This window comes from Macaca nemestrina, chromosome 11, assembly GCF_043159975.1.
Source record: "Macaca nemestrina isolate mMacNem1 chromosome 11, mMacNem.hap1, whole genome shotgun sequence".
NCBI classification, from domain to species: Eukaryota; Metazoa; Chordata; class Mammalia; order Primates; family Cercopithecidae; genus Macaca; species Macaca nemestrina.
The window spans coordinates 19,258,828-19,835,543 of NC_092135.1; the positions used below are offsets into that span (position 1 = coordinate 19,258,828).

Consider the following 576,716-nt stretch of genomic DNA (forward strand, 5'->3'; position numbering starts at 1 on the left):
CTCAACTCTGCACCAACTGACCTAATAGACATCTACAGAACTCTCCATCCCAAATCAACAGACTATACATTCTTCTCAGCACCACATTGCACTTTTTCCAAAATTGACCACATAGTTGGAAGTAAAGCACTCCTCACCAAATGTGAAAGAACAGTAATTATAACAAACTGTCTCTCAGTCCACATTGCAATCAAACTGGAACTCGGGATTAAGAAACTCACTCAAAACCACTCAACTACTTGGAAACTGAACAACCTGCTCCTGAATGACTACTGGATACATAACAAAATGAAGGCAGAAATAAAGATGTTCTTTGAAACCAATGAGAACAAAGACATAACATACCACAATCTCTGGGACACATCTAAAGCAGTGTGTAGAGAGAAATTTATAGCACTAAATGCCCACAAGAGAACTCAGGAAAGATCTAAAATTGACACCCTAACATCACAATTAAAAGAACTAGAGAAGCAAGAGCAAACACATTCAAAAGCTAGCAGAAGGCAAGAAATAACTAAGATCAGAGCAGAACTGAAGGAGACAGAGACACAAAAACCCTTCAAAAAATCAATGAATCCAGAAGCTGGTTTTTTGAAAAGATCAACAAAATTGATAGACTGCTAGCAAGACTAATAAAGAAGAAAAGAGAGAAGAATCAAATAGACGCAATAAAAAATGATAAAGGGGATATCACCACCAATCCCACAGAAATGCAAACTACCATCAGAGAATACTATAAACACCTCTACGCAAATAAACTAGAAAACCTAGAAGAAATGGATAAATTCCTGGACACATACACCCTCCCAAGACTAAACCAGGAAGAAGTTGAATCCCTGAATAGACCAATAACAGGCTCTGAAATTGAGGCAATAATTAATAGCCTACCAACTAAAAAAAAAAGTCCAGGACCAGATGAATGCACAGCAGAATTCTACCAGAGGTACAAAGATGAGCTGGTACCATTCCTTCTGAAACTATTCCAAGCAATAGAAAAAGAGGGAATTCTCCCTGACTCATTATATGAGGCCAGCATCATCCTGATACCAAAGCCTGGCGAGACAAAACAAAACAAGATAATTTTAGACCAATATCCCTGATGAACATCGATTGCAAATATCCTCAATAAAACATTGGCAAACCGAATCCAGAGCTTATCCACCACGATCAAGTTGGCTTCATCCCTGGGATGCAAGGCTGATTCAACATATGCAAATCAATAAACGTAATCCGTCATGTAAATAGAACCAAAGACAAAAACCACACGATTATCTCAATAGATGCAGAAAAGGCCGCCGACAAAATTCAACAGCCCTTCATGCTAAAAACTCTCAATAAACTAGGTATTGATGGGACATATCTCAAAATAATAAGAGCTATTTATGACAAACCCACAGCCAATATCATACTGAATGGGCAAAAACTGGAAGCATTCCCTTTGAAAACTGGCACAAGACAGGGATGCCCTCTCTCACCACTCCTATTCAACATAGTGTTGGAAGTTCTGGTCAGGGCAATCAGGCAGGAGAAAGAAATAAAGGGTATTTAATTAGGAAAAGAGGAAGTCAAATAGTCCCTGTTTGCAGATGACATGATTATATATTTAGAAAACCCCATCATCTCAGCCCAAAATCTACTTAAGCTGATAAGCAACTTCAGCAAAGTCTCGGGATGCAAAATCAATGTGCAAAAATCACAAACATTCCTATACAGCAATAACAGACAAAAAGAGAGCCAAATCATGAGTGAACTCCCATTCACAATTGCTTCAAAGGGAATAAAATACCTAGGAATCCAACTTACAAGGGATGTGAAGGACCTCTTCAAGGAGAACTACAAACCACTGCTCAAGGAAATAAGAGAGGACACAAACAAATGGAATAACATTCCATGCTCATAGACAGGAAGAATCAATATCGTGAAAATGGCCATACTGCCCAAGGTAATTTATAGAATCAATGCCATCCCCATCAAGTTACCAATGACTTTCTTCACAGAATTGGAAAAAACTACTTTAAAGTTCATATGGAACCAGAAAAGAGCCCACATTGCCAAGACAATCCTAAGCCAAAAGAACAAAGCTGGAGGCATCACACTACCTGACTTCAAACTATACTACAAGGCTACAGTAACCAAAACACCATGGTACTGGTACCAAGATATAGACCAATGGAACAGGATAGAGCCCTCAGAAATAATACCACACATCTACAACCATCTGATCTTTGACAAACCTGACAAAAACAAGAAATGGGGAAAGGATTCCCTACTTAATAAATGGTGCTGGGAAAACTGGCTAGCCATATGTAGAAAGCTGAAACTGGGTCTCTTCCTTACTCCTTATACAAAAATTAATTCAAGATGGATTAAAGACTTAAATGTTAGACCTAAAACCATAAAAACCCTTGAAGAAAACGTAGGCAATACCATTCAGGACATGGGCATGGGCAAGGACTTCATGACTAAAACACAAAAAGCAATGGCAACAAAAGCCAAAATTGACAAATGGGATCTGATTAAACTAACGAGCTTCTGTACAGCAAAAGAAACTACCATCAGAGTGAACAGGCAACCTACAGAATGGGAGAAAATTTTTACAAGCTACCCATCTGACAAAGGGCTAATATCCAGAATCTACAAAGAACTTTAACAAATTTACAAGAAAAAATCAACCCCATCAAAAAGTTGGCAAAGGATATGAACAGACACTTCTCAAAAGAAGACATTCATACAGCCAACAGACACATGAAAAAATGCTCATCATCATTGGCCGTCAGAGAAATGCAAATCAAAACCTCAATGAGATACCATCTCACACCAGTTAGAATGGCGATCATTAAAAAGTCAGGAGAATTTTTAATCCTGCTGGAGAGGATGTGGAGAAATAGGAACACTATTGATGGGACTGTAAACTAGTTCAACCATTGTGGAAGACAGTATAGTGATTCCTCAAGGATCTAGAACTAGAAATACCATTTGACCCAGCCATCCCATTACTGGGTATATAACCTAAGGATTATAAATCATGCTGCTATAAAGACACATGCACATGTGTGTTTACTGCAGCACTATTCAAAATGGCAAATACTTGTAACCAATCCAAATGTCCATCAATGATAGACTGGATTAAGAAAATGTGGCATATATACACCATGGAATACTATGCAGCCATAAAAAAGGATGAGTTCATGTCCTTTGTAGGGACATGGATGAAGATGGAAACCATCATTCTGAGCAAACTATCACAAGGACAGAAAACCAAACACCACATGTTCTCACTCGTAGGTAGTAACTGAACAATGAGAACACTTGGACACAGGATGGGGAACAGCACACACTGGGGCCTGTCACAGGGTGGGGGTAGTGGGGAGGGATAGCATTAGGAGAAATACCTAATGTTAATGACTAGCTAATGGGTGCAGCACACCAACATGGCACATGTAACAAACATGCACATTGTACACATGTACCCTAAATCTTAAAGTACAATAAAAATAAATAAATAAACAAATAGAAAGAAAAAAAGGTGGACAGACAGGAGAGGGTGAAATTGCCTTATAATAGGCCAATTAATATACTTAAAAATATAATTACAGTAATGACTCTGAAGGAGTATTATAAAGTAAAATCAATCAGTTTTTATTTTAAAAAATATTTTCTCCCTAGGATTTGAATTTGAACAGATGCTCTGAGAATATCTGAGTTAGTAGGAGGGGTGAAGAAGGGAAAAGAGTAAAGGGGAGACAAGGGGAGGTGAAACTGTGTTACTAGGTATGAATGGCATGAATTTGTAATATCACTAATTTTGACCTCTAGGAAATTTTCTTATATTAACTAGCAAATTTTGAAAGCTGGACTGACTTTAGTGAGATAAGGTAGATAACTCAAATAAGTGATAATTGCTTTAGATAAAATAATACAGATTTACTTCAGGTTTCTGTATAAATTTTTAAAAATATGTCTGGTGTGATTTCAAGTCATTCTTTATTAACTTCTTGAATCTACATTTCTATACCTAATAATATTAATAAAGAATCAGAGGTTCAGATAAAATGCTAATTGTGTACTTATTTAAATACCAGAAAGGATTTTGGAAAGTATGATAATGACATTTCATTTACATCTCCATAAATATCATCCTATTTTAAAAGCCTGCAATTCTATAATGGGTATAAAGGTACATAATTGTGATAGTCCAAAGTAAAACAGAATTTAAATATGTGTGATGGCAACTGACCAAAGCAAGTATTTTTAGTATTTTGGAAAAATATATTTTCTCTTTGCTCCCTCTCAAGCAGAGGGTTGAATTAACAGTATTTCTAATTTCATGCCACATTATCATCATTATACCACTTCCCCTTTTAAGAATATATATATTTATTTATTTATTTAATGCCATTCCCTGCCCCTTCCCTCACCCTATATGTCACCATCCATAAACATTCACTCTAATGTGTTTAATGATTATTCTTTTGAGTGTATATATTTTGTACAACACATTGTTATTCTGAGTACATATTTGTAATTTATATAAATGAAATTATGAAAGAGAAAAAAAGGGCAAAGGAATTGAATAGACATTTCTCCCAAAAAAACCTATACAAATGGCCAAAAAACACATGAAAAGATGCTCAACCTCACTAATCATTAGGGAAATGTATGTTCAAATCACAATAAAATATCACCTCAAAACCACTAATAGAACTACTATTTTTTTAAAAACCCAGAAAATAACAAGTATCGTCAAGGATGCGGAGAAACTGGAACCCCTTGTACATTGTTCATGGGAGTGCAAAATGGTAGAGCTGCTATGGAAAATGGTTTGGCAGTTCCTCAAAAAACGAAAAATAGAATTATTATATTACATTAATAATTACATATAATTGTATATATAATAATTATAATAATATATATATTATATTATGTATTATTCAGCAACTTCTGGGGATAGACCCAAAAGAATTGAAAGCAGGGACAAGAAGAGATATTTGTACACCCATGTTCATAGCAGCTCTTTACAATATCCAAAAAGTGAAAGCAATTCAAGTACCACAGATGGATGAATAGATAAAATGTGACATATACATACAATGGAATATCATTCGACCTTAAAGGGAAGAAAATTCTGACCATGGTACTACACGAATGAACCTTGAGGACATGACGCTAAGTGAAAGAAGCCAGTCACAGAAAAACAAATACGATACCGTATGATTCCACTCATATAAGGAGCTGGGGTAGGCAAATTCATAGAGACAGAAAATAGAGTGGTGGTTGATGTGGGGGTTGGGAGTAAGGAGAATGAGGAGTTGGTGTTTAGTAGAGCTATCGTAATTGTCTTTCAGTTTGAGAAGATGAAAAAAGTTCTGGAGATGGGTGGTGGTGGTGGTTGCACAACAATGTACTAATCCCGCTGAACTATACACTGAAAAATGATTCAGATGGTAAATTTCACATTATGTGTATGTTACCATAATTTTTAAAAATTAACCAATTTCTAAAGTTAACTGAATAAATATGAGGCATGTTAACAACAACAACAACAAGAAAAGTTTAAATATCTAAAGAGTTTTCTTCTGAGCCAATATGAGTGACCATGGCCTGAGGAACAGTCTTAAGAGGTTCTGAGAAGGAGGGCCTGAGGCAATAGGGTTACAGCTTGGTTGTATACATTTTAGGGAGACAGAAGTTATAGGCAAAGACATAAATCAATACATGTAAGGTATATATTGGTTCAGCCTGAAAGGGCAGGACATCTCAAAGCAGGCAAGGCAGGGGAGGTGGATTCGAAGATTTTCTGTTTGGCAATCAGTTGAAAGGCAGCTTTGCAGGGCCGTTTAAACATATATCAAAGAAATATATTTTGAGGTAAAATATTTTGATTTTCTTCAAGATAGCTTATCTGTCATGTGATGCTATACCAGAGTCAGGTTGAAATCTGGGATCCTACTGTCACAAGGCGTCTGTTTCGTCAGTCCTACGACCTCATGTTTTAATGTTAACGCTGGTCAGTTGTGCCTAAGCTCCAAAAAGGAAGGGGTATAATAAGGTGTGTGCAACCTCCCTTCCCATCATACCTGGGAATTCAGTTTTTCAGGCTTCCCTTGGCCCAAAAGGGGTCCATTTAGTTGGTTTGGCTTAGCATTTTGTTTTTTGGTTTATAGGCAGGACACAAAACGTGTGTGATGTCATTTTAACAACCTACATTATGTCCTTCCCTTCTATTACTTTACACTAACAAAATCATATAAAGACCATATGATGCTTGAGGCCAGGAGTTCAAGACCAGCCTGGGCAACACAGAGAGACCCCATCTCTACCAAAAATGAAAAAAATAGCTGGGCATGTTGCCACATGCCTATAGTCCCAGACACACAGGAGGCTGAGGCCAGAGGAACACCTGAACCCAAGAGTTTGAGGCTGCAGTGAACTATGATTGCAACCAGTGCATTCCAGCCTGGGCAACAGAGCAAGACACTGCATCTTAAAGAAAAAAAGGAAGAAATAATCTCTTATGCATACACATATATTAAAATATGCAGGGTTATATTGTTGCATAAAAGGGAATTAAATTTTTAAACATTTCTACATCTTTAGTTTGCAACCCAAATCCCTCCAAGTCATCTGAAATAAATCTAATTCATTCTTTGCAATGTCTGCATATTATTCCATAGTATGGATATAACACCATTTATTCATACAATATCTTCTCGGTTGAAAATCAGTTTATTTCCAGTTTTTAAATACTAAAACTGCACACACATTGTTATGCATATTTCTGATGGCTTAGTGTTAAACTCTGTAGAGAGAGGAGCTCGAGGCTGAAAATTATAAGGATTTTCTGAGTCCAGATTCAAGCAATGATGCTTTGGGCCTTGATAAGATGCAAGAACTCACCATAAAACACCATGCTTCCTTGTCCTCTAAGGCCAAAGGCAGCTGAAGGTTGAAGGAATGCTGTGCCACACAGAGGGCATTCTCTCAGAAGGCACTAGCAGCAGAAGCAGGATGTGAGCAGACGTGTCCCTAAGCACAGTTGAGGCCCTTCTGGAGACTCCCAGAAATCGCTGGGAGAGATTCTGCCCAGGCTTGGAGTCTCCACAATTGTTCCACCATTATTTGTGCCATCAGGTTTTTGCAGCTTGGAGACATCTGGGTTAAACAGGGAAGCTTCCCACGTTCAAGGTAATGATGATGCACATCTTTGCTCTGACAAATTCAAGGGATTCGTTACTATGAAAATCATCATAGGGGTTCTACATTTCGCAGGGCAAGCTAGAGAATTGCATAAGCAGCTTTATTTCTCTTCAACAGTAAGAGTAAAACAAATCTGGCAGGAGAGGACACTGGGGATATAAATGGCAAGTGTCAGAATGATAAAAGATTCCATAAAGCATGTGGTATGAATAAGAGGGAGAGAAAAGAATTTGGAGACTTTATTCACTTCCCCTCCCTCTTGCTGAATCTTAATTCTCCACTTTATTACCAGTCATTTAAAATTAAATTCCCCATGAGGGACTTCCAATGAAGGAACTCTGTCCATATAATCCTGCCCAGGGACCCACTCCACCCAAGTACATCAGTTGTCTGGGTTTATTCTTAAGCTCACAATATAGTTAAATGGCCAGGAGAAGAATGGTTAAGTGTTCATTCTGAGAACTCTGTCTGCATTATTGCTAAGTCATTTGCATAATAATTTCCACCGATCTGTATGCTGTTTCACCTGATTCCGCTCATGCATTCACACATAATTGCAATATTTTAGATATCTTTAAAACTCAGAGGGAGGAGAGAAGGACAGGGCAGAGTGAGAGAGAAAAATAACTAATTGCTGAGATGGCCACAGATTTTCCTGCCCCACCATCTGCTCTGCTGTTTTTGCTGCGTCCTTTCAATGTGAAGTTTGCACGCATCCCCAGAGCTCTGTGAAGTTTGCACATAAATTTCAATCTCCCCTGCCAAGCTGTCAAGCCCAACCCCTACATCCCCCTTAAATTTGATTTCCTGTTGCCCCCTACTATCAACTCTCCTTGGCCTCTCCCCTAAATCTCCTTGAGTTTCCTTGAGTCTAAGTTTCATACTTGCTGTCCCCCACCGATGTTGTCTTCTCTCTTCTAATTAAGCCTCCTCTTCCTTCCAGATCCAGCTCAAGCCCAAGAACGTGAACTGCCCATCGGGAGAGACTTTTTGTCTGTTCTGTTCACTGTTATATCCCCACAGTTCCTGACACATGGTAGCTGCTAAATAAATATTTGCTAAATGAATGAAAAGTTAAGCCTACTTCTGACTCTCAGCCCATTTTACCACCTGCCAACTATGGTGACATTTGTAGCTCTTATCACCTGCACTTGCATCTTTCCTCATTTACTGCCTAATCTGACCAGGCAACTGTGCCCATTTTGTTCATCTCATCTTCAGTAGATTGAAGCATCCTCTAGGATAAGGATCTCTTCCAATTCACTTTTCTTTGAGCCACCATCCACATCCACATCATTCAGTTATGCTGGCAACTGAGTACTTTAATTTTAAATTATTCAGCATCAACAGTGTGATAAATCTGTTTGTCAGTTTTCATCCTCTGCCACCCCCAAGTACAGGGGATAGTTAGTTTGAAATCTGTAATCAAGCATCCACACACCACCAGCCTTCAGCCAACATTATATCGAATCAACACTGGAGGGTTTCCCAAGAGCTTAAGGGACGCTAGAAATTATTTTTCATCACTGAAATGCATATTGATCAAGGTATGTGGATTGACTACAAATGTTGTTCAAGCACTTCTGCCATTGCTTGAACAAACCATCAGCATCTTTCTCTTGGAAAACTACAACAGCTTCCTAACTCGTTTCCCTGCTCCTCTTTCTTGTGCAGGCTTACCACACCTCAAAATTCAACCTCGTCTTCACTATGCAAAGTGATATTTATAAACATAAAGCTAATTGTTCATACACTCCCTTAAAGCTCTTCAGTGGCCTCTGCAATGCATGGCAACTGAAGAGTTCAAGGCGTTGAGGATTCGTCCCTTGCATATTTCTCTAGCCTTACCTCTCAACATCTACCACCTTCACTCCCCATCCCCTCACCACACACACACACATACATACACACACCATCATTTTACTGCACGTGCACTTAGACAGTTCACACTGTCATGTAAACCAAATTTGGGAACTCAAACAAATGCAGTTTCCCACTTTATCTGCATTTGCAAATGAGAAATGGTGACTCGTGTCTGAGCCTCTATGAGTCCAGGCCCCTCATCTATGAAGAAAAATAATTCTCTCATTGCTAATTTTCTCAGCAGGGATTCCAATGTATCCACTGGGGGTTATATAACTTTCATTTCTTTTTATAACTTTTATTTTAGGTTCAGAGGTAAATGTGCAGGTTTGTTATACAGGTAAATTGCATATTATGGGGGTTTGATGTACAGATTATTTCATCACCGGGCTAATAAGCACAGTATCCAACACATAGTTTCCTGCTCCTCTCCCTACTCCCACCCTCCATCCTCAAGTAGGCCCCACTGTCTGTTGTTCCCTTCTTTGTGTCTATGTGTTCTCAATATTTAGCTCCCATCTCTCAGCAAGAACATGCCATATTTGATTATCTGTTCCTGCATTAGTTTGCTTAGGATCATGACTTGCATCTCCATCCATGTTGCTGAAAAGGACATGATCTCATCCTTTTTTATGGCTATGTAGTATTTCATGATGTATGTGTAGCACATTTTCTTTATCCAATTGACCATTGATGGACATGTAGGTTGATTCCATGTCTTCGTTGTTGTGAATAGTGCTGCAACAGACATAACGGGTGCATGTGTCTTTATGGTAAAACAACTTATATTTTGAGGGTTGTATACCCAATATTGGGATTGTTGGGTTGAATGGTACTTCTGTTGTAAGTTATATGAGAAATTGCCACACTACTTTCCAAAACACTTCCATTTCTTAAAAGTTAGCAAATAAGATGACTAGAAAAAAAGAATTGTTGAGCAGAGGGAAAGGCTAACCACTGACTCTATGTATCTTTGCTTTGTTATAAAAGTCTTTTCAGTCTTGGGATACAGAATAATATACAAGTCAGAAGATGAGCTCTGAACCGTGTTGTCCAGAGACACATCCTGCCTCCATCACATATTCTAGTGACTCCTTGAGCAAGTTATTTAATTCCTCAGGGACTCAATTTCTGGATTTGTTAAATGATGACAATAACAGCACTTATCTGGAATTTTATGAGAGTTAAATAAATTAATACTTGTAAAATACTTAGCATAATGCCTGGCATGAAGTGAGGACTCAGTAAAGATTTCATTATCATACTCCAATTTGTAAACCAAAGGTCACCATATTGATACCTTGATGGTATTATCATGGAAGAGGGTGATGGAGTGTGGTTGAATGAACATTGTCCCAGAGACCTAGTTTCTAGTGTCTGCTCTGCCACTCCCTAACTGTGTGGCATTTGTTGAGTCTCATCCTAACTGTAGTACTTGATTTTCCCAATAAGAGTGTTGAATGAAGCGTTGTTATTCAAATTTTAGCAATAAAACGCCTTTCTAATGATATATATCATATATATGATATATAATTATATGTATATGTATGTATATAATACATATATTATATATGATATATAATCATATATACACACGTATGTATATGCACATATGTATATATCTGATATATAATCATATGTGTGATATATAATTTATATTATGTATCATATGCACAATATAAATCATATATATGATTATATATAATCACATGTATGTCTATATACACATATATAACTTTGCATAGTGAAGATTGGGTCGGACTTGGAGGTGGGGCAAGATTGCACAAGAAGGTGTAGGGGTGGTCAGGGAAATGGTTAGGAAGCTGTTGCAGTTTTCCGAGAGAGAAGCTGATGTGCCTGAACAATATTTTTATTTTTATTTATTTTTTATTTTATTTTATTTTTTAAGTTCCAGAATACATGTGAAGGATGTGCAGGTTGGTTACATAGGTAAACATGTGCCATGGTGGTTTGCTGCACCTATTAACCCACCACCTAGGTATTAAGCCCAGCATGTATTAGCTCTTTTTCCTAATGTGCTTCCCCCTTGCCCTCCCCTGACAGGCCCCAGTGTGTGTTGTTCCTCTCCCCGTGTCCATGTGTTCTCATTGAACAATATTTTTAGGCAATCCACATACCTTGATCATTATATATAATATATAATGGTAATTCACATACCTTGATCATTGTCTATAATATATAATATACATATACTGTATAATATATGTATATATGTATATATTATATATGTATATATGTATATAATACATATAATATTATATGTATATATTGTATATAATATATAATGTATATGTGTTTAATATATTTAATGTACGTAATATATAATGTATATGTGTGTGTGTGTATTTACTATGTGGCTAAAACTTTTGAAAGTACTTTTGAAAGGGAAAGTCATTCCTAAATTGAAAATCCTTAAAAGTCATGTAATCCAGTGATCTCACCTAGGAGCCTTAGGTTTGTCCATATCATCTGTCACTTGGGTGACAGAGCAAAACTCTGTCTCGAAGAAGAGGGGAGGAGAGGGGAGGGGAGGGGAGGGGAGGGGAAAAGGAGGGGAGGGGAGGGGAGGGGAGAAGGAGGGAGGGAGGGAAGGGCATTGTAGAGTGTGCTTACACAAACCTAGATGGCATAGCCTACTAAAATACAGCATTATAATGTGGGACTACCATTGCATACGTTGTATGCAATGCAATATGTTGCATATTATGTAATATATATAATGTATATGTATATATATAATTTATATTATGTATATTTACATATAGTATATATGTATATATGCATATATATTAGGCCCTTGGAAGGTAATTAAGATTAAATGAGTCATAGGGTGGGGGCCTGAACTGACAGGATTAGTGCCCTTATAAGAAGTGACACCGGAGAGCTGACCCTCTTCCCTCCCACACACATACCAAGGAAAGGCCATGTGAGGATGCAGCAAGAAGGCAGCCACCTGCAAGCCAAGAAGAGCGCCCTCACCTGAAACCAAGCCCTGCTGGCCCCTTGATCTTGGACTTCCCAGCCTCCAGAACTGTGAGAAAATAAATGTCTGTTGTTTAAACCATGCACTCTGTGGTATTTTGTTATATTGCCTGAGCAGACCAGCACAGAGATCTTTGGTTTTAAGGATGTCTCACATCCGGTTTCGGGCTGTTGAGCTGCCTAAGGAAACATTATCATCCTCTGGACAGAGACCGCATACTGGCAATCAAAACCAGCTTTGTTCCACTCTATAACTCTCTGGAAATGTTTGAATCCACTCTGGCAATGTGTTTATTCCCTTGCAATGTGCCAACTGGAGCTTCAAAAGCCTTCTTGAGATCAAGCTTTTGAAAATGTGGCTTAGTGTATGAATGACTGTCAGCGAAGGTCACTCTCCACCCCTGCCAACTGTTTTGGCCTACATAGGCTCCTCCACTCTGCTGGGGCCAGGAGGGTAGGCAGAAGAATGTGGCTTCCAGACCAAAACAAACCACACTGAAAAATATATACTCATGCAGACACATACATAGATAGCCTTGTTATAACAATAATGTATGCTTATTGTAGAAAAATTGAAAAAAATCATTTAAGTATGAAGAAAAAAAATTTAATTACCCGTAATCCCACTGCTTAGATGCACTTCCTTCCAGTCATGTGTGTGTGTGTGTGTGTGTGTGTACAGAATTGAGATCATACCATATATATGTATGTAGATATCCTCCTTTATCATTTAACATCATTTATCATGGATGTATTGTAAAGTCATTAAGTGTTCTTCAGAAAAATACTGTTTTAGTGACATTTTCCACGTATGACCTTTACCTAAGTGCATGAATCTATTCATGTAAAAATGCCAAAGGGAAAGGGGCTGATGGTAGTTTGACTTCTTAGTGCTTTGAACTCCTTAGCAGTGATTGCCAGATACCAAGGTGGGCTACCCAGAGAAATGGTGGGATCTTTTCTTTCTCTAGAATAATCTGAGAACAAAAAAGTCCCCTCCAGTGGAGGGGGGTGGTGGGTGCAACTTTTTAAAAAGTTTCTCAGGCATGCCAGTCATCTGGGGTCATAACCAGTCACCTTAGGTTTTCACTCCTTCCCTCACCCTGCCATCGAGACACAGCCCTGGAAGGACGCTGACAAACAGATGCGCTTGTCTCTTTTCTGCAGGCCAGTGTCTAAAATCCTAGACTGTCAGGTCCACCTCTTTCCATCCCCTGGGGGAGGGCACAGAGACCTAGAGAACAGAGGCGGGGTCTCGCGAGGGGCAGCCCTGAGACAGGAACACAGGTCTAGCCCCTAATGCTTGCTCCTTTCTCTTCCTTTTATTAGAAAGAAGTTTTTTTTCAGGCATACAAAAAAGTATAATCCGAGAAGATACTTTGTTTCCACCACTCGACTTCAGAAATAAAAATATCTCTGAACTTCTTCAGTTCCCAGTCCCATTTCTCGCCCTTCCTCCTCACCTCACCCTAAATAGTGACTACAGTCCTGAGTTTTTGGTCTTCATACCACAGAGATTTTCATATCTTTACTGCATATGCATGCAAATAATCCTATATTTTTTAATTGAGATGGAGTTTCACTCTTTTCACCCAGACTGGAGTGCAATGGCACGATCTCAACTCACTGCAACCACCACCTCCCAAGTTCAAGTGATTCTCCTGCCTCAGCCTCCCAAGCAGCTGGGATTGCAGGTGTGCACCACCACATCTGGCTAATTTTTGTATTTTTGGTAGAGACGGGATGTCACCATGTTGGCCAGGCTGGTCTTGAAGTCCTGACCTCAGGTGATCCACCCACCTCGGCCTCCTGAAGTTCTGGGATTACAGGCATGAGCCACCATGCCCCAGCTGAAATCATATTTTTTTTACATTTTAAACTACATATACTTGCTTTCATATTTTGGGACCCTTTTGTAACTTTTTTGGTTTCACTCAATACTTTTAAACAGTCGTCTACGTTTTAACATCAAGAATATTCCAGACTATGAATGTGTCACAATATATTTACCTATTCTCAGGTTTGTGAACATTTAGGACATGTTTTACCACCACAGAGGCACAGCAATGAATATTCTTGCACAAGAATATTGTACCTAATTTTTTCCTGGGCTGGGCTCACTAAGCTCAGTAGCCTGTGATCGTGAGCTATTCCCCAGATATGCATAGATTCTGGTTACAGTTCTGTAGTTACTAAATTTGTGTTATGCCATCCTGGAGAGGATGGAAAGGAAACAACAGTAGTGGAATGAATGAGTTGGACCCAGAACAACTTGACAGGTGGAAATATATGTAGGAAAACCCCTGCTGAAAAATAGAAGAGGGAAAAAAATTCCAGAAGAAACTGTGCTCCCAACTCCACCCTGTGATCAGTTCTCAAACTCCTTTCCTGGAGGAGCTCTGAGGCCTGTACGAGATAGAGGGTCATAGACTCAGACATGTATTGATTGAAAAAAGGTAAAAGTCTAACTCTTTCTTTGTCTTTTTGATCTTTAAATGAAAAATGCCATAGATGCTAAAGTTCTTCTGAAACGTTTGACTAATTGCCTGAATTAGGAACAATTTTTTTTTATCATTGCCTCAAGTTTTCTAATAGCTATTTTTTAAGAGAATATTCTTGAAGAATTCAAGCAACACCATCAAGTAACATTTATTCATTTGAAGTTTTATCCTCTCTTTCTGTTTTTAAGATCCTCTGAAAAAGCTTAATGTTTATCCCTCCAATTTTGGCCTGCTTTAGCAAGTACTAAAATTTTTGCCCTGAGTTGTTTTTTTTTTTTTAAACAAAGCTGAAATTAACACTGCTCTCTTGACCCAGCTACAAAAGCTCTTCCTTTACATAATGACTTTCATCCATATGGGAAGGAAGCTTATGAGTCTATCACCAGCCACGGAAAATGAAATTCTCTAAATCTCAATGAAATAATGTCTGTCTTTGGCCTTTCTTAACCAAAAGAGTGAAGGATTTAGACACAAAGAAAACAGAGAGTTGAAATCTGGGCACCTTGCCTTTCCAGAATATGCTTGCTCCAAAGTAGGTCAGACTGTATTGCTACAAATCTTAACAATTCTTTTTAATACTTTCACTGGTTACGTTTGAGGGCTTGGAGGGAGAATAATTCCTTCAATTAATTAAAGAAAAATTACAGTAGTGAAAGAAAGGCTCCAGAAGTGCCAAGGATCTCTATCTCTAACCCCAGTGAGTTCATCAACATTAAAATTATTATCAAAAGAATCACTGGTAGTGACGTAATTATTATACAATGGATGCTTCCGTGGCCTGCCATGGTTGACTGTGGACATTCATTCTCCCTCCTAGTGTCTGAGCCGACGCAGCTTCAGGAGAGGCCAAGACCAAGCTGCAAGAAGAGAAAACTGGAATGAACTCGACCTCTCTCAGATTGACATCCCTCTCCAGAGATGTCCAGGGATGGTGTTTTTAAACCCAGAATTCAGGAGAAACTTACTAGAAGGCACAGATTTTGATGGAGGTGTGTGTGGGTGATGCAAATATACTGAAAGCTTGCATATTCTAAGTCCCTGGGGGCATATTGTTTCTGAATCCAAATTCTATTTTTCTTTTTTTTTTTTTTTTTGGCCCCTCTTATACTTCTTCCTTAACCACAAAGTGAAACAGGTGTACCTAAGAGCAACCTTGCCAGGAAGTAAACAGTACCTTTTAGTCACAGAATCAAAATGTTGCCAGTTTATTTCATTTTATTTTTTTGGAGAGGCAGGGTCTCACTCTGTCACCCACCCTGGAGTGTAGTGGCTTAATCACAGCTCACTGCAGCCTCGACTTCCCAGGCTCAAGCTAAATTTTCTTTCTAATTATGTATTTGTGACTTCAAAATCTTTTAAACTCCTTTTCTAAATCATCACAAGCCAGCAAAATCTGCTGGGCTTTAAGAGATTTTTTAAACGACCTCTAGCTTATTCTCTTAGCACATCTGAGTCTCTGCAAGAAATTATCCCAGAAAGATGACTCTTCATTAAGCTATCCAGAGACAAAATTTTCCAGTGTTCCCCCAATTAACCAATCTAGGACAACACAGATACCATCAGCAAATTTTCTCTTCTGTGTGTCTAAAAGATAGAGACCTTATTTCAGTCCTCACTGGGAGGGAAATATTGTTCTTGCATTATTATTTGTGTACCTAATGTTACTTTCTTAACCGTATTTATCAGCTATTACCAAAAATATACTGCATAAGAAGCAATCTGAAAACTCAATGGTATAACAAATGTATTGTTCTTGCTCAGGTATTTGTGTGTCGTTAGAGATGTGATGAGCCTGGGTTGACCTCACCTAGTTTGGCATTGAAGCTGTGGGTTGAGACCAGGTCTACGCTACTTGTCTCTCATTCTCCTCAGATCAGCAGCTTCCAGGGGTCTGGTTTTCCTGTGTGGGGAGAAGCAGAAGCATAAATGAACAAGCCCAGCCCCACTGCTAGATGTAAAGCCTATGTCTGCTTCACACCCACCAACATTCCTTTGGCCAAAGCAAATCACACGGCCAAACCTAACATCAATGGAGCCAAACAATAAACCCCCCTCTGCAAGGCAGAACCACAAACTCAGATGACAAGAGTGTGGGCTGAAGGGCAAGTGGCAAAAATAGTGTAATCTACCACCCAGATATTTTCTATTTTAAACTAAAGCTATAGTTTATAACCATTTTTGGAACCTTAGAAGATCCCACAGAGAATCAGATAAGCTTCTGAATTTCCCCATTACTGGGTATATACCCAAAGGAAAAAAAGTGATTCTAGCAAAAAGATACATGCACATGTATGTTCATCACAGCATCTTTCACAATAGCAAAGACATGGAATCAACCTAGGTACCCATCAGTGGTGGACTGGATAAAGAAAATGTGGTACATATTGACATGGTTTGGCTCTGTGTCCCCATCCAAATCTCATATTGGATTGTAATCCCCAGTGTTGGAGGTAGGGCCTGGTGGGAGGTAATTGCATCACAGGATGCTTGGGGTGTCGCTTTGCCAGCCAAAAACCTCTGTGGGCAGTGTCGCCTTTGCCCGAGTTTTTACTCAGGCCCACTGGGCTCGTTCCACCCCTTTGGCCTGGCACGCTGCACTCAGCTAGCACTACTGGCCCAAATCTCATGCCTGCTAAGGACAAGCCAGACACAGAACAGCAAAGGGTATGTCAGTGAGTGAGCATGGGGTCTGGCCACTAAACACAGCCAGGCATGCCGACTGCAGTGGGGTGGGCAACTCCTAGTGCCAGTACTGACACTGGCTCTCTGCGAAGCTGCAGCTGGACCAGGCATACCACAAGCAGCTTCCACTGCTGGCACCAGGGAATGTGGTGGTGCCTGGAGGCTTGGTGACATTAGGAACTGCAGAGCCTCAAAAAGAGTGTCACAGTCCTGGCTTGCGGACTGTCCCCAAAGGGCCACAGCTCTTCTCTCTTTCTCTCTTCTCTCCTCGTCACCCACAACGTGGCAAGCAAGAGGTGTGTTTCAGCCCTGTTTGTATTACAGCTCTTTAAGCCCCACCATTCAGCAGGTCTCAAGTTCTTGTCCGGTGTCCAGGAAGAATGAGGTGCACAGACAAGGACAGGATGAGCAACATGAAGAGGAGTTTTACTGAGAGACAAACAGCTCAAAGGAAACCTGCAGGCAGGTCATCCCGACGAATGTTCAGCTCTCAGCAGAGAGGAGACCATGGAGTGGGTAGCTCCTCTTCACAGGCAGGTCATCCCATTGTCTCTTCAAGTCTGGCTGAGTCTGGGCTTTTATGGGCTTCAGAGAGGAGGAAGTGTGTGCTGATTGGTTCGTGGACAGCCATGGGCAGGCTCAGAAAATGCATCATAAGTTCACATTCTGGTCCATCAGTCCAGCCCCCAAGCTTCAGGTTGTCTCTGGCTTGAAGGTGGGGCTTCACCCAGGACCCACCCCTTTCCACCCAGAAATCTGTCTGCTTTCTGCTGCTGCTCAGGCTGTTTGTGTTGAGGGGCACCTGCAGGCCCATGTGGAGCCTCCCTCAGCACCCTCGCAGCCTCCCTCCCGTGCTTGTCAGTGCCCAAAGTCTGGAGGGGGCTGAGGCAGCAGGGGGCTGGTGTGTCAGCACTGCCCCAAGCGTGGCCACACTCAGCCAGGTTGCAACAGCACCCGGACTCCTCCTCAACTTTGCTCTGAGATCAGAGCAGGCACTGGGAGTGGGGAGAGGCCAGGCAGCAGGAGCAAGAACTTCTGAGCCTGTGGGGGTAAGGGGGACTTCCCAGACCCCCAAGAATGCAGAGATGCCCAGGTCTGCATCTGCAGCTGTGCCTGGGGTGCACGAGGCTCCTGCCCTGTCAACTCAGGAAGGGGCAGGGCTTCCACCTGTTCCGAGCTCCCACCGGCTCCATGGAGCATGCAGCCACAGCCCTGCCTCCCTAACTGCAGCCAGCATCATGGCAGTGGTCACTCCAGGTGGGCCACTGCTGCCATGAGTTAGATCACGGGAACAGTTTCTAATGGTTTAGCACCATCCCCCTAGTGCTATCTTGTGATAGAGTTCTCACGAGATCTGGTTGTTTAAAAGTGTGCGGCACCTCCCTGCCCGCTTCCTACTCTGGCCGTGTAAGATGGGCCTGCTTCCCCTTCATCTTTCACCATGTTTGTGAGTTTCCTGAGGCCTCGCATCCATGCTTCCCGTACAGCCTGTGGAACTGTGAGTCCATTAAACCTCTTTTCTTTACAAATTACCCAGTCTCAGGTATTTCTTCATTGCAGTGCAAGAACGGGCTAATAGACATATACACCATGGAATACTATGCAGCCATAAAAAGAATGAAATCATATCCTTTGCAGCAACATGGATGCAACTGGAGGCCATTATCGTAAGTGAATTAGTGCAGGAACAGAAAACCAAACACTACATGTTCTCACTCATAAATGGGTACTAAACATTGAGTGCTTATGGACATAAAGATGGGAACAATAAACACTGGAGACTACTCGAAGAGGGAGAGATGGAAGGGGGTAAGGGCTGAAAAACACCTATTGGGTAGGTACTATGCTCACTTTCTGGGTGGCGGGACCATTCATTCCCCAAACCTCAGCATCGCGCAATATATTCATGTAAGACACTTGCATGTTTACCCTATGAATCTGAAACAAAAGTTGAAATTATTATTATTTTTTTAAAAAGTTTCTGGCCGGGTGTGGTGGCTCACGCCTATAATCATAACACTTTGGGAGACCAAGGCGGGTGGATCACCTGAGGTCTGGTGTTCAAGACCAGCCTGGCCAACATGGCGAAACCCCACCTCTAGTAAAAATACAAAAATTAGCTGGGCATGGTGGCAGGTGCTTATAATCCCGGCTACTCAGGAGGCTGAGGCAGGAGAATCATTTGAACCCAGAGGGGGCGGAGGTTGCAGTGAGCCGAGATGGCACCATTTCACTCCAGCCTGGGTGAAAGAGCGAAACTCTATCCCAAAAAGAAAAAAAAAAAGCTTCTGGATTTCAATGTTGGCTCCTTCACTAGGTGGCTAGGTAACATTGGGCAGATTATTTATGTTTCCTAGGCCTCAGTCCCTGAGTGTGTAAAATGAGAGAAATAAGCCTGCTTTACATGACTGCTAGGATGACTAAATGACACAGTATAAAGAGCTTAGCATAGAGTGTTGTACATAGAAAATGGGCTCAATAAATAGTAGCTGTTAATAACAGCTATTCAATAGACATTTGTTGGAAACTTCCTACATTTGTTTGAAAATTTCAGGAATTTTTCTAGGCTGTGATGATATAAAGATAACTAGTACACTACCCAAAACAGGTAAATGGTAAGTAGGGGTGCATGGGCAGGAGGCACCCAACCAGCCCGGAGCATCAGGAAAAGCCCCTAGTAGAGATGATATAGACAGAGTCTTAGAAATGAATGTGAATCTGCCAGAGAAGTGGGGAATTTGCCAGACACTGGGAGAGGCAGTGAGGGCATTTCAGTCATTGGAACAGCCAAATAGAATCTGGTGTGCTCAGAGGACACACTCCGTGGATACATAGTGGAGAAGAAGATAAGCTGGAGCAGTGAGAGGAGCTAGGGGACAAGTTTAGTTATCATAATTATTTTTTGCTAAGGAGTTGAATTATATCCCAAAGGCCATTAGCCAACGAATACTGTTCAAATTGGAATCAGTCATTTAATTGCATCATCTCCAAACTACATTAATGCTACACAGTCTCATTTAAACTCCTGTGACACAGAAGCTCTGGAGTCTGTTGGAAATGAGATCTTCAGTCACAGCTGCTAAGAGGAAAATAGGAACCTTGGCTGCACTTTCGATCTCATGCAATTCAGCAAAGGTTTAATGGAACCTCTCTCTGTGCCCAGCACAAGTACTTGGCACTTGGGATAGAGGGATGGAGTGGAGTGAAAAGTGCGAATAGACACGATCTCTGCTCCTAGAAGTTCCAACATAAGGGTTGGGTTCCAGCAAAAGGCAAAGCATGTCTCATAAAAGTGCTGTTATCTGTAACATGTGCCCTGCCTTCACCCCTCAGCCTGTCCCATCTCAGACCATGCCCTCTTTCAGGTTATATTTCCTGGACAGTAAACAGGGCTCACCTCCACTGAGCTGGATGGGCTTTTCTAGGTGCCACTCAATGCTGGTCCTCCCTCTCCTGCTTCATCCCCATGGTTTTCTTGAGGAAAGAAGACAGGGTCAGCAGAGGGTGGAAGGTTGAGAGTAAAGGGAGACTTGGACTCACTGTTCCTCGCCTTTCCTGCAGAGGAACAATTAAACAGCTTGGGAAGCCCAATTCTGTATCTCACGGGCACTGAAGAAAGGGATTTTAAACAACTGATTCTAGGCATTAATTAGTATGAGTTTCTGCTACATTTTTTTAAGTTGTACTTGTCACACCATTCAGTGGTCATTATCCCTTTTTAATGAATCCACAAGGTTAGTTTTATGACTGGCAAGAAATTCAGAGTTTCAGGAGAGACTCTGTATGTTAGAGAGCCCCTCAGGCCAAGGTCATTCTTTCTAACAAGTGGATAAGCAGCCCCCTTTCTAGGGTGCTCCAGCCTCTTGGGGACCCCCTGTGGGCCAGCATCCTTCACCTGGATGCTACTTCTCCAGATGCTTCCAACCTTCAGGCCCCAGTCCGCTCTGCTTCCATCCGAGGTCACCAAGTCCTTTCACACCATGATAGACTCCAATGCTGAATGCCTGGACCTCTAAGCAAGTGCTCCTCTCAGTTCCTCTTGTGAGTGTTGGGGTGCCACCTCATCTTTCCCCAACACATTAGAAGCCAAAGGTCAGAGACGCCTTTTCAGATTTTCCTGCTGCCCTAGCTCAGAGCCAGTGGGTGGGATCCACCTTCGCTTGATAAAGATGATTTTTGAGCCAACCCCCCCAGCAGGAAGGTTCTGTAGGCAGGCGCTGCCCTGTCGCGGGTCAAGCAGGACCCAATTTTCTATTTCCATTCATTTCTTGTTGCAGCTGTAACCACACACCACAAATGTGGTCGCTGAAAACCCCCCAGAGATTGATTATCTCACCCTTCTGAAGGTCGGAAGGTTGACACAGGTCTCACTGGGCTAATACCGAGGTGTCAGTAGGCTGCATTTCTTCTGGAAGCTGTAAGGGAGAACCCTTCTTCTTGCCTTTTCCAGCTTCTACAGGCTTCCTGCATGTCGTGGCCTCAACCTCTTCCATCTTCAAGCCAGCAGCGGGTGGTGGAGGCTTTCTCACAAGGCAGCACTCTGGCACCGACACTTCTCCCTTCCTCTGCCACATTTGACGACCCTGTGATCACGCTGAGACTGCCAGGATAATCCAGGACCACCTCCTTTTCTTCAGGTTAGCTCATTAACAATCTCATTCCATCTGCTCCCTTCATTCTTCCTGCCATGTAACATAGCATATTCACTGGCTCCTGGGACCAGGACGGCGATGCATGTGCAGGCCATGATTGTGCTTACCACAGTGATCAAGGTGAAGGAGACATGCAAAAACAAACAAAAACAAACAAAAACCCATTTCCCCAGCTTGTTTAGTGGGACAGACACAACCAGAGAGACCCCCACTAGGCGGAATGATCCCAAACATGAAGGGAAAAGGATTTACTGTTATAGAAACATTTCATTTCCTCCACTTCTTTTATCTTCCCAGGATTTGAAGTTGCCAGAAAGGTGGGAGTCTTTCCTTTGTTTATGGCTGTGACTTTGACACGTTAATGACAGGGGACTTTGCTAGCCTTGAAAGAGCGGGGAGGCCCAAGGAGACAGCTTGCCTTTCTCCCATCTGCCACGGGCCTATCGGAGCCATCATTTCACCTCGCTCTGCGGAGGCTTTCTTCACGTATTCCATGAGGATGAGGCCATCTGCTTCCCTATCTGTAATTAGTTGCACACTTGTGCTTCTGCTGCTGTTGCACTATGTTATTATGTTCGGGTTTTTGAAAGTATGATGTGCACCTCCCTTGCTTGAATCAAGTCTCCCTCAGAGAACGGCGCATGCTTTACAGTGCCTGAGAGAGGGTGTCTGACGGTGAAGGAAGCTCTGGTGGACGTTCTGAACCCTCGCGCAGCAGTCAGGCTGCAGTCTTACTCTTACCTCCTGGGAAGCCGCAGTCACAGTCAACAGGGAAACATCTTGCCATCAATTCTGAAAGCCTCGTGCATGCTGCTTGGCTTTGCATTTCAGGAGACTATGGAAGGCCAGCTGGTTGTCCAGAGCAGGAGATAGGGACCAGAAGGGGAAGATGGGATCCTGAGTGTGAGTCATTCTCACCATTCTGTCCTCGAAGAGAAAAAACTGGTGGTGGGCACCAAGCAGAGGCATAAACAGGTCCTAACATTAAGGGCAGGGAGAAGAGAGGGGATGAGGATTAGCAGCATGGGAAAATAGTTGGTAAGAGAATCGTTGATGGAAGACTGAACAGCTTTAAAAGTTAGATTTAAAAAAAGAGCAGCAACTCCTTTTGCCCTCCTTGTCTGGTGTTACTTGGTCTTGTCAAGATTTTTTCATCATGGTCCTGTCAACAAATTACCTGGTAGGAAAAAAAAAAAATAACGAAAAAGTTTTCGTTTTAGAGAATGTGCTCACAGAAAGCAACTCTTCCCCCAAGGACTTGCCCTAGTCCCATCTCTGCGTCTGGGGCCTGGAGGGACAGAGGGAGTCAGAGCATGTGGCTTGGTGGTCTTCAAGAGGGACGTTCTCTGGCAGTGTGGGAACCACACATCAGGCGGCACCTGGTCTATACGTGTCTTGGTGGGAGAACTGACGTAGGGACTAACCCTAGTTCCCGCCTGGATCCTGCTGCCCTGCCACTTTTTGGTGGAAAGGCAGGGGAGACCCAAAATGAGTAGTCAGAGCTCAACTGTTTCAACAGACCTTAGCACAAGAGCTGCTAGGAGTGGTCATGGCTTCTGTGAGTGAGCTGTTTTATTTTTGAATAGATAACATAGTCACATAGGGTAAAATTGCAAAGGAATAAAAGAGTACACAGTGAAAAGATTTCCTCCCACCCTTGACTCCAGATACCTAATTCCTTCACTGGAACCAACTAATGTAATTAATTTCTTGCACACACTGCCAGAAGCATTTAATGCATGTATAAGCAAACATATATAAGTATCCTCTCCCTTTCTTTTAAAATTTAATTGTATTATTTTAAAGGGATTTTATTCTTTAGATCACTTTTAGATTCATGACAAAATTGAGCAGAAGACACAGACACTTCCCATATTCTCTCTGGCCATATACCCACAGCCTCCCCCCTTATCAACATCCCTCACCAGAGTGGTACATGCTGTTACAATCAATGAACCTACATTGATGCAACCTTACCACCCAAAATCCATAGTTTACTTTAGGGACACTCTTACTGTTGTACACTGTAGCGATCTGGGAAAATATATAATGACATGTAACCAGCATTGCAGTAGTATCACTGCCCTAAAAGTCCCTGTGCAATGCCTATTCATCCCTCCGTACCCAACCCCTGGCAACCACTGATCTTTCTACTGTCTCCATAGTGTCGTCTTTTCCCAAATGTCACATAGCTGGACTTCTACAGTGTGTAGTCTTTTCAGATTGGCTCCTTTCATTTAGTAATACGCATTTTAAGTTTTCTCTGTGTCTTTTTTTGACTTAACAGCTCATTTCTTTTCAATGCTGAATAATACTCCATTGTCTGGATGTACCAGAGTTTATCCATTCACTTACTGAAGGGTATCATGGTTGCATCTAAGTTTTGGCAATTATGAGTAAAGCTGCAGTCAATATCCATGTGCAGGTTTTTGTGCAGACATAGGCTTTCAACTCGTTTGGGTCAATATCAAGGAGTGTGATTGTTGAATCACGTTGTCTCCCTCACCCCCTTTTATCCATATACAATGTTCTGCATCTTGCTTTTTTTGCTATATTTTAGATATCATTCCATATTATCTCCAATGAACTCTTTATGTCAGTAAAAAAAAAAAAATGCATGGGAAAGATTATGCATCTAAGCTTAGGACAACAAGAACACTTTTTTCTTTGATAGCCGTTTTATGAGACATGGTCATGAAAGATGAAAAAACCCATTGGGGGAAAAAAACCCTGTTGAGGAAAACCTATGGTGTAAATAGTTTATTAAATTTAAATCGGGGAGTTGGGGAGGGAAACATGCTGGAAGCAGGAACATCATCACGGGGCACAGGGGACAAGCACACTGTGTGACGAAAGGAACAAAGGATCTAGAGTCAGAAGCTGGTTCAAACTCTGGCTCCTTCTCTTGCTATGCAGCCTTAGACAAGTCATTCTTGGACCTGGATCCTCAGTTTTCTCACCTATGAAACAGCACCAATAAAAATGCCTATTTCACTAGTTTTTGGAAGAATCCAATGAGATGATGCACGAGACAGAAGTCTTTGGAAAACATTAAGTGCTAGATGGATATGTTCACTCTCTTAGCGATATTGCCGTGTGCTGGCTGTGCACCAGGCCCTGGATGCTGGGTGGAAAGCTAATGAGACTCTATGCCCTATGGAGCTTATATTCTCAGGGTGTGGGCAGGATAAATGAATAAGCAAAGAAGAGAGTTTGAAAGGTAGTGCTAAAAAGGAAATAACACACAGAGAGGTGAGTAAGTGGTCAGATGGGTGCCCAAGTGAGATAGGGAGGTCAGAAGTGTGCTCGAGAGGTTCCCATAGAGCTTGTCACCACCCAAGGCAACAAAGGAAGGGTGTCGAGGCCAGATGTAAATTATCTGTGACCAGCAGTGCCAGGGGCAGGGCAGCCTTGAGAGGAAAGTTGGCAGACGGCTGGGTTGTTTTCTCCTTTTTCCAACTGAAGCTCCTCCCCCCAGCCTTTCTCTTCCCTGAGGCTGGTATGGGGCTGGTGGCACCAAGCAAGGCAGTGGAGGCTGTGGGCCGGTGTAATACGACTCTCATCCATGCGCAGATCCGGAATAGGAGCTCAAAGGAGGTCAGAGGTAGCAGGGAGCCCAGCCAGCTATGTGCCTTCCTTCCACACTGCCTCTGCAGCTGGGCCAAGCTGTTTGTTTGGATTGTAGAGTGGCTTTTTATTTTCTGCTAACACCACAAAGCAGCACATTTGTGCATGTTTATGTGTGAAATGGTATGCATTTAAAATGAAACAAACTTTTATATAAATGTACAAACTTACAGAGCCGTATTTCTAAGCTTTCCCTGTACTTCTAAGTGCAGTGAGAGCAAAACAGCTCCTCAGATTCAACCTTCATTCAAAATAAAGCCTGAAGCCACCCAGGGGAGGCAAGAACGGGCCTGGGGTCCATCAGAGAAATGCAAATCAAAACCCCAATGAGATACCATCTCACACCAGTTAGAATGGTGATCATTAAAAAGTCAGGAAACAACAGGTGCTGGAGAAGATGTGGAGAAATAGGAACACTTTTACACTGTTGGTGGGACTGTGAACTAGTTCAACCATTGTGGAAAACAGTGTGGCGATTCCTCAAGGATCTAGAACTAGAAATACCACTTGACCCAGCCATCCCATTACTAGGTATATACCCAAAGGATTATAAATCATGTTGCTATAAAGACACATGCACACATATGTTTATTGCGGCACTATTCACAATAGCAAAGACTTGGAACCAACCCAAATGTCTATCAATGATAGACTGGATTAAGAAAATGTGGCACGTATATACCATGGAATACTATGCAGTCATAAAAAAGGATGAGTTCACGTCCTTTGTAGGGACATGGATGAAGCTGGAAACCATCATTCTCAGCAAACCATCGCAAGGACAGAAAACCAAACACCGCATGTTCTCACTCATAGGTGGGAACTGAACAATGAGATCACTTGGACTCAGGAAGGGGAACATCACACACCGGGGCCTATCATGGGGAGGGGGGAGGGGGGAGGGATTGCACTGGGAGTTATACCTGATGTAAATGACGAGTTAATGGGTGCAGCACACCAACATGGCACATGTATACATATGTAACAAACCTGCACATTGTGCACATGTACCCTAGAACTTAAAGTATAAAAAAAAAAAAAAAAAAAGAATGGGCCTGAGGTGTCTCAAGTTGCAGGAAGAGAAACCAAGAGAGACTCATCTGAGCTCCTATCGCAAATGCCCCAGAGGTAACTGAAAGGCTCCCAGCCTAAATTCAAGTTTATCCCAGGCCACCTTGTGCATAATAGAGGTAATAGTCAATCTCCACTAAAGAAACACTATGTGCAGTGTACACAGGTTAAGGATGTTCTGTGCATCTCTAATTCTCACAACACACCCAGGTTGGTGCTCTGCAGGTGGGTCTCAGGGACTGGTAAGCAAGGAGTAGAAACCAAAAGGAAAACCTGTAGCATCCTCTGAGAAAGCCTTGATTTACATAAAGTTTTGTGACCCAAATAATGACACAAGCCAGTCAGTAGCCCGGCCGGGATCCCAACACAGGTGTGCCTGGTTCTAGATACAGCATCTCTCAACCCATAGCAGTGTATTTGGGCCACCATTTCCACCCACAAGTCAACAGAATCCTCAGGTTGCTGGTCTCAGGGACCCCTGAGAGTCTGCTCAGGGATCCTGCTAAAGACTACCAGGCAGACCCAGTTTCCGAAGCAGCGTCTGTAACCTAATGATGATGGTGAGAAGTTCCCGGGTACTGACTGTGCTTTGTAGCATACAAGGAGGCCTGGCACCATGTCTATTGTTCCTGCCTTCTGTCCACCTTCCACTGATCAGTTTTAGCAAGATTGGAGACCAGGATAGAAATCTGTTCTGATTTATTCTTTCTCACTAACCATCTATCAAAAATTACCTATTCCCGGCAGGTGTGGTAGCTCACACCTGTAATCCCAGCACTTTGGGAGGCCGAGGCCAGAGGATCACCTGAGGTCAGGAGTTTGAGACCAGCCTGGCCAACATGGCAAAACCCTGTCTTTACTCAAAAATACAAAAATTAGCTGGGCATGGAGGCATATGCCTGTAATCCCAGCTACTCGGGAGGCTGAGACAGGAGAATCACTTGAAGTCAGGAGGTGGAGGTTGCAGTAAGCCAAGATCTCACCACTGCACTGCAGCACTCCAGCCTGGGCAACAGAGCAAGACTCCATGTCAACAACGACAACAAAAATTACCTATCCCAGAGATAGGTTAGTGGTTGCCTAGGGCTGAGGGAAAGGGGAAGAAGGAGGAGTGACGACTGATGGGTACAAGGTTTCTTTTGAGTTCCTGAAAATATCTCGGAATTAGATAGTAGTGATTGTTGTACAGCACTGCGGATGTATTAAAAACCACTGAAATGTACACCTTATATTGGTGAGTCGTGTGGTGTGTCAGTTACACCTCAAAAAAGCTGTTAACAGAATATTACCTGTCTCATTTCCCATCTTTTCATAGCTATTAAGTGATTAGATATGGTGGGTTTTAAATACGTCTATAAATACTTTGGTTCTTTTCCACTGAAGAGACGGAACTTAGTAACGCTGCCCTTGAGTAGACTTAACTTTATCCTAGGACTTAGTAACTTTATCCTAACAATCACATGTGCCAGTCTGGGCGCGGTGGCTTATACCTGTAATCCCAACACTTTGGGTGGCCAAGGCAGAAGGACCACTTGAGCCCAGGAGTTCAAGACCAGCCTGGTCAACATAGGAAGACCCTGTATCTCCAAAAACCACAAAAATTAGCTGTGTAGTCTTGGCTACTGAGAAGCCTGAGGCAGGAGGATCACTAGTGCCAAGGATATCAAGGCTGCTGTGAGCTATAATTATACCACTGCACCCCGGCATGGGTGATAGTCCAAATAATAATAATAAAAATAGCATTTGCTAGTAGTGAGAAAGTATAACTCCCAATAGCAGGCATTACAGTTCCCCCTTGCTTCTCTTCCTTGGACCACTCATCCTTGAAGGAAGCCAGCAGCCGTGTTGTGAGGACACACAGACAGCCCCGTGGAGAGCACATGTGGTGAGGAACTGAGGCCTCCTACTGAAAGCCACCTGAGTGACCCATCTTAGAAGCAGCTCCTCCAGCCACAGTCAAGCCTACATGTGACCTCAGCCTCGGCCAGGATCTTCACTGAACCTTCATAAGAGACCCTCAGCTAGAACCACCAGCTAATTTGCTCCCAAATTCCTAAAGATGATACATGTTTATTAAGCCACTAAATTTTGGGATAATCTGTTAGGCAGCTTTAGTTAACATACGATATAGTAGAATACATGATTAGATAACATTAACATACGATATAGTAGAATGCATGATTAGATAACAATCTGTTAGCTTGTATTGGTAACAATGAGCTAATCTGGGGTAAAGTTTGGACAAACCCTGGTGGGTGATGCTTTATTCTTCCCAAATAATGCCTTTCTATTTTAACAGAGTAACCTACCTAGAGCTGCAGTGCCCCAATTCAAAAGCACTGTGACAATGGCAAATATTTCCGACTTGTTGGTAGGCCTGTAGGGAGGTTATTTTTGATAGAGAGCTGGGGAGTTTCTGTGACTTTCTAATTACGCCATGCAGCCAGCTGCCTGTTCTTCCTACGAGTGTGTCTGCGCTCATTCCTCAGGTGGCCCAGAGAGACAATTCCTGTCAGAGGCAATACGGGCAGGGACTTGATAATGTTACCAGCCTCCAAGTGGCAGGAAAATGCTCCTTTCTCTCTAGGGTTCCCATTTCCCCCTTCTCTTCATGGCACCACCTCCTTTGACTATCTGGTCTCCCACAAGCAAAGGTCAGCCACTCTGTCCTTTACGTCCTTCATTCAAGGGTCTTTCCATTTTGGGTAAGTTATGCCTTTGCTGCCTGCTGACTTTTTCTCTTTTTTTTCATGTCTGCTGTCTTCTTTGACATTTATTGCTGCTACGGCCCTTTGGAAAGCCTGGAATTCTACTAAGAATATACTGAAAACTGGAGATTGGCGTGTAAGAGTGCTAGAGATCACAGCAGGGACTTCGGAGTGTCTTTATGCTTGTGTGAAACCAGCAAAGAAGTGCATACACACAGCACACCACCCACAAAACAACACAAAGGTGAGTGTAATGGCTACCCAGGGCCTGCCTCCCCAGCCACAAGCCTGGGCGAGATGCCAGGCTTTGACTCTACACCTTCCTCCACACAGAGATGATTCCTCCCACCCGGACTGAGGGCTATTAACAGGAAACCCACACCAAAATCATTTACAAAGGATTGATAGTAATCTCTCAAGCACATAGTATCTCCTTTGCTATAATCATTACCTTTGAGTAGTTCATTTCTCCATGTACTTTGAGTATGTTTGAGAATTTTCTTTGTCTTTCACTATCAATGTAAACAATTGCTTTGGATCCCCAGTTACTTACTCCAAGTTTTGCGTTTTGTGGTTCACTGCTTTCTCTCTTTTAGAGACCATGAACTACTAGTGGCCCAGGCAGTCCCAAACTGGGCCGGGGTGCCTCCGAGCACTGTAGGAAACTCACAAGGGCAGTGGAGATATTTTATGTTTTTGAGAGAAATGCAGCAATACTTTACATTGACAGATACCTCATGAACTGAGGTAGTTCGGAGTTCAGCATTAGACCCAACTATATTCTTTTCAATAACATCCTCTCTTTTCAAAGCTGAATTTTTGGTGGTTATTGTGGTAAAAAGTAAGTGTCACCCAAAATTCAACATGGAGCAGAAATGAGGGTGGCAGTGTCCAATCTAATTCTAAAGTTTGAGAAACTGTGCAGTGTGCAACAGGTACATATATCCTCTTGGTAAGTAATGGTGAGTATTTAAGAATGGAATAATAATATTAGTTTTTGGCCGGGTGTGGTGGCTCATGCCTGTAATCCCAGCACTTTGGGAGGCCGAAGCAAGTGGATCACCTGAGGTCAGGAGTTTGAGACCAGGTTGGCCAACATGGTGAAACCCTGTCTCTACTAAAAACACACACACACACAGCTGGGTATGGTGGTGGTCACCTGTAATCCCAGCTACTTGGGAGGCTGAGGCAGGAGAATTGCTTGAACCCGGGAGGTGGAGGTTGCACTGAGCTGAGATCGCCCCAGTGCACTCCAGCCTGAGCGACAAGCAAGACTCTGTCTCAAAATAATAATAACAATAATACTTTTTGTTTCAATTTATATACTTTGTTTACAAAAGGGTAGAATTATTAGGACACAAATATCCCTTAAGTGGTTTAGACCCAACCACTCAATAAATGAAAGTGTGAGGTATTTCTTTCGGCCTCAGAACACTGGTAAAAAGATGTCTGTTGCACTAAGAGAGCAGTGAACTGAGGAAGTTTGGGGACTTCTGTTCTGGCCCCTTGTGACCTGTCCCCATCTGTCTCTAGCACTCCCCTGCTCCCCTCTTCTATGCCTTTCCATGGGGCACTGGGTGCTGTTCACCAGGCTTGCCCTGCCTCCTCAGCCCTAGGACTTCACATGCGCTCTTGACTCCATTGGGAATGGTCTTCTTTCTCCTCCATGTACACTCAATCATCTGTAATGCCTGTAACTGCACCCATCACCTTGAATTGTATTGACGTGGTTGTAGATTTGTTTTCTCACTAGACTGAACTTCTTGAGAACAAGGAACAGATCTGATGTACCTCAGTGTACGTACCCAGAATTGAAGAAAAAGGGCTGTGTGTGTTACTAGAATTGTCTAGAATTCTGTTGGTTATGTACTGCCTCTTACCCTCTCCTCCACGGACACTCCTATTCTCTCCAACTGCCATTGCATCAGTGGTACTGACAGTACAGAGACCAACCACAGAGCACGTGGTCTTCCTTCCTCCTGAAATTATTCCTTTGACAGGAAGTTGTCTATGGATTGGGACCTGGAGATTTTGCTTAGGAAGCTTGGCCTCACTTCAGGAAGAGTTCTAGAGCAGGGTGCCAGGCCAGACACTTCTGATTGCAAGAAACAGAGACTCCTAAAGGAAGCAAGGAAAATTGTTGCATTGTGTTGCGTTTTGGTTGGTTGGTTGGAAACCCAACCTTATGCTTCTTCAGAAGCAAGCATATGTCAGAAACAGCATCCATACCAGGATGCCTCAGCAACTGGGCTTCACCGAGCCTAGGACTCTGGTCAGGAGCTCAGAGCTTGCTCTGAATCCAAGGCAATACTACTGCCCAGGTCACAGTGAACTTCACCCCAAGGCTCCATAGTCAGTGTGACAAGTTTTTCTCTCCTCTCTCTAAGGTGCTCCCATTACCGATTCACCACATTCTCACCTCAGCCCTGGTTCAAAGTCCAAACAGAAGGAATCTGATTGGCCCAGGTGGCCCAGTCTGTTAGTCAGCTTCCACCTGGCTGCGCTTAAGTCAGGTGTCTGCTTCTCATCCAATGAGCTGAGGTCCAGAGAAGAGGCCGAGGCACCAGCGTGATGACTTACTGGAAGAAAGTCCTCATCGGGAATGGGAGTGCAGCAAATTCACTGAGGACTTTCCTCTCTGGTCCCCCACGCTCTTTACTGCTGTGTAGCATTAACTAGCCATTTTCTCAACAGCTTGTTCTGTTACAGGATCCTTATTTATCGTCCTGAAATTGTCAGTTACAGTTTATGCTCTGATCATGTTCAGACATCCGGTTATAGAGCTATCAGTATCAAAGCTCATTATTTAATGTATCAACAACAAAATAACACTGTTTCCTTGCACAAGTCTCTTTCTCTCTTGGGAGCTTAGTTGAATTGCCTATGAATGTGAGCACAAAAAATGCTTTATTTGCCCAAAGAGAGGGGAGGGAACAGTTCACCTCTTAAGGTACTGTCTCATACCCAGAATCTAGAATTCTATAGTGATTTATGAACTTAGAGTTTCCAGACCACTGAATCAGGATCTATGTGCAAGATAAATGAATCAATGAGGTAGAAAAAGAGAGCTTCTTAATTTGAGCAATGAAACCCATTAAATAAAGGAAAACTGTTTTAATTGGTATGTCCAAATAATTGAGGACTTTGTCCTTGGCCTACATCGGTAGCTATTTTGCATGTGTGTAGGCCAGGCCTGAATCTCCAGTGAGACCCTCCCTGAATCCAGGCTCATTCCCGGGGTTGACTTTCAACCCCAAAGATGGACTTTTCCTTACTTCTCCCATGAATCTGTGGTGTCAGCCACACCATGGCCTCTGCCACTGAGTTATTTGATGTCTTGAACCATTTATTCACAAATTTCACTTTCATCTGAACTGCTTTTCTCTCCTAGACCTTCTTTCTTTTGCAGCATTTAAGCCCTGTTCCAACGGCTCTTTTGCCTGAACTTACACACATATTCAAGCCTCGTCCAAAAAATAAATCCCCTTCCTTGGACCCTGCATGATAGGACCCTCCTAGCTTTCACTGCAGCCTTTATACCCAAGTTTAAGGAAGAAGTGGCCTATACTCAGAGTTCCCATTTCTTCCACCTCCCACCTCTAACCTGAGACAGGGGGGCTTCTGTCCCCTGCACATTCCTGACCCTGCCTTTACCAGTGTTACCAGGAATCTCCTAATGTCCACCTAGAACGTCCCCATCTTTAGGCCTGACATGTCTGGCCCTGTCCTTAGCATCTGACCTCAAGGATTCCTCCCTCCTCCCTGGAACCTGTGATTCTCAAACTTTAGTGAGCCTCAAAATCACCTGAAAGGGCTTATTCAGACAAAGCATGCTAGGATCCACCTTGGAGTTTCTGACTGAGAGGTCTGGTTTGGGATGCTAGAGTGTGCATTGCTAATGAGTTCCCTGGCAATGCCCATGCTGCTGGTCTGCAAACGACACACTCATAAACATTGCTGGGGGTGATTTTGCACCACTCCCCTTTGAACATTTGGCAATGTCTTGAGACCTTCTTGGTTGTCACAGCTGGAGGGAGAGGCAAGGGAGGGGGGAGATGCTACTGAAATCTGGTAAGTAGGAAGCAGGGGACAGCTCCATCCCCGCCGCCAACAAAGAATTATCTGACCCAAAATACCAATGGTGCTGAGGTTGAGAAACCCTGCCTCAAAGATTCTTTCCTTGGCTGGCTAGTGTCTGATTTCTTCTCCCTGTGCATCTGTCATCCTCATGGCCTTATAGTCCCACCTGTCCTCACTTATTCATTTCCACTGTCCTTCCTTGGTTCTGACTTCATAACCTCCCGTATGGATTACTTACTACAATAGCTTCTTTTTATTTATTTACTTTTTAGTGCTTATGTGTCATTATTTTTTCCTTTTTTTTTTTTTTTTTTTTTTTGAGACAGGGTCTCGGTCTGTCACCCATGCCAGAGTACAGAGGCACCATCATAGCTCACTGTAACCTTGAACTCCCGGGCTCAGGCGATCCTCCCACCTCAGCCTCTCAAATGGCTGGTACTATAGGTGCATGCCACCACATCTGGCTAATTTATTTATTTATTATTTTTTCCTGTAGAGATGGGGTTTCACTGTGTTGTCCAGGCTTGTTTTGAACTCTTTGTACCAAGAGATCCTCCTGCCTTGGCCTCCTAAAGTGCTGGGATTACAGCTTGAGCCACCGTGCCTGGCCTACAATAGATTCTTAAATGAACTTTTGGATGACAAGGTCATCCCTCCTAAATCAACATAAACTCTCTGAGCATGTGGCTTCCCCAGTTAAAAGCCGTCAATGCTTCCCCTCCCCACCCAGTGTGTGCATGAGATCCTGGACCCTTGGGACTCATAAGCCTCGGTGAGCTGCCTCTTGCTGGCCTCACCTGTCTGGCCTGCCCCACTGCCCTCCCCACATAGCACACTTCTGCTTTCCAAAGCGGCTTACAATTGCTGTTCTCTGTCTCCAGATACATATTGTATTCTCCGCCACCTAGAAAGCACTGTCATCTTTAAGACTCAACTCAAGTGCCACCTCCTCCAAAGAGCCTTCCCTGACCCTCCTCGTCTGCTAACTTAGCTGCTCCAACGGTGGGTCTCACAGAACCCTGGGCTGCTGATATCTGTGCTCATCTATCCTAACACTTATCACCCCGGAGGTGCAAGAGAGCCCAGTGCTAAACACACAGACTCTGAGCTGAAATTTCAGCATTTGAATCCCAGCTCTGATGTTTACTAGTTGTGTGACTTTGGATAATGCACTTAACGGTCTGCGCCTCAGTTTCTTTATCTGTAAAATGGGGTTGATGAGTGCCTGAGGACTGAATGAGTTAATATGCACAGAAAGCACTTAGAACAGGGCTTGGCAATTAATAAGCAGTTTAACAGAGTTGGTCATTGTTATTATTATTACTGACTTGTCTGTTTACCTCACTGGGTTGTAAGCTCTGTGAAGATAGCAGTATATTTTTTATTTCTGTATCCCCTTGTCCACAGGAAGCATTTAATAAATATAAGTTAAACTTGTAAATTCCCTGAAGGCAGAAGCATGAAAAACTGATGTATTTATTCTCTTTTTCCCTCCCTCCCTTTCCATCCCTTCTTTTCTTTTCTTGCTGTCTGCCTGACACCATTTATTCATTAAACAAGTGTTTACTGAACACTTTATATATGAGTCATTATTGTCCACGCCCTTGGCTTCTAGGAGCATAATACAGTGCATGGGGCAGTGAATTAAGACTTGAAAAAAACGGGCCAGCCACGGTGGCTCATGCCTGTAATCCCAGCACTTTGGGAGGCCAAGGCAGGTGGATCACTTGAGGTCAGGAGTTTGAGACCAGCCTTGCCAACATGGTGAGAACCCATCTCTACTAAAAACACAAAAAAGTAGCCGGGCATGGTGGTGTGCACATGTAGTCTCAGCTACTTGGGAGGCTGAGTCACGAGAATCACTTGAACCTAGGAGGTGGAGGTTGCAGTGAGCCGAGATCACACCACTGCACTCCAGCCTGGGTGACAGAGCAAGACTCCACCTCAAAAAAAAAAAAAAAAAAGAGTTGAAAAAAACTTGAGTTCTAGCCAACCCCTTAGAGGCCTTGCATATCAAATAAGGATAATAGCGTTTGTCTCCATAATGTTGTGATGCTATCATGAGATAATGAATTTATAGAAAGTACAGGACAATCATCAAACATAAAAACATTTCTTTTCCTAACCCACCTTATTTCTTTTTAATGACTCTGGAACAAAGGCATCGGTCTGACCTGTGATTATTTGCATACTGCTCTTCACAGATGAGTGGGAGAAATTGTTAAGTGAGAAACAAATGTGCTGAGGCTGTGAGAAGTGAGAAACCTAAGGGAACAGCTTCATTGTGCAGAATCATGCAGTCAGCAATCAGCAAGGTGTGTTTCAAACAACACTTATGCCAGGTGATCTTAACAAGCACTGAAGTGGGGAAAGAAGTTACCTATAGTTGAGTAATTTGGGAAATACTGGGTTAAACAAATCTAAACCAGTGTCTTTGTGGTAGGACTTCTCAGAGTCTTTAATAAGCTAATGTACACCATGAATCTCCAAGAGGGGGACCTCAGATGTAGGTAAGGTGCAGAATTGTCTAATGTTATTGACTTTAGAACCTTTTTCCATTAAATGTCTTGAGAAACAAGTGTTCCATAGTGCACAGTTTAGACACGCACAATAGAAAACACTGTTTCGGGCCATCTTTCTTACCTACAGACGTTGCAAGTGAGATCCAGATAAATTAAACGACTTCCTCCAAATGACACAGTTGACAGAGTCTGATGATTAGTCTAGGGCTTTTTCCAAACAACCACACTAATTCCATTCTTTTCCATACTCTCAGAAAACAGAGGCATGAGGCTTCTGATTTAGTTTCCAAGTGGTTTTCTACTTTGAATACCAGGATCTCAAGAAAACTCAAAGTAAAATTGTGAAGAAAATAGATAAAAGTAGATTTGATTTTCTTTGCATTTAGATATTGAATGATCTCCTCCCTTCTCTGAAATTCTCAGTTCGAACTATCCTTCAAGTCTCCTGTTTTCAATGCCTAGTATTGGAGAAGGGCTTAAACAATGCTTGTTGAGCATTGGTTCTGCCATGTTTCTCCTGTCATCAGGGAATCACCTCTCCCTCCCACATTCCCATCACACATTATCTGCACTATTCAATGGTAATTTTCATAATCTTTCTTATAACTATTTATACACATTCTCTTTTCAGCACTAAATTATAAAATCTTAGAAGAAAGGGTCTATGTCCAGTTCAGTCTCACAAGTTGATTTTCAAAACTATGTCCCAGGAAAAGAGCTACCTTAATCATTTAAACTTTACTGTAAATTAATGAGTTATTTCTCATGCTGTATTAGCCCGGACAAATTAGGTTTATGCTGCAATAACAAACAGCCCCCAAATTTCAGTGATTTAACCCAATAAAAGTTTCTCATACATGTTACATATCTCACAATGAGTCAGCAGAGGGCTCTGCTCCACACAGTCACTCAGGACCCAGGCTCATCATGGTGGCTTGACCAATGGCCTCTTCAGTTGCTGCAGCTAGAGAAAAGAGTGCTAGAGATCTCACACTGGATGTATCATGCCTTGGCCCAGAAGTAACACAAGTCACTTCTGCTCACAGGCCATTGGTTAGAACTAGTTATGTGGTCCTTCCCAATTGCAGTGGGGCAGAGAAGTCTAATTATCTCAAGTGACCAGAAGGAAAGGAAAATTGGATGTGGGTTGTGGGTGAACCACAGAAGTCTCTACCACACATTAGGTTTGTAAAAATTAAGCTTTCTTTTTAATAGTGGTATGATAGACATTGAGCACTTAACAGACGCTTGAAATAACTTTTTATTGATGAATGGATTGAAAGTTAGAGGTATTTAAAGTAACAGAAAGTGTTAAATGAATAGAGCACAATATCAGAATGCTAAACCGATTTTGTACCTCCTCTATGACATTGGCAAATTTGATCACCATGCTAGACTTTAGGTCTCTCACCTGTAAAAATTAGAGATTGATTATATAATTTCTAAGGTCCCTTCTAATCAAAATATTCTAATATTCTATGGTGGGGTAGGGGCCATTTATCCCAAGAATTACTCTCTCTTTCTCTATAAGAGAAGTCCTGTTAACAAAGGACCCACCGTACTCAGCGGAATTATGTTTTCAACACAAGCTGTGTTTTTGTCCTAAATAAATGGAGAAGTCACAGAGGAGAGAATGGCTTAGACAGACAGGTTCTAGAAATAGCCTTTCATTTCAAGCCAGAGTCAAGAAGGAGCCTTAAGCAGACTGGAGATGTCCACTTTCGCTTTGGGAAATACCAAAGTTGTCTCTTTGATCAAAGAAGATTTTAAAAGAAGCAAAAAAATTCTTTCATGTTCTCTGAGCTGCTCTTGGGCTGGAGCCCAGGAAACATTGTTGTAACTTGAGACACAGTAACATTTGGTAGTGTTATGTTCTTATTTGGCCTGGTGCAACTCTTTATTTATTAAAGCCTTGGGGCTCTTCAGGCCAGGGTTCAGTGTATTAGTTTATGTAGTTTGCCTCCCTAGACAGAAGACAAATTTGAAAAACCCCTGCTTTAGGGTGACCCAGTTTGAGCTAAGATAGTAACTCTGAAGCTTTTTCTTTCTCTTTTCTTATTATGCTGTAAAAGGTATTTGGGGCCATGCTAGCAAAACGTCAAGATTCAACACCTCATTCCTCCCCTTACCAATGCCTCTCTCCTCCTTCACTATCCCTACATGACTTGTATTCTTTTTTGTTCGTCTGTTTTTTTGAGTGGAGTCTCACTCTGTTGCCCAGGCTGGAGTCCAGTGGCGTGATCTCGGCTCACTGCAACCTCCGCCTCCCGAATTCGAGCAATTCTCCTCCCTCAGCCTCCCGAGTAGCTGGGATTACAGGTGTGTGCCATCACGCTCAGCTAATTTTTGTATGTTTAGTAGAGCTGAGGGTTCACCATGTTGGTCAGGCTGGTCTCGAACTGCAGACCTTATGATCTACCTGCCTCGGCCTCCCAAAGTGCTGGGATTACAGGCGTGAGCCACCGCGCTTGGCCATGAATTGTATTCTTGATGTAATTCGACCCACCAACATTTCTAATTCATATTACTAATGCTAGTAATATGCAAATCATATGCTATTGTGAACTGAGGAGAACCCAGCCCCTTTGTGCATGGGCCTAGGAAAGTCCTGGGGAGACAAACATGAAGACAAACCACTCTAGGAGTGTGGCAGGTGCAGGACTGGAGGTACGTACAACAGGGTGGGGAGGTGCGGGTGCACATCACTGCTTGAGGGGCTCACAGGGAGATTTCTGGGAAAGGGTCCTTAACCTGAGGCCTGAAAAGTCAATAAAAGTTTGCCAGAGGCAGGTTCTGGGGAAGGGTGTGGGAGCAAGGGTGTCCTAGCTGTAGCCTAGGCCAAAGCACAATAGAATAAAATCACATTCCACGCTTAAAGAACTTCAAATAATTTCAGTTGGTTGAGTGTGGAATGAATAAGAAGTGCAGAGGTGAGAAAGGAGCTAGATCATGGTGGACCTTGTTGTCTGAAAGTAATTCAAGCAATGGTTCTTCTCAAGGGTGGCAGGAGATTGGATTTTGGAAGGACAAAGTGTCTCCTGTGGTTCTAAAATGAATTTTAACTGTGTCAACCAGGTCTCAACAGGAAACAGCACACTCACATTAGGATATTTCAAGGATGTGTTAATTTACAAAGGGACTATGAATAGAGGCATGGGTGTAGGAAAGCCACAAGGGAAAGTGCAGAGGTTAGCGCCAGAGGCAGAGGAGGTACCACCACTCTGAAGGCTGAAGGGATGAGAGGAGGGAATCATTATGGGAACTCAAAAGGGGAGAGTAGTATAGAATAGAGTTGTGTAGGGGCACAGCCAGGGAGAGATCAGGAAAATAAATTCCCCAACCTCCATCCTCCTGTCCCTCCAATATTCTGCCAAATCTCTTGGTAGGTTCAACCCAGCAAGAAACTAGAGCCTATTGACATTGTCCATAAACAGCGCTAGGTCTGGAGAGACAAATGGAAGATACCCAGCAATTTACTGCTGGCTCTGTTGACACTGTTGCTAGCTATGAGGGAGATATTTATGGTTAGGGCTCTGTCCATCATGCTCACAACATTCTCCTCTTCTTCATGGTCTTTTCTTCACATCCCAGGCAATGCTGCCCTATCCTATCCTTCTGGGCAGCTGGAATGTACTCTATGGGATGTGAAACACAAAATGCACCAGACAACTAAAGAGATGATTTTATTCAGGCTATTGCAACAGAGAGAACACTCATGAGTGAGGAACGCTAAAGAGCAAGCAGGGAGGCTGGGGTTTTATCGAGGTGGGTAAACAAGAAAATCATGAGGATGCATGGAGGCAGGTCTTACCTGTCATGAGGAGGAGGATGATTCTTTGTCGTTAATCATTTCCCAGAATACACAACAGTGGGAGGAGTTCTTAACGGTCACTGTTTCCTGTGAGGACAGGGCTCAGATAAAGTTTAACATTCCCAGTTCCTCCTTCAGTTCAAAACAAGTGAATATTATTCCTCGATGAACAACTCAGAAGCGATCATAAGCCCTCTGTAGGGGGGCAAAGCAGGGTCTAAGAAACAGTTTCTCAGGGGGTCTTGTTGACATTGTTCTTGTAAAATTAGTTGAACCATCTGTTGACAGGTGGCGGCAAAAATCAGTTCTTTTCAAGTCCTGGATATCAGGCATCTTACATTTAAAAAGAGAGATATTTAATGTGAAACATTGCATTAAACTAAAGAGCTAGGAGTTGAAACCAGACAGTAAAGAGTCTGACAGATGCCAGGAGGTCAGTGGAGGAAAATCTTTCGCTTATGCAACACCATTCATTGGGTTTCTTGAAGTTAGGATGTCAATACTCTGGTGATATTGTCCACAGTCTTGGTTGCCTCCCATATAAGAGCATGCATGACCCGAGCATTTTGCTGGACTTCCTTCTTTAAAGACCCAAACAGCAGCCAGACAGCAGTGTGTCCAGGGAAAAGTTCAGCCCATGAGTAATCTGTTGCAACGATGAATCCTTTGAGGTTTACATCAAGTTGTTGGACCTTAGCTCTCAGGGCTTCTTAGGATCCTAGAGAAAAGAGCCAGAGCAAGGCAACTTGGAGTTTCAGTAAATAAAAATTTGGGCAATCAGGTTTTCGTTCTTCATGATACCAGGTCAGGTGGGAGGGATGAAAACTGGAAAACTTAGCATGGAGTGTTGTAGTGAGATATTGAAAGAAACTGGAAGAACTGAATATTTGGTGTGGACTGACAATTTGGGCAAGGTGACAGGATCCAGTCCAGTTTGCAAGTAGGTACCACAGGTGTTTTTTTTGTTTTTGTTTTTGTTTTTTTTTACCTGCTAGGGAGGGGTAAGTATCTACCAGAAAGATAGATTGTGCATATCCATGAACTATCTGCAATTTACATAAAGGTGCAAAATAGCTCAAAAGGAATGAAGAGGGCTAAAATCTGATAACTGGGAAAGATTTACTCTGGGAAATAATTTTCCATTGATACACAGAATTTCTCTCTACAGTCACCTTTTTCTTGATCAAAAATATTCTCCAAGAAAGATTATCCTTCAACACAAAATAATGGTGGTCTCATTACATTTAGCCTGATTATTTATATAAGTGCAGCAAGAAGAGTATAATTTACCATATATAGGTCTTCTTAAGTTTGCTTTAATGAAAGTGTTCATCAGGAATCTCAGGTTGGACTTTTAAAAGCCACTTAAGTTTAGGAAACCAAGAGCCAAGAACTTACCACCAGATCTCTCCTGCATTACCTATAGATTTCAGTAAATTCCACACTTCTTCAGGTTCCCAAAATATCTTCACATTCCTGAACCTCCCAGGCAGTAACTTCTCTTACTCAACTGAAATTCTAGGAAGCCTACAAGCCAAGTAGAGGACAGTTTTCCCAAGAGGGCTCTGTAAGCATTGGCTCCATAAAGTAAGCCTTTGTTCCTTAAAAGTGTTTGGTCATATCTAATTAAATAAGCATAATTCTCAAATATGACATTCTAGGCAAAGCCACAATTGCATAAGCAAGGATTCCAATTATGTCCTGCTAACAACGAGGACCTCATTATTGAACCTATTCAAATAATTATAGTACCATGAAAATAAAATACTTAATAGTTCCTGAATTCTGAAGAGATCAGACAGGGGGGAAAAGATAAATGTTTCATTTCAGTTTATAAAAGCATAATCAACTAAGCTGTTAGGAGTTATAGACAGCTTAAGAGAAAAAACAGCTTAGAGGGCTCCTTGTATCCCAAAAAATAAAGCATTAATACAGCAACAATAGGCCAGGCAGCTCACGCCTGCAATCACACCACTTTGGGAGGTTGAGGTGGGTGGATCACAAGGTCAGGAGTTCAAGACCAGCTGGCCAATATGGTGACACCCATAGTAGACTCTACTAAAAAAAAAAAAAAAAAGAAATTAGCCAGGCATGGTGGCATACACCTATAGTCCCAGCTACTTGGGAGGCTGAGGCAGAAGAATCACTTGAACCTAGGAGGTGGAGGTTGCAGTGAGCTGAGATCAGGCCACTGCACTCCAGCCCGGGCAATAGAGTAAGACTCTGTCTCAAAAAAAAAAAAAAAAAAAAAAAACAAAAAAAAAAAACAAGAAAAGCAAAGCACTTGCGGTATCTACTTGCAAACTGGATTGGATCTTGTTATCTTGCCCAAATTGTCATCTTTTTCAAAAATGAAAAAAGCCTGAGGAAAGTTTATTATAAGAACAATGTAACTGACAAGAAAGTTTGGTTGTTTCTATGGTGTATAAAACAAAATAAAGCCAATCCAAAACACGTTTTAGATAAAATATCCATAAACATAGTGATTAATCCTATTTTCAAAGAAGGGTGGATTTTATATCTAGTTTGTGAAAGTGGATGAACAAATGTTTTTACAGAGAAAAATTTCTTTGGCTGATTGTGGTGGCTCACGCCTGTAATCCCAGCACTTTGGGAGGCCAAGGCGGGTGGATCATCTGAAGTCGGGAGTTTGAGGCCAGCCTAGCCAATATGGTGAAACACAGTCTCTACTAAAAATACAAAAATTAGCTGGGCGTGGTGGCAGGTGCCTCTAATCCCAGCTACTTGGGAAGCTGAGGCAGGAGAATCGCTTGAATCTGGGAGGCGGAGATTGCAGTGAGCCGAGATTGTACCACTGCACTCCAGCCGGGGCGAGAGAGTGAGACTCCATCTCAAAAAAAAAAAAAAGAAAAGAAAAAAAATTCTTCATATATGGCATATAATAATCCCAAGACATAATACACCACGAATATTAAGCACATAGTTAGAATATACCAAAAATATGTGGAAAACATCAAGTTCAGGGATTCAGAAAGTCTGGAGTAAGTCCTTAACATCTGTATACTAATAAAACTCCGTAGGTAAGTGATATGAATCCCAACTTGAAAACCACTGGTCTAAAAGATGCTAGATTCAAATTAAAGAAGTAAAGTTCTGACCAAGTTAGCATTGATAAAAAGTAAATGGAACGATGACTGCTAACACCATACTGTTGCTGTCTTATATTAGGCAAAATAGTACCAGGACTCTGGGAAATAGAAATGTATCATGGACAGAGAGGGCATTGACAATTCTCTAGAAACTTCCCGTATAGCATATAATTTCAAAATATTTATAGTAACAACATTTAACTGATGCAAATTTAACCTAGGGAAGGTTATGCTTCTTTTCCGATTTGCCAACGCTTTCCATGGACTTCATCAGTAGTAGCATATCAAATAAACCTAATTATTTCTAGACCCTTCCTTTTTCACAAGCTAAAAGAATAAATCCCTTGTGATTTTTCTAGGTGCCCTTTCAAAAATCTAAAAGACAGTATTAGGTATAAAAAATATCATTTAGGATTCAATTTAGGAAAGGCAAGATATCAAAAGCTGTCAGGAGATTTGAACATTGATCAAGATATGATCATGGATTACTGAGAATAATACTTGGCTATCAATTTCATCAAAGTGATAACAGCTCTAAGAAATAAATGTAGGCGGTAACATGATGGTGAAGAATCTTAACTCAGCTCTTTCAAAAGTGAGAACACTTTGCTCTCTTAAATAATCAAGGACATGACAAAGTCAACAAAAAGCACAGTACGTTTCACAGTACTCAGAATCTTTGTTATCTAGGCAGATTACACAAAAGGTAAGAATAATTGCTTTTATAATCTTTTATAATTGCTTATCAAGAGCAGACCAATAAGAGAAGAAAATGTTGTCATTTGAGCAAAATTCTCTCAAAATACAGTTTGAGAGAATCAAACTATAGTTTTGCATCAGTACTATCCCTCCTACTAAAGATCTTTTAGAAAATCTTACAAATAAATCACAAACCTTAGCCAGTTTTGACCACAGCAAACAATATTCCATTTCCACAAACTTTCTACAACTTTCTGTATCCATTTGTGTTTTGTCCTAAACTTTCCTCTCTCTCAGTTAGAACAAGCAGTCATTTTACTTTAGAACAAAACTACTCTCTTTTTCCCTCAACAGAAGCACATCCCCTTTAGTTCAACTTCTGAAAGTGGCAAAAAATAAAAAAATAAAAAAATAAATGAACACACTTATTAACAGACCCAAAGGTATAGCCTCTCCCATGTCATACATGGGAACTTCAGGAATACGCTTTTGATATACATATTTATTTATTCCAAAGCCAATCAATATAGAGGACCTTTAAGAGATTTTATAATATAATGCCATCCAGGAGTAGGAAAATGTTACAAACGCACTGACATGTATATACTGTACATACAGATACAGATAGAGAACTTATAGCTTCAATTTTAAAATTTTAGCCATGGGGTCGGGCATGGGGACTGACACCTGTAATCCCAGTATTTTGAGAGGTGAAGGCGGGCGGATCACTTGAACTCCGGGGTTCAAGATCAGCCTGGGCAACACGGCAAGACCTCGTCTCTACAAAAACACAAAAATTAGCTGCGAATGGTGGTGTGTGCCTGTAGTCCCAGGTACTTAGCAGGCTGAGGTGGAAAGATCACTTGAGCCCAGGAGGCTGAAGCTGCAGTGAGCTGTGATCACTCCACTGCACTCCCACCTGGGCGTCAGAGACCCTGCTCAAAAAATAAAATAAAATTTTAGCCGTGGGTCAAGCATAAATACAAATATAAAACTCATTGTATTCTTAATTGAGTTCATCTCAAAAAGACAAATACACAAACAGAAAAGAGTAACAAAGCAGATTGTCATGCCTCCCCCAGCAGAGACAGGATCTCCATAAGCCGTTGACCCATTTACAGAGGTTACAAAGGGTCAGACCATAAAACCAAAAGAAGCCGGCAGTACAAACCATGCAAGTACTCAAAAAGAATCAAAATCAAATTTTTACCATGCCGTCAATGGACAAGAGTCTCAAACCCAAAAGTGAGAGTCAGACTCACCATCGGGTCCTCCAGCCAGTGGTCCGGGGAGCAAACTCGAGGACCAGAGGACCCAAGGGAAAGGCTCAGGCCTGAGTCATGGTCCCAAATGGTCAAAGACAAAATGAACTGAACAATAAAGGAGATGATTGAATTCAGTCTATTGCAATAGGGAAAATATGCTTTAGTGAGGAATCTCAAAGAAAAGGAAGTGGATCTGGGGTTTCATAAAATCAGGCAAATAAAGGAATTGTCAGGAAGAAGGGAGGTAAGTCTTATTTATTGGTAGAGGGGAGGGTTATTTGCAGCTAGCAGTTTTGTGGAACACAAAGGGGTAAGGGATTGTAGAAAACAAAAGAATAGGAGGATTTCTTACCCGTTGCTGTTTTCCTGGAGTACAGGGGTCAGAAAAAGTTTAGTATTGTTGAGGGCTTATCAAGCAACTAAATGTAAACCATGATCATTATGGTTAGTTTAGTGACTTTCAAGTTGGCATCATTCCACAGTGATTATTGTAATCTACTGTAAAATCATAGTAAGAAACTTTTGTTTTGAGACAGTGTCTTACTCTGTCACCCAGGCTGGAGTGCGGTGGTGTGATCTTGGCTCACTGCAACCTCTGCCTCCCGGGTTCAAGCAATTCTCCTGCCTCAGCCTCCTGAGTGGCTGAGACTACAGGCTCCTGCCACCACGCCTGACTAATTTTTTGTATTTTCATAGAGACAGGGTTTTGCCATGTTGCCTAGGGTGCTCTTGAACTCCTGAGCTTAGGCAATCTGCCTACCTCAGCCTCCCAAAGTGCTAGAATTATAGGCGTGAGCCACTATGCCCAGTCTTACATTTTTTTTTTTTAATCATGAAAGTCAAATAGTAAAGTTTACAAATGATTGTCTTTTAAAATATTACTTCAGACAGAGTCAGTGATATTCTACTCCCTTGAGGGATCATGTGGAAGGGAAGAAGTTGTGCAAAAGCATCTACAAATAGCGTTGCAACTTCAGGGCACCAAGAGTCCCAGACAGTGCACATTGAGGTGGCGTCAAGGAAAGGGGAGGCTGGAGAGATAGCCAAGGACAGGATGGGGAGGGACATCTGGGCCTCTCACACAAATTAGAACCCAGTCTGCAGGGAGGTGGAAAGGGCTTGGAGTCAGGAGTGTGATGCCATTTTGCTACGAGTCTGAGCAGCAGCGCCAAGTTCTCTGGGTTTGGATCTAGACTTTGCCACAATGGCTCTGTAATCTTGAACAAGTTACTTAACCTGGGTTTTCTTCCATTGTAAAATGATGTTAATAACATCTATTTTGGAGGAGTGTTGTGACACTGTAATTAAAATGAGTAGAATTATGCCATGACTACTGCTAGAACTTCAGTCATTGTTACCTTTTTGTGCTTTCTGGCTAAGTGTTGCTGCCTGGGAGCCCTGACACCAGTGGACCTCCAATACTCCCTTAGAGGAGTGACTGAGTAATATCAATCTGGTTGGAAGTTGTGGAGGTAGGTAAAGGTTCCACTTGATACCATATCTGCAGAGCTATTCAGGCAAGAGTGACTAAAGTTAACTGATCAAATAAAATAATGAGGTTCTGGAGGTTAGGGTGTGGCTAAAGTCTTGCTAATGCTACACGTATTGTGTGTGAGGGAGGGCAGGAAATGAGATTGGCTAAGATCTATGGCAATGGCTAACACTATACAGCTCTAGGAAGGTGACTGTTATGTCAGTATCTACTTAATGCTCCTGCTTAAACCTCTGCTACAGTGAAAGCAGGGAACAAAAGTAAGATGGACAGGGAGAAACACCAATGGTCTAAATATGTCTGAGACTTGAAATGCAGAGGAGGTTACAAAGCCTTGGCAAAGGTTGAGTTTGTTTGTTAAAATATATTATGTGTTTCTGCACACGTCTGTTTATTGCAGCACCATTCACAATAGCAAAGACTTGGAACCAACCCAAATGTTCATCACTGATAGACTGGATTAAGAAAATGTGGCACATATACACCATGGAATACTATGCAGCCGTTAAAAAGAATGAGTTCATGTCCTTTGCAGGGACATGGATGAAGCTGGAAGCCATCATTCTCAGCAAACTAACACAGGAACAGAAAACCAACCACCACATGTTCTCACTCATAAATGGGATTTGAACAATAAGAAAACATGGACACAGGGAGGTGAACATCGCACACCGGGGCCTCTTGGGAGGAGTGGGGAAAGGGGAGGGAGAGCGTTAGGACAAATACTAATGCATGCATGGCTTAAAACCTAGATGATGGGTTGATAGGTGCTGCAAACCACCATGGCACATGTATATCTGTATAACAAAGCTGCACATTGTGCACACGTATCCCAGAACTTAAAGTAAAATAAAATAAAATAAAATAAAATATGTATGTATATGATGTTTCATCAAAAAGTGAGAAATTAAAAGAACAGCATCTCAGCCCCCTCATAAGTTTGCACACACAGGAGTAGATTTTAAGATTCTTGTTCGTCCCAGAGATTGTTCTAACCTTCATTAGGAATGCCAACTTGATTTGCTACTAGTTCCCAGCCCAGCTGAGCTGGCGAATTTTTTTTAGAGCATAAGGCCTCTCATATTGCTGTGCAAGTGTCTGCTGGCTGCAAACCAGCGTGGTTCAAAGCCAATTTCTGTCCCCCACCTCACTCAAGAATGGCACTGTGTGGGCATTCGTCATGGCCTCAGAACAGGGCAGCAGGAACCACTACCATCTTTTGATGTGTAAGCAAAATACCCATTTTTTTTCCATTATTGAATACCTATTCTTTTCCCATAAGTTCTAAGTTATAGCTTAAAACATTAGAATGAAATATTACCCCCACCCCGCCCCTTCAGCTGGATAGAGGACAAAGAGAACACGGAAACCTGAACACTCATGGCAGAAACATCCACAGAAAAATGCCTCTGTTTCCAAATTAATTTGGGTAGTGTCACCATTTGCTTTGCTATTATGTCAAGCCTTGCTTCCAGGGGCAGAAAGGTTTTACACAAATAGATTGTTAGTACTGTAGGGAGCTGAAGTTTACTCAATCACTGCAAGAGCCATGGCTTTCAGAGCTTCTGACCATGACCCAGTGTAAGAAATACACTTTTATTATGACCCAATGCACACATCCATAACTGAAGCAAATCTTCCGTGGTATAAGTACTCCCACCTTGGCTCATTACTAGCCATCAACTTCATGTCATGGAACCACTGAACATGAGTTGGGAAGAGGTGTGTACAATCAGCTGTCAGCACATAACTGCTACACACACACATACACACACACTAACAACAACGATTAAGAAACTGCTGAGGCCGGGCGCGGTGGCTCAAGCCTGTAATCCTAGCACTTTGGGAGGCTGAGGTGGGCGGATCACGAGGTCAGGAGATCGAGACCATCATGGCTGACACGGTGAAACCCCATCTCTACTAAAAATACAAAAAAATTTAGCCGGGCATGGTGGCGGGCGCCTGTAGTCCCAGCTATTCAGGAGGCTGAGGCAGGAGAATGGTGTGAACCCAGGAGGCGGAGCTTGCAGTGAGCCGAGATTGCGCCACTGCACTCCAGCCTGGGCAACAGAGCAAGACTCCATCTCAAAAAAAAAAAAAAAAAAAGAAAAGAAAGAAAGAAACTGCTGAACTAGTGTTGCAAAGAACACAGTTTGGGAAACTCTATCTAAATTGCAAAGCTTTTTCAGCAAAATACCCTCCCTTGTAAGTTAATCTTCTGTTGGTAATGTTCCAAGAAAGGTGGTTCCCCTATTTTATTTATTTATTTGTTTGTTTGTTTGTTTCTGAGACTGTTGTCCAGGCTGGAGTGCAATGGCATGTTCTTGGCTCTTGCAACCTCCGCCTCCCGGGTTCAAGTGATTCTCTTGTCTCAGCCTCCTGAGTAGCTGGGATTACAAGAGCGTGCCACTAGGCCCGGATAATTTTTGTATTTTTGGTATAGACGGGGTTTCACCATGTTAGTCAGACTGGTCTCTAACTCCTGACCTCATGATCCACCCACCTCGACCTCCCAACGTGCTGGGATTACAGGCGTGAGCCACTGTGCCCGGCCTCCTCTATTTTAATCTCTGCCTTCTCTGATTCTTCTGCGGTTCAGAAACATTGTGCTTCTGCCAGATGATACTTTCTTTGAAAGCAGTTTTTATAAAACACTAAAAATTAAGTCCGATCTACTATAAAATGAAAGGTGAAGGGGTGTGTGTGTGTGTGTGTGTAAATTCACGACTCCAGGTATTCTAAACAATTGAATGAACATCGGCAGTTTTCCCTTAAGCCTTAAAATTATTTTGCAAATAATAGAATCATATTGCTACATAACAAACCACCCTAAAAGTCAATGGCATTCAACAATAAGCATTTATTTCTCACACAATTGAGGGTTAGCTTCAGGGACTATCTGCCTGCTCTTTTGTCTGTGGAGCAGTTGGGGGCTCTACTCTAAGCCGGGTTTGGTTTGGGCAGCTTTGTTTCAGATACCTCAAATCCATCTCTTGGGACCACAGGGCTAGACTGAAGAAACCATGCCTTCTTATAACAATGGAAATGTTCAAGAGAGCAGGAGGAAATTGTAAAGATCTCTGGAGGGCATCACTTTTGCCTCTTTCTCTCAGCCAAAGCAAGTCACTCCCTCTTTCTCTCCCACCACAGTGAGAGGGCAGTACAAAATTATATGCCAAAGGTAATGGTTCCAAGGAAGAGGGAAGAATTGGGGCTTGGGGAAGGCTGAATAATGCACTCCAAAAATCTCTACATTCTAATATCTGGAACCTGTGAATTTACTTCAGGTTTGCAAAAGGGCTTAGCATATGTGATTAAATTAAGGGTGGGGAGATTATCCTGGATTTTCTGGATGGGCCCAATGTAATCCCAAGGGTCCTTCTAAGAGGGAGACAGGAGATCAGAGTTAGAGGAAGTATGTGGGGTGATGGAAGCAGAAAGAAGAGGCAACGTGCTGTGAGGTCATGAGCCACGGAATGAGAACAGCCTGCAGAAGCTGGAAAAGGCAAAGAAGCAGAATCTTCTCTGAAGCTTCCAGAATGAATGCAGCCCTGCCAACACCTTGATTTCAGGCTTCTGACCTCCAGAAGTATAAGAGAATAAGTTTTGTTGTCTTAAATGTGAACCAAAAAGTATCCACTAGGTTTGTGGTAATTGTGTTACAGTAGCAATAGAAAACCAGTACAGATTGTGGTGTCAGGAAGTAGGGTGCTGATGTAACAAATGCCTGGAAATGTGGAAGTGGCATTGGCATTGGGTAGAAAGGACTAATTTGCACTGAACAGACTGTTAGTAGAAAAATGGATGTTAAAGACTCTGCTGGTGAGGACTCAGGAGAAATGAGGAACATTATTGGAAACTAGAGGAAAGGGATCCTGTTACATAGTGACAGGAAGGTTAGCAGAACCATGTTATATATTTCTGTGGAAGGAGGAACTTGTCAACCATGTACTTGGGTATTTAGCTTAGGATAGCTCCAAGCAAAGTGTTGAAGGTACAACCTGGCTTATTCCTTATAACTTACAGCAAATATCAGAAGAAAGAGATAAATTGAGGAAAGGACTGTTAAGTAAAAGGAACCAGTATTTAATGATTTTGTAAATTCTCAGCCTATCCAGATTACAAAAAAGGATAAAATTAGGAGATTTACTGTCAGGAAGTGTGTTCTAGAGAGGAAAGCCAAAAATATGGATTTTTTTTTTTTTTAAATAGTATCTTACTCTGTGTCCCAGGCTGGATTTTCAGGGTGCAATCATGGCTCACTGCACTCTCAAACACCTGGGCTCAAGGGATACTCCTGCCTCAGCCACCCAAGTAGCTGAGACTGCAGGCACATGCCACCATGCCCAGTTACTTTAAAAAATTTTTTTCATAGAGATTATGTCTCACTATGTTGCCCAGGCTGATCTTGAACTCCTGATCTCAAGTGATCTTCCTGCCTCAGCTTCTCAAAGTGCTAGAATTATAGGCATAAGCCACCACCACACCTGGCCTGGACACCATTTTGCTAGTGTCTGAGAAGAAACAAAATGTCACAGTGTTCTGTCACACAGAAAGCTCTTTGAAGAGATTAAATACATGACTCATGGATTATTTCAGCCATCTCATGGGACTATCTAGGAAAGATCTGTGGAAGAGCCTCTTATCTAATGGAGTGAATCCTTACGACATACATAAGAGACCCACAAGATTCTTGATGATATTATACTAGCAGCAACACTGCCAGCTTAGCCAGAAAGGGACAAAAATAAGACAACAATTTTAAAAGGTTGTTGGACTCCCAAAATTCTACAGATAGGAAACAGGTAGATAAAACTACTTAGATGGGCCAGGCGTGGTGGCTCATGCCTGTAATCTCAGTACTGTGGGAGGCCATGGTGGGTGGATTGCTTGAAGTCAGGAGTTCAAGACCAGCCTGGATAACATGGTAAAACCCCACCTCTACTAAAAATGCAAAAATTAACTGGGCATGGTGGTGCATGCCTGTAGTCCCAGCTACTCATGAGGCTGAGGCAGAAGAATTGCTTGAACCCAGGAGGCAGAGGTGCAGTGCACCAAGATCATACCACTGCACTTCAGCCTGCATGGCTCAAAAACAAAAACAAACCAACTAACAATAACAACAACAAGAAAAAACCTACTTAGATGACAACATGTGCCCTCTTCCTGAAAAAGGAAGTATGATTCAGAGGATAGAGCCTCAGACCCAAGAGTTGAGGCAAGAGTCACAGAGGATTAATCTCAGTTTTTGAAATGGAGTTTTCACAGTTGGTTTTCAAAATTGCTTGGGACTGGAGACTCCTTTCTTCATTCCATGTTCCCCTTTTTGAATAGGAATGTCTATAACTGTTATCCTGTGCCTGTCTCACTAGTGTATTTTAGGAGTAGATAACTTATTTTCTAGTTTTATTGGTCCACTGATAGAGAGGAATTTTTTCCTAAGATGGATCGTAGTCGGAGTCTTACCCATTTTTTATTTAGATAATTTAGATGAATAAATTTGGGGCATTTGAAATGGTAATATTCAAAGAGAATTTGGACTTTAAATTGATGTTATGATAGGTTGAGACTTCTGGGGATATTGAGAAGAGGTGAATGTAGTTTGACATGGAATGGATGTGAATCTTTGGGACTCAGAGGGCAGACGGTGGTAAGCTAAATAATGATCCCCCAAAGATGTTCCCAACATAATCCCTGGATCTTGTGAACATTACTTTATATGGCAAAAAAGGACTTTGCACGTGGTTGCTAAGGGTCTTAAAATGGGGAGATTATCCTGGGTTATCTAGGCAGACTCTAAATATATCACAAGAATCCTTATAAGAGGGCAGGAAGGGCCGGGTGCGGTGGCTCACACCTGTAATCCCAGCACTTTGGAAGGTGGAGGTGGGCAGATCACCTGAGGTCAGGAGTTCAAGACCAGCCTGGCCAACAAGGTGAAACCCTATCTCTACAAAAATACAGAAATTAGCTGGGCATGATGGTGGGTGCTTATAATACCAGCTACTCAGGAGGCTGAGGCAGGAGAATTGCTTGAACCTGGGAGGCAGAGGTTGCAGTGAGCTGAGATCATGCCATTGCACTCTAGCCTGGGTGACAGAGCAAAACTCCATCTCCAAAAATAAAAATAAAAAATAAAAAAAATTGGAAAAAGAAGCAGAGATTGGAGAGATGCTGCCTGGATCCAGTGAGTACCACAGTTCTAGAAATTAGAAGAAGCAAGGAATAGATTCTCCTTTATAGTCTCCAGAAGAGACTAGGTCTGCTGACAATTGATTTTTATTCCTTAAGACTTATTCTGGACTTCTGACCTCCAGAACTGTGAAATAATAAATTTGTATTATTTTTAGTTGTTATGTTTGAAGTAATTTGCTACAGCAGCAATTGAAAACTAATATAGGGTCATTAATACAATCTTCTGTAGAAATAAACCTTGCTACCCTGTTTTTACATATAAAATTGTCTTAAGCATTGTCATTATATTTAAAATAGGCAGTTTGTGAACATTTGACATTCTCAAATGTGAGTTGATCTTGTACTGGACCAATCTGTCTTCTAAAAGAAAGCATCTTTACTTTAAAAATAAAAGTCAGTGAGTAATTGGATCAGAAATGCAGAAATGTTCATTATAAGCAACAGTAACAACAGTTAGTTGGAAAGTTAAAATAATATGTGATGGAATAACAACTATTAATAGGAGAGTATTGGAAGTCACTGAAAGGGATTTTGTAGTTACAAGTGCCTCCTCCTCCCTCCTCAGTTTTGCTGGAGAGAGGCTGGGGAGCCCACGTCATAAAGATAGAAACAGTGGGGAAGGAGAGAGGAGAAAGGAAAGAGCTGGAGACCCATGGAACTAGATGCTGTGGAGCAGCTGTACCATATGATCAGTGCGGCTTACATAGAAAGGGAAAGGGGACTTAAAAAATGTATTGCTGTAAATGATATAAATGTATTTGGCTTCTCCTCAAAGTTTTCAAGAAATACAGGGTCAGAATATGAACGGTTTGGAAATTTCTTATGGTTGTTGGAAGGAAGATACACAGTATATATCAGTGGTATTATTTGGGGTCCTTCCTCAAAGGTTACTTGATCATTCAGAAATGTGTTTAGGCTATAGGTGTTAGAAAAGTGGAACAATAATACCATAACAAGTAGGAATTTGTTTCCCTCCTTTAACAACAAACCTGGAGCTACAGAGTTGTAGAGGAATGGTTCTTCAAAGACCCAGGCTCCTTTCATCTTTCCTTACTGCGTTATCCAAGTGGCTTTCAGTTTAGGCTTATACCTTGTGTTTGAATGATGGCTGTTACAGTTCAAGGCTTCATGACCTCATTCAAAGGCAGGAAGTCCAGGGGTGTCCAGGGTAAGCACTTAGCTCCTCCTGCATTTCTTTTTAAAGGAAACAAAATATCTTTCCCAGAATCCCTCAGTGGACTTTCCTTTGGCCAGAACTGGGTCACATGCTGCCCCATCCCCTCGTACTACTAGAGTAGAGCCTGAGAAAGCAAATATCTAGTTTTGCAGACTCCAAAGTGGGATGTAGCCAAGGAAATTGGACTTGCAATGACTTTAGGTTGACCATCCAGTGGTGTCTGCCACAAGTGTATCCACTCTCTCTTTTCTTTGAAGGACTTGAGGCTAATGAGTTTGGAAACTGAGCAAGGACCACACTTTTTGTTAATAGGTCTGTCCTCCAGAGAAAAGCCACTACACAGCTTTCCAAAAATGCTGGCATTCCCCTCATCAGTGGACTCCTCAGTGCTGAGGTGAATATGTTTCTTTTGGGGCATCTTAGAGAACATAGCATTGAGGGAGATAAGTAGATAACACTTGATACATCTATTAGAGCATTTTCTTAAATTCTTGGATTCTCCCTCTACATAGCAAGGTATCCCTGGCATCTCACTCTCATAAATATAACTTAGCATAGACCTAAAAAGCTCAGACTCTGGAACCAGGCTATCTGATTTGAATCTCAGCTTTACCAATTACAAGCTGCACGTGGCAAGTTATTTAACCTACATATGCCTAAGTTTTCCCTTTTATAAATGAGGATGTTACCACCTGTCTCATAGGTTTATTATTATAATAAGACAATTTGATATATGATAGCATTTTGAAAAGTGCTTGGCACCTAGTAAGGGTTACATGTATGCCAACTAGCATTATTGTTTACATCAGTCCTCATGAGTCTAGATTTCAGCAGCTAACTAAGCAGATGATTAATGCTACTCCCAACTGCCCAGGTGAACCCATTGAGTCTAGAATCTTTGCTCATGCCTCCATATCGATACATTCAGCCACATCTAAGGCTATGTTCTTCCCTCCTTGGTCTAGCATTCTCAGAATTTCTCTCCACACATATTCCCTGGACTTTTGCTTTTATAAATTAGCAGAATCTCACACCTCCTATGATGGATAAGTCTTTTCTTTCAGAGTTTGCCTTTCCAATTGGCCTTTTGAGGAGTGCTGGGATTTGTAGTGAGAGAAAATGAGGAGTATTTGGCACAGGGTATAAAGTTTCAAGTCAACACCCTCAAGCCAGGTCATTAGAGGATCTCAATCAAAGCAGCAAGAACCTCATGACTGCCTTCATTTGGCAAAGGAAGCCAACACAAGGCCTGAGGGGTGTGGAGTACATCAATGAAGTCATCTGAATTGTCCTGTGTAACTCCATTCAATCCTCAGGGTCCTAATGAAGTTCTAATTAATGCTTTTGGTTTCAAATAAGAGAGTGGTCAGGCTATGAATGCAAGTGACTTTGTAATTCAGCAATCCAAAAGATTAATATTTGAGGTTTTTTCACTTACTTTGACCTCCACCTGCTAGAAATCAAAAGGTTTTCTGCTTGTCTGTTTCAGAAGTCATAGAAAAGCCCTGGTTTATAGGTACCTTGAGCTGAGAATGTAAGAATTTCAGCTCGTATTTTTATTTTTTAAAGCTGCTCAGGCCGGGTGCAGTGGCTCACACCTGTAATCCCAGCACTTTGGGAGGCCAAGGCGGGTGGATCACGAGGTCAGGAGATGGAGACCATCCTGGCTAACATGGTGAAACCCCGTCTCTACTAAAAATACAAAAAATTAACCAGTCATGGTGGTGTGCACCTGTAGTGCCAGCTACTTGGGAGGCTGAGGCAGGAGAATCACTTGAACCCGGGAGGCAGAGATTGCAGTGAGCTGAGAGTACACCACTGCACTCCAACCTGGGTGACAGAGCAAGACTCTGTCTCAAAAAAAAAAAAAAAAAAAGCTGTTCATCTCCATAAAAAACAACCACCTTACTCTCACGGTCTTATTGTGAGAATCTTATTCCTAAGTCTCATTGCTCAGTTGTCACTTGGTTACCCCAAAGCTTGATTTCAATGGGTACTTCATTGTAGATGTATACAGTTGATAACAAACTTTTGCCACTGTATACCATGGGCTACCTGCGTCAAAGACCTTTAAAGAAGCTGAGTTTTCAGCCCTCAACCTTAATCAGACTAGATAACCTATCCCTGATTTCATCTATTTCCCTTAGGGTCTATGCCTGTTAATTCAAATGTCTGTATCAGTCAGGCTACTTAACCACAAGCAACAGAAACTTACTCTGACCAATTAAGGAAGATCACTCGAGCCCAGGGGTTCAAGACCAGCCTGGGCAAAATAGAGAGACCCCATCTCTATAAAAAAAAATTAAAAAGTTAGCTGGGTGTGATGGCTTGCACCTGTAGTCCCAGCTACTTGGGAGGCAGAGGTGGGAGGATCACTTGAGCCTCGAAGGTCGAGGCTGCCAGTGAGCTGTGATTATGCCGCTGCACTCCAGCCTGGGCAAAAGAGTGAGAACCTGTCTCAAAAAAAGAGAAGAAACAAGAAAGAAGAAGAAGGTGGAGGCCAGAGGAATGCATATAGAAAGAACTCCTCAAATCTGGCAAGGTGAAGACATTGTCACCTGGATCGCTATCTGCCAGGCATCACAGCTTACATCATGAGCATTATGGCACTACCACTAGCAACGCTGCCCTAAAAATTTGGTAAGCACCTTTACCATCAGAGGTTTTATCTTGCACCAAGATTACATAGTGGATAATTCCTCAAGCCATTAGAGTTCAGGTCCTGGGCAGAAAAATATTTCCTTTGTTTATTTCACAGACACCAGTTCAAAGACTGAACCACGTGGGTCCCAGCTTTATAAGGTTTACATACATAATTGTTATTTTTGTTGCTTATAATTTTCATGCAGTTTGAATAGGTCAAGAAACCTGGTCTATGTAGGGCACCTTAAATATCCCCTTTAATATTTATGGTGTTACTCACAGTACTTTCTGCTGGATCTTCCTTTCTTCCTGGTTGTCTGGGGTGAACAGCATGGCGTAATAGAAAGGTTCTGGGCTTTGGAGTCAGGCAAACTTTGGGTTCGATCCTGGCTCTGATCCTGATCAACATTGCCTATCTGTAAGTATATTACTTACCTTTTCTAAGTCTTGGCTTCTTTTTCTATGAAATAGGTATAGTAAAATCTGCTCCATGAATTGTTAAAATATAACTCACATAGAGCTTTGTAAGAGATGCTGAGAAACAATACATAGTTGGTCCTCTGTAAGCATGGATTCGGAGGATCCTAAATCCTCAGATTCAATCAATCACAGATCGAAATCCGCAGATACAGAGGCTGACTATACTTGATTATATGTAAAAAGCTGTGTTTACTATGCTTATAATTGAGCAATTATTTCAAGTATTATACATGTGACAGACAAATGAAAAGAAATGAAGCAATACAGTTAGAGTAGACTTAGCAATACCAACAGACACTGTTGCATTGTTGTGAAATAGTCCTAAGTATCTTTCTTTTTTTAACCTGACACCCGTTGTTTGCAAGCGGTGGAAATGCTAAAAGTGAATCTCTTTTCACCAGGAATGCATGACCTTGGCCATCAGCTGCCAGGGCTTTTACTATTGAAATCCTGTTATGTTATTTTCTTCCCAAGTTTGTAATGAATTGTCTCTTGAGAGGATGTGATGAAATATACAGCTGCATCCTAATAAGCATCTTTATGTCTATAAACAGTGTCCTTTAGCAATGAATAATAAAAATTGTAATCTTAACTGTAGGAAAAACAATTTAGATAGTATTAATTTTTCTTAAAGGCATTGCAGGTGTATTATTTATATAAATAAATAGAATATGTAATACATATATGGAAAATACATATTTGTGTATACAAGCGAATTTACTTAATTTCTCTATATACACATATACTTTTTATAAAAAATATCCTGAAACAAAACCATCTGTAATATCTTCTATAGCAGCGGGTTCATAAAATTGAAATGATTGATGCCTTTCAGAAATCTCTAGGCAACCAGGTGTTACCATTATTAACCACCCGTGGGAACTTGGCTTCAAATCCAATCTATTATGATTAGAATCTGCATGATCTGTATGAAGTACAGCAAGTCCCGGCCACCAGATGTCACCATTCTTCTATTTCCCTCCTGGTGCTTGGGGAGAGCTAGAGACTCTATTTTCTCTCAAGGGACTGAGGGAAATACGTGCCTCAGAACATTACTGGGATTTCACCAAAAGGTCTTTTCTTAGTCATCCTGGCCTTGCAGATTTCCCTGTGGTTTTTTAGTATCTTGACTTGACAGTTCATAATAGCTGAGGAGCCAAGTGGCTGATAATTTGGGGCTCATCTGGTCAGGAAGTGTTAGAGCCATTTCCTCCAGCTAAGCTTGAAGACAGGATTGACATAAGGTGCCCAAAGCCCAGAACTTGCTCAGTGCAGGAGAGGCTATGGATGTGCCCTTTTAAGGTCCTGGGGTCAGGAGACCTCAACCAGCTATGAGCTCACTTACAAAATGAAGGAGAGGGACTGAATCATTTCTAGGGTCTAAAAATTCCATGATTCTCAGTTTGTAAATGCCTCTGGTGGGGAGGGTGGGTAGTAGGGTGGGGGTAATCTAAGTCCAAGAAATAAGACCCCAGAGAGGACAACGAAGTAGGGGTGAAGTCCTGCAGGGCAGATCAGAGGAAACTGAATATGAATCCTTATGAGGTCTGGATGTAGTGACTGGTTATGGGGTCTGGAACTTGCTGGGGTTATGATCTTGTGGATTCTACCACGAACTTAATAGCCCACTCTTCCTCCATTCCAGATACTACTTAACAATAAACTATAATGCTTATCGATGTAAATGTATGGCATTCTCTCTCCTGGGGCTTGGTTGGATTTGATCTGTCATGTCAGTCAATGTTCTTTGTGGTGCCTTCAGGGCACAGGATGTGTTTTATTTGTGAATTTACAACAGTGCAGTTTTCAGCTAGCTCATCTGGAGTGTTCCTAAAATCCGCGAGTGGGAGCAGGGCAGAGAAGGAAGAATGGATTTCATGTATTAAGTGCCAGATATCCCTAAGTATTTCACATATATTTTATATCATCTTCACAGTAACCTCATGAAGCAGCATTTATTATGCTCATAGATAAAGATGAATTCAAATGGTTAAGTGGCTTGCCCTAGGTCACGAAAACCAAATGGCTGTATACATACTGCTTTGTGTAATGCGTTCTAAGAAAGAGTAAACAGCCTCAGGGCGTTTTGTTAAAGTTGCCTGCACCCCTAAGATGGTTGAGACCACAGTCTCCCCATCACTGGGCTTCGCTGCTGTAAGGCCCCTTGTCCTTTGGGGCTTGGACTGCGCCACTCCGGAGGATGCATTGTCATATCAATATCTGCACACCGCCCCTGACCTTGTTAGAATATTATTTATGACCTCGATCGGAGGTCCCGCGCTCGCTCCTTTCTCCCCTTGGGCTGCGGAACAGAGTGGCTGGGAGAAGTCCTCCTAGACAGGGTTGAGAGTTTGCCGACGGCCCCTGAGAAGCTGGGGCGTTCCGAATTGGCTGAGCCCGAGGCCGGGGGCGGGGAGTTTGCCAAACGTCCCCGGCCGGAATTTCTGCCTCCTAGAGCCACGAGCCCAGAAGCGGGGAGAAGTTGGTGAGGTCGACTAGGGGAGGGTTGCCAGGAATTGAGGACAGACTCCCGCCCCGGTCTACTGAGCTCCCAGAGGAGCGTCTCTGCTGCGTCGGGGCTGAGTGTGGACGCGCTGCGCGCGGCCCCGCCAAGGCTGGTAGTTTGCAGACCGTCCCTGCCGCGGCCCGCTCGGCGGCGGCCCTGCGGCTCCCGCGGCGGCGGCGGCCCCGGGCGCGATCCAGCCCAGGTAGCCGCGCCGCAGGCTCGGGGCGTCGCGACCCAGCGCTTCGGGCCCCGCGGGCACGGCGGCCGGCGGGTGCTCCTGGCTGCTGCTGCTGCCCAACAAGGAGGTAAGAGCTGCCGGATCGGGATGATCGCGTCGGAGCTCGTCATCCCCGCGGGGTGATGCGCGCAGAGGGGACCGCTGGGGGCACGGGGAACCGGGCGCGGGCGAGGAGAGCCCGCACCGGGGTCGGCGCGGTCGGGGGCTTCCTTCCGTCGTTCCTCTGCCGCCTGCGTGGGTGCCCCGGCCCCGGCCTCTCTGCAGGACCCCGGAGTGCAGACGTGGGACGAGCCTTGAGGAGCCCACCTGCCCCCGGCAGCGCCTCCCGGGGGAGGCTGAACCCACCAGGCCCCGTGACGAGGGGGCTTGTCGGCTTTCCTAGGGACAGTCCAAAGGAAGCTCTGGTTGCGCGGGCTGGAGGCGAGCGGCCAGGGATGGTAGATGGGCGCTCGGACCGCGGAGGAGCTCGGTGGGGGTCACGCCGCAGGCGTGGGCCGGGCCGGGGTCCTCGGGACCCAGGCGCACTGGGCGGGCTCGGCCAGAGGCCAGTAGGGAGGAAGGAAGAAGGAGGGAGGCTGGCCCTGAGCCCCTAGGGAGGAGGCATGCGGCGGGCCGGTGCTCCGGGCCTGAGGGTCCAGGAGGCCCGGGGGCGCCCCAGCTGTTAGGGGACGGCCCACGGGTCCACGATCCCGCCGGCGCGCTCAGCGCTGCTGCCGGGTCTGGGAGGCTGCAGGGAGCGCAGAGCCCACACCCGCGCACACACTCCCCGAGAGCATGCTCAGTGCGGTCCTGGGAACTTCCTGCCGAGTCGTGAGCCGCCCCGGCCCCCTCCTGGCCCACTCCTGGCCCTTGGCTCGCAAAGTTGGGGGCGGCGGGGCTAGAGAGTCGTGGGCGCCGCTCTCGCCTGTGGCTCCTCTGCGCCCCTGGCCCCTGCCTCGCCTCAGTTGAGCTCCGCGCTCTGCTCTCCCCCGCTGCCCCCGCAGCCGGGATTGGGGGCGTGGGTGTTAGCCCCTGCTCTCAGTGGCTGGGTGGCCAGAGGCCTGGAGCGCGACTCTCAGCCTGGTGGACCTGCGCGCTGTGCGCCCTCTTGGTGCCCGGACCTGGCGCGGCGAGCAGGCGGGGTGCAAGGGGGTGTGTGAGCCCAGGGACGCTCGCGCACACACTTGCTGTCACACACAAAGCCGTGGTTTTGTAGCCGCCGCGCGGAAGAGCCGAAGAGGGAAGGGGGTGGCGCTTGCATTGTCCAGAGGCGTTTTGAGCGCTGATGGGTGCTTGGCTCCTCAGGGCTGCGGGAACCGGGTGATGTGGATGGATTCGGTCTAGGGCCCGGCCCTCCTGGGACCCAGGCCTGGCCCCGGGTGGCCGCCGCTATCTGCACCTGGCTCTGGCGGCCCAGTTAGGGGAGGTTGGGTACTTCTAGGTCTGTGAAGTTGGGAAGGGGCAAACTCGGGTTTCTGTGGGGTTCGGGTGGATGGCAACATCGCACTTGTAAACACACCCAGACCCAAGTGTTAGAGGTAGCACCTCATTCTAAAGAGATGCGAGTGGGAAGCTAGGTCGTTGAACTGACCGCCCACCCCCCAGTTTATTGTCAGGACCTGATCAACTTGGTTTTTACTCCAAGAGACTCCCCAGTGTTAATCTCTGTGTCATGAATGAACATCCTAAGCCTTGCGGCTGCATCAGAACTCCCTTGTCTGATCCGAGAAAATCACTGAACATTTTTTCATGAAGGGCAAAGCACCTGAGATCTTTCGTGAATGAATTTTCACCCCCCTCCCCCCGTCCCCACTTCTTTCCTACAAATTATTTTTGTTGCTATTGTTCAGGGCTGAGATGGGCATCCTCAGATTTATTTGGCAGTTAAGATTAGAGCAAAGCTCTCCTGTCTTTTTTTTTTTTTTTTTTAAGATGGGGTTTTGCTCTTGTTGCCCAGGCTGGAGTGCAATGGCGCGTTCTCAGCTCACTGCATCCTCAGCTTCCCGGGTTCAAGCGATTCTCTTGCCTCAGCCCCCCAAGTAGCTGGGATTTCAGGCGCCTGTCACCATGCCTGGCTAATTTTTCATTTTTAGTAGAGACGGGGTTTCACCCTATTGGTCAGGCTGGTCGCGAACTCCTGACCTCCGGTGATCCACCTGCCTCGGCTTTCCAAAGTGCTGGAATTATAGGCGTGACCCACCGTGCCCGGCTTAGAGCAAAGCTCTCTTTTCTAGAGAGCTTTTTAGTTTTTTCCAGTTTAGTTTTTTCCTCTTGCCCTCCTCCATCACTCTGCTTTTAAAGGCTCATTTAAATGCCCATGTCGTCAGCCTTACTTGGAGAGGCCCTGAAAAGCAAGGTGATGGAGGAGGGGCAAAAGGGTGACTGTTTCACCCTTTGTAGGGGCTGGGAGAAGAGGAGAAGGAAGTTGCTCTGTCTGGCATCTGCCTCTGCTGGGGTGGCTCTGCCTGGGCATAGGGTTTGGGCTTTTTCTTTCATCTCCTCCTTTGCTTCACCCTGCCTTCTTCACTCTAGGACACTCGTGACTGGAGTCATTCGGTGAAGGAATCTGCAGTCCTGCTTTGGAGCTTTGCAGGGTTTGCACCTACACAAGCAGCCACCAGTTGGTTTTAAGGTGAACTGCAATGGCAGGAGGCGTGGGGGAGTTCTGCCCCGATCTGCCGGTGGCAACTGTGTGCTCCAGCTGCTGCTGCAGAGCAGCTCATGGGTTTTTTGATCTCCTCAGCAGTGTGCATTTCAAGTGCTTTGTGTCTGGAAGTGTGAATATAGTACTCATTTATATATATTCCCTCATCTGTATACATTTTTATAAAGAGGTGTGTGCCTATGTACATGCATATGCTGTGTTCTTTGGTAGAATCTGGAAGCTGGAAGGGACCTCAGGAAATCACAGGCATTCACATAATCTCTCATCCCATTCAATTTTCTTAGTTTTAAAATAACCAAGCCACCTTCTGCGCAGCCGTCCTCCAAAAGCATTGAAATGCTAGAATCCCCTGTGACCCTAGCTGACGGGGAGGCCTTTGGAAGTAGGAGTTTCCAGGAACCGTTCTAGGTATCACTCTGACATTTGACACAACTTTTCCCTAATGTTCCGTGTGTCTCAGGATCTAAGGCATTACAGAGACATCCCTGGATTAATTTTGGCAGGGGACAGGCAGTGACTAGTGTACCCTGCAGAGATGTGTAGAAAACTGCAAAGAGCAGTCATCTGTAAGATCTGGGTTGGAAAGTTTATGGCCTCTCCTTCCCGTCATACAGACAGATGGCTGCTCTGCTCTTTCTCAAGAGGCTTTAAGCACAGTAGGAACTCATTGTCTTCCTTCCTCGTTATGTGTCATGGGCTCCTGGCCCTAGGAGGCATGGAGGAGGAGTGGTTGGGCGTGGCATTCTGTGTTGATGCTGTTATAATAGGCCTCAGGAAAGTGTGTGCTGTTAGCTTTGTCTCTGGGGGTTTCCTGTGGTGAATTTCAAAGTTTGGGGAAGGGTCCTGGTGTCAGATGAACAGGTTGATGGGTAGTTTTGACTGCTATAATTCAGATGATACTTGAGAAAAGGGAGGAAATAATTTTATATGGGGGGATTGCTATCTGGGTGACAATTGAGAAGATAGGGTGAGAAATAAATAAGCATTTGGGACTTGTCAGTGCAGGTTTTACCAGGTTGCCTTTAAAGTTAATAATTGCTTTGAAGTATAGAGTCACTCTTAGTAGCCAGAAGATGGCTACACTTTCAGATTTCTCTTTGAAATTAAGTAATGATCTCTCCAACCCTTAAAGTCTCTAATCTAAGCCATATCCCTATACATGTTTTACATCCTGTGTCAACATTCACAGTTGTGACTGATGCTGGCTGCTGATGAGCATTTATCTAGCATCTGCCATGTGCCATGCACTGGGCTGGTGCTGGGTATAAAGATGTCCTCCTAAATTATCTCACTTTTAATTTATCAGACCTTCTTTTACTGTGTGTTAATGCAAACTAATAGCTCTTGGAAAGCCGCCAAGGTGGGTCCCAGGAGCCTTAGCACTGTAACCACGTTCTCAGCCTGAGGAGTTTGGACTCGAGCTTTGCGTTTGCCCATTTGGGCTGTTTTATTTATTTTTTTCATTGTCACAATTAAGTGCATCCTTCCTTGACTTTGTCATATCTGCAGGGCTATGTGTGTTCATGGGAGGGTTTGGAGGAATCACTTTATTTGTTCAAAATCCCACAGTTCTCTTGTCTAAACACGCAATCTTCTGGAATGGGAACAGGGCTTTCCTCTCGGGACTCTGCCCAGTCTTAAAAATCAGGACAGGCAAGGGTTATACGCTATGGTGGCTGGGTTTGGTGGGAGCAGTTTGTCTTGTAAACTGGCACTGTCTCTTTGTCACCTTCACTGCCAGGCTGGCATTAATGCCTGCTGGATCTTGACCCTTGCTCAAGTGGCTCCCTGCAATGGCTAAGGAATATTTCTCCACTCTATTTCCTGACAAAGTGAACTCAGGAATGAGTTACACTCAAGTACTTCTGTTACTAGTAAGAGTGAACTACTGGTGCTTGCAATAGGTTTACTTTTTAAAATGTCAGCACTTCAAGGTTAGCCCTAGAATAATAACAGCCTCACTTATTTGCATCCCTTTGTGATTTGTGTGGCTGGCCCTTGAGGGAACATGTGCCACCCACCCACTCCTGTTTGAACTTCACGCTGTAATGTTGTAGTTCGGTGCACAGACTGCTTATAAGTCCTGTCATGCTGGTGAAATGTTTTTTAAAACTTATTGTAAGTATCCTACAGAGAAAAGCCTTCCACTCTATTTGTTTTGGGTCTTTTCCATGTCTGGGTCCCCGCGTGGGAGTTTGTTATGTTGGTGATCATCATAGAGATTGTATTATATGTCTTGGTGGAGAAACATCAGAAAAGGTGGGCAAGAAAATAGGAATGATGGCGATGAAAAACATCTATCTTCCCCGATTGGCATTATTGCAGATGCTTCTTTTGTACTCCAGGTATTTCCCTGAACAATGAGGTAGATGCTGTGTTATTCCCGGTTTATACATGGAGAGACCGTAACATCGTGAGGTCAGGAAATCCAGCTAAGGTCACAAACAGCTACTGAGTGGCAGAGCAAGGATTTGAAGCCAGGTGGTCTAGGTCCAGAGCCAGTGCGGGTTGGGCTGTGAGTAGTGGTTAAGGCTGATGAGCCTGCACTGTACTAGCCAGCACCTTCTTTCCAACCCAAGCCGAGAGGGCTTCATAGATACCCAGCGGCACCGCAGGGGGACCCTCCTCTTTCTAGCTGAGGTCACCGTGCAGAGAGTTGGAGGGACTTTCTCAAACTCTCACCAGCAGGCAACTGTGGCAAAGCTGGACCTCACATCTCATCTGTGGTCCCACAGGAACAGTTGGTAACAGTTGATAATGGGTGCCTGCCTGCTTTGTTTATAGGGATGATACAGGAAGAGAATTGATGGCTACTGGGCATCTGTTCCTCCCTGGAGCCCACTGTGTGCTCACACCCAGCTTCACCTTGGAATGTGGTGGGGAGCAGGTTGGTGTGGCCCCGTTCCCTCCTATCATCCCCAGCTGGGAGAATCTATGTCCTTTGGAATGAAGGGTTCCCTTTCTCATGTCATCTTTTAAGTTTGACATCATAAGAATTCAGTCTAGGCTGGATTTTCCATTTCACTCTTACTAATTCTCTGTGTTTTAGGGCTGCTGGCTCCTCTCAGCCTTGATTTCCTTTCTTTAGGAGTATGGGGTGGGTGAGGGGTGACCTGGAAGAGGTATGAGGACTCTTCCTTAACATTTCTGATAAAGGGTGCCTGTGAAGACGTTCCCGCAGTGTCTGTGGAATCCTAGAGAGAGAGCAGGGCCACACAAAATGCTCCTCTGAACCCGAGGTCGCCACACTTTGTGGAATCTTCCCGTTGGACATAGCAGTGAGCACCCATTTCCTTTCCTGCCCTCACCTACTCCTGATTTGGAATGCTTCTGCTGAATAAATAGTCCCTGGCTACCCAAGGAGTTTAAAGTCTAAGCCTGGTCAGTGCACACCCAGAAGAGTTAAGTTTAGTGATAAAGGGAAATGTAGATGAAGAACACACTAATTCAGCCCGTGTGACCACTTTGGGCCTCAGTTGTTAGGTTGAGACGTAAGAGGGGATTGAAGGCACTCCAAAGATCTGTTCAGTTCGTCATCTTGCTTAATCCTATACATGTGACAAAAGAGGTGTAACATAACTGAAATTCCCTTATTAAATTGAAAAGAAGGTTGAGAACACATTCAGATTGTTTTTGCCCTTACCGGTAGACTATTTAGCAGACAGCTGAAAAGCTTGACTAAGAAGAATCAGCCCTTTATTGTTACTCTCTTTGGGGATGTTTATCTTTGTATGTTTAGAAATAAAAAACCTTGGTCCTTACTTTCAGCCCTGAAATAACCTGCTTTCCTTTAGTGAAGCTATTTTTTCCCTTGGGAAATTGAGATTCATTGAGATTCAAAGAGTAGGGACGATGACCAGGCTCATAGCCTTCTGTGGTTCCTCACACAGCGCCCTGGGGATGTGGCTAGGTGTTTACATACTGCCACCAGCAGGGCCAGATTCTGTCTACACATTCAGTGTGTAACTACTACCTTTCAACGTAAGAGAGTTTGGTGTCAGTCTTCTTGCGGTTTTGCAGCTGCTTTTTTTTTTTTTTTAACCATCTGTTATTTTCACCTCCAGTTTGTTATTTACAAGCATCCATGCCGGTGAGTTTTCTAAATGACCGATTCTTTCTTGGATGCAAAGAAAAAGCACCATCTTTGCCTCATGCAGTGTGTGATCTCTCTGTTTTCCTTTGGCATCTTTCTTAGTGTTTCTGTTTGGTATATTTCCTTCCTCCCTTTCCTGTAATGTTTAGAGCACCTAGGGTTAGAGGCCCCACCCGGTGAGGATATGGCAGGGAAGAGGAGTTTCCCTCTGTCCCCTTCCCCCAGTAATCTTCATCATGCAGCGTCCCCAGTCTTGTGTAAGACCTTTGCAAACACGGCTTCAAGCCCCTCTGTTCATCTTGATTGCCTTCCCTCTGTAAAAAAAGTTCTTAATGGGACATTCTCCCTTTCTTCCTTTATTTGATTTTTAGCTATGATGCTTGGCAGTTTTAAAGATGACATTGTTATGTGGGCAGTCTTCACTGTACATTACACACAAATATAATTCTTCTGGGTAAATAGGATCAACTTTTACAGGTTCACCATTCCTCCTTTGCAATTCTTATGTGCAGTGAGCTCCATCAAAGGAAAGGTTCCCCCTTCCCCCGCCCCCAGGCTTGTTCCAAATAACCCCCCCAAAACAAAAAAAGAAACACGTAGCTCCAATAAAGAAAGGAGTGTCATGGAGCTCTCATGGGTGCAGGCTGGAAGCTCCAGGCCTGGCGTGCTGGAGCCACGAGATGAGCTGTCCAGGCAGCGTGGCATCGTGAGTGAACTCCGACTGTGGCAGGTGAGGCTTCTGCACTTAGCTGACTGTCTTCATGTGGACCGATTCTGTGCTTAGTGATTCTGATTTCTTATCTGAAAAGCGATGCATCACTTAACTTCTACACTTGGAGGGTTCTACTAGTGTGCCTGTGTGGCTGGGTTCTGCACACTCAGCTACTTCAGTTTCTTTAGTCTGTCCTTAAAAAGATTCCTAGGTCTGTTCCTGGTTTTGAGGTTCCATTTGTTCATTATGCTCTTTTAGAGTTCATCTTTTAAAATCAGTCTGTCGACATTTTTTTTTTCTCTTAGCACAATTTGTGGTCTCATGCAGGTCAACAAATTGGGACTCTGAATGTGAGCGTGTGTGTCCACACACCACTAGGGCTTATTACCTTATTGTTAATGTTATCTTAAGAAAAAGTGGAGGCTGGGTGCAGTGGCTTATGCCTGTAATCCCAGCACTCTCAGACACTGAAATGAGAGGATTGCTTGAGCCCAGCCTGAGCAACAAAGCAAGACTCCTGCCTCTACAAAAAAAAAGAAAGAAAGAAAGAGAGAGAGAAAGAGAGAAGGAGAGAAAGAAAGAAAAGAAAAAGGAAAGAAAGAAAGAGAGAGAGAAAGAAGGAAAAAAAAAAGAAAGAGGGAGTGATCAGAGAGCTGCAGGTTTGGAGTAGCCATCAGTTAAAGGAAGTCTGCAGAAAGTTTCTGTGAAAGGATTTTGTTACTATGGCCTTTCCCCTAGTGCCAGCTTGTTAAGAAGTGTAGGTAGGGGATCCTTGGTAATACCATGTATTAAGATTTTATTGTTCTTCCTGTAAAGTGTTTTTCGTGATAATGAGTTGCTTATTCTATAATAGTGCCTTTTCTCTATTTCTGTAAGCAGAGTCAAATACAACTCTCAAGTTTTATTTGTTCTTTTTTTTTTTTTTTTCTCTTTAGAGACAGGGTCTTGCTCTGTCACCCAGGCTAGAGTGCAGTGCTGCAATCATAGCTCACTGTAACCTCCAACTCCTGGGCTGAAGTGATTCTCTTGCCTCAGCTTCTTGAGTAGCTAGGGCTACAGGCGTGTGCCACCATGCCTGGCTAAATTTTTTTTAAGTTTTTATTTTTTTGGAGAGACAGGAGTCTTACTATGTTGCCCAGCCTGGTCTTGAAGTCCTGGCCTGAAGCGATCCTACTGCCTTAGTCTCTCGAAATGCTCTGATCACAGTTGTGAGCCGCCGTGCCCAGACAGCTTTCCATGTTTTGATGCCATGTCTGGTTAATACTCTCTTAAGTTTCCGAGTTTCTTCCTCCTAGTTCAGTGGTTTCAAATGTAACTTTTCTATTTCTTCATTGTCAGTCTCTAATAGAAATACTACAGGATTACTTCTATTGCTGCTGTAACAGCCACAAACTTAGCAGTTAAAGCCCCACACATTTATTCTCTTTGAATTCTATAGGTGAGAGGTCCTTTATAGGTCTCATGGACCAAGATCAAGGTGTCTGTTCCTTAATGAGGCTTGAAGGGAGAATCGGTCTCCTTGCCTTTTCTAGCTTCTAGAGGCTGCCCATGTTCCTAGGCTCGTGCCCCCTTCTCCAGTTTCAATGCCCGAAGTGTCCAGCCGAGTCCTTGTCTCTCTGCCATCACACTGATACTCTCACCAAGCTGGAAAAGATTCTCTGCTTTTCAGGATTGATGTGATTAGATTAGACCAAGCAGGGTAATGCAGCATAATCTCCCATCTACAGGTCCTTGATATAACGCCATCTCCCTGTAAGGCAACAGAAGCACAAGTTCCAGGGATTAGTATATGATGAACATCTTTGGGGGCCCTTTTTCTGCCTACCACAGTCCTCAAAGCTCCAAATAAGGAACTGGTTCTTTGCTCTTTATGTAAAAGAACTGTTTTTCTTTGCAAAGAAGGGTTACTGTTGCAGGATCTGTTCTTCTCCCCTTTGAACATATTCAAATCAACTATTTGCAAAAACATTGGTATTTAAATAAGGTTTGAGGTCTGCTGAGACCAGATGCTGAGCTGAGTACTTTTACTTGTTCTGGCTTATGTAATTGTGAGCCGTCCTACTATTAGAGTGGGGAAACTGAGGTGCAAAGGAAACGTGCCCAGGGTCACACAGCCAGAAGTGGCAGAGCCAGCGTACAAAAGGCTACATTCCCGAAATTGGCATTCTTTTCACTCTGCTTTTCTGCCTTACAAGCGATAAGGCAAAAACACAATGAGAAATGGTAATGGAAAACCTTAAAAATAATGTAAAACCTCTCTGCTTCTGCCAGGGTGATCATGATAAACAATAAATATTTGCCTGCGGTAGATTGACTTTTTTTTTTTTTTAACTAATGGCCTCCATTAATGGCCTCCCTGAACTCCCTGTATCCACTATCCACACTCTTTGCCCTATAACTTTGCAGCTTTTCTTCCTCCTTCCTTCTTCCCCCACCCTGGTCCCCTGCGCCCCGTTTGGCTATGTGACTTTCTTTGGCCAGTGGGATGTTAGCACATGCTGTGTATAAGCAGAGTTGTGAAAAGTGGCTGTTTCTGATTGCCTTTTACATAACTGGGCTTGCACTTTCAGACCCCGCCACCTCCATGAGATCGTGCCCAGGCTAGCCCAGTGGAGGGGCCAGGTTTGTGCTTGTGGATTCCATCCTAGACCGGCCAATGCCATCTGACCTGTCAGCTGTGTGCTGTCTCCTGAGCAGGTCTAGGTCGGCCAGGGTCACCTGAATCACCCACGGGCTGACCTATAGAGATGGGCAAATCATCCATGGTTGTTGCAAGCCACTGAGTTTGGGGGAAGTTTGCTATAGAGCAGTTGTTAACTGATGCGCAGCTCATATCAAATGTTTGAATAGTGCAGAAAGTAATTTTAGTGTCCTTTTAAAAATCCTTTTGTTAGTTACTACTTGTAACTAATTAATATTCTTTTAAGATTGTACTTAGGTTCAACAACTTGCCCATTGTATCTGCCCCTTTTTCCCTTTTTAGAAAACCATTGAAATGCTTTATATTTTAACCAATTTCACTCAGAAACAGACTAATTTTCCTTTCTGAAACTGTTTATCTTCTAATATGGTGGCTTTTGACCCCAACCTAGAGTAAGAAATACATGCTGACTCAGAACTCACGTATGTAAGTAGATAATCGCAGGAAAAGTTTCATAAAAAGTACTTAACCTTTATAGTGGCCTCTGGTGTTTTCTATTTTGTTCTATTTCATTGTCTTAAAAATTCTGGTCAGTGGTCAGGTGACAGGTGACTGGCTGCCTATTTTGTAAATAAAGTTTTATTGGCACATACCCAATCCCATTTGTTCTTCTGTTGTTTATGGCTACTTTCACACTACAATGGCAGAGGCCAGTGGTTGTGACTAATAGAGATGATCTGGCCTGCAAAGCCTCAAGTATTTACTCTCTGGCCCAAGAAGAAAAGTTTTCTGATCTTTGCACTGAATGGATTTCATAACCCATCAGTTAGTTGTGACCTTCTATTTGGAAGACCCTGTTCAAGTGACCCTTCGCTCTCCTCATACCCTTCTAGAGAGGACAGTGAACACATCTGGCAGATGTGAAAACTCACCCTTCTTTGTTTACTTAGAATCAACAATTAAGTCCTTGCCTTCTAACATTACACCCAATTGGCTTATGTAGGAAACTTTTCAAGCATTTCTAAATTGTTTCATTATGAGTAGTGTTATGCCCACCCTTCTTAATTTATTTTTAAATATGGCTTTCCAGTGGAAACTAACTGGAATTAAAATGGACACAAATACCATTCAAGTGCTAGTTATTTATTCATTAGATCCCAGCAGTGCCTTTTTTGGTGATATAATGGAGTTCATTAGTGGGAAAGGCAAAGAAACAGTGATCCTAGCTTCTCTTACAACACCTTTCTGGCAGCTGGGCCTTATTGCCACATTTCTGAATTAGGGTGGTATTATTTCTGAGCAGAATAAAATTTAGAGACATTAAATCATGGAATTCTGTGGTTGAAAAGACTTTGGAATTTTTTTAAAACTCAGATTTAATTGGCTCCTTAAAGGCCAAATTTTTCCAATACCTTCATTTTTCCAAGCCTGTCAAGAAAGGACAACATCGTTATTTATGTTGTGTGGCTCATGGGATTGATGAGAAAGAGCTGAGGCAGAAAACCTTCAGAGGGATCTGGATATGTCTTTGTAGAATCTGAAATGCCAGGTGAAGGATGGTCCCTGGCCCATTTATTTATTGTCAGTGAGAATGGAATCAAAATAAATGAGCTTAAACTACAGCGTGAAGAGCTTAGGTAAAATCTGAGACACATCCCTCAAATAAGGTCAGTTCATTGATATTAGAATAGGTTATCCGGTAATCTAATAGATTCATTGCATACAGCAAGTCAATATGGAGAGAAACTGGGTTGCAGCAGAGAAAGAGGTTTAAGCAAAGGGCCACCGAATGAGGGGAGGGGAGGAAACCTCAAATCCATCTCTCTGAGAAGTTTGGGTTAGGGTTTTTAAGGGTTTTGGAGAGGGCCAGGCTTGGAGGTTGTTGATTGGTCGAAAAGTGCAGGGTGAACGTGGGACAGGGAGGTGAACCACCTGCATTCTCATGTGATCCATTCCTCTGTGGGGGTCTTCAAACTGGTTGTTGGAATTCAGGGTCTGAAAAACATTTTAAGCTATCCTTAAAAAAAAGGCCTTATGATACTACTGTCCGAGATCCTGTCTGTAAGAACAATGGGGATGCAAATCAATTCCTAAACTGTCTTATGACTCCAATATCAGAAATCCTACTTATAGGAACAATGGGGATGCAAATGGCCACTATCTAGTGCTATGTGACTTTTAGAAACAGGGAAGCAGGCCAAGGTGCAGCCTGACTAGTGCTTCATTGTAACCATATTTCAGTCCAGAAGCTGGCATGCAATTCTTACCAACCCTGTAGGGATGGTTTCACTCCTAAGCATTTTTGATGTTAGCTGCTGCCCTTTGTTCGATGGATGGCTGTCCTTCCTGGTGGTTGGATGCCTTTAATTAATAAAGATTCTTCTGAGTGCTAGCAACAGAAACCTGCTGGAGCTTGCTTCAGTGGAGATAGAGAACTCACATTAGGAACACAGGGATAGGGTCCAGGAGCCCTCTGCAGCCTGGGATCGAGGCTCTAGGAACCCCAGAAATCCTTGTTGCTCTCCTCTCTGCTTCCATCTGCCTGGCTGCTTAATTCTCCTCCCTGCCTTATTCTGCTTTTCTTGTCCCAAGGGCAGAACTCTGGGTAAGGGGATTTGTTACAGGGTCTAAGCCACACAACAAGGCTGATCTTTCTTTTGTAATGCCAGTTCTGGTTTTCCCTCGGTGCCTAGCTTGAGATCACCCAGAGGTGGGCAGGGGATGGCACCTGGAGAGAGGACTCTGGCCTAGTCCTAGGCCCTACAATGTTATTGGGGGCATTTCAGCAATTTGGTGGGGGGGGGGGGGCAATTTTGATTGTCAGTGATGGAGGAGAGCTACTAGCATTTATTGGATGGGGACCAGGGATGCTAAACATCTGTAATGGGTAGAGCAGTTGTGTATCACAAAATGTTTCCTGTTACCCACTAGACAATCATGGACAAGCAAAATCTGAACCTAGACCTAACTTACGTATAAGCAAATAATTGTTGCACAGTTTAAGTAAACATCAATTTTTCCAATTAATGAAGAAAGATTGTGCTTTCTTTTGTTAGGAAATTTACCATTTTGGAAACTCACACTACCTATAGAATTAGCACATCACCTGTATCAGCCCACCTTTGTAGCTGACGCATTGAAAAAATTTCACATTAAAGTGCAGGCATCTAATGGCTCCATTATGTCTTTTAGAGTGATCTTGCCCAGCTAATTGCATATTGAAATCCGTTAGGTTTGTCATAAATTACTTTCCTTTATTGTCTTTTCTGTCAATCTTAGGACATGAAATGTATATGTTTGAAACTGTGTTTAGGTAGGTTATCTGAGCATTTGGTTCAGACAGTAAAGAGAGTGTTATAAGCTCACTATGAGCCCCAGGGGCTTTGGGTTTGATAGGGTTTAGAACACTGCACTAGGGGAAATGAATTGTAAAGTAATATTTTTTCTCTAGCCCAATGATTCAGCTGAATTAATACTTTTAATGCGAAGCATTTTTAAAAAAAAGCAAACTGGCCTGGCACGGTGGCTTATGCCTGTAATCCCAGCACTTTGGGAGGCCGAGGCAGGCGGATCACAAGGTCAAGAGATCGAGACCATCCTGGCCAACATGGTGAAACCTCGTCTCTACTAAAAATACAAAAATTAGCTGGGCGTGGTGGCGGACGCCTGTAGTCCCAGCTACTTGGGAGGCAGAGGCAGGAGAATTGCTTAAACCCGGGAGGCAGAGGTTGCAGTGAGCTGAGATCACACCACTGCACTCCAGCCTGGCAACAGAGTGAGACTCCATCTCAAAAAAAAAAGAAACCTTGGCCCATGCATGGGGTATAGCAGAAATAGAGATATTGGCCCCATAGTGCTCCTCCCCGAGCCACACCCATGGGTGGTGGACTGTCCTTGTACAACCTCTACCCTCCCATATATACAGTTAGTTTTTGGCTCTTGCTGGGCCATGGCTCCCATGTAGGTCTCTGCATTATTCTGGAAAAACTGCAGGAGTAGAAGGCAAAATTAGGTTGTCACATGAGTTTCATAACTACACAAGGTTTCGGGGAGACCTGTGAGCTTGCAGGGGAAAATATTACACTTTCATTTTCACTAACTTCTAGCCAAAATTTAGCAAGTCTTTCACTTTGGAAGGTTGCACATAAGGCACAGTAGTATTAGTGCTGTTTGTGACTTTGTCACCAATAGAAATCTAATATTTTCATGTCACATTAGAGATGATTAACACGTATGTTGAAATATCAATATTCATCACCACTTTGAAATTATGGTGGCAGTTGCACTTGTTGCTAGATAGTGTTAATGTGTTAAGATATAAGCTGCAGGTATTGCCATATCACAATTAAAAAAAAAAAATGTGGGGCCGGGCGCGGTGGCTCACACCTGTAATCCCAGCACTTTGGGGGCCTGAGGCGGGTGGATCACAAGGTCAGGAGTTTGAGACCAGCCCGGCCAATATGGCAAAACCCCATCTCTACTAAAAATACAAAAAAATTAGCCGGGCATGGTGGTGGGCGCCTGTAGTCCCAGCTACTCGGGAGGCTGAGGCAGGAGAATGGTGTGAACTTGGGAAGCGGAGCTTGCAGTGAGCCGAGATTGTGCCACTGCACTCCAGCTTGGGTGACAGAGCGAGACTCCATCTAAAAAAAACAAAAAAAAAATTGGGGGGCCGGACGCAGTGGCTCATGCCTGTAATCCCAGCACTTTGGGAGGCCAAGGCGGGTGGATCACTTGAGGTCAGGAGTTTGAGACCAGCATGACCAACATGGCAAAATCCTCTCTCTACTAAAAATAAAAAATTAGCCGAGCATGGTGGCGGAGTGTCTGTAATCCCAGCTACCAGGGTGGCTGAGGCAGGAGAATCGCTTGAACCCCGGAGGCAAAGGTTGCAGTGAGCTGAGTTCACGCCACAGCACTCCAGCCTGGGCAACAGGGTGAGACTCTGTCTCAAAATACATGAATAAATAAAATAATAAATGAATATAAAAAATATTTTGGTAACTATATTTCAATATAATTGATTTCCTCTGCAGTCCTGTGTATTTTATTTTATGCATTAAAAAAATCTTTCTGAGAAGAAGTCCATAGGCTGCCCCTAGTTCGCCAAGGGATACAATAGAATTGTGGTGTGTGCTAGACCCTGCACACCCACTGTTCCCCTTCCCTCCTCTTCATTAAGAGTTGACCTCCTCCTGACTTGGGCTTCCTCCAAGGCTGTCAATTATGTGTGTAGCGTGGGTGTAGGCTTATCTCCAACTTTTTTTCTTAGACCTGGTCAAATAATTGAGCTCTGTTATTGGCTCACTCTTTTATCATATGCAAGGAGGCAAGTTTATCAGAACGTTCCTCCAGCAAAGCCGTATCTGTCACTACAAGGTACATGATTCATTTAAAGCCAAATGTCCTAATTATCTGAATCCTAAACAGAAGTCTGACTTGAGCTTCAGTTTCAGTTTTTCAAGTGGAGAAAACCCACAGACATTCTGCAGGAAAATGCCCTAAATACACATTAACCACCTGTTTTCCTCTTGGTATGCTTTAAGGTTCTATCATCACCAACAGCACTCTAAGAAATACCCCGCTGCCCAAGAAGTATGTTGTGTACATGGTTGCCAGGGGGTGTCTTCCTGTTGGCGTATGGCTTTGGAGAGAGGGACATCCCCTAGAAATTGGGGCTTGGCTTGGAGGCAGTCAGTGCCATAGGAATGCACTTCCTCTGGGCTTCCCGCTTTCCACTCAGTGAGTCCAGCCCAGAGGGTGCTGTGCCGCTGCTATAACTGGATTTCTGAGAGTGGAGTCAGCATTTTTTTGTTTCTGGAAACTTCTCTTGATAGGAAATGACTGTCCACAGAAGAGCTTACTGTACTGCGCCTCGCCGGTCTCCAGACTTGAAGTCATTGCTGTGCTGCCATGGGCATCTCTTTCCTCTCGTAGCTATATTTAGAGCATGAAAATGCTGAACATTTCCTTTCTGTTTCTTTAGAAGTCAGAGCGGGGAGGGATTTCTTGTATTCAACACAAATCCCTCCGACAACCATATTAAAAGACAGTGGGAGTAATAATTTTTCGTTCGTTGTTTAAAAAATATTAACGCTGAAGCTTGGACTAGAATAGTCTATTTTTTTTCTGCTTCATTTTTCTATGGATTTTGTTATTGATCAGTTTTATCATTGAGGCAGTTCCATTACATTGTATTCTTACTGTTTAAAGAGAATGTATCTGTATTTAACAAGTTTATCAATGAAGGGATAGCATCTCATCTTTCTTTTTCTTTTTCTTTTTGCTAATGGAAATAGCAAAGTTTTGTTGCTTTCTGAGTCACTGATTGATATTACAGATTTGTGTTCAAGATTGTTGGCACAATTAGGCCTATTATTATTATTATTATTTTGAGACAGAATCTTGCTCTGTTGCCCAGGCTAGAGGGCAGTGGCACTGGTCACTGGTTTCAAACTCCCGGGATCAAGTGATCCTCCCACCTCAGCCCCCCAAAGTCCTGGGATTATAGACGTGAGTCTGGCCTAGGCCTAATTTTTAAAGTGAGATACCTAAGATAATATTATTAAGAAGCTGTTCTTCTATCATTGCCTTTTTTTTTTTGTTTTTGGCTTGAGAAAGCAAGAAATTCACCAAATTTACTCACTAAGAGGTAGTGATTCAGTCTGTAGGATCTCTGACCACTCCCCTCCCCCACTCCAAACCACATTCACTTGAACTGTTTCGTAGATCTTAATCCTGCTTTGTGGAGAGCATAAATAAAGTCCAGAAGGTCTAAAGTATAAGAGTCAAAATACCCATGTGTGGTCCATCTTCTGGTCAGATGGATGACAGAATTAATTGTGCAGCTGCTGGACACGGATAGATCCCATTACCATTTTATAGACCATATCACAGTAGAAAGTGGAAAATATAGGTCCTGTCTTCAACTTGACAACCAAAAGGCGAGGACCTCACACGTACGGAAGAATGCTTTCTCTCTGAGAACAGTCCTTTTGAGCATGGTTGCTGGTGTACGGGGAATACTGGGTCCTCCTGTGACCGCATCTCATGCACACTGTCTAATGTCATGTTTGGGATAACCATGTATATTAGCTTCCCTTATTTTCACTGGACAAACGTGAAACTCATGTGGGAAAGTGCAGTATGTTGTCTGGGGTGACTCACATAGTAAGCAAGGTGGTCATATAATTTATCATCTGAATCAGGATGCTTTTGAGAGTGAAGAGGGGTGCTATTGATGATTATGCTGGGATAACAGGCATAAAAGGGGATATGTGGTCCCCCTACTAATAAGGTACAGATTGGGGGTTGAATGCAGGTCTCTGATCTTAAATCATTCCTACTTTCCATTACATGCTGTTAGATCAGGCCACTCTGTCTGCAAATGAATTGGTAAGGCACAGATGGAAGAACCTTCTGAAGTTGAGTTTTGCTCCAAGAATAGAGCCAAAGAGAAATTCTCTAAGTCTAGGCAAAAGGTCTTTTTGGCCAGAGAAATGTCTACTAGAGATCTTCTTTCATGTAAAAACATGGAAAGGGTTTTGTTGGAAAGACAGTTTCTTCCTTTATAAAAATGGTTTTCCATTGTTCGTTTAAAAGAATGGGTCTGCTTTAGCATTTATAAGAAAGATGGAGTAAGAGTCACAGAATCTCATATCCAGGGCAGACATCTTCATAGTCTGTGGCTGTTAAGATCCAGAATGGCAGATGAATTCTTTAATAGTAAGGTGTGTAGATACAAATTTACTCCTCCTGTTTTTAGCACTCTGGCCGTGGCTGCTATCAATGAGGTAATTTTGTGTATGATATAATCATTACTCTGAGATGTTAAGGTAAAAATCCCAGCCCTCAAATAGACTGTTTTGCCACACCAGGGCTTGTGACAAGCCTTTGTGCCTCTGTGAGCTTCAGACACAGGTGTGCGAACACACCCAGCGGAGGTTCAGACATGAAGACGGATGAAATGCAGGGTTCTTATAAATGATGTTACAGCCCAGCCATGAAAAGGAATGAAAAACCTCGCATAGCACCCCAGGAATTATTTGTTCGCGGTGTCATCTTCTCTTACAGCCTTCTAAGCCAGCTGAGGTGCGAAAGCGAAAGTTTCATAACAGAATGGTTCTGTAAATACCGAAGACTATAAAACAACCCTGCTAGATTACCACTTGTCATCGGGTCAGCAGTGCCAGAGGATGACATGCCATCCACAGGCTAGGCCACTGCTGGCAACCCAGAGCAAGCAGAGGGAGGGGTGCTGGTTATGCACTTGCTGGGCCATTTAGGAACAGCTTTTAGAGCTGTTACGTGGCCTTCCTTCTACACCCAGGTTTAGGGAGGACCTGCCTTCTGACCCTTGGGGCACCTGTAAAAGCATGAATCCTAAAGTAGGTAAAGTGAAACTTGCTGGTGTTGAAGAAAAGTCCTTCCTCCATCAGGAGTGACCAGCAGGACCTGGAGAGGGACTTGGGGGCTCACGGCCTGCACCTGCCCTACTGAGTTGCGTGAGCCACTCTCTGAAGAGGACAATGATCTCTGGCTGTCTTTATGAAGGGTCAGCTCTCTCCCTGGAAATAGGAGAACCACTGGCTACAAAACAGGGAGAAAAAGAAAAAGGAGAGGCATGAGAAGGCAAAGCCAGCGGAGAAGGAGGCGGCCTGAGTGTGGGAGCTGCGGCAGTTCCACCGTGGGAAAGGAGAGATGGGACGATGCAGAGCAGCTGTGCTGCCATGGGCGCCACGAGTCTGCTTAGAATGGGGGACAAGGCACTGGCTGGCAAGTCAGGAGATCTGGGGACTGACGCTTTCCCTGCCACTTTGTGAGGCTCTGTCTCTTCCACAAAAGTGGGCGAGTTGGGTCAGATGTTATCCAGCGTGACTGCCAGCTCTAAAAGTCTTTAATGCCGAGCCAATGAGCCATTCTTGTAGGGCTTACCAGTGTGACTCAGTAAACATTTGATGAGTGCTTTATATCAGGAACAGGGCACAAAGGTTAATATAACACCTGTGCCTACATCTTGGATGAGGCCGTGTCATAAGCAGTCCCATTGCTCCAGTAATCGGAGAATAGCTAACTTGTCCCAGGCAGTGTTCAGGATACTTTCCACTGATTTCTCTAGTCATGAAGTAGATTAGCAAAATGAGTTAGCAGGAAAAAAAAAGTGCTAGCTGGACACTACTGTTCTAGTTAGAGAGAGGAGGAAACGAAGACAGGGATAGGTTAAGTAATTTGCCCCAGGTTTCATAGCTAACAAGTGAAGGAGCCGGCATTTCAGCCTAGGGAACCTGGCTCCAGAACCCACACTGTGCGGCTGATGTGGGAGTGCTATGGTTTGAATATTCCCTCCCAAACAAATGTGGTGATTTAGTTGCCATTGTAGCAGAAGGAAGAAGTGGGGCCTTTAAAAAGTGGTAGATCATGAGGGCACTGCCCTCAGGAAGGGATTAATGCTGTTATCCTGGGAATGGATTCATTATTGGGAGAGTTATTGAGGGTTCCCGATAGAAAGGATGTGTTCAGCTCACTTTCCTCAGTCTCACATGGTTTTCTACCATGTTCTGATACAGCAAGAAGACCCTCACCAGATGCCGAGCACCACACTCTTAGACTTCTCAGCCTTCAGAACCTTAAGCCAAATAAACTTCTATTTTTATAAATAACCTAGTCTGTGGTATTGTTATAGCAGGAAAATGGACTAATATGGGGGGATGTGGTGGTCACATGTTTTTGTCTGCCTCCGTGGATGGGCAGCAACCTTGTCTGTCTTATCAGCTATTATATTCCTACTGCTTCGCCCAATGGAGGCTCTTGGGACATTTTTGTTGAATGGATAGATGGATAGTTGGATGGGTAAGTGGATGGATAGATGGGTGGGTGGATGCATGGGTGGGTGGGTGGGTGGATGGATGATGGGTAGATGGAGGAAATAAACAAGGTCTTCAGGGAGCTTCCAGCCTAATGAGGAAAACAGACTCACACTAATGTCAATGAGTTGCAGGCAGGGACGGGGCTTAGTCCAATCTAGGGCATCAGAAAAGGCTTCCTTGAGGTGGTGGTGGCTGAACTGAGCCTTGAAAGATGTGCGGAATTTGGGGAGAATGGGGTAGGAGAGACTTTGCCAGCAGTGGGCCATGTGGGCTAACTCCAGCATTGCTGGCAGCAGTCAGCATTCCCAGAGCTTAGTTAGAGGACAGGGCAGGAGCTGCTGGGGATGGGGCGAGGTCAGGAAAAGCCTTCCTTGGGAATGCTTTTGGACTTGCTCCTGAGAGCAGTGGAGAGCACCTGAAAGGTGCATCGCTTGGGCAGATTTGGTTTTCAGATGGTCTGTTCTGCCTGCAGTGTGACAAGGAGGGAACAGGAGCAAGCCTGGCTCAGGAGGTGGGGTGGTGGGGTCAGGGGACCGCAGTGGTCCCCATGGGAGAGCAGGGGAACTTGAAGTGGAGGGGGTGAGGAGAGGTGGCTGAGGAGTGCAAGGGGAGGATGACGCTTAATTCTGGTCTTGCAGAGTTCAGGGCCTCCCGAGGTTGCTGACGTGTTGCCCAGGTGTTCCCACGTGAGTTCAAAGCTGTGCTGAGCCTGAGAGGGGAAGGGCGGGGCCCTGTGGTTTAGGTGTTGTCGGCATTGATAGTGGTTAAAGTCAGGAGACCAGATGATAACCACCCCGAAAAGAGTGTTAACCTGGAAGAGCCAATTCTTGGAAAATTCCTGCATTTACAGGCTAAGCCAAAGAGAATCAATGGCCAAAGAGGCTTGGGTCCCGCTTGAGTGGAGCAGGGACTTGGGGTTTTATGGGACAGATCATCTTGACCATAGTGATAACGTTGGAGCTCTTATAGTGTGCCGGGGACATTTGTGAGCACTCAGGTAGTTCTGATTCATCATACAAATCCAGTGAGGTATGTGTTACTCAGATCTCCATTTTACAGATGAGTGAACTGAGGTGCAGAAGGGCAAAACCAATAATTATCTGGTCGTATGCTTCACGTGACCAGAGGGCACTGTGGAACCAAGGCCTTCTGCGTTTTTATTGGTTTTGGTAACTTGCCAATCCCATGGAATGAATCAGAAGCTGAGAAGGGAAGGAAGGTATTGGGGCTACCTTGACAGAGGAAGAAACGTCAGAAGTGTTTGTTTTCTTTGTTTTTTGTTTTTTAACTCTTTTTTTTTTTTTTTTTTTTCTTTTGCGGAGAAGAGGCGGGATAAAGACAAGGTCTCCCTGTGTTGCCCAGGCTGGTTTCAAACTCCTGGCCTCAATTGATCCTCCTGCCTTGACTTCCCGAAATGTTAGGATTACATATGTGAGCCACTGCACCTGGCCCTGTTTTGGTTTTTTTCAAGAGTGATAGAATTGCTCAAAGGCTTAGAGAGCCTGTTCTGAGATTTTAGAGATACAGGCCGGAGGGGGCCTGGGGGTGTGAGGACAGATGTGAGACAGGCCCTCCTCGAGGAGGCTGGGAGAGCACCAAAGGGAGGCAGGGCTGTTTCCGAATTGGGATGGTGATGGGATGACTCCACTGGCATGCGACACCCGGAATAGGTGAACCCGCAGAGACAGGAAGCAGATTAGTGTTGCTGGGGACAGGGGCATGGGGAGAATGCTTGATGGATCCAGGTTTTATTTTGGGGGGTGGTGGTGATATAAATGTTTTGGAACTAGATAGAGGTGATGGTCACACAACGTGGTGAATGTACTCATTGCCGCTAAGTTTGTGTACTGTTAAAGACTGATTCCACGTTATGTGGATTTTATTAATATCTCAATTTGAAAAAGCACTAGAGAGTGCAGAAGTGGGCAGGGAGTGGAGTCGATTGTGTCTCTGGCCCCTGCTTGCTCCCTGTTTTGTAACAGGGAGCTTTGTTTTCACGATCTTCCCAACTCCTGACATGTTCTTGTTTCCTAGGAGGTAGGATTCCCTGTGAGCTGAAACCGCGCTCTGCACATCCTGGGTGCCTGGGAAGTGTTGGAATGAATGAAGGAATGGTTGAGTGGATGGATGAGGAACATCAGGCAGGCGCCTGGAAATAGAGGGGTGCAAGGGTGCTGCTGAACTGGAATGGTTGGCTGAGGATAAAGGGAAATGGAGCTGGCTGAAGACAAGAAAAATCCTAGTTACTGTGTTAGAAGACCGGCAGAAGAGGAGGGTGTGCAGTAACCTGGTAACAATGTTTATATGGTTACTGTGTATTCATTTAATCTTTCTGGTACTATTGAACTGCCTGAATGCAGAAAAGAAGGTGACTATGAAATGAAGGTGCAGTTTGCTGTTACGACATGAGGATTTTGCTGGGTAATCATTATAGTGAGAAGACAGGGATGTGCGTGAGAAAAAGACATTGTAACAAGTTCAGGGAGGTGAGGGAATTTAGGAGGGGAAGGCTATGCTGGGGGAGGAAATGGAAAGAAGTGATTCTGGGATGCTCAGGGAGGAAGAGCAGGCCATCAGCCTTGGGAGTAGAGGCCAGGATAAGGTGTGTCAGGGATACTGGGTGAAGATGAAGCTCACTGGGCCGCAAGCAACCACTGTGTTGCATCTAGGTCACTGGATTAGTCTGTTCTTGCACTGCTCTAAAGAAATACTTGAGACTGGGTAATTTATAAAGAAAAGAGGTTTAATTGGCTTACAGTTTCACAGGCTGTAAGGAAGCATGATGCTGGCCATCTGCTCGGCTTCTGGGGAGGTACAAGGAAACTCACAATCATGGCAGAAGGTGAAGGGAAGCCAGCATTTCCCATGGCCAGAGCAGGAGGAAGAGAGAGAGAGGCGGGAGGTGCTACATGCTTTTAAACAACAATGTCTCACAATAACTCACTCACTATCAGGAGAATAGCAGCTAGGGGATGGTGCTAACCCATTCATGAGAACTCCACCCCCCTGATCCAATTAGCTCCTGCCAGGCCCCACCTCCAACACTGGGGATTACAATTTTATGTGAGATTCGGGCAGGAACACAGATCCAAACCATATCACACACTAAGTTCCACCATTTGGTGCTCAGGATAATCCTTTGGGGAGTGGGAAGAAAATGTAAAAGCTTTAATTTATATATATTTTCTTCCCTAAAAAGTAAGGTCTTAAGTTTTACTCATATTTATAAGTTGGCAGTAGTACATGTTTTTAATTTTAAAATAAGTCACATATATTAGGGATGCATGCTCATTTTTGACTGATGAGCTATGGGACCAAAATCAGTTTGGAAGGTACTGGCTTGGATGAGGTCCTTTGGAGTGATGATGTCATGATGTGGGAAACAGGTCTTATGACTTGTCGAAACAGATGCCCTGAGTTCTGACCAAACAAGGGGTTTCTTCCAATACGGACAGGCATGAGGTCACACTGGCCTGCTTGGTTCTCTCTAAATTCATTCTGCTGTGCAGACCACCTTTTAAAAGTGATCACAAACCATTTGCTGAATACTCACTTGTGGAACTTGAATCCTCACCAATGTCACTATTTTCTGGAATCCATCCCAACCCCCACCTTGGTCTTTTGGAAAATTGGGCTATTTGCTCTTTTTTTCCCCCTCCTCTCTGACTTCTTGGATATGCATTGATGTTTTCCCCTTCCTTCCAAGGAATTATAACCAAAGTAAGCTGTGTGTGTGTGTGTTTGTTTAAAGAACCTGGGATGCGGGCCAGGTGCGATGGCTCACACCTGTAATCCCAGCACTTTGGGAGGCTGAGGCGGGTGGATCACACGGTCAGGAGATCGAGACCATCCTGGCTAACATGGTGAAACCCTGTCTCTACTAAGAATACAAAAAATTAGCTGGGCGTGGTGGCAGGCGCCTGTAGCCCTAGCTACTCAGGAGGCTGAGGCAGGAGAATTGCTTGAATTCAGGAGGTGGAGCTTGCAGTGAGCCGAGCTTGCACCACTGCACTCCAGCCTGGGTGACAGAGCGAGACTCCGTCTCAAAAAAAGAGAACCTGGGATGCAATTTTCCCAAGCCTTGACATTTGAACTGAAAATAACAAGATCCGAGGAGTGACGGGCAGGAAAAAGAGCGAGGCCCTGAGACAGGTTGACCTGCCTTCTAATTCTGACTCTGCTGTTTATAGCTGTGTGCCTCTGGGCAAGTTGCTTAACCTCTCTGACTTCCAGTTTTATTTTAAAGTTGAAGAGGTGCTAATCTATCTGGTGAGGTTGTGGGAAAAATTAAGGGAGTTAATGATACACGTGAAAGTCCCTTAAACTTGCTAGGACTTAATAAATGCCTAACACCTTCCCCCCAACCCCCAGTCTCTTCACGCTCACTCTTGTACAGTTCCACCCTGCTGGTAAACAAAGTTGAGAACAAAATGTGCATTGCTGAAAGTTACTGTTAGACTGTTTTTTTAAGGTGTCCTTGATTTTGGTTAGCCAGGTCTTTTCCCTGTGATCTCTCTTTTGTGGGTTCTTTACTCCCAGTCTTTATTCTGCCTTAAGGAGAGTTTTGGGCATTCTTAGTTAAGTGTGGTGTTTGGCTGATGTTGAAATAACTCATTCATTATGAGCCTCCCCATTCCCATTTAATGCCTTAATTTCACAGGAGGCAAAGAATTAAAAAAAAAATGCCATTGTATACCCTCCTACCCCATTGCATATATTAAGTAAATGGAAATGAGTCTTGAGAACACTGAGAATGAAAACGTTTGAGTAGGCCAGGTGCGGTGGCTCACGCCTGTAATCCCATTACGTTGGGAGGCCCAGGTGGGAGGATTGCTTGAGCCCAGATGTTCCAGACCAGCCTGGACAACATAGTGAGACCTCATCTCTACAAAAAAATACAAAAATTAGCCAGGGGTGGTGGCATGAGCCTGTAGTGCTAGTTACTTGGGAAGCTGAGGTGGTAGTGTCTTTTGAGCCCAGGAGGTCAAGGCTGCAGTGAGCTATGATAGCATCACTGCACTCCAGCCTGTGCAACAGAGCAGGACCCTATTTAAAAAAAAAAAAAAAATTGATTAGGCTCATTTGAAAAGCTCTCTGGTAGTTATGGAATGAGAACCTTAGAGTTTGAAGATAATGCTGCTGTTGTCTCTGATGGATTTGAGACGGCCTGGGGAACCTCCCTAACCTGTTTGCTGCTTCCTGGATCGCTGGGTACCTGGGTACGTTGGCAGCTGGGTTTCTTTCAGCTCCGGGTACTGGCCACCGCTCTTCCACAGCCATGTGCCTGCGTGCTGGGTTTGAGGTTGCCATTCTCTTCTGCATTTCATTGGAGTGTTGTATTACTTCATGAATGGAAGGAATTTAAAAAGTCACTCTGGAGTCATTAGAAAAGTGTGGCTATGAAGAAAAGTAGGTCTTTGAGTTTCTTAGCTTAGTCTGTTGCTAGGATAAGTGGGTGTGGTGGTCCCTTTCCACCCGAAGAAAATATTGTATTGTTTAGTTAAAAAAACCCTTTTAATTTATAACTGGAATTTCAACACGAATGTTAATGTAGTTTGGGTTCCCGCTCTCTCTCTCTCTCTCTTCCTTTTATCCTGAGAGAGATTTTTGTACCATCAGGCTGTTTTGAAGTTTTTAGTCATTTTGTTTCTTTATTAGTAAAATGGGATAATGGTACAGGATGGATGTGAGCATTAGAATACTGTGATTTGGGAAAAGAACTCAGCGCTGTAATGGAAGTCTAATAGCTGCTCAGTACATAGTAAATGCTATTTCAAATTTAGATTAAAGAAAAAACGTATTCACGGTCTATGCAGGCAGTGTAGCTCTATATGAAAAGGAACCTATTGATTAAACACTTACAAAGTTTCAAAAAGCCCCCTTTTAAATCCCAAGATATTGGCATTCATGTGATGGATGTCTTGAGGCAGATAACACAGTTGAGTGTTTTTTAGTGGAAGAAACACAGATCTTTTCACATGAAGTGGTACTTGAAAAATATTGCCATAATTAAAATATACAGTGTAGTTATCAGGAAATGTACATTTTTTTGTATCTTGAAGGAGCCTTACAGAGTTAATAAAAAAAAAGAAAAAGAAAAAAAGGAACAGCCCCTAATGGAAATTAGCACGTGATTGAAGTTGTTTTAGTTTTGTTCTCTTCTTCTGTCTGAGGTTGGGATGAGCAAGTCCTATGAGTCTGTTCACTGATGGCACCCTGTCCTCCTCCTTCCACCTCTATGCCTGGCAGACTGTAAGCTTGGATGGGGAAAAAAATAGACACTGAGTTCTAACTGAAATTTGGCATTTTCTTCCACTGTGAATATAGGCAACAAGCCAAAGTAGTATTAGAAGTACCTTGACCTTTGTCATTAATAAATCCATATCACATTACAGTTGTTGCAGAGACCTCTAAATATTTTGTACACTCACCACTACTTCAAAATGATGGTAGATAATAAAGCCATTTTTAGATCTTGCTACTTGGTGTATTAATAAAGAAGCACTCATACCATATCACAATGGAAAAATATTGTGATAACTAAATCCAATTTGTTTGCCTTGTAATCTTTGGTGTTTTGTTTTATGCATTTAAAAACATCATTTTGAGGAAACATCCACGGGCTTTATCAGATTGCTGGTGGAGTCCAGAGCATACGAAAGTTAAGATCCCTGCTGTGTCACCTCTGGTCTAAATTTTTTCCTGACTGATAATGCAGAGGTCCTCAACCCTTGCTACCCATTGGAATCACCTGGAGGAGTTTTAAGAATTCCAGCACTCTGGCCGTACCCCAGACCAATTAACTGCAGATCTCAGGGTTCCCCTAATGATTGTCCTTGATTCCAGGGGATTCCAGGGTGCAGTGAAAGTTGAGAACTATTGGTCTAAGTGCTCATACCAACCAACCTTCTTCATTCTCTTCTTCCTTTCTGATTCTTTAAGAAATTGTTTCATGCTCATGACAGAAAATTCAAACTGTGCAGGAGAGCATGGCTCTCTCACCTTTCCAGAAACAACTATTGCTGACAAGTTTTGTGCATAAACAATCATTGTAGACATACACACATCCATACATTATCCACGATGAGATTATACTATACATGTTATACACATGGACACACCGTACACGGTTTTTCACTTCTATCATACAGAGCTTTCTGAGCTAGCTTTTGTTTCTTGAAATTAAGTTCTCTTTCTTCATTATTTATGTATTTTTTTTTCAGACAGAGGCTCTGTCACCCGGGCTGGAGTGCAGTAGCACGATCTTGGCTCACTGCAACCTCCGCCTCCCTGGTTCAAGTGATTCTCCTGCCTCAGCCTCCCGAGTAGCTGGGATTACAGGAGCCTGCCGCAACGCCTGGCTAATTTTTGTTTTTGTATTTTTAGTAGAGGCTTGCTTTCACCATGTTGGCCGTGCTGGTCTGGAACTCCTGATTCAGGCGATCTGCCCAACTCGGCCTCCCAAAGTGCTGGGATTACAGCCGTGAACCACCATGCCTAGCCTCGTGTTTTTGATTTGCCTGGGGAGCCTTATCCCTGTTCAGGAGTAACTTGGAGACCATGGATCCTATTTCCCTCTTTTAAGAAATAGTGCAACGGGAACAGCCTTGAAGTCAGGCCTAGGCAAGTTGCTTATCCGTCTGTGAATCTTTTTGCTCATCTGTTAGGTGGAGATAAAGAAAGCCTCCTTACAGGGCTGTTGTGCAATGTACCAGATCAGTGACAGGCAGCTATTACCATTATCCTCCTTGTGGATTCTGCTCCCCAGAGAAGCTGAAATGTTTTATAGGCCCCTCAGAGGTTTTTCTACTAGCAAGCAGGTGGTAGAAAGCAAGGATGAGTAAAAAAAAAAAAAAAAAAAAAAAAATACCTGCGCACCTACTACAGACAGAGTTTAGAGGCTCTACACCTATGCCTTAGGATTGCCATCGTTATTTGGTTGGTTTTAGAGTTGGGTTCAAGGCTACACAGATGTTGAATGAGCCTTGTCAGCTCTTCTTTATTAACCTAGTACTTATATCAGGTTAATAAACTCTTGGAAGTGCCCCCACATGCTTATAGACCCACATCTGTGCATTTCATCTCAACTGCAAAAGCAATTACATTGAAAATGAGAGTCGGTATCAGAGCTCCTGGCAGGAAACAATTCACCTCAGATGGTTTGAATGAAGACTAATGAAAGGAATAATTATAGAGGTTGAGGGATCCACCAAGGCACTAACAACACTGGAAAAGCCCTAGCACCTCTAGGGGCTGAGGGGCCTGGGGAGGAAGTAGAGTTACTGGAGTGCAGTGAGACCTGGAACTGTGGAGGAGGATCTGCCCAGAAGGAGCTATAGTCAAGGAAGAATGTCACCCAAAGATGTGGCACCCAGTGAGAGAGGGAGCCAGAGAGAAATACCCAGACCTCTCTCTTCCTTCCTCCCACTCCCCACTGGGTGCCTGTTTGGCTGAACCAATGGGAAGCCAGCAGGCAGGGGAGCCAGGTGTGTATGTGCATACAGAGGTCAGCTGGTGGAGGGTGAGAATGGGTGGCGGTGGGGCCAAGAGAATCACCAGATAACAGGCAGGTAGGCTGTCAGATGTCAGCACTGTGAGGCTCCTGGCAGAATGCTGAGCACTTAGGTGCTAGACTAGATGTAAATGTTCCCTTTCCCCGGCCTCCTAGCGTCTTGATGATAATGTGTTTACCCCTATCCGCAAGGCCATTGAGACAGAGAGAGAAGGAGGAATACTAAAAAGCAAACCCTCTGGATCATGATGCTATATTTTCCCAAGCTCTGGCTCTCCTGGTGCCCAGCAGAGAAGTTCTCCATGTAAATTGTCCCCTGGTTTCTGCTCCCCAAGCCCAGAATTGGTCTAATTCAGAGTCCATGGGTGCCCCTGGGCAGGCAAGACAGCCACGACACCAGCTGAGATGTTATTAATAATTGGGAGGCACCCTCCCTTGCTTCTGCTGACACCCGTGCCTGGAGATTTCCTCTCATCCCCTGTGGTAGATAGAGGACCACGCTGGTGCTGGGTTTGCTCCATCAGCCACTCTGCAGGTTGGGCCTCTCAGAGATTAAGAGAAGAGTGGCCACCTCCATAATTTGAGCCTTTCAGTGTATTTAAAAAGTGAAAAAATACATAACCTAGGGTTAGAAACACCACAGACAGTTTTAAATATTTACATTGAAGACCTGGATGCTTTTTAGCATAAGGAAGCATAATAGAAGATAGTCATGCTTTTCACAAGATAATAACAGGAGTTACAACAATATGGAGACATAGCACATTATAGGTGGTGTGGCCTGGTAATTAATATATGTTCAAAGTTATGTAACGAATGTCTTCTGCTTTGAACCCCATTGTTTGGATCTCTGTGAGGCTCCGGGACTCCATTGGGAGGATCAGAAGTCTGAATCTGAGGCTGTTGTGCATTGGGCTGGTGCCAAATCTGCACCCCACCCCTGCATGTTCTGTACACTTGGATTGCCCTTGCCTCTAGGCCTTCTCAGTCCCAGGTCTGGAAAGATTCAAGGTTGGGGCATGCCTGCATTTTGCATAATTATGCGGCCCATGCAGCATGAGTGAGTGAGGGCCCGCTCACCGCCTTGGGACCTCACTCACTCACGCCCTATGGGATCGACTCACTGCCATGAGACCTCACTCACTCACACCCTGTGGGACCCACTCACTGCCATGGGACCTCACTCACACCCTATGGGACCCGCTTACCGCCATGGGACCTCACTCACTCACGCCCTATGGGATCGACTCACTGCCATGGGACCTCACTCACACTCTATGGGACCCGCTTACCGCCATGGGACCTCACTCACTCATGCCCTATGGGACCCGCTTACCGCCATGGGATCTGCTTACCGCCATGGAACCTCACTCACTCACGCCCTATGGGATCGACTCACTGCCATGAGACCTCACTCATGCCCTCTGGGATCGACTCACTGCCATGGGACCTCACTCACACCCTATGGGACCCGCTTACCACCATGGGACCTCACTCACTCATGCCCTATGGGACCTGCTTACCACCATGGGATCTGCTTACTGCCATGGGACCTCACTCACTCACGCCCTCTGGGATCGACTCACTGCCATGGGACCTCACTCACACCCTATGGGACCTGCTTACCACCATGGGACCTCACTCACTCATGCCCTATGGGACCTGCTTACCGCCATGGGATCTGCTTACTGCCATGGGACCTCACTCACTCACGCCCTATGGGATTGACTCACCGCCATGGGACCTCACTCGCACCCTATGGGACCCACTCACCGCCATGGGACCTCACTCGCACCCTATGGGACCCGCTTACCGCCATGGGACCTCACTCGCACCCTATAGGACCCGCTCACCACCATGGGACCTCACTCGCACCCTGTGGGACCCGCTCACCACCATGGGACCTCACTCGCACCCTATGGTACCCATTCACCGCCATGGGACCTCACTCGCACCCTATGGGACCCGCTCACCGCCATGGGACCTCACTCGCACCCTATGGGACCTGCTCATCGCCATGGGACCTCACTCGCACCCTATGGGACCCATTCACCGCCATGGGACCTCACTCGCACCCTATGGGACCCACTCACCGCCATGGGACCTCACTCGCACCCTATGGGACCCACTCACTGCCATGGGACCTCACTCGCACCCTATGGGACCCACTCACTGCCATGGGACCTCACTCGCACCCTATGGGACCCGCTCACCGCCATGGGACCTCACTCGCACCCTATGGGACCCACTCACTGCCATGGGACCTCACTCGCACCCTATGGGACCTGCTCATCGCCATGGGACCTCACTCACTCATGCCCTATGGGACCTGCTTAACGCCATGGGATCTGCTTACTACCATGGGATCTCAGTCACTCACAGCTTCTTTCTTTCTGTTGCCAAATGTTGCACTGCTAGTCTTCCCCAAAGGAAATAAGGAAGTATATGTAAAATCAATGTCTTTTTAAAATGTTTTTAACAATAATGAACTATCTGTTGAAAAATGTGCGAAGCCAGAGACTTCACTGACGAACTATGTTTGTGGTAACTATGTTTGTCTCCAAGTATGTGCAGATGTGACTGAGTTTATCTTCTTAGTTTTAAAAGTATGAATTGTTCTCTGACTTTAGCTATATATCAGCGGTGCATTAATGAAATAGGGCAGTGCTTTGAAAGTTGCGTAAGAAAGTCCAAAGGAGCTTGTTAAAAGGGAAGATCTCTAACATCCCCTTTCCAGGCATGGAGTCCACTTTCATTTTGTTTGTTTGTTTGTTTGTTTGTTTGTTTTGAGATGGAGTCTCGCTCTGTCGCCCAGGCTGGAGTGCAGTGGTGTGATCTTGGCTCACTGCAACCACCACCTCCTGGGTTCAAGCAGTTCTCCTGTCTCAGCTTCCCGAGTAGCTGGGACTATAGGCATGTACCACCATGACCAGCTAATTTTTTTGTATTTTTAGTAGAGATGGGCTATCACCATGTTGGTCAGGCTGGTCTCAAACTCCTGACCTCAAATGATCTGCCCGCCTCAGCCTCCGAGAGTGTTGGGATTACTGGCGTGAGCCACCACGCCAGGCCAGAGTACCATGCCGGGCCAGAGTCCACATTTTTAATCAAGACCCCAAGTGGTTAAAAAAATAACTTAGGGAGCACTGTGACATGGGAATATTGATCCCCTTAAGCCCTTTTTAAAGTGCTGAGGCTTAATCGGGAGATCCTTGGTCTTCTTTCTTTTTTTAATTATTAAATTGGAATTGTAAAATTCCTCCTGGACCTTCTCCTGACTAACTGTTTTGACCCCTGTACCTCATGCTGCCTGTCATTGGCAGGACAAACGCACAAGAACTGATTTCCCTAGAGAGGGTTCTTGGTGTCACATGGTGGGAGATGTTGTCTTGTTTAAAAACAAAGAAATAAAACCCTTCATTGAACTCGATGGTTTCCCTGAAGAGGTTGGAAACGTAATCCAGTGGTGTCTGTTTGTTTCCAGCCCATGTTGTTATTAATCCTGTTACAAATGATAATGCTTTGCCTTTACAGGCTTGCTGTCTCGGAGGAGTTTTCTGTATTACCTGCTAGACCCTGCTGGGTGATTAAGCCACTCACTCAGCGTCTTACAGGCCACTCGAGGACGATTTCCTTATAGCAGACGACTGACTATACTTCTTGAGCAGCGTTTGCTGAGTGACATATTAACTCTTGCTTTATGGTTCCTTGGGAAGAGAAGGCCCTAATGCTATGGAGGCTGAGGCCCAGAGACGTGGGCTTCTCTACTTCCCCCTCTCCCTCCCTTCCATCATCATTAGAAGCTTCTCGGCCCCTTCCATCGAGGCAAGGGCAGGGCTGTAGCTCTTTGTTCTTATGCCCTATTTTATTTTATTTTTTTGTCTTATGGAAAAAAACAATACCCAGAGCCCCACAAAACAAGAAGTACTTAATTTAATACGTTTGTAAATAAGAGCCATAGCATTTTTCACCCACCAGGTGTTATTAATAGTTTTCCACTTATAATACACAGAATTTGTGGCCAATTAAGGCAGCAGGCAAGGAGGAGGAATATGGGAGAAATGAATATGGGTCAGGGAATGGATGGCATGCAGGAGAGAGCTTCAGAGGGGCACTTGGCCCTCTCCATCCCTCTCAGATGAAGTCTTTCAAAACTCTGAAATGGGTGTGGACTTTTTCACAACTGTTGCAATACGAGTGGTTGCGACTTATTTATATAAGGAAGTGGCCCTGCTCCTACCCACCCCTCCCCTTCTGTGTCCTCCTCCAGATCCTGCCAGGCCCCACCCCTGGCCTATCCATGCTGTGTTCAGACATGCAGGTCAGAGGGCACAGGCAAGCCCCGTTTTGGGGAAGTCCTGATTAGACCCGTCATGGGAGACAAGAAACCCAGTGGTTCCTCCAGTCCAGGTGTCCCCATTGCTGGCACGGAGCTGTCAGTTGCTTTGATTCTCGGGCTGTATAAGTGGTGGTAAGCCTCCATCATCTACCCCACAACACCCTTTTTATTTGAAGTCAGAGGACACTGACCACACCCCTGAGACTCTAAATCTCATCCAAGGAAATGGCCTTTCCAAGATCCATACTGTTTTACCAAGCCATAGGTGGGAGTTTTCTAGAAACACGAGCCATCCTGACAACTGTGCTGTCCGACTCTCTAATGAGCTGTGAGGCGATCAAGTTAATTAAAGAGAAACTCTTGTTGTTAAAATTCAAGCTAGAAGCATCTTTTTATATCTAAGTTTGAATCTGGTCGGTGTTCATGAGGGCACTGCTGTGAGGTGTCTTGGTCATCTGTGAGCTTTCCTGGAGGATAATGACATCCCTTCTAAACAAAGAACAGCCTTTTTCCTCCATGCTAACTCTTAGGAATAGCAGTGGCTCATTGACCAGGTGTTTTGGGTCAGTCCTGCAGGGCCATCCTTTTTAAGCTTTGGGCCGTAGAAGCCCAAAGCAAGGATCCCAGTGGTTTGGTTGTAGCTAAACTTAGAGTAGTTGGTGGCTGCTCCTTCTGCCAGTCATTCCTCTAGACATGCTCTTTGTAAGGCACTCTTGGGTTGGCTCCCTGTGCCCCTGTTCCCTGACGAGAGCCACAAGAGAGCGCTCAGGTTTACCAGTGGCCCTAGAACAAGTAGTCAGTTTCAAGTGCTGTGATCCCCTCCCTCCACGTCACAGCCTTCATGACATTCCTCATGGGTTTCAGGGGCTTTGCATGGGCCCTGTGCAACTCCTCATCTCTCTCAAGTCATGGAGGGAGATGGCAGTGTGAACAGAGCGCAACTGGGACATTGGACTCGGACACATCCAGGTTTGATGCAGCATGCCTTCAGGTAGCTCACTTCGTGTCAGGATTTCTTGTTCTATAAATTGGGAATTATGATATCTAGGTAAGCTTATGGTATAGGGATTAAGCAGAGCCTCCAGATATGGAGGAACCAAAATCATAATCTAAGTCTTGCTAGTCTTTGGCATTTTACTATTAATATAAGCAAGTGATTGATTCTTACTGAGCCTCAGCATCCTCCATCATATCAGGATTAGAATGGTACTTCGCAGGGTTCTTGGGAAGATAAAATACTTATAAAACTGATAAAATCCAAATCAAATCTGTAGTTAATAGTATCATACCCATGTTAATTTTTTTGTTTTGACAGATATATCATGGTTTTGTAAGATGTTAACTTTAGGGGAAGCTGGCCAAAGAGCATACAGGGACTCTGTACTATCTTTGCAACTTTTCTGCAAATTTAAAATGATTCAAAAATGAAAGCTTATATTTTCAAAAAGCTTGTTAAACACTTTCATGGTGTTTGGGGGTTCAGTAAGCCCTTAGTAAATAGTGACCATTAGTAGTGTTACTAACAAAACCATGGTTACTACTATCGATACTTTGAAGGGTCATTATAACCAGTGCGTTGTCTAGCTCAGTGGTCCCCAACCTTTTTGGCACCAGGGACTGGTTTCATGGAAGGCAATTTTTCCATGGACTGGTGGTTGTGGGGGATGGTGGTTTTGGGATGATTCAACTGTGTTACATCTATTGTGTACTTTATTTCTATTATTACATTGTAATACATAATGAAATAATTATACAACTCACCATAATGTAGAACCAGTGGGATCCCTGAGCTTGTTTTCCTGCAACTAGATGGTCTCATCTGGGGGTGATGGGAGACAGTGACAGATCATCAGGCATTAGATTCTCATAAGGGGCACGCAGCCTAGATCCCCTGGATGTGCAGTTCCCAATAGGGTTCACGCTCCTATGAGAAGCTAATGCTGCTGCTGACCTGACGGTAGGTGGAGCTCAGGCGGTAATACGAGCAATGGGGAGCAGCTGTAAATACAGATGAAGCTTTGCACACTTGCCCGCCACTCACCTCCCCTGTGCAGCCCAGTTCCTAACAGGCCACAGACTGCGATTGGTACTGGTTCATGGCCTGGGGGTTGGGGACCCCTAGTCTAGCTGACCACTCTGGAAGTGGAGTATTAATTTCCTATGGCTGTTGTAACAAATACCACAAATTTAGTGGCTTTAAACAACACACATTTGTTCTCTTACAGTTCAGGAGGTCAGAACTCCACAGTACATCTCACTGCATTAAGATCAAGGTGCTGGCAGGATCGCATCCCCTCTGGAGGTTGTTTCCTTGACTTTCCAGCTTCTAGAGGTGACCTTGTGCTCCTTGGCTCATGGCCCCTCCTTCATCTTCAAAGTTGGTCATCAAATCACTCTGACTTCTGCATCTATTGTCACATTTGCTTCTCTGCCTACCAAATTCTTGTTCTATTGCCTGTGTCCCCTGTTCCCCCAACAGCTTTCATTATATTTCTTTTGGCGATCACTGGTCTGTAAGTCTATTCATAATGTATGTGTGTGTGTCGGGGGGGTGGTGGAGAGAGAGAGAGAAGGGTCCCTGTATTTCCAGATTTCCAGAGGTGTCTTGTAAAAGGGGAGGAAGGGACCTGTTGTTTTACTTCTTTGGGTGGAGTTTAGACCCACTGTGCAGAGAGGAGCTTTGCTCTCCAGCCCATTTCCTCAGAAGCCTATGCTCTATGTGGGTCAGTGCTATGAGGGTCTAGACTCTTGCTTTGTTCCTGGCAGGTGTGTGACAGCTGTATGAGGCACAGCTGGGTCATGATACTGAGTGTCCTTATGGTACTGAGCTCTGACCCTTCAGTTGCAGGTTTGATACTTGTGGGCATTCAGTATGGTGACACCAGCTATCTCTTGGTTAACAAATTGCATGAATGTAGTCACTGTTTAGCTTGAAGAACGATTAGACCTGCTCCTTATGAACATAGATTGGGGGGGGGGTCATAGGTGAGCTAGAGGGACACCTAGATCATAGATGGAGACATATTCCTTGGTGCATTGTTCAAAGCCCTCACAAGCTGGGCTTCACTTTCTTAGCCTTCTCCTGCACAGGTCTTCTCGTTTCTGCAAACATGAGCTACTGTCACAGGATCCCTGGAGTATCCCTTTGCCTGCTGGAAACCTCTGTGGCCAGTGGCACCTTCTGCCTGAGTACTGCTCATACCTGCTGGGCTTGTTCCGCCCACTTGGCCCAGCAGGCTGCACTCAGCTCCTGCTACCAACCCAGATTCCACACCTGCCAAGGGCGATCCAGGCACGTAGTGGTGAGGGGTGTGTGGGCAAGTGAGTGTGGTTTCCGGCCACTGTGCACAGCCAGGCACACTGGCTGCTGCAGCAGGGCAGCCAGCTCCAGGTGCTGGCACAGGTGTTGGCTCTGTGTGAGGCTGCAGCTGGACCAGATGTACTGCATGCAGCTTCTGCTGTGGGCACCTGCGTCTGCATGAGGGGAATGTAGTGGTGCTCTGAAGCTTGGAGATGCCAGAAACTGCAGAGCTCCAAAGAGGGTGTCGCAGCCCTGGCTTGGGGAGCCCCTAGGTCTGGGCACCCGAAAGGGCTGCAGCTCTTCTCTCCTCATTGCCCACGACCTGGCAAATAGGGCAGAGGTGTGTTTCAGCCCTGTTTGTAGTTATAGCTCTTTTAGTCCTGCCATTTGGCAGGTCATGAGTTCTTGTCCTGCGTCCAGGAAGAATGAGGTATGCGGACAACTAGAGGGTGAGCAAGGCAGAGAGGAGCTTCACTGAACAGCAGTACAGTTCTCAGAATATTCGAAGTGGGTAGCTCCTATCCATAGGCAGGGTGTCCTGACGAGTCTGTTCAGCTCTCAGCTGAGGGGAGACCCACAGTGGGTAGCTTGTCTCTGCAGGCAGGTTGTTCTGACATCTGGCCAGGTCTGGCTGAGTCCAGGGTTTTTATGGGCTTCAGAAGGAAGGAAGTGTGTGCTGATTGGTCCATGGACGGCCATGGGCAGGCCAGAAAAAGCACCATAAGTTACCACTCTGGTAGGTGGAACTGGCAGCCTGGCCCCCAGGCCTCAGGCCGTCCCTGGTGTGAAGGTGGGGTTTTACCAGGGACCTGCCCCTTTTTGCCTGGGAGCACGTCTGCCTCCTCCTGCTGTCCATGGTGCCCAAACTGTGCCAAGGGGCACCTGCAGGCCCATACTAAGTCACCGTCACCCCCTCTAAGCGTCCCCTTGGCTTCCCTCCTGTGTTCATTGGTGCCCAAAGCCTGGAGGGGCGGCAGAGGGCTGGCATGTCAGCACTGCCCCGAGTGTGCTCGTACGTGGCCAGGTTGCGACAGTACCTAGGACTTGGCCTCGACTTTGCTCTGAAATCAGAGCTGGTGCCAGGAGCCAAGAGCGGCCAGGCAGCGATAGCAGGCCCTTCCAAGCCTGTGGGGGTTGGGGGTGCTAACTGGGCCCCAAGAGTACAGGGATGCCCAGGTCCGCAGCCATGGCTGGGTGGCTGTAGCTGAATCCAGGAGGTCGGGGCTCCTGCCCCACCAACTCGGAAGGGGGTGGGTCTCTTGTCTATTCCTGGCTTCCTCTGGCTCTGTGGAGTGCACTGTCCCACCTGTGCCTCCCCTGCTACAGCAGAGGCTGCTCCATGTGGGCCCCCACTGCCATCACTACTACTGTCTCCCCAAATGGACCCCTCCAAGAGGTTTTAGGGTTTTATTCTTACCCCTTCTCTTCCCTTTTATCTGCCCTTCACTGTCTGAATCTGGGCCGTCTTACGTGATAACCACTAGGCACGTGTGGCTACTGCAATGCTGCGAATCTGAATTGAGGTAGACTATAAATGTAAAATACATACCAAATTCTAAACATGAAGAAAAGAATGTAAACTATTTCATAAATGTTTCAGTGTTGATTACATGTTTTACCTGGTAATATTTTGTACATATTAGGTTACATAAAATACATTTTAAAAATTAATTTTACCTGTTTTTCTTTACTTTTTATGTGGCTACCAGAACATTTAAAATTACATATGTGGCTTATATTACATTTCCTTTGGAGAACACTGTTCTAAATTCTACTGTGTGTGTGTGTGCGTGTGCATGTGTGCGTGTGGATGCGTGTGCGTGCCCATGTGTGTGCGTGCGTGTGCATGTGTGCATGCGTGTGTGCATGCGTGTGTGTGCATGTGTGCGTGCATGTGTGTGCATGCGTGTGTGCGTGTGCGCATGTGTGTGCGTGAAGGGTCCCTGTATTCCCAACATAGTGTCCTGTAAAAGGCCCCAGGATTCATCCATTCCTTCCTGTCTCACTTCCCTTCCTCCTTTTTTTCTTCCCTCCTCTTTGCTTGCAATGTGTCTGCTAAGTGAACCTCTGGAGGTGAGAAAGTTAAAACATTTTAACAGGGACAAGGTTGCTCAGACAGAAGGTTTCTAGTGCTTTATACCAGCCCAAAGAGTTAAGACAGTTGTGTTTTCTCTGATTTCAAGTGAACAGCAAACATCTATAGAGGAGTTTTTACAGCGTATTTGTACTTTCACATGATCTAATTTTACTATCTTCATAAGTAGTATGAGGCTGGGCATGGCGGCTAATGCCTGCAATCCCAGCACTTTGGGAGGCTGAGGCGGGTGGATTACTTGAGGCCAGGAGTTTGAGACCAGCCTGGTCAACATGGGGAAACCCTGTATCTACTAAAAATTAGCCGGCAATGATGGCACAGCCTGTAGTCCCAGCCGCTGCCCTCCTCTACTCCCGCCCCGGAGGCGGAGGTTGCAGTGAGTGGAAACTGCTGGAAAGGCATTGTCTCAATAGTGGGGGTATGATAAGGACTCCTAGAAGTTAAGCACTACTTTAGCTCCTCTTCTCTCCTTACTCCCTAGAAGATTCAGTTGCTGGGGTGGCATATCTCTTTAAAGTTCCTTATGGGATTCTAACATCCTTCTCCCAACTCTGCCCTGAAAATGAGCACTCTGGAGAAGGGTGCTGGTGCCATGTATCCTAAACTTCATCAGAGTCTTTTGGGGAGAGAAAATGCAGATTCCTCAGCTGGCTGCTGCTGTGCTTTCCTAGGAAGGGGGATGGGTTTACATCAGACAAGTCAATCAGCATATTTGCCTGACTGGTGTGGTGGAGCCTGGGGTAAGTGGTAATATGGTTTCCACTTTTGCAAAATGCAGTCTGGCTCGCCCGAACTGCTCATGGGGGATGCGAAGGCTGGGTGCAGCTGTTGGTGTAGGTTAAGGATTGGGTGCGGGTATTGTATGAACACATCTGATCCTCCACTTCTCCCCCCAGCACCTGATACTGGTTTGTTGGGTGTGAGGGGTCATTCTTTCTTCCAGGAGTTAGCAAAAGGACAAAGGGTTGAGAGTCGCTACAGGTGTAGGTGCTGTGTAGTCTTTACATCCTGACTTTCCTAGTCAGCTGTGACATCGTGCAGGTTACTTTAACCCTCTGTGCTTAGTTCCTTCATCTGCAAGTGGAGGTAAGGGTAGCTCCTAAAAGGGGTTGTGGGGAAAGTTGCATGCAGTTCTTCAGAAGCATCTGGCCGGCTAGTGAGCACTGGGGAATGGTCCAGCTGCTCTGCCGTGATCAATACTGTTATCTGACACTTCTGGTGAACTTCAGGCTAGGATCTGCCAGGAGGATCTGAGCAGACTTAATAGTTTTAGTAAAGAACATCTGTGAGCCCCGCGGCGGGCTCCAGCTTGAAGAAATGAGGACAGCTGGAGGTGGTGGAAGTTGGTGAAGAAGCTTGGAGGCAGGGAGGCCACCTGCAGTATTTGGGAGTGGTCGTGGGTTTGCAGCTCTTTACAGGCTATATAAGCCCTTGTGAAGAATAGACTCTGTCACCGTGGATTCTAATAAGGCTTTCTTTGCCTGTCTCTGGAGGGAATGACTGTCCTTGCATTGGTGACTGAGCAGGACTGGGGGAAGATCCTGTTGAGCTGGAACCAGGCCAGTGCGTTGCCAAGACCATGGGGGCTAGCCTTGGGGGCTGGGTTGGGCCTGGGAGCAACCGGAAGGAAGTGAAGTCATTTTTCAGCTTTGTGTAATCAGACCATTGCCTAGAAGATATACTTCTGTTGGGAACCTTGTTATCTGGTAACTCATTTAACTTCTGAATGCTGGCCTCTTGCCCTCATCTTGCCCCCACCCTGCTGGATCTCCCGGGGCCCTGGACTCTGGCTGGCAGGAGGCGGAAGCCTGGGCCGCTAGGAAGAGGGGAGTAGGAGCCTCAGGACTGTCTTCTGCTCTGACTTCCCCTCAGTTTTCAAAAACTCGCAGTGTGGTCTGGAAGAGTAGAGTTTATTTTCCCTTCTAGTAAGGGTGTGATCTTGGCCGCGGGCTTTTCATGGGGTTGTCATATTTTATCTACTTGTTTGCATATCGAGTTCGATCTGTGGATTTTTCTCTCAGTACTTCGGGCTCTCCTTTTAGAATAGTTTCATAGATTTATTTTTTTTTTAATGAATAATAGTACCAGTGTAATTTTCTTTCTAGAAGAACCTTGCTAAACAAGTGTAAAATGGGAGTAGATATGAATATTTGGAGATTGGTGAAGTGATAAGAATGAGAACACACGTTTGGCCGGGCGCGGTGACTCACGACTATAATCCCAGCACTTTGGGAGGCTGAGGCGGGCAGATCACATGAGGTTAGGAGTTTGAGACCAGCCTGACCAACATGGTGAAACCCTGGCTCTCCTTTGAAAAAAAAAAAAAAAATTAGCTGGATATGGCAGCACACGTCTGTAACTCCAACTGCTCGGGAGGCTGAGGCAGGAGAATTGCTTGAACCCAGGAGGCGGAGGTTGCAGTGAGTCGAGATCATGCCACAGCACCCCAACCTGGGTGACAGAGCAGGACTCCATCCCAAAACAAACAAGAAAAACACATGCTCCCCTTAAAGAAATGGGTCTCCTTGCAGCTCACCATGTAATTTTCTTGTACTCGTGGTGTTAGGACCTTTTGCTGAAGACTGGCGGGTTGTCAGCTGAAACTCTGGGCCTCATTTAGGGACTTCTCTTAAATAATGTGACCAGAAGGAGATGACAGTGAGGCAAGCAAAGAGTACAAGGGTGTGTTTTTCTTTTCTAGTTGTTAGGGCTTTAACGGAATTAAAACCATATTTAGTAAATGCCACTAATTGAGCTGCTGACTATGTACTGGGAACTTTAGGTATATTCTCTCATTTAGTCCTTAGACTAATCCTTTGAGGTTATTCATCGCCTTTTACTGTTGAAGGTAATACGGCTAAGTGATGAGTGACTTCCCTAAGGTGCCACAGTTAGGATCTGAACAGAGCTGGGATTTCAACCCAGGTTTGTTCTATCCACCCAAACATGTCATTTCCACTGTGTTACGTTGTCCCCTTAAGGAGACTTACTAATATTAGGAGGAGGGGTAGAGATAACATGTATGGGATGCCTACTATGCACCAGACACGATGCTAAGTGCTTCACTATTATCTCTCTAACACCAATGACCCTGTGGGGTAGGTGCTGTTACTACTGCAATTTCACAGAAGATGAAACCGAGGTTTAGAGATGTTAAGTGCCTTGCAAACCGTGTATTGAAGTGGGATGACCTTAGTGGTCTGAGAAGCTACTGCTGGAATAATGAACTTAGGAGCATGAATAGAAAGTGTATTTTCAGTGGATTGTCAAATATTTGTGGAGTGTCGGTGTTGCTGAGGATTCTGTGTCTGAAATACTCTTCAGAGACACCGAGAAGTGTAAGACGCACCCTGCTCTTGAGGAGTTGACAGTCTGCTTAGGAGAGTTACTACACCCAGGAGGGAAAATTTCCCAGAGGAGATGTTTGAGTTACGCAAGGGTAAGGTGGGTTTGGAAGGGGTATGTACTGGGGACAGGGAAAATAACCTGACTACGATTTGGAGGAAAGGTCGATTTCTTAGTTGGAGTAGCCCTTCCTGATTCTGGAGGGCCTCGGAGGCCAGGGATTGATCTTTTTTTTTTTTTTTTTTTTTTTTTTTGAGACGGAGTCTAGCTCTGTTTCCCAGGCTGGAGTGCAGTGGCCGGATCTCAGCTCACTGCAAGCCCCGCCTCCCGGGTTCACGCCATTCTCCTGCCTCAGCCTCCCGAGTAGCTGGGAGTACAGGCGCCCGCCACCTCGCCCGGCTAATTTTTTTTGTATTTTAGTAGAGACGGGGTTTCACCGTGTTAGCCAGGATGGTCTCGATCTCCTGAACTCGTGATCCGCCCGTCTCGGCCTCCCAAAGTGCTGGGATTACAGGCTTGAGCCACCGCGCCCGGCCAGGGTTTGATCTTAGAGATGTTGGTACCTAAGACGTCTTATTGAAGGCCCTGCTTCAATGAGTGGGGGCTGGGGTAAGGGTGTTCCGGACGGTTCACCTGGCAGGTGTGCAGGATGAATTCGGGGGAGGGGCATGGGGCTGGAGAAAGGCCCACCAGGTTAGAAAGCTGGTGTAAGCTACTGAGTAGGAGACAGTCAAGACAGGGACTCTTGTCAGAGTTAGTAATTCAACTGGCTGTGGTTCTTAAGCAAAGGTGAGGAATGCTGAGAAAAGAGGCAGACATCTTACCGATGTGATTGAGTTGAATGCTCAGAGGAGACAGGTACATTTGTCCAGGACTGGATGATTGTCAGAGGCTCTCAGAGGAACATGTTAGTTTATTTTCCCCCACTCAGCATCCAGAAGGATTCATTGATTTGCATTCGTTATTAGAAAATTCTCCACTTTGGTTTTCTTGTCTTAGCTCTACACAGTTTCCATTCATTACCTTCACATTGTACTGAGAGAGACCCAGGTCTGACCTTTATGGCAGTTTAAGCCGGGGGGCTGTCAAAGAGGTTGCCAGAATCATCTAAAGGAGTTGGCAACAGAAGTGGCATTATGACTTGGATCCACTTTTCTTTATAGACCAATATTGGCAGCCGTGAAGGCTTGGCTTGTCTTAGGTGCAGAATTCAGTTTCAGTGGTTGAATGCACAGACAGCAGGAAGAGAGGATAGGGGACAATGAACAAGAGAAGAAATGCAGTGTGCAGGGAACCTGCAGGTGGTAACATTTGAAAATCACATCAATGATCTTGCCCATTTACCACTACATGTGCCTCACTCTGGCTGTTCTAATCCAGCAGAAACCGATATTGTATTCTAGGGTCCTTCCCCAAATTGGAGCTACCCCCAGAATTTGAGGCTTTTAAATCCTGAAAATCTTTAAAACTCCTTCTAGGTCAGTTGTCCCCAAGGGAATTGAGGCTCTTTTCTAGTAGGAAATATGCTTTGAGAGTTGGTTTCCTAGCATTGTCCTCTTTTTTTTTTTTTTTTTTTTTTTGAGACGGAGTCTCGCTCTGCTGCCCAGGCTGGAGTGCAGTGGCCGGATCTCAGCTCACTGCAAGCTCTGCCTCCCGGGTTTACGCCATTCTCCTCCCTCAGCCTCCCGAGTAGGTGGGACTACAGACGCCCGCCACCTCGCCCGGCTAGTTTTTTGTATTTTTTTTGTAGAGACAGGGTTTCACTGTGTTAGCCAGGATGGTCTCGATCTCCCGACCTCGTGATCCGCCCGTCTCGGCCTCCCAAAGTGCTGGGATTACAGGCTTGAGCCACCGCGCCCGGCCTGTCCTCTTTAATAAATAAAAACGAGACCAAATTTGGGGACTTTATCTTGCCAAGGAAGAATTGTAGAGGTTAACTTCTCACGTGGAGAGCGCCTTGGTGAGGATGCGCCTCAGAGATGGGCCTGTGTGAGTGGTTCTGCTTTTCTGTGGGGCTTGTGCTTGGGTGCTTCCTGAGGTGCAGTTGCACAGGGTGGTGGTTCCTGAATGCAAGGGCTTACTATGATTTTCTCTTAGTCCCTCTCATTTCTGATGCTTTCTGTCCTATGAGGTCAGTCCGCTTATTAGTTAGTATGCTATATTAATCAGTATGCCAAATGACTTAACTCCTCCAGGAATGTTATTCGTTAAAAGATGAGATCTGCTGAGGCAAGAGGATCGCTTGAGTCCAGAAGGTTGAGGCTGTAGTGTGCTATAATTGTGCCTGTGAATAGCCATTCTTTTCCAGCCTGGGCAACATAGTGACACCTGTCTCAAAAAAAAACAAAAACAAAAACAAAAACACACGCGAGTATGGCCACACTTAGCCTGACAGTCCCTTAATTCTGTGGTAAGGAGGCTCTGTCCTCCGGCACGGTGTTGGTAGGGTATCAGATGAAAAGATGAGCTGCCCTGAGATCTCTCTCCACCAGGGCTGTGTGGTAGAACTTTCTGTGATGATGGAAGTATTCTGTATCTGTGCTATCCAGTATGGTAGCCATTATCACAACTGGCTTTTGAGCATTTAAAATATGACTAGAGCATCTGAGGAATGATATTTAAAAATTTTCTTTAGGTTGAAATAACCACACGTAGTAAGTGGCTTCCATGTTGGACGCACTGCTCTAGCTGATGGCCAGAGATGACTGATTGCTGTATTTAGCCATAGAGCTGGGATGTAAGTCCTGGTGGGGCTGGCTCATTTGTGAGCGGAGATTTAAGACATAGGATACTCTAATGCACATTAGAAAATTTAATATATTGCATGGGGTTGTGAGGTTATTTCATGTTGGAATTCAAAGAAGACTTTGGTGAGTTGGAGCTGGAAGTAGGAAGAGAAGGTTTTTAGAGGAAGATGGCATGCTCACAGCATTCAGGTCTTCTAAAAAATATATCTAGGGCCGGGTGTGGTGGCTCACGCCTGTAATCCCAGCACTTTGGGAGGCCAAGGCAGGTGGATCACGAGGTCAGGAGATCGAGACCATCCTGGCTAACACGGTGAAACCCCATCTCTACTAAAAATACAAAACATTAGCCAGGCGCAGTGGCGGGCGCCTGTAGTCCCAGCTACTCGGGAGGCTGAGGCAGGAGAATGGCGTGAACCCGGGAGGCAGAGCTTGCAGTGAGCCGAGATCGGGCCACTGCATTCCAGCCTGGGCAACAGAGCAAAGCTGTCTCAAAAAAAAAAAAAAAAAAAAGAAAGAAAGAAAAAAAAAATCTAGGGAGCCAGAAATGTTCTGTAACTCATGTTCCTAGGGAAGCAATGTGATATGGAAGACTCCAGGCTTGGGAGCCTGGCAGATCTGTGTTAAGATGGGGATCAACTATGCAAGGTATTTAGCTTTCTGAATCTCAGTTTCTTCTCCTGTAAGGTATGAAAAATAGTACCTCAAAGAGGTACAGCTGTGTTTGATAACTTGCCTGAGGCTCCTAGTGTCTCGGCATATAGCAGGTTCTCACTATAGACATTATTAAGGGGAATAGGATTGGCATGTAGACACAAAGGTCCCTGAAGATCTAAAACTGCCTAAGACTGGGTTCTTGCTCCTTTCATTCATAGCCTCTGATGAGGGAGACTTGTCTTTTCACATGTATTGAGCCGGGAGTGCTGAGATGATCACAGAGACAGTCAAGAGAAGACAAGGAGAAAGGTGTGAAGAGCCTGAGTGATATGCAGAGGGACCCTTGGAAATAAAAGAAATATAGTGTAATAAATAAATCCTTGTCTCTGGTCAACAGTAAGGGCACAGGTTTATTTGTGCATAGTGCAGTCTTCAGAATTCTGACTTTGATTCTCTTCTTCTCCCCGAGGAGTATTAAAACTGGAGTTTACAGCTTAAACATTCTGGGTTTCTGAGCATTTATTTACGTCGCACGTTGGACACTTTCTAGAGCCAGTACAATGATCATTTCCTTATCTGGGCTTTCTGTTTATTTGAACACGTGAGGTTGATTTAGTATATTACAAGAACTGAACATTGTCTTTCAGACATCATTAATCTTGCCTTTCTTGTCCGGCATTAAGTGCGAAATTAATGAAAAACGAAAGGGAAATTAATACGTTGGTGTTCACAATTCATCAGGAGACCTCACAGCAGGTATGAAATTAACTTCTCTGAATTAATACGCACCTCAACAAATCAAAGGTATAGAAAAGGTTTTATTTAATACTTAGGAAATGTCCTTGAATGCTTCCTACTTTGGTAATGAGTTAGGTGTTGGGTGGTGATGAGACCATGCGCAATAGATGAGGTCACCTCAGGACCCATAGAAAGCTTTGAATCAGCTGTGTTTCTCTATAGGGATTTCACTTAGATAGATAAAACCAGATGGTTGATACAAACTTGTTTCTTGTCAATTGAAAAAGGCTTGCCCAAAGACTTGCAGTTTTGATCTCTATTAACTGCAGATTTGATCCTGGGTTCTGTGTTTCCTTGTTATGACATATGGTAAGATGGGTTTCAAAGGATACATTAGGAGGAACACATTATGGAAACTAACAGGGAGTTATAAGTCTCTATTACAATGTTCGCTGAGGTTGATAAAGGACAAGCTTTTGTTACTGAATTGTTCCTGTAATTACATCAGAAATAACAGGCAGCAGTCACCTTCCATTAGGGGTGGGAGGAAAGGATCCTTACTATTTAAGTGATCACATAAGGTGCTGAATGAATCATCCTCAGCCTCATCATGAGGAATTAAAATAGAACAGTTGACATCATCCTATAGCAGGTTTCTAAGGGACAGAAAAATGCCAGATAGTTTAAGGAAAAGAGCTGTCTGAAATAATGGCCCAGCCCACGTGTTTATAGCCCATTGGCAGTGGTTCTCCAACTTGAGCATGCATCTAAGAATCACCTGGAGGCCTTGTTAAAACAGAGTGCTGGCCCCACCCCAGAGTTTCTGATTGAGTGGGCCTGTGGCAGGGTCTTAGATTTTTGCATTCCTACCTTCCCAGATGATGTTGATGTTGCTGGTTTGGAGTCTACACTTTGAGAACCACTGGGCTAAAGGAAAGAAACACAAGTAGCTTGGGGATGGTTTAGAAAACAGAATTTTAAGATTAATACCCTGGTGCTTGTTAAAATTTTGATGACAATACCAAATTTCATTTGGGATGGTGTGCAAGTCTTGTAAAGGGAATCTGTTCTTTGTGATACTGCACATGAACATTAAAAATGGTTGCAAACCTAGATAAGTGGTCTCCCAGCACGGTTTCATCATGTCTTAGTTAAAATTTTGGATAAGCTTTGGCTACAGATACTATCTCTGTAATCCAAGTTAGTGATGGATTCAGCAGTTTGGCTATTTTTTTCTCAACTGTAAATCAAACATGCTGTACCTGGGGACCATTTGTAGGAGAGCAGTCATTTTAACTAAGGGCATTCCAGGTTGCAAGCCATTAAATCATCCTTGTCACACCTGCCTGACAAAGTAGGTGTCAGCAAAATAACTGTCAGGTGGCATCCGGCACCCCCTGCTCCTATGGTTCCAGGCTTCGCACTGGTTCTAGAACTGCCCTTTTATTATCCTATTAATTTATTGTTGCATTAAAGCAACAGCAACTAGAGTAATCATAATTGCTAACATTTGTGGAAAGCTCACTGACCCTGGTGCCACACACAGACTGTGTCTCCCTTGCCTTGGCTGTGACTCCCCATTTTCATAATGAGGCCCCATGGTGACCTCTGTTTTAGACACAAAAAGACGGGGGGTTGGAGAGTCACTTGGTTGCTGTCACACAGTTTGAGAGCTGGAGCTTTGTATTTGAGCCCAGGCAGTATTAGTGACTTGGGACAGATTTTGATTTTATTGTATTTGGGGGACACTTTTCATGGGGACTTGAGGAGAGGCCTCATTGAAATGGAAAGATGAAAGTTCTGAGTTGAGTGAATCTAAACCTATTGAAGATTACTGTTTAATATGTTCTGGCGTCAAAGACCAACCTAGATCTATGAAACTGGGCTTCACAGTATGGTGAATTAGCTGCTCTGCCCAATGTGGATGAAAGCCATGTGAAGCTAGTATTGTAATTGTCGGGCTCTTTTCTATGTGATTATCTGATGCTTGACAAGGCAGATTGAAAGACTTAAAGTTTATAAATGTGGTCATGATTTGTTTCTAGTGCATATCAGTTGGTCTTATTTGAAATATTATCTCTAGGCATAGAGGGGTTTTAGGCAGAACCATAGACACTCTTTACTTTTATGTTCTCAGCCACCTTTGTCTTAGATGTGGAAAAAGAGAGGGAAATCCGTGGTTGTTTTTGGCATTCAAGATTCTGAGATTCTATTGGGAGAGACATATCCCACAGGGAATAAGAGAAAGAAATGCTTGAGGTTGACACCTTGAGAAGGGATCAACCTGACAGGTTCCAGTTCTGAAGGGCATAAGTGGGTGGGGAGATGTGAGACCTGCAGGTCTGGAATTGGCCACCTTTGTCCTGTGCCATTGGATCCTGGGTGGGTACCACACAGCTGGGCCCTGTACCTCGATTGGCTTGTCATGGCTCACCTTTAGAGATACTTTGGGGGAGGGCAAAGACACAATGTAGGTTTCTGATAGAATGCTGTGGTAGAGTGAGAGTGTATCACGTAGGTTATTTTGTTTGTAGGGCATTTATAACTTTCATCCAAAAAATGAAAGGAATAAATGTTGGTTGAAAATGGGTTTTCAAGGCCAGGCGCAGTGGCTCATGCCTGTAATCCCAGCACTTTGGGAGGCCGAGGCAGGAGGCTCACTTGAGCTCAGGAGTTTGAGATGAGCCTGGGCAATATAGTGAGACCTTATCTCCATAATTAAAAAAATATATATATACACACACACGTATAAAAGATTGAATTGTACTTTGATGATATCCATCTACAAATGCTTTTACAGCTTAGTTATAATTAAGAAAGGGAGGGAAATTACAGCATAATCCCAAGAAGAAATTGAGGGAACCAATTAATCTCCAAAAATTACTTTGGGTGAAATCTTGGTGAATGCTGTGGTGGTATACTGTTTTGCAAATTAGGAAGGAGAAAGGACTTTGATATTTTCTTTATCTATAGTCATAGCTGGAAATGGCTGTAAATTTCCATTAATGTTATGTACTTTGCTCTGCAGGAAATGATATTTAAGATTAGTTGAACATTAAAGCTTTTGCTGACGATAGAATTAAAGGGCCTTTTGGTTTCTTGGTGACCAGGTGTTTTGCAAATGAACAGATAGCCAAGGGTGATACAGTAGTTTTCAGGTGACTCAGGAAGTAACTTGTCTGCTTCTTAACGTAAATCCAGATTTGAAAGCATTGGTGAAGTAAAGGATAATAAACTACTTCTTTATATCATGAACTTTTTTTTTGAATCTTATAATCTTATCACTGGTATGGTAAGTCACCTGCCACTCATGGACAGTACTCATAAGGAAAATTGCCATATGATGCACCAAGTAGGTGTTTATGAAAACATAAAAGATTAAAAGCACTTGAAACTAAGTTGGTATCATTTAGGCTCGAGGCATGTGGGTATATATTCCATTAGCCTACACCACTACTCATGAATGAAGTGTTCTTGATCTGACCAAGATGCTGAGGATTGTTTTCTAGAAACAAATCTTGATGACTGCACTTACTAGAGCTATAGCTTTTTCCGTATCACGATAATCCATTTTCACAACCCATTCCTTCACCTCAAAGCTATCTCAGACCCTAGTTTTAAAAGGGTCACTGGCATGGATTCAGTTCTTTCCAACCGTCCATCCTTTAGTAAATATGTATTGAGCCCAGACTGTTTCATGGAGATGGTGGATTTGGAATGACTGTGGGTTGAGCCTATTCTCCTAAGTTGCCCAAGCATACAAACCTCTGTTACTGCTCAGGGCTTGTTGACACAGACAAAAATGTTAATAGTTTATGCGGTTTGTGGGAATTGGCTTCATTTGGATTAAAAATAACAAAACTCTTCCAGAAACTTTTCAGACGATTATACAGTATGCTCTTCCATGAAGTCCTTAAGAATAAGGTAGTCTTAAGACAACAGTCAGCTTGAAGGTGGATCTGTCCCTCCCTCCCTTACTATTGAGGTCCTTCTCTGTTTTACAATTTTCTGCTCATACAGTCCATGAACATCAGAAACATACATATCTGTTAATGGACATATTTTTCCCTGTTTTCTTTTTTATAAAGGAGTTTTGTAGAGGGAAAATAGCCAAATCAGAAGCACATAGTGTGTATATATATATGTGTGTATACACACACACACACACACATATATATATTTATTTTTTGAGATGGAGTCTCGCTGTATCACCAAGGCTGGAGTGCAATGGTGTAATCTCGGCTCACTGTAACCTCTGCCTCCTGGGTTCAAGTGATTCTCCTGCCTCAGCTTCCCTGAGTAGCTGGGATTATGGGCACGCACCACCATGCCCAGCTAATTTTTGTATTTTTAGTAGAGATGGGGTTTCGCCATGTTGGCCAGGCTGGTTTTGAACTCCTGACCTCAGGTGATCTGCCTGCCTCAGCCTCCAAAGGCGCTGAGATTCCATGCATGAGCCACTATGCCTGGCCGAGATATATTTCTAAAATGACTTTTTATTGCTGCTTTTGGTTTTATTCTTCAGGGAGAAACAGCTACAAGGAATCTATTTGAACAAACAGGCTTGTAATTCGATTGGGTTTATTTCATACTGTAAACGCCTTAGTTTTTTTGTGTGTATATGTATACTTGGGACTGTGTGTATATATTAATGTAGGCTACTCCGGAAAGCATTAGGATTGGTAAGAGCTTCGGTTTAATGCTTCCTGAGACCTGGGACAAGAAGCAGTTTTGTGCAGAGGCTCTGTCTTTGCCAAGTGTCACCTTACTCCCGCTGAACTAATAATGGATGGATTTGGATCCTAACAAGTGATATAATAATTTTTAGACAAATGCCTCTGGGTGTTGAAGTGATAGGGCCGCCCACCTAGCTATTTTTAAGTATCTTTTTTTGGGAGACGATCTTAAAGGCAGTTGGGCTCCAAAAAACGGAGAACCAAAGTTCATACAAGCTCTTTGTCAGCCTGTTTGCAATGGATCAAGTCCTTTAAGAGGAGGAACTTAAGACTGTCATTGTCCTTGTGATTTCAGAAGTGATTCCTATTCTAAAGTGGACATTGGAGGAGGCTCCATTAGGCCATGTAAGTACTATAGTAAGCAGATACTCACCTGGGCTAAGCAGAGAGCCGGGATATTTGCCCTTGTCGGGGAGAGGGCCAAGTTGTGTAGAGCAGTCCCATGTTATGATTTGGGGCCATTAAAATACACTTTGGCACTCTGGTCCCAAAGAGCAAGGGGGTGGCTCTCTTAGCACCACCCATAATCCTGAGAGGACATCTCTGGCTGTCTGGTGAAGGCCTGGTAGGATTTTTTCAGAGTAATTGGACAAAATTATTTTATGTGTATAGAATTATGAAGTGACTTCTTAATTATGAATTAAGGCTATTTTTCACTTCAGTCATTATCAGTACAAATTTATTGAGCTTGACCATGGCCACTTAATTCTTATGTAGAAATGCTGGCCCTTTAGAGCAGGCCCAACCTGGGCCCAACACATGCATCATCATGGTGTCAGTGGAAGGAAGCCTACTGAACTAGAACGTGTGACTCCTAAAGACCGTATAGTCTCTGAACTGTGTGTGTATCAAGGAACCATTGCTCCAAGAAACATATTTTCTTAAGTCCTCAATTCTGAACATATTTTATGGAGGAAGGAATTTGCTAAGTACTTCCTTATTTTTTTTTTTATTATTTTTGAGACAGAGTCTCACTCTGTTGCCCAGGTGGAATGCAGTGGTGCGATCTCAGCTCACTGCAAGCTCCGCCTCCTTGGTTCATGCCATTCTCCTGCCTCAGCCTCCCAAGTAGCTGGGACTACAAGCGCCTGCCACCACGCCTGGCTAATTTTTTTTGTATTTTTAGTAGAGACAGGGTTTCATTGTGTTAGCCAGGATGGTCTTGATCTCCTGACCTCGTGATCTGTCTACCTCGGCCTCCCAAAGTGCTGGGATTACAGGCATGAGCCACTGTGCCCGGCCAGTACTTCCTTATTTTAACCATCTGAATTGTTTGTAGCACTTAAACCCACTGCCTAGGCAGACCCTTGAGAAGTTACCTTGGTAAATCAGATGTTCACCTTGGAGCAGAACATTTAGATTTCACAGGCCAATAGGAATTGGGTGTCAAGGTTATGGGGTCAACAGAATGAAACATTAAACATTTCTAATTCTTGTTTCTTTTATGTATGTGGGTCTTTGAACACACTTTGTCTCTGACAACATCACAGGAGAAAAAACACCCCAGCATCCCACAACTAGATGAATGTCTTGATATGAATAAAAGCATTAACGTTAGAGCTAGGAAATCGTGTGACCATGTGACTTCTATCTAAGGCTTCTCTCTAGGTGTCACCTTGAGAGTTTGTCCCACTGAGAGAAACCAGAGAAACAGGAAATGTGTCCTTTGGAAACTCAAAGGGATTTTTAATCTCTAAAAACACGAGATTTTTGTCTCAAATACAAGCATATTTAATCCATCCTTCCCTGTCCCCCGTATATATATCCCACACCCTCCTTAATAGGAATGTGACTTCATTTTAGGGACTGGACAATTGAATAATCTGTCTTCCAGGGTCTGTTTCCCCTGAAACTGGTTTCAAGCTGCCAGGTAGGGAAGTCTGCTCTTCGAGGGTTGCCAGGTGGGGCAGCTGGAGATAGTAGGCTGGCACTGGGGAGGCTGGAGCTGGGTCTGTCAGCCCTGCCACCCAGTGCTGTGGTTTCTGCTCTGGGAAAGATGAACGTCTTCTGCATTTACTGTGCTGCGATTCTCACGGCAGTATCTGCGCCCCCTTGTTCTCAGCTCTGCACCATGTGGGTTTGACAGCCTTCATGTGGCAGGCAGACGTGCTGGCGTCATATGGGACTCCTGGGCTGTGTCTTTCTGCCACCAAATATGTTGTCACTTTCCCCCTCCAGCATGTCATGTACCTAGCTGCCTTTGGAGAGGCCTCTTGGCTCTTTGAGGAATAACTACCGAAAGAGCAGCTGTCTGTCAGCCTCCTCCAGAGCCGTCAGCTCGGGCTGTTGTCAACCTGTTGTTGGAGGAGTTCCCAAAGCAGCAGACTTAACTGCCATTGACATTTATAACTCGAAAGCCATATCACAGATGACTTTGCAGTCCTTGTAATCCTTTACATAGCCTTCAGCATATAAAGCACATGGCCTCTACATGCCTTCTCCACCTTAGAGGGTAAGGAAATAGTTGGGTCATCCTGAAGGTGGTGAAGTGACTCACTTTTCTCCCCCACCCATGTTATAAATCATCATCTCTCTTCTGACTTAGCATAAAGCCAGGACAACTTCTTCCTACCTTAGATTTATGTGCGATCATATGAAGTCAGTTTAGACTGGGGAAGAGTATTAGCTTCTAAGCCCAAATAAGCCTTTAACTCTAGCAGCCACAGAGCCTGTGATAAGAGGGTATCCCTGGGAACTGGATGTCAGGAAACGTTTCTCACATGGCCAGTGGATCTTCTGTCTGGTCGGTTATGCCCTAGTTTCTCAGAGAGCCTGTTTCTACATCGCAAATCTTAAGACATAACTGGAAGAGAAAGATGCCATGTTCCTGGTGCAAGTAAAAACCAAACCACCCCAGTGGATCTGAGAAACACGTACTGCCAAAGAAAGTAGAGAAAGGACAGAATTGGAATGGATTTTAGTTACCATGGGTCTGGCTAGACATTCTTTGAGGGCTAGCGCTGGCTTCATTCCCCTCTATGCCCTCCGTGGCTAGTGCCAGTGGCTGGCACAGAGCAGCATATGAGCTGAATGAGTATAAAGCAGTCTTATTTTTAGGCAGTAAAAGTTTTGTTTCATTTTATTTTTACCTGGGTAGCACAGACATTGAAACATGTTAATCAACAAATGCAGAGTATGAGATTAAAAACTAATGACGTTTTCCTGTTGGCATCAAAGACGAATAATTTGAGACAAGTCATGGGAACTAGACAGCAAGTCTTAAATGTGATTAAAATAAAGCACCTTCATTGTCTCTGCTCAGATTTCTTCCTGTGCTTCCCAGGATGTTGGTCAGTCATATCTTATAAAAGGCCAATGCCTGATCTTGGCTGGGATGCATAGCTTGCCTAGCGTTGGGCAGAAATAGGCCTTTTGAACCCATTTGATGGTGGCCATGGGCTTTGGCAAGATTGTTAGCTGAGGAATGTTGTCACCTCTTCTGGGCACTTTGCCTGTGGTACATGTCACTATCCCATCTCAGTCCTCATTCTCAGAGCCTGGGAAGTGGCTCAGAATCCCTCCGGTTGCACTCTAGACACCACTGCCCATTGACAGAGTGGCAAGGTTGATGAGACCTTGCTTCCCTTCTGGCCCATGGGCAGGGTGGGGCTGTGGGCCAGCCCGTATCTCCCTACCAGGGAGTATGTGGAGCAGCAGAGCAGTATTCTTTCACCCGCAGTGTCCAGGTCCGCTGCATCTAATCAGAATTCTGGTTCATGGCAAGAGGTTTTCATGTTTCTTTGTCTTCCCCTAGAAAATGTCTAAATATTACTAAATATTTCAAATATCCACACAAGTACAGAGAGTGAATAGGGCAGGCTGTCATGTACCTACCCCCCATATTCCCTGCCTTTCTGATCTTGCTGTTAATATGTCTTATTAACTTTGGAAGATACTTGCTTTGGCTTGTGTTAAAATTACTGTTATTTTGTCCCTGGAAATTCTGAAATGTGTGGTTGGCCTGGGACTCAGACCTATCAGGAACTCTGGTGTACCTCCTCTCTAAGGAAGGTTGGCACTACCTGAATCCACCCTTAGCTACGGGTGCCTTTGTTCTGTTGTTAGGTCACTGCCATCTATTTGCCCTCTTAATTCAGTTTCAAGGAGCCATGAGTGTGTGAGAGAGAATCCCCTTCCTCTTTCTTCCCTCCTCCTCCAGCTAGTTCGGGACTCCCCTGTGATGGGGTGATTCAGTGGGTCCTACTTGGTGGAGCGAATGCTGTCTCCACATCCTGTTCCCTTCCCATAATACTTCATCATCGTTGATGACACTTTGTGGATAATTTCTCGTTTCTCCCCAAGCCAGGTTTGGGATTTCTCCATGTGTGTCCACCTCCCTGGAAGAAAGGGGTGGAAGCCGCTTTACTTTGCCACTGGGGTTTAGAGTGATGGATAGATGGCATCCGTCGGGCAGGTGGAGGTGCTTCCTCAGGTTAATTAATGTGGGTAGGGCCCATGGACAGGATTCTAGTTATATTGGATATTTTCCGGGAGCAGAGTCCTGGGTTATTTTATGATAGCTTACAATCATGTTGTTTTATGACTAGTCATCCATTTAATTGTTTGTTTTGACCAGAGCCTTAGGATGACTTATCGGAATTGGTGCCCATGGCTAGCACGTTGGAAGGGCTGGGGAAGGTTAAGACTACTGTTCACGGAGGAAGGCGCCACCTTGAAAGGAGGGCTGAAGGGGGTTGCTGGGCCAGAAGATGGAGGAGAGCTCCCTAAGAGTAAAGCAGGAAGGATTGGGAAGTGGATATAGAAGCCTTGGGAATTGGCTGAAGAGTTTTGGGACTCTGGGATGGAGGAAAAATAGTTCTTAAAAATTCTAGGCTGGATGCAGTGGCTCACGCCTGTAATCCTAGCACTTTGGGAGATCAGCATGGGCAGATCACGAGATCAGGAGATCGAGACCAGCCTGGCCAACATGGTGAAACCCCTTCTTTATTAAAAATACAAAAATTAGCCGGGTGTGGTGGCACGCACCTGTAATTCTAGCTACCCGGGGAGGCTGAGGCAGGAGAATTGCTTGAATCCAGGAGGCGGAGGTTGCAGTGAGCCGAGATAACGCCACTGCACTCCAGCCTGGGTGACAGAGTGAGACTCCATCTTAAAAAAAAAAAAACAAAAATTCTAAACCATCATGAACTGATAAAATAAGAATAAATGACTGGAAAAATGAAATTTAAGAAGTCTGTAATACAGGCCTCTAATTTTATTAGATTCAAAGACATAATATTACCTTAGCAAATTGCTATAAAAGTTTCTAGAACACTTACCTTCAATTTCAGTATTGATCATAGAGCAGAAACAAATACTTGGTGGGCTGGCAGTATGCTGCGGGCTCCCCTTGGAGTGGCACTGACCTTGGAGAGGTGGCGTCTCAGCTTTGTTTCTGCCCTTGGATGCCAGGAGGCCCATCCTGACCTCCGAGGGTCTTGCTTTTTAGGCTACAGGTTGAAAGTGGTGGTTTAACAGGTGACTGGCCTCTTGACAGGGCATGTGGGACTGGGAACAGGTGCTTGTTTCTGAGCCTCTGCCCAGAAGGGCTCTTCTCAGGGCTCCTTCTGGAAAGGACACGCTGGAGTTATCTCATACACACCCTCAGCCACCATGCCCAGATATCTGACCCACTCATTTGAAAGGCATGTGTCCTGTGATAGAGACCTCCTGTAACCAGTGAACCAGTGTGTGTGTGTGTGTGTGTGTGTCTTTGTCTGTAGTAATCTTGCACCCAGTGTAAGTTTTTTCTTGTTCATAGTTTTAGGTTGATAAACAGTTCTGTGGGATGGGAGGGAATGACCTCTTTAAAGAAGTCCTGTAGCAACCCAGGCTAAACAGGCCTTGACTTTTTGAACACAGTTTCTGTAGGTCATCCTGCTGTAACTGTCATTCCAGCCCACAGGCCTGGGGGGACCTGGTGGAGGAGCCAGCCTGGAGGATTTTATGGCGGGGCCTGGCCGTGGTTAGAGTCACTTTCTATTCGCATTCTGTTGCCAAGAGCACAGTCCCCTGGCCACCCCTGGCAGGAAAATGAGGTCCAGCTGTGTGCCCAGGAAGATGACGAGAGTACGGATTTCAGTGAGTAGCTGGCATTCCCCTCGCCTGCCATTTCCCATTCTTCTGATTCACTGATCAGAATCTTACTATTGCATTCTTCTGTCCAAATGAACTCATTTATTCATCTATTACGCCTGGGCATGATGGTCAGGCATGAAATTTTTATGCACTGGGGTAAGAAACAATGGCAAACAGAGAATGGAAGTTGCCTCAGAATTAATGACCAGTGCTCATGCAGGCTCGCAGTCGGCAGCGTGAAATGGCCGATGCTGACAGTGAGAGTGAATTGGTGATGTGCCATAGGCTGCATTTGGATTTTGTTTAAAAAGTCAAGATATTGGAGTTGAGAGTAGTGCGCGGTTCTCAAAGTAAACAGAACTTAAGCAGAGGGAAACTGCATAGGTGCTATCGGTGTGAGGGCAGTCGATAACCCATGATGAAATGTGGCAGAGGTAATGTCATGTGATTTTAGAAAACTTAAATAGCTGTGATATTTGCATAAGTGTGCTTTTTTTCTTCCTGCAGTGGTGAATTAAAGACAAAGCCTTTTTTTTTTTTTTTTTTTTTTTTTTGCTCTCAAATCAGAGAGGCCAGAGTCAGAACATAGAGGTGAGATATTGGGAGTGAGTTTGGGAGAGATTCTAGGCATCAAACTTTTAGGCTGTAAAAACGTGTGAAACTAAAACTTCTAAAAATTCCTTCTAGAGCCAGTGTTTCATAGGGTGTCAATCAGGAAAACTGGACTAGGCATTTCTAACAGATTCTAATACAGATAATTGCACATTTGGGTGATGGAAGAAGAGAGTTACCAGACTGTTACAGCAACCCAGAGATGTGTAACCTCAGGAAGATGTCCACCCCCAGGACTGTGGAGGCAGGGTGGTGGGGGTGGCAGCTGATGGAAAGGCCCCTTTGGAGAGAGCTGTCTCCCTGGAGAAGGTTATCCAACCCAGCAAATGGAGTTGGGAGAGAGACCCAGACACCTTTCCGTCCCAGCTTCTGATGGTACCTCCCACAGACCAGCACTACTAGAAACCAGGTGGGAAGGGAGCTTGGGAAATGTAGTTTCCTGTGATATTTGTAAAAGGACAAAGCATGCAGAGAATGGATTTGAGAGCAACAAGGCAGATGGCTGTGGCACAGGGATTATAACGTTGGTACAAAGGAAGATAAGTAGAGGAGTAAGAGATTGCTCTAGGGAAAGAACTTGAATTCTTGATTCCCTTCCACCATGCCACATTCCTTCCTCTGTGGCTTTAACACCTGTGTCCTCTCTTCTTGTTTCTGTCAGGCTCTTTACACTGCATGATATTTACATATTTGACTCCTTGTTAATAAGTAACATTTACCGAATGTTTCCTGTGTGCTTTATCTGCATTAATTCATTGACTCATCAAAGCCATCTGTGAAGGCAGGTATAGTCCATCTTCATTATTCTCAGATTTCTGTATTGGTGAATTTGCCCCCTCATTAATACTTATTAGTAACCCTGAAATCAAAACTCTGCGCTTTGCTGGTCATTCACAGACATGCACAGTGGAAGATTTGAGTTGCCTGTGTCCATGTTCCCAGCTGAGGATGAACAAGGCCTTCTTGCTTCAGCTCTCATATTGCAAATAAGTGTTCTTCTTCTATCTGGTTAGTACTGTGTTCATCCTTTTGTTGTGCCTTTTTTTAAAAAAGTGATTTTGCTGCTTAAAATGGCCTCCAAGCATAGTGCTGAGGGGTTGTCTAGTGTTCTTAAGCACAAGAAGGCTGGAGAAGGCTGTGATGTATCTTAGGGAGAAAATATCTTTGCTAGATAAGCTTCATGCAGGCGTAAGTTGTAGTACGGTTGGCTGTGATTTCAGTGTTAAAGAATCAACAACATAAGGTGTCTTCAAACACACGCATCAACTATGCATTGATCAGTTGGTGAAAATGTTGTGACCAGAGGCTCGCAGGTACCTAACCCTGTATCCTCTCTAGGAGCAATGTTTCAGGATTCACAAATTCAGTGCCTGCAGAGACTTTATAGAACAAGACCACTGTGGGCACTGCAAGTTGACTGTCCTATTCTCAGCTTATAAAGAGACTGAGGCAAGTGGAAGTCTAGAAGTTGTCCAGGGTCGTCCTGTAGGATCGGAACCCAGGCAGTCTGATCCCCAATCCTTTATTCTTACCTGTTCTGCTTTCTTGCTCTTCATATCTGCTTCGTGCTCTTTTACACTTCTGAATCTGTCAGAGGCATTCGAACGAGATTGACTCCATCTTCAATAGGGGCGAAATATGAGAATGAGACCTGCCGGGCTGCATTCCCAGGAGGTAAGGCATTCTTAGCTCACAGGATGAGGTACGAGGTTGGCACAAGATACAGGTCACATAGACCTTGCTGCTAAAACAGGATGTGGTAAAGAAGCGGCCAAATCCCACCAAAACCAAGATGGCGATGAAAGAGACCTTTGGTCATCCTCACTGCTCACTACAGGCTGATAATAATGCATTAGCATGCTAAAAGACTCTCAGCAGCACCGTGACAATTTACAAATGCCATGACAACGCCCAGAAGTTATCCTATATGGTCTAAAAGGGAGAGGAACCCTCAGTTCCAGGAACTCCCCACCCCTTTCCCAGAAAATATTTCACTACTTGTTTAGTATATAATCAAGAAATAACTGTAAGTGTACTCAGTCCAGCAGCCCATGCTACCTGTGGAGTAGCCTTTCTTTTGTTTCTTCTCTAATGAACTTGTTTTCACTTTATGGACTCCCTCTGAATTCTTTCTTGTGGGAAATGTAAGAACCCTCTCTTGGGGTCTATATTGGGACCTCTTTCCAGTAACAAATCTGCTGTGGTTGCTGCTGGAACCAACCTGAGGGCTATTTTTGATACTCAAATTCCTCTTGGTAAAGCCAGCCGGTACCACTGGTTGAGAATCAGGATGTTTGTAATCCTGGAGTACAACCACCTATTTGATAGGATCAGTTCACATAGCAACACTAGGAAGCATGCATTACCCTTCATTTCAGAAATAAAAACTGAGGTCTTGGAAGGCCATGATTTGGTTATGGTTCCCATGGTTAGAAAGCGGCAGAATGTGCCTCCAAATGCCTTGCTCTTGTTACTATACCAAGGCTGGCTCAGGACTAGGCTCTGTGGGGACCGCACTCCTGTCCTCACCACTGTTGTCATCTGCCGCTTCCGCTCTGCTTTGACCTGAACTGGAGAAAGCACATAACGTTAGAACTGTGTGTAAAATAAGATTCCGAGAAGGGGACCAGGAATGTTTTCTTTAGGGGCCAGGAATTTTTTCTTTAAAATGCCCATTTCCATGTTTACAGAAAATCTTTTATAGGGTGGAATCACGTTCTTGGAAAAGATGTTTATTTGTTTTTCTTTTCAAGGGGCACATTTTTGAAAGAAAACAAAGACACAATAATTTGAAAGGGCTGCGGATACTTTCTCAGCGATATCCTGTCTCACCTAAACATTTGTTCTCATTTCTTTCTCTAGTTTCCTTTGTGTATTTAAGTGTCTTTATTTGAATACTAGATATACATGTTAAGAATTCAAAAGGTACTTTGAAGTCTTCCTCCCCAGAAGTAAGCAACGTACCTGATTTCTTGTGTGCTCTTCCAAAGTTGTTCTAACAGTGACTCTCAACCAGGGACAATTTTGTTCTCCATGGACATTTTTCACATCTTGGTGGAGGCTGGGAGAGTGTTATTGGCAGCTTCCAGTGGGTAGAGCCCAGGGATGCTGCCAAACATCCTACAATGCGTAGGACAGTCCCTACAGCCAAGAATTACCCAGCCCAAATAGCAGTGTTGAGATTGAGAAACCCTGCTGTACAGTCATGTAAACTAGAAGGGCTTACGTGTGTCCACAAGAGTTTTATGCCTAAACTTGTTTTTCCTGTGTGGTCAGGAGGTTTTTGTTGGTGTGGTTCCTTTTGTGTCCTGAGGGTGGGGCAACGGAAAAGGTCCTCTCCAGGTGCAGCTGTTGTGAGCGGGCTCATTGTAGAGACTGAAAACAATCTGACCTCAGCCAGTCTGGTTTTTTTTCTTTCTTTCTTTTCAATCACAATGCATGGGCAGTTCTAAGCTGGTGATAAAATACTTCCTAAAAAGTCTTTGGTTTGTCTAAATTCTAAATAATTGCTACTGTCACTAATTATATATGTATAGATATACACATATATATTTAAATATGCACTTCAGATTAGTGCACTTCTTACACCTTAATTATTGCATGCCACATGAAAGTTAATTTGGAGAACTTCCTATTACACAGTTGGTCGTCATGCACATGGACTCAGCTCCACACTTTGCCTTGAGTAAACTCCTGTTTAGAATTGTCGGATCTTCCTCTAGGTGCAGTTCCCATCTCTAGCCCTTATGGTACAATATGCTCTTATGTTTAGAGATTTGTAATAAGCAATGATATAGCACAGTTTAAGGCGAAGAAACAGAACTTGAGTTTCTTCACTTCCCTCATTGTGTGTGATCACTAGGAGATTTTATGTGTGACTAAAATGTAGAACGGTGAAGAAGTGAACTGTGAGTATAACATCTGGTTAAGTGCATATGGTATGCTTTGGTAGTTTATAGAAGAAATATAAAATTGAGTCTCAGAAATAACTTTAAAATTGATACTCTTTCTAAATGCTTTTCAAAAGTAAATGATTCAAAAGGATGTTATGATTATTGATTATTACATGATTAATGTTAGAAATAATTTTGTATGGAGGAGGGAATTTCAAATAGTGATCTGACCTGTTGTCATCTCTGATAGCTATATGCCAAACACAGGATGGTTGAGATCTTTAAGAGAAATGAGTGAGAGAATGAAAGCAGGCCCAATAAAACTATATGCTGGCTGGGCGCGGTGGCTCAAGCCTGTAATCCCAGCACTTTGGGAGGCCAAGACGGGCGGATCACGAGGTCAGGAGATCGAGACCATCCTGGCTAACATGGTGAAACCCCGTCTCTACTAAAAAATACAAAAAACTAGCCGGGCGAGGTGGTGGGCGTCTGTAGTCCCAGCTACTCGGGAGGCTGAGGCAGGAGAATGGCGTAAACCCGGGAGGCGAAGCTTGCAGTGAGCTGAGATCCGGCCACTGCACTCCAGCCTGGGCGACAGAGCGAGACTCCATCTCAAAAACAAACAAACAAACAAACAAAAAACTATATGTTATTTCTGTTAATCTGTGGCATCTGTCCACAGGAAAATGGTGCTGTTTTAAATGCTATGTAGAGGCTGGGCGCGGTGGCTCAAGCCTGTAATCCCAGCACTTTGGGAGGCCGAGATGGGCGGATCACGAGGTCAGGAGATCGAGACCATCCTGGCTGACACTGTGAAACCCCGTCTCTACTAAAAACTACAAAAAAAAGAAATTAGCCGGGCGTGGTGGCGGGCGCCTGTAGTCCCAGCTACTCCGGAGGCTGAGGCAGGAGAATGGCGTGAACCCGGGAGGCGGAGCTTGCAGTGAGCTGAGATCCGGCCACTGCACTCCAGCCTGGGCGACAGAGCGAGACTCCGTCTCAAAAAAAAAATAAAAAAAAAAAAAATAAAAAAAAAATAAATAAATGCTATGTAGAATTGAAATTCTGACCCATGACAGTCTTTGTGAGAGTAGACCAAACTCTGCCCTTCACCCTCAGTATTTTAAGACTTTGTGTTGATTGATACATTTATACAAAGAACAGTGCACACATCATTGGTATGCAGCATGATTTACAACCAAACACACCTGTTAGGAGTACCCGGGTGGAGAAACAAAACATACACAGCCCCTGGAAGCTTGCGTTCCCGTATCCGGTCACTATCACCGCCACCCCATCCCAAGTGTACTTAATCACTGCATTGACTTCTAACAACACAGATCAGTTTCACCTGTTTTTCTTTGTTACATAAATGGAATTATATAGTACAGATTATAAGATGATGATGATGATGATTATTATTATTTTGAGACAGAATCTCGCTTTGTCACCCAGGCTGGAGTGCAGTGGCTCAGTCTCGGCTCACTGCAAGCTCCTCCTCCTGGGTTCACGCCATTCTGTCGCCTTAGCCTCCTGAGTAGCTGGGACTACAGGCGCCCACCACCATGCTCAGCTAATTTTGTTTTTGTATTTTTAGTAGAGACAGGGTTTCACTGTGTTATCCAGGATGGTCTCGATCTCCTGACCTCATGATCCACCCGCCTTGGCCTCCCAAATTGCTGGGATTACAGCCATGAGCCACTGCACCTGGCCGTAAGATTAATTTTTAACCAATTTATTGGTTTTGATTCTAACTGTTGATATTTGAAATATTCCCAAATATGGCAATTAAACTGGGCAATTTTCAGTGGTAGATTCACAAAAATTCCTTGTTCCATGTATGGGCTCACTAATCGAAATACTTTTCTTCAAGGTAGTAAAATTTAATATGGTTGCTTTCATAATGAAGAAAACAATGTAATTACATCACTCATTGGGCTTTAGAACTTTATTTGGAAGGAAGATAATACAGAAATTGTGTTCATGTATGGACTGAAGCAATCAAGTTCATTTGAAGCTAGAGTAACTTATAAGCTTAAGATGTGACCAATAAGCTGGATACTCTGTATAGAAACTTATCATTGGATTTGAGTTGGAAACAATAGCATTGCAGTGCAGTCTTACTACATCGGTGTATTACATTCTGAATACCATTTTCTGAGTAGTAGTAGTCTTGTCTACAGAAACTGAATGGATGGGCTGTTTAATAGTTGAAGTTTGGGCCAGGAGGATCTGAAATTGCCCTTCACGCCATGGGGAAATGGAACACTCAGTTTGAAGGCCCTTAGTAATGTGGAACTGTTAAATTCACTTTAAACTATTATTTTAAAAAAATAGCCTGTCTGCAGCCATCATCCATGGTGAGGATTTGTATTCTCCTTCTTGGATCTGTCACGGGCTGGCTCGCTTATGTTGAGCAAGGCGGCCAAGTTTGGAGCTTGATGTGGCTTCCATTGAGGTGTTATGTGGGCAGCAGGCCATGCGGGACATGAAAAACGTTTGCCATGCAGTTTCTGTTGCTCCCAGCAGAGACGAAAATGAACAGTTCTAGCAAAATTGCTAAGTCAGGGGTGTTTGTCTCTGTAAAGTTGCTTTTTTAGCTCACTTAATTTTTTTTTTGTCTGTGAAAGCCCTTCTCTTTTTTTTCTTCTCCCCTTCAGTGGTTTCTAGCCATCTTCTCTAATTAAAACAAAGAATCTTAGCTTTATTTTTTGAAACTTATTTGTACCCACTTTCTAAATCTGCCTTTATTGTTTGGATTTTCCAGCCTCTCAGGATGGAGAAGCAATGGTTGCAAATAAAAACCAGTTCAGGAGGAAATTGTATCTGAGACTGGAAATGGATCATGTTGCTTATGAGTTTCACAGCTCTTCAAAGTCAGCCTTTGAGGACAGGAGAGTCCTGAGTCCTACTGTGACATTTCAGACCCCTGCCCACGCTGTCCGGCCTCTCTAGACTCGCCTTGGCCTCTCCCTGCCTGCCTTTACGTTCCAGCCTGCAGGGAAAGGTACCCTTGAGCGTGACTGGTGCTAGTTCTGCTCTGTGCATGTGCTCTTCTCTTTGCTGGGGATGCCTTCCCCACTGTCTTCTTAGTCCTTCAAGGCTCCTTCTAGAAGCTAGAACTCGTTCCTTTTCGGAGAAGTCTTCCTTCATCCTCTTGGATCAGATGGGAGATGTTTCTTTTGTGTTCTTTCAATACTGTGTGCATATCATGCACTGCTGCATTTGCACACTGTTGTGAACCCAGGATCCAGAATGGTGCCTGGCACATAGTAGAGCCTCAACAGATACTTGTTGTAGTAGGTACAGACATATCAGTGGAGAGTTACAAAATATAATTACTGATGTGTCTGTACCCTACTACATTTTGAGAGCAGAGAGCATGACTGTTCATTGTCACATTCAGTGACTGACAAAGGTGCTCAGAAATGTCTGCATTTCCATGCAAGGCTGGCCAGAGCGGGGGCGTTTCAGAGGCAAGGGAGACTTTTCCTTGCTCTGCAGTCATTTATTTTATTTCGTTTTATTTCAATAGTTTGGGGGAACAGGTGGTTTTTGGCTACATGAAGAAATTTTTTAGTGGTGGTTTCTGAGAATCTTGGTGCACCTGTCCTTCCAGCAGTATATGCCAAGTGAAGTAACTCAGGAATGGAAAACCAAATATTATATGTTCGCACTTATAAGTGGGAACTAAACTGTGAGGATGCAAAGGCATAAGAATGATATGATAGACTTTGGGGACTCTGGGGGAAGGATGGGAGTGGGTGAGGGACAAAATACTACATATTGGGTAAATTGTAGTCATTTATATTAAGTCTTGAGTCCTTATGGGCAGAACCTCATCCTGCAGCCCTGTGGTATTCGAGGAAATTCCAGAATGCTGAAGGATGAGAACTATGCCTTTCAATCCCCTATCTTTACCACTCTTGTTTTCGAAATGGGAATGGCTTTGTGTATATGAAGGTGTTTATGAAAGTGTTTGTGTCTCAGAGAAAATGCGTGACCTTGATGCTGATTACTTTGCTGATTGCCGATGCAGGAAAACATCAGTAAAAAAGAAACTTAAAAGTGGGTTATGTAAAGGCAATGTTAATTATCATCCTCTAAAGGAACTAATTGCCATTTTTACGTGATTACTGTGCAGCCAACAAGGGCCCTGTGTGTTGCATATCTTGTCTCATTTCTGCGTAATTTTGATATGAGTGCTTAACTGATTCAGGTACTAGGCCCCTAAAATCATATCATAGTGATATTTTTTTCAGTTCCCAAAAAAAGAAATTAAACAACAGAATAGAGCTTTCCCAATTTGAAGACCATCTTTCCCTAACCTGCTCAATTTTTGCGCAATTGCTTATCTGCCAGTGAGTACCAATGGGTGGCAAAATGAGTAACCAAGGAAGAATCCAGATCTCGTAGGGAAGTGAAGAGATGGAATATTTTCTGCGTTCTTTGGAGATGCAGAGGCTGCTGTCCACAGCATGGTTCTGTTTCCCCCAGTCCGATTGCTCCTGCTTCAGAAGAAGAGAATCCATGTTGCAGGATCGCCTGGTGTTCTGCTGAGAGCCTGTGAGGTTTGGGCTCTGCTGTCCTCATGAGGATGAGGACTCATAGATTATGAATAGAGGCACCTGTGTGGGGCTCCGGGCTCTGATAGCATGACTCACTGTTTGCAACCTGAAGGAAAGAAAGCAAGAGAGAAGACTGATCCCAAATTGTCAGAAGACAGATTCCTCAATCCTGCCTGTCTCCCCAAATAGGAAAGATCAGGTCAACATGGAAGGGTCCCGTTAAAGCCCAGTTATTATTTTAGCCTGGAATATGTGGGCCTTCTGTGTAGTAAGAGTTACTCTGGATGGAACACACTGTGCTGTCCTAGTGACGGGAGATTTTGCCCAGTCTAATGGGCAGAGAGGAGGTGTGTAAAGACTGAGCAGCCACAGGGGATAGTCGAGGAAAAAAGAGCCCTGGATTTTTTTTTTTTTTACTTGAAATTTCTGCCCACCCATTTACTGGCAGAGAGGATTTGAGATGTCAGTGTCACTTACGCCAGATTCAGAGAAATTAATCAAGGAGCACTTTTTGGCCTTTTTACATACATGTTGGGTTGTCAAATGATTTTGTAGGGAGTCCATGTCTTCTTAGGGTCAGAATTGGAGCATGTTAATTGAAGCAGTTGGCTGAGAATGATGGATGACGTTGCCTTCTGGGCTTGGCGGGTGACAGGACATGAACCAGGTGTGTCTTGTCCCTGTCAGCTAGTGTGGATAGCATGGATGCCCAGGATTGTGGATCATGCCTTTACTCTGTATAACCCAGTCAGTGATGGCATCATCAAAATCGCTTATTCCTTCATGTGACATGCATTGATTGAGGTCCAACTCTGTACTCAGAATTGTTCTAGGCACTGGAGGTACAGTGGTGAATAAAGACAGGAAGAAACAGGTAAATCTGATGTCAGGTGGAGATTCAGCCTGTGAAGAAAAACCAAGCAGGGCTGGAGATAGTGCCGCATGGGGAGCTATTCTAGGTTGGGTGGTCCAGGAGGCTGCTTGAGGGAGTGATGTTTGAGCAGAGCGCCAAGGCAGTATCCAGGGTGAGGAAAGTTCCATGAGGAAGAGAGGGTACCTGCAGGGGCCCTGAGGCAGGAACAAACTTGACCTAGCTGGAGGACCATGTAGGTGGAGTAAACGGAGCCAGGGGCTGAGTGTGGAGGGCAAGTACATGGAGAGCCTTGCTGGGCAGGGCTCAGAACTTGGGTTCCATCAAGATTATGATGGGTGTGTGTGAAGGATTTTGAGAAGGAGGATGTCCTGAATTGATTGGATTTGTTTTTACAAGGATCATTCCACTTGCATGGAGAATTGTCTGTAAGGGGCAAGAATAGAAGCAGAGAGATCAGCTAGGAAAGTATGACAATCTTCCAGTAGAAGTGATAGTGACGTGGACTCAGGCGAGGGGACGGAGATAGTGATAAGGGGTTGGATGCATCCATTCAGAATGAATTGGCCCCTCTCTGACTTTACTTCCTGCTACCTTTCCTATGATTTATTTCACTCCAGCCGCACACGTTGTCTTTTCCTTCCCCCAGATCTTTACTTGCTCTGTTTCTTTGAACTCTTACCATTTCTTGAAGTTATATACACATGTGCATGTACATGCACACACATGTATCTTTGCTCATTCCCTCTTTGTCTCTCCTGCTGGCATGTAAGTGTCATGGGGGCAGGCAGGGACTTTGTCAGCTTTGTTGCTATGTCCCGAGTGTCTAGAATGTTGCTCTGCATGCAGCAGATGTTCAAAATATTGATCGGATAAGTGAATGAAATTGAAAGGCCACCCACTGATCTCCTTATTATATAATTTTTATTTGAAAAATCTCCACCGTGACTGCCTGAGGTTTTAATTGCTACACTAAACACACTGAAAACTTCAAACTGTATTATCAATTTAATAAAAGTGAGGAAGTATTGAACACTTTAAGTCATAGGGGAAAATAAGGGAGACAAGGTTTGTGTCAGCCGTGGAGAGATTCCGCCTGTGGCGAAGGGGACGGTGCTAAAGAGGAAAAACTTTGAACTTCTTCATTTATTGCAGTGAAATTTGTCACTTTTATTCACATCCAGTACCATCTAGCTGTTAATTTGTGTTTTTGTTGGAAAAGACTTTCAGGGAAACAGTTAACCTCCCTCGTTGCTGTGTTCTCAAAATTAGTTTTCCTGAGCTGCAGTCAAAGCTGGATAATTTTGCCATCAAAAAGCACATACTCTTCCCTTAGGAAGTCGGCATGAGCACATTCTAAGGATGGAGAATGGGAGCGAGTGAGGATGGAGAGTAGTGGCTGTCCAAGGGCCCTCAAGGGTAGGCAGCCACAAGGTACAACTTTTCCTGTAGACTTGTGGCTAAGGGACAGCCTCTAGGGATGGTGGAGCTTTTTCTTTGAATCCAGGCACCTCTGCCATGTGGCCTTGCACAAGTTCCTTAACCACTCTGTGCCTCAGTGCTCTCATCTGTAAAGTGGGAATGATACGGTACCTATTGTATGAGGTTGTTGTGATGATTGAGCTAATACACATGGAAGGTCTTAGAACCATGTCTGGGGTAGCACGTACTTAAAACATTTTAGCTGTTACTAAATGGAAGAAGATTGTTGATCATTAACAGTTGGCATAAATATTGGCAGATAAAAATTGTGTTATTTGGACCTGAGTGTTGAACTGGTGTGTAGCACTTGAATTGACTGGAAAAAGGAGGTGGTGGGGGTGTGTTCTGACGCCTCCTAGTATACTACAATACAATTCTATCGTAACCCCCCAGAGTTAGTGCAGACCCCATCAGTTAAAGGGTATGGTTCCCAACAACACTGTTTCCACCTCAGATGCCCACTGTAAGTGGGATTTCCAGATCATTTACCTTTGTGACTGACTGGTTATAATCCAAGGGGTTCCCATGGCCTTCTCAGGTTTGATAATTTACTAGAATGAATCTCAGAACTCAGGAAAGCACTATATTTTTAACTATGGTTTTATTATACAAGGTATAAGTTAAGGCCAGTCAAATGAAGAGACACATAGGGTGATGTCTGGGAGGGTCCCGAATGCAGAGCTCCTGTGTCTTGTCCCTTGGAACTAGGGTGTGTCACTTGTGGCCTGGCACATCGATGTGTTTCCCAATCAAAAAGCTCCAGTGAGCCTGGTGTCCAGAGTATCTATTGGGGTTTCATTACATAGGCAGGATTGATTGAGCACAACCATGTGGCCACTGATTTAATTTCCAGTCCCTTCCTTTCTCCTTCTCTGGATTGGGCTGGCTTAGAACCCTGATCCTCTAATTGCATGGTTGATTTTTCTGGTGGCCAGACTCCAGCCTGAGTCATCTCATCTTAGTGTAAACTCAGGTGTGACCCAAGGGGTTTATCAAAAATAAAGACACTCCCACTATGCAGGTAGTCCAAGGATTTAGAACCCTCCCTCTTCCCAACCAGGGGCAAAGGCCAGTCAGATTCTTTACTGTACAATAGGGAGATTATATGTGAGATAGCAAAATACAAGATGGTGGCCTGGGAAGGGCTACTTGGGAGAAGTGGGCCCAACTCTTTTCTCATGTTGGTGCTGCTGCTCTAATCCAATGTCAGGTTGGGCTTCTGGTTATACAATAACATATGACTAACCTCATGGCTCTGTTTTTTTTTGTTGTTGTTGTTTTGTTTTGTTTTTGGAGACAGAGTCTCGCTCTGTTGCCAGGCTGGAGTGCAATGGCACAATCTTGGCTCCCTGCAACCTCCACCTCCTGGGTTCAAGTGATTCTCCTGCTTCAGCCTCCCAAGTAGCTGGGACTACAGGTGCCTGCCACCATGCCTAGCTAATTTTTGTATTTTTACTAGAAACGGGTTTTCACCATGTTGGCCAGGATGGTCTCCATCTCCTGACCTCATGATCTGCCCACCTTGGCCTCCCAAAGTGCTGGGATTACTGGTGTGAGCCACCATGCCTTGCTTCTTTCTTTCTTTTTTTTTTTTTTTTTAGAGTAACTTTATTTAGTCTAATGGCAATTAAGTTGTCTTCTGGAATTTTATGGTGATCTTTTACTAAATATACCACAAATACTGCTTTTCTGAATTTGAGTCTTTGGAGCATGTGGTTTTCAAACTTCTTCATGACACTTTTTGGGAATCCACTGAGTTGCTTGTGATAAGCTATCTTGCTGACTTTGAGATAGACACTTCTGAATAAATGCACCCCAACTTTGGATGGACATGGGCTGCTGGCTTGTGGATGGGCAGGGTGTCTTTCTGCTTTATGCATCTGAAGTTCTTGGCCACTGAAGACTCACAGTCTGGTGATGAGCAGGCTTGTGGTAAGATCTTTTTTGTGGTCTTCCCTGCTATCTCAGTTATTAGTGAACACTCACCTGATTTTCCCATGTTTGATTTTTGTAGCAAGTGTGGTTTCTGTAGTTAATTTCTTTGATTTGCTGTTTTTCTCTTGCTACTGCAGACTTCTCACTTTCATGAATTTCACAGTACATGTTGGTCCCTGCAATGAAAGATTGAATGTTCCCGGGAGTTTTCTTCATTTTATCTGAAGAGTTTGTAGTCCCAGCTCCCTTCCCCACCACCCAACCCCACAACAACAAAAACTCTGTAGATTAGCATTACTCCAAAGGACTTGATGAGGATTTGATTGGAGCCCAAGTGGCTGGATCACCCTAACTAGTTACAAAGCTCAAAGGAGGCCCTTTACTTTCAAATCTCCTCTCCTTTGTTTTTGTTTTTGTTTTTGTTTTTTTTTGAGACAAGATCTCTTTGCCCAGGCTGGAGTGCAGTGGCATGATCCATGGAACACTACAGCCTCAACCTCCCCAGGCTCAGGTGATCCTCCCACCTCAGCTCCCGTTTTGATTGTGATTTTTATTAGTAATAGTTGGTCGTACCTAATTGGAATGTTAGGTTTTAAAGTGACAATAAAATGTACACGACAAACTTTGAGAGCATGGAGTATTGTCATGGTTTGAATGTGTCCTCCAAAGCTCATGTGTTAGAAACATCCCAGTGCAGTACTGTTTACAGGTGAGAACTTTAAGAGGTGATTAAGTCATGCAGACTCAACCTCATTCATCCGTTCAGGAGGGTTATCGCGGGAGCGCGAGGGTTATCGCGGGAGCCCGAGGGTTATCGCGGGAGCGCGAGGGTTATCGCGGGAGGCGTTCCTGATGAAAAGGTGGGTTTGCGCCCTCCTCCTCCTCCTCCTTCCCCCTATCCCCCGCCACTGGTTCCAGATGGAAGGGTGGGTTCGCATCCTCCTCCTTCTTGTTTCTCCTGCTCGCGCCAGCGGGTTCCAGATGGAAGGGTGGGTTCACGCCCTCTTTCTCCTCCTCGCGAGCGGGTTCCTGAGGGAAGGGTGAATTCCCGGCCTCCTCCTCCTCCTCCTCCTCCTCCTCCTCCTCCTCCTCCTCCTCCCCCCCCCCCCCCTCGTTCGCTCATGCCGTCCTCCTCGCGCCAGCGGGTTCCTGATGGAAGGGTGAATTCCCGGCCGCCGCCTCCTCCTCCTCCTCCTCCTTCTCCTTCTCCTCCTGTGGGTTCGCTCATGCCGCCCTCCTCGCGCCAGCGGGTTCCTGATGGAAGGGTGGGTTCGCGCCTTCCTCGCATGAGTGGGTTCCTGATGGGTGGGTTCGCGCCTTCTTCCTGCTCGTGCGAGCGGGTTCCTGATGAAAGGGTGGGTTTGGCCTCCTCCTTTCCTCTTCCTCCTCTCATGAGTGTGCTCTTGCCTTGCCTGGTGGGGTGACTTGGCAAGAATACCTTCCTCAAATGCAGGCCCCTTGAACTTGGGCTTTCGCAGCCTCCATACCTGCAAGAAATAAATCCCTGTTCTTGTCTCAGGTGTTCTGTCATAGCAGCACAAATTGGAATGAAACAGGTATGTAGGCATCCTTATATCTTGCTAGCGGGGATATAAATCAGTACAATTTTACTGAAAGAAACGCGGGATATCACTGCTTCACAAGTCTAAAAATCCTCGTATTATCGTATCAGATAATTCCTTTGCTCTAAGGAAATATGCAGAGGTATGATGTACAAATGTAGGAGTGAAAGACTATTGCATTACTTTTTTTATTTTATTTTTATTTTTATTGCTTTTTAAAATAGAAAAATTGAACAAATTAAATGCCTAGTACTGTGGGATTATTTAAGTAAAACATGCAACTAGTACTTAGCTTTTAAATTCTGGTAAAATATTATGGGAAAGTGTCTAAAATCTGTTGTGATATAAAAGGCTGTAAGAAAGCAAGCATAAATATGTGTATTTTTGTGATATGTGTATGGATGATATAGCATATATGGGAATATATATGAAACATACTAAAATTTTACCATCTGTAGGGAGTGGAATGATGACTGATGTTTAAAAAAATTTTTCCTTGTGGTTTTCCAGTATTTAATAAATTCTTTGTGATTGCAAGTATTTTGATCTACTAGGGAAAAAAAAGTAATTTCACTTGGAAAAGTGATATTCTGATTGGCTATGTGAGGTTACTTTATTTTTATTTTTATGGGTTGTTTTTTTGTTTGTTTGTTATGAGACAAGGTCTCACTATGTTACCCAGGCTAGAGTACAGTGATGCCATCGTAACTCACTGCAGCCTTGAATTCCCAGATTCAAGCAATTCTCCTACCTCAACCTCCCAAGTAGCTGAGACTACAGGGACGTGCCAACATGCCCAGCTACTTTATTTTGTAGAGATGGGGTCTCCCTGTGTTGCGCAGGCTGGTCTTGAACTCCTGGACTCAAGCAGTCCTCCCACCTCAGCCTCCTGAATATCTGGGATTGTACACATGTACCGCATCCAGCTGTTACATGAGGTTAAAAGAGAACGATCCCCAGAGGGAGAACCTGGCAAAGTGGGCCTGTTTATAGGGGTCCCAGCACCCAGTGGATAGCTGGCTCTTCACACAGCAGCTGCCCTTGTGCCCAGGCGGTGGTGGACATGCCCCCCAAGCCCTCCTTCCCAGCCCTCTTGGGAGTCCCAGCCTGAATGCGAGTGAGCCCCTCTGAGTTTTTTTTGACATCAGAGGATACAGGGCAATCTTCCTTCTTCCTTCTCTTACGTACCCCAAATCTTTGTGGTTTTTTTTTTTTTTTTTTTTTTTTGACAAGTTTCTAGCCAAGGCCCTCTGGGGTTTGCTGGGAGGGTGTTTTAATCAATCGTGATTGAAGTTGGCTTCTGCTAGATCCCATTTTTGGATCACATTTTCCAGGCCTGTTAAGTCTTCCTGGCACACCTAACTCAAGACATTTATGTCCTTGTACTTTTGTGCATAAAAATCTTAAAATGAGTAAAAATAAACTTGCCTGCTGCTCAGAATTGACCCTGAGCGATGTATCTTCCGCTGGACACTGGTGCCAGATGGTACTGCCCCTCCTACTGAGTTAATGAACAGGCATTTGCCGAAAACCTTGAGTTGCTCTTGAATCATTCCGTGCACTTTCAGTACAAAACTCTGCCAGTGGCAATTTGCATTTGTTTCTTTTTCTCTCCATCTTTCTATTTTAGGAAGGAGAAAGAGGTGATACTTTCTGGAATAATTTCCTATGAGTGAATTGAATTAGTTTTATTGCTAGTATTGTTATAGATCTGTATCCCTACATAACTATGTTGTGCCAACTTGGGAGCACGGAGTAAATTTTTTCTCGGAGCTGTCTGCAATGATGGCTTTAAAATACACTTCAACTTCTGCATTAGGTGGTGCAGGATGTTTATATATTAGTTTGTGGGGATGGGGGCAGAAAAAATGGTCCTTATGACTTTAATACTACTGCTGTTACAGTTTTCCACGTGCATTCTTGATCCTTTATTCTTGCTACAACCTTGGACAGTTACAAGGGGGCAGAGGGTGGAATATTACCTCTAAGTCCACTTATTCGTCAGTGTCTTGAAGATGAGATATGTCTGTGTGCTTTTCAGTAATCATAAATGTTTGAATCAATCTAACCTTTTGTTGACACTCTAGGAAACAGATGATGGGGGTGTTTAGAGTCCTTGAGTTTTGGTCCTGCTAGCATGCATTCTCTCCCTCCCCCAGAAGGTCTAGATGCTTCAGGGTAGATATAGAGAGTACTGTCTTGCTTCTGGCATTGAAGCAGATTGTGAAATCTTGCCCCCTTCACCAGGACTTTGGAGAGACAGGAGTGTTCTCCACATCTGCCCTCACTTTGTTTGAGGCCCTGGTGGAATATCTTCTGTGAGCATTTGCCCCCTTCTTTTTTTTTTTTTTTTTGAGATGGAGTCTCGCTCTGTCGCCCAGCCTGGAGTGCAGTGGCCTGATCTCAGCTCACTGCAAGCTCCGCCTCCCGGGTTCACGCCATTCTCCTGCCTCAGCCTCCCGAGTAGCTGGGACTACAGGCGCCCGCCACCTCTCCTGGCTAGTTTTTTGTATTTTTTAGTAGAGACGAGGTTTCACCAGGTTAGCCAGGATGGTCTTGATCTCCTGACCTCGTGATCTGCCCGTCTCGGCCTCCCAAAGTGCTGGGATTACAGGTTTGAGCCACCGCACCCGGCCCCCCTTCTTGATATTCTTTGGTATTTTGTGGTTCAGGTGGTTCATGTTGCTGTGAGAACATCACTTCCGGAAACTGATAATGCAGTTGAAGTTGGGTGCTCTTTTACTAATATCTAGTCTTTTCTCTGTAGTCTGAGCGGATTGTTCAGACTTAAAAGGTCCAGCAGCGTTTTATTTGTGACTGACTGTGAAAGTCACGTATCTATTTTATTTTTATGGCCTCTGATCTCAAATAACCCCAGAACACAGTTGGTATCCACATAATGCATAGTGGAGGCTGTTAACCTCCAGGACTGAAACAGCCTTTGGAATATTCCTGTGAACAGTTTGGATTCCTTCAGGTTCCTAAACCAATGGCTCATTTCTCACCCACCTAAGAGGGTGACTTGAATCTGAATTAGCAGGTACATGTTAGACTTCAAACCTTATTAGTCATACACAAATTTAATACCCCTTTACATTTTTAACTCAGAAAAAAAGGTTCAAGTGTGAATTTTCTGTTTTTAGAGAGGGATTTATCTTTTCAAAAGTTCTGAAATCGCCTTTCAGTTTTAGTCTAGGCATTATGTTTAACAATTCTTACATTTTTATCTGCTTAAGTTAGAGTATAATTTCCTAGAATTACCCTAGAAATGATGAAGATCTAAAGCTTTAAATTCTGGAGTCTGAAATATCCCATAATGCCCTGTTCTTATCTCCCATATTGGCTGCAGCATGTGGTTTTATAATTTATGTACATAGGTTTCCGTTTGCTTCACTAAGCTACTTGTGGAATGAGTGTCTTTTGGCCTTACTCATTTTTTAATTCCCAGTACCTGCTGCATTAAGTGAATCTCATGGTAAAGTTCACCTAGAGCCGTTTTAACGTCTGTAATCTTTTCTGTGTTTGTCTGGTGTGCGTGAGCGTGTGTTTTAGGAAGAACTTGGGAAAAACTTCTTAATGGCTGAGTAATCTCATTTTCTGTAGTGGATTTTATTTGTGACAGTTATATTAAGAAATGGACTTTATTCTGTATGCTGTGCTGGAGAAGGTACTGGAAGACCAGGGGGTCTAGGCTTTGCTGTGCCTATAACTGACTTGTGATCTCCAGCAAGAAGTCACTTAATATATCTGAAGTGTCTAGAACAAATGGTCTAGAAAACCCCATTCCAAAAATTCCAGGATAAAAAGTCAGCATGATCCTCATGAAACTGAAAACAACTTTTCCCCCAACATATTATTCAAGGTGTAGTTCCCCGGAGGCTCCTCTGTAGCACTTGGACATGGTGCTCTTTGGAAGTTGAATTTGCTCATTGCCTCTATTGTTTCTTAACCATTAGTTAGACATTTAGTTCCTATGCTAAGACGTAAACAAGTTAGCAGAAGTGGACATTTTTGTGGAGCATAGAATTAATTGGTTTAGATATGCCTGTGCTTGGGAATTCACCTATTGTTGGTGTTTGAAAGTATATTTTTCTCTTTGCTTCGAAACGATTTTAGGCCGTTGCTTCTGGTACTCAAGTACCCGTATGGAGGGTGTGAATGTGTGGTATATAACCTTTTATTTTCAGATCTTAAGGCTTAAAAAAAAACTATGGATCCAAGGGAGCTTTTAAAAACACTCTTTAAAATACATGTTTTGTTTTCTATTTAATGTAGGATTCATTTTCAAAGCAAAATGATCATTTTAAAATATGACAGCCCAGATTTGTTAATGAACTAGCAAATTGTTTTGCTGTTAAGTGCAAAATTGTTTTCCCATAAGGTTCAATTCCTAATGATAGTTGATGCTTGTAAGTGACATGGATCTGAAGCTCCATCTTTATAGTTTAAAGCAAGCTTGTCCAGCCCGCGACGGCTTTGAATGCAGCCCCAACACAGATTCGTAAAGTTTATTAAAATATTGAATTTCTTTTTAGCTCATCAGGTATCATTACTGTTAGTGTATTTTATGTGTGGCCCAAGACAATTCTTCTAGTGTGGCCTTTTTGTGAAGCCAAAGCATTGGCTGCCCCTGGTTTAAAGGCTGTGTCTCCTATCTCATATTTTAATTGGCTAAGTTGTACTAGTGTAACAGGAATATGTGTGTTTGATTTACAAGGGGATGTCCTAAAGTTGTAGCCTCTGCCTTTGAATTTTCAGCTACTTTAAAAAATACTCTAAAGATAACCTGAACACAGTTCAATGATTTCTTAATTAGTTCATCAAATATTTTTTGAATTTTTACTGCGCCAGGTACTGGGATGTATGTGGCAGATGGTATGGGGGGTGGTCAGCCATACAAAGACGAAAAACTACTGCCTTTAGGAACTCTGCAGATTGGTGGGTTAGCAGGTATGTATGCCCCAATATACTTCAATCAATATTTCAAAGTCTTCCAAGCCCTTAGGAGTTGGAACATTTTTATGTTTGAGCCTGACCGTGATGTTGCGGAATTTTCTAGGTCAGGAAGGGCCTTCTAGGCAGGGGAAACAGCATTAGCATTACAAGGTGATGCTAGACCTGTTCCAGAAATTGAGTAATTTATGTGAGAGAGGCTGGTAGAAAATTCAATTCAAAAGGTCGGTTGAGACATTGAGTGACCAGAAGAGCAAAGCTTGTATTTTCAGGTTGATCTAGCACTTAGAATTTGGGATTTGAGATTAAAGAGAGATTTCTTGAGCCTCCTGGTATAACTTGCTATCCTTTGGAGTCAGAGATGATGATGTCAGCCATCTTGTTAGGCCAAGGAGGAAAAGGAAAGTATGAAGGATTTGCTTCTTGATCAGTGGTTCTTGTCATATTCCATGTAGTATGGGAAATCCTTGTATTAAGGTACATGTTCAGCTGCTCTAACAGAAACCTCAAACAGTACTGATTTAAACAAGAGAGTTTAGTTTCCTTTTACATTAAAGTCAGCTAGAATGGCATTTCTGTCCTGTTGAAGTTTTAGGGGGCCGGGCTCCTTCCTTCTGGTTGCCCTGCCACCCCCACTGTTGCTCTCCTTTGTATGGCCTGAAATAAAGGAGAAAAAAGGGGTGGGAGGAAGGGCAAGGAGCAATGATAACCCACAGGTTGGGTAGATTTTTTTCTACTCCTATTCCACTTGGCAAAATATAATCACCTTGCCACTCAGTTGCAAGAGATAATTATACTTTGTGTGGTGAGATACTCTGCAAAATTCCTGCTCCTATGGAAGAAAAGGAGACTAGCTTTGGGGGAACAGTAAGGATCCAACATATCCCATTTGGGCCTTGTCATCTGTACCAGAAGCTATTGGTAACTGGAAATGGGTTTTTAAGCCTGTATAGCCAAGAAGGGTAGCAACAATCCTTGTTCTTCTGGTTCTTCATATTGAAAAATGAAATTTATTTTATAAACTGTGTCTGCCTCTGCTAGCTCAGTGAGCCTGTTTGCCAGCCTTCAGTTGCCCTCCCTGAACTTTGCCATCATAGGCAACCCATGTGCGCTGCGGAAGGTGCACTCTCCTTGCTGTCAAGCTCTGTGTAGCTCTGAAGATCACCAGCATTCTGACCCAGTGTTCTTCAGACTACCAAGCAGCTTCAGAACTACCAAGCAAGGCCCAGGAAGTTGGCTGGGAGATACCTTTTACCCTTGAGCATAGCTGGGTGTGTGGGGCTTACGGTTTTGGCCCATTTGGTCTCCATCCAAGGTGGCTGAGTTAAGATCTTTTGGGCATTCCACTATAGAGCAGCTCATGGAGCTGGAATTCCCTTAGTGTAGGGGAACGTAGTCAACCCACTTCGGCCATGTTCCTTATGGCAGCTGCCTCCAAACCTGCCAAGTGGTCAAAACGACCTGGAGAAGACTAATGGGTTCCTATGACATATTGTAGTGGATCAAGTAGTGCAGGTTCTCAGGGAGGTACCCAGGAGTGGACTTTTAAGCAAATACCTTCTCCAGGTAGGTCTGATCATGAGCCCACTTTGGGAGCCACTGTTCTGCATTCTTCATCTTACTACTTATAACTTTTGGTGACTGCATCATGTTTCCCTTCCTTTGAGGGGTTTATATTACAGCCTAACTTGCAAATGTTAGGTATTGAGTTGTTTCTGACACTCAGCAAGTATGAAAGAGGCCAAAGTTTATTTTTTGAATGAATGGTATTTGTGTGTTGTTCCATAGCTCCCTTGAAATGTATTCTTGAGGCATATTAAGTTGTCTTAAAACATTTTGGCTAACAGAAGGTAAAAATTAGCACACCAGGAAATGCTGCATTTCTATTTCAGAAAAACTAAATACTTCCATATTTTCCAGAGTTGATGATAGATTTGAAAGTAAACATTAAACTCCATTCTGGACTTCATCTGTTAGGCTGTTATTTCTTGGGGAAATCTCATGTACATAATTTGACTACATTCTTGGAGTAAGAATTCTTAAGTGCACATCTTTGCCTCTCCTACTCCTCTCGTAAGATGGCAGTGTGTTTTCCTGTTCCTTGATGTGACTCAGAAGCATGTACATATATCCCAGAAGACAGCCTCCCAGGATGGGGCTGAAGTCTCAGAGGGAGTCTGGGCAGAGAGTGCAAGCTTTGGGACCAGCTGTGGCCTGAAAGCTGTTGTCTTTGTGTCACCTGTGGACTCTCAGTTCTCTGATGGAGGCTGGAATTTTAGGACTGGCTGCTGCCTGCGACTGTATTTTGCTTGCCTGCTCCTTCCCCCCGCCCCCAAAAACAGTAGCCTGAACCTCCTTCCACTGTTTGTTCTGTGAGGATGAAGCATTAAATCTCTGCTTAGAAAACAGTGATTTTTGCCATTCTATTGGCTGGTCCAACAGCTCTCTGTCAGTATTCCATGATTTTTTTCTCTAACTTTTGGATGACTCAAATACTCATTTTGTGGGTTCATTCTCCTAGTTGTTTAGAATCCTTTGCTTTTTCTTTGTTTCCTTTATTATTTGAACCTTCAATTGTGGGAAGCTTACCCAAAAGTGTTTTGCTTGGGAAATGCTCCGCCTGCATATGGCTATCCATTGTTGCTCATGAGTTCTGTTGGAGTTAGAGGGAAGCAGATACTGATTGGTGCTCTGTATGTGGAGGTTGTGCAAATGGCAGGAATGAACATCCTTCTTGCCTGCAAGAAGCTTCAGTGGTCCAGTGAAAAAATAAGACCCGCAGATAGTCTTAAAATCATTAATTAGAGGTACAATTTTGGTAAATACCTGAGGATTTTTTTCTCTCTGTCTCAAGTAAAGGATGTCATGTCGAAATGAGGAATTAATTACGTGCAGATAGTAAGTCTTTTATTTGGCAATGAGGACTGTTTTAGCTGATGTCCCTGCCTCCCTACCCCCCTGCCACCAAGGCTGAGAAATCACAACTTTTGGCAAGTATTCCAGAAATATCTGACTGACTGACCTTGGTAAGGACACCATAGTGGTCACGCTTGAGGGGTTTAAACAGATTTTCTGCCAAGGGAATATAGCCTCTAGCCTGAATACTTCAGACAGGGATGTCTGCAAGTCCCCTGACATCTTCCTTCCTTTGTGGATTCTTCTGGAAATTTCTCTCATGTCTGCAGTGATGCTGCTTTCACAGGGGCACAGCTGTTCTTCCTGGATGATGGCAGTTGTTACCAATTAATGGTGTTACAGGTCTCTTCTTTTCTCTGTTGAGCCTCTCTTTGTCTTTCACTCCCTAAATGTAATCAGAAAAACCTTATTTGGTGTAGACTGAGTGTCTTTCTATATAACCTCTATTAGCAGTAGCTTTTCTCCATTTATTCACTCATTCAAGGAATAGTTGAACACTTAGTGTGCCCTTAACTCTGTTTTAATCACGAAGTATGGAGTGAGCAAAACAGATGAGTTCTCTGCTTCTGTGGAGCCTATGTTCTGGTAAACAGAATAAACAGGATTTGCTGGGCATGGTGGCTCACGTCTGTGATCCTAGCATCTTGGGAGGCCAAGATGGGCGGATTGCTTGAGGCCAGGTGTTCAAGACCACCCTGGGCAACATGGTGACACTCCGTCTTTACAAAAAGAAATTAACCCAGTGTTGTGGTATGCACCTGTAGTCCCAGCTATTCAGAAGACTGAGGCAGGAGGATTGCTTGGTCTTGCTTTGTCTACTGATTGCTATGTGGCACGATCATAACTCACTGCAGCCTTGAACTCCTGGGCTCAAGCCATCTTCCTGCCTCAGCCTCCTGAGGAGCTGGGACTACAGGTGTGTGCCACTACTCCCTGCTTGTCTTGTGTTTACTCATTCAAATACCTTTATTAAGGGTGCTCTCTGTGCTTGATCTTACTCCGGGGGCTGTTTCCTAAAAATATAACCTGGAGAGGCTGTGGTCGTTGCCCTCTGGAGGGCCTCTTTGGTTTAGTTGAGACAGGTTGGGCTGTGAACCAATAGCTATAGTCGAGTGTTAAATAAGGCAAAAATAGGTCCAGGGGTTTGTAGGAGCAGGAAGAACTATCTTTTGGTCGTGTTTGAGCTGGTGGACTGGAGTATGGGGATGGGATATTGTAATCCTCTTATGCTTTGGCCATAATAAATTATTTTTCTCTATCTTTTGTATTTAAAAAGGCTTTTTCTTTTCATACTGTTTCACATTAGGGAGCCAGCAGATGGGAGGAAAGATGGGATGATGGGAGTGTGGGGAGTGAGTAGTCAGATGCCCCTTCAGCAGCCTCAGAAAATAAGTCAGCATCTTCCACAGCACTGGGTCAACCTGTGATGGCCCCAGACAGGGTAAAACAATTTTTATGATTTGTCGTCAGATCCTTTTCTGCTTTCGCTTTCAGGGTGACCTGTGCTTGTCAGATCTCCACAGCAGTTGTTATTGTCAAGTGAGGTAACAGTGGCACAATGCTAATGAGAAGGCAGAATGCTTGTCCAGGGTGGCCTTGGTGGCTGCCAGGCGCCAGCATCTTTATCAGCTCTGACATGCTGCTCAGAAGACCAGCTCTCTGGGCCAAGTGCTGCCTTTTTTTTTTTTTTAATGAGAGGAGTGACTATCCCTCCAAAAGCTGCTGATTAGCACTGAGGCTTGAAAGGCTCCTTGCTAATACGTAGTTTGCTACAAAGATGCCAGGGCTTGTTATGGTCACTAAATTATTTTCCCTTCTCTGATAATTGGCTGGTTGATACTAATGAATAGAGGCAACTATTTTCATTACATTATTATTGAATACCCTCGAAACCACCCACCCCAGGAACTTGGGACTTATCAGTACCTCACATCTATCTATGACATCCTCTCTTCTTCCATGCTCTACCACCTGACCCAGCAGCCACTGTTCAAAACTTCATTTTCTTGTTCAGCTTCTGTCTTGTTGCTGACTGCTATGGTCTGAATGTTTGTGTCCCTCCAAAATTCATATGTTGAAATCTAATCCCCAATGTGATAGTATTAAGAGGTGTGGGGCCTTTCAGGAGGTGATTAAATCAGAGGGAGGAGCCCCTGTGAATGGGGTTCATGCCCTTATGAAAGAAGCTGGAGGGAGTTTGTTTGCTCCTTCTGCCATTTGAGTACACAGCTAGAAGTGCCATCTATCAGAGAGGAGGCCCTTACCAGATGCCAAATTTGCTGGCGCCTTGATCTTGGATGTTCCAGCCTCCAGAGCTGTGAGCAGTAAATTTCTGTTGTTCATAAATTGCCCAGTCTAAGGTGTTTTGTTTTAGTAGGCTGAACAGACACTGGCCCTGGGTATACCATTCAAAAGTGTTGCCCTAGGCATCAGCCTCTGGCTGCCAGCCTCTACAGGCCCAGCTCACTTTGTGGGGATGGGTGGGGTAGGAATGTCCTTAGGGACTTGTGAGATAAACAATGTCTTAAGAGCATGTTTTAGCCAGGATCTTTTAAAAGACATTCTTTAATCCTATGGGGCCAACTGTCTCCTTTTTTACAACTATTTTGTAATGCTATCTTTACCATGCAGAATGCAAGTCACAAATAACGTAACCCAACAACAAACACAATTCTCCCCCCAAAAAATCAATGCAATTTCCTAACTGCAATGTAAAAGAAGAAAAAAAAAGGAAAGTCACCCTTAGTCAAACAGGCATTTCATCATGTAAATGCATGGGCCCACCTGTCCTAAGACAAAAATGAAGTAGCCACATCCTTGCACCTATTGGTAAAATCACCTATAAATGTAACATCTCCAAATACAGGATTGATTTGGTGACTCACATTAAAGGAGTGGCTTTATCATCGATAATACAACTTTTTTATGGTTAATAACTTGTAAAGTTCAGGACAGAAAGTATGTTGTTTGCTCATTATACATGGTAGTTGTATTCTGGGACAATTTTAAATGTGTCAGAACTATGCAAAAAGTAGTTTAACCCCATAGGTGTTCCTGACCAGTGGGTCTTGTTGTGCACAAAAGGTCAGAAACCCTTGGGTGCTCATTTATAATGCAGATTTGAGTTCCATCGCTGAGATTCAGCAAGTGTGAGGTAGGGCTCTGGAATCTGCATTTTTAACGAACATCCCAGGTTATCCCAGTGCAGTTAGTGGGTCCAAGGATAAGCCTTGGGTAACACTATTTGAAACTGTCTTTAATCTTGAGCACTATCAGAGGGATATTCTAGGGATAGGGAACACCCAGGGCTTGCTGATTGTAATGTTTGTCAAGAACACTTGCTTTTTCATGTAAGTTAAGGATCAGTCACAGGTTGACTAATATTTTTGGTGAGGCTTATAAGGAAGATTTCTAGTGCCTTTTATTTTTACATGTTGTTTTCTTCCCGAAAGCTCAGGTGATGGGACATTCTGAAATCCTAGCGCTCCCTGGGTTTTCTAAGGCATGAGGGTGTGCGGAGGCTGAATGGAAGAGAGGACAGGGACTGAACTGGATTCCATACACAACTCTTTGCTGCTTGTGACCTTGGACGAGTCACTCCACCAGAGCCATGTTGTGACTCTTGGGGCCCAAGACTGGGTTTAGTAGACCCCTTCCTCCATTTAAAATAAAAAAATTCTATTTTTATGACTGTGTCCAGGGTGAATTGTATTCATTTTTTCCTTCTGACTTTAAAAGAAGTAAAATTCTCATGGGCCCCTAAAAGTTTTGTGGGCCTTTGGGCACTTGTTTAAGTTGGCCTCACACCTCTCTGGACATTCATTTCTTCACCTGAAAAATGTGATGGTAGCTGCTTTGCAGGTATGTTGTGGGGATTTGATCTGGTGGGAGTAATTCCCTCTGAGTACTGACTACCTGGCACAAGCTGGAGTTATCATATATGGGCCAAGAGAAAGCATTCCATTTAACAGTGACTCTTTATACAGGTACTTATAAAATGATCAGATTTGTCTAATCACCGTGTAATTTTTTTTTAATTAACCATGCTGCATATATGGAGATTCTTTTCCCTCCCAATCTTCATTCTTATTCATGCTAGTGCTCATTTCATGCATCCTGGTGATTCCCACCATCTGTGGGGTTAGACAGCTCTCCCACCCTTTGGGAGGATGGTGCAGTCACGTATTCATCTATTGAATGGAGATGCACTGGGCCTTACTGCTGTTGGATTTCTTAATCTCAGTACGAGAAATTCTGATTTCTATCTAAGTCCCCTGTTCTATACTGTGCCCCTTTCTTCCTTGGCTAATGAGATTAAGTCTCAAATTGAATTGAGAGACTCAAAAGAAAACTTGGTAGTTAGCAAGTGGTATGATGTCCCGTGGTTAAGTGAGGGCCTTGGCTAGCCAGAACTATGATGGAGCAGAAACAAGATGTCATGGAAGGTAAGAGGGCTGGCCAGTTGGTAGAGGGGATAATTGGGCACATAAAAAGAAACAGATGCTGGGAGAGGGAGTGAGAATGAAGGGCATAACCCCAGGAAGGAGATTTTGGTCTCTTTCCTGTAGGAACCCAGGAAACCACTACTCCTTAAAACCAAGGAGATTGACTAACACTGTATCTTTTTAAGATAACTTGATACTGCTCTTCAACTGTGAAACCATTCTGTCAGCTTGTGAACAGGGGTCTCTCTGGGGATACTATGGGGAAAGCCCTGCCCTCAGTGTAGTTTACTGGAAGAGAGTCACACTCCATTGACAAACAAGACTGCTTCAGGTGGCCAGGTGCGGTGGCTCAAGCCTGTAATCCCAGCACTTTGGGAGGCCGAGACGGGTGGATCACGAGATCAGGAGATCGAGATCATCCTGGCTAACACGGTGAAACCCCCTCTCTACTAAAAAATACAAAAAAAAACCAACAAGCCGGGCGAGGTGGTGGGCACCTGTAGTCGCAGCTACTCGGGAGGCTGAGGCAGGAGAATGGCGTAAACCCGGGAGGCGGAGCTTGCAATGAGCTGAGATCCGACCACTGCACTCCAGCCTGGGCAGCAGAGCGAGACTCCGTCTCAAAAAAAAAAAAGACTGCTTCAGGTCTTCCAAAGTGTTCTGAAAAGACAAAGGCAGGAAGAAAGGGTGGTGAGTGGTTGCTTTTGGTAGGCTAGGATGATAACTGAAATGTTGCAGGTGAGGCTTCAGGGAAGGCAAGGATGATCATACATAGAACTGCAGGAAGAGTGTTCACAGCAGAAGGAGCAGCAAAGGCCATGGGTCAGGAACAAGCCTCGGCATGTTCCAGGAGAGGACAGAAGGCCAGAGTTGTGTGCATGGCATGTGAGTAAGAAGAAGAGTGGGAGAGGTCAAGGGGTAGGCAGTGTCCAGACAATGTAGGTCATGGTCCAGTTTGGAGTTTGCGTGTATCCAGAAGCCCCTGATAATTTTATACCTGTGAGTGACATCCTCTGACATTTATGCTTCAGAAAGATGGCTTTTAGCCCTGTGGAGGGTGGGGTAGAGCAGGCGGGAAGACGAGCTAGGAGCCTATTGCTGTCATGTGGGTCGGAGGTGAGGGTAGCTTGGAATGAGATTGAAATAGTGGAGATAGTGAAAATAGATTTGGGATGCATTTTGGAGGCAGAGCTGGTAGATACTGATGGGTTGAATATGAGGGGTGGGAAGGAGTGAAGAGAATGTACACATGAGGGCTAAGGGCCTTGTTGGAGCAGCCTGAGTGGGAGATGCTGTTTGCTGAGCTACTGGGTGCATCTGTCTGAAAGCAGCGGCTCTGTTTCCGGCCTGCTAAGCTGGGGATGTGTACTAAACACTGAAGTGGAGCTCGTGAGTGGCACGTGGATGTTTGGATCTGGACCTTGTTCAGGTGAGGGGTCAAGGATACATACATGAATTTGAGAGCCTCCACTTATAGTTGGCATTTGCAGTCGTGGGACAGGGTGCACTTGCTAAGGGAGAGAATACAGATAGAGACGAGATTTGAGGAAAGAGCCCAGGGGTGTCCCAACAAGGTGAGTTCTGGGAGAGAAGTCAGCTGGGGAATTGCTGCAGTGTCCTGAAGGCAGATCAATGAGAAGGAACAGTTCTATAAATAGAAATCCCTGCAGAGATGTTAGAAAACCATCATTACAGCATGCCAAGAGATAGAACAGTGATTAATAGGTGCTTAAAAGTGTATGTTCTGCCACTGGAATGCTAGGAAAGCTACCCAAAAAGGCTATTCCTAATTGAGGAATATGGTTCTTAAATGTTTACATTGCCTTATATTTGTGATAGGGATTATTGGCTTTGTGAGCAAAGCTCTTTGACATTTGTGGATGGAGTGTACTCATTATTGAGAGGAATTCTCTGAAATGAATGTCAGTTCCTTTTTTCCCCTAAGCTTTGCTTTGAATTACTATACAGTTTACTTAAGAAACCTGTGATCAGCCAGAGGAAAGAGAAATGATTTCTGAAGCTTCTAATGGCCACTTCCTGCTGAGTCTCAGCATTCTATCATGTCAAGTATGCTAATGGGAGAAGGAGCAGCATGTCTGAATACGAAGGATCCCCAGGATGCTGATGTGAATAGTAGGGGTGAGCTAGTTCTGTCCTCTTGCGCAGAACTTCTCCTGATCTGTAGCACACATTTGGGAGACAGGAGCTGTATTCATTACCTATTGCTGCTATAACAAATTATTACACTTAGTGGCATAAAACAACACGTTTATTTCATGGTTGTGGAGGTCAGCAATCTGAACCGGCTCTGTAGTAGGCTAACAACCTCCAGGTGTTAGGCTCTAACTCACGGAACATGTGGATGTAGCCTTATGTGGAAAAAGGGTCTTTGCAGATGTGATTCAGCATCTTGAGATAGGGCAATTATCTTGGATTGTCAAGATAGGCCCTAAATGCCACCTCAGATGTTCTCACAGAGATGCAGAGGAGGATTACTCAGAAGAGAAGGCAGTGTGACCACAGAAGGAGGAATTGCCATGCTGTGTCCACAAGCCAAAAAAATACACGCAGCCACCAGAAGCTGGAAGAGGCAAGGAACTGACTGTCCCTAGAGCCTCTGGAGGCAGCACGGCCCTGTCCTGCCTATCCCTTCACTTCTACCCAGTGATACCGATTTCAGACTTCTGGAGTCTGGAACTGTGAGAGAAGAGTTCTCTGTTGTTTGAAGCCACTAAGTATATGTAATTATTAATGACAATTTATTATAGCAGCAATAGGGAATCAATGCAGAGTCTCACTGGGCTAATCCAGTGTCAACAGGACTGTGTTGTCTTCAGGAGGCTCTTAGAATCTGTTTTCTTGACTCTTCTAGCTTCTAGAGCCTGTCCACATTTCTTCACTCACGGCTTCTTATGTCTTTAAGCCAGTCTTTGACACTTTTTAGATAGTGATTCTTCTGCTTCCCTCTTCTGCATTTAAGGACCCTGTGATTGCATTGGGCCCACCTCGATAATTATCTTAAGGTCAGCTGATTAGCCACCTTAACTCCATCTGCATCCTTAATTACCCTCTGCCGTATAAGGTGTAACATACTCAGATTCTGGGGCTATGACAGAGACATCTTTAGGAGCTGTTATTTTGCCTTAAAAAAGGAGGCAATTAAGTATATAAGGTGAAGAGATAGGTCTTTCTCTTCAGGAAACCTAACTTGTCATTCAGAGGTTACCGTGCATGGGTATCTTCTTCCAATTGCCTGAGCCAGCCAGACTTTCACATTTGAGCCTTCAGATTAGGCTTTATTTCTCAAGGCATGTGGCAAAGCTCACGATGACATTGAAAGGTTAAAAAAAAGAAAGACAGTTGCTTACCAGAGATACTGATCATTTACTTCTGCTAGACTCAGAAGAGATTTTCAGAGCTTAGTGGCAAATCCTGCCCTTGGAAAGCCCTGCCTTACAGGGAGTCTTGTGCACAGGTGTTATTGAGATCAGACACCAGGTTGCAGTGATATGTATCATTTGTGCTCTTGCCATCTACCGCCCCCTGCCTGCCACCAAGCCAACCTCAGGAGGTCTTTGCCCGGAGGCTTGGCAAGATCTTTCAACAGCTCAGGGAGGTTTTAAGGAGAGGGATTAGCATTGACTCTAATGCCTTGTTGGCTTGTGTGTCATAACTCAAAAGGTTCTTGCTTCTCAGCTGGCCAGTGGTCACACCTGATTGGAAGGTGGAAAGACTTTGTGTTCTACTTCTAAAAGTTTTCACATTTGTCACACTGTCCTAACCCTGTCGGCTTTGTTGCTGTCGTTGTAGTGAGGCCTGCCTAGGGATGATAAGTGAAGGATCCCCAAGGACACATCAAGACAGCACATAGAACCGGAGCTTTCTGACTCTTGGTTGAACTTTTTGTTTTGTTTGTTTGTTTTTAGCAGACTAGTATTTTCCAAACTTCAGACTTAATTTCCACCATATTCACTTTACCACCTATACTAGTTACTTAACATATTTTCTTCAGTTTATCCTGAATCAACTTACTTATTTTAATTTGGTCTCAGTCTAATTGACAGCATATAGCAGCTTATGAATTTGATGTGCTTATGCATGTTACAACAAATACTTAACTATTAGTATGTATGCTACAGTGTAAATGTACCACACTCAGAAAAAACCTATATTAGACTGTCCTGACTGTTTAGGAAGCTTGGTGCCCAAGGGAAATAGTCTTTGACCATCAGCCAGAATTTGGTTAGTTTCAGCAGGTAAAAGAGTAGCTGGTAAACTACTTAGGAACATTTTAAGTAGAATATGTGAGAAATGAGGATAGGATATGCCTTTTTTTCCCAGCAGGCAAAAACATGCATTTATTTACTATAGTTGTTAAAATAACATAGATGCGTATGTATACCAGAAACATGGTCTTTATCCCATTTGCGGTTAAAAGCTAAGGAAGAACTTGTGTTACTTATATATGAAATGCCTAAGGGAGCAGAGCCTAGACAAGTTCTGAAACTTAATATCTAGGGAATGTAAAAATTTAATAAAACATTATCTTACCCACCTATGTGGCCTTTCTTGGCTGGATTTCTAAAAAATTTTGTTTTTATACCATATTCTTTGTTTTAGGAAAACGTTATCTTACTCCTAGCCTCTGGGGAAAATAAGTTAAATAACCAAGGGAATCAATAAAGAAACGCCCCAATGTTGTGGTCGGTGTCTGTTTTTCCCTAGTGTCCTGGGAGCAGGGTTTCCTAGTGTTCTGTTACATCAGCATGAAGGAGGCCTCGTGCATGGGGAGACCCACACCTCGCTTCCCCTGTGTCACTTGCAGTCACTTGTCGTCTTTTGTTTTTGTGTATTAGGGATGAGGAGGTGGGTGGGCAGAGGGATTGTGTATAGAATTGGCTTATTTTTAACATAACAACATAAAACCCCTTAAAATGATGAACTTGATCTTTGGGCTGCCTCTTGCCCAGCCTTGGGAGGGTGTTAAATCAGAGCCCTCTGGAAATTTAGGACAGCTCCAACTTCATGAAAAATCAAGGATCGAGTTTTCCATGGAAAATGGTGGGAAGAGGTTGGATTTCCCCATGCTTTCAGTCTGTTTCCCTCTTCATAGTTTTCTTGCACTTCTTCAGAGATATTCCTCTATTATTCAGTTCCAGTGTATCCAACTATTACCTTCCAGAGAGAGGGAAGATATCATTAAAACCTTGAGACTTACGTGTCTCCTGAGTGATGGCGTAAGTGAGCCAGCTTGAATGCCGAGCTTCAGTGGGCATAGAATGCTGATTTGCTGAAGTTGATGCATGTGGGAAAATGTTTGTGTCATCTTCTCCTTGACATTGAGATACTGTTTTGCTCTTTGGAAGAATCAGGTCTGCATAGGCCTTTTGGATATTTGTATTTTATTTTCAGGGAGTCGTTGCTGCTGACTTGGGTAAAAGCATCACTTTGCATACCCCTCAGTTCATTTTCTTAGAGGAAAGAAAGGCAGCCAGATGACAGGCTGGTAACAAATTGGACTATTGGGCTGAATATGCAGGTTGATAAATAGGTGGCCTAGGTGGTGAAATGAAGTTGTGTTCAATCAGATATTGGACTGGCTTTGCAAACGTATTGAACACATCCAGGTGAGGGAGACTTGGGAGTCCTACTCACCCCCTTTTAAATCTCATGTTCTAAAATGAAGAGGGTGAGTATCAAAAATTCTGTTTCTCAAAATACTTGTGACACCAAATGTGGGTGTGTTTTCCCCTCACACCAATGGATTATCCAACTCTCCAGGTAATAACTGGGTGTCCTTTAATTCATTTTGGACACTACCAGGGGTTATTGCATACCCTACAAGTTTAGGGCTCAGTCCCACAAAACTGTCCCCACTTCAGATACCAGTCACAAGTCCCATGTTGTTACCTGTACTTCTGACCAGTTGGCTGTACATTGGGGGGTTCCTACAACCCCCTCTTTAATTTGATAATTTGCTCTAATGGCTCATAAAACTCAGAAACATTTACTTATATTTGCTTGTTTGTTGTAAAGGATATTACTAAGGATACAAATGTTCAGGTGAAGAAGTACATTTGATGATGTTCAGAAGGGTCCTAAACACAGGAGCCTCTGTTCTTGTGGAGTTGGGGTGTGCCACCTTCTTGGCACATGGTTGTGTTCAGCAACCTGGAAGTTCCCTGAACCCTGTCATGTGGGGCTTTATGGAGGCCTCATGATGTAGGGACGATTAATTAAATCAATGTCCACCCTTCCCTCCCCAGAGATTTTGGGGGTGGGACTGAAAGTTCCAATCCTCTAGTCATACAGTGGTCTTTGTGGTAGCCAGTCCCAACCTGAAGCTATTTAGGGACCTCAGCCACCAGTCATTAGCATACAAAAAGACACTTCTCAGTTTAGAGCAGGAGTGTTCAATCTTTTGGTTTCCCTGGGCCACATTGGAAGAAGAATTGTCTTGGGCCACACATAAAATACACTAACGATCGTTGATGAGCTAAAAAAAAAAAAAAAAAAAAAAAAAAAATTGCAAAACCAATCTATGTTTTAAGAAAGTTTATGAATTTGTTTTGGGCCACATCATTCAAAACTGTCCTGGGCTGCATGCAGCCCTTGGGCCATCGTTGGACAAGCTAGCTATAGAGCTTTCAAGGGTCTTGGAAGCTCTTTTGAAGGGAACTAGGGAATAAGACCAAATATTCTAACAAAAGATACTCTTCTCATCCTATCACTTAGGAAATTATGAGAGTCTTAGGGAGCTCTGTATTAGGAATACAGGGGGTGGGGTGGGGAGGAACAAGTATTTCTTATGTCACAACCTAACAGCCAACCAACATTTTAAGTCATTGAGGTAACTTAGTAATTTCGTAAACCAGTACCCTTGATTTTAGTTTTAACTTTTGATATATATTATATGCAGAAAAATACACTTCACACATGTGGAGCTTGATGAATTTCAAATGCACACCCACCTAACCACCAGATAAACAGAGCATTCTCAGCCCATCGAAAGCCCCCTCATGTTCTCTCTTCCAGCCACTACCTCTACAGTCCCCACGCCTCAATCCTGACTGGTTTTGCACTCTGTATAAATGAACTCATAAAATGTAAACTATTTTATGTTTGCTTTCTTTTGCTCAGTACTGTTTGTGAAATTCATGTATATTGTTGCATGTAATCATTCTCGTTGCTGTATAGTATTCCATTGTGTGCATATACCAAAATTTATTGATCCACCCATTTTACCGTAGATGGGCATTTAGATAATTTCCAGTTTTCGGCTACTAGGATTAGTGCTTCTGGAAACATTCTAGTGTATGATACACACATTGCCATTTAATGGTGAACAGAGGTACATATTACAGTTGACTATTGTCTTAGGCTGTTAGGTGTTGCTATAATACAACACCTGGGACTGGATAGCTTATAAAGAAAAGAGGTTTGTTTGGTTTTTTTAGCTCACAATTCTGGAGGCTGGGAAGTTCAAGACTGGATGGCTACATCTGTTCAGCTTCGGTGAGGGCCTTATGCTGCACGAAGATGTGGTGGAAAAGTGGAAGAAGAACAGGCATGTGTGGGGAGGGACCAAACATGAGAACATTTGGCTTTATTAACAACCCGCTCGCAAGGAAGCTTATCCATTCTCAAGAGATTGTAGAACTCAGTCACTCTCTTGATACTGCATTAATTCTATTCATGAGGGATCCAGCTCCATGACCCAAACACATCCCAACTGAAGTCAGCTAAACTTCTGTATAAGTTTTGGCCAGTAAATCCATATCCAAACCATAGCAAGTATATACTTAGAAGTGGGATTTTGAGATCATGGGGGTACACATGTTTAACAATATGAGATACTGCCAGTTTTCATAAGTGGTTGTATCAATCAATATATAATTGTACCAGCAGTGCATGAGAGCTTCCCTCCCTCACATCCTTACCATGGTTGGTATTTGTCTTTTTCACCTTAGCCATTCTGGTGAATGTGTAGTGGAATTAGGTTGTGGTTTTAATCCCATCCTTTATTTTTGATTCTGAAAGACTTGGTTATCTGCTTGATTTTTTTAATGGACTTTAATCTCCACTGTTTTTAGATGGTGTCCTTAGAAAGGCATTATTATTAACTTTTCAGAAAGGCTGATGTGTTCCAATAGATTCCATCATCTCTCAGCGGTTCTGTAAGAAGCTGGTAAAGTCGGTGTCTTGTACTGAATTATATTCTGCTCTCACCATATGTTTGGTTTGTTGCAGTGAGATCAGCAGAAATAAGGAACCAAGTCCAAATGAGGCAAGCTTAATTTGAGCTAGCATAATTTATTAGTACTAAACCAGGACATTTATAGTTCTATACAGGGCAGTCAATGGGTGAAAGATGGCTAAGTCTGAAGCTTGTTCATGTTGTGGTCCTATGAGACCTAACTTGATTTTCAGGTTTTGAGAGGGAAATTCCCATGTCACGATCCAGTACACTTTCAGGATAGAGAATGAAGAAGACGACAAAAGGTGAAGTAGTTTAAAACCACTTGACATCTGAAGGCACAGCCATTGTGTTTCTTCCTTACCATGCAGTCCAGGTTTTTCTTTTTGTCAAGGCAATTTCAGGATCTACAGAATTTACTGTGAAAATCTTGAAGGAAAATGAAAGCTTGACTAGGAAAATGAAAGCTTGGCACAGGAAGCATGCTAAAGAGACCCAGGTCGCCCTGTGTGATGGCGAAATGTGATTCATCCTCGAGCTGTGTTCCTGAGACAGTTCACACCGGACATAGGAAGGTGATTAATAAAGATGAATTTAGTATGATTTTTTATGCTGCTACTTTTGCCATTTCTGCTCTCCATCTAAGGGTGATCCTTGTGGCTTCTCAGGTGCCCGGTGAATGAAGGAGATGGGAGTGGGATCCTGAGGGGGCTGGGGAGATGTGACCATTGCTGTGCTTGACAGTTGAGAGCCATATGAATAGATTGGCGCTGTAGCCTGCACATGACAGGAATCTTGCTTAGCTTAAACCCTTTTGTCAGAAAATAAAGCCATGATGCGTTTGGCAGAAGACCGTCTTTAGTAAGATAACGGGATGCTGTTTCCTAGGGCTGCAGTGGCTGGTTTCTCGTAAACTATCTCTGTCGATTGTAGATGGAGGTTGTTGGTATCCCTTCGTGGAAGAGAATAATCCCGGGAGGCTAGCAGGATCCTTAGGGGCCCCATGTTGACCATACCTAGCATGGTGTTGGGTAAAAGTTTGTTGAATGAAATGTGGTTTTTGAGAATGGTTTTCATAACTTAGGCTATTGCTGGTATTGCAAATGTGACTTGAGCCAGAAGGGGATGAGTGGGGTCTGAGGGAGAGAGAGAGGTTTTGTTTATGTGTGTGAGTGTGCGTGTGTGTGTGTGTGTGTGTGAGTAAAATGTACCAAATGTGTTTTCGTAGCTGAAAGGAAGGAAATACATCTTTTTTGAGCACTTACAAGGGTCTGGACTGTGCCAAACCTTTGGGCTTTCATGTTAAATTATCTCATTCAATCTTAGAGTTTTCACTGTATGTATGTGAAACTGAAGCTCACGGGGCTTAATCTGCTAGAGTTACCTGAGAAAGTAGGTGTGGGTAGCTGAGAACTGAACTTGAAAGCCACTGTCAAGAGGAAATACATCATGGAAAGACACTGCATCGGCTGCCAATGTAGCAATTAACCTCAGTAAGAACGTTCATTAAAGTCCTTCATTTAAGAAGTATGGTTGACTTTGGGTGATTCCCCAAATAGATGGCTGTAAATAAGGTTGATTTTGTTACCTGGGCTTTTTCATTTTAGAAGACAAGCCCTGGGGCTTACCACCTGCTGTGGATTTCTGACTTACAGTCGGAAAAAATAAGACTGGGCTCTTATTTGGTCCTCTTCTGAGAGAAAAGGACCATTTAGTTCCACCAGATGAGTCCCTGAGGGCAGAAGACCTTGTCTCTTGTATGCTAGATGTGAGTACAGTACTAGGTATTTAAAGATGTTCTTATGCCTTGCCCTTTCCCTACAGGATTTGACATCCTAACCAAAAATTGAGATTCTTTGAGAGCTGGTTCATGTGACAGATGATGTACATAGAGGGAGAGTAAGACAGTTGATCAATAAACACTGCTGTTACTATTACTGGCTGGCAGAAGGTGTCAGTGGAAGTGAGAAGCAGGTTCTTGGTCCTACTCTTCCACTTTCCTTTTCAAGAAAGCTTATCCAAATGCACAAGTGAGTCACAGTGGTATGGATGAGGGTGATGATGAATCTACACTAACTTAATCACTTGCAAAATTCAGAAATACTTTGTGCAAATGCCCCCACAGCAGATCATGATGTATCTCGACTTGTTGCAACACTGTGTTTAAGAACTGGTTCTCAGTGTGACACAGAACAAAGACTCATAGCTCCAGCCTTCTAGGAACTTCACTGTCATAAATTAGACTGTTCATTAATTCAACGTATCAGTTAACTGTTACCACATGACACCCTGTCCCAAAACTTAATGGCTTAAAACAGTAAACCTTCATTGGTGTTCACTAGTCTATGGGTGAGTTGGGTGGTTCTTTTGGTCTTAGCCGGGTTCACTGGTGATGTGGGGGGTGGGTTGGGGGGTCAGGCTGCTGGTCTCAGCTGGGCTTTCTCATGTATTTGAGGGGTAGGCTGGCTGGATCTGGTCTAGGATGGCTTCCGTGGGGCTCCCTTCCGCATGGTCCGCCGTCCTGTGGCAGGCTAGCCCAGGCCATCTGCTTGGTTCTAAGAAGGAAGTAGAATCGTGCAGTACCTTTGGAGAGAGACCCAGGTTGGGACCTGGTGTACTGTGACTTCTGCATTTTGTCAGCCAGAGCAAGGCGCAAGACTAGCCCAGATTCAAAGGGTAAGGATATAGACTTGTTGATGGTAGTTGCTGTTGAGTCTTATTGCAAGGGGAATGGGATACAGGGAGACTCTTAATTGGGACCATTCATTCGATTAACCTGCCACATCCTTTCTTTTATTCATTGATTCTATTATACTTCACTTGGTTCCTTAAGCAGTGCTTCGTTCTGTTGTTCCATTCTTTACTAATTAAAACTTATTAAAGGCTGTGTATTGTTTACTGTCCATAGTCTCTGGGAAAGCCATGGAGATGAGTAAGATAACCGTCCTGCTTTGCAGAAGTTGGTAAGCAAAGGGCTGGGGGAGATGGACATGTCAGTGGCCAGTAACTAGAGAACTTGGGGAATCCCAGGATGGTGTGAGTGTGGTAGAGTGGGCTGGGAACCCCGAGGAAGGAGCAGCGAGCCACCTGTGTGGGTAGAGCGGCTTTGTAGAGGAGGAGCTCAGACACCCAGGAGCAGGAAATGGCTGAGCGAGAAGGCAAGAAGAGAGCACATGTGGCAGGTACAGAGGTGTCCAAGGTGGGTAGAAAGTCCTGTGTAGCTGCTTGTGCAGTGCACAATTTGCTGTAGGGGTGGGAGTGGCAGGAGACAAGGCTGGAAAAGCCTACCTGGGCCAGATGGAAAAGCCTCCTGTGAGAGCTAAGGGGCTCAGATGTTTTTGATGGCTAAGAAGGAAGTTAACAGGATTCTTCTCTTTCCCGTGCCGGTGACTCATCTACTTTAACGAACAGACAGTTCAGTTATTGCACCCTAATGCTTTTTCCTCACCAGAATGAGGAAGCCAGGATAATATAGTTCTGTGAATTCCAAACTGTGTCCTGAGGCGCCCTGGAGTGCACAGCAAAGTCACAAGGCTGGCTTGGGATATTTTAAAACTTTGAGGAAACACAGAGAGACATCTGTCAGGCACCACTTAACCATCACTACTAAGTTGTTGGGACCTAACTACTTAGTAAATGGAGCTTCTATGAGTTCTTACAGGAGATCCTGAAAAAATTACGGAATCACTAAAACACAGTAAAGTGGGAGTGTTTGAATTTGGGAACTTCTGGTGAAGTTGTTAGGAGTATTGGTTTCAAATCTTGTTCCTGCCTCCTGTCCCTTGGGCAAGAGAGTTACTTTCTTGAACTTTCTTGACTTGTTTCCTCTGTACAGTGGAGATGGCACCACCCCCTTACTTGGTTGAGTTATTGAGAGGAACAACTGAATTCATAGGAATAAAGGAATTTAAATGGAGCTTGGCACAGTGTAAACACTAATATAAACATTATTAAGTAATGCCACAGTACCTGGGCTGTTGCAAGGTTGTTATCTTGTGAAGGCAGCAAATGCATGGCACAGGTACCCCTGTTCAGGGAAGGAGGACTGGCAGAGTAGTTGAGGAGGCTCAGAATGGTAAGTAGGATTTTATATTCTGCATGAAATTACAGCGTTATAGTGTTGCACAGCTTTATGCTCTTTGATGGAAAACTAGTTCTTCCCCAGCCTCCCATTTCAGGAGACTGCATTTCCAAATGCAGTTCTAGTTTCAGAGTAATGTCCTTGGGCACATTCATTCCATTTTTCTTTCCCATGTATCCCTCACCCCAACCAAGTGAAATGACCTGTCTGCCAATAAATGGCTCAGATAAAAGGCGCATAAGATGATGTCTCTACCTTGTTTCCTGCACTAATGGAAAGGAGCAGGATGGCCCAATAATAGTTGTTGGGGTTGGTGGGGGGGTGTCTCCTGCCAGTGCCAGGAAATCTGCTCCACACACCAAGAAGGCTTCAGTCTGTAATTAAGAGCTGATTTGTGATGGTTTAGCCAGCCCATTGTGCCCCATCGCCATTTAGTCTCCTCTCTTTTTCACTTAAGAGGGCCTCAGATTACACTGGGTTAGATTTTCTGTCCTTAGTGCGTATATGTATGTGTGTGCACGCTGCTGCTGTTCTTTGCTTTCTGTAGCAGGAATTGGCCTTCTCCCCTCCTCACCCTCCTCCTTCCTATGCTTCAGTCTGTGTGCTTGCTCTTGTCCAGGGAACTTCTTTTTCATCTTCACATGTGTTACTGACTGCTTCTCACTCTGATTTGTAGCAGGGAGTTAGCTGTGGCCTCATTGCTTATTCTGATAGTGTTCTTTTTGGATTCTGCCAAATCTTTTGCATTTGTTTTTCACCTCAGCGCTCCACGCTGTCGGCAGTTCAGCAAACCCTTTTCAAGCTAATTTTTCCCCATTTAGTTTTTAATTAGTTTTCTTTTCCTGCTTCTCCACCCCCCTGTCCTGCAGTTTTTTTTGTGGATAATAGTTAAGAGCCCCACTTTTTCTTGTGTGATTTTTAAGAAAATGTGGGTGTTGACAAAAAGAGTCGAACTCTGTAAAATATTTGAAGAGATTTATTCTGAGCCAAATATGAATAACCATGGCCCGTGACACAGCTCTCAGGAGGTCCTGAGAACATGTGCCCAAGGTGGTTGGGGTACAGCTTGGTTTTATGTATTTTACGGAGGCATGAGACATCAATCCAATACATTTAAGAAATGCATTGGCTTGGTTCAGAAAGGTGGGACAACTCAAAAGTGAGGACTTCCAGGATATAGGTAAATTTTAACATTTTCTGGTTGACAGTTGGTTGAGTTTATCTGAAGACCTGGGATTAATGGAAAGAAATACTCAGGTTAAGGTAAAGGATTGTGGAGACCAAGTTTTCTTATGCAGAAGAATCTCTCAGACGTCAGAGAGAGAGAGCAGGTTGTAAAATGTTGCTTATCAGACCTAAAAGGATGTCTGGCTCTTAGTTGATTATCTCCTGGGAAGGAAGGAAGGAAGGAAAACAAGGGGAAAGGGGATTCTCTATAGAATGTGGGTTGTTTTCCCAAAGAGACTTTGCAGGACAATTTTAAGGTATGGTAAGGAAATATATTTGGGGGTAAAACATTTGTATTTTCTTACTTGTTATGCCAGAGTCAGATTGGAAAGTAAGTCACTATATACAGTGTCAAATAAAGCCCATCTGATGAGAATTCATGGTTTGTAGGGCATGTCTCCCCAGACCTCTTACATAGAAATTGGGGCAAGATAAAAAATCAGAGCTTAGTCCTCAGTCCCCCCTCTTAGCCAAAAATCATTCCACAGAAGGCATGTGCAGGCCAACAGCAGCAGGTCCCATGGCTCTAGGAACGCTCATTCCTAGAGTTGTCTGATTTGGTAATTTGTCGAGGTCCCACCGTGCTAGAAAGGCTTGTTTCTCTGATTTGATGGTAATAGTTTTAAATATTAGCGATTTGGATAATGGGGAGAGGACATGGTCTGACCTGATGCAGTAGCCATTTCTTTAAGAGGTGAGATGGATTCAGGCCTAGGGTTTAGTCTAAATCGTGATAGAGCAGATCTATTTTCTGAGCTATCATGATCTGGGTCTTTAATTGTGACTTTCCTTCTGCTGTGTCTGCCATAACATTTACAAGGAATGTCTAATGTTAATATAGTAACAAATATCACAAAGATAGTGAGGATGTGGGCATTCCAGGACTATAGGTGGAATCTGAGGGCAGTAAACAACCCAGTCAGCCAGAAAAAAACCCTGTGTGCATCATTATATTCTTTGATTAGACTTACAATGTGTTGACCCTCCTTATTAAGGGTTATTTGAACTCTGTGATAAATCTTATTTGAAAATTGTGGGACCAACATTTAATTAGAATTTAATAAATTTAATTTCTTTTCCAGCCAATTTATCTCCATAGGTATAGTATCCTGAGGAGGGTATCAATTAAATGCAAAGAGTACTGGTCCTTGGTGTTCAAATTGTTATAGACTTGTTAACAGTAGACAAATCTATTTTTCCCATCACTTTTGTATTGCACCATATACTAGTATTTGGGATAGAAAAGGTTTTGTCACAGGAGAAGTCATATAATTCTGCAGTGTTATTTTTTCCTCGTCAGGACTCCCTATGGCTGAGGGCTTTAAGAGTCAAAAGACTTATAGCCAATTAATTGTTCTAGGCCATGTAAGAATGGATGTGGACAGGCATTCATTGCTTCTTAAAATTATTAAGTAAAAACTGACAATAAAACCAAAAGGCAAAGTTAAAAGACTGACATTTTTAACTTTTATGTGTTAAGCTACTGTAAGCTTGGTTTCTGTTAGACTTACAGCAATTAGCTATACAAAACATAAGCATTGTTCTGAAAAATAATTTATAATACATATATATCTATATATATTTATCTTCACAAGTTATAATTGGGAGTATTATACCCAAGAGGCTTTGTTACAAAGCATTTTATCCTGTTAGTAAATATTTTCCCTTAATTTTGTAGTAAGCAGAAAATTTTTATGGCTGGGCTGAATGCAAAAGTGATACATAATAGTTTAGAAGGCAACTGAACTTGTTTTTGCAGCTGTTCAGGCATTTTTTGTACCCCCTTCTTGATTTGGAGGGTTTGATCTTGTCCTAATTTTATCCCTCAAAGTGGACCTTACAATCTTACGCGCCCACCTTTTCTGCGTTAGTCCCTGGGCCTAGAGCAGGTCAGCTCCTATGGTTTTAGCAACAGAGCATTAGCAGTGAAAGAGATCCGGGGCCAGTGGAATGCACAATGAGAAAGTCTTATCTCTGGTCTTCAGAATACCATGATTTTTGTTTCCTTGGAAGTAAAACATTTATATTTTGACAGTTGTAAGAGTAATTTGTATGATAGAACAGAAAAAGGAACCAGATTCCATTAGGGTACCAACTAAAAATGTGAGGAAAAATTATAATATGCTACTTTCTAGAGGATTATTGTAGCCAAGAAATAATGCTTTAATCTGCACTCAAAAAGTTAGGGCTGAAATGTAGTATTAAGTGTTAAGTTTTACCCTTGAAACAGTTTTTTTTAAGCTACTGTTTTTTATTAAAGAGAATATTATAGCAAGGCCAATTTATGTGCAACATTAGTTTTAGGCTTATTATGCTTGCCTGATTATTTACATAAAATGCAGCAGGAAATTTCTTGACTGGCCATATAGACTCCTTTTAAAGTTGGTTTTGCTGAAACTTTACCTAAAAATAGGCCATTTTAGTTTCAGTCTTGGTAAAATAACCAGTGTCTCCAATTGTTTAAAAAACTATTGTTTGAACTTATACAGACAACTGTATTGTCATAAAATTACAATCTGAACTTTGGAGAATTCAAGTAAATTTACTTACAAAAACATACTTTACCCAAATAACTTAAAAGAAAAAGATTGTCTTGATCCTTCTTTAACCACAGCAGCAGCTTTTAAAACAAGATGTTTGTTTGCCTTGGAAATGCCATTTATAAACCGAACATGGGTTTGAGCAATGCTGGTCATGGCATTTATTTATTGTTCCCAAGGTTGTGGCTTTGTCTTTAAATTTGGGGTTTTATTCATTTGTCATCTTGCTCAATGATAGATAAAATATGGGTCCTATTAGCAGGTGTTTCATGATCTGTGGAAAGTTTCCAGAGAGGTACTTGGTATCTCCCGTAAGTATTAGTCAGAAAGGATTTGTATAAAGTGCTACGAGTGAGTGATAACCCGTGTCTTTAAAGTATGTCTTTTGGAAGACAGGGAGGCAGCTTCCTTTTATAAATGAGATTGGGATATAGTCAATGAAACACCTAAAATGTTAACCTTTAGTATCTGAATTTTGAGGGAGAAGAGTGTTTATAGCTTTTACTTAAACACTGTAGCCCCCAAATATTAGGATCTCCGGCCTGGGTTATTTAGAACGCCCTTGAGAGATTTGAAATGATAATGAGTGATCTGAAAGAAAAGGATGGGAGCACACACCTGTTTCTTTTAAGAATAAAGCCTGGGCACTTAGAGTTAGACCAGTCTAGGTCTCCAAAACTATGACATCCAAAAAAAAGCTATGGTAAAGAGTTTTCTGCCTGTACCAGTTCTTACCTCTTAGGGTTGATTGCTAATAGACCGTTAGATGCTTAATGGAATAAAAGACAATGATCGTTGGGTACCTTAGGAATTTCTAATCTAGGCCAGGCATGGCGGCTCATACCTGTAATCTCAGCACTTTGGGAGGCCAAGGTGGGAGGATCACTTAAGCCCAGGAGTTCGAGACCAGCCAGGGCAACATGGGGAAACCCCATCTCTACAAAAAATACAAAAATTAGCCAGGTGTGGTGTCATGCACCTGTAGTCCCAGCTGAGGTGGGAGGATTGCTTGAGCCTGGGAGGCGAAGGCTTCAGTGAGTTATGATCTTACTGCATGCCAGCCTGGGTGACAGTGAGACTGTCTCCAAAAAAAAAAAAAAAAAAAAGAATTTCTAATCTCAGGGCACCGCATCAGGCTCTGTCCTCTGTGACAAGAGCTCTGCTAACTCAAGGAATGTGGTATCTGCTGCAAGGAACAAAGGTAGTTATGGGTTCCCACTGGTGCTCCTGGATCCTTTGTTCTCAGGGGTGGGCCACAAACTGGCAGTTTCAGCAACACCTGGGAGCTTGTTAGAAATGCAGTCTCCTTGGGCCTGCTGATTCAGAATCTGAATGACCAGATCCCCAGGCGAGTCACATAACAGTGATGTTCAAGGAGCAGTTATAGGCTCAGCCTGTTTCATGGGCAGCAGTGATGGCCATGTCTCAGAGGCATTGTGTTGTGGGCATGGACTTGCCGTGTTTTAGTTTAAGTTCTAATTTTCCTATGATTTTTATGATAAATTCTAACACAAAGTGATCTAGTTATATATCCATATGTCAGTGTATGTGATTTGGTTTTGTACCTTTCTGTGGGTATTCACGTGCAAGTGTATAGATCAGGAAAAGAATTCTTTATTATCTTCCATGAGGTCTCAGGATGGGAAGATAACAGTGCCTATTGTATACAGTCATTATACAAGGTGCTGGAGATAGAAGCAGTAAGACACTGCTTCTACATTTGATAAGTCTGGTCTGGGGAGATAAATATGTCAAGGGAAAACTTTATCTCAATAAACTATCTCTTGTGATAGCATAAGGGACCAGAGAGAATAGCGTGTAGTTCTTTATTCCGCTGCTGGGGTGCCACTAACAGTGTACTTGGATAGGTGGACAACTTTATATGATAAAGACAGTTTTAGAGCTTTACCAGACTTTTGACCTCTTCTGGGAGCGGTCCTGATTCCTCTTCAAACCGAATGATAGCACATTTTGTGTTTTAAGTACTCTAAACAGTCATTTGTTTAGTTGCCACCTGCTGGTGTGTAGCCTTAGGAGAAGAGTGTTTATTGTTGAGTGGTTGTTCTACTCTGTCCCTTGGCTAAGGATTCCTGCTTTCCATTAAATGGTATGACTACCGTCTCTTTTTGTCTTTGAACTCAAATGGAAGGCATGTTATCTTTACATCTTTAAAGCTTTTCCTTCCAAATTGCCTAGTTGATGCATGGTCACTAATCCTTGTAGTAGAATTAACCCTAATTGAAGACTTAGCAGGAGGATTTTGGCTTTCTTAATGCAAGATTTCTTAAGAATTTTGCAGAAGAGAGATGCAATAACCATATAACATATCTGCTTTTTGTCCATAAGTATGGAATAAAGACTATGTGGGAAACCAGAGTGTTTCCAATCAGCCTGTTGCCTTTTCTTAAAAACTGGAAGTTCTTTTTCTATATTTCTCTCTACTTTTCCTGTATTCTTTTTCTGTGTTTCTACTCGCTTTTACATACTCCTTTGCTTTGGTGTCACATAAACTTGGGATGAAATCATATTTCATATTTACTAGCTAGGTGGGTTTGGAAGTTCATACTCTGTACCACACATGTAAAATAGGAAGCAAGTATTTCAAGATGATGTTAAGAATGAAATGAGCTAGTGTAGACAGAGGGTCTGGTAGAGTTCATGTAGTCATTTATTTGATTTGAGCCCCCAGCGCCTAGCAGGCACAGTTCCTGGGAACTGTATGCTAGGCAGTGTGTTGAAATATGCTTACAGAGAAAAACGGACATGCCATGCCCTTACGGGGTTTATGGTTCTTTAGTACACGACTAAAACACCAGCAGGGGCTGGGCAGGTCACACAGGTATGTAAAGCAGCCTGCATAGGTTCTGTGGCAGTCGGAAAGCCATGCCCCCAATTCTTCATTCCTGCCAAAGTCTTCTCACAGGAAAATGGTTCTGTGGTACCAGATGGTCCTTTTTTTTTTTTTTTTTTTTTTTTTTTTGGAGAGGCCAGAAACTCGGATTTTTATGTGAAATCTCCGTTTTTCAAATGTTGGTAACTAATACACTTCCTAACCTCTGACTTCTAGTTTAGCATCAAATACCAAGGGTATTTCCTTATCAATGAGTGTAACTTTGGTGGTGTGTTCTCTCTGGCCCATCAATGATAACACAAAGAATGGCTCCCATCTGCCTTCCCATACTCTCTCCCACTGATAGGAGACATCCTTGGGCTCTGTATTTCAGGGCTTTGCCTCTTCTCTCCTTATGAATTATGAACTGCAACAGTAAGAAACTTGACCCTGAGATGGCCCCTTGTCTTTGGGGAAACAAACAGTTAAAAAGGCCCATACTGGATTGAGCTCTGGGTATGGTCTTCTTACTACTGTTTTAGTTGTTCCTTTCTCTTGAGGCCAAAGATGAGAACCTGAAGTGGTAAGCTTCAGAGACTAGCTATTCCTGGCAGGTAGGACCTGACTCTTTACTCATTCACTGCAGAGTTTAGCATGTATGAGCAGTCAGATACTGCTCATATTATTGCCTGAAACAAATAAAAAATAATACCTCTCAAACCTCTTCTGTTAGTATAGGTACAGGCTGTATTCTGGAAAAGGTAAACACTAACCCATATCTACTTACCTTTGAATTGGATTGCCCATTCCTGGGTGTGACCTTGGGAGGGAAAGCTTTCTCAAGAAGGGAAGGCTCTTGGTTTACTCTAGGATCCTTTTCCAGCTATGATTTTCTTAGCATCTTGTATGGACTCGAAAGAGTTCTGGTTCATGGCAGGTCGGGATCATTGTATTCTTCAGACAGTCCATGAGCTTTGGAGTGGCAGCTGATGATGTTAATGAGATGGTTTTGGCAATGGCTCTGGGGCAGAACAGGTAGGAATAAGCCAGATTATTTCACTTAGACAGGGCTGGTTGGCAGGCTTTTCACTCACCTGCCAGACGTTAGGTAGACAGAATGCAGCCTGGTTTAAATACTTGAGACAGTGAAGAATTGGACCCAGAAAATACCAGACTCAAGGAGATGATTTCCATATGAGAATTTTAGCACAAAATAGAATGAATGTTTACAGAAGGAGCAATCTTTTTGATAAAAAGGGGAAAGGTGGGGATCCTTTTGTCATTTTAAGGTATAGTTTCAGCAGATCACAGCATTTGTGTGAGACCAGTCACGGGAACAATGTCTGTTAGTGATGAGTGTGTGTGTGTATGTGTGTGTTTAGGACGGTAGAAAAGAATGGGTGCAGTGGAAAGTAAGAAAGGTGTTTCTTGGAAGGGGAAAGTGACTGATTTCACAGGAAAGCTGAGAGTTGTTCTTAGCATTGTAGATGTTTAAATGCTTAGAGTCAATTACAGGGTAAGAAAAGCCCTGATAAGAATCCTTATTTTTACTTTTGGTGCCCTAGTTGCCTAAAATGTCCTCTAGTCAGAGAATAAACAAGTGTTTTTCCCCCGGATAAATATCTGACATTTCCCAGATGTTTTCGACTCTAGTACAAATGCCATTTATTGATTTATGGCCTCTCAACTTCACCCCTTTTCCTTGCTCTGTGAAAATGGATCTGGGCCTCTTGAATATTTTTCCTTTGCAGCTGGTACAATGTTAAGCTTTGCCAGTAGAGGGCGCTGGAGAAACATTGCAGGAGGCAGAGAGTTTCGCTTCCTGCTTTCCGGTGGTTTCTGGGAAGTCTCTTCCAGAGTGTGTCCTCTCAGGTGATCTTTTATGATGTGTGGTAGCCAGCAGCTTCCTCTGGCACCCCCTTGGGGTGTCTTGTAGCAGAGTGCTGTCAGTGTGCTACCTCCCTGTGATCAGCTCTCCGGCACCGTAGAGGGCACTGTCACCACAGTGACTTTTCTGCCATCTAGTGAGTTGTAGTTGTGTCTTCTCCAACAAAGTCAGGGTCTCAGTCCCCCAGCTGGGTATTTTCATGGATGTTTTCTCAGTCTGAGGGATAGTGGCTACTTCTTATATCTGGCCTTTCTATATGCTCTAGAGTTCCTTGCATTACTTCTTACTAGTTAACATCTTGTTAGCCGAATCCCAGGTTGTAGTTAATAATTGTTTATATTAAGCATTCCCTGTTCAAATTAGTATGTTTTCCATCTGCTCATTGGACCCTAACTGATAGAACAAACCTTACAAAAAAAAAAAATCAAGAAAAATTGTGGAAGACTCAGAAATGGGCAAAACAGATTAAAATCTAAGGTAACCTAGGTTATCTGTGTCTTTCATTTTCTTTGAACTGATTTACATTTTGGCAAGTTATAGGAAAGTGATAGTAATGGAAATGGTTCTTGTTCATAGACTTGCACATGAATTTTGCCCAGTAGAGGTATTATTGATCCCTCCCAAAAAGCATTTTTATATATTAACAGATTGGCATTCCCGATTGCCTACACACATGTGTTTTGTATTTGTTGGACCTGTTGTAACATCTTTCTGGTTCCTGCATTGATTATTGAGCTAAATAAGATCTTTGATGTGTTTATTTTATATTTGTAAAACTCATGATTTTATCTTTTAAAATATTCTGTAACTGATATATTAAGGAGCTTACAAGATATGCCCATATATGTTAAAAATGCCACAGAAAATGTACATATGAATTGTTAGAAAAATGATTTAAATGAATTTTAGTACTTTATAACTGGACAGACATGGATGAAATCATCTTATGAACTAAAAAGTATCACTATTATGTATTGAAAATAGAACATTCATAACATACCCACAGAATGGGAGAAAATATTTGCAAATAATATCTGATAAGAGACTTGTATTTAGAATATGTAAATAACTCCTACAACTCAGTGACAAAGACAGATGAGCCAATTAATAAATGAGCAAAGGATCTGAACAGATATTTCCCCCAAAAGAAATACAAATAACCAATAAGTACATGAAAAGATAAGATGCTCACTCTCTTTAGTCAGCAGGAAAATGGCAATCAAAACCACAGTGAAATAGCACTTGACATCTGTTAGGATGGCTGTCATTAAAAAGACGGATGGGAAAGACAGAGGAAGGGAAGGATAGGGAGAGGTTCATTAAAACAGCAATCCCCAAACTTTTTGGCACTAGGGACTGGTTTCATGGAGGATAATTTTTCCACAGATGAGGGGGGGTTATTCTAGGATGAAACTATTCTACCTCAGATCATCAGGCATTAGATTCTCATAAGGAGTGTGCATCCTGGATCCCTCACACATGCAGTTCACAATAGGGTTCATGCTCCTATGAGAATCTAATGCAACCGCTGATATGACAGCAGGTGGAGCTCAGGTGGTAATACTCACTTGCTGGTTGCTTGCCTCCTGCTGTGTGGCCCAGTTCCTAACAGGCCAAAGACTGGTACTGGTCCACAGCCTGGGGATTGGGGACCCCTGTGTTAAAGGATACCAGATTACAGCTAGATAGGTGAAATAAGTTCTAGTATTCTGTACCACTGTAGAATGACTATAGTTAACCATAATATAGTTTCAAATAGGATATTGAACCTTTCCAACACAAATCATAAATGTTTGAGATGATGGCTATGCAATTACCCTAATGTGCTCTTTATACATTCTATGTATTAAAACATCACTATGTACCCCTTGACTATGTACAATTATTATTTGTCAATTTAAAAAATTGTTAGACAAATAAGTGTTGGCAAGAATATGGTGAAATTGGAACCTCATACACTGGTGGTGGGAATGTAAAATGGTGTAGCTACTGTGGAAAACATTATAGCAGTTCCTCAAAATGTTAAATACACAGGTATCATATGACCCAGTAATTCTACTCCTAGGTATATACTCAAGGGGAGTGAAAACACACACACACACACACACACACACCCCAAGTCATACACAAATGCTCATAGCAGTTTTATTCATAATAGCATCAACTGATGAATAGATCAACAAAATGTGATACATCTATTCAATGGAATATTGTTTGGCTGTAAACAAAATGAAGTACTGATATATGCTACAACATTGGACCTTGTTGATTCCATTTATAGCAAGTGTCCATAATAGGCGTATCTGTAGAGTCACTAAAGTAGATGAGTGCTTGCTTAGAGCTGGAGTGGGGAGGAGGAGGGGTTAGGAGTTGGTAGCTAAAGGGTATGCGTTTCTTTTGGGTATGGTAAAATGTATGAAATTCTCTACAGCCACACTAACTTGAATGTGTCCAATCTGTTCTGATACTGGAAGCTAAGCAGAGTTGAGCCTGATTAGCACTTATATGGGAGAAAAGTTATAAAGCTGATTGTTGTAATGCTTGTACAACTCTGAGCACAGTAAAAACCATTGTATTGTACATTTTAAATTGGTTAATTGTATGGTATGTGAATTATATCTCAGTAAACTGTTACAAAAAAAGGTTTATAACCTAGACAAATAATTATCAAATATACTACGTTCCTCTGTGGTGGGTGGTAAATGCTTCCTGTGTAGCAGTGTACAAATTCCCCTGTCAAAATCTTCATAGGCTGTCTTGATGTCCTGTCATGGAATTTTTCCTTTCACTTTGGAACACCATTTCTTAAAGGGATTATGGTAAAGTGAAATGATGAGTTGCTTGATTTCTTGATGGATGGTTCCCTTCATCCATCCTCTGGAGTTTAGTTCTTTTAATAGAAATGTTAGAAGCCCAGATCCTGTATAACCTGTGGGAAGCAGCTTGGTTGAGTAGCTCTCTACCCACTGGAGGTATTTGGGGTCAGATGACTGGGTTTGTGACTGGCTGTGAAAATGATCTGACCAGGGCAGGGCCAAGTGGCTGACGTGGCTGAATAGTGGCTGCTCCTTCTTGCCTGCTGTGCCAAGTTGTCTGTCCCCTGGTACTTTCCACCCAGTGAGTTGAGGAAGAAGGAATTACCTCTCTAGATAAAGACGGTTCTGTCTGCAACATATGATATAGCACTGTTGCTCGGTGGAACCTTCAGGCAGCCATCCTCCCTCACAGACCAGCTCCTCCATTTTCCTGTCTTGGTGAATGACATGTCACGTTTTCCTCAGCTGCCCAAGCTGGAAGCCTAGTGGTCATTCTGTACTACTGCTAGTACTACTCCACCTCTGCCTCCCGCCGCCTCTTCCCTCATTACTTCCAGTTAGTCATTGCCCATTGTCCTGCTGATTTGACCTCTTACATATTTCTAGCATTTGGTTTCTTTACTTACTATGAGTGGACTGCCACTATCCTGTTCAGGCCTTTATTGGAGTCATTTCTCACCCAGATTTTCATGAGCCATCCCACAGGGCTCCAACCTTGCCCCTTCAAACTCATCCTCTGCACAGCAGCCAATATCAAATATGGTGGCCTCACCACTGTTAAATGTCTTCAGTGATTTACCTCCCAGTTAGTGGTGGTTCTTATTGAACAGGGGAGGAGTTTCTGATCATCTAGGAACCAGAACCCTTTTCAAAGTATTTAGGTGTAGATCCTATCCTGGATCCATAAGCTGAAGAGGGGCCTTGGGAAAAGGCTTCTACATCTTGAAAAATCTCCCCAAACAGGACAATACCCAATAAGCAATGCTTAGAAAACAATTTCTTTTGAAATAATTTCACAGGAAGTTGTAAAAATAGTACAAAGAGACCCACAGACCCATCTTCCCCCAAATTTCGTGTTCTGTTACAATACCAAACCAGGAAATTGATACTAATAGGTTACTGTTTATAGACCACAGACCTATGTAATTTTTTTTTTTTTTTTTTTTAATGCCCGTTTTTCTTGCTAGGTTGGAGTGTGGCACTTCCTGCTAACCTGAGATGTTGGGTTATTTCTTAACTGGGACACATTCTCATTTAAGAATGGCATGGGTCTTCTTGATTCTGTGGGTGGTGGTGGTTATGGTGTGTCTTGTATGTACGTGTGTGAGATGTTGGTGACAATTACCAGTTTTCCCTTGTAGAGTGAATTACATCCCCAAAGAGCTTACCAAGAATACATTTGAGTAATATAATTCTATCTAGTGACCTAAGGTCATACCTTTCTTATATTAAAAAGTTAAAACTGCCACAACAGGTTTTATGCTAGAAGAATAGTATAAACACTGATTCTTCTTGAATCCAAGATTCAGTTAGCTTAAAATGATGTCATTGTGAATTGTTTTCCAGGTATGTGTAAATCTGGTTTTATCTTATGTAGATTATAAAATATAAAGGTACAAGGCTGGTTTTATTTTTTTGTTTTCTGGACTTATTTTGTTCATAAGTCTAAAATACAGTGTCTACCAGGGAATGGCTCTATGCAGTGAATCAGAGTGTAGTTTTGCTTTGAGAGATGGGGTATTATTATGGGTCATAATGAATTCAGTGGAATGAATTTCAGACTTTTAGGTGCTGACCCAGAAAATTCTTTGAAGTAGCAATCTTTACCAATACTAGGAATGGGCTAGTCTGCTTTGCTTCCTCATCAAAACTGATGGACAAGATAGAAAATTCCTTTGTATCAGTTGCAGTAACATTTTGCTGACACTTGGTGCATTTTTTTGTGTGTGTTTTCACACAGATATGCTTACATCCTTTGAGAAAAGGAACTGAAGGGGAGAAAGAAAACCACAACTGCTTTAGAATAAAACTAGGTCAGCAAAGCAGATCTTGTATTTAGATTAGGCAGAAGGCTAGGTCCTTCCACCTTACTCACAGAGGCCTCTGGGGCTCATTGTAGGAGTCATGAGACTTCTCCAGTAACTCTCACCAAGGATCAGTCACTAGACTAGGCCCTTTGCAAATTTAAACCCTGCAGGTAGACATTTTACAGATGAGGAAACTGGATCTTCATTTCTGTAACTTTGGGAGGGCACAGGGCTGGCTTATGTCAGTGCAGAGATTTTAATCTAGATCTAATTCCCAAACCTCTCTACCATACCAGATTGCCTCTCTATCCATGCACAACACTCTAGGTTTGGCTCTGGTTCTCTTGAATAATTCCGAAGCAGGCTTCTAAGAGAGGATTGCAAAGGCCAACTTCTTTCACAGCTGAGAAGCTGCCTTCTGAGGTGTATCTCTGAGTGGAGAAATCAGAACACTAGATGCTATGTCCTTTCATGATGGGTAATAATCTCATTAGAGCAGGGAGTCTTTGTGGTACAAAGAGAGAAGGAAATAGTCAGTTGAAAGTTGCTCATGTGTTTCATTTTTTGTGTTTCTCATACTTTGTTATTGATGTGATGAAGCAGCTGGGGACTGAGAAGGAAATTGGGGATCGGGGGCAGGGGTTGGTGGGAGTCAAGACTTACAGGCTCTTCCAAGAGATTCCTAGAGCAGTGATGCCTGTAGTTTGCAAGGGCACCACCAGCAGCTATCTTTATCAACCAAGGGGTCTCCAAGGACTTTTCCCAACAAATATTAAGTAGTCAGTTCACAGAAAGATTTGAATCTCTTCCTTCAAGAAGTTTGAATCTCAACAGGGAGTAGATCGTAAAGCTAAAAGTCAAATGTATGTATGTAGCAAGAATTATAAGACTATGGGAGTCCATGCATAAAACACAGAAATGTGGCTCTGTCCTTCAACTAGGGTGACCAACGGGGACAAGTTTGTTCACCCTACCTTTGACAGTCTTTGTGACCCTGGGCAAGTCACTTAAGCTCTCTGGATTCTGGGGCCTGCTTCTCTCACCAGGTGCTTTTAAATTCCCTTCTTTCTTGGGATTAGCGATGAGGTGTGACTAAGTTCCAAGCTTGTGTTGGGTGGTGAATGAGGGCTGGAAGCCAGTGCTCAGAATCCTTTGAAAGTGATGAGCAGAAGTCAGTATTTGAGAACAATACCAGCTGCTGTTTAGAAAGTCTGGAATAGTTGAGCAATTAGGATAAAGTAACAGACACCTATCATGAGGTGGACTGAGCAGGTGTGTGAGATTGTAAACTGCTTTCAATTCAAGGTCTTGTATATTTGCCTCAGTGTTTTATTTATAAGACTCCACAGCATCAAGTACTTAGGGTAGTGGTTGTAAGGAAGGTTGCAGATGTGTTTTATTTGGACCACCCAGAATTCTTTTTTTACATCTCAATTAGCACCAGCATTTAAAAATACACAGATTTGACCAAAACTCTGGGTTTCTTTCTTCTTTGGAAAATTGGAAGATCTGGCTAACCCTGGCTGTCTTAGCTCAAGTTGTCTGGTGGTTAGAGCTGAGAAGTGGCTGCCCTATCCGAGGGGTGCCTGGTCTTTGGTTCAGCACAGCCACCATCTTCCCTGCCATGCTTCGCCACCTCTTACCTGTTTCTCTTCCCTCAGTACCCTTTTACCCACTTATCTTCCTGGGAAGGTGGTTATCTTAGCTCAATAGTTCTCAACTCTGGCTACACCTTACAGTCTCTTGGGATTGCTTTAAATTATACTGCTTTCCTGGCCCTGTCTACACCAATTGAATTATGATCTTGGGAAGGGCTACCATTTATATTTAAAAAGTCTTCCAAACATGATCGTGATACCCAGTGAGGGTTGAGAAACTAGTACTTCAGCTTGATCCTGGGGTGGATTTTGATGGAGAGAGAGAAGAGCCACAGAGCAGAGGAACTGAGGAAAATAACCTAATCCAATGGATAGGGACAGTAACATCATGAGCTAAATATTAACTGAACACCCTGGGAAAAATCAGGGCACTTTAAAAAAATGAATATCCAAATGATGTATTCATGGCACGTTTTGCTAAGGTATTAATAAACTCCTCCCACCCCAGATCCTGCTGTACTGCTGTAGGCATTTAAATCATTATATTAAAAGGATTTTTTTTCATGGAGTGATTATAAAAGTATTTTTAATGGGCTTATAAATCTAGTGGTCATGAGAGGCAACTGACATAGATTTAGTGCATTTGAGGCAAGGGATAAAAAGGGGAGGGGGCACAGTCAAATTAGCTTTGGTTTTCTGTTGTGCATAATGACTTCATTCATCTATAATTCTCACTGTAAGTCAAGTTTCTGTCTCTTGCTCCCCCTCCCCTTCCTACCATGATCACATTCTAGGCTGTGAGTGTCATCAGCCTGAAGTAGTGAAAACATCCAAGTAGCTGGAAAATACAGACCTGTTTTTCTCAGTTAAGTTGAAAATGGAAGAGCCTCAGACACCACCTATTTCTGCTGCTTAATTTTATGGGCAAATGAAACCAAGGTTTTGAAATAAGTGACTTGTTCAAAGCTCTGCCTGTAGCCCTGGAACTCTGCGCAGCTTTCAGAGTTGTTCTTCACAGGCCCCATGACTGCAGAGAGAGCTTGGAGCTTGCAGGCAATGGTTCCAGGAACTTTTTTCTTCACCTTTTATTCCTGGTGTTTAGCCTGGACCTCGAGAGTAATTGAAGGGATATGAAGGGATGAGACCCAGTTTAGGCCACAGGATCTCCATGAAACCTCTTGAGCATTCTCTTTAGCCCAAAAAAGTCTCTGATATGGTTTGGCTGTGTCCCCACCCAAATCTCATCTTAGTAGTTCCCGTAATCCACACGTGTCGTGGGAGGTAATTTAATCACAGTGGCGGTTACCCTCATGCTATTCTTGTGATAGTGAATTCTTATGAGATCTAATGGTTTTATAAGGACTTTTTCCTCCCTTTTGCTTGACACTTCTTGCTGCCACCATGTGAAGAAGGACATGTTTGCTTCCCCTTCCCTGAGGCCTCAGCAGCCATGCTGAACTGTGAATCAATTAAACCTCTTTCCTTGATAAATTACCCAGTCTCAGGTATGTCTGTCTTAGCAGTGTGAGAACAGACTAATACAGGGACACTCCAATAGGGCCCCTGATTTCAACATGTTCTGGCTGCTCTGTGGGAGTGGTGAGTGGGTGTGTGCATGGTTGGAGGATGTTTCTAAGTGCAGGGACTCTGTCTTGTACCCTCAGTGTTTTCTCCTCAATACTTTAGCATTATTGGGAGCACCCAGCAGGCCCCTTCCATGAATATTTGTCTGATGAGGTTGCAACTCTAGTTGGCCTCTTACCTTCCTTTTATATCGTTTTCATCCTGTGAAAGATACTCTAATGTCACTTTGATATAATTGCAAGAGAAAAATAGTAAGATGTGAATCTTTCTAAACTCAACAAATGTGCTAATAATCTCTCCTTTTCGTCAGGATAGCCTCTGCAAGTTTAAGGTAGGTAGATAGGTTATATAGAAGGAGTGCATGTGTGTGTCTGTGTGTGTGCATGTGTGTGAATTTTTTCCCTCTTGGTCTGTACTTGACTGCTGAGCTCTAAAAGAATTGTTTTGCTCACCGCCTAAATTTTACTTGTGCCTCCTAATGTCTTTGAAATTAAGTCATGTGAGACTTCTCACTCGGCCATTCTGGATTCTACTTTCTGTCATGGGGGGCAAGACACCTCCTAGCAGAGATGCTCCACCGGCTGGGGGAGGGATATAAGTAAATGTTAACAGAATAATCTGGGAAGTTTTCTTTTTAAATTTCCAGATATAAAACAAACCTGTAATGACCAAAGCAGTACTAGGGAAAGAGGACAAAGGACTAACTGTTTTTTGAAACTTTCCCCAGGTGGGAATTCATAATACCTACCTGGCTCCTCATTTGAAAATAGCTGACTAGCAGAGCTTCCTGGATGAAATTGGTGGGGGAAAGCCTATCACTCAAAGGAACTCAACTTCCATAAATGATTTAATTATTTTCTTTTTTTTTTTTTTTGAGATGGAGTCTTGCTCTGTTGTCCAGGTTGGAGTGCAGTGGCGTGGTCTCGGCTCACTGCAGCCTCCGCCTTCTGAGTTCAAGAGATTCTCCTGCCTCACCCTCCCGAGTAACTGGGATTACAGACATGTGCCACCACCCTCAGCTAATTTTTGTATTTTTAGTGGAGATGGGGTTTCACCATGTTGGCCAGGCTGGTCTCCAACTCCTGACCTTGTGATCTGCCCACCTTGGCCTCCCAAAGTGCTGGGATTACAGGCGTGAGCCACCGCGCCTGGCCTCCTCTCATTTTTTTTCTAGACTTGTTCCATTTATTCCTTTTATAAGTTTGGAGACCTTCTAAATGTGAAGCTCTCTGAGAGGTACTGATCCACTAGAGAACACTGATTAAAGAGCCTGATGCCTAGTCTGCAACAGCTGTACTACCTGGTAGCAGTGTGACATTGAACAGATTGCTTAGTTCTTTGTGCCTCCATTTTCCCTACTCTGAATGGAGACAATCATCACCTACTTCACAGGCTTAGAGTAAGCATTAGAAGAGAGAAAGTCTGCTAAGGATCATGATCTGTAATTGTTAGCTTTTCTTACAGTGATAATTAAGATCATCTTATCTTCATAGAGCATAAAGTTAGGTGGAAACATAAAGGAGAGGTTCAGAGGAGAAGTAATGTGATACAAATGACACATGTGGCCTTTGACCTTATCTGTGCTTTCCCCACCCTTGTCATGTCTTACTTAATGTATCCTTGTCAGGAGTTCAGCTATAAGACTTTTCTGGGATCATCCCGCAAGTCTGTATTACATCCTGTTTACAAAAGATGTGGTGTCATGTGATGCTTCCGGGCAGTTGTGAGATATATAAGGCTGTTGCCCAGATGAAATATGGCCCTAGGCCAGGCGTGGTGGCTCACGCCTATAATCCCAGCACTTTGGGAGGCTAAGATGGGCAGATCAGCTGAGGTCAGGAGTTCAAGACCAGCCTGGCCAACATGGTGAAACCCTGTCTCTAGTAAAATACAAAATTAGCCAGCATGGTGGCACATGCCTGTAATCCCAGCTACTGGGGAGGCTGAGGTGGGAGAATCGCTTGAACCCAGGAGGTGGAAGTTGAGGTGAGCAGAGATCATGCCACTACTGCACTCCAGCCTGAGTGACAAGAGTGAAACTCCATCTCAAAAACAAACCAACAACAACAACAAAAAGAATTATTGCCTGAAACGTGTTTTATTTATTTTTTGTTTGTTTTGAGACAGAGTCTTGCTCTGTCACCCAGGCTGGAGTACAGTGGCGCCATCTTGACCCACTGCAACCTCCACCTCCTGGGTTCAAGTGATTCTCCTGCCTCAGCCTCCCGAGTAGCTGGGACTACAGGCACGTGCCACCATGCCTGGCTAATTTTTTGTATTTTTAGTAGAAGTGGGGTTTCACCATGTTAACCAGGATGGTCTCGATCTCCTGACGTCGTGATCCACCTGCCCTATTCTGCCAAAGTGCTAGGATTACAGGCGTGAGCTACCACGCCCGGCCCGGTTCTTTTCTGCTCTATATATCTTGGAGTTTTCCCCTCAGTATTATCGATTACTTTTTGGGACTGTCACCTTTGTTAGGGAGCTCCCTCTTCTTATATTCCTAATCTGATTACTATTAGAATAGAACCAAAGGTTACCGGATAAACCAAATAACCAGACTTGTTAAATCAATAACCTTGATTTATGCAAACCACTTAATAGTCTGAGTGGTCTTGAGGAAAGATGGTTGACATCCTTCTGACCTACCCTCTGACTCCCTCTTCTACTTTTAATGACCCTGTGATAACATTGAGCCCACCTAGGTAGTCTAGAATCTTCTTCCCCTTTTAAGGTCAGCTGATTAGCTTTAATTCCATCTAATTTCCCTTTGCCATTTATGTCCTGGGGATGAGGATGTGGATGGATTTGGGAGGCTGGTATTCTGCCTGCCATCGCTGTCTTGCTCTTTTTGTTTAATTATCATATGTTCCAGAAAGGAGTAAAACATGTAATACAAGAAGATAAAAATACATTTACCATTAAGTAAGAAAAAAGATAAGGAGAAGAGAGTAGGAAAATGAGTCAGGACTGGGATTTATACAAAAAATTAGTGAGTCCACTTTACTTCCTGAAGTAGATGGTGAGCTTTTCTTGGCAGCCTTCTTGAAGAGAGAGAAGCACTGTCAGTTATGTTGTAGTGTGTCGATCTAGTAAAATCCAACCAGTTGTTCAGATACCTAGATGAATATTGATATGCAGATGAAAGAAAAATTTCTTCCCTAAGTCTTCATGGATACATAAAGTGTATAATGAGCAAAACTTTGACATGTTTACAGTAAACCCAATGGTATGTTTCACCCGGCCTTTCTGTTCTTTCTTTTACTGCTTTATATTTAAGGTCGAATATGAATTGCTTTGAAGATGTCTTGTAAGACATGTGGTCCAGGGTCAGGCCAAATGCCGGAATTTGGAACAGCCGGAGCAGTGATTCCCATCGGGTGGCTCTCACCCCCTAGGGATTTTTGAGGGTGCCCTGAGCTTTCATTTTCAAATGACAGTGATATGTTCTTTACCATTTGTACTTTTGAAGGACATAAATTAGGTATTTATGTATATAATCCCTGATCTCCCCTTAAGATGGAAGAGAGTGAAAGCCTACCAGTATTTATTAAGAGCTTGGATATGGTGGTTAGTTGCAGTCGGAAGAGTGATCTGCACTAGCAGTCTGTGAGGTTTTGAACCATTATATGTTACATTATAATAAAAAAATTTATATTCTTAATGGAGTGCTGTTTAAAGACAGGATGCATTAAGAAAAGTTAGATTGAAGTATAAATTATTGAGGAGTATATGAGAATTCTGTTGATTTTCCTCGTGTTATTTTCCCTTTAGTCAAAAGTTGCATTCATCTGAAATCTTTTGGCATATCTGATAGTATTTTTTTAAAAAATCAGTATTTAGAAATAGAAAATATTATGACTGTTATAGTCATTTTGTCTTTATTAGGACTAAAGATTCATACACCTGTAATGTGTTACTTGTGGTGAAATGCTTTCAAATAACTGCTGGAAAACCACCTGTCTTAGCCTGATATTTAGAAACACAACTGGAAAAAATATATAAAAATAAACTTTCGAGGTATTGGAGATGGCAATTAATCACATCCTTCCTCCCTTCTGGATTCTGAACTAGAGGAAACAGAAGAAGCTAGACAAAAATTAAAATACAGTACCAGATTTTTTAGTGTAAAGCAAAGTTGGGAGATGTGTTTTGGGTGTAAGACTTCCTTATCCACCCTAAATGTAATCTTCATAGCCACCCAGGTGATGACTGAGCATCTGCGGGTGGGTTCTGCCCATTTAACCCGTGGGAGCAGGAACAGAGTGTGTCCAGCAGCCTGTTCAAGCTGAAATGCTGTCCTTCCCCCTCTGGGAGAACTGTAAGTACCCCAAAGATGGAGCAGGCATAGTTCCCCACTGTGGTTTCTTCCTGGGAAATGGGGTGAACGTTCTGCTGGAAAACATGTTCAAAGGAAGCAATGAGTTCTCTTATAAACTCTTTGATTTGTTTTGAAGTCCAGAGGTAAGAAATGCAAACATTGGACAGTTTGTCTAGTTGGGGGTGGTAAGTCGATTGCTGTCTGTTTTGAATATGCATTTGGTCCTCACACCAAATATATACTAACAAGTATATAAATTCAGAATGAATTTTATTGACAAATTATACTTTTTTACCGACATAATTAAGTTAAATGCTGTGTGTTACAGGTTAAATGGGCAAATGGTAATTTGCCATTAATCATTTGGAACATTAACAAAGATGGTATCAAAATGAACTTCATAAACTTTCAATACCTTGTTTCAGAAGTGGATTATGACTTTAATACCCTATCTTTCTCATATGTATGTAAACACTGAGAAGTGACTGAAAAGTTTCTAAAGGGTTGGGAGTGTATGTGTGTGTGAGAGATTATATATTATTGTTAAAAGGCTCAGTGGTCATAAGAGGTTGGGCAAAGCCAATTTAGAGCAATGGATGGATTGTGTATCCCTTAAGTCATCTTTCAAATACAGTTTCTTTCAACCACACTTTGAAAGACTTTCAGGGGCTATGAAGTCACTGAAGTACCCTGGAAAATATTGGAATTAGAATCATTTCCAGAAACTTTTAACTATTGATTGAAATACTTTTATGCAAAATTAAGGCACCTAATGAGCATGCTTATCTCAGTTGAAGGCTATTTCACTTTGAATTCAACTGGGAAAGTACTTGTGATTGCAAAGTACTTGTTCCAAAGAGAGCACTTTGGATTATAAAACAACAAAAACTCAAGCCCCCACCTTGCCAGTGCAAGGTATGTGTTGGGTAGCTGCATAAGGCGCTTTGCTGTGTGGAATTACTGCTTTATCAGAGTTAGATATTTGGAAAACATGTATCCAAACTGTCTTTGATTTTAACCTAATGGATCAAAACGTTTGCTTTTTGTCAGCAACTAGAAAGCAGGACCAGTTGTCCTATAAGCACTCCTAGTTCACAGTGATTAAACTTTGCCATTTATGTATATAATGCTCATCTCAGCTGGATATGTGTCAGTAGGATGTACATCCAGCTTATTCAAAAGTAATATAAGTTCCGTACGTGTTATGAAAAGAATTGTGCCATGTTCTCTGTCATCCTCCACTGGAAATTAGGATCTGATCTGCCCCTGCTCTTACTATCCTAGATAAGGTAAAAAGCAGTGCTTCTCATGTGCACAAACAAATAACCTTGCAGTCTGGTTATAAACACCAATTGATTCTATTGTTTTGGGGTTGGGCCTAAGATACTGCATTTTTAACAACCTACCAGATCATTTCAGTGCTACCTTTCCATAGACGAGAGTTTGAGTAGCAATGTTAGAGAGATGCTGGTTGCTAAAAGCATTGTAGACATTGAGGCCATTAGGCTAGCCTCAAATCATTTCTCATCTTTGGAGCCAAATGCCCAGGAGAGGTTAATAAAAGCTGTATTAGTTCAGCATTATTCTCTACAAGTCCTTCCATAGTGTGGGCTGATCTAACAAGGCTCTGTGGTAGACTAGCTATTGAAAGTCTGGCTGTTCACATTGGCCTAAGAAGACCAGCTTGTGATTCCTTTAAGGAGAAAACAAAGCCTACCTTGACAGATGAATTATCTAGTAAGCCAATGACTACATTTGTGGGGTGGGAGAAGAGCAGAGAGCTTACCTCTTGAAATTCCAGATTGGATCACGTTTTGGGTTTCACTAGATAGGGCCAATAGAGTTGTTATAGAATGTCTTAAAAGTTCGCATGCCTGGCTGTGTATTAAAATCATCTAAGCAGCTTAAAATAAAAATACCTCTGTTTGGGCCACACCTCAGACAAAGTAAATCAAAATCTTTGGGTGTGAGAGCTGGGCATCTCTATTTTTTAAAAAGCAGTCCAGGTGATTCTATGTACAGCAGAGTTGGGAGGTCCTGGTTTAGTCAGTCCTAAGCTCTGAGGACAAGAAACTCTCCTGAGAGGCTCCATTTTTAGCTTGAGCTGGTTTATCATTTGTGCAAACTGAGGGTTTGTGACCAGAAACCAGTCAGGTTGACCCAAGTTATTTGCAGTGTTTGGGAGAGTTGACCTTGGTATATACATTAAAGAACGAGTGAACTTACCAGACAGCATCTAACCAATGATTTCTTCCCTAGGAAAATTCAGACCTTGGCTTTTATGACTCTGGGTCTGTTAAAGCTTAGGGCTGTGCGATCAAGTTGCTTGACTACTGCAGCCTTATTTTAGAAGTGATGAGAAATTCTTTATAAGGTTAAGGTTAAGTTGGATAAGCCTGAGTGGTCACTTAAGATTGTGCATGTGTGTGTACACGTATGTATTTCTTCACTGATTAGCTAGTTCATTTTTTTAACCAAATCAGATTTGGGGATGACTGTCCCTTTTCTGCAGATAGGGCAGCTAGAACACTCCTGGGGTAGGCCAGCACCCAGCCTGTGCTCCTCCCTAGGTGGAGGAAAGGGGTACTAGGGGTCAGGGTGATTGGGCCGGAGGGCTTAGGAAGCATTTGTTAAATAATGAGCTTTATCTTGAAGGCATTACCCATATTTTTGAAATAAGTGTGGTGATTTTTGTGACTATGATTTTCTTTATTACTGGGGCCATTTTGGCCCGTTGTCATTCTTGGTTTTTTTCTAGATGTGGAGTGTTGCCAGAAGTCTGATCCTCAGAGAAAAGGTGCATTTTACACTTATTATAAAATTTCTTTGTGGCTTTACTGTCCTTTGAGAGTAGAAGCGAATCTTTTGAGTATTTTCATTCAACATTAAGGAGACCTACCTGACAAACTGACATGCTGTGTGATCTTTTCACAGACGATTCTTTCTTCTTAGAGAGTCATTATCGACCTGTCTTAAAGCCTGTTCATGGTTTCCTGGGCCAGAAGCCAGGTGACAATCCTAGCAGGTTTTTTTTTTTCTCTTTTTTTTTCCTAATGGCTGTCTGATGAAGCAGTATCCAGATTTTGGTCTTCCTCAAAGCCGCCTTCCGTATGCTCATTGATTTATGGACTAGGTCTTTGGTGCAGAGGCCCAGTGCCTTATACTCATTAGTAAATTGGGCACAGCTAGCCGAGGAATGAGATTCTCAGTTGGTGCCCAGACAGCACTGAGAGATGTGGAGAAAATGAGACTCATTTATCAGTCACCTTGAGACAGCATCAGCAGTAAGCCACCTTCCTTCACTCTGAGGCCTTCCACAGCCTCAACACAGGCTTCTGAGCCTGCTGGTCTTCAGGGGTGGTGATGGACTCCCAGGTTCACCTTGGTCTGCTTCTCTCTCACTCTGCAATCTAGTCACATGGGCAGAACCTGTCTGAGCATCTTCCAGCGGGTGAATAAGATCCTGTTGATTGATAAGGCAGTCCCTCTCAACCGAGGCAGTTTTGGCAGTGTTGACTTTTTTTATTGTCACAGCCCCGTAGTTATAGAGGGTTATTGGAGGGCTCTAATGGCATCTAGTGGCTAGAGGCCAGCAATGCTGCTAAACCTCTAATAGCTTCCCACAACAAAAATTATTCAGATCCATATGTCAGTTATGCAAAGATTGAGAAACATTAGATTAAAGCGATTAATTTCATTTTTCAGGGACCCATGCTTTGTTTTGGTTTGGTAGTTGTTTTCAGAAATCTTTTTTTTTCTTTTCTTTTTTTTTTTTTTGAGGTAGAGTCTTGCTCTGTCGCCCAGGCTGGAGTGCAGTGGTGCGATCTCGGCTCACTGCAAGCTCCGCCTCCCGGGTTCACGCCGTTCTCCTGCCTCAGCCTCCGGACTAGCTGGGACTACAGGCACCTGCCACCACGCCCAGCTAATTTTTTGTATTTTTAGTAGAGGCAGGGTTTCACCAAGTTAGCCAGGATGGTCACGATCTCTCAACCTCGTGATCCACCCCCCTCTGCCTCCCGAAGTGCTGGGATTACAGGCATGAGCCACTGCACCCGGCCCCTCAGAATTCTTGGAGTTACTGCTGTTGCCTTTCTTTGTTGTTAGGAAATTCTGTCAACTGTGAATATCGTATGGGCCTGGTGAATGAAACTCACAGAACATGTGAAGATCTTATGTGCTCCAGCAGCCACAGCTTCCTTCTCACTCTTGTCCTCTTTCCCTTTTGTCCACCTGCCAGTAATGTGCACATCCAAGAGACTAAGTCAGGATAAAATCATCAAATGTTGATTTTCTCTTCCCCCATCCACGCCCTCTAGTGGCCTGCTTTGCTTCTAAAGCTGCTTTGCCTGTCCCTTCCTCCTTCTCTACTTCTTTTAACACCAACTGTATTTAGATGAAGACTGCCCCCATCCCCATTCCATCTCTCTTTATACCTGTGAATGGCAGAGAACAGCTGGGGTCGGTGTGGCGGAAACTGGGAATAGAGAGGGCAGGAAGAAGAATGCATGTTCTGGACCCAGATTTACCTGCCCTGTTACAGTGCTTGGAAATTTATTTTGCTATTGATGCCAGATATGGAGCCCTGAACTCCACTGAGTGGATGGTGTAACTGCAAGACAAATATCTGCTTCAGGTGGGTGGTGGTGGAGGTTTTCCTTTCTCTGCCCACAGGAAAAATGCAAGTGTAGCATAATGATTAAAACTCTGGGTACAGGACTGTCTTGCTTTGATCACCTCCAATGTAAGAGGGGATGGGCTGTTTAAAACCCAGATACTCAAAGAGTCTTCCTAAGATATCAAAGGTGTGTTGTTTTCTGGTGTCTTTCAGCTAGTTAATTAAAATAAGACTAGTTTAGCCAGTTCCAAAGGGAACAGACTGTTTTCACTTAGAATGTGTTTTTCCTGTTTACAAAAAAAAAAAAGGGACCCAGGTCCTGAAAGTAAAGGGTCTTTGTTCACACCTATTCTCGGGCAGCACCCCTGTCTGCTGCTGAGCTCCTTTGCTTCCTAGAGCTAGAAGAGAGTCGGTGGCATCGCAGCTGTCAGGGATTCACAGTTGAGCTTTGGGCACCTGCTGAGTGGGCTCTGTCAGGTTGGTGGCACTGGGCCATCTGGGGGAGCGAATGACCTCAGAGCTTCTTCCCAGGAATTTGGATTTATTTTAGAAGAGAAAGCTGCTTTGCCTGTCCCTTCCTCCTCCTCTGCTTCTCCTTTTAACACCAACTGTATTTAGATGAAGACTGCCCCCTGTCCCTGTTCCATCTGTCTTTCTTATACCAGTAATCCTGTAAATGTGTATTTTTCTCCCTTTCATGTGTTGATTCAACCCTTGAGGTTGGTGGGACATTCCATTAGACTCATGGCTTCTTAATAATACTGGACTTTGGTTTCTGTTTTGTGTTTCATACAGAGAAGTCTCTTCCTCTCTGAGTTTCTGCATGCAGCTGGTAGACTCAGCTTGGTTTGGCGGAGGCCATGTAGTATTACTACAAACCATGTAGCACCAGGGTGCTGGTTTGACTCCGATTCTAACGGGAAAACACAACATTTTCTGGCCTCAGGGTCTTCCTCTATAAATTGAGGGTTTGCATTTGGTTATTTTCCTAAGCAAAACCAGACGTCTTCCAGTCTGTAAAAAGGTATTTTATACATTTAAATTTATCATATTTCCTGTTAAAGTTGATTGATACACCAGCAAGATGTGGTTCTGTGGTGGCCACAAAACCAGGAGTTGTGTAAGATGTTGTGCAGTCATTGCAAGGTTAGCACCCAGATGATTTCTGCACTGTGTCTTGGTTCAGAGTAGAAGCAATCCAGATTCCTCCAATTATGAATGGGAGTGGCTACTATTTTAAAAAATAATTTACCAAGCACTCTAAGTTGCTTTTAATGTAAATTGACATGGAGGCTGAAAAGAGTAGTAGAAATTGTTTCAAAGTTGAATTATTAACATCTAAAGACAATTGTCACTTAAAACATGGAAGTCAGGCAAGCAGCCTTGGAACTTCAAGATGTGTGACCAACTCTCACCTGACATTTAATTAGGGTGGTGCTTTTTTGTCATATAATTTCATGTGAATAGATATATGGGCCTGAATTTTAAAAAATAGGTAAACTAAACCACTACTGAGCATTAATTTTGTGACCAGTAAGGTGTGAATTTGAAGTTCAAACTCCAATGTATGGAGGTAGCCAGGGCAGTTTTGCTGAGTCTCTGCAGTATAAATTGATATGTACATTGATTGTATAAATTGATATGTATATTGATACTAGAGTATCTTAGGATTTGGCATGTCAAACTTCTTTTTGAAAAATGTTTAAAAACATTTTAAACAAAACTAAAAGTCAAATGAAACATTTGTGGAACCCCTGGAACATCTCTGTGAATGAATTTTTGATGTTCTTTGGAGCACAGTTTGAGAACCAATAACTCGGTTGCTCACCCCTCCTCCTCCAACTCTAACAGTGTTCTGTGGTTCTGGAACTTTCTCCATGTTATACATGCGGAAACTGAGATGGACACACTTAGGATCACACAATGCCAATGGTAGAACAAGCTGCAGATCAAAGATTTTCAGGTTTTTGATGCAAGGTTCTCTGTTTCTCCTTGTCACCCTTTCAGGTGTTATTTCCTGTGATCTTCTCAGCATAACAGTGACAAGACAAGTAGCCTCCGAGAAAGGTTCCCTGGTGCTTTCCCCTCCATCCCTTGTCTTAGACATATTTTGTTTCTGTAATCTCACTGCCCTGTCCCCCTAGAAGTTTTTTCTGGAGTGTTTTCCAGTTTTCTTCTCTGTTAATGCCTGACTGCCATCATATCCACTTTAGTTTAACCCTGCCTCTTCAAGGGTTTCACTACTAAGGGTAAAATCCTGCAAAAAGTAAGGTGCAAATGTACTGTCAGAATGCCCAGATTCTGTGGCTGATACCAGAAGGAGGTCTTGGAGATCTTTGCTAATTTGCATTTCTTCACCTCATTTCCACCATCCTGTCCTTTCATTTAGCAAACACTTAATGACCACCCGCTGTGTGCAAGGCATGGCAACTGCCAGCATTTCTTGTCTTTGGGGGCCTCACAGACCCCATAGGCGAGATGAAACGGGATAGTCCTGTAGAGCAAGGAAGAAGCACGAACTGCTGTGAGTACGAGTATTCCATGGAAGGGGAGTGAGTACGAGTACTCCAAGGAAGGGGAGCTCCCCTCAGTCTAGGGAGGCCCTGGAGGCTTTATGCAGGAGGTGGGGTGAGATTGGAGGCTGGAGATGTGGGGGGGATTTTCCAAGGAAATTGGGTGGACATAGTCGACTTAGGATTTCTTGAAGGTTACTGTACAGGGTGAAGCTAAATGTAGGCCCCCTAGCCACCATTTAAGGATGTCTGTGAAGGAGCTCAGGTGGTACACAGAGAGGACAGAGAGGTCTGGGGACCACTAAGTTAAAGCAGCACTGTCCTATGTGAATGTGGCACATGGGATGGTATTGTCCTGCAGGGCTATTGGAAGAGATCAAATCTCTGCTTGGGGCTGGCATTGCTTCTGAAGGGATGGGCTTTTCTGCCTTTGTTTATCCTCTGATAAACAAAGGATATCAGGAGGCAGGCCCTTGTGTAAGAAATAGGGCCTCCAGGGATGTTGGATGGCCACCTGGAGGAACTGCTTCGTTGGTCTGGTTCTCACTCCATTGGAACTGGGCTGCTGCTCAGTGTTCTCAGGTGGGTTGAGAAATTGGCATTTGCCAGGAGCCTTCTAAAGGGGGGCCTGTGAGGTTGTGATCCAGAGGTTATAAGAGCGGTCGTATGTGGTGAACTGTAAGTAGATCGCTGTGAGTTGCTTCTGTTGCTAGGCCCGTGGCCAGCCCTTAGTTCCTGCCCTGGTCTTGGCTGTGCTACCTGGTCTTGGCTGTGCTAGGCCCATGACACTCATCTGCCTGCTCTAAGCCAAACTCCTCCTTTTCCCCATAGCTTTAGAGGTGGACTTGCTTTTTTTTTTTTTTTGAGATATAATACACATATCATACCCATCCTCCCATTTAAAAGTATACGACTCCATGGCTTTTGGTATGTCCACAGAATTATACTCCCATCACCACAATTTTTAGAACCTTTTTGTTGCACCCTAGAAAAACCCTATACACCTAACCTATCACTTCTCATTTCCTCCATTCTCCATACCCCAGCCCTAAGCAAGTACTAATGTATTTTCTGCCTTTACAGATTTGCCTATTCTAGACATTTAATATAAATAGAATCATGCAATATGTGTTTTTTTGTGACTTTTTTTCGCTTAGTATAATGTTCTTAAGAGTCATCTATGTGTAGCATAATCAGTTCATTCCTTTTTATAGCCAGATAATATTTAATTGCATGGATATGGCAGTTTTGTTTCCTCAGTTGATGCACATTGGGCTGGTTTCACTTTTGTTTATTATGGATAATACTGCTGAGTATGGATACTGCTGCTGAATACTTCTGTGTATAAGTTTTTGTGTAGACACGTATTTTCATTTCTCTTGGGAGAATTCCTAGAAGCAGAATTGTTTGGGTCATATGGTAACTCCATGTTTAACTATTTGAGGAACTGCCAGATTATTTCCCACACTGGCTGCACCATTTGACATTCCCACCAGTGGTAGATGAGGGTTCCAATTTCTCCACATCTTCACCAACACTTGTTCTTATCTGTATGTCCTTACGAATGTGAAGTTGGTATCTCATTGTGGTTTTGATTTGCATTTCCTCTAATGACTAATGATGTTAAGCATTTTTTCATGTGCTTTTTTTTTTGTTTTCAGAATTGACACATTTCTTTGCCAGAGATCTCTGATGATCTTTAGAAAGGTGGAAGATGATTTTGTTGTGTTGAGGCGTGAGTGGGAAGGAGCAAGGTGATTGCTACCCTTTTAGGAAGTAGGAGGATAGAGGGTATGCATGTTGAAGTGGCTAATTCTGCAAACAGACTTGGTGCAGACTTTTTTCTGGAGGTGAATTGATGAAGTCACAGCCATGAGCTGACATTACTCTGGTTGGCAACAAGGTCTTCTGAGATCCACTGTATAGTCCCACTGTGCCCATTGGATGCACTTAGCTAGAGGACCCAGCTGTTAGAAGGTCTGGAGGTAGGCATCTTCTTAGCTCCAGCAACAACTTCTTGATCACTGTTAGTCTAGGGCTTCCTCATTAATTGTCTGGTCATTCCTGATGATCCTCCTTGTCATTTTGTGGCATCAAGACTCTCTGTGAGGATGGCTGTTCATTATCCTCCTCGTTGTCCACCTGTTACCGTGAGAGATAAAGGTGTCTCCTGAATAACGCTTTTGAAAAGTCTTAAGTTCTGTCATCTCAGTAGGAATTGTAGAGATGCAGTCTGTGATTCTCTATGTGTGCTGTGTGTATGCTGATATCGTTTCTATCATTTCAAGCTCTAAGTACCGCTGGAGAAGAGAAGTTTCCTGGCACTTCTATAGTCACTTAAAATCTGGGCCCTCACTAATCAGAACTCTACTCTGAACTCCTCATAGCTAGGGATTTTCACTTCAAATTTGCATGTCTCTGAACTGGGATAATTTTACCTAGGCTGAGATTTTTTGGCCATCTCTTTGCCCCTGTAATACACCATCTGGATGTGTTGGACCCTCTCCAAGGCAAGGATGGAGAAGAAGCTTTCTACCTTCTAAGGAAGGCATCGTTCAGGTCCTAGCCCTTGATCTTTGTTTTAACTGCACAGCTTGAGCAGCCTATTTAATAGGGTTAATTGAGGAAGTAGAGTGGGGCTTCCTGTCTGAAAGTGGACAGCTAATTCCTGCCAGTGATTCGGGCTCTTTACTAAAATAGTGAAAGAAAATCACCTTTTTTGATATAGCACCTCATTGGCTTGCCCTAGGAAAATTCCTTCAGCCCTGGGTAAAATTAAGTAATGAGTATGGGTTATTAAAAAAAAAAAAAAAGCCAATTCCCAAGGAGCTAGGTGCAGCATCTAGTTCGTAATGTGGCTTTCAGAGTGTCAGCCCCTTTGGGTAGAAATTCCATCTTGTTCACTGTTCAGTCACCAGGGCCTGATGGCAGTTCATGCTCAATATAGACTTGGAGCGGTGTGGAGGAAGGAAAGAGGGCAGGTGCTGGTTGGTTGGCCTGCAGTTAGAAGGGCTGAATAAAGTCCTGTAGTGCCCTAGGTGACATATTCACTTAGCAGATACTTTATTGTGCCACTGTGGTCAGTGCCTTTCTCTGGGAAGGTGTGTGTTGGAGGAGGGATCTTCCTAAAGTATGTCATGGAGTCACACATAGAAACTTTAAACAATCCAAGGTGGACCGGTGTTTTTAACTCATAATACTCCTTTATTCCCTGTTTTAAATTTTTTTTTAAATTTGATACAATAATTATACATAATAATGGAGTACAATGTGAGATTCAGTCCACATATACATTGTGAAATGATCAAATTAGGGTAGTTATCATGCACATCACCCCCAAATAATTATCACTACTTTTGTGGTGAGAACACTTAAAATTGTCTCTTTTAGAAATATACATTATTATTAACCATAGTCACCTTGCTGTGCAATAGAACACTAGAATTTATTCCTCCTAACTGTAACTTTTTACCTACTGACCACTCCCTCCCCATCCCCCTCTCTCCTCCCCCTCTCTCCTCCCCCTCTCTCCTCCCCCTCTCTCCTCCCCCTCTCTCCTCCCCACCCCTGGTAACCACTGTTCTGTTATCTCCTATGATACCAACTTTTTAGCGTCAGCATGTGAGATTGTACAGTATTTGCCTTTCTGTGCCTGGATTATTTTATTTAGCATAATGTCCTTCAGGTTTATCCCTGTTGCTGCAAAAGACAGGAGTTCTCTCTTTTTTTCTGGTTGAATAGTATTCCATTGTCAAAAGTGCTGTAAGACTGGAGCCCTGGGGAAAGTGGTCTGAGGCAGGTGGGACTGGAGCTGGGGTTTGGCAGACAGGCTGGGTTTGATTGTCAGCATAATGGAGAGCACTCATGTGCCAGCTGGGTGGGAGGAGCAGCCGAGTGAAGACTGGGAAGCCCCTCAGGAAGCATGTGCAGGGTTTGTGGTGATGAGCAGACCAGCAGGTACGTAGGGGGAGAAGGGTGTGATGGGGCAGAGGAACTTATGTCATAGTATAAGACAGAAGTTGAGCCTCATTTTAATGGGCATTGTGGTGGTATTGAATAGTGATGGAATGTATGGGTCTGGAATCAGACTGCCTGGTCAAGGGCTCTGAAACTTGAGTGTGCATCAGAATCACCTCGAGACTTGTTAAAGTGTAGACTGCGGACCACATCTCCCCAGTTGCTGATTCAGTGGGTGTGGGTGGGGCCTGAAAATTCACATTTCTCACTGGCGATGCTGCCGTTACTGAGTTTGGGACCACGTTTGGAGAACCACGGGTCTAGAATTGAGAGGTTGGCAAATCTTTTCTGTTAAGAGGTAGGTGGTAAATATTTTAGGCCTTGTGGGCTACAGAGTATCAGTTACATATTCTTTATTGCTTTTCATGACCCATTAAGCATATACATATCATTGTCTGCCATATACAAACAGGCTGTTGAGGGAGTGAGGATGACATAGGGAAGGTGGGGCATGGTTTAATAACCCCTGGGCCATGCCTAGATGGTCAGTCCTCTGCCACATAGCTGGCTGACCTTTGCCAAGTTAATCACCTTTTTCCTTTATTTTCTCATGCTTCTCATAAAACAGAGATGATAATATTCATACTTCTTACCATACAGAACTTCTGAGGATTCAGTGAGCTAAGCCACAAAAGATTGTGTGTCACAATGTCTGGGACATAGCTAGAATTTATAATTTATTTTTATTAATAGTAGTACTACCAACTACTGGTTACTCTGTTGATAGGCAAGGGGAAAACAGTAAGAGGCAGACCAACAGTGATCCAGGGCTCTGAAAGCTAATTGCTTCAAGATCCTGCTACCATTTTCTTTTGGGCTACTTGCAAAGAAGAATCCTTTAAAGCATATATGTACACTTTGAAGTACATCCTGGGTTAGTCCCTTATATCGGGATCATTGCTCAGTCTGTCCCTTGAGTGGCACTTAGAAAATGGCGCTGTTCGTAAGCTGACTGGTATTGGGCCCAGGACTCTGGCTGAAGGGATTGGCATACTGGTAACCATTTGCAACCTGTGCTCAGGTCCTACTTGTTGGAAGCCCTGATTGAGAAGAGTGGCCTGGTCTGTACTTGCATTAGATAGGATCTGGCTGCATTAATATTGAAACTACTCTGCCTTTTAATGTCTCATTTTGCCTCATGGTGGGAGGGAAAGTGAGAACCACAGAAAATCTGCCTGCCAGGTGTTCCACATTTCTTGTGCTACAGCATACAACTGAGCAGTGAGGTATAGCTTTCCCTCATGTAGCTGGGAAAGCGGTACCCCCGCTTGTACCTCTGGCATATCTTCTCTGTGCTGGTGCACCTAGAGAGGTTGCTTGGTGGCCCTGAGAGAGCCATCTCATCTCTAAACACTGATAGTGAAAGCTGGCCATGCTCAAATAAGATGGAGCAATCTACCTCTTCCTTGTTTAGTTACCCCCAAGGGGGCATCCACTTTCTTGCTCACCTCACCAGTTGCATGTTCTAGTCCTTGCCAGAAGCACATAATAATGACTTTGTAAGCTTAAGTTACAGGCACACAAAAGTACCTGATGGTGATATGACTCCACCCTCTGCTTGGGTTTTTGCTGACATTCAGTGAAATATCCTTCCATCTCCTCCCCACCTTGCAAAACAAACTTCCTGTTTTGAATTTGGTCCAGGCTGGAACAGCCCTGCTACACCTGTTAACACACACAGACACACACTTCCCCCTTCATATTTGCTTAGCTTCTTGTTGCCTAGCCAGATTTCCCCTCAGCTTACAGATCCTGAATCATAAGGTATTGAACCAGGAAATTTAAGAGTTAACATTTTACTTAGAGGTATTCAAGTGAAAATATGGCTTCTGGTTTATTTTGCTGTATTGTGCCATGACTACTTTGCTAATTCTTCTCCTCCTTCACAGCAGAATGGAAGTGAGGAAAGGCAATCAGCTGACACAGGAGCCAGAGTGAGACCAGCAGACTCTCACACTGAACCTACACCATGAATTTGTGTCTATCTTCTACGCGTTAAGAGCCAAGGACAGGTGAAGTTGCTGGAGAGCAATGGCTGTCTTTACTCCGTGGAAGTTGTCCTCTCAGAAGCTGGGCTTTTTCCTGGTGACTTTTGGCTTCATTTGGGGTATGATGCTTCTGCACTTTACCATCCAGCAGCGAACTCAGCCTGAAAGCAGCTCCATGCTGCGTGAGCAGATCCTGGACCTCAGCAAAAGGTACATCAAGGCACTGGCAGAAGAAAACAGGAATGTGGTGGATGGGCCATACGCTGGAGTCATGACAGCTTATGGTAAGCACTGTGTTTCTGGGACCTCTCCATTAAAGTGTGCCTTGGCCTTGAAAATGGCCCTAGAAGCTCCCAGACATGGTCTTGTCATGCCTTCATAAGCAGTGAATTGCACACAGAGAGGCATCTTTAGGAAATTAAAGCAGTGCCATTTTCATTGTTCTGAGCTGGTATATGCAGACACACTTCCCCCTGGAATCAATGGGTTAGGACAGTTAGGGCTCTATTGGTTGTGTTTGCAGCTAGCTCCTTCTCCCTGAGCACATTTCAGGAACCATGTGATCTCATGTGGGAGTGAGTTCAGGGAATGCTGAAAAATATTCTCATCGTTCCCTAAACAAAACTTAATTAAGGCTGGTGGGGGTGAGGTGAAGAGGATGGGGAGGAATGGAAGCCAGTAAACTTAGAGCCAATTGTGTGCCTCCCTCCAGCCGATAAGTAGGACACTGGCACTTGCATCCTGGTGAGTTTTAATCTTTGGCTTCTTGAGGTTATGTTGCTCTTCTTCTTGCCCTTGTCTCTAATTGCCCTCACTTTAAAAGGAATCTTTGTGTACTTGTTGCTTTTTTTTAAAAGAATTTTTTTTTCAGAATTATTTTTGAAATCATAAAGAGTAAAAAAACACACATATGGAATGTAACTTATTTTTCTTTTATGTTTAATATAGAAAAAGTTGGAAGCTGTAGACAAGCAAAAAAAGAAAAAAATTACACATAAGTCTACTACTCCAGGCAATAACCACAATTAACATTTCAGTGTGTATTTTTCTGATATTTTACATATACACACACAAAAATATATACATATATACACAAATACAAAAAAATTGCAAATGGATTTTAGAATATGCTGTGTTTTGCAGAGCAGAATTGGTCTGTAGAAGATGACCTGTTGTTGAGTGAAAGAGTCTGATCATTGAATTGAGGTTTCAGTGGTCTCACTGAAGTGGTCTCCATGATAGTATAGATGAGATACAAGAATGGGGTTAGGTGAGGTGGAGAAAGTGGAGTTCTGTTTTGTGACCCACTCAAGGAAGGTGCCCTGAAGTATGCAGAGTTCAAATCGTGATTCCCAAAAATGTGCAGCAACAGTTCAGTGCAGATTGAGTTCAGACACAGGAAATCATACTCAGTTATACATGTACTTTTTTCTTTCCAAAAGGGGAAAAAAACTTGTTTTTAAAAATATGTAAAATTTTATACACACGTGTGTGTGTGTGTGTGTGTGTGTGTATATATTTATTATAGAAGATGCTTCTAAGGAACATTGTAGAAATTCTTTTCTAGTTCTTACTATGTAAATAATCATACTCTGCTTTTAATCTGTTAAAAGTGTAGGCATTGGCTTTTAATATATCTAAATAAAATGGTATCTTTTTTGAACTGATGGATTTAAAAAATGGGATTCGACTGTGGGAACTTACACTGAAAAACAACTAGGTAGTTTTTCCTAGAGTTGCATTTTAAAATTGCTCATCGACTCACACTTTTGTAACGTTTCCAGAGTAGTTGAGATAAACCAACAGAAAATAAAGTTGATTGTCACCATTAGTGTTACCAATGTATATAACGTAGCAGGTAACACAGGTACAGTTTTAAAGTTTCTGGTTGTATGCATTTCATGTTATAGCTTTGAAGGGAAAGAGTTACAGCTCAGTGGTAATTTTCTCTTGTTTCTCTTAGTCTGTCAAACCTTTTCTATGGCCAAGCAGCAGCTCCACAAATAGCAAATTTGTAGGCTTTAAATTTCTCCAGTTGTTTTGGCTGTTTTTATTTCTTGTGTACTGCTAAAAATCTCATAGGGAAGGCTTCCCTACTTAAGGACAATAATTTGGTCTTAGCTTTTCAGCCTCACAGAGATATTATTTTTTAAGTTACAAAAAAATCTCAGAATAGGCTGTTAGAATTTCAGCCACCCTATATGCTTGTAATCATAGGACTTTGCATCTCAAAGAAACTATAGAAATTATTCATTCCAACTTACTTTTGTAGATGAACCTTAGCAAAATAATTTCTTTTTCTCAAAAACAACAAAGAAACAATCAAACAGGTCACATGAGTAACTCTAACTCACACTGCTAGTTTTCTCTTTCTTCTAATCAACTTGAACATATCAAAGTGGTTTTGGGAGCTGAGTTTCTGGAATTTAATTGGATTTGTATGCATGTGCTTGAGGTATTGGGGGTTATCACATGGTGAGATCCTCCTAAGACACGGTGTCTCATTTGGTGCTATTGACATTTTGGTCTAAATAGGTCTTGATTGTGGATAGGATTTCAGCAGCATCTCTGGGGTCTCTACCCACTAGATGCCAGTAACAGCTCCCTAGTTGTGACAGTCAAAATGTCTTTAGACATGTGATAATTGTCTCCTTCCTGCCACCTTGGAGAACTGTACTAAGAGTGGAAACCACAAACGCCATCTGACATCATCTTTTTAAGGATGTTATCAAGCAGATAACTGGTTTTAGGTTTTTTGTTTGTTTCTGAGATAGTGTCTTGCTTTGTTGCCCAAGCTGGAATGCAATGGTATGATCTTGGCTCACTGCAACCCCCGCCTCCCAGGTTCAAGCCTCAGCCTACAGAGTAGCTGGGATTACAGGCACACACCACCACGCCCAGCTGCTTGTTGTATTTTTAGTAGAGACGGGGTTTCACCATGTTGGCCAGGCTGGTCTCGGACACCTGACCTCAGGTGGTCCGCCCGCTTCGACCTCCCAAAGTGCTGGGATTATAGGTGTGAGCCACCGTGCATGGCCTGATTTTAGTTATTTTAAACTTAAAAGCCTAGTCTTACCCCTGGTTTCCAGTTCTGGCACCAACAATGTGGATTGAATGAGAGGATCGTACTAGGGATTAGTATAGTCCAGGGCCAGTCCTAGAAGCTGGAGAGCCATTTTGATGACATATGCTTCCCTTGGAATCTGTCAGTATCAGTAACATTGTGTGACATGCAGGCAGCCCTGGCAGTTAATGTCACATGGTGGTCCAGAGAATGTAGGATTCTTAGTAGTGTAGCTGGGCTGGCAGAACGGTGTTGGGGATGCATGGGCCATTAGTTTGCAGTCTCTTTTTTTTTTTTTTTTTTGCCATAAATGCAACCTATGTGCAGTGCACTGCCTACACATCTGCTTTGAAAGAGTGAAGAGTTGATCCTGTATGGCTGGGATTTGTGTCTGGTTTAAATGAATCCAGCAAAATGAAGAAAAAAATTCCTTCTTTCTCTCATCCCCATATTGGTATAATCAGAGGCTCTCAGGATAAATGGGTCTACAGTAGGTATTTGAGGGATTGTAGTAGCTGATTTTAGATGATTGCTGATTTATTAGAATTTCTGTTTAGAGATTCCAGGGCAGCAGGGCTGGGTGAACTATGACCTGTGCTCTAAAATTGGAACACCTCCACTCCCACTTGTTTGTAACAAATGCAATAACAGATAAACATGATAATTCCAGTATTTATTTCATAATACATCTGAAACATTCTGAATCCATCGATCAGCAGTCACCATAGTTATTCTAAATACTCATCTGATCAAGTTCCTTATTGATTCAGCTACTTCCCAGGACTCCCATGGTCTAAGGCAGAGTCATCAAACCATGGCCTATGGGCCAAGTCTTCCTTGATACCTGTGTTTGTAAAGAAAGCCATGCCCATTTGATTACATGCAGTCTGTGGCTGCTTTTGCACTATAATGGCAGAGTTGAGTAGTTGTCATACAGACTGCAAAGCCTAAATATTTACTGTCTGGTTCTTTACCAAAAATGTTTATCAGTCTCTGACTTAGATAGTCTCTTGGTGAGTCTCTCTATCTACTGGATTTTGTGGGTATGTGTGTGTCCCAAGTCTCTTTCATGCTTGTGTTAAGGTGCACATATATAAATGCAGCATTTCTCTAGCCTCTGAAAATGCTTCTTCTAAGTGGCAGGTCGAGAGTTGTAGTGGTTAGGAGCATGGGTTTTGGAGCCAACTGGTTTGTCTTTGCCACATCCTGCCTGCATGACTTAGGCCCTAGAAGCACAAAACTGCTTGAAAGTGGGGTGTCAGTGCCTCTCACCAAGGACTGTGAGACATGAGCAAGGTGCTGTGTGTCAGGTGCCTGACATTGTGTGCTTATTGTTGGCTGTTAGTGTGGCTTGTGACTAGTACTCAATAATAGAACTTGAAGAATATCTTCCCTGCCCCAACCCATCCTTGTTTTGGTGATTTTAAAAGAGACTTCTGGACTTCTTTGGGATTTGGCAACTCCAAAGTGATACTTGGAAGATCTCCTGGGCAGCCCGTGTGGAACATTCAGTGCATTTGTTATTGGAGTGTGGAGGGCTTTTCTGTGTATTACTCTGTCAGTCTAGAGAGGAGTGTGTTGGCTTTTGCCTCCCAGGCAAGTATAGAGCCAGAGCCCTCTGCAGGTCAGCAGAGGAGAGCCCTCTGCATCTCCCAGCCAGTGTGGCAGGGGCCATGCCTGCCAGTGACGTCTCGGGAATTGTGTCATGGATGGTGCCACTCACCCGAGTCAATGCAATTCTTGTTTCTGAGGTGAATTGATCTCTGTCTCCAACAGCCTGACCCAAATTCTGATCCCTAGTGATACCTCTTATCTAACTGGACAGACCCGGTCCACTTGTGTTCTCTAATGAACAGTAATGGAAACCTGAGGCGAGGTGACATTTCCCTTCATGGTCCATCCACACCTTGTTAACCCTGGCTTCTCTGGGCTGGGGCACTGTCCTAGAAAAGCTGCCAGCTCAGGCTCAAACAGCTGTGGGCTCCCAGTTTCTCTCTGCTGACCCCCATCCCACTTGCCTGCTGCCTGATTCCTCCTTGACCTCCCGGTTCTGTGTGCCTGCTCTTCCCTACCTTCTGCCTGTCTCCTGGTTCCCTGAGCTTTTTAGTCCTAGACTGGCCCTTTGGCTTCTGTTTTTCAAGCCTGGTCCTTCAGGAAATGTCTGTCATTGGCTGGACTATCCCCCACATTTTGTGCATACAGTGAGAAACAGATGGACAAAGGCCCTGCTCTCATAGATGCTTTGTTATCTTTGGAAGGAAGAAATAATAAACAAGAGAAAGTCAGATAGCAGAGTACATTCCAGGAAGAAAAATGGGGATAGGATTTAAAATATCTGAGGGGTGGCCAGGTATGGTGGCTGATGCCTGTAATCCCAGCACTTTGGGAGGCCGAGGCGGGTGGATTACAAGGTCAGGAGATCGAGACCAGCCTGGCTAACATGGTGAAACCCCATCTCTACTAAAAATACAAAAAAAGTAGTATTTTTTTTTTTTTTTTTTTTGTGGTGCATGGTGGCGGGCGCCTGTAGTCCCAGCTACTCGGGAGGCCGAGGCAGGAGAATGGTGTGAACCTGGGAGGCGGAGCTTGTAGTGAGCCAAGATTGTGCCACTGCACTCCAGCCTGGGCGACAGAGGGAGACTCCGTCTCAAAAAATAAATAAATAAATAAATAAATAAATAATAAAAAATATCTGAGGGGCTACTTTGCACTGGAAGGTCACCTCTCTCTCTGGAGGTAACTTTTAACCAAATGACACCAAGGAGCAGCCAGGTACAGTGGAAAGAAAGAGGTGGAGGCAGAGCATGCCAGGGAGAAGGCATGGTGTGTGCTAGGCCCTAAGGCCAGCATATGCACTCCAGGGTAGAAGGGAGGCCACTGTAGCTAAAACAAAGTGAGCAAGGAGTGGCATGGAAGGTGTTTGAGGCGGTGAGAAGCCAGCAGCTCATGCAGAGCCTTGTAGGCTGTGGCTTCTGGTATCAATATGGATGTTCTTATGCGGAAACCAGACCTCGACCTCACCCTATAGTTCACTGCTTTCTCTGTGGGAGGAAGGAAGTTTTCTCCTTAAGGAGGCATACACCGGGGTTGGAGAACCAGCACAGGGCTTTTGGTTGCTGGTTGGGGGCAGTGGAGAGGTAACTGCAAGTGGGCTTCTGATTGGCCCTCATTGGCTTGGGATGCTGTATGTTAACGCCATTTAGGACTGCTGAAGATTGCTCTGAAAGGTTAGCAGCTGCTGTGTGTTGCAGATCCAGATAATGTTCTGAGATTGGAATGAGAGCTTTTGCAAGTGTTGCCTTCCACCTCTCTTGTGAAAAAGGAATAAAAACAGGTTGGATTTCATTAAAGATGCAAGCATGTAAAGGGTTTTTTAGTTTTGTTTTTTTTTTTTCCCCTCACTTTTCTTTTGTGTCTCTCTTCCTACAAATAGGGAAATATGGTCAAGGAATAGGAATGGTTTCTTTTTTTCTGTCTTTATTTTTTTTTGAGGACTGGGACTATTGTGGGATAATGTGGAAAACCACTGTTGCCAAAGTAGAAATTCCCTGCCCTTGAGGGAAATGCACTGTTCTTGGAGTGAAACTGGTAGGGGAAAAAATAGCTGGGCTGTTTGGTGTGTCTGAGAAGGCTTTAGTTACTCTATGGTGACGTGGCTGATGTGATTAAAGAAAGGGCTTTTTGGTTTAAAAAGCTTGGAACCTAAAAATGGGCCTCTCTGTGGCTTGGGACTTCTCCAGCCATCCTGTGGTAGAGTCCAGCCTGCCCAGTATCCTCATCAAAGTCAGGCCAAGTTCACAAGCACACCCAGGCCAGTCAAAAGGTCTGAGGAAGACCTTGGGAATGTTTTAGACAGGAGAAGTAAACTCAGAATAAGGGGCTTATTCTTCTACTCCTCAGTCATTAAGACCCTTTCTTTCATGCAGCACCACTACTTCAAGTCTGGATTGAGGAGGGATTGCACGCACATGTGTAGGGTTGGAGTCTGCCATTGCCATGTTCAAACGATAAGGCTCAGAATGTCCCTTGTCTTACCTGGCGGCCATAGCTCTCTATGACCCTCTGCTTCTTCCCAACTGTGTCCTGGTGCTCTTTTGCTGTCAGAAGTGCTTGGGCAGACCTCATGCTGCTGCGGACACCCTAAAAAGCTCCACACCCTCTCAAGTCTACTAAGGCATGGTGGCTGTCTTCTAGGACAAGACTGTTGCATGGTGGCTGAGCATTCACCTGTCTCTGCGCCTCTGCATTTGCTCTCCCCCACGCCTTCCTTTTTTATCTTCCTTCTTTGTTTGTAAATAAAGTTTGTTAGAACACAGCCATGCCCATTCCTTCTGTTTCAGAGAAGTTAGCCTTCCCTCCTTCACAGGAGGGCCCAAGCCCACTGTTACTCTCATTCTTTATAACACTCAAGCTACTTAGCATCAAGTATTTGTTGTATGAGCTGATCGTGTGTCTCTCCCGCTTACAATGTAAGTTCTGAAAGAGCAGGGACTTTGGTCTGTTTTGTTCCCTGCTGTGCCCCGGAACTTAGTACCTTCTGCCTGGCGCATAGTAGGAGCCATGAATGAATAGCAGCAGCCCTTGGCGAAACTCTGTGATGTTCTGTGTGGTACAGTTACAGCTGGGACTCATTTGAAAATCACAATAATGTTTTTAGTGAAGCAGGAAATGAGAAGAAATTCCCTATGGGCTTTGCATCTAAGAGGCTCCAAGTAGCTATTATGCATGATCCTGACATGGAAACTATTGTTTATTCTGGAAGGTAGTTAGTGTTTCTGTTGGAGGGATGGAACACGTTGTGTTCCTTACTGATGTGTGACCTTGAACAAGTCACCGATCATCTTAAAGCTTACTTCCTCTTTTGTAAAACAGACAGTATAATATCACTTAATCTCATAGGCTTGTTGTGAGGATTACAAATGACAAAGTTTATTTAGGCACTTAGATTGACTTAGATTATTCTTGTACTTTTTTTTTTTTTTGGTGTTTTTGTTTTATTTTTGTTTTGTCTTGTTTTGGAGATAGTCTTGCTGTGCCACAAAGGCTGAAGTACAGTAGTGTGATCATGGCTCTAGCAACCACCGCCTCCCAGACTCAAGCCTTATGCCCACCTCAGCCTCCAGAGTGTAGGCACGTGCCACCACGCTAGGCTACTTTAAAACAAAAAAGTTATTTTATCTAAAGATGGAATCTCACTGTCTTGCCCAGGCTGGTCTCAAACTCCTGGCCTCAAGTGATTCTCCCACCTCAGCCTCCCAAAGTGCTGGGATTACAGGTGTGAGCCACTGTGCCCAACTAGTACTTAATCAAAGTGCATTCTTTCCTATTAGTTATCACTAACTCTGACTTGAATATGTACCTGCATCTGTTACCACCCAGCCATAACTGTTCATGTAGATCTGACATTGATCTTCGTTTGAACACACGGCTTCAGCAACCTGTTTATGCAGCTGTTCTTAGCCTTTACAGGGGTAGAGCCTGACCAGATGTGAGAGGAAATATGCTCTGTTTCAGAAGAGGTGAGGCTTGCCACCACCCTCCTAAACTAGGAGATGTGGTTGTCATTGCCCTCTTCAAAAGATACAGTTTTCCTCTGTGGGCTGTAAGATAAGCTGGGTGTGGCCAAGTTCACCTTTGTATCTAACCAGGGCATTGGTGGTGGTGGTGTTTCTGGCATGGTACAGTGAGCAGGAAGGAGTAGTGTACAAGGCCACCCTTTCCAAGAAGGTGCGGGCCCTGGTGTCAGGTGAGGACAATGGATGACAATAGGCTTGACCTCTCAGCACTTCTGATTCCTTACCTTTTCTATAAAAAAGGCTACAAGTCTTTGTTTCTATTCCATGCAGCTGGCTACATGTTAGGAAAATTCAGAGAATAGCCTAAGAACTCTATTCTGGATGTTAACAGATTCCATAAAGCACTTAATATCATCAACAGGCCTAGATAGGATCCTTTACCAGATTCCAATGCATGGAAATTTCCTCGATAGTAATGACACCCTCTGCATCACCTTAGGAAAAACATTTGCTTCTGGGCAGAAGTTCTGGTGAAATCTTAAATCTGTAGTTCTAACTCAGAAGAGAAGGCTAGTCAGTGTTGCCGAGCATCTGGGCTGCTCTTTGACTGTGTGATAATTGTTGTATGCCCTTTTGTGTCCAGAATCTGCTGCCTGGGACCACTGCAGGGTGGAAGCCACCTTTGTCAGTTCAGGAGCAGGCAAATTATCCAACATGTGGCTTTAAAATTCAAATGAGATAAGGCAGTAAGGGTCACTAAGATGTTTCTGGTGGGTAATGCCTTACGTGACTTTAGGGTACTGTGGCACTATCTTTGATTTCTTTTTTTGTTCTTTTTTTTTTTTTGAGACGGAGTTTCGCTCTGTCGCCCAGGCTGGAGTGCAGTGGCCGGATCTCAGCTCACTGCGAGCTCCGCCTCCCGGGTTCACGCCATTCTCCTGCCTCAGCCTCCCGAGTAGCTGGGACTAAGGCGCCCGCCACCACACTCGGCTAGTTTTTTGTACTTTCTAGTAGAGACGGGGTTTCACCATGGTAGCCAGGATGGTCTCGATCTCCTGACCTCGTGATCCGCCCGTCTGGGCCTCCCAAAGTGCTGGGATTACAGGCTTGAGCCACTGCACCCGGCTATCTTCGATTCTTAAGAGTACAATTCATGTACTATGTATATATATTTAAAATAACACTTAATGCCTTTGTGACTTTGAAAATAATGTGAATTTTTATGTAAAATTAGAGCATATGAGGCAGTATGGAGCTGAATAAAGAATAAATATTACCTCTAAGTGCAGATCTTACCCAGTAAGATTGATTTCTCTTTTTGCTTTTAAAAAAAAGTGATACATACGTGTGTGTATATATGTCTATATGTACATGAATATATGCCTTTTTTTAAATTAAGATACTGCATTTCCTTATGCCATTAGGTATTTTTGATGACTGTACACATTTCCTTTTTTATCCATCCACTTAACAAATATTTATTGAACTCCTGATATTAATAGCTAGTGGCCATAAACAGAGATGACAAGCAGACTTGGTCTCTGCCCTCCCTAAGTTTACAGTCTAGTGATTTATTCTATCTTATGAATGGCTGACATAATGTAATTTAATCTTTTGTTGTGTGTTTGGGTAATTTCCAGTTCTTATCTGTAATAACACTATTTTATAAATAACACTGCTTCGAATGTCCTTGTACATAATAAATGGACTCTATTTGGGTCATTACTGTAACTCTATTATCTTTCTGTGGAAAGGTCACTCTAAAATTAATTTAAAAATATATAATTGATAAAACTTGACATTCCTGACAGTCAATGGAAATAAGAGGTTGAGGTTAATTCTTTTTTCATTAGCACCTTCCTTTCTCATTAACGCCCCGTCTTTGCCGGTTTCTCCAGAGCAGCAAGTGAAGCTGCTCTGTGGCTCTGTTGTTCATGCTCTGCCTCTCGGGCAGCCATGGTGAAAAGGGATTTGATTTAGGAGCAGGCACAGATGTAAATTATTTTTGGCAGTTCAGATATAAGACCTTGCTCATTGCATAGTTGGTTTTGTGCCATAGTATCATGGCAGCCGCACCTTCACAGTAGATCTCAACCTTGGCTGTGCCCCAATCCTTGATGGACTCTGCAGATCTGGATTTAGTACATTGAAGTTGCAACCTGGTAACTCTGCACAAAGTGAGTCTGATGCACAGCAGGGCTAAGAACCACTGCTTTAGAAGCATGTTCCAGGAAAAATGGGGTGGTGGGCAGCGTAGCTCCCAAGCATGGCCGTTTTTGATAATTCCTGAAATATGGATTGATTTTGATGATCTGGGAAATGAAGGTTTACCTCGCAGTCTCACATTATTAGCTGATAGATCTATAAACCTTATTCCACCAGTAGGGCCCTCCTTTCTATTGAGATCCATCCATCTCCTTGAATTCCAGAGATGGAGAAAAGTGTGATTTGCAGTTATAGCTCCTTGGCTGTCTGCTCAAGGATGTGTCTGTCAGCCCCTTCCAGTCACTTCTTACCCATTAATGCCATGGCTTCCTGGAAATGAAAACTTAACAGAAGCTGTCAAATAACCTGTTCCAGTGCAGTTTAATCGACCTTACCATTTATCAAAGAATGCTGGCATGATAGAAACCAAAGCCTGCTTTCCCTAGAGAGACATTTTAAATGTTTTTCAACTACTTTGATCTCATCTTCATCATGTACAGTAAGTTTTAGGAATGCAGAATTGCAGTAGTAATGTTGGGATTAAATTTTTATTGTGAAGGCTTTGAACCACAAACAAAATTTTAAAAGCTCATTAGTAATTGAAAATGATAATCTTGCTGAGGACTCATTTTATGGCTATAATAACTATAAGACACAATGAAATATTAAAATATTATACAAGAATTTGGAGTAATATTGTTCTTTCATTTTTATTAAACTATAGAAATTCTTTGTACAGTTGTAGTGAATAAAAGGGTTACCATTAGGATTAAAACACAAACAGACCGGCGCGACGACTCACACCTGTAATCCAAGCACTGTGGGAGGCTGAGGCGGGTGGATCATGAGGTCAGGAGTTCGAGACCAGCCTGACCAACATGGTGAAACCCCGTCTCTACTAAAACTACAAAAATTAGCTGGGCGTGGTGGTGCCTGTAATCCCACCTACTCAGGAGGCTGAGGCAGGAGAATCGCTTGAATCCAGGAGACGGAGGTTGCAGTGAGCTGAGATCGTGCCACTGCACTCCACCCTTGGCCACAGAACAAGACTCCATCTCAAAAAAAAAAAAAAAAAGATTAAAACACAAACAAAAAAACTAATGTTATGTTATGTTATGTTATGTTATGTTATGTTATGTTATGTTATGTTATGTTATGTTATGTTAGATGGAGTATTGCTCTGGCTGTGTTACCCAGGCTGGAGTGTAGCAGTACGATCTTCGTTCACTGCAGCCTCCGCCACCCGGGTTCAAGTGATTCTCCTGCCTCGGCTTTCTGAGTAGCTGGGACTACAGGCACATGCCACCACGCCCAGCTAATTTTTGTATTTTTAGTAGAGACGGGGTTTCACCATATTGGCCAGGTTGGTCTTGAGCTCCTGACCTCAGGTGATCCACCTGTCTCGGCCTCCCAAAGTGCTGGGATTACAGACATGAGCCATCATGTCAGCCTGTTATTTCTTTAAAATTGTGATAAAACTGTTAACAGTTTTTGGAGGTTTAACAGTAAAATACAAGGTGCAAAATAATTTCATTGCCTGGAAACGTATAATTTATTGAGCCTTATTTGTGAGAGTACTATAGTTTGTTTCATTCATTCATTTTACTTACATAACACATACTTAATGTGCCAAGCACTGTATAATGATACAGATAAGGGCTTGGCGTCATCTCTGTCATTGTTTTTTATTAAGAACATCCTTAATCTTGGGTTGGCTGCTTTGAAATGGTGACTTGGGTAGCTGCTTGAGTTAAAAATGAACTTTTTTCTTTCATATTGGGAGAGAAAACATGCCTCCCCAGGTAAAGTGCTTAGAGAATTCAAGGTTTTTAGTAGCCTTATATTCCATCTTCATTTTAAGGGAGAAGATATAGAAAGAGTCTTAATTTTAAAAAAATCTTGGATCACTTGATGTATTTGGTAGTTGCCAGTGTCAGCTGGTGGATGTTTAGTGATACTGGGTCAGGTGACCAGAGTTGCCACAGGACAGGGGCATGAGTGAGTCTTAAGAGTGGTTGGTATATGTTTTCCCACGAACACATGGCAAAATCCCAGAGGTTATTCTCTAACAAGTAGATTCAGGGGAAGCAAGTCAGAGATGCTTGCTGGTGGACAGGTCCGTTGTAGTTCTTAAGAGGCAGTGCAGCATAGTGGGTAAGAGCCATCAGCCCTGGAACCAGACTGGGTTTGAGTCCTGGGTCTGTAATCACCTCTGCTAAATTATTTAGCCTCTCTGTGCTGTGATTTATTTGTAAGAGGGGCGTAGGGATGATCATATTCTCCTCAGATTGTCTTGGTAGGATTAAATGAATTAGTTCATTTAAAGTGCTCAGCACACTGCCTGGCATATAGAAAGTTAAGTAAGTAGAGGAGGTGATATCAGGGTGGCTGTGGTGATGGTGATCCCTCCTCCTCATCATGAATCCCCTTTTACACTCCATGTCACACAGTCACAGAAGGTCAATCTTTGGCAGATGGGGTCAACAAGAAATAGTAGGTCAGTCGTATTTACTGGTCACTGTAATTTGAGAACTGAGGGAGAATATCTTCTTAATTATAAGTGTGACAACTTCGTATCCTACCTAGAGTATGCTCCACTAATGACTATCACCAGTAACAATGGATTGAGGACTGTGTCCAGTAGTCTGTTGAGAGCCCATCAGCATTGGCTCATGTTCTGTTAGCTCTCCCTTAGGGAGGAAGGCAGACTTCCCTCACTGCAACTTTCCGTTGTATTTGTAGCAGTCCCTCCAGTGAATGGAAGTCACACATGATGCAGGTTCATTCAGTGGGCATTTCCTTTCCTGTAAGCCCTCTATCACAGTTCTCTCTCAGTCTTCACAGAGGGCAGTGGGGAATACAGAGGGTTTGAGAGAATGCACCTAATTCAGCGGTTCTCAAATGAGGGCAGTTTTGTCCCTCCAAGGGATATTTGGCAGTGTCTGCAGACGTTTTTGATTGCCACACCTGGAGAATTGCTGCTGTCATTCAGGGAGTAGAGACCAGGGATGCTGCTAAACATCCTACAATGCAAGGACAGTTACCACGACAAAGAATTACCTGACCCAAAGTGTCAGTAGTGCCGAGGTTGAAAAATCCTGAGTTAAGTCACACTAGAGGGCCAGGGCTTCTGTGCTTGGCCAATTACAATTACTGGTGATAGTTAAATGCTATCTAGATCGTATTCGGATTCTAGCTGGCTTGATGACACAGGCTTTAGGCAAAGAGGCTGAAATGAAAAGAAATACTGAGGAGTATTTCTTTATACTGAACATTGCCCCTTCTCGCTGGCACGACTGCCCCCTTCTGCGTGGCTGGCCTCTGGCACTCTTCAGAACTCTGGAGAGCCAGTTGATGCATTAGACTCAGTGACAGAACAGGTGACCGACTCCCGCTGTCTGTGCCAACTAATGATGTGCCTGTGACAGACTGAGTCATGCCGACCGTAGGACTGCAGACCGCAGAGGAGAGTGCTCTCATGACTCTTTGGATAAAGCAATAAAGCTTTGCATCACCTGAGGAGAGATTTCTTTGGGAAGGATGAGAACATTTTCCACTGAAAGGCTTTATTTTACTTATATATTTAACAGGCGGTTATGCAGTGCTTATTATGTGCCAGCCAGTATTCAAAACATTTTATAAATATTAACTCATTAACTCCTCTCCACAACCCCAAAGCTGAAGTGTTGTTCATGTCACTCTTTTACAGATAAGGAAACAGGAATGCCAGAGGTGGGACTGAAACCTAGGAACTCTGGCTCCAAAGTCAGGCCCTTAACCACTGTGTTATGGATGAAAGACTCTGAACTTCACCCTTGGTTTGTTTTTTCTACCCAGGTTCTTGACTTCTGATTGGTCCCATTGAGACATCAGGGAATTAAACAGTCCTGAGGCAAGCCCTCATTTTATCAGCTTCTTATTTAATATCTGTGAACCTCAGTTTTCTTATCTGTAAAATGGAGTCACTTCTACCTCATGGGGAGGATGTGAAGATAAAACAGTTGTCCATTTTGCATTGCTATGAAAAATACCTGAGCCTGGGTAATTTATAAAGAAAAGAGATTTATTTGGCTCAAGATTCTGCCACTGTACAAGAAGCACAGCACCAGCATCTGCTTCTGGTTCACTGGGCATAATGGAACAGGCTGGTGCACCTTTGACGAGGTTCGCTGGCTGTGATCTGTGCTGTTCATGTGACCACGTGTGTTTATTTCATGGTCAGATCACTGCATCTGCTCAGGGACAAGTTTGCTATTTTCCAGGAGAAAGGAAGGTTGCAACTTCCCGTTTGTCTTAACTCAGGGCTTTTCTCAGTCCTGCTACCCACACTCTGCACTTTTCCCCTGGCCCACTCCCAATTCAGAAATGGGTCTGGATTCTATTTCCATGGATGGTTATGCAGTCACCCATCTGCTTTTCTGACACATACAAGTCAGTATATCTTTCTGTGATTATGAATTTTTAGAGGAGAGAGTCTAAGCTTATCTTTTTTTTTTTTCTTTGAATATCTTGTCTACAAATAGTAAATGCATCCATAGGGGTGAAGGAGTTCCTGTAATTTATCCAGAGAGAAGTGCAGTACTCTTTAATGTGTAGTCAGATGTGTGAGAAAGGGAACCAACTCTTAAATGTAAGAACCATGAGAGTATATCCCCAGCATCTAGAATAATATGTGGCACATAGTAGTAGCTTAATAAATACTTGTGAGCAAATGAATGACTCTAATCTTTACTTTAAATATTTCCTAAATCTGATTATAGTCAATTCTGGGTTGTGTAGCAGACCTGAAAATCTGGAGCTGTAGCTTTTATGAAGTATTAGTGTATGTAACTAACAGAATTGAACACTTTTTAAAAAACTGGGACATACTAGAGTATGCAACACGAAAAATAATGAACTTGATCCAAAGGCTACTTTGGGATCTTGCTGCACCCTTGAGGTGTCATGCTTTGTATGAGAAACTATGGTGCTGTAAGGAGGAATTCAATGTAGTGCTATAGCAGGATGCTAACAAGGAGTTTTCCCTGTTGACCAAGTAGCTGGAAATAGTTATACCATGTCACTTATTGTCAGACTTGCATTCTGCAACAGACTGATGTATTTAGTAGGATCTGGGCCAGATGAAGATGGCCCTTGTCATCTTTCAGATGTGGTTTGACAGATCTTTTGTACCACTTCAGAAACATTTGAGAAGTTTTATTCTCCATGATGAAGAGAGAGCAAGCCAGACAGATATGCAGAGGCCATAGAATTTTAAAATTGTCTGCACTTTCTTTTACAGATCTGAAGAAAACCCTTGCTGTGTTATTAGATAACATTTTGCAGCGCATTGGCAAGTTGGAGTCGAAGGTGGACAATCTTGTTGTCAATGGCACCGGAACAAACTCAACCAACTCCACCACAGCTGTTCCCAGCTTGGTTGCCCTTGAGAAAATTAATGTGGCAGGTAAAAATATCAATTCTCTGCCCTGATATGGAGTCACACCCTGCTTTGGACCAAGAAGAGAATAAAGGAGAGCAGTGGTTCTTACTGGAACCCACATAATATAAATTCTATAAACTTAGCATGGCCATTGTAAAGAGAAGTCTAAATTTATTTTTTAATAGCAGATGTTAAAATGCTTTTTATAGTTTTATCATGATGCATAATATTTGGTAGTTTCTGTGACACATTTGCTCTTAATGAGCTGCTGGAATTCACTTGTAAAGAGAAGATTCATAGCATGGATTAAATGAAATATAGAGGTTATTTGAGAAGCACATGCCTTTTAGAGTTCATTCCTCCTCCATACTCCCATCAGACAATTTTGAAAGTCTGTTACATATAATAGGTTCTCTCCTCCCTGTTGTTTAAAAAAGAAAAAAAAAAAAAAGAGCCACCATTGCAGAAAATGCCTCCTATGTATATATGGAGAAATAGAAATTATGGAAATGGCTTTTAGGAGATAAATGGCCCCTGCCTAATCCTAGGCGGATTCTGTAGCCACTCATGTACACCACCATGCGGTTCCCACTGGAAGGCATTTTGTTTTGCCCCTTCTGGAAACTGGAATATTGGATGAGAGAAGGAAAATTGACTAAAAACAACACCCAAATTATATGCAGCATGTTGTTGCCTACAGCTCACATTAGAACCCTCCCTCCAAGTCCCCCACCATCACACTGCTCTGAGGTCAGCCTCTGGGTCTTTGTGCTTGAGCCAGGACTGCTCTTGTTAGGGTGACCACGATTTTCTGGGGAACCAGGACAAAGTGAAGAGCCTGAAGATTAGGATTCAGTGGTTTGGGTGAATGGTTGCGAACAAGCTGTCTATACTTTTGGTGGGTGGTACCCAAACTCTGGTTAATAGATAAAGTAAGTAACTAGGTTACTTTTGACATTAGTTCCTGCTTTAAAAAAAATCTTGTTTCATATACTTTAAGCTTATTTATTTCCCTTTCCCTTTTGCTTGTAAAAATTCACACACTTAAGTGGGAGAGATTCTTTTCCTTTCCCACCTCGCAGTGTCAGAACATTTAATTGTTTTACATTATGCAGGCTGGTTGTTATTACCTTTTTAATGTTCTTTGCCCTTTAGCAAATTTTAAATTGCAAAATATATTTCTAATAATTCAAAGTATCCAACCAAAGTTATTAAAAATAACTTTTAATTACAACACCGAGGCAGTGTCATCTAGGCCATAAATCCTGTCTTCCTTGCAGTTTCCAACAGCTTCTGTAATTAGACAAGAGAACCTCCCACTGTGTGGCTGCTTATTAATAACTGGAACCATGCCTCTTCAGTCTCCACTTGCCACCCTTGTACCCAGTAGAAAACGCTACTGGAAAGGCTCTATCTGGTTCATCACTGTTTGGTGTCATATTTCTGGAGATGGAATGGAGTGTTCTGCCTTTAACTTTGCTGTTCCCCACTGCCTCTGAAGTCCTGTGGCTTGTGGGCCCCTATGAACACATCTCCTGTCATTCTTTCCCCCAAGGTGGGATCTTGCTGCCTCTGACTGTCCTGTTTGTTGCAAGGCTCACAGAGACTGCTACCTGGGCTTTAAGCTGCAGAGCACAGGGTAGTGGGTGCACCTCCAAGAAGGAAATGGGAAGGACTTGGTGACTACTTCTTTCAAATGAAATTTGGAAACATACCAGCCATATGTATTGAGCTAGTTTACTGCTTAACAAGTATCATGTTTTCTAAGCCAATGGCTCTGAGTGGGACTCCTCTAAATGTGCCACTGGTGCTGTGTTTTTAATAATAATTTAAAGAACCAGAGTGTTGTGGTTTTTTTTTTTTTTTTCCTTTTTGGGAAATCGGAGCAAATTTAGAGTTACGCATTTAATGAATAAGCTCATTCGCATGTCTTTTCATCTTTCAGGTATGTGTGGGACACAGTCCATACCATCATGATTTTTACTGGGTAATTAGGAAAAGAATACACATGCATAAAATGACACAAACCATAGTTGCTATAAAGTAGGGGTGACTCAGAAAAAAATTTGGAGGCAGGGAAGGAGAGGAAACTAACATTTAGTAGCTGTCCAGTAAATACAAGTTCCTCTTCCTGACCCTCCAGTGTACATGATTTTACTTAATCTTCTTAGCACCTCTGAGAAGTGTTTTCATAGGTTTTGTTGAGTTTAAGTGCTTGGGAATGGGTAACTGTTGGTACTGGAGTCCGCTGAGCTCAGCTTAAGATCTGCTAGTGCTATGTAGAGAAGAGATTCTGAGTGTTAGCTCCATCTCTCCTTCCATTTGTAAATTATCATAAAGGCATGCGTCTGTAAAAAGGTGCTACCATTTTCTTACCTAGAAGAGAGCTGCCAGTTTCCTAGATTTAATCATCTGTCTCATCAGGTGATTTCTCTGTCTCAGGGTCTGCTCTCAGGCTGATGTTTGCAAAAGCTGGTCCGTGTGTGTGTGTGTGTGTGCGTGTGATGCTTGCAGAGGCATCCCTTTCATAGACACTGTCTTGGTCAGAGTGGATATAGATATGCTGGACAGCCTTCTTCATTTCCCCCAGAAGGTGGGTAGTCCTTTGTATCTTGTCAGTCAACCACATATTTTTAAAAAACGGTTTGCCATGTCTGTAGAGTACCAGAAAGAAGGACGAGGACTTAAGTGAACTGTTCTCATTTATGGGCAGCCCTTCCTTGCTTTTCCGCCCTCTCTCTGATCCATGACCATGCTGGTGTCTTCAGACCCCTCTGTCAACCTGAGTTGTGGGAGTTCAGTTTTATGGGGTTCCAGTCCTTGCTGAGTGAAGTTTTTCTCTCTCCCTTCCTGAATGGAGACATGTGGTAATTGCTCAGAAATGTTCTCCCTGGTGTGTCTTTACTGCTGACTCTGGTGTCTTATTGCTCACTGATGTTTCTGATTGCTTATTGTTGTGTCTTATTGCTTGCTGATATATCTTCTGGTTGGCTATAAACTGTCTCTAAATTGGGTACCATAGCAATTGAAGAAGGATTCCCTAAATTTAAATTTATTTTCTTTAAAGGGATAGCTCTGTGTGTGTGTGTGTGTGTGTGTGTGTGTGTGTGTGTGTGTGTGTCTCATTTTCTGTCTCTAGCTGTGTGCTGTGTAGCTTTTATCCAGTATGGCTTATCTTCACAAATTTATCACTGAGGGATTTTTTTAATGTGAAAGTAAATTTGCCCCTAGAGAAATTTAGTTGGAAATGAACTTTATTAAAATCAAGAAATCAGATTGAACTGGATTTTTGAGCTCTGTTTGTCTTATTGGAGAGAAAGGGGACTCAAAGGAATGAAAAAGTGGATTTTTAAAATCCCCACCCTTCCACCAATCACACAGTAAATAAATTTCTCCATATTTACTTTCTGAAAGGGTTTGAAAGGCCTTCATCAAAATTCTCTCCTTTTAGAATGCTGCTTTCAATTTGAGAAAGACCCATTCTGTCTTCAGTTTTGTGATCTTAAATGAGGAAGTAGAGTGAATAGGATTGGATCTGTGGTTCTTTGCCATCTACCTGAAATGGGGAAAAGGTAAAAAGTGTACATATCTGATAATGAAAGTGCTTGCCTTCTAAGGACTGAGACAGTATCTGATTTATCTTTGTTCTGCCTATAGTGTCTTGATTGTAGCCTTACCTGTTGAGGATAATTCAGCAAATATTGCTCACATGGATTGGTTTCTATTGGAGGGAACAGCATTTGGTTTCATCACCCAGAGGAGTTTCTTACGGTTCGTCTTCTCCATTTACATTTGTGGTGATTTGCCTGGAAGTCGGACTTGGTATTTCATTTCCATAGTTCTCAGATCTTAGCAGACACACCTAAGAGTGGGACTGCCTTTTTTGTTGGTCAGGACTGAACTTCCCATTGATGGTTCTGGAATGTGGAGGCTTCATAGGATGTGATAGTTACAATTCTACATTGTGATATTTTAGAGGACAACAACATTGTGCAGCCTCTAATAAATGTGCATGTGTACACATTTATTTATACTCTCAATATTGAGTTGTCATCCAACGTCAGCTGAATAACTAGTCAGTGTTGACTGTTCCCTAAAAGCCAAAACCATAATGATAGCATCCACGTAGTGTTGTGATGAACTTAATAATTGTGAGGTCACTTGGGAAGCAGAATCACAAAATCAAAGGTACAGGTATAACTCAAGTGACTGTTTCCTGGTATTTAGTCCAAATTGAACTTCGGCAACCCTGCATTTTTTCCAAAGTCAGTAGCAATATGGAACACTTTCCAGTATTTGGGGTTGAAGTGCAATGTATTTGAATTTGGAAGCTGTTCTTAAAAACAGCAACTATTATTATTATTATTATTACCACCATTTGAAAGTTGAAAATGAAAAATGTCCCTGCTGAGTTCTAGGGCTTGCATTTGGAAGTGCAGTTTTCCCCCTTTGTGCTGCTAATGGACCTTGACATTTAGTTGCACCCGTGCTGTTTCCTTGTATGTGTACCTGTGTTACCAGTTTGTGTTGAAGTAATACCTGAAGTGTCCCAGCTCCAACCCTGGGCAGTAGCTCAGCAGATGACTTTCCCAGGGTCAGATATTGGCATGTCAGTGAGATCCCAGATGCTACTGAGAGATGGGAGAGAGATGAGATGGCAGGTGCTTTCCTATTAAGTTGAGCAAGAAGCAGATATGTTCTGTCTATTTACCTGTCATTTTCTGTTTTGTTATTTGCAATGGTAACAATAAATGTGTGGACCCTTGTCAGAAGCTATTCTTTTGGTATCTTTACAGAAAAATGCTTGTCTTTGTTGGTATGGTTTTCACTTTGTGTGGTCAAGGATGTTTTGATTTTTATTTGGAAGAAGAAAAACATAGTTCAGAAGTGATGCTAATCTTTGAGGAAGTGTATCTATAGCAGTGATTAACAGCTGTGGGTGATTTTGCCCCCAGGGGACACATGGCAATGTCGGGAGACATTATGGTTGTCACAAATGAAGAGGTGCTATTTTCTTTCTTTCTTTCTTTTTTTTTTTTTTTTTTGAAACAGTGTCTCACTCTGTCACTCAGGCCAGAATGCAGTGGCACCATCACAGCGCTCTGCAACCTCGACTTTACATGTCCCCACCCCCTGGCACCTCAACCTTCTGAGTAGCTGGGACTACAGGCAATGTGCCATCATGCCTGGCTAATTCTTTTTTCTTATATTTCATAGAGAATGGGGGGTCTTGCTAGGTTGCCTAGGCTGGTTGGGCTCCTAGGCTCAAACGATCCTCCTGCCTCAGCCTTCCAAAGTGCTGGGATTACAGGCATGAGTTGCTGTGACCAGCCTATTTACTTCTAATAAATGAAGACGGGAGATGCTGTAAAAAGCATCCTACAATATATAAGACATTGCCCACAATAGAAGTATCCAGCCCCAAATGTCAATTGTGGCAGGTTTGTGAAATTCTGATCTATAAGATACTGTTAGAATCTGGTGCCAGCAGATATTTTCACCTATGGTTAGTGCAGAAAGATGCCTGAGACACTGAAGTTTCCTGATAGGCCAGCTGAGACCTAAAGTTCCTTTCACTTTTGCTAGCAAGGCTGTTCACAAGCCCTGCTCCCACTGCCCTCTAACCTCTACCTCATTTAGCTTTGCCACTGGTCTAGGAGGCCTCCAAAGAAAGAGATTTTAGAAACTCCCAGAAGACTATTTTAGGCTCTTGACCTTAAGGAGCTTCTTTCCTGGCCCACAGTGTGCTTTTGGCAATGTGCATTTTACTTCTGCTTCTATAGAAGGTAATTATTTCTTCTCATGAAAGAGCCACTAATTCCAGATAACAATGATACAAAGTAGTCTTAGAGAATGGGTTTAAATTGCAGAACGTTTTAGAAGAAATTCTTTGTTATTTTAAGCAAAGTATATAATTATCAAGATATAAGAGAGTAAATTAAATAAGTTAAAACAAGACAGGTCCCCAAAGATCTACTTTACATCAGAAAATACCCTTCACAGCATACTTGGAGCAGTATTGAAGACAATGAGACTAGAGAGTTAATTGGGATTTGTGAAGCATTTTCAGTGTTAAATGAAGGAGTTTCTATTTTGTTCCCTGGGGGGTGGCAGTTGATGAGAGGTTTAAAGTAGGAGGATGAATAGGTGTGAGGTCTGTGTTTCCAGAGAATAATTACTGGCCATGTGGAGTGAGATGCATATGAAGAGGGAGAGAGACTGCAGTTAATCTCCAGTTAGGAGAATGCCCTGGATTAGACACGTTCCTACGGGCCCGGGAGAAGGAGAATTTGAGACCCATGTTAGGGTGAAGCTGGTGTGATGGGGACACGGACAGACTGTGGGAAAGGGCAAGGGAGAAATTGTCATAATGATTTCCAAGGGTGTAGCTTGAAGGATAACTGGGTGACTCATTATTGAGGAAACAACCCAGCAGAGAGACAAGGTTCCATGAGGACTGTAGCCGCAAGCCATTTGTTTCAGAATATCGGCTTAAAGGCAGTTGAAACTTTGGTGCTAGTGTTGAGGGGATGAGGGACAATGAAAGGCAGCATCTGTGGAACCAGACTGGCCTGGTTCAAATACTCGCTCCACCACTTCATAGCAGTGTGACTTTGGGTAAGTTTCTTAACCTTCCTCTGGCTGAGTTTCCCCATTTTTAAAATGGGAGAAATAATAGTAGTGCCCATTTCACAGTATTGTTAGGAGGTATATTAATCCATTTTCATACTGCTGTAAAGATACTACCTGAGACTGGGTAATTTATAAAGAAAGGAGGTTTTACTGACAGAGTTCCACGTGACTAGGGAGGTGTCAGGAAACTTAAATCATAGTGGAAGGGGAAGGAAGGCACATCTTACATGGCAACAGGAGAGAGTGAACGAGAGAGCAAAGAAGTGCCACACTTTAAAATCATCTCCTCTCCCGAGAACTCACTACCATGAGAATAGCATGAGGGAAACTGCCCCCATAATCCATTCACCTCCCACCAGCTCCCTCCTCTGACATGGGATTAAAATTCGAGATGGGATTTGGGTAGGGACACAGAGCCAAACCACGTCAGGAGGATTAGGTAAGACCGATAATGTACTTAGAAACATGCCTGGCATAAAGTCGGTACTGTATGAGCATTTGTTAATTACAGTTTAAAAGTTACATATTTGGAATATTGACATAAAAATGGAACACTGTAGTGACTACTTATTTGGATATCACCACTAGTCGTGAAATTAAAATTTGTGTAGCACTTTATAGATTAGGAAATAATTTTGTATATAGTATTTCACTGGAACACTTTAAATTTGAAGTTGCCAAATTAATCTTTTTGTGCCTCTGTTGTCAATATTTGGCTCATCACGAAATTCATGTTTTGTCAATAATCTCTTGGTTGCAAGAGGCCAACTACCTAGCTTATATTAACTTAAACTAAAAGGGAACTTGGGGCTCACGTCATTTAAAAGTTTGTAGGATGCTATGAGAAATTCAGACACGGGAACCATCTTCAGGAACCTCAGCTGTGTCCTCTCAGGTATTGGATATTGTCAGAAGCCATTCTTTTGGTGTGTTTGCCGAAAATTCTTGTCATTATTGGTATAGTTTTCACTCTGTTGTCAAGAGGGTTTTGCTTTTTATCATTAAGAAGAAAATATTGGGAGGCCGAGACGGGCGGATCACGAGGTCAGGAGATTGAGACCATCCTGGCTAACAAGGTGAAACCCCATCTCTACTAAAAAATACAAAAAACTAGCCGGGCAAGGTGGAGGGTGCCTGTAGTCCCAGCTACTCGGGAGGCTGAGGCAGGAGAATGGCGTAAACCCAGGAGGCGGAGTTTGCAGTGAGCTGAGATCCGGCCACTGCACTCCAGCCTGGGCGACAGAGTTGAGATTCCGTCTCAAAAAAAAAAAAAAAGAAGAAGAAAATATAGTTCAGAAGTGATGCTATCCTTCAAGGCTATGTTAATATGTTGTGTCTTTTATTTTACCTTCATTCTTAAGCCATCTTTGCCTGGTGGGGGCAGAGATGGATAGTCCCAAGGAGGCTCTAGGTTTTAGTTTTCAGTCCCAGATGACTGTGCTGCTTTCCAGGAGGTTTTGGCAACTCTCTAGAGCAGGGTTATGATTGGTTTGGCCTGGCCTCTATGCCTGTTTATGATCCAGTCAGAGTGACCAGTATCATGTTCCATCCTGATTGGCTAGGCCTGAGTCACATGGGTCACCCCTGGGAATTAATGGTATAGGAGAGGGGTCCATGAAGAGATTCCAGACGAGCAGATAAAATGCGTATGGCTACTAGAGACCCTGGTCATGTCATGGTTTGGCTTTTTGAAGCTATCCTAAACCTGACTCAAGCTTTTCTCTCCTTGAGTGTTTGGAGGGCAAAGCCTCAGGTCTGCTAACTTTCTACCTCCATTTTAAGCACTACTGTGGCCGCATGTGCCTCAGCCCCACTTGGAACGAGCCCAAACCCCTGCCTGCAGTTTATTCATGCTCTTATACACTTAACATGTTTTTGTCCACAGCCTGGCATGCTTCTGTTGTTCTGGCTGATTCTTCTTTATCATCTTTTTCAAGTCTCATCTGAAGCTCTGTCTCCCTAAGACTTGCTTGATGCCCCTCACACCCCAGAGGTTTGTGGTGTCCTTGCCTTGTATTCATATCATGTGTGTTCTTGGACTTTTCCACTCTTTGCTTGTCTTCACAGCCAGTCTGTAAGCTCATCAAAGGCATGGGTGGGATCTTGTTTTTCTTTTCAGTTTAGTTTTGAGCTTGCAGTCTGGCAAATCACAGGTTTTATCAATAAATGTCCAGCTGTTTACACTCCTCCCTTTCCTGAATACACTCCTGCTGGCCAGCCACTGTGTTCTGGAACCTTTGCCATGACACTGATGGCCATGCTTTCACTTCTAGATCACCATTTCTGCCACTCCTGTGCTTTGACAGCTCCCTGAATGCTTTTGGAATTCTCAGAAGCACCTGGAAAGTTTACTGTTAAATTGTTAAGACCGGAAAGCCTTTGCTTCACTTCACTTTTGAAAACTGAGATTCCATAATAAGAACTTATTTTGTGTTTCTTAGTGGCTAATTATAAAAATATAAGTAGGATTTAAAAAATTCAGGCCACCTCCACTCCCTGAGAGGTTGCTCTGAAGGAATAGTTCTTGCAGAAAAGAAACAGGGACCCAGAACTTCTAATTCTGTTAGACTAATTACTGACCCTTCAAGGAATACATGGCTTGTTTCATTTCAAAAAGGGAGGCTATCTATATCCCTGTTGGGAATACTGTTCCTCCCCAGCCACTTGATGGGGAAACTCAGTAACATACACTGCAGGATTGTCCTGGGGACCTTCAAAGTGCCTCTGCTCAGGGTTGTTCTTTGCATTGGTGATGGGACACGCTGAAATTAGACTTGTTTGTTTTAATCAGAAGGCGACAGATCCCACTTGCCTAATTTGGCTTAATGAGGTATGTGTATACAGTTGTGATATCAGCTTACATATGGTATTGATTCAATAGACATTCCACGGCTACAGCATAGCATATGCTTTCTCAGATAGTCCCTTGTCTGTGCTGTTTCATCCTTTACCTGTTTTCACTGACAAGTATTTCAACAAACTCACTGTAGAGCCTGACATTTTAAAATTTAGAAAAATACTTGGAATAAAGCTGATTTGGTGAGACATGGAAGACAGGTATCTGACTCCATGTTTTTGAAAAGGTTTTGTAGGTTTGAAGATTTCTGGGGTTTTGAGAGATTTTCCTTTAAGCTGTGCTTTTGGCTTTGCATATCCACAGCTTCTAAAATTAGGCAGCCTAAATAAAAATCAGTTGCTAGTTTTTGTTTTTCCCTTCTCGCTCACATCCCAGAAAAAGAAGACAGAAAGCAATGCGGGGTGAAGATGGTTTGAAATTCTTTGGGTTTAGAAAGGACAGAAAGAGGGATTCAATTAGAGATGTGACTAAGAAGAGCTGAACTGCCCTACAGTTCAGGACAGCAGAAATAATCTTCATTTCACAGCCTCCTTTTTCTGTCCTTATTTTACCCTTGAACGTTCAGCAAGTCTCACGTGTGGGATCACGAACCCCAAATCCACTTATGTCAAGGGGAGGGCCCATGGCGTAGACAGAGCCAGCCGAGGACGACGTGTCTGGGATTGACGGAGCATTATAAACTGCATTTTGATTTGCATTGTCAGAGTTGGACGGCTGCACTCTTAGCTGGTTTTAAGCTGTCTTGAAGTTTGTTGGAGAGGTTTTCTAGTCGACGTTTATTGTGGAAACTTCCTTTACCTTGGTGCAGCTAGAGATGGGCTCTTGAACCAGAGACAAGTAGACATCCAGTGGAAGGACCTGTGCTAATGTTTTCCCCCACTGGGGGACTTAATTAAACAGCAGCCATAGGATTATGGGACTCTTGGATAAACCCAGTCAGTTTCCTCATTGATAAAATGAGAATAAGAACCTGTGCCATGGTATTGTTGCTAGGAGTACGAGTTTACACATGGAACGCACTCAAGCTGCTGGGCACAAAATAAGAGCTCAGTAAGTTTTGGCTATTGGTTCTTACACTTCCTAAGTGTCCAACTCAGGTTTTCACTCCTGGGCCAGGCATGTAGCAGATGGTCAGTGCTTGATAGGCATGTAAACTACCCATTCCCAGTGTTGCATTTTATACAGAAAACCAGACCTTGTGAAAGGGCTGTCCAGAAGCTACTTGGCAGTCACAGCCTGGACCTGGTCTTTGGCATCAGACATTTTTGAGCAGAACTCTGGGTCCGCTTGCATACTTGCTGTTAGCATTTTATTATATTTACCATTGCTGAGCCTCCGATTTATGCTCTGTGCAATGGTGATAGTGACACCAACACTGTCCTCATGGTGAGGATGCAATGAGATGATGCATATTGAGATCCTGGTCCAACATCTTCTCCCTGTGACCTACCTACTGACCTTGCCCTCTGTGATTAATACCCTGTTAGAAAGGAGTAGTCACAGACATAACATGGCAAACACTGATGTATCTTTTATCCAACCTACGCTGACTGCATGATGCCAGGTCTGTGTCAGGCAGTGGAAAGGCAGCTGGGTAGGAAACTAGGGCTCCTTTTGGGAATGTTGAGTTCACTGTCTACTGGAGGAGAATGACTGAGCGTATTGGCTGTGCTTCTATCTTTTTTGACCCTCAACTTATAACTGCTTTCACCTCAGTCCAAGAGAACCTGTTGGCTTTGCCTGACCTTTTGGCCTTGGAAATGACCTTCAAACTCTATAGCCATCTCAGGATAGGGATAGCAATGACATACAGCAACTGGCACAGAAGGAATTTTCTCCTGTCACAAGGCAGAAGTTGCATGGCTCCTGTGCTACTTGTCACAGCAAACTTAAGCAGATCCAGAAGCTGCCTGACCCTTTACTGTACCTTCCCACTCCAAAACAGGGAGGGAAACTCCTGTGCGGGAGTGCTCAGCTCTCAAGGGAAGACAGTCATTAACCTGTCTAAACTCTATGTTAATAGAACCTTCTTGATAATTGCTTTCATTAAGTGTGGTTAATGTGAACAGTACAAGTTATAGCAAGATTTGCAGAAGAACAAAGTAAATATTTAAGACTTTATTTCAGGGTGCAGTTGGGTCGAGGCAAAGAGAAGATTAGTAGAAGCTATATCTGATAGTATCTGACGTTGAAACACAGTGAACCTCTTGGCAGAAGTGCCAGTCATTTCTCATCAGTGGTTCACAGAATCCTAACTCTGGGGAGGCAGATGGGTGTCTCCTGGAGATAGTTGTGAGTTCAGGTTTTCTCCTTTCGCTTCTGGCCTCTAGTCAGACATGAATGACATGGTGATGAAGATAAACTGCCTTCCCTCTACCACCCAGGAATGCAGTGAGGATTAAGAAGGTGGCTTTTAGCCTGTGGCTATGCCACATGGCGAAGGATGGTTGTTCCCTGAGGGCAGAAGGCCATTATTAGCAACTGGCCAGGAAAGCTCCTGAGTTGGGCAGGAGTGTGTGCCATGCCGGGCTTGAGTGTACAGCGCTGTCAAACCAGGCACCTGGGGATTAATTTAGCATGGGTTTTCATGCCTCCAGGCTACCAGTGACCATACAGCCGTCATCTCTACCTTTGAGTTGATGTGTATAACTGAATAATAGTGGTGTGTTTTCAAAAGGAAACGCTTGAAAAATAGTGCTTCTATAGTACAAGGAGGGATGCTCTGCTGAAAATCTGGAACTTACAGCTAAGCAAAAAGATGAAAATACAAAGCAGCTGTTATTCTACCACCCAGAGATTGATTGATTTGTTTCTTTACTAACAGATGTGGCAAGTGCCTGTTCTGTGCCAGGCACTGTCTAGACACTGGAGATAGTGATGAGCAAAACCAAGTCTCTTCTTTCTGGAGATTACACTCCAGCAGTGAAGGCAGGTGGTAAACAAATACATAAACACATCTGGTGAAAAATGCTTGAGGAACAGCAAAGTAGGGGAAGGAATTAGCGAAGGAAGCGGATGCTGTTTCAGGTTTGGGGCTTGTCAAGAAAGCCTCTCTGAAGGAGAGAGACTGAGCAGAGACCCATATTATTGAGGGAGGGAGGCCTGGGGCTCTCCGGCCAGCTGCCAGAAGGATCAGTCTGTACAACAACCCAGGACATATTCTTCCCAGGTGTGTTTAAGAACCACTGTTGGGCCCTTTTAATTCTAATGCAGAAGGTGGCCTATTAAAACCAAAACAAAAAAAAAAAAAAAAAAAAACCATAAAAGGACCTTTTACTGTATCATGTGTCGTTTATGTTTCTGCTAGGCTCAAACTGGACTTTTGAAAGAGCAGTGTTGGAAGCACGGAAAGGTCTGGATGTGTTAATGCATTGGTTCAACATGTGATTAGACCTGTGTGCATACTACAGACTCAGGCTGCTGGGGTTCAAGTCTGAGTTCCACAGTGGTGCAACTGTAGTGAAGTCATTTAGAGAGGTTAAGTCTCAGTTCTCTCATCTGTACAGCAGAAACTAGCTTATGGGGCACATGAGAAAGTGTCTGTGGAGGGTTGGCACATGGTAAGTGCTCAGTAATTATTGGCTGTTGCTATAATTAACCAAATGTGGTTTTGGCAGATGATTTTAAAAGGGTCTGTATGTGCCTTTATTCCATAAATTTTTAACCAAAACTAAGGAGCCTCGAAAATTATGTTAGAGGCACCAAATGGGGAGTAGGTTCTAGTCATTCATCAAAGAAGGAGCTAAATAAAATCAAGATTTAACAGAAGGATCACACATTTGGGGTAGGGTTTGGAGTTTCAGTCATGAAGTGGGTGCACAGTTTATAGGGTTCAACTTCTTGTCTGTAGGTGCCTGTCTCTATTCACATTTAAAGCCATTGTTGAGGAATGTAGTATCTTTTTTACAGAAACTGTTCTCAGTTTGGGGAATGTGAGTGTGTGGCTTTGAGGCTTCAGAATCCCACTGTGAAGTTGTCATTGGTCTTCATGGTTATTTATGAGGCTTGGCCTAAACTGGGTCCTGTTCTTAACAGGAGAATGATACAGTTTCCCCTGGCCACTGGGTTCTTTCTCTGTGGTGCAAGGATACATCGCTGCAGCAGGCTCTCTGAGAAATCTGTGACTGGCTAGCAATTAGAGTTGAGAGTGTAAACCTGCCACAGATTGAGGAATTCCAGGCTACGGACCGTGCGCCCTAGTGAAGAAATGTAGGGCTGGGGCTCAGGAGGCTGGAATTAAGCCCACTGCTGACAGAATTGATGCTGAGATCCTCGGCAAATCGCCTTATCTTTGTTTCCTCTTTCAGATCCAGAGACTCATGAGCTTTTATAAGTGGAAAAGATTTAGATGTTCTAACATTTCCCCCAAATGGGAGACTGCAACTTTCCAAAATCCTTGGTGGATGGTTCTCCAGATTTATCTCAACAATTCGAGTGCTGGAACTTTTAGCTGCCATACTGTTCAACTTTAGTGGGCCACATTTACATGGCCTGTGTCAGGGGTCAACAAACTGTGGCCCATGGGCCAAATCTAGTCCACTACCAGAATTTATAAATAAAGTTTTATTAGAACACAAAACTTTCCCATATGTTTACTTATTGTCTGTGGCTGCTTTCATGCTACAACTGCAGAATTTAGTAGTTGTAAAGGAGACCATATGGCCCACAAAGTTGAAAATACTTTCTATCTGGCTTTTTACAGAAAAAATTTGCCAACCCCTGGCCTAAATGAACGGTGCTCTCTCTGGAATGCAATACGTAGTCTGCATGCAACCCTGAGTGCTAAACGTATTAGATTTGTAGAGTGTTCATAAAATAGAGAAAAAAAAAAAAGCGCCACTGTTTATTGAGAGATCGCTGTGTCCCAGGCACAAATAATAACTTTAAAATACTTTATTAGTTCTTTCCTCAGAGCAAACCTGCAGAACAGTTATCTCAGCTTAATAGAGTATCAGGGTAGGAGATGATGTGTAATCTGCCCAAAATGGTGGCAGTCTGAGGCAGGGTTTAGAACCTGGCTGGTGCATCTCTAATGTGCCCATTTAAAGATGCTGCCACTGCTGGGACAATGGCATTTCATTGTGTATCACACCAGAAGGTTACATGTGGCATTTTTAAAGATGAAAATAGTTTAAGGCTCAAGAATGGAAGATAATCTAAGAGTCCACACCTTTCTGGTCATTTGGATATTGTAAATGTTTCAGGCGTTAAGCATACTGAATTTTGTGAGTTTTGATTTTTTTTGTTTTGGCCTTCTTTTTGCTATTGTGTATTGATTGCCCTTTGATTTTCTTCTTTACCATTCTATATTTTAAATGAAGACATTGTCCCTAGAGAAATATCTAGAATTGTTTTCCAATACTTTTTCTGCTTTAAAAATTCACTTTTTATAATGCTTGATAAGGCCAAGTTAATGTAGGAAATTTGGAAAAAACAGAAAAGAATAAGGAAAAACAAAGTCTTGCAATCCTGTTTTCTCGAGCACTTGACAGCTTTTTTTCTGTGCATATATTGTATAAATATTATTGTACTCTTTGTTTCAAAGTCTTGATTTTTAAGGGAGCATTCTCTTTATTCTTCCAAAGCTTTGTTTTTAAATAACGACATAATATTAACTAGGTTCTCAATTTTTGTTTTTCCTTTATTCTACAAATATTATTGTGATAAACGTAAATCTTTGCATTATTCTCTTGGGAGAGTTTCTTAGAAACAGAATGGCTAGGTCTAAGGGCATAAGCCCTTTTAAAGTTTAATATTTATTTCTATCAAATTAGTACACGTATGTAATTTTAAAGTATAAATTTAAAGGTCAAATAGTATAAGACTGTAACAAAAATCTGTCTTCTGCTATATACTTCATTTCTTCCTACCCCTGACTTTTGTTCCTAAAACACAAATACTTTTTTTTTTTTTTTTTGAGACGGAGTCTCACTCTGTCGCCCAGGCTGGAGTGCAGTGGTGTGTGATCTCGGCTCACTGCAACCTCCGCCTCCCGGGTTCACGCCATTCTCCTGCCTGAGCCTCCTGAGTAGCTGGGACTACAGGCATCCGCCACCACGCCCGGCTAATTTTTTTAGTATTTTTAGTACAGACGGGGTTTCACCGTGTTAGCCAGGATGGTCTCGATCTCCTGACCTCATGATCCACCCGCCTTGGCCTCCCAAAGTGCTGGGATTACAGGCGTGAGCCACCACGTCTGGCCAAACACAAATACTTCTAACTCTTGTTTCTTCCGGTAATATATTTTCATATTTCTCCATAACATGTTTATGTTGCTTTTTCTTATCTTGTACTTTTTGAGGTTATCTACTGATTTTCTGTTATGGAAGATGGGAATTTAGCTCTCTGACACTGCCACCATTGCCAGCAGCCCCTCAACCACACGGCTGCTCTCTGTTTTCCAGAATCAGAATGTCCTAAATATTTGTTGGGGTTAAATTAGTGGTCAGTGCTTACTCTATAAGGACACTGTTTAGCCACCTACTAAAATAAAATAGGGTGATAGTAAATTGCCTTTCTAATACATCTTTCTGTTTTTCCCAAAGTTAATAATTTACTTCATATGTTTGCATTGTTTTGATTAATTAGGACAATATTTACTAATTGCTTTCTGTGTGCCAAGCCACACATCAGTGAACAAAACAAAAAAAATTCTTACCCTTACCAAAATTCAGCCCTAAACATTCCATCAGAGAACCCTTCTTACTGTGGCCCACAGATCAAATAGTTTAGCATGCTTTTATTCCGTAGTCATCTTCCTGATGCTTTCTGCCCTCCTGCTACAAGCTGGCCTGGCTGTGTCCTGGGCCTGCTGTACAGTTGTCGTAGGACTGACTGTTTCCAAAGCCCCTTTCCCCTCTTTGGTGCTGGATCTCTTATTTCTTAGATTCCACATTTTCTTCTTTGTTGGTTTCTTGCCTCATCCTGTAGTAGTTTTCTGAGAGAAGAAGGTAAATGGAGGGGCAATCATGAGATTTCTTTCTTTCTTTCTTTCTTTCTTTCTTTCTTTCTTTCTTTCTTTTTTTTTTTTTTGATGGAGTCTCACTAGGCTGGAGTACAGTGGCGCAGTCTCGACTCGCTGCAACCTCTGCCTGTTGGGTTCAAGCAATTCTCCTGCCTCAGCCTCCCAAGTAGCTGAGATTACAGGCACCTGGCTAATTTTTGTATTTTTAGTAGAGATGGGGTTTTGCCATGTTGGCCAGGCTAGTCTTGAACTCCTGACCTCAAGTGATCTGCCTGCCTCGGCCTCCCAAAGTGCTGAGATTACAGGCATGAGCCACCATGCCCAACTGAGGTTTCTTAAATTTTGGAAAATGTCTTTATTCTGCCTTCCCACTTTTGAATGATACATTCGTTGCATATAAAATTCTAGGTTTGAACTTTTTTTTCCCCTAAACAGTGTGAAGATCTTGTTCCTTTGACTTTTGGTTTTCAGAGTCATTTTTGCAAAGTCCAGAGGCATTATCACACCTAGATGTGACTTTTGGCCTGGAAGCTGGTGGGATTTGCTTCTAACTTGTATTCAGATGTTTCCTATGCCTGGTGTGAAGCACATTTCATCCTTGTTCTGACTCTTCTGTGACATCTTTCTTGTCCGGGAAATTTTTGTGAACTGTTTATTCAGTAGTCTCATCTCCCCACAGTCTTTCTTCTAGAACTCACTGGGTAGATTGTGCACATCGGGGCTCTATTCCTACCCCTTCTCTCATATCACTTTTCTGTCATTTTATCCTCTGTACATCTTATGGCTGTATTTTCTGTAAGATTTTCACAACTTTACATCCAGCTCATCTCCTGAATTTAATTCTTCTATTTTAGTCTTCTTTCCAAGAGTTCTTGTTCTCTCAAGGTCATTTAAAAAACAAAAATCCTATTGTTGCTCTGATTTCATGAATCATTATTCTTCGCTCATCTGTCAGGTATTATCTTTTAAAAATATTGTTAAATCATTTTCTGTTGTATGTATTATCTGAGAGTTTTTTCCTTTTCCTCTTTCAGTTTGAGTTCACTTTTTTTTCTTTTGTGTGAGAATTTTTTCTCACATATCTGGTAATCTGTAGTGCTGTTTCATATTTGAGGGCGAGGTTGGCTGTGAGTGAGGGCTGGCAGCTGCTGGGCCACCTCCTAGGGAACCATAGATGATGTTGGACCCTAAATGTCTATTTCAGTCTTTTCTCTCTCTGGTTAGTTTCCTCATAGATGGGTCCTTCAGCCTTCTGCCCAGGGGCTGCCAGAACTTTGCTTCAAAGCTAAGAGACCGGGACCTTTTAAAATTTGTAGTAGAGACCTCACTTCCTTTTCTCTACCCTCTCCACTGTTCTGAGTCTAGAGCCTTTTTTTGTTCAATCTCTGTAGAGAGTAAGCCTTTGCTATTTATAGCTGAAAGGCTCTTGTATAAGCTTCTTAAGACTTGATAGACATTACAAGTTATACTCTGATCAATAATGTATGAATATTCCTGTCTTACATCCTCTGTGTAAATACTTGGTATTTTCCTTTGAAAAATTCGCCAGTATAATAAATGGAAAATGATACATTACATATGTTTCTTTGATTGTTAGAGAGGTTGGATGTTTTCCATATTTTTTATGGTATTTGTATATTTTGTGAATTTTCTGTTGATGTCTTTCTTTGGTTTGTATTCTCAAGTGCTTACTGAAGTTTGAATTCTCTTGCTGGTGTCTGGAAGCAAAGACCTCCTTTGTTTTTGCTGGTTTGGCATGATTTTGTCTCCCTGACATGGCTCTGGTGGTTTCTTGTGAGGGTGGAGGCACCTGAAACACATTAATGGGCACATGATAGACATTGCCTATCAAATGGCTCCACATCAGTTCCACAAAAAATCTAAATGGCCATTCAAGACCTGTTTCTGCCTCTTTCAAGTTCCTATAGGAATTAGATCAGTAGTTGGCAAATGACGGCCTGTAGGCCAAAATCTAGCCCAGTCTGTAAATAAAGTCATACTGGAACACAGCCGTGCTCCTTTGTTGACATGTTGCCGTGTTGCCTGTGGCTGCTTTCACATCATAATATCAGAAATTGAGTAGTTGATATAGAGACCATGTGGGAAGCAAATCTAGAATATTTACCATCTAGCTCTTTAAAAAAAAAAAAAAAAAAATTCAATCCCTGAAGTAGGTGTTTGTTTGTTTGGTGGTTGATACATATAAGTATTTGCAAAGGTTTATGGAAATTGGTGGTTCATTGTTCTTATGGATAACAACTAATAAGCATGAGTGTCATGCCTTCTGCAAAAAACAATAAATGACAGTGGCAGTCATCCTCCTTCAGATGATGTGAGTGTAATGCCTGCATCAGCCTATCTTCCTGTGAATTCCCCAGATAACTGGTTTCCAGAAATATTGCTGTTGTAGCCATGCTTTCCCCTGACGGCCACCCATTCCCCTTCCCACTCTTCTCCCCCTCCCCTACTCCCACACCTTCTGCAAATATTAGATGTACAAAATGGGCTTTACCTGCTCAAACCTCTCATTGTCACTGTTTTCACAGCATTGCAAAACACATTACATTAAAAAACAAACCAGCTGGTGGAAGCCAGTGGTTAGCACCTAGAAGGTGAAAGACTTGGCGCATGTTTAAACTGCCAGTCTTTTGGGGGTGTGCTTCATCTCCCTTGTCTCTAGGGCCCCATTCTTTTTCCTGTGGCATCTCTACATCTCCCTGTGTGGCCATCACATCCATCCTCTTCAGGACTCAGACTTACTCCTCAAGGGCTCTGCTTGCCCTGTGGGTTGGGCACCCCAGTTTGCCGGTCTCTCCTTCTCTTCCCACATGCCCTTTGCTTGGCAGGACTGCTCTTCTACTCCATGGACCTGTCTTGCTCCCTCTGACTTTGAGAAGGCAAACCTTGTGGGGCTGCATGTTCTTGGGGAATACTTTTCTCTTCCAGGGTGCTGATCTCTCTTCTTTGACCCTTCTTAAGTCCTTGCCAATACTGCCCCGGTAGTGGCCCAGGCACAAAGCCATCCTGCCAGTCTCCTGTGTGCTACCTGAGTCCGCGGAACACTATGCGTTGTGTGCGTGTAGATATTGAGGGACTTTGGTGTGGTTGTAGTGCTCTGCCAAAAGTTGTCAGCATGGCAGGCCTGACACTGCTGTCTTTAGAAAGGTCTGCTTGCAAGACTAACCATGGACTAGCATCTGAGAATTTGGATCTTGGAAATCCAGTTTCCTACCATACCCTGATAAGAGTGACTGACTATGCTTCAACCATTTGTACCAACAATATGGTTTATGCTGAACACCTGCATTCCAAGTCTGGAATCTTGGCACATGTTAGGTGCAGTGACCAACACTCAGTAAGACACGGACTCTCTAAAGAGCTTCCTTGGTAGACCACATTTGTCGTCACAGCTCGTTGCCGGAGGAATTAAGCATGCTCTATTTGACTCCACTGGGAGAGGACTCTTGGAAGCTTGTGCCTGGTCTCTGGATGTTGCCCCATGTATATTTTTCCTTTCCTGATCTTGCTTTGTCTCTTTTTGCTATAATAAATCTCAACTGTTAGTACATATTCGTGAGTATGTACTGTGAGTATATATGCTGAGTGCTATGAGTCCTCCTAGCAAATCAGAGAATTTGGGAGTGGTCCTGGGGACCGACACCTGAGACCAAGGACTTCACAGAGCTGGAGAGCTTTCCAGGTCATGCAGATTCAAGGCAGACTGTGAGGTATTTGATAGTCCTAGTCGTGTGTTCTCTTGTGCATCCCATCTTTCCAAAAGTGCACACTTGAAACAGATGGTTTTGAGAAGAGCTGCTTCTACCAGCTCGATCTTGGCCACTTGTTGCATTGTTGTGCGTTCTTAGTTTTGCTACTTTTACCATTTCTGGCCAAAGCTGTCACTTTTAAAAATTACTCCATGGATGTTGCCTAGTAAGAGCCACTCAGCAGTCTCTGGGGCCTTTGTGGGGAATTAAAGTAGATGATAGGTTGAGGCCAGTTATACTTACTGTGCTGCAAATTGGGGACTGCTGGTCTACTCGTCCTCTTCCTTTCTTATACTCTCCTTCCTGTGTCTTTTCCACATGCAAACTTGAAGTATGGCTTCCTGTCTTTAGTCATTTCATATAGTTTGGTTTGTACTCTCTTTGGTCATAGAAATTGTTCTTCTAAAACCTCTCCAGATCATCCTTTATTTCTGCGTTGGACATGCAGCCTCCATGGCTGGTTTTACTTTACAAGGGGTGCTCCCTCTGAAAACAGCACTGGCAGGATGGCCAAGCAGAGTTGATTGTTGTGACCAAGGGGCTTGCTGATCCTGTGGCTTTATCTCTATCTGGTGTCTGCTATGAGTAGAGAAACATGGGAGAGATTGAGCTGCAAAGCAAAGCCAGTTTCTCCAGTGCTTTACAGTTGTGTTTTAAAAAAATTTTAAAAAACATGGCAGAACACTTCTCTCAGATGAGCCATGCAGAGGGAATCCACTTGATCAGATTGGCTATATGGAGTTGGAAAATCAATTATGTGACTCAATAACTGCTTATTGCATGTCTTCTAGGTGCCAGAAATGTAATGCAAAACAAAATACACAAAAATACCTCACTTCAGAGAGCTTATGTTCTAGCAAGGGAGACTGGCCATAGACAGCTGACATATAATGTCAAGGAGTGAGAAATCTTATTTAGAAACACACACACACACACACACACACACACACACACACACACACACACCATAAAGCAAGGTTAGAAGAGAAAATTGCCTGGGAAAAAAGTTGAAGATGTGTAGTGGACTGAATGTTTGTGTCCTCTCCAAATACATATGTTGAGATCCTAACCCCCAAGGCCATGGGGTTAGAAAGTGTGGGACCTTTGGGAGGTGGTTAGGTCATGAGGGGAGAGCCTTCATGAATGAGATTATTGCCCTTAGAAGAAAGACACCAGAGCTTGTTTTTTCTCTCTGTTCTTGTCTGTGTGAGGATACAAGGAGAAGACGGCTATTAGCTAACCAGGAAGAGGGTCCTCTCCAGACATTGAATCTTCCCACATGTTGATCTTAGAATTTTAGTCCCAGAATTATGAGAAATAAATGAGAAATAAAGTAAAAGTCTGTGGTAATTTGTTATAGCAGCCCAGACTGCCTAAGACAAGGTACATTTAGGATGGGGAAGGCCTCTGAAGGAGTGATGTTTGAACCAAAATATAAATGAAGTGACCACTACCTGGAAAAGCATTCATGACAAGGAACAGCAGGGAGAGTATCCAGGACATGAGAAGTTCCTTAGCATGTTCATAGGGCAAAGTGAGGTCAGTGTGGCTGGCGTGCAGTGAATGAGGGCAAGAAGCATATGAACTGAGGTTGAGAGCTCTGTAAGGCAAGCTAAGGTCACTCATTTGATACTGTGAGAATATGTTTAAGTGTGATAACAGCTGCTATGACTACTTGCTTAGTCAGTTTTCCCTAGAAGCTTATAAAGTTTGGGCCCTGCTAGAATCTTTTGATGTTTTACATTTGGTCACTCAGGTGGCATTAAGTATAGTGCTTCGTCTCTTCCTTTATATCAGCAGTCATAGAATCTGGTTCATTCTGGAACTTTCCGTGACTGTTTCTCTAGAAGGTGTCCCTCTCAAACTCATTCACTCAGTGGTTCTGTCAGGCCTGGTTGGCATATATGATTATACCTTTTTTTTTTTTTTTTGTCTAGAGATGGGCATTTCTAATTTTTAGAAGGATTGGGCCCACTGATAAATTTAAAATAAAAGGAAACATTTCTTTATCTTGCAAGATAAATGTTGCCTAATTCAGTGAATATCATGGCAGTAGTGTGTGGTTTTCAGATTGTGTCTGGGTTCTCAGAACTGAGTGTACCTCAGGGAAGGTATTTACTGATTAATAGAGAGCAACTGGAATTGAGAGACAGGAAAACACATTCTGAGACCCAATGCCTTTTACTCAGTGCTGACTCTGCTTCACATATAGCATCTCATTTAATCCTCACAAGTCTCTCCTCTTCTGGAGGAGGTCAGTGAAGGTCAAAGAGGAGTGGTTTGATTCAGGTGCCTCAATTCACAGGTGGAACAACTGTCTTCAGTTGGACGGGGTGCATTGGGTAAAAGGAGAACTGCTTTCTGTTGCCGGGTCTGCTGCTAACTGAAGGTTTAAAAGTGGGGATAAAGCCAGGTTCTGGTTTCTTTATTTGTGAAATTAGGAGCTTTGGATTTTCCTTAAGGTCTTCAACTTCTGTGATTTTCATGCAATTCAGGTTTATTTCCTCCTATCCCTCACCTTTTCCCTACCAGTCATTACTGGGTGTGGTGGTGTTTTGTTTGTCTTGTTTGTTTTTCCCGTTAGGATCTACCTTCATTTGTGTTCTTTGCCTTGAGCCACACCTGGTGTTAACACTCTGAGCAGGGGTAGCTGTTGTAACCAGTGACTGTGCTGTAGACTCTCAACTATATACAGAGGATCTTTATCAAAGCATGTTATGTGACTTGCTGTTCTTGCAGCTCTTTGAAACCCCCTGCAGTTGAGCCACATACCTGTGATAAGAATAAGCAGGTACTCAATAGGCCAGGCTTCAAGGTGGGGTCTCCAAATGGATATCAAATGGAGGTCATGGACCTTCACAGATGGGTGCCTGGCATAGGGCAAATCCATTGTTGTCACTGGGAAAAATAGCTAGCAAGCATGCCTCCAGGGAGTGTGGGTCCTTAACACATGGAAGGTACCTTCACACATGAAAGGTAGCCTATTCTCATTTCATTACAATTCATTTTGGGTATCACTGTGCACCCTTGCTTCTCTTGCATGCTTTTATAACATGTATATGATAATGAGCATTAGTACTCAGTGAATGGAAAATGTGAACATTGAAAATGGATGGTAGATTCATTAAATTGGAAATGAATACATTATCAGTGGGCACTTGTTTCCAGGCACTAGGCTGGTTACTCGTGCTGTGATTTTAGTATATGTATGTGATGGAGATAACATTTAAGCCCACAGATGTTAAGAGTAAGTGCTTTACTCCCTTCTTTTTCTTCCCCCTCAAAAATTTTTTTATTTTTATTTTTTTGAGACAGGGTCAAACTGTCACCTACACTGGAGTGTAGTGGTGCAATCTGGGTTCATTGCAACCTCTGCCCACCAGGCTCAAGTGATCCTCCCACCTCAGCCTCCTGAGTAGCTGGGGCTATAGGTATACACCACCACGCCTGGCTAATTTTTGTATTTTTTGTAGAGATGAGATTTTACCATGTTGCCCAGGCTGGTCTCAAACTCCTGAGCTCAAGCTATCTACCCGTCTCAACCTCCAAAAGTGCTTCCTTGCTTTAAATTGAAAAGCCAAGTTTGAAAACTATAGATTTTGATAGCGGCCAAACTCCTTGAGTCTGCAGTTGGCTAACACCATGATGTGTGATGGCTCCCAGGTCTGTGACTATGGCTTTGCTAGAATGAAGTGAGACCATCTCCTCTCCTCATACAGAAGTATGTGGAGGATGTGAAACAGAGTAGGGAAGTAGGAAGGCTGGACCACATGCTAGGCAGGTAACTTGTCCCCTTTGTTCGTTGGCTTCCCAGATTCCTCGTGGTTGTTTTAGGTGGACCTAGAAAAGATTGCCTCACGGAGCACTGCATGTTCAGTATAAAGATGTATCACTTTTCTTATAGCCTCAAATCTTTTCCGTATGAGTGAGGAGGCAAATGGAGGAGAGGGAAGTTTTATTCTACCTTCCAGGGTGGCTGTTCTGCACTGTTTTAGGCATCATCAGGTAAATAAAGCATCCATTGTTCTCTGCGGTTTAGCCCGATAGACCTTTTAAGTCATGGGAAAATCTCTACACTGACAGTAAAGTAACTTTTTGTTTTCAGTGCTTTTATTTTTATTTACATGTTTCCAAGTCTTAATATAAGGTCTTAACATAAGGACTTTTTGGAGCTGCTGCATGATTTTGCCTCAGAAACCACTAAGTATTCGGGTTATGATGTTCCTATTTCTGAGACAAATTTAGAAATACATACAATCTAACAAAGGATTTTTGTCCCAGGTATAAACCACTGCAGGTCAAGTTCTGTATAAGGGGATTTGTAGTTGTGAATGCCAAGGGCTTGGTTTTATAGAAGGTAGGTATAAAAAGTAGAGGTTCCTCTTCAAAGACTTCCCTCCCCATCTAATAAGAATAAATAGTAACTTCTCTTAGAAGCAAAATATATTCAAAGACCTGTGCTAACATTCTTAAATATCTGCTAGCCGTAATAAAGAAATCAATGTACTTTATGTTCTTAGCTCCCACAATTTAGCCTAAATATTTGCTTATAAGTATGTGTATACTGGTCCAAGCAAGCAAGCAAGCATTAGGTCATAGTCCGTTCCTCTTCCTTATTTAAATGTGTTTTTACCTTTCTCAGCATTCCACAAGTTACTTCCTCCTTCCTTTATTCTCCTCTGCCTTTGCCTCTTTTAAAAATTCTAAGTTGCTAGCCAATCGGGACAAATACAGAATGTGAGGTCCCGTTCCAGCCAATGGAAACTGGACACAGCAGTCAGGCGGACATGTCAAGTTTTAAATGACCCTGTCTCCTTTGTTCGGTGTTCTTTTGTGGCAGAACTACTGGCGAGTGTACCCTTTCTGCAGAAAGTAAAAATGACCTTGCTAAGGAAATTAAATTTATGTTGAAGTGCTGTTTCTTTACAGAACCGAGGAACAAGCATTTCTAACAGTAGGTTTGGGTATATAGTTTAGATGTTCCTTATGTTGATTGACATTTGATGGCTTTTTAGTGGTTTGAAGATGCCAGAAAATAACAATGGAAATGGCCAGAAAAATCTAGAAACTATAGTGAAAGTACTTACAAGTTGAATATAGCCATAATGGAGCTGGATTGTGCTAGAAGTGACTGAGGTTGGCAGTGGAATTGGTAGCTCAGTAGGCCCAATCAACTGTGTGGCTTTCTTCACTGAGGCAGGGAAAATGTGATATCTTAGGATCCTCTTGCAGTAATTTCCAAACGTAAGAGCTGCGAAATAAGTTATAATTGGAAATAAATCTTCATTGGTGTTGAAACTATTTTTCCCTCTGGATTAGCCTTCTCTTTTATTCTCACTTAGTCATAATTTTAGTAGGGAGTTTTGTTATCACTTTAAGGGTATTCATTCCATTTCAACTTGTCACCCAGATTCTCTTCGAGGATGACAAGAGCAGCCAGTAGTCGCTGGCTTGTGGCTCTTCTGTGCTGTTGCTGGCTGCAGCTAAACAGGAAAGGGCTGTTCAGAGTTTTTGTTGGAACCATCAGGAGTACTGTTTGGGCAGCTTTGCTACCTGACAGGAATGGTTTTGGGAAGCTTGAATTATATACCAAGTTGCAGTCTGTTTCAGTTCAGCCTCTTGCCTTAATATAATAGATACTCCCATGTCTTCATCTAAACAGTGCTTAAGGGTGGGGAGATGGGTTCAGTGGATTTGCAGCATTCTTTCTGAACCCTAAGAATCTGTGGTTTTATTATTTGTAGTGCAACCCAAAAATAATTACAATTTTTATTTGGGAGGTGGAAAGTAGAGGTAAAATTCTTTGGAAGGGAAGAGGATTTCATCTAGGAGTGTTTGGCAGCCTCATGCAAACATGTTTGTTCTTATTTAAATTTTGACTCTGGAAATACTGTGATCTTGGTGGTTTAGGCAAGAGGTGGGGTAGGAAGGAGGATGGGAAACACACTAAATTCATGGAATTTCATGTAGCTGGGTAGGCCAAGTCGATTCTAGTTTAGTTACCATGTTTTCTTTGTGGCTGTGTCACGGAATTGGGGATGGACACATGGAATTTAAAAAATAACACACAATTTTAAAAGTTATTACCACCATATAAAACTAGCTGGACCTGGGAGTCCGTTTCTGGAATTTGTGGGCACTAAAGAAATGCCAAATATTAAATTACTTGGTTTGGTACTGAGGGAGTGGCTGCCTGGCTCTTAACAGTTTTTGTGAATTTCCTGTTCTATCCTTGGCTTCAAGATTTTATTGATGGAAGGTTAAATATTCTTTTTTTTTCTTTGTAGCATATAACTAAACTTATGGTTCTTTTGCTTCCTCTTTTTTTTTCCCTGCCCTGCCTTGTTTTTCCCTTTCACCCCAGGAATTATAGTACTTGAAAGAAAACCACTTTCCTTACTCTTATAAAGTACATAAGCGACAGTAGAAAATAGAAAATCTTTTTATACAACTGACCTTGTTTCTCCAGATATTGTAATCTATTCCACTTAACCTGTCTTTCTTCTGTTATTTTACTTTGTTAAAATAAACTTGATATATGATTAGGAAAAAAAAATCTGCATTCAAATGTTAAGAGATGTAGCATCCAAAAAAGGGAAGATTGCAGAAATTAAATGTAAAAGATTATAAGGTAATGCAATGAATAAGTTTATACTATCAAATGAGACAACTTTGATGACATGGAAAAATTCCTAGACACAATCTGTACTGACTCAAAATCGTCTGAAGGCGGGGTGGAGTGGCTCATACCTGTAATTCCAGCACTTTGGGAGGCAGAGGCGGGAGGAGTGCTTGAAACCAAGAGTTTAAGATCAGCCTGGGCAACACATTATCTACAAAAAATAAAATTAGCTGGGTGTGGTGACACCCACTTGTGGTCCTAGCTACTTGGGAGGCTGAGGCAGGAGAATCACTTGAGCCCAGGAGATTAAGATTGCAGTAAACCTTGATTGTGCCACTACAGTCCAGCTTGGGCAACAGAGTGAGACCTGGTCTCAAAAAATCATCTGAATAGCTCAATAACGAAGAATTTGAATTAATAATTAGAACTCTTCCCACAAAGAAAAACCTATGTTCAGATGGCTTCACTGGTGAATTCTTTCAGGTATGTTAAGAGGAAATGGCACAGATTCTTCACAAATTCTTCCATGAAATATAGAAGGAAATGATACCTTGCAATTCATTCTGCTAGTAATATCCTGTTACCAAAGCTAGACAGGTATCACGAGTGAACAACAGACCATGGACTCCTATAAACACTGACACAAATTCTTAAAATACTAGAACCCCAAATTTGGCAGCATACGAAAAGGGTTATATATAACGAACAACTGAAATTTATTCTAGAAACACAAGGTTGGTTTAACATTCAGAAATCTATTAATGTAATACTCCATAATAGGAACAAAGGTCAGAAATCATGTTACCTTAATACAAGCAGAAAAGCATTTGAGAAAATCTGATTCATGAAAGCAATTCTCAACAAACTAGGAAAAATGTAGAGGTTAACATCATACTTACTAGAAAAGAACTGTTTTATTTTTTTCTCCTAAGATTAGGAAGATGGCAAGGCTGTTCCCTCTTGCCACTTCTATTCAATAATATATTTGTTAACTGTTGAAGTTAAGTGATGGGTAGAAGGGATTTGTTATATCATTCTCTGTACCCTTGTGTATGTTTCAAATTTTTTTCTGATAAAAATTTAGGAAAACAAATGTAGGTGAAAAAAATAAGTCTACTAGGTCCTTAAGTTTTGTTCTGTTTTCTGTTTAGCTAAATTGAGGTTCTATAACCAGTTATTTTCTTTTAGAGTATGGATGTGTATTTCTTTGGGTTAATGTTGAATTATTTGTATAAATTATAGAGAAAAATATTCTCTGTATTATTATTATTTTTGAAACAGGATCTACTCTGTCTCCCAGGCTAGAGTGTAATAGTGTGCTCTTGGCTCACTGCCACCTCCGCCTCCTGGGTTTAAGCAGTTCTCCTACCTCAGCCTCCCAAGAAGCTGAGATTACAGGCATGGGCCACCATACTTGATTCATTTTTTTGTATTTTTAGTAGAGACAGTGTTTCACCACGTTGACCAAGCTCGTCTCTGGTCTTGAACTCTCGACCTCAAGTGATCTACCTGCCTCGGCCTCCCAACATGCTGGGATTACAAACATGAGCCACCTTGCCTGGCCTATCTCTGTATTATTTATCACCAAATAAAAATTATGGTGTTTATAAAAAATGTAGAGTTAGAACACTATTTCTTTTCATAGTAAGTTATGTCACTTATATTTTTTCCACTCCTAAGAATGATCAGCAAATCAGAGGAGCTGTTTATAAGGGCAGTTAGACACCATGCAGATCATATTCTGTTGTAACAAATCCTTGTTTATCATAATTTAACATCAACTAAATATAGTTTAGAATTTCCAGATGTTGGAAGGTGTTTTCAATACATTTGGTACTGCAGATGGTTTGGGTGGTCTCCTGGAGTCTCTTGATTTGATGTGATCAGATACATACCTGAGAGCTTAGTCTAGGATAGGAATTGGAGAAGGGGTAGTTCATAATGGTGATGGTTGAGTGTGTTTATGTAGGTAGGAACCATGGGTTGGGATTGGGGCTGGTTGAGTGTTCTGTATGAAAGATGATTCCAAGCAAGAAGCATGAAGCAGTTTAAGACTCTATCTTCCCTCTGAATGAAAAAGGCAAAAGAGGAATGGAAGAAGGAAGTGATATTTAGAAGATAAGAATTCTCCTGCTTTCCTGTGAATGTTAGATGTCCCATTTGAGAATAATATTCTTACCAAGGTCTTCCCAATTGTACTTTTCCAACTTGCCCAGAAACACTTGCCTATCATTTCTTCTTTTTCCCTAGAATTTATATCTTTCCAAGCTTCAATACCACTATCACCATCTGTAGTCCACAAAATCTCTATCAATTCTGTGAGCCAGTGTTATTCTGGAGAATACAAAAGCGGACTGACACATGGCCACTGACTTTATGGAAGTTGGTCTCACTGACTTTGCAGTCTTTTTAGGTATGTGCATTTTCCAATTAGAGGATGGTCAAAGCAAACACCAGACTTTTAGTTTTAGATTGTTCGGTATAGACTAAAAATGTTATAGGTGTTCACAGGCAGCCTGGGGGTACCTGTGTGAGCTGGAGTACTCTTGTGAAAAGTTTCACAGATAGAGGGGAGTTTGAGCTAGGCCAGCAGGTGAGGTAGGATTTGGAATGCTATTTGTAACCTTCTTGAAGTTGAATAAATGGAAATGAGATTTGTATTTAAGGTTTTGTAGCTTTTTTATTTTTTAAAATGCAGTGTTTCTGAATCAGGATCTTCTTTATTTCAGCAAGATGAACCACAAGTGTTGGTAAAGGTAGTTACACCCTGTCTTCTGATTTCATAGTGGTAGGGCCAAACCAAGTATCTAATATTTATCCCCTGTCCCCTCTTTTATTCCTCAAGATTTTTTTCATATTGGATGTGTACAGACTTCATTCAAAAATTTTAAAAAGTTCCCATTTCAAAGCTGGTTTCCTTTAATCCGATAATCCGTGTCCGAAGGCCTCTGGTTGCAGTTCTCTCTTTCTGTAGCAAACACCCACCCTTGGATCTTCCCTGGAACACACAAACCTTGCTGCTGCTAAAGAAATTCCTCCCTGGCTTTCCAGTTGACTTGCACTCACCTTATATATAACTCTCTGAATACCTGTAAGCTCATATCATGAAATTTTGTCATATTATAGAAAGCATTAGTGATTACTCGTTGATCTGCAGCTCTGTTGCAGAGGTTGCTGTTAAATTCATTTCTGTGTTCTAGTGAGCAGAACAGAAGTAAAGTGAAGATTAATTCCTTACACTGTCGGTTGTTCAGTATAACTTTTGCAAGAAGCGACCATTCTCTGACCCTTGGGTTTATTAACACTGCATGATGCTGGAAAATAATAAATTCCTGATTACCTTTCAGATTTCCCTCATTTAGACCATCTTCTCTTTTCAATACTTATGTTGATGCTTACTGTGTAAGACAGCCGGGTCCTGCAGATAGGCTGAAAAATCAAGATTGCATATTTTAAAATTGAAGTCAGGTGATTGCTGTCAAAGCTACAGACAGGATTAGGAGTGAAATCACAGCCTTCTTTCTGTTGAATGTCTTGAGGGTGAATTATTTCCTAGTACCGGTAGCTCTTTCTGCACATGTGCAGTTACCTTAATGGGGCAAAGGCTGTTTTTTAAACCTCTCTTCAGCTTTGGGCCTAGCACTATACACAGTTAAACAGTTTGCTCCAAATAGGAGACACCTAAATGTACTCAGTGACAGAGAAGAACACTTGGCCAACAGTTTGTACTTAAGTCCAAGATTGTAATTTCCAAAATGAAGATTAAACTTTAGTTTTATTCACTTTTGTAACCAAACTAAAGAGAATGACCCTTAGCACTGTCAGCCCACAATGAAATGTAATGTTGGAAGTCATTGAAGGTGTTATTTGAGGTGCTTTAGGATGCATGTGAGCTTGTGGTAAAGTAAGTCTTCCAGCAAAGGTGGTTGGCAAAGGGTTAATAGTTAAAGATTAGCAAAGGAAAATTATGCTTCATCCGTGTGCTTAAGTCACAGAGAAAGCATACATTTAAGCAACTTAGCTTAATTTTCATACACTGCACAGCCCAGATCTTAAGTGTACAATTTGATGAGTTTTAATAAATGTATATATCTGTAAAAATCAGCACCACAGGCAAGATAAGGAAACGTATTCATCACCGCAGAATGTTCCCCCATGCCTCCTTCCATTCAGTCTGCACCCCCCCATAGGCAGTCTCTACTCTGATTTCAATCACCATAGATTAATTTTGCCTCTTCTTGAGCTTCATCAAAATGAAATCATACAGTATGAACATTTTTGCGGAGTCTGGCCTCTTTTTCTCAGCATAGTGTTTTCAAGATTGATCCATGGTGCTGCATATGTCAATAGTTTATTCTTTTTTGAAAATCGCAGAGCAGTACTTTGTTATATGAGCATACCATAATCGGTTTATCTGTTTTCCTGATAAATGAGCATGTGAGTCATTTAAAGTTTTGAGCTGTTACGAATAATGCTGCTAGAGACACATGAACCTGTCTTTTTTTCTAAGTAGTAGATTCTATTGCCATAAAGTTATTCGTAACATTCTTTTATTACTCTTGTAACATCTATAGGAATTATAGTGCTATCTCTCTTTCATTCTTAATATTACTCATTTATGTTTTCTTTTTCTTGATCACTCTTGCTAGCGGTTTATAAATTTTATTCATCTTTTTAAAGAACTAACTTTTTTTGCTTAATTTTCCTCCATTTATATTAGGGTTAAATCAGAGAAGCAGAACCACCAAGAGAGGCGTGTGTCTATTAAGGGATTTATCAAAGGGGTTTGACCTTACACAGCTATGGGAGGTGGTTTAACATTTTCTATAAGGCTATTGCCTTTATGTCTGATGATGGAGTTGACATCCACAGGGTAGGTATCTAGAAGGGAAGATAAACGGTAACTGGAGGAGAATAAGGACGTGCTGGAACATGTGAGTATGAGCTGGAGCTCAAAATGACAAAGTAACACTCATGTCAGTTCGCTTTTGGTTTTGACTTGATTTTGCCTCCAGCCTTGGAGTGTGGATATTCCTGCACAAGCTGGGACCCTTTGTCTCAAAATGAAAGAGACATGGGGGATGCAAGTCTTCACTATTCCACTTCCTAGATAACAAAAAAATTCTGAAATAGTAAGACCAAAGAACTGTATAGGGTAGGGGTTGACAAACTTCTTATGTAAAGCCAGACTTTTTATGTCAGCCAACTATTATTTTAGCTTTGTGAACTGTGTGGTCTCTGATCTGTTGCAGTGATTTAACTCTGTCATTGTACTATAAGAGCAACCCTGGACAATATGTAAATGATTGGCTTGGGCATATTCCAATAACACTTTATTTACAAAAACAGGTAGTGGGCTAGATTTGGCTTAAGGGCTTTAGTTTGCCATCCCTTGTTATAGAGATTGTAGTATGTTTTCTTATCACGGTATACTTAGAGTTAATATTTTACATTTCATGTTTAATTCATATTGATTCCACCATCCTTTGTACTATGGTTGTTCAATATCTTACGTATATACAGGCCTTAAATCTCACTGTACCCTACTATGATTTTTATGTTTAGCAGTCAATTGTCTGATAAAGAAATGAAGGGAAGGAAAACACTATAGTGTTTTATATTTAGCCCCGTATTAATATTTCTGATTCTCTTAATCTCTTCTGTAGTTCCAAGTTACCATCTAATGTCCTTTCCCTTTTAGCCTAGAGCTTCTTTTATTATTTCTTGCCATACAGGTCTGCTGGGGGTGAAATCTTTATTCATTTATCTGAAAAAGGCTTTTTTTGGGAGGGGTTGGCATTTTTCAAAGACATAAATATAGAATTCTGAGCTGACAGTAAGTTTTCTCTCAACATTTAAGAAATGCTGTGTATGTGTTTTTTTTTTTCAGCCTCCTTTTTCTGACAAGATGTCAGGTGACATTGCTATCTTTGTTCCCTTTTATATAATGTGTCTTGTTTTTCTCTGTCTGCTTTCAACATTTTCTTTCTCCTTTGCTTTTAGCAGTTTGATTATAATAAATGTGATTGTCTTTATCTTGTGGTTCACTGAGTTACTGGATCTGAAGTTAATGTTTCTCACCATATTTGGGAAGTTGTAAGCCATTATTTCTTCAAATACTTTTTGTCTCCATTTTCTCTTTTCTACCTCTGGGCATCCATTTACACAAAGGTTCGCCTGCATGATGTTCTCCGCAGGTCATGGAGGCTCTATCTGTTTTATTTGCCTTAATCTTTATTGTCTGTTTTTCAGATTAATTTCCATGGTTTTTTTTTTTTCAAATTTATCGATCTTTTATTCACTGATGACTGTTTTTCCTTTGTCTTTAATCTCATTTATAATAGCTGCTTTCAATTCTTTGTTCTCCAACAGTTGCGTCATCTTGTTTTTGTTGACTGTTTTTCTTGCCTCATTCACGTTTTCCTGTTTCTCCACATGTTAATTCTTATGTATTGGACATGAAAGAATATGCTGTAGAGTGTCTGGGTTCTGTAAACTTCCTCTGTAGAGTACTGATTTTTGTTCTAGTAGGCAGTTAAATTACTGACTTACTGCCTTGAACTTAAGAAGACTTAATTTTATGATTTGTTAGGGTGTGTCTGTTTCCATTTTTTCTCTGGTCTTGGACCATCTGAAGTCCTGGGCCTGATGTGAGGCCCTTCTGGGGTTTCACTGGAAAGCCTGAAATGTTGACCCTTTGACTTTTAGGGATTTAAACTGTGGCTGCCCTGCAGTGAGCAGCAGCTGAAGTCTTGTGAATACTTTGAACTTTTATTGGAGCCTCCCTCACAAATGCTTAGTTTTAGGGTCACTCAAGAAGTTTAAGGTAGTTTATATACAGACTTTGGGGTTCTCTTCTTTTGGCTCCCTCTTTTTGGGATATGCTACCTTAATTTTTCACTACTACACAAAACTTCTGTCTATAAAACCTCAAGCCAATAAGACTGTAGCCTTTTGTTTGCTACCTTCGAGACTTGATAGTCCCCTCTGGGGCACGCCACATAAATGTCTTATTCAGTGTAGTTTCCAGAAAGAATTCAAGGATCAAATTCCTTCTAGTTTCTGCTCACATTCCCTCACTCTTCAGTGTCATATTGTAAGTGTTTTCTGTGGGAAGATAATTCCAATACAAGCTTCTGTTATTGCCAATGCATAGTTTCTCAGCTTTGTTATTAAAGAATCCCAGGTTAAACTGTTCTGTGGTTCTTACACAGGTAGTGTAGTTTAGCAGTGTGCTCTGGGCTGGGAAGCTATATGAATTATCTGTTACCACAATGCTGCCTTCCCCCTGGTTTTGGTATGCATGCTGGCTCTTTTCTCTTAGGTACAGTATACAATAGCCACCATTTCTAGGTTGGCAAGGACAGTGTGTATTTGTGTGTATTTAACAGTTACTCTCCTACCCGGATGCCATGGCTGGAGGGTAAGCAAGGAACTGCACTTTATTCTGGATACTGGATGGTGAATGGTTTTTCAGGTAGTAATCCCACCACTTGAGGATCAGTGCCTTCTAAGAGCTAACTCAGAAACCAAATATTCATCTGGGAGCAGACTACTTCCTGAAACAAATTCCCAGGCAGTTGAAAACCTTTGTGCTTCCTACTAGGAATAACCTGCATTCACATATTCATTAGCCTTTTATGTGGAGTTGATGAATAGCATTCCAGGATTATAAGAATACTTGTAACATCACTTAATATGCACATTAGTCTTGTAACTTTACAAGCAGAGTATTGGTATCCAAATTTACATGGTCTTAACACAAAGCATGTTTCTTTTCTACAGGAAGGAATACCTGCTAAGGGCCAGGAGAAATTATAAGGAATTAAGTTGTAAGGTCGCCTGATTTTTTGTTTTTTTAACATGCCTTGTTATGTTGCCCAGGCTGGTCTCAACCTACTGGGCACAGGCAATCTTCCTTTATCAGCCTTCTCAGTAGGTGGGACTGTAGGCATGCACTACTGCGCCTGGTCCAATCTCGTTTTTGAGAGGCATCCTAGCCAAGGACACTACCTAGCAGGCTTGGCATGTATATTTTATGCCAATGGCATGTAGGTTTCATGTGACTCTGGATCAGTCACAGGAGACTTACAGTTTAGCCTTTAGTCTTTCTTCAAACCATACCCAAGAATTTAGTGTGCTTGTGGGCATTTGAAATATTCTGGCTTTCAGCTTCTTTTATACATTCTCTCTCTTCTACTTTCTCTAGTACCAAAACCTTATTATCAAGGTGTCATCTCAATTCTACATTATCTTGCAATTTATTTTTCTGTTTAAAAAGTGAGGTAAGAGACTACAACCAAGCAACCAAAACAAAATGAAAACCTCAGTTTGTGCAAGACAGTGAAAACAAAAATTTATTTTGATCTCCTGTTAAGAGAATAGTTGAAGTACTTTTGCCTTGCCTATAGATGTCTGGCTGGCCAGATAGAATCCCTGTTTTTAACCATCAGCTACAAGATGCTTGTGACAAGTGATTCAGAAAGTGGGTATTGTGTGATATGAAATGGGCATTGTGTGATATTTGGGCAATTTATACTATCTTAAAACAGCCTAGGGATATAGCTAGTCTTCTTTCAGTTATTGATTCCGTATTTCTTCTTCAGTTGCAAAAAGGAAATACAAATATACACACATAAGCTACATATGTGTCTTTGCTTTTCATTTTTAACAAAATCCAAACTCAAAACACCTTTGACAGTTTGGTAAGAACAGGCAGAAAGTATGAACTGTGCTTAACATGGAACCCTGTTTTAGAAGAAAAATCAAACTTCTCTTTGAGAGGTTGAAGTGAGATATGGGTGCTCTGTGTTGCAAGGGCATGTCACTGTTACAGTAAGTTATCTGCGTAATGCCCTTTCCTTCTTCTAGTAAACTGCATGTAAGAAGAAGGGACTTGGCAAAAGCTTGGCACTATTTTGTTTATTGGAAAAGGAGAATAGTTATAAAAATCACCTTAGGCCCCCAACTCGAGAATATGATACAGTTTTGCAAGTATCTTGAATTTTTAATGTCTCCCACCTACTTCTCAGTTTATTTTCTTAAATCAAAATTGACAGCTGAGGATGTCTCAATATGTTAGCATTATATCTTATTCTTTTAAATGTATGCATAGAAACTTTTTTTTTTCTGGGAATATACCATATTACTTTTTGTTTTGATGTATAAAACTAGCATTCTCCCAATTTATTTACTGTTAGGCCCACTTGTTGTAACTAAGTGCATGTATGATACCCATGTGGAGTATTTTATATCCTTTACATCATTACTTAAAATACTAAGGAACATTTTGTTGCAGAAGAAATGATAGCAAAAATTAAATATAAACTTACAGAAAATGGCATTTACGTAGAAATGAATACATGTAGAGTTTTGCATTAAAAAGCACTCTAATTATCCAAACCATATTACAAACTCAGTTTTGTCTTCCAGTCTCAAAGCTGCTAGAATATATATAGCATACGCTGTTTCGCTATTATATTCATTTAAAAATACTTAAAATGTTACCGTCCGTAGATCTAAAGCATTTTCATCATTAACTATACCTTACACCCCACCAAGCATTGTGACAAAATTAATCAGGGACGGACAAGACAGGCACAGAGAATATTCAATGGGACGAGTATATTGTACAAATAGATTAAATGATCTAATGAGAGCTAGTGTGTGATGTTTCAGTGTGGTGCAGGCCGTCTCTCTTTCTTGTGGCTTTATCTTTTTCAAAATCCCATATTTTACTTTGGAAGTTTGTCCTGAGGGTGAATGAGGCTATAAATGAGTGCCAGGTACAGTACCTGGAGCCAGGATGACTCAGATGTTAGAAGGCTTTGCTGACTCTATTTTTTGAGTGAAGAAACTCCTGAAGGTTAAGTAACCTGCTCAGCATATGTGATTAATAAAAAGCAGAGAGATAATCGCAGCTGAGATCTCTTACAAGACAAAGCTCCTGCCTTTTCCAGGGCATAGTCATTACATTTTCTGCCTTTTTCATTGCTGAGGTTGAAGGTGATCAAGGACTTTACAAAGACCGGGACATGCGGGTGCTACTCTCTGCTGACACATTTCAGTGTCAGTTCCAGGAGCAGGCCTCTTCCTAATGAGGAGGCATCTTGCATGGTGGCCAGATAGTGTCTTATGAGAGGGTTGATCTACTGTTTGGAGATTTAAAGAAGAAAGATTTTTATAGCTTTGTAACTTTAGAGGCTGATGGGATAATGGCATTTTGGAATATATTTAATTAATTTTCATTAATGACAGTGAATGAAGAGACTATTTAAGAAAAGCATTAGAAGCTGCTGTTAATCAAAGAAGGGGCTGAGCATTCATAATTTTTTTAAAGACCTTGTGTCAGAAAAATACCCCTGACTTCCTTACTAATGCAAGACAGTTTTCAACTCTGGGGCCATTTACAATGTTAGATATAAACTCTATTCAACTGTAAAGATTTTATATAGTAGTATCTTTTAAATTACACATGGTCACATTTTTATCCACAAAATGTGAGTTTCATTCCCCTTTTCCTCTGGATTTCACCTTTTTTCAAAATGTTGTTTCTCTACTCAAAGACCATTAGTTACTTCCCCTGGCCGTTGTACTGAAACTCCACACGTGTTTTCAGTGGCCTTCCTGTTTCCTGCTGTGATAACAGTGATAAATTATATTCTGAGACTGGAATTCATGATTCTGTGGCAGGCCGTGTCAGCATACCTTTCCAACTGTATTTCTTACTACCCTACCCTGAATCCTCTGCTTTAACCAAAGTGTCCCCCTCTGCTCTCCTGTGCCCTCTCAGACAGAGATGATTGATTGGTTATGCCTACCCACTATGGGTAGATTTGCTGTCCTGGTAAAACATTCTAATTGTTGAAACATAAATCTGTTTTCCATCCCTGGCCTTTCCTTTTCCTCATTGTTATTTTCACCTTTTACTCTATTGATTCCCAGCTGTGGCTGCCCTTTAGAATCACCTGAGGTTGGGAGAGCATTACAAAGGGGGATAGCAGAACCACTGCCTGGGGGCCATTTAAATAAGAATATCTGGAGGGTGAGGCACATTCTTAAAAGGTCCCCAAATAATGTTTAAATGTGCAGATAGGGCTAGCAGTGGCTAACTTGTGACCTTGGCCAAGTTACTTAATCTGCCTGGGCCTCAGTGTCTTCTGCAGCAGAATGAAGGATAATAGTACTTAGTATTGTGAGGCTCAATCGAGTAATCGGTGTACATAACATACAGTGGTGTTCCTAGTAGATGCTCAGTCTGTTGGCTACCATCATTATTACTGCTGTTCTTCAGTGTCCTCATCTTCCCTTTTCTCTCCTGTCTACTCTACGTTAGAGCTCAACTCAAATCCCCTTTGTCCAGTGGTTACTCAAGGTTTAAACTAAGTTGCTGCAACAAAGAGACCTAAAAATGCAGTGTTGGATTGAGACAGAGGGTGGTTTCTCTGTCACATGATAATCCAGTAGTGAGCAGTCCAGGCCAATAGAATGGCTCTTCTCTACACTGACATTCAGGGCTCCAGATTATTCCCATTTTGCTGGCTCATGGCATGTCCCATCTAGCCCATGGGAGGTGTATATTGCATTGGGCTATTAACTGCCTTTTGTGGTGAGCAAGTTTTGGGTTCTAAGCATATTTAAGTCTCCCTCAAGGTGAATAATGTTTTGTGTTTCTCTTTGCTTCCCAGGAAATACTGAAATCATGACAAATGCTGTAATTTAGGTTCAGTATTTGTTGAATGAGTCAATGTCAGAATTCTTCTGGTTTTTGTAACAGCTTTATTGAGATAATTTTACATACCACACACTTCACATATTTAAAGTGTTTGATTTAAGGCTTTTAGGGACGAGTGTGGAGCCTGTAATCCCAGCACTTTGGAAGGCTGAGATGGAAGGATGGCTTGAGCTCGAGAGTTTGAGACCAGCCTGGGCAACATAGCAATACCTCATCTCTACAAAAAAATCAAAATAATTAGTTGAATGTGGCTTTTTGTATATTCAGTTGTACAACCACCACAGTAGTCAGTGTTAGAATGTTTTCATCACCTCAAAAAGAAACACCATATCACCTCTCCTCCCTTTCCTCAACCCTAAACAACCACGAATTCACTATCTCTCTAGATTTGCCTGTAGGTTCTGAACATTTCATGTAAATGGAATCTCATGTGGCCTGTCTGACTGGTTGCTTTCATCTAGCATAATGTTTTCAAGGTTCATCTGTGAAGCATGGATTAGCACCTCATTCCTTTTAATGGCTGAATAATATTCCATTTTATGGATATACCATATTTGGTCTGTTAATTGGATGATGGGTGTTTGTATTGTTTCCAAATTGTGACTGTTATGAATAAGGCTACTATGAACGTTTATGTACAAATTTTTGTGTAGTTATGTTTTTATTCTTTCATAGTGTAAACGAAGGAGTAGAGTTGTTGACTTAGATGATAAGTCTGTTTAACTTTTTAAGGACTGCTAGACTTAAAGGACTGCTAGTGTAGTTGTTTTCCAAAGCAACTACACTATTTTATATTTCTACTTGTTGAGGGTTCTGCTTTCTTTACATCCTTGTCAACACTTGTGGTTATCTGAATTTTTATTATAACTGTTTTAGTTGATGTGAAGTTGTACCTCATTGTGCTTTTGATTTCCATTTCCCTGATGACTAATGATAATAAGCTGTGCCCACTCTTGTCAGTAGCAATTATTTAACCCCAGCTGTGTTCTTCCTATCATCTGTGTGCTCCCAGGCATGTGATAACCTTTTCCCTGGCTGACCATTTCTAGTAGCAGCACCGTGGGGCTTATCAGAATGGAGGGTTGGTGTAAATATGATATTATGGCTGTGTGTAAATAGCATTCTTATATAACTGTTTTTCATACTGAGAATCTCGGTCCTAGATCCCCTTTTTAATACTAATTTACCAAAAAGGGAGAAATCTTAATGCTGGCTTAACAGCTTAATTAGACAATCCTGCCATAAAATAAATAAATAACAGAGGATATGACAAAAGGAGGTATGAAGAATCTGGAGTTATTTGGCTGAATTGTGATTTGAAATTTTATGACATTATCTTGGCCATGTGTTTTCATAGTCATCACAGCTTTATTCTTTTTATACATTAGTTCTATTCTTGAAAAGCTATACATAGAAGACCCATATATATACATTGAATTTGATTTTCTTGTTGACTTCCATTATGTTCATAGTATTTGTACATGGGCAGTACTGTAGCTCCTGGTTTTTATTCAGCAAGTCCATGAGGCCCTTGGAGGTGCTTCTTCAAGAGGGAATAAGAATTTGTTACTGTGTTCGCTCTTGAAATTTCCCATGCAGAACATGAAGATGATGATGTGATGATATGCGTTTTAACAGTGTTGTGGAAATAATCTTGACTCTGAAGGCATATGTCTCATTGAACATGCAGAGTGCTTTGCACATAGAAGGTGCTAGTGGATTTTGTCTAATCCATGAATGAGGAAGGCACTTCATCTCTTTCTAGGCCTTAGTGTTATGAATCAGGAAAAGTAGAGGGTTATTGAATGGTGTGGTTTCAGAAGTCCCTTGCAGCTCTAAAATTATTTTATGCAATGATGATTCTATTGTCAACTTAGATTAAAAAACAAAACAAAAATAATATACAAACAAGTATTTTCAGAGATCCCAGTATACACCTCTGGGAGTCCATGAGTGAGTCTTGCCTGTTTCCCATATCTTGACTTCTGAATTGCTTGCTGGGGAGGGAACTGCCTATTGCTGTGGGGCCCTGGTCCTGGAATTCATGTACATGACTCAGTAACAGAAATCAAATTACTTTTTTTATAGTGCAAAAGTAAAGCATTCCTAAATGAATATTTGCCAAGCTGAGTGACTGTTGAGGTCATTTTCAATGGGAGACTATATTCCACCATGGCTGATTTCAATCTGATTTATTGCCATCAACTCCTGAAGCCAAGCCAGCTGATGGAGGTGCTGGCAAGAGTTGGGTCTCCAAGCCCATTGTGGAGATTGAGTCGGTTCCCAGCCATTGCTGAGCAGCCAGGCCAGTGGCACGCTCATTTGGCTGCACTTTGCAGGGGCCATCTGATAAGCATGGCCACATGTTCATATCAGGTATGCCAAGAGAAGTGCTACCGCGTCTGACACAAAATAGAATCGCTGGAGACCTTTATCTTTTGAGAGAAAATATGTTTAGGGTGTCATTGCACTGATTGGAGCCCTTGCTCGCGAAGTTGATTATCTTAGGGTCAGCAAAACAACTGGGTAAGGAGACTGAATCAGTTTCCTGTAACTTTCTGGGGTCAACAGATACTCATGTTCTTTGAGGTTTCTGAGAGTTTTTATAAACCTGCTTTTTCTATTTTTTTCTTTCCTTTTTTTACCCTTTAAAATGGCAATGGTGAGGGATTTAGATGCCCTTAATCTATCACATGCCTGTCCAGATCTAGATAAAAAGTTAATGGACCTGTGTTCTACAGATTGTTAAAAAGAAGTGTCATCTCAAACAACACCTGTCATCTTTGCTGTATAGAATTAGTATATAGGAAAGTGAGCCTTGATATAAAGGCTCTCTTCCTAGTATGATCAGCCATTGCTCTGAAAGAACTGTCTTCTGTGTGAGGCTCTCATGCAAACACCTGTCTCTCTCTCTCGCATCCACTCTCCTCCATTCCATTTCCTCACTTTATCATCCTGGTCCAAGAACAGGTAGTTGAGATTCTTACACATGGTACCACCTTTAAGCATTGACAGAAGTGGGATTAACCCCTGACTTCCATCCTCTTTGTTTTTGAGATTCTTTTTCTAACCATATTTCTAGATCTCCTTTGTTCAGCAGTGAGGAGTGATTATTAAAAACTTTAAATAAGTTTGTAATAAGTGAATGTTTTATGATGCCGCATAGTTGATAGTTGGTGATACTTTAAAAAAAAATGGACGATAGCATCTTTATGTATGCATAAATACAGAGCCAGACTTTGTCTCAAAAAAAAAAAAGAGAAAAAAAGAAAAATCTACAACTGTAAACCTCTTTTTTTTGAATACCAGTAAGATGTGACTGCTAGTAATTCACATGGGGCCAGGCCATGTCCCTTCTCCCAGCATCAGGAATGACTTTTCTCCCACTACTGCAGCTTCTGCTGTTTTCCTCAGTTGTGTGGCATGTGCAGTCCAGAACTCAGACTTTTTGGGTCAGTGACTCCAAGTAGGGCTCTCCCACTGCTTTTTATCTGTGGCACTTTCTTTCCTCTTCAGTTCTCTGGAACTTGGGCACTCCATTTCTTCATTGCATTTGTTCCTTCCGTTATTAAACAATATGGGTCTCCAGTGTGCTGGGCATGTATCCTGGGAGTACCGACGGGTAGAGGAGGCTTCATTGCCAGGCACCTCATTCACTGTTGTGTGTGGTTTCTCTTCCTCCCACGTGTGCCAGCCCCTAGAAGGCAGGGCTGAGTCTTACAAGGATGCAGTGTTGGCATTTCAGCACGTGGCAGGCAGCAGATGCCCAGTGAAGGTGGGCTGAATTTGGAGGTCAGTGCTGAGGATTTTAAAGGCTTTCCCTTTCAGACTGTCGGATGAGGTAACCATCTTCCTTTTTTCTAAAACGGGATAATGTATGTGATGTATCAAGGCAAGTTATCCTCCATCCGTTTCTTTTCCTGTCCTATATCACGCTATTTCTATTCTCACCGTTCCTGTGAGACCATCATACCAGTTTCTCCTGCCCTGACTCTCCCCTTTTTCTTTCCTTGCTCTGACGCCATAGACAGCAAGAAATACACACACACACACACACACATATATATCTGTCTGGTTTCGTATTTCTTTATCCCTGTCGCTTCTTAATATGTATGTGAAATGCCGTTGTCTCCCTCTGTACACGTCTCTCTCGATATGTGTGTGTCTGTTGGGACTGTCAGGAGAATCTGGCTCCACACCTCACAGGAACACCCCCGCTGTGTGTGTTTGTGACATCTCGTGCTGCTTCCTGCAGTGTATATGTTCCTCCTGAATCTTAAGCATTTTTGATGGCAGGAAAAGTATTTGTTCACTTAGATTAAACCCATATTCGAACACCCACTACATCATGTGGGCACAAGTGACTGATAAAGCAACAGAATTTTTACACCTGCATAATCTGCCTTCTGTGTAGATACCTGGTTGCCAATGCCACAGGATCATACAGAGGTGAAGTTTTGGGGGAAAGATGTTGCAACTTGGGCTGGTGTAAGGGTAACGGATAAAACTGAATCCTAAACAGAGCTGAGCTTCATTGCTTACACTTAAAATTTTTATTTTCCTTGCCCTTTCAACATTTTACAAAAATGGCATGGGGAAAGCTTGGGATTAACAGCAGGGAGAGCATTCAAGTTACATATCTTGGCAGATCTTTCTCCTTTTTTCTTTTTATACCCTCGGTTTTTACTTTATTTCAACTTTTATTATAAAGAGTCCATGCCATACAAGTTTGTTACATGAGTAACTATGTGATGCTGAGGCTTGAGGTTCCATGGATACCATCACCCAGGCTATAAGCATAGTACCTACCTCCCTCTTTTGAAGAGAGCTTGTGTATAGTAAGCTCAGTTTCCCCTGGAAAGCAGTAACATTAACCTTTTTTGGCCCAAAGTTTTGTTTCGTAACCAAATTTAGATGAGAGGCACCTCCACAGTTAGGAAGGTCCTCCATGGACACAAACTAATAAAAACGTTTATAGAATTTTGGTCATTTGATAGAAATAAAATGAGGAGCCATCCTCTGAAAAGGAGCTGGAAGTCCTTATGAGCTGTGGTGTGTTGGAAGATCTTGGTCAGGTTATTCCTGGTCAGGTTTGGGAGCAGTTCTGCCCCATGCTGGGAAGGCTGGGACTCCCGGTTTCTCCCAGTCACAGATTCCCTCTACCCGAGAACCTTGAGCACTCTTAAACCAATGCCTCTGGAAGCCCCTTATCTGTTCAGACCCATCACTGTGTAACTAAATAAAGGAGAGAAAATTCATGTATAAGAACATGGAGTTGCAGAGGAGACTCTGTTGAATTAGCTGACAAACCACCAGTTTGAGGAAGAGGAAAAGCCCTGGCCTGGTGGGAGTCTCCGCTCAGTCTAGTTCTCGCTGAGCCCAGTAGTCAGGACTGTTGGGCAGAGGGGAACACGCCTGTGTTTATTCCGTCAGATGGCACTTATGTCTTCCTGCTGGATCTCTAGACACTAACTTTCCTATAGGTTCCTCATGTACTAGGAGGGGAGATGGACTGCCATAAAGGAATAAAACACAATCACTCACTGCAGTTAGGAGAGACATGAGCAAGAGGCCAGGGAAGCCCAGAGGAGGACAGGATTCCTAATACAATCCTGACTAGGCGTGGGAAGGAAGAATTAAGGACTGTTTCTTCAGAGAGGTGTTGGCTTTAGCTGAAGAAAGAGGAAGGGGCTTTAACTGGGCAGATTAAGAGTGGTGACCTGGAGGGACTGAGAAGAAGGACATTCCAGGAAGAGGAAGGCCTGCAGGGAGTCTTGAAAGAAGTCAGTCCAGGAGGCTCTGGCAGAAATGAGGGGCCTTGTTTTGGGAATCTCCTAGCATAGCAACAGGGGGGTCTGTGCCTGATTCTGTAAATAATGTTTTATTGGAACACAGCCCATCCATTCGTTCAGCTGTGATCTGTGGCTGCTTTTTCTTTTTTTTCTTTTTTTTTCTTTTTTTTTTTTTTTTTTTGAGACAGAGTCTCGCTCTGCCGCCCAGGCTGGAGTGCAGTGGCGCGATCTTGGTTCACTGCAAGCTCCGCCTCCCGGGTTCACGCCATTCTCCTGCCTCAGCCTCCCGAGTAGCTGGGACTACAGGCGCCCGCCACCTCGCCCGGCTAGTTTTTTTGTATTTTTTAGTAGAGACGGGGTTTCACTGTGTCAGCCAGGATGGTCTCCATCTCCTGACCTCGTGATCCGCCCGTCTCGGCCTCCCAAAGTGCTGGGATTACAGGCTTGAGCCACCGCGCCCGGCCTGTGGCTGCTTTTTCATGACAACAGCAGAGTTCAGTAGTTGAGACAGGGACCTTGTGGCTCACAGAGTCTTAAATATTTACTTTCTCGTTCTTTACAAAAAAAGTGCTGACCTTAACTTTATTCCTTGAAATTCTTAATGAATGGACCCACATTGTCAGCTTTGGGGCTTTGCTCGCAGGCCTTCATGGACCTGTTAGTTTATTTTCTCATTCAATGAGCCTGCTTCACCCCGCCCTACCACACCACCGTGTCAGTAGCCTCTAGTTGGCAGTGAATATTCCAGGAGTAGAATAGTATCTGTGGTGTAAAGGGGGTGGCATTTCCCCGCCAGGTACCCCCTAAAATGTCTGATTACCAACTGCAGGCTCTCATAGACTGTGTCTAATTTCGTGGAACCTCTGCTGCTGCTCATTTGCTTGGCCAAAACCCCCCATCATGCCACGTAAGCATTAGCAAGCAAAATCAGAATTAAAAATAGTGATAGGTATAATGGTCGCTGCAAAATACTATTCTCTGGTGAGGCATTCCATTTGTTAGGGCTTCTGGAGCTCTTTCCACCTCAAGTCTGCATCTATTTCAAAAACACAGAATGCTTTTCCAGAAATGTCTGTGCATTTGAAGTGCTGTTTTCCCAGATATAGCAAGTGAAAGTTGTGTGGAATTATATAGCAAATGCCAACTTTTAAGCACCTACTGTGGTCTGTGGTATCTGCCATTGGGCATTCCAGGACAGCCTCTTGATGGGTGTTGATTTAGTAAGAGCTGGATGAAATAGAGGCAGAGTCATTCCCATTTTACACATCATGCAACAGGGGCTCTGACAAGCCAAGTAACCTCCATTTTAACTACTAAGAGACCCATGAGAAAGAGGGTATTTTTTTATGCTCTAGTTATTCTTAGCAGATAGAGGGCTTATTGAAATACTTGAATCAAGAGGTCAAGAATTTTGGTGACAGACTATCAAAATAACTGGTTTTCAAGGGGCAGGTGAAATCCTCCTTAGCACCAACTTCCGTCTCAGTCCCAGCAGCCACTGAGTTATTTCAATACCCCTGTGAAATAATATTGCAGTTTGGAATCTAGTTTTTGATTGCTTTCTTTAGAAAACTATCAGCAGTAAGTAATGATATTTTCCAGACATTTCTGGAAAATATAGTAGGTCTGAAAAGAGAAACATGTAGGTTTAGGGTTGTCCTGTTTTCCGACTAAAATGGTCATTCCTACGTAACAATGTGATCATAATCTTCCCCTCTATAACATTATTCCACCATGTTCTTAGGGTAAAGATCAGAGTACTTATTGTGGTATTTGAAGCCTTTCCTGTTGCCTCTCCTGTCTGGCCTGAGTACCTCACACTTCTTTCTGTTGGAGACCACCTCAGTTCCTTGAACGGCATCATTAGATTGTCCCTTTGGCTGGCTCACTCCCACTTTGTCTTCACATCTTGGCTAAGATGTCACTGGATGTAGGAGGCCTTCTTGGAGCTTTGGAGAGTAGGCTGGGTGTCTTTCCTTGCCCAGCCCTGCCATAATGCCTGTTATACTGTTGTTTTATTGTTCATTGTTCATTTATTTGTATGTTCTCCACCGTTAGACTGTAAGCTTCATTTAAATTTTTTAATCGACATAATTATACGTATTTATAGGATACTTAGTGATGTGATGTTGTGATACATAAAATATATAGTGACCAGATCAGGGTAATTAGCATTTTCATAATCTCAAACATTTCTCATTTCTTTATAGCTAGACAGGAGGAATAAGCTCTGGTGTTCTATAGTACTGTAGGATGGCGCTAGTTCACAATAATATATGGTTTTAAATAGCTAGGAGGACTATATTGAATGTTTCCATCAGAAGGAAATGACCCTTAGCTTCTCAAAGGCATTTGTTTTCATTTTGACCCTACAGTTACAAGGAATAGGAACCCATTCAAACTAGCTAATATAAAAGGAGTTTATTGTGAGGAAATATTTGAAACAATAAGGAGACCTTCATGGAAATCTAAGGACTAGGTCTGTAAGAAGCTGTATCCCATGGATGCAGGGTGGGAGTTCCTTAGGATGGTGCAGATACATCTTATGACTCTCTGTGCACCAGCTCTATTCACATCTCTCTGGCCTACTGGCTTTCTCAGCTCATGCAGTTGTCTTCACGAGGTCTGTTCATGGCCCCAGCTTGCTTGCCCACATAGCCTAGAATGTCCCTACCAGTGCTGGAGGACCCTCGTAATTACATGGCTCTATTTTCTGCTACCTGCTTGTTTGGTTTCTTAGTTGCCCAATTGCAGATTTCTAAGCAGGCACTCTGGTTGGCCTGGCTCACTTTTTTAAGCCGGGCCACACATGTTGTCATAGGTCTCTGACCATCCTGTAGGTGGGCTGTCCTCAGGTCAGTCATCACTGTGAACCAGTCAGCTATGTTCGAGCTAGAGGGGCTCCATGTATCAGAGCATGGCTGCCAACAGAGACCTTTCTTTTTTGGTTTCTCTCCCTACCTCTTGGCTTACAAGAATGTTAGGCTTGTGTTTTATAGATCTCATTGTATCCTTTGTTGTTTTTCATTCTTCACAGATATCATTAACGGAGCTCAAGAAAAATGTGTATTGCCTCCTATGGACGGCTACCCCCACTGTGAGGGAAAGATCAAGGTAAGGCAGAGGCGAGCAAGGTCATTTTCATCATCCCCAGTCTGCACAAACACCTCTTCTTTTTCCTTTCCCTTCCTTTTCCTCCTCAGTGATACAAATGGCTGAGTGAGCCCTTGACATGAATCATTTATGGGGTGCCTCCATTCTGCTGGCTTTGGCTGTGGCTATGACAACCCTGCTCTGCCTGTGTCATCTATGTGGGGTTGGTCAACAGTGGCGCTCACTGGTCAGCATGAGAGAGCCTGGACCATTTCAGGCACCTGCTAAGTCTTTGAAGCTGACTTCCCCTCTCTCTTTCCCAGCCTCCAACAGGTGATCCTTCGAGGACCAATGACAAGGAACTGCCGTTATTTAGTGTCCAACTCCCCACCCTCTCAGTCCCCAGGCTCCTGCTTTGAAGCCTTCTGATTGTGGTTTAAGTGTCACATTTGTATTTGCGGTTGAGTACCCAGAGACACTTGGCTGCTCTTTTACTTGGCTGTTTTTTTTTTTCTTTTTTTTTCAGAAATCCCATTTGTATGGCCTGCCCCTGGGGAGACCACTCCTTGTTCAGTAGTTTTCAGAGAAAAGTGTCCATTCAGGGATGTAGTTATGACAGTGGGACCAGCCCCAGAAACATTTGGGTGGTATCCATGTGGGCCATCTGTCAACACTCGCTTGTGTCCTCCTGCACACACTGTGTTTCAGGTACCACGCTGTGGGCTGTTGGAACTGGAGTTCCTGGAGGGGGTGTAGATATCAGAGTCCCATTAGGCACTTGATCTTGGTAAAAATCCCCGAGCCACCACCTCTCCTGGGCTTTATTGCCTGCTGTCCCACAACCTTACTCTCCACTCTAAGCACTTCTGCTGAGGCCTAATGTAAGCCAGTGTCTTCCTGTTAATCATCCAAGGAGGTGAGCTGCGCACCTGGCTATCTTGACCTTAGCTCAGTGACTCTGTCACTCAGTTCTTTAGGCCACAGCTTGAGCCATCCACTCCATCTTCACCATTCCTATCCTCGCCTTCCCTGTCAGCAGATGTGGAGGGCCTGTGAATGGGCTGCTCAGAGATGTTCTTCTTGTTTCAGTGGATGAAAGACATGTGGCGTTCAGATCCCTGCTACGCAGACTATGGAGTGGATGGGTCCACCTGCTCTTTTTTTATTTACCTCAGTGAGGTGAGTAGCTTTCTGTGGCTCCTGGGGGCAGATGTGACTTGTTGGACTGTTCTGTAGCTGAGTCTGAAATTTGAAAAGCTTAAAAACGTGTGGTATTTTTATATGGAGGACCTATGATTCCGCCCTTCATTACTTTCCCTACTCCTCAGGAAGGATGATTTTTTTTTCCCCCTTGAGGGAAAAATAAGTGGAGTTAGTTAGCTATTTCCTTTTTTCCTAGTTTTTTTTTTAATTGTAGTAAAATAGACATAACATGACATTTGCCATCTTAACCACTTTCAAATGTATAGTTCAGTGGCATTAAATATATTCACATTATTGTTGCAACCATCACCACTGTCCATCTCTAGAATTCCTTTTATCTTGCAAAACTGAACTTCTAGACTCATTGAAATCTAACTCCCCGTTAAGACCCTGCTTTCAGTTATTTTGGAAATATACCCAGAAGTTAAATTGCTGGATCATATGGTAATTGTATTTTTAATTTTGGGGGGAACTGCCATACTGTTTTGTACAGCAGCTGTCCCATTTTATACCAGCAGTGCGCAAGGATTTTAATATCTTCATCTTTTCACCAGCACTTGTTATTTTCTGGTTTTGTTTTTTGAATAATACAATTATTTAGAGAAAGGATCATTCAGCTTGGGTAGGTATAAAGGAGTCAATATTGGGAAATCTCCTGGGTTTGTCAAGAATAGATGCCATATGAGCTGAATCTTGAAAATACATGTGAGAAGTAAGTTAGGTAAATGAAAGACAAAAGTGTATTAAAGGCAGAGAAACAACATAGGGAAAGTTATGGTATCAGTTGCACAGTGGGAGTGGTGGGACAATGGACATAGGCAGGGGCTACCGCTTGGGAAGTATGGAATACTCTTCCAAAACCTGGGAATGTGGGTAGACCTACCTGCTGATAGACTTTATCTTCAGGTCCTCTATGCCATCAACATACTCATCCATGCTGCCGTGGAATTCAATGTAGCTGAAGCTCCTGCTCTCTGTGTAGCTATTTTTGGAATTCTCCCAGTGACACTTGAGTACATTGGGGGCATTCTGGGCCCATACATATGCATGTCTATAGCAGTCATTCCAGTTGTCATTAGCACATGTATGCTCAGTTTGGTACCTTGAGATTTAGATGAACATGTGAGAGCTCTTATCTTTTAAAACACTTCTTTTTCTCTCATGAGGACATCACATCTGTACTCTTGGACATGGGTAGTGATGTTTTATGAATTGCCTCCAGTAGATGTTTTTCTTGTGTACAAGCAGCCTGCATAGGATCAAAGCAGGGCCAAGAGTGGGCTCCAGACTTTTAGAGAGGTTGCCATCTCAGTCACCAGGGCCACCCTATTCAGATTCAGCGTTTGAGTCACTGCTCATAGTAGGGATTAGTGTGTGGATCTGAACAGCAGAGTCTATGTCCTCCTCCTCCTTTTACAGCCCAGGAAGCATTTACTGGTTTATTATAACAAAATCAAGTCAGAAACAGCCAGAGGGAAGAGATGCGTAAGACAAGTTTGGGAGGGAAGTAACTAAAAGTTAGTTACTTTTACCTTTTTTCCCCTAAATCTGAGCCTCATTTTCATTTGTACCCTTGAATTTAAATAGCAGCTTTTGTATTTTTTTTTTTTAACGGTTGCAGAGAACTTTATGGGTCACTTGAATCTTGTACAGGCTTTAAGGATATCCGTTTCACCTAGAATCTAGGGAATCAAAACCGGCTGGCTTCCCCTTTATGGACTGGGGGAGGAAGGGGTCTTTGGGATCTTGTGGTTCTAGCCAATTCTGAGGTCATGCCTCCACAGACCCTCTGCTGCCCTTTTTTTTAATTCTGTCCCCCGTTTTTGTTTGCTGTTGCTGTTGTTATCTGACCAATAATAACAGCTGGTGATACCATGCAGGAAGGAGAATACCTTCATTTCTGAGGCTAAATAAAATATTATTGCCATGGTTTTCCTTGTGGGGTTCCAATGCCTCTCTTTTCTTTGCCATAGGGTGATGGGGATAGAGGCCAAACAGTATTGCTAATAGGACATGTGGCCCTGATTCTGTGGGGTTTGCCCCTCTCTGACTATTACTTCTTTTGCCTGGGTACATTGAAGTCACACAAAAAGTGTGTGACTTGGGGGGTCCAACCAGGCTCCATGATTTTTTAGGGGAAGAGGGACAAGGTTGTTCCATTGCCATCATGAAAACCCCAGAGCTAATTCTAGTTAAAATACCTCTTGGAAATGAACAGCTCTGAGAGTTGTGTGTATGAGGCTCCTCATTAGCAGGCTGCTGGCAAACTGACTTGGTAGCATTTATCTGAGTTTCTGGCTTCGGGCTTGGGTGGCCTGTGGTCTGCCTTCTCATTTCCTTCTCCAGAGGAGTGAAGCCTGGGGCCACGTGTTGACCTTCACTCTAGTTGAAAAGTCAATTAGAAGTACCTCTCTTGCCCTGAGGAAAAGGTTCCTCATTTGGTTTACTTTTCAAAAGTTTTATTCCCCTTTCTACATGATAGAATTTAGCCAGAGTCTGACCGGGCTCCATGATTGACAAGCTGGGCTGATTTCATGCTTTCCTAAGCCTTTGCATGTTGGGGTGTGCTGCTGAGGCAGAGGATTTTCATGCCCATACTTCCATCTCCTGGGAAGGCATAGAGAGTGATCCAAATGGAAGAGACTGCAGTTATTTGTGACTTCTTCCCCTCCCTTTGTCACACCTCACCCCTGTCCCCAATGAAGTATATGGCTAAGCTGAGAGAAAAGTGAGGTTCTGGGGAAGGGAAGTAGGGAGGAATATGGGATGAAGAGACATGATGGATCACATACACTTGCTATCTGAGGCTGAGTATTTCATTTTGGAACCAGCAACTATGTTTTCTCTTCCTGAGGTGTGAAATATGCTTCATTAGCCCATTCCACTCTCTTCTTACGCAGATGATCAGGTGGTCTTTTTGTTACTTGGCTGAATTCTATTCAGTGAGCAGTTACTGAATTCTTTGTCAACAGTTAATGAAAACACATTTTCTTGACACCATGTTATGTGTTAATCATTGTAAAAGTAACAGGAAGAAAGGATGCAGGTAACTGAACCAGGAGAAGGAGTGGAGATAACTAGGGAACTCATCTTAAAAGTTTTAATCTGAGTGTAACCCTGAACCTCTGGGCTTTTCTATGTTATCATAGCATTGTAATAAGTACCCTATGAGAGTTAAAGGAGAATTTCACCAATATGGTCCCTTCAATAGGAATACTACCTTAGAGTCTTACACCTGACTTCAGCTTCTGTTTCTGCTGCTTTCTAAGCTCTATGAGGTCACTTAACCTTTTGTGCCTAGGATTCTTCCTTTATAAAATAATAGGAATGTACTTGGAGTACAACCTGGCAGATAAAAGACACTCAATAGCATAACTGACACTTCTATGGTTTTAAATGCTGTGATCTTTTGAGAATAGTTGTGGGGTGTCACTTAGCCTTGGACATGATATGTGGGAACATTGTTCCGTTTTCGAATTACAATCAATTTCAGTTCTCATTTACCAATGTAATACAATTTTAGATCCTTTGACTTCTGGTAATATAGAAATTCAGCTGTTTACCTTAATGCCTGTTTTTAAATTGACAACATTTGTATGTATTCGTGGTATACAACTTGATGTTTTGGTATGGGTCTGCATTGTGGAATGGCTAAATCAAGCTAATTAACATGTGCTTTACTTTACATACATATTTATTTGTGGTGAGAGTATTTTCCCTTGATTTGTCATTTCTGGGTATGATACTTGTGTTTGCACTGGAATTAGCTGCACGTATGGAGTCAGTGCACCCTATCATTGTTAATGTGAGATTAGTAGAGATGTTTTGTAACACCAGTTAATTCCTTCTTAGTATTTTTTAAATCTTGGACATTATCTGTGGCTTTGTAGGAGCTATTGGTTCACTTGTGTGGGTTTCTTCTCTCTTGCTGTCTTGCAACTTTTTTATTCTGTTATTTAGGTAAACTCTGAAGCCTGCGTTTTTATTTCCTGTATCATCTGCTAGGTTTCTCTTGCAACTGGGGAGATGATTGAGAGAGACATCGTCATTTGAGTTGTTAACATGATTAACACATGCACCAGTGACTTTTATTCTATTCCTAATCCTTATTGAAAGCGCCAATTCTTGTTTTGAACTATGTTTAACATCAGAGCTTTGACAGATGCCAAAAGGACATGAAGTAAAATGTCTCTTGTATAGTCAGTCACTAGATGAATTGGAGCATTTAGATTCAGACCCATCTTAAGAGACGGTACTCTTCCTTCATTTTTCTTTCTTACGGTTGTCTCAGTGCACCAGCTTCCGCTGAGTTATGGGATTAGAAACTTGTTAGTACTTTCACCCTCACCAACTTGTAGTCTATGGATATTTTTTGGTTAAATCCCAGGAAGCAAAGCCATCAATATTTTTCCTTAAAATACCCCCACAGCTGCTTGTTATTATATCTCTGACACTGTACTAGAGATGGTAGAGATAAAAGCCGAGTGGTTGCCCTTCTTTAGAGGTGGGACTTTGGGGGCAGACAAGAGAAGAATGAAATATTGATTCTCCCCTGTACCAGACACCTCAAATACAGAACCCCATTTTATTTAAGTGACTTCAGTATCTGAGGATTTTAATATCCACGGGGGTCTTGAAACTAGTCCCCAACAGATACTGTGGGTCAGCTATACACGATCTTATTTAAACCTCTCGCCAACTCTGAAGAGTAATGGAGAGCCAAGTCATAGATAGCTCAGAGAGGTCAAGTCACTTAGCCCCAAAGTCCTGCACTTTTCATTCCTGCTGTCTCCTTTGTGATGAAGGAAAACTGAACTTGGATAGCTGACTTGTAGCCATTGACTTCGCATTCAGTTGTATGGTTAAATCCACTTGTGATGGAAAAATGGCTCTAATTTAGCTAACTTCAATGAATAGATCTTCACTGCTAGTTTTCTAATACTCCATCATTGCTAGTTTTCTAATACTCAAAATTTCGATACCCTACACCTCCAAAAAAACACAAACTCTCCTGCTGCCATAACTCATGAAAACCAGGTGTCAGCCCTTCCAAGTGGTAGGAATAAGCAAATGATTCATTAGGCAGCCTTGTATTTCCGGAACATCAGGCAGTTCATTTTCTGTATCTGTTTTTGTGAGCCATGTAACTACTCCCATTATAGAGACAAAGCCCTAAAAGTAATTACTCTGAATGTCATTGTTTCAGGCATATTAACTTAACCATCTGCAGAGCCTTTTACTGCTATCAGCTTTTACAAAATTTAGAATGAATTTCTTCATCTCTGTTGATATTATGTTGATAGATGATACTGATATATTTGACACTGACACATTTTTTTCTTTTTAAACAGTTGTTACAGAACCTAGGAGGTGTCATACCTTTCCAAAGTTCCTAATTTGTTTGTGATTTTCTTGTATGCACTTCTGTTGCCATTGCAAGTAGAGTTGCTCTGAAATAATCAAATTGCCCAGTGATTGATTGCTAGATCTTAGGATGTGTGCAAGCTATTGCTTCAAATGCCAATTTGGACTGGATGCAGGAGAGTGTGTCTATGACTCTTTCACAAAGGAGCAAAAGAAGCAGTTTCATGCCTTGTCAGTCTAGTTCTTATACTTCATAAACAACAGACGTAAAAGTCTTTGCTTCTTTCTGTTCTCCCTTGGCAGTATGTAAAACTAATATTGGCTGAGCATGTAATTAACCTTGAGTTTAAATTCAGCGTGCTTAATCCCTTGATTAATGCTAAGATTAATGCCCAACAGGAAAGGTTGAAAGCTTAAATGTCTGTGAATGCGAGCATGAAATGAAATCCTAATAACCAGTACAATGATTTGGATTTATGAGCTGTGTTGGCTGCTAAAGATAACTTGGAAATGGTGTTGCACAGACTACTTTGTCAAAGTGGGCAGTGATAAAGAATGGACTGTTTAGGTTGCAGGAGAAAACCTGAATGAAAAAACAACTAACATTTTGGGGTGGGCCAGGGAGTACTTTTAAAAATATCACCGGATTGTTGCCCAAGAATACCAACACATACCCTTTAAATGTTCAGCCCTTTGAAATGGGAAATTCTCTTTCCTCAAGACAATATTTCTGGGCAGTAAAGGAGGTGGCAGAGATTTACGATCATATTCTTTTCACCTTCTCTGTTCAGCCTTTATTGGTATCTTTTTCATCTATATATATTTGTTGCTCTTACTACCCGAGTTCTGAGACATCCTTAGTAAAAGAATTAAAAAAAAAAAAAAAAAACTCCTGAGTTTCAAGAACAGTATTTGTTAGTCAGCCTAACTGATCTCTGTTTCTCCCTTTAGCCCCTTACCCACTAAAGTTCTTAGCAACACTTCCTGTTTATGAATGTTATATACCACAACGGTTATATTTAGACTTCTTGTTCTGGCCTCCACTCTACAAAAATCAGAAGGGCAAAGGATAAGACTTGCCAAAACCCAAACCAACACTTCTTTGACTGCTTCTTGGAATACATGTGGCAGGATGGGGCTTCAGTGCTGTCATCTCCAATTTGTTTTTTATACACATTTAAATATTGTCTCATATAATTTCTCTTATATGACCCTAAAATACTTTAAAAATTACTTTTAAAAGTATTTAAAAATACTTAAAAAAAATTTTAATGTGCAAAATTTCAAGCATGTACTTCAAAAGAGTATAACAAACTCCTGTGTGCCCATGATCCATATTCAACAATTGTTAATTCATAGCCAATCTCATTTCATTTATAACCTCCTCTCCTTCATTATTTTAGGACAAATCTCAAGCATCATATCTGTTTCAATTTGTATCTCTAAAAGAGACTCTTTTAAAACATTGTACAACTATTCTCGTTATAACTGCTAATACTATTTCACACCAGAAAATTAACATAATTCCTTCACATCAGATTAGTATTCATATTTTTAGGCCATTGTATAAATTAAAGTGTATTTATTTGAACTGGGTTTCCAGTAAGGACCCTAAATTGCAATTGTTGATGTCTCCTAAATCTCTCTTCATTTTAGGTTCTCTTCTGTCTCTTATTTTTCTTCCTTCTAGTTTTTTGTTAGAGAAACTGCTTCATTGCCTTAGAGTTTGTCTTACTCTGAATTTTGGTTACAGCCTATGTTGTTGCATAACCTGGCTCTTTGCCCCCTTCTATTTCCAGTAAAGTGATAGCTAGATCTGAAGTTTGATCAGAATAATATCTAATATTGTTTGTGCAAGTTATTTCATGGATAATGGTATTATATACTTGAGTTGGGAGGCACATAATGCCTGATATCTCTTTCTCTCTCTCTCTCTTTTTTTTTTTGATGTTAGCATCATTGATCAGTGCCCAGGTTCATTAATTCATTAACAGTACCTTCTTAATATATCAGGAGTACTTCTGTGCAGAGATGTGACTCTTCATCAGGTATGTGGTCACCCTAAGAGGAAGTTCATAGAAGAAACCGTTTATTTCCCAGTTCATTTCTTGGCATTTTCCAGCTTGTTTTCTTTCTGCTTGCTTGCTTTTTGTTTTTTATTATCATTATGAAGTAATGGATTAAAACATGTGAACAGTCCGTTGCAGTTATTTTCTTACTGATTGTCAAGTTGCCCTGCTTTGGCCAGTGAGGACCTATTCATACTGCTTTCTCAGACCTTTTAACATGACCATGGTAGTTTGTAATAGTTTTCTTGTTCTATGGTATGCCAAGATCTTCCAGATTCATATCATACAGTTCCCACCCTAGGCCTGAAACCAGCATCTCTAAGAACCACCTTGCTCCCCCGGCCTGCATACCACCCCAGTTTCTCTTAGAAATAATGCCTAGGGGTCACAACCTGAGTGCCAGGAGCATTAATTGCTATTGATTTTTTTCTGGCTGCTGGAGATTTAACAGTGAATAAACCCTCCTCATTATGGTTGTGTTATGTAAGGAGAGATAGCTAGCAACATCAAAAAAGTAAGATGTATCATCTCCTAGACTGTAGTACATGCCTGGGGAGAAATACTAAAGAGAGAGCAAGAAGTACTTATGATAAGTGATGGTGTCAGTTTTGGATAGAGTTTTTCAGGATAGGACCTACTGAGAAGTTGAGAAAATGATGTTTTACCATATTTGAAGACAGGGAGTAAGAAGTGCAGATATCTGACAGGTGTTTTACAGGCAGTGGGAAGAGAAGTGCAGTTGCCCTGGAGTGACCATTAACACCTAACGTTAACAACAAGTACAAGGAAAGTCATCTCCACAGAGAGTTTTGTCTGTTTTCTTCTCACGTACAGTGATGTCTGGCACATGTATTTATTGAACGAGTGATTCTATCTGAAGCATTTTTTTTAAATCGGCAATAGTTTTTTGTTTTGAGTGAGTAACTTCTAGCTTTAACCCTTCCAGTCTTAAAAAAATGTCGTAAACTTTGTAGCATTAAATACGCTAAGAAGTTTGAGCTGAGACACGAAGCAGGGGCGTTTTGAGCACTGATTAACACGTTTAATATACAGTAGTCCTCTCTTATCCATGGGGAATGTATTTTAAGACCCAGTGGTACCTGAAACTGAGGGTAGTACCAAACCCTGTATGTACTATGCTTTTTCCCTCACAATGTTATGGCTTCTCTTTGGCTTATCTGAACTGGGGCAGCATCATTACTCTTGGGCTTTGGGGCTGCTATTAAGCAAAATAAGGGCTTACTGAACACAGGCACTGAGATACTGAGACAGTTGATCTGGTAACATAAAGGCTACTAAGTGACAAATGTGAGTGAGTTGTGTCTATAGCATGGATCCCCTGGACAAGGGAGCTACTCTAGCCCTGGGCATGATGGAGCAGGAATTGCAAGCATTCATCATGCTACTAAGAGCAGTGAGCAATTTAAAGCTTCTGAATTGTTTATGTCTGGAATTTTTTATTTAATATTTTCAGACTGCGGTTGACTGCGGGTAGCTGAAATATCAGAAAGTGAAACCGTGGATAGGAGGGGACTACTATAATGCTCTCTAATATTATGAGAGCATACAAGGGATCAGATTAGACTGTTAGAATGGAATGAACCAATTGTATTAGAAGGCACAGCTTTCTTGCCCATTTGTTACTCTCATTGTCACTTAGCATAATTGCACATTAAACACAAAAAAGGAGCTATATCATTGGTGTCTAAAATGTGACTACCTCTTAAAATTGAGTGACTAATTGTCAAAATGTCCTCATGTGGATACAGACCAGTTGGGACCAGTTTTGCCAGCATCCAGTGGGAGCTGTGCCTAGTGAGAGTTGCTATAGAAAGTATCTCTATGCATTATCTCTGGTTGGCTACAGAGGAATTTGCTGCTTCTCCTGTGTAAGGGAAAATTGGCTTTTCTTCTCTTACAGCAATTTGGGATGGATTATTGAGTGTCTCATCCTCTTGTTAGAACCCTACTGGTTTTGTGGCACATTGAACACTTACTACAGCATCCCTTTAAGTTCTGCACACCAGCCCCCAACCCCTGATATGCTGAGCAGAACTCTCATGGATCACTCTGGCCCTGTACTCTGTCTCTTGCAGGTAGTCAGTTCTGTACTTTGTGTTAATAATATTGCTGCCTGTCTTGGCAGGGGGCAGCAGTACAGTGTTATAGGAAACACATAAGACCTGATTCCCTGTCTGGATCCCACCACTTCCCTACGTGGCTTTGAGCTTTCCCTTGAGTTTTCAGTCTGGTTTCTCTTCACTGAGGTCAAGATAAAGCCTGCTTTGCCTCCCTCAGTGTATGGTTGAAAGGTTGCAATGAAATGAAAACAGTGAAGCGCCACATAAGTGGAAAAGAGTATCATTATCATGAGTCTCTTTAGTGCCCAAGTCATGCTTTTTCATTTATTCATTCAGTACTTAAAAATATTAGTTGAACATTGCCTGTATGCCAGGTACTGTTTTCAGGGCTGGGGATGGAGTGACGAACCAGACAGATGAGGTTTCTGTCCTCAAGGAGCTTACTTGCAGATGGGGCAGCAAACAATAAAATCAGTACATAAAAGGACTGACACAAGGGATGAATACTCTGAGGAAAAATAAACTAGAGAGGATGAGAGTAGCCAGGTCAGTGGGTCAGGGAAGGCTTCTCTAAGGAGAAGTTTGAGCATAGTATGGAAGGAAGTAAGGGAGTGAGGCATAGAACACTTTAGAAGGAAGAGGGTTTCAAGTAGAAAGAAGAGCAAAGGCAGATGCCCTGAGCTATAGGGTTACCAGATAAAATACATTACAGCCAATGAAGTTTGAATTTCAGCTAAACAATGAATTTTTTCAAGTGTAAGTATGTGACAAACGCTGTGTGGGATATACTTACACTAAAACAAAAACTGTTGTTTATCTATGGTTAAAATTTAATTGAGTACCCTTTTTCTTTTCCCTAAATCTGGAAACCCCACTGAGATAGGAACGAGCTTGTATGTTCTTGGGAGTTGCAAGAAGGTTGGCTTATGTAGGGCAGGATGAATGAGGCAAACGCTGTAAGAGTTGAAGTCAGATTCTGTAAGATCTTGATATAAATTCTGGATTTTATTCTGAGAGCAAGGAGAAGCTGTTGCAGCATTTGAGTATGTGTAGAATGTGATCCAATTTTGGTGTTTCGTTTGCTCGCTCTTCATAGAACAAATGGTAGGAGCAAGAGTTGGAAGCAGAATTGTTGCTACATTCGTTAACCGTACGGTACTGCCATGCACTAAGAGTATAATCATTTTAAAGGATTTCTTTTAGAAGACCTAGGCAGTGATACTCCAGTATTGAAGACGGGACTGTGCTTATGGGACTGTAGGAACCAGAAGTTTAGCCAATGTGCTTCAAATACTGATTGAGCTTACCAGCTCTGGGACAAGACAGGTGGCATTTCCGTCTTTAGCTGTATCTAGTCTGTGCTTCAGCCTCTTCATCTGGCATGATAATTAGCCTTTCTCAGGAGGTTATTTGAAAAGACCAAATGAGATGACGTGTGTAAAGGGCTTATTCTCATGCTTGGCTCCTAGTACATCACAACTTTTATTCTTGGTCTCTCCCAGCCCACTCCCCCTACACAACTCTTCAGATAAGGACCAAAATATTAATCAACTCAGGTGTTGGTGCAGAGGACCAGTCTTAGAAAGCTGAACCACTTACCACTTACATGAGTAGACATCCTTTATTATCTGCATTTTATCATTAAAACTTTAGAAAGTAGAGGAGGCGGGAGTTGGCATGTGGTAGAGAGAAGTGCAGGGGGCTTACTTTTTTTTAGCTTATCCCTTAATGAGTAACTTCATTTGATGTCATCGGTATAACAAATGTGTATATGTTTATGAATGTGAGTATATATAAGTGTAATCAGTGTGTCAAATGAATAGATATATAGTCAACTGTATTCATTTGATATGTGACCAACTAGCCTAACAGGATGACATAAATTCTGTCTTTCAGATCTTACAGGATAATAAAATTAAGAGGGTTACCTGATCCAACTCTAAAGTAGATGAGAAAACTTGAAAGCCAAATGGTTTAAAATTAAATGCCTAGTTATTTGCATAGTTGGGCATAGAGTCCATTTTGACTGATCCCAGATTCAGTCATCTTTCCCCGCTGAAATAGGTCCCTTATCCCTCACTAAGCTTGGCCTAAAGGTAACTCTAATGTATCCTGGTTAGGGAGACAACAAATTTCAGTTGTCACTCAGCCCTGCCACTCACTAGAGAAGTTATAGCGGCAAATTCACATTAAGCCTTGACTTCATCCCAGGTAACATGTTGATAGTACCCATGTTATAAGGCCCTATGGGGAATTAAATCGTGTAGTGTGTGTGTGTTATGGAGCCCAACATATTGTAAGTCTTCATACGTGATGGCATGCTTATATAACTCCTTTAAAAATTATTCTCTTAATGTTCATTGTGAAATGTATAATATGTAGATTAGCAAAAAGAAAATGAAAAGCACCCAGAACACCATCATCCAGAGACGATCTCAGACTTTCCGTATGTATTTTTCTCATTTAGTTTTGATTGTACTTAAATCATCTGAAAAATACAGCATGAAATCCTGTGTGTTGGTGACCCATTAGAACAGAATACTTCACATTAATCGTGAAAGAAAAAGCCACAACAAAGACTAATCATTCTTTCAAAAGAACAGAACATTACTACTAGAAGTTTTGCCATATTATATCTAGCAACATGCATGTATACGTTGAATCTATTAGTTTTCCCAGTAACTTTGTTACTTTTTCTTTCCCTCTTTAAACTCCAACTTGAGTTGTCTATGTATCTGCCAACAAGTTTTTTCCCTTTAATATAATGAATTGTTTATCCTACAGACCTTGGAAATAAGTCTTACCAGATTAGACTTCTAGGGACTCAGAGAATGCTTTGATTCGCAGTGTTCATGTTTAAGCTGCAAAACCCTTTTTGTTCAAGGAAGTTTAAATCACTGTGAGGAGGAATGTCAAAAAAACAAATTGTTATCTTTTGTATCTCCTTGTTCAAGAAAAGTGATTTTATAGGGTCCTTTCCATGGAATGTGCATTGATGTTCTAAAGTTTTAGCCTGGCTGGTCTTTGTTTTTGTTGCATCTTCATTTTGTGGCCTGAGGCTAGTGAGCTAAAAAGATTAGTTCATGTCAAAGAATTTGCTTTCCAATTGAAGGTTACTGGAGGAATGCTTCTCCTGGATCGATTGTTGTGTGCGTGTTGCCATGAGCTCAGACGATTTTAATTTCTTAGACTTGTAGTGGTGAATTGTAGGCTACTTTTAAGACTGTCCAGTCCCTTCCCTGTCAGAGGGCTTGAGGCAGGTCTTTCCCAGGCCATAAAAACTGGGCAGAGATGGGGTTGACGGCAGAGGGTGGTAGCGGGAAGGCGGGGCACCCAGTGTGTCTCCATACTGAGGGGAAATATAAATTGTGTCCCAGTAAGAGAGTACCAGGAGCCACAGTTGAGACAGTGTGAAGGAAGGTGGTCAAAGACAGCTGTAGGACGCTAGGGCTCTGAGAGCCAAGAGTAGAAGAGCTATTGAGAGTGACTTGAAATAGAGCCATAGAAGGTGGGGCTCACCTTGGGGTCCAGCTTTATTGGTAGCATCCTGTACTGGTGGGTTAAGCTTGTTAAAGGACTCTGGACAGATCAAAAGAAAGCAAAGTTAGGGATTAAGAGGTTGTTATTAACCTTCAGCAACATTTTCCCTGAATGTTATTAATGGTGTTCCTATTTAGGAAAATGTTGCTCATTTGAGAGCTGTTTGTTTCAGTACTCGGAGTTATTGCCAATGCTGGCTTTTTTCCAATCCTGGTAATCCTCCGAGGTTTCCCAAAGAAAAAAGTGCTTTGTTTTGTTTTTCCCTTCTCCCCATGGGATAACTGGTTTATGTATAATTTAATTATTTTGTTAACCAGTTATCCTATCACAGCATACAAAAACAACCTTAAAAACCCACCTCCCCGCTCTGTGCTAAGATGTTCATAATTGATTTTCCCACCATTACAAGTGCATGTATACATGTTATAACAGCGAAATTTCTTGCTAAAAGCTAAATTGGACTGACTCTATATTTTATATTTTCAGGAGTGCCCTTGGAGCCTTAGGAAGTGATTTAGAATAAGAAGAACTAAAATAAATGATCAGTTTCAAAGAAGCATTACAGTCTTGAGGCTTCTGTAGGGAAGTCATTTTTTAAAAAATCACCTGGGACTGATATTTTCATCACAGTGAATCTTGAAAGATTCTTCTTGCAGTGGCAGAGTGGGGAGGGAACTTTATCACTATCTGGTCTTGCTCATGTCTCTCCTCTTAGTTGATTTTTTTTAGTCTTATTTCATCTTTCCCCATCATGCCATTCCTGGGAAAACGTTTTATCCTAGTGGGTGGCTGGTAAATTTGGTTGTTTATTTGGTGTGAGGTTTATTTCAAGTCTGTACCTTCCTTGCTCATCCAATTTTTTTTTTTTTTTTTTTTTTTTTTTTGCAGGGATGGGGGTGGGATGGGGTGACATTAAATATCTCACAATCAAGTCTACAATCCATTTGAAGCCTTCATGTTATAAATATGGTTTATTGAGTCCATTTGCACAAATCTAATTGGAGCTAAATAATTCAATCTGGCCTAAGAATACAAGGTACAGATGTGCATAATGCTGCTGAGACCAGCTTAGGCTTCATCCACTTGCAGACTTTTTCTTTGCTGTTTTTCCTCATTTTTCTCATTTGTGGAGCTGCAGATATTGCCTTTCATGGTCATGTTGTTGTCAGATCCCAGTGATTAGACTGTAGGCCTCCAAGGCAAGTTGGTGTTTTCTTTTTTATGAGTAAAAACCATTTCAGCTTTCCTTGTGGGGAATCCTTTTGAGTCTCTGAATCATTCACAAATACGGTAAGGTCTAATTTTATTCCATAAGAAGAAAAGAGAATATTTCACTTTTCCTATTCAGAGCTTCCGCCCTCTCCCCGAGCTTTGCTTCTCTCTGCTTATTGCTTTGGGATCATCTGCAGTGGCAGATGGCTTTATGCAAATCAGGCCAATTACTTTGGTTATAGTACAGATCACCTTGGATTATGAGTAACTTCTAGATTAGTAAAACCGACATGTTTCTTGGAAAACTTACCGAGACTGAAAGGGCAAACTGTCTTCTGCTGACCCATGAGGCCATGGTTCCACACATGTCTCTGCCATCTTAGTGACCACTTTAAGGACATTCCCTCACTCTCCTGCTCATTAAGTTTTATAGGTCTACCTGGCGATAGAAAAATTATTTTCAATGCCTGTTTGTTAGCCATATTTCATAATCTCATTATTTATTAGTAAACAGGTGATAATGCTGTCTTCATTATGACTAGTTTTGACAGAGAATAGACATCAATATAACTTTAATGCATTTCTCATTTTTTTGCTAGAAATTAAGTTGCCTAATAGTCTTTGATAACCTTTGCTGAAATTTCTATAAAATCAAGTTCTTTTTTCCTTTCTCTTTCCTCCTCCCCTCAATTTCTAAACCTTATGCATTGACAGAACAGTCCATCTTCCAGAATGGCTCTCACAAGATCATCAAGGTTTTTTTTTTTTTTTTCCTCCTCCTCAAATAGGTTTTATCACCTTATTTCTTGAGATAGTGTGAAGTGAATAGCTAGAAAATGAGAGAAACCTTGACCAATTAGCCCTAAACTATCAGTAGCATTCCTAACCCAGATAAAGGATTGAGTTCTGTGGCTTCAGTGCCATTCAATTTCCTTTCCAGATATGCCACAACAGATAAAGATCATTCCTGTCCATTTGCTAAATGGTCACAGAGACACCTTAGATTCTCATTCCCCGGTGGCAATGTTTCAGTCTTTTAACCTTCTGCCATTAGACTCCCTTTCCTTCTGGTACAGAGATGTGAGGATTAAATGACTAAGGAATTAATTGCTGTAGAGTACTTTGAAGGATAGATGTAAAATATAATCTCTTTCTTCTGACCTTTGCTGCTGATTGTTTCATCTGAGAGGGCACTTGTATCTCGAATACTAGCTAAAAGCATGGGAATTTGGCTAATAATAAAAATAGCACATATTAATATAGTGCTCGTTGTTTGCCAGGAGCTGTTCTCGGTGCTTTGTTTGTATATTAATTCATTATAGATGAAGTTGCATACTTAGTGTCACTGATGTTTTTTAGGTTGAAAATTGGTGTCCTCATTTACCTTGGAGAGCAAAAAATCCCTACGAAGAAGCTGATCATAATTCATTGGTAAGTGATTTTGGAAAACTCTTTCTAGACTTGGGCATTTAGGTCAGATGCCAAGTGATACATGTGGAATCTTCTAGAAATGTCAACTGTAACCTGAAATAGTGTTACACTGAAAAACTTCTGTTATTCATCTCTGTGGAAGTCTAGGTGACCAAATCAGTCAACCATTAGCATATGTTTGTTTACTGAGCAATTCTCTGAGGGTTCCTAAATGATGGGCTACTGATATGAGTAAGACCTGGTACCAGATGTGGAGGCCCTACGTGATCTAATAAGGGTGATGGCAGATAATGACCATCTCTGTCACAAATGCTGTAATATAGGCCTGTGGGAATTAATGAGGAAGAGCTCATTTTAGTCTGCAATATTCAGGGTAGATTGCATAGTGAAGATGACATTGGAGCTGAATTTAAATGATGAGTGATTTTATATAAGGTCAAGGAGAAAAGGGTATCTCTCATATGGGAAAATGAGAGCATGGCAGTTTCTGGGAGTAGAGCCTGCATGGTTCAGTTGGCCAAGGCCATAGGGGATTGGATGAGCTAGGCGGAAGATGAAACTGGGAAGGTCGGAAGGGGACTGTGAAAGTACTTGTTGCCCCATTAAAAGCATAAGTCTTTATTCTTTAGACCATAGATCAGCAAACTTCTGCAAAATACCCGGATAGTAAATAGTTTCATCTTTGCAGGCCATGTGGTCTCATTGCAGCTCCTCAATTCTGCCATTGTAACAGAGAGAGCAGCCCTGGATAATATGTAAATGAAGGGGCGTGGCTGAGTTCCAGTAAAATTTTATGCACAAAAATAAGCAGTGAGGATTTAGCCCAAGGGCTGTAGTTTGCTGATCCATGCTGTAAACCACAGGAGTCCTAGGATATTGTTTAGTCAAGAAGGGAAATGAAACTGGGTGTAGTGGCTCATGCCTGTAATTTCAGCACTTTAGGAGGCTGAGGCAGGAGGATTGCTTGAGGCCAGTCATTTGAGACCAGCCTGGGCAATACAGCAAGACCCCATCACTACAAAAAATTTAAAAACTAGCTGAGCGTGGCGTGTGCCTATAGTTTCAGCTACTTGGAAGGCTAAGGTGACAAGAGGATCGCTTGAGCCCAAGTTCAAGGCTCCAGTGAGCTGTGATCATGCCACTGCATTCTAGTCTGGGTGGGAGTGTGAGACCCTATCTCAAAGGGGAATAAAGAAAGAAAAGAGATGAGTGTTTAGAATGAGCTATGGTGGTGGCTGAAAAGGTGGATTCAGCATGTTTGAGATGTTCTGTGAAATAAATCCTGGTTATTATGTTTCTCTGTTATTCCAGTCACTGATTGTATCCAGCTATATTCTCTAGAACATTAGGAAAAATATTCTTCCTGGCTTTTAAGTTATTCTGGTCTGAATTTTAAATTGTACTTGCTCATGACAGAAAAGTAGTATTCCTGGCTCTTAAATTCCTTAGAGAACAATGAATTTTTGTTTGGACTGGGACAAAACCAGAAGATGAACATTTATTTCCCTGTTTAACCCCGTGGACAGAAAGAGGCTTTTTGGCAACTTCCACGTTGTCAAACAGCCTGCTAAGAATTGACTTCAGTTTTCTTAGAAGTCTGCTGTCCTATGGTAGATCCAAATGGCACAGTAAATTTGAGTGCTGAGAATTTCAAGGTACATCAAGCATACTCATTATAAAAACTGCATTTGAACATAGCTCAGGGCTTTGTAATGCCTGTGCTGCTTTTCTCGATTTCTAATTTTTTAATGATGTCCCTTCCGGCAGATCAGCAGTCAGCAGCCTTTGCTTCAATTTGCAGTCCTGGGACCTTAAAGTCAAAGCTGCAGCAGACAAGACTTACTTTTGAAGCTCTCAATTTAATTGACTAACCCTTTTAAGTTTTCAAATGTCACATCATGAAAACCATTATGCTTTCTGACTTTTTATCTTCTATTCATTTTATTAAATTTCTGTTGCTAGGCGGAAATTCGTACAGATTTTAATATTCTCTACAGTATGATGAAAAAGCATGAAGAATTCCGGTGGATGAGACTACGGATCCGGCGAATGGCTGACGCATGGATTCAAGCAATCAAGTCCCTGGCAGAAAAGCAGAACCTTGAAAAGAGAAAGCGGAAGAAAGTGAGTTTCTTATTAATTCAGTGCAGTTAGATGCCAGTTTTCTTTTAAAATTTGATTTTGCTTGGAAACAAGACCAAGAGAAATGTCATATCTCAAATGATACTCCCTCAGGGTGATTCTGCTCAGTCTCTTGTACAGCTGTTTTTGGGTTGGCCTTTGCCTACTTACAATGCTCCTACTTAGCAGGGTCTGGCACAAGTTTCTTGGGTGAAGCCAAGCAGAATATCTGCTTGTAAGACTTTTCCTTCGAACCTGTCTTTGTCAGGGTATCAGGAAACTTTCCCCCATTTCCTTACCTGAATCCAACCTTTGAGAGCTTCCTATTATATCATCATGAAAATTTTATATTTTTGTTGATTTTCATCCCTGGCTTTTGGACAGCCAGTGAGTTTCATTGTTACTCTGTCTGGTTGGTGCTTCTGCTTATGCTCCTAGGAGAGGGAGAGAAAAATTTGATTAAATTTGAGCCAGTTGCTTTCTAGTTCATGAGGAGAGACTTGGAAAACCTCTCGAATACCCCTGGACTTAGAAGACTTTATGCCCTGTTAGCTATGGATTTGGTGGTCTGGCTTTAGATTAACTGTTCTGATTTCAGAACTGAGCAAAGGGAACAATTTGCTCCCACATCTAAAAAACTTAAAAATGAGTTTGGTATTCCTAATCCAACTGATCTGATATGTTTGAAAAAGAAAATAAAGATATATTTGCAAGACCCCAAGCCACAGTTTGATAGATCACTTTTGCCTAGATCTTGTGAATTTGTGAGACAGCAGGACGAAACATTCTGTCACCAAACGGTCATGTATGGAAGAGCATGTGTTCACATGCACAGGTGGACTGTAAAAAGAAATAAAGAATTTTTCTATATATTCCTGTGGAGTAACCTCGAGGATGTATTGTTAGGCGAAGAAAAGTAGAGAATAGTGTACATTATTTTTAAGAGAGAGAGGAAATTTCTATCTATGTATACATATAGATATATACAGATACATACATTTGCTTCTTGCTCTTAGTTTGAAAATGTATTTTTCTTATTTTGATAAACTAAAATTAAAAATAAAGGAGATGGTGATGATGGTTGCACAATAATGTGAATGTGCTTCATGCTGCTGAACCGTATACATTAAAATGGTAAATTTTATGTTGGGTGTATTTTACTACAATAAGAGGGAATAAAAAGGTCAAATAAGGGGAGTTGGGATTAGCATGGAGGCAACAGAAACTGCCATAGAAACTAGACTTCTGAATATATCTGACTTTGTAGATTTGACACTGGAATCATTTTATGTAAGTGCTAAATGAAATTTTATTACCAAAAACTAAAAATTAGGAGGAATACAAAACAAAAGAACTGACTATATATCCATCCAGTTTTGATGGAAGCACACAGAAAGATTATTCTTAGTGACTTTAGAACACAGTAAACGATGCACTTCTGATGGGATATCACAAAGGATAAAAAACTGTAAAAACATCTTAAAACCATTTTTATTAATCATGTAATATGCAGTAGCATTGATATTCTCATGCTGAATCCATTGTGAACACTGGAGTAAAGCAGATGAGTAATTATGTTAGTGTCTTTGAGAAGTGGGATCTGTAGTGTGGAAGAAAAGAATTAATGGATGGTAGGATTGGTGATGTTATGTAAAAACACTGTAACCCTGAGTTTGAATTGGAAACACCAATCGGAACTCATGATTTGCTTTATCTTTGAGGAAAAACAAATTTCCTAGGTAGGGCCACTGTAAGGCCTATAAATAGTAATAAAATTGAGTCCCTTAAGCCCCACACTTTAGTCTCTAAATGCTATTTCTACTAAGTGGTATAAGAGGTTCTTGGAAAAATGGCTTATTAAGGTCCAAGGCAGAAATTGTACCTGTTGAGCCTAGAACAATCTTGTCAGGCACCACATGCGGAGAAGCTATCAAAGAAGACTAAGATCATGTCAAAGGAACTTAGGAGCCAGCTTGGATAGCCTCCCACAGGCCCAGGTGGGACAATTGGATAGTTGGTAAGAGGAATATCCACAATATTTTGAAGCATATCAAATAGCTTTGATGTTATAATGATTTTTTAATTAAAAATCCTCATAGATCATCATTAGAGTAGGCTAAAAAACAAGTTTATTGTTCTGAAAAACTGGCAAATAAAGAGAAAGACTCAAATATTTACCAGGCTCCTTCTATACCAAGTACAAGTTTGGCTGCATTTATCTATAACCTTAGAGTTAACCTCAGGGTGACCAAATAGTTGATGAGGGGTAGTTTCTCTTCATAGAGAGGCATTCCAGCTAATAAACAAAGAATGGTAAAATATCATTTTGCAGTCCCTAATGGATTAATGGATCTAGCTAGTGACCATCAAGGACTGCTAACATCCCAAGACAGACACACCTGTACATTGTTTCCTATGAGGCTAAGAGACATATGAGGCAATTATTATGTATGTTCTCTGACTCTTGAATCGCACAAGTGCACTTAGAAAAAATAAAGGGCAGTTGAAGAAGTATGAATATTAACTGGATATCGGATGATGTTAAGGAATTACTAGGTTTTTTAGGGATAGTAGTGATGTTCAAGTTATATTTTTCAAGTGAAGGTTTGTTCCTTTCAGAAATGCATACCAAAATATTTATAGATGAAAGAATATGTCAAGAATTTGCTTTGAGATAATCTAGAGGGGTTGGGAGAAAATGGGGTTATAGATTAAGATTTGTCATGCATTAATAATTGTTGAAGCTACACAGTAATTACTTTGGTATTGACTATTGTCATGTATATTCAAATTTCCAATACTTTCTATGTATTTGAAATTTTCCATGGTAAGAGGTTAGAAGTATTTTAGCTGTAGATAAAAGACCAAGAGTGTTAGAAAATGTTGTCCTGTCTTACCTTCCTTTAATCCTGATTTTAAAAATACACTGTGCTTTCAAAAGGTGGGATTATCTGTCCATAACCTTGTACTCATAGCCATACCAATGGCTGCAGTGATTTTATTTCTCTAAAACCACAATGAAAAATTATTTCCTTCCTTTGTACCTTCTAGAAAAACAGCATTCCCCACACTGAGATTTTGTTAGGATGTAAACATGACTTTGGGATTTGTTGATCACTTCTTGGCGCAGTACTGTGCATTTTGTATGTGGTTCAGTGTGAATCAGTATATGCCTCTCTGTTTTCCAGGTCCTCGTTCACCTGGGACTCCTGACCAAGGAATCTGGATTTAAGATTGCAGAGACAGCTTTCAGTGGTGGCCCTCTTGGTGAATTAGTTCAGTGGAGTGATTTAATTACATCTCTGTACTTACTGGGCCATGACATTAGGATTTCAGCTTCACTGGCTGAGCTCAAAGAGTAAGGAGATTACTTTTCAATTTTAAAATCAGAATACAGGAAAGAAATTGTAAACTCTTGAAGTGTTACCTCTATTAGTGTGTAATTTTTTGTCGAGGAAAATGAAAGTGATAATTCACTAAACAGGAGATAAGAAGATTATTTTCAGGAGCTAAATACATACACTGTGAAAAGGATAATATGTTTTCATTGTAGCTGAAGGCTCCAGAGGCTTCATAAATGAATACCAGAAAATTCAAACTAAGGAGCTTATTCTTTGCTATTACAGGTGCTTCCAACATCTGTAGCACGAAACATTATTGACTTTCCTAATTCCCTGTCTCTTGCTAAAATTCATACCACTGCCTACTCAACATCAATCTTTCTAAGTCTTAAAACAGGGCAGGTTCCTGTTTGTAATTTAATTCGGATAGAACAAATTTCCTGAAAGCCCAGAGCCGGTCCTTTTTCAATTAGCCAACTTTCACCTGAGTCTGTTAACTCTACTTGGGTGTTTTATTTCACTGAAATTTGCTTCTAGCTCCAGCCCTCCTGTAATCCCTTCTATATTGGCATAGCTGGCTGAGCAGGGACGCTTCCATCCCCTGCAGTTGCTTAGGATAATTGCCCATGGAGACTTCCCACCTAACAGTCAAGTTGTCATGTTGCTATATGTCATATATTTCCAGAAGAAATACCTTGAATGAACATCCTAGAGCTCATTGAGATGAGAGACATGTTAAAACAATATATGGTGGCTCCCAGCACTTTGGGAGGCCAAGGTAGGTAGATCACTTGAGACCAGGAATTCAGGACCAACCTGGCCAACATGGCGAAACCCTGTCTCTACTAAAAATACAAGAATTAACCAGGCGCAGTGGCCCATGCCTGTAGTCCCATCTACTCGAGAGGCAGAGGCTGCAGTGAGCTGAGATCATGCCACTGCACTCCAGCCTGGGTGACAGAGCAAGACTCTGTCTCAAAAAAAAAAACAAAAGCAAACAAAAAAAAAATTGGATACACAACCTACAAAGTGGCTGCATTTGTACAGTTAGCAGTCACTCATCTGGTGCCTTCTATAGGCTAGTTTTGGTGTAGGACATACAGAGATGACCAATGCGTGGTCAAGGAGCTGCCAATCATTTGATAATTACAATTAATATATTACATAATAACTACACTAATTCCAGTTCTATTGGTGCTAAGTGAGGTGTATGTGGATGCTAGAATGTAAGCACTGGGATTACAGAAAACTGAGTATTGTCACTGTGTAGTGGGCATCTAGATAGTGCCTAGCAAGTAATGAGTACTCACATAACTATAGAGTGAATGAGTGAAGGAATAAATAGGTGAATGAATGAGTGGGTAGGTAAATAAATGGAGTGCTGTGGTAGTACCAGGGACAAGTACTGCCTGGGGAGGTCAGGAAAGGCATGTTAGGGATTTATCAGTCAGAGACTGAATTTGATGGTCGAGGGAAAATTTGTTCAGTATGTCCTCACTTAACATTGTTGATAGGTTCTTGGAAACTAGGACTATAACTGAAATTATGTAAAATCAAGCCAGTTTTTTTCATTAACATTATAACCACTGATTTGAAGGAAATGACTTTATTGGTGGGCCTGCTATCTGTTGTTTTGTTTAAAGTCCCGGTTTTCAGGAACCTATTGATGATGTTAAGTGAGGACTTAACTCGAGTAGTCTTTATGCACACTGGGGTCAGGGCTAGATGTGTTTTATTTAAGAAGATAATTGTGGAAGCAACATAGAACAGTGGTCTTTAAATATATCTGTACTTTAGAACCACCTGGAGATCTTTGTATTTATTTTTTAACTGTGGGGTATCTTTTAAAAATCCCACAGACCATGCCACAGGCTAATTAGATCACAACCCTTGGGGGTAGGGCAGAGCCATAAGTATTTTGTGATGCCTCCAGGTAATTTCATTATACAGGCGAGTTTGGGAAACACTGAGCATCATGTTTGCAAACTATGGCTCAGCAGGCCAAATCAGCCCTCTGTCTTTTTTTGTAAATAAAGTTCCATGGGGCCAGGCATGGTGGCTCACGCCTAAAATCCCAGCACTTTGGGAGGCCGAGGCGGGTGGATCACCTGAGGTCAGGAGTTGGAGACCAGCCTGACCAACATGGTGAAACCCTGTCTCTCTTTTGTAAAAATGCAAAAATCAGCCAGGTATGGGGACAGGCACCTATAATCCCAGCTACTCAGGAAGCTGAGGCAGGAGAATCGCTTGATCCCGGAAGGTGGAGGTTGCAGTGAGCCAAGATCGTGCCATTGCACTCTAGCCTGGGCAACAAGAGCAAAACTCCATCTGAAAATAAATAATAAATAAAGTTTCATGGGAACACAGCCATGCCTATTGTTTACATATCATGTATAGCTGTCTTCATTCCACAACGGGAGAATGGGCCAGTTGTGACTGAGAATGTATGGCCTGCAAAGATGAAGATATTCACTGTCTGGCCCTTAACAGAAAGGGTTTTCTGACTCTTGGGAAGAAACTGGTTCTGCAGAACCTAGTTCTTTCATAAACAGGGGAGAAGGAAGGAGGGTGGCTGATGTGGTGGTTAATACGGAGCTGTCGAGCAGAGTCCTGTTTGTGACTCTTGTCCTTTGAAGCAGGATGTTCATAATTTGGTGAAGGATTATTGTGGGGTGTGGGCCGGGATAAGCAACAGTGGTGGTTGATTAGTAAGTGGGTAGCAGTAGGGTTAGCAGTTACTTGTTCCTACACATGAAGTTGGCCTACCAATCAGGTACATCATCACACTCTGAGCACAAGTGTGGTTTTGTGTGGATGAATGCATGGGTGGGGGAAAGGGTGATAAAAATAAAACTATAAACCGTAGTGCCAGTTCTGTAATATGGTCAAGCTAGGAGGAAAAATTTGACATAGCAGAAAAAGTTAAGGAACAGTATGAGACAGGTAGAAAGAAGTTAATACTATAGAGGCTAGAAATTGAAGACATTTAGAAAAAGGGGATGGGGGGCAGGTTAATAAGGGTGCTGAGCAGTAAGAACAGGCTCTGGGGGAGAAAACTAAGTTGTTGAGTGTCTGGTATTCATTAGGCACTTTCTTTTCAGTATCTCATTGTGAAGAACCCCTGAGAGATTGGCGTCCAATGCTCTTTGTATCCAGTCCTTGTTTTCTGGAATGAGCAAAGAGTTTGAGAGAGGTTAAGTAACTTGTTTAAGGTCTCACAGCTGCTGCATAGTGGTGATGGAGTCAGACCCATGTCTTCCTTGATTTCAAAGACTGTGTTTCTATGCCACCATTTGCACCATTTTGCATGAGTCAGAATCAGGGTACTGGGTTGGCCTTAATGGATGGAAATAATTTATATAAGTAGCAGATTTGAAAGGGCCATGCTGTCATCTCTAATAAGGATTGTTGTGGTGGCATTTGACCATTAAAGTTGCCAAGTTTATTACCTTTTAAGTAAATGATTTTTCTCTTTTTTCTCCCCTCTCTCTTGCCGTTTCTCTAGAATCATGAAGAAGGTTGTAGGAAACCGATCTGGCTGCCCAACTGTAGGAGACAGGATCGTTGAGCTCATTTATATTGATATTGTAGGACTTGCTCAATTCAAGAAAACTCTTGGACCATCCTGGGTTCATTACCAGTAAGTGCTGCATGGTTTTCTGACTTAAGGGGTTTTTTCCCCCTCAACAAAGGTTGCATGGTTGTGGGTAGAAAAAGCTTCTCAAATAGTATCTTTTCAGCTGTATGGAGTGTATTGCTCATTCATAATTGAAATTCAGATTCTCAGTGACTTTGTACTTTCTTTGGCTATTCATTATTTTCATTGGTTTCTTAAAAATAGAAAACAAGTGTTCAACCTCCTACCTTGACTAGTATTAATACTTAGCCTTCCTCTCAGTATGCGTATGCCAGTGTTAATCTATTTAATCAAATAACCATTTTGATAAGATACGTACAGTGTCATTTCTTGTGTTCCTTGGGTTTTAGATCATGATTGACTTTTCTTACCCTTTACCTCATCAGTATTCTTGTCATTCATGGAAGGGAAATCTGGGAATACGTTATCTGAATGCTGGGATCTTGCACTTTTTAAGATAAGCCAATGATTAGTATGACTGTGGTGCATGTGTACTCTGTGCAGTCTTTATTATTTAGTAGAGTAGCTCAGTGTTTCCCTGAGTGTGGGTTTGGGACCACGATTTAGTATTTGAAACACTTTTACCTGGTATACAAACATGGCCCTAAATCACAATGAATTATATAAAGAAATTTATTAATTTTTCAATTTTCTTTCAGTCTTTTTGAGAAAAGGTGTAGTTTGATGCTACTATATCTCTGTCACTACTTTTAACACATGCATTCTTAACAATGTGAGAGTAGCTGTGAGTCTCAGCATTCAGCACGCAAAAGTATCTATTCTAAATTGTAAAATACTTCCTAAAGGTTATATGCTTTTTTGTTGTTGTTATCTTGCATGTATGGTGGTCAATACTGGGTTTTTTCTTTCTAATTTTTGGGTTTTTTTTTAATTTCTCATTTTTATTTTTTGTCTTGTCTTTTATTGCTTCTGTCCTTTATCACATTTAAAAATTCCTCTCATTACAAAGGTCCCCCAAACCACCAAATTTGGTCCTTGCCAGGAGTATCAAATGATTTGGAGGTCTTTAGTCATGAGAGAATAGTAAACAACAGTACTAGATAACACTGACTACTCATGTCAGTTTCATCAAGACTAATAACTTTATGGACAGAGAAACTGAGTTATTTTGCCAGTTTTAGAATGAATTTTTTAAAATTATACTTTAAGTTCTAGGGTACATGTGTACAACATGCAGGTTCGTTACATATGTATAAATGTGCCATGTTGGTGTGCTGCACCCGTTAACTCGTCATTTACGTTAGGTGTATCTCCTAACGCTATACCTTCCCACGACAAGCCCCAGTGTGTGATGTTCCCCACCCTGTGTCCAAGTGTTCTCATTGCTCAATTCCCACCTATGAGTGAGAACATGCGGTGTTTGGTTTTCTGTCCTTGTGATAGTTTGCTTAGAATGATGGTTTCTAGCTTCATCCATGTAGCTACAAAGGACATGAACTCATCCTTTTTTATGGCTGCATAATACTGGGTTTTATTTATGGTCTTTAAAAGTTTCCTTTAAAAAATAAATTCTAAAAGGTGAATAAACTTATGTAAATGGCACATAAATATAAAAAAAGCAAAACTAAAAACTTGCTGCAGGCCAAGATAGTGCTCTACCTTTTGCATTAGGTTTTTTCCTGGTTTTGGCTTGTTTCTTGAAATCTTGACGAAAGTAGAGTTAGTTGTTTTCTACCGTTTTGTAAATGGCAGACATCTGATAAATGTGCAAAGGAATCTATGCAGTACAGGCTTCCCTTGACTCACATATCCTCGCTATTAAGAAGAGTTCTTTGGATGGAAAAATATTCTCAGTGGTAGTGTTTAGGTGAATTAAAAAAGGATAATTTTGTTATTAAAATGGTCACCGTTGATTGGCATTTCATTCTTGTTGGATGAACAGGCACCATCTCAGAGGGGGTTTTATGGATGAATGTAATGTCTATCTGCCTTTCTTTAATAAATCATCTATGTTAGTGATATTACCTGGCAGGAGGTCTGTTAGTGCTTTAGGTCTACAGTCTTTGTGGTGTGATGAAGCGAAGATTCTATTAAAAGTCTACTCAGGTCCCCTTGGAAGTTTCTTGCCGATTTCTTTCCCTTTTAAAAATTAGAAATTGTCAGAAAAGATTTAAAATTTTCCCTTTTAAAAATCAGAAATTTAATGGAATACATACCAACAACCAAGGTGAATTGTCAGTATTCATCTTGGTTGTTGGTATGTATTCCATTAAATGTATTGTTGTTATCTGATCTTTCAATTAGGAGCAAACCCTTGGAAAATTAATTGTAAATTTTGTCCAATTTACGTAGGGACCTAGGAAATTCGATTAAACATATATTACATGCCTACATGCAACTAGTATTCTGCTAGTTACTGCAAAACTCATACCCATTTTACTTCCTACAAGGCCTTTGTCGAAGGACTTACAAGAAAGTAAACTGCAAGTAGTCTAAGATATGCCATGTTTTATGTTAAACACCAGATTAGAAATTAGGGCATGGCAAGGAGCTCCTGAACATCCATTTCATAGTAGTGTGGCTAACAGCAAAGAGAAGGTTCCAGGAGTTACTTGGCATGACTGCTGTGATGCTCAAGCCTGTAATCCCAGCACTTTGGGAGGCCGAGACGGGCGGATCACGAGGTCAGGAGATCGAGACCATCCTGGCTAACACAATGAAACCCTGTCTCTACTAAAAATACAAAAAAATTAGCCGGGCGAGGTGGCGGGCCCCTGTAGTCCCAGCTACTCGGGAGGCTGAGGCAGGAGAATGGCGTAAACCCAGGAGGCGGAGCTTGCAGTGAGCTGAGATCTGGCCACTGCACCCCAGCCTGGGCGACAGAGCGAGACTCTGTCTAAAAAAAAAAAGAAGGCGAGCTGCCTTGGGCATCAAAACAAATATCTTTTTAAGTCGTTAGTCTGCTTATGATGTTCCAGACACAGAGACATTAGAGGGAAGACCTAAATATTAGCAACACATTATAAAAATAGTTGCAAAACACACAGATGCAGGATGTGATTGAAGAAGGAAAACTGTAATGTCAAACCTTCCATGTGCTAGACCAAGTCCAGTGTCCTGTCTGTGCTTTATAAATTAAACCTAGATAAGCTAGAATAGCAATTCCCAAGCAAAAGCCTCAAGTAAAAGGATGTCAAATTGTAAATTTCTGAGAGACAGCTGATCATTCCATTCCTCTTTCAGGAAGAGCCCAGTGCCACATAGCTTACATCTAGGCACTGTGCAAAGTCTGGGCTTTCAGGCGTTAGGCCCTTAGCAGACAGCTTTACTCATCAGGATTTGTTTTAGTTGCCCAAATCAAAAATAACAATAATAAGACTTCAAGTTAAAAATATGGTCACCAGCCAAAGCTAGAGAAGAGTATATTGTTAGCATTTTATAGCCATGAGTTCCGCATCCACAGATTCAACCACAGACCAAAAATATCTGAAGGAAAAAGATAATAATACAATAATAAAAATACAAATATGATACTAGGCATTATAAGTAATCTAGAGATTTAAATATGAGAGGATGTGCATAGGTTATATGAAAGTACTATACCATTTTATGTAAGGGACTTGAGTATCCTTGGATTTTGGTATCCACAGGGGTCCTGGAACCAACCCACCAGTTACCAAGGACGGCTGTAGACTGTTGGAGTCAATTGCCAATAAGTGGAAAAAGCTGAGCCTTCAAGCCAAGGCTCCTTATGACAAGAGTGGCCCATTTCTCCCTGCTGTGCCTGCACAAAGTGCTGTAATCTTTGACTCACAAAGTAGTGCTGGCGAATCCCAGGTCTGATTCTCTGGTAGGAGTGGAGCATTCCCCAGCCCCACAAATCAGCGTGGGTCCTGTCCTCTCTTCCCGCTTTTTGCAGTGACCTTCAGAGCTGCCACCATTAACACTGCCAGCTTTTGCAGAAGAATATATACTGGCTCAAACCAGTTCCTTGTACATCTTTTTTTTAAACGGAAAAATATAAGAAATGGGTATGTTTTATTAAGTGGAAAGGGATGCTCTGAGCTATTCAAAGAGCAAAGAAAACAAAAACACTGATCTGTTCCTTGGGTCCCTAGCTTTCTTTTTTCAGGACTGTGGGCTTTATTTCTGGCCACCTATTGGCCACCAGACCAATGACGTATCTTTGATGATACTGTGAAAACTGTCGCTATGATGAGAGCATATTCCGTGAGAGCCACACAAGAATCTCAGACAGGGAAATTCCTCCTGTGGTCAGCTTGTATTTGACGTGTGGTTGTGGCCTTCCTGCCTTTCTTTTCTTCACTTCCTGGCCTTAACAAATTGTAGTGATCTCTAACGAGAAAACTAGCACACAGAAAAGAAAATTTATAAGTATACTTCCTAGAAAGTCCAATCTCATGTTTGGATTTTAAAAACTGAGCCAGATTTTTAAAAGTTGTTACCATCATCTGATTCTAAAATATGAGTTTCAATCTTTACTTTTATGCTTCTTAGTCTTCTAAAAGTTATTCAGAAGTATTATTGATACATACTAGAAAATAGAACTGCTTTTATTGGCCATCCTCAAGTTTAATTTACATCAAATACTTTGAAAGTCAGTGATGAAATGTTACCAAAATCAATAAATTTTGTTTTGGGATTGATTCCTTTCTTCCAATTGGTTGTTCTTCGTGCACTCTCGAGCAGCGGTCAGGAAACTTTCTGAAAAGAGCCAGCTAGTAAACATTGTAAGCTTTTTGGGCCATGTATGCGTCACTGCAGCTATTCAGCTGTGCTGTTACAGGATGAAAGCAGCCGTAGACAATAGGTCAACAACAGGGTATGGCCACATTCAAATACAATTTTTATTTTTGAACATGGAAATTGGAATTGTATATAATTTGTACATGTCACAAAATATTTTTTAAAAACCATTTAAGAACGTAAAGATGGCCGGGCGTGGTGGCTCAAGCCTGTAATCCCAGCACTTTGGGAGGCCGAGACGGGCGGATCACGAGGTCAGGAGATCGAGACCATCCTGGCTAACACGGTGAAACCCCGTCTCTACTAAAAATACAAAAAACTAGCCAGGCAAGGTGGCGGGCGCCTGTAGTCCCAGCTACTCGGGAGGCTGAGAAAGGAGAATGGCGTGAACTCGGGAGGCGGAGCTTGCAGTGAGCTGAGATCCGGCCACTGCACTCCAGTCTGGGCGACAGAACGAGACTCCGTCTCAAAAAAAAAAAAAAAAAAAAAAGAACGTAAAGATTATTCTAAGCTCACAGACCTTACGAAAATAGACGGGAGACCAGATTTGGCCCTGTTTTATGGCTTTGGTGGAATAGTAAACAAAACGTCTTCACTTGCATTTCTTCAAGTTCTAGGAGAAAGCAAATAAAGTTCTATTGCTATCAGAAATATAAAAAATACCATTGCCTACTGAAAGATTCTAAGCTTAATGTAAAGTCAAATACTCCAACTGATGAAAACGTTGAGTGATTTCTCCTAGAGATAACACATGTCATATGATTTAAGCAGAATCAGACCTCTGTAGATGGTAGCTCTGTTTCTTTGGCATCGGTTGATTAGTCACCTACTGTGTGCTCAGCTCTGGCTAGGTGATGGGGGTACGGCATTGAACATGGCAGTCCCCAGTTCAAGCTTTCATGGAACTTTTTATTTTGCTGGTAGTTGATTGATCCTCTGTAATTAGTTACCCGATCTGAAGCAAATCGTATCTGCTGTGTGATGTCTCAGACACTAAAGTGACACAAGTAGATGTTTGGTACACAAGCTATTCTAAAACATCTCAGTTTTTGTCTGGTCCTGCGTCTGTCTAAAAGGATTTACCTATTTTTAGTAGTCCTGAAGGAAGGGTTAGAGCTTTTACCTTTTCAACTTTGGGGGCAAGTATGTAGTGTTAAACATATTGCTGTTTTCTTTCAGGTGCATGCTCCGAGTCCTCGATTCATTTGGTACTGAACCTGAATTTAATCACGCAAATTATGCCCAATCGAAAGGCCACAAGACCCCCTGGGGAAAATGGAATCTGAACCCTCAGCAGTTTTATACCATGTTCCGTGAGTATTCCTGTTTCATGTATGCTTTCCAGAATGCCACCAAGAATAGATGAGAAAATTAGCCGCCATCTATTTTGGGTTATGATTCTCAGGACCATTAGCTGTAGAAGTCTGTGCTGTTGAACCTTTCCTTGGGAATTACTGAATTGGTTTGTTTTGTTTTTTAGTTGAAATCGAAAGGCCACATTAACATTTTTTGAAAAGCTTGGAAATATTCTGGAGAAAAAATGTTCAGTACAAAGTATCATTAGAAACTACTTGGGAAAGGACTTTGCAGTGACTTTAGATTGGCAGGCACTAAACACATTTTATGCCACATAGATGCTATTTAGGGTACACTTTGTCACTAATGAGGGGTGAAGTCTTTCATGCAGATCTATTTTCCACATAATTAAACCTGAATTATTTAAGCATCAAACTTTTTAAAGAAAAAAATAGCTTTTAAAAAATGGAACTGTTTTAAACTCAGTTTTGTATTTTACTGACTTCTTCAATCCTCGGCCCAGAATGAAATTTTGCCTTCTCTTGCTGACTTGGTGTCATTGTTTTCAGCAGCAGTGCTTATTTCATGAGCCAGTACAGTAAGAACAGCACACCAAATGATGATGAATTAACTGGCCACAGATGCTAGGCTCTTAGACATTTTCTGTTTCTATAGGGTTATTTTCCCACTTTTACCATTTCTTCCTGCTGCTTTCTGTTTACCTGGCACTAGCCTCATTTCTAATTAGCTGAGGACTGTGAACTCAAAAACCACATTTGATAGTGTTTATGCCAACAATGAATTTATTTTGTAAGTCAATAGTCTTGAGTAATGAGATGAAGCCCTATTCCAGAAGTGAAAGGCCACATGAGATAATTTGGATGATGAGAGAATTCCTGTTTTCTAAAATTATCAGGATAAGCTTGATCCAGAGGTTTCCACTTTGTAACTTCTGAGATGAATCTGTTTGCTTTGTAGAACCAAGACCCAAAAGACTCCTTCCTAATCTTCTTCCCATGTGGTTGTTCCTTCCCATTGTATGCAGCTACCTGAAGGTAACCCCTGTCTCACACTCACTAAATGTAACAGCACATGCATTGGACTAATCTTTGGGTGTTAGGCATGAGAAGGGAGAATTAAGAATGGAGAGTAATTTTAAAAATCAACTCATCCTTAAGTGTTCTATTAAGCTCAGATTTGTGAGAGTGTGTTGTATGCTTCATAAACGTCATTGTTCATGGAGCTGTATCATCCTACTATTACACACCGTCCCTGGGGCACAGTTCATGGGGCAAATAGATTTTTGGCACATTAGGTAACAGATGGCTTTTAGTGTGGTGAGGATGCTCAGAGTTTGCCTGTGATTTGACTTTGCTGTGTAACTTTGAGGGATGGGATAAGGTGGCACAGAATAGCCTAAGAAGTGACCTGTGTGTTAAATCAAGTGAAATAAAACATTAACTGTGTTCAAAGTGACTAAAACCGCTGGGTGCTATGGCAGGTGTGTGCCCCACAAGAGATGGAGTTTCCAGGGAGTAGAGAAGAGAGGTTTTTTTTTTCCCTAGAAAACAAAGTTCTATTTTAGAATGTTGGAATTTACAGTCCTGCAAACCTATTTTGTTCTCCATGGATGGAGAATTTCAGCAGTATTGGTTGATTAAATTGAAGGAAATTCACTGCTTAAAATGTAACTGAAGATAAAAACATGGATTAATTTCTGTTAACCTGGGAAGGGAATTAGTTCCCTAACCATGACTCAGAATTCAGCAGAAATGAGGGAAAATTGATATGCTTGACTATATTTTAAAAAAAAGAAGAACCTGTATGGCAAAACAACAACCAATAACATCGTAAGTAAATGATATCACAGAGGGCTAAATTACTAATATAGACCCTTATATATACACATACATATATATTTTTATATATATACACATTATATATATATGTATTTATATATATATATAAAAATTAAGAAAAAGTTCCATGTTCCAACAGAAAAATGGGAAAAGGCTATTAAGTTTAGAGGAAAGAGAAATTTACTGCTCTGAACATATGGAAAGATGTTAACTTTACTCACAGTAAGAGAAATGGATTTTTAAACTGCACCAAGATACCATGTCCCATGTACAGATTGGCAGAAATGCAAAAGTTGAACAGCGTAGCTATTCTGATGATGCGGTGAGCAAAACCAGCCCTCTTCAACCCTAGTGGTTAGAATGCAGCATGGTACTACCCCAGTGGGGATGTGTTTGTCAGGATCTAGTAAAACTGCCTCTGCATTTTCTTTCTTCAACTAAGCACCTCGTATATAGGAATCTATTCCAAAGATAATGAGCAAAATCAAGATGTGGCATGTGCTCAAGGGCATTTAGTGCAGCACTATTTGTGATAGGAAGCAACAAGAAACAACCCAAGTAATCATCATAGAGGACTGAGTGAATAATATGATCCATTAATAGAATGAAGTACTATGTAGCTATAAAAAGAAATGAGGAAGGCTTTCATTCCAGGAGGGGCATGTCTAGGATATTTTAAGTGATAAGAGTCAGTGTGCAGGACAGTGTAGAGCTACTCCCTTTTATATATGTCAGATATAGAGGAAGAGTGTGTGTGGTCGTGTTAGTATATATGAATGAACTTATATTTCCAAAAGAAACAATGAAAGTATAAATAAACTAATAAAAGTGATTGCCATTGGATAAAGTGATTCCCACTGGATAAAAAGGTATCCAGGGATGGGGCTAGAAGGCTGATGTCTCTTAATGTTCCTTATTTTGATTTTAAGACCATGTAAATGTTTTACCTAATTTAAAAAGAGAAATATTCCAAGAATTCAAAGTAGGATCTCGAAGAAGTATTTGCACATTCATGTTCACTGCAGTAGTATTCCTAATAGCCGTGAGGTAGAAGCAACCCAAATGTCCATCCACACAAGTGGATAAAGAAAAACGTAGTGTACATATATATGCAATATTATTTAGCCTTAAAAAGGAAGGAAATCCTTCATATGCTACAACATGGATGAACCTCAAGGATATTATGCTAAGGGAAATAAGCTAGTCACAAAAAGGTGAATACCATATGATTCCACTCATAAAGTATCTAAGGTAGTCAAAATCATAGAAACAGAAAACGGAAAGGTGGTTACCAAGTTGGGAGGAGGAATTAGTGTTTAATGGCTATGGGGTTTCAGTATTACAAGATGAAAAAGTTCTGAAGATCTCTTGCATACCAGTGTGAATACACTTAACACTACTGAACACTTAAAAAAGATTAAGATGGTAAATTTAGTGTTACTTGTTTTTTACCACAATAAAAATTCAAATAAAAAAGAAAAGCATTCACTAAGAATTGAAAGCAGATAGAGACAAACCTAGCTATACGCATGAGGTTGATGTTAACCTCTCATATAGAGAAGATTATTACTTAAGTGGCTTTAAAAGACCATGCTTTGACTATACAGTTGTAGTGGGAAATATTTATATTGTTACTTGAAACTGTTATAGGTATGTTGTAGGAACCAAGATCTTTAGTATACAAAAAGAGGGGAGTACCTAAAGATTCTAGATTCCGGAATGATACACCAACCAAGAAAACTCCACAAAGTGTAGTGGGTCACCTTTGCAAATTGCTAGGATACTACCTCATTACTGTAAAAACTAAAGTGAAAGAATTCAGCTTTGATCATGCCTTTCTAGCACAAATTGTATTTGAAAATAATCAAACAGTTGATGAGAGAAAGTCATTAATCATGGAGAAATCACAACTAATAAATGCAAAAGGAATGAATTAGAAAATGAGCATTATAAAAGTCCTGATGAGACAGTAGAGCAAAACAATCATCATCAGTCGTCACTAAATCCATCAAGTAACAGGTTGATGGAAAACTTTCTCATGGATGAGGCTGACTTGAATGGAGGAAATATAGAAATGAATAGAGAAATAAAGCAGTTTGAGACCTTTGTCCTATTCAGATGTGTCTGAGCTGGAAAATTTGCAGCAACAACAAAAAGCTCCTGCACTCTGTTTTCCAGCGCCCGCCCACAGTGAACTTGGATGCATGCTTGGAAGAGGGTCCCTTTCTTCCCATGTGACAAAGGCCTGGGGTCCAGTCTACTAGGTCCTTCCCATATAGCCCTCCATTCCTTTACCTTTTGGGTCAATGTGGCTACTGCAGTAGTCTGAAGAGAAATAGCATTCCTTTGAATATCAAAAGTTATATTTATTTATTGTTAATTTTTCAAAAGTGAAACATTTACTAGTGCTTAATATATGAGCTGGATAGTAATCATTATCTAATTTCTGTATAAATATGCACATATACTGAGGATGTACTCAGAATCCTATGTGCTTAGATTGTGTTCTACTGATGGAATGCGCAATGAAAAGTTCCGAGACTGTGGAAATAGAGTGCTATACTTGAGGAATCAAGTCTTCAGGACTAGTTGCCTTATCATAAGACGTAGCAGCATTGTGGTTTATGTGCAGACAGAGAGCGTGGGGAAGGCCAGTCCAAAAGAACCCGGTGGGAAGATAAAGAAAAATACACCATTGGGATGCATCTTGAGGAGCAGTGAAACGAAATACGCTGGACCGGAATGTGTTTGCGTTCTTAAATATTCATGGTACACATCTCACTTTAAGACTCCTTCCGTTTCTCCTCTAACTCATTTTCTAAGTTGGTGGGGTTTCTACAAGTTGAACAACCTTGCATTTCTGTATTATTTTGCCCACAGTCTCAGAAGTTCACTGGTGCCATTGCCATCATGTGTTCTCTTTGCAGTTAGGCATTTTAGGTGGTGTCCACATAGACTCTTCCTGACACCTTCCTAAGCAGCTTCTGGAGGGACTGGTGGCCAGACGATACTAAGGCCATTTGATTAGGTCTCTTAAGTGATGGTTTTTCCCCAGGAATCTGGTAAGTCTGGTTGTTCCTCCTTCTAGGCCCCCATTCCTGCTCGCTCCTCCTGTCCACGTGTTAACATGACCTCTGAACTAGGTACTAAGGCTTTCCAGCCACAAAAGCCAGCTTTTGAAAGCTCAGCTTGGATTAGGTGATTTCTCCTCAGAGACTGCAGTGCCTTCCTTTTGTCCATGGGATGATTTTAAACTCCACAGCAAAGTATTCAAGACCTTAGGCTCTCTGGCCTCAACCCCCAACCATATTCCTCCCCAGGTCTGGCCCCAGCCTCACCCAACAGCCTGCTGGTCTCTGAGAAGCAAAATTTAATTTTTTCTTTAAAACTCTACTTAAGTGACTTCCTCCAATTTTCCAATCAAATTTATAAAGAAATGTAACCCAATTACAAAAACGGAAAGACTTCCTCCTACTGAAAAAGGCTCCCCTAACCCTGGTGTAACTTTTATCTTTTTCACAAGTATGTTTTTACATACTTGTCACATACTTACCAAAATTTTGTATCTGCTTTTTTTCCACTTAATATATCATCTTTTTTTTTCTTCAAGACTCTACGCAGATTTGAAAACCATTGTTTCCAAGACTCTTCTACAGTCAAGTGGCTAGTTCCTAAGTCATAGTTATTTGGGGATGCTTTTGTTATTTCTTGAGATTTAACTGATGCTTTTTTTATGGTTGCCAGGTACCTGGCTTGGCATATATTTAGGTATTATTTCAGTCTCTGCCTGTAGTCCATGCATACGGCTTGTTTTAAACTCCTGAAGGCCATCTTTTATTTTTCACAGTCTCAAACAAGGTGCATTATGTCTCAGTAAATAAATGCAAGAAATCTGCCTGCACAGAAAAATAAGAGCGAAGGCATTTGCCTTTACCATTTAGAAGAGAGAGCTCTAAAATTGATGACTTGCACTGTAAATTTTCCAGTATTTGGATAGCTCTAATTATCTGCATGCACCACACCCTCATTTACAACTTCATCTGGCTTGTGTAAAAACATTGGCAGTGGTAAATCATCTTTATCTAATTGAGTTTTTTCCTCTCTTTCCCTAGAGTTGATGGCTGAAATTAACAGTAGCAGGCATTACAAGATACCCCATCCCTGGTCTTCAGATCTCAGACCTTATTTTTATATCCTACAAAATATTCAATAACCTTTGAAATCAGTTCTGCTTAACAGCCTCACTTTTCATATCATTACCATAGAACATTTACTACATTGCCTGAGCAAACTGTGTTCGTATAGTTTTATTTATTATGTGTGTATGTGTTAAGTACCTACAACATTTTGGCTGTCATTCACAATGTGAAGACACAGAAGAATTTGCCTTCTGGGTGCTCACATTCTGTATAGTGAAGGCTGGAGAATATTCAACGTTTCTTGGTACTTGTGGAAATTTGGAGCAGAAAAGACAGGGAGCTATAACGAAGTTGAGAGAAGAGCAGATTGGGGATTCTGGAAGTGTTTAGAACTTTCCCATATCACCTTCCACCTCTTTGATTTTTTTTTTTTTTTTTTTTTACCCCCTTCTCCTCTTTCCCAAATCCTTGTAAGGTGCTCCTTAGTAAAGGCTACAGAGGTGACTAAGCCTAAGTATTTTCTTGTTCCTTATGAGCATCAGTTTAAGAGTTAGATTGGAATCTTTATTTGGTTGTCGATTTTGTCCTTTTGTTCAGTGTGTGTCCCCTGACCATCTGTGGCGTGTCTAAGTCTCTGTTCTCCAGAAGCTTACTTTCAGTGGAGTCAGGAGGTATGCAAAAATAAGACTTTCTCATACTTCCACTTTAGAAATTACAGACCCAGGTGAATGGAGCAGGGAAAATTTGAATGCAGAGGCGAGGAACATCCTAGTTGTGGCAACTAGAGGCCAGTTTTCCCAGGGTCCTCAAGACCCTGTCACTTACTACGCTGCTTTTTGCTCATTTCTCTCTACTTCCTTGCTGTTTCTTGAGTAGAATAGGCACACTCCCCCTCAGGACCTTTGCATTGGTTGTCCCATCTCTTGGAACATTCTTCTTTTAGACTTCTCCATCTCCTCCTTCAGGTTTTAAACTCAAATGTCATTTCAGTGAGACTGACTGTGACCTCCTCTTTTAAAATGCAACTCCTTACTTCCCCAACTTTCTACTCCCCTTCCCTGCTTTATTTTCCTCTGTAACTGTATTGCTATCCAGTATTTATGTTTCACTTACTTTTACTTTCTTTTTCCTCCCCTGGAATCTGAGATATATAATGGCAGGAATTTTAGCTGCTTTGTTTATTGCTGGAACTCTAACATCCTGAAGAGTGGCTGGCACATAGTAGGCATTCAGAAAGTCTTTTATTGATGGAATTAAACTAGAATGAACAATATTGCCTATTCTGTTTTTAGTCCATGCAGCAATGTAGGGAAGGAGACAGTTGTACAAATTTAAGATTGCAGAAACTTCTTTATGCCAGTGGCCTCATCTTACTTTCTTGTGTCTTCCCAGGGAACTTACTTACATTGTTGGGCTTTCGGACCATAATGATTGTCATTTTCATTGACATTCCAACCCTGAATTTCTCCCAGGATTTGGAGCTCACAGCCATTTTTATTTGCATGATCAAATTGAATGATGGCTTGTGGATAAAAAATTTTGCCTGGCAAAACAGGAATTTTAGAACCAAGTCAGTTCCCATTCATGCAAATAATAAGCCTGTTGGCTGTAGCTAAGGATCAGTTAACTTCCATGTACAATTTTATTTTTAGGGCATGACAACCAAAGGAGCTATTTGTGATTGAAACTGCCATTTTGGCCTTTAACTTGAATCAGGAGGGCTCTTGCCTTTAAGCTCTGTGCAGACCAGTGAGGAGTAGGATCAGCCTTGTGGTTCCTTCAGTCTGAGTCTTAGCTTTCAGCAGTGTTATTCTTCTAAGGAGTCCATTCCCTCCTAAATTGCTTTTTGACACTTGAAAATTTTACCCTGAAGTGCCTTTTGTCAACAGTTTAGGCACTCATCTTCTCAGCTCAACTGTATATTAGTTTCCCTAGCCTGCATCCCAGCCTTCTCTCTTGAAGAAACTAGTGTCACCAACATTTAGGGGAAAAAAAAATCAGTTTTTGTAAAATTTTTCACATAACGTAGTAATGTATAGTTTTTTAATCCAGAATTCTTGTGTGACATAACTATTTTTCAATGCATTTGTTTCTATCGTCAGTTTTATCAGAATCAGCAAAAATGTCATGAATATGATGACAAGCATTATTCATTTTCAGCCATACAAAAAAAACAGAAGAAATGTTACTAGAAACCCACAAATCTAGATTTTACAATTAACCATTTACTGTATCAATCCATATGCCAATCTTCTCTCTATCCATCAATTCACCTTTTTTGCTGTTTTTTTTTTGGCGGGGGGATACATAAAAGAACCCTCTGATGCCTCAGCTTGACATCATTAACTGGAATTCAATATTTTGAGGGGAAAAATGATCCACAAACTTAGAAAAAAAGACCAGTAATAGTGGTTATTTCTAGGTGATGAAAGATATGTAACTTATTTTTTTCTCATATCTTTATTATCTGAAAAAAGTTTTAATCTGAGGATATATTTCTGTTATAATCAGGAAAACCAATAAATCCATTTGTATTTAGGAAAAAGAAAAGGTTGTTTATTGCAGAAGTCTGAGCAAAAAGTGAGAAGGTCTGGACTAACAAATATGAAAAGGAAAGGCTGAGTTGATGGATTTTTGAGAAACTAATATCCCTGGGACTGCTGACTGTGAGGGCTAAAGAATGGGCCCAGGCTGGCACTGGGGTTTCTTCTCTTGGTGACCAGGGACGTGAAGATACATAACATTCTTAGAGATGTTTGGGACTAACTGATAGCAAAAGCAGACCTCAGAAATTTATGCAATTGAAAGAAAGCTCTTGAAGTAGTTGGTAAGCTCCTTGAGGGCAGAAACTCATCTTTATATTGTAATTTGTCAATACTTATCATATAACCTGGTTTGTAGAAATGCTTCAAAACGTTTGTCATTGAATGAATTATTCAAGCTAAGCTAATAGTATTTCTTAGAAGTAGTTATCATCATACTCTGCTCAGGGAACACATCAAGCTGATTTGTAATCATTTGTAAATAGGTGCTTCCAAAGTGCTTAAAATAGTGTTTCTCTTAATAAGAGATGTTTTGTTCTAAATTATCTTAAAATCATTGCTAATGTCTGGCAAATCTCCTGTAGTTTTGTAGCATGTAAAAAAAAAAAAAACCTGTGTGGTCCCATATACATATATGGCACAAGATACTCAAGAAACGGAGGTGATACTGCATATGTATTCTGGATCCCTCTTGTGTATTTTGCTGTACCTTAGAACATTATTTTCCTCTGAAGCATGGTTTCCCACTGCTGTTCACAGGATGCAGAAAATTATTTGGACTATGAGGCTGTATGTTAGAGTGACTTAAGGAGTTAATGCCCTGAAAGCAGCCAGTCTGACTCTGAATCCTAGTGTTGCCATTTCCTAGCATGTAGACTTGGGTAGTTAAACCAAATCTCTCTCTGTTTTCTTATCTGTACAAACATGTTACACGGTTATGAGGTTAAAATGGAAGAGTAACTATAATGCACTTAGCACAGAATTTGGCATGTAGTCAGAACTCAATATCAGTCATCTTTTTTAAAAATCACATTTGTTTATCCTCTGGGATGAAGGTATTACTGAAAGTACAGGATTTCCTGCATCCCGTTTGAGATTTGTTTGATTTACCTTAAAATGTAAATACCTTCTCTTTGAAATCCTCCCAACACAATAAAAGTCTCTGTTCCCTTCCTAAGGCAGAACAAAAAAGAAAGGTTGGCCTGAAATTTGAACTCAATGAAATGGACATTTCAGATAACATCCTCCTGGACTTGTGGCTTTTGATTTATTATAAGCACCATTAAGAACACTTGTGATAAGACCAGGGCGCTCTCGGCAGATGTTACCAGGCAGGCTCCAGCTGGTGTTCAGATCCTTGGAAGCAAGCCACACTGGACCCGTAGTTACTTCAGAATCACCTGCTGGGGCGAGTCACAGCTGAGCAGACCCTTATGTGGTCAAGGTTTCGTGTCCTGTGGCAAGTTTAGAGTCACCTGGGAGGAGAAGGCATGTAGAGGTCAGACCAGTGCTCAGGCCTTGGCTCATTAAATGTGGTGATACTGTTTGTAAATCTCAAGTCTCACCTGAGGTCCTTTAAACCACGCTTGCAGGTTGTTGATCCCTAAGTTAACATTTCACAAGGTGAGACAGGAGTTAAAGTGTTTGGATGAAAACATAGAGGAGAGTTTAGATGTGAAATTCATAGTGTCAGAGTTGATTGAATACCAAATTATAGTCATAGCAGCAAAAGCCCACCATTCCTCACAAGTTTTTCTGATATTTACTTCTCCCTCCCACCAGTCAAGCTAGAAGCTAGGAGAATCTTTCACACAAAAATGTTACATAAATGTATTTTTTCATTTGGGTGGCTAAAGCATTTTATTTTTTACTATGCATTAGTATTTTATAATATGAAATAAAACCCATTGTTTTACTTGCTGGATTATTTAAGTGCCTACCTAGGGACTAAATGACTACATTTCAGAAACAAATATTTCAAGCATCATGCTTTAATCACCATGTAAATTTTCTGAAAATAAAAAAAAATTAAAAACACCTGATCCTGAAGTAGAGTGCCAGGTTTGAGTTCAAAACTTTTAGAATTAACAAAAAATTTTACAAAGAAATATTTTAAGCTGCACCATAACACTGAGAATGCACACAGGCTGTGTTCCTGTCCCTGCTAATCCTTGAAAATTCCCTGTGCCCTCAGCTCCTCAAAAGGGGGAGGAAAAACAACCATTGCCTCTTGTTGGCAGTAGAATTTATTCAGTAATTTACTTTCCAGCCAACTGCAGCCATTGCCATTGCCTCTGGGCACTTGTTCAAAAACACAGAAATGAAATAACAGATTGGCCAGACTGAACACAACTCCCCAGTCACAACCCTATTATCTCCTCATTCTGTCACCCCCATTAGGCAAAAGCCTGGGAAACGGAGGTTGACAACACAGTATTTACATGGCTCTTGCATTTCCACAGCTCAGGGCTTCCTGCCAGTGTCCCTTCTTCATCGTGTTCCCCTGCATGCATGGTGGGTGACATTGGCGTCTGGGCATCCTAGGCCTGTGCTGCAGGCTCGCCTTTGCCCATCTGTCTGTCTGAAAGGATTTCTGTGCTAGTACAAGCCTGGGAAACCGCTCCTCAGTCCTAGGACAACCAGAATGAGATGAAGGGACCAGCTTTCTCTATTTGCTGACCACCTACCTGTGAATGGATGTGGTTAAGGTTGCAGTGTGTGGACTTTTCAGAATCTTGTGTATATCTCAATTTACCAGGAGGAATTTGGTTTCATGTTATTTATAGCTGTTCTATTCAGGTCAGAGCCAAGCAGAGCAGTTGCTTCATTTAATATCAGCCACACATGGTCTCAGCAGGCTCATCTGAAAAACTGAGATTTCTCTTGACGGAATGAAGGTAAAGGAGAAGAGGGTCTCTGTTTAATCCAGAGAGAATTATTTTCTGACTGTCACTTGCTGGTGAAATGCCTTTTACAATTACAGGCACGAGATGCAGATGTTTGGAGAGGGTGTGGGGTTGCTGTACCCCTTGGTCAAGTGTTAGAGAAGTTACAGAACCCAAATGAGAGAAATCCAAAATTTTCTTTTCCAGAATAGCGTACTCTGTAGACAGTATTCCTTTGCAGTGGTTGGTGTTTTTTTGGAGTGGTTTGTGCCCCAGCAAGCTTTACCTTTTATTCTGTCTTCATTCCATGCACCTGTTCAATATAACCCCATAATGACATCTTTTATGAGTGAGTAATTCTTAGAGGAGATGAAAGGTTCTGGGGATTATTCATCACTCTATCCCTAAACCTCTTGTTATGTAGCTGGGTGAAAAACACAGCTGGAGTCAGATTCAGTTACATGGGGGCTCTGCGCCTATTCAGAACTCCCGATCAGCCCTGCCCCCTACAGGTTTTTGGCCAGTGGGTGGTGAAACCTGGGTGAGAGCATTTCTGCTGGGAAACGGACAGTAGCCTTATTCTGAGGCAACAAGGAAAAGAATACACAGCTTAATGATTTTCAGACAGATGTATTTTCCCTAAAAAGAGCAGGTTTTGGTTCAGGTTAATCCATCCTAGAGAGAAGTGTTCTCATGACGGTTTTACTGGGAACGTGTGGGAGAGAGCAATCCCTCACCTCCCTCAGGTGTAAGAAAGAACAAGGTAAGATGAAAACATTTTGTTACGGGTAAGATGGCCTGTGTTAAATATGTGATTGTTGTTTCTTCTTGCTGATTGGACACTAACTGTCCTCTCCATTTCTTTGCACACCAGCTCATACCCCAGACAACAGCTTTCTGGGGTTTGTGGTCGAGCAGCACCTGAACTCCAGTGACATCCACCACATTAATGAAATCAAAAGGCAGAACCAGTCCCTTGTGTATGGCAAAGTGGATAGCTTCTGGAAGGTGAGTCAGTCTGTGCGTGTGTCTCTCTCTGAAAAGAAGCTTGTTGGGTAATTTAACTTTGATCCAGGGAGTAGTCAAGCCAAGTGCCCAGGGCTTAATGGGATCTACTTAGACATAAACAAGAATGTGCAAGGATTCAGTTGCTCAGCATTTGGGTTTCTCACCAAAGCTGTACCTGCTCTTCTGGTAGTGGCTATACAACAGCCCCCTTCACTCTGCATGTCAGAAGGGACACATTCTAGCTGCTTTCACACCTTGTACTTGCTTCTGAGAGCCAGGGCCCTCCAGGGGTTGAATATCTTTTTGGAGCAAGGTACCGCACAGGGAGAAACTTGACCGAGGGGAGTCTCCCTCTGCTTCTGGGAGGTAGTCTGTGGAGATAGTCAACTCCCTTTCCTGGGAAACGCAGTGGCCTTCACATCCTCTTGGCTATAGTCACTACTCACCTGACGTGGAAAGTAAATTCTTGCTGGGACTGACTGTAGGCAGTTTGTTCAGGGAGGTCTTGGCTGAAACAGCACTCTTGGCTACAGACCAAACCAAGTTTTCCAAAAGCCTTGGGCCCCTTGGCCCTCCTAAGTTGATTTCCAGAGTACATCTGGGGAAAGTGTAACAGGAGAGGAACCAGATTGGATGTGACCTGTTGACAGGTAATGCAGATATTTTTATGTGGGAAGTCTGCCTCAATAGGTAAATATCATAATTTTTCTTTGAGGAAATGTTTTTTAGAAGATAGAAGTCTTCAGGAGCTCACAACGTGCCTCTTCCTAAATAAAAAAATTAATTGCTTTCTTGAATGATCACAGACTGTGGTCTCATGTTACTTCCTAACCAAGGAAGTTAGGAATCCTACAACTGAAGGAGTACAGGTGATGTACAGGATAAAGAATTCCTTGGTACTGCTTTTCTGACCCTGTGTTCAGAAAAGGAAAAGCAGTGCCCTACCCACCAGCTCTAAGGTGCTAACTACACCAAAGGGATGATGAGATCAGCCCACCTCCAGGGAGGCAGATTTAATTCCAGACAACTCTGTCTTAAACAGCTAAACCTTTGTCTTTGTTTAGTACAGTAGTTCTCAGCTGCAGACTATTTTATTTACCGATTCCCCTATGCCCAGGGAACATTTGACAGTGTCTGGAGACAATTTTGGTTGTGATGTCTGGTCAGTGGTGCTACAAGCATGTAGTGGGTAGAGGCCAGGGATGCTGTACATGTCCTACAATGAATGGGATGGCCCCTGGCACAAAATACCAGTAATGCCAAGTGTGAAAAAACCCCGGCTAGTAAGAATGTTTCCTCTGTATGTTATGCCATACTTTGTTGTCTCAAGTAAAATGAAAGTTAATCTAGATTGTAAATGGCTATCGAAGATGGTCCCATAAATTTGTGTTGCTGTCCTTGTGTAAAAATGTGTCCTGTGTTGATAGTGCATTTTCCAGCTGACTTTCAGCCAGACTTGGGTTAAAACAGGCATCTTAGGTGTTCTCATGCTCAGCTTGTTCATGAAATTAATGGTTTGTGGCGTTAGTTTTAGGCGGACTGTGGCTTTTAAAGAAAAACCTCTGCACCTGCTTGAAGATAGCTTGCATGTCTGTGTGGGCTTGATACAGAAATTATATCACTTTGTTTGGGGGCCAAGTGCAACTACCTCCTAGCACCCTTTGGCAACTTTTTCCCTTTCCCTGGAAAAACAAAACAATAAATTGCTTCTGAAAGATTTTGGTCACCTGTTTTGGATAAATTAATACTGCCACTAAAAGGGTGACTTTTCTGTGCCAGTAAGAATACCAAGGCCAGGCGCGGTGGCTCATGCCTGTAATCCCAGCACGTTGGGAGGCCGAGGCGGGTGGATCACCTGAGGTCAGGAGTTTGCGACCAGCCTAACATGGTGAAAACTCATCTCTACTAAATACAAAACAATTAACTAGGCATGGTGGCGGGCACCTGTAATCCGAGCTACTTGGGAAGATGAGACAGGAGAATCCATTGTATCTGGGAGGTGGATGTTGCAGTGAGCTGAGATCACACCATTGCACTCCAGCCTGGGCAACAAGAGCGAAACTCCGTCTCAAAAAAAAAAAAAAAAAGGAATCCCAAAAGCATTAACCATGTTGCTCAAGTGATCTGGAGTGAGATTTAGAAATCTGTCCATGTTTTGAGGTGTTAAAACTCCATGTGTGCCCAAGCTTCTGTGTACCTGTGCCATGCGTCACCTAAAGACTACAAAAGGTTGGGTTGCAGTGTGTCCACATTCATCTTTGCCTGAGTAATAACACCCAAAAATCCTGGGTGTTACTTCAGTTTTATTACATCCGGCATTCTGTGCTGGAAAAAGCCCAAGAAGGTGAAAAATCCTATAAAGTTTTCACAGGAATTGAGGACGTCTTCTCCAACTCTAGAAGACAGCACAGTATGTGAGAGTTTAGTTTCTTTTTCCAAAGCGTGTGCATCCCAGAGTGTTTAGTGAATGCACACAGAAAACCAATGTGCCTTTTAAGTGAGATGTTATTCCAACCACATTTCTAAAGTTACCTTCAACATAAGCTTTAGCTAGCAGGATGTTTTATCAGTGATCTTCCCCATCTTGTGTCCCATTCCCCTCTCCTCTACCCAATCCTGATTCACGTCAGAGAGCTTCAGGAAGGGAACTGGCACCTTTGTGTCCTGGGGGGTTTAGGATTGCAACTGGGAGATGTGGGAGGGCACAGTTTGGACCAGATGACTTTGGAAGGTCTTCTTTCACCTCAGATTCTAGGACTTTAAATTCTGAAGATTCCTGCTGTGCCATAAATTCTCCTTCACTCTTCCCACCACCCTCCTTCTTGAGGGAATCTCCCTACCCATCTTGCCACTTAAGTGGGAAATGCAAACATGTAACTCCCTCCAGTGTTGGCTGATTGGATTCTGGAGTTGTCCTCTGATCCAGTGCAGTCCAGCTTTTTGGTGGCTGGAACTATAATTCTGGCTCAGAAAGCTGAGCTGCATCAATGAGATTCTTCAGTTGGTGTTAGAAAACAGAGTCACTGAGAGTGAGCCATGTTAACAGAAATCAAAAAAATGTGTCCATAGCAGGAGGGTGAGGCAGAAGCCTTCCAGGAGTCCACTTGATGAAGCAGGACCCATGTTGACAGGGAGAGGGTGCTGTTGAGAGGATAATGCATTCCTCCACAAGGAGAGGCACCGCCCTGACTGATTAGGGTGCAGTGGAGGGCCTGATAGAGTGGAAGATACAGATACAACTCCTGCAGCCTGGAGAGAAAGAGAAAGTAGCTGCTGGAGTTTCTGGTAGCTTTCTTGTCCCAGATCATGTATCCTTTCTCACACTCTGGTCTTGCAGTATCTGAGTGCTCTGTTCCTATAGTCATATCAGTATATTTACTAAAATACTAGATACTAAATGCCTATCAAGAAAAACAAGTCTATTAAATATACAAGCTAAGGAGGAGTGAACTTGTCCTTTAATCTCCTGTCCCCAGATTCATGACCAAGGTACTCAGTGGTCTTGTCCTGATGTTACAGTCCATGATGGGGAGGTTGAGGTGGGGAGGGGAATCTTGCCATCAGATTCCAGAATCCCAAGGGTATCAACTTAGGAACCACCTCTGCCCAGGCCCCTTCATATCAAATGAGACTGCTAACAGCCTGATCCCAAATACAAGTCTCTCTTCTTGTAGGACCTCAGGAACCTACAGTTCTGGGTCCCTGACCTCTACCTCTGAGACCATCTAATGATCCACTCCTGCTAACACTAGAGATGTGCCCAGAAGAACAGCAATCTATCCAGTATGGTCAAATTCAAAATCCTTCTACATTCTTTTAAATAAAGTCATCAGAAATGGAAAATTGGTCAACTTTGTAAAAAGAGATTTTTGAAATATGGGAATTGAAGTGTTAACTATATTACTTTAATTTCTGTGTTTCTTTAAAAATAGTATCCTGAACATAACTGAATTTTCAAGTGCTGGTGCAGGGTTGGTATCTTATGTTTTCATGATCCTACTATGATCTTATTACAAGTTAATACATGATCGCTGCTAAGGTAAATGTCCTGGAGGCCTTTCTTTGACGACGTCAGGAGAACAAGAGTTGCCTCTGAATCACACATTGGGGTTCAGACTCGCAACTTAACCACTTGTAAGGTGGTTGACTGTCCTGAGCCTCAGGTTCCTAGCCTGTAAAGTTGGGACAGTAATAGCTGCTGGCTTCTCGGCCTTACTAGTGCACATATCACCTGAGGATCTTGTTAAAATGCAGATTCTGGTTCATACCTGGAATGAGACCAAGACTCTTTCTTACAAGCATCCAGGTGATACCGATGGGCTGTTAGAAGAGCATGCTTTGAGCAGCAAGGTCTTAGGATAGTTGGAATTTGTACAGTGTGTGGCACAAAGTAGCTGACCGATTCACAAATAAATAACTCCTATTTGCTACTTACCTTTGTCTTCCTGCTGCTCTTGTCAGACTGCTACCTGTCACTTTTTGCTACTGTGGGTGCCTAGTTCAGTCACCCTCATTCTCACTTTCATATTTGTAGACCTTGCTACTTCTAATCTCTGCCACCTAGCCCCAAGAGCCAGGTAAAGCTGTGGTGAGCAGTGGACTGTAAGAGGAGGTGAGAGGCACGCTGTCTTCCTTGTGTCCTGCTGTCCTGGTTTGTACATTCAGGTGCCACTGGGCAGTGTAATCATAGACTTGGAGATGGATGACTGGGTTCAAATCCTGACTGGGCCACCAGCTGCCTAAGGTTGAGTACATTACTTAGCTGGTGCACAGTAAGTCTAAATACATGTTTGCTGCTCTTATTAATGTCATTATTGGGGCCAGATAGGAAATGCTGCAATGAGAATTGGTGGGGAGGTGAGCCAGGGAGTTCTATCCTATGAGGAAATGGAAAGTATAAGCCTGCCCAATGATACTCGAATTGTAATTCTTAATCTATGTAAGTGGTTGGCAAACTCTAGCCTGTGGACCAAATCTAGCCCAACATATGTTTTTGTCAATTACATTTTACTGGAAGATGGCCATGGCCATTCCTTGTCCGTGGCTGCTTTTGCACTAAAATTGTAGAGTTAGGTAATTGTGGCAGACTGTATGACCCACAAAGCCTTAAAATATTTACTCTCTGGCCTTTCCTGGGAAAAGTTTTCTGACCCCTGAATTATGCCACGTCCCAAGTAAACCAAGTCTCTCTCAGAACATTGGCCAACAGTCCCCGGCATGGATCTCATTAGAGGTCTTTTTCAGGGTTCTTGATTATATTCTTCTGTATGATTGAGGCTGGTGGATAGCCAATACGTGGAAAAGTGAAGTGTAAGTTAACTGAAATCGTGATCACTCTAGAGATGGAGCTCCAGGCATTGAGCCTGGTACCTCTTTGTAGGCATTTAGCAAAAGGTAGTGCTTATTTAGTAACTAATGCGCTGATAATAAAAGAGCCTTGAATCTGTGTGGTGTTTCTGCTTCTTGGAGCCCTTCACAGCCATCATTTAAGGTGGTACAGGCTGATGCCTTTTAAGGAAACAAGGGCAGCTGTTATCTTCCTTAATCGTCCTGGTGTGTAGATGAGGAGCTGGCTCAAGGAGGGAGAGTGACATGGCCAAGTCCGAAGCAGGGTCAGGGCTCTGAGCTCTCCTCTTGGAGACTTGCCTCCCTGCTGCCAATAGTTCCATGGAGCTGCTCCACTGCCACTACCCTGGAGGGTGTGGGTCTGTGGTTACAGCAGGATTCTAAAGCTGGGAGGGAAGGTCTCTCTGGGTGAGCTAAGTGTACAGCAGCAGCCCTGAGCAAATACTGGCATCACAGGTAAAATGTTGCTCCTGGCTGCTCACCGCAGGATCGCCAAGTCAGCGACAGCCTTGCAGCCAGTTCTGTAGAGTAAATAAGCCTGATATGAGCATTTCAAATAGTTTCCAGCTCCAGGCCCCAGGGCCTGGTGTGGTCCAGCCCTAGCCTACCTTGGCAACAACCAAAGTCAACCAGTCTTAACTGAATTTGAAAAGTTTCTTCTTATCTAGACCTCAAAGACGTTGTGGTTTTAAAGCATCCCCTGAAATGACATATGATCCCTTTCCTATATGCCTGAGAAGTCAGGCAGCAGAACTTTCAGAAATGTGACCCCACTTCCCCCACTCCTGTTCTACTTTATTCTCCATACAGCAGCAGCCAGAGTGATCTTTTCTAAAATGCAAATTGAATCGTGCTACTCTTTTGCTCAGACTCTGCAATGACTTCATTTCACACTTAGAACACCTTACCTTTACAGTGAAATCCAGTCTGGGTAGTGTGTTTTAGAGAGGTTCTCTGAAGCCAGCCACTCCTGCTCTGTACCTACTCCTCTCTGGCTCCTGGACTGTAGCCACAGGGGTCCTGTGTGTCACCCATTCCACCAGGGGCTACCACCCTCTTTAATGGCTGCTGCCTGTCCTGGCTCACCCCAACTGGAGCCACCAAGACCACCCTGTTCCACACTTGTGCCTCAACCAGATGTCACCCCTCCCCCTCCCTAGTATAGCACCCTGTTTATTCCTTTTATATCATTTGAATCATCTTGTAATCATATAATTATCTTTTGTTGTCAATCTGTCTTCCTTACTAGACTATAAGCTCTGAGAGAGTAGGAATTGCGCCTGTTTTGCTTACCCAGCTGCCTGGCACGTGGTAGGCACTCGGAAACCACTTGAAGACTGAATGAATCTCCCCTAGGTTTAGCTTAAATTACTGTTTATCCATGGAACCTGGGATACAACTTAGAATGCTTTCTGCCTAGGACACTCTCCTGTGTTCTCTGCTGACCCCAGGGAGACAAGAAGGGAGTCTGGTGGAAAAGGAACAGAGCTACACATGCACATTCCACAGACCCCATAGAGGCTTCAAGAGTTTTTCTAAACTTCTTGTGAGATTAGCAGGGAGATGGCATGGGAACAAGATGCTGCACAGGGCAATGGGAACTTGGCTATGGTCCAGCTCTGCTGTCATATGATTGGGACAGGCCACTCCAACCTCAGTTTCCTTGCTCGCATAAATGAAGGTATTGGTTTAAAAAAAGAATGAATTATTATACACAACAACATGGATGACTTCAAAATAAGAGGAGCATTTATACTGTTTGATTCTGTGTATATTATACATAGAAAACTCTAGAAATGCAAACCAATCCATAGTGACCAAAAACAGGTCATTGGTTGCTTAGGGAGGGGAGAGGAGGAGAGATGGATATGTTTGCTGTCTTGGGTGTGGTGATAGCTTTATGGTTTTCACAATGTAAGTGTGTGTGTCTGTGTATGAATGAGGCAGACTTTTATGTGTTCCCATAAAGTCTACAAATTTGCCAAAGTCTAGAAATTTCTTGTCCTTTACAGAAAAAATTTGACAACTCCTGGATGAGATCAGTAATTATTCACCTGTGTGTTTTTGGAGCCCTGGGGTCTGCTATTATAGGAGGGTCAAGGAGCAGCCACACAGGGTGGGCCCTGCCTCAACAGAGCAGTTCTCATATATCTGTGGCATAGATTTGGCTTTTGGCCTTCCAGTAAGATTTAACTGGGGAAAAGGGTGGTTAAAGTCTCTAGACTAGGTGACTGCTGCATCTGAGATAGAATCCCATTCTGAAAACTATGTAATTATCTAGCTTACTAATTTGGTTGACTTGGGCTTAGTTTAAATTAATGCAAAATTGGAAATGGGAGTCATTTGGAGAAATGCCATTTTATTTCATAGTAGGAATTAACTGCTCTTAGCTCATTGTTTTAATGAACCACCCAAGACCTTTGTGATTAAAGAATGTACTGAAACCCTTAAAAAGAACACATTTTTGTAAGTAGATTAAACCTTGTCATTCTGTTTTGTTCTTCAGGCTGCTTAGCCAGGCTTCTCTGCCCAGATAATACAGAGATAAATAAACCAGATAAATTTAAACCCACCCTAAGTCAAATTGGCATATATTTTGAAATAACAAAGTTGGAATCAGTTTTGTTGGATTTACTGGAAAGTCTGATGTGATCGTAGCTATTTGTTCTGGTTCCAACCAGAAGAATGTTAAAAATTAGAAAATCATGTGTCTCCTGCTTATTTCCCCTGGGGGAAAAGTCAGAAAAGATCTTTTCATGATCCCTTGGAAATGGCGCTTGCCAGAGGCAGGGAGGACTGTAGGCACCAGTGGCAATGGTGAGCCCCTGGGGGCAGCCACTCACCAAGCTGTGGTTACCTGTGCCTAGCACATGATAAAGTGTACTCACATCACAGAGCCTGTTCTCTAAATTCAAGGATAAGATTGGAACAGGCAAGGGAGGAACAGAGGAGAAATCAGTTGCAAAGGGAAACATCAGAACTGAATCATTAGCTTTTAAGATTCTAAGAGCCATGGTCCAGGAGCCTCAAGGATTTGTTTTAATGGTGTTGGCTGTGTGCTGACTATAACATAACCCCATGTGGCACCCCCTTGTAAGCATGTCAGTGTTTGGTAAGTGTATGTGAGTAGGAATCAATGTGGAACTAGGAGTCCATGGGACCCGGAGGGTAGTCTCACCCGATGTCATCACCCTACTGGTCCATTCCCTCTTTCAGCAAGCTTTATGCGATTGCCTTAGATCCATGAGGTTTCCTTGTCACACATTCTTCTTCTTGTACCCATTTCAGCCCGGAGACACTGATTGGACATGGTGTAGGGGAGTTGGAGGAGCCTTGGATGGGAAAGAAGATGCCCAGATTTTCATTTCCGTTGTGCCATTTATTGGCTACTTGTCCTCGGAAGTCATTTGCCCTCTGGGTCTCATTTTCCTTATCTGGCAGCCCTCCCAGCATCATTCTGAAATCTGTGAAGTTTCAGAAGAAGCTTTGAGTTGAATAACGAGTTCCATGTTCCAGGCTAAGTCATGCTTTCAGTCTCCTGTTTAAAAGTCTATCAAGAGGCCAGGTGCGGTGGCTCATGCCTGTAATCCCAGGACTTTCGGAGGCTGAGGAGGGTGGATCACGAGGTCAGGAGTTCAAGACCAGCCTGGCCAAGATGGTGAAACCCCGTCTCTACTAAAAATACAAAAATTAGCTGGACATGGTGGTGGGCGCTTGTAATCCCAGCTACTCGGGAGGCTGAGGCAGAGAACTGCTTGAACTGAGGAGGCGGAGGTTGCAGTGAGCCGAAATCGTGCTACTGCACTCCAGCCTGGGCCACACAGCGAGACTCCCATCTCAAAAATAAAAATAAAAAAATAAGTCTATCAAGTTTTGGGGCATAAGGGTGAGAGGAAAATAAAACCAAGGCCCCTTTGTCAGCATACAGCTTCAGTAGAAACCCCAAATTCTTGAAATCTGTATAGTAGACTGCAAGTTTTTTCTCCTTTCAGAGCCCAGCCCACTGACACTTTACAGTTGACAGCCCAGCCCAGATATGGGCTGCTGTGGCTTCTACCGAATCATGCTTGGGACTGCCACAGGTTTCTTTTGGGTTGGGGCTTGAAGTGGTTGGCAAGAATGCATGGCAACCAGCCCTGAATCTGGGACTTGGAGCCTATCAGCTCCCTGCTCTTTGATAATGGAATAGTCTGTAGACTTCTTCCCACTTGTGAGAAAAAACTCCCCCTTAGAACTCAACTGGTAGAGCTTCTCATAGCTTACAGTTCCAAGCAATATCTTGGTTGTAGGTCCAGGCAGGACTCTGACATGGCCCTCTGGAATAGCATTGATGTGTGGGGTTCTTTGCTAAGATGATTTCCAGTCTGTGTTCCAGGGAGATTTAGGAAAGTTGAAGTTCATTCTTAGAACCTAAGTCTGTGTTTGTTGTTTTGTTTTGTTTTGTTTTTAAAAAAAAAAGAAACAAAAAAGGTTGCCTGGTCATAAGTGCCAGCTGGGAACTTGTTCAACATCCACATGCCAGGGCCCCTTGTCACCCTCATTTAGTAAGAATTTCCAGGGAAGGGACCAGGAAATCTGTGTGTTCCAACAGGTGCTCCAAACAGACAGGCTTGGGAAATGCCACACTAGGTAGCCACCCATTTTCCTAGTTCAGAAAAACCTTAATCTCTTCCTTTCCATGTGTGGTATATGGCTGCCATGTAACCAGCAACCACATCAGGCTGTAGAAGACACTTGCTATTCCCTCGTTTTACCTCGGCCGCATCCAGCGCTCAGGGCCTTTGCTTCCCAGTACAGCTGACCAACTGCACGGCCTCCAAGGACTTGCCCCCTTGTTTCCATGATAACAGCCAGTTGCATAAATCCATGTGGGGTGCAAAACATGGATATGGGTTTCAGTGATATATCGCTCAAGAATGCTTATCTTTTAACCCAAAAATGCAAATAATTTTTTTTCCCAATTTTAGATCTTTTAAAGCACGTCTTGTAGCCTTTTGAAGCATGTGTCTGTTTTATAGGTGATAGAACAAAGCCTCAGACATTTAGAAGAAACAGTCCACCTTTAGGATAAGTCATATTCTTCTCAACCTTCCTTTCCTGTGACCTTTACACTGTAGAGCAGGCCACTCATGGTACAAAGGTTTGAATGATGGATGATAGAATCTTAGACCTTTGTCCCAGGTGGTTAGGGAGGTGTTCCAGAAACCTGGGAATGGAGAGTAGTTTTCTTGGTGCCCCTGCATGAAAACCACTAGCCAGTTGCTTATTGCGTGGGTGGCTGGCGCCCTCCCAGCAGCATAAACAGCTAAGTGCAAATCACTGCAGCTGTGAGAAGAAAACATGCAAGACTGCTATCGATGAAAAGAGGCTCTTGGGCCTCGGCAGAGGGTCTCCTGTGAAAGCCAGGGCTGGCTTGGGAAGCTGGAAGCTCAGGCAGCCAGTGAACATCCTGAGGGTGGGGTGCTTCTGGAAGGTTCCGAATCACTGCCTTCCTGCTCCAATAGCGCTGGGATGAGTTCATTTGTAGCTCTTAGTAAACACAGCTGTTGTGGTTGTAATTTGCCTGGAGGCTTTTTACTATTACTCCAACCCTAACAGTTTGGCAGCTGATATGGGAGCAGTGGTGTTGAGGTATGGGAAAAGAAGTTGCTGAGAGCAAAGAGAGAGGGGTGGCAGCTGTCCATGGACAGAAGCCACTGAGCAAGTGCAAGCGTGTGGAAGCTGTTCTCCATGGGCAAGGAGGAGGCAGCATCTCACATAGTGACCCAGGGGCTTCGGTGCCCAGACGATGAGCAGTACAGGGAGAGGAGCCAGAGGACCCGTGTGGAAGGTTGTTAGAAAAGCATTGCAAGATTGTTCCCCTCAAGTGAAGAAAGGGTTGAGAGCGTTCTTGAAGGGAGACAGAACTGTAATGCCTCTGAATTTAAAACAGTCTGAAAGGCATGGTCTACTGAATGTAATTGGGCACTGATTTATAAGAATGAGGTAATTGTGTTGATTATGTGATTTTCCACCTAAATAGAATATTATTGAAGTATAACTTGTAGGAAAACATGGTTTGGATGAGATTTCTAGGTATAGTCCCTATTCTAAGAGTATGGTGACAAATTGAGGAGATAGACTTACACTGGTCCATCCTGGACAGCAGGTTGTTGGGCTGGCAGGAGATAGCCTCACTGTTCAATACTGAGATACTGGGGTGCTCCCTCCAGTGTTCCCACAGAGTTCCTTGTGGCATCTCAGCCCTCCTGAGGTGGTGCAGTCCAGGCATGGAGAGACAGTCAAGGGCACTGCCACCCTCCCAACTCAATGAAGGCTTCCCAGCTGGGGAAGGAGAACTGGGGACTTCATTTGGTTCAAGGGTGAAAATCCCTGAGGATGCTCCAGCTTCATCTTGGGAGAATAATGTTCATTCCTTGTCGACACTGCTAGAAGTTCAGACACCCCAAAAATAGGAAGCCTTGGAACGAATTCTCTATGGTCCTTAACAACCATTGTTTAAAACATCAGCCAGTGGAGCAAAATCACAGCAGTAGAATGAAACAGGTGTGTATGGATTTCTGCCTTTTACTTGGAGAGAGAAGCAAAGTTAGATGTATGATTTTAAAATGAAGGTGGAGAAGCAATTCTCAAATGTGGGAAGGATGGGGGATTCATATAAGCCAGTGGAATATGTTGGGCCAGTTAAAGGAAGTCTCACCTCTTTCTGGTGGCTGTTTACACTGCTGTGAAGAACAAGTATATGAAGTGTTAGTATGGATTGGCATCTGGGGGCTTCCCATGCCAATTGGAATGCTTAAATTTTTGATAGAAATGAAAATTATGAGATTTACCCTGTGGAACCTTCTATATTAGTGCAGATCCATGTCATAGACACCTTGAAACATAGGCCCTGCAAGAACAGAGCTTGCTGTTGGAGTTTTACATTAAAAATACAGACTCTAATCCCAGCACTTTGGGAAGCCCAGGTGAGTGGATCACGAGGTCAGGAGATTGAGACCATCCTGGCTAACATGATGAAACCCCATCTCTACTAAAAATACAAAAAAAAAATTAGCCGGGCGTGGTGGCAGGTGCCTGTAGTCCCAGCTACTCCAGAGGCTGAGGCAGGAGAATGGCGTGAACCTGGGAGGCGGAGCTTGCAGTGAGCCGGGATCACGCCCCTGCACTCCAGCCTGGGCGACTGAGCAAGACTCCGTCTCAAAAAAGAAAAAAAAAAAAAATACAGATTGGGAGCAGATTTTACAATGTGGAATATTTGTTGGAAGCAGATTTCAACCTTCAATTGCAAGAAAGGGTATTATGGCATTGAGAAGCAGTGATAAACCAATTTAGAAAATATTTTTAGTATTTGTGCTTCTAAAGCCATATTTAGCATCTATACACAATTTTATACTTAAATAAAAATCATATATGCAATATATGCTCATAAAACCTGGTGGTGGCTATGCAGCCCTCAGTACTGAACGAGTCCATCTGCAGTCAAGATAATCAGGACTAGCCTGAGCACAGTGACTCATGCCTTTAATCCCAGTACTTTGGAAGGCTGAGGTGAGCGGCTCACTTGAGCCTAGGAGTTTGAGACTAGCCTGGGCAACCTGGTGAAACCCTATCTCTTCTAAAAATACATAAATTAGCTGGGTGTGGTTCCAGCTACTCAGGAAGCTGAGGTAGGAGGATCGCTTAATTCCGGGAGGTCAAGGCTGCAGTGAGCTGAGATTGTGCCATTGTACTGTATAAATCAAGACTCCTGCTCCAGCCTTGAGGGACAGCAGAGCTCCAGGGAATGCTGGAGCTATCCCTGCTCTGTTGTAATTTGTACTGCTGGCCAGCCTTTGATTCTCTCCCTCTTTTTTTTTTTTTCCATGTTTACCTAAACTCCTTCCATAATGTTTGATGAAAGAGTGGAGTCATAAAATTCATGGTTGTTTGGTGCTCTCTAACTTTTCTTTTTTTTTTTTTTTTTTATTATACTTTAAGTTCTAGGGTACATGTGCACAACGTGCAGGTTTGTTACATGTGTATACATGTGCCATGTTGGTGTGCTGTACCCATTAACTCGTCATTTACATTAGGTATACATCCTAATGCTATCCCTTCCCCCTCCCCCTCCCCGCAATAGCACCCGGTGTGTGATGATCCCCTTCCTGTGTCCAAGTGATCTCATTGTTCAATTCCCACCTATGAGTGAGAACATGCGGTGTTTGGTTTTCTGTTCTTGCAATAGTTTGCTGAGAATGATGGTTTCCAGCTGCATCCATGTCCCTACAAAGGACATGAACTCATCCTTTTTTATGGCTGCATAGTATTCCATGGTGTATATGTGCCACATTTTCTTAATCTAGTCTGTCACTGATGGACTTTTGGGTTGGTTCCAAGTCTTTGCTATTGTGAAGAGTGCCACAATAAACATACGTGTGCATGTGTCTTTATAGCAGCATGACTTATAATCCTTTGGGTATATCCCCAGTAATGGGATGGCTGGGTCAAATGGTATTTCTAGTTCTAGATCCTTGAGGAATCGCCACACTGTTTTCCACAATGGTTGAACTAGTTTATAGTCCCACCAACAGTGTAAAAGTGTTCCTATTTCTCCACATCCTCTCCAGCACCTGTTGTTTCCTGATTTTTCAATGATTGCCATTCTAAGTGGTTTGAGACGGTATCTCATTGTGGTTTTGATTTGTATTTTTCTGATGGCCAGTGATGATGAGCATTTTTTCATGTGTCTGTTGGCTGTATGAATGTCTTCTTTTGAGAAGTGTCTGTTCATATCCTTTGCCCACTTTTTGATGGGGTTGTTTGTTTTTTTCTTGTACATTTGATTGAGTTCTTTAGAGGTTCTGGATATTAGCCCTTTGTCAGGTGAGTAGATTGCAGAAATTTTCTCCCATTCTGTAGGTTGCCTGTCCACTCTGATGGTAGTTTCTTTTGCTGTGCAGAAGCTCTTTAGTTTAATTAGATCCTGTTTGTCAATTTTGGCTTTTGTTGCCATTGCTTTTGGTGTTTTAGACATGAAGTCCTTGCCCATGCCTATGTCCTGAATGGTATTACCTAGGTTTTCTTCTAGGGTTTTTATGGTTTTAGGTCTAACATTTAAGTCTCTAATCCAACTTGAATTAATTTTCATATAAGGAGTAAGGAAAGGATCCAGTTTCAGCTTTCTACTTATGGCTAGCCAATTTTCCCAGCACCATTTATTCGATAGGGAATCCTTTCCCCATTTCTTGTTTTTGTCAGGTTTGTCAAAGATCAGATGGCTGTAGATGTGTAGTATTATCTCTGAGGGCTCTGTTCTGTTCCATTGGTCTATATCTCTGTTTTGGTACCAGTACCATGCTGTTTTGATTACTGTAGCCTTGTAGTATAGTTTGAAGTCTCTCCCTCTTGATTCTGTTTTTGATAGATTGAGCTCCTTGAGGAGATGATAATGGCTGACATTTTAGTGCTTCCTGTGTTCCAGGTATGGCCTTCACAATGACTCTGTGAAGTAAATACCATTATTAGCCCCATTTTTGAGTGAAAGAACTGAGGCAGATAGAGGTAAAGTTTCCTCAGGTGGTCAGGATTTGAATTACAGCATGTATTATAGCCAACACACTGGACTACAGGGAATGGATTCTTTCTTTGGTAACATCCTCCTCTTTCTCCAACCCATCTTCTCAAATCCCAAAAGCCTAAATACATTTACGTTGGCATGGTACTGATTTCAAGGAAAGGTTCTGTAGGATTCTGTGTGGAAACTTGAAATTCCTTATGCAGAGTATCGTGAAACTGAAATGGGATACAACTGCTTGCCTTTGTTGCAAAACAAGTGAAACAAAGCTTTATTCCAGAGATGAAATGTGTCAGTTTTCAGTTTTCACTATATGTGATTCTTGTAATCCAGAACCAATTATTAGAAACATACTTGCATATCAGGACTTCAAAAGATATGTCTGCCTTTAAAGAGCTTGGAGAGCAGAAATACTGACTTAGACAAGTGAAAAATGAGGGAAATTTTAAAATGAAGTTAAAAATTGGGTGGTAGAGCACATCTCATGAGCCCAGAAGGGCTTTAAGGGAAAAGGCAGGAGTGATAGTCCACATGTGGGATGGGGGAATTCCATCTCACTTCCCTAATTATGTCAGAGCACATCTCGTCAACTGGAGAGGGCCCAGAAAGTCAGTAGTGCTGGCTTTCACCAAGTATTTTCATCCTCTTCCAGACTGCTGGGGTGTTTCATGACCAGAGAGGTGGGAGTCAGTGCAGGTTGTCCCCAGGCACTCCAGAGAGTAACACTGCCACTGTAAGGAATTAGTAGAGCAACGTACAGCCCTGTTGATCCAGACCAGTTAGTGAACTTCCAGGTTCTCAAGGCATGCTAAGGTTTGGCCAGACCTCCAGATGGTGCCAGCACACCGAGAATGAAAAATGAGGAGCTTCCCAACAACCTATAAGGCAGCAGCACTGTCTGTGTTTTTCCAGGAGGAAACCAGGCTCTGGGAGATGTGGAATTTTAACCTACTGCCTAAGAGAGTCTTCACTGAAATAATTCAATTCAAATGCTCCCTTCTTATTCTTTCTCTTTCTTTCCCTTTCTCCTTCCTCCCCTTCCCTCACTTTTCCTCCTTCCTCTTCCCTCCTTTTCTTCTTTACCATTTTTAAAATGGATATAATTTACTGGAGATATACACAATTTGTCCTAAATTGTCCTAAAGACAGTGCCTTTTTATTTTCTTACTCTTAATGATAATGTTTACTTGGAAGGAATAGGCAAATGAATCATTTAAACCAGTGACAATATAAGTAACAACTTGAAGGAGATGCAGAGGTTTAACCACTTTCATGGACCAATCACTTAACTATTTGGACCAGATATTCACTCCTGCTCTGTGACCTCTAACCTCAGCATGCCTCCTGTCTGAAAGAGCCTTCCTTGCTGTTGGGCCTAGGGAAGGAAAGAAATTATCCCTCATCCTCATGTAGTGGCTCACCTGAAGCAGCTGAAACTATCAGGCCAATCTTTATTTCTCAGCTGAGGCCAGAGTCCAAAATACTAAATTAGCCTTGTTTATATTTTGTGACAGTGTGCTGGCTTCTGTAGGACTGTGATCTGAGGATAGGCACCCCTGAAAATGGTACTCATTTAGCAGCCAGGGCAGGTCTTCCTACCAGCACCATCCAAGGTGGTAACTCAGTAGGCTCAGACAAGTCCCACTCTGCCACTAACCATCTCCATGCTCTGCCCAGATCCTTTGACCTACCCAAACCATGTTTTTATCCTTAAAATGGGCTCACAGCACTTGTTCTTCCTAGCTCACATTGTTGACACAGGGATCAGATAAGAGACAGCTTTGAAAATTCTTTGTAAACTGTCACAAGCTAATCAGCTATGTCTGGGAATCTGTTTGGATAAATTAGAAGTGCACTTAGCTGTAATTAGCAAATTACCTCACCACCATGAAGCAAGGGTTAACTTTTCTCATAGAACACAGTCTGGGGTTCGGGGCTGGTTTCTTCACTGGATGTCTGCAAAGACCCAGGCCACTTGGGTCTCTCCTTTGTCATCCTTCATGTGTTGGCTTGCCACCATAGCGTTACAAGGCCTGCAGTCCTCATAGCTGTGGTCTAAGCAGAAAGAAAGGTGAAGGGGCTGGAACCTTTTCTCAAGAAATAGAAGCTTCTTCTAAAGCTTCCCTTCCTCTGATTTTTTCCCCCCATTTGACCTATATCACATGAACATTCTTGGCTGCAGGGGAGGCCAGGAAAGTTAGGGTGGGCCAACTGAGATTGGCTTATCAATCAGGATTCACTAGCTCTGTCTTCAAGAGTATAGGATTCTAGTAATGAGGTAGAAAGGAAGAAAAATAAGTTTCATGACCACGGTTCCTTTACGTTCCGATTTCTCTCTATCAAAGTAACACAACACTTACATGGACAAAAGCAATGTAGGCAGTGGTCATAGAGATACAGGAGATAGTTTACGCCCTCCCAGGGCCCTGCCTTCCCCAGCTGATGTGACTTGGTCTTTCAAAGGACTCCCACCATCAAAACTATTAAATTTTTTCATGTTGAGTACTTTTCCCTCACCTATTTTCCCATTCCTGTTAGCTGGAGCAGAAGGGCCTCTAACTCCTCTTTTAGAGAGAAATGACTAATGCTCATACTAGCAGATACCAGATGTGTCCAAGGAGGTACCTTGGGCTTAATTCCAGCAGTTCTCGACAGAGTCCACGTGGCATGTGCTATACCCAGCATACCTAGCTGGACAGCAGGCATTTTCTGCCAGCCCTGCTTAGAAGGCCTTCAAACACATTGTTTCCTGGCCTTAGTGTGGAGGGTCAGCCAGTGTATCAGTTTTCAATGGATTGCTATTCAGCTCCAAATTCATCTTTCTAATTGCCCAGTGAAAATGGATCTGGCCCCTGGAAGTATGTTTTCTTTGCAGCTGGCACTAAAGCATTGTCACTAGAGGGCGTGGAAAGATGCTACAGGAGGAAAAGGGTTTTATATCTGGTTCCCGGGAAGCTTCTACAGCATCAGGATCCTGCCACCCCGGCACTAGAAGTGGGGAGGTGAAGGCCGTATGGGGGAGCAGAACACGTGAGCTCAGGGCTTGGCGACTGGGAGACAGAGCCCGTAGCAAGGTTCTCATCTTTTATAATTCTTCTCTGTCTGTGCTTTACCTTCCCCAGGGTCAGATCTACTTGACAAGGCACTCAGACATAGAAATGTCTTTCAAACCCCAGAGGCAGAATACAGTTAAGAGCATGGGCTTTAGAGACAGATCGGAATTTGTTTCCAAGCTGTGCCATTTACTCTCTGTTACAGGACACTTAACTAATCTAAGTCTCAGTGTTCTCGACTGTTAAATCAGAACACTAATCATATACAACTCACAGGGTTATCTGGATTACTTTTTTTTTGAGACAGAATCTCGCTCTGTTGCCCAGGCTTGTATACAGTGGCGTGATCTCAGCTCACTGCCACCTGTGACTCCCGGGTTCAAGCGATTCTCCTGCCTCAGCCTCCCTAGTAGCTGGGATTACAGGCGCGTGCCACCATACGCAGCTAATTTTTGTATTTTTAATAGAGATGGGGTTTTGCCATATTGGCCAGGCTGGTCTCGAACTCCTGACCTCAGGTGATCCATCTGCCTCAGTTTCCCAAAGTGCTGGGATCATAGGCATGAGACGTCGCACCCGGCCTGGATTACTTGAGATGATGATATGTGAGAGCATGGAGTGCAGTGCCTGGCACATAGTAATGATTATGTTGTGGCTGTGGTTGAGGCCATCAGCTTTGAGGGGGTGATGGGACTGGATAATTTGAGTCCTTTCTACTCTAAATCCTCACGATAACGTGGATGCTTCAGGCCTTCTGGCTTTTTGTTCCACTTTGTCTTCTCCCCTGTTCTTTCCCACCTTTTGCTTACATCAGTCCATTCTCCCTATGTCTAGACTTTTGCTGTAATGAATTAACAATGGTCTGATGAAGCAGTTTCTAAATATTTTCTTAGTCCCTTGCAGAAATGCATGTACTTTTGTTCTGCATATTTTATCATCTTGTGATTACTTGCTAGTATTCCTGTCTCCAGGATCAAGTATTCCCGTCTCCAGGATCAAGTAGTCCTTTCCTGCTTTGTTCTTTTAGGAATAAAATAAAGAAGTGTTATTGTGGCCACTACCCAAAAGATAGATGAGTCACAGCTTAGGAATAGACACAGAGGTCTTAATGTAAGTGGTTTCTTGTCCTTGCGAGGAAGCATCTGTAACTTTCAAGGGCTTCCCTTTGCCAGCTGGATAAGGAGTTCAAAGAATTAAGTTTTATGCAGGCACACCAGCAGATGGAGGCAGCCCACCGGCACCTGCAAGCCCAGAGAACGTGGTTCTGTGGGCGAGTGAGCCCCAAATGGGACAGAGGTTTTTTACCAGCGAGTGATCATGGCTGGACTGCAGGCATTATGAGGGCAGGCACCCAGTGGTCTTACATTTGTATCCCTGGTGCTTAGCCAGGCCCTGGCCTCAGGAGGTACAAAATATATGTTTCAAGAGAATAACGTGTGGATGTTTGGATGGAAGTCAGCCAGTCCTAGGAGCATGAAGTCTGTTTCATCCCTTCTTGATGAGAACTCTGGCACTTCTCATGGACGGGAACAGGAACAAATCAAGTGGTTTGCATCTTAGAGCTGTGTTCTTATGGCGAAAGGATTAGGCCATGGCTCTGCGCTTGTTCTTGATTCCGTCACTTGGTCTGTGGCCTTAGGCATATTTTAACCTCTGTCAACCCTGTTTTCTCACCTGTAAAACAAGAGTGACACGAACAGTACTTGGGTCATAGGGCTGTAGAGATGAGATATGAGGCATGTCAAGAAGTGCATAGTATAGTGTCTGGCATGTAGTAAGTTCCCAAGAAAGGTTTGCTTGGAGATTCCTTTCCCTAAGACAAGGAGGGTGTCGTTCAGACTTAGAGATTTTTAGCACTATGGAATTAAGAGATCATTTTCTGGTCCAGACTCTCCCCATCCTGAATTTCATCTGTTGAACAGGCATAATAATACTCATCTCACGGGATTGTGGAAATAAGTAAGCTAGAAATATGCATATGGTATAATTTCTTCTGGAGCATAGTAAATATTCAAATGGTAGCTACTGTCTTTTATTTGCATCACATACTCATCATTTATGACTGCACTGAAGTTAGCCTTTTAACAGAAAACAGTAGTATCAGTCTGGCCTAGCTTTATGCTGTTGTTAGAATGCAAGTGCACTCCTCCTGATCTTGTGCTGCAAGTGGAGTGGTTAAGGAAAAGGGACATGGATTATAGGCAGACCCCCTCCTTATCACCTTGCCTGCCACCCAGCCTTGCAGTCTCGGGCAAACCACTTGTCTCTGTGAGCTTCCATTTCTTCATCTGTTACCTGGCAGGTGCACTGGGAAGCTCTCATGAGAGAAGAGTGTAAATACTGATACCATGTTGGAATGGTAGCCCTCATTTTTCTCATTATATCTTAATTTAGTATTACTTTCACTGTCCAGCATATAGTCAGATATTGTCCTGTTTAGCTCTCTCATTTCTGCCCACATAAGCCACATTGGTTATATTCAATTTTTAACTTAACAGAGGGCAAGATCCTGGTTTCATTCAATGACAGTACATACAATTGTAGAGCAGATACTGTTCTAAGGTTTGATAATGAAAGAGTAAACACGCTGTTTACTTGCCTTTATGGATCTGATACTCTAAAGAGGAAAAAGAAGGTAATACACCAATAAATTAATATACAGTGCAGTGATATGTTCTATGAAAAATGAAGGTAGAGAAGCAGAATGACAGAAGTTGCCCCCCCCGTTTTTTGCTCTTTTTAAAATCCGCCTACCTTCCCATCCCAAATTCCGTTGAAGTCCTTGCAAAGAGAAGAGCCCATGCAATCATTTGTGGAAATGAATTCTGAACTCTTTGAATCATGGGAAGATTGAATTTTGCCTGATTATAATGACTACTTAGAATAGCCTGATTATAATGACTATTATAGCTTGATATGGTGGTATGTTCTTTTAGTCACAGCAACTTGAGAAGATGAGGTAAAAGGATCGCTTAAAGCAAGGACTATTGCTTGTATGGTAGTTTGCCATCATCATGTTTGTGAATGCACTCCAGCCTGGGCAACATAGCAAGACCGGTCTCTAAGATAGATAGATAGATAGACAGACAAACAGGAGAGAGTAGAGAGGGAGAGATTAGATAGAATCATTGTAGTTCCAGGAAAGGGTGGTTGGCTTCCTACTTTCCATGGAAATGCAAACAGTTTTCCGAAATCCTGCCCAGGCTCTTAAATGCAAGTCTTAGTCTTAGCTTCTTCAAACTTTGTCATTGGCTTTTGTGGACTTGGTCTTTAGGTTTGTTCTCTAAATCATTACAATTTGTAATTCTTTAGAAGGTGATTTTTAGCTGCTTCCTGGACCCTGCTTAAGCATGAACATAGGTTTTTTATGGCAAAAATACATTTGAAATGTATATTCTTAATAAAAACAAAAATTATTTTTCTAATAGAGCCTAGTTATATGAAACAAGTTTGGGTTTTCAGGAATTGAGAAGTGTCTGGCCCCATTCTTAATGCTACCCCTGGAGTTTTGCTATGGTTCTCAGCCAAGCTGTTGCTCTTTGGAATCACCCTTAGAGCCATTAAAACCCCAGTGATGGCCAGGTACGGTGGCTCCCATCTGTAATCCCAGCACATTGGGAGGCCAAGGCAGGAGGGTCACTTGAAGCCAGGAGTTTGAGGCTGTAGTAAGCTACGATCATGCCGCTATACTCCAGCCCGGGCAACAGCAATACCCTGTCTAAAAATAATAATAAAGTCCCAGTGCCCAGCCCCAGCCCCAGATCAGTAAATCAGAATCTCTGACGTTGTGATAGAAGCTCCCCGGGTGATTATAGAATGCAACAAAGGTTGAAAACTACTGTTCTGGAGACTTCTATTGTGCCTAAATAGGAAGACTGAGGCTGCCAGCAATACTTCTTTAAAGGGTGTTTTTCAAATATAGCGTGCCTGAAAATCATGGGTGGAACTCGTCAAAAGCTGTACCACCCCTAGGAATTTGGCTACAGTAAAGCTACATATTAGGGCCTTAGGATCACGAGTATTCTAGGTGATTTGTTACAGGTAGTGGGGGAACCAAACTTAGGCAGAGCTTGTAAGCCTGTACCTCCCCAGCTAATTCTTAGGCGTTCCAGGATTGAACACTGCTGTGAAGGTTTGGGAGTAGACCGGAAGATCTCATGGTGGACTTCCACTTCTCAAAGTCCTGGTTATCTACTTCTACCATTTCCTTTGTCAGACCTGCTGAGGCCAGCAGCCCACTGAACATTGGGGCGGCCAGACTGCCCCCAACAGCCCCCATGAATTTCTGCACCCACAGCTTGAGCTGTGTGCACATCAAGTGTTGAGTTTACTACCAAACCTGTTCATACCACATGCCCGTGTTGTAATTATATAGTATCATTAACACATAAACCGATGAAATATAAATGTGAAAAGTAAGAGCACTCACTTCTATATAAACTTAGTTGGTAGCTTTGGAAAGATTTGCTAGAGGCTAGTCCTTTTAAAATATTGCTGTTAAATTTGGGGTAGTCAAGATACCAGTAAAATAATGGGGAAATTCACAAAAATGTGGAGGCTGCCTTTACCTTGCTCTGAAAACATTTTCACACTTACCGACATTTTAAAGAGATTTAAGAGACAGCGGTATAGTTTTATAGTAAAATGTTCATGGTATATAGGTATCAGTTTTTATTTTGCCTGCATCAAAGGATTTTTTTCTATTAGTTCATCACCTATTTCTCACTCTTCTGAATAAAAAACAATGAGCAATGATGTCTGCTGTGGTTAGGTAAGACTGCTGTGATTAGCCATTAAAATACTCACCTGAGCATTTAATTTTCTGCTTATTAAACAATACACAATTTAATGAACTTTGTATTCTTCTTATAAAACACCAGATGCCTCCAATTTAAATCAAGCACTGAAAGGAGAGTATTAGTCAAGTACTTCATTACTAATCTAGCTATTGAACTGTACTTCATTAAAAGATTCACTTTTGAAATTGTTTTGTTCCTGCTGGCTGCCCCAGGCTGTTTTAAATACTGCTGTTGTCCACTTCTGCAGCTGGTATCCAGTTGTTTTTATATTAATAATACAGGAATTAATCTCACCATAACACATCTCAAAGCTCTAAATCAGTAGTTCACAAACTCCAGCCCACATACCTCCTGTCACCTGTTTCTGTATAGCCCACGAGCTAAGCTTTTTTTTTTTTTTTTTTTTTTTTTTTTTTTGAGACAGAGTCTCGCTCTGTCACCCAGGCTGGAGTGCAGTGGTGCGATCTCGGCTCACTGCAAACTCCGCCACCTGGGTTCATGCCATTCTCCTGCCTAAGTCTCCCGAGTAACTGGGACTACAGGTGCCTGCCACCACACCCGGCTAATTTTTTGTATTTTTTAGTAGAGACGGGGTTTTACTGTGTTAGCCAGGATGGTCTCAATATCCTGACCTTGTGATCTGCCTGCCTCGGCCTCCCAAAGTGCTGGGATTACAGGTGTGAGCCACTGCGCCTGGCTGCTAAACGTGATTTTTATGTTTTTAAACGATTGAGAAAAGAATCAAAAGAAGGGTATAGTGGACATAAAAATTTTATGTAATTTGATGTCCCATAAAGTTTCCGTGGGCCACATCTAAGGTCATTTGTTTACTACTGTCTATGGCTGCTTTTGAGCCTCAGTGGTAGAGTTGAGTACAACAGGGACCTCATGGTACACAAAGACTAAAATATTTATTATCTGGCCCTTGAAAAAAAAAAGAAGAGTCATCATCCTGTCATCCAGATGTACGCTGTGCCCAAGTCCTAGGCCTTCTCTCTCTCCCTCTCTCTCTCTCTCTCTCTCTCTCTCTCTTTCTGGGCATACAATGCTCTTGCCCTTAAAAGTTCCTTCCTGTCCACTATCCTTCTTGATTGAGGGTTTGTTTGGAACCTGCCTTTGAAAGTAAATGTGTTGAACGTAACTGGTTCAGTTTTTCAGGGTTCTTTCTTCACCGGCTTCATTGGAGCCAAACCCCTTTGTGCATAAGAACCAAACTCCTAGTTCTTACCAGTTCCTAGTTGTTATTAGAACTATGAACCACAAAATATTAGTAAAACAAAATCTCAGTTAAAAAAAATACTGATTCTTTTTAACTATTTGATTTTTACAATTACACATTTAACTTAAATTTCTCAAGTTTACATTTGATGATACCAGAAGTACACTTACCTTTAGGAAGTTTGATCTACAGACACTTCTACTATATCATGATATCTGCATTTCTGAAAAATCTTGAAAACTGCAAATTAAAATAATAGAACTTACGATAAAAGGGCCAAACCACCGCAAATCAAATCTACACAGTTTTGAACAACAGTAGTTATAAAAATAACAATCCAAATAAAAATGGTAGAGTGAAAAAAGTTAAAACCTAAAAAGCAAATACTATAGTAAATATATAGCTTTACTTTTAAAAAGGTCAAATTAGCATGCTGGAGGTGGGAATGGTTTGAGGCTACTTTTAGTTTATAGAAAGAAGGGTAAGATGCACCTGACCTTTCCTGATGGAAGAGAACTCCACGGGAGCATGTCCATGGAAGAACCATGGCTACACATACTGGGCTGGAAACTAGTCATGGTATACAGTACTATACCCTCTGCAGATTACTACATGTAGCTGAGTAAATGCATCTTATATTAAACTGCTGTTATTGATTCTACAAAATATTAATGTGCTAGAGAAAAATGGTGTATGAGCCAAAGTGACTTACATGTTCTGTTTACATCATTTCCTACTTATCCTTTGTCTATGAGCTAACTGACATTAGAGAAACAGACATATTTGCAGAACCGACTGTACTTCTTTCTTCATTCTCTGAGTCTATGTCCCCAAATACTGTTATGCATTAAACAGCAATAGTAGCAAAACCTGCCTCATAATAGCCAGCAAAAAATCAAGCAGATATCAAATAAGCATTAAGTTTCAGGTCAGCATTTATGTCAAGACAGCATGTATATACTGCAATATATATTAAATCCAAAGAGAAGGAAGAATAAAAGTGTGACTAGAATGTCTTTAGTCACTTAATTCTTCTTGTGCCATCAAAAGCCCCTCATTCCCTCGCTATTGTCTCCTGACTTGAGAAGCCCTCACCTGTTGATTGAGTAGAGCTGGGGTGTTCAATCACAAATGGAGGGCAGAGGACAACATAGTTTTTAATGCCACCAAAATTCGGGGTAGTAAGGTAAGCCTCAAAGATCAGGTTCTAGACATGTGTTTGGTTTTTACAAAGGTACACGCATAAGGTTGGATATTTATAAATACATATGAAACATATATGGAGCATGACAATTAAAAAATGAAAAGTTTTGACAGTATGACACCAGGGAAACATAAAGCCACTGAAGAGAATATTTATTTTTGGGAGGAGGAAGAAATACAGATGATTAGACTTGATAAATGCTTATTGAAAAGAAGATCGATTTAGCAGGGGTTTTTTGTTTATTTTTACTTAGGGCATATAAAATAAGGTCATATTGGTTCTAATAGCTGGGGGAAATATGGAACAAAAGCTGTGCTAGTCAACAGCAGAACCTCAGAAGGTGAGATAAGATGTAAGAAGCACCTTGTTGTCAGGTGGAATCACAGCATGGTAAGCACTGGCTTTGGTGACAAATTCTCAAAAAGGTGTCAGGGTAAAAATTTTGATGCAAAGTAAAATAATGTGTTATTTTGAGTTATGCAAAATTAACTTGCAGTTGGACCATGGAAAAGTCACTTAAGCATCAGGATGAGAAGCTGTCAGAGGCAAAATACGAAATATTTAAACAAACCATTGATAGGAAAAGCAAAAAACAGGAATGACCTCAGAAAAGTTAGAAGTGTCATTTAAACAAGAGACTACATAGAGAAAATCAAATGTTGACATTAAAATTTCCTGTAGTCAGAACATGCAAATGGGTTAGTGTATCAAATTAAGAATTGCATTCAAATGTGAATATTAGATTATACCATAAAAAATATCTTAGAGAATTTCCTTTTTCTCTTAAAAAAGATAAGTAAATTGGACTACTTTAGTGGTCTGTTATTAGGGACTCCAGCTGTTTCTGTCTTTCAACCCTGTCATCTTAGTAATGGTATCTGCCCTCAGAGGCACTCTTGGTCGAAGATGGCTGCAGAAGCTCTAGCCATTAGGGCCTCAATTCACTCAGGAGGCAAAAGCAAGAAGAGAAGGATAAAAAAGTGTGTTTCTCTGCTGAGGCAGCCCCCTCTAAAAAGCTTTCTCTAAAGCTGTGTCTGGTCTTTACCTACTCCTAGTTACTAGGGAGATTAGGAAATTTCAACTACTATTGCTGCCCCAAGTAAAAGTGAGATTCTGTTCATAAGGAAAAGGGGATATCTTTGCATTAGATAAAGGGGTAGAGAGGTAGTGCTGTATGCTTAGGAAATATGTGTATATGGGATATCTCAAAATAAGGAAAAGTTGGAGGGAAGATTAAAGTAGAAAATAACAAAATGTTAACACACTAAGAATACTTACAAGAGACCATTTGGCCAGATAAAAGATATGTATGAGCCGGGCGCGGTGGCTCACGCCTATAATTCCAGCACTTTGGGAGGCTGAGGTGGGCAGATCACCTGAGGTTGGGAGTTCCAGACCAGCCTGACCAACATGGAGAAACCCCATCTCTACTAAATATACAAAATTAGCTGGGCATGGTGGCACATGCCTGTAATCCCAGCTACTTGGGAGGCTGAGGCAGGAGAATTGCTTGAACCTGGGAGACGGAGGTTGTGGTGAGCTGAGATTGCACCATTGCACTCCAGCCTGGGCAAGAAGAGCGAAACTCCATCTAAAAAAATATATATTATTTATTTATTTATTTAATATATTTATTAAATTTATTAAATATATTTTATTTTATATATATATATATATATATTTTTTTTTTTTTTTACATTTTCTTTACCAAACCAGCACAGAAACTAGATTTCATAGAATATTGGTTAAGAACTGTGTTCCAATCCTGGTTCTGTTGGCTAACTTATTAGAGGACTAGAGGACCTTAGGCAAGTTTCTGGGCCTGAGTTTTTCTGTCTGTAAAGTGGAAACAGCAGTCTATTCTACCTAAGATCGTTGTAAGGATTAGCTAGAATGAGGCAAGTCAAGTCTTCCTACAGAGCTGAGCACACAGGAGGCACCATGCCCACTAACATGGCTGAACCATTTTCTGCTAGAAGTTCCTGCATCTGGTAACAAAACACCTAGCAAGCTCTTGCCGCATGCTACCTCATGTTGGAGGGAAGGAGGAGAATCGTTGTCATCCTAATGACTTGTTTCTGAACAGCACAAAATAGTTTGGTGAAGGGGAACAAAAAGACAGGAATATTGGAAGAAAGCTACCCATTTATAGCCACAGATAGTTGAGTATTCAAATGTGTACCCTAGAGTTCCAAAGTCCAGTGATGGGAATTTACCTCTGAACAGAAGACTAAGAATGGAGACCTCCAATGGAAGGTGACTTATCAGGTGATTGTTAAAGAATCAGGGTACTTTCCACATGTAATTCTTTGACAACAGCTTTTCCGATAATGAGAAGTCAGGAGACTACAAAATCTCCAGCTAAAATTCATGGGGATCAGAGCCTTGGATTTTAGAAGGATGCACAAAAGATGAGTAGAAGGGAGGCACAGAACTAACATGGAAGGTATCTAAAGCTCAGAAGTTGCCACCTCTTCCCAAAAAGTCAAGGACAATGAAAAAGAAAGTGTTGTTTCTCTCCACTGTGAGTATTTGAAAGCTTTTCTCAGAATGAACTATGGTGACTCTTTTTCTTTAAATTTTGCCGTGAAACATTTCTAATAAAAGAATTGTATAATGAGCCCCTATGTACCTCTCACCCAGCTTCACCAATGATCAACTCACAGCCAGTCATGTTTCCTCTTTATCTGCCCTCCACCCCCAGAATATTGTGAAGGAAATTCAAGACATCTTATTCTTTCATTATTAAAGTATTTCAGTATAGTATGTATCTCTAAGATATGAAGATCTTAAAAAAAAAAAAAAAAACCACTGCTATTACACCTAAAAATAATTAACAGTAAATTTTTTAATATTGAAATATACAGGGTTAAGATTTATTAGATTGTCTCAATTTTTTCATTTTATTTAAATAAAGATGCAAATAAGATCCATACATTGTGATTGGGTATATTCTTTAAGTCTCCTTTAATGGGAGCTTATTTGTTAAACCAGGTTATTTATCCTGTAGAGTTGCCCACAGTCTGAATTTTACTAATTGCATAACTGTGGTCTTTCTCCAGTATATTTTCTGAAGTTGGTAGGTAAGATACAGCAGCCTGATCAAATTCAGGTTTGATTTTATGAGTCAGAGTCTCGCTCTCTTGCCCAAACTGGAGTGCAGTGGTGCAATCTTGGCTCACTGCAACCTCCACCTCCCGGTTCAAGTGATTCTCCTGCCTCAGCCTCCCGGGTAGCTGTTATTACAGGTGCACACCACCACGTCTGGCCAATTTTTGTATTTTTAGTAGAGATGGGATTTCGCCGTGTTGGCCAGGCTGGTCTCAAACTCCTGATCTCAAGTGATCGACCCGCCTCGGCCTCCCGAAGTGCTGGGATTACAGGTGTGAGCCACCACCACCAGCCCAGGTTTGATTTTTGCAGGACTACTTCATAAGGGGTTTTGAGGTATTGGCATCAGGAGGCACATACTGTCCGGTTATCTTGCTTTTTTCTTCATGTTAGCAGCCATTAAGAATAACTGCCTAGACCCATTAGTTCATTAGTACTTGCTAATGATAGTCTAAGTGTCTTTATGAACACATTTAATTTAAATATATTTGTTTTCCAGTCCACTGCATTCTATGTTGACGAGTAATGTTACATTGACTAGTAAATATAGCCTGTAAAGACTAAGCTTGGGAATCTCTGAAAAGTCATCCAGGAAACAGACCTAGACAACATCTGTACTAAGCTAGCACCCTCTGTCTTTTCCAGATTTGCTCCTTTTTTAAAGGAAGGCTGTTTCTCACTTTAATTTTTCTAAGTGGAGTTTAGCCTCAGCCTCTGTGCTACTCCATATGCTTTCCCAGCTGAACTCTCAGACCAACCAACTAGATAGGTTCCCTGGTGATTAATTTATTCTTGGAGCCCCTGAGGCCTATAGTCATGCACATGTGGTGTCTAATGGCTTGGTGGATAACTGAGTTAATGGTGTGCAAAGGTGACCTGAATAAATTTGGAATCAAAACTAATACAGGTTATGTCAAGCTGGTCCTATCATAAATTTGGAATACTTGTATTCTTGCCTAAGTGAGTGTTAGGTGACTCCTTTGGAGAGAAGCTATGTGATCCTGAGTTCAGAAATTCTGTTAAGGACACAGGAGACCAAATGCCTCCTCTTGTGAACCTTTTATTGAACATGTTCACTTTCCCTTTCTCAATTCAACTGGAATTCAGAAAATATCATCATTCTCTTTTTACAATTCTTTCTAAACTGAGAACGCGAATAACTAGGACAGGCAGGGCATTGGTGTGGCTTCATCAGTTTTTCCCAATCCTTCCTGCAGTTTTTTGCAAGCCTTCCATTCCATGCATCAGACTGCCACTGGGTCTTCAGTTCGTTTTTGACTGTTGGAGCCATGTCAATGAAAAAATGCTGAGTTTGACCTCTCAATATATGGATACTAATTTATTGATAAAAATGGAGAGTAGAATAATGGTATGTATGGTATACAAATATTACACTGTAAAGAAACACGTTCCTATTTTTTTGTGCATCCCCCTTTGAGGTTCACTTTTTAGATCAGGCACCATTTGAGGTGCCAGCGAAACAGCTACCCTCCAATCAAACCAAACACCAAAGCAAAATCGAGCTTCAATTACTTTGTCAGAAAATATAGAAAGGAATTATTTTTATTTCAATATGTTTCTTTTGCTTTCAGAAATTAAATTGTATTCAAATCACATGGCAGAACACCATAACCATTTAAAACGTAGGACTTCTCCAAAGACTTTAACCTTGTCCTATGTCTACTGTTATTTTAATGGAAGAGTCTGTCTTAAACACAAATTTAAGTCACATGATATGTATTCTTTCTGAAAACACATCCCCCTAACCCTCCTGCCCCCAAATCTAACTGAAATATAATGGTCACTGACTTTTGGTAAAAATGGTTGCTGCAGAGTTCCTTTAACATAGCAAGTTATTTGGGCCCAGGTCTCCACTGAAGTGGGTCATATCCAACCTCTCTATATGGTTTCTTTTACTGGATAAACATTACTTCTTTAGCATCTTTTATGCCAACTCTCAGACTTTTTTGCCTCTTTGTCTTGTTTCAGACCCCAACGGTCTTCATTTCTTGGACTCCTATTTCTTTTAGCATGTGTCAATTGAGTAACTTCAGATGCTGTTGATCTAGACTATCTGATCAGGTCCTTGCCCCACTGAAGCTTAGAATCAAGTAAAAGGAGGGGACATATAGAACTCTCAAGCAGTGTTTAACCAGGTGGGAGACAGCAATAAGCAGAGGATTAGGGCTCCATTGGCTGGGGATGGGGATTGAGTGCTGAGAGAGTTGAGGAGGTAGGTGGTGCCGTTAGTGATCTGCTTCAAAAGGGGTCTTACCTGGGGTGGTAAACGGCAGGATGGCATTTCTAAGCAGGAGAGAGTCTCTTGAACAAAGACTGGAAACTACAGTTAGTTAGCCTTGGCTGAGTGTTTGGGCTGTGTGATAAAGTATCATAGACTAGGTGACTTATAAATAGCAGAAATTTACTTCTCACAGTTCTGGAGGCTGAAAGCCTGAGCTCAGAGTGCCAGTATGGTTGGGTTTTGGTGAGGGCCCTCTTCTGGGTTATAGACAGCCAATGTCTTATCCTCACCTGGTGGAAAGAGTGAGCTAGATCTCTGGTCTCTTCTTAAAAGGGCACTATTCCTATACATGAGGACTTCACCCTTGTGACCTCTTTACTTTCCACAGGCCCAACCTTCTAGTACCATCACGGGGGGCATAAGGATTTCAACAGCGGGGATATGAATTTTGGGGGACACAGACAATTAGTCTAACAACCCTGGACATGGGATGGAGAAGAAAGACTTGGCTAGAATAGAACCATAAGGTTGAGAAGTCATGAGAAGAATCCTTTGTAGTTTGAGTCACTTAACCACATTATCTCATGTGATCCTTTGGGCCTCTCCAGGAGGGAGGGTGATTATTACCTGAACAGTCCGGGCGCAGGTGGGTGAAACCACTTCCCAAGGGCATATAGCCAGCAAAGGGCGATGTCAGAGTTCGAAATCCTGATTTCCTGGCTCTGGGTCCTTCTCCCTGTTTGTTATAGACACACCTCTCTGTAGGGTGTGTCATGTTGGCATTGGTAACGAGGCAGAGCTTCAGCACTCACAAACTGCTGGAGAAATCGGGGGGAGTACGTAGAAAGTGAGAGATTTTCCGAAACCATTGATGAGTATGAGACCTCAGCTTTGCTTTACCAGTGTATTTTAATTGTTCCTGTTTTCAAACTGCTGCTTGCAAATTAGACATTTCAGCTGCTTTCCTTTCAGATATGTTTATTTGCAGCATTTCAGATTCGAAGGCACTCTAATTAGGCTGATCACTTTTATTTTGCTATCTTCATGTTTTTAAGAAATCGGGCATGAGGTGAATAAATTTCAAGAGGCGTGTGATTTATTTTGAGGAGAGGGATGGAGAGGATATTTTTAGCCTCTGTCTTAAAAATCAGCTCTTCATTTAAAGCCTGGTGGTCAGGTGTCCTTTAAAGGGACCTTACACTGCTATACCTGAATCAGAATCTCAGTCTGTACTCAAATACAAAGAGATCATGCCTGGAATTTAGAAATTTGTTCTTAGCTTGGTGGAAGCAGGAGAAGGAAGGAGCCCAAGAGAGTCTTATGTTTTAAGTGGCCTGGTTTGTCACATGTCAGGTCCCAGCCTACAACAACAGCTTGTTGACACTAGGTATTCTGAGGGGAGAGATTATGTACATTATTACCAATGGACACATCCATCATCATGAAGCCATGGATATTAATGCATACGGCATGGGGCTGAGTGCCTCAGCAAGGAAATTTAGCTAGCACAGCCCTACAACTAGAGCTTAAAACTAGAAATGCACTTTAGTGATGTGGCGTAGTGGAAACCAGCCTGTGCCGTCCCACCCAGAAGGTGGTACCCCTGGGTCAGTGGGCCCAGCATCAAGGACAGGAAGCCGTTTGGTGAGGGATGGGTCTGCCCCATACCACATGAAGGCATTACATCCTCTGAGGTCCATGGTGTGCCCTATCTCCGCCATAACTAAGTGCTGGGTAGAGCTCTTTCAGATGCATGAGCCTTGGGGACAGCGAGTGTGTGAGAGAAAGAATATGCCTTCACATAATAATTTAAAAATCTCATTTGTTTCTGTGAATACCCACGTGAGATAATAGGGCAGATTTAATATTCCTTCATTTTACAGATAAGAAAACCGAACCTTGGGAACTTGCCGAAGTCCCATAAGAAGTTAGTCAGAGAACTGGAATAAAAACACAGATTACTTCATTCTTGACCCCAAACTGCCTGCTAAATTTTACACAAATATGGATAGGGCCCCAGAAAAGGCCAGATTACCTCAGATCAGCGTGGGAGGGCTGGCCTGCCTGTGTAAAGGCTATTTACGGACAGAGACCAATTCTCCCATCTCCACTCTGAGTAATGAATGCCACCCCTTCTGTGAGACTGCTGGTAAGAGCTGCCAAGCATAAGGATCTTCAAAAAGTCTTGTCTTTTTGAAGCAGTGCTGTTTACCCTGCGTATAATTATTATAACAATGAGAGCTTCCTGGCACATTAAATTATGTCTTATTTGGAGTCTCATCCCACATGCAGACAGTGAAATCAAGAGCTGGGACGGCACCAAGAAGGGGCATTGCGACCTGACTGAATCTGGCTGTCCTTGTGTCCCCAGAGAGATGCTTTTTATTATCTATTGGGGTTTCAAAGAGAGGGACATCTCCAAATACTACTCTAGAATCATATGATTAATTCTTTTACAGTAAGTTAAGCACTGAGTGAAATTGTTTCAGCCCTTGACTCTGCTGCCATGCTTCTCCACAACATGGTGGCCTGGTCTCATGTTTTATGTAATTCAGAATCAACCTAATGGAGCTGTCCTGGTTGCCCTCCCCCGCCCCCACCACCTACTGCTTTGGAAGGATCCAAGGAGAAGCACACACATGTTGAGTGGAGTATAAACTCCTTCCTTATGTGTGGTGCATTGAATTCAGGCTGCCCTTTTTATTCCTAACTGTGAGAGGCTGGCAGGAAGGTAAGGCCCTTGGGATGAAAGATGAAGGTGTGTACCATCCCATAGAAATGGGCCCTGCCTCACACACCATTTTCCCTTTCTAGTTTTCCAGTGAAACTGGGCCTTCTCCACTCATCCCACCTCCCAGATTTCTACACAATTACTATATATGAGACGTGCCCATTGGAGCTGCCAAATGTGATTTTGCAGACAGGTCTTATCTTTCTCCCTTGGTTGTAAGATAATTACAAGTAGAAAAGTTGGAAATTACAAAAAAGCAATTACTTTTCATTCAGGCCTGCAGAAATTGTGTTCTGCCAGTCATTGTGTGTGTTCTTATTTTTATATTTTGCTTCATATGAAAAAAACTTTTTGAAATTAATTTTTAAAATGTTTCTTGACCAGCTGAGTAAAGATCGATTGACGTCTACTACTGTCCTTCAACATGAATATATGAAGAGTGTTATTTTGATGGAATCCCTCACAGATTTACAACAGTTAATACTGGAAAACACAAAATGTAATGTTACTCCTTACTAAGAGAGACCAATATATAGATAGAATTCTTCCCCCTTCTTATTACAAAGGAATACGCTAAAGTGATTTAAAAGTATTAAGGTATTACTTTATATTTTTCATATTTTTCATATTATTTTTAATTTATTCTTTACCGATGTGATTGGGTGGTACTTGGCCTCTGTGCTTTGGTTCCTGGCCTTTGGGGCTTCAGTTTAATTGTCAGGGGAAGCCTCATCACACCCACTGCCAGTGTGACCATGCAGTGTTCCAAAATTCTTCCCTGACTCCTCTCACAGGATGGTCCTGTAATAATAGCAGACACTTCTCCCTTGCCTTTAAACAGAATCTGGCCAAAGCTCATCAAGGTATCCCCTCCTCCCTTTCAAGAAAGGATATTCAGTCCATGATTTCCTGACCCTTTAGGGATTCTATGAAGCATGCAATTTCAGTTTGCCAAGGCAAAACCTTCCACTGTGACAGCCCTCTTTGTCACTACACAGTCTGTTTTCTGTGGCTCCACCCAGAGAGGTGGAAAACAGAAAGCTCATGGAGGAGTCTGCGGACACATTTGGGCTGTGGTGGTGTGTTTTCAACCTATCAGCCTGTTTTCTGCATGGTAGTATAGCTGGTGGATTTTGTTGCTTTAGGACCATGTCAATCAGAATAGATGAAGGAACATCATTATCCATAAGTGACTGCATTTGCACTGAGGAAAAGAGAAACCAGCTCTGCAATTTGAAGGCCTCCTGCCCTTCTTAAAGCAGAAAGGAGTTGAGTCAAAGCGTTTCTTGTTTTCACAAACTGGCTGGTGGTTCCCCAGGGTCCTTTAGGAGCCGTTCGTTAAATGGCAGAAAGCTCTGTGCTAAGGCAGAGAAAATCCTGAAAAACAAAAGTGCTGGAAAATAGAGACCACACTGAGCAGTTGAGACAGAGATGTAGAGTGGGCATAAGCACTGGTTCCACATGGGCAGTGATGTGAAGGTGCTAGCCAGCTCAGGACTCTCATGTTTAGCTTGTCCCATTTTATACCTTTGGAGTAGTATTAGCACCTTGTTTTTGAAAGCAAGGGTACATACTTAAACATATTTTAAATGCATTTTATTCCCAATGCTGGCTCAGCACTGCACACGTAATTGTTGTCTAAAAGAACCATAAAGTGGTATTATTTCCTATTTATAGATGAGAAATTTGCCATCAAGTTGCAAATACAGGACTGATTTCTCTTTCCGTACCACTCATTTAGCCTCAGAAATCTGCCTGTCTGTCTTTGAAGCAGAAACCAAAATTCTTACCTAATTGGACAGTAGAGAATAATAAGTAAAGTGCTGTGGCTATTCTTTCCTCCCGTTCCTTCCCCCAGATAGGCAAATTCTAGACCCACTCAGTATCATACTTGAGACCCATTGCCCAAGATGAATCCTAATTTATACCAGATGAGCCCAAGCGAAGACTAAATGTGGAGGCCAGCATATGAAAGGAAGCAGACTCCCTTCTTTTTAGTGCCCGTGGGCCCATAGGTGGACCACAGACTGGGCTGGAAACAAGAGAGCAAGGTTTCCCTTATTGCGCCACTGCAATCGTTGAGCACCATCTTTTCTCCTAGAAAGGTAAGGGTTTGGGAAGGAAGAGGCAGAGGTGAACAGGCTTTGAGATTCTTAGCTTCCAGAGGTTTTTCAGAGCCCCACAAGGTTTGAGTGGGACACAGCAAGGACCACCCCCATACATACATACCTTGACCTTGGGTGGTTACTTGAGGTAAATGAGCCAAGGACTACAGAGACTTTAAATTAGTTCTGAAATGTAAATTAGTTCAGCTACACAGCTGAAATTCACAGAGATTTGCATTTTAGAACTTACCTCCAATCTTGGAATAAAAGAATTTTTCATCTTTGTTGAATTTTAGACTTCAGGAGCAAGCAGATGAGGTAGTTTCTTTTTGTCTCTCTCTCCTCTCTTTTTCTTTTTTGTTTGCTTTGCAATTCCTAAGTGAACGTGGTACTTAGGAGCAATATAAAAAGGAGGATGAATCAACTATAAAATATACCTTTTAAGTTTTACAACTCTGTTTTTATTTTGATTTTGATAAGAATACACACTTATGTAGTCGTGGACTTTAAGCTCATTTGCTGGAAGCAGGTGGAAAGTGAAGGAATGTGCCGTGCCCGAGATCCATGTTTCCCACAAGTCCATAAGTGCCCTGTGGTTTGTGTGCCTGCCTTCTTTGTTTTTCTCACTCAGCCAGTATGTATTTACTGAGCACTCGTCCTGTGCCAGGCCTCTGCCGAGCCTACTGGTTCTGCCCTGGAGAAGTTCGCAGTTCCAGCCATCTGGGAACATCCAGTGACAGTACAGCCCACGCAGGAAGATGGTTAAGGCACAGAGGAGACAGCAATGACCTTCAACTGGGTGGATCCAGGACTGCCTGCTTGTAAAGGAAGAAGAGGCAGGAGTCCATCCAGAAGAAAAGGAGGGAGGAGGGAAGGGTCTTTTGGGCTTTGGCAGTGGCAGGCCAGGTGTGAGAGAGCAGGAGAGGTTTGGGAATGAGGGACAAGTTAAGTGTAGGCAGAGACCTTAAGCAGGTGGCAGAGGGAATAGTTGGGGTTAAAGCCGGAGAGCTTGCAGAAGCCCAGATTGTGAAGCACCTTGTGTGCAGTACTGGAAGCCCTTTACATAGGGGAACAAAACTTTGAGTTTTGGAAACTAGTGACAATAAGGAGGATGGGTTGAAGGGGTGAGAGCCTATAGACAATGTCTTAGCCCACAGCCTCTAGGAAGCAGGGCCTGAGACAAAGACTAAAATACCAGTGTTTTGCTGCAGAGGGTGTTGCAAACCCAGGGCAGCAACGATGAAGGAAAAGGGAAGTACAGGGTAACAGACAGTGTGCCTGACCATGTTGGCTCCTGCCTCACCAGGGGCCACAGAGACACAGCAGCACACTGGGCTACCTGGACTCTCCCCAAAGGCCTGCAAGGAGGAGCTCTACCTTGGAATAGTCTGGAAGAGAGAAAGGAGGTGGGTTTTATTTGCCCTGCTCCTTCCTGTGTCCTGTTTGCCACCAGCCTTGGTTCACCTCACAGAGATCTAAAGCCCCTATAGTTCTGTGATGCTATTTAGGAAGAAGGGCCCCATCCCCCCATCCCATGGTAAGATTATTCCCCATCTGGCAGCACAGGGCAACCTGGCTTGTGTGAGCACTGACTGAAAAAGAGAGGAGCAGGGGCAGTCTGAAAGCGCTCCTAAGGAGCATGCCACTGTTGAGACAACGAGCCCAGCCCAGACATTACAGTAACAGTTCATGCAGGAGGGGGCTGGCAGAGCAAATGGAGGTGACCTGTAGTGGAGGGAGGTTTACAAGATCTTCATTCTGTGCAGTTGACAGCCCCAGCCTCAACTTTTCTAGGAGTTACGTTACAGTAACAGTAAAGGACTCTCTTGGCTGGTTCTGGTCAAGGCATACTCTATGGCCTTGTGTTTCTTAAATAAAAAACAAGATTCATTATTATATGTTTGTAAAACCGTGTAACAGGCCAGTTTCGATATTTGTGGGGAAAGAGGAGAAGCCGCTACAGGCTGAGTATACCTTATCCAAAATGCTTGGGACCAGAAGTGTTTTTGATTTTGGATTTTTTCAGATTTGGGGATATTAGCAAATACTTAACTGGTTGAACATCCCTATTCCCGAAAATCTGAAGTTGAAAATGCTCCAGTGCTCAGCATTTTGGATGATCTGAGCTGTGGACCGAGACCCTGCCACTCTGTCTTGTTAGGCCTTCTCTGTAGGGCTTAAATTTTTCTCTGCCCTCCATGGAGTGGGACACACACTTGCCTCTGCAGTCTGGTTTTGTTACCCTGGAGAGGGATTGACAGCAGTTCCCAGGGAGGAGTACTGCTGCCTAAGACTCACAGATGTTCACCACTGGAGGAGCCAACTTTGGGCTGAGCTACAGAATTTTTTTAATGACAAGTCATAAGATGCTGCATGAATGAGGGGAAATGATGTCCAGGAGAAATACGTATGTCTGCAGTGGAGAGCAGGGGCGTTACTGGGGAGGATAATGCCATTCACCAAAGAACATTCCTATACCCTAATTCACCAGCTAAAAAGGAAGTTGGAGATCAAAGAGATATCTGCATCCCCATGTTTATTGCAGCACTGTCTACAATAGCCAAGATACAGAATCAGCCTGAGTGTCCATCGGCAGATGAATGGATAAGGAAAATGTGTACATACACAATGGAATACGATTCAGCCATTTAAAAAAATTGCAGCAACATGGATGGAACTGGAGATCATTATGTTAAGTGAAATAAGCCAGGCACAGATGTCGAATGTTCTCACTCCTATGCAAGAGCTAAAAAGGTGGCCCTCATGGAGGTAGAAAATAGAATGATAGATACCAGAGGCTGGGAAAAGGGGTAGGTGGGAATAAAGAGTGGTGAGTTAATGTACAAACATACAGATGGATAGAAGGAATAAGTTGTAGTGTTCAATAGTAGACTAGGGTGACTATAGTTACCAACAGTATATTGTGTATTTCAGATTAGCTAGAAGAAAGGACTTGAAATGTTCCCAACACAAAGAAATGATAGATGTTTGAGGTGATGGATACCTTAAATACCCTGATTTGATCATCACATGTAGTATGCATGTATTGAAATATCACATATACCCCATAAACATGTACAATTATGTATCAATTTAAAAATGTTTTAAAATAAGTTGGGGAAAGCTTCTGATTCTCTGGTTCTGCATTCTACCACTCCCCCTGCTGTGGACTTACAGGAGCGTTGCGTAGAGTGAATTGTTTTTCTAAAGCTTTCTCTCCAAGCTCTAAATATCTTATGACTGGTTCTGAACATGTATCTGCCTCCAGCTACGACCATAAACAGCTGAAGAGACACTGACAACACTGCTCACTGACTCCGGCATGCGTTCTCCTTTCCATTTGTATCTCCTCCCCCGAAATGAGCTTAGGTAGATTTAAATTTTAATCAGTTAGATCAGTTGTTCTTAATGGGAATTTAAATTGAACTAGAGAATAAAAGCATTAGGGGGGCTGCTGGTTGCTTAGCTGGAACCTTTGGGCGACAGAGGTGGTTGCATGCTGTGATGTGATACTCAGTGTAAGCCCTTTTTGACTGCATCTCCAGAGATCTGTTGGTGATAAAGTTTTTGGAGCAGATAATTTTCTTTGACCTTAGTCTCTTAAATTGGAGAAGGAAAGCTTTCTAAGAAGTGATCTTGATCCAGTTCTTAGATCAGTGGGACATCCAGGTCTGTGGTGGTCACCTATGGTCACCTTCACCCTGGGCCTGGATGACCAAAGTAAGGAAGGGAAGGGGGAGTGTATGCTGGAAAATGTCTCTTACCTCTAACCCCCTCCCCACTTTGAGCCTTCCCATGCATAGCGGAAAGGCAGACAAGGACACCTTTAATTTTTAAAATCCTGAATATCCTGTATCTTAAACACAAAAGATAAGAGTGTCTGTGAAGACAGAAGGGGATCCTTTGAGCCCCTTGATGGCAATAACTGAACCTTCAACCCTGGAGAAGAGGAGACCAATTTGATATTATGGAGGCAGAATATACAGAACTGTGTGACTAATTCAACATGTGTTTCCATGGAGCCTGAAGGGGACAGAACCACAGGTACAAATCTGGTGTAGGTACTTGGCTGTGAGTTTGGTTTGAAAGCCTTCTGGGGCACCTTTACCTGCAATAGATAGCGTGGTTCATCTTCACCAGGATTCTACTCAGAACTCTTACAAGTGGTAACGAGACCTGAGGTAGAAGTACCTAATTGTTACATCAATGTCAAAGGCTAAAGTTATATTTGAAACATTTTTTCCCCTCTAATCAGCTGTTGAGATTTTCACATTTGTGAAATTAGTAAATCCTTTCTGAAGGTAATCTCTAGTTTTGGATTTTACCATGCATAAAAGTAAGTTCATATACTTTATTAGTCTTTACATATACCTCTTTGTATTTGCCTGAACTTGCCCCCTTGTTATACTTAAAGAAGCCCCAGCCTTTTCTGGGATTTAATGGCAATACATATGTGATCTAGTACCTTGTTACTTTCCCAGGCATTTAGTCTGGGAACCCTAATCTTGAGTGTGTCTACAGTGGATATTTTTCTCTAGGACAGGAACCAAATGGACTATTTACTGGTCTGCCCGGTAGGTCACCACAGACATAGCCTAGTGGTCTTTGGCCCATCTTCAGTAGTTGGCAACTGACTTTTTAGGCAAAATGCCTCCTTTTGTGTAAAGGAGAGATGCCTGTCCCCACCTGCAGCCCCCAATTCCTGCTTTAAGGCCAGCAAGCTCTCCCGAGAGGTCTCCTTGTAGATGAATGAAATCCACCCAGAGAAACTCAAGTAAAAATATGGGGTGGGGTCTGGGAAGAGCTGCGTTTATTATAAGGATCCAGAGGGACCTGGGAGTTTAGGATAGGGAACCACTGTGGATGGGATCGGAGCCAGAGCAGCTCTAGGCCCTAGTTTTTCTCCTCTGTCTCTCTGCTTTCTTTTCCCACTCTCTCTGGAAGTACTTACTCTCATTGTACTCCTCCTTTCTTTCTCTTTCTCTGTGTCATGCTTGCAGTGGTGATGTTTTGGTTGTAGTCACGTTCTTGGGTCCCTCTTATTACCGACTGCCTGTGTCTTCCCCTCTCCTTTAGCCCTTACTTGGTTCTTTTCCCACCCAACCCGCCAAAACTGGCAACCAGTTTCCTCAGAACTTGTTATCTGGCTTGTAATTGCCCAGACTTCAACGCTCAAATGACCTTTTTGCTCTAAAGCCAGTGGCCATCTGGCAGTAATCTCCCAGTATAAAGGATTCTGAGTTCCCAAGAGAGCATCTGGTTGGCTCCCCTTGCCTTCCTGAGCCTGCTACATCATTCCTGGGCTGCTGGCCAGCCTAGGATTGGGTCCCCTCAGGTCAGACACACCCTGGGCCGGTTAGCAGCCAGCAGTGGGGGCAGGATAACAGAGTCCCCTGCCTACTTAACAGGAGCTGTGGGTGGGGAAAGGAGTTACCAGATACATCTAGCACAATGAACCATATCCTAGAACCCTTCAAACTAACATATGCCAGGTAGGTGTAAGCGTCTGTACTAATTTAAAAGTATACATTTCTAAGGTAATGAGTTCAGCATCTTGTGGCCATACCAGACATGGCATGGAATTAAACTTTCAGTCCCACTGTTCATTTTATTCATACATTAGGGTGGCAAGGGGGGTCTTGCTTATTGCAAACAAAGTCATCCTGGTGTATGAAATGAAGAATGTGGACTGTGCAGTTTTCCCAGTCGTGAAGACTTTTGATACATCACTTGAAATGTTTCCCCTGAAGTTGAGGGTCTTTGGTAATATCACCAGGGCAGTGAATGGCAGAGACCAGATCATGAATTGCTTCATTTACAGACTGCCTCCGGGCTTCCCTGCACTCTGGCTGCTGATACCACACCCCGTGTCCCTTGTGGTCTTAAGTCACAAAACCAGCTATTAGATTTGCCTGGAGTGTCTGAAAACAGGCTTAGAATGAGGAAACCTTGTCCTACTTTTATACAACTGGAAAACATTACAGAACTTGACTTTTTGAAAATTTCCCAAAAAAAGGAAAAGAAAAACCCACAAACCCCAGCTTGTAGAGTTTAGTTACAGGGAAACCCAGAGATAGAAAAAGTGAACTTGCTTCCACTTCACAGGTAGTTTTGCTTTAGAAAATGTGCCTCAAAATTCAGTGCCTACAAATACAAGAAAAGGGGTTTGGTTTTGCTTCTAATACTGTAAGTAAAACTACTCTTGAATGTTTTGGAGCTCATCAAAATTGACATTTATTCTCTTTTTCTACTTTTATCTACCTGAGTATTCTCATTATCTCTCCAGCTGTGAGAAACTCTCATCTTCCCATGATCCCGATTTAGGTGGGATCCAGTTCTGACAACATGAGTTAATCATCACTAGAAACATTGGCAAGAGCTGGGGATGTTTGTATTCCTCTGGGACAGCTTAGCATCTCTGGGTAAATATTCCAGTCCAACTGACTGCCTTCCCCAGGCTGTCCTTCCCCAAACTTCCTCTCATAGAGGTAGGAAGAGCCAAAAGCAACTGTTAGGTCCCTGGTAATTCACAAAGCAAGGATGATACTTCAAAACAGTTGGCTATATAATGTATTTCTTCTTGCAAAATTATACAGTTGGTATTCAGTAATATGTTGACATATAATGTATTTCTTCTTACATAATTATATAATGGCCATATGACTGTTTATGTCCTCAAAGTCCAACCAGATTACTTTTTTTTTTTTTTTAATACTTTAAGTTCTAGGGTACATGTGCACAACGTGCAGGTTTGTTACATATGTATACATGTGCCATGTTGGTGTGCTGCACACATTAACTCGTCATTTACATTAGGCATATCTCCTAATGCAATCCCTCCCCCCTCCCCACAATAGGACCCAGTGTGTGATGTTCCTCTTCCTGTGTCCAAGTGATCTCATTGTTCAGTTCCCACCTATGAGTGAGAACATGCGGTATTTGGTTTTCTGTTCTTGAGATAGTTTGCTGAGAATGATGGTTTCCAGCTGCATCCATGTCCCTACAAAGGACATGAACTTATCCTTTTTTATGGCTGCATAGCATTCCATGGTGTATATGTGCCACATTTTCTTAGTCTAGTCTGTCACTGATGGACATTTGGGTTGGTTCCAAGTCTTTGCTATTGTGAATAGTGCCGCAATAAACATACGTGTGCATGTGTCTTTATAGCAGCATGACTTATAATCCTTTGGGTATATCCCCGGTAATGGGATGGCTGGGTCAAATGTATTTCTAATTCTGGATCCTTGAGGAATCGCCACACTGTTTTCCACAACGGTTGAACTAGTTTACAATCCCACCAACAGTGTAAAAGTGTTCCTATTTCTCCACATCCTCTCCAGCACCTGTTGTTTCCTGATTTTTTAATGATTGCCATTTTAACTGGTGTGAGATGGTATCTCATTGTGGTTTTGATTTGCGTTTCTCTGATGGCCAGTGATGATGAACATTTTTTCATGTGTCTGTTGGCTGTATGAATGTCTTCTTTTGAGAAATGTCTGTCCATATCCTTTGCCCACTTTTTGATGGGGTTGTTAGTTTTTTTCTTGTACATTTGATTGAGTTCTTTAGAGGTTCTGGATATTAGCCCTTTGTCAGATGAGTAGATTGCGAAACTTTTCTCCCATTCTGTAGGTTGCCTGTTCACTCTGATGGTAGCTTCTTTTGCTGTGCAGAAGCTCTTTAGTTTAATTAGATCCCATTTGTCAATTCAGATTACTTTTAAAAGAAATTTTAGCAGTTTGATTGCCAAATTCCTGTGATCTGCATGTTAAGAACTCTGTGACCTCTAGTCTTAGAAGTTCTGTTCCATGACACAGGTTGTTATGCAAATGAAAGACAAATGTCTTCTGCTTGTTCTCCTCTTCAGAATAAGAAGATCTACTTGGACATTATTCACACATACATGGAAGTGCATGCAACTGTTTATGGCTCCAGCACAAAGAATATTCCCAGTTACGTGAAAAACCATGGTATCCTCAGTGGACGAGACCTGCAGTTTCTTCTTCGAGAAACCAAGGTAAAAATTCACCAGGAATGTGGTGTTCAGGTTAATGCCATTGGCTGTGAAAATGTGATCAGAATATTTCATGCTTGTTTTTTCAGTGCTGCAATAAACTCTTTTGGCTATTTTGGGGCAGCAGTTTGCTAGACCAGTGACAGCTGAAAAGTTAGTGAATTGTGGAATGAGATTGCTATGTTTGTCCATTGGTTTATTCAAAACTCGTATTTACTCAGTGTTAGGTGTCAAGCAAGGGGCTAGGGATAAGGCTGCAAATGGAAAAGGTAAGGCCCTGCCTGGAAGGACAGACCTTCTAATACAGCAGCAGCTTTCATAGTAAGGCAGGGGTGCTGAACTCTCCCCCAACCCAGTCATCACCATTCAAGGAGTGGGTTTCCCAACCAGCTTTTCCTCATACCTCCTTGTTCACCAAGTACACATTGGACAGTGAAGAAGTTCAGATGAGGGCAAAGTCCCTGTGGGCTCGGAAAGAAGAGCAAGCATCAGGAGAGATGCAAGAGACGAAAGATGGATGGAGTGTAGACACACTTGGCATGTGGGCCAGACAGGAGTTAGAGTCAGGTGGTGGAAGTACAGATGGCATATTCAGGAAGGGGCTAGAAGCCAACCCAGCTAGTCTAAGTGTTGAAAAATAGTGGAGGTAAAATTGGATGAGGGGATGTGAGGGTCTGATTGGCACAGATGGAGGCAGAGTTCAGACCATGTGGTGGAGGTAGCCAGGCAAGCCCCTGAGGATCGTTTTGCTCAGCAGTAGCGTGATGACCCGTTGCTTTGACACTGTAGGGAAGTCCACCCAGTGGTCTGTGTTCTTTCTGTAATTCTGCCATGGAAGTACCAAATGAAGTTCAGGAACTTGTGAAGAAACCAAAGTTTGGCCTTGAAGGGTTGACTGGCACTTCAGTGTATTAGATAAATTCCCTCAGGTTTATTAATAAGTTTTTGTTCATGAATTTAATATTTATTGAGTAGCTGCAATGTGCTAGGCGTTGTACAAGGGTTGCAAGTGTGAAGAAGGCATATGGATCTCTCTCGTGGTATGTCCTAAGCACAAGGAAGCTTATTGTCAGTAGTGGATTTCTCAGCTCTCGTCTCTGGCTCACTTTGTTTTCATGTTCAAGGTAGGGGAGAGAGGTTGAGCAGGTGGACTTCTATGGCATAATCTCGATTGCCCAATCATCATGTGATACTGCATTTATAAAAAGTGTATTCATATATGCTAGCCTCTTTGATTCTTACAACAGCCTTAAGAGGTAGATAGAGCAGGTATTATTGTTAACTTTGTTTTGAACATGAGGAAATAGGCTAGAGACTTTGGCTTGCCCACAGTAAGCCAGGGTCGTCTTGGAGGTGGCCCTAACTCATGATTTTTTTAATTGCAAATTAAGGCTCTGCTAGCCCCTTGATGTACGGTCCTCATAAACACTCAAACTTAAGAATGCTTAGTGGACACCCACTAGCCAAAAGAATGTATATCTGCTCTTTGCCTCAGTTTCTCCACCTGTAAATGTATTTGATCCTTTCTATGTCCAAGGCATTTGTATGATGCCACGAATAAAATAATTTGACAAATTCTTTAGCTTATTGGGCAAAGAGCTGGTTTCTTTTAAGATTTTATTTCCTTCCAAGGTCATCTGTAGTCTGATGACTGTTTTTGATTATCCAGGAGTGAAGTGTGTTCTCTAGTTTTCACTCTTTGCTTTCCATCACCTTCTGTCTTAGGCTGACATTTTAGAATCATCAGAATGCCTGGGCCCTTTAATGGCAGTGCTATTTTTGCCATTTGCCTCATTTTACTTTTTTTCACATCGGATTGTGGAAAGAGCTCAAGCTCCTTTAAAAAACATTTGGCAGAGCTGGTTCTCAGCAGCATGTCATTACTGTCTCGCACACTTTTATTAACCCAACCTCATGAATGTCTCTCTCAGCTTTGCGAATTTTAAAAGAACCCTTACTTACCTACCATCCATTACCCTGTCAGAGAGTAGGAAATAGGCCAAAATGGAGATCACTGATGTCCAGGGGAGGACAAGAAAAGAGACAGGGAAGGCCCAGGCCAAGATGTCCAAGTTTGCTTAATGAGCAAGGATTGCAGCCTCAGTTAAATAGCACGAGGGGTATATGTTCATCCTTGAAAAACTGGGACCCAGTGTAGAGGATGTCACTGATCCCATTACCTATTGCCTGCTCCTTGAGTAGAGTATATTAAAATACTCTGAGTGGAATCATGGCTCAGACATTTGGCAAATATGACAAGGATGGGGCAGCTGAGGCTCCCCTCACACCCGGCACATGGCCACAGGCTCCAAAATGTGTGAACCTTCGGCTTTGAAATAATGACATGAAAGACCAGTCAGGCTTTGCATCTATAACCCTTTCTGTCTCTGACTCCTTTCTCTGTGTCTCTGAGCAATTTAAAAGTGATTTATTCCAATCCACGTTGGAAATGGGGAACTGGAGCTGCCAAGAAGCAAATGTCTGCAGCATGAATGGGATTCACACACTTCTTGGACTTCTTACTGGTGCGAGAAGCAAGGCTGATCTCCTCAAGAGGGTTAGAGACAGAGATGATTGATGATTGATCAGCTTCTGACTCATTGTTTTTCTTTACAAGCCATCTGTGAATCTCTGCACTAAACTTAGGAAACCCTCTGCTCAGCAGAATTTTGTCCAGGCGTGCCATTAGGGGTGCAAGTGTCATCAGTAGCCTCTTGCTTCAGGGGACCTGTGAAGATGGAAGGAATTGAATATAACACTATTTCTGGGGCTAAAAGAGCCAGGAAGTTGTTGGAATCTAGCAGACTCTTCTAATTGGGGTATAGATTTGGATGAATGAATTACTTATCACAGGACCACAGCCGAGTCATTCAGTCCAGCAAACCCCAGGAGTACAGTTTAAGCCAGCAAATCAGGACTCACTAGGGTGGCATGTTTTTATTTTTGCTTTAAATCTCCATCTCTTTTAAAGTGGCTTCTTTCTTCATCTTCCTGGTTTTAACCTCTTCATGTCCACCTCCCCTAGTCTTCCCTATTTCATATATGATACTGAATAGTGCATTTGCATCTGCAACTCACTGAATGGTTTGTGAGCTGGACCAGTACCGTCCTTTCTACAGTTGAAAACAAATTCTGGCTGTGGGGAAAAAAACAGGCAAAGCTGCAGCTTCCACACGTGCTGTCGCTGTACCCCTTCTGTACCCAGACCTCCACTCATTCACCTCTCCAAGACTTGGCTGGGTCATGACGGTCCTGTTTCCCCATCATGTCAGCTTATCAGTTTACCTGTGGGACTCACCTAGGAGCCTGGGCAGGCCTGGCAAATATGCAGTGCTCCCTCTGACTCATCTTATCCTCATGAATGACTGTGCCACCCTGCCCCCCACTAACTATGTCTCTTCTTACTGAGCTTGGATGTGTCACAAAACCTGTCTGAGGCGGGTGCGGTGCAGTAGCTCACACCTATAATCTTAGTACTTTGGGAGAGGCCGAGGCGGGCAAATTGCTTGAGCCAAGGAGTTCTAGACCAGCCTGGGCAACATGCAAAACCCCATTTCTACAAAAAATGCCCAAAAAATTAGCTGTACCTGGTAGCATTCACCTGTAGTTCTAGATTTTCAGGAAGCTAAAATGGGAAGATCACTTGAGTCCAGGAGGCTGAGGTTGTGGTGAGCTGAGGATACCTGCATTCCAGCCTGAGTGACAGAGGGAGACCCTGTCTTTAAAAAAGGCTGTCTGAAAAACCCAGGGCTTGAGGCAGCAGACTTTCATGCAGCTGCATGAGGGCCAAGGGCCTTTGCTTGTTCTATCCACAGGTGCATTCACAGTGCCTGGTTTATAAAAGGCATTTAGATGATTGTATAAAGAAGGAAAGAAGGAGCCAAAATGAAACACATTGACCATCTGGGATCTCTGAGATTTCCTCCTGTTATCATATACGCTGCGCCTAGATCTCTTAGATCTCCCGAGCTAGGGACACTACCCTTCTGATACCCCATGCCTGCCTGTCTGTGATGTTGCTTATATCTGCAGGCCCTGTGAGTGATAGCCCAAGAGCTTACTTCCTTAGGGGGAGCAGTCCTTCTATTTCTGTTACAGATACTGGTTCCCATTTGCCCTCAGGCAGCCAATTGAGGCAGGTTTCATCCTAGTGAGCATACTTCAAATCATTCCCATGCCATCTAGATGGGGAAAAAAATTGAATGAACACATCCATGCCTCCTTCCTTCCCCCTTATCCATACATGTATGTAGACTGAGGAGTGTGCAGAGGTATGAGTCAGTAACCCTGTCTGACTTTCAGAGCAAAAGTGCATCCCCACACTCAAATAAATACATGTTCAACCTCTGTGCACAGAGACACTGGATTGCTGGAAAGATCCAGTCTCATAGTATTTATTCTTTTGCTCTTTCATCCAGCAAGTAAGTATAATATTAAGTACTAGATATATTCTAGGCCTTAGTCTAGCCATTCTAGAGACAGTGATGACTCAAGCAGTTTTGCCAACAAGGAGCATACAGGTGTGCTGGAAGAGGAAAGCAGGTAACTGTAACAATGTGGATCGTACACAGGTAGAACTAGTCGTAATATGAAATAATGATACCAACATAAAACTTTACTGTCACGCTGAGTGGGGCCAACAGTTCAGTTGTGTAAAATGTGGTTCTGTGACTTGTGAAATCAATGTAGTGGATGGGGCAGTCCCATTCAGAGGACAGGAACCACTGTCAGTCACAGTTTAACACCTCCATGCTATTGCGGTGCACCTGCGTATGGGATTTACCGTAACAGTAACAGCCATTATCTCTCCCCTCAACCATGTGCTAGGCCCTATGCTAAACCCTTTCTGTGTATTCTCTCTTTTCATCACAGAAATCCAGTAATCTTGGTACTGTTATAAACAGTACCATTTTAATGAAGCAGTCACTGAGGCTCCAGTCGTGAATAAGCCTGTTTTGCTGCCTCCGTGTTGGCAGCTGAGGGGTTGTCCTGGTGTGGAATTTGGGTGAGAGAGGCATAGTCAGGAAAGGGCCCTCCCAGGAGGTGATGCCTGAGTGGACTTTTAATGGTGAGCACTTGAGGCTGGCCTAGCTGAACATGTTCAGCATCTACAGGTTTAAATTTATGCAAATACTCTTTTACTCCCCCATCTCCAAGTTAATAAATTTACAATGTGAATTGTAATGTGTTTGATTTTATATTCGGGCTTTCAGATGACCGAAACTCAGGAACTTTTTATCCTGATGCTGTTGTTTGTGGTTTGGGTTTTTGTTTCTGAAAGGGTATTTAGGTAGCTGGACATAATCAGCCGGCTGGTCTTCAGGAAATAGTCTTTGGTTTAGCAGCAGACTTTGACAAAAGTCTGCTTTGGGCATGTAAACATGCTTCGTGGGTCTTCTTTTCTTAGCCTCTGTGGCCCTTCCAGCTCTTCCCTAGAGAGTCTTCAGGTCATGTGAGTCAGGGGCTTGTGGAGCCCTTGGGAGGATAGAGCCAGCCTGGACGGGAGAGAGTTTGGCCACTGTTTATCCCTTCCTTAAGCATCAGGTACCTGAAAGAAGGCAGATGGCCAGAGAAGGGTCCCTTTGGGCTACATAAAAGCATCACATTTTGGGAAAATTGTTTTCTTCATACCCAGCCCTTGTCTCGGTTATTTTTAAGATATAAAAGGGATGCCTATTACCAGAAACATTAATGTAATGATTCCCAGTCATTGTATAAAAATAAGCAAAGCTTAGCAATAGCGTGTGACTTGTGGGACTGGCTTATGTGGCATTCACTGTAAACCATATCATCTCTTATCTCTCTCTTCTGATGAATGTCCCTCCCCCTTTTTTAGTACAGATACTTTATGAAACAATAAGAACTCATACATGCAGGTGCTGAGCATCTTGTAAACCCACAAACATAACTCCTGCACACCTAAACTCTGTCTAAATGATACAGGGCCGTAGTATGCAGCTGTGTGAAGTTATATATGGATTTGAATTTGAGTGACTGATTATCCAACACTTACTAAGCGCCAAGACTTGGAATGAATCCTTTCCATGTACTATCTCATGTAATCCTCACAGCAACCCCATGAAATAAAGCAGTATTATTTTATACATGAAAAGACTGAGGTTTAGCAAGCTTGTTACCTGGACTAAGGCCCTATAAATAGAATAGATTTATAAATGGGCCTTAAAGAATCCATAGACAGAAGCATCCAGCAATTTGTCACAGTTACTAACCTAGGCAACGATGGAGCCAGGCCTGTGAAGCCTACAGTCTGACTCCAGAACCTGTGCTGTAAATTACCACATTGTTCTGGGCACTTTGTGCCAATAATGGATTCATCAATTCATTTGGTGAACCGGGAGTGATTCATTGCTCAGTTTCCCTCTAGAGTCACCATGCCAACTTCACTAATTAAAACTGGCCAGAAAAGTATGTGTTGTGTGTGTGTTTCCTATTTAGGATTATCCTCAATGTTCCGCATCAAGAGTGAAACTGACCAAGCCCATAGATAAGAACCCCCTTTATCCATGTTTAAAGGATTCTTTAAGTACTCCACTTAGCAGTTTAAAACAATTGTGTCTTCTTTCACAGAGTAGGAACAATCTGAGTGGTTTTACTAGACCCTTTATGGATATGTAGGAACGTCCCAATCCTATACTGTGAAGAAAACGTATGGTGCTTCATCTGTTCTCTCTGCTTAGCATTAGTTCAAAAATTTAATCCTAGATCCCACAATCCCTCTATGTAGAAATACTCACTGATGGAGCTGGAGTTGCAGCCATGGAGATATTTTGTCATCTGGAATATCCTCATTAGATTCTGGGCTTCTGAAGGCCAGGTGAAGTATAAATAAAATATGGCCAGTTTTCTCCGGCAGAGTTAAGCCTTGGCACTTGAGAACATTCTGGCAGTGTGTCTCTTGCCTCCTTGCTAAGGAAATTGGTAAGCAGGCAGAATAGCAGGGAATTAGGGGAAAAGCAGTTCAGTGTGATTAAGGTGCCAGTGTGTTGCAAAACCATAAGTGCAAGGAAGTTTACAGAGTGCTGTTTGGTGGTGATGAACTCTCTCCACCTGTTGTGTTTTCATTCAAACCTCAGATGTGCTATTTGACCTTAATACATCTGCTCCATTGTAATGTCACAGGTAATAAGCACACAGGAAGCAAGAAAAAAATTGCTTATTGACTGAAGTGACAAAAAAAAAACTGTTATTTTGATGTTTCCAAATAATGTATTTCCTACAGTCCTACTTGTGTGACAAAAACACTCATTGCCAGGAAATTATGTTGTATTTGCTTAGGCTTCATTCTAAACATATGAGGCTTGGGAGAGTTAACCTAAAGTTTTTATTTTATGTGTACTGAGATACTCTGGTGCCCACAGGGCAGAAGAGATGGTTCATATTGTTATTCAGATATAATTAAACCTAGGTCACATTCAAGTCCATTAAGCAACAGCCTCATCCTTTTAATTAATGGGTTCAGATTGGTTGGTCTAAAGAAGCTAATTAAATTTTTCCCAAGATTTTCTGTTTAAATAGACAAATATTGTGCTGCTTACATTTCCTCCAGAGTTGTTCTTTGAAATTTAGAGTTGGTGAAGGTATCCACACTTTATGGCAGGCCCTGATTTTCAGAGGTCAGGAAGCACTGTGGATTATCTGACTAAACCTGCAGAGATCCTGATCTGCATTTTCTAGCACTTTTCTCCTCAGTCAGAAAGATCTGGACTCCCTGTGCTATCTTATGTCTAACCATGGCCTGACAGAGGTCATTTGTTTTCCGCTGGAGAGCCAGCACATCCTCTCCAGAGTCTGATAGGAGAGGGCAAATCACAGAGATCACAAGTCTGATGGATAACAACCCTGGATTCTTCATATTCCATAAAGCTGGGTTATCGAGGGACTAGTACATCCCACTGTTTCCCTCCGTTTCATCTGCAGCAGTCAGATCTCCCCCACCCGTGAGCCACATGCCCAGGCCACACCCTATAGTTAGAAGTTCTCTCTGACAATCTGCTTTCTGTTAGCTGTATAATAAGAGTAAGATGCAGAGCAGGAGCTTCCTAATTGTAGTAGAACTTTCCCTTTATCCTACAGCTTCCAGGCTCCTGGCTACCATGTTTTCCTCACCACCACCCCCACCCGTGATCTCCCGTGGTTCTGCTGCCCAAGGGGGAAATGACCCAGCCAGTATTAGGGGCTCTGCTGACCTCTCAAAGCTTCTTTTCTTCCCAGCTCCCTGCCCTGTGGACGTCTCTGGCATTGTGATCACGCAGTTTGCAGGAAATGAAAGTTTATTCTTTCAAAAAACCAAAAAGATTGAGTACCCTATTGTGTGCAAAACAAAAGTAAATAGGTCCAGAAAACCTGAGATGTTAGTGCTTTGCCCCAGAATTCCTTCAGGAGCTACCTGGTTCTCCAGTATGTCACTCATGGGCTGTGCTCAGGGTTGGCCGCACCCTCCAGCTGAACCTTTCTAAAGGATCAATTAGAGCAACTGCAAAGCTGGTGAGGAGGGGATTGCTGTGAAAAGACCTAGGGAAAAAGAGAATCAAGCTTGTAGCTAAATCTATTTGAGCCATCTCCTTTATTCTCAACGCCTGGCCTTGTGGTGGGTGATGCTCTGTGTGATGGCAGAAGGAAAGGATACCCTGGGGCCCAGTTATCTTTTCTCACTTAATGTGCCCCTGGGGGCTGGAACAGAACAAGCTCTTTGATGTGGGTAAGGAGGACACAGCTTCATCAAGCCCAGGCCTGGATCCTGCCCATCAACAACCTGCAGTTATCCAGCAGTGCAAAATGCACCCACTGTGACAGCATGTGCCGAGGCATTTCTGGGAGCAGTTATTTCATTTTTGTACCCAGGAAATCAGCACCACTGAACTGCAGCTTGTCCCCTTTGTCATCGTGGCTTCCAGCTGCTGTGGTTGCTCTGAGAACTCTGAGAGCAAGTTGTTGCTGCCATCTATGGTCTGTCTTGGGGGAAGCACATGGTTTGCCTGCTGGAGAGGGTAGCAGCTGCTTTGCAAATTCGTCAACACAGCACAGTCTCTCCCCTGTGAGGGTAAAATCAACACCAAGATGTTGGTGTCCCCAGTGTAAACCCCATTATGAAAACCTGTGTTTACTGACCTACCATCATTTTAAAGCAGTTCCATTTGAACTGCAATCAAACCTCCAAGTGACCTTTCTGTCCCTCCGCCCAGCATTCCTGAAAGGGCCTGTTGTTTCTTTGGTTCAATGAAGAAACCTTCTGTGTAGTTAAGCAAGTGTTTTTCCAGTCATGTCTCCTGGTGAGTTACAGAAAGATTATTGTTGGGTCGTGGCGGTTTTTCTTTTAATACTCCAACCTCCCTACCCCCCTGATACCCCTAGACACTTAAATTTTTTACTTCCTTTAGTGGAGGAGAGCATAGTGAGTTGAGCAGCTTTGTGGGGCCTTTAAAAGTTCGTAGTTTTTCAGATCCTGGTGTAAGCTGAATTCTCTCTGCCTCACCCCCCAGGGCCTGGGAGCCTTCCAAAGTGAGGTGTCCACTCGGGAATGGGCCACAGAATCGCCGCCTGCAAGCCGGGAATGCCTGTCCTGCCTGATGGCCCTGCCTGATGTGTTCATATGCTGTATGGTTTTCTGTCTTACAGTTATTTGTTGGACTTGGGTTCCCTTACGAGGGCCCAGCTCCCCTGGAGGCTATCGCAAATGGATGTGCTTTTCTGAATCCCAAGTTCAACCCACCCAAAAGCAGCAAAAACACAGACTTTTTCATTGGCAAGCCAACTCTGAGAGAGGTAAGCATCTATCAAAATTATTCCACTTTGAATAATATGAATAATAGCTATTTATTGAGTGTTAATGTGGGCATTAACTTCATTTAACATGGTTGGATGAGAGGCTAAGGGTGTGGAGGCTCAGAGAGACAAATGACCCGATCACGTCACCTTGCGAGTTAGGGGCAGGATTTGAATCTACTTCTGCCTTCAGCAAGTAAGGGATCTTTACACTCTACCCCCACTCTAGCTTATTGTAAACTCAGACATTCTAGCCTTCTGATTATAGCTGAACTCTGATTTTCTGAATGTTTGAAGTTTAGGGAGTGAGATCAACCGGTTAGTATATATTTGTGAAGAATCTGCTCCCTATGATGGGCTTTGGAGAATAAAAAGTGGACTGTGGGAGTTTGCGGAGAACCATCAGCCTCAGTATACCATATGTATCATGGATAATTGAAGTAATTTTTTTTCACCCACCATTCCAAGACGTAATCCTGCCATTGCTAGAACCATTTGCAGAAACCTCATTTGAATTGCCTTCAGAGATCCTGTTGAAAATCTGCAGTGTGTGATGAATCACCATTGAGGGTAGTCGGATTTGATTTAGGGCGATAAACAAAAGTCTTTTACCTGTGAGTGATCAAACTGGGTGTTTCTGCATCTGCTCAGAAATAGGTGTGTGCAAGAAATCGTAAGATAGATTTTCTTATTATTTCTGTGTAGTTAGTAGTAAGTGGCTCTGTAGGCAGCTTATGAAGGGAAGTCATAGCAGCATCCTCATCATTCAGGGCCTTGGGGGGATTACATTGATTAGCATCCCTCCCATGGCATATCAATGTAGAAGGACAGTTTATAAAACATACATTTTTCAATTCTGCTTTTAAACCCTTCTGAGTCATTTTCTCTCCCATGTAGTATATAAGATGCATTCTCAATGATTATTTTTTATTGATCAGTCAGAAACCTTGACAATTGATAGAACTGATTATTTTGAGAGTTATTTTTCTCTGACCCTTCCTGTCATTGGTGAAATGGCCAAAGGAGAGAGAAGATCAATAATATCCATAGTTTATCTATAAAAGGTTAATCTGTGGCCCAGATAACCTCTGACAAGGGTTACGTGTGTGCGTGCGGGTGGGTGTGGTTTTTTTTCCCCCTTCTGCTAGAATAATAAATTTGAATTCTTCATTTGGGGAGTGGTTTTGTATTCAGAGGTCAGTTTGTTCATTCATAACTCAGCAGAACTTAATGTACATATCTGTGTGCTAGGTGCTGTTGGAAGTGCTAGGACACAGAGACCGGGGAAATTCAGTCTGCCATGAACCTATTCTTTTGAAAAGTTTAAAAAGATGCTGCCTAGCAGTGAAAATATCTGTTTAGGAATCTCTGCTTTAGCAGGTGACTGACTTTGAAACTTCGGAGTTTGGGGTGGAAAAGAAACTAGTAAATCATCCCTCGAGTTTTTTGACAAAAAATATATTTAAGGTGTACACCTTGATGTTTTGATAAATACACACATTGTGAAATAGTCATTACAATCAAGCTAATCTATCACCTTACATAGTAAATAGATTTTTTTTTTCCCATGGTAAAAACACTTAAGATCTCCTTTTTTGGCAAATTTCAAGTATGCAATACAGTATTGTTAACTGTGGTCATAATGCTGCACAGTAGCTCTCCAGGACTTACTCAACTTGTATAACTGAAACTTTGACCAACATCTCCCCATATCCCCATGCACCAGTCTCTGGGAATCACGAATGTATTCTCTGCTTCTGTGAGTTCAACCGTTTTACTGTGAGTTGAACTGTGAGTTCAACTAGGCTGGTCTGCATGTGGAATCATGCAGAATTTTCCTTCTGTGCCTGGCTTATTTTACTTAGCATAACATTTTCCACATTCGTCCATGTTGCTGCCAGTGATGGGATTTCCTTCTTTTGCAGGCTAAATATTTCATGTGCACATAATTTATCCATTCAGCCACTGAAGGCCACTTAGTTTGTTGCCATATCTTGACTATTATGAATAATGCTGCAGTATACATGGGAGTGCAGATACCACTTTAACACAGTGATTTTAATTGCTTTGGATATATACCCAACAGTGGGATTGCTGGATTATGTGAAGTTATATTTCTTATTTTTTGAGGAACCTCCATTTTCTTTTTCGCTGATGGCTGTAACACATTACATTTTCACCAGCAGGGTACCAAGGTTCCCTTTTTACCACATTCTTGCCAGACACTTGTTATCTTTTGTCTTTTTGATAAAAGCCATTTTAACAAGCATGAGGTGATATCTCCTTGTGGTTTCGATTTGCATCTCCCTGATGATGAATGATGTTGAGCACCTTTTCATGTGTTTGTTTGCCTTGTGTATGTCTTCTTTTGAGAAATGTCTTCAGGTTATTTGCCTATATTTTAATTTGCTTGGTTGGGTTTTCTTGCAGTTGAGTTGTAGGAGTTCCTTGCATAGTCTGGGAATTCACCGCTTATTAAATATGTGGTTTGCAGGTATTCCATAGGTTGCCTTTTCACTCTATTGATTGTTACCTTTGCTGTGCAGAAGCTCTTTAGTTTGATACAATCTCAGTTGCCCGTTTTTGCTTTTGTTGCCTGTGCTTTTAGTATCATACCCAAACATCATTGCCCAGACTAGTGTCAAAAAGCTTTTGCACTGGTTTTTTTCCTAGTAATTACGCTGTTTCAGGTCTTATATTGAAGTCTAAGCAATTTTGAATTCATTTTTATAGATAGTGTGAGATAAAGATTTAATTTCATTCTTACGCATATGGAAATCAAGTTTTCCAAATATTATTTATTGATGACGTTGTCCTTCTCCATTGTGTATTCTTGTCAGCCTCGTTGGGAATCAGTTCTTTTCTGGCTTCTCTATTGTGTTCCATTGGTCTATATGTCTGTTTTTATGCGAAAATCACCTATACATTTTAATTTAGGTCTAGGAAATCTCTAAGGTTCTACTTCTGCCCAAATTGTAGATATTATTTGTAATTTTCCATGTTTGTTTAATATTTTGAGATAAAGTATATACAACATAAAGCTTACCATTTATGGTTAAAGTTTTTTAACCATTTTTAAGTGTATAATTCACTGGCATTAAGTATATCTGCAATATTGTGCAACCATCACCGCTATTCATTTCCGGAACTTATTCATCATTCTAAACAGAAATTCTGTAGCCATTAAACAATAACTCTCCATTCTCCCCACTCCTCAACCCCTGGTAAACCTCTCTTCTACTTTGTGTCTCTGTGAATTTGCCTATTCTAGGTACCTCATGTAAGTGGAACCATATAGTGTCTGTCCTTTTGTGTGTGGCTCACTAACTTGGCATGTTTTCAAGGTTTGTTCATGTTGTAGTATGTTTCAGAATCTCATTCCTTTTTATTTTTTTGGAGACAGGATCTTGCTCTGTCACTCAGGCTGGAGGAGTGCAGTGGTGTGATCATGGCTCACTGCAGTCTCAAACTCCTGGGCTCAAGCGATCCTTCTTCCTCAGCGTCCTGAGTAGCTGGGACTACAGGTGTGTGCCACGACACCTGGCTACTCTTTTTATATTTGGTAGAGATGGGATCTCACTGTATTAACTAGGCTGGTCTTGAACTCCTGGACTAAAGCGACCTTCCCAAGTAGCTTGGGATTACAGACACACCCCACCACACCCAGCTAATTAAAAAAAATTTTTTTTTTGCAGAGACAAAGGTCTTACTATGTTGCTCAGGCTGGTCTCCAACTCCTGACCTCAACCTCCCAAAGTGCTGGGATTATAGGCATGGGTCACCATGCCTGGCCTATGTCACTCCTTTTTATGAATATATATATACACACATTACTTTTTAAAGGCTGAATAGTCCATTGAATATATATATAAATCATTTTGCTTCTTCATCTGTTGATGGACATTTGGGTTTTTTCACCTTTCGCCCATTGTAAAGCTACTATGAACATTGGTATACAAGTATTTTGAGTCTTTGCTTTTAATACTTTGAGGAATGTACCTACAAGTAGACTTGCTAGAATTTACTTTTTACTTTGAAATAATTTTACTGGTACAGAAAATTTGCAAAAATAATACAGAGTTCATGTAGCTGCTTCTTATGGCAGCTTCTACAAAACTACAGTACAGTGGTCAAAACCAAGAAATTAACATTGGTACCATAGTATTATCTAAACTACAGACTTTATTTGGACTTCACCAGTTTTTCCAGCGAGATGCTTTTTCTGTTCCTGAATCTGATTCAGGACCCACATTGCATTTAATACTCATGTCTCCTTAGTCTCCTCTGATCTGTGCCAATTCAGTCTTTCACTATCACCCATGACCTTACCACTTTTAAGGAGCACAGGTCAGCTTTTTGTACACTGTTTCTCAATTTGGATTTGACCGATGTTTTCCCATCAGTCAAATTTGAAGCTAGGCATTTTTGGCAAGAATATCCCAGAAGTGATGTATCCTTCTCAGAACATCACGTTAGGGGGCATATGATGTCAATATGCTGTACTGATTGATCCCAGGTTTCTCCACTATGAAGTTACTCTTTTACTCTTTTCTCTGTAGTAGGGGTAATACTTTGGGGCTATGTTAGAATATCCTGTTTATCTTCAAACTTTTGTATCATATAGCAGTGGATTTGTATAGTATCACATACTATACAAATAAGTACAGTATTTATTGTATCATATAGGAGTGGATCATGTCTGCAACAGTTATTACTGCGGTATTCTGATGGTGATTTTCTGATTCCCTCATGATTTTTTTAAATGCATGAAAAGCAAAGAAGCCCATCTCTTTTCTTACTGCAGTTTCTGTATACAAGCCTTTGGGAAATGAATCAAAAGTAGCTGAGATTAAGTTGGCAACTGACACGTTTTTGTTAAAACTGACTCTAAAGGTTTTAATGACACTGTGGCCACTGGGTATTTTTTTCCCGGAAAAAAAAAAAAAATTAGGACACTCTTAAACACAATCTGAACATTGCCCAGTGAATGATGTAATGTTACATGGATGAGATCAGCCAGTGTGAAGTTATCAAGAAAAGCATTTCATTGTTTTCTGTCAGTTGCCATCATTTTGTAATTTACTTTTTGCTGAGGTCATGTGAGGTTTTCATTCTTTATGTTGTAAGAAGAGAATAAGCACTGGGGCTGTCACACGGGCATTTGGTTCCTCCTGTCCCTTCATCCCTTCAGATGATTCCACCAGCCCTTAAATGTGACTCTATTAGAGAAACCGTGGGATCCTTTCAATAGTTGCTCAGCAAGTGACCTCACACAGATGACTCCATCAGTCCTAGGCTCCCCCAGGAGGGCAGGATGCAGAGGGAAGTTGACAGGTGTTTAATGCATCCCCGCAGGGTGGTACCAGTTGCTGCATTAGGAGAATTCATCCATGTACATTTCCTGTTTTCCAGGAGCTCCAAATCTGATATGAAATAGTTATAGGACAAAAGCATAATCAGTGGAAGTGCATGAAGAAATAGCTAAGTGAATTCAGGAGGGGAGTGAACTTGGAGTTGTGCTGGGTGGAGGATGTGCAGGGTTAGCTGCGAAGGGGATAGTGGAGGGGCTGTGCTTTAAAGGAAAAGGAGGAGAGCGGGTCTCAAGCCTGAGAAGCATGAATACTGACAAGCTGGGGATACCCCAAGAAGGTCAGTTTGCTTTATGCAAGAGGGCAGGTTCCATCTGGTATCTAGCTCCCTCCAGCAACATCAGACAGCATTGAGAGGGACCAGTGAGCTTGATCTCATGGCCAGGTGGGTCACCCTCTCCTGCTCTGCCAGCTCACAAAAGCCCGTAAAATCCCCGTAACTAAAGAAGCTTTTAATGGGAAAAGAGCTGTCAACAGGTTCATTTCTAAGAATCAAAAATTCCTAGAAATTATCTTTTTTCCTTAGCAAATGGAAACATTGTAACCAGAGTATACATAATTACATAAAACTACCTTTTTGTGCCCATACAAATCTTTCATATTAAGCAATATTTGATCCACCTAAATTGATCATATCAACTGCATACATGTCTCTTTGCCTTCATTTGAAGAGAAGAAAAAGTCTGGATATCTAAATGTGGGTTTAGCTTGGTTTTTATTTTTGCACCAGACCATTTTTCAAACCATGATGTCTACACAGAGTGGGAAAAGTTCCACAATGCCTTAAGTAATGTGGCTGGTTCAGGTTACATTTTAATATAAATTGGATTTTTATCTTTACATTGGGAAACAGTAGGTTCTTGATCATTATTCTGACATTTTGTAAGCCATTAGAAATACTCTGGCTTCCGGGTTTTGTGTGTGTGTGTGTGTGTGTGTGTGTGTGTGTGTGTGTGTGTGTGTGTGTGTGTTTTTCCATAAAGAGAACTCATGTTCTCCTTGGAGATTTAATAGCCATTCTGGAGTAATGTCTCATATTTAATAAGATTTTCATTACTTTTATAAACTATACTCCAGTAAATTTACTGATTCATATACAATGAAGTATCTTAGCTCAGATGGTTCTCAATAAATTAACAAGAAGGAACGTAACATTGAGAGGGGAACTAATTAATCACAAAATGCCTCACCCATAAAGTTAAGTAACCTTCAGTAAATGTAAATGAATAAAAGGATAATAGCTCAGCATTTCGTATTTTCCAAGTGCTTGAAGCAACCTTGTAAATAAGCAGAGACCTTAAAAGGCAGGAGAGGAGGGAGATTGCTGACATGTAAATTACTAAATAGTGACATTAATGACAACTTTAACTTACCCTCATTCCGTCAGAAAAACTAATTAGTTCTCCAGGCCATAAAATGAAAATGATGTGACATTTTGCTCATCTTCAGAAAATACAGGCATAAATTCAGTCCTGAATTTAGGTTGGCAAGTTTTAAGAACTGGATTAAAAAGCTGGTGTTTACATTGGGCTTTCGTCTTAAGAACCCAAAGACATCCTTTAAAATTGTCACCTTCCTTTTTATCCAAAGCTAAGAAGTTGTTGAAGGACCTGGATTTGAAGTTGGCTCTTCTCCTTTCCAGCTGTGTGGTCTTGGGGGAAATGTAATCGCCTCTCAGTCTCAGAATCGTCATTGATACATAAATAAACCTGAGAAATAACATTTGTGCAGGCGATTAGCAGGACTCCTGGCCCAGCCTAGGGCTTCCTTGATAAGTGTTGAATCCAAAACATGTGCAGAGGAAAAAAAAATGGAAGTTTCCTGAGCTCCATGGGCCTGCAGAGAGTCTGTGGCTTTCATCACTGACCATAGAGCTGAGCCGAGGAAGAGGGCACCTGTCAGGAGGGCTGGAAACTGAAGAGGCTGATGACAGGCTGCTGCTGGGTAGAGGCCCAGATAACCTGTAGCCAGCAGAGGCTCACTGCTGGGCCAGGGACTTGTCGGGCTTCCTGCCTTGAATAGTACACGCATGCTCTTGTGTGGTAGGATACAAAGAACAGTGGCTAAGGGAAAGGTGGAGGGGTGCCAGTTATTTCCTCCAGCCCTCTGAGTATCCTGGAGTCTGAGGAAAAGAGGAGGGCCAGCTTGACCTCCAAAGCAAAGGCGTCAGCATTGCCAGACCCAGTATTTCCTATTATAAATATGAGATGAAATTTGTAAATTATATAACCTTGCCTATGTGTGTAATTTCAAAAGAGAATAATTCTCTAACTCAAATGTAAAGAAGAAATAAAAGGAAAATAATTCCTAATAAAGCAATACATATTTCAGCATTATGGAGTCAAGAACTATACTGTTCCATACCCAAGAGCTATACCAGGCACTATGATGCCTTGTTCCTCCTCACAGTGAGTGTTTTCATTTAAAAGGAGTGAAACATTCCGCTGAATATGGTCAGCCTTTTTACTTACAATTGACATTGTGAAGGAGGAGCGAAGCCTGAGTGTGTTTACATATACCCACATATAAACAGAACTGCCAGTAATGTGATAGCTCCGAATATAGACTAATGTGGGTAGGTTTTACTGAAGACTCTGACATCCTCAGTGGCATTGACTTTGCTGCTTTGATCTTTCTGAAATGGTGACAGCTCTTTGGTGACGTTTCAGATAAAACACAGCAGAGACATTGCTTCATTTACACGATTATGTGATTATGTCTGTGGGTAATTCACTGTATGTTTGAACTGTCAAAAAGTTAGATTCTGGCTGGGCATGGTGGTTCATGCCTATAATCCTAGCAGTTGGGGGTGCTGAGACCGGCGGATCACTTGAGGCCAGGAGTTCAAGACCAGCCTGGCCAACATGGTGAAACCCCATCTCTACTAAAAATACAAAAACTTAGCCGGGTGTGGTGGTTCACACCTGTAGTTCCAGCTACTCAGGAGGCTGAAGCAGGAGAATCGCTTGAACCCAGGAGGCAGAGGTTGCAGTGAGCCGAGATCGCACTACTGCATTCTAGCCGGGGTACAGAGCAAGACTCTGTTTCAAGAAAAATAAAAAGCTAGACTCTGTAAGCCCATGTGAAAGCCCTGCAGGGCATTTGAAAGTTTCATGGGCAGTGGGCAGTTCTTCCTGTGCAGGATTGTCCTTGCACATTGTGAAGCAGCTTCTATCCCTAGTTCCCACCCACAGACTAAGGTAACACTCTCCACTTATTATGGTAGCTGAAAATGCTCTCACATGTGTCTAAAATGCTCCCTTTACAACATGACCTTAAAGGGATATGAGGATAGAGATGGAAACAAAATCAGGGGATAAATTTAGCTGTATTAAAGAATGGACTCAATTAAGCACAGTGGCTTGTGCCTGTAATCCCGGCAATTTGGGAGGCTGACACAGGAGAATTATTTGAGGCCAGGAGTTTGAGACCCACCTGGGCAACATACAGAGACCCTGTGTATACAAAAAAAAAATTGTTTTTAATTAGCCAGGCATGATGTGCGCATCCGTAGTCCTGACTACTCAGAGTGCTGAGGCAAGATGATCTCTTGAGCCCAGGAGTTTGAGGCTTCAGTGAACTATGACTGGGCAACAGAGCAAGACCCTTTGTGGGGGGAGGAAAAAAAGAAGAATGGACACTTCATGAATTAAAGAATTCTCACGGTTCACACTTGGTTTCTTTGACCACACATTGTTTTTCAAATAAAACCTCCTTTAGGACAAAAACTGACATTCCTTTTTTTTCTGAATATTATGCTAATGATTATTCCTGAAACCATTCTAGAAATTCTATGTATTTCTGATGGTATCATTTTTTTCTGTCACCTTTTCTATGCACCATGACTTAGCCTCCTGGGACTTTACAGCCTTGATTTTTCTTGTAATTGTCTATGCTGACCTGTCTGTCTTAGCCAGGATAATAGATACTGGTTTGATCTATTAATAGGTGATTTTCAGGGCTGGGTTCTGGGGTAGAAGAAATTGTTCATCATTTCTTGGTGTGATGTTGGGGGTTAAAGCCACCTGTAGCAGCTTCCTTGTCACCTGGTTGTGACATTATCTTATTTCCAAGTGGGATTCAAGATACAGAACCATCACTGTTTTATTGTTATCTGCTTATGGATGGTTTTGATCATCAAAGGGAAGGATACAATGTCTTGTTACCTACACAACTATAACTCAGTACCGTAAAAAGCGTAGCACGCCGTCTAGCACAGAAAGTTATTTTAAAAATCGCTTGTGAGACTGAGGTGTTTGCTTCTTTTCCAGCTGACATCCCAGCATCCTTACGCTGAAGTTTTCATCGGGCGGCCACATGTGTGGACTGTTGACCTCAACAATCAGGAGGAAGTAGAGGATGCAGTGAAAGCAATTTTAAATCAGAAGGTTGGTTTCTTTTATTCCACTTTCCCTCATTTCTAATGTGACCTGAAATGTGTATAAAGCATCATAGGTCCTTGGTTTTAATGAACAGATCTTTACCACATCAGCTTAACCCTAGAATTAGAAAATAACCAAGCTATAGGATTTGGCCTGGGGATTTCATGAATGTTCTGTGAATTGGAAACAGAGCTGGTATCCTGATGTGTGCCTGGATCCCAGGCACAGGAGCAGGATCTGGAGTCATACTTGGTTCAGTGATCTGATTATGTTGCTCTCACAAAGATCTGAAAAGATAGCCCTGCTTCCTCTACAAAAGAGAGAGAAGTGCAAGGAAATACTGGGGAATGTTTTTATAGAACATCTGTTTTGTTTTTTTTTTTCTACCTAAACATGTAGTAGAATTTTGTAAAAGTAACTACATTTCTGGCCTCTTCTGATCAATTCAGCAGACATTTGTCAGGTGCCTGCCATACACAGAGTGCTCTCTGAGTCACCTGGGGTTGTGGAGGGGGCGGGGTGTTTACTTCCACAAACACAGAGGACGGCTGGCTTCCCACCTATCAGAAGTTTACCATCCAGTAAAGAAGAGTTCAGTTATCCTTTCTCCCAATCTGAATCCACCATGGACTCTCACAGCTGCACTCTGCTGCTATACTTTGATGGGAGCACTTTTTACACTTGGTTATGATGCTTTAAGAGAAGCCAGTGTAGGCATGTGGGAGGGCTAGCTGGACTTACAGTGTGGGTTCAGTTCTAGCTCTACCACTTACTAGCAGCTTCCTTTCATGTGTAACGTAGGGCCAACATTACCATTTGATTGGTTACTTGTGAGGAGTAAATGAGATAATGTATATAAAGTGCTTAAGTTCAATGTCTACTATATAGTGTTTAGTCAGTATTAAGTATTATGATTTTTGTCAATAGTCTAAATTTCTACTACACCATTAGCAACATGAAGTCAGGATATACATCTGTCTCATTTCTGTATTACCAGTGCCCACACAGGGATTTACCCAATGGATAGATGGGAGAGAGGAATAGATGTCTGCAAGTAAGCATAATACAAGGCTGAATATGTTCAGTGCCAAAGCAACATGCAAACACTCCAGGAGTGGAAGTTGGGGAAGCCTTTCTGGAGAATGCAGCCTTTTAGTTAAGTCTTACAGGATGAGGAGTAATTTGCAAAGTAAAACTGAGAAGTGGACGCAGAAGGGCATGGGTTCAAAGCGCAGTGTGACTGAAAGGGAAAAGGCTGAAAAGGCATATGTCCTGGGAGGGATAGTCAGTGTGCCCATGTGGAGGCCATCTTACCCCTCTGGGAAACAGAACAGGATAATCAGTTTGTGGCCCACGGAACTGCTGATTTCAGTTAATTCAGAACATCTCCAGAGGAGGGAGGGCACTCTGATGCATTATCTGTGCTCTGCCTGCTTCAAGGTGGTCTGTTTGGTGTCAGCTTCCCATTGATGATACATACATTCCCAATCCCAGTCTCAGCAGTTTGGGTAGAAGTCCCCGACCTCAGGAGACCAAGCTGATGAAAGAAGCGCCAAATAGAGTGTGGTTCCTATAGGCTGCCTCAAAATATCTGCCACACACCTAAAGCTTCACCACCGGAGTCATTCCTATGGAAGGGCGAAGGTTCTTCTTTCTTGATTCTCCCAGTCCCTTAGCATATAAGCTTCCTGAGGCTGCCGTAACACAGTAGTGCAAGCAACTGAGTGGCTTAAAACAGCAGAAATTTATTCTCTCTGTTCTGGAAGCAAGAAGTCTGAAGTCAAAAATGTCAGCAGGGTCACGTCCCGCCCACAAAGTCTCCAGCTGGATATCCTCCCTTGCCTCTTTCAACTTCTAGTAGGCCTAGGCATTTCTTGTCTTGCAGCATCAAAAGTTTGATCTCTGCCTCCATTATCCTATGGCTTCTCCCTGTGTGTGTCTCTGTCTTTTCCTTTTATACAAGATTAGGGCCCACCCTCATTCAGTGTGACCTCATCTAACTTGGTTACATCTGCAAAGACCCTATTTCCAAATAAGATCACATTCATGGGTGCTGGGGATTAGAACAGCATATCTTTTAAAGGGGCACAATTCAATCCACAACACTTAGTTAATGCTTGTACTCTTGAGGGTCATTTAAAAGCTGAGGTAGAAGCAGAAAAGAAAAACACACTAAGATACATTATAATCAAACTGCTGAAAAGCAAAGATAAGGAAGAAAACCTTGAAAGCAGCCAGAGAAAAATATATTACATTTAGAGGAATAATGGTATTAACACAGCCAACTTCTCATCAGAAATAATAGAGACCGTAAAAGGGTCCTCAGGAACCAGAATATGTGTGGGGCCTTTCAAAAGGCCATGGTAAATGTTCAGGTTTGTTTTTTTTTTTTTCTCTTTTTTGGGTTTGTTTTTTGTGTGTGTGGGTGTGGTTGGTTTTTTTGTTGTTTGGTTGTTTAAGTGTTCAGGATTTTTTTATAAGTGCGATGGGAAGTTTTGAATAGGGTGATGAGATGACCTAGTGTACATTGGAAATCGTGAAGAGAAATTACAGATTCTGCTTACTCAAAATCCTATGGTTAGTAAGCGGAGGAGCCATGAGTCAAACCCTGGCCTCCTGGTACTTTCTAAGACCATTTCGTATTGAATGATGCCAAGCCACATCTGTCAGGTCAGACCATAGAGGGCTTCTCATGGAGGCTCATCTTTGAAAGCAGTTGCCTGTAGAAGTTGTCCCTGACTTGGAAAGGTGAGTCGGTACTAGTGGAGACAGGAAATCACACAAGAAGGGAGGTCAAGAAGAGAAAATGGAGGGGAAGATAAGGGAATGTTTCCAAGGTCAGCAGAAACTTCACAGTGCAATCTGCAGGCATCCTTCCTGTGGCCCTCGCCATATGATTAACAGTCCTTTTTGTTTTGTTTGTTTTTTTTTTTTAACAAAGCAGGATGCCCAAGAATACTTCCTTGCTTCTCCACAGCTGGCCTAGCTTGGGTTTCTCAATGACTGGATGTGATTTAGCATTCTCCTTCATTCTGTCCCCCAAAGAGGCCTTCACTTGTTCCTAAACAACTTTTATGCAGAAAACTGCCCACTCTTCCAGCCCCCAATTCACATAACAGGTCTCACTTCAGAGGCTTGCTAGGACTCTGAAGAGCTTTCCAATGCAGAAGCCCTGCCTGCCCTCCCCAACAGGGTCCAGCAATATAGACCTACCTTCTGACTCACCAACTTCCTTCCGTCCGTCCGTCCGTCCCTCCACCCCTCCACCCCTCCATCCCTCCATCCCTCCATCTCTCTCTCTATCCCTCCATCCCTCCATCTCTCCATCCCTCTATCTCTCCATCCCTCCATCCCTCCATCTCTCCATCCCTCTATCTCTCCATCCCTCCATCTCTCCATCCCTCCATCCCTCCATCTCTCTCTCTATCCCTCCATCCCTCCATCTCTCCATCCCTCCATCCCTCCATCTCTCCATCCCTCCATCCCTCCATCTCTCTCTCTATCCCTCCATCCCTCCATCTCTCCATCCCTCCATCCCTCCATCTCTCCATCCCTCCATCCCTCCATCCCTCCATCTCTCTCTCTATCCCTCCATCCCTCCATCCCTCCATCCCTCTATCTCTCCATCCCTCCATCCCTCCATCTCTCCATCCCTCTATCTCTCCATCCCTCCATCCCTCCATCCCTCCATCCCTCCATCTCTCCATCCCTCTATCTCTCCATCCCTCCATCCCTCCATCTCTCCATCCCTCCATCCCTCCATCTCTCTCTCCATCCCTCCATCCCTCCATCTCTCCATCCCTCTATCTCTCCATCCCTCCATCTCTCCATCCCTCCATCTCTCCATCCCTCTATCTCTCTATCCCTCCATCCCTCCATCTCTCCCTCCCTTTTGCTTTTCTTGTATAGGAAAATTGTTTGCTTCATATCCTTTAAAACAGTGAACGGCCCCAAAGCAATGAATGAGTCAACATACCTTTGGTTAAAGTGGGCTGGGTTGGTAGGAGAACAGAGGAAGAGCCATTTTTCTGTGTTTTTGGCTTTGAACACTTTGAATTAACTTTCTTTCATTTTCTAATGGATTCCCTTTGGAAATGTTGTTGGAATGGCACTTGGGTACTCGGCATGCTTCCTAACATAACTAAATCTGTTCATCTCATGAAAGATGACCATAGATGTTTATTTCACTATACAAATCCTACTTTAACACTGATAAATGAACCCAGATATGCCATGTTCTTTGTTTTAGATCGTTCCTTCTATGAATCTTTGAGAGGAAACTTATCTCTAGGCCAGCAATAGAAAGCTTCTGGAGTCACCCTTGGGTTGACTAAACATCTTTTAAAAGAAAAGAAAAAAATTTGCATTTTGTGTGAAGGGCTGTGTCTGGGTTAGAGAAGGAACAGTAAGTTCAAAAGCTTGAGTTGACAAGGAACAAACTGAGAACTTGAAAGTCAATTCTTCTGAGTATTTTGAGATCTTCAGAGATGAGCTGTTTAGGAATAGAGTGACCTCTTTTTTCTTGTAGAATAGTCTGCATGATATTACAGTATTTACGGCTCAGCCTCTTTTAGCTCTATTCAGACAGCTGTAGGCCACTGTGGCCCACATTTGTGCATTCGTTCAGCATTTGAAGACAATTAAAATTTCTGAAAATCACTGTTGAAGATTTCGATGTAATGTGTGATTTGGCACACAAGAAAGGGGGAGACAATGCCCTGAGACCAACTCCTTGGCTGCCACTAAGGAATGTTATTTCTGTTCATTGTCCCATTTTCAGCAAGCTTCAACTATAGATGTTTTGCCTAGTTCTCCACCCTGTAGATTCCAGCAAAGACTTTAGAGGTAGCTAGTGAAGGTGCGCCCCCTGCCCCACCACCCCAGTCTACGCTATTGCTGAGAGGAGCTGTTGAGCTCCCTGAAGCAATAATAGACTATATTGCTGGTGATTTTCTCCCAAATGAAATTTCCATTTTAAGTTGGTAATACTCCTGAAAACACAGGCCTCATAGTGTTGGCAGACACTGTGCAGCAGAGATCAAACCCACATTTCTTCCCCTTCTCTAAGGTGTCACAATATTGATAAGACTGCCTTCTCTACCCTAATGAAGCATCCTCTAGAGTTTCCTACTCCCCTCAAATTAAATTGAGGCTCTTTAGTATAGAAATCTCAAGGCTTTTCTGGAAATTCAGTGAATTTTCCACCTCGTCTCACCAGTTACCATAATACTGAGCTGCAGTTACCTGCTGTCCTTTCATGTTAGAGACCACACTACTTGTTCCCCAAGGATGTCTTCAGCATCTTGGCCCTCCCCAGTTTGGGCTTACTAGACTCACAGCCTGCCTTAAAAGCCCAGCATGAGTAGAAGTCTGCTTTGACCCTCTAGCCTCCCAGGACCCCCTAGCTGAACTCCTTGTGACACTTTATCACTTTATTTTTGCACCCTGAGCTCTTTGGGTACAGGCTAACCTCACCTACAAATACAGACCGATGCTTTTGTCACTGTCATAGATCCTTCACCTGCTCATTGTTGCCTTAGAGCAGTGACCATGCATTCATTCAACAGATGTTTGCTAATTTCCTACATGTGCCACACTGTGCTCACCACTAGAATGTAAAGATGACCCAACAGCATGGACTCTGCCCTGTGGAACTTACCTGCTAGCAAGTGATAACTTCCATCTTTTGTTGAATGCCCACTAGGTGCTAGTCACTAAACTAAGCACCCTTTTTCTCCCAGATAATCTTTGCAGCTTAAAAGAGGTGAGTTTTTCATATCATCCTTTTACATATGAGGAACCTGAGACGTAGAGATGGCAAGTCGTTTGCTCAGAGTCCCACACCTAGTAAGGATCAGCGTGAGATCACGACTTGCAAGTCCACAGTCAACCCTCACGAGGCCGCCTCCTGGTGTTAGCACCCATATACTGAGTGAGTCAGAGGACTAGGGAGATGCTACATGTTCTCTATCCTTCTCCTTCATGGCATCATGTTCTGTTTCCACAGATTGAGCCATACATGCCATATGAATTTACATGTGAGGGGATGCTACAGAGAATCAATGCTTTCATTGAAAAACAGGTAAGGCTTATCAGAAGTCAGTCTGTCTTTGCTGTATACTGCTTCCTGTGACCCCATAGGGCTCTCAAGAACACTTAAGAGCTCACTGTGTTTCTGTGGCTGTTTTCCTGCTTTGGGAGACTCTAGGAGCTGGATAATAGTAGCACTGTCATGGTCACCCAAGAGAACCAGTATTCCCTTGGAGTAGGTACGTTCTTGATGACATGTAAGGTGAAATGGAAACTTACAAGAGAGATGGGATGATTACTGTGAAGATGCCCCTGACCCTCAGGGTCTGTGCCCTGAGTGGGTTCTGAGACCCATTAGGAAGACTTGGGACGGGAGGGGTCAGACAGCTTTCTGGTCCTGCCCCATCTTCATTTGTCACCTTAAGAAAGGCAAGAATTGAAACCAGCTGTTTCTAAGCATTATTTTAATAAAACATGTTCAGCAGTTCTAAATGTAAGGACTTTTTAGAGGAAAGCAGGACCCTTTGTCAAATGAAACCTTATAAGTATATAAAACAGATAAAAAGCAGGACAAAGCCAAGGAGGGTGCCAAGAGTCCCACTTTCCCCAACAAAGTTGGGAAACTGCAGCATGTGCTCCTTGAAGTAAAGACCAGGAGCCTGTTGCTGTCATTTTATAGCATTTTAATTCCTTGGACTTCAAAAGCAACACAGAGCTAGAAATAGACAGACTCAGAACCCCTGTGGGTAGGAGAATATGAACTCTTTGACTAGATTCCAGAAATAAGGTGCTCTTCTTAAAGGATAAAGCATTTTTAAGGCAATCAAGGGATCTTTACACAATAGGGGATGAGGATGGTGCAAGCTGAAAATAGAAATGGTGTATTGAAAATCTAAGTAGGCCCAAGGTGGGCTTCAAAGGAAGAGTTGGTGGTTTGAGGAGACTGAAACTGTGGCGAGCAGCCAGCAGCCCTGGGTGCTGCCGTTGGAGCTGGGAGCCTTGGTCATATCCTTTGGGGCGGTGTGTCTGATATGCTGAGCTTTTGTTAGCAGCAAGAGGGCATGCTCTGCAGCCTGGCCATGTGGGTTTTACTCCTGGCACCATGTGTTTCTATTTATATGACTTGGGCATGTTACTTGGCCTCTCTATGCCTTACTTTCCTTGTCTGTAAAATAAGGATAATGCTAATAGGACCTACTTCATAGGGCTGATGTGAGGATCGAATGAGCTAATACGTACAAAGTGCTTAGAACAGAGCCTGGCACATACATAGTGCTCAATAAATGCAAACTGGTACTGTTGATTATTTAATACATTATGCTATATTGTATTGTAATACACTACTTTTTAATATAATTATCTGGTTTCACGAGAAACCATTTGAATCTTTATCTCATTCAGCCTTTATATGACACCAGAATGATAGTGTCATCACAACTCTAGCAACCACATCCATACAGATTTTGTGCCAGCGTGTGCCTGACACATCATAATATATCATTTAATTCTCACAGTAATTCCAGGAGGTGGTAGTAGTAACCCCATTATCTGGGTGGTGGAAACCAAGACTCACAGTTACAGGCTCACAGATTGTGGAATCAAGAATTGATACTGGTTTGATATGAGGCCAAGTCTGCACCAACAGTGCTTACCAGGACCTCAGGAGACAGAAGGTGTCCAGAGCTTTGCTTCCCATCTTCTTACGTCATCAAGGGCTGCTCACCCTTCCTGCAGCTGCAGGGAAGAGTTGCAGGGCCTCCTTCAATTGTAGGTCTTAAGACATCACAGCTCTTGCCACCATCTCGGCGGCTCTCTTGAGCTCATACTAGGATCCCTGCAGCTTCTGCTGAAACCCTCTTTGCCTGTCTCCACTTCCTCTTAGGGAAAATAGTTACCCAACCGCCAGGCATAAATGACTCTTGATCAGGTTTATTTGAAGGCTTTTATTTCTCCCCTGAGGCTCAGGAATCCCAGCTGGTCTTTAAAAGTTATCAGGTCCTCTGCAAGTCTTGCTGCGTTTCCTTTCAAACAGGAAGGTCCTGTTCCCCAAATAGACCTTGCTAAATGCTCCATAATGCAGAGGCTCCACCTGGCTTCACCTCTGTATCCCTAGTAACCTGCTGGACACATGGTCGGTGCACAGTAACTTCCAGGTGACAGAAACAAGGAAGGAAGGAGGAAGGGAGGGAGGGTGTGCTTTTTATTCCTGTGTGTCAGGAACCAGGAAGCTCATCCTGGACTTTATGATTTGTGTAATATATGTTACCAAAATTGTTTGCTGGAAAGCATGCTAATAAAACTGCACACCCCCCACCCCCACCATATAGGCCTTTCTGCAGAGATCTGCAGTTCACAGAAATCCAGAGGTTTCTTTTTTGCCTGCTGTTGTTGATTCATTCCTCTACTCTGAATATTTGTCAGCTGGAGCATGCCATGGGCTGTGCAGTCAGTTGGGGAGGAGAATATCTCCAAGTCCCCATCCCTGCCCTCAAGTAGCTGCAAGTTTCATGGAGAAGGCAGCCAAGTCCACAGGCAGTAACTGCCACTGCTGTAGGTTCACCCTGGTAATAGTGAAGTAACAGGATGCTTTGGGATCATATGGCCCAGCCTGCAGAGGGAAGATGGGGGAGAAATGGTAGAGTGTATCCGAAGGCATCTTGCAGGAGGCGAGTCCTGAAGGCAAACTGGTAGCACAGATGGAAGGCTGGACAAGTCCAGATATAAAGGCCTGGAGATGTGGGGAAAATGTCATGGGGAATGATAGGCACTTGACTGAAGAGAGGGATGAGGTAAGAGACCAGGCTGGAGGAGGAGATTACAGAATGTGAAAAGATGCTGAGGCTCAGCTGAAGAATTCCAGTTTGATTCTGGGATAATAGGAAGCTAAAGAAAGGCTTTGTTGCAGACTAAGGGGCAGTGGAACTATCAGATTGGTGCTTAGAAAAATCATTCCAGGAATCTTGTTTTAGGGGCATTTTTTATTAAACATTCTCCAAATGCTCCTAAATGGGCAATAAAGGGGGCCTATTTTGAGTTTATCTCAGAGATTCTGTTAAACCCAGAATGTTCCCCTGATGCCAGAAGGAAGATAGGAAGCCAAGATCCCACTGGTTCACAGATTGAGTCTTCTACCTCTTTTAGCTCCAGACCCCAGTGTTTTATAGGTTGGAGTATCTTCAAAGGGCAGCGAGGATGGAGAGGAAGTTTTCCTGGTATGAACAAGAAAGCCTGCAGCTCCTAGGAGGCCCTTCCCATCCCTTGGATGGTAGGAGCCCTGCAGCCCTAATTAGGCTGATACCTGCCTTCAGAGTTCTCCATGTGATCTGCAAGGAGAACACAGAAGCTTTTACTCCAGAAACCTTTCAGGGTTGTCCGTCACGCTCAGCCAAGGCAGTGGGAACCAGAGGGAGCCAACAGACAGCAATCGAGGGCACTCCGGGCTTCAGTGTGCAGTTGAGCAGTTGCCAGCAGGAAACCCACCTCATACCCAGCCCTCCCTGTGTGCAGGCACCCAATGAGAAAGACTCCTGGATCTAGGAGAACCACTTGCTCTTTTCTCTGAATGTCCCCGCTTCCTTTACGGTATTAAAAATGTTGATTCAGAGTGCATGCTCTTTTAAATCAGCTTTCTCAGAGAGATGCTGTCTCTAGCAGGGGGAAATTCTTTGTAATCTAAGATCAAGCACCATTGTTCCCTATCTTGAGTATGTCTGGGCTTGTTAAGGTTTTCGTTATGCATTTCTTGGGAAAGTCTTTTGTATTAGCCTCAGGTCAGAGAGTATAGCAGGACTTTTTTGAAGGAATGGCAATTTCAGATTAATTTATTAAAACCATACATACGCTCTTGAGTTCTATTTTCTATTTCCTGTAAAGACACTGTAAATGTATAGGATGGTCACAGCCATGTTAATTTGTAAAGAGCTATGTGATTCATGGGAAAAGCATTCTGGAGAGATGGAGGGTAAAAAAAGAGTTAACTCCAAGAATGGCTGTGGAATCAGCTGAAGGTCCTAGGATGTGTATTCATCAGAGCCCAAAATAAGCCCACTATGGAGTGTTGTAGATGCAAGGATTGTAGTGTTGTAGATGCAAGTGTTGTAGATGTTGTTATGAATCTGGATAGTCCAAGGGTGGGAGAAATGGTAGAGGTGACAGATTGCAAGGAAAGAGGGAGAAATTGAAAAGGGAAGAAGGTTGGTACTAGCTTGAGGAATGTTTACTCTTGAGAAATAAATAGCTTTTGTTTACCCAGCCATTCCTGTACCCAGAGAGACTAGGCAGGTAATGATTAAGCACTGAACCCTAGCAGCTGACTGCCTGGGTTCACAGCTCTGCTTGCCACTGTGTTTCTGACCTTGGGCAAGTTACCTAACATCTCTGTGCTCTTTCCTCTTCTGAGAAATAGGGATAATGCAACCTACCCATCAGGCTGGTGGAAGAAAGGGTAGTTTGATAATGTTTAGTACTAAGAACAATGTCTGGCCCATGTGGGTGCTCTCAAAGCCTTCGCTACAAGTTGCCGCAGGAGCCCAGAAACCGACTAAAGTGTGTTTTTCAAACTGGCTCACATGAGGTATAATGTACAGACCATAAAGTTCACCGCATATAAGGATGCAAGTCAATGATTTTTTTTTTTTAGCAAATTGTTAGTGTTACACAACTACCACCACACTCTAGTTTAGCAGCATTTCCATCACCCCAAAAAACTCATTTGTCCCTGTTAGCAATCAATCCTTGCTCCCATCCCAGCCCTAGGAAACCACTGATCTGTTTCCTGCCTTTTTAGATGAGCCTTTTCTGGAGATTTCTGGTGTCTTTCACTTAGCATGATGTTTTGGGGGTTCACCCATGTTGTTAAATGTGTCAGAACTGATTTTATTGCTGAATAGTATTCCATGAATGGATAGATTAATACTACAATTTGTTTATCCATTCACCAGTTGATGGGCTTTGGGGTTATGTCTACATTTTGACTAATGTGGTAGGTGCTGTTGTGAACATTCACATGCAACCTGTTTTCATTTCTCCTGGATAGACTCCTAGAAGTGTGTGAATAAGGTAGATTTCTATTTCGGCTCTTCAAAGGTGAGCTTGTTGCTCAATGGGAATTGCATGTGTAGAGATAATTCATGGAGATTGCCGCCTGCTGCTCAGTTTTACAGGCACCATCACTGTTTCTTTTGTGGAAATAAAAATTCACACTCACTTCTGGGAAACAACCTCTGGGGCCATATGTGGACACAGTTCACTTTGTTTTAAGAGAAAACACACGCCAAGAATGGTCAGTTTCAGCCTGGCACCTGAGGTGTGCTAATCCAGTTACTCAATATTAATGGAACACTTCCTGTGCCAGGCCCTGGATTTCTCAGCTGTAACACAGATAACCAATACGTGCCTTATCCCTCAAATAGCCGACCGAACGGGGCCCAGACCCCATTTTCATGGTCTTACCTGTCCTACCAACTTTTTTTTTTTTTTGCCAATTTCTGGTTTTTCTTTCTCTAGATCCTGCCTGCAGACATTTATATGTGAACCTGTGTTCTTGGTTGCAGACAATGTAGGTTCCCACCAAAATCCACTTGCACTGAATCTCTCGTGGGCTTATTAGTAACTCTGTGAAAGAGACGGCTGCAGTGGGTGGGGTGGGGTGGGGGGTTTCTGGACCCCTTTCACACACCACTCAACCCTCTCTGACTGGCCCTTCTGTTACCACTCCTCTGCTTTGCTCTGACCCGTCCCCTGGCCCAGCAAACCAAGAGGGCACAAACAAGCAGCCCCTCTACCTAGCGCTTCTCTCAGGGAGCATTCTCTTCCCCTTCTCTGTCCCCTTCTGTATTTTTATGGTGTTTTCCCCAGGCTGCTAATTAGCCTTCTTTACGAAGGCAGTGCTCTTACCTCTTCTTCATGGTTGGTTGTGTTCATTTGTCTCATAAATTGGTTGGTTATTAGACTTTTCGTTGGTTTATGGCTACTGCATGGAAATTTCAGGATAGTCAAGCACATATAGAGAAATTTGGTGATTGGTTGAAATAATTGTTAGGGAAAAATGCAGATGTTCTGTGTTCTAAGCGGACTTGTTAACCAGATTGGAAATTACTGTTTATATCTCATTCTGCCTGCATAGGAGCTCATTGAGTTAGAATAGTTTCCTTTTCTACTGCTGCTGCTGTCAAAGCCTCAGGATGCAAAAAACATTCAGTTTAGTTGAGCAGCTCCTGCAGTCTGTTCCCAGCACCAGCTATCTGCAAAGCGCCATGTTAGAGGTAAGCTACTAACTTCTATGCAGCCTACAAAAGCCAGATGGCCTTCCCTATCTCCTGGAAGCCTTCTCTGACTGCTACCACCACTTTCCTCTTCCCTAGTGTTAATCTTTTCCTTTCTGCAAGTGGCCTGCGCAACCTATTTGGGCATTTGTTTTGTACTGTTCTGTAATTTTTTAGCCTTGGCCTCTCTTACTAGACTGCGCACTGAACCTCTGAGTCCAGGGACTGTGTCTCCTTCATGTTTGTATTTCCAACACCCAGTAGGAGACTTTAATAGCCATTTGTAAAGTACTGAATGGGGAAACCTTCAAAGCCAGCTTACATGAGTGTTTCATGGGGGTTTGTTAAATAGAGGTGCCCTGTCTCAGGGTCTCAGTCCTGTATCTTTCTCCTGTGCTATTGCGGCAGCTTCCTGTCTCTCTGCTTCGGCTTTGCTCCTGCAGTCTGTTCCCAGCATGCAGATCCCATCACCCCTCTTCCCAGAAATCTCCAATGTCTTCCATCTTACTTCAAGGAAAAGCTCTGACTCCCAGGGCCCTCCTGAACCCCATTACTTCCGACCCATAATACACTCTGCCAAGGTACCCGGAAGCGCCTGCTCCCCCTGGAATGTACTCCTTCGTCAGATCCTCTGATCTAGATGTTCCTCTGCCTAGAAAGTTCCTCCCAGATGCTTGCGTGGCTCACTCCTTTACTTCCTCGTGTCTTTTCCCAGCTGCCACCATTTCAGTGATGCCTTATCAGGACATCATCTCTGCCAACAGTCTCACTTCATTATTTTCTAGAGTACTTACCACCTTTTAATGTACTGCATATATTGACTTATCTGTTGTTTTTCTGTCTCCCTCACTGAATGCAAGCCCTATGAAGGCAGGGTTTTGTGGTTCCTCTGCTTCATCATCCCCTCCCCTGCACTCCAGGCACTAGATTGCATGTAGTCATGGTGACAGCCAACATGCAGATGGTGTTTTTGTGTCAGGTGCTTTTCTGAGCATGTTACACATTATGATTAATAAACGGAGGAGTTAAGAGTCCACCAGGCAGTCTGAGCTCTGAGCCCTTATGCTTTTCTGCCTAGTAGCAAGTATTTGTTCAGTGAATGAAGGAATGAGTGCTTATGGTAAAGAGATAAGGCAAGTTGGCACTGTCTTATTAGCCTGTGCTTCAGTTGAATGAAACAGGATGCCTAGCCTTCTCTGAGCACCCAATGGGACTGGCACTTATGGGATAGAAGAGGCTATGACAGGGGCTTCCATTTCAATTGTGCCCTAAAAGCAGTTGGACCAAAAGATGGCTCTTGTGGATGTAGGTGAATTACCGTATGTAATCAGCCAACTCAACTTTTACCTCCAGACCCTTGCAGCAAAGAACGGTCAACCTTGGAACATTAACATCACAAAGTTCTTTCTTATCAGCCACCTCATTTTTTTCTCACAGGAATTAGATAAGGAGTGAAGGACAGATGGCATCATCCTCATTTTATGTGCGGAGCAGGCAGAGCTGAAGAGACTTCTATGAAGTCCCACAGCTGGGAGCCAGAATCCTAACCCAGACCCCCAGTTTTCTCCTGCCACCTTCAGGCCTCCTTCTGTTCAATGTGATCACCTTTAGGCTTTCCAGGTGGCACCAAGCTTTGAGAAGGTCCTGCTGCTGTTTTTACTATTCCTGATTCTGTTGGCCCCCAAAACAGCCTGCTGAGAGGATGCTAGTCCATGCTTCTGGGGAGCACGAGAAAGGGTTCCTGGAGCTCCAGTGTTCATGTGCAGGATGGAACTGAGCACACCCGTTGAGGGGGACCTTGAGAGGGGAGGCTGCTGTAGTTTACAAAGAAATGAACAAATAGGGCATATCAGTCCTCCAGTGCAGCTTTAAGGGCATTTGCCATGGTTTGGGCCTTGCAGTGCCATCCTGCCCTGCTGGGACCAGGGTGCAAGATGTCCGTTCATCTAGGGCTGCCCCAGATTCTGCAGATGTCTCCAATGCCATACCTTGGAAGCTTTACGGGGCACAGGCAGCTCTTCCAAGAAGGGCTAACAGGAGGAAAAGGAGCATTTATGGAGCACCTGCCATTTGCTGCATTCTGCTCAGCTCCACTTCTTACTATCTGTTAGCCTCACTCTCTGCAGACTAGCAGGAGATGAGACCAGACCGGGTAACACGCCCAGAGCACCACTGTGGTGGGGTAAGGCTTCCAATCTGCTCCTTCTAACTTGAAGCACATTCCTTCACCATGTCACTTCCTCCTTGTCAAACAAAGGAAGACTCTTTGCCCTAGCTTCAGGGTTTTGTTTTGTTTTTTGACATGGAGTCTTGCTCTATTGCCCAGGCTGGAGTGCAGTGGTGCGACCTCTGCTCACTGAAACCTCTGCCTCCCGGGTTCAAGCAATTCCCCCGTCTTAGCCTTCTGAGTAGCTGGGATTACAGGCACGCACCACCACGCCTGGCCAATTTCTTTCTATTTTTAGTAGAGATGGAGTTTTACCATGTTGACCAGGCTGGTCTCAAACTCCTGAGCTCAGGTGATCCGCCCACCTCGGCCTCCCAAAGTCCTGGGATTACAGGCATGAGCCACTGCGCCTGGCCTCTAGCTTCAGTGTTAACCTTTGTGCTGCTTCCTGTACCCCATGAGGCTGAGCATGAATAAGGAGCCAAGTTTCTAAAGAGTCTCCAAACTCAACGGGTACAGAGATACTGCCCTCAGTTCTGTTTGTAGGTGTCATGTAAGTAGTGATTTTCCACAGTTTTCTTACAAGTCATGATTCATAAGCCTAAACAGGAGCTTTCAGCCTTCGTGGATCTTCATTTCCCCAGCCTAATCAGGACTGGGTCAAGCCAAATCCAAGACGCAGAGAGAAACATTCCCACTTGGCTTCTTTCTGTTCAGTCGCATGACTTGGTGTATGTGGATTTAGAAGTCTCTCTATTATAAAATATAAAGGCTGCAGAAGTTATCCAACTGCTCCTAAAGAATTACAGGTTGAGTGGGCTGGCATGGTGGCTCACATCTGTAATCCCAGCACTTTGGGAGGCTGAGGCAAGCGAATCCCCTGAGGCTAGGAGTTCAAGATCAGCCTGGCCAACATGGCAAAACCCTGTCTTTACTAAAAATACAAAAATTAGCTGGGCGTGATGGCATGCACCTGTAATCCCAGGTACTCAGGAGACTGAGGCAGGAAAATTGCTTGAACCTGGGAGAGGGAGATTGCAGTGAACAAAGATCATGCCACTGTACTCCAGCCTGGGCGACACAGCGAGACTCCGTCTCAAAAAAAAAGAATTATAGATTGAGTATCCCTAATCTGAAAATCCAAAATGCTCCAAGATCTGAAACTTTTTGAGTACCAATATGACACTACCATGGAACATTTCACACATAATAGTACTTTAATGCACAAATGTATTTAAAATATTGTATAAAATTACCTTTAGCCTCCATGTTTAAGATCTATATGAAACATAAATGAATTTTATGTTGAGATTTGACTCTCATCCCAAAGATAGCTTATTATATGTAAATATTCCAAAATCTGAAAAAATCCAAACACTTCTCATCCTAAGCATTTCAGATAAGGGATATTCAAACTATATAAACAAGGTTGCTTGCATTAGCCAACCAGAAAAACAACCAAAAAACACTTTACCTTTTCCAAATGCCCATGTCCTCACTCAGCTCTGATCATCAGTAACTCCATTGATCACTGTGTGCTTTCATTCTTCCTGTCTGATGACAACTGTCCCGATGGGATGGGCAGAGTGTCAAAGGCTAGCCAGTAGGTTTCCTGTCACCTAAGAAAGCAACAGCCACCAGTGATCACTGTGTCCCCATTCAGGGTCCCACAAGTCTGTGCAGTCACGCTGTCAGCCTTAGTAGCAGCATTCAGACTCAAGTTATCTTGCCACAATCCAGGCTTAACAGGGGCCTGGATTGTGCTCAAAATCACCATGAATATAAGGAGTCATTTGAGGGCCTTCCTGTCCAGTTGTCTGTCTCTGGTGGTGCCCATGGCTGTATGGGTCCTGGGACACTCTGCTTACCCATTCACCCACTGTGCATCATTTTCAGAAGAGTAAGCTGCATCCTAATATCCCTCAATAATCCAGTGTGTTTCTTTTCATCTCTGAATGATTAGACCTTCCTGGAATTCTGTTTGCAGCTGATAGGAATCCAAGTTCTAGGTTTCCTGCCTACTCTTTGGTGAAGCATTTTGCTCATTAACCACCAAAACTCACTCAGGCTGGAGTAGTCGAGTCCGCTTATCATAGGAACACATGAGTGGAGGGCAGCAGTGGGTTTGCCTGCCTTGGTGGAATCAGGATCCTTGATTTAAGGAGACTATAAGAGAAGCTAGCACCAAGTAACCCAGTAGTAACCTACAGTTGCCTTTCTCAGCTGGCAATGCCTTTCTCAGCATTTCCTCCTTCAAGGAGATAGGAAGAAGCAATAACCCTAAGAAATCATCAGTATCATCATCTTAGTTTCTGATGAGGAAACTAAGTCTTCAGACTGTTAGGTATTTTGCCCAAATAGGTGGCTATTCTCAATCATCACCATCGACAATTTGCAACCAGACTATTTAGAGCCTCTGCTCTTCAAGGCTCAGGGGTTACATAGATGGTAAAAGCAAGAGGCAGGATGTGCTCTCAAGGCCAGCTGCCCACAGAGCCTTGGGTGGGTTTTGCTTTGTTCTTTCTAACTGTCTTTTGGCTCATTGAAAGTAACACAAGGCCGGGCACGGTGGCTCACACCTGTAATCCCAGCACTTTGGGAGGTCAAGGTGGGCAGATCACCTGAGGTCAGGAGTTCAAGACCAGCCTGGCCAACAAGGCAAAACCTCGTCTCTACTAAAAATACAAAAATTAGCTGGGTGTGGTGGTGCACACCTGTAGTTCCAGCTACTCGGGAAGCTGAGGCAGGAGAATTGCGTGAACCCAGGAGGCGGAGGTGGCAGGAAACAGAGGTTGTGCCACTGTACTCCAGCCTGGGTGACAGCACAAGACTCTGTCTCAAAAAAGTATATATACAAGCACAAGGTTAAAAAAAAGAAAAATGGCAACAGTATGCCCTCTGGATGCAGCTCTGGGCCAGCCTCTGTTCTGGTGCCACACCCACCTCCATGCCAAGGGACCCGCTTGGTAGCGTGAGACCCTCATATCCCTGTGGTGGCATTCTACATGACAGACAAGGGAGGGGCAGAAACATTTCCTCCGCCTGCACCAGTGCTAGGAGCCCTGGGCCCTGAGATTACTGATCAACTCCTCCACACGGATCTGGAAAGGAAATGTGAGAAAAAGTAGGATACTCCAGAAGGACACACATTGAAAAGTACATTTCCTTACCACTCCTGGTGCTGGTACTCCATGTTACTTCTCAGGGGCAGTCCTCCAACCCTCTCCTAACCCCCGAGTCCTCCTTAGACCTGCTGGTTTCCTCTACTCCCTCTAGATCCCAGGGTCAACTGGCTCTGCCCAACTCGGAGCACTTAACACATGTTCCTGGTAGGGGGTGCCATATTCCTGCTCATCCTATCATATGCTACTTAGACTATTTCTCCAGTTCTTGAATATATGAAATGTTGTACAGAAGATCCTCAAATAATGTCATTTTGCTATAATGTTGCGAATGAAGAAAGTTGATTCCTGGCCGGGCCCACTGTCTGTGTGGAGTCGGCCCATTCTCCCTGTGTCTTCATGGATGTTCTTCAAGGACTCTGATTTTCTCTCACATCCCCCAGCTGGGCACCTGAGGTGAACTGGCGTGTCTACATGTTCCCAGCATGAGTGAGTGGGGGTGTATATGAATGCACCCTGAGATGGAACCGTGTTCCGTCCAGGGCTGCTTCCCACCTGGCACCCTGAGCTGCTGGTACAGGCTTCAGCCACCCTCGACCCTGAGCTGGAATAACAGGGTTCGAAAACAAATGAATCGATACAAATTATTGTACAATAAAAGCTTCATAAAGTCTACGATAATCATACACATGCAAGAAATCAGAGAGAAGGGAACAGACCAGCTGGTGGAGGCAGGCCTGATTGCGGTGCCATGTTAGTGATTGATTGATAGTGAATTACGAGGTGGGAGGAGGCACGCCTTACAATTTTCACTTCGCGAATGTGTATTACTCGATTGAACCCACCACCACTACAACTGCTGTTACTCACTGATTCACCAAAAATTGAGTAAATAATTTATCTTACTTACATTTGTCTTTCTTAAATGTATGTATAGCTCACATTTGTTTCAATGTTTAATATTAGAAGTGTTTTGGGTCTTTATTTAGAAGTTTGGTGATGTTTTTTGACAAGAACTGTGCCATAGAAACTTAACTCTTTATTAATATCAATTAGCCTGTTGTAAAATTGGTTTATTTTGTCATTTCGCTTAACGTTGCAGTTTCTGAGAGACTATTCACGACACTAAGTGAGGACTTACTGTACTTGTTTTCAACCAACCAGCACTAAGTCCCTACTGAGGACATAGCACGATATGAGGTGGTATCAGAAGTGTCTGCAGTCTTCCTTGGCACGATCTTCACCTCAGAGCGTCAGAACCTTGCCATTGAGATAAAAGTAGCGCTCATGAAACAATGTCATATTAGGTAACTGCCAAGATAGGGTAGACACAGTGCATTTGGAATCAGAGAAGGGAACAGACCAGCTGGTGGAGGCTTGTCTGAAGATGGGCCTTGAAGAGCAGAGGCTCTAAATAGCCTGGCTTCAAAGTGTCGATGGTGATGATTGAGAATAGCCACCCTTCATGGGCAGGCGTGGTGCCAAGCTCATCACAAGTATGACCTCTCATCCTGGAGCCCTTTGTGGAAGGCAGTGCTCTTGGTTCCCATCTTGAGGTTGAGTAAGCTGGTGGTTAGAGAGGTCAAGATCTGGCCTGAAGGTATATTCCAGCTGAGCCCCAACCCAGCCCATCCATGTGGCTCCCAACTCTTCCCCGTCCCTGTGCTCTCCCAGTGTGCTGCCTCCCATTGCCAGGGTGGTTGGCAGAGCTGGGGATCCCCAGCTGTATCCTTGGCGCTGTGGCTGATGGCTTCATTGTCATTCTAGGACTTCTGCCATGGGCAAGTGATGTGGCCGCCCCTCAGTGCCCTGCAGGTCAAGCTTGCTGAGCCCGGGCAGTCCTGCAAGCAGGTGTGCCAGGAGAGCCAGCTCATCTGCGAGCCCTCTTTCTTCCAGCACCTCAACAAGGACAAGGACATGCTGAAGTAAGTGCCCTGGGGTGGGGGTGGGGATGGGGACTGAGCCCCTAGACTCCATCTGGCCTTGTGGGGTAGTCAGGTGAGAGGTACAGGTTTCCACTTCCAAGCTACTGGGCTGTGGGGATAAGGTGTGGGAGGGGAGTATGTTGCAGCAGGATCCCCTGAGAGCCCAGTGTTGTTACTGTTCCTGTTGGGTGAGATGAAGTCACCTGGCGTGATGATGTGTTTAGAATTGGAATGGGGGTGTTGTATTTGCATAAATAAAACTGTATCTGGGTTTGAAGATTGTGGGAGGTGTTCAGCTTGCTAATGTTGACCCCAAGAACAGTGGAAGTAGAGGTGGGCACAGAGTCACAGGCGTAGATGGATCAGCTCTTCAGACCCCTGCTGGCAGCCAGGCCCCCAGCAGACTCTGAGCAGTGCAGGGGGCTGGTGGCTAGTGACATTGTTCAACCCTGGAGTCAGAAAGGAATGAGAAACATGGAGAAGGAGCTGGCACAAAACTGCCCACAACAATTTCCAAGAGCAGCCTTCTCCTGCGGCCTATTCTCTTTTGCAGTTTCTTCTAGGTCACTGACACATGGTACATCTCAGGCCCCAGCAGACCTGAGTCTGCGGGGTCCCTTGGTAATGAGGTGAGTGCGCCACTGGGAATGCTGGCGCAGGGCTGCACAGGGGACGCGCCTTCCTTGAATTTCTTACCTTGTGCTTACATTACTTAGTGGCGCCTTTCCTTTCCCTTTGCATTGACATTTTCAGTTGGGCATTTGCAGTTCCCAAATTTCCATCTGAGGTTTCTTCTGACCTCTCACCCATGACCCTTGACAGGCCTGAATCCATTCTCTCCATGTTTATCACACCCCACCATGGTCCACATATTGCATAATTTTCTAGCCTCCCCACCCACCCACCACCTTAGTAGCTATGATTAGGTGTTTTCTCCAAGAGACTAGCCCAGAAATAATAAGACCCTGCTCTCCCAACTCCAGATATTCAATCTAGCAGGTATACCATTCCAGGCTTGAAGAGGATGTTTAGGAAGTGGAGTGGACCTGGGGCTCAGGGCTCACCTGTCCCTATTCTGGCTTCACGCCTGTTAGTGCTGTTGGCCACTGTTGTTGTTTGTGCACCATGGTCTGAGTTGGCCTGTTTCCTGTGAGTCGTCTTATCCGTAAATGTGGTGTAAAACCCTTTGTAGGGAGAGTGTGTGGCCTCTTGTGTCCTGCCTGCTGCAGGGAAGCTCTCATGAGTAGGGGTGTGAGCTATGCTTTTTTTTTTTTTTTTTTTTTTTTTTTTTTTGAGACAGGGTCTCACTCTTTTGCCTAGGCTGGAGTGCAGTGGCGTGAACTTGGCTCACTGTAACCTCCACCTCCCAGGTTCAAGCAATTCTCATACCTCAGCCTGCCAAATAGCTGGGACTATAACTGCACGCCACCACACCCAGCTAATTTTTGTATTTTTAGTAGAGACAGGGTTTTACCATGTTGGCCAGGCTGGTCTCAAACTCCTGGCCTTAGGTGATCTACCCCACTAGGCCTCCCAAAATGCTGGGATTACAAGTGTGAGCCACCGTACTCGGCCCTGGTGATGCTATTTTTTTCCTGTTCTTTTTATGAGAAGACCCAGGCACAGAAGCTGCCCTGATTACACCATGAAAACAAAAGCATAGGCCAAAAGTGGGGACTCGGGGCAGCACCCTGCTCTGCCACCAGGCAAGCTTTAGGGAGGGGGTGGTGGTCCGGGATGTCTGGAAAGCCTGTGATGGTCCAGAAGCTTCCAGTTCCACAGCGCAAATCTTGAATTGCAGGATTCTGAGGGGCTTTCCACTCGCTCCTTTTGCATATAGCTCTTGGAGCAAGGTGGCTTCTTGAGAACCCTGAGTCTCTCTGCATCAGAAGTCAGAATTCACTATTTACAGACTAGGGACTGTCTGCATAAGCCCACTTCTGGAAGAAGAGATATGAGAAGCAGCATCCTGGCAATGGGACCAAATGGGACTCCTGAACAGCACGGCTTCCTTCCTGGCCAGGCAGGAGTCAGGGCTCTTGGCCCAGGGACTCTGCTTAGGTTCTAGCTAGAAGTAGCACGGGGCCCTACAAAGGCAGGCCACCTCCAGGCCAGGGTCCAGGTCAGGGAAGGCAGGAAGGAGAAAGAGCAAATGGCCACTTCCCTCGCTTCTGCTAGTTTTCTCATCTGTAAAATGGGGATATCCTAGGTGATGGGTAAGATAATGAACAGCCCTTGCCAAAGACAGAGTAAAACACCCCTTTCTTCCAGAGAGCTTTGGGCAGTGGAGTAGGCCGGAGGCCACTGAGCCAAGACGGATAAGCCAACCCCAGCCCTGGCCCCTCCCCACCTCCATATCCATGCAGAGTTCATGGGAGCAAAAGGGCTTGGCATGGGACTGTCCTGAGGCCAGGCCCTGTGCCATGGGATCACTTGACCCCACCCCCACCCCCTACCCCACTGTAGAGATCAGGGCTTAGCAGGAGGCTGGAATGAATGCTAATTTTGCAATAAAGCCATCTGAAATTAATTCTCTGAACATAAGAACCCTGCTGAATAACTTGTTCATGCATTTGTAAATACTGATAATGTTATAAAACCCCAGCTATCTGGCAGTCTATTGAGTGCCTGCTCAGTGTGGAGGTGATCCTGGCCCATCCATATTCATAGCCAATTAGCAATTAGCAGTTCCTGCAAGCCAGTACTGCCTTTGTATCTCCAACTTGGAGCCTGCTTTGAGCTAAGCTTAAGTTCCTTTTTCAGTCTTTGGGTATCCATAGCGTTTAAGAACCGCCTGTCCTTACTCTATAGTATGACTTTAGTATATCACATCAGGGGAGCCCTTTGGAGTGTCCTGTGTTGTCTTGAATCAGGGCCACTCAGGAAACCAGCCTCGGGTTCTTGTGCATGCAGGGTGCAAGGGCACAGTTAAGCACTAAAGAGGCCACCACAGAGCACGCATGATTCACGTGTGACCCACATCCTCTGGACAAGTCTCCTCCCAGACTGGGGTAGGGATTGGAAGATGGAGGCTCCAGGAAGTGCCAGGGTCCATTCCAGTGTGGCCCAGTGGAGAGGACCTCAGTTCCATACACAGGGCCATGTGTTCCTGCCCAGTTTGTAATTTTGCTACCTCTTAAAGTTGTTTCTTCTAAAATGTTAAATTACTGGCAACCGGGGTTGCTCTATGCGAAGAATTACAAGCAGTACGGTCTAGACTGTGAGTGCTTTGTTACCTGAGAGAGGGAAGGTGACCCTTCGTAGGCCACCTGTTCAGCCCCGCACCATGTTGCTGGGGAAGACAGTGGCCCCAGCCCCATCAGGCAGGGCCAAGGGTAGAAGTCATCCAGGGACTCTGGCAAGACCCTGAACTTTTTGGTAGAAGGTTCTGATTTGGTATTGCTCCTGCTGCACTGAGAGCATCCCAGTGGAGTCTTTGCCAGGTGGGGCCTGGCGAGGCAGAGCCAGAAGGAACAGAGCCCTCTTGAGAGGGGGCTGAGGGAGGGAAGGCACTCTAGGGAAGGGGCAGGAGGGAGGGGCAGGAGCAGCAGGTGAGACAGCAGCACTCGCCTCCTGTCCAGTGCATCCTGTCCTGTGTATTATAGATCTGTGTCAGGAAGGGACTGGTGACTTCTCAGCTCATTGCCTGACTTCAGGTGAGGAAGTGTGACCAGCCCCACTGGAGGGGGCTTTGCCTCTTCTTATTCTTCAAGAGCTATAAATTGTAAACTGAGACCTGATGAGCCCAGAAACTTTAACTCCCATCCTGTAAGATACTAGGAAGAAAGGAAGATGGCACACTGCGGTGGGGTCTCTGAGCAGGAGGATGTGGGTGTTTGTGAGACAGACATTGCAGGGACAGAGAGGCAGACACAGCACCATGCACCCCGTGGAAAGGCAGGGACCACCTAGGGACTGAGGATCCTGGGCTGCAGAGGCTGTTTGGTCTCCATGTGCTCTAGCGACTGGGGAAAGCTGCTTTTCCTCACTGATGACCTTTGCTCGCAAGGATAATGGAGTCACCTTCCTGACTGCTCCGGGCTGTAGGATGGGCACATGCATGCCAGTAAAAGGGAGAGCTTAGAAGGGGGCTTAGAAGACACTGGGGCCAGGGAGTTGGTTAGAGCCCTGCATTCCACAGCGCCGCATCCACCAGTTGAACCCTCGAGGAGCTGCCTGGTGTCAGGTACCTGTGGCCTGGTGAAGTGTCTGCTGCTTGAGCAGTCTGCGGTGGTCTCTGTGCATCACCCCAGGCAGGCTTCTGCTGCTGCAGCCTTAGCTGAATCCTGCTCACAGACACACACACACATGTGTGCTTCTGCCCTGGGAGATGGTGGCCTAGAGCCTGAGTCCAGGTGACCCAGGGAGCGGGCAGGAGGGTTTTTCATGGCTCCTGACAATGACACGCCTCGCCATGGGGTCTGAGAGTCGCCATAGAGATTCCTGTGCTCTGGTTAGCAGTGTGCCGGCAGATGGTTTAAGTAAAGCCACAGCAGCTGCTGTAATTCACCTAAAAAAAAGGTCATAAGTATAAACCTGTATCCCAAGGCCATGTTCCATATGTAAACTTGTCATTCAGAATTGAGTTCCAGATATTTTTCTTCTTGTTGTCCGGTTGAGAAATTCTGTGAAGGACCTGGTAGCTGCAAGTCTCTGACTCATTTTTCCTTTTAGGAAATCCATAAAAATCGACTTCCTGCCCTCTCCCTTCATGATTCATGACCTCAACTCCCTGGGCATCACCACCTCCCAGCTGGCATCAAGAGCAGGGGTGGTGGCGTATTTAGGGTAGTTGCAGCACTCTCCTGGTGACTGTGGGAGCAAGAGAAGAGAGTCCTGCTCTCCTGAGCAGGCCTGGGCTCCTGGTGCAGTTCACATGTGCAGGAGGCGCCACAGGCTCTGGGGGAGGGAGGCCCGAGCACCAGTGACATGCTGAGTTCCAGAAGCAGTTGGGGCTTCAGCTGCAACTGAGCAGGAGCCAGGCTAACAGCCTGGGAGATCTCACCAGAAGCCCCAGCAGATGTGCAGGGAACTGTAGGATTACTGTTGGCAAGGGAAGGAAGGCCCCAGGCAGTTGGTTAGCTAGAGAAAGACAGGGCAGGAGTACGAGAGAAAATGATGCTTTACACACACATACACAGGCATACACATGCACGCACACAAATACACACAAGTACATAAACATGCTCTACACACATGCTCATGTACACATATGCATACATACACATACAAGCCCATCTGGAAGCTTCTCTGAGGCAACGAGAAACCTCAAGCTCCCCATCTTCATCCCCTCCATGTCAGCAGAAAAATGAGACTTCCATGAACCAAGTGAAACAGAAATGGTTGGTGTGTAAATTCATACCACTGGTCAAGCAAGAGGGGAGGTGGTATAGTCCATCCGGTGTCTGCCAAGGCAGGGTGATGATGACGGTGACCACGATCCTAATAATGATAGCTGCCATTTATCGACTTACTTAGAGCTTGACTCTGCCATATGCTGTAGAAGCACTAAATTCCTGCAGTAAAGGATTATTTATCCCCGTTCTATGGAAGGGAATCTGAGCCACAAAGTGGCTTACTCATTTGTCCAGGGCCACACAGCTCCTAAGAGACAAAGCCAGGACTCAAACCCAGGTCTGCCCGGCCCCCTGACACCACCTTCTCTGGTCTCAGGTACAGCATGGGTTCCCACCTAGCATTCATGCAGGACACCAGGTGAGGCCACCGCCTCCTTCGGGAACCAAGGTGGATGGGGGCAATCATCCCAAGTTGGAGGGAAAGATATGAGATAAGAGGCCAAAACTGTTGGGAATGGAAACATCAGAATATCCTTGGCCCCCCAAGCAGTGGTCCCAGCCAAAGGAAGCAAAGCCACCAGGCTCCACAGCCTGAGACCACTCAGCTGTTGGGAGAAGATGGCAGAGGAGCAAGAGTGCAGGACTGGGGAGACAGGGCCTGCATTCAGGCCTTCTCTGCACATCCTGAAGCCTCAGTTCACCTGCTCTAACTGGGGTTACCATTGCCATGGCTGAAGGGTGGCTGCAAAGACCCAGGGAGGCGATGCCCCGGGACAGCACCTTCTCTCTGATTGCTTTCCAGCAAGAGGCTAAGGCCATATAACGGGAATTTTTTTAAGCCTTTAATTAAAAAGTTAAACATACTTAAAAAAAAAAAAAAAAACATGTAAATAATGCTTAGCTTTGCCCCATTCTCACTTCTTGGAAGCAGCCATTGCTAAGGCATTGGCATGTAGCTGTCTCAACTTGCAGCCTTCACCTCTCATGTGCACACCGCGGGCTGATTGCTCTGTGCTTCCCATTCTGGGACTCACCTTTCCCCAGGGTGACTCTCCTGCTCCTCTCTTCTCCCTCATTCTTTTTCAATGGCTGCAGGGAACTCTAAAAGCACAGAAGGGCCATGATTTATTTGGCCATTCCCTGCTTGGTGAGTATTTGGGTTGTTTCCAGTTTTTCTCCATTGCAGACAAAGCTTCACTGAGCAGCCTCAAACACACACCCCTGCACACACTCCCTGGTGCACGCATGCCTTCCTGAGTCTAGATGCCTAGAGGTGGAGGATTGCAGACGCAGAGGGTGGGCACCATTTCATTTCTAAAGCAGGACAAGACAACTGAACATCCCACCATGCCTCAAGATGGGGGCTCACAGGGCCAGTGACAAGGACAGGCTTTGTCCCTTCATCACCAACCCTTGTGCCTTTCTCTTCCTCTTCAGGTACAAGGTAACCTGCCAAAGCTCAGAGCTGGCCAAGGACATCCTGGTGCCCTCCTTTGACCCCAAGAATAAGCACTGTGTGTTTCAAGGTGATCTCCTGCTCTTCAGCTGTGCAGGCGCCCACCCCAGGCACCAGAGGGTCTGCCCCTGCCGGGACTTCATCAAGGGCCAGGTGGCTCTCTGCAAAGACTGCCTATAGCAGCTACCTGCTCAGCCCTGCACCATGCTGCTGGGGAAGACAGTGGCCCCAGCCCCGTCAGGCAGGGCGAGGGACAGAAGTAATCCAGGGACTCTGGCAAGAGCCTGAACTTTTTGGTAGAAGGTTCTGATGTGGTATTGCCCTTGCTGCACTCCGAGCAACCCAGTGGAGTCTTCACCAAAACAAAACGAGAGCATATGTCAGGCCAGGAGCCTGGCTTGTCCCTGGCACAATGTCATTTCTGTTTCTCAAGGAGCAACTGTGGGAAGACTGTCACTGCAGCTGCTCCAGGGCAAAAGAAAGTCTCAAGAGTCCTTTAAAGCAAAACAGAAGGAATTGAGCTGATGGGAAAGAACTTTGAATGGGAACATTCCTAAACCCATTAACTTATTTATTCGGGTGGGAGGGAGGGGACCACGGGAGGGAGAGGAGGGATTGATCACAGGCTTCCTTTATTTCCACTGTTAATCATCCACCTTCACTATACTGTTCTGTCTGCTTTGGGCAGGGTGCAGGAGAGAGACCATGTGCCATGGGACTGGTGGCGTGTTCAGGGACAGCCATGGGGACTTGGCAGCTCAAAACGGATGGCAGCAGAGCAAAAGAAACTTTTGTTTTGGAAGCACAGCCGAACTCCCCAGGGCATTGTCATAGATGGCACCTAGAGCATGGGCTGCTTCAGTCGGGGGGACGTGCCTGTATTGTCCAGAGAGCCCAGCCAGGGACTAAAAAGGAGATGAGGCCCCTTTCCTCCATCTCCCCATGACCAGACACATACCTTGGCCATAATTTATTTTAGAATCCCTTTGGGAAAGAAATATGGGATTGAGGGATTTTGGAGTTTCTGGTAAACTCACCCTCCCTCCAGCCCTGCTATGAGGAGGAAAGTAGAGATGAAGGACACACACTGCTCATGGACTTGGAGAGGATTGTCTTTGAGCCAAGATGTGGACAGGAGTGAACTTGGTCCTTAAGAACGTGTAGCACGACCAGAGCTGGGCTCCTGACAGGTGGGCTTGTGTTGTGTCCCCTCTGATGGCACCAAAGTCCAGGGAAGGGGGCTCTTGATGTCTGCTGGGGAAGCAGGGGCAGCTCAGGATGAATGCAGTGCCCTGTCCTGGCTGCTTCCCTGAGGGTGTAACTCGCAAAGGAGGGAATCTGGTGCTGGCATTTCCTTCAGGCAGGATCACTCTGACTTGTTGAATAATCAGTCAGCAGGTTGACCTGGTCAAACACACTGGACCTCACCTTCCAAACCCTGGACCCCCCATGCTCTGCCTTTGTGTAAGTCCCCACCCCACCGAATCATTGCTGCCATGTTCTGTACAAGTCTGTAAGTTTCTGGAAAGCCCCTGACATCTCCATGCTGATGCGAGTGAGTCCCCTTCTGCCTAATGTGAGCCGTTGGCATCATCCACTTGGCCCCTGCTGGGCACTTCAGTCGCTCAATGATGTGCTCCGCGCCAGGGCTTCCAAGCACCCTGCCTGCTAACAGAGGGTAGCCCGGTGGAGCCCTCTGCTGGGCAGAAGTGATGGGCAAGGCTTAATGGCTGGTGGCTTTCAGATGTGAGAGAAAGGAAGAATTCTACTTCATGAGGACTAGAGTAAGTGTGGGGCCTTTAAGTCTGGAAAGTTACATTCTGCTTCTTTCTCAGTTGCTACACAAATATGCAGCCAGCCTTTTTTCTTAGGCCCACTGAGATCCCAGGGGCTCAGTGGGTCTGAATCATACCTCCAGTCTAAGAGAGTGGAGGAGAGAGGGGGGTACCCGGGGCCGCCTCCACTCCTTAGGTGGCCCCTAAGAACATCTGCCAGGGAGAGTACCATGGGGAGGCCTCTGCCCTGAGCATCATCACAGGGACGCCTCCAGACCTGGCTGAGAAAAGCCTCTGCTTGGGCCTAGGAAGAAGGGCAGAAGTCCAAAGGAAACCTTGCGGGTGTGTGTGTGTGTGTGTGTGTGTGTGTGTGTGTACGAGCCTGTGCATTTCTTTAAGCTTAAAGTGTGTGTGTGTGTGTGTGTGTGTGTGTACGAGCCTGTGCATTTCTTTAAGCTTAAAGTGTGTGTGTGTGTGTGTGTGTGTACGAGCCTGTGCATTTCTTTAAGCTTAAAGTGTGTGTGTGTGTGTGTGTGTGTACGAGCCTGTGCATTTCTTTAAGCTTAAAGCAAGGGCAGTTTCCTGCAATAGGAGGGCAGATGACTGGCATCCTTGCTGTGAGGAAGAACTTTTTCCTTGTGAATGGGCATCTTGGCTGTACCCTAGGGTGTGGGAATTTGCTAGAGTTCCAGCCCTGCAACCCCTGGGCCAGTGCCGCCCTCTCCTGGGCTCTTCCAGGAGCATTGAACACTGACGATGTCAATGCAAGCATCTGACCAACAGGGGGAGCCTGTAGGCCGAGCAAAGTTTAACCCACTTAGCCACTGCTACTTAAGCAAGGAAGCTGAAAAGTAACCGTAGCCCTGCCTTGTGTTCCAAAAGCTGCAGGGATCATTTGCTGACTGTCCCTAAGTTCAAGGCCTCCCTACCTTCCCCTTCTCCAAGTCACGACTCCCACCCCCCGCCTGGGTCAGGCAGCCCAGAAGAGCACCTTTCTGCCATTTAAAAATCCCTCTTTCGTCCGGGCGCAGTGGCTCACGCTTGTAATCCCAGCACTCTGGGAGGCCGAGGCGGGCAGATCACGCGGTCAGGAGATCCCAGCTACTCGGGAGGCTGAGGCAGGAGAATGGCGTGAACCCGGGAGGCGGAGCTTGCAGTGAGCCGAGATCGCGCCACTGCAGTCCAGCCTGGGGGACAGAGCGAGACTCCATCTAAAAAAAAAAAAAGTCCCTCTTTCGTGCCCCCAGTCCAGTGTTGGCTGGAAGCGTGCCAGTTCCACCGGCAGGGCAGCTGTTCTGGGAGCAAACAGGCCCACACTCCAATTGTTTAGGGCATTATCTGAAGAGTCAGTGACCCCTGAATGTGTTCTGACTCCCAGGCCTCCTCAGACTTGACCCAGGTCTGGTCAGTGATCCTGAAGAGGAAACTGGGGAGGGGGCTTCCATCTGCCCTGCGTGGAAGAGGAGAGGAAGGTGCCCCTGACTGTGGGCTGGGAGCCTGTGGAGGTTTTGCCATTGCTGATCTTGATAGAATCCTAAACCGATTTATAGTTGATAACAGTTCCATGGGGAGAGAAATCCTAAGTTATGATTAATGTTTTTCTGCGCTATAATGTCTTGCCTGTTTTTTTGGATTATTTTCCCCATTGTGATCCTAAGCTCTTAAAAAACTTGAGAGAAAACATCTAATTTACTAAAAGAGAAAGCTTTCCATTGAAAGGTAAATACTTTGAGGAGTAAAAAGACTTCTTTGAATGCCAGTAAACACCTCATTTATTTGGTGTACGCAGTTTGATTTGCACATGTATAAATGGAGATGCTTTTTTTCATTTTTGCTTGGACTGGGTTTTTGTCACTGCTCATTACAGTTTGCTTTTTTGTGTGTTTGTTGTGCGTTTGGAGATATTAGTTTCTTTGGTGATAATTTGTTTCCTTGATGTGCCTTTTCACTTTTCTTTGGGGTTAGTTTTTGGACTCTGGATGCTGTTGAAGGGCAATAGCAGACTCCTCCAGCTAGGAGACAGGACATGTTCTTGAGTCACTGTAGCTGTTCAGGCTGGACACCAGAAGCTCCCTGCAGCCACCCCGCCAGGCCATAGCGTGTATGCATGTGCACTTCCACCCGCAGCGGAGGGTGTGAAGCCTTGAGAACCTCAAGAAAGGGCTGGATTCTGCCATACCTTCCGGTCTACCTTGGGACTGCTGGTTGCCAGTGTGTCAACCGGCCTGTGTTCCCTGCCACCCACGCACTTGCTGAGGTGTGGCTGAGGCAGAAGCATGTGAGCAGGTGCATCCACAAAGTTCAAGGCCCTGCTTGGAGAAGAAATACTTCAGCATCATGACAGGGAAAGAACGTGCACCTTTTTTGTTTCTTTAGTGAATGCAAGACTTAATGAAGGTGAATAATGAGCTTCCCCAAGGCCAGTTCAACTCACTGGCAGGGTTGACATCAGTATGACGTGTTGGACTGAAACTATATGTCTATAGGTAGGTACGTGCCTTTTAGAGCAGACCCCGGTGGCCACCCCATTTCTCCAAGGTGGTTTACCTAGCTTGTGTATATAATTAGACATTGCCACCCTCACCTCTGGCCAAAAATTCTTGATTTTTAAAAAAAAAAAAAATATTTTGTTAACGACAGGCTCTGTTGTATGTGTTACTATCCTAAGCCTGGATTATTTTATTTATTTAAAAGTATTGTCATTTCCATATTGGCTTTATTCGAACCCCATCCATCCCTGTGGGGCTGCAGAGCATCTTCATGTGAGTAGACAGATGGACATAAATAGATGCCTGCTCATTTAGGAAGCTGAGAGTTTCATGAAGCTGAGGGTGAGTTCCTGTGATTCTTGTTGGCTTCAACAAAAAGTGGGAGACCAAGTTTTTATAGCAAAAGACCAAATTAGTTGTAGAGTCTGGAATACAGAAAAAAATCACCCTAGCTTTCTTATAGCACGTAGGGTTTTGTGAGGATTCAGTGTTTAGCACAGTGCTTGGCACATAGTAAGCCCTAGTAAATGTTAAATATTGTTATTAGTGTTTCCTAAAACTTGAGAAATAAAGAGCTGAGCTCATTCCCTTCCTATTGATTCAAAAATACCTACATGAAAACATGATTCCAAGTTGATTGAATATTGTAGGAATTACTGGTTTAGAGTATCCCAGTTCTCGGCCTACCCTGCTGGTTGGGATTTTACTGTATTCTTGAATGCACTGGTTTGAAAATATGCCAGACTTCAGCCCTCAAGGAAATAAGGCTGCAAGAATTTATGAACTCCAGCTGGAAAGGGTAAAGGTGACCTTTGGCTAGCAACATACCGGACCTTACTCCACTGATGTCTTTCAGAACATTCCAAGGGTTTTTCTCAAGGAACATTTTTGAGCTAGAAATTAAAATGGGTTATCTGGCAGACCGCACCTCTTGAGTCAAAGTTAACAGTATTCCTTTGAATGCAGTAAGGGAGGCTTTTCTGCGTTAAGGGGGACCAATCGAACTTACGCATTCCCCAGGCAGGTCCCTTTGCCGCCCCTACAGGCTGGGGTGGCCCCTCCTGTCCTCAGGGATGGGACTCCCAGGCTGGTTAGCTCTGCATGTATCCATCAAATTAAAGGTTATTCCCTGGCCTCATGCCAGAGAAAACCAACCCCACCCTGCCAGCTGGGGGCAACAGGGCAGGGATTTTGGCCTCCCAGAACAGCTCCTAGAGGCTGCTCATGATTGAATGATGTTTTCCCAAATCACCTAAATATTGGTTTGCTTTTTGTTTTGGGAGAGGATTTGGCCTCTTACTTCCCCAGTGGATTGAAAGTTTTATCTCCTGCCCTGTCTTGGCACAACTCTGGATAGACTGCAGGTTGGAATTTGCTGGAGTTTGGTGTCTTTTTCAAATTCGTTTGGATTCTCTTCAGCCAAATCAGCAGTCTCGTCCTATGGATGAAGTGATTGCAATTTCCCATCTGCAAAGCATCTCTCTAGCCCAGATTTTGTGGAGCCTTAAAATACTCCCTCGCTGCCACCCTGACCCCACAGCTGGAGAACCCTATGCTTATGTGGTGGGCAGGGCCACTGTTGATGGAGGATGGCGAGGAAGGGGTGGTGCTCAAAGGATCTGTGGTGCTGGAGGTCTAAATGCCTCTCAGGACAGTAGGTCAGGAACCTCAGAGCAGCTTCATGTCTGCCAAAGCTGAGAGGGAGCAAACTTGGGAAGCATTTTGCTCACTGTCCTACCCAAGTTTTAATAGCATAATAGTTGATGCCAAAGGAGATGGTGACGTCCCTTCCACTGCAGTTGCTGTCACAACCTTGATGTCTTTAAGCTAATGGCCATTTGCATCTGTGTCTTCAAACAGATCCTGGTTACAGCCATTTTCTATCGTTCACTTCTGGGGTTAAGTAATGCAGGGTTCTGCAAACAAGGTGTCGCTGTCCAAATGTACTGTACTGGCATAGAGAGCACTGCTTTGTTTTCCACTGTTGTAGAGAAAACTAGGGAGAACTTTATTTTTCAATAAACTTTTCTTGTGTGACAGGTGGAAGTGATTTTTGGGGGGCGGGTGCATGCAGGGTCACCTCCAGAACAAAGCTGAGCTGCTGTCTAGGCACATCCCCAACACACAACTTCCCCCAGCTGCCTCTCACGGTTTGCAGCACACTGTTGAAACTGCTGCTAGGAAGACAGGAAGGTGTATGTAAGGAGTGGAAAGGGGAAGGTTTTACTACTGTGTATTCTTTTCCTCATATCACATCCACCACTGCGCATGTTAGGGCACTCTCCTTGCGCTGCCTTCCCCTAGAAGGAAAGTCAATTAGAAAGTGAACTGCTAAGATTTTGAGAAAAATCTTTAAGAATGAGCTAATGGCCCTATAAGGGGCTGAGCACCAGCGTCCATTGGACCTGGAATCGATTTCTCCCTCAAGAGCAGCTTTTGAGCCAGGAAGCAGTGAGCCATGAGCAGTTGGTTAGGCAGATGCCTTGGAGACAGACAGGGAAGGTCTAGTCCATGCCCCACCCAACAGTTTGTCTGCAGGTGACATTGGCCCTCATCTGCATGGCCTCTGAAGCAGGCAGGCTTCCTGGCTACTGCCCAAAACAGAGACCCCACGCAGTTCACACAGCATGTTAGAACACAAGGGAAAGCCAAGTACCTGCGTTTAGGCAACGCGACCAGTGTAGCTTCCCCTCCCTGTGCTTCCACGATGTACAGTAGACACGAGAAAACCAGCGGAAGAGAAACAAAGGATCCTACACTTCCCAAACTTGCTTTAGTTCATGTTACATATTAACATCCATTGACATATTCCTCAGTACTGCTGGAGAAGCCACCTGAAAGCATGGTACTGGACCAAGGTTCCATGACCTCACAGAACAAACTCCCTTCCCTTCACCAGCATGGAGGGCCGACAGGACCCCACAGCTGGAACAAGGCCTGGGCGCAGCTGTCCCTCAGCTCCAGGTGCCAGGTGAGTGTGCGGCCCCTACCTGAGTGGTCAGAGAGGGCAGCCTGCACCACAGTCCATCAGGGTCTCCACGCTCAGTCCCCCTAGGCACAAGCGCCCCCTCCCACATCCTTCAGCCACAGTGGAAAACCTCCCATGTGTTGGTGCCGCATGGTGACAACTCCCAAAGATTGCCTTCCCGTGCTATACAAAACAGGTAAAGGTCTTTATTGGTCAGCCACTACTGCCTGGGCAAGCAGTGGTGTGAGAGGTACAGAACGGTACAGGTTGGGGAACACTTCAGAATCTAAACCTACCGTGACATCAGCTGAGAACGTCTTGTTCCTTACAGAGGGAGCGAACCATCTCCACAGACTGTAATGTACCATTACCACTTAACACAGCATATAGATATATGCATATACGGATAGATTCTAATTATTTATTACAAATAAACTTTCACATCTCTCAAAAATGGATCCAGTTTTCACATGGATGTTCAGGTTCTGAATGTACAAGAAAGGGTCATGTGCTTATTTAATTCGTCCATGCAAAGCTTATACGTATATCACTAAGTACTTTAAAAAATAGAATGGTCTCCTTTTGAGCAAATCTGTTTAGATTTAAGATTAGTAAAACAGTATGAAACTAATGAGATACACTGATAGAAATTAGGAAGTGACATACTGATGATTCTGGGTATGTAAAGGGTGAGGGGTACAATCTTCCCTTAAGACCTGCCAGGAGAGGAGATACTTGGAACCAGGAGTGGCGGGGCCACCCAAGCTGGAGGAGGTGGGTCTGCTCAGTCCTATGCAGCGCAGGCTCAGAGCACCACTGGAGACCTCTCTGCCAAAGGTCTCATCCTACCCGTGAAAACCATCACACTCCAGAGAATTGAAAACGCCAGTCCCAGCTGGAGACGGGGAAGCAGGTCCCCCCATGGGCATTGTCCTAACATGTTTGATGGGGGCGGCAGGTGATGGGGGCAAGGTAGATCCACCTGGCTGGGCAGACCTTGTCTTGTAATGACAAACCATGTGAAAGAAAACTTCCAAAAAGAAACCAGATGTTCAGTTAAATATTGGCACCCTTTGCCTATGTGGAAACTTCTCATCTCGATGGTCTCATGCGGACGCTGGCCCCCTTCACTCAAACATCTCGTAGTGACGTGTCTGCCTCACCCTCGGCACCATGTCGATGAGGAGTCTGCAAAGATGAAGACAGACAAGGTCACCTCCACGGCATGGGGCTGGAGAGCTTGGGGAAGCATATTTTCATTTTCTTTTTTCTGAGATAATTCACATACCATAAAGTTCACCCTATGTGACTGGGTGGTTTTTAGTATATTCATCAATTTGTGTTATCTCAGAAACCCCATGCCCCCTGTAGCATTCACTCCCCCTCCTCCCCACGCTGATGAGCCGTACCCTCCCCTTCCGGCCTCTGTGGATTTGCCTATTGATATTTTATATAAACAATCAAACATGTGACCTTTTGTGACTTCCTTCATAACATTTGAGGTTCATCTATGTTGGAGCGAGTATAACAGCGCTTCATTCCTTCTTGGGGGCTGAATGAGAGTCTGCTGCATAGATCTACCACATTTATCCATTCATCTATTAATGGACAAGTGGGTTGTTTCTGCATTTTGCCTATTGTGAATAACTCTGCTGTGAATTTCCTGGACAACTTTCAGTGTGGAGGTTTGTTTCCATCCTCCGGCAGTGTATACCAAGGACTGGAAGTGCTGGGGCAAACGGTAACTCCGAGTTCTGGCAGCACCATGGTCCATTCCCACAGCCATGGAGGAGGGCTCCACTTCCGCCACGTCCTCACCGACGCTGGCAGTTGTCCCTCTTTTTGATGATAGCCATCCGACCTTTCCTTGAGCGATGGAAGCATTTTAACATTTAAAAGCACAGCACCCTTTAGAAATGGTTCTCTGAAAGGCTAGCTCCAGCCTGGGTGCTGAAGCCCGCATCAGTGATGCCAGCAGGGCCTTTCTGCACTGACTAGTCAGGGAAGCAGCCCCCGGCCAGCACACGGTCACATCCCCCACTTGTGGCAGGAGGGGCTCCCCGTGTGAGGAAACCACACAGAGGTGCTTCCCTGGGGCATCGTGAAGACTGTGAGAGAGGAAGGAGCACAGATGTCAGGACACAAAGAGTCCTGAAGGCATCAGACAGAAGTCAAGGAGTGCCTTTGTGGCTTAAAGGCCTGATATCTGTCCTTGCCTCACTTCCGTGCCAGCCCCAAGGATATCTGACCCCTGCTGGGTGCTTTTCCAGTCACCTGACACTGGTCAGGCTCAGGAGGGGCACGGGTATAAAACGTGAACTTCAGAAGCCTTCTGTCATTTCCTGGCTGGGGAAGGTGGTGGAGAAGGGGCACTCCTAGCTGCCAGGAAAGCAAAGAGGAAAGCACAAGAACCTACTTGACCCCATAGGCAAATATGGTGAGGCCGATCAGAACGCCTATGCTGCCGTCCAGGTACCAGACCGCCGAGTCATGCTTGAACACTTCGGCACTCAGAAGAATGGAGAAGCCCATCACGCCGCCCACAAGGGAGTTAAACCCTGCAAAGGAAGCAGAGAGAGGCTAGATGGCAGTGCCAAGCAATCCCAGAAAATTACCCAAATGCCAGTCCTGTCTCCACATAACTGGAGCATGTGCTGGAAGGAATGGTGCCCAAAGCTCTCACGAGTGATAGCCACCACCTGGGCCCATCAAGTCTCTGCTCAAATGTCACCAGATACCTCCCAGAATAGAGCCGTCACCCCCGTCATCCTGTACCTGCTTTATTTCTCTTCCGGGCACTGATGCCGTGTGTGGTTTATAGCTGGTCTCGCCCATGCCCACCTAGAACGCAAACCTCCTAGAGGCAGGGGTGTGGTTTCCTGTTGAGTCCACAGTCCCCAGGACAGTTCCGGGCTCACAGTAAGACATTCAAATACTTGGGGACTCATATCTGACTGTCTGCTGGGCCAGATTCCGAGTTGGGCGTTCAGGATGTGCAGTTACCTATAAACCTTCTCAATCGTGTGACGTCACACTATCATCATCATCCCTGTTTTCCGATGAGAAAACTAAGAATGAGGTTAAATATATTGATGGGGGTTATCAGGATTGAGAAGGACTGGGATCTACCCAAACCTGCATCCTTTCCCTCCCGAGTCTCCTCTAAGTAACCTGAGGTTTTTTCCTTTCCCTCCAGAAGAGAAATGGAAAGTGTATTATGCTAAGTTTTTTGCAAAATATTGGCTACATGGTTGGAGAAATGGCCATAAAAACAGAACTGGAGCTACTAGATAGCGACTGCCATCTCTTTTCACACAGCAGCCCACTGGGGCTCCCAGCTTGCTTCTACTTTACCAGAGCTGTCAAAGGCCACACAGGAAGAGAATGGCTTAGGGTAGCTTCTAGGGTCTCCCCGTGAAGGACACCAGCTCCTCCCCTGCCCCAACACACTGGTGGCCGCAAAAGAAGCTCCAGGTCGACACTGCCCAAGGAGGCCCTGCCGGTAGATTTGTGCGGACCCGTAACATTCCACGCCAGGCTGGGCTTCCCCCGGGGCAGAGGAAGATTGCCGGGCAGGGGTGACCTGAGCAAATCTGTCTACTCAGGATCCAAGGCGGAGATGCAATGGCTGCTCACAGGGAGGGTGGATGAACCGCGGGCCTGCAAGGGCACCGCAGGGACTGGCCTGTGCCCTGCGACGCTCTTGGCAGTATGCCCTTCTCTCCCACGTGCTCAGGACACCTAGGTTTGGTCAAAGATACCTCATATTCCCCACACCACATCCACCACCCACCTGTAACTGTTCCTACAGTGCCCTGCTCCCCTGCCCACCTCAAAGGGCTTGGTTCTTGCGATGCTCCTCCCTTCCTCCTTCCCAGATTGGATCGGATTGTTCCTACTGGAATTAACCCACCTTCCCATCCCCATTGAACTCTTCTTGGACCCCGCGCCTCCCCCATCTCCTACTGGCCTTCACAAAACCCGCAGAAGAGTCTGCCCGCTGCCTCCACACTCACACCTCTGCCCAGACTCCCTCCTCCCCCAGCCCTTCCCGAAGTCAAAGTCATCCTCATCCTGCTACCTGCGGTGGTGACAGGCCCCTTTTTCAGTGGGGGTCACATCCCCAGCCTCACACCCCCCTGGGGCTCTTCCTGTCCCCTTTGCTGTGTCCTCCCCTGCATCCCCGAGTGTCCCAGGCTCCGTCCTCTGAGCTGGCCCTCTGCCAATCCATAAGCCCTGCTCCCCTCAATTCCCAGCTTTTGTCCTGACCTTTGCCCTCAGGCACAGGCTCCTCACGGAAGCATCTCAGACTGACCACAGCCACAACAGAGCCCTGAGCACCGCCTCGTCCTCTGCCGCATGCTCCGTAGATGGGGCCACCAGCTCCAGAGGCCGAGATTCTAGGAGCCCATCTTCCCTTACACCACCAACCTGCCCCTCGCCAGATGTTACTCCCCCAACTCATTCTCACTCTCCCTGCTGATCCCTGCTCTGCCCCGGCCACCTGTGGTCCTCCCTGGACCCCGCCACAGCCAGAGGGACCCTCTGTCAGTGAGCAGCAGCCAGGATCTCCTGCAGGAAAGCCCCCATCAGGGGATCAAATCGCACCAGACCCCTCACATCCAGCCACACGATCCTGCGACAGCCACCCTGCCCGCCCCTCAGGGCCACTGGGCTTGTCACTGTCACCCAGGGCCTCCCTCCCAGCCCTGTCCTCAGCCCCCAGCCCCTAAACTTCCTCCCCTCCACCCACTACTCCCTTCTGCCTCCAGCTAACAGGCTAGCTTTGCCATTTTAACCGCCCCACTCTTCTCACTGGAAACCTAAGCTTAAGGACAGGAACTTGGTCTCTCCTTGCAGTATTCGAAGTCCCAGGACAGGGCCCGGCATTCATCAGGGGTGCAAATGACCACTGCATGAACAAGTGACCACACGAAGGAGGAAGTAGGCAGGCAGGCAAGGGCCCAGCCTGAGCGCCACCCCTGCCCGGCTTCCGCAGACAGTCACCCCAGGAGAAGGAAGCCCAAGCCAGGTGCTGCTCAAAGAGGCAAAAGCGTGAGGTTCCCCAGACAGCCACTAGATGTCCACTCAGCTCCACCAAGTCACCCGCTCTGCCAGCCAGCACCAAGGCCGGCCCAGCTTGCCCTTCCTGACAACAGGTCCGCCAGGTGCTCCCTGATGCCCCACAGCTGAGAGGCTGGTGGCAGGGTCACCTGTTCGCTGCATCTTCTAGGAGGAGACTGCCCTGCCTGGCTCGGCTCACTTTTGTGATGACAGAGCCTGACTCATTTCAGCTTCATTTCTTGAGAGTCTGCCTGAGGATGCTGGATCAAGCACACGGAGAATAGGGACCGAGTCCGTGGCCACCCACCATCTTTGCTCCAAATGTCAGGACCTTCCCAGTCCGTCATTCCACATGAAGAGCTCTGAGCCCCCAGCCCCCACCAGCGCAGCAGGCAGGCCCTGCCGTCACTCCCCTCTGCAGTGCCAGCCCCACAAACTTGGCCCTGTCCCCACAGTTGCAACCACAGATCCGCTCTAATGAAGAAATGCTGTTATCAGTTTAGGAGCATACAATGGCACAAAATGATGGCTAAGGCCACCCTGATTAGAGCTCCACCAGTCTGGCTTTGCCAACTGGATCAGGATCTGTGTAGTTAAACACATTCATTGTACACAGAATATTCTAATTTAAAAGTTTCTTGTGTGCTTGAAAGGTTGTCATAGATGGGGTATTTGAGAACTGGTTGTGAGCAGGAGAAGAGAGCAGGCCCCTGTTTCAGAGGGGCTTCCAGATTCGCCCCAGCTGTTCCCACAGGACTGAAGCTGTGCCCCTCATCCAGAGCGCTCCCCTGGTGCCCTCTCATGCTCTTCCTGTCTGATTTGTAGTATGTGTTTGTTGTACGAAATCACATTACCCTAATACACAGCAAGCTTCAGCCCAGTCCCAATAGCAACAAACCCATGAATGACAACATCCAAAGCCACAAACCAGATGAGACCAGATTCACTGCACCGCACAGGGTCTCCATCGACCACACCCTGCTGTCCCTTTCCCCAAAGAGCTGCCTCCCAGTTATAAGGACACCCCAGCGACAAAGGGAGCCAGCAGCATCAGCCTGGCCCACTTCAGCCTGGCTCCAGCTTGGGACCCAGCCGCCGCCAGGTGACAGGGGAGGCCGCCCTCTCCCACAGAGGGGATGCTTGGCTATGCCGCAGCCTAGCTGGCAGCCACAGGGAACCCCCAAGGTTCACGACAGCCATGGCTCCCTGACCCCATCCTGCCCACCCACCTTCAAAAGTGAGGAAAGAACAGAGAGAAGATAAATACAGATCGCTCCCTAGTTCTGCTAATCAATGAATGGAAGAAGCCCAGATCCCAGACAGTACAATTAGCAGGAGGGTATAATTCCTCCTGCGTGTTTTGCCAGCAACACACCCACCTAACAGGGGACGGCAGGGCCACAGAGCACAGGGCCTCCTGGGAACAGGCTCGGGGGTGGGGGCACTGCCTCTGCTCTCATCAAACCCACTCAGCCGATTCATCCCCGCGCTGCTCATTCTATACCTACCCCACCACTTCCCAAACCCTCTCCCTCACCCCATCTGAGCTGCCATCCCTTCCTCTCCCCGGGCCTCCCCCTGCTCAGCTCCCAGCTCCCTCCACTCTGCTCCCCACCACTGATGACCAGAGGGCTCCGCAGAAAATAGTACTCATGTCGCCCTACCTGTTTCAACATTTGATAAAATATCCCACATCCCACCGTAGACCTCAAGCCCCGCCATGCTCTGTCCCCCATTTCTGAGGAAGGGACCCCCCCATGCCCCTTCCTCACTCGGACTCCTTCCGCCTGGAGGACGGCTCTTCTCCACTCTTCGCCTGATTGTGAGACAGTTTTCACCCAAACCCTCCTCTTTTCCTTGTAACGACCTCCTCCCTGGTTCACAAGTATGATGGAAATACTGCTTATGGGTGTGGAGGATTCGTGTGCGCGAAATCAAAGTCAGAAGTTGTTCATGAGAAAAGCAGCCTCACTGTTGTTCTCCTCTGAACACCATATAACACGGTGGAAGCTAGAACAGTGAAGCCTAGACCGAGATCGTGTATCTGGAATATCTACAATGTTAGGAAACAGCACCCACCAAGTCACAGAGCCAGTGTTGCAAGGAGGGGGCCAAGCCCCATGGGTCATGGGTCATGGGCAGGGCGGGGTCAGGGACTCCTGCTGGGGCTCTGACTGCTGGCTCCACAGCCAGGTGTCCGGCGAGTGAGGCTGCCTGCACCCCAACCTCAGTGAGGTGGATCAAGGTCCCACAGATGTGCCAGCCAGAGGGGCTTCACAGCCTGCCTGGGAACCGGCCGAGGAGCTGCCCGCTGTGGACTCACCACCGGGAGCCCAGAAAGCTGTTCAGACCCACACTGCCTACCCTCGGGCTTCCTGCCCTTCCCTCCTGTTCTAGGTAAGGAGACATGGAAGGGAAGGTGGGCAGCATACGCGGCAGAGGGAAGCCGAGGCCAGCCAGGCCTCCACTCTGCATCCCTACAGGGCTGGGCCAGAGTGGCCCTCAGAGCCTTGTAAAGGGACCTCTAAGGCAGCTGGAGGTCCCAACCCAAACCCCTGGCTAGGGCCCACTCATCCCTCGGCTCTCACACAGAACCCACCCGGTGTCCCGGCTACACTCATCCCTAAGGAAAGAAGGGCTCCATGGCCAGGGAAGGCATTTGATTTTGCAGACCACAAGGCAGCAGACTACAAAAATCCCAGTGGCTGAACTCCCTACCCCAAACCCCAGCTCTGCTCCCGACAGGGAAGGCCATGCAGATGAACCCGGGTCTTGCAGGACAATGTATTAGGGTCAACTTGATGCAAGCTGCCTATAATTCTACGATGTCTCAGTGGGTGACAGACACCCCAGAAGCCAGGCTGTGGCCTCAGTATGCTGTGTCATTCTCAGGAGGCTGAACTGCAAGTTCTTTAGATCCGGCTGTGCTAGAAAGACCTGTCTATTTATAGCAGCGGGGTTGCTTGGCTGAGTTGCAGCCACGTTTTGGGGATCAGGGCAGGATGCCTCACAGCAATAAGGCAGAAACTGGAAAGGGAGGCTCGCTCCGGAGCTGGCGTCCCCAGCCAGCGCAGCACCTAGCAGAGTGTGAAACCCCGCTGATCCGGTGTTACCGCAACTTCACGCTCCAGCAGCGTCAAACCCGGGACCTGATGGCAGCAGGATCCCGCCTTCCCCCAGCCTGGCAGGAAGCGGCAACCTAGGGCTTCCTCTGGAGCTTGGGGAAGGGGTCCTGCCTGCCTGCCGCGCATGAGGGGCCTTAGCGCTGCTCAAAGCTGCTCAGGAAAAAGGCAGTCTCAACACAGGCAGTCAAGGTAGTCAGTCCGCTCGCCATTTTAAACCACTTTTACCGTCTGAATAGCTTTGGTTTCATATGGACTAAAGGCTTCCTCAGCCCAAGGAGCAAGGCAGCGTCTCACAAGGGCAGAAACCAACAGCAGGCCTGCTGGGCAGGGCGACTTGAGGAAGGACTCGAGCTGCTGGTCACATGGCATGCAGGAGTGCTGGACACAGCAGGGGCCACCTTCCCTGGAGAGATGCTGTACTTGGCCCCTGGGGTGGGCACAGGGGCAGCACCAAACCTTGGTGTGTGCCACACAGACAGGGGTGCTGGCATAAAACACCAGTTCCCGGGCCCCAACTGAATCCCCTGGAATCAGAATCTTTGGGGTGGGCCCAGGAATCTGTGTTTTCAACAAACAGCCCAAGAAATTTCAGTGCTGCCAGCCTGGTAGTGGTCAACTGATGAGCGTCGGGGGTCTGAGATTTTGCAGTCAGGATGTCAGGTCCTGTAACCCCCAACATCTTCAGGCCTGTTTAAAGGAACCCCATGCACATCCATGCACACGGGTGATGCTCTTCCGAGGGTAGCCATGGGTGAAAAGCTGGGGGCCTCCTCTTGCCTTCCCAAGAGACCATGTTGCAGACTCAGGAGGCGGAGTGGGGGCAGGCGGTGGGCACAGGGACTCCTGGCTCCCCAACAAGGACAACCAGCCCACACGCCCACCCTCATCCCCCAGACCTGCCAACACACCTGCAAACAGTCCCGCCACCTGCCAACAGTCCTGCCACCTCTGCGGATGGATTCCTGGGCCAGAGCTCTGTCCCAGGGAGGAAACATCACTTTGGCTTCCTGTACCCCTGCCCACCGTGCAAAGTCCAGCTCTGCACCCAGCAGGTCCTCAACGTCGGCTAAGACAAGGAGCCCACGCCATGTCACCATGCTCCCTTCCTGCGGGTGAGAAGGGCCCCACAGCTGTCACTGTCACCATGCACGTCTGCACTCCACACTTCACACACAAAAGAGCCTTGAGAGTTTGTGACAAGGAAGTGTTTCTTACAAAAATAATCTAGCCGGGCACGGTGGCTCACACCTGTAATCCCAGCACTTTGGGAGGCTGAGGTGGGAGGACTGCCTGAGCTCAGGAGTTTGAGACCAGCCTGGGAAACAATATGGTGAGTCCCCATCTTAAAATATATATATACACACACACACACACACACACACACAACATACACACATGTGTGTATAACATGTAAAACATTTTCATGTTTGTGTGTACATATATACATATACAGACACACATATATAAACTTTTTAAAAAAGAATCCACATATTTCTGCTCTATTCTGTGCAGGTGCACCCACCAACCCACAAGACTTTTGCCCTTTGACCCCCTACCACTTTACCCCTGACCCCTGGGCTCCGCACATGCCCAAGAATAAATAAAAGCAACATGTCCAGGAGGCACTGCTTATCAAGTTTCTTGTTTATACATCAGTGATATCAGCGAGTCTGGGGCCTGAAACGTGCTTTTCCTGCACTCACACACCCCTCTCTCTGTCATCCCAAAGGTCACAAAAGAAGTTCCTCCTGTCCCACAGGGACACACACAGACTTTTCTAGCTGGTTGAGATTCTAAGCAGAGAACACACAGGTCATTTCCCCAGAGCAGGCAGGCACCTGGTAACTGCTACCTGAACTCCCAGGTGAGCGTCCCACTAGCTGGAAGGAAAAACAAGCATGGAGAATTCACAAAGGCAACATTTATAGAATCCAGAAAAGGCATTTACTTTTTATGGGGAGCAATGCACATAAAACCCAAGACTCCAGGAAACCCTTTGTGCTTCATGATTAAGAGGCTGGGGAGCCCCGAGCCTCCCTGCTAGGAGGTCAGAGTGGAGGTGATTTATGAAGAGTTTATTAAATTCCCAGGGCACAAGATATCTGCCCTGATATGGGAGCTCTGAGAAACAGCTTGAGGCGGGTAGGAGAGTGAGAAATGGATTCCAAATGACTGAGTTCTCCAGCAAGGGAAGCAACTAAAAGAGACCCAAACAGCATCTTCCTTGTGAGCCCAGCCCCCAGGGATTAGGCATCCTAGCCTTACTCACCATCTGTGATGAGTGCTCTACTGGTCAGAACCTTCCCCAGCATGAACTTCAACACGGCCAGGATGCTGCAAAGAATCCCACTTAAAATGGAGACACTGAACAGGAAATCGTCCTGCAAGAGAAAGTTCCAGATTTCAACAGTTCACCTCCTGCTGGAGCAGATCATCTCCAACCCACTTGCCTTAGAGATAAGCTTCGTTCCAAGTACAAGTAGTCAGTCAGGTATGCTGCCACCAGGTGGGGGTATACTGCATTGCTTTCACATCTCAGTTATGTGTCACCAGGAATTGGAAAAAATGCTCAAAAACAGATAATCCCAATTTATATTTACTTAGAAAACCATTACGTATTTATTTTCCTGTAGGAAATTCACCTTCCCACTATTCTGCTAAAATGAGTAGCAGTCATAGATCAATAACAGAGTTGGTCAGAATGCTAAGAACAGCGTCTTCTAAATAGAATTTTCCACAGATAATTCACCAAGCAGTTGACTGAGAATTTTGGAACACATAAACACACCACTGGCCTAATAATCCTTCAACAGAGACAACTGAATTTGCCACAGGGTCAGTTATGGCTGGAGCTACTTAAAACCATATCTTTTCCCCTTAAATTCACACAGGGCAATTGAGAGTTCATATAAACATGGGTAGAGAAAATAGCATCTAAAAATATAGTCTGCTACTGACGTTATCTGAACACTTCCTCTAAATTGTTACCTTACTTTTGCAAGCAAACAAGTGAGTCCCATATGCAATAAGTAAGCACCACTATCTCCTGACATTGGGGCCCATCCAGCTCTTCTGCTTCAAGCTCCCATGTGTCACCCCCATGAGACACAGCCTTCAGATTTCCCAATATTAAAATGTACCTGCCAGCCGAACTCTGATGCAGCATCATACATAGGCAAAGAAATCGGCTTTTCCCTACGCATTTTATTAATCAAATTCACAAACCTCGTGTCAGAAGCTGGGAAGAGAGAGGCAGCCTGCTTCATGTTCAACACCTAACAAAGCCATTTGAAAAACCACTTCACTGGAAACAGGTTATCTGTATAGGGTCAAAGCATCTCCCCGAAAACATGGGTCAATGGCAGTGGTGGTTTTGGCAACCTATGTTCACAAACTCTTCGCTACTCCCCACCCCATCCCCTGCCCTTGAGTTTGGGCTGGACTTAAGAGACTCAAATCTAACAGAGAGGATAGAAAGGGAAAAACAGTAGCTTACTAATGGAGAACCCAAGCAGACACCACCTCAGCCCAGTCAAGGTTCATATCACCGTTAATAAGTTGTGTTAGTACCCTGTGGCCCCCGATACGATGTGACAAGAAGGGCACTTTACCTCCATGGTGTTCCATCCCCAAATCCATAACCTCATTTTAACTGCAAAACAACATCAAACAAACCCAAACTGAGGGACGGGCTACAAAATGCCCGACCACTACGCCTCACGTGTCAAGGTCATGAAACACGAGGAACGACCGAGACTGTCACACACTGGAGACTGAAGGAGATTTGATAACTAAATGCAAAATGGCATCCCGACTGGATCCTCGAACAGAAAAAGGTCATCAGTGGGAAAACTGGGGACATGAGAAGGGAGTCTAGAGTTCTGTGAAGAGCACCGTCATCCCGCGGTAGAGACGAATTTGCCGCGGCTGTGTGCCATGTTAACAGCAGGGCAGGCTGGATGCAGGGGATATGGGAACTCTGTACTATCTGTAAAACTCTTCTATTAACCTAAAATTCTTTCACATTTAAAAGGTGATTTAAAGTAATCACCTCACTGAAGTTTCACCTCCTCAAATGACCAGTAAGGCCCATCCCAAACCAGGCCTCTTGACAATTCTTCAGTCCCTCCTATGTGGAGGTTACACAGCAGGGGACACAGTGGGAGGGGGTCAGGAGCCCCACATGGAGGCTCTCTTCATGCAGGGACTCAGCCTAAGTCCAGGAGATAGCACCCACAGAAAATAAACTGAACATGATGCTACCATCTGAGTATGTGTCCCCGCCAAAATTCACACATGGAAACCTCATCGCCAGGGTGATGGTATGAGAAGGGGGGGGGGGGCCTCTGGGAGGTGATTAGGTCGCAAGGACAGAGCCCTCATGAATGGGATGAGTGCCCTTACAAAAGGGGCCCCAGAGAGCCAGCTTGCCCCTTCCACATGTGAGGACACAGGGAGAAGCCACCGTCTTATGAACCAGGAAAAGAGCCCCCACTAGGCACTGAATCTGCCGGCATCTTGTCTTGGACTCCCAGCCTCCAGAACTGTGAGATGGAAGTGTCTGTGGTTTATGAGTCACCCAGTCTGTGGTGTTTAGTTATAACAGCTAGAACTAAGACACCCGACCAAAGAATCGCATGTCAACAGCCCCAGGTGCTAACGGGACTCAGGAAGCACAGGCCGGGATACTGAGGCAGTTAGGAAAGTCAAGAACTTTGAGGCCTCAGATTTGGAGACCCAGTGCTCACTTTGCTTACCCCACGCCTGAATCACCTCTGGCTCCATTCCGTCTCTGTTTGCAAAGCCCTCCTCCCTAAGTTTCCAGAGGTAGAGAAAATCTGTGCTTACCCCATCTAGGCCCCTGGGGCACAGGGGCTGGGCTGTGCTGCCCCACCCTGAGATGCAGCTCCAGAAACGCCACCCACGGCTTTGGTGACCGTTCCTCCATCTCTAAAGGGAGCTTCAGAACCAGGGCTCGGCCGACCCAGCAGCAGGAGTGTGCCAGGCAGGCCTTTGCTCAACTCTAAACTCCACGGCTTACTGGAAACGAACACTTGGATCTCAGTTGCTCCTCTGTAAGCGGTAGTGGGATGCCTACAGCGCCTGGCAGCCGCTGGCAATAAAAGGTAGGAGTTGTTGTTCACGGACCGAAACACACGATCCACACACAAACGTCCTCTACCTGCCGGCCACATCGGGTACTCACGGTGAGCCCCAGCCAAGCCTGGTCAGCATTCTTGTAAGAGAGACACAGGAAGCTTGTCACCGAGAAGTAAGTATGCATGGTCAAACAAAGAAACTTCGACTTCCACAAGACCAGGACTGAGCTCCACCGCGGCCTATCAAGGGGCTGTGCGGGAAGCTTCCGGCCCCAGGGAGCCTTCATCTCGGGGGAGCTCTCCATGGACCGGATGGGCCGCGAGGTCCAGCTCCTGGAGGACTGGGGTGGGCTTTCCTGGGGCGAAAAAGAAGAACCACTGGGTGGCAGCTTCAAAGGCACTGAAGCGGGAGCCCCACTTACCAGCTGTGTGACTCTGGGCAGGTCCCTCAACCCCTCCCTCCCTCCACTGTCCTACCTAGAAAGTGGAAAAAACAACAGACCACCTGATGGTGGCCGCACACACCGCGCGCAGAGCTCCCGGTGGCCGCACACACTGCGCGCGCAGAGCTCCCGGTGGCCGCACACACTGCGCGCGCAGAGCTCCTGGTGGCCGCATACACTGCGTGCACAGAGCTCAGCTGCAGCCACGCTGCCCGGAATTTCCTTCCTCCATGGTTCCCGGTTGAAGCTGACTCCCAGAGACACCCGCATGGGCCGTGAAAAGTGGTGAAGCGGCTGGGTGCTGCCACGGTTCAGCCAGACACGTTCCGTGGCTCCAGGGGACCACGGAGTGGTCCGAGTCCAGTGGACTCGCCCAGGGGAGAGCAGGGCAGCACCGGGCCAGTGGATTCTCCCCTCCTGCCGCATCCCCCCGCTCCAGCTTCGCTGAGTCATGAGCCAGGAGTGCATATAGCTCTGTGGCAAAGGCGCCCGCTTCTGCAGGATGCCCAATGTCATGGAGGCTGAGACAGTGAGGGTCACATACAGGTCCAGGCCATCTTCATGGGCGCCAGTTTGTCCTTGGCCCCTCCTCCTGGCTCAGCCTTCTTTCCTGACTGCACGGCTGCTGACTTCAGGCCAACACCACACTCAGAGGCAACCGCCTTACCAGGACGTCGGCACCAGCAACCACCACGTGGAAAGTCTCATCCCTGCCACAAACCCCTCTTCTGCATCACTTAAGAGGGGTCTGCTTCTTTGCCTGAACCCTGCCATAAAACTTCATACGGATGTGTCATGGGGTCAAACAGGGCCCGGCACAGAGTGAATGCTATATTAGTATTGGGAAGCCAAGTTTTTTAATGGAGAGAAGCCGAGATGCAAAAGGCAGGCTTTTTCTGAGCATGGATTATTTCTACCAGCCACCCTTTGCTCCTAGGACTGGCTCTGAGACAGCAACTACCTTTCTCTCTAGAACAGAGTCTGAGGCCATCTCTGAGTGTCACCCAAAGCTGCAGGCTGCAGGTCACCACTGCTGAGTGGATCTGCCTCAGAAACAGATTAACCCTGTGGAGGAACCCAAGAAGGATCCAGGCTGGCACAGACCTGCCAAAGCCCCTCTCCCAAAACCAGCTTTCAATGTCCTAAAAGCTCTGTGATTTCCCTGCCCAGGCCCAGATGGCTCTCCTGTGGTGCATGTGCTCCTCTCTCCACACGGCTCCCACGTTGACTGTTGGCATGAACAGAATGTCACAGAGATGCAGTCAGCAGCCTGCTCAAGACATCAGTACCTGGCTGGGCGTGGTGGCTCATGCCTGGAATCCCAGTGCTTTGGGAAGCCGAGGTGGGAAGATCACTTGAAGCCAGGAGTTCAAGACCAGCCTGGGCAACATAGTGAGACCTGATCTCCACAAAAAATATAAATATTAGCCAGGCATGGTGGTGCATGCTTGTAGCCCCGGCTACTCAGGAGGCTGAAGCAGATGGATCACTTGAGGCCAGGAGGTTGAGACTGCAGTGAGCTATAATAGTGCCACTGCACTCCTGCCTGGGCAACAGAGTGAGACTCTGCCTATAAAACTAGGTTTAAAAAGACATCAGTCCCTATTATGGACGAGATGTCTGTGTTCCTACAAAATTCATATGTTGAAGCCCTAACCCCAATGTGACAATATTTGGAGATGGGGCCTTTGAAAGATAATTAGGGTTAGATTAAGTCATGGGGGCGGGGGGACTAGTACCCTTGTAAGAGACTTGTACCTTTATAAGAAAACAGAAGATCTTTCTCCCCACCACCTATGTGCACCAAGGAAAGGCCACATGAGGACACAGTGAGAAGGCAGCCATCTATAACCCAAGGAAGGATCCCTCACCAGATGCTGACTCTGCTGGCACATTCATCATGGACTTCAGTCTCCAGAACTGTGAAGAAGAAATTCCTGTTGTTTAAGCCACCTAGTTGACGACATTTGTCTTTGGCACCCCAAGCTAAGACAGTCTCTAAGTTTAATAAAAGAAAGTTTCTGAGAAGATTCCTTCCGGAGAGTCAGGAAGCCACAGCAGACATGGAGACATGGCTGACAATGAGAAACCATAACATGCGTAGGCTGTACTGCCATTGACTTCTCTCAAGGTGCAGCCACACCTACCATGCCACAGAATTCTCAGCAGTGTCAGAGGGGGCGTCTGACAGAAACAGTTGGAGAGAGGCTAAATGACTTTCCCAGGGTCACTCTGCTAGTGGCAGGACCTGGAATTGCTCCCAGCTGTAAACTGTACCAGGCTGCCTCATCTAAGGCCTCATGATCATCTCTCATGTCCCTAAACAGTGGACTCCGTGAGAACAGTGACAGCAATTTCTTTGCTAGGTATTGAGTTCCCGCTGTTACCAGTACTGTGTCTCTAGAATTTCTCACAGTTGAGTCTTCACTGAATGATGGAAGATTACGACAAAAAGGTTTAAGGAAATTTGCCAATCATTCAGAGCCAAGTATAAATGTACATTAAAGGTAAACTCCACATAAATTTTGTCCATGCTGGCAAGCTCCTTCAACACCTTGTAGTAGCCAAGACCTTTTCTGACCATCTCAAAGCCATAAAAGATTGATATACTTGACAAGACAGAAGTTAAAGCATATTCAGGGGAAAGATCAAATACAAACTAGAAAAAACATTGTCACGAAGGGTTAATCTCCTTACTATATAAAGGGCTCATGAAAATCTAGAAGAAAAAGACCAACAAAGAGAAAATGGACAAAGATATATGTGAGAGACAGTTAAAAATAACATAAATTTTAAACATATGAAAAAGGCTCAAATGTTCATAAAATAAATGAAAGCCAAAACTATAGTAAGGCCCTTTTTATCTAACCAAAAATATCACAAGGCTATGAGAAAACAGTCTCTCATACCATTCTGATTGGTGGCAGTGCAAAATGGTCCAACCTGTACAGAGAACAATTTGACAATTTCTCTGAAAAGTACAAATCTCCCCTTTGAGCAAGCCACCCACTCATGTGAATTTATCTTAGTGCTACACCTGTACGTGCATGCAAATGATGGCACATATAACAGACAAATCCAAAATTAAAGAAGAAGATCATAATACTTTACATAACTGATAGAACAAACTAACAGAAAGTCTGTAAACAGAAGACTTCAACAACATGATCAACCAGCTTTGCCGGACATTTATGGAACATCTATCCAACAAAGGCAGGACACACATTCTTTTTAAATGTAATATTAATGTAGATCACATTCTATGCAATTAAAAAGATATCAACCAATTAAAAAACTGGAATCATACAAGGCATATTCTCTGACAATGGGATTAAACTAGAAATCAGTAACAGGATAATATCTAGAATATTCTAGTATTTGGAAACTGAACAATAAAACAACCCACTTCTTAAAAACTCATGAATCAAAGAATAATTACCAGGGAAATTACAAAATATTTTCAAGTGAAAGAAAGTAGAACAACAGTATATTGAAATTAGTGGTATGCAGCAAAAGCAGTGCTTAGAGGAAATTTTATAGTAAATAATGTACTTAAAAATGTTTAAAAGGCCTAATATCAATGATCTGAGCTTTGCCTTTAAGAAAAAATTAAAAGAAAATCAAATTCATCCCAAAGTAAGGAGAAGGAAAGAAATAATAAACGTATGAGCAGAAATCAATGAGACAGGCCAGGTGTGGTAGCTCACAACTATAATCCCAGCACTTTGGGAGGCCGAGGCAGGTGGATCAGTTGAGGTCAGGAGTTCGAGACCAGCCTGACCAACATGGTGAAACCCTGTCTCTACTAAAAATACGAAATTAGTTGGGCATGGTGGTGCATGGTGGTACATGCCTGTAATCCCAGCTACTCGGGAGGCCGAGGCAGAAGAATCACTTGAACCCGGGAGGTGGAGGTTGCAGTGACCCAAGATCACACCATTGTACTCTAGCCTGGGTGACAAGAGTGAAACGCCATCTCCAAAAAAAAAAAAAAAAAACCAATGAGACAGAAAATGGATAAACAGTAGACAAGAATCAATAAAACCAAAGACCTTAATAAAGATCGGTAACATAGGATAAACCTCCAGAACTCATCTAGAAAAAAGAGGACACATGTTATCAATATCAGGAATGAGATAAGGCACATCACTACAGATCCAACAGGATCTATTAAGAATTTAATAAGGAAATATAACCAACTTGATGCCAATAAATTTGACAACGTAGAAGAAATGGACAAATCGAAGGTCATTCAAGAAGTAGATAACATGAAGAACCCTGTAGCGATTGAAGACCTTGAAATTGTAGTGAAAATCTTTCTCACAAAACTTCAGGCCCCAATGGTTTTATTGGCAAATTCTGCCAAACATTTAATCATTTAAAGGAGAAATAACCAATTCTAAAACATTTCTTTCAGAAAAAAAGATAAAGAAGAAACACTTCCCAATTTATTTCTGAGGCCAGCATTACTATGACACTAAAAGCAAAAGAATCATAAGAAAACTACAGACCAATAGCTCTCATGAATCAGACTTAAAAGTCCTCAACGAAGTATCAGCCACACAAATTCAGCAATATATAAAAAGGATAATACAACATGACCAAATGGGGTTTACCCTGGGGAAACAAGGTTGATTAAACATTCAAATATCAATCAAAGCAATTTCCCATATTGACAGAACAAAAAGAAAGCCCATATAATCATCTCGATAGAAGTAGAAAAAGCATTTGATGTGTCAAATGTGTCACTACCCACTCATGGAGAAGGGAAAGAAAAAGGGAGGAAGGAAAAGACTTCTCAGCACTCTAGGAATAGAGAGGAATTTCCTCAACATGATAAATGGTATCTAGGAAAAACCTACAACTAATATCAACCAATGGTGAAAAAAATGAATGTTACTCCTAAGATCAGGAAAAAGGCAAGGACATCTACTTACATTACTTCTATTTGACACTGATTAGGAGGGACTAGCCAGCATACAGATAGAAAAGAAAGAAGTAAAACCATTTTTATTTACAGACTGCATAATTTTCTATTTTGAAAATCCTCAGTAATTTACCACCCCTCCCACACGGAAAATGTACTTATTAAAACTATAAATGAGTTTAATAAGACTACATACCAAGTTAGTAAGTAAAACTCAACTGTATTTCTGTACACTAACTAGAAATATGGAGTTTTTGGAAACACTATTTAAAGTAGTATAAAAATGCTAAATACTCAGTGATAAATTTTACATGTAATACCTGTGCACTGAAAACTACAAAATATTATGGAGATAAAAGATTTTAGTACATGGAAAGATATACTATGTTCAATTATTATTAAAACATTAGTCCTCCCCAAATTGATCTGGATGCAAAAGCCACCCTAAGCCAAATCCCAGCAGACTCTTTTAAAGAAATAAAAATGGACAAGTTGATTTTAAAATGTATGTGTAAATGAAAGGGGCTTACAATAACCAAAGTGATTTTGAAAAAGAACAAATTTGAAAGGTTTACACAAAGCCTCTCCTTATTTGATTTATGAAATAAGTCATTTCCAAACTGATTATAAAGCTATTGTAATCAAGAAGTGATACTATCATAAAGTGAGACATACAGATCAACAGAACAAAATAGAAAGCCTAGAAATCAGCCCACTCTCAGATGTAGTCATTTAGTTTTAGACAAAAGCACAAAAGCAATCCAGTGGAAAATGTAAACCCTTTACAACTAACAGCACTGGAACAATTGGATATATGTATGGAAAGAAATAAATCCTGATCCTTATTTCACACTATATTTTAATTTAGTGTGATTTTAATTTGAGATGGACTGTAGATCTCAAAGTGAAGCTAAAACTGTAAAACTAAATTATGTATGAACTTGGGTTAGGCAAATTATTTCCTATGACAAAAAATAAGCACTAACCATTAAGAAAACTGCGATAAGTTAGACTTTATCAAAATTAAAACTTTTGCTCCTTGAAAGACTATTAAGAAAATGAAGGCAAGCCATGATACAGAAAAAAAAAGTAAAACATATCTGAGACAGAACTGGTATCCAGAATATTTAATAATTTCTACATCTCAGTAAGAAGAAAACAGATGACTCAATTAAAAAAAAAAGGCAAAAATTGGAACACTTTACCATATAAGATGTAACAACAGCAAATAAGCACAAGGAAGGATAATCAACATTATTGGTCAACAGGGAAAAGTACATGAAACCACTGTAAGTGACCACTACATACTCATTAGAATCACCAAAATTAAAAAAAAGAAAACACATAATACCAAGTATGTGAGGATGTGGAGCAACTGGAACGCTCACATGTTGCTGGTGAGAATGTAAAATGGTATAGTCATTTTGTAAAAGAGATGGCCATTCCTTGTGAAATTAAATACAGACTTACCATAGGATTCAGCAATTCTACTCCAAGAGAAATGAAGGCGTATGTCCACATGAAGACTTCACATCAATGTTCTCAGCTGCTAATTTCATAATAGTCAAAAAGTGGAAATAACCTAAATGTCCAACCACTGGTGAATGGAACAAATTGTGATCTGTCCAGACAACAGAATATTACTCAGCAATAAATAAGAATGAACCACAGATATGTTCAGCAAGAATAGGGCTGCATTTCAAAAGCATTATGCTAAATAAAAGAATATAGACACAAGAGACTAAATACTGAATGATTTCATTTATATGACTTTGCAGAAAAGGGAACCTATAGTGACAGAAAGCAGATTAGCTGGGGAGAGGAGGTGATTAATGACTGCAAAGGGGAAGGAGAGATCGTTTTGAGGATGATGGAAATATTCTATATCTTCATTGTGGTGGTGGTTCTGTAACAATACACATCTGTCAAAACTCATCAAATTGTATACTTAAAGGGTGAATTGTATGTACATTATATCTCAATAAAACTAATTTTAAAAATAATACTATCTCAGAGATTCCTAGGTAATAATTACTGACATTTACATAATTCAGCTCATGCACGTAAGCTGGTATGATCATGTACATTGTAATGTTCATAATGTTCCTAATGTCCATTATTGGAATGTAACGTAAAGGACACAGATCAAACCAGAATCACTGTGAAGATTAAATCAGAGGCTTAGAGGTCAATGGTGGAACATGGACCCAGAGGGCTGGCTTTCAAGTCTCAGGAGCTTCCTATAGATGTGAGTAAACACTTCTTTTTCTAGACATCTCAAGTGTTTTATCCTCTATTAAGCTTTTCCTGACAGCCCATCAGTGTTCTCACTGACCCTGTAGTATGGCCTGCAGGAGCCTGGGTTCTACATGATTATCATCACTGCCATGCCTCATGTTCAATTCAACTTAGTGAACCCCAGTTGAGTGCCTTCTGTTTATTCCTTCGACAAATTTCCTCTTTATCATCAACTTCTCTGGAAAACCCTGTCTGACTCTCCAGGCTGAGTAGGAACCCTTTGCCCACTGAAGATTGCACACCACACCTACGTTTAGCACTTGCTGCAGCATCTCGTAGTCTTTGGCTCACCCACCCCTTTCTTATCTGCCTGTGAGCTCTATGTCAGGGAGAACGTTGTGTTGCTCATTTGTTGTCCAGCGCATGCCCAGTGTCAGTTGCACTGCTGGCTCTGACAGAGCACTTGGGAACCACTATGCAGGAGGCTCTGGGTGAATTTCTAGGGAGACTGACATAAATATGATACCATTGTACTCTCAAGGAACTTACAACCTAGTTAGGGAGATAGACACACAAGCCACTAACTGTAACATGGTGTGATCTGTTTGTTTAAAAGCTGTGGCAGAGAAATGTCCTACGTTGGAGTGAATAGGCAGCATGGTATATACATGATGTGCAGGGTGGAATTTGGTAAGTTCTTCCTTTCAGGAACCGTCAGTTTGCTAACCTGGACTTCATGAGAGTGTTTAGTATATATCATAGCCACGTGGAATGGGAAATTTCTGGACAATCTAAATACTTCAATCAAGAACATCAGTAAAGATTCAGTGAGCACCAGTGTATAGGCTGAAGTGTTTTACAAGAAGCAAAGAGTAAGCACAGCTTTTGCTTTTAAGATAGTAGCCTTCAGATAAGAAAATATACCATGAAGGCCTAGAAAGTAAGATTTTTTAAAAAAAGAGAGCAAGAAAGAAAATATTGGATAAGCACCAACAAGGAAGTCTGTGATGAATTGTCAACCCAAGGTCATATCTATTGAAATGGAAGAGCATGGACCTCATAGCACTTTTCTGTCCCTCCCATCCCACAGAATGGTGAAGCTGCACAAGATGTGGAATGGACAGGCTTGTTGACGGTTTGGCTGTTTGTCCTCTCCAAATCTCATGTTGAAATGTGATTCCAAATGTTGGAGGTGGGGCCTGGTGGGAGGTGACTTGATCATGGCGGCAGATTCCTCATGAATGGTTTGGCACCATCCTCTTAATAATGGGATTATTATCAAGTTATTTCGTGCGAGATCTGATTGTTTAGAAGTTTGGAACCTCCTTGCTCCCACTCTTGCTACTGCTCTTACCGTGTGATTCCTTGGCTTTGCCCTTTACCTTCTACCATGATTGTAAGCATCCTGAGATCCTCATTAGAAGTCCAGCAGATGTTGGTGCCATGATTATACAGCCTGTAGAACTATGAGTCAATTAAACCTATTTTCTTTATAAATTACCTAGCATCAGGTATTTCCTTATAGCAACACAAAGAATGGCCTAATACAGAAAATTAGTACCAAGAATGGAGTGTTGCTATAAAGATACCTGAAAATGTGGAAGCAGCTTTGGAATTGGGTAATGGGCAGAGGTTAGAAGAATTGGGAGGGCTCAGGAGAAAACTGGAAGATAAGGGAAAGTTTGGAATTTCTTAAGGACTGTTAAATAGTTGTGACCAAAATGCTGATAAAAATATGGACAGTAAAGGCCAGGCTGAAGAGGTCTCAGACAGAAACAAGGAAGTTATTGGGAACTGGAGTGAAGATCGCCCATGTATACCTTAGCAGAGAACTTGGCTGCCTTGTGTTTGTGCCCTTGGGATCTGTGGAAGTTTGAACTTAAGAGTGATGACTTAGGGTATGTGGTTGAGGAAGCTTCTAAGCAGCAAAGCATTCAAGAGGTGGTATGGCTGCATCTAACAACCTACCATCAGATGTGGAAGCAAAATAGTTAAAGTTGAACTTAAAAGGGAAGCAGAGTGTTAAAAATTTGGAAAATTTGCAGCCTGGGCCTGTGGTAGGGAAGGAATCCAAACAGCCTGTGGAGCAACTCCTTGCTAGAGAGATTAGCAGGACTGAAAGGGAGCCAGGTCAATAGGGGAAAAGGCCTTGAAGGCATTTGAGAAATCTTCAAGTCAACCCCTCTCATTACAGCCCCAGAGGCCTCAGAGGGAGGAATCATTTCAGGATCCAGGCCCAGGGCTCTTACTGCCTTATGCAGCCTTGGGATACTGCTCCCCTCATCCTGGGGTGGAAGGGGTCAGTTCTGGGGATTAGTGCCCTTCCTCATAAGAGAGATCCCAAAGGACTTCCTTGCTTCTTCCCCAGGGGAGAACACAAGTGAGAAAACAGCCATCGATGAACCAGGAAGCCAGGCCCTCACAAGACACCAAATCTGCTGGTGACTGGATCTTGAACCTCCCGACCTCCAGAACCATGAAAGATCCACTTCTGTTGTTTGTAAGCTGCCCAGTCTATGGCATTCAGTGATAGCAGCCTGAATGAACTAAGACAGTCCTGCAGCTGAAACTTCTGGGAAGCAGAGAAGATGCCACCTCACCCTTCTCCCAACATGCCCCCTACATTCCAGACTGTGTGGGACAAAAGCCAATGACCAGTCCATCTGAGTGGAATGTCTTTTTCCAAGAGCTGGTAATGCTCGGATTTGAATTTTCCAACTTCATTGCCCCAAAGTGTGAAAAACAACACCTTTACCCTATTGAACAAAATGCTTATACAGGGATTCCAAGAACCTGACAGACCACTGGGGTATAAAAAGCATTACATCCCAAATGTTTTGGTGTATACCGATACTGATCCTGTCATCTCAGAGAGCGAGTCGTGGAAACACACAGCCCTGGGGCCCCAAATCTCACCCCACAGACAAGGGCGAGCATCCCTTCTGCACAAGCATGGGGGATCTTAAAATCATACAGCATTAGAAAGGATAAAGGGCTTAGGGGGCATCTAATTCATGCCACAGGTGATGAAACTGAGGCACACTGAGGCTCGCAAAAAGGGGGTGACTCCCCCAGAGACAGCAGAGAGACAGTGACAGAGCTGTGTCCCAAGCTCAGGGCCCCCAACCATCCTCCAGCTCTGCCTAGGAGGCCTGACGCTTCCCACCCCGCTGCTTCCACTTCTCTCAGCCAGGCTGGAATGTGGCGAAAGCCACAGGCCTAATTTCAGGATTCAAAAGCAATTAGGGGAGAGCTGACAAAATCTGATCTGGGTGAGGATTGTCATGCTGACCCGTGATGTGGGTTATTGTACTCTAGCTCAGGAGATCATGGTCAGCCAGACCAGGTCAGCTTTTCTCCTGGAAGACAATAGCCCCTGCACTGCCCCACATGCAGTCTTGCAAGCTGGTGGATAAGTGTACCCATGACCTGGTGTACAGTATGAGACACAGTCTTTTCCAGCTCCTTGCAGAAAAGCCAAATCCAACCAAACCAGCTGGATAAAGGGGACTCCTCTGCCCTCACCTCTTAACACTCTCCCTTTCTCTCACTCTGCTCCAGCCGCCCTGGCCTCCTCTCTGTTCCTCAAGCACAATGGGCAGGCTCCTACCCCAGGGCCTTTGCACATGCTACTCTCTCTGCTTGGAGGTTCCATGCAGCCACAGGGCTCACTGCGTCATCTCTCTGCTCAAGTGTCAGCTTCTCAGTGAGGTGGTCCCCTGACTGCAATCACTCCTCACCCCCTGATCTTTTTTTTTTAATGCACTTTTCACATTTATACACATATGCTTAAATTTAAAATTCATAAAATTGAGCACTCAGTTCCTCATTTGATTAGCCACAATTAAGTGCTCAATATGGCTACTGGCTATCATACTCAAGAGTGTAGACATAGAACATTCCCATGGCCACAGAAAGTTTTATTAGATTGCACTGATTTAGGAACAAGTTGGTTTTTCCCTCTGACCTTGGGATAAAGCAGTCAGTGGCTAGAAAGTGGTGCAGACAATTGAAGAACGGGAGCCGTGGGAGACAATGACCTGGCAAATGGTCAAAAAGGAGTTAGGCAAGGAGAGGGGACCTGGGATTTAGCAATCACAGGAATAAAACTCAATGTGATTGACTAACACCCTGCCTCCAAAATGTACCTAGGGATTAAGGTTTTTTAATTATTATATACTTTTTTATTGAGGTGTAATTAGCATACAATAAAGGTATAGATTTTAGATGCTGAATTTGATAAATTCTGTCAATGGCAACACCTGTTTAACCATCCCCAAAACAAAACAGAATATTTCCATGACCCCCGAATTTCCTTCACATCCCTTTCTCAGCCCCTTGCAACCACATTCTGACTACAATCCCTATGGATTAATTTCTTCTACTCTTGGATTTTATATAAGTGGAATCACATAGTATGAATTTTTTGGGGGGTGGGGCTTAGACTTCTTTCATCAACATCATGCTTTTGGGATTCATCCATCTTGTTGCAGGTATCAGCTGTTGATTCTGTATCATCCTGGCGTCCTACTCTAGCGACTTGTTTCACGGCCCTCCCCCGACAGGTTTATTATAATTCCATCTAAATGCTTCCCGCTGACACCAGGTGATATGGTTTGGCTGCGTCCCCACCCAAATCTCATCTTGAATGGTAACTACCAGAATTCCCATGTGCTGTGGGACAGACCTAGTGGGAGGTAATTGAATCATGGGGGTGAGGCTTTCCTGTGCTATTCTCCTGGTAGTGAATGAGTCTCAAGAGATCTGATGGTTTTATAAAGGGAAGTTTTCCTGCACAAGTTCTCTTATCTGCTGTCATGTGAGATGTGCCTTTCACCTTCTGCCATGATTGTGAAGCCCCCCCCAGCCACGGGGAACTGTGAGTCCATTAAACCTCTTTTTCCCAGCAAATCACCCAGTCTCAGGTATGTCTTTATTAGCAGCGTGAAATGGACTAACATACTAGGCTTTTTTATTTCAGTGCCCAACAGAGTTGGGCAGTTGTTGATGCCAGGACAGGGGAAGGAATAGGAGGCGGGAAGCTGATGGAGTCTAATGCCCCCCCCATTATGTAGGAGACCATCTCCCTTCATGACATCTGCACATTCAGGTCAAAATATCAGAGTGACATGAGCTGAAATGAAAGTGCTGTGAGAACCACCTCTCCCATCAAAGTCTACAAGCAGCCTTGAAGATGGCTGGTCCACTCACAGAGCAAGACCTCAGGGGTCAGGATGTCTCAAGGCGACCTTCCACCTCCTCCACCGTGCTCAGCAGGAATGAACCCCACCGTCTCTCCCCATCACTCCCACCTCATACTCCACACACCAAAATGGAGGTGGTGGTGAGAGTGAGCATCTGTACATAAAATTCCACCTCCTGATTAATTTTCATCTTCAAAGAAAATGTTTCTAGCTGGTCATCAGCCAACAGCAGTTTCCAACATTGTAATACCAAGTTTCTCTGTCCTCCTCGCCACCACCCCCCCCCCATTTCCCATACAGTCTCATCTCAAAGATAAGACGAGGATGAGTTTGTATTAGTGGTGTTGCTCACAGAAAAATCTTGTGTAGAAATAAAATGTTTTTCTGCAGGGTCAGTTCTCACTTCCTACTGTAAGCTTATTCCTTACCAAGGGTGACACCAGCAGTCATAAACCCAGGTCACAATGAACTGTGGCCACTAACACCGAGCAGAGACCGTGTCTGAAATCCCAACCCACTCCTTTCCCCAAAGACCAACACTTTCCTTTTTCATGAGATGTGAGCCAGCAAGGAGAATAGGAGGCTCGCTTGCTTATGCCTGCAAAAAGGCGTCCTTTGCCTTCCTAATGAGGACAAATGCAAGCCATCCTGACACTACATGTGTTAGAGCATTACCCAGGGAAATGCTAATGCTGGCTGAATAATAAATGAATATTGATTTATGGCCCCAGGTGAAATTGAAACAGTCACTCTTGTCTTGAGAACTTTTCATCACCACCCTCCCTGCCCCCAACCAGCAGATGAGAAAAGCTGGCAGATGTAGAGGAAATTGCGCCAAGCCTGAGCCCTCCATTTCCCCTGGTTATTAAATTATATTGACAAATTACCATGGATTCACATTCAATGGCTTCACAATTTTTAAATTAGCATCAGACCATTTTGATGTCTGGAGGGTCAAGAGTTGGTGTTTAGACAAGCAGGCCAGCAGCCAGAAAGTTCCCCAGCCAAGACACATCAGGGTCGTCAGTGGGCTTCCTGGCAGACTGCGGCACCCTGGTCTCTGACATTTTCTGGCCGGCTCGCCAACCTGCCAGGTGAGGCCCTGCAGAGCACCGGGAAGGGAGCAGGCGACCAGCTCCAGGGTCACCACGAAGCTGAGGCTGGTGGGATCACAGGAAGCCACAGCAAAAGGTAAGGCAGCTGAGGGCTACGACGACCTCCATGACAATGAGGGCACTCTGAGGCGCTTGGCTGCCTCTCCAAGCCATAGCCCAGCTTCTGGTCAAGGAAGCACCATCAGTTTGCTGTTTTCTGATACAAGAGAAGGAATCAGAGTCTTAAGGACAAACCATCCAATCCCTGAAGGTTGCCATGGAATCTGAGATGAGCCACCCTGGTTGAGCTCACACACCTTCCTCCCTGGTGACCGTCGGGCATTTAAAGGACCAAGCACAACATCCCCTCAACAAGCCCCTCGCAACACGGAGGCACTGCCGTTCCTGAGGAGCTCCGCTCCGTGACGGAAGGAGGACCTCTGGCTGCCTGCTTCTGCTCCCTGCACTGGTCTGAACACCACACCAACACCCCAGCATCCAACTAGAGTTCCTTAAGTAACAATAACAACAGCACAAGCCCATACTATTTATTCAACGCCCATCAGAGATGAGGCTCTCTTCCAAATGCTTAATAAATGATTCCATTTTATTTGAAACATAACTGTCACAAGATCCCTGCGAGGTGGAAATTACAACCCTAGAAAAGTTAAATAACACTCTCCCCAGCCTTCAGGTCACCCAGCTAGTCAGAGATGCTGAAGGCATTCAAGCCCGCACCTGTCTGGCCTAAAGTCCACTGCCCTTTACACTTAAAAAGACATGTACGATGCTTTTTGAATGTTGTCTGATGGCCCTGAATTTGAACAGGAAGCCCAAAATGACAGATCAGAGAAAACACGATTTTTGAGCTTATTAACAATTTTGGGCCAGGCATGATGGCTCACGCCAGCAATCCCAGCACTTTGGGAGGCCAAGGTGGGCAGATTACCTGAGGTCAGGAGTCTGAGACCAGCCTGGCCAACATGGCAAAATCTCATCTCTACAAAATACAAAACACAAAAAAATTAGCTGGGCACGGTGGTGTGCCTATAATCCCAGCTACTAGGGAGAGGTTGAGGCAGGACAATCACTTGAACCCGGAAGACGAAGGTCACAGTGAGTGAGATCGAGCCACTGCACTCCAGCCTGGGTGACACAATGAGACTCCGTCTCAAAAGAAAAATTTGTTTTTTTGGCAAAACCAGGACTGAAGGACATGAGTCCCACTCAGGGTCTGAGTGCCTAGCACAACGCATGCAGGAAAAAAAAAACACCCTCACCAAGGCGAATAACGAAATTCTCAGAACACTGAGGACAAACAGAAGATCTTACAAGCTCCAGAGAGAAAATACAGGTTTTTTTTTTTTTTTCTCTCTCTCTTTTAAACAAGGGATTATTAGAATGGCATTAGTCATCTCAAAAACATTAGAAATTACAAGACAGGCTGAGCACGGTGGCTTACACCCATAATTCCAGCACTTTGGGAGGCTGAAGAGGGAGGATTATTTGAGCCCAGGAGCTCAAAACCAGCCTGAGCAACACAGCAAGACCCTATCTCTAGGAAAAATTAAAAAAAAAAAATTAGCCAGGCATGGTGGCATGTGCCTATAGTCCCAGCTTCTCAGGAGGCTGATGCCCCTGTGTGTGTAACTGACGTATATATTCATGTATTAGGAACAGGGAACATAAAACCTAATGCAAGAAAGGAAAAGACAAATCACTGGAGACTACAGGGCTCAGCTATGAATAACAATTACAACAATAACGACAACGTTAAATCTTGATCTAACCAAAATAACACGTAACTATACTGGAAAGAGAGGTAACTGGGCAATGGGGGAATGGTTAAAGGGCCAACCAGAGTAGGAAGTTCATAAATCATGCTGATAACAAAATTCAAGCAGCAGCAACCTGCACGTGTTACTTAGAGGTGTGGAGGTTGAAAAGAGTTATAAATGGTTGCTCTACGAGGGAGTTACTTTTTATAATAAGCCTTGTAGAACAAATGGCTATTCAAATTATATATGTGACTAACTTGGATAAAAACAAAAACTTGGAAAATATTTTAGGACAGTAATTTCTGGCTGTATCAATCAGTTCAACCACAGAAAGAGAACCAGTGAGAGACACACAGGTGCTCCTTGACTTACAGTGGGGTTATGTCCTGATAAACCCATCGTAATTTGAAAATGCTGCAAATTAAAAATGCACTTAATACACCTAATCTACTGAACATCCTGGCTTAACCTAGCCTAAACGTATCCAGAACACTTACATCAGCCAACAGTTGGTCAAAATCATCTAACCCAAAGCCTGTTTTATAATCAGGTATGGAATATCTCATGTAATACATTGAACACTGTACTGAATGTGAAAAACAGAATGGTTACATGGGTCCTTGAAGTATGTTTCTGCTGAATGCATATCACTTCCACATTCTTGTAAAACTGAAAAATCCTAAGCAGAACCATCATAAGTTGTGGACCATTTGTAGATTCAGAAACGTATTACAAGGAGTCGGCTTGTGGGATTGTGGGAACTGGCTAGGTGAGTCTGAAGTCCATAGGCCCAACCAGCAAGAAGGGCAGGCGGGGGTTTTCAGAAGCAAGCTGCTGCCCCAGGCACAACTTCTTCTTCCTCCAGGAAACCTCGTTCTGTTTTTAGGGATTTCAACTGACTGCATCACGCTCACCCAAATTATCAAGGATAATCTCCTTTACTTAAAGGCAACTGGTTATAGATGTTCATCGCACCTGCAAAATACCTTCAAAGCAACATCCAGCTGAGTGTTGGAGTGAATAACCAGGGATACATGCCCCTCACACTGGGTAGCACACTGTGGCCTGCTCCATGAGAAAGTCCCCTTGAAAGCACTTATTGGCCACCAGGCCTGAAGAATCCTCTGAACTCTCAGATTTGTACCTATCAGGGCTCCCTCAGAGGTCCTCACATGGCAGGGTGTAAGTTAGGCCAGAATCTGCAAACCACACCTAACACCTAAAAATACAACATGGAGAAGCTCTATGCAGAACACCCTTCATGCAAAATACCTTTGCCAGTTCCTTACATAAATGAATATTTCATCTGCCTTCATTTAAAAATAAAACAGAAAAAAGAATTAAGTGCCAACAGCTAAAACCAAAAAGATAAACACAAAGCTCATTTACCTGCCCTCAGAACCGAATGTGAACAAAATAAAAGGAAGGCACTACAACAGATGAGAGCTTAGATCTAGAAAGCAAACCAAGAGGTCGGATCCACAGAATCAAACACAACTTCTTCGAAAAGACTAGGACATACAAACTTTGGGCAAGGTTGCTTGAGAGAGAAAGCAAGAGCACAAGTAAACACCATCAGCAACAAAACAGGGCATCTAAATACAGATGGATTTGAGATTTTACAAATCACAAGTAATATGAGCAACTTTGATAAATTTGAAAACCTAAATAAAAAGGATATTGCTACAGAAACAAAATTTGAAAATTCTTACAAAAACAAACTATAAAATATACTGGATCTTCAAAAAGTAACAGGCCCAGTTTTACAGATAAATTCTACTAAAACTCAAAAGAACAGATAGTTCTTACATTAGAATCAGTACACCAGAGCACAGAAAAGTGGAAAAGCTGCCTAGTTCATTATACGTGGTACAAAGAACAAGAACTTTAGACCAATGTTACTTAAAAGCACAGATGCAAAACGCCAAACAAAATAGTAGGTTGAGTCCAGCAATAGATGAAAGAATAATACTCTTTGACCAAAGAGGGTTTATCCCAAGAATTCAGAGATGCCTCATCAGAATATCAATTAATTTGAAATAGTCACATCTTAAAGGAAAGCAAAATCTCAGTATAAACAGAAAAAGTATTCAAAATTCAATACCTATATATATAACCAAACAAGCAAACCTCTTAGCAAACAAATAGAAAAGTCTCTCTAAACCCAGCAACAAACCACTTTTGGTAACGAAGTTATGAAGCCCTTCTGTTACAGTAAGAACCAACAGAAGGGTATAGGATAGCACCCTTACCACCAACACTATATTGAAAATCTTGGCTAATAAGAAACAAAAAAGGAAATAATACAGAATTTGAAAAGAGAAACAAAGTGGCATTATATAACGTATCTGAAATAATCCATTGATAAGAATAAAACTAATTTTTAAAAAGTCAGCAAGGTTGCAGATTAATGAGAACAATATTCAAGTATCATTAGCTTTCTTATGCAGTAATAATTGAGAAAATTAATTAAATACAAACAATAGCAATAAAACTCACAAAATATAAAGGAATTACCCTGATAAAAATTTCACCAAAGGACATAAAAGAAAACCTTAACAGAGAAAGATGAAATGGAAGGGAGGATTCAACAGTTAAAACAAGTCAATTCTCTCAGAATTAATAAATTAAATGCAACTTCACAAACACCCCAAAAGGATTTTTCGTTAAACTTGGCAAACTAGTTTTGAAATTCGTATGGAATACTACCAGTGCAATGTTAGTCAAAACCACTTTGAAAATCCAAGAAAAGATGGTGACCAAACATTAAGACTCACTGTAATTACAGGAATTTTAGAGTATGATTCTAGAACAAAATGGACCCATGCATCCACAGAATGGAATGGCAAGTCCAGGGACAGCTGTGCACCTATAAGAACATGGCACTTGATGGAGGTGGCCTTTGAAATCATCTCGGGCAAGTTGTATATTCATCTGAGAAAAAGAAAAACCAAATTGGATCCCTACCTCATACCAAACACAAATTCTAGATGAATTACAGATCTAATTTTAAAGTCTAACCTTTAATATCTTTTAAAAGATAATATAGGTATATATCTTCATGGCATCAGGGCAATAGACCTTCTTAAACCTCTATATCCTCCCTTGCCAAACAAAAATAAACCACCACAAACTCCCATTTAAAAAAATTGATAAATTTGATCACACCAAAATGGAAAGGGTGGGAAGATTTCTAATAGCAACAGATAGACAATATTAAAAGAAAACTAAATATTAGGAGAAATTATTTGCAATGTGCATATGTGATGGTTAATATTGAGTGCCAACTTCATTAGACTGAAGGATGCAAAGTATTCTTCCTGGGTGTGTCTGTGAGGGTGTTTGCAAAGGCGATTAACATTTGATCTTGAACTTCTGATCTCAGATGATCCCCCTGCCTTGGCCTCCCAAAGGAAAAAGAGATTAACATTCGAATTAGTGGACTGGGAGCAGAAGACCTAATCAGCAGGCAGAAGAAAGTGGAAGGAGTGAACTTGCTGAGTCTTCCAGCCTTCATCTTTCTCCCTTGAACTTGCTGGGTGCTTCCTGCCCTCAAACATCAGACTCCAAGTTCTTCAGCTTTTGGACTCCTGGACTTACATCAGTGAACTGCCAGGGGCTCTCGGGCCTTCAGCCACAGACTGAAGGCTGCACCATCGGCTTCCCTACCTTTGAGGTTTTGGGACTCAGACTGGCTTCCTTGCTCCTCAGCTTGCAGCTGGCCTACTGTGGGACTTTACTTGTGATCATGTGAGTCAATACTCCTTAATAAACTCATTTTCATATACACACATTTCCAATTAGTTTCAGTAATCCTATTGAAATGGGCTATCTGATCATCCCAGGCCCTTGTGGGGGTTGAGAGATTCTGAGACCAAGATGAACTAAACACAGGGAGAGTCAGAACATGGAAGCCAGGCTGACTGGGTGCTTGTGAATGTTTGGTATGAGGTAGGGATTCAATTTGGTTTTTCTTTTTCTCAGATGAATATACAACTTGCCCAAGGTCCCTCTAGAGAACCCTGACTAATACAACACAGAACAAGACTGGTACCTGGAACATATATAAATAACTCCTAAAAACCTGTGAGAAAAAGATAACAATAGATAAATGGGCAAAAAATATAAAGCAGCAATTTATAAAAGAGGAAACATAAAAAGTCAGCAGATGCATAAAAATATAATCAACTTCACCAATAACCAAGGGAGAGCATATTAAAGTGAGATACCATTTTCCACCCATTAGTCTGGAAAATTGTGATAAGTTTGAAAATATAAAGCGTGGTAACATTCTGAGAACATGAACTAGGGCAGCCACACTAAAGGGCACATGGCAAGATCTATAAAATGAAACATGGGCATACTGTACGATCCAAAATCCATGTTTACCCTAGAGAAACACCATCCACATATGGTACACACTACCATGAGAGTATGACAATGTTCATTCTAACAATGCTGGATAAGAAACTGGAAACTACCCAAATGTCCATCAACTGGGGAATGCCTAAAGCACATACATTTATATGATGACCAATTCACATTATAAATATTATAGATCTTAAGACTATGTTGAGTAAAAAAGTTGCAGTGTGGGCCGGACGCGATGGTTCATGCCTGTAATCCCAGCACTTTGGGAGGCTGAGGTGGGTGGATCATCAGGTCAAGAGATCAAGACCATCCTGGCCAACATGGTGAAACCCCGTGTCTACTAAAAATACCAAAATTAGCCGGGCGTGGTGGCAGGCATTGTAGTCCCAGCTACTCAGGAGGCTGAGGCAGGAGAATCATTTGAACCCGGGAGGCAGAGGTTGCAGTGAGCCGAGATTGCACCACCGCACTCCAGCCTGGTGATAGAGCAAGATTCCATCTCACAAAAAAAAAAAAAAAAAAAGTTGCAGTGTGTTATGTGCAACATCCATCCATGGAATAACCCACAATGTTATAGTTCCTATATGATTATGTATCATACAATAATTGAGGGTAATGGTGAAAGGGGTCATATTTATGCACATGGGCTGCCTCATCCGCACATCATCTGTTCACATTCATCGTCTCCACAGCACAGAGGGCATATGAAGTTCAGACTATGAATGAGGGTGAATAGTTTGGGACAAGCCCCTTTTGCCGTCTCTTTCTCTTCCACAGGGGTGTAAAAATGTCCACAGCAAGGTCCCAGGCAGCCTCTGTTGGGGATTCCCTGAAAGATAAACTCCTCCTGGTTATACCCCTTTCCTAAGTGCGGTACTAGCTTACTGCCTGCTACAGCCAATGGCCACGTGCACATGTGAATTCACTCAGCAAACCTTTATTGAGTTCCCACCCCATGCCAGGTCCCATATCAGGTGCTTTGTTGAACAGCGAGTCTAGTCCTCCAAGAGTTTACAGTCTCTTTTGAGAGACAAGAAGACAAACAATTACAATGCAGTGTGCTGAGCTACTCCAGCATGAGGTGTCATCAGAGCGCCACCAGCTGGGTGATGTTTGGGGCATTCAAAATGGGGTGGGGGGCAGGGTTAGCTAAACTCGATGGCTAGCAGGCCAAAGCCAGTGACAACATGATCTTTCACCAGCGGTGGTGGGGAAGTGTCGAGGACCACAGCACTTCACGGCTGTTTCTTCTTACAACCCTCTCTGAATACAGCATCCCTCTTCAGAACAGCCAGCGCTACAGATGATCAAGAAGCGGTTCCAGGGGTCCCTCCTGAACACAACTGACCACAAGCAGCCACAGTCAGCCTGGCTTCCATGTTCTGACTCTCCCTGTGTTTAGTTCATCTTGGTCTCAGCATCTCTCAGCTCCCACAAGGGCCTGGGATGATCAGATAGCCCATTTCAATAGGATTACTGAAAAGTGAAGAATTTTTACTCAGTTTTCCAAAATTACTTCCCAAAAAAGCATCGAGTGTTTCCCTAACAACTTTGGTAACAAATACTCATATGCTGGTCACAGGCAGAAAATTCCCAAGGGACTGCATGGCTCCTATGATAGATGGAGGCTGGAACACATGTCATGTAGAGGGGCCCTCATGACTGCCAGAGCTCATAGCTGCCACTTTGCTGTGCTAGGATGTATTGTGTACACCACATAATCAGGAATATTTCAGAGCTTGGGAAATAAAACAAAGCATTCAGTATGATTCTCTCCATTAGCTAGACAATCAACAAAACCACCAGAAATGTTATGAGGATCATGTTGTTCATATTATACTTAGGAAACTCGATGAAAAAAAAATATTTTCCTTAAACTGTTAAACACCTTTTAAAACATCTCCTTTCTTTAAAAGATAGGAAGGTGTTCTCAAAACCTTACAGGGAGAAAGAAGAGCTAAGTTAGTTTGTTTTCACATTCCAGACAGAAAAATGAATAGCGAAAGATTCAGTCAGTGTCCCAAGGTCAAGTAGAGAGGCATTTCAAGAGCAAAGCACTCAGCCTTGATACTCCCATACCCATCTCTGATGAACACCAGAGTCCTGAAATACACAGATGCCTCTAGAGCGGGCTGACGGCTGGAGAGAGAAGCTTGTCTCCCTCGCCCCACTCTCTTCTCCATTTTTCTTTCCCTAACCCAGCACCCCACTAGGATAAGTCTCCAAGGCCCACTGGGGTGGGGAGTTCACCCCATTCAGTAGAGTATGGAAAAGTCCTAGACTTGGAGTTTTCTCAGAATTTTCTGAGAGACTGAGTCTCGGGAACGTATTTCCTCCATCAGGAAACTCAGCCAGTTGTTTAGCTTTTCATGGAGGCTTTCAGATCCCAAATTCTGTGGTACTTCAGGAGATACTCTGTGGACCAGAAAGCGCCCCCTCCACCCTGTAAAAGACCTAGTTCCACTCCCCCTGTGTCTCTGACACTGATATAATGTAGTCTGGAAGGAGTGGTTTTATTTATCTGAGGATCTGTTTCCTTGTTATTCAATGGTAATGTGTCTAACGCCTCTGCCTACTTCAGAAACACCTTGAAGGTCTATGAGACATCAAACTAAAAAGCTCTTTTTCGCTTTTTACACAAAGAGGCTTCATAGACAAAACAGAGTAACATGGCAGACAGCTCACAGACATATCACATCCTGCTTAAAATCCAAGGTTTCCAGAGTGAGGAAAAGAGGACCAATCAGAGACTCTTGTACAGTCATTTCCTAGGTAACACTTGAACTGACAGACAAATCGTACTGTAAGCAGAAGATGGAAAGGATAAGCCGCCCGTGCTTCCAGAGGTTTACATGGTTAGCACCCTCCAGCCCATGGCACCTGCTGGCACTTTATGGGTGTTTCTGGCAACTGCATGAGATCAGCCGTGGTTCAGCAAAGGCTCCTCTTGCTATCTGCCTCTGGTGACAGCTGTTATATTTAGCCTACTATTTACACTTTCCCCTCTTATCATACACTTTGTCTTCTTCTTCTTGTCTACAGCATCAATTTCAGCAGTGAGGTCAACATCTCAAGTACTGAGTGTATGTGTCACAATCAGGAAAATAAAACCTCACTTCACAGCACCTTACGATATTTAGCCTACATGGATCTGAGCAGAATTCCCATTTGGCTTAGTAACGGGAGATGGTTTGTGGCCAACCACACTCCCTGGGTGCACCCGAACTGCACATACTCAAAGTGTACACCTTGATTAGCATTAAAATATCTTAATTATGATTAATATAATTAACAGACTAACATATCTGTAACTGTCACCAAAAGCCAGAGACTATTTCCATCACCCCCAAAAGTTTTCCTATGATTCTTTAATAATTCCTTCCTCCCTCCACCTCTAGCCTCAGGCAACCACTGTCTGCTTTCTGTCACTATAGTTTGTATATAAAACTTTAAGTAAATAGAGTCATATAGTATTAAATATATACTCCTTTTTGCCTTGCTTCTGGTACCCACTTCACTATTTTGAGACCCACCCACATCACTGCATGGGTCAATAGTGTCCTTCTACCACCGAGCAGTCTTCCACTGTGTGAATGCATCACGATTTCTTTGTCCATTCACCTGTTGACACACATATGGGTTGTTTCCAGTTTTTGACATTAGAAATTAAACTGCAATAAACATTTTTGTAGGAGTCTTTGTGCAGATATATATTTTCATTTCCCTTGGGTAAATACCTAACGATGGATGGCTAGGTCCTACACTAAACGGATATTTGACTTTTTAAGGAAACTGGATTGTTTTCTAAAGCAGCTGTAACATTTCACTCTCTCACCATCACAGCATAAGAGTTCCAGATGCTCCACACAAATTTTTCGTTTTGGGGGTTTATATTTTATTTTTAAATTTTGGATATTCTAATGGATGTGTAGTGGTTTAATTTCTAATCCCCCAATGACTACGGTAATGTTGAGTATCTTTTCATGTGCTTCTTGGCCATTTATCTTCTCTTGTAAATTATCTGTATAAATCATATAAGCCCATTTTCTTATTGGGTTGTTTGCCTTAAGCTATTCTTTACATATTCCGGATACCAAACCTTTGTCTGATATATATATATATATATATGCGCATATGCTGTCTGTGCTATCTTGTCATTTTCTTAATGGTGTCTTGGAAGAGCAAATTTTTTTATTTTGATGAATTCTAATTTTTTTTTTTGACTTATGGTTCAAGCTTTTGGTGCCAAACCTTTTTTTTTTTTTTTTTTTGGCGGGGGGGGGGGGGAGACGGAATCTCGCTCTGTCACCCAGTCTAGAGTGCAGTGGGATGATCTGAGCTCACTGCAACCTCCGTCTCCGGGGTTCAAGCAATTCTCCTACCTCAGCCTCCCAAGTAGCTGGGATTACAGGCACCTGCCCCACCACGCCAGCTAATTTTTTCATTTTTAGTAGAGACAGGGTTTCACCATGTTGGCCAGGCTGGTCTTGAACTCCTGACCTCAGGTGATTCGCTCGCCTTGGACTCCCGAAGTGCTGGGATTACAGGCGTGAACCACCACGCCTGGTCTTTTGGTGCCATGTCTAAGAAAACTTTGCCTATCCCAAGGTTGCAACAATTCTCTCTTTAGTTTTCTTCTAGAAGTTGTATAGTTTCAGGTTTTACATTGAGGCTTATGCTCCATTTTGAGTTAGCTCTTGAATAAGGGTTGATGCCCATTTTTGTCCATATGGCAACCTGGGTGACCCAGCACCATTTGTTGAGGAGACTTTCCTTTCTCCCATTGAATTACCTTGGCACCTCTGTCAAAAACCACTTGACTAGATACATGTAGGTCTATTTCTGGATTAGATATTCTCCTTGTGTGAGTACGTCCTTAGGAGTACAAAGAGAGTATCAAGTCCAGAAATAGACCTACGCATATCCCCCACCGGAACTGGGCACTGATGAAAGCGGATTATTAACAGAAGGGAGGGAGAGTGCCACTCCCCTTCCCCCCACACACATTCTCTCTCCTTTCCGTCTGTTAATAATCCACTTTCATCAGCGCCCAGTTCTATTCTGTTTAGAAGTTGGTAGGTTTTTGCTCTAGGATAAATGAAGAGGTCAATCTTGCTGAGGAAATGGAACTGTCTTGTCTTGAGTAACAAGAGTTAAGATGGTACTGACAGTCTGGCACAATGATTTCTGCTTCTCTGTGCTGTGCTGAGGAGATGGTGATGGGCAGATGTTGAGGGCTGTGACTACATATGATTGTTTTTAAAAACTATTAATTAATAAAACTCCCAAATGAAACTCAGAGTTACACATGACAGCGTGTCATACTAGAGGATGAATCTTTCCATTGCTGATGGCGGATCTCAGAATCATAGGTGATGCTCAAGAAGGAGCCTGCAGCATTACCCATCCTGAGCTGAGAAGAGCGCCCCTGAAGGCTTTTCCTGGACTGTTCAATACAGCCTAATCTTCTAGAACTAGAGGCGCCAAAAGGCCCACCAACTTGCTTGAAGCCTCTCCTCTACTCCAACGGCCATGATGTAAGCCAACATTCCTTTCATAGTCATATGCTAAGCACATTCGCTACATCTTTTTATTTTCTTAACCATCCTATACAGAAGTTACCATTATTATTTCCATGTTATAAAAAAGCTGAGGCAGAGAAAGATTAAATGGCCAGTTAGGACGTGGCAGGGTTGGGCTTTCTCCTGGGCATACTTAACCTCTATGCATCGGGGCCCCCAGGCACCCACTGGTGCCAAGAGAACCCTCAGGAACTCACTCCCACGGGTGAGGCACTTGCTTCAGAAGACCCCCGGCAGACACACTGACTGCGTGGGCAGCAATCCTGGGACACCGTTCACCTGGACGCTGCCTTTACTGCTGCTGCCCAGGTTCTCCGTCTGTCTGTTAAACGTTTCCTGCCTCCAAAGGGATGCCATGAAGAATCTACTGCCAAGGTAGGCTGAGGGAAGGCAGGGATTGAACTTGGATGTGTCAAAAGGGAGGCAAAGGAAAGGATGAGTGTCTTCAGAGAACACTTTCACGAGTGGCAAAGTCAGGGGAGGGGCTGGAAGTCAATACCTGGGAAGGTGGCTTGGCCACAAGTGGCTAGGAGACACCCGAAAAAGAAGGCATGCGTGCAGAAGCCACATTTCCAAGGAGGAAAGGAGGAGGGAGCTCAGAGAGTTCAGGTTGGGAGGGGAGAGGTCCTGAGTGGGAGGGAAGGATGAGTGAGAGGACAAATGGCACGTTGTACTGAAGCCAAGGGTGTGGGGAGAAGGCAGGCGAGGCTGTCTCCATCCTCCTCAAGGCAAAACTCACTGAGAGCAAGATAACAAATGGCTGAAGAACATATCAATCACTCCTGACACCCCAAGCTACAGGCTGAATGCTGAGCATGGTGCATACACAGAAGCCTGCGATGAAAGAATCACAGTCCCCGCTGCAGGTGGGAAATCCCTGAGAAAAGTTCTTGGCTGGGGGCTTCCAAATCGTTACACAAAATTCTGAGAGGCCACTGCTTTGGCCTGAGCTCCTGCACTAGGCCCCAACAGACCAGACCAAACCAGAATGGAGTCGCTCATGCTAAATGCCACACAATCAAACTGAAACTTCAGGAAGCAGACAGATCCCAAAACAGACTATTTTTTCCTGAAAACAGAAGATTCCAGTCTACCTAAGTTAGTGTCACAAGAAAGTCCCCTCTGCTTTAATTCATACAAAAAAAAGTAATTTAATGTAACCCAATGTTAACCAGTCTGCTTTTCTTCTATTTTTGTTTCCTTGTTCCCACTGCATGAGGCCCACTATTCTGCCATTGCCCTGGGAAGCTCCCATCCTATGTTACAGAATGGAGGATTCCCCGATTCACCAACTATGAATAGAAGTCGGTTAGATCTGTAACAAAATGTGTTGTAATTTCACAAAATCCAAGCCTTAAATATCTTTTTTTTTTTTTTTTTTTTTTTTTTTTTTTGAGACGGAGTCTTGCTCTGTCACCCAGGCTGGAGTGCAATGGCACAATCTTGGCTCACTGCAACCTCCACCTCCAGGGTTCAACCGATTCTCCTGCCTCAGCCTCCCAAGTAGCTGGGATTAGAGGTGCCCGCCACCACACCAGCTAATTTTTGTATTTTTAGTAGTGACGTGGTTTCACCATATTGGCCAGGCTGGTCTCAAACTCCTGACCTCAAGTGATCTGCCTGCCTCGGACTCCCAAAGTGCTGGGATTACGGATGTGAGCCACCACGCCCGGCCCCAAACTTAACATATCTTTGACAAGAGTTCTATTTCCAGTTTTGCTCAGGAGCGTGGAATCCCATCTGAGGCTCCTGCGGGAACAACACTGACCTCCACAGGTCCCACAGAGCCAGCCTGGCCTCAAGAGCAGGACGCGCCAGGAAACACGTGTTGAATGGATGCACCAGTGAACAGGAAAGGCCACCTTGCCCAAGCCACAATCCACGGGGACTGGAGACCAAATGACGCTAACTACTGCAGGGAAATGAACAACTGAAAGGGACCCCCTTTTATCGCTGGAGGGAAGCTGCTTGGTTCTAGTGAATGGGAAGGAATTTTAGGCAAAAACTCAGGGAGGAGACAGACAAGGAGAGCTTGGAAGGGGAACCTTCCTAATTAATTAAGACAGAGAAAACAAAATTTTGCTAAGCATCATTTCTGACTTACAACACAAAGTCATTTTTCCTTTCTTCCTTTTCCCTCCTCCTTTGCTCTCCCTATTCCTTCCTCTTTCTACCCAGAGACTCTCATGTAAACAGGACACAAGAGTATGACAGAGACCACAGGTGCACACAGAACCTGTGACCTCCTCTGCAGCTCTGCCTGGAAGCGCCTGCTCTTCCTGCACCTCCTCCCACAAGGCGCCTGCCTTGCCCACAACCACCCTTCCTTCATATGTCGCACGGAGTGTCTGCTTACTGGGGAAGGTCCCCACATACCTCCCGCTACTCCAGGCTTGACAAAAAAGCTCCTCTGTTCTCATGTGATCGTGTCTATTATAGCTGTTATTACTACATATTCAATGCAGCAGCTCTCCCCAACTGAGTCCTTGGGAGCAAAAGCCAAGTCCTCTAAGAAGGGCTTTGCAGTGCAATGCAAAAACTCTAGGCATTATTGCTATTTGACTCTGAATCCCACAAAAACTCTAGGCATTATTGCTATTTGACTCTGAATCCCAAGTGCCTAGACAGAGGGTTGGTCTGGAGATGAGCAATCAAATGGTAGCAATTATTAGTATCCACATATGGTCATGTATTATTTATTGCCAACATGTGACTGTTTATTACTCTAATTATAATGATAATCAGCATTATTGCCACATGACCACTTAAGGAGCCTGGGCCCAGACACTGGCCAAGAGCCCAAGGTAAAGAGGTCACAGTCCACTCAAGGCAAAGGGCACTAATGAGCTGGTCATTGATTACAGAGAAAGTTCAAGGGCAAGGATGGGACTCCTAGAACCTTAGCTTCAGAAACAGTATCATCTTCTTCCTTTGTAAAGCGTGCAACCCTTATAAAGCATTTCTACATTCATTATCACATCATTTGCTTCTCACAATTCTATTGTGGAGTAGTGGGTACTGTGTCCACTGTCGTCATGAGGAAACTTGCTCAGAGAGGAAGAGTGATTTGCTAAAAGTCACTTGGCCAGTGAGGGGTGGGTTAGGCCTAGAGCTCAGATCTTCCAATGGCATGTTCAGCATTCCCCAGGACACTGGCCCAAAGAGGGCTGCAGCTGCCTGAAGCCCAAGAGAGAGCAATACAAGCTCCATCCAGGGACCCCACAAGGCCAAGCATCAGAGAAGCCACAACTGGACACGTTGAGATGGTGCTCAGGAGCCGAGTCTGAAATGACCTCCAGACACTATCTGGGGCAACCTTGATTAGCAATTCAGAAACTTCAAAAGGCAGAAGAGCAGCAGCCGCCACAGAGGGGCTGTCCTCTACCGCCGATTCTCCTAACTGACTGTTCATTCGATTCTTATCATAAGCCTTGGATGGAGGTGCCATCCACATTTTACCTAAGAGGAGACCCAGGGTCAGGGTGACTGCATCACTTGCATGGGGTCACACAGGTAAGAAGAGGCAGAAAGTGCCACACCTTGGGCAGGTGCGCCCACACCCAAGCCCTCCCGCCAGGCTCAGCAGCTTCACTCCAGCACCACCCTCCATGTGCCTCACACATCCCACCCTCCCCTCATCCCACACTGTGCTGCTGCAGCCTCCACCGATGCTTGGTGCACTTGCATGTGGGCTTGCTTTCTGGTTTTTGTTTTTTGTTGTTGTTTTTTTTGAGACGGAGTCTTGCTCTGTCGCCCAGGCTGGAGTGCAATCTGGTTCAAGTGATTCTTCCGCCTCAGCCTCCTGAGTAGCTGGGATTACAGGCATTCACCACCAAGCCTGGCTAATTTTTTTTTTTGTATTTTTAGCAGAAACAGGGTTTCACCATGTTAGCCAGGCTGGTCTTGAACTCCTGGCCTCAGGTGATCCGTCTGCCTCGGCCTCCCAAAGTGCTGGGATTACAGGCGTGAGCTACCGCGCCCGGCTGGCATGTGGGCTTTCAAGAGACAAGGCAGTGGGGGCTCCCCCAGTCAGCAGCACAGAGCGAAGGGGCCCTGTGGAAAGGGGGATAGGTGGCAGGAGTAGCCAGAAAGGCTGGGAACAGGAGGGCCAGCTGGGGGCCTGCACATCCTCCCACTTTGGGACAGCCCTCGGCAGCGCTGCCCTCAGGAGTGTGGGGAGCAGACAGACAGGAGGCCGGAGCCAAAAAGCCAGTAGGCAGCAGGGTCCTAAAGGCCCCATAGGCCAGGGCTAAGACAGCCCTGGACGAGGAGACCAGGTTCTAATCCAGGCTCTGCTGCCACCCAGCTGACGCCCTCAGGAACATCTCTTCAGCTTTCAGAGCCCCTGGGTCCTCGAGGAAAGGAGAAGCTCACCACCTGCCCCTTCTTACCACAGCCCGGCGTGACTGGGGGGGTAAAAACAGGAAGAGCGAGATACTTCTTTTAAAACAACCCATATTGATATACGCATCACTGTGGAATGGTTAAGACATCATAAAGATATACTATTTTTACTTGTTAATTAAAAAAATATAACAATAACTAAATTAAAAAGATGCAGTCAGGGAGGCAGAGGGTCAGCAGTGTCATGGATTTCTGGAACCTGCTTATTTTGATTAAAACTATCCTTTCATGCTAAAATAAACAAAAACAAAGCAGCCTATTGGTAAAAAGAAAGCACTATTACTACCATCGTGGCACAGGCCACACATGTCCCGGCTTCCAGAACTGCAGTTTCAGAGACGGCTCTGTGGAATCTGTTTCATGAACCACCTGCAGGTTGGGAGGCAGCAGCAGCCTGCGGCCATTTGCCCACACAGCCCTGGAGCAGAGTCCCCAGGTCCTGTTCCAGGTCCCCAGAGAGCCGGCCGGCCTGGTTGCTCCAGCAAAACCCTGAGGGGCAGGCAACAAAACACTGAGGCTCAGAGTCAACCAACTTCACAGTTGGGAAATTCCAATAGCACAGCTCTCTTACTCAAAACTTACCCGTCCCTGCAATTATTCCCACTCTGAGAACTGTGCAGCGAAGTTAAAAAGACGGCTGCCAAGGGAACAGGGCTGGGGAAGGGAAGACACTGTTTCTGACAGAATCTACAGCCACAACTGGACAGAAATCCCACGTAAAACGCAGTTCTGCAACTGAGACTAAGCGGGAGGTGTCACTCGGAGCTAAGTCTGTGACGCGGAGACCCTAAGCACCCGTCTCCCTGGTTTCACCCAGATCCTACCCTCACAGCCTGGTTTGTGCAGAAGCAGCAAACTCCTCGTGTGCAACCAGGAGGCACACTGTATTTAACCTGCGTGAAATTATCCACCCACTCTCAACCAGAGTTCTCAAAAATGTTTAATTAGTTGCCAATTTACCTCACTCCACTTCCTCTTTAACACTCAGAAGAGCTGCTGCTGAGTCCTCCGTACGGCCCACATGCCAGCATGACATCTCCAGAGGAGGCCAGGCCCTTCATCAGGCACGCGCACCTCAGTTGCCACAGGCCCGGCCAGTTTCTCCTATTTTTGCTTCAGAGCTGGCTTACAGGCATTTGAGTTTGTGACTCCTATTTGAGATGAAGCATTGTGCATAAATGCACATTTTGGATTACTGCAGGCCAGAGGTCGGGGGCCTGACTGTCACCTGTTGGCTTCTATAAACCTCTAGCGTACAGCAAGGGAACAAGACCCAGGATGGAGACACGGTCAGCCGCCACCTGGCGGCATTTACCTGGCCCGTGGGCCACTGAGCCCTCAGCCGAGGAGGAGGCTTCCCCTCTGGAGACGGGAGCTCACACAGCTTGAAAGCTCCCTAGTTAACAACCCTGAAGGCTTAAACGAAACCACCAGCAAAACCATCGTGTATCGCTTCTCCAGAATTCTGACGAGATGACCATAAATAGGTGTGATTTTTAAATCCTACATCAAAAATAGATGAATGGATAAAGAAAATATGGCATATATACACAATGGAATACAATTCCACCATAAAAAAGAGTGAAATCCTGTCATTCACTACAACACAGATGGAACTGGAGGTCATTCTGTTAAGTGAGATAAGCCAGACACACGAAGACAAGCATCGCCTGTTCTCATTCATGTGCCAGCTAGAAAAAGGTGACTGTGTAAAGGTAAAAAGCAAAACAGAGGATACCAGAGAGGAAAGGGAGGGACTTGTTAAAGGAAACAAAATTACAGCTAGATAGGAGGAATAAGTTCTAGTGTTCTAAACCATTACAGGATGACTAGAGTAAACGATAATATATTATATAGGTTAGAATTATATAACATATTATATAGCTAGAAGGGGGATATTGAATGTTCTCAACACAGAAATAATAAATGTTTGAGATAATGGATATGCTAATTCACTAATTACCCTAATCTGATCACTATACATGGTATGTATCAAAACATCACTATGTACCCCAAAAATATATATCATTGTTGTCAATTTAAAAAAACAAGTAAAATAAATGTCTACAATCCCATACAATGCATCAAAGGTGCAGAGGATATGGGTTCTGCAAGGACAGGCACAACCCCGGAATCTTCAGCCTCTCTGAACCCCAGGTGGGGCTGGGTGTTGGACATGTATACCTTGAGGGGGAATTTAAGTCGGTGAGCTGCTTCTCTTAAGAGTCTTTGCACTGTGGGATAATAAGAGATTGCTCCCAGTTAAAAGTGGTTCAGCTGTCAGGAGAATAACAAGGAGAGCCACTACCAGGGCCGTGAGCACAGCCAGCCATTCCCTATCACGTGAGCCCTGCTGGAAATTAATTTTTAATGCCTAAATAAATGAATGTGTCAACTGGCATAGTGGAGAAAATTCCCACCAATAAACATTTCTCAGAGTTGAGGCCTATTTGCAATGCCTATAAAACGTAGATGTTTCCTGACTGACATCTAACACGTGTAATCACACTTGGCACCATCATATTTTACCTAAGGTTCAGATTCTGACTGAGTGAAATGCAGGCTAGCAAGTCTGATGGAGGAGGAGGATGTGAGAGTCCCATATGCCAGGCAACCAGGGAGATTGGTAAGTAGGAGATGAAGAGCACAGGACTGTAATGAATGGTAATATTTGCTCGAGCTATCTCTGCTTCTGAAAAAGACTAAATACTACAAATAGGAACATTCCTTTCCCCGTATCCATTTTTCCTCCCTGTCACTGAGATGTTAGAGAGTAAGCACTGGCCAACTATGGTGATAAATAACAGTTAAAATCCTGGTGGATCATTAAAGGGATGACTCTAATCATTTACAAGGGAGTGAGGAAAATCACTTTCATATGCCTCTACTAAACACAGGAGAATGTCTCACCTCATGTTCATCTTCCCTATAAAAACACACATACACACACATACATGCAATACATCACCCCAACCAGGATTAACATCTTTCTTCAAAAGTAAAATTAAAGGTCTAATCATTTTGGTCTTATATCAGATGGTGCATGTAGCCAAGCTCACATCAAATCACATCCTAAGAGGACAGACCAGATTTTGCATTCAAATTTCCATTGCAACTTGTACACAGAGAATTATTGTAATGGCAGCATCTTCATCTCCTGGTAACCAAATCAGTTGCCTGCCATGAAGACTGCACGACAGGAGGCTGTAAAAATATTTTTCTCAGCACTCCCTATAAGGGGAGGGAGGGAAAAAGAATCAGAGTGCCAGTAATGACTCTCACCCAGAGGACAAAGTAGTCAAAGACACATTTTAATATGAATTTGTGTCCTCCAGTTTCAATATCCCAGCGTCAAGTGTGTCAGAGAACGTAACGTGAATATATTTATGTAATGAATTGAGGTGCAAAGGAAAATAATTCTTAATACTACGATCAATGAATGAACACTGAACAACAGATGCAAACACCACAGACTGGATCACTCTGCTCCACAAAAATAACCCAGTTTCTCTTTACAAAAACAAAATGAATCTTGCTTTAAAAATAGTGAAAATAGCTAAGGAGAGGCACACAGAACCCAGTCCTAGCTCACCTATCTGGAGTCTCTTCACCTTGCCCAGTGTTTCTCTCCACCAGGTCATTCGCATCCCTGCAACAAGTTCTTCTGACCCCCCAAAATGTTGTCTGTTCCCTCTCAACGTGCCCGACTCCCCCCAGGAACCCTGCGGTGAAAGGCAGCCCAGGGGGCCAGCACTGGCAGGAAGGACTGTTAAGGAAGAAGAAGGACCTTACCACTTCTGGGAGCAGCCTCGTTGAGAGGTCATGGATGGCTTTGACCACTATACATATGGATGACAGAAGGAATATCACCCCCAAGATGACACAGGCTCTGCAAAAAACAAAACATTGAGAATCGTAACTGGGAGGACTCACACTGCTGAAGAGTCCACACAATTGACAGAGACAAAGACACAGTCTGGGAAGGAACTCAATTGTAACTTGCCACACCCCCAGGGTGACCACCCACAGCCCAAGGATGGACACTAAGTCACCTCTAGGAGAATACAGTTCAAGAGTTTGATCACCAGAGTCAGCCTCAGGGAAAAGAGGTCACCATCCCACAGAAGCTCACAGCATTCCATGAACGCTGGCATGGAAGGGTCTTCAAGGCCGTGAAATCTTTCTCCCTTGCCTGGCAAATGTGATGTGTCATTCCTGCTCAGACGGGAAGGTACATGGTTTAACAGCAGAATGGAGGTTCTGGCATGAGACATGCCAAGCTCTACCATTTACTTAACTTGTGTGATCTTGATTATTGTCTCTCTTAGCTCGATTTCCTCATCGTTCAAATGGGAATATATTCCCTACCTAAAGAGGAAATGAGACAATGCACAAAACATAAAACGGGAAGCCATTACTGTTAGCTTAAGCAAAGGAAAGTCTACTCTGTCACTTTTGGATAGGACGTGACAGACACCTTTGCATTGTCCCAATGATGAAAAGGAGAAATGATCTGGTAATGACAAGACAGGAGTTTGCAGTAAGATAGAGAAACTCTAAAAGGCAAAAATGAGGGGTAAGAAAGGAGATGGTCAACCAAGACACCCAGCACAGGCAGAGGCAGGAGCAGGTGCGCGGTGAGGCCAAGGTGAAGCGAGAGGACACACAGCTGGGGATGTGGCATGGGGACTGGCAAAGAAGGCTATGGGACTCAGGATATAGGAAAAGTCTCTGACAACCCAGACACAACAAATCTCAGGATGGAAAAATGAAGAGTGATGGAAGATGAAGGGAGGCACGAGGAAATGATAGCATTACAAGGGTTAAAATATCAAATGAAAATGAAGAGGGAGAGAAAAGAGAAAAAATACAAGAGTGACTACAGTCAGGTTTAGATCATTCCTGTCCCAGCTTGATGTCTCCACCATTTGGCAGCCTCCTCAGCAATCTTGCCCCAACTATCAAACAAAATCATGTTTTATTATCCACCTTGGAGTCCCCTTCTCTGGACTAACAGCATGGCCCCAAATTGCTCACCTAATTTTGAGGTAAAACCTACTTATAATCCCAGTAAACCTGTGAACAGACCCCATCCTCCACACTTAGGACTGAGGAATAAAAGCAGGTAAGCAAGGCTGCTTGGAGTCCACTCAGTCGGCTTCTAAGTCACACTGTGGTGTAGGTTTTATTCCCTCAAAAGCAAAGACAGAATAATTGCAGGTTGGAGCAAAACACAAAAAAGAACAGAGATGGAAGGAAAAGGAATGAATGGGCTAGGAATCAGCACAGACTTGAGCAAATGAATACACACATGGATGCTGGAAGGAACATCACCCCCAAGAGACACAGGCTCTGCAAAAAAACGAAACACTGAGGATCTTAACTGGGAGAACTCCACACTGCTGAAGAGGCCGCACAATTGACAGTGACAAGGACACAACCTGGGAATGGACTCAGCTGTAACTTGCCACACCCCCAGGGTGACCACCCCTAGACCAAGGATTGACAGTAAGTCACTTCTAGGAGAATACAGTTCAGGGTATATTGACTTTGACCACCAAAGTCAACAGGGGAAAGAAGTTGCCATCCTACAGAACCTATGTGAATGCTGTGAGCCACGGGGCCCCATGATCCACCAGGGGCAGAAGAGACAATTCAGGCAGTAAGTAGGTGCTAATGTGCTGCCTCGGGGTGACAGCACGCCTGGGGCTGGGAACCATAGTCCTAACACTGGAATCAGGGACAAACCGGGCAGTGTTAAAGTCCTGGAGGATCATATGGTACATCTAGTTCTAGATCCTTGAGGAATCGCCATACTGTTTTCCATAATGGTTGAACTAGTTTACAATCCCACCAACAGTGTAAAAGTGTTCCTGTTTCTCCACATCCTCTCCAGCACCTGTTGTTTCCTCCCATTACTGGGGATATACCCAAAGGATTATAAATCATGCTGCTATAAAGACACATGCACACGTATGTTTATTGCGGCACTATTCACAATAGCAAAGACTTGGAATCAACCCAAATGTCCATCAGTGACAGACTGGATTAAGAAAATGTGGCACATATACACCATGGAATACTATGCAGCCATAAAAAAGGATGAGTTTGTGTCCTTTGTAGGGACATGGATGCAGCTGGAAACCATCATTCTCAGCAAACTATCACAAGAACAGAAAACCAAACACCGCATGTTCTCACTCATAGGTGGGAACTGAACAATGAGATCACTTGGACTCGGGAAGGGGAACATCACACACCGGGGCCTATCATGGGGAGGGGGGAGGGGGGAGGGATTGCATTGGGAGTTATTCCTGATGTAAATGACGAGTTGTTGGGTGCTGACAAGTTGATGGGTGCAGCACACCAACATGGCACAAGTATACATAGGTAACAAACCTGCACGTTGTGCACATGTACCCTAGAACTTAAAGTATAATAATAATAAATAAATAAATAAATAAACTACAAACAAACAAACAAACAAAAGTCCTGAAGGAACGAGGTGAACCTACTGGAGGGCCCTTTAGTGACTCCGTACTGGAGCAAGAGCAGGGATTCCTAGGGCTTGGGAAGCATCACTCCCAAAGCACTTGCCTCCTGTTTGGAAGACAGTTCTGGGCCAGCTGTGCTAGGGACCTGGAGTAACCATTCCTCCCTGTGAGGCATGTGCCCTGAGAGGTCCCATTACAGGAGAAAGCCTGAAATCAGCATAGGCCTCTGAGGTAAGTTCCCGCAATGTGGTTCTTCCCTCCATTCACAAAACTCCTGAGTGACTCACAGAGATTCCTCGTTAATTAACCCTTTCAGGTAACTTCAGTCATCAACTCAGCACTTCCCAGCACTGACAGCACACTGCACTCCCCTGGGGAATTCCTTTTTTTTTTTTTTTTTAAGTTGCCTGGACACCACTCCAGCTCCTAGAGCCAGGTAGGGCCCTGTCCCTAGGAAGCTTCCACTGTGAGGTGAAAGCACAGAACTCCCCGGAACAGAGGCTGAGATGGAAGCAACATCCAAGCTGGGGAGGAAGGAAGGGGGTCTCGTGGGACCTGACAGGCCTCGTAGTGCATTTGTTTGTCAATCAGCCTTCCCTCCCTGAAAATCAAGTAGGGTAGCCACAACCTGCGTGCTAGACTCTACAGGCAATTTGTCACCATATCCCCAAGGGAGCTTCCATCTCCATACTGCTCTGGGGGAAGGAAGGAACAAATGCCTGCTTCTGACAGGAAACAGTGGTGATAATGCAGGAGCTGCCTCTCACCAGCTCTCCGCAGCCATGCCTCCATCCCGCACAAAAGGCTGATATGGATTCTGTGTACATTTACCTAAGGAGATGAGTACGAAGGATGCAAGGGCCTCGTACGTAATGTATTGTTTACCTAACTTTACTCAAAATTACACTATAAATTCTGTAAGGGCAAGAACTACATAGCATGCAGCAGGTACTCCCGCAGGCAGCAGAGTGGATGAAACATCAATGGATTCATCCGTAAGTCTCCCCAGGGAGTCTGAGGAGGCATCAACCATTTACCACTGGGGATGGGAGGGGGAAAGAGACTCCCGATGCTTCAGCCAAATGCCCGTGGAATAGTCCACGTGGTAAGGCAACTGTGAAATATAATGAAAATCAAAAGAAATTTGTGATTTGGTTTATTAAAGTTGTATTTCACAGAATTGTAATCCTATTTTCTTTACCAATATACCTCTGAATATGCTCCAAAATGTTTCAAAAACTCATTTGCATCTTTTAAATGGGTTGCAGATTCAAAACCCACAGTCACCTCTCCTTCGACACTGCTGGGAGCCCGTGTGTCAGTGTCTCCAGCAGCCCAAAGCAGCTATTATTAGCAGCAGGCACGGTGCTATTTTTTAACGTTTTATTAATATTTATTGTGTTTACACAGCAGCTTTCTCCTCTAGCACTCAGAGCTCCACACATCAGCTCATCAGTCCCCTGGAGGCCACTCACCAGACCCAGGTTTTTGTTTTTCTGCTATTTTATGGATGAGGGGTGGGGAGAGAGGTGTTTTATAAACAGGAGTGTTTAAAAATGCAGGAGTCAAGGATTGGCCGGCTTCCCTAAGGTCACTCAAGGAGTTTGTGAAGTCTATCCAGAAATAGGATCCCATTCAACTGCCTCCCTCCCAGCAGCCAGCCCTGGTCAACCATCCAGCCACACGAAAGCTCTGGGCAGCCACGTCACATGCTCATACCACCACTGCCCTGGGACTAGTGGTCTCCAGGATGCTGTGAAGATTTGAGTCGGGAGCAAACAGTGCAAATATGACTGATTCTTGTATCTGCAAGTGTGAGCTGCTTCCAAGCTTGGCGGATCAGAGATGGGTGGGGGCAAAGGGTAATTGCTCCATCAGCAATCCGTGGCCTCAACCCAGAAAGGCTGGCCTGGCCAGTAACAAGAGCATTGAGGAACCAGGTCACTAAAAAGAATAGAGACTCCTCCCTCCTGCCCCAACTCTGGGGAAGAACTTCATGGATCAGAAAGAGGCAAATGAGCTGCACCGCTTCAGCATAATCCGCCAATCAACCCAGACTGAAACCAAATTTAAATTCCCAGCTGGGCGCAGTGGCTCACACCTGTAACCCCAGCACTTTGGGAGGCCGAGATGGGTGGATCACCTGAGGTCAGGAGGTCAAGACCAGCCTGACCAACATGGAAAAACCCTGTCTCTACTAAAAAGACAAAATTAACTGGGCGTGGTGGTGCACGCCTGTAATCCCAGCTACTTGGGAGGCAGAGGCAGGAGAATCGCTTCAACCTGGGAGAAGGTTGTTGCGGTAAGCTGAGATCACGCCACTGCACTCCAGCCTGGGCAACAAGAGTGAAACTCTTGTTTCTAAATAAACAAATAAATACCCACCGGATCAGTGGTCGTCACAGTGTGGTCCACGAATCAGCAGCACCTGCGTCACATAAGAACTTGGTGGAAGAGCAAATTCTGAGTCAATCCACCCCAGACCTACTGAATCAGAAACTCTGGGGATGTGGCCCAGCAATCTGTGGTTTAATAAGCCCTTCAGGTGATTCTGATGTACACTCAAGTTTAAGAACCACTGAATAGGCCGGGCGTGGTGGCTCACACCTGTAATCCCAGCACTTTGAGAGGCCCAGGCAGATCTGCTTGAGGCCAGGAGTTTGAGACCAGCCTGGGCAACACAAAGACCCCACCTCCACAAAAAATAAATTAGCTGGGCATGGTGGTGTGTGCCTGTAGTCCCAGCTATTCAGGAGGCTGAGGCAGGAGGATTGCTTGAGCCCAGGAGGTTGTGACTGTAGTAAGCCATGATCGTGCCACCGTACTCCAGTCTGGGTGACAGAGAGAGACCCTGTCTCTCTCTCTCTCTCTCTCTCTCTCTCACACACACACACACACACACACACACACACACACACACACACAAAGACACACAATGTCCGAAAGGAAGCAATGGTTAACAAGTCACTTCAAAGAAATTATTAAAGGTAGTTAAAGCCTCCTTTTTTTTCTATTCTGCTAAAGGCTCCAAATTGCTAACTGTGCACAGTATTATAAATCTCTAGAGGCATCAGTTCTTAATTCTGAAATTATAAGGGCAAAACCTACTGACAGAGACTCATACACAAAATGATGTCAGACAGAAAGTTTGGCCCCTTGTCAATTGTAGGTTTAAAGGCCTGTGGCTCACATTAAAGCAGCCTGAGTCCTAGCCTACCAATTCTAGGTTACTTCCTATCAGATCAAAAAAGCCAAACAAGAGAAGTTTCTCCAATCACCCTCTAATTTATGACAGATCTAAACACAAAGAAGCCCTGGTGATTAACCAATTCAGCCCATAGTTTAACGTGTAATTGTTTTATTTATCATCTTTGACTCTGGTCTCCAAAGCATTTGTCATCTGAGACAGTGCTCAAATATGAAGCAAATAATGAAAAATACAAGAGTTAAGTGGTGTGAGCATATAACACAGTACTTATGGCTGAACAATTCCTAATGCTGCTTTTCTCCAGCTAAGCCCCCTTTCTCTCTGTGTGTTCTGACATTTCAAACAAAGCCACAAAGGAAGCTCATCTTGGAGGCAGGATAAAAGGAGAATGTGAGCAAGGAATGGCTGTGAACCATTCTCTCCTCTCTATCATGGAGAAGCCAAACCGGCCCCATCTGGTTAAGACTCCACCCCTCCCTCAATCCGTCACTGTCAATGCCTCCCTCCTCTCCTCCTTCTGGAACTCCCCCACTTCCCTTCATGTTTGTACTCATGTTCACCTCATTCCTCCCCTCAACTCTCCTGAGCTGCAGCCCCTCATCCCCTCTCTCCATCCATTTCCCATCTCTCTCCTCTATCTTCAACTTCATCTACCTGCTGTGTTTCTGGAGCGGGTGAGATTGACTTGGACCAGGGACAGTCACTCAGACCACAGCTCTCCACGCAAGCATTCCCTACCCTCTCCATGGTGAGAGCCTCCACTTCCTCAAGTTGTGACCATTAAAACCTCTCCTTCCTCAACAAATGACCTTTGGTTTACATCTGTAATGATACACAAGCTGAACAGAACCCGACCAACTGAAATCCCACTTAGCTAGGACTTTATTTCTGGCATCTACTTTAGGGACAAAAGTCAACATGAGGAACTTGTTAAACAATTAGTCTCTAGAGCAGAGCAGACCCAGGGCATTTTCTGCGATGATGGATGCTATTCTATGTGGTAGCCACTCGCCATGGCTATCTATCGAGTATTGCAAATGTGGTTACTGCAACTGAAGAAATGAAATTTTAATTTATTTTAATTAAAAATCAAATGGCCACATGTAGCTGGTGACTATCATACTGGACAGTACAGCTCTAAAGGTTGGGCTGAAAATACACAGGCTCACCAAAGGGGCCGTCGCCCAAGCCATTCCTCAAGATGGGGTCAATTTATGTGGGCTAACAGGGACTGCTCTAGGAAACTATGTGAAGGCACATCAGGCCTTTGGTACCTCCACCAGTCAATGCGCCATTTCCTTCCCTCCAGAGAGCCTGCCAAACCCCAGGTCTACATGCCAGTCTCACTCTTGTTTTCATCTAACATCAACCTATCTCCAGCCACAGCGACTGCTTCACCAAGGTATCTGCATTTTAGAAAGGGACTTGAAAATTCAGTCACTCACATTTTAAGTTCTATGTGTCAAGCCCTGAGGCTAAGGCAAACAAAATCTATACCCAGGCCCCAGAGAGCACAAATCTAGGATAGAAAACCTGGAAATCACTACAGGACAGTCCATCACTTGTGAATGTGAAAATAGGCAATGGACAAGGAATAAAACGAAGAAAGAACGCAGAGTGATACAACACAACCTGGGGGGACGGAACAGGAAGAAAGATGGCTCTGTAGTATGACGTCTAAGCTGGGTGTACAATGGACGGGAATCATGAAGCAGAGAAACTAGAAGCTTTGGAGGTTACTCCAGACAGAGGAAACTTTACGGACAAAAGCATAAAGACACAGCACTGTGGGGCCCTGTTTCAGCGGGAATTCAAAATGGAGATGCTATTCCTGGAGCATTTGGTCCCAGGGGAGCAGCAATGCAATGGCCACAAAGAAAGGACCTGTATGTCCTGGAAGCTCCCTCAAGATGGCGGGTGCATCACCCATGGTACACACAACAGATCTTAGACAGCATACAGACCAACACCTGTTGTATTTAATAGTTACATATTTTAATGTACCTTAGAAAACAATGGTCATCACTCCATGACTGCAAAGTTATTGTTGCTTAGGGAAAAAATGAATATATTAAGTATTAAGTTCATAAAAGGATAGGATAGATAGTACACAGACAGGGCAGGATCACCAAGTGGGAACACACAGGTCTGAGGTTGGGGAAACCTTTGTGGTGACATGAAGTCGCTGCAGCATTTTAAGCAAAGGAGACCCATGACGTGATCTGGGCTTTGCAAAGACCCTCCTGACTGCAGCTGGGGTTGGGAGGGTTGAAGGGAAAGGAACTAGAGGGAGGGGAATAGCCTGTAAGACAATGTCAGTGGCCACAAAAACAAACTGATGACTCTACACACAGACCACGACAGCTGAGAAGAATCAAGACGGAAAGACACCAAGCAGATCGAACTGGCAGAACTCAGTGACTGACTGGGCATAGGCAGAGGAGAAGGGCACAAGGACAACCCCAATTCTGAGACTGGCCACAAAGGAAGAGGTAGTGGCGCATCCAAGAACAGGCAGTGAGGAGCTGGTAGTGAGTCTGTTTGGGGCTTGCCAAGCTTAAGGAAGGTCTTAAGTGAGATACACTGACCTGAGCCTGAGAGGCCTCTCCCCAGCCTAGGCTCCCAAGGCCATTTTCCTGGGGCCTCCAGGTCTCACATTTCCAGGGTGGAGGGGAATGGATAGAAAGAAAGGAACAGGGAACAGCCCGTCTAAATGTTGCCAAACCCTACCCGAGATCTCTGCTTCCAATATACACTGCACAGGGAACGCATGCGGAGACTCGTGGCCCAAGGTCTTCCAATTAATCAGCAAAACACTGACTCTTGTGTTCTAGGGCAAGGATTTGGCATGAACAGGACAGCAATTGCCTGCTCTTGTGGCACTCACATGGGGATAGGCAATGAACAAGTAAGTACATTATATACAGAAACAAAGCATAAAAAAGGGGAAGAACAAGGCGGGGGGCAGGGGGAGGTTTCTTTATATCCAGCACTCACACTTCTCTCTAATGAGGGTACATCTGAACAAAAACCTACCAGATGGGAGAGTCGGCTCTGCAGCCACCTGGGGATGAGCACTCCAGGCAGAGGAACACTGAGTGCGAAGGCTCCTAGCAGGAGGGAACCCAGCATGCTCAACCTACGGTGACGAGGCTGGGATGGCTGGAACCCAGGGGCCTTGCTGTTACCATAAGGACTTGTGTTTTTCCACTAAGGATGGCAGGGCACCACTGGAGGACTCCGCAAAGAAATGACACAACCTGACTCACATTCAAAAAGGATCACTCTGGCTGCTCTTTTGAGAAAAGAACAAAGAGGGACATGGGTGGAAGCAGGAAGACCAGGAGAAGGCACCTGCAGGGATGCTGGAAGAGGTGATTCTAGAACAAGCCGGGAGAAGTGGCAGCATAGGGAACACGGGTCTTGCAGGCTCCCATGAGATCCAAGCAGACTGACCAGAATTCAGTGCATTCCAGCTGCTGAGGGAATAAGGGAACCAGTGGTTTTTGGAAAGATTTTAAAGGTACTCTCAGGGTAAACCTGCTTCTCAGGAGAATATGAACATCTAAAAATCTTGCTACGTTAGCCAACTGGTTATTTCAAGTAAACCGTGCAAGTATTTTCAATGTCAGGGCAATTAGCTGCACCAATTCCAATTTTTTCTTAAATAACTGCTGAAGGTACAACTGCTTGTCTATGCATGGAATATATCCAGGCAGATACCCAAAGAGAGTGACAACAGCTTTTGCTGAACACGGATGGGGAATAGAGGCTTTAGGAAAAACTCTTCCTAGAGAAGCTGATCACGGTTTTTGCAGTTGTGTGTGTGCAGATGTGACCTATGAAACATGAAGAAACACTGAATGTCTACCATGTGCAAAGAAACCTGCAGTTCATTAGCTACAAGGACACAACATGGCCCTTTTCCTCCAAGTAGAGAAAGGGGGCAATTAAATCACACACAAATATTCCTAGAGGCCCAGGCGCAGTGTCTCACACCTGTAATCCCAGCGCTTTGGGAGGCCAGGCAGGTGGATCACCTGAGGTCAGGAGCTCGAGATCAGCCTGGCCAGCATGGTGAAACCCCATCTCTAACAAAAATACAAAAATTGACCAGGCATGGTGGCGTGCATCTGTAATCCCAGCTACTCAGGAGACTGAGGCATGAGAATTGCTTGAACCTGGGAGGTGGAGGTTGCTGTGAGCTGAGATCATGCCACTGTACTCTAACCTGGGCAACAGAGCAAGGCTCTGTCTCAGAAAAAAATATTCCTAGAGAAGCTGAGAATTGAGCTGACTTTGAACAAACCAAATAAATTAACTTCATAAAGACGAGTGAAAAGTATGTTCCGGGAAAAGGGAAGGCAAGTCCAAAGGCACGCCAGAATTCATGCATCCCGCGCATTTCCACTGCACACCTGCCGGGTGCCAGGCACTGTTCTAGGGAGCAAGCTATGCAGGTACGGGGGGGATGAAGCTTCAGGCTCCGAGGTGGAACCCTCTCAACTCCAAAGGGGAGTGAGAAAGAGGGAGAATGGCGAAGGTGGATCATATAAGGTCTTAGAGCTGTTGTCAGGATTTAGGCATTTACAAACATGGGAGGCCACAGGGCGCACGAACTTGGAAACATGATGTGGCATGTTTTAACAGGACCACTGCTCACCAAGGGCAGAAACAGGGAGAGCGGTGTGCAGGCTGTGGCGATATCCAGGGCAGGTGAGGGTGTGACAAACAACGTCATGGCTATCCAGGCCAGGTGAGGGAGTGGCAAATAATGTCATGGATATCCAGGCCAGGTGAGGGAGTGGCAAATGATGTTATGGATATCCAGGTCAGGTGAGGACATGGCAAGTGATGTCATGGATATCCAGGTTAGGTAAGGACGTGACAAATGATGTCATGGATAGCCAAGCCAGCTGAGGACGTGTCAAGTGATATCATGGCTATCCAGGCCAGGAGAGGATTGGCAAATGATGTCATGGATATCCAGGCAGGTGAGGATGTGGCAAATGATGTCACGGATATCGAGGCAGGTGAGGGTGTGGCAAATGATGTCATGGATATCCAGGCCAGGTGAGGATGTGGCAAATGATGTCATGGATATCCAGGCAGGTAAGGATGTGGCAAATGATGACATGGGTCAGGATACAGCACTGAAGAGTGAGTCTCTGGACATTTTCTGGTTCTGAGTTTTGGTCTGTTCAGGGATATATTCCGAAGGCACAGCTGACAAGTCTTGTTAATGTATGGTAGGAAACAAAGGAGCTACGAATTATTTGAAGCTTTGAACCTGAGAAAAGCAAAGGATAGAGTTGCCATTTCCGGAGACAGGGAAGACTGTAGGAGAAGCAGGTCCGGGGGCAGGAAAGATCAGGAGTGCAGCTGCAGACGCAGTAAGTGTGGGATGTGTGTGTTAGACATCCAAGTGGTGGTGTTGAGAAGGGAGCTGGAATAGGAGTTTAGATTCAAACTTGACTCAGGAATCATCAGCACATGGATTACACTAAAATCTTTCAAAGTGGAGGAGATTTTTCCCCCCAAGAAATTACAAATGCCCTAGAAAAACTGGAGTGAAGTTTCCACGAGGAATCCAGCTGGGAAGCTGAGTAGGAGGGAGAGTGAGACCCAACCCTGTGGAGCCTCACGTTCTAATAAGGTAAGCTGTATAAACGTTCTTGTGAAGAACCACGCAGAGCCCCTGACAACTTAGAAAATGATGAAGAAAGATGATTAGATCTGCATTTTCCAACGCTGACTCAGGCACTGTCTGTGCTGCACACTTGCAGGGCCTGACCTGCATTCATCCCCTCTTCATAGGTAACCAGCCTCCATGCTCCCTCCAGGCTCCACTGTCACCAAGGGGAGGACCGACAGTCACTGCACCCCTGCTGGAACCCAGGCCCCTGACCCAGGCTGGGCCCATCAGACTCTCTCCCTGGACTTTCAATCCAAGAGGAATGATAACAAGGACTGAAAGCCAAGACCAGGGGTGGCTGGAAGGCCACACTCAGCTGAGACTGTCAACCACAGTGCTGAACCAACACCCCTGGGTGTAGCCAGGCTTTCTGCAGGGGGTGCTGGCTTCCCCCGAGCCAGCGCTCCACTGAAACCAGGCAGAAGCTGCAAGGCCTTGGAAGCATGCCACATCCTTCCAGGGCATTCTGCAGTCCTTAAGTGAGCCATAGGCTTGCTGAGGTTAAAGAAGAGGGGGACAAGATGCCACCTCTTGATGGAGGAGTGACAAGGAAGCATTGTAGAACAACATGTGGAGGGGGGATATGGTTGTGATCATCTTCAGAAAATACCACCCGCCACAAGGATGAAGAGGGCCAAGACCACGTTGGCCATATACTGTGTTAAACCAGAGATTCTCTCATGCTAGGGTCAAAGTCGGGGTTGTCCAATCTTTTGGCTTCCCTGGGCTACAATGGAAGAAAAAGAATTGTCTTGGGCCACATATAAAATACACTAACACTAACGATACTGATGAGCTTAAATTAAAAAGAAAAAGAGGTCTGTGCATAAATCTCATAGTATTTCAAGAAAGTTTACAAATTTGTGTTGGGCTCTGTGCACGAACTACTTTGACCAAGCTTGTCCAACTCATGGCCCATGCATTGAAAGCCATCCTGGGCCACATGGTCAATTCAGTTCATGCACAGAGCCATATTCTGAGGCTTCTGTGCTACAGTAAACAAGGGGATGGGTGGTCATTAAAAGAAAACAAGGAGGCCAATTCCCAGTAGGCCTGCAGAAGTGTGTATCATTGCTCACATCAATTGCTCTCAACCTCACACCCCTACCTTTGCTGTGTGATTGACAGCACCTTTGTGTAGGGGATGTATACATCCTGCCCACTATGGGGCTTGGCCGTGTGACTTGCTCTAGTAAACAGTGAGTGGAGGTGACATCACTGTACCTGCACAGAAACTTTCCATGTGCACAGTTGGTTTGGCCTCATTTCTGCCCAGTGGTCCTAGGAGAAGGGCTATTCCTTCTGCCTAAAAGCTGGAATGAGAACTCATATGGAAAAGGCCACCAGCAAACCTTGGCTTACATGGAAATAATGAAGAAATGCATGTTTGCGGCATAAGTCACTGAGACTTTGGGTGCTGCTATTGCAGCAAAGCTGACAGATACAAGGTTCTTGAAAGGGATTCATCTTATGGCAGTGGCAGCAAAGGCTGTCTCAGCCATCTGGTACTTGAAACCAGGGGAAGGAGATGAGGTCTGACGACAGACAAGTTGCCCAAGCTTTAGTCTATCCTGAAAACCAGGCAATCCCACTGACACAGGATGTACAGAAAACCACTTGAGTAAATAATCTTACCGAATCAAAAAGACAAAAACGGAAGCCCCCTGTGGTCTCTAAACTCTCCCACTGGGTCTGAAGCATCCAACCACTCTTCTGCTCTGTCTCTGCGGGAAATGGCGAGCTCAGCACCTTCTGAACACAGGCTTCTCAGCATGACATGGCTAATTACATCTTTTACTTATTCTGATTCCTATAAAAGTACTCCATCATTTCCTTAGTAACCTATTTTACAGTGTTTCTAACCTTGATTATAGTATTTCAAGTAATTGACTTAAATTATTCATTCACTTTGATCCACTTCCGGGAATCAATCCCTAAAGAAAAGGCTTTTTGCAGAAGAATGTTCACAGCAGTGTTATTTATATTTAAAAGTGGGAAATTTACATGTGCCACAAAGGGAGTGTTTAAGTAACTGTGATCCATCAATTCGGTTGACTATCAGATGCCATTAAAATTTTTTTTTGTTGATCAAAAAAAGTATCCAAAAGATAAATGAAAAACAGGATATAAAAATATACATATGCAGATTAGAAACACATAAAAATAAATCTAAACCCGGGGGGGAAATTTTTGGAAGGAAACACACGGTAAAGTAATAATAGTAAGAAGACAGACTTTGTTCCCTTCTACTTTTCCGTGCTGTACTTTTATAACAGAAACAAAATTTCTAGAAATGTCTTCTCCAGCTACATCACTTCTAACATTGACCTGTATTTGTATCTTCACAAGACATGAAATGCGGGCCTCTATCAAGTTTCAGACTTGACGTGTAAATCAACCATGTTTTCATGAGCGTGTACCGCGTGTCCTGTGGGGCACCGGGACTCAGGTGCACAAGGTGTGGTTTTGGTGAGTTTCTGCCCTGCTTCTGGGGCAACCTAGAAAGCTGCCACCCAAGCTCAACTGTTCATAGCTCCTTCTCCAAGGCTCAGTTTCCTTAGAAGAAAAGTGGGAATGATAAAAAGACCACTTCCCTCCCAAAACTGTGGCAAACATAAATAAGATGGGTAGGCACAGGTCATCCAAGATGATATTAAGCCTATATAAAATATGGGCCACGTGCAGTGGCTCACGCCTGTAATCTCAGCACTCTGGGAGGCCGAGGCGGGCGGATCACCTGAGGTCAGTAGTTCGAGACCAGCCTGGCCAACATGGTGAAACCCCATCTCTACTAAAAGTACAAAGATTAGTCAGGCATGGTGGTGGGTGCCTGTAATCCCAGCTACTCGGGAGGCTGAGACGGGAGAATCACTTGAACCCATGAGGCGGAGGTTGCAGTGAGCTAAGATTGTGCCACTGCACTCCAGCCTGGGCAAAAAAGCGAGACTCTGTCTCAAAAAAAAAAAAAAAATACATATATATATACACACACACACACATATACATATATACACGCATATATATGTGTGTATATATACACACACACACACACACACATATATATATATATGAAATGTAAGGCTCCCTGGTGAGTGGCAGAGAGGCCAAGCTCTATCTACACCCTAGGACTGCAAAACTAAAATGTTACTCTAGACTAGAGATTTACCAAGCACCCTAAATTAGAAAATAGAGGCAAACATGATGGGAGGTTGTGAGCTGTAATTAATGGTTATGTGTTTAGTGGATTTGTTTACATGGATTTTTCTGTCATAAGTTTGTGACTTCAAAACTGCTTATCATGCTGACTTCCTTTACCCCCACCCACCCCCCTCCCCACAAAAAATAACATTTCTAATTAATCCTGTGGCATCATCTTCCATCACTGGGACCTCTGGTAAAACCCCCTATATCATGCCCTTTGGGAAGCTGATCAAGCTTCCACAGCTGGTCAAGCTGGTCGAGTCCCAAGGACATGAATTCCCTGAGGCAAACACCCCATGGCACGTGGGTAAGCATGAGAGGCTTACAGAGAACTCTCGTGGACTTCTCGCATGCTTTTCACTGATGCTGCCAAACGTAGTATACACTACCTCTCCCCTCTGACAAATCAGAAGGTTGATGGGGAGAGGGACAGTTAGGGAGAAATAGAGAGCTGGAGACAGTCTGGGGACAGTCTATGAGCTACCCAGTGTTATGAAGCTGTCAACTGAACTGGGACTCACAGCCAAATTTGAGGCTTGCAACATAGACAAGCTGGAATTTTCTTTATCTAGGTGTTTATCAACCTAAATACATACACAAAATTTTCACACACAGTTTTGTGTTTATTTTTTTCTAACTGGAATAGCAGTATTGCTGGAGTCACTAAGCTGGAAGCAGAGCCCAGGAGCCCTTGTCATTAACTTGGAGAAAAATAGGAAAGTATCTCTAGACCTCAGCTTCCTCATGTTGAAAGTTAGCCACTCTGACTTAACCGCCAAGATCCTGGCATACTAAAACTCCAATCTAGATGGAGCAATGGGAATTCTGGCTCATTAAAGATTTTTATTTTAAATCAATAGGTTCAAGGCTCAGATTTATTTGCATAACCAAAACGTAAGAACTGAACAGTAGGTATTATTTACCCACTGGCAAGTTAGGAGAAAAAGTATGAGTTTCCCACTAAGTGATCTGCAAATTGTGGGCTTCCTTTCATATATCACTACAGAGTTGTCAGACGGAAAAAAAAATGCACCGTGTTTTTGGCTGATCTTACTTATTTCTGCAACTTCTCTGTGACCTATACACTCTACTATTTTGAAAGGCTGACATTTCCCAGAGTAAGAGAAAAAGGATAATACAGAAAGCAGAAGGAGAACATTTTAAAAGAAAATGTTGTTCATCCATTGCATTGGGAAGCTGGTCTTCTAAACAGAACAATGATATTGAATTATGTGAAGAATATCAATACACCAGAGCCTCACTATATGGTAACTTGGGGAAAGCACATTAATGGTTCATCTTAGAGCTTTCACCTAGAGGGGCAAGTTTCTGAAAATTCTGGAATATCAAGTTACATTGAAATGTGTTATCAGATTCACAAAATGCTGGCTTCCCTACAAAATACAGATCTGCCCATAAATAGGCTATTGGTTTGGTCCACTCATCACGAGCATACCACCTCAAGAGATAAGCGCTGGTGCTTCCACGCCCAGTATCACCCTGCCTGTCTGAGGAATGGGAGATTAAGGAACCTAAATGTAACGCGCCACAGTGCTGACTAAATACAAGGCCATCCCAGAGTCAAGACAGGTAGAGAGGATGGTCCTTTAACTACTGGAGGTCACATAAAAGACTTTTGGTGCCACATCACATCTTCCTGGCCCACTCAGATTTCCTTCCAACACCTTCTAGTACGGTCTCAATTCAGCGCCCGTGAGGGTGGCAGGGCATAGACTTCTCAGAGGCAGAATTCAGCCACCTCTGCCTACAGAAGTGACCACGATATCTCACCTCAGTTGACTTTTCCTCTTTTCCTGTCTAACTCGCCCCCTACTTCACTCCTGCTTCCTAGATCACGCCGGGAATCACTGTCCAATCTGCGGCCTTCCTTGTCTCAGGCCCCAGTTCCAAGCAGGGGGCATTCCAGGAAGAACTGAGAGCAAGGACAGTTATATTATATTGTCAAAATCAAAAGAAAGCAAGACAATTGGGAGGTAACACAGACAAACTCAGAGTCTAACCACAAACATCCATGTGAACAAACCGAGTGCAGACCCAGGACTTCAACATTCTCCTGGCTTTGCAAATTAAATCTATCCAGGACCCCAGGATCAGGACATTCTCCTAGACTCCAATGACCAACCAAAAGTGACAGTCCTTGGCACAAGTGTTGTAGGAGCCCACAATTCCACGTTACCATTTAAGATACTCACAGACCTAAAAGCAAGGCTGTCGCTAGACCAAGCCAAATAAATCAGATTAGAGAGGCCCCAAAAGCAAGACTTCCCTCCTTCAAATCACTACATATTTTGCCATGAACTCTGCTGACGTCCCCCTCTCTTGGGGCAGTCTTTAAAACCTTTGATGGCTCCATACAAGGCAGCCTTGATAAGCCTGTCCTGAGGTTTGTGTCAGCCTCAGATGAGCACAGTGGACAAAGGTGGCACTGGGGATGTGAGCAAACTTTAAAACACAAATGAGGCCAGGCACAATGGCTCATGCCTGTAATCCCAGCACTTTGGGAAGTCAAGGCAGGCAGATCACCGGAGGTCGGGAGGAGTTCAAAACTAGCCAGGCCAACAAAGTGAAAACCCATCTCTACTAAAAATACAAAAATTCACCGGGCATGGTGTTATACGCCTGTAGTCTCAGCTACTCGCGATGCTGAGGCACGAGAATCACCTGAACCCGGGAGGCAGAGGCTGCAGTGAGCCAAGACTGTGCCACTGTACTCGAGCCTGGGCGACAGAGCGAGACCTCATCTCAAAAAAAAAAAAAAAAAATTCCCCACGCAAACGTCTTCTGAAGGATGAGCAGGTGAATGTTGGGGAGGGAGGCAAGTGTGGGTGATTACGGGCCAGATGTATGAAGAGACAAAGACAGTTCACATCACCTGAGTTCTCATGCCAATAAAAAGATGAAGGGGCGTGGAGGGAGAAAACCTCATTCTCATTTATATAACTCTACATACCACCACCTTAGAGAAGCAAGGGAGGGAGGGGCCCTTATAAGAAGACAACCTGTCACTCTGTGAATGTCCACACATTCCCCCAAAGAGAGAATCAAATCAGTGTCCTAAAAATGACTGATTCGTCCATTAATGATATAGACACCTCTAATGAGGAATTATCATGCATGAACATTTCCTGGAAGTCCACTGCAATGCCCTAATGTCTGGCAATAACAGTAGGAATTCTGGTTGTGCCTTCACGCTTGCTATGAGAAAAGGCAGTAGAGTACTCCACAAAGCATAGTCCCCGGAACCGGTGACTGGCTACTTACAGCACCAGCAACCTAGCAGGGCATGACCTCAGGAAAGCTATGTCACTTCTCTATGCCATGATTTCATTGTCTGTACGACTGTAGTACTACTGTTGTGAGTTAACTCACATGCAGGTCTTATTAGCACAGTGCCTGGCACAGTTTTATGTGTGCGACCTTTTTAGATGATGCATAAATGTAACTGATTCAAACATACAAACACTTCTTGTTTACACTGCCATCTTCCTATGACAGGGTCTGTAGCTCACCCCATAAGGTCCAAAATGTGTTCTTGTCTACAAACTGACTTCCCTATTACTAACCTCTGACACAGCATGGGCAGATATTAAACTCATCTTTAGAATGAGATTGTAGCAGCCAAGTTCACCCAAAGCTACTGGCAAGGGGATCATGATAGGGTAAGTCTTGATCCCCAAACTGGCTGCTGATCGGAGGCTTCTGTGAGGCTCATAAAGAATTCCGATTCCTGGGCTCCCCCTTGAAGTTTCTTCTTCCACAGTCTCGCATTAGGGTCCAGGAAGGTGTGAGTTTTTGTTTTGACGAAGCTCTCCAGGTGTTCCTTATGAAGCAAGGGCCTTGGGAACTTTTTTTTTTTTTTTTTTTTTTGTTTTGAGAGGCAGTCTCGCTCTGTCACCCAGGCTGGAGTGCAGTGGAACAATCTCGGCTCACTGCATCCTCCACCTCCCGAGTTCAAGTAATTCTCCTGCCTCAGCCTCCCGAGTAGCTGGGACTACAGGCACGTGCCACCACACCCAGTTAATTTTTGTACCTTTAGTAGAGATGGGGTTTCACCGAGTTAGCCAGGATGGTCTCGATCTCTTGACCTCGTGATCCGCCCACCTTGGCCTCCCCAAGTGCTGTGATTACAGGCGTCAGCCACCATGCCCGGCCGGGAACGTTTTTTCTAAGGCTTAGACATGGCTCTATGTCAGTGGCTCTCAACCAGGGGCAGTTTTGCACCCTAGAGAACAAGGGGTCATTTAGCAATGTCTAGAGGCATTTTCCATTGTCATAATCTGGGCAGGGGTGCTACTGGCCTCTGGTGAGTAGAGGTCAGGGATGCTGCAATGCACAGGAGAGCCTCCTGACAACAAAGAATTATCTGATCCAAAACATCAACCATGCTAATTTTGGGAAACTCTGCTCTAAGTCATCTTAGGGTGTGGCTTTGACTTGGTGGTACCAGGGATAAGAGTCCCAAGGCCATCAACTGGGGCCAACCCACAAAGCCAACAGAACCAAATCGGGTAACCTGTGGACTGCCAGCTAACAGGAAGGGTTTTGAAGGAGCAATGGTGAATTCACAGAAAGGCCACCACAGGGACATGTCAGATACAGAGCTGCACCTGCACAACCCCGCCTAGGAGGCAGGCACTGGGGAGACACTCTGTCGACACTATCTCCCATCACTCCTCATACCTGTTTGAGAAGACAGATATTTAAGCAGTCGAGGAAGCCCAAGTTCAAAGGGTATCAGAAACATGTAAGGTTGCCAAGCTGAGCTGTGGACTGTCTGCCCACATGGCTCAAAGCTTCCACTCTAGACACTCACCATCCTGTTTCTCATCTCCTTCTGACTGTTTCTCTGAAGCATGCCCTGAGGCACCTGTTATACTGCCCTATCCTAGATCCGTGGAGAATTTCTAGAGGGGGTGGGCTTAGACTCAGGAGACTTTATAAGCTCCACTGATGGCTCTAGAGCACCCAGAAGTCTAAGAACAGGACAGTCACTGTGACAGCCTTTGTCTGCCCAGGCGCAATTACTGCCAGACCAACTAGGGGCTTGTTTTCCACAAGAGGGAGAGACTGGCACTGCCCACTATCCGATTTCCCTCAAGAGGAAAGAAAACAGCACAAAACACACTGGCTGAATTCATCGCAGAGAAGGAATGCGTTTGAATTTGCTTCCCTTCATTTGAGAGAAGTCAGCTGCTAAGAGAGCACCTGAAAGGTGAACTAAGCAGATTAGTCCCAGAAACTAAACCATCTTGGCACTGAAGTGCCAGCACTTTAAGGCCTGTGGATTCGTGGACTGGATAATTTGCTCCCCAAAAATCCCACCACCAGAAATTAGGAGGGTACATTTGTAAATAAGCGACGGTGCTTGTGTTAGAGGCCACAGATCTCACGGTGGCTTCACCAACCGTGGCCTTTATTTTGCCCACAACAGAGGCAGCCTTGTAAGGACAGGTAGCCAGCCACACAGGGCAAATGACTGTAGGAACAGTAAAGAGAAAAGTCATTTATTATTCCCACCATGATTACTCTACTGGCATATCTAAGGCTCATCCCAATTCTCCCTACTGTTACAAGTACCCCATTTTTCTCTCATTTGTCTGCCCAATGATCTTGAATTAAAATCACATGCTGATTTCCAACAAGGGGGAAAAAAAGATAGAATCCCTTGCATGTTGAAAGAAAAACGCCATGTGGCTTTGAGCAGCCGTTGCAATGCCCATTCCTTTCCTAATTACCAGCCTGCTGGATTTCTGACAGATGGGATAGAACCACACAGCCCCGAATAGCACTTATATAATGAGGTGCCGGTAATCACAACTCCACATTCAATCTGCCCCATTAATGCCAGAGGTGGTTCAACCAAATTAGAGAATTAGGGTCTTGCAGACAAGACTGATATGTGTGTACACAGTAATTTTATTAACCATGAACATGCTTTGTATAAAAAGGGCTTCCAGTTCAAAACAGTAAAAAAGACATGCAATTTGCAACCTTCACTGATTTAATAGTCTGGGGGTGGGTCTGCAGGTGGGGGTCGGAGCATCTATGTGCCATCACTGAACTGCAACAACACCACGGAATAAAAACATCACCAGCCACTCAATTAAGGGAATTATTCATGGGCTTGTTAAAAGGTCACATGCCAAAAACTTCATGTAATGGGAAAGAACTGAGGTATAGTAATCAGTTGTTTTGTTGCTTTTAAAACTCAGAGGTGATTGGAAATGAGGATAAACCAAATTTCATTTAGAAAAAATGCTTAAAAAGCTATTACTGATGTCTTTCAAAATCCATTACTGAGAAAACCTAGAAAAGCACTCCTGTCTCTCCCCCAATCCCCCTCAACTGCTCACTGCCATCGTTCCACCACTTTCTCAGCAAAGGAGCTGACATCTAATTCATCTTGGTAGGAATTACTCTGATTGTGATGAGGCCTCTTCCAGGCATTTAGGATCAGTCTAGAGGTGGATAAATGGTTTTTCTCCTGGACAAAGAAATAAAGCTTCCATTAAACAGAGAAACGTGAAGTGGGAAGCGTCCTGAAACCCAGCCTTAGTAACATCACTCCAGTGGTTCTCATCTGGGGAGATTTTTACCCCCCACCCCCTCCGCCTTCACCCCCAACTCCCTCCCACAGGGGATACTTGGCACTTTCTGTAGATATTTTTGGTTGTCAAAACCGAGTGGGTGGAGTGTTGAAAGCCTCTAGTGGGTAGAGACCAGGGATGCTACTAAACATGCTACAATACACAACAAATAATTACCCAGCCCAAAATGTGCACAGAGCCGAGACTGAGAAACCCTGTTCTACTCCAATATTTTAGAGCCTTGCAACCCCAAGTGTGGTTCTTGGACCAGCAGCATAACCCAGGATCTCAGAATCACAGAACCTTCCCCAGACTTCCTGAACTACAGCCCGCATTTGAATAGCCCAGATTGACTTGTAATTGCATTAAAAAGTGAGCTGCACTCTTAGAACAATGGTTGTCAAAGTTGGTTACACACAGGAATTACCTAGTGGCTTAACACTTGGGTCCCACACTCAGCCATACAGGTGTAATCGGTCTGGGAAGCAGCCTAGGGGAAATTATTGATAATATTTAATGCTGTAACTGAGAGCCTGGGTTTTTTAAATTTTAAGTTCTGGGATACATGTGCAGGAAGTGCAAGTTTGTTACATAGGTAACATGTGCCATGGTGGTTTGCTGCACCTATCGACACATCACCTAGGTATTAAGCCCCACATGCATTCGCTATTTATCCTGATGCCTTCCCCCTCCACCCCCCTCATAGGCCCCAGTGTGTGTTGTTCCCCTCCCTGTGTCCATGTGTTCTCATTCTTCAGCTCCCACTTATAAGTGAGAATATGTGGTGTTTGGTTTTGTTCCTATGTCAGTTTGCTGAGGATGATGGCTTCCAGTTCCATCTGTGTCCCTGCAAAGGACATGATCTCATTCCTTTTCATGGCTGCATAGTATTCCATGGTATATATGTACCACATTTTCTTTATCCAGTCTATCATTGATGGGCATTTGGGTTGATTCCATGTCTTTGCTATTGTGAATAGTGCTGAAATGAACATACACATGAATGTATATTTATAATAGAATGATTTCTAAGTCTTTGGGTATATACCCAGTAATGGGATTGCTGTGTCAAATGGTATTTCTGGTTCTAGGTCTTTGAGGAATCGCCACATTGCCTTCCACAATGGCTGAACTAATCTACATTCCTACCAACAGTGTAAAAGCGTTCCTATTTCTCCACGGCATCGCCAACGTCTGTTGTTTGACGTTTTAATAATCGCCATTCTGATTGGCCTCAGATGGTATCTCATTGTGGTCTTAATTTAATGCAAAGGTTTGAAAACCCCCCCAGGTGATTCCTGTGTGTAGTGAAGTATAAGAATCACCATCTTCAAAAGGATAAATCAGTGCCACTCAGAGTGTGGTTCCCCGGGCTTGCAACATCTGCATCACCTGGGAGCTTGTGAGCACTGCAAATTCTCGACCTCACCCCATCTCTCCTGATCAGAGACTCTGGGCTGGGCCTGGCAGCATGCCCTTCAACAAGCCCTCAGCAGATTCTGAGGCCCCTGGAGTCTGAGCAGCACCACGTTAAATGACAAGCCTTAGCTTCCTTGGAATTTCTGATCATTTGCAATTAGACTGTGTTTTCCATCAGATGGGTATCACAACCGCCTCTGGATTAAAGAAGCCCCCATTTTGCAGGAATTCAACTACAAAATAAAGCACTGGGGAGCCCTGGAAGGGCACCTGCCCCCTTTGTTGTGACATTATATGTGTTGTGTGAACATAGTGCCCAATGAAGTAGATATTTTGCTTTTGAGACTACCCTCTGGGCTAAGGGGACAAGTTTACTATAGTTTGGAACCACTCAATGGAACTTTGACCTCCAAATTTGTAATTAGGGAAGAATCCAATAAAAACAGAATCTGCCTTCTTCCCCGTCCAACACTCCCAAGAGCACGGCGGGCACCCCCTCCAGACAGCCTCAGAAGCCTGCCTGACCCCTGGCTGGACCTGAGGGCATCTCTCCCGCATCAATCTCCCAGACCTGGGGGTGTCCAGTAGTCCAGAAAAGCTTTCCAGAATGTTTCTGGGCAGTTGGGTTAAGATAAGTTAGATGGAAGGCAACAAGGAGAACTGTTTACAAACAAGAAGGCGGGAATGCTGCGGGCATTTACACAACAAACTTGTTCATCAGCCTGTTGAAGGGATTTCAGCAGAGGGAACAGAGAACTCAGCTGGAGAACCGGCTCAGGCCAGGCCTCGGGTGTGCCCCAGGTGTTGCTGCTTCTAATGCCAACCATGGGGCTGGGCACTAGCCCTTTCAGAGCCGGTGCAAAGCTCAATTTGCTCAGCACATGGTAGGTCCAAACACGTGGCTACTTTTACCTTCGCACTTCACACTTGCTCTTGGGACGCCGATGGGAGAAGGAAAGGAGTTCTTCCCTCTTTTTAATAAAAGAAAAGGGAGCGTACACTTCAGGACACACTGAGCAGGACAACAGAATGTTATACAACCACCCCAAGGTAAGTAAAATATTTTAAGAAAACTAGTATTCCACATCAGAAGTCTCTCAGACTATTAACCCCACAAAAGTCCTACCAAAATTCAACACAATTCCACATCCTACAGCACCACTAATAATCATCCCTAGACCCCCATCAATCGGAGGTTTCGAAGAAAAACCATCAAATACTATAACCAAAAGAACATGTAAAAAGAATAAAGCATATGCCATTATGCATATACTTCATGAGACTTCCACATCAGAAGTCGCTCAGGAAGGGGCTGAATTAAAATCCCCTCCACAATTATGCTAGACAAATAGTCTATGTGAAATGAGCTTTTATATAATTAATAAAGTCTTTCCGACTAGATTAGCTACTTCTAAAATCAGAGCGAACGCTACTTTACACCCAGCAGGGAAAAGAGCCCAGTAATGCAGTGGGCTGACAGGTCCTCTTACAGAACCATTGGCAAAGCAGCATAAATGTCCCATGTCTGCTCTTGCCCTAACTGGGCCATAATATTTTAAGAAAAACATGGTAAATGTTCATCCTCCAAGCCTTGTCTTTTACCAATTCTCTAAAGTATTCACTACAAAAACCTAATAATGAAAACTTAAGTATGTCTAAAAAACAGCAAGGTTCAGCGTACGCTGTTCAAGACACATGAACAGATGAAGTCTCCCATCATCCTAAGTTACAGTCTAAGCTGCAACCACTGAACTAAGTCCCTATAAAAATGCCTCGCCACAAATAGTTTTCTAGAGAGTTATCAGTTAATTCCAGTAATGAAATCTCCCATATGTCTCATTTTCTTTCCCATGATCACAGACTATTTGTCAGTCATGACTATTAGCTATAACTAGGATCAACTCTCATCTTCTTGGTGATTATGTCATGTCTCTTCCATCTCCTTTCACTTCCCCTGACTCCTCTGCAAATCTATACAGTGTACATGCTCACATACATGTATGCATCTATACATACATGCATATGTGTTTATGTGCATGCTTGTGTGTATATACATTTACATACTATAGAGAGAGAGAGGAAGGAAGGGAGGAAAGAAGGGAGGAAGGGGAGGACGCCTTAGAAAGTATATTATAAAGAAATTTTAGAATTTTAAGAAAAGAAAAACCTTCAGAAAAAATACAACAAATCCTTAAGATGTGCAAAAGACACTTGCCAAAAAAACAGTCCCAGATCCCCAAATTCCGCTGCTATCTCTGAGGGCTGTGAGGAGTGAAGGGGAGGAGCAGCTGTGGCAGGAAGTTGAAGGTCTAAGGACTTTACAATTTCCAGAAAAGTATGTGACAGTGAGTCCAACACCACGGGGCTCTCCACTTCCCGCTCTCCCGGGATCCTGAGCAAGGCTATAGGAATGACCTGTCCTAGCCTTGGGAATCATTCTGGTCCTGGCTGAAAGCACAAACACTGGCTGGGAAAATGACAGGATGGAGAGATGGGATGCCCATAAATGGATCACCGTAATGGCATGGAAAGCTCTCTGATGAGATACTTAACAGGAACATAGGAAAATAATCAATTAGCCAAACACACAATCAAAAGAATAGCACCAACACGTATATTAGATATAGGTCCAAAATGGGCTAAGTCTTGAAAAGTATCCTTTTGATATTTAGGCAAAAAAAGGGGAAAACTATTTCCAAGTGCCATTCAGAACAAAATTCTCAGCTTAACTACAACCCAAGAAGAATGGTCAATGTTCACATGAGACAAAAGACAGAACAGCACCACTTCTGGCCTTTCAACTGGGCAAGGAACAGAAAATAAAACTCATTAAGGGGACACAGAAGTCCAACAAAACAGACCCCCCCCAAAAAAAAAACACCTGGTCCTTCTGACAACATCCAGATCCTAAACCACATTATCCCAAATGCTGGAAGATCATTCCGTGCTGTTTTGGAAAAACTGCTTGTAGTCTTTAGAGAGAATCAGGGCAAACAGGAAACTATTCTAGAGGTTGGGAAATGGGTCTTGGTGTTTGTAAGCAGATCTTAGAAATTTAAGACTGATGAAAGGCTTACTTCAAATTATTAGACGGCTTACTCAGCAGATTTATTCTAACAATTCCAAAATGAAAGATTTTGTCCGGCTCACCTAGGTTCACCAGGAATAAATCTAACTGGCCTAACTCCATTTCTGCAGGGATGGCTTCCCCAACCTAGTAAACCAGGAGAATGCCTCAGATGATACATTTTGATTTTAACAAAGCATTTGATACGAGTTTCTTATAACATTGTTATGAATGAGATAGAAAAGTTAGGGTATGGTGAGGTGAACTAAACTCTGGTTAGACAAACATTCTGGAAAATCTTGATTAGCCAAACAATCAATTTGGAGTGACAACTCTAGGGTCATGTCTTAAGCCATTTGAAAAGTGAAAAAAGTTGTAATGATACCCTTTTGCCTCTTCAATTGTTCATTTTTAAAAATGAAAACAGCCAGTGCTGGTTGGAATACAAAGTGTCATAATCTCCGAGGACAATTTAGTAATATGTCTCCCATTTCTGATTAAAAATTCCATTTTAAGAAATATTCTTCTGAAGGAAATAATCAGACAGACACAAGAACGTACAAGGCTCTTCACTGCTATGTTATAATAGGAGGAAAAAAAACATACTTGAGTATTTAAGGGGAATGGTTAATAACGGTGCAACAATAAGATGCAACACTGACACTTAAAAGGAAGTACATCAAGATTTTCAATAACAAAGAAATGCTCACTTTAGAAAGTAGGGAAGAAAGCAGGATGCACAACAGAACACATACCATTAACTCAGTGTATCAACCTGGCCGGGTGCTATGGCTCGCACCTGCAATCCCAGCACTTTGGGAAGCCAAGGCGCGTGGAACACTTGAGGCCAGGAGTTCGAGACCAGCCTGGCCAATATGGTGAAACACTGTCTCTACTAAAAATACAAAAATTAGCTGGGCCTGGTGCTGCATGTCTGTAATCCCAGCTACTTGGGAGGCTGAGGCAAGAGGATCACTTGCACCCATGAGGCAGAGGTTGCAGTGAGCTGAGACCACGCCACTGTACTCCACGCTGGGTGACAGAGCGAGACTCTGTCTCAAAAATAAAATGTATATAAACCTGTGCACATGCATAAAAAGAAATGGAAAGGAAAAAATCTCCAAAAGCTAACCATTCTCTGGGTGGTAGGATGAGGGGTGACTCTTCATACATTAAAATTGTCCAGTTTTTGGTCAGGCATGGTGGCTCACGCCTGTAATGCAGCACGTTGGGGGGCCGAGGAGGTTGATGACCTGAGGTCAGGAGTTCAAGACCAGCCTGGCCAACATGGCGAAACCCCTATCTCTACAAAAAAAAAAAAAAAAACCTACAAAAATTGGCTGGGCATGTTGGTGCACGCCTGTAGTCCCAGCTAGTTGGGAGGCTGAGGAAGGAGAATCACTTGAACCCAGGAGGCAGAGGCTGCAGTAAGCCAGGATCACACCAGCAATCACACTATTGTACTCCAGCCTGGGTGACAGAGTGAGACCCTGTGTCAAAAAAAAAAAAAAATATTGTCCAGTTTTTAAATAATGAGTACATACTAATTTTAAAATCATGAAGTGTTATTAACAATATATGTATTTTTACAATTGATTTTCAAAATCCGTGAAAAGGAAGGTTTCGAGTAACCAAGCAGAAGCTGGAGGAGTGGAAGGCTGCCATCGGGGCTGTGATAGGAATGCAGTTGGGCGGATTCTTACACTGGAAGGAAAGGGCTGGCATTGGTGCCCACCAAGGCCACTTCCCACCTCGCAGCCAGTCCAGGCCTTCACAGGAAGATTAGACACCATGTCCCCATCTGAGTCTCAAACCAGAAGCAAAAGATATGTAGAGGCCAGGGAAGGGGACGCATCTGCTCTTACTTCAAGCCCTTCTCCCTAAAAGTTCATGCTAGAAATGCCCCAGAAACAACCCATCTTTTGCTGTGGATGCCCTCTGATTCTACTCTCTAGAAGGCAGTTAGCGGAAAAAATGCCCCCGTGATTGACTTCCGTGTGTGTGTGTGTGTAATACATATATTGAGACAGGGTCTCACTCTGTCGCCCAGGCTGGAGTTCAGTGGTGTGATTAAGGCTCACTGTAACCTCAACCTCCTAGCCTCAATCGATCCTTCCACTTCAGCCTCCTGAGTACCTGGAACTACAGGTGTGCACCACCATGCCCAGCTAATTTATTTCATGTTTTGTAGAGACAGGGTACCTCACTATGTTACACAGACTGGTCTCAAACTCCTAGGCCCAAGCGACACTCCCACCTTGCCCTCCCAAAGTGCTGGGGTTACAGGCGTGAGTCACTGTGCCGGGCCTACTTCTCAATATAAAATGGGCCCCAGAGAATTTCAAAGAAGGCTTCCTCAACAAATCTACCCAAGCCATTTTTATTCTATAGAAGAAAAAAACAAACAAAACTAATGACTAGGTTGAGGCTTTTTCTTTAACTCAGTAACATATGCCTTCTTTGGAACTAAATTTAATAACCTGGGCTTCCCTCTGGGGTTGGATGATGAATAAATCAAAGTAGTTATTTCTGGAAAGTAGCTAATGTGCAAATATATTTTCGCTCACAATAAAATTCCTCAACACATAGCCATGTGCACAGACAAGCACACGCACACAACACACGCCCTTCCTTTGAAATGAGTCAGTCCAGTATTATCAAGCTTAGGATCCAAGGAGAAACTGACATATCCTTTTCTACATTTCCTCAACTGTGGTTAATTCTTTCTGGCCTGAGCTCCAACAACTTCTATCAGCTTATATCAGTCTGGTTTTGATGCAGAGTAGGGAGTAAGGGTGCTAACAGTTTTGTTTTACTTTGCCATAAAATGGTCCCCCCCCCTTTTTTTTTTCTTCTTTTTTTTTTTTTTTTTTTTTGACACGGAGTCTCGCTCTGTCTCCCAGGCTGGAGTGCAGTGGCCGGATCTCAGCTCACTGCAAGCTCTGCCTCCCAGGTTTACGCCATTCTCCTGCCTCAGCCTCCCGAGTAGCTGGGACTACAGGCGCCTGCCACCTCGCCCGGCTAGTTTTTATTTTTTCGTATATTTTTTAGTAGAGACGGGGTTTCACCAGGTTGGCCAGGATGGTCTCGATCTGACCTCGTGATCCGCCCGCCTCGGCCTCCCAAAGTGCTGGGATTACAGGCTTGAGCCACCGCGCCCGGCAATCGTCCCCCTTTTAAAAGGCCACTGAAATATGTACTGTGACTAACATCCTAAATGTGTCCCCAAGGAGTTTTTCATGCCAGTACCCACCTCCCTTGCTAGTGAATGGGCAGAAAGAGGCAGTGGACAGAGGCCGATGAAGGCGAGGTGGTGTGTGGGTATGAAAAAACCAAACTCAAGTTACTTTCCTATTCTCTCACTCAACAGCAGGCGTGACAGAAGACTTCTGTGGCCACTGAACACCAAAATGTATTGGGATTTTCCCCACACACTAAGCAAGCAATTCAGCAGACAGCAGCTGGGTGTGCTCCAGTTCAATCCTGACACTACCCACCCAGTGATGGTGTCAGATCCCACAGGGTGAGGGCTCAGTCCCACCAGACCGTCCCACTTTCAAGGCCAACCACAAGCCCCAGGGTGTTTTATACCTGTGCTTCTGACCCACTGGCTAGGAATTAGGGTTCCCACGATGCACTCTCCTTGGGTTCAACTGTTTTACTAGAGTGGCTCATAGAACTCAGGGATACACTTAACTTACATTGACTGGTTTATTATAAAGGATTGTTACAGAGGATACAGAAGAAGGGATGCACGGAGCAAGGCACAGGAGAAGCGGGTACAGCGCTTCCATGCCCTCTGGGGTGCACCACCCTCCACGTATTCAGGTATCTGGAGCTTTTTGAGCCCTGGCATTATGGGTTTTTATAGAGGCTTCCTTGTGCAGGCATAATTGATTAAACCACTGGGCACATCAACTTAACTTTCAGTTCCTCTCTCCTGGCCAGAGGCTGGGGGTGGGGCTGGAAGTCCCAACCCTCTAAATTCTGCCTCGGTCTTTCAGGTGACCAGCCTCATCCTGAAGCTACCCAGGAGCTGCCAGCCATCAGTGAACTCATTAGCATTCAATAGGACACATAAGTTTGAAGATTCTAAAAATTTTAGGAGTTGTTAGGCCAAGAAACCAGGAAGAAGACCAAATAAGTATTTCATAATATCACAGGTAGGATGGACTCAGCTGGTTTCAAAACAAAGTTCAGGTACGTGCATTCAGCACGAGACCATAATCTTGTATCCTTGACAAGCCAAAAGTGAAGTCTAGGGCATCCGTGTCTGGGAGTCAGCCATTTAGGCAGAGATACCAATCTGCGCCTAAATCCTGGCCCAGCTATTAAAGCTGGATGTGCCACGAGCAAAGAAATCGTTCTCCAAAATCTGCACACAAGGCCTCCTGTCGAGGTAACACGACAAGCCCCAAGTGCTGTGCAATTCCTCCCAAACAGCTCAGTAAAGCCTATCTTCTTGGACTGTCTTAGGGACTGGATATAACAACAGACGCAGAAAAATAACTCTGGAATCATTTCTTTCTCCCAAGACCTTTCATCAGCCAACTCCTCCTCCCTAAGCTCCTTTGCTTTTGATAGGATATGATATTTGCAGAATGTGGATCCAATAATAAGGAAACATGTATTTTATCCTTAACATGCTTGCTACTGCCTCAAACAATCACATTTCTTGAAATGCAGAATTGCAGGTTAATTATGCAAAGGGCAGACCCAGCTTTCTGTAGTGTATTGTTTGTAAGCCTGTCCCTGGCTTTAGTTACTCATGATATCAGGAAAAGCAACCTAATACAGACCTGCAGCTGTGCCCACACAGTGAAGGCCCCTTGGGGAATATTGCTGGCTTCATGTGCATATCAAATAGGTGAGCTTACCATTCCCTACATATGTTCCTCATTGTTCTGTGCATTTGTGGCTGGCAATGTTTCCAATCACAGCAACCCCTCCACGAACAATCAAGATTACAGATCAGTGGCAAATTGTAAGCCCACCATATTTGGGGAGTGACAGGTCTCTGGTGTAATGCACCCCCTTACCAACAAACCAGCCTTCATTCTCATTCAGAATACGTGTGGGGCTAGGACACACTATGGGCGTTGAAACTCAGTTTAGTTGTTTCTTATTAAAGAAAAAAGTACCCCACATCTCAAGCACAGGGCCTAAAGAAATAAACAAAGAGGTGTGCCCAGATTCATGCGCCAGCCGTAAATGTCATTGCAACATAAAAGAGCAAGAGCTGGAACAACTCAGATTTCCTAATAGACTGTTAAATAAATTATGGTATAGCCAACAGAAGAACTCCATGAGGTCATTAAAAAGAATGGGTTACATATATAGGGAGTTTTTTTTATGTCCGTGGTTTTGTTAGGAGGAAGCGCTGGGCTCTAGAACAATATGAACAGAAAGATCCTATTTTCATTACACCTAGTTGTGTGTGTGTGTGTGTGTGTGCACGCATGCGCGTGTAAAGCATATGGGCATGCATCACACTTTCTCTGCAAAGTAAGTATTCTGGAAGCACATGCACCAAACTGTTCACTGTGATCTTTTATGAGGAATGGAGGACAGGAAAACACTCACTTTAAAATTCCTATTAATTGAAACATATTGGTTCTACAAATACACGCCACTGTTACAAATCAGTGAGATGAATGAAAATATGTTCATTTTTAAAGAAACACAGGGCCTTCCATATTCACAAGAATGTCAGGGTTCTCCTGTAATAAACCATCTGAGCTCTCCAAGGCTAATTATATAAGCAGATCACATCACCCCAAGGCTTAATAATGCACCCGTGGCCTCCTACTGCTCCTATAATCAAAACTTCCTCCCCAGGCTCCCGAGGCTCAGCTGCATCTCACCTTTGCCCTTCACTAATTGGGCCCCGCCACAGGAGCCTCTTTTCCTGACTTTTAAACACACGACGCTGGTCTCACCTCAGGCCCTTTGTTTGCTGCAATCCCTCTGTCCAGGGATGCTTTTTCTCAAGTCTCCTTTGTTAAGTGTCACCAAAGGTTGAAGTGGCACCTACTCAGTGACCTTCCTTGGCCCTCAACCTCACAGTGGTCCTCCTCACATGCTGTCACATCACCCTGCTCTGTTTCCTTCACAGCTCTGCCTACTCTCTGCAGTCACTTCCCTGCCCATCTCCTTCTTTAGGTCCAGGAGAGCAGAGAGCTGGTTTCGTGCCTCAAAAAGCAGCCAGCACAGGGTGGACTGAATTGAACTGAATATTTTACTCATTAAATGAATGAGTAAATATCAGGGTCAGGTTTTAGAAAATGCAGCTCTTGATAAGGCTCTGATTGATAAAACTGGACTTAAAAAAAAAAAATGTTACCTTCTCACATAGGAAACAAAATGCAGGCTACACCAACAGAACAGCTATCCAACCACAAACCAGACCACCACCCACCATTCCACAGATGCAGACAATGACCTGAAATTTCAAACAAGAATGGAGTTTACATTCACTAACCTGTCATGGAAATTCCTCAAGATTGATTTGTAAATTAACCTTGGCCAGGCGCAGTGGCTCATGCCTGGCCAAGGTTACACTTTGGGAGGCCAAGGCAGGTGGATCACTTGAGGTCAGGAGTTTGAAACCAGCCTAGCCAATGTGGTGAAACCCTGTCTCTACTAAAAATGCCAAAAAAATTAGCCAAGTGTGGTGGCGTGCTCCTGTAATCCCAGCTACTCGGGAGGCTGAGGCAGGAGAATCACTTGAAGCCGGGAGGCAGAGGTTGCAGTGAGCCGAGATCGCACCACTGCACTCCAGCCTGGGTGACAGAGCGAGATTCCGTCTCAAAAAAAAAAAAAAAAAAATCTTTATTCTACTTAGAAAAGGCCATAGAGAGTCTCTCTGTGACCACCTTTCCTGAGTTTTCAACCTAAACAGCCAAGTGAATCCTTGAGGAAGAACAGATATTGAGCCAGATTGGTCTTGATGACGCCAGCAAAGTACCATGCTCGGGGTAAGAGGAGCACTGAGATACAGGGACCTGAACCTCTCATTTCCCAAACTTCCATCTGCTCTCCCAGACGAGACTTGTCAGACAACTTATACCGCTAGTATTTTGGAAAAGTCCTCAATTTGAGATTCTAACACATGTCCTCGTATTCTGGAAGATTACATCTATAGAAACCTGGTTTTTCCATAATCTCAGCCTCAGTCACCTTAGAAGAGGAGGAGAATTTGAACTTGGATTTTGAAAGCAGGCAAGATTCACGTCCTGGTTGTTCACAGGTGACTTCCACGCCACTGACATATCGTACACATTGTTTATCTCACTTAAACACACACACACACACACACACACACACACAAAGCAAGCACTGTCTTGACTGAAAATGCCAAGGAACAAATTTTGGTGGGTGCTAACACCCACACTCCCAATTCCTTGTAGCAACAAACACAAAAGCAAATAAACAGCAATTTGCCAGTTCTGTCGCCCTAAGAAACCTATGGAAAGAGGATTTGTATTAACTCTTTCATGTGAGCCTAGAGCAATCTTCCTGTCCAAATACTAAAGTCCTTTCAGACATTTCTCCCTCTAGTGGTTTGTGTTTAAGAAGCTAAGGGGAGAGGAGCAAATGAGAATTACTGATCAAAGGGGCATAAAGTTTCAGTGATACAAGACGAGTAAGTTCTGGAGACCTGCCTATAGTTAACAATACAGTATTGTACACCTAATTAAAAGGGTAGATTTCACGTTAATATATATTACTTTTATATGTATAAATATTTTATACATTTACTTATTTATGTGGTTTTTTTTTTTTTTTTTTTTTTTTTGAGGCCGAGTCTCACTCTGTTGTCCGGGCTAGAATGCAACTGCACGATCTTGGCTCACTGCAACCCCCACCTCCCGGTTCAAGCAATTCTCTTGCCTCAGCTGCCTGAGTAGCTGGGACTACAGACACACACCATGACGCCCGGCTTATTTTTTATTTTTAGTAGAGACAGGGTTTCGCCACGTTGGCCAGGCTGATCTCGAACTCTTGACCTCCAGTGATCTGCCCACCTCGGCCTCCCAAAGTGCTGGGATTACAGGCATGCGCTACCGCACCTGGCCTTATTTGTATGTTTTACATTCTGTGTATATATATTTAGAGGGAGCGTGCACGTGTGCATACATGCACTTTTCAAGTCTCACAGCAATGTCTTTTAATTCTTTTCTTAAGGCAGGTAAGATGAGAAGTTTCAACCTTAACCTAACAGATGAGGAAATGGAAGCAAAGGGTACTACATCATGTATAGCACAAACAAACCTAAAACACCTTTTTTTTTGCCTTTCAAATTGGGAAAACAACTTCCTTCTGGGCTGTAGAGAAAATGAAAGGCGACTCTGCCCAAAAATCCCTTTTGGGCTCCCCCGTCCAGCTTGCTGGAAATCTGTGAGACACCCCGGTGGCAGCGCCTGAGGTTGGGGCTGTTCACAGCTGTTCTCTTCCTCCTCTTTCCTCCCAAGTCCACAGCGAGAGAGAACTCCCCGGGGCCTCCCACCTGAGCAGGACATGCGCTGCTGCCTTGAAGTGAAGGCAGCCCCGGGCTCTGGAGGTCAGCAGCGCAGGGCACGAATCCTCGCCCCACCAGCAGGACTCCAGCTCTACAGCTCTGGGCCTCTGTCCGCCCCTGAGAGCCTCTAAACCTCCATCTGCCACCTATAAAACTGGAAGAGCAAAACCTCTATCTCACAGGACTGTTCTAGGATTAAATGAGACAGAATATAGAATATACTTAGCATAGTGCCTGAAGCATACTAAGAAAGTCAGTAATACAACTATCTTCAGAGTTAAACTTTTAGGTCAAAACCTATCAGATTAGAAAAGGAACTATACAAAAACCCCTCAGCTCCCGGGCCATGGTTCCCCATCAGGCTGGAAGATCCACAGCTCTAGGTCTAGGGCCTACAGGCACTTAGAAAATCTGCAATTGAAACAGAACAGAAAGCCTCAATTATCAGCAGATGATCACAGTATCCACATAACCAAAGAAAAGGCTTATTAATCAGGAAGGGGGTTGGTCTGCTAGGAAAACACAAAAAAGATAGTTATAAGGGAAAAGAGGGCAGATCACTGCAAAGTGTGTTGCCCACAGGGAAAGAACCTTGGCCAGTGTTCTGGTCTTAAAGGTGGTTTCATTTAGACCCAAACCACATCTCTAAAATACAGACAGATCAGGCAATCACAGGCTGATGGCCCTAAATATTGTATTCACCCAATCCCTGCTTGTTCCAAGGCCCAGGATCCCTACATGGGTCTACCTGCAGGGAGAAAGAGGGAGGAAACCACATGGACACTGTCAGAGCTCAGACTGCTACAGTGAAATACCACAGACTGGGTGGCTTAAGCAACAGTGACTTTCTCACAGTTCTGGAGGCTGAAGTTCTAAGATCAGGGTGCAAGCATTGTTAGATTTCAGTGAGGGTCCTCCTCCTGGCTCACAGACTGTGTCCTTACAAGGCAGAGGGAACAAGTGCTGGCCTCTCTCCCTCTTCTCATCATGGCACTAATCCCATCATAGGGGCCTCAACCTCATGACCTCATCTAACCCTAGTTACTTCCCAAAGCACCCATACCTCCTAAAACCATCACACTGGGAATCAGAGCTTCAGTACATGAATTTCAGGGAGGACATAAACACCCAGTCCATCACAGACACCCAGACAAGGTCTTCTAATGGAGATACTTTGCATCGACTAATAAACTGCTATCCTATCCACGTTTGCATGTCAGTTCTTTGAGCTTGATTCATCTGAGTCCCCTGACTTTGTGCCATTAAAATCAAGCTTCAGTCCGTGAGCTCACAAGCCAGACTCTGCAGAGTGGTAAAGGGGCCTGCAGAACAAATGTCAGTGAATTGCAGGGCCTCCTGGAAGTTTCCTTCAGAACAATGACCCACTACTTCAATAGTACCTTATTAACACTCAAGTACAAATCAAAACCACACTGAGATACCACTCACACACACTAGAATGACTGGAACCAAAAAGACAGATAATAACAAGAGTTGGCAAGGATGAGAAGTTGGAGCCTGCGTACCCTGCTGGTGGGAATGTAAACTGACATTGCCACTTTGGAAAACGTTTTGACAATTTCTCAAATGTTAAGCATTGAGTTATCATATAATCCAGTGCCAGGGCTACAGGTTTCCACAATTTAGATGTTAAAACCTTTACCTCCAGGGCTATGGTGTTAGGAGCTGGGGCCTTTGGGAGGTGACTAGGTCATGGGGGCCAGAGCCCTTATGAATGGGATTAGTGTCCTCATAAAAGAGGCCCCAGAGAGCTGCCTTGCCTGTTCAGCCATATGAGGACACCTCAAGAAAATGCCATCTATGAATCAGGCCCTCTCCAGACACTGAATCCGCCTTCATCTTAGACTTCCCAGCCTCCGGTACTGTGAGATATAAATGCCTGTTGTTTATAAGCCACCCAGTCTATGATATTTCATTACAGCAGCCCAAACAATGACACACAGCAATTCCACTCCTAGCTCTATACCCAAGAAAGAAAAAGGAGAACATATTTTCCCACAAACACTAGCACAGGAACATTCACAGCAGCATCCTTGATCATAGCCCCAAGGCAGAAACAACACAAATGCCCATCAACTGATGAATGGGATCACTGAACTGTGGCATCTCCATACAATGGAATACGATGCCACAATAGAAATGGAGAACTGACACACCACAGCGTGGGTGAAGCTGACCGCACTACCCTGAGTGACTAAGAAAGAAAAGATATGCTAGGCCACAAAGGACCAAGAGTACATGATTCCATGTATATGAAATGTCCAACACAGGCAAATCTCTAAGGACAGGAAATAGACAGTGGCTGCTTGGGGCTGGGCATGGGGAAGGAGGGCTGGGAGGGGCTGGGTGGCGAAGGCTACAGGGAGTGGGATTTTTGTGGTAATGAAAATGTTCTGAAACAGACTGTGGTGATGGAGGCACGACTTTGACTATACTAAAAGCCATTGAGCCGTACTCTTTAATGGATGATAGTATGCTATGTGAATTATATTTTAATAAAGCTACTTTATAAAAACCACCTATCTCTATTTTGCCTGGAAAGCCTGCTAAAAATAACCGCCATGTATGGAGCGCCTCCTTCAGGTCAAACACTGTGCCAAGAACGTCCCTTTATTATCTCACGTGTTTCTCATAACGATCTTACCGAGTGGGCAGGAACGATGAAAAACCACTCAAGGATGTATTTAAATGCCTCCTATTTAGTGATAGGAACAAGCTGAATCATGCTACAGAAAGATGCTGGTAAAACCCCCACTGACTGAAAGCTCAAAGGGTGCAACTACTTAGAGAAAGGCACGAGATGGGGAGGAAAAAAATCACCAGAATTCCATTCGATGTAATTTCATGGACACCCGAGGAAGGCGACATGCGCTGTGGTAGGACCCTCCATAAGGGAGGTAAACGCACCCAGCAGTGCTGACGGTGTACGCACAATAGCACCCGGTGGGCTAATCGCAGGAAGGCAATGCCAGCACAGGGGAAATGAGAGCTTTAGTCTTTGTTCTCACACTGGCTTGCTTCCCCCCGTACCCCACTAAAGGGAAAAAGTATGCTTGATATGATTACAAAAACTGTATAGGTATCTTATAAATTTTTTTCAGAAAATTTCAAATGTCTAAGGAGAAAGTAAGCATCAGTCATAACCTAACATCAACGTTTTGGTATTGATTTGTAGTCAATGGCAGGACCTACATAAAGTCAAATAGAATTTTAAATGTCCGGTAGCAAACACCCCGAACAAAATCTGGGACAGAAATGAGAAAAAAACATGCCATGCTCTGACCCTAAAACTTCAAAGACAGCTGTGGGGAAAACAAGCCCACAGAGATTTCTTCTGAACACAGGACATCTGAGAAGGGAAGGAGCTTGCCCAAATCTCCACTGACAAAGGTGATCACAAAGGGAGAAGGACCTCACCCTCGTGCCTGTCTTCCTGAACTCAGCCCGCTCACCTCCACGTACAGGCAGCAGCTGACTGAGGGCAGCAGGGAGCAGGATGCCAGACACCATGACTTCCAGGTGCAAGTGTCCAAAGGGTGACCACCCTCAGGGTGAAACACGGCCCCATCCATAGCGCTAGGCCCTGGCACTCGAGGGATAGAACACTCCTTTTGGCAAATGCTTCCTGGCAGCAGGTGCCAGAGGACAGGCTACAGCTGCAGACAAAGGCCAGTTATGACTCCTTGATGGCAAAGCCACAGGGCCCCAGCCCAGTTACTTGTCATGGCTGCCTTCTGCCAGGGGACCCAGGAAATGAATACTAGCTCCTGGGAACACCAACCTGGCTCCTAGACTGCCCTGCAGTGGCCCAGGCAGTTTACCTGTGTCTGGCCAACTGCCAGCCATTTCCCCACCTTGCAGTTAGAACCAAAGCCCAGGACTGCATTTGAAATTGGAGAATTTTATAGTTCTTCATTTTTCTGGATCCATAACCACTTTCCCTCTCCCTCTAGTTAATTTTGGCTTGCAGTTAATTGCTAGGAAGAGGCATTTCCAGGAGGAAGGAGAGGGCAGGTGGAATGTCAGACTGGTGAAACTGAGTCATGCAAATGACCATTTGGAGAGGTAGCATTGCACAGTGGTTATAAGCAAATTTCAGAGCAAGCAAGGCCCCTGTTTAAACTCCAGTTCTATCCATCACTAACCAGGAGCCTTCAGGAACAAAAGTTACCTTCTCCACCTGGTGTTAAATAATACCTCTACTTAACAGAGTCCAGCATAATACATGACACAAATCACGGGCTCAGTACGTGGTTATTACTATCATCTTAATAAGGGTCATCTAAACCTTACTTAAGATGAAGAAATTCCATAGTTAAGTCTTTCATTCTGCAATTCTTTATGAGCACCTACTAAATGCCAGGCATGAGTCTAGGGGTTAGGGATAAAAAGAAGACAGTTAAGGAATACTGTTGCCTCGGTGAGCCTAAAGGCTTGTGAGGGAGATGGGCAAGTCAATAGACCAATACATTAATTAAATGCAGGTAATTAGATCTTTAAACAAAAAACGCCCATGGCACTGCGGAAAAAGAATATGAGTGGTGAAGGCAAAGCAGGAACTACCTGGTCAATTACTAAGTTGTGCTTCCTTAGTTGCCTAGGTTCCACAGTCTGGGAACTGTCCCAAGATGGAAATAAAAGGCTTTTCATTCCCATCTGAAATTCTGGCAACCCATTTCCCAAAAGAAATGCAAATGCTCCCAAAGCATATGAGAATATGTTCAACTAGGCTGCTAACTAAAGAAATGCACATTAACATGGAGAATTAGCATTGCTGATAAAAAGAATTATAACACTTAGTGCTGGCAAAGGAGAATAAACATTTTCACCCCCGCTAGTGGTAAATGAGTATGACGCTTTTGGAGCATGGCTTGACACTGGTCATCAAAATTATGTGAGCATTTTCTTTGACCCAGACTTCTAGTAATTTATCCTAAAGAAACAAGAAGACAGGCATTAAAATACAAATGTTTAAGGACAGTTATTCCGGATTTTTTCTAACCTCAAGACATTGGAAATAACCCATGTCTTCAGCATAAAATTGCTAAAATAGGCTAAACCCATACATAGAATACCACATAGCTATCAAAAAATAACAAACCTCTATCCATGGATGGAAAGATGTTCAAACGATGGTGTTAAATAAAGAAAAAAACAGTTTTCAAAACTATATGTAGATCATGTCTATGTTTTAAAAAAAAGCTAAATGGATATATGTGTGTGCATGCACGCGCACACACACACGGGGCATACATCAAAATGTTAGCTCTGGTTATCCCTGGAAGGCCCAGTAACAAGTGAGTTTCACTGTATTCTCTGCACCTTTATGAATTACCTTAACTGTTTACAGTAAACACATTTTTTTCTTTATCTTGCCCCACGCATTTCTTACTGCACATCATGGGTGGGGGTGGGAATGAAATTGAGGCATCGAGACACAATCTTTTTATTCCTTCACTACATGACTATCCCTTGTTGCTAAGTCAAAAGTAACTTTCTAAATGTGCTGAAGTGTATGTCTGGGTTTTCTTACATTTTTATTTACAAATTCTTTTATTCCATGTTCTTGAAAAGCAAAACAAAATGCTAGGGTAGACAATTTCAAACTCTTCCAGGATGACAAACAAAAAAAATTTCCAAAATTTTAGGGATGGAAAGTAAGTTATTCAATGCCATGTTTGATCTTCACCATGATGCCACTTGGCAGCTGTCATGACCCTCCCTCCCTTTCATGGATGAGAAAACTGGGGTTCTGAAAGATGAATAAATCATGTGGTGTCACACAGCAGGTAAGCAGCAGAGGGCAGCTCTGATGGAGGACTCTTCTCAGGACTACATTAGCTTTGTACGGCTGCCACAATACAGCACTACAAACCGAGTGACTTAAACCAGGGGTCTGCAATCCCCAGGCCACAGACTGTCACCTGCTTTATCTGTATTTACAGCCACTCCCCATCAATTGCATTACTGCCTGAGCTCCACCTCCTGTCAGATCAGCAATGGCATTAGATTCTCATAGGAGCACAAACCCTAAAAGTGCACAGTAAATGTAATGTGCTTGAATCATCCCTAAACCATCCCCCACCCAACCCCAGCCCATGGAAAAATTGTCTTCCATGAAATCAGTTGCTGGTGCCAAAAAGGGTTGGGGACCACTGGCTTAAACAACAGAAATGTATTGTCTCACAGTTCTGGAGGCTACAAGTCTGAAATCAATGTGTCCACAGGGCCACACTCCCCGTTAAACTTACAGGGAAGTTCCCTCTTCCGGCTTCTGGTCTTTGCTGGAATCTTTGGCACTCTTTGGCCTGTAGATGCATTACTACAGTCTCTGCCCTCTTGTCCCATGGCGGTCTACTCCTCGTGTCTGACTGTGTCTCTGCTTTCTCTTCTTATAAGGATACTAGTCATATCAGATCAGGCCCCACCCTAATGAAGCATAACCTCATCTTCACTTGTTTTCATCTGCAAAGACCCTGTTTCCAAATAAGGTCACATTCTTCTGTACTGGGGGGTGAGGACTTCAACATATCTTTTTAGGGGACACAACTGAGCCCATAACAGGGACCAAGTCTACACTCCTTCCGCTAGTACATCTTACCTGCAGCACCATAACCCAGTAGGGTCATGTCTGTGTCATGCCTGCTTTCATCTGTCCTGTTCAGGACAGTGGAGGGCCACTCCTTGCTGTCTCCAGGCGAGTAAAATTCATACTACTCAAGGCGGAGGAGCTCCCGTCCTGCTGAAACAGCTCCACCTCCTGCCTTGACTCTCATCAGCCATCGAGGGCATCTCTGAAGTTATTTATTCTTCTAGTTCAGGTTCTGCTCTTGAGTTAAAACACATTCAAGAGCTTTGTCAATTTAAGAGCACTAGACAAATGTGGAGTAAATAGGATTCACTTTCTCAGAGCCTGATTTAGGGCCAGATCAAACAACCTACAGGAAGAACGCAGGGAGACATGATACTATTTTAATATGTTCTTGGTATAACTCATTGCCTTTGCAGTCCAGCTCAGACACCAAAAGCAAATTACCAATCCATCACTTCTTGACTGAATGAGTTACTTTTCTTTTTAAATTTCTGGAATTGTTTCCAACAGCAGCGAGGGTGCTGGTAAAGTCAGTCATCAAAAGGCTATCAAGCTATCCTGTTGACTGGTGGTTTTCAGGCCAACGCATGTGGCTCAGCAAATTGGAAAAGAACACAGAGCAAGCAGCCTGGGTGAGGACCGGTGGGCCCATCTATTTCACACGGGCAGACACACAAAGGGCTTATGCCTCTCTCAAGACATCCACTGCGGGCCCTCCAATTCCCACCCCAATGTGCAGCTGAGCAGAACGCCATTGGGAGGTACATTTGGAACAGGAAAACCACCTCTCGGGCTGCATTGAGACTCCGTGTTGTAGAATTAGAAGGCTGTCCAGGTGAACATCTCCCATCTGCCTTCACCTCCATCTCAGCAAGCTGACTGACAGCCCAGGAGACAGCTGGGCCTGGGGCGCCTCCACACCGCCCCACCTGTGCTGCAATCATATGCAAAATGTCAGACCCCCAATGAGCGTCAAGCTGGACCTTCTGTGGCAAGCATCCCACGGCCCTCACAGCTCATGGTGGCAGGAGGCTGTTCTTCCTGGAGCCTTACACAGTACGCAGGGCAGAGAATGGCAGGGACGGACATGAAATTCCATGTCATTCGGCCCTGCCAAGTTCCTCCTATACTTATTTCTCCCCAAGCCCTCCATCTCCAGCACCTCCTTCCTTTCTTCAGTATCACTCTCTCATTTCCAAATCTCCTAATCTTTATTAGGAACTTCTGTCTGTTTTTTGAAAACAGGTTAAAAATGATCCACCTAAAGAGACATTGTCCAATACAGTAGCCACTAGCTGCATGGGCCTATTTAAATTCTTTAAAATTAAATCAAGTTAAAAATCCAGTTCCAGCTGGGCACAGCGGTGCCTCACGCCTATAATCCCAACACTTTGGAAGCCTGAGGAGGGCGGATCACCTGGGGTCAGGAGTTTGAGACCAGACTGGCCAACATGGTGAAACCCTGTCTCTACTAAAAAAATAAAAAATTAGCTGGGTATAGTGGTACATGCCTGTAATCCCAGCTACTCGGGAGGCTGAGGCAGGAGAATTGCTTGAACCAGGGTGGCAGAGGTTGCAGTGAGCCGAGATCACACCACTGCACTCCAGCCTGGGCCACAAAGCGAGACTCCATCTCAATCAATCAATATCCAGTTCCTCAGTGACTCTATCCACATACCAAGTACCCAATGACCACATGTGGCTAGTGACTACCATATCACACAGCACGGATACAGAACACTGCCATCGCCACCGAGCATCTATTGGACAGCTCTGCTTGTCATAAAGAAAATGTGTCCCCCTCCTTCCTCTGTCCCCAGCCCCCTCCTGGAGGGTAGGCGACCCTGCTGCCAGTCTCCTTTGTATCCTTTATATGCCTACACAAGTGTGTGTGGATGCAAACCTCTTTTGTTAAAACAGATGAGAAAAGACCACACACGCTATTTGGTGTCATGCTTTCTTCACTGAATGCAGCTTGGAGGTCACGTCGTAAGTACACAGATAGTGCTTCATTCTTTAGAGTGGTTGCATAGCAATCCACTGTCACCAGGCCAGTGTCACCAACCCCACCTGCACCCCCCAGGCTCCTCTGTCACCCACTGTGAGGCTGGCTCCCTTCTCTCCCAAACAGTCTCATCCTACCCTCCCAGTCTCTACATCCTCAAACTCTTTTCTGACTCTTCCCTTTACACCTTTCTTGCCCTAATAAAAACGTAGCCGTTCTCTGAGGAAGCTGCTTTTCCTGCCTTTGCAGTAGAGGCCACTTTTCCTCTCTGATCCCACATTCTCCAAGCGTCTTTCTTCCTGGTGGCTGCCCCCAGCTTCCTCCCTCAACACTGCCAGTTGCCATCAGACTCAAGCACCCACTGCACTGCCTTCCTGGCGCTGCCCCCTCACCTCCTGGCCCCTTCCCTGCACTGATGACTCACTGATGAAGACCTGCTTCATGGCCTTCACCTCCTCCCCAAATTCTACACACATTCCTGGTAACTTCAATCTCAAATGGATCATCCAGACAACACCGGGCCTCACCCACGTTCCTGACCTTTCATCCCCACCCTGCCTCAGCCACTAACTCTTCCCTAAATCTGTGCCAATAAGTGAAACACCTATGGAATCTTGGTTTTTAGCAACCTACTCTCAGATTAGTACCCATGCAAACAATTACTGACCTATCAAGACTTCTAGTCTTCCTTTTTTTTTTTTTTTTTTTGAGACGGAGTCTCGTCCTGTCACCCAGGCTGGAGTGCAGTGGTGCGATCTCGGCTCACTGCAAGCTCCACCTCCTGGGTTCGCGCCATTCTCCTGCCTCAGCCTCCAGAGTAGCTGGGACTACAAGCACCGGCCACCACGCCCGGCTAAGTTTTTGTATTTTTAGTAGAGATGGGGTTTCACTGTGTTAGCCAGGATGGTCTCAAACTCCTGACCTTGGATCTGCCCACCTCAGCCTCTCAAAGTGCTGGGATTACAGGCGTGAGCCACCACGCCCGGCCATAATTAAGACTTCTAATCCATGGTGACTATTAACTTTGCCATTATCCTTCCACGCCTCCTTGGCTAGTTTATTCTGTCTCTTCTTAGGAATCCCTTGATTGTAAACATAACATTCCCTTGTCCCTTCTTCTATCTTACCTGTTAAAAATCCTGACCATGTGTAAACCTGATGGTCTATCTTCTCCATACCTTTATTTCCTACCACAGGAAAGTAACCAAACTTGGAACTTAAAAAAAACTAGTTGGTAGAATTATAAAATGACATAACAACTACGGAAAATAGTATAGAGGTTCCTCAAAAATTTTAAAAGGGAACTGCCATAGGATCCAGCAATCCCACTTCTGGGTATTTATCCTAATGAATTGGAAGCAGGTCCCAAAGAGATATCTGAACACTCACATTCATAGCAGCATCATTCACAATGGCCAAATGGATGAATGGATAAACAAAATGCGGCATATATTTACAACAGAATATTATTCAGCCTTTAGGCAGGGCACAGTAGCTCACACCTGTAATATCAGCACTTTGGGAGGTCAAGGGAGGCAGATCACTGAGGCCAGGAGTTCAAAACCAGCCTGGCCAACATGGCAAAATTCCATCTCTACAAAAAAAACAAAAATTAGCCAGGTTTTGTGGTGCATGCATGTAGTCCCAGCTACTCCGGAGGCTGAGGTAGGAGAATTGCCTGAACCTGGGAGGCTAAGGTTGCAGTGAGCCAAGATCACACCACTGCACTCCAGCCTGGGCAACAGAGCAAGACTCAGTCTCGAAAAAATAAACAAAATAAATTAAAAGGATTATTCAGCCTTTAAAAGGAAGGAAATTGTGTCACATGCTACAAAAGATGGATGATCCTTGAGGACATTATGCTAAGTGAAATCAGCCAGTCACGAAAAAGACAAATACTGTATAATTTCATTTATATGAGATATCTAAAGTAGTCAAATTCATAGAAATAGAAAGTACAATGGTGATTGCTAGCGACTAGGGGGCAGGGAAAAATGGGGAGTTCAATGGGTAGAGTTTCAATTTTGCAGAATGAGACAAGTTCTGAGGATCTGTTTCAAAACAACGTGAAATATACTTAACACTACTGAACCATATACTTAAAAATGATTAGGCTAATGCATTTTATGTTATATGTTTTAACGATATAAAATAAAAATAAAGACTTATAATAATACAATTTTTTAAAATGCAAAACAAAAACTATTAGGGCTAGCTACACTCTGGTGGTGCTGAAGCCAAACTCTCTTTCCCTGAGTATGAAATACCCCATCATATCCACAATTAGGATGCACAGTCACCAGGTGGCAAGGCTAAGGAAGGTTTTGAGTTGCTTTGCCTCAGTAATTCAAGCTCAAGATTCATCCCAAGGTTTTGGGTCCAATTCAAAAAAATAAAGGGAATTAGCTAAGGGCCAGTTGCATATTTTCCAATTTCCTCTAATATTACTCTCCAGCAACTAACTGAAAACCAATGGCTTTTCTAACTCATTTATGCTCATTAATATGCAAATATCAGCTTCTCAGCTGGCAGTGATTTCATTAATTTTAAACTTACATGGGGTAAGCCAGGGATTGAAACTTTAAACCAAAGCCAACAATACAGAGGACTGTGAGTATCACTTAAATCCCTAGATGAGGAATCTCCAAGTGAATGCACTGGCATTGTCACGTGAACAATCACCTGGGAATTAATCAAAGCAACTCCTCTGTGAGTTTTTGCCTTTTGGGAAGTGATATATGATTTTAAAGAACAGTAGCTGTTCGGGGATTATTAAAAACAGTGAAAGCAAAGACATTTCTCATCAATTTTGATCTTGGAAAACCTCCAGACCTAACAAACATTCACACAGATCCTAACAATATAGAAAAGCCACAATTATTCGTGGCTTTCTAATATGTATGAAACTCATTTCAGCAGAAAGGAAATCAGATTAAAAAGCAAATTAGAATAATGAAATTGGAAAACTCAATTCAATTCTTTCTGGAATTGCAAATCAAATTATGTATTATTAGCTCTGCAATAAAAAAGAAAAAACAGCGGGAAAAACTTTCTCCTTTGAGGGCACTGCCCAATACAAATATAAGCCACATGTGTAATTTTAAATTTCTAAAAGACATTTTAAGAAGCTAAAGCAAAAAAACTTTAAGTTTAACCAATATATCCAAAATATTCTAAATATCGAAACATAATGAATATTTTTTAACTATTAATAAATACTTTTTCTCATTAAGTCTTTAGAATCTAGTGTGTATTTTATACTTACAACACATCTCAGTTCAGACAAGCCACATATCAAGTGCTAACATATTGCACTAGTGGCAACCATATTGGACAGTGCAGCTATAGAACCAAAGATGACGTGTTCCTCTGACAAGACAGTGGCTAGCTCCTGAAATCCGAGTATCTCTCTACATTACACTCTCTAGACTTCTGAGCTCCTCAAATACCCAGAACAGCTTGGGTTGAGTGCATTAGTTGCTCCTTTGGCTAGACCAGTGTTAAGTCAAGGTTGGTCATCACGGTACAGGTCAAGCATCCTTTATCCAAAGTGCTTAGGACCAGAAGGGTTTCAAGTTTCAGATTTTTTTTGGATTTTGGGACGGCTGCATATACATAATAAGATATATTGAGGATGGAACCCAAATCTAAACATGAAATTCATTTATGTTTCATATATACCTTATACACACAGCCTGAAGGTAATCTTAGACAACATTTTAAGTAATTTTGTGCACGAAACAAAGTTTTGACTGTGACCAGTCACATGAGGTCAGGTGTAGAATTTTCTACTTGTGACATCAGGTTGGTGCTTAAAAAGTTTTGAATTTGGGAGTATTTCAAATTTTGGATTTTCAGATTAGAGACACTCAACCATCATTTGAAATTTTTAAAAGTCAATTTACTACTATTTTCTAGTATTTTTTTCAACCACAAATTCACTTCTAAAAATTAATTTTATCCTAAATGATATCATGTGTGATATCACAAGTTTGATACTTCCATTTGTTAAAAAAAACTAATGCCCATTAAAATAGACATTTAACATTTAAAATAAGTTTTTGTACACTAACCAAAGCTAACGATGACATGAATTAAAATTTGCTCTCATTAGTGAGTCAGTTATGGTGTCATCTTTTAAAAGTTTTCCATCTGGCATATTCAGTCTCAGATATGTTACTGTCTCTTGGCCTCAAAGAGGTACTGCAACACTTGCATGTTGGAATATGGCCTAACATCCCATTCAAGAGTACTTTCTTGTTGGAGACAAAGTCTCGCTCTATCGCCTAGGTTGCAGTGCAGTGGCACCGATCTTGGCTCACTACAGCCTCCAAGTCCTGGGTTCAATCAATTATTCTACCTCAGCCTCCCGAGTAGGTGAGCTACAGGCACACAGCATCATGCGCAGCTAATTTTTGTATATTTTTGTAGAGATGGGGTTTCACCATGTTGGTCAGGCTGGTCTTGAACTCCTGGCCTCAAGTGATCCACCTGCCTCAGCCTCCCAAAGTGCTGGAATTACAGGTGTGAGCCACCGCACCCAGCCTCAAGAGTACTTTCCATCTGGGTGCCACCACAAACCACAGAAAGGGACATTTACTCACCTGTGTTTAACTGTCCAAAAGCTGCAGAGACAGAGAAAACTTGCTCTGATACCTACACATGCACGTATACATGCACATATATACATATAACTACATGCACATATATATGCACATATTAGTGTATAGGGATATGCATAAAAATGTGTGTGTCTGTGTCTGTGTGTGTGTGTGTGTACTCATCGCAATCATCCTACAAAGGAGGCATTGTCATTTTCTTGCTTTTCCAGATGAGGGAATGAAGCACAGAGCAGTTACTGGCTTCCATAATCACAGGGCTAGCAAATCTGATTACAGAACCTGTGTTTCTTGTTACCCTGGCGTTTACAAATGATATAAAGAGATGGAAGTTGGAAAAGACATATGTTTTAGAGTCACAAACATAAGTCCTTCAAAGTCAAAACCTTCACCCATGGGATGTGAAGACTGGGGCAAGCAACATCCCCTAATACAGAGGGGGGCAGAAGGCAAATAGAGTAATTTAGAATGCCCTTAAGATTTCTTCTGTAAATGACAGTGGAGAATTCCTCTTACTTAGAAGAAAAACAACATAAAAATGCAAGAGAACAAAGATTCCAATAAGAAAAAGCAAAAGGATGGATGGATGGATGGATGGATGAGCAGATGGATACACCAGCAAACAAAATAGTCTCAAAATCTGAGAACAGAAAATCATAAAGGTACATCCTCTCTCTCTGACCATCCCAAGAGGACCCTATCACATGACTGGCATTGCACTAGTCACTTTCAGAAGCAGCCTGGGGACCTTCTTCTCATCACTGGGACAAAAGCTGCAGGGCAAGCTGTGTTGAGGGCCTCATTCCGTAGCCTTCATCTGCACAGATTCTGCAGCCTGAAGAAAGACAAGAATCCACTTACATGTACTCTCTATGAGCAGAGTGCACAGCGGCCGCGTTGCTGTAACGCCACAGGACAATCACCGACGACAGGACGTCCAGGATGGCATCAAACTAGGAGAAGGAGACATGGCATTAGAGGCTTTCCAGAGTTAATAGCACACAAATGTGAAGACACAGGACAACTGTGCTGTGACTCAAAATATCTGCACGAGTAAACTCTGATCAAAGAGGCCTCCCATCATTACGACGCAGCCACGTACTGCCCTCATGCCTGGGGCGTCTGGAGCTCGGAGACCCAGCGTGCCATGTGGGGGGCTCTGCTCCCAGGATGCCTGGCTCCCAGCACTCTGCAGACATAGGGCAGAAGGTGGGGAGTTCACTGTTTCAAAACACACGGAATTGGTTTCCCCATGACAGTCAAGATAATTGCAGTAGTTTCCTGCACATCCCAGATAAGAGATTCGAGTGAGAATTCTATTTCTGACTCTCAATGGGACTATGCTACCTGGGGTCCAGGGGTGAGGGTGGGGGTCACCAGGACCTGTGATAAGTCTGCCAGCACTTTACAGTTGCATACAAAACTCAATGCTTCTGTTTGAATGAGAGAGTATGCATGCACAAGAAAGCTAGGGAGAATGAGAGAAAAACATATGTGCGTGTTTGTTTCTGGGGACGTGTACGCACTGTGTGTGTGCATGTGTATATATGTGGTATGTCTGGGTGCGTGTGTGTGGTGGTGTGCCTTTTTCCTGGATGGTCCACATCTTTCATAAGATTCTGAAAAGAATCTGCAATGTACCTACAATAGCAAGTTCTCACAACAAAGGGCAGAAGTGGGTTTGGGAACAGGCATACCGACCCTCCGGTACAGGAGACCCCAAAGCTACTTGGCGGGGGTGCTGAGGAGAGCTCTCTTTATGGGTCACTGCACCACACCACACTTCTCAGCTGGAAGATCACGAGCACTAGCATCCTCTCCAAGGGGCCTGGGGAAACTTCACCCAATTTCTCAACAGACCTAGCCTGTGAAGCAGAGACCCGCTTTCTCCAACTAGCTTCCATCAGGAGGCCGGCTGGGACGCCAGGTTACCCTTAGCTGGCTACAGACTGACTCATCCTAGCACAAGTAGCCCTGATCTTAACTCGCAAACCTCTGCCTACACCAGCAAATGCTTTGCTCCAGTGTGTACCAGGTCCACATACAACCTGGAAGGCAAAAAAAGGGCTAAAATGCCCAAAACATCCTCTCACCCAAGCACATTGTGGGAAATGTGGTTCCTCCCCGTCTGTGCTTGAGAATTATACAGTCCTCATTGCAGTATAATTCTGTTAAATGTTCATTTTTTAATAGAAGTGGGTTTCCATAAAGTATGTTTCTCATGCTAAGCTCTCATAGGCTAACCACCCTCATTTGAGGGCTCAGGGTGAGGTTTATGGGCTTATGAAAAAACGTGCAAAACTTGATGAAAGTACATTTCAGGTTACTTACTGCAAACCCAAAAGCAGAGGCGCTGTACCTCATAACGGAGACAGCTAAAAAGAAAGAAAATATTATTCAGAATATTTTAAAACCTCTCTCATTTTTGAGTATATTAATACATTACATGGCCTTTTAAACATCAGTGGGGAAATTCCAAGAGAATAAAACTAAAAATTAACTGTACGTGTAAAATCTAAGAATTTTTAAAAAATGAGGCGTGAACTGAAAAGATTCCCAGACTCCACCTGCAACAACTTCCCCTCACAGTGTTCTGAAACACCTGAGGGCCAATTTCCAAATCCAATTGGCTTAAACAGCTGTCAGTCAAATGACTTCTGATACTTTGAGAATTTAGCAACTGGGAACTATATCAAACTTTCAAAGTAAAACTCCAACCACCCAAACTGTTCCCATAATAAGGTGGTGCAAAGTAAAACTCCAACCACCCAAACTGTTCCCATAATAAGGTGGTGTGTCTAAGGCATACACCACTGCTAAGATAGATGAAAAAAAAATCTGTGGGCACCAGAGTTTAAAATCCAATGTAGACACCAATAACAGTTGTTTAGAAAAGAGTGACAAATGATCTTAAACAACAGATGTCTACAAATAGAGATGTCTACAAATGTCAATGCCACAATTATAATTACAACACACTTTGTTTTTTTTTTGTTTTGTTTTTTTTGTTTTGAGACAGTCTTGCTCTGTCACTCAGGCTAGAGTGCAGAGGTGCTATCTCGGCTCACTGCAACCTCCGCCTCCCTGGTTCAAGTGATTCTCCCGCCTCAGCCTTCCGAGTAGCTGGGACTACAGGCATCCACCACCACACCCAGCTATTTTTTGTATTTTTAGTAGAGACAGGGTTTTGCCATGTTGGCCACGCTAGTTTCGAACTCCTGACCTCAGGTGATCTAACCGCCTCAGCCTCCCAAAGTGCTGGGATTACAGGTGTGAGCCACCACGCCCGGCCTTGATCCATATTTTTAAATTGGAGAACGTCAACTGGGTAGCACTTTTGCCTAATTCTGTTTTGTGCTAAAGCAATGACAGCTTCAAAGACGTCTCGATTTGACATAACAAAGGCAGATCTCCAGAAGAAAGTCATATTTAACAAGCATACATGCACCTCCAACCAAGACTAAAGCCCTACACTAAGGGTCAGCAAAGCTGGCAGTGACTTGTTCCCAGGCCTACGTTCTGCAAGTGGTCACTGGCGCAGTAGGAGGTGTGGGTGGGAGGCACAGAGGCCAGCGCCTACATGGACTTCCATCAGCTCATCACAATGTCCCTTCTCTAGGACCTGCTCCTTGTCCTCTCCACAAGGTCCAGGGACAGTCCTCAGACAACGTGTTGTGCCTTGTGCCCTCCAGCTGTAAGGAGGGCTCCTGATCCACTATGAACCAAACAGAGTTCATTTTCTGTGATTTAGGACTTGAGACAGAGAGTCTAGTTGGTCAATCTATGTGGTTAGAACAGCAACTTGTAAATGCTGGAGTTGCCATCAGCCACTGTTTGCCATAAAGACTGAGGAGCAGGAAGGCAAGCATGGGAAAGCCACAGCACCGGGGAGAGTGAACCACTGGTGTCCAAGCGTTTCCAGGCCCTTCCTGAAACTCAGCCATATTCAGGTGCTCAAACTATGTGAGGCGGAATACAACCCATTAAATCTGCAACCACCTTTGTTTTTGACATGAGCTCCTCCAGGAGGCCCTGCTGTTGCTCTTCCTGGCACAGGGAGAAGGGCAGAGCCAGCTGTGCATGGTGACCAACTGGAGTTTTCACAGGACACACAGGTATGGTGCTGTAAAGGGGCACCGGCCCTTTCCGGAGAACATCAATTCACCAGCCATGCTGACATGTGCAAAAAAAAGGCAGCTGATCGCTGGCGGGACTGCTGCGAGCACCGAGGCGGCCTATAAAACACAGCTTGGCTCGCAGCACATGCTCCATAACTGTTAACTAAGCGTAACAAAATTTCACAGAAATAAGTCAAGGAGGATATCTTTTCTTTCCCTTTACAACCTGTTTTTAGAATATCTTAGCTGTGTGCTTTTTGTGGGTTGCTTCTTTATCAGCAGTGGAAACCTTTTTAATTCCAACTAACATCGTGCACAGATGCTCCAGATCTACAACAGAGAAAAGAAGGCTCAGTGGCTTATGCCTGGAATCCCAGCACTTTGGGCGGCCAAGGCGGGTGGATCACGAGGTCAAGAGATCGAGACCATACTGGCCAACGTGAAGAAACCCCATCTCTACTAAAAAATATACAAAAAATTAAGTCAGGTGTGGTGGTGCGCACCTGCAGTCTCAGCTACTCAGGAGGCTGAGGCAGGAGAATCACTTGAACCTGGGAGGCGGAGGTTGCGGTGAGCCGAGATCATGCTACCACACTCCAACCTGGTGACAGAGTGAGACCCCACCTCACAAAAAAAAAAAAAAAAAAAGAAAAGAGAGAGAAGAGCTGCCACCGGGCTCCCAGTCTGTCTCCACCTGCACTCCTGGGGCTGAGCACCACGGAAAAGGAACAGCTAGAAAAGCACTCCCCGTGACTCGCTATGGCAGAAGAGCACCTGTCTCACCAGCAGTGAACCATGGCTTCAAAACAGATTTCAAGTGGACATTCACTTGACTATATTGAGAAAGACAAGAAATCTTGTCTCAGGAATCTGGAATCAAACAAAGGAGATGGCCACTAAATGGTAGGTGGGGTGTCCCCAACTCAACTGGAGTGTTGTGTCCATGATTTCCAACACTCTCAAAATTATGTGGGAAAGATCCACTTGTGAGAATTAAGCCTGCCACAGAATGGATGACCTAGAGCACAAGTGGAATATTAGTACTCTCTATCCCGTCTGCACCACGGAAAATATGAGCAAGACGGCTGCAAGTTAACCTAGAGTCCTTAACAGATGTGTTATTTACTTATAAATTGGCTCCATCTAATTTTCTTGATGAGATGGAAAGGGAGAAATGCCAAAAATTGCATGGGGAATTCAGACTACTTTGAAGGGCCCTCCACACAGCCTTAGCTCTGACAGCTTCCTTTATGTGACCAACTCCCCAGCTCTTCCTACTAAATAACAGCCAATAGTAATTAGCACGGATCCGAATGAAAGAGTTCAGATGGCCTTTCAGCAATTTCTGAAGAGTGTCAAGTAATAACTTCATTTTATTTGTCTCATAACTCACCGTGACACATCCCAATTTTGAGATAAGAACAAACTCAATGGAAGGGTCAGAATCGTTTACACAGCATCCCACCCCCCAACTTCCATGGGGCTTTCACCAGGAAGTTTCCAACTTCCCTCATGCTAAGAATGAGGTTGGCTTGGAGGCAGGCCTGAGCCAGGATGATTACAAGGGAGAGATTACATGGTAGAGGCACCTGGAGCTCCATGCACATGTGCTGAGTGTAGTAGAAAGCCACCACAGGGCCAACAAAGGCTGCAGTGCCTTCAAGGCAGGTGCTTATTCAACAGTGGACAAGAAACAAGGGCCCTTCTGAACTCCGACAATTATGTTGCAAACTGGCAACACATCCACAAAGAGATGGGCAACCAGGCAGCTGTGGGACAGAGCTCTCCTGTGAAGGCTGCTCTTGGCCCCATGTGGTCAGAGTAGAAACACACTGCTATCTGATTAGGCAGCAGTTACACATCCAAAAAAATGCATGCTTAGGATACAACTGGGCTCCTATCTCTTTCTCTGCTGGCTTTTTCTTTTTATTAATTTATTTTAAGACACAGAGTCCCTAAAATGTTCATAGGTAAAATGAAGATGTGTCATTTGGAGCCAGCCCAGCATGCAGTCCCCATCCCATAAGAGCATCCTGATTCTCCTCTGGGAATGGCACCTGCCCAACCCTCAAAATAAGTGATTTGGGTGGGATGATGCTATTCCCATGCTAGTATATCCCATTAACTTGTCCCATGTCCAGAGTTAATGATTCGAAAATGGCACAATTCAATTTGAGCCGATGAGAACCTGTGCCAAGCTTTTTGCTGAAAATATTGGAAAGGGGATGTCTTCCTTCGAGGAGATTTTAGAGATAGGAGGATGAACACAGGAGCTACAGGTGGTGATTTTGACACAAGTGGGAGGAGACTGCCTGAGAATGAAGCCAACACAAGAAGAAAGTAGATACTAAAACACAGATCAGACTCCCGAAGACAGACTGAACCTTTTAAATCAGTCCTGACTGTTCTATCCCTCTACTTCTCAAATACATTAGCCAACCATTTCCTTTGATTTGCTTAAGCCAGTTTGAGTTGAGTTTCTATCACTTTCAGCCATATGAGTCTTAATACAAGATATGTTGACCCAGTAATCCCATGCTCAAGAATGTATTTTAATGCATAAGAAATGGAAAAATACTTTAAGCACAAAAGGTTCATAATAGGTTCATGTGATTTATAACAGCAAAACATTAGATGTAACTAAATGTTCCATAGTAGGGTGATGATTGAGGTATGATTTATTCAAAGAATAGGCTATAGGTAGATATTTTAAAGCCTTTGCAAAGAGTACTGTTGCTGGCTTGGAGTGATGGCTCACACCTATAATCCCAGCACTTTGGGAGGCCAAGGCAGGAGGATCGCTTGAGGCCAGGAGTTTGAGACCAGACTGGGCAATAGAGTGAAACCTCATTTCTACAAAAAATTATAAAATTAGCTGAGCGTGGTAGCAGATACCTCTAGCCCCAGCTACTTAGGAGGCTGAGGTGGGAGGATTGCTTGAGCCCAGGAGGTGGAGGTTGCAATGAGCCAAGATCACACCACTGTAAGCCAGCCTAGGCAACAGAGGGAGATCCTGTCTCAAAATATTTTTTAGAAAAATTACTACTGCTTAATGTTTCTATTAGCATATTAGAAAGAACAATGGCATTGATAATAGACAGGTTGTATGTTGGGTCCTGCACTGGGTGCCACAGGAAAGGATGGGTCTGGAACAGGGGGAGTTCTAGCCAACACAGGTGCAAACTGAATGGGAAGATCAGAAGACGCTTCACTGACAAGGGGACATGTATGTAAAGACTTAAGGAGATGGGGGAGTGAACTATGCTGTTTTTGTTACCTGGGCAAGAACCTGCCAGAGAAGAAGAGGCAGTAAAACACTCTGAGGTGGAAAACTTGGCTGAGGTCTGAGGTCATTTTGGCTAAAGCCAAAGGAAGCAGGAGAGTTATGAGAGAGAATTCGGGCAAGATACAAGATGAAGTATGTGCTACAACAGCTAGCTTTACAGGTTGCATTGAAAACAACCAGAAAAAAATTCCCTCAAATGGTAACAGTGGTTAATCTTTGAAGAGTGGGAATATTTGAGTGGGTTTCTTTCCTTTCTACTGTGAACCCAAAAGTATCTGAGACAGAGATCATCAATTTAGAAAGTTTATTTTACCAATGTTAAGGACGTGCCCGTGACACAGCCTCAGGAGGACCTGACCACAGGTGCCCAAGGTGGTCCAGGCACAGCTTGGTTTTATCCATTTTAGGGAGACATGAGGCATCAATCAATATGTGTAGGATATACATTGGTTCTGTCTGGAAAGGCAGGACAACTCGAGGTGGGGAGGGGGCTTCCAGGTCACAGGTAGAAAACAGACAAATGGCTGTATTTTTAAAAGTCTTTGATTAGCCTTTCACCGAATACACAGTTTCTACGTGAGCGGAAGGTAGAGGAACATCACTTATGCCTTCGCCCAGCTTGGTGAAAACAACAGGGCAGAGGAAGCAATTGGATATACATCTGTCTCAGGTGAACTGAGGGAGGGCTTGAGGTCTGTCTTGTGTCCACAAAGAATATCCTTGTGGGCAAATTGTGAGGGAGGTATGTAGCTTCTCGATCTTTGTAGCTATCTTATTTAGGAATAAAATGTGAGGCAGGTTTGCCAGACTGTGCCCAGCTTGACTTTTCCCTTTAGATTAGTCATTTGGGGGTCCTGAGATTTACTTTTTACATTTTCTACAACCACCGTATCATTTAAATCAGAAAAAGAAATCTATTTGTGGAAAAAGATCCAACTCACAAAAATATCACCAGAGGTCTAAAATGGAGTAAGAGAAACCATATCTGTGATGCACATCGGAGACTAGGCTGCACTGTGAGTTCACAAATGCTCTAACAGGGCAGCACATGACCATATGTGTCTTTATTACATTTCAGTTTCTGAATCCATCTTTCTAGGTCAAATCACCTACATGAGTGGTTCGTTAATGGCCCAAAAAGTTCATGGAAGTGCAGTGGCGGACCAAGAAAGCCAGCACGTAGAGCATGAGCAGAATGTCACTCCCAGTCTGAGGGACCTCCTGCCTCCCGGGATGCTGCGTGTCACACACACTACTTTCATTTATGTGTCAAAGGGGTAATAACAGCTACTCTCCCAGAAGCACACACACAACAGAAGTCTTAAATAAATATTTATACAAGTCTGGTTAAAAGACCAGACCTTCTTTAAGTCACACACCAGGCCAGAAAGCATATCAGCTGGAAATTCAAAATCAAATATAAAGACAGCTGGAAAATGGACAGGACCCAGGCAACCCATTGTTAGGGCAAAGCTAAATGCAAATCGTGCAGCTGAATCAGCAGCAGGCTTTGAGGGAAGGTTCTGGACAGTAGAGACAAAATACCTCGGAAATGCACAAAGAGGTAAGGGTGCCAGCAAGGCAACAGAGGATCAGTGCAGACAGCCCCTCCACAACCTTAAACAAAGAATGCCATTTCAATCGCTGGCTAGGTTTGCAGCAAAAGTGAGGACCCATCTGTCATTCTCTCCAAAGTCACACAATAATTATCTTGAGCCTTAGCACTCTTTAGCAATGCCCCCAGGCCCCATAACACCTCCAAGTTGTAAAATTATGTGACTGTAAGTTTCGTTAATAAATCAATCCTACTTTAATTGGACAGCCTCTATTACACAGAGGCCTGGCAACAACCTCACAACCTCATGTAATTAACTCAAATGGAGAACCATCTTTCCATCATCCACCATAAATACATACACACATACAGAAATTTGGACCCCTCTTAGTTCCACCTCTTCTGCTGCCTAACAAGAAAACATAATAATGAAAACACCAATCTTTGGATTCTCTCAAAACACTGAGATCTGCCCATCCTGGGCTGTCCCTTTCTCCCAGTGGTGCCAATGCTGCGTTCGGATGAGGCATGTGCTCTGGGGTGCCCCACCTCTCCTGCAACATCACAGCCAGTCTGCCTCACTCTCCTCTTCCACCTGCCTGGCCCCTGTGGCATCTAGTTGGCCCCGTAATGCTTCAGTATGGGACCTCACATGTAGGGCATGAGCAACCTGCCATGTCCAGCAAAGTACCTGCTACATATTCATTGTGCTGCACGGACTGTGACTTTCAATGTTTTCTACTGGAAGGTCTGGCTCTCAGCAAATGTACCATGGCCAGGTTCTCAAAGCCAAAACCATTCTTTGAGAGTTCTTTGACTTCTACAGACAGCGCTGAGAACCATTATTAGCCTTAGGCAGGCCACAGGCACTGCCCTCCCACCCGCCGGGGCTCTGCCTGTCTGTGGAAAGCAAGTGTTTGTTAGGAAAGCAACTGTTTGTCTCAGGCAAACCCTTGCCAAGACGTCAGGGATGATCACGGGTCTCTCTCACATGACCAAGGGGTGGCTACATACAAACAGGTACTATACAACCCCCACCCCCCCAATCCCACACCCACAATAACCTACAAAACCCACAAGAATGGGCTTGAAGAGGTTAGAAAATATTGCCCTCGAGCTGCTGCTACGGGGGTAGGAAGTGCCACTTACTAGTGTTCTGGGCCACTTGGCAATGAAAAGTCACTTGCGCTCCAATTTCTAACAGGAAGCAGCCACTCATTCGTCCCTCCATGCCCCTGCCCCTACCCAGCCATCCTCAACACGCAGCCCAGGTACTCGAACACATCGGCCTCCATGGAAAGGCCACGGTCCTTAGGATGGAGGAAGCCTCTGTTCTCGGACCTCCTCTTCTGTGGGCCACGCCAGCTTACTCCACACTCCAGCCACATGGGGCTCCTCGGCAACCTCCCCACAGCCAGGCCACGGCTCTTCCTTCTGCCAGGAACAAACTTACTCCAGGGGTCTGCCTGGCCTGCTCCCTCCCCTCCTTCAGGTTAGGCTGTTCTGGCCACCACATTTAGTGATGACACCTGCCCTCACTCCCTATCTGAGCTCTGTCACCCTCCTCTACATTTTCTTGGTCTGAAGAACATCTCATCTACATTATCTTATGGATTTATTTACGTTTCAATTGCCCCACCCTACTCCCACCTATTAGAATATAAACACCACAAAGGCAAAAGCTTTGACTGTTCCCTGATGTATCCTGAATGCCGAGATCAGTACCTGAACACATAGAAAACTTTCAGATGGATTCATTAACACCTTCCCCTTAGCTCCAGCATGCAGCAAACAGAGCCTTCAGGGAGAAGGCAGACAGGACCAATGGCTCAAAACACCGGGAGGCCCAGCGGCGCTACCCAGAAGCCCTTCCCTGAGCTAATGAAGCCACAGCTGGCACTTTCAGGGGCATAATGGAGAAACCAGCCTCTAAATGGACCACTCTTTTAGGGAGAGCTTGAAGTATCTGCAAATGGCAAAGATCTAGGATGAAGGAAAAAGTAAGGGTAGCCCTGGACCCAGAAAGCCAAGAGCCAACACAGAATAGTATAACAGCAAAAAAAAATCCAAATAAAAACAACCCAAGGAAACTCTCTAGCATGGACCGGGGCACCCTCATTCCCTCTACCACATACCACCAGACTAGCTCTGCTCCAGTTAGCATAACATGAAATGCACATGACCCCCGTTCCAAAGCAGGGATCGGCATTCCTGGGACATGGGCAGGATGCCTGCCACTCAACAGGGAGAGACCTGGGTTTCAAGAAGCTGTCAGAGGTCTCACACACAGGAGTCACCAGCTCAGAGACAAAAAGACAAGACCCAGCTTTTAATGGCAAAACTTCCTCAACACCACAGCACACTTTCACTTTGCTTCTTCTTTAATCTGGGAATAAAGAGGAGGAACATCCCTTGAAGTTACCCAACTTTTATGAGCATTTATGGGCCGTCTCCGATGGAGTACACAGCCCCTCAACTTGTTAGCACATTTGCTCCACAGACCTCACGCGCCAGAGCCAACAGTAGCAACGAGTTTCTTGCTAAACATCACTCACACTTTCCTAACACTTGTTCTTATACCTCCTTGTGCCAGGGTTGCCCACAATGCCAGCACAGCTATCAAGTAAGCCTGTGGGAGGTAGGTCTGGCCAGGAGTCCTCAGACCACACTCAATGTATGTCCTGCAACCCACACTGCCAGACTAACATGAGTAGCCACGCCCACCAATCGCTCTTTCAATCAACAAGTGCTTATTGAGCACCCAGTATGTCTCCAACACTATTCTGCTGAGCTGGGAATACAGCAGTTACTTGCCCAACAATTTGATGAAACATACCTTTTAAAGCCCTAAGTTTCCCTTAGTCATAGAATGCAGCTCCTTTAGCCCAGTAAGTAAAGCATTCATTGGATAAACAGAGATGGGGATAAAATGTATAGAACAGAACTTTCACATTTTATCTTCTCTCGTCTTCTATGTTAAACACCTGTGAGGTTGCTGGGAGTTCGAAGCTTGTTTCTAGGTAAACTCATTTTCAGTCCATTCTTTTTACCTTGGCTTGGTGTCTTTCTGGGTCCCAAAGCTCCCTGCCTCTGACTGCCTTGCTTTTATAAAACAGAAATGATCCTTGCCTTCTCCCAAGCAGCACATCAAAGCCTGAAGTCAACGGTTGTATCATATTTGTCTCTACCCTCAGGGCCTGTGTGCTCAAGCACAAGCACAATTGTCAGTGCTCAAAAAATCCTTGTTAAACTGAACAAGACTGAAAGAATCTCTCACCCCCAATTATGATTTCTGGTTTTCATTTAATGTGTGACAGTTAATTCAGACCAGAACCAAAAGCTAACACTACGGGCAAGAAACGCTAGCAAGGGCGTGGATATTGTCACCCAAGGTCATCCTTGCCAGGCCACTAGGATGGCCCTTGGTCTGCACTGCTGATTCCAAACACATTGAACCTCTTTGGTTTGAAAAATCGCTTAAGAAACATTTTAAAGAACGGAACATACTGTGAGGAAGAAAAATACACTGAATAAGAGTCCAGAGATTTGGCTTAAAGAAACTATGCTGAACAAACACCAACTCATTTGATCTGAATCAAAGTCATTAGAAGATTAACATGATCACTCAGAGAATAAAAGTTAAACATGGTGAAATACAGCCCTTTTGTCCTCTCTCCTCACTACTCTGCTCCATAAAACCCAAACCAACAAGAAACATGAAAAAACTAGAAAAAGAATAAAATGATCAAAGAAACCAGAAAATGCCAACCCCCAATTACCTAAGTTATAAAGGGAATCTACAAAATGCATTAAAATTTAGACCATGCTAGGAGAAGATGCTGACAGCTGATAACATATCTCAATCAAATCTTGGGCAGAGCTTAGACTTTTCCACAATTAGATGGCACAGTCATCAGTAGCCCAAACAATTGTCCCTTATATGCAATGGCAAGCTGGGAGCTGAGCTCCAGCATCCAACCCTGGACACTTTCCTGATACTCTATACACTAGAGAGCAAAGGCATGAACCAAAGGAGTGCTTGCTCAGACAGACACTGATACAAGAATCAGACACCATCATTTCATCAATGAGGGGAGCCAAGGCTCCACTGCCAGCCAGGCAGTCTTCTCTTACATTCAAGACAGGAAGATGTTCCACAAGGTAGATCACTGAGATCAGGTACCACGAGAATAAGCACTCAAATTAAAGCTGCCCACTGCTCCCTTCACGCCTGGTTCTCCACAAAGTCACAATTATTAGAGCAGTGAGGCACTGGCAAACTGGCAGACAGAACAAGGGAACTAGAAAGAATTAAGAAGTGAATTCAGCAAGGCCACCACACATTAAGTGAATATACAAATTCCAGTTATTTCTATACTTGCCACAAACAGGAAGGAAATGTAATTTTTAAAAGGCTCTGTTCAAAATAGTAAAATTATCAAATACCTAGGAAAAAACTAATGAAACTAAAAAAATATGCAAGACTTCTACCTAGAAAAGCAATGAAATATTTTAGGAGAAATTAAAGATAACTATTAAATATATGAAGAAACATACCATGTTTGTGGATTGGAAGCCTCACTATGGCCAATCAAAATCCTAGCAGGTGGCAAGAGAATTGATAAGATGAAGCCAAAGTTCATGTGGAAAGTGAAAAGAATGAGGAATAGCCAAGACAGGCCAGGCACGGTGGCTCACGCCTGTAATCCCAGCACTTTGGGAGGCCAAGGCGGATGGATCACCTGAGGTCAGGAGTTCGGGACCAGCCTGACCAATATGGTGAAACCCCATCTCTACTAAAAATACAAAAAAACTTAGCCAGTCGTGTGGTGGCGGGTGTCTGTAGTCCCAGCTACTCGGGAGGCTGAGGCAGGAGAATCGCTTGAACCCAGAGGCAGAGGTTGTAGTGAGCTAAGAGCACGCCACCACACTCCAGCCTGGGCGACAAAGTGAGACTCCACTGCGGGGAGGGGGGAAAAAAAAGAATAGTCAAGACAATCCTTAACAAGCACAACCAAAAAACCTGGAAGACAGTCACTACCAGATAAGAAGATTTCAAAGCTACAGTAAATAAAATAATATTAGCATAAGGATAAACAAAGACCACAAAGCAAAAGATCCACACACATATGGTTACTTGATTTATATATTTCAAAAGTACCCCTAAAATACATGGGGGAAACAAAGTTCTTTTCAATCAATGGTGCTGGGCCAGTTGGACATCCATATGAAATGACTGAATTATGACCCTACCTCACTCCATATAGAGAAAGCCGTGGATGAGCTGTAGATATGAAAGTGTAAGGTTAACATAGGAGAGATCTGAAATGGAATGCTGTCAGGGAGTTTCATCATCTTGGGGAAAGGTAAAGATTTTTTTAAACAAGACACAAATGCATTCATCATAAGGGAAATGACTCGTAAACTGAACTACATTAAAGACCTCCTTCAAAGAGCACAACAGCAAGCCGTTGAGTTTGTTGAGAAGATATTTATACAGCATAACTACCAGGGGACTTGTATCCAGAATATAGACTCATAAATCACTAAGAAAGAGGAAAAACAACCCAATAGAAAAATGGGCAAAAGACTTAACAAGCTTCATGAAAGATGATACACAAATGACCAATAAACATATGAAAATATACTCTACTTATTAGTAACCAGGGACAATAAAATTAAAACCACAGATGCCGCTACATACGCAAAGTGTGGCTCAAAAATAAAAAAGCTGACAATTTCAAACATCGGTGAGGATGCAATACAACGCAGCTCTCAAGAACTGCTGGTGGAAGTGTAAAACGGTACAAATACTTTCCAAAACTGGCAGCCTGTCTCTATAAAAGCTGATCAGGTCAGGTGCGGTGGTTCATGCCTGTAATCCTAGCACTTTGGGAGGCTAAGGCAGGCAGATCACATGAGGCCAGGAGTTTGAGACCAGCCTGGGCAACACAGTGAAACTCCATCTCTACTAAAAGTACAAAAATTAGCCGGGTGTGGTGGCACATGCCTGTAATCCCAGCTAGTCAGGTGGCTGAGGCACACGAATCGACTGAACCCAGGAGACAGAGGTTGTAGTGATCCGAAATCAGGACATTGCACTCCAGCCTGGGTGACAGATCAAGACTGCCTCAAAAAAAAAAAAAAAAAAAAAAAAAAAAAAAAAAAAAAAAGCAAAAAAAGTGATCTTAATCCATGACTCAGCCATTCCATCCCTAGATATATACTCAACAGAAATACAAATGTATGGCTGGTGCAGGAGCTACGCCTGTAATCCCAGCACTTTGGGAGGCCAAGGCAGGTGGATGACCTGAGATCAGGAGTTCAAGACCAGCCTGGCCAAATGGTGAAATCTTGTCTCTACTGAAAATACAAAAATTAGCCAGGTGTGGTGGCAGGAGCCTGTAATCCCAGCTACTCAGGAGGCTGAGGCAGGAAAATCACTTCAACCTGGGAGGCAGAGGTTGCAGTGAGCCAAGATTGGGCCACTGCACTCCAGCCTGAATGACTGAGGGCAAGACTCCATCTCCAAAAAATAAAAAATAAAAATGAAAATAACACATACATACATACATACATACATGTGGATACTTGAAGATGCTTACAAAATGTTCACAGCAGCATTATTCCTAATTGCCGAAACTGGAAACAGCACAAACATTGGTCAACAATAGAAATGGATAAATTGGTGGTATATTCATCTAATGAAATACTGTATAACAATGACAATACCTGAATTACAGCTAATCACAACTACACGTATGCATCTCAGCAAAGGCAAACATAAAAGCACTCATTGGATAATCTATGTATGATCTGGTTTGTATAAAGTCCAAAAATAGACAAAGCAAATCCATGGTGGTAGAATTCAGGCTGGTGGTCACCTCCCGGGCAGGGAGTGGTGACAAAGAGGGGGCATGAACAGGTCTTCTCGGGTGGGAAGATGAGTGTGAGTGGTGGCTACACAGTTATGTTCACTTTGTGAAACTTCATTAAACTATGGGATTTTCATCAATGACGCTTCTGTATGTCTATTATACTTCCATTTTTAAAAGAATACTTGCAAATCAGTCAATTTTTTAAAAGCCCAAGAGCCTAAAAGATAAGGCAAGAAAGCACCTTGAACATGCAATTTTAGAAAAGGAATTTAAAATAACTGATAAACATAAGGTAGCAAAACTGAATAAACAAGAAGATAATAAAGATCAGTACCATTTCTACCTTTTACAATGGCAGATATAAAAGGATTTGCTCACACCTGTAATTCCAGCACTTTGGGAGCCCGAGGTCGGCGGATCACGAGGTCAGGAGTTCGAGACCAGCCCAGTCAATATGGTGAAATCCCGTCTCTACTAAAAAACACAAAAATTAGCCAGGTGTGGTGGTGTGTGCCTGTAGTCCCAGCTACTTGGGAGGCTGAGGCAGGAGAATTGCTTGAACCAGGGAGGCGGAGGTTGCAGTAAGCCAAGATCACGCCACTGCACTCCAGCCTGGGTGGCAAAGTGAGACTCTGTCTCAAAAAAAAAAAAAAAAAAATTTTTTTTGCAAATTCTGAGTGCTGGTGAAGGCATGAGGACAAGTCTCATCTGGTGTCAATGGGGAAGCCTCTTAGCGGTGCAGCTTGGAGATGTTTACAAAATGTAATACACATTATTTGCACCCAACAAGTTCTACTTTGAGAAATATATTCTACATTTATACTGGCGCAAATGCAGAAAGAATACATATAAGAGTGTTTATTACAGCTGTATAACAACAAAATATTAACCACTTAGGTGTCCATTGATAAGAGAGTCGTTTAATAAATTACCACACATGCATACCATATCATTAAGCTCTTGAAAAAGATAGATGTGTAATGCTGCAAAATGTAGTGAGAGAATAACGGTAATTAATAGATTATCAAAGCTTGTGTGTGTGTATGCATGGGTGTGTACAGAAATTTTTTTATATATGCAGATACAATTTCAGAGAAGCTACACAAGAAATTCCAGATGATTACCTCATTAGAAGGGCACTGGGAGTACAAGGTTGAAAGGCAGCTCTCATTTCACCATACATCCCTCCATATGCTCAGGTTTTCTTACTCTGTGTATGTATAATATCTGCACGTATTTCCAAGGCGGAAGATAGGGGTTCATGCTCTACAACCAAAGAAAGCAGCCAAACCACTTTCCACATAGCCACTGAGAATCAGTAATTATGGCGTTCCTTGCCATCGACTTAAATGGGATTTGGCCAAAAAGAGCTTGTGCAGTGAGAGATTTAAGTTACTGATATTTTAAACTACCTAGGTCTACTCACCACTTATACAGTTACAAAGCAAATAGATCCTGATTTGCCAATATTCACAAAATAAAATAAAGAGTCAGGGGCTGGGCGTGGTGGCTCATACCTGTAATTCCAGCACTTTGGGAGGCCGAGGCAGGAGGATCACCTGAGGTCAGGAGTTCTAGACCAACCTGACCAACATGGTGAAACCCCGTATCTACTAAAAATACAAAATGAGCTGGGTGTGGTGGCGCACACCTGTAATCTCAGCTACTCAGGAGGCTGAGGCAGGAGAATCCCCCGAACCCGGGAAGCAGAGGTTGCAGTGAGCCTAGATCACATCATTGCACTCCAGCCTAAGCAACAAGAGCAAAACTCCATCTCAAATAATAATGATAATAATAATAATAACAATAAAGAGTCAGGGATTTCCCAAAATTTAAGTCCCCAAGATAGCACCTTTCTCCATTTGCAACAAAACCTTTCCTTCCTAGTTGCAGATGATGTTAATGAGGAATCAAGAGGAGGAGGAACAGATGCAAATCTTTGCAATCATGTAACTCTCCTGGACAAGCACTGGGCAGATACAAAGGTCAGAGAACACATTCTGCAGTGGCTTAAAAGATCCATTTGGCTACATCGTCTCCTCTGTTAGGGGCTGAAAACCTACTTGTTCTACTTTTTAAAGGTTGCCATCATATCCCAGGCAACTGCAAAGTCTTAGCATTCTTCTAACTTAAGAAAATAAAACTAGACTCAAATAAGATTTATAATAGAATAACGTAATTTACTCAACATACGACTCCCTTTATTTGAAAGTGTGTGGTAACTGATATATTTTGGGGTGCCCCAGATCTATTGTGTTCCAGTAGGGCATCACCAGCTTTCATTAACTTTTAGTGTAAGTGTACAGGCTACATAGAGAAACAAGAATAAAGGAAAGAAGGAAGGGTACAGTGGCTCACGCCTATAATCCCAGCACTTTGGGAGGCCGAGGCAGGCAGGTCACTTGAGGTCAGGCGTTTGAAACCAGCCTGGCCAACATGGTGAAACCCTGTCTCTACTAAAAATACAAAAAAATTACCCAGGCATGGTGGCGGGTGCCTGTAATCCCAGCTACTTGGGAGGCTAAGGCAAGAGGATTGCTTGAACCCAGGAGGCAGAGGTTGCAGTGAGCCGAGATAGCACACTGCACTCCAGCCTGGGCGACAGAGTAAGACTCCGTCTCAAAAAAACAAAAACAAACAAACAAACAAAAATTAATCTTTATTCTACTTAGAAAAGGCCATGCAGAGTCTCTCTGTGACCACCTTCCCTGAGTTGTCAACCCAAACAGCCAAGTGAATCCTTGAGAAAGAGCAGATATTGAGCCAGATTGGTCTTGATGAAGTCAACTAAGTACCCTGCTCAAAGTCAGGGTTAAGGAGAGCACTGCGAAAAGAAAAGAAAAGGAAAAGGAAAGAGGAGGAAAAGGAAAGAGGAGGAAAAGGAAAGAGGAGGAAAAGGAAAGAGGAGGAAAAGGAAAGAGGAGGAAAAGAAAAAGAAAATGAAAAAGAAAAAGAAAAAAAAAGAAAAGAAATCTTAGGTCTGGCTTCTGAACTAACAAGTGCATTAGCTATCCATGAGCCCTGTGAGCATTGTAAAGTAAGGAGAGTATGACCACAAAGACAACATCAGATCCATCGACCAATCAACACAACTTCACAGGGAAGTCCGGGAAATCCGTCACAAGAACAAACATGAAAGATATAACTCTCAAAAGTGAGATTCAGACACTCCATGAAATCACTCTGCCAAAGACCCACAGTGACACTGGTTACCAGTTACAAATAGCCTGGACTGAGCTCTGATAGGATTTTATAGATGGAGAGCTGTGTTTTTGACATTTTACATGAGCCAGAACAATTTCCCAGTGATATTGAGCTATAAATCAAAAATGAATCAGTGTTGATGCTCCAAAAGAAAATAAAAATAGGAGTCACAGTTTTGCTTTACTTCTACTCAGTGCTAATAAATAACTCATAACCAGGTATCAGGGCAGTGAACTGAACACTGCCACGGTTGGACCACCACCCTTAGAGTTTTTCCAAAACAAGTGCCTTAGACCCTGTAGGTTTAAGCCTTAAGAGACCACAGTGGGGCTCTCATCCCATCCCCACATCATTTCAATCAGAGAGACTTCTTTGTAATCTCCATAAGGAATGATTGTTATGTCAAAGATTTCTGCAAAGATTTAGCTAAAAAGAACACTTGGAAAACACATATGAATGAAGACCCCCTACCCACATTCATCCTTGTAGTTAGGACTGGAATTCTAGCCATAGTCATATCCCCAGTCCCTGGCCCGGATCAAACCTCTAATATAATTATTACCCACCAGGAAAATAAGGTCGTATTCTGTTTCAGTACTCAGAGATGGTTCTTAGAGCCATTCATCGACTACCTCCAACCAACACTCAACTTCACGGAAGCCATGTAACCTTTTCCTGGGGTCCACATACAGTAGTGCCCCTTTGTCCATGATTCCGCTGTCTGCAGTTTGTTACTCACAGTCGACTATAGTATGAAAATATTAAATAGAAAATTCAAGAAATAAATGATTCATAGGTTTTAAATTGCAAGCTGTTCTGAGTAGTGTGATAAAATCTCACACTACCCCACTCCATTATTCCCTGGACATAAATTATCCTTTTGTCCAACAAATCCACGCCATAGACACTACAGACACTCCCTGCCCACTGGTCACTGCCCACCCTGGGCAATCAGGTCAACCATCCTGGTATCTCAGTGCTTGTGTTCAAGGAACCCTTAATTTACTTCATAATGGCCCCAAAGACAAGAGTAGTTGATGCTGGCAATCCAGGTATGTCAGATGTATGCTGTAAAGTGCTTCCTTTAAGGGAAAAAGGAAAAGTTGTTAACAAGGAAATAAAAAAAAAAAATCACTTGCTGATGTTGCTAAGATCTATAGTAAGAAGGAATCTTCTGCCTATGGAGTCACGAAGAAGGAAAAAAGAAATTTGTGCTAGATTTGTTGTTGCACCTCAAAATGCAAATGTGCCACAGTGCATGATAAGCGCTTAGTTAAGATGGAAAAGGCATTAATTTGTGGGTGCAAGGCAGGAACAGAAATGTATTCCATTAGGTGACAATCAGGTTCAGCACTATCCAAGCTTACAGGCATCCACTGGGGGCCTTGGAACTAACCCCCATAGACAAGGAGGGGACTACTACATATACATATACATATACATATACATATACATAGATACAACAGTCATTTTTGCTCATTCTGCCCTCCTTACTTCTTCTAATAAAAGAAATCCTCTTTTTTCTAAGGAGGAGCTATTCCTTTTTAGTGGAGCAGTTGACAGTAACATGATCCTATCCTGCATCAGAGGAAAGCAAGTGGCCAGACTGCAGAGTGTCCCATTCCCTGGACACAGTGATAGGACAATCAGAATCCTTTTTCAGAGACTGAGATAAATGGCAGGACAGAAAAGGTCTTTCTCCCCTGATACTGTAAGGGCTAGGACCCTTTAGGGTCAATTCAAGGCCACCTGTGTAGAGAACCAGCCCAAGAATGAAGCTGACATAGAGGAAAGGAGAGAGGAGACAGAAAGGAGAATGGAGGGAGTGAAACAGGATTCTGATATCACTTGACCCCATAAATCCGGTCACTTACATTCTGTAATGTGTTCTCATTTATTTTGCTTAAACTAACATGAGGATTTCCATTGCTTGTAACTGTGATGCTCTCAGCTGCTACCACATACATATGTCTCTTTTAATCAAAATGCTTGACACTTTTTTAATCAAAATGCTTGACGCTAAAGCTCATAGTACTCCCCCACTCATCTTGGCATCACCTCAAAGATAAATTAGGAACCAATTCACACAAGGGATTTCTTCAAACGAGTTCCCCTCAAATTATAGATAGCCTCAGTCTTAAGAATCCAATTATATCTAATTCAAAAACACAGAAGGACACACCAATATGTAAAATACAGTGAACAGAACAATGGCTGAAATGGCATTGCCCATATACTGTCTCGCTTTGCATTGACCCTTTCTTGCTTGTGTTTATTTTCTCACAATCAAAAGCATTTATCTAATGGCTAACAAGGTTATGGTTTGACCACAGAACAGAACAGGGGAGCTTCTGCTGGCTCATCTCCACTTGCCTCTGCCATGAAATTTTTCTCACTACCAATTTAAGGGGAACAAACACCTGAAATACAGAAATACCTTTTACTCCCCCCCCCAAAAAAATCCAAAGAATTCTACTTACAAAACATGTTTTCAGAGAGAGTACCTATATGAGGTGTTCCCAAGACTACTCCTAGCTTTGGTGACTCACAAGAGGGACCCACAGGACTCAGCACATAGTCACACCTATGGCTAAGATTTATGACAGCAAAAGGATATAAAGCTAAATCGGCAGAAGGAGAAGGTCCATGGAACAGTCTGGCGGAAACTAGGTATAAGCTTCCCAGAGTCCTCTCCCAGTGGAGTCACAGAGGACATATTGAATTCCTCTAGCATCAGGCTGGGACAACAGGTGCAAAGTGCTATGTACCAGGGAGGCTTGTTAGAGACTCGGTGCCCAGGGATTTTACCGGGGGCTTGTTGCATAGGCCATATACTGCCTGGCGTGTACCAGAAATCCAGACTTCTGGAAGGAAAGCAGGTATTCAGCATAAACCACATGGTTTGTACAAATGGTTTAGGCACACTGAGCCACACTTCTTTACAGGAAGTTTAATATTCACATAGGGAACTGCTTACTAGTTATGTTGCCAAATAGTACCCAAGGGCCAACCTTGCAAGCAGGCTTTTCTAAGGATAGGCAATCCCAAAAACGTTTTTTGTTTGTTTTGAGACAGAGTCGTCCTCTGTCACCAGGCTGGAGTGTAGTGGCATGATCTTGGCTGACTGTAACCTCCGCCCCCCTGGGTTCAAGCCATTCTCCTGGCTCAGCCTCCTGAGTAGCTGGGATTACAGGCAACCACCACCACCACGCCCAGCTAATTTTTGTATTTTTAGTAGAGACGGGGTTTCACCATGTTGGTCAGGATGGTCTCGATCTCCTGACCTCGTGATCCGCCCGCCTCTGCCTCCCAAAGTACTGGGATTACAGGCGTGAGCCACCGCGCCCGGCCCAAAACAGTTCTATTAACCTTCTCTAAACAAGACCAAAGTTGAATTCTTCACATGAAAAAGAGAACTGAGCCCCGATACATAGAGCAACTTGCACAAAATCACACAGCAAAGCTAGAACGAGCACACAGGTCTCCAGAGAAGTTGTCGTCAGCCACACCCCCAACATCTTCCAAAGATGCCTGTGTCTCCCAAAGTCTGTCCACTTCAGAGCAGAGACTGCAAATGAAGGGATGTGAAGCTAGCTCTGTTCTCAGTCCACAAATTCTCCATGGCAACATTAATTATATCCATCACTTGAAAGTTTCACTGATGGAATATAATTTTTAATATTCCACCACTATCTCTCCTCTTAGACAAAGACACCTCTCCAATCCTATTTAATTATATCTGAAAATATCCAGTTCATTACCACCTTAATTAAAATCATACATTTTCATTTAAAGCTGGAAGAGTCCTTCAAGATGTTCTATCTACTCCAACATCTTTATTTCACAGAAATAGTACTGTGGTTCAGAGAGGAAACAACTTCACTCGGCCTCTATCATCAACTGGTCTAAACACCAGGGCCAGAATCCTCCCCGCTTAGCTTGCTGTCACATGCCCTTCCTGCTGCCTCTTGCTGTCCTACCAAGCCAGACTCCCAGAATTTGGAAGACCGTGTGCTTATTAGAGACCCTTCAGCCCTTAATGATCTGAAATGAGCTCCCCTTCATGACCTCTGCAAGGAGGCCTGTACAGACCTACAAAGAGCCAATATTCCTGAAATTAGAGAACTAATAAAAATGATTGCTGCGGTGGCAAAGATCTCACATGACATTTAGATGCTATTTATATGCATCCTCTTTTAAATATATGCAGTTACCCAGAATTACAACACAGTGTTGAATCTGGAAAGAATCAACATGACCGGGACATCTTGCCCCACAACCAAAGCTGCTGGACTGGCTACCGAGGGATCTCCCACACCCTGTCTAGTTCCTGAGCAATCTGTGATTCTTTCAGGCTCAACTGGCCTAAAGAAAATTAAGGGGCTTATTTACATGGCCTAAGGCAACAGAGATCCAGTCTTCCCCACGTTATCAGTATCACACTGCACAAAGGAGCCACAAAGGCACGAACACAGAAGAACAGTCATTTCTCTCCAGAACAGATTCTCATTGTGCATCATCCAGCAACTAGAAGAATCCAAGTGCTGAGAATGCTTCCGTATTCTAACCTGAAATATCTGTCAAATCATAAAAGCTGATGGATAGAGGGGGCTCAGTCTAGAAAGTCCTATTTAAATGTATCAGAAAGGTATAAGCCAGTGTTTCTCAACTGGGGGCACTTTTAGCCACCAGGGGATATTTGGCAGTGAGACATTGTTGGTTGTCACAGCTGGAAGAGAGGTCATCACCACTGGCTTCTACCAGGTAGAGGCCAGGGATGCTGCTAAACAGCCTACAAGGTACAGGACAGCCCCACGGCAAATAATCAGGGCCCCACATACCAATAGCACCGAGGCTGAGAAACTCCCTTCTAAACAGATACAGGCCAATTCACAGTTCTTGAGAGGGTGGAGACAGAGGTGATGCCGAGAGTTCCATGCTGTTTCAGTGTTAAGTGCAATGACGTATAATAAAAATGAGAAAACAGAATTAAGAACATAGTTAACCAGGATTCCAGTTCCCATAAATTTTAGACTGCATTTTAGTTTATTTCACTGTTTTAGGCTTTGTGTCCCTGCATTCTGCAACACTTCAAATGCCTTTTGTTTCCAACTGGGTCGTTCTGCTTGGGATGCGGTAGCAATGCTGCCTCCACTTTTAGAGCCCAGGAACCCAGGGAGTAAAGAACTCTTGGGGTGAACTTCCGGAGGGACCCACAAAACAGAGCTTGCCCAGACAGCCATCAGCTATTATGTGGCCTGTGTTTCAGGGCCTCTGGCTACTGCCCAGAAGTTTGTGTTTTTAATTATGTTTCTAAGAATTTACAGCCAATTTTTAGAAACCACTGTGAAACCACTGGGAAATCAAGACAGCAACTAGGACTAAGAAAGAAAACTCATACCACCAAACAGCATGGCAGCACATCCCTATAATCTAGGCAACAGAGCGGGTATATACTATAAAAATAAATAAGATCTGCAAATTGTGTTTATAAAAAAAAATAAAAATAGCCAAGCATTAAAACAGAGCTATGACATAGGCTCTATTCAAAATCTAGGAAGACGTGGCCGGGCACAGTGGCTCTTGCCTGTAATCCCAGCACTTTGGGAGGCCGAGCCAGGCAGGATGCCTGAGCCCAGTAGTTTGAGACCAGCCTGGGCAACATGGCAAAAATCCCATCTCTACAAAAAACACAAAAATTAGCCAGGTACGGTGGTGCCAGTAGTCCCAGCTACTTGGAAGGCTAAGGCTGGAGAATCGCTTGAGCTCAGGAGGTGCAGGGTGCAGTGAGCCAAGATCGCGCCACTGCCCTCCGGTCTGGGCAACAGGAAAGAAACCCTGTCTCAAAACAAAAACAAAACAATCTAGGAAGATGTGTTCAAATGTCATCTTTTCCAAAATTATTTAGTACTTGTCAGGGTCTTTCAGTGTTCCTCAAATTTGCTCCGAGAAAACATCCACCCGGATGAAGAAATTATCTGAAGACCAAATGGGAAGGTTAGCTCATTAACAGGATCCATCATGCTGTCGGGTTTCCCAGCTGCAAGTAGGCAGCAGATTGCTGGATGGCTCGATTTGATGCAGCTGTGCAGGAGATTTACTGCCCAAGAGCTCCCAGGTGAGGGATGGAGTGGATGCTGCAACCCAGGCTATTGGGCTTGCTGGACTGAGCACCCTGGCATGGGGCTGCATCTACATTAGGAGAAGAGGGCTTTTTCTAATATGCACTAAGGTCCCCATGGTGTAGCAGGGCTGTGACCACATGGTAGAGAAGGCATGGTCCATTTGCCAAGCAAGGCCAGCCCCGACATGTGAGGCTCTGTGGGGGGTGGGGCAAGGGGACCATGTAGCGGTCCTGAGCATGCAAAATGGGAAGCCAGAGGGAGAGAAGGGGAACACAACGACCTTCTTGGCGCTGTGGGGTTCTTCCGCACAGCTTGAGCGGGAAGAATCAAGAGGACGTAAGTGCCCACAAACCACGGGTACTTGAGAGCTGGGAATAACCTTATAAAGATGGTTGGCCTTGATTTTTCATCTACAGAATGGACCCTGATTAAGCCATTCTGGAAGCAAATCCATCTGCCATCTGAACCATGGTCAGGCCCCTACCCCACCCCCAGTGCCCATTCCTGCGTCTGTCAGCCAAGAGCCAGGCTGAGAATCTTCCCCTCAGCTGTCAGACACCCTGCTGTTGTACTCACACTTGCCTTCAATGCTGGGGGCCCCCAGTGTGTATAGAAGTGGCTCAAAACAATCTCTGCCTATTAATTCACAGTTTGGTAGGGCAGACAGTCACACACACACAGGGTTCTCAGGCTTTTCCTAGTTCCATGCCATCCTTCTGGGTCACGCTGTCATGAGATGTGTCACTCACCACACGGAGTGAATGCCCAGCGCCCTGGGAAGGTAGAAGAAATCTAAGCAGCTATAAGGGTCCTTAGCTATAGCTCCCTACCAAGTCGGACCATAACAGTGCAATCCCTAAAGAGGATCTGCTTTGGTGGAGAGAGAACACAAAAGACCGCACAGATGAGCCTCATTTGATTTAAATTAGGCAGATTTCAGCAGGTGTGTGGGAGCAGGTGGCATTCATGAGAGAACATCTCAAGTCAAAACGAGGCATGTCTGGGGGAGGCAGGTCTCCAAAAAGGACAGACCCCAGGAAGGGGGAAACTCCTGGGGACCCAACCACACAGAGGTGAGCCCAGGATGCAGAAGGACTTCGGGGAACACCTGTGTTTAAGAAGCTGGACAAAGCTGGGAGTCATTGAAAGAAACAAATGACACCATGGACGCAGTAAGATGAGGATTTGAAGGTGTCGGGCTGTGCGGTCAAGGGAGGGTTTTCAGGGTGGTGGTCACAGAAGTGTCCAAGAGTAACCCGGGAGGAAAAGGCATTTGACTGGTCAGCCGGAGCGGGGTTGGGTGAGACCAGGGGATACAGAGGAAGAACTGAGGGGATGTGAGGATTCTGAAAAGTCCTGGAGATCTTGGGGAGAAAGACGCTAAGAATTAGGTTATGGACTGTGACTTGCCTGTGAAATTCTACAAAGTGGTTTTAGTCGTGAGACAAGCCTGTGACTGCTGCATTTCTCACCAAGCCCTAAATTAGAAAACAAAAATGCCACAAGGGCCTGGTGTGGCCACACCTGGGGGAAAACTGCATCCCCCAGTGCTGATGGTTTAATCCCATATAGACCTAATTTTAGCTGACAGAATAAGCTCCCCTAACATAAAAGGGCCACGCATTAAGTGGCTATAAGAATTTTAACCTTGAACAAATGGCCCAGCAGGACTCCTCAATCACACAGAATGCCTCTCAGAGGCCAAGATTTTCTTTTTAGGAGAGAAGGGTCTCTCACACAAAAAGGAACCAGGAGGAGAGAGAGAGATAATGGCCTGGCCTCTCCTGAGTCTCTGTTACAAAGCTGAAGGTTTTGGGGCCAGCAGGAGTCACACCTTTCTTAAAATCTAAGGCATCTGCAAGTACTTACAAGTCCTGAAAAGGAAGGACAAACTTGTCACCTTGCAGACAGGTCTACCTAAGTTCCTCTGATGCACGGGAGTTCCTTCCTTTCCCAGAAGACAGGAAAACACTATCTCAGGATGGGAGGTGGGGAACAACTCTTTTACCTCCTAAACTGAAATATTAAACACAGACACTAATATTTACTCGCTGCTGACATGCTGCAGAACCAGCTCTTTCTAAACCTCATAAACACCTTTATGCATGATCACATTCCATCCCAACTATCTGCCATGTTCCGATTCCTCTGGCCTGGAAGCTCCAGGAGCTGCAACTATCTTATTCCTCTCTGTGAATTCCTGCTCCAACCTGACCCCAGTGTGAGGCTGAGACCAGCACAAAACAGACACCCAATAGACTTTTCCTGAACTTAATTAGGGTACCTGCCATTGTTTTGAGCCTTTGATAGACATTTACATGTCATATATATACACACGTATACATGCACACTCAAAGATATGGATGGCGTCAACTCTAGTTTGATACCTTTTGAGAGCCCAAATCTGTGTTCTTTCTCTGTAGCACACATCATGGCTCTTCCAAATGGTCTTGTTACTTCCCTCAAGAATCACCTGTATCAGCCAAGGTCCTGGCAGGGAACAGAAGTCACCTTAGATGGTGAAAATGAAAAGACTGTACCTTACTTTCAGGGTTAGAGGAGGCACAGCTGGGACGCTGAGGCACCAGAAATGCACAAGGGCCAGAAGTCAGTTCCTCGCGGAGGGCTGCAGTGAGAGGAGGAGACCGCGTCCCCAGAGCCCAGAGCAAGCTGGAGCCCTGCACGAGGCGCTGAGGGAGAAAGAAGCTAGTCCGGAGGAGCTACAGCCAGAAGTGCAGGACTGGGAAAGAGGGGGCAGGAAAGGGACCAGCCTCTCTCCTTTTCACACTGCAGGTCTCCGCAGGTGTTCCCAGGTACTCCAGACACATCTATCTCAGCTGAAAGGCATTTCCCCAGCCCTCCCCACCCACCCTTGGAAGCCTTCATGCCCATGAGATATTTACAGTCAGCCCTTCTTCTCTGTGGGTTCTTTATCGGTGGATTCAATCAACCACAGATTGAAAATATGTGGGGGAGAAAACAACAATCAAAAATAATACAAATAAAAACGCAGTAGAACAACTATTTACATAGCATTCATGTTGTATTCAGTATTATAAGGACATATAGAGATGATTTAAAGTATATGGGAGGATGTGTGTAGGTTACATGCAAAATACTATCACATCTCACATCAGGCTCTTAGGCATCCGGGAATTTTTGTTTGGCGAGGTCCTGGAACAAACCCCCCTCGGGTGCGGAGGAACGATTGTACTTCTATCATTAAAAAAAGGAGAAATGTTGAACTCTTTTAACCCTCTAATTTTCCTATTTTTGATAATACAGTTATATTAGTTCCGTAATTTAAAAACAAGAGGAAGAGAAAGGGTAGTTTTCAGAGGAGCTATGTAGTATTCTGGTAGGCTTTCGTTAAAAGTCTTAATCACAAGATTTTGCTCAAAAAAGAAAAGTCCACTTACAGATTCTGCTCACACTATTTCCTGCTTTGGATGAGCCCCATTTCAAAAGGATTACTTTCACCAAAGCCAAACAGAAGCACTCAGACACACCCAACTAAGGGAAGAGCAGAATATTTTGCGTATGTCAATGCCTCCACTGCACTGGTCTAGCCTTTCTAGAACCAGAAACGTAATGCGTGACGTTCCTGTCAGCCAGTTGTATTTGCAGCTTGTCATGCCCATGAACAGGAAGCATCGTGGTTAGTGTCTGTATGTGTAATGTTGCATGCAGCCATTTGGAAAGATTGATTTGATAATGAACAGCAAAAGGCACTGGACGACGCTTCCCCCACGGTACAATTAGTATGAAAAATACTGTGCACAATCAAAGTAACACTAACAAGCAGCTGTGATTATTCCTTTCTCTGCATGTCCAGTAATCTGACACAGGACCTAGACTCAGTAATTCAGATCATGTAAAATCTCATGGCCTAAGTGATAAATAACTGGTTTGAGTGTGTGTGTGTGCATGTGTGTGTGAGAGGCAGTGTGTGTGCATGTGTGTGTATACAAAGCAACAATTTTACTACAGCTCAGCCAAGTGGAGGCTAACTGCATTTTCAGAAGGGAGGTAAAAAGAGACTGCTCTATTCACCAACAATCTCACTAGATTCCCTCCATCCCAAATTCCCTGCCACAGAGATACACACTTCCATCCTGGATGCATCCAGTATTTGAACGGAGAGAGCGATCACAAAAGGAAATAGATGGTTCAATTATTCCCGCAGGAGAGAAACTTCACAGGTGAAGTTTCCAGCACCCCAGGCTGGATGGCGTCAGGCCCTCCTGGGTGGGAGGATGCGTTGGACCTATCGTGTCCCACCTGATTTTTTACAGCAGGCTGTCCTGTGAATGGCTTCCCCCAAATCCCCAATTCAATCCAAGAAGACACTTTTGTATCTACGAAGGGGCAACTCTTCCCACTAGAACTTTCGATGCAAGGATTACTGGTAAACTTTGCAGTTTATCAAAGCATTTATAGTGTGGGGCACAGAATTCTTTCACAAAGTTCACTTGTTTTTCTCACACTACAAAATAAAATGGATTTAAAATCACATCACCATAATCTATCCATCTACAAGAATAATTCTAAAGTCATAAGTGACTTAATGTTTTAGGACAAATTCTTCCGTGATTTTTTTAAAACAAATTTGAAGTTTCTAACACTAAGAAGCTTTTTGGACAGACTCACTGTCCAAATGAACAGACATACTGAATTTAAAAGTTCTGGATTCACCTAAGTTCTGAATGTTCTTGCTGTCATCACCTAAACAAATTCATCCTTTTTTTTTTTTTTTTCCTGTTTTCTCCCTTAACAAAGGAGCTAATAAACAGGGCGAATGCTCTCCTAGGGGTAGGGAATTAAGTTGGTTCCATAGGGCTTCGGAAGAGATACACCTGGATTTGAATCCAGTCCTGCTCTACACCAGCCATAAAGACGGCAGACTGTTTAATGTTTCCAAACCTCAGTTATCTCATCTGAAAAGTGAGATACGCACAAAGTTGTGACAATTAAAAGAAATCTATGTAAAACTTCAGTCACGTAGTAAACAATTTACTGCATGGCTATTTCTTGGTGACAACTTGGCCCCTGTGCTAATGGTAATGATTTGTTCTCTTATACAGGGCATGAAAGACCTCGCATGATACCAAATTGAGAGATCTGGCCTTAAAAAAATAAAATGATGACAAGAAACAAAAAGTACCTTAGGTAGGAAAGATCAATTATCAAACTAGAGTACTCAGTAAGATTTGAGACTTAAGACGAATCTCAATCCCAGGCTTTCATCAAGCACTTCAATAAACAAAGCAGAAGTATTTTACCTGTCCAATTACGTGGTCATAAAGGAATTTTCTTAAAGTGAGACGATGCATTTTCACGGCACATTAAATGCTAGCTGCCTGCACCTCAATGACTTTTGTACTGAGGGAAACAAAGGTGAAGAGAGTTAGAATTCATTAAGGGCTGAAAATTAATTAGGCCATCTCAACCCCATGAGTCACAGCCATCAATTTAAAAGACGTAACAGCATACACTGGATTTTAATTAGGAGGGTTACAAAACTGTTTAAGAACCAAAACCCAATTGTCGAGCCCAATTAAGCAGGCTGATGGAACATACTATGTGGTGCTATAAAGTGTTCCTTTTGCAAAAGAAGCATAAAATAAAATCCTTGTTCAAGATCTCACCGGCTCCCCCACATACTATACACTGTAGTAAGTATACATGGAATAAAATTCATTCTTTCATTTATTGTGCAAAGGATGTCAGTCTTTGAGACAAGAAATTAATCTGGAATTAGCCCAAGATCAATGCAAAAATAAGCCAAACAACCCTAGAGGCCGGGTGCAGTGGTTCCCCACCTGTAATCCCAGCACTTTGGGAGGCGGAGCCAGGTGGATCACTTGAGGTCAGCAGTTCGAGATCAGCCTGGCCAACATGGTGAAGCCCCATCTCTACCAAAAAATACAAAAATTAGCTGAGCATGGTGGTGCATGCCTGTAATCCCAGCTACTCAGGAGGCTGAGGCATGAGAATGGCTTGAACCCCTGAGATGGAGGTTGCAGTGAGCCAACATGGCTCCACTGCACTTCAGCCTGGGTGACAGAGCGAGACTCTGCCTCCAAAAAAACCAACCCTAGGACAGCAGCAAGATGTGGATGGTGGTTCTGGGTTTGACTAACCAATCTCTCCAGGTGGGGCTTCATGAGATAACCTCTGGGGCTCAATTCAGTCCCTGGACTCTACAATGAAGACCTAAACTTCCTGACCATCACGGATGCAGGTGCCAAGAACAACAGAATCAGGGCAGGAGGGCACTAAGGGGAGAGTCAGAGACACATGGGGCAAATCCAACAGAAAAGGATTTGTAGTCCAGTACATACTTTTGCATCCTGAGGCACCATTTCTGGTTGACCCTGATCTTCTTTTTTTTCTTTTTTAAACCAAGCTTCTATCACCCAAAGTAGCTATTTGATGAATAACTCAACAAGCTCCTTTCCCTTAAAAGGCTGATTAATTTTTTTTTAATTAACTAGAATATACATACCACAGAAACAATTTTCACACCTTCTTCATCCGTGTCTACATGCAAATAGCCTTAGCAACACATCATGCTTATCTCTTTCAGAATAGATCTAAGATTCTCCACTTTACTTTGGTGAGAGAAATTGAATGTCAACATTTATGTTCATTCCAGAACTGGGTCCACTTCCTTCCAAATGTAAAATAGCAGCTGCCATCCCACTCTGGCTGCACTGCTGCACTGACCTTCCCCCAACCAATCCACCGCAATTCCCCCACTTACAGGAGCTGGGAACATTCTTCACGCTCTTTGTGGGGGTGGGGAAGATGCCTTTTATGAAGTTGATGAGAAAACAAGTTCAAGAGTCAAGTCAGCTCATTTTGAGGGGAGGATCTCCTACCTTTAGTTTCCCCATCCTTTCCCCTTGCCCATGTCAGCATATGCATATATATGTGTACAATAATTATACCAGAGTGACCAAAGAACACAACTTTACAAGAAGCAGCAGGACCAAAAAGGCAACTACCCTTCCATCTCCCTCCTGCCCTTGAACCACTGATTCTCCATGTTAAATATTCCATCGTTCAAAATATGGCTACCTATATTGAAGACTTTGTCCTTCCTAACGGTGTCATGAAGCTGAGGGGTTTCCCTGTCACCATGAGTGTGGGTAGAAGTATTAAGAGCCCTGCAACCAGAACTGCTTGGGTTCACACATTCATGGCAGAGAACCATGAGAGAGCACAAGGTATGCAAGAGTTTCAAACGTTCAGAGTTTCCTAGAAACCACAGTCATGTCAAAAAGGGAAGACAAAAAGATCGCCATGTGCTATGGGAAGACGCCTAATTATAAAGGAACTAAAGAGAGGACAAAGGCTGGGAAGAGGAGTAAGTTTTGCAAAATTGTTTTCTCATCAACTTCAAAAAAGGCAACCTCCCATTCCCCAAAGAGCATAAAGAATGTTCCCAGCTCCTGTAGGTGGGGGAAGGTCAGTATGGTAGATGTACCTAATAGCAATAACTTAAGAAATGAGAGCTGACTGGGCTCGGTGGCTCACACCTGTAATCCCAGCACTTTGAGAGGCCGAGACAGGTGGATCACGAGGTCAGGAGATCGAGACCGCAGTGAAACCCTGTCTCTACTAAAAATACAAAAAATTAGCCAGGTGCGGTGGCGGGCGCCTGTAGTCCCAGCTACTCAGGAGGCTGAGGCAGGAGAATGGCATGAATCCGGGAGGCGGAGCTTGCAGTGAGCCAAGATTGTGCCACTGCACTCCAGCCTGGGTGACAGAGTTAAGTGAAAGTGCTCTATAAACTGCATGCTTTTTGCAAGAGGTTGCAGTTCTCCTATCCAGCCTGCCACCATTGGACTGTTCCTGCATGTAAGTTCTCACAAATAAAACCCCGTATCTCATTTCCTGGCTCTGGGTCTCTTCTTTGGACTCTTGAACCTAATGCCATCAGGAGTTGAAGTTAACAGGAGTCTGACAAGACACAAATTCATGTCAAAGCTTCACTCAGACTAATTAGAAACCCCAGCCCAAGCTAGTGCATGCTGGTGCTAGGTCCTGCCATGTGATTCTCATGACTTGCATACAACCATTCAGTCATCATAAATGCTCAGTCTCTGAAACAAGGAATAAAAAAATAATCATGTCTCAAGTTGATGCTTTATTTTTGGCAACAATGAGTCACTGGCAGGTGAAGAACAGGAAGTGGTGATGTCTCCTGTCGGGGCTGGGGGTAGCCTCCACCCTGACAGGAGGAAAGGTAGGGGGCAGAAGAACAGCTTCTGGGCCCAAGAGGCCTAAATTCCTTCCTACCTGCAAAAGTAGAGAAGAATCCCCTGGCTTGAACACACTCCACATGCCTGCTAAGAGATCTCTACTCTGGGACCATTCTTCCTATAAAAATAGCACTAAAACATATTTCTCTATTTTAACAGGCATCTCTGTGCAATGATTACTTGGATTTCAAAAAAATATGAGAATAACTTCATTTCTGCTTAGTCCTGTGGACAGAGAGCTGTGGAGCTTCACCAGAAAGCTCCTCTCAGCGCAGAAGTCACAGCATCAACTGTGGAATCCAGCTACCCAGATTCGAATCCTCATCCCACACTGGCAAGCCACATAAAATTGGACAATTCATTTAATGTTTTTGTGCCTTGGTTTCTTTCCCCACAAAATGGGAGTTCTAGCTCATGGAGTTGCTCTGTATCAAGAGAGCTGACACGTGGATGCATTTAGACCCACAGCAAGTGGTTACTTGCACATAAGTTTTTAATAAATAGTTCTCATCATTATTACCTTCTGGGCGCTTCATATTTGTCACTGACAGTGATAAAAGTTTCAGACAACAATCTAAGAAGAGGCTCCTAGAGTTTGAAGAAACAAAAGCAATAAAACCAAGTTCAGCACCATGACACCTCTCACTCAAAACCCATGGAAAAGGCCACGACCCCTAGAAATGGGAGGACGCTTGATCTACAACTGAGAAAGAACTCAAGGGCCAATAACGAAACTGAAGGAAATAGAGTTCTCAGAAAAGGGGTTCACCACATCCATGCAGCTACTGTCAGTCATGCTGTAAAACCACTAACAGATCTTTCGTAGCCTAGCACTCATGCACCATCACTCCCTGTGACCTCATGGTCCCCTTCCCTCCCCTACATCTGCTTCAGCCACACTGGCCACCTGCCCCCTATGAGATGCCTCCTGCTCTCAGGCCCATGGTTTGCTCTCTGCTCCCTCAATCCCTCCCATCTTTGTAGGTTTCTCAGGGAGCTTTTGCTGACCACATTATTGAACACATAACTGCTATTTCTGTCCTCCTCCATCCCCTTTCTGGCTTCATTTTTCTCCATAGCATCCCTCACAATCTAGTACGTATTTTCTTTCTCACTCCCTGAGGCAGGAATTTCTGTTTGTTCACTGCTCCATCTCCAGGGCCTAGAGCGGCACCTGGCTCGTAGTGCTGAATAGATGGGCTACGAGATCTTTGCACAGGAAATGCACACTATTGCTTGGCAGATGTAAAGGTTAAATGATAAAGCAAGCAGATCACTAAACTCTCCTTGCCCTGCTCCAGGATAAAGTCACATTTTAGATGCCCTAATTGATATCCAAGTATAATTTCTCAACTACGGCCATCAGCAGAACTAAGGAACAATGAAAAACCTTGAAATGAAGAACACAAACAGATCACGCTGCCAAGAGAAGGCTGCATCAGGGAAGGGCATCAGCCTCTAGCAAAAACCACAGACTCACTCCCCAACCATGGTGTTTGAAGCAGTATCCACAAAAGCATGTGTGCACTAAGATCCTACAAAGCAGAGGTCATGGAATGAATGTCCAGAGATCATTATGTAAGACAGCCAGGTAGCCTATATGTCCCCTCTGTGGTCACCCATGTGAAAACTCACAGGTGAAAAACCCCTCCCCATAAACTAAGTTCCAGGCAAGACACAATCCTCAATGATTATTTGGAAGACAAAGTACCCAGAAACATGAGTTTCTTGACCATTGCATTTTAGAAGACCTCTCTGAAATTTCTAGTAAAAAAACAAACAAACAAACAAACAAAACAGTACACAGGCATGGGATAAAGACTCGAGACTCTTGCTAAAGAAATAAGAGAGTCTGGGTGGCAAGAGAGTCTGGGTGGCAACTTTTATGGGATTCAGACACAAATATTCATTCAAATTATCCATAATGTGAAAGCATGCACAATGTGCCAGGTACTAAGCTTAGCATGTAAACTTAGAGTAGTATTTCCATTTCTAGCTGAGGAACATGAGGCTCACTGAAGGCAATGACTTGTCCAGAATCAAAGAGCTGGTAAGCAGCAGAGTCCAATGCCCAGCTCCAGACCCAGCACCAGTGACCTGCCAACTACTCCACATACACCTCAGGGACAGGACACTTCATGGATGCCTGGGTATTCTTCATCTAGAACTTCAGAGGCCCCTAAACTGTGAGCTCTGTCTGCAGACATTTCATTCTTTTATAACTGTATCACATGTAGAGATCTTTATTAAATCTAATCATCACATTTCAACCCCACCTGGAAACAGGGACAGAAAGAGATGGCAACCTTGTCCTCTTTTTTCTTTTTTTTCTTTTTTAGAGACAGGGTCTCACTGTGTTTTCCAGGCTGGATTCAAACTCCTAGGCTCAAGTGATCCTCCCACCTCAGCCTCCTGAGTACCTGGGACTATGGGACTACAGGCACAGAGTCTGGCTACCTCACACTCTAGACCTAATAGATTCTCAAGTGATGGCTGCAAATAGAGCCATCTAGTAAAACCTTTAGGCAAGTTACTTAATCTCTCTGTTCCTCCATTTCCTCTTAGAGGGTTGTTGTGAGAATCAAATGAGTTAATACATTAAAAAGATACCTGGAACAAGGGGCGCCCCAAGATGACCGAATAGGAACAGCTCCAGCCTCCAGCTCCCAGCATGAACAAGACAGAAGATGGGTGATTTCTGCATTTTCAACTGAGGTACCGGGTTCATCTCACTGGGGTGTGTTGGACAGTTGGCACTGGTCCACTGATGCAGCCCGACTGGCGAGAACTGAAACAGGGCGAGGCATCACCTCATCTGGGAAGTGCAAGGGGGAAGGGAATTCCTTTTCCTAGCCAAGGGAAATTGAGACACATGACACCTGGAAAATCGGGTAACTCCCACGCTAATACTGCACTTTACCAAGGGTCTTAGCAAACGGCACACCAGAAGATTATATCCCACACCTGGCCCGGAGGGTCCCACACCCATGGAGCCTACCTCATTGCTAGCACAGCAGTCTGAGATCTAACTGCAAGGTGGCAGCGAGGCTAGGGGAGGGGCACCCGCCATTGCTGAGGCTTAAGTAGGTAAACAAAGCCACCAGGAAGCTCGGGAAGCTCGAATTGCGTGGAGCCGACCTCAGCTCAAGGAGGCCTGCCTGCCTCTGTAGACTCCACCTCTGGGGACACAGCATAGCTAAACAAAAAGCAGTAGAAACCTCTGCAGATGTAAAAGTCCCTGTCTGACAGGTCTGAAGAGAGCAGTGGGTCTCCCAGCATGGAGGTTGAGATCTGAGAACGGACAGACTGTCTGCTCAAGTGGGTCCCTGACCCCTGAGTAGCCTAAGTGGGAGACATCCCCCACTAGGTGCAGACCGACACCTCACACCTCACACAGCTGGGTACACCCCTGAGACGAACCTTCCAGAGCAAGAATCAGACAGCAACACTCTCTGTTCAGCAGTATTCTATCTTCTGCAGTCTCCGCTGCTGATACCCAGGCAAACAGGGTCTGGAGTGGACCTCAAGCAAACTCCAACAGACCTACAGCTGAGGATCCTGACTGTTAGAAGGAAAACTAACAAACAGAAAGGACACCCACACCAAAACCCCATCAGTACGTCACCATCATCAAAGACCAAAGACAGATAAAACCACAGAGATGGGGAAAAAGCAGTGCAGAAAAGCTGGAAATTCAAAAAATCAGAGCACATCTCCCCCTCCAAAGGAACGCAGCTCATCACCAGCAACGGAACAAAGCTGGATGGAGAATGACTCTGACAAGTTGAGAGAAGGCTTCAGTCAATCAAACTTCTCAGAGCTAAAGGACGAACTACATACCCAGCGCAAAGAAACTAAAAACCTTGAAAAAAGAATGGATGAATGAATAACTAGAATAATCAATGCAGAGAAGACCTTAAAAGAACTTACAGAGATGAAAACCATGACACAAGAACTACGTGACAAATGCACAAGCCTCAGTAACCGACTCGATCAACTGGAAGAAACAGTATCAGTGACTGAAGATCAAATGAATGAAATGAAGCGAGAAGAGAAGTGTAGAGAAAAAAGGGTAAAAGGAAATGAACAAAGCCTCCAAGAAATATGGGATTATGTGAAAAGACCAAATCTACATCTGATTGGTGTGCCTGAAAGTGACGGGGAAAATGGAACCAAGTTGGAAAACACTCTGCAGGATATCATCCAGGAGAACTTTCCCAACCTAGTAAGGCAGGCCAACATTCAAATTCAGGAAATACAGAGAATGCCACAAAGATACTCCTCGAGAAGAGCAATTCTAAGACACATAATTGTCAGATTCACCAAAGTTGAAATGAAGGAAAAAATGTTAAGGGCAGTCAGAGAGAAAGGTCGGGTTACCAACAAAGGGAAGCCTATCAGACTAGCAGCAGATCTCTCAGCAGAATCTCTACAAGCCAGAAGAGAGTGGGGGTCAACATTCAACATTCTTAAAGAAAAGAATTTTCAACCCAGAATTTCATAACCAGCCAAACTAAGTTTCATCAGTGAAGGAGAAATAAAATCCTTTACAGACAAACAAATGCTTAGAGATTTTGTCACCACCAGGCCTGCCCTACAAGAGATCCTGAAGGAAGCACTAAACATGGAAAGGAACAACAGGCACCAGCCATTGCAAAAACATGCCAAAATCTGAAGTCCATCGATGCTAGGAAGAAACTACATCAACTAGCAAGCAAAATAAACAGCTAATATCATAATGACAGGGTCAAGTTCACACATAACAATATTAACCTTAAATGTCAATGGACTAAATGGTCCAATTAAAAGACACAGACTGGCAAATTGGATAAAGAGTCAAGACCCATCAGTTTGCTGTATTCAGGAGACCCATCTCACATGCAGAGACACATATAGGCTCAAAATGAAGGGATAGAAGAAGATCTACCAAGCACATGGAAAACAAAAAAAAGCAGGGGTTGCAATCCTAGTCTCTAATAAAACAGACTTTAAACCATCAAAGATGAAAAGAGACAAAGAAGGCCATTACATAATGGTAAAGGAATCAATTCATCAGGAAGATCTAACTATCCTAAATATATATACACCCAATACAGGAGCACCCAGATTCATAAAGCAAGTCCTTAGAGACTTACAAAGAGACTTAGACTCCCATACAATAGAAATGGGAGACTTTAACACCCCACTGTCAACATTAGACAGATCAACGAGACAGAAAGTTAACAAGTATATCCAGGAATTGAACTCAACTCTGCACCAAGTGGACCTAATAGACATCTACAGAACTCTCCACCCCAAATCAACAGAATATACATTCTTCTCAGCACCACATCACACTTATTCCAAAATTGACCACATAGTTGGTAGTAAAGCACTCCTCAGCAAATGTAAAAGAACAGAAATTATAACAAACTCTTTCTCAGACCACAGTGCAATCAAACTAGAATGCAAGACTAAGAAACTTTATCAAAACCACTCAACTATATGGAAACTGAACAACCTGCTCCTGAATGACTACTGGGTACATAACAAAACGAAGGCAGAAATAAAGATGTTCTTTGAAACCAATGAGAACAAAGATATAACATACCAGAATCTCTGGCACACATTTAAAGCAGTGTGTAGAGGGAAATTTATAGCACTAAATGCCCACAAGAGAAAGCAGGAAAGATCTAAAATTGACACCCTAACATCACAATTAAAAGAACTAGAGAAGCAAGAATAAACACACTCAAAAGCTAGCAGAAGGCAAGAAATAACTAAGATCAGAGCAGAATTGAAGGAGATAAGAGACACGAAAAACCCTCCAAAAAATCAATGATTCCAGGAGCTGGTTTTTTTTTTAAAAGATCAACAAAATTGATAGACCGCTAGCAAGACTAATAAAGAAGAAAAGAGAGAAGGATCAAATAGATGCAATAAAAAATGATAAAGGGGATATCACCACCGACCCCACAGAAATACAAACTACCATCAGAGAATACTATAAACACCTCTACACAAATAAACTAGGAAACCTAGAAGAAATGGATAATTTCCTGGACACTTACAATCCCCCAAGACTAAACCAGGAAGAAATTGAATCCCTGAATAGACCAATGGCAGGCTCTGACATTGAGGCAAAAATTAACAGCCTACCAACCAAAAAAAGTACAGGACCAGATGGATTCACAGCTGAATTCTACCAGAGGTACAAGGAGGAGCTGGTACCATTCCTTCTGAAACTATTCCAATCAATAGAAAAAGAGGGAATCCCCCCAACTCATTTTGTGAGGCCAACATCATCCTGATACCAAAGCCTGGCAGAGACACAACAAAAAAAGAGAATTTTAGACCAATATCCCTGATGAACATCAATGCAAAAATCCTCAATAAAATACTGGCAAACTGAATCCAGCAGCACATCAAAAAGCTTATCCACCATGATCAAGTGGGATGCAAGGTTGGTTCACCATACGCAAATCAATAAACGTAATCCAGCATATAAACAGAACCAAAGACAAAAACCACATGATTATCTCAATAGATGCAGAAAAGGCCTTTGACAAAATTCAACAGCCCTTCATGCTAAAAACTCTCAATAAGTTCGGTATTGATGGAACGTATCTCAAAATAATAAGAGCTATTTATGACAAACCCACAGCCAATATCATACTGAATGGGCAAAAACTGGAAGCATTCCCTTTGAAAACTGGCACAAGACAGGGATGTCCTCTCTCACCACTCCTATTCAACATAGTGTTGGAAGTTCTGGCTAGTGCAATCAGGCAAGAAAAAGAAATAAAGGGTATTCAGTTAGGAAAAGAAGAAGTCAAATTGTCCCTCTTTGCAGATGACATGATTGTATATTTAGAAAACCCCATCGTCTCAGCCCAAAATTGCTTTAAGCTGATAAGCAACTTCAGCAAAGTCTCAGGATACAAAATCAATGTGCAAAAATCACAAGCATTCTTATACACCAGTAACCGACAAACACAGAGCCAAATCATGAATGAACTCCCATTCACAATAACTTCAAAGAGAATAAAATACCTAGGAATCCAACTTACAAGGGATGTAAAGGACCTCTTCAAGGAGAACTACAAACCACTGCTCAGTGAAATAGAAGAGGACACAAACAAATGGAAGAACATACCATGCTCATGGATAGGAAGAATCAATATTGTGAAAATGGCCATACTGCCCAAGGTAATTTATAGATTCAATGCCATCCCCATTAAGCTACCAATGACTTTCTTCACAGAATTGGAAAAAACTACCGTAAAGTTCATATGGAACCAAAAAAGACCCCACATTGTCAAGACAATCCTAAGCCAAAAGAACAATGCTGGAGGCATCACACTACCTGATTTCAAACTATACTACAAGGCTACAGTAACCAAAACAGCATGGTACTAGTACCAAAACAGAGATATAGACCAGTGGAACAGAACAGAGCCCTCAGACATAATACCACCCATCTACAGCCATCTGATCTTTGACAAACCTGACAAAAACAAGAAATGGGGAAAGGATTCCGTGTTTAATAAATGGTGCTGGGAAAACTGGCTAGCCATAAGTAGAAAGCTGAAACTAGATCCTTTCCTTACTCCTTATACGAAAATTAATTCAAGATGGATTCGAGACTTAAATGTTAGACCTAAAACCATAAAAATCCTAGAAGAAAACCTAGGTAATACCATTCAGGACATAGGCATGGGCAAGGACTTCATGTCTAAAACACCAAAAGCAATGGCAATAATAGCCAAAATTGACAAATGGGATCTAATTAAACTAAAGAGCTTCTGCACATCAAAAGAAACTACCATCAGAGTGAAGAGGTAACCTACAGAATGGAAGAAAATTTTTGCAATCTATGCATCTGACAATGGGCTAATATCCAGAACCTACAAAGAACTCAAGCAAATTTACAAGAAAAAAACAACCCCATCAAAAAGTGGGCAAAGGATATGAACAGACACTTCTCAAAAGAAGACATTCATACAGCCAACAGACACATGAAAAAATGCTAATTATCACTAGCCATCAGAGAAACGCAAATCAAAACCACAATGAGATACCATCTCACACCAGTTAGAATGGCAATCATTAAAAAATCAGGAAACAACAGGTGCCAGAGAGGATGTGGAGAAATGGGAACACTTTTACACTGTTGGTGGGACTATAAACTAGTTCAACCGTTGTGGAAAACAGTGTGGCGATTCCTCAAGAATCTAGAACTAGAAATACCATTTGACCCAGCCATCCCGTTACTGGGTATAAACCCAAAGGATTATAAATCATGCTGCTATAAAGACACATGCACATGTATGTTTATTGTGGCACTATTCACAATAGCAAAGACTTGGAATCAACCCCAATGTCCATCAGTGACAGACTGGATTAAGAAAATGTGGCATATATACACCATGGAATACTATGCAGCCATATAAAAGGATGAGTCGTGTCCTTTGTAGGGACATGGATGCAGCTGTAAACCATCATTCCCAGCAAACTATCACAAGAACAGAAAACCAAACACCACATATTCTCACTCATAGGTGGGAACTGAACAATGAGATCACTTGGACACAGGAAGGGGAACATCACACACCAGGACCTATTGTGGGGAGGGGGAAGGGGGGAGGGGGGAGGGATAGCATTAGGAGATCTACCTAATGTAAATGACGAGCTAATGGGAGCAGCACAGCAACATGGCACAAGTATAGATATGTAACAAACCTGCACATTGTGCACATGTACCCTAGAACTTAAAGTATAATAATAAAAAAATAAAAAAATAAAAAATAAAAAAATGCCTGGAACAGTGCTGGGCACAGAGTCCATGATCAATGACTGTTAGCTGTTATTATCAATATTTCTTATAAATATAATGTAAAATTGGAATATTTAGTTAACAAATAGTCATGTGAAGAGGTAGTTGCTTCTTCAAATATTTATTAAATATAAAAGCCAACATTTTAGTATAAATGCCTTATTGTAAATGCTCCTCCCAAGGAAGAATTTTGTGCATGGACTTAAGACTTTTTTTTTTTTTTTGAGATAGAGTCTCACTCTATCACCCATACTGGAGTGCAGTGGCGCGATCTCAATTCACTGCAAACTCCACCTCCCGAGTTCAAGCAAATAAGACTTTTTGAAAGAAGAGTTCAACAAAGTCTGGAATGAAGAGCAAGCAAGGCTCTAAGGACCACCAAACAGTGTTCAAAATTTGGGTTACCGATTCTAAGAAGTTTTACAGTTGAAGCAAGATACATATATGACACTGAAATTCTTCGGATGGCACCTGTTGGAGAAATGGCTGTTTCTAGGGCAACTTCCTTTCTTTGATGATCCCTTAATCTCAGGCCAAGCCTGTATTAGTTGTTAAGGGCTGCCAAAACAAAGTAACACAACCAGGTGGCTTAACCAGGAGGACTTTATTGTTTGAGTTCTAGAGGCTAAAAGTCTAAAATCAAGGTGTGAGCACCACTGGTTCCTTCTGCAGGCTGCAGAGGGAATTGGTTCCAGGCCTCTCTCTAGCTGCTGGTGGTTTGCTGGCAAACTTTGGCATTCCTTGGCTTCTGCTGCATCACCCTGATCACTGCCTCCATTTTCATGTGGCATTCTCTTTGTGTGTGTATCTGTGTCCACATTTCCCCTTTTCATAAGGACGCTAGTCATGTTGCATTAGGTCCCACCATACTCCAGCATGACCTCATCTTAACTCATTAATTACATCTGCAACAATCTTATTTCCAAAGGAAGTCACGTTCTGAGATACCGGGAGTTAGGACTTCAACATGTGATTTTGGAGGGACACAACTCAACCGATGACAGAGCTGTTGACAGAATCCAGGCCTGGTCAGCCAGGGCTGCAGCGGGATTAGTGCAGCAGCAGAACTCCTGGCCCCATCATGAGATGGCAGGAAGCACTAGTGTAGGCTGTTATTGACATCTGTAATTAACCACAGAAAGGTAGCAAGTGGCAGAGGTTATTAGAGCAAGCCATCTTAAGTCAAGCATCACCTATATATGGTAATTCAATCCACCAGAAAAACCCCAAAGGCTCCTATTATCCTCTCCACACCAGTAAGCTGTAGACAGAGTACACTTCCTTTCTCATGAAATCCAGGCAAAATGAAGAGGTGGGGAAACAGGGGTCTAATTAGGGTAAATCTTGGACTTAAGATCTCATCTCTGAGTCCTGAGAAGCCATGGCCTCTAAAGTCCTGAAAAAAAATGGCTGAAATAAAAGGTCTATCCTCAACTTTGAACCAAAGTACCACCCCCTGGCCGGGTGCGGTGGCTCACGCCCATAATCCCAGCACTTTGGGAGGTCGAGGCGGGAGGATCACCTGAGGTCAGGAGTTCGAAACCAACCTGGCCAACATGGTGAAGCCCCGTCTCTACTAAAAATACAAAAAATTAGCTAGGCATGGTGGTGCATGCTTGTAATCCTGGCTACTTGGGAGGCTGAGGCAGAATTGCTTGAGCCTGGGAGGCAGAGGTTGCAGTGAGCCGAGATGAAGCCACTGCACTCCAGCCTGGGTGACAGAGCGAGACTCTGTCAAAACAAACAAAGGAAAAATCAAAGTATCGCCCCCATGTGAGAAGCTAGGCTGAGAACACCATCCACAGAAAACCTGAACACAGCAGACCTCAGTCCCCAAGGCCAGCCTTTGTGCCTGTCTTCCTGCATGCCCAAGTCAAATGCCAAAGAAGACACAAGAGAACCCAGACACGTGGTTCAATCACACAGTCAGGGCATCAAGAAACTCTGTCTCCTAACTGTTCTAAAACTAAGACTCTCAATAAGAAAGCAGTTCCTTAACCAAAGAGGCCCCAAGGCTTCTGGTGGTTGGGATTCCTTTTGTAGGTGACAAAGACGCAGTTTATTCACACAATGTCGAAAACCTGGAAGGCTCCAGAGATATCCTCCTGGGCACTGATGAGAAGGTATTGAAACAAATAACAAGAAGGGATGCACTTCAAATCCAATTACTGCAGAGTGTTTATATTTAATTTACCTTTAGGAGGAAAGCAACTTCACAGTGTTCCCTGTTGTGTAGTGTGAAAAACAATCCAGGCAGTTACAACCTCTCTATAAATCACCACATCCAAAGGCAAGGAAAATGTTACAGAAAGCCAGAAAAAATGTAAACGCAAGTCCTTTCAACATTAGCCAGGTTCCTACCCAACTTGTAACATCTCCATACGCCAAAGTCAACTCACCCTGTGGTCCTACAATTGACATTTTTGGAACCAAGAGAATTCACCACGTGAATGTGGGAACTATTGGTATCATTCCAAAAATCCCACTCCTGGTAGAGCTGTGAGCAGATCCTGGAGAATCAGCCAGGCCACAGTCCTGGAAAGCTGCTAAGTTGTTAATGGAATTAACTATTCTCTGGCAACTCCAAAAGACAACAGTGAGTGAGACAATAAGAAAGGAGGGAGAGGGGAAAGAGAAAAATGATTCTGCAATAAAGGCATCATCCACCACTGCTAAGCTATGCCAATCACACCTTGTCACATAATCATTCATGACAGAGAAGCAAAGCCAAACAGAAAAGACAATTATCACCTTGGGGTCCAATCAGCAGTTCCTAAACCCGATGAAACTGGAGTAGCATGGGCAGTGAGAGAGAAGACACGGTCATCCCTGGGGACAAGGAGAGGGCATTGAACCAGCAAGTGCCATTAACCAAGGCACATGCTCTCTCATGTGCCTCGAGCCTCTCTCCAGAGGGACAGTCTTGCATTCACACATTTATTAGATGCCTGCTGTATACAAAGAACATATGCTACATGGGGTAAGAGGAAACTAATAGGAGGCATGCATGGACCCTGACCCCTACAAACTCATTCCAGTAAGGCAATGTATGCAATGAAAGGTCTGCCTCTCATAGGAGTACAAGGGCCATAGGATTTATTCTTTGATCATGTCAGAATCAAGACAGGCTACATGGAAGGATGGCAAGTAAACAGGCAAAACATTGGGAGGGGAAGAAGCCATTCGGTGGGGAGGAAGAGGACCAGTTAGACCAAAGTGTAGAGTTCATGAAGGGCAGCAAACTAAGAAGTAGGGGCTTTCTTTAGTAGGAAATGGGGGACATTTCATGTTAGAGGGAATAGGAGATACCCCTCAAAAAGTTTATTATCCAGCAATGCCAAAGAGAAATAGGAAGAGACAAAGGTCAAAGGCAGAGTATAACTATGAGGCTACTGCGATAGTCCATGCACAAGGTCATGACATCCAGAAGTGAAAGGCAGCAGAAAGAAGGGACTGAGGTAAGCTCTGAAGTACATGTAGAATACCCAGGACTCAGGCACTGAAAAGGGAATGAGAGAAGGCAATGATCAAGAAAGAGGCCAAGATTCAAAGAAGAATTGTTAGAGGGATTTGAACCAGAGCAACTCCATCTTGAACAGGCGCTGGGTAAAATAAGGCTGAGACCTACTGCGCTGCATTCTCCCAGGAGGTTAGGCATTCTTAGTCACAGGATGAGATGGGAGGTCTGCACAAGATACAGGTCACAAAGACCTTGCTGATAAAACAGGATGCAGTAAAGAAGCCAGCCAAGGCCGGGCGCGGTGGCTCAAGCCTGTAATCCCAGCACTTTGGGAGGCCGAGACGGGTGGATCACGAGGTCAGGAGATTGAGACCATCCTAGCTAACACGGTGAAACCCCGTCTCTACTAAAAAATACAAAAAACTAGCCAGGCGAGGTGGCGGGCGCCTGTAGTCCCAGCTACTCGGGAGGCTGAGGCAGGAGAATGGTGTGAACCCGGCAGGCGGAGCTTGCAGTGAGCTGAGATCGCGCCACGGCACTCCATCCAGCCTGGGCAACAGAGCGAGACTCTGTCTCAAAGAAAAAAAAAAAAAAAAAAGAAGCCAGCCAAAACCTACCAAAACCAAGAAGGTGATGAAAGTGACCTCTGGTTGTGCTCACTGCTCATTACACACTAATTATAACGCTTTAGTATGCTAAAAGACACTCCCACCAGCACCATGACAGTTTAAAAATGCCATGGCAATGTCAGGAAGTTACCCTATGTGGTCTAAAAAGAGAAAGAACCCTCAGTTCTGGGAATTGCTCTCCCCTTGCCTGGAAAACTCATGAATAATCCACCCATTGTTTAGCACATAATCAAGAAATAACCATAAAAATAGCCAAGCAGCAGCCCTCAGGGCTGCTCTGCCAATGGAGTGGCCATTTTTTATTCCTATACTTTCCAAATAAACTTGCTTTCACTTCATGGCCTCGCCCTGAATTCTTTCTTGCGAGATCCAAGAACCCTCTTTTGAGGTCTGGATGGGGACTCCTTTCCGGTAACAGAATGACCCATTCAGCACTCACTGAGTACCTATTGTGAACAGCACACTGGTAATACAAACCTCAATAAGACTCCTCCCACCCAGTCTCCAGGAAACCTGGGTGAGACTGAATCAACAGCCATGGTACTAATGACAACAGCTATATGATCTGAGTTTTAATAAATAGACTTGCTCATATTCATCAGTCACTCATAGAATTTCCATCTTCCTTCATGCCTTCTCCCACCCTCCAGGCCCAAGCCCAACTGATTCTTTTTTTTTTTCTTTCTTTCTATAAGAGTCATTGACAAGTACACCCAAGCTAATTCTATAAAATTTAAGGTTGGGGTCCCCCATTTCAGACAAGGATCTAGTAGAGAAACAGAAAGGTTAAGTAACTTACCCTAGAGCACGAAGCTAGTTGGTGGCCAAACCAGTTTATCTGTCTCTAGCCCTGTTGTTCCTCTTGGCCTCCCCTCCACGAAATCTTCTGCCCAACCCTTCTTCCCACTCTGAGACCCCAGCTCAGTCTGACCACTGTCACTCAGCATCTGAGCTACTGTGGCTCTCCCAGTTGTGTTACTGGACCCTACCACTTACTCAAAGTTAACCTTTGGGTCAGTATTATTCCTTCCGTGGTCACCAGAAAGATGTTACCAGAAAGGGGGTCCAGATCCAGACCCCAAGAGAGGGTTCTTGGATCTTGTGCAAGAAAGAATTCAGGACGAGTCCATATAATAAAGTGAAAGCAAGTTTATTAAGAAAGTAAAGGAATAAAAGAATGGCTACTCCATAGGCAGAACAGCCCTGAGGGTTGCTGGTAGTCCCTTTTTATGGTTATTTCTTAATTATATGCTAAACAAGGGGTGAATTATTCATGCCTCTCTTTTTTACACCATACAGGGTAACTCCTGACATTTCCATGGCATTTGTAAACTGTCATGGTGAGAGACAAGAAAGGAAGAAACCTGTCAGACAGGCAGTTAGGGTAGGTCCTCTGTTGAATTCTTTCAAACAAAAAAAGAACAGCCTGCAGGCACAGATAGGGGAAACTTACACAGAGGGACTTGCCTAAGACACGCCCACAGCCGCAAAGGTAAGAAAGTCTACACTTGTGACTTGCCCAAACATGCCTGCAATGGAAAGTTCTGTTCCCTGACACATGTGCAGTAAGGGGAACAAAGCAATATGGAGTAACTCAAGCTAAGGGCCTACATGTACATTAGAAGGATGGGGTAGAGCTACCAGAAATTCATGCCTTATGCATTCTGGTGCATTGGGAAGACTGTAACAGTGGTGCTGGTGGGAGCGTAGCAGTGAGGACAACCAGAGGTCACTCTTGTTGCCATCTCGGTTGGGTGATATTTGGCTGGCTTCTTTACTGCAACCTGTTTTAATAGCCAAGTCTTTATGACCTGTATCTTGTGCCAATCTCCTATCTCATCCTGTGACTTAGAACACCTAACCATCTGGGAATGCAGGCCAGTAGGTTTCAGCCTCCTTTTACCCAGCCCCTATTAAAGATGGAGTTGCTCTGGTTCAAACACCTCTGACAGTCACATCTCCAAATCTGTTTCTCCCAGTTCTCACTCAATGCTTCCAGATAAATCTGCCCAAAGCTAGGTTTGCATCACAACACTGTTCCATTTACAAACGTTCCTGGCTCCCCAATGTCTGCCAAATAAAGCTCACATTCCAAGGCTGACATTCAGGGACTCCAACCACCCATCAAATGCCATCACTTAAATATGCTACTACCTCCTATTTAGCTCTGAGAAGCAACACCATCTTACGTTTTCCTGCAGTAATCACAGCCCATGAACGTGCACATATGAGACAGTCATTCAGACACATGGTGTTGATTAAAAAACAAACAAACAAAAAAAAAAAACCTGCAAAATATGTAAAGAGGTGTATTCTGAGCCAGTATGAGGGACCGTGGCCCAGGGAACAGTCTCAAGAGGTCCTGAGAATTGGTTTGGCCTGGAAAGGCAGGAAATTTTGAAGCAGGCAGGGAGGGAGAAGGAAAACGTTATAGGCCATAAGTGTATTCAAAGATTTTTGGATTGGCAACTGGTTTAAAAAGTTAAGTTTGTCTGAAGACTTGAAGTCAGTAAAAATTAAAACTTGAGTTAAGATAAGGGGTGGGGGTTGTGGAAGCCAAGCTTCTTGTTATATAGATGATGTCCTTTGATAGCAGCCTTCAGAGAGGATAGATAGATGGTAAAAGTCTCCTTTTGGACCTTTAAGGATGTCAGACTCTTAGTGAATCTCTCCTAGATCCATGAAAAGCCTGGCTGCATTAATAGAGATTCTTTACAGATGCAAATTTCCCCACAAAAGATAGCTTTGCAAGGCCATTTCAAAATATGTCAAGGAAATATATTTTGGGTTAAAATATTTTTATTTTCTTCAGGGCCTGCTATCTGTCAAGTGATGCTATACCAGAGTCAGGTTGGAATTTAGTATGTTATGGCCACAAATAATCTGTTTTGTCAGTGTTAGGATCTCTATTTTAATGTTAATGCTGGTCAGCTATGCCTAAGCTCCAAAAGGGAGGGGGTGTAATGAGGCGTGTCCTCCCTTCTCATCATGGGCAGGAAGTCTGTTCAGATTTCTCGGGGGTCCCCTTAGCCAGGGGGTTGCAGAGGGGGTTGTTCAGTTGGTTGTGAGGGCTCAGGATTTTATTTTGGTTTTGGTTTATAATAGATACCTATTTATCCCTGTATGCATATATACACATGTATACAGAGAGATACAAATATTAATATAGATAGATATAGATAGATAGATCATATATCCTTGGAAATGAGAGAGTTAGAAAAGTAATGTCACAAGTGCCATCCATTCTCATGCAGTGCTCTCTCAGCTTTTTTCCAAAGTGTCCTAAACAGCCTCAGGCTCCAGGAGCTTCCGTTTTATTGAGAATACAAGATAAGGCGTTTTTAAAAAGATAGGATAGTAAGTGATCAATACCTGGCTTATGTGGTACCGATTAAGATGCTATGAGCTCTGAGATGAGAGAAATCCATATGAACTATAAGACCTAGCTTCAGAGGTGGACCAGAACTTGAGCTGGCTTGGAAAGGAGAGGGCAGAATTTAGAGAGGAAGGGATGGAGGAGACAGCCCTTTCAGCTTCTCGGAAAACATGCAAATTTCCTAAAAGTTCTCCTGTGATTCTAATTGCATTCACTTAAGATTGCATGAGCAAGCCCCTTTCTGTAGAGCACAGCCTGACAGCTACATGGACCCCAGACAAAACACCACACCGTCCCCTGAGGAGACTGGAGAAAGAGCAGGCCAAACAGACAGTCCCCTCTCCCTCTGCCATTAACATGCGCCAAGAAGGAAGCAGGACTCGTCATGACAACACTTAAAAAGGCACATGCCCTGCTGCTGTCTGCAGCTCGATTTGGAGGAGATCTCCAAAGAAGGTGCCCTGATGAAAAGCCTTGTATGTTCTGCTGGGCCAGGAGGATGTGGACTAGGCTGGGGAGAATGTCCAGCCTAGGTAGGGAGTGGGGGCAGAGGAGAGGAGGGGTGGAAGGGACGCCGAGTCTCGAAATGGCTTAGTTACTGCTTCCGGGTCAGTCTGCATCCAGGCAGTTCAGAACACACGCTACTGCAGGGTTAATCACTTCTAGGGCCTAAAAGCTTGATTCATAAAAAATTGAAGACCATGACACTGACTCTGGGATTTTTTTTTTTTTTTAACATGCAGAAGTTTAACTCAGTAAGATGCCGGCTGCCTTGTAGCAATGCGATTAACCCCTATGAAGGCCGCTCAGTCCCGCCTAACCTTCCTGGAGCATTCCTGCAGGGGAGGCATAGAAACCAACATGTCAGATGGAACAGGAGGGTCCTTTAATGAAATTTTCAGGATCTCCAGGTGGAGAATTTAAAAGATGTGGGCAACTACTTAAATGAAGAGGCAAGAAACAAAAAGGCAGTTCTAGGTACAATTCTTGAACAATGGAAAAGACAAGATGGCAGAACTTCCCCCACCTTACCCAGCAGCAGAAAACGTGTGTATCTGACTGACTCCAGAAACACTTGTAATCTGCATCATTCTGGTTTATAAGACAGAAAGGAGGATGGGCCTGGAATGAGGGAGGAAGAGATGGGGAGAGAAAGGGGGAGAAAGAGAGAAGTGGGGACAGAGTGGGGGGAGGGAAATGTTGAACATGAATGCAACCTAAAAGTTCTCTATGTCATCACCAGGCTTATTTTATTCCATTCTATGTGGACTTTACTGTGAGTTTCCAATGAGTGTGATGCAGTCTGCCTTCTGCTAGGTGGTAATTACATCCCATAACTTATTAAATAAGAAATCCCATTTCAAAAAAAAATGTCATTACCGCTAAAAATAAAAACAGGAGCCAGCTATTTATATGCTGCCTGTCACTGTGCCCTCTCTCACACACAGCGGGATAAAAACAAAGACATATGTGGCACAAAAAGCGACTCTCCAGTCCCCCGAGAGCCCAGGATGCGGCAGAACTGTAGATCAGGGAGACACGCCCATTGGCAGAAAGGCTGCTTGCTGAGTTTGTTCATTTAGGTCCATTTCGATCTACTGCTTTAGATGATCAGCAAGTAAATATCATTTCATCAAACACAAAACGTGCCAACTTCAGGAGGAAGCTTGGTTCCCAGTTCTCTGAATCCCATAGAATCTGCAGAATATAAACTTCAAGGTACAACAATACGCTACATGGACTCAAGGTCTCTCTTTCTCTCTCTCTCTCTCTACTTCTCTCTCTCTCCTCTCAGAAGAAAAAAGAACGACAAGGCAAGGTTTTGGTACAGACGCAATATAGCAGGATAATAGATTACTGAAAAACAAAACAACAAAAAAGATGGAAAATCTATTTCCAGGCAGCTTGGTGCATATTCTGAATGAGATTATGTGTAAGTGTATGATCAATTATATACAAAGCATAAATTTTTAAACTGACCTCCACTTACGCATGTGCCAGAGTAGCTGACAGTCCATTCCCTGTGTAAAATGCCCTGACTGATCTAGGCTATGTCTTGGGGTACTCACTCGGTCCTTCCTTCATTTCACCAGTTTTTAGCCAAGAAATGGTGTCACCTGCTTCCAAACCTGCTTATGTCACTTGCATTTGTTAATACACTTACAAACACTAAATATTTATGGTAATAATAGTAGCCAGCACTATGTACTAGACATTGTTCTAAGAACTTTACTTGTATTAATTGATATAATTCTCACAGCCATCCTGTGAGGTATATATGATCATTAGCCTTAATCTACCCATGAAAAAATGGAGGCCACAGCTCTGCTTTAAGCCCGCTAGTGGCAGAGCTCAGATAAGAACTTAGGCAGCCTGCTCCATGGCTCATGCTTTTAGCCGCTAGGCTTTGCTGTGTAAATATGAGGCAAATTGATACAAAGAGGGCAAAAAGAAAGCATCACAGGCTGGGCTTGGTGGCTCATGCCTGTAATCCTAGCACTTTGGGAGGCCAAGGCGGGCGGAGAATCACTTGAGCTCAGGAGTTCGAGACCAGCCTGGCCAACATGGTGAAAACCCGTCTCTACTAAAAACTACAAAAAATTAGCCAGGCGTGGTGGCTCATGTCTGCAGTCCCAGCTACTTGGGAGGCTGAGGCAGGAGAAGTGCTTGAACCTGGGAGGTGGGGGTTGCAGTAAGCCTAGATAGCACCACTACACTCCAGCCTGGGTGACAGAGTAAGACTCCATCCCCCCCTCCAAAAAAAAGAAAAAGAAAGAAAGAAAAGAAAGCATCGCCATTTCTATGGATTGGATGAAATGCTTTGAAATGACTCACGAAAGCCATTCTGTTAAAAAAAAAAAAATGGACTTCACACTATCTGTGGGCAAGATAATTATGAAAGACTGGGAGAAATAAATCATTAAAAATTAGAATTCTGGGCTCAGATGACCTTACAAGTATATAGGTGTTGACTCTGCTGTAACCCCAAGCAAACTGGAATTAGAGGCTACACACTCTGCATATGGTTCATGACAAGAAGTTCGATTCATAGCTCCTGCCATGGAATCCCAGAAAAGGGTTTACTTGTTTTAGGGTAGCCATGTAAACTTTAAACATGTAAAGAGTAGTGACTAAATGTTTATGCCTCTCCAAAATTCGTATGTGGAAATCCTGACCCCCAAGGCTATAGTGTTAGGAGGTAGGAACTTTGGGAGGTGATTAGGTCATGAGGGTGGGGCCCTCATGACTGGGATTAGTGCCCAGAGGTCTCTCATACCCACTTTCCACCATGGGATGATACAATGAGAGGATGGCAGTCTGCACCCGGAGGAGGGCTCTCAGCAGAACCTGATCGTACACCCTCATCTAGGACTTCCAGTCTCCAGGACTATAAGAAACAAAGTTCTGTTGTTTATAAGCCACCCAGTCTATGGTAATTTGTTACAGCAGCCCAGCTGACCAAGACCCAAGACACAAACTTAAAACAAACACTGAAGATAGCTATGTTCCCAACTTTATCTTTTTTTTTTTTTTTTCAAGAGAGACAGGATTTTGCCATGTTGCCCAGGCTGGTCTCGAACTCCTGGGCTCAAGCAATCCACCCGCCTTGGCCTCCCAGAGTGTTGAGATTACAGGCATAAGCCACCATACCCCCCATCCTATTCTACTTTTTCATTAACCAAGAACACCTGGTCCTAATAGCATGGGCTAAGACAACTTCTGTGTTAGATGTGTTTACATACACACACACCCTACACACACCTAGAGTCATCAGGAACCTCACAATAGAAAGTGTTGCCTAAACAATTCTAGTGTTGTTCCCATTATAGGGCAAGTTCCTTGAGAGCAGCAGTTTGCTTGCTTTGTTCCCTTCTGCATCCCCAGACCCTAGAAAACTGCCCACCACATAAAAGCCAATCAATCAATATTTTGTAATGAATGACTACATAACTAAATGAATGAAAATAAGGTGCAACTGTGATACTGACTCCGTGACATGAGGCCTATATAAGCAAAACAGGGAATTTGAAAGATTCCTCAATCCTCACAGGTAATGAAAGTGAATGTGGTTGTTATGTGACTTATTGTTTAGCAGTGCAATTCTTCACTTGCCGCTGATCCAACAGGATAATGGCCAAACAATGGCATAAAAAATCTTGTCTAATGAAAGGAAGGGAAGGGAATCTAATATCTGAGGGCCTATTATGTACCAGATGCCTCCAGATCCATTTTTATCTTAAATCACACACACACACACACACACACAAAAATCAGTAAAGCAGGTTCTAGCCCTTTTAAGAGTTTTATCTACTTAGCTAATAGCCTGATTCCCTTTAAGACTTGGTTTACTAATGCTATAGTTTGAATGCTGGTCCCCTCCAAAACTCAAGTTAAAACTTAATCCCCAATGTGGCAGAATTGAGAGGTGGAGCCTTTAAGAGGTGACTGGGTCATGAGGGGGAATGGCGCATCATTAAGCACCTGTGAATAATGAAAACAAATGAGATCCTACATTCTCTACTCATTTAAGTTATTCCCTCTTCCAGTTTCTCAGGAAAAGGAAGTCGGCACATGGCAAGAGCATTAGCCAGAGGTTCAGAAGCCATAACCATGACTGTAGCGCTCAGTTGCCATGCGATTTTCAACCAAGCACAGCTTCTCTGGGCCCCAGCTCCCTCACCCATGAAAGAGGGGACTACATTTACCCCATGAACGCAAAGACAGCTTTAGGTCTCAGCCCACCATATCCTGGGTGACCCCAGCCAAGTCAAAACTGGGGCTGTGTTAAGACTTTCATGGGCCCTGGACACTTGCCTTCATAGTAAAAACATACACACATACACATATGTATATATATGCTTTCACAGTAAAAATATGTACTTTATATATATGAAGTATATCCATTAAATGTCCACTTAAATATTAAAAATTATATTTTACAACTGCTATGGTAGAAAGATGAATATATTAATATAGATTAAAATTTCTTTGACCTAAAAGGTCTTTTTTTTCTTCCGAGTTTAAAAGAAATTAAAACATTTTCCTAAGTGCAGTGCAAAAGTATCATAGGCCCAAAGTACTTCATCTGTCGTGGCTAAAGGATAAGTCAGCCACGGTCACCTAAACCTACTTCATGGGAACAAATAACGCCAGCCTTCCTTCTCTCTCAAATGCACAAGCAACGATCGTGGGAGAGGAATGACATCGCCAGCGACCCATCTGGCAGCGTGTTAACAAGAGCGGCGGGAGAAGGCAAGGCCGGAGCCCCGGAAGCCAGTGAAGTGGAAACCAACCCAACAGCTAGTTGTAACTAAATGACGAGCTTCCAGGAGACAGGTGCATTGCGACTGCAAAGGCAATTCAGCAGGGCTGGACCACCAACTGTGCTCTTTCCTGGCCTGCCACCTAAACGGGTTCCAAGGTTTTCTGGTCTCAGTAATTCAGAACCAGCTCACAAATGCTGATGGAGTGCCTGCTGTATGCCAGCAGGCACTGTATGCTCAAGACACATCAGTGCCATCAGGGAAATAAAAACAAAGAATGCCGCCCTGGGAACATTCTTTTGAGACAGCAAACAATACGCATAATAAAGAAACGTACTGTACGTCCAAAAGTGGTAAGAGCTATGAAAAAAGTAGAGTAAGAAGGATCAGGAATTCTGGGTGGGGGTTACAGTATTAAACAGAGTAGACAAAGCAAGCCTCACTTAAAAGGTGAGATTGTAGCAAAGACATGAAGGCAATGAGTAGACAGCTGGGGGAAGAGCATTCCAGGAAGAGGGAACAGTTTGAACAAAGGCGCGGAGGTAGGAATGTTCCTCCCTGACCACTCCCAAACTTGTCCTTCAAGGAGAAAATTAAAATGTCACCTGTAGCTGAAAGCAATCTCTACTTTAAATGGAGGATGAAAGTGGTTAAGGTCTCATTTGAACAAGGTGAGTTTGAAATATCCAGTGAGAAATCAGGGGTGCAGACCCTGTAACTGGAAAGAGAGCATGGGCTCGAGGGATGCTGTTTGTGGTGTGGTAGAGACAAATGCTCACCAATTCCATTTTCTATTCTTGGCTTTCCTGTGCAATTAGGCTGCAATCAGGGCACATCGTTCTGGTTAATTACACTGCTTCCAGACCTGACCATAAACACCCCCGCATGCCTGTCCAGGATCTTCCCCTTCCTACAGCCACAGCAGTGACCTCATTTTTAAGATGGCAGCATCATAAGGTAATGGCTCTGTGATTCCCAAGTCACTGCTTGGAGGAGAGCTGCCAAGGAGGACTGCCCAGCCCCACTTAGGAAGTGGTGTGAGTGAGACACTCTGACTTAACTGTGTGAAGTCCCTGAGGTTTCTAGGGTTGCTGTCAAAGCAGGTAGCCTGAATTGCCCTGACGAGCGCAGTAAACATCTCTACAGAGGAGATAAAGTGGGAAGAACCAGCATCACTGAGGGATCATTCCTCTTTTGAAACCACTTTAAAAGGAGAATGAAGATGTCCTGATTTCCAAGTAGAAGAGACACTAATTAACCTTTACCTTATTGGATACGTCTAAATCATTCCCTCCTCTCCTCCTTGAAACACTCTCTTCCCTAGGCACTCCTGGGTCTTCTGCCTGTCCCTGAGAGGGAGTGTCCCACCGCCGAGGACTCTTGTCTCTCTGCCCCTTCTCCTTGGGGATACCATTGGCTCTCAAAGCTTCAGCTCCCACTTACACACTCCTGAGTCCACCACCTGTATCTCGGTCCTCACCTAGCTCCCCAGCTATACCCCGTATTGGACACATCTGCCTTTGGGGTATAGGCACTGTCAACATAAAACTGTATGTCCAACACAGGATTGATCTCACCTGCAAAAGATGCTGCCCATGTGGATCAGAAATGACATCATCTTTCTAGCCACCTGAATGACAAATCCAGAGTCACTCTAGACTCTTCTTTTCCAGTCCCATAGCCACAACTAAATCATCTCAACCTTGTCTCTTTCTGTGGGAAGAGATCACCCCAAAATCCACTCAAGGACCTGGGCGGATTACACTTTTTAATAAGGCTTTTTCCCTTTATTACTAGGCTCTTCTCTAAATTAGTTCAAGTTCAAAACCCATAAATGTTATTTTAAAACAAGAAGGGATTTTATTATATTATAATAGTTTGGATTTGGCCCCAAAGGCCATGTTTGAACTGAAAGTAATGAGGAATTTTATGGAAGTAATTTAAAATGGCAAGTGGACCGACCTGATAAAATCCTGATGCCCTAGTAAAGAAACCCCATCAAAGAAAGTGTATTCAGACTCTCTGTCCTGGGCAAGTTGAGGTAACAAGACACACACCCACTACTGTGGCACCTTCTGAACACCACTAGCAGAACCGCTGTCCCTCCCTGACAAAAAGGAAAAATAAAAAAGCCATATGGTGGCTCCTCAAGACCCACAGGTTACTGAGACCATACACGCACACACATGCGCACACATCACACATGACCTCTGTACATGTTGTATCCTGCCTGGCAGGGTGAAGGCTGTAACCTCTAGCACCCACCTCCCCTAGGCTAAGGACCCTTCCTTCTCCTGGGACCAGCAATGACAGGAACATTGATATAGCTGGCACTGTTTTGCTCACATGTAGTGAGTGTATATAAGGTGGAAGGGAGAGAGAGGGAGGAAGGGAAGAGGGAAGGGGAGGGGAGGGGAGGGAAGGAAAGGGAGGGGGAGGGAAGGGAAGGGAGAGGGGAGGGAAGGGAAGGGACAGAGAGGGAGGAAGGGAAGAGGGGAGGGGAGGGGAGGGAAAGGGAGGGGAGAGAAGAGAAGGGAGAGGCGAGGGAAGGGAAGGGAGAGAGAGGGAGGAAGGGAAGAGGGGAGGGGAGGGGAAGCGGGGGAAGAGAAGGGAGAGGGGAGGGAAGGGAAGGGACAGAGAGAGAGGAAGGGAAGAGGGGAGGGGAGGGGAGGGAAGGGGAGGAGAGGGGAGGGAAGAGAAGGGAGAGGGGAGGGAAGGGAAGGGAGAGGGGAGGGAAGGGAAGTGAGAGGGAAGAAAGAGGGGAAGGAAGCTTTCTTTCCACTTTTGGACTCTGCAGTTAGTCTGTGGACAGTCTATTCTACTCTGCAGCCCCTCTCACAGGTACCCTCTCTCCAACCCCACTGCATCCACTCAGGTTCATTTTCTCTTTCTCCTGGACTACTGCAATCAAAGGAGTGAAGTTATTTAGCTCCAACCTAACTCCTTTTCCTTCACTCCGCTGTCAGATTAACTTCTGACAGACACATCTGATCCTAAGTGACTCTCCCCTGCTGAAACCTCCCGTGAAAAGCATTGGCGTGTGGAAGGAGGCCTGCCCAGGACGCCTGCTGCAGCACTTTACAACACAGGGAAAGCTGAGGCCCGAATGTCCATCCGTGGGCGGACGGACTAAATTGTGTTACCACATAGAGAGTGGAAGAGAGCGGGGAAAGACAATGGTTAGGTTTACATGTGGAACAAAGAAACGTGAACTAGATATGCTGTTCATGAAAAACCACGTTTGAGAATTTGAGCCATAACCTTGGCTTTTACTGAAGAAAAACCCTCAAAATAAAGCAAGACATTTTCTGTAGGTACCAATGTTCATGTAAAGAGATAAGCGGTCTGAAAGGTCATTTCCCAAACCCGTAACAGCTGAAGTTCTGGAGAGAGGGCAAGAGGAGTGGGACCGGGATGGGCAACCCATGGGAACACACCTACAAGGTGGCAGTCATTGAAAACGTAATTAAATCATTAAATTCAAATAAAAAGGACAACACCTAAAGTATTTTTAAAACCTCCACACTTCAATAAGAAAGCAAGCAACCCAAGTTTTCAAAATGGGCAAATAAGATGCAAGATACTTCAGAGAAGAAATCACTGGTCAATATACATGGCAAAATATTCTCAATTTTACTAATAACAGGAATACCTATTAGACTATTTAAACATTTCACCTATCAGTTTGGCAAAGATTTGTTTTTAAGAACACAATCCTTGGCCGGGTGCGGTGGCTCACACCTGTAATCCCAGATCACCAGAGGTCGGGAGCTCGAGATCAGTCTGGCCAACATGGGGAAGCCCTGTCTCTACTAAATATACAAAATTAGCTGGGCATGGTGGCGCACCTGTAATCTGAACTACTCAGGAGGCTGAGGCAGGAGAATAGCTTGAACTCAGGAAGCGGAGGTTACAGTGAGCCGGGATCGCACCACTGCACTCCAGCCTGGGCAACAGAGTGATACTCAGTCTCCAAAAAAAAAAAAAAACACACAGTCCTCATCCACTGCTGGCTCAACCACCTTGCAGGGACCTTCTGATTGAGCATAATCTTGGGCTTAGCAATTGTTCTGTGGTATTCCACATTACAAAAGTTCACTTGAACACAAAAGAGCAAAGAAACACGTGCAGGATATTTGCTACTATATTGCTAATAATAATAGAGAAAATTTAACAACAGCAGTGCCCCTCAATAGGAGTGGTTAAAGGAAATATTTGGGCCAAGCAGGGTAGCCTGTAATATCAGCACTTTAGGAGGCCGAGGCGGGAGGATCACCTGAAGTCAGGAGTTCCACACCAGCCTGGCCAACATGGTGAAACCCCGTCTCTACTAAAAATACAAAAATTAACTGGGTGTGGTGGCGGGCGCCTGTAATCCCAGATATTCAAGAGGCTGAGGCAGGAGAATCACCTGAACCCGGGAGGTGGAGGTTGTAGTGAGCTGAGATCGCGCCATTGCACTCCAGTCTGGGTGATGAGAATGAAACTCCTTCTCAAAAAACAGGAAAGGAAAGGAGGGAAGGGAAGGGGAGGGAAGGGGAGGGGAGAAGAAAAGACAAGATAAGACAAGAAAAGAAAAGATGTGACACTGATACAATGAAATGCCATGAGTCTGAGAAAAAACAGGCCAGATCCGAACTTATGGAAAGGTAAAGATGACAACAATGTATTGTGTAAGTGACAACACAAAGTTACAGAATAGTTTGTAGAGTGGGATGCCATGTTAGAAATTTACATATACATTACATACACACACAAAAGTCCTGGGACACATACAAAATTGATAACAGAAGTCACCACCGGGGTGATTTTGGTGGGGAAGAACATTCACTTTTCCTTTTAGATAACTGAGTATATGCGGGGGGCGGGGGCGGGTTGTTTGTGTTTTAGAAGGGAATATAGAGAAAATGGGTTATTTTTGGTAAAAATGACATGGGTAACTTAAAATATGTGTTTTTCAATTCACTGGTCTCAGGGTAAATTACAAATTTCTAAACACAGTATGTAATATCTTTCTCTGACACCAAAACCCCCCTCCAGGGTCAACTTCCAGCACCTGCCCCCATGAATCCCACACTCTAGCATTAAGACTTTTGCCCTCTGCAGAGGTTGCGGTGAGCTGAGACCATGCCATTGCACTCCAGCCTGGGCAACAAGAGTGAAACTCCGTTTCAAAAAAAAAAAAAGACTTCTGTCCTCTGAAAACGCCATCTCCCTCCCTCTGCTCACCGTAAATGTTTTCTTCCTTTATCTCACCGCAGTCAAAGTCAAGGGCATCCTTCAGACCCTGACTCGAAATCCCCTCCTCTTCGAGTGTCTCCTGGCCCGCTCTGCAGAATCACTGTGCCCGAGGTGTTTCCAGAGCCAAACTCCCTGCGTCTCCCACCCTCCATCGGCCTGGAAGAGTCGGGCTGGGGACGAGGAGCTGCGTGAAGACAGAGGCTGTGCCTTGTGTCATCGTGCCCCCAGAACCCATGGATGAACCTGCAGAGTACAGGGCTGTGGGGACCAGCCAGTGGAAGGCAGGGAAAATCAAGAGGGTCAGTGACAAGCAAACGGCACCAGTGTCCATCAGGAAAGGGTGGCCACAGCACTGAATGTCACAGAGAATTAAGAGAAGATGAGGATTGATGGGGATGGTGAGTGAATCTCTGGATTTGGTCAATTTTCATTTGGCGAAAAGCAGTTTCAATAAAACAGTGAAGTAGCAATAGGCTTGGGCGTGACGCAGCAGTGAGGACAGACCCTGAGAACTGTGCTGGTGAAAAGGGCACAGAAGGGCTGAGGAAATGTTTTACAAGCCCTACTGAGGAAGGGGAAGAGAAAGCAGAGAGAGAAAACCAAACCCACTGGGTAGGGTGAGGCAAAAGGAACTGGTCAAACAAGACCCCTGGCAGAAGCAGAAAGGGGAAGAGGAAGAGAGAAAACAGGCCAAGGGCCAATCCTAAGAAGCACAAGGAGATCCGTACACCTCTTCTGACAAGGGTTGAGGAAGGGAGAAGAGACGGCCGTAAACAATGGTGCCAGGATGGACCCTCGTCTCCAGAACCACAGCGGCCACCAGCCACGTGCAGCCTGCGCCCTGGGAAGCTGAGGTCCAGCCGTGTGCCTGCCAAGGCCAGCTCCAAGGCCAAGCTCTCCCTGGAACTCAGTGGTTTGCAAATCGCAGCGTGATCCGAGTCAGCTGCAGTGCTTCTTAAAATAGATGGCTGGGCCCAGCCCCTGGGTTTCGATTCAGTGGTCTGGGGGCAGGTCCGAGGACATACAGTCCTGGTGGATTCCCAAATGACGCTGCTGCTGACGATCTGGGACCACGCTTCGAGAACCCCTGCTTTCATTCATCTGCCGAGAGGGTATTCTATAGGTCATAAGTCGATGGGATCCAGGTTTAGAACCGACCTCCAGGAATGCACACAGGATTCGAGTCTCAGCCCTGGTGGCACATTTGAGTCGCCTGGAGATTTCTGTACAAAGGATACCCATGCCTGGGTCTCACCTCCAGAAATTTGAACACAGTTTGTCTGGGGATGAGCCCAGGGATATATATTTTTAAGCTCCCCGGATTAATCTTTCTGAGCATCCAGAGTGAAGAACACAGCACGAGGGGACCCGAGGGAGAATGTGAGTGTGGGGGTAGTGCCTTAGAGCTTGGGCTAATTGCTACAGGTTAGGCAAAATCATTACATCCAAAGAGCTTCTGTACCGAGACTACGATTCTCACTCCCAAACTGTCTTTTGAAGAGATGGGTCAGCAGCACTATTTCACACAACTAGCACATAGGATGGTGTATGCACAGCTGACAAATTAGATATAAATAACTGAAAGCAGATGCTTTTTACTCAAGCATTTTGGAAAAAAACAAACAAAAATAAAATTTAAATAACAATTACCCAAAATATGTATCATGTAGTCAAAAGTCAGTTACTACATCTCTCCATTAAAGCTATGACTTCCGCCCAGTAGAATCCAGGCTGTCCCAAAATGGCAAAGATCATCTTCCAAGCTTGGGTCTCACCTAATTTTCCCACTTATTCATTCAACAATGAATAGCTGCTCAGTTTTCAGGCGCAGTGCTAGGGATGCAAAATTAGTAAAACAGGGAATACAGTCCCTACCCATAAGGGAATCACAGAATAGACGGAAGAGACAAATATCTAAACAGACAGACAGACAATATAATGAAGTGTTAAATGTGCTACAACAGCTATTCCTATGGAGAACAGCAAAGCCGTGAAGGAAAGAGTGTCGTATTCAACTAGGGGACAGGGGTGTTGGAAAGTATGATCTCACCACAGCACAGACGATTGACCTAATCGTGACATATTCAGAGGTGTTCACTGGGAGGAGGGGTAGGGACAGTAACAAGGAACAGCATTTTAGAGAGTGATGAGCAAAAGAACAAGGACACATAGGCTAAAATCACAGGAATCGCATTATTTTCCTGAAAATGTTGCTAGACGCAACCCATTTAACATTTTCTTGTAATCCGAAGGAGACCCGGTACAGTGGACTCTTTGCTTTCCATTTACACCACGGCTTTCCAGAGAGAGAAACCACCTGGAACACCTGTAGCCCTCTCAACGACTGCCAGAGCAGGCAGTGAAGAGCTGAGCACCATGTTGGGGGAAACAGGCATAAACGACAGTCACTTGCAGATAAGTAACCAAACAGTAGACACAATGATAGGCCTGCAAATGAAACCCAGAGTTTGCCTGAAAACACTGACATCCATTCCCATCCCCTTCCTCCCAATAGGGGAAGTGGAAGAAACACGAGAAAACCAACAGGACCTTCCACAGAGGTCAGCATATGGTGGCTACCCAGAAACCAACAGCCTTGCCACCACCACAGGTGACAGACTGGACTTGGAGCTCCCTGAAAAGCCAGTCCACAAAGTATTGCCACTATTTGACCTATCTCAAGCACCTGAAAAAGCCCCATCTGCAAGACACAAACTTTATTTGACTGGGCTTAAAGATCACCCTACAGGAAAAGCTCTATCTCCAGGGCGCTCGTTGAAAACATTCAGCAGTAGTTGTCTGACATCACAGCTGCCTCTGGTAGTCAAGGCATAAGAAGAGCTGCCTGTAAACTTAAAGATTTAGGAAATAAGACGTCCACAGGAGCCTTTGGAAAGCTCTAACTTTTTCTGGGAAGACAGAAGGCTGCACCCACGGGCAGGGCTATGTGCAAGCTCAGGAAAGACCTGGGAGAACCCCAGTCTCTCACCCATAGCTGATTTTAAGCCTTCACAAAAGCAAGAAGTGAAGGCTAGGCAGGTTTGTAAACTGCCAGAACACTAATGAAGGTTTGCCCCAACACACACACACACACACACACACACACACACACACACACACACACAGCTCCTTGGCAAAGGATGGAAGACTTATTAGTCAAAGGCAAATAAGGAAATCTCTCTGACTAATCACTAGTGGACAACTAAGGTAACTGAGCAGAACTTCAGAGATCACACACTATAGGAAATATAGATGTTGCAGAATTTGTCCTAGAAAGTTACTAAAAAAAGAACCAGCAGCAACAACAACAAATCTTGGGGAGGGAAGAGAATTTTATTTCCAGAGTTGCCACATTATTTTAAATGTCTGATCTTCAACAAAAAAGTATGACATATGAAGAAATAAGAAAGTTGGGCCCATATGCACAGGGAGACAGCAGTTAATAAAAACTGTCTCAGAGGAAGCCAGATGTTAGACTTACTAGGCAAAAACGTTAAGTCAGCTTTTATAAATGTGTTCAAAGAACTAAAGGAAACCATGTCTTTAAAAATATCACAACAATGTCTAAGCAAATAGAGACTATCAGTAAAGAGACCTAAATTATTTAAAAGAATCAAATAAAATACTAGAGTTGAAAAGTATAATAACTGAAAAGAAAATTTTACAATAGGTGCTTAACACCAGATCTGAGCTGCAAAATTAAAAATCAGCAAACTTGAATATTGGTCAATTGAGATATTCCAGCCTAAAGAAGAGAAAGAAAAAAAGTTAAAGGAAAATAAAGTTCAGAGACCTGTGAGACAACATCAAGTATATTAACATATGTGCAATAGGAGTTCCAGCAAAAGATGTGTAAAAGAGACCCCCAAAATTGGAGAAATAATGGTTCACAATTTCCAAAATTTGAGGAAAAGAATTCATCTAGAAATCCAAGAAATTCAATGAACTTCAAGGAGCACAACAGAAAGGGTTCTGTAATTGTAGACAAATCAGAGTCAAAATACTGAACGCCAAAAACAGTGAGAAATTTTGAAAAACAAGAGAAAAATAATTCATCACATATAGTGGGACAACAGTACAATTAATGGTGGATTTATCATTATAATGGAAATACAAAAGCAGTGGAATGACATATTCAAGGTGCTGATAGAAAAAAAAAAAACAAAATTGCCCATCTAGAATTCTATATCCAGCAAAATTGTCTTCAAAAATGAAGGCAACTAGCAACAAGCAAATGGAAATTTAAAAAGGCAATATCATTTACAAATATTCTAAAGAAAATAAAATAAGGCATAAATCTAAGAAAACACTTATGAAATCGATATGCTGAAAATCATAAGAGTCTGATAAATAAAAAGCCCTAATAAATAACAGAAACTTATCACATTCTTGGTTTGGAAGATTCAACATAGTAAAGGTGTCAATTTTTCAAAATTTATTTATAAGTTTAATTCAGTTCTAATAAAAATCCCAGTAAGACTTTTTTGTAGATATAGACAGGTTATTCTAAATTTTCTATGAAAGGAAAATGTCCTAATAGTGAAAACAACAGAGAAAGAAGAAAAAGGTAGAATGAATCACTTTTCCTAATGTTAAGGCTTATCATAGAGCTATGGTAATCAACACAATATAATACTGGCAGGAAGACAGACAAAGGTATCAGTGAAACAAAACAGAGACTAGAAATGGACCTACAAAAATGTGCTCAATTATTTCTGACAAAGATGCAAAAGCAATTCAATGGCAAAGGGACAGTTTTTTCAACATACAACGATGGAGATATCAGATATCAAAGGGCAAAACAGGCAACAGGCAAGAATAGGGAACCACAACCTCACACTTTATATAAAATTAAATCAAAATGAAACATGAACTTTAATGTAAAACTTAAAACTATAAAAGTTTTAGGAAAAAAACAACATAGGTGAAAATATTAAGGATCTATAGTGAGGTCAAGAATTCTTAGACTTGAGAAAAAAAGAACACTCAGTAAAAGATTGATAAATTGAACCTTATCAAAATTAAAACATTTTCAGTGGGATGCAGTGGCTCACGTCCATAATCCCAGCATTTTGGGAGGCCACGGTGGATGGATTACTTGAGGTCAAGAGTTTGAGACCAGCCTGGCCAACATAGTGAAACCCCATCTCTACTAAAAATACAAAAATTAGCCTGGCATAGTGGCACACGCCTGTAATCCCAGCTACTTGGGAGGCCGAGGAAGGAGAATCACTTGAACCTGGGAGGTGGAGGTTGCAGTGAACTGAGATCATTTTCTCTGTAAAAGACTTTAAAAATGAAAAGACAAATTACAAACCGGGAGAAAGCATCTGCAAATTACATATCTGACAAAAGGCATATCTAGAATACATAAGAAACTATCAAAACTCAACACTAAAAACTAATCTTATTAGAAGATGAGCAAAAAGACATTAACATAGACACACACACATGTACACAGACACACAAGTGAGTGCATATACTAAGGGTCTTCAAAAAGCTCATGGAAGATGCATATTATGAAAAAAACTATGGATGGATTTCAATGTTTTTTGCACCAAAATGTACTAACTTGTTATAACATGTCTGAACAAGATGTAGTCTGAAGCACTAAAAAAGATAAGACATCAATCTGAAAAGAGCCCCTATCAGAGAAGCATGAATTCTGCTAAAATTGAAGCAAGAACAAACATCAAATTTATGGTAAAGCCTAGCTGGAAGAATGGCGAAATCATTAATGCTTTGCAAATAGTTTATGGGGACAATGTTCCAAAAATATCAGTGGTTTATAAGTGGATAGCTCATTTTGAAAAGGGGTGAGATAATATTGAAGACGAAACTCATAGCAGCAGACCATCCACATCAATTTGCAAAGAAGTTAATCTTGTTTGTGCCCTAATTGAAAAGGACAGACAATTAACAGCAGAAACAATAGCCAACACCATAGACCTCTCAATCAGTTCAGCTTATATAATTCTAACTGAAAAATTAAAGTTGAGTAACCTTTCCACTTGATCTGTGCCAGATCAGCTGCAGACAAGAGCAGAGCTTTTTTTTTTTCTGAGATGGAGTCTGGCTCTGTCACCCAGGCTGGAGTGCAGTGGCGCAATCTCAGCTCACTGCAACCTCCACTTCCTGTGTTCAAGTGATTCTCCTGCCTCAGCCACCTGAGTAGCTGGGATTACAGGTGCCCGCTCCCATGCCCAGCTAATTTTTGAATTTTTAGTAGAGACAGGGTTTCACCATGTTGGCCAGGCTGGTCTCGAACTCCTGATATCAGGTGATCTGCCTGCCTCGGCCTCCCCAAGTGTTGGGATTATAGGCGTGAGCCATCGTGCCCAGCCTAAAAGCAGAGCTTTCCGTGGAAATTTTAAACATGTGGGATCAAGATCCTGAAGCATTTCTTTGAAGAACTGTAAAAAGAGATGAGACGTGGCTTTACTAGTATGATTCTGGAGATAAAGCAATGGCTACCAAGAGGTGGAAGTGGTCAAGTCAAAGCAAAAGTGGACTGGTCAAGAGCAAAGATCATGGCAACAGTTTTTTGAGATGCTCAAGGCATTTTGCTTACTGATTTTCTGGAGGGCCAAAGAATGACAACACCTGCTTATTATGAGAGCATTTTGAGAAAGTTAGCCAAAGCTTTAGCAGAAAAATACCTGGGGAAGCTTCACCAGAGAGCCCTTCTTCACCATGGCAATGCTCCTGGCTCATTCTTCTCATCCAACAAGAGCAATTTTGCAAGAGGTCCAATGGGAGATCTTTAGGCATCCACCTTTGAGTACTGATTTGCCTCCTCCTGACTTCTTTTTGTTTCAAAATCTTTAAAAGTATTTAAAGGGAACCCATTTTGCATCAGTAAATAATGTAAAAAAGACTGCATTGATATGGTTACATTTCCAAAACCCCCAGTTCTTTAGGGATTGACTAAGTGGCTGGTATCATCACTTTAAAAAGTGTCTTGAACTTGATAAAGCTCATGTTGAGAAATAAAGCTTACACTTTCTAGTTTTAATTCCATTTTTTCCGCAAACCATTTGAAGCCCTTTTGCATAACTGGTAAAATCTGTATGAGTTCTGTGGATCGTACTAATGTCAATTACCTGGTTTTGAAATTATACTAAAGTTATATAGGATGTTAACATTGGAGGAGACTGGGCCAAAGTACATAAGACTTCCCTGTATATCTTTTTTGCAAATTCTTATGAATTTATAAATATTTCAAAATAAAATTGTTTTTAAAATGAAGGCAAAACAAGGACATCCCTAGCCAAATGAAGACTAAAAGAATTTGTAGTTAGCATACTTGCTTTACAAGAAATACCAAGGGAAGCTTAAGGAAAATGACTCCATATGGTAACATGAATGCACAGCAAGAGATAAAGAGTACTGGAAATAGTAATCATGGGGGCAAAAATAAAAGACTGTATGAATATATATTTTTCTCTTTTCTTCTTTTAATTTCTTTAAATGGCATAAAGTTATATAAGCACAATATTTTGGGGTTTGTAACAGATATAGGTATAATATATAAGACAATTACACAATGAAAAAAGAAACAAATGGAACTATTTGAGGTAGTTTCTATATTTTTCTCAGATTATGTTAGTATTAATGCAAAGTAGATTATGATACATTAAAATGCACACTGTAATCCCTAGCGCAATCACATGAAAAACTCAATAAGTGGAGCTTAAAAATCAGAGGAATTGGCCAAGTACAGTGGTTCATGCCTGTAATCCCAGCACTTTGGGAGGCCGAGGTGGGCAGACTACCTGAGGTCAGGAGTTCAAGACTAGCCTGGCCAACATGGCAAAACCCCATCTCTACTAAAAAAGTACAAAAATTAGCCAGGCGTGATGGCGGGCACCTGTAATCCCAGCTACTCAGGAGGCTGAGGCAGGATAATTGCTTGAACTCAGGAGGCAGAGGTTGCAGTGAGCCAAGATTGCGCCACTGCACTCCAGCCTGGGCAAAAGAGTGTGACTCCATCTCAAAAAAAAAAAAAAAAAAAAATCAGAGGAATTAAAATGGTATACTAGAAAATATTTGATTAATATAAAAAGCGATACAGAATAAATGGGAACAACAACAAAAAAATGAGACATAGAAAACAAATAGCAAATGATAAATGTGAAACCAATCATATCAATAATTACAATAAATGTAAATAAACTAAGCACTACAATCAAAAGAAGAGATGGTCAGACTGGATTTAAAAAGCAAGCCTCAGCCAGGAGCAGTGGCTCACACTATAATCCCAGCACTTAGGGAGGCCAAGGTGGGAGGAGGGCTTGAGCCTAGGAGTTCAAGATCAGCCTGGGCAATATAGTAAGACCCCACCTCTACCAAAAATAAATTTTCATTAGCCATGTAGTGGCATGCATCTGTGGTCCTAGCAGCTTAGAAGGTTGAGGTGGGAAGATCACTTGAGCCCAGGAAGTTGAGGCAGGAATGCGCCATGATCACATCACTACAATCCAGCCTGGGTAACAGAGTGAGACCCTGACTCAAAAAAAAACAATGAAAAAAGGCAAGCTCCAACTAGATGCTATCTACCAGAGACACACTTTCAATTCAAATGTACAGTTAGGTTTCAAGTAAAAGGATGTAAAAAGATATATCATGCAAACAGTAACCATAAGAGACCTATAATGGCTATCTTAATATCAGACAAAATAGACTTTAAGATGAGGACTGTTACTAGATGTAAAGAGGGATATTTCATAATTCAAAAGGGTCAATACACAAGGAAGATATAATAAATATATATGCATCTAACAAAAGATCTCCAAAACACATGTAGTCAAAACTAACAGAATTAAAAAGATAAACAATAATTCAATAATAACACTTAGAAATTATTATTTCCTTTCTCAATAATTAATAGAATGAGACAGAATCAGTAAAGATATAAAAAACTTGAATAACATTATCAACAATCATGACTTAATATTTAAAGGACACTCCATCTAACAACAGCAGAATGCTGATTATTTTCAGATGCATATGGAACATTCACCAGAAAAGACAACAAAACAAGTCTCAATAAATGTAAAATACTTAATTCAAAGCCTGTCCTCTAACTACAACAAAATCCAGTTAGAAAGCAACAACAGAAAGACACTTGGGAAATCACCAAATATTTAGAAATTAAACAACACATTTCTAAATAACTCACAGGTTGAAGAAGAAAATCACAATCAAATTAAATGAAAACAAAAACACAATGTATCAAAATGTATAGTGTGCTACCAAAGCATGCTTAGAGGGAAATCTATAGCATTCAATGCTTACATTAGAAAAGAAAAAAAGGTCTCAAATCAATAGACAAAGCTTCTATCATTAAAGGAAAGCACATTACACCCAAAGTAAACAGGATAGAATAGTAAGTGAAATCGAAATTAAGAAAAAATAGAAAGCAGAAAATCAATTTTTAAAAATTCAATAAACCCAAGAGTTGGTAATTTTATTTTACTTATTTATATTTATTTATTTATTTATTTATTTTTGAGACAGAGTCTCACTCTGTCACCCAGGCTGGAGTGCAGTGGTGTGATCTCGGCTCACTGCAAACTCCACCTCCCAGGTTCATGCCATTCTCCTGCCTCAGTCTCCCGAGTAGCTGGGACTACAGGTGCCCGCCACCACACCCGGATAATTTTTCTTTTTTGTACTTTTAGTAGAGACGGGGTTTCACCATGTTAGCCAGGATGGTCTCGATCTCCTGACCTCGTGATCTGCCCACCTCGGCCTCCCAAAATGCTGGGATTACAGGCGTGAGCCACCGTGCCTGGCCAAGAGTTGGTTATTTTAAAATTAACAAAACAGATAGACCTTTAACTATGATGATAACAGCCCTACATATGCAAATAACTGAATTTGTAATTAAAAATTTATCCATAAAGAAAAGTCTGAGCCCAGATGGCTCAACTGATTAGATCAATCAAACATTTAAAGAAGAAATAACACTAATAGTAGTCAATTTCTTTCAAAAAGTAGAAGAGGAAGGAGCACTTTCCAACTAATTTTATGAAGCCAGTATTACCCTAATACCAAAGCTAGACAGACATCACAAGAAAGGTGAAACCAATGTCCTTTATGAATATAGACCCAATATTCCTTAATGAAACATTAGCAAATCAAATCTAGCAATATATAAACAGGATTATATATGAAGAGTAAAAGAGATTTAGCACAGTAATGTAAGGTTGGTTTAACATCCAAAATTCAATGTAATATGCCTCTACATTAATAGAATAAGAATAAAAGCCAAATGGTCTCATCAGTAGATGCAGAAAGAGTATTTGACAATACCCATTCATGGGAAAAAAAGAAAAAAAAAAAAACCTTGTAAAGAGCATCTATGAGAAACCTACAGCTAAATGATACCTAAGAGTGAAAAACTAGTTTCCCCCAAAGCAGATACTAAGCAAGGATAAATGCTCTTGCCATACCTACTCAACACTGCACTGGAGGTTCTAGCCAATGTAATATGGTAAGAAAAAGCAATTAAAGGCACCCAGATTGAAAAGGGAGAAAAACTGTCTTTATTTACAGATATCATGATCCTAAGGAATCTACAAAAAACTACTAAAGTGAAAAACAAGTTTAGTAGGGTTGCAGGACACAAGATCAATATACAAATATTAATTGTATTTCTACATACCGGCAATGAACAATCCAAAAATGAAATTAACAATCCCATGCACTATGGTTTCAAAAAGAATAAAACACTTACATGCAAAATTAATAAAAGTGTAAGACTCATACACTAGAAACTATAAACATTACTGAAAGTAAAGATCTAAATAGGAGAGAAATTCTTTACATCCAGTAACATGGCATTAATCCCCAAATTGATCTATAGATATAATACATACACTATTAAATCCCAGCAGGTTTACTTATTTATTTATTTATTTTTATAGAAACTGACAGGCTGATCCTAAAACTTATATGGAAATGCCAGGGATCCAAAACAGTCAAAAACAATTGTTAGAAAGAAACACAAAGTTAGAGGATCTACACTACCTAATTTCAACACTATAAAACTATAGGAATCAAAAAAAAAAAAAGTGGCACTGTTATAAAGATAGCAATATGTATAAATGAAATAGAGTTGAGAGTGCAAGGAGGAAAAATCTTTCATTTATGATGAATTAATTTTTAATAAAGTTGAATGCAATTTAATACAGAGGAAGCTTGGTCTTTTCAATAAGATGCGTGGTGCTGAGACAACTGAATACCCATATACAAAGAAAGAAAATTGAACTTAAACCCTTACCTCATATAATATACAAGAATTGACAAAAATGGGTAACAGCACTAAATGTAAGAGCTAAAACTATAAAACTCATAGAGGAAAAGAGGAGAAAATCATTATGACCTTGGATTAAGGGCCAAGATTTCCCAGATACAACACCAAAAACACAATCCACAAAGGAAAAAGTTGATAACTGAACATCATCAAAATAAAATCTTCTGTGCTTCAAAAAACATCTTGAAGAAAATGAAAAGACAAGCTACATACTGGGAAAAATATTTGCGAATCATATTTCTGATAAACTACTTGCATCCAGAGTATATATTCCTCATATCATTCAATCAAAGGAGTAAGACAACTCAATTTTAAAAACAGGCTAATGATTTGAGTATATATTTAACCAAAGAAGAAATCATACATGGCTAATAAGCACATGAAAAGATGCTTAATAATATTAGTCATTAGGGAAATACAAATTAAAACAAGATTCTACTACAGTACTCATTAACATGGCTATAATCAGACAATAACAAATGTTAGCATATGGTATGGAAGAACTGGAATGCTGTACGATGCTGATGGGAATGTAAAATGGTACAGCCACTTTGGAAACCAGTTTGACAGTTTCTAAAAAGGTTAAATGTAAGACTTACCCTTTAACCCAGAAATTCCACTGCTAAGTATTTATCCAAGAGAAATGAAACTACATCCATGCAAAGCCTTGTATGCAAATATTCATAGCAACATTACACATAACAGCCCAAAGCTGAAAGCAATCTATTTGTCTATCAACAAAATAAACCAAAATAAAATAAAAACAAAATATTTGTCTATCAACAAAATAAACCCAATATGGTATATCTGCACAATGGAGTACTATTCAACAATTAAGAAGAACAAGCTACTGATACTTCCCACAACATGAATGAAATTCATTATGCTCACTGAAATTTCATTATGCTAATTGAAAAAAGCAAAACACAAAAGACTGTATTGCGTGGTTCGATTTATATGAAATTTCCGTAAAAGGCAAACCCTACAGAAACCGAAAGCAAATCGGTGCTTACTTGAAGTTCAGAATAGAGACTGAACACAAATGGACATCCGGGAGATTTTGGGGGTGATGAAATGTTTTACAGTGGAATAATGGTGATACACAAGTTTATAAATTCTACAACTGGCAAATTTATAATACATGAATTATAACTTTAAAAATCATAGCTCGAATAAATTCAGCAAATATGTTGCTGCTCATCTCTCCATTGCCTCCACGGCAGGGGGTCAGTGGCTTCACTCCTGTACAGGAAGGATGCTAACTGCTGTAACGAAACATGCCAAGAATTTTTTGTTAAGTTACAGCAAAGGCCGTGTCTTTGCATCACTAACATATTCTGGTGAAACTGAGTGATACTGAAGCATTTGGCTTCAGTGTGCATAAGACAACAAGAGGTCTGGTTATTCTCCACTGGGCAAATGATACTGGCCTCTCCTAATTCCACTTACTTAAGAAAATTACAAGTGCAGCACAGACAGGTCTATGTAAATTATAGTGTCTGATGATTTCAATTAAGTCAAGTTGTTTTCTCAAATCCTGAGCAACTACCAGCCAACTGCTTGCTAAATGGTCACTGTGGATATTTTCATTGAATTCACCTAGCTAATATTAAATAAAATCTCCACTCTTTTTTTTTTTGAGTCGCAGTTTTGCTCTTGTTGCCCAGACTGGAGTGGAGTGACATGATCTCAGCTCACTGCAACCTCTGCCTCCTGGGTTCAAGTAATTCTCCTGCCTCAGCCTCCTGAGTTGCTGGGATTACAGGCGTCCACCACCACACTCAGCTAATTTTTTGTATTTTCAGTAGAGGCAGGATTTCAAAAATCTCCACTTCTTACCATAGGAAGATAGTAGGAAAAAAGAGGAGGGCAAAAGCAGAGAGAAAGTGTCAAAAATACACAAATAAGCAAACAATATTCTCTCATCTCTGACCCAAGCACCATCATTTTCCTAAGGATTTTCAGTGGACAGCACCAAGTCTTTCCTCCCATGCATTTTCTATCTCTCCCTTCTAAACGTTTCTGATGTTGGTGAAAATAGAGGGGGGGGAAAAAAAGAAAAGGAACAGAAACATCATTTTCTCATCAACACTGGCTTTGTATATATGTGGGGTTTTTTTCTTGCAGACCTCAGACAAATTCTGATGGCAGCCACTCACCTGAGTCCACATACCCAATCTTATACTTGAGTTAGTCTTAAGACTTCCATTTACATTTTGTTGAGTAACACTCACACCCAAGTACTAGAGTCTACTAAGAATTTTAGAATATTAGACACGGGAAAAACCAGAAAGTTCACAATGTCCAAACCGCCCTACTTTACTAAAAGGGATATAAGGGGCCGGCCGTGGTGTCTCACGCCTGTAATCCCAGCACTTTGGGAGGCCAAGACGGGTGGATCATATGAGGTCGGGAGTTTGAGACCAGCTTGACCAACATGGAGAAACTCCATCTCTACTAAAAATACAAAATTAGCCGGGCGTGATGGCAGGTGCCTATAATCCCAGCTACTCAGGAGGCTGAGGCAGGAGAATCACTTGAAACCGGGAGGCGGAGGTTACAGTGAGCCAAGATAACGCCATTGCACTCCAGCCTGGGCAATAAGAGTGAAACTCCACCTTAAAAAGAAAAAAGGGATATAAGTATATGGGGCACAAAGAAGTGAAACAAATCTTACAAGTTCCGTTAGCAACAACCTACTAGTAAGAATTCTAGCCTCTGACCCTGAATTCAGTGTTCTTCGCGTTACTCCACACTGTACTTTTACAACAAAGAGAAAACCATTTAAGAAGACTATGTAAGATCATTGATGAGTAAGATGACTACTTGTTCTCACCAGTGAAGCCACAGAAACATTTTGCCCCAGAACTGGAGTTTCTTAATCACTATCCGGACATTAAAATAAGGAAGTCACTGGTTGAAGATGGCAGGCAATCCCTCGTCTATAATAATTTTCATGAATGCTCAGACCTCCCAGGCATCACCAGCCCCTCCTCTGTAATCTGGGGCCAGCACATAAAGGCAGGTCTAGAAATAAATATTCTGCTGTATTCTGCTAATGCTGAAGGACTGCTCATTGCTGAAAACTGTGATCAGGTAGTAGAGTTATGTAGAAAAAAGCATCAAACACACATAGAAATTTCTCATCTTTCACGAGGTCATGTCCTCTGCAGGGACATGGATGGAGCAGGAGGCCATTATCCTTAGCAAACTAACACAGGTACAGAAAATCAGATACCGCATGTTCTCACTTATAAGTGGGAGCTAAAGGATGAGAACACATGGACACAAAGAGGGGAATAACACACACTGGGGCCTATCGGAGGGTGGAGGGTGGGAGGAAGGAGAGGATCAGGAAAAACAACTAATGGGTACTAGGCTTAATACCTGGGTGATGAAATAATCTGTACAACAACCCCCACGACACAGGTTACCTATGGAACAAACCTGCACTTGTACCCTGAACTTAAAATAAAAATTTTTTAAATTTCAAAATTAACAGCTAGGTGGAGTGGCTCATGCCTGTAATCTCAGCACTTTGGGAGGCTGAGGTAGGCGGATCACTTGAGGCCAGGAGTTCAAGACCAGCCTAGGGAATATGGTGAAACCCCGTCTCTACTAAAAATACAAAAATTAGCCAGGCATGGTGGCATAAGTCTATAATCTTAGCTACTCAGGAGGCTGAGGCAGGAAAATTACTTGAACCCAAGGAGGCAGAGGTTGCTGTCGGCTGAGATCTTACCATTGCACTCCAGTCTGGGTGACAGAGTGAGACTCTGTCTCAAAAAATAAAAATAAAAAATTCAAAAATAATAAAAATTTATCTTCAAAATGTCCACAATGAACCCTTTTCATACTACCTGTAGTTACTTAGTGTATGTATGCTGAATGCCTAGCATACTGCATTTTAACAAATTAACTCTGAACTTATTCTTTACTTAATTGATGCAAATATTGTTGTGTATATGCTATATATGTGGGTACATGCTTATCTGAGTTAGAGAGAAAGGGAAAGACAGAGAAAGAGAGAATGTACATACTGCACAAAAAACAGAGAAAGAAAAGGTTTGTGTCCACTACCATTAATTATAATAAAAAGTTTAATAACTAACGCCTCTCAAAAAAAATAAATTTCTCCTCTTTCTTTTAAAATAAAAAGCACTGCTCTGTTCTAAGAAGTCAATACACATGGATTGCCAAAGTAAACTAAACCAAAGAGTATTATCCCCTAACCCCACCACCTAGTCAGTCACTGGCCTTTTTTCTGCGTAGAACTACATGGAGCCATTTCATAATGGAACTGTGACGCACACACATATATATTGCTTTCCATCAGCGAGAGGAGTGGATTTGTGAAAACAAGTCCTATGCAGTTCTGAGTCAGAGTCTGGGCGTACAATAGGCAAACAGGCGTTTGGGGATATCAGGAGGCTTGAAGCAGAGATACCTGTGATTCTCACTTTCTTCTTTTCCTTTATATGAGATGTGGCCTTGCTGATTCTGAGTTTAGCTCAAAACCCAAATCGGTCCTGACTGGCTGAAAATATCACCTATTGAAAAGATACAGCACTGCATATGTTATTCCTGAATAGTGACACAAAAGGTACAAAGGGGACTATGACACAGGACAAAATTAAGCCTAAGCATTTACAATCTGGCAAATCTGTCCTTTTGGCAGACAGGGTCAACAGCTTCTCAGAGAGTCAGCCGCAGGGGCAGCTCCTCACCCCACCAACCACCCCACTGTGATACCGTCTCCCCAACCCACTGACAGTGTGTGAGCTAGCCCCAGAGTCCACGTTTCCCACTGCCGCGATAACAAATTACCACAAATTTAGTGGCTGAAAACAACACAGACTTATTAGTTTAGAGTCGGACATCAGAAGTCCATAATCGTCTCTCTGTTCCCTTTACTTTTCCAGCTTTTTTTTTTTTTTTTTTTTTTTTTTTTGACACAGAGTCTTGCTCTGTTGCCCAGGCTGGAGTATAATGGCGCGATCTCGGCTCACTGCAACCTCCACCCCTTGGGTTCAAGGGATTCTCCTGCCTTAGCCTTCCGAGTAGCTGGCATTACAGGTGTGTGCCACCATGCCCAGCTAATTTTTGTATTTTTAGTAGAGACAGTGTTTCGCTATGTTGGCCAGGCCGGTCTCAAACTCCTGACCTCAGGTGATCTGCCTGCCTCGACCTCCCAAAGTGCTGGGATTACAGGCATGAGCCTCCATGCCCAGGCTCCTTTTCCAGCTTTTAAGGCTGCCCACATTCCTTGGCTGTTAGCCCCATGTCACTCTGTCCTCTGCTCTGTCATTATATCACCTCATCGACCTTGACCCTCCTGCCACTCTCTTAAAGGAGCTTTGTGGTTGCGTTGGGCCCATCCGGATAATCCAGCATAATCTCTCCATCTCAATATCTTTAACTTGATTCCACCTGCAAAGTTCCTTTTGCCATGAAAGGCAATATATCCACAAGTTCTGCGGATGATGGCATGGACATCATCGGGGCGTGATGGGGAGTTGAATTATTCAGCCTATCACAAATATTCATAAAACATTCTTCAGAAACATGAATGTTAATAGATGCTTCGTGTTCCAGCTTACGGGTAGGTCAAACATTCTCCTATTGCTTCTGTTAGGTTGTTTCTAAATATTTTGCTATCATTAATAATGCTGACATAGAAAACTATGCTGTGTCAATATTTAAATATTCCTATAGTTATTTTCAGATCTAAGGATCTGAGCACACGTTTAAGGCTCTTGAGAAATGCTTCCAAACTGCCTTCTGGAAAGACTTTACTTACATACTTGCCAGCAGCGTTTAAGAGAGCCCATTTCACGCCACTCTTGCCAACACAGAATATTATACTTTTTTAAAAAGCATTGCCAATTCAATAGGAAATGCTAGCTTAATGTTAAATTTGTATTTCTTTTCTTTGCAGTGATGAGTATACTATACATTATACTTACTGGTAACCTGTATTCCTTCCTTTGAAATTCTCTGCTCATGTCTTTTGCCTATGTCTCTGTTATAGTAGGGTATTTCGTCCTATGCATTTGAAAGATACCTGTCTTTAAGAGTGTTATACTTTTTAATTTCATCCCTTATACATGTACTTTAGAAATATCAAGTTCCTCATTTTCTTTTTGCATTTTATTTATGGATGTTTGGGACTAAATAGTTGAATCTTTATAAAAAATATTTAATTACCAGGCTTTTCACTTTGGTACATATCTTGCCTTATGTTGACTTCCTTTATTGCTTACTAGCCTAAACTGGGATATAAGAGAACATTGAACTGCAAATATTAATAGAAAACTTATATATATTTGAGTTTTATTTAATACAGAACACTCTCATACTAAAATCAGTTAACAACCATATAGAAACAGATGACTTATTTTTTACATTTAATAATTTAAAGAGACAATTAGCAAACTACGGCCTACCACAGATTTTTATTTGATCCATGAGCTATTTGGGAAAGAAAAAAAGATATATGGATATGCAACAGAGACAGTATATAACCCACAGTGACTAAAATATGTCCTGCCTGGTCCTTTACAGAAAAAGTTATTCCTATGAAATGTATTTTAGTGTATATGGGGAGAAACAGAATACAATATACTTTTTCAAAGAAATCAATTGTCCCAATACCGTTTATTAAATCCTTCTATTTTTCAAATGTGAAATGATGATCTTCAAGTCAAAGAAGAAATAGAAATAGCCAGTACGCATATAAAAATGTATAAACTATACAATTACAATGAATTGCAAACTAAATTAACAAGATGTCATTCTATCAGATTAGAAATGATAACAGGTTTATTGCATATAATTGAAACAATGTGGGGAAATGTCAATTCTGATTTTCTCGATGGAAATGTGAGAGCAACCTTCTTGGGGACAATATTACAAAAACTGTCAAAGTTGAAGTCTATAAGAATATTTGAGTCGACAATTTAAATTTCATGAATCTATCTATAGAAACTCTCAGAGAAATTCACAAGACAAAATATATATAACTACTTCTTGAAGTATTGTTCACAATAGCAAAATAACACAAAATTCCTACATGCCTATCTGTGCAGGATGGGTTACTTCAGCAGAGCCGGATTGCTCAAACCCTGCACAATCCCAAAGAAAGACCTTCTTTCAAGGCTGGCCCTTGGCCAGAGACTAGGATATGAACTCTGAGCCTTTGGAATAGTCTCTCCGATAAGAGCACTTTCATATGCCCGAGCCCGTGGCTCATGCAGTCCCGGTTTCACCAGTTCATGCCAACAATGGGATATATGATTGACACCTAGTTCTGCTCTGAGGGACTGGAGTGTGATTATTTGAAGCCAGTCATAGAAGCACTATCTGCCTACATAACTGAACCACAATAAAATCCTAGATACCAAGGCTCAGGTGAGCCTGCCTAGCAGCACTTTGCATGTGTTGTCACACATCATTGCTGGGAGGATTAAGGACATCCGTGTGATGTCACTGGGCATTCAAGTGGAAGCTTGCACCTGGTTTCTCTTGACACACCCCATGTGATATGTGCCATCTCCCTTTGCTGATTTTAATCTGTATTATTTCATTGCAATAAACCATGAATATAACAGCTTTTCTGAGTCTTTTGGGTCCTTCTAACAAATCCTCAAGCCTGGAGGGTAGCCTTGGGGACCCCCAACACACCATCAATGAGGAATTTTGTTTAATTGATATCATGGCACAGGGTATAGCCATTGAAGGAAATAAAACAAACATGTGTGTATGAGCATATGCTCATCATAGATGTCTACAATATACTGTTAAATGATCAGTTGGTTGCCAAATATGACCTTACATCTTAAAAAGCTATCTTAGATTGAACATTCATGATGTGCCAGGTCTTACCTAAGTGTTTCACATGTATTATCTCATTTGATCCTCACAAAACCCCTGTAAGTACTATTATCACCACTCTTTTAAAGATAAGAAAATTGTGGCACAGACAGGTTAAGTAATGGATCCAAAATCATACAGGCAGGTTTTGAAACCAGACTGTCTTGTCTCAGTGCCAACGTTCTTAACCAATGCACTATGTCGCCTCGCTCTCAAAAGTGTGCATATCTGTAGGTGTATTTGTAATACACCTCAAAAAAATATATTAATCGTTTCTTCTCAAGAGTGAGATTACAGGATGAAAAGATGTGATTTTTACTTTGAACTTTCAGATATACTGTGTTTCTGATATAACAAGCATGTAACAGTATTAATATATTAACGATATAATTTTTGTAGATTAGAAGATCTGCCTTATCACATGGCTAGTTTGTATAGATACAGTGGGGGACTATTTCTGGTTTTTCTATTTTCTTTCACTGATCAGCCCTTGTACCATTCTGTTTTAATTTAATATCTTCAATTTACACTTCATGGTAATTCTGATTATACTATTTCCCCCTCTCCAACCCCTGCCCAAACTCTAGGCTACTTTTGCATATTTACTTTTCTAAATAAACTTCACTATCACTCTATCAAGTTCTCTAATAACATTCCGTTAGTGTATTAATTGGAGTTATATGCACAGGTTTCACACAGGAGTATAGCCTCATTAATAAAAGAGAGTATCAATTCAGAATTTGTGATTTCAAGGGGGCTAGCTCCTAGCTGACATCTCTGTGTGTAAAGAAAAGAGTTGATGGACAAACTGAGTAGTGTTCATCAGGTATTCCAGATAAATGTATAAACTAATGGGAACAGCTACATCTAAGCACCTAGGAGGTGCTCTTTTAATTAGAGGACATGATGAATTATATATCAATATCAGTATCCACAGGCCCTCTGAGGGCCTCACCAGAAGCAACTGAATCCATTCACGCAACATGCTCACCACGTGCCTCCTATGTGTCAGGACTGTTCATGGTGCCTAACTGAGTAACAATCTGGGCTTCCTTCCTGTCACTTACTAGCTGTGTGATCTTAGGCAAGCACCTAATCTCCCTCATCCTCATTTTTTGCAACCGTATAATAGGAATAATAATTTTACACATGAAAATATACACAAGAACCCAACAAGACAACACATGATAAGTTTCTAGGACAGGATAGGTTTCTCAGAAGTGGAAGGGATCATTGGTACCAGCGCCACGCAATAAGCCTATTTCGAAGCTGTAGCTTGTTTCCAAAAAGGAAAAAAAAAAAAAAAAAAAAACTCTAAATAATACTCCTTTTATTTCCAGCATTTTCAAATCAGTGATGTCTTCGTATATCTGAATTTCCCTTATTAGGCCCCTCATATCCAATGCAGCGCTGTGCAGAGAATAAGAGAAGCAGGGCGAGAGGGAAAAGCCCCCGATGCTAGAATGGGAAGGAAAGCCCTGAGCAAACAGCCTAGACATGGGCCCGGCCGTCTTGACACAGGCGCATCCCCTGCGCTCTTGGAGAGTCAAATGCCAATCCCAAGACTGTGGTGAGAAATCAGATGTTGCTGAGGGGCTGAACAGGGGTCTGACAGCCAGGTCCTCTCCCATGGGCCCCTCCCTCCCTACCCAGGTTGAGTTATCTCCACATAGTTGCCATGGCAACCTTCCATCAGAAGCACACCACCTCCAGTTCCTCTTCAGCACTGCAAAACGTCTAGGATGCTTTTTGAAACTGATTTTGCAATATCTGTGTTTTGTATGGGAGATGTGTGAGGGACAGAGGGGGAGTTCTGGCTGTTAATCTGTGGCTCAGCAGATTAAACAAAAAACCACCACAAACACACACAAAATACTGAGCTAAGACAGGCTATGCTAATGGAGAAGTAAAACATTTTGACAGCCTCATTCAGCTAAGTGTCAAACACTTGAGAAAGAAAAAAATTGGTTTAAAAAGGAAAAACTGGCAACAAAGTACAAACAAGAACCTAAAAGGAATGAATTAAAGGCATTCCAGGTGTACAGAAGGACCTTCTAATGCTTCTAATAAAAAGGAAAAAGCAGGCTCAAATGAGGTTTACAGATCTTGGACTGGGGTGGCTAGAATATGTCAAGGGGGACATGGCAGTTCCGACATTCGCAGGCAGTTGGGAAGGGTCCTAGATAAACACAGCTTGTTAATTTCTTGCTATGTTGCTTATAAACCTTCAGTTTTAAGCTCAACTTTAGGGTTCCTCAATCTCACACTAATGACTTTTTTTTTCTTTTTCTGTTTTGTTTTTCTACTCTAATGACATTTTTAAACATTCTTTGCTGGGGGGCCATCCTGTGCAATTAGCAGGTCTAGCAGCATTCTTGGCCTAGTAGCACACCAACCCCAAGAAGTAGTGACTACTTCAAGACATTGCCAGACGTCCCCGGCGGGTACTGCTGCTCTGCTGGAAAGCGTATTTATCCAGGCCCACTTTACAGATGAGAAAACTAAAGCCCAGAAAGGCCAAGGGGCAAGTCCAACGCCAGAGCACTGAGTTAGTGGCCAAGATGGTATTACATGCCGTGGGAGCTATTTCTGAGTTCTTCACGTTCCATCATACGGAATTGGTAAGTGCTGGGCCTTGACCAAAGACAACAATATTTTAGCTCAAAATAAATGTTACCAAAGGCTTATTTTGAAGAACTGAGCACCACTTGATCAACAGTATATTAGGAATACTTGAATAAGAAGCCTGTTGCATTTCACGGCCAACCATATGACTTTTCTCCTATAATTCCTTTCAGAATAACTCAACAAATATTGATGAAGCATTCTTAGGCATCTTAAACATTATTTAGGCAGAGAAGAGATCCTGCTTTAGTGAATGCGTGGTGCCACGAAGAGACAGCACGACAAGTTCATCAGTCACCACAGCACACGTAGGAGCTAAGTTCCATAAGAAAATTTCCAACAAAGCCATATGGAGGCTCAAAAGGGAGAAAATTCACATTTGTCTGGAAATCAGAGACACCTGGAGGAAACAGCCCTTGAAAAGGGCTTTGCAGGATGGCAAAAGCATTCTAGAAAGCAATGATAATACCATGAAGGTGGGAAGCAAGGAACCACAGATTAGGACCACTGACTTGCCCAGTTGCCTGGGACTCAGGGAACACACAGCAGGCAATGAGCTAGCAAGAAAAACCAGAGGCCATACAAGGGAAGGCTTTGTGTGCCTCTCTGGATATCGGTTAGTAATTTGTTCACAACTGGGTTTTCAAGCAGATAAGTGATTTAAATGAGGAAAATTATTTCAACCATAACTACATAAAATAAATAAATCAGAGATGGGATGGACTGCAGTGCCATCACTGACTATGTCAAGAAGGTGTCTTAGTCCATTTGAGCTGCTATAACAACATACCTTAGACTGGGTAACTTAAATAATAGAAATTTCTTATTCACAATTCTGGAGGCGGGGGTGTCCCTGATCAAGGTGCAGCAGATGTGGTATGTGATAAGGACCTGCTCTTTGCTTCACAGGTGGCACCTTGTTGCTGTGTCCTCAGAGGATGGAAGGAGAGGGGAGCTGCCTTCAACCTCTTCTATAAGGGCATGGACCCCACTCATGGTAGCAAATCCTCATGTCTTTATCATGCCCCAAAAGGCCCTATGTTCTTAATACCAACACAATGGAGATTAGGTTTCAACATGAATTTTGGAGGGATACATTCAGACCATAGAAGAAGATTTCTGAGGCACAATCTGGTTAAAAGGAGAGAATACCACAAGGCAGTCTGTCATTCCTGGCCTGGAGCACTAAAGACAGAAAGAGGCTATTATACTGGTCTAAGCAAAAGGTACCGCAAATGCTGGCCTGGGGTTGGAGTGGCAGGAATAGGACAGTCCAGGACAAATACACGAGATGACAGAGACACGAGTGGTCGGGAGGTGAGGGAGGAGGATAGGAGGAAATGTAATCATTGTCTTCCAAATCTTACTGACTGGAAGAATCATGGTGCCATGAGCAGAAACCCTGAGACCAGAGGAAGAACTAATCCTAGGGAAGAACAGGAATTTTTAATGTCATGCAGATACTCAATACAAGTTCCATAAAAAATTAGAAAGATGGGAGCTTTGGCAAAAGATCAGGACCACAATTTAGTTCACAAAGAAAAGCAGACTACAGATTCCGTACAAATATGGCACTTCAAGGTCTAACCATAGCTTAGATCCCTATAGAAGAAAAGAGTGAATAAGAACAGTCTTAAAATATGCCTGGTTTAGGCCAGGTGCAGTGGCTCACGCCTGTAATCCCAGCACTTTGGGAGGCCAAGGCAGGTGGATCACTTGAGATTAGGAGTTCAAGACCAGACTGGCCAACATGGAAAAATCTTGTCTCTACTAAAAATACAAAAATTAACCGGGCGTGACGGTGTAAGCCTGCAATCCTAGCGACTCGGGAGGCTGAGGTGGGAGAATCACTTGAACCCAGGAGGCGGAGGCTGCCGTGAGCAGAGATCACGTCACTGCACTTTAACCTGGGCCACAAGAGCGAAACTCTGTCTCTCATATATGTGTGTGTGTGTGTGTGTGTGTGTGTGTGTGTGTGTGTGTGTCTGTGTGTATCTGGTTTAAGATGCAAAAGTAAGAGGAAGGATGAGAAAATGAAGTCTCTAAGGAATTTATCTTTCTCTAGGTAGAAGAAGTAGAGAACACAAACATAGGCAGTGAAAGTTCAAGTATGACAGAAAGATCAAGTAAGATGGGGCATGAACAAAAGCCTGTGTGCCTCCAGGCCAGGCTTGGTTTTGATGAGGCAGTAGCACAGCAGAGGAGGAAATGGGCTGCTCTCTGGAGTCAGACAGACTCGGTTCACAGCCAGGCTTTGGCACCTGCCGATTACGAGACAGGGGACAAGTTACAAAGCTGCTCTGTGCCTCATTTCCATCAATAAAATGAGGATAATTCCATTCTCTCCATGTAAGCTGTAGAGAGGTGGAGCATGTAAAGCACTTAACTTAGTGCCTGGTCCCATGAACAATAATTCAAGACCAGCTCCTCCTCCACCCTCACCCAGACTGGAGGACCACAAGGCAGTGACTGGGTGAGAAGGACAGAGCTGCGCATCTCCAGCTAGTGCTTTTGGCTGAATGATTGGATATGTCATGGCATGAACACGATAGAGGAACCAGCCAAGGAGAAAACAGGATTAAGGTGGAGGGGAGAAGAAGTGGGATGACAATTTAACGCAATGCGACAGGAATCCACCAACTCTTTCTGAAAAGAACCAGACAGTAGATATTTTAGGCTTTGGGTGCACGTAGTCTTCATCAGAACTACTCAACTCTACCCTTGCACAGCAATTATGTAAACAAATCTCAATAAAACTTTATTTACAGAAACAGGCAGTGGTTGGCCTGTAGGCCGTAGTTTGCTAACCTCTGTAATAAAAGATGTAATAATGCCAAGCAAGGCAAATTTTCTTCAACCCCTAACTAGAATAGCTGCTAAGTTTAGAGAAAAGGGTAAAAGAGAGATGAAAAAACATATATTGAACAAGTGAGATCAAATTTTAAAGAATCTCAGCCAGAAGAATCTCAGGTGTGACAACTGGTTTCACATGAGTAATGTGTCATTGCTGTTGATGGAAAAGGGGACAGGAGGAAAGATAGTGAGACTGGCTTAAAAATATGAAAAGTTCTCATGGAAAAGAATAAGAGAGTTAAAGAAACACGTAAGTAAAAACATTTATGAAAATCCATCTACATTGAAAATTGAGAGAATTACAGTCTCTGACTCCTTGCTGAGCTTTCTGTGCTGATTGGAGAACATGAATACTACAACCTTATTTCCTGGTGGCAGGGACTTGTTCCCAGTGCTCAGTAGAGAGCTCTTCTATCTGTTGGCTCTGTGCATCCCTGAGCCACCCCCTCAGGCTCCCACCCAACTCCAAGATTGCCCCCTTAAAATATCTCCTACTTCCTTTGCTAAAGGAATAGCAATTCGTCCTCTATCCCTTTTCCATCAATCATCAGTAGAGTTACCATTTGAGGTATCTCGGAGTGACAAAATCTTCTAAGATCCTTGGACTAACAAGTATTACACTAGAGGGACCAAAACAAGCATTTGATACTGCCAGAGTCCTGGAAAATGCCTTCACTAGAATAGAGGAGACACAAAGACAAATGACTCTGGTCTTATCAGAATGTCATTAAAGTCTTTAACAGGTGAGATAAGACAAGGAAAAAACCAATAAACCCATGTAGAAAGAGAGAAATATGGAAACCCAGACACAGATAAAGGCCTCCCAGCTTCAGAGAGGAGAGGGTGAGTACTTGTAGCCAGGAGCAAGGAAAAATGAACAGGGGATCTCAGCCAGCCTTGAAGCAGGGGCAAGATCGGCAAAAGCAGGGATTGGGAAAGAGTGTTCCAAGTGGAACAGACCATGTGGGTGCGGGCACATATTCAAATCAGCAAGCAGAGACCCCATGAACGACATTCGGGGTTGACACTCATGGGGGAGACAACAGAATGGTCCTGCTGGTTGTTAAAATCCCCCAAACCCTCCATATCAGAAGGTATGTGGCTGCTAGCTGGCTCTTCCTCTCCTGCCTCATGCAACTCTGCTACCCCCATCCTGGCCACCCTCCCTTTCCCTTCCCCCGATGGAGCTCTCTGCATTGTCTCTGCAATCCAGTCACTAACACGAGGACATGTGGATCAAGGGTCTGCCAGGACCTGGTCTAGCACTAAGCGCATTGTCAGGGCTGTGCCCACCACACCACATCAGTGATCAGAAATCTGTGCCTTTCGTCACTGGGCTCAGGCTGGCTGGCCAAGACCAGGCACAGGCACCAGATCTAAAGGGGCTTTAATGGAGAGCCGCTTCAGAAATCCAGACTTGTTTCTACAGCCCACAAGAAGTCCCTGCAAGGTTTTGTTAATTTATTTACTTGCCAAGGTTTCTTTAGGGAAACCATAAACGTACAGCAGCTCCTATATAGCATCTTTTGTTCAATGTCACTTCATTATCTTGAAACCGCCACTGCAAAATTATAACCAAGACAGTGAAAGAGACCTGACCTAACCAACTTCATCTGGCTTCTAACCTCCAAGCTGTCCTTGTTCATTCCTGGGCATAGGGTGAACTAACTTTGGGAGGAGCTTAGTTTATAGTTTATAGTTTAAAACAAAGACCACAACAGCCCTTTCCCAAAACAAACCTCCTTCTTGCCTGGGGATTAGACTGCCTTTGTAGGACTAACAAATTAGCCAAAAGATTAGAAATTATGATTTAGGAGTCATGCAGCTGGAGGCTACAAGATTCTGACCCTTTCCAAATTGCTCCTGGGGATAATATTACCACGATAAACCTAAGAGCAGTGCTTGATATAGTTTGTAGACCCTGCACTTGACGGATCAGCTGGTACCATCCAAATCAATAAACTGGCTCATCTGGTCTTGTTGTCCCCACCCAGGAACTGACTCAGGGAAAAGGACAGCTTAAACTCCCTACGATTTCATCTCTGACCCAACCATCCAGCACTTCTGACTCACTGGTCCCCCCACTCACCACATTATCCTCAAAAACTCTGATCCCCGAATGCTTGGAAAGACTGATTTGAGTAATAATAAAACTCCAGTCTCCCGCACAGCTAGCTCTGACTGAATTACTCTTTCTCTATTGCAGTTCCTCTCTCTTGATAAATTGGCTCTGTCTAGGCAGCAGGCAAGGTGAACTGTTGGGCGATTACAAAACGTTGATGAGAAAAATCACCCAATTCCCCGCCAGGGCCACGGTCTGTGTGGAGTTGGCACGTTCTCCCCATGTCTGCATGGGTTTCCTCTGGAGACTCCAGTTTCCTCCCACACCCCAAAGCTGTGCATGTGAGGTGAACTGCCAAGTCTACATGGTCCCCACTCATACTATATGAGTGAGTGTGGGTGTGCCTGAGTGTGCCCTGAGATGGGACGGCATCCCGTCCAGGACTAGTTCCTGCCTGGCATCCTGTGCTGCCCGCCTCAACCTAGAACTAGAATAAATGGGGTGAAAAAATGAGTGAATCAATAAATGAATGAATAAATAATAAAAATTCATCAAATCTACTGTAATCATTACTAATTCACAACAATATCCGATGTAGGCTGAGTGTGCTCAGTGAGTCCACCCTACTTGTGATTGTTTTTGAGCTGCTTAGTGGTAGGAGGTGCTCCTGATGATTTTTGCTTTGCAAACATTTATTCCTTGAATGAACCCACCACCACCACAACCACCATCACTCACCAATTCACCAAAAACTGGGTAAATAATTCTCTTACTGGTTTTTTCTTAAACTTTCTTAAATGTATGTGCAGCTCACGTTTATTTCAATGTTTAATATTAGAAGTGTTTTGGGTCTTTATTTGGAAGTTTGATGATGTGTTTGTAATAAGAAATATGCCTTTAGGAACTTAGCTCTTGCTTATATTAATGAGCCTATGGTAAAATTGGTA

At 43.3% G+C, this 576,716-nt stretch overlaps 2 protein-coding genes, 1 long non-coding RNA gene and 1 pseudogene across 4 annotated transcripts in view; 1 reads left to right on the top strand and 3 right to left on the bottom strand.

The window, feature by feature from the left end:
• The first annotated feature begins 59,443 nt into the window (after nucleotides 1–59,443).
• Nucleotides 59,444–387,383, top strand: LOC105492547 (alpha-1,6-mannosylglycoprotein 6-beta-N-acetylglucosaminyltransferase). 2 transcript variants are annotated; one of them, XM_011759746.3, is made up of 17 exons: nucleotides 59,444–59,589; nucleotides 189,404–189,786; nucleotides 205,569–205,733; nucleotides 253,116–253,192; nucleotides 254,261–254,350; nucleotides 270,000–270,071; nucleotides 272,034–272,195; nucleotides 275,381–275,550; nucleotides 279,039–279,173; nucleotides 285,078–285,211; nucleotides 297,495–297,628; nucleotides 340,865–341,014; nucleotides 350,648–350,794; nucleotides 360,435–360,551; nucleotides 366,553–366,627; nucleotides 379,895–380,052; nucleotides 386,787–387,383. In XM_011759746.3, the coding sequence occupies exons 2-17, from the start codon at nucleotides 189,546–189,548 to the stop codon at nucleotides 386,983–386,985; spliced, it is 2,226 nt and encodes a 741-aa protein (XP_011758048.1). In that variant the 5' UTR covers nucleotides 59,444–59,589; nucleotides 189,404–189,545; the 3' UTR covers nucleotides 386,986–387,383. The 2 variants fall into 2 exon arrangements, with proteins under 2 accessions (XP_011758048.1, XP_011758047.1); XM_011759745.3 differs by having other exon boundaries at nucleotides 59,454–59,589; nucleotides 189,407–189,786.
• LOC112428599 (epididymal secretory protein E3-beta-like) lies at nucleotides 255,254–255,681 on the bottom strand (annotated as a pseudogene).
• LOC139357079 (uncharacterized) lies at nucleotides 324,347–333,363 on the bottom strand. The gene is made up of 3 exons (XR_011609697.1): nucleotides 333,245–333,363; nucleotides 328,786–328,976; nucleotides 324,347–324,396 (listed from the first exon to the last, which is right to left on the bottom strand). It is a non-coding gene; the product is annotated as an uncharacterized lncRNA (long non-coding RNA).
• A 6,838-nt stretch (nucleotides 387,384–394,221) lies between the features above and the next one.
• The window catches only part of LOC105492550 (transmembrane protein 163), a 259,890-nt gene continuing 77,395 nt past the window's right edge, over nucleotides 394,222–576,716 (bottom strand). The window contains exons 3-8 of the mRNA XM_011759761.3: nucleotides 491,148–491,191; nucleotides 489,678–489,769; nucleotides 441,159–441,255; nucleotides 404,496–404,607; nucleotides 396,454–396,595; nucleotides 394,222–395,225 (exon numbers count right to left, since the gene is read on the bottom strand). Of these exons, the coding sequence (XP_011758063.2) occupies nucleotides 395,165–395,225; nucleotides 396,454–396,595; nucleotides 404,496–404,607; nucleotides 441,159–441,255; nucleotides 489,678–489,769; nucleotides 491,148–491,191 (548 nt within the window). The 3' untranslated portion in view covers nucleotides 394,222–395,164. The remainder of the gene's footprint in view (nucleotides 395,226–396,453; nucleotides 396,596–404,495; nucleotides 404,608–441,158; nucleotides 441,256–489,677; nucleotides 489,770–491,147; nucleotides 491,192–576,716) is intronic.

Coding starts and splice junctions, on each gene's coding strand:
- LOC105492547 (XM_011759746.3), top strand. CDS start 189,546: ATGGCTGTCTTTACTCCGTGGAAGTTGTCCTCTCAGAAGCTGGGCTTT. Junction 350,795..360,434: donor GCAAGCCAACTCTGAGAGAG/GTAAGCATCTAT, acceptor CTTCTTTTCCAG/CTGACATCCCAGCATCCTTA. Junction 380,053..386,786: donor AAGGACAAGGACATGCTGAA/GTAAGTGCCCTG, acceptor CTTCCTCTTCAG/GTACAAGGTAACCTGCCAAA.